A 432,064-nucleotide genomic window follows, 5' to 3' on the forward strand; every position below is an offset into this window, starting at 1 on the left:
ATTTATTGCGCACATATGCATGCAGCGAGATCCCGATCGTTAACTGGCGAAGGTGTAGCTACAGGTAAATTTCAGTTTTCCGCGAGATCGGACAAGTTTCTGAGTTCCAATTGACTCCGGTGACTGGCAGGTTTTCGGGACATGGCTGCGCGACGTCGATTAACAGGTGAATTCGACGTTGATACTGCGTATTAACTGGCGTTGTTATACAATGTTTACGAGTAGATACTATTTAAAAGTACGGCACGGTAACCGTGAAACGCGACCGGTATTTTATCGGGTAAATTACAGGTCTGGCTTGGCGCGTTATTACACGCTGTCGCGGCTCAACGACTCGCCTGCAACTTTTTCCACGAGTTCTCGGGACGTTCGTTGTGCCGTGACAAATTGTAAGATAGTTGAGAAGAATGACACGCGATAAGTGCACACGAGAAAATGCGTGTCACACCTCGGGCGTAATGGCATCTCGCGGTACGTCAACGGGCCCCTATACTTACTGGCACACTTTTTGCCGCTGCAAACCTAGGCAAAAAGATACGTTTTCATGTGACGTTTAACCGTGACTATTGCTATCATGACGCGAGACGTCACGACTTTTTTCTGTTGTGGAAACTTGAAGTCTGGTTGTCATGACATTGAATTTCATATCGTGATTGCAAAGGCGGAAAATTAAATCAATTAGTAACGCTCCTGGTAAAGCGCTACGTGTAACGTGAGCGATTGAAATAAATTTCTGATATAAAATATAAGCGGTGTCCTACATCGTGTTTTGCGCAACATAGGGAGATCAATCCATGTTTTGGGGGAGCCAGATTCACCCTGGTCCCTATCATTAACGCCGGTACATATTTAGTACATGCGCATTGTTTGTTGTGTGCGCTTTGATCGTTTCGGATACTTTTCTCGTGTTGCCGAGCTGTACACGCTGGTGTCACTTGCACAACCATGTGTATCGAGGCAAGTACAAGAGAGACGAGAGTAAACGCGAGAACGCCAGTCAACAGGCAATCGAACGTAGGGTTGGAATGCGATATGAATGCGTTAATGCGTTGTTACTGACAGCGACACGAATCGTGGATAATACTTTCGTACGCGACCTCCCTCTCCCACCGTTTTGCCTAAATGTTCGCTCGACCAGACCGTTTTTTTTTTATTTTCCCCGGTGCTCGCTCGCGTTTTAATTCGTCCGTGTCGACCGGCGTACCTGGCTCAAAACGCTACTAATAGTCGCCACTTGGCAGTCGCTATTATCGCGCGGACACACTCTGAAATAGCACCGGGTGCCGCATCGACGTCAAAGATTGATCGCGCCAGGCTGCGACATTCTCGTGGAACGACGGCTCAACGATAAACGCAGTTTTGCTGTTACTGTCCTCTCGGTATTCCAATTTTTTAACTGAAATACACAACGGAAGATTTTAGCTACAAATCGATCAAACGACAACGCGTGTACCGATACTGTGCGCCTGAATCGCTCGGAATTGTATTCGATCTAAAAGTATCAAAACTTCTGCGGTATTAATAATTAATTAACGAACACGATTTTCGCTCGGCGCATCGCGCAAACCTGTCTCGTTATCTATCTGAATAATGTCTGTAGTAGCAGACAACTCAGCGTGCGCGTCGCTGAAAGTGATAAAATACGAAGCATCGGACATCCAACGTACACCGGCAAAAACGTCGTTTATAATTAATTGATACTGATTTATATTCGGTCGCGCATCGTTTGTATCAAGCAGACTCATGGATTTTGGACAGGTCTTAAATCTTCGAAAACGTTCAGCGTTCTATAAGATCGAATTTGTTTGAAGCTCGCAGGAGAAAGTTTCGATAGAGGTCGGTCCGAAACGGTGAATGAAAAATTTGCCGAGCAATGCTTAGGTAAATAATTGCTCGATTTCTACGGTGCTTGTATCGCGAACAAAGAAAAAAGGCGGAGAAACGTTGAGCTATTAGCCGCAGCAACGTATACTCTGCTCTTTTCATAGGCCTGTAGCCACCAACGACAACGCGACCCCGTACAGAGTGTTGGTCGAGCCCTCGACTTTGTATGCACGGAAAGCCGCTTTACGACGTCAACGAAAGGGGACACGCGCGGTTCGATTGGATACCAGCCATGATAATATGTAATGCCTGTGTAGAGCCGAGCCCTCGATCGCGAATCTTTGAAGTTTGAACCGCCTTTCCGCCGGCGAACTCGTACCGCCGATCATCGAGTGTTAAAAAATCTCACGGTTAAACTATTATGAGAAAGCCAAACACACGGTGAACTCATACTGGAACTCTTACGGCCATTCTTTCTTTTTTTTAAGGGAGAGGGAGGGAACGTACATACGAGCGAGCACCTGTGGCCAGTTTAAACGATGCCGTGGTAAACGGTAGTCAGGATAGATTGAACGGTCCGATAGGGTTTTAGCTGCCTTCTTTTGCCGCGAGGATCAGGACTCGCGCTTTTAAACCCTCGACTCATTAGACCCCATAACTCTGTTCGACGAAACGTTTTGTGTTCGCTACCGTGTGCATGGGGGTGTTTCAACCTAGCTTGCGTTGTGCTTTTAGGTGCCTCGTAATTTTTTCTTGGATAAGTGCAAGGGAGAAATTTCCATATCTGTCCTCTACTTTGCAAGATTAGATTTGTAAATTTAACAGTTCCCTAATTTTCAAGTCCCAAAGTCTACGCGTGGTAAGGAGACACGTACCGATAGAATCCGTGAAAGTACAAAGCGTGGAGATATGAAGCGTGCTAGTATAAGACATTACAATATAAACCTTTAACATTATGGTGGGAAGTTCAAGCAAAAATGACAATAAAGAGATTGAACAAATCCACAGTATGACAATTTTTTGTTAACACCACAATGGAAGTTTTTAGCGATATTTATTTCTCTGCAAGACGGAGTAAGAACTCGCTACCCGTATACATTAGCCGAGATAACTGTTTCGAAACGACTCAGGAGCTGATTAATGTCGCGTACGTATAATACGTAATGACTGCATCGATTGTGTCCGATGTACATTACGTTCAAGCCAGGATCTCTTTTTTTTGCTTTCTGTCTTCGGGACGGTTTTTAGGACCTGAAATTACGAGTTCGACTAGAGAAACGCGGCCGCGTTTGTTACGTATTACTGCTGCTTTTTCCTCGAGGACCTCCCACTGTCCTTCTAACGAGACCACCAAAGATACGGGGACTAAAAACCACGCAAGAAACCCACCAAAGTACGCTCTTTATACGGGATGTTTTATATATATCGCAGGACAATACGAAGCGAGTACACACGCTCCAATTATGGACGAATAGCTGTGGGACTGAAACCTGGTTTCATATACCGACGATACATTCGCGTTTTGAAATTGATACCTTGCTGGCGAATGATTCGATACTTATCGAGACATGAGACTACGCTATATCGATACGTATCAATTACGGAAATGATTTGATACCAATTTACTTAGAAATTCGTAACTGCTTAGAAGTGAAACTCACGACGATACGTAATCGCGTTATCAACGTGAAAAAAATGTATTTGACATTAGCAATAAAGATTACGTAAAAAATAATTAATGACTAATTAAAAAAGGTTACGAGATACAATTCCGCGATTGCAACAAAGTTGGTATCGTCTTCATCAGAGCGTGACATCAGAAGTAACTTTATACGATAAATTTACTTTTTAATTTATCTGGCCGTTTAGATCGGACCGATTAAAATTCTCGATGTTCGCGGGTAATGTTTTGACTTGCACGAAAATGAAAAATGAAGGAAAAAGGGAAACAACGTGTCGGAAACGAACGATTGCATAATTAATTCCTGTACACGGTCAGATACACGCTCGCGTACAATAAGAAAGCATTCCTCTGTAGCATTGTCCAAGAATTAATTAAAATGGCGCGAGAACAAACGGCCGGGAGAGACGAGGAGGAAAAGAAAGGCTTGCGGTTTCTCCTCGGAATCTCAGCGGCGACATATAAACCTGGCGGTAGATCACACAAACTCTTTTGCAGTTTGCACCGGCTGGATAAAGCGGCTGCAGCCTCTGCAGCCGAGGCTCTGCGCATCTTTTACGTATGCACGAGCATAAGCATAACGCAAAGGGGAACATGGGTAGATGATATCGTGGATGCACCTACGGGGCCACGGGGCGTCGACGCGATTCCTTTGTCCTCGTTCTTGGCCGCTCGTTCTTCTTGCTACAACCACTTCGCCCCCGGACGACCTCTTGGTGCACATTTTGTTCGCGGAAATACCATGCCCAATCTCCCGCATCAATCCAAACCGGCCTTAGAATTGTATCAAAGAACACGCTGCGTGGCGGCTACCGTACTTGAAAGATTATCATCTTGATCCGCGGGAGGCGCTTCATATTTACCTTCAACCGATCCTTTTTTTGTCCTTTCTTTCAGACACAAGTATCCTCGCGGTTGTAATTATTTTAATCGACTCGATCGCCACGTGACTTATGTTGCAAAATACACTTTGATCACGCTTTTCGTGTAATTTTGCAAATTTCTGTTTTTGGTTATATCGCGTTGTATTATCCACGCGTTGTATCACCATACTCCGTGTTACGCGTCGTATTTCTCTCGCGTTGTATCATCACGCGTTGTGTCGCAAGCGTGGTATCCACGCGTTGTATCGCCACTCGCCGTGTTATCCACGCATCGTATTATGTTCGTGTTATATCATCACGCGTTGTGTCACTGCGTGCTGTGTTATCTGCGCGTTGTATCGCCGTGCATCGTGTTATCTACGCGTTATATCGCCACCGTCGAATTACCCACGCGTTGTATCGCCACTTGTAGTATTCTAGCCCTGCATTTACGCGTTACATCATCCATATTCTATCACCATACGAGCCTTAACTACGTAAGCTCTAAATCTAAGATCTCCAGACGAGTAACAGTGAAAAATAGCAATTTGAGAAACGAATGTTACATGTTAATAAATTTGACAAGATGGTACTACAAAAACCTTTCATCATGTGATAGATCATCGGAGTAAGTGAACGATAACTAATTGCTACTTGAAAATGCAAATAAAAATTATGTATGCGTGAAAATGCATACACGGGCACAACGTGTAATTTCGTTCGTTAATAATGTACTAACGAGCCATAATCATATTGTTCCGCTGAGAGTAAAAAAATTGTTAACATCATTAGTAATGAGTGCAATCGTTACTCCTCATGCATAACGCATAATACCCGTCAATTTAATTGCATTATAATTGTGCAGGACGCGATGGAATATGTAATTCACGATCCAGCTGTTAACTCGAATCTCGCAATGCGCGTAAAAAACGGCGACCAAGCAAAAACGATTTTTCATTACGCGTTGAACGAGCGTGTATTAGCCGCGCGACGATTCGGTCGCATACAATTTTATTCTCCCACGCAAATATTTGCGAAACCTTTTAGCGATCTGATAGGTTATGTTTCATCGGGGTGAACATCCGGACGACAAACGCATCGCGCAAACTGCCGCTACCACGGTTTAAATGCTCTGACTTAACGCGGCGATGAGTTGCAGATTTTATGCAATCAACAGCACTGATTTTACGTTTCTTTTTATACCTGTTCTATCGCATCCGACTTTAATAAGAGTTTTATTAACTCTCCGAGGACTTAGCGAAATGAAACGCTTTATGGAATTGCGGTCTAAAAATTCTGCCAATTTCCTGTGATTAAGATACAAAAGCTCAAAGTTGCAATCTTCATGATCGGTAGTTTAGGATACCGCTTAAAATTGCACCGTGATCGTTGATAAGTTAATGAGACTACATGAAATAGTAGATCGCGTTGAAGAAGATGGAGAGGATGATATTATCTCGCAGCAAGTTATAGTCTGTTTAAATAATTAACCATTTAACTAGTGCTGATTTAATCGCGATACTCCGATACGGCATATATACATGCGAGCCAAAAATGCATTAGCTATTTGCATAATACGTACGATCATGAACAAGATACGCGAGATAATCGCGCCGCTGTAATAAGAACAGTTCTTTACAACAATGTTTTGTAATGAAGAAAATGCTCTTACTAATCACCTACGGTGTGTAAAAATATTATACGCGAGACGAAGGCAGAAGGCGAAGAATAAGGGACAAACGTATATGCGTGCAGCACGCACGCACATCGCGGGACAGGAAGCGTCGTTGGTACCTTTATAATTAAACTTCTTTATCAATGATATTCTAATGAAACGTCTAGTAATAATTAAGTTCGACCCCTTCGAAAACTGCAACGGTCAAAACCTTTAACACTGCGATACTTAACCATCAACATTAGTAACGATTTACTTCATCGAAACGATTTGTTATATTTGATAACATCTCGAGAACATATTAAGGGGAGGAGCACATTAGCGACGTGTTAAATTTATGAGCGTAAAACAAGTGGCGATATAACACGAAAATCATAAGATACAGAGCTAAGAAATATTTTCAAATAACTTAGAAAGAGTCTAATCTAGAATCTCCTACGCGTGAAAATATGTTCCCTTACGTCTTCTCCGAATTAACTAAAAAAAGCCTAATTTGCATACAACCATTCGCACACGTCATATCGCGACAGAGATCTTGTTTACCGACAGGGCAATGAGTAGCCGGGAGCGGCGCTAGTGTGCCAACCATCAGTGACAAACATGGCGACGCCCAGCGAACTGTCTATCGAAGAGATTCGTCAATATTTATTGGAAAACGGTGGTACTGCACGCAATCACGACGTGGTGAAGCACTTCAAGAAATTCCTCACGGACCCTGAAACCCGAGGTACGTTGAAAATCCGCCGATACTCACAGCCGAGTGGCTGTCTCGCGTCTTGCCAAGGTGTGACCCGATTGTGCAGTGTGCTCGATGTGTAAACACGGAACGAGAGCTCCGATACCCGTCACACCCGGCATACAGTATATATCATAACATTCGGTGAGCAGTGCGATCGTTTACGTTACAGTGGAGGCACGGAATCGTTTCAAGGAGTACGTAAACACCCTGGCTACTATAAAGAACGAAGAGGTGCGTCATGCAGCAGTAATTTCCTTCCTGCCTTGACAGGAGCGACTTGTTGCGCGTTTGTGCGACGTTGCCAGCTTTTACCTTTCGCGCGCTACATGAAAACGATAACCTTATCTACTTCGTTTCTACTTTCGTTTACTTGCATATTTTTCTTTTCTGTTTGTCATATGACATTAATTAGCGTACTCAATTTTTTAATATATGTCTGTGACCAAATTTTAAATTATTCGCGCGGGCTCTGATGACGTAATCGCGTTAGCTACCGTTACATTCGACATACATTGTCATTTAGGTTAGAAGATATATAAATATATATAAAATATAGGATATTGTTATATATATTATATAGGTATATTAAATATTTTAATATATTAAATTTAATATTATATATTTTATTTGTTATTACATTACTTCATTTTGTCTAATAAAAATTGTTAATTAACCGCTGGTAGTGAATATGTTAGTAATGTCAAGCGAGTCTGAAACAATTTTTAAATATTAGGAACGTAGTAAACTTATCAAGATACTCTACAGTAATTACAGTTATTAATAAATGTTCAGAACTTTGTTAGAATAATTATTGAATTGAGAAGTCACAAGCGTTAATTTGTGTAAGAGCTAAAGGAAGTCGTTTGTACAGGGAGAAAAATATTTGGTTCTGAAGAAGAAGTACCGTCAAAGTCCCTTAGACCTTTCCACCGCGGAGCAAAGTGCATCGCCTATTGCCACCCCCGACCTAGCCACCCCAGTCTCGCCTCTTCGAGTTCCACCCCCCTATCGGCCGCCACCCCCCGCGCCTCAAAGTCCGTCGTCGAATAACGGAAACCCTCAACAAGATGAATCGAGTTTCGTCCACGAAGAGGCAACGATCAACGAGCAAAAAAATGGCGAGACCGGATTTTCAACGTCATCTCCACCCGTACCACCGCGGCGTAAAAGTCAAGATAAGATCAAGCTAGAGAACAAGGAAAACGTCGACAGGAATAAGGGAGGATCAGAGGCAGTTATCAAGGTGAGTTTTTCCTTTTCTGTATTCATTTGAAAGCCAAAGAATACGTGAAACCTTGTCAGCGCTACGAAGCGAGCAAGAATAGCTACAATTATTATCGCGACGATCTTAATTAAAGAAAAAAACGTAAATAACTGATACAGTTTCACGTTTCTTTGTACGCACGCTATGTAGTGTTTTGTCCACACTTCTTTTGGTTGTGCTTGTGCACACGATAAAATGGCTCAACGCGTTTCCGCTTTATCGCGTAATTACTGCGAACGGAGATAATTTGGGTATTATTGTGCAACAATGTTGTCGCGTATATGGTTTTGGGTAGAAAGGTATACGCGATTACAGCGAATGTCATTTAATCGTCGACGTGGTATCACGATGTGTTCATTCTACGCTAAAAGCTTCATTCTTTCTGTCACGAACGATTCAATTCTCGTAATTAGAAGGGTGCGAGTTTCCGAAATTGCGTCGGGACCTTGAAAATTAGGGTGGAGAGACCTCTGGAGTCTCAGAAGTTTAAGATCTCGATATTCTAGAACTGGAAGTTTTTAACTCCGACATTTCGAAGTACTAGAATCTCGAAATTTTCGAATACTGAGACTTTGAACATTCGGAAGACCGTGTTCCGTAATTCGGAGCTTGAGAATTTTAGAACTTTGAAACTTGGAATGAGAAATGTAGATGGTGCAAATTGCTTACACGTGTTTAGTTGTAGTGATTAAGGGTTGGTCCAAATCCTCCCATCTGAGACTATTCCGCTTCTACGATGCAATGAGAATCTAATACGTGTTAACAAATTTTCAATATCCTGATCCTTAACCCCTAATTTCTGGAACCCGCATACCTCTACGCTTACACACGATCACGCATATCGTTATCTCGCTTACATTAGACGCATGAAAGTACTCCATAGATAAGCACCGCCATTTGGTTGTATTCGTCTAAAGTGTCCACGCGCCTCTTTGCATTAGTGTTTAATCAGTAGTTGGACGTAGTCATTGTGTGTGTCACTGTTCGTTGAGACTTGGCAAAATTGGAGATATTAAAAACCGTGCAGGAAGATGAGGCAGTCGTGGCAAATCCAGGCTCAACCGAGCAATTAAGCTTCCGCGAACGGATGCAACGTTTCAACCGGATGGCTAGCGAAACCGATCTCCAAGGCAGACCTAACGGCGCTATCACGCCCACTAAAAAGCGATCAGACAAGGTAATAATCGATTAACCTTCTAATATTCCTTCACCTCGCACAAAACAATTTGCCCTCTTTCACTCGGATCGCCGTTTTCTCACCGAACAATTATTTCGCCCGAATAGTCCACGGAATTATATACCTCGTGTCTGTTCGGCTCATTGACTAACAAATTACTTGGGCGTTCGTTTACATTCCAAGGTGCGCCTAGTTCGAACGCCTAATCGCGATCGGTAATCGCGTTAGTCCGCCGAGATATTATGGAATTCGATGATTGCTACGCGTAGGGAAAACGCTGCGAATAAATAAACGCTTGTTAATTATTGGAATTAAATGAACTCGTCCATTTATTAACCTTTAGCTGGATCGATTCGTAATTTTGATCACAATCATTGTATAGTGAAATCGTAGCCGACACTGACCGATATCGAATTCTATTTCTAGAGTTCTCCTTTTGTGTAAGAGATTTATGTTCTGTAAAATATTTACGCCCTTGATTCTACTTCGTTAAATTAAATACGTAAGATTTTATTTTCGCTCATTGATTTCCTCGAGGATTGTTCAAGACTTCACAGCGAGTTAACAGCTGAATGAAAATGCGTATCGATCCATTTATTAACGGTTAATCTCGACTGAATTGCAGATTCGCATTCACAGTTCGTAACAGTTATTAATCGCTCACAAATCGTACTGTTATTAAATATAATCGCACATTTAACGTCTATTTTCTTCGTGCCGTTATAAGATATCGACAAATTACTTGGCTCTAACAGAAAGATTACGATCTTCACGCGGATGTAATTCATGTGAGAACACGCATAAAACAGCTCCCCGGCCTATAAATAAGTATCTTTTATTTCCTTGAGATAGCATCGCATAATAACACAAACGAGGTGTTTTTCTTTTTTAACGATTCAAATCGTAACTACCCATCTACGGCAAATGATGACCGCGCTATCGATGGCTTATACGCTTCCAATATAAATACGTGAACTGATTATTGTTCGCATGAAACAATTTGCAGCTTGAATATATTAAAGGCATATATTCATGACAATATGTACATAAATTACAGTATATGTTAATAGGCATACAATAGGGATGGTGAAGAACAAACAGGCTTGCTCTAATTAAATAAAGTACTATGCAGTTCGAATATAGTTGAATTGTTTGAGCAGTTGTTTCAGAAGTCCAAAATTGAAAAATTAATAAACGAAAAGTGGAGTGAAGTTGAACTTGAAGCCTATGTTCTTGTAGATATATTAAGGGCATATATTAATGACAATATATGTATAAATTACAGTATTTGTTATTAGACATTCTATAGGGATGGTGAAGAACAAATAGGCTTGCTCTAATTAAATAAAGTACTATGAAGCTCGAATATAGTTGAATTGTTTGAGCAGTTGTTTCAGAAGTCCAAAATTGAAAAATTAATAAACGAAAAGTGGAGTGAAGTTGAACTTGAAGCCTATGTTCTTGTAGGTATATTAAGGGCATATATTAATGACAATATATGTATAAATTACAGTATTTGTTATTAGACATTCTATAGGGATGGTGAAGAACAAATAGGCTTGCTCTAATTAAATAAAGTACTATGAAGCTCGAATATAGTTGAATTGTTTGAGCAGTTGTTTCAGAAGTCCAAAATTGAAAAATTAATAAACGAAAAGTGGAGTGAAGATGAAGCCTATGTTGTAGGGGAAGTTTATAGCGTATAAAGTCGACATATCGAAATAATCCGCAGACGAGGATATACATCCTTTGAGGGAGGAAGGGACACGCGGTGTGTACAGGTCTGACTGCCCATCTTGCATACCGAATAGACTACTAAGAATCCTTTTCTCGTATCCTTTACACGCGCGTCTCCCCGCCAGTCAGCTTCTTAGCATCTCTCTTTTCTCGTTCTTTTTCTCTCCGTTTCCCTTTCGTTGTTGTTCCCTCTCTCTCTTTCTCGCGTGTCGTTGTTCGTGCGCCGTTTATCGCGGCGAGCAATATTCATCGCATTTGAATATCCTGCGGGCGGTATCTCGCGTACCGATCAGGATGTTGCGTCGATGTTGCCGTAAATCATAATTAGCCGCGCCTGAAAATTAAAAGTGGAGGAGGCAGACGCGGAGAGAGAAAGAGGATCCTTTCCGCCGACTAAACTTGCTACGAGTACCGGCTCGTCCTTTACGCGGTCCGATTCTCCATCATAATTTCGATATGTTTATCGTGCCGAACGATTAAAAGGACCGGCCACGTGGAACCCTCGGCGAGAATCGGAAGGAAGGGATCGTCTTCGTGCTTGCTCGACTCGAACGCGGTACAAGTAGCGAACGGAGCTTCGAAACGCGTTCTGCTCTTCAACGCCGGAACGCCCAGAGGAAACGTTTATTGCGCCTGTTTATTCAGGGAAAAACGCAAATTCCGTTTTCGTGAACTTGTTCTCAAACATTTGCATACTCCGCATTAACGACAAGCGAATTTTGATACACGTACGGAACAATAGAGCATTGTCTGCTTGACCTACATTTTACCCTCTGCTTTAATCCCGGGGCCTGGGAGTGGGTCACTACAAGCCCACATCCCTTCTTTTTTATCGCTCAGGAATGCTATTTTTTACTTACCTTTAATACCTTTCATTTTGAAGATCAATTCGAAGTCGGAGGGATCATATAAATCTTTCAAGGGTATTTTCAATAGAATTACTTTTAGTGAATAGACACAGTCAGGTAACTTATCGAAGAGCATTTCACAGGTGGGCCATGGGATAATTATTTATTATTCAGCCGTCATCGTCCATTTGTGGCGGTCCGTCTTTCATGTACGAATCGAACGGGTCCGGTTGTTAATTTTTATTAGTCGTTAGCGTGGATAGGGTTTCGGGACATGGGGAGAGAATCTCGCCTCCGGACATCCTGTAATCTGTTGGTAGCTCGGAGTAAGCCGTTCTTCTGGTCGGAGCTTTCTTTCCAATAATTATCATGCACCGTGGCCACGGTATTCCGCCCTTCGCATCCTTAATGACTCGTTCGTCTAGCGTTGTGTCGCGTGCCGCGTCGTTGGCCGACCGATCGTCGCATCAACACGTTTCACGTAATTCTCCCCCGTGCCTTTCTTCGAAAGCCTCGTTATGGGTCATTGAATGCATCACGGTTCACGTGTCGATGAATGCTTGTATCATCGTGACGCTGATTATCGGCTAGACACCGAGAATCGTGATCGAGGGACGGTAAACACTCGCGACGTTTAAAAATACGGAGACGAAGCGTAATCGTTGACGGAATTTGTTTCGATTAATCGACGCCATCGGTTCGTAGGATATTTTGGTCGGAGGAGAACATTCCATTTTGTTAAAGATAGAAAGGAAATATTAAAACGATGCTGCGAAGTTAATGCGGTTATTCGTAGTCATCGCGCTTCGGGGCCACGGACCCGTTGCTCGTTTTTATGTAAATACGCCGAAAGTGCGGGTGGTAAAGAATACTATTAAGAGTTGTATCTCCGTGAGAATTTTCCTAATCGTATGTATATTTCTCCGCTTTCCGTGGAAACGATGTTCAATGCTACAACGTTAGTTACGACGAAAACGACGGGAATTCTACGCTTTACGTCTGTGTTCAAATTAACAAATTCTAATGTACCATCCTACTCTATCGTACACTCATTACGTTCAATATTTGAAACTGTCTATCTATGAGTGAAAGTCAATTACACACGGAGTCATAGAATAATTATAGAATTATCTTATCTTAAGATAAAGAGAGAACAATGTAAAATTTGTCGTCGATAGAGATTATTTTCGGCGTTGGTGTACTCTCGTCGGTGATTTCGGTGTAACTCGGTTCCGTACTTGTCGACGAAATTCTCGAACAAGATCATCTAGCCAGGATAAAAAAACGATCGCAAAGACGACGAGTAGGAAGCAAAGGTCGAACAATCTTGGAAGTACGAGGCAAGTTTGCCTCTGGGGGTGTCTTGTCGGTGTTGTCGCGGATAGGATCATGCAAGCTGTGCCCCTCGTGCCTCTCTCCTCGTCGTTACGACGGCGAACCTCTTTGCATATACATTCTGTAAGATTACTTTGTGCGGTTTACACCCTCGAGCCACCCTGGTGCGCTCGTCCTTCAGCGCGCCTCAAGCCCTCGACGAGGTTGCTCCTTTTGCTAGCAGGCAAACTACCCTGGCAAGTTTCACCAAGGGTCCCTAATGTATGCGGAACTATACGAGAGAAATTCCAAGTTCGGCATGGTCGTATTAGCTGCCTTTACGATGAGTATCTTCCAGCCGCTTCTCTCTCGTTTCGTCGGCGCGAGCAAAGCACCAACCACCGGGAAGACTCGTTGCTAGAAGAGGCGAACACGCGTGATCCTAATTAGAACGCGTCCTCGAGGTGTCGAAGTAAAAGCGGGTTTCTTGTCGGCCGTATCGCGAGACGCCCTCGACGAGTGCCGTTAAGCTGCGCGAAAGAGTGCACGCGGGAAAGTTTCTCCCCGATCTGACATTCTCGAGTAACTGTTACTCCACTAGGCAAATAGTGGTAATGGTCAGTTTAGATCGAAAAGCCAGGGAAGGTCTAAGAATCTAGAAAGAATATGAAAATGTAGACTTTGAGAATAGTAGACCACTTAGGTAACCTAGATCTGGAGAAATTTTAAAATTAAAGCAAGTCAAGACTTTATTAGTTTGAAGACATTTATAATATCGCGTGTTAAATCCTCGATGCTAGATTATGGAGCATGCGATATTCGAAACCGCGGGTTCTAGGTGGAGTATCGAAAGTGGGTCTAGAATATTTTGGTATTTTCCTTGGACGAACGATTTACGAGTTGTTGGTTAACTTGTTGCTGTCACGCGAGAGACCAACATAGCGAATTCATTTATGCTTTGTCCTTCTAATTAAACGGATCTAGTCGAATGGGAGTAACAGGCGATAAGCGTAGCTACCTCTTATTACTCGAGGGATGCGTCGATTGCGTTTTGTAGCTAATTTCAAGTTTTAGAGTTACGAGGTTTTCTAATTAGGGTAACGATACCGTTATCCTGGAGAATATTTTTTAGCCGCGATCAGGAAGGTTGAATGAGTCACTTTATGTATAACATTTTTATTATCCTCGTAATAAAATGATTCTTTACTTTAAGAATAAATCATACGATATAAGATAATTAAATTGATGCACCTTTATGAAATAATTTATCAGCGGCTAAACGTATAGTGGCAGTTCAATGATAATTGAATACCGATAAGGTTTTAATAACCAGTCGGATAATTACAAGTCAGGATACCTCTCGCCGGCGGATAATAATTTATTACCGTTACGTTAACGAGACTATCGAGATCATCGTACTCGATGATACGCGGCCCAATTTCCTTGGCGCCATCGGGCACGGGACAAATTTACGCCAGGTATACGTACCAATATAAACAAGCTTGTCTACAGGAGTAGTTAACACCTACTGTTCCCCGATGTAGCACTGCTAGATACGCCTAACAGGTCCACCGACATTTATTCCAGCCTATTACGAGTTAATCTTGGAAGCATACACACCGCGTATTATCATTTAAATTGGTGCCGTAATACAAGAGCGTTAAATTTGTTTGCGCACCCGTCTCTGCCTCCCTTCGTGCCGCGGGATTTCTCTTCTTTATGTCTTTATGTCGGAGTAACTGTACACTTGATGGAGCAGCAACGAATAAAAAGACAGAAGGAGAAAAAGGTACCTATTGTTCGTTTCGAAATGCCTTGTTCCGAATAAGGTTACGCGATACCGCGTGTTTCCCGTTTATTCGATTTATCTTTCGTGGCATCGAGAGCTTGCCAGCATCGTACTCGTAGCATTGCTCGTGCTAGAATCGTTTCGTCTTCAACGGAACGAGGTTCGATCAACTACCGGCCAGCGAAACGATCTTTTTTTCACCCGTGGCGAATCAGATTGCTTGATTTCTTCGTTTCGTATGCGCCATTCACGTTCCGACCACGGGAGTCCGTCTCCCGTAGTGACAAAGTCAGGGAGTACGTCGAAAACTGATTGTGACTGTCACGATAGCGAACGAGTCTCCACCCTTCCGGGTCGCATCGTTCTTGGTGGTCCGCTTATGGGACAGAACTTTTTTTTCCGTTTGTTTCTACCTAACTGTCAGCCTACTCGATGACCTTCCGTTGACAAATCGAACGAATCTACGTTTAACGATAGCGTGGGAGCTATCGAGTTATGGAAGAAATTTCGTTCGAAGGTGTACGAACGGAATTAATTTTGGTAGCTAAGAAATTCGGTGTTGTTCAACCGCTCGTACGACTTGGTACCCATGTTTCTTTAATCGCGATAAAAATCTGATTCGAAGGGGTTAATTTTCAATAACCCGCAATAACGAAGAGATCGTCGGGTGAACAATTACAGCATGTTTGTAACTAATTTGTATAATAAACAGGACGCGTACTCGACAGCACGAACAGGATGTTGATTAATTTTCATTCAATTTAAAAGGTGCATATCAAAACGTCTCGTTAAGAGAGGATGGCGTGAACGATCTATAAACTAGATAAAATAATATGAATATTCCAAAGGTAACGCGATTAAAAAGTTATTCCTGCGTTTCGGTATTCGCAGCGATCTTACGCAACGATCTTCGCCGACTACTCTTCGATCGTGGAATGCATTTTACAGTGCCGATAACAAATTACGCGTCTTCATCCATGTTCTGCCTTCCAAGCAGAAAGGAATGCCATCGGTCGATCGGTCATTCCCCGGTTTCATCCGGTCGATCAGCGAGAGAAGATACCTTCGCTCCTGCCGTGCGTTTCACGATTGGAGACAGTATCTGGCTTTATCTGCGGCTAATGTCGTGTAAGGACTACGCCTCCTTCGATCTACTGACGGCCATTTGTTCAGACACTCGTGACCACGGGACGCGGTTCGTTTCAAAACTTCCCATCGAATTTAGAATGTATCCGAAATGTATCTCCACACAATTTTATAATCTTATCGTGCACAAAGTATACGGCAATGACTTGCGCTCGTGTACATTCACGATCGGACCATCTTTATAAACGATCTTTATGTCTGCGAGTATGTACCTTTAATTGGACTTCTATTTTGCATACTGTGTTAATTGCAATTACAAAATCTAAATTTTTTATTCGAATTTAATCACGCGATCGTACTATCAATTCGAGTGAGAAATGTATGTCGACGCATACTGAGTTTTGCTAAGATACTGATCGTTACATGTTAGTGTAAGTTCATAAGCATCTTCATGAATGAACAATCTTCCACAACGATCTTTATTTACACGTTTAATCAAACTAAGTAAATTGTTCACTAATGTTCCTCGTGTAGCTGGTCAGAAAATAAGAAATTGAGTAAGAAAGTATTGTTTGAACGATGTATTGCTGTGTCCCTGTTCCGCAGTGTTCTCCAAGATGGAAGAAGCATCCGCTAGAGGTTGAATAATGTCTTCTTTCACCATCCGTGTAGAGAAATCGATGGAGAGGGAGTCGGGTTGACCGTGATCCGATCGTGGCTCCACGTGCTCCGGTGCACAACATTCCGGGCCTCTTTCTTTCCACCGATACAACGGCGATATCGTCCGATGCGAATCTTTCGGCGTCGCGACGATAATCTTCCGTTAAACGGTGGTGCGTCGGTGGTGTCTGTAAGGGTCCCTTCGCCCTTACTTTATGCCGGTCGATGGTACCGGTAAGCCAGGAGCGTAGCTTATCAGGAATCTGAGTCGCGCAGTGAGCGGCTATTTGTATTCATAAGTCCGCGGGAGGCCGGCGCTCGCTTCCCTGGACCCAATCCTGGGCCTCGTCCTAGCTTCCACGAGGATCCACGCTGCTGTTCCCTAGGGATATCCGACCGTCCTTGGTCCTGCTCGAAGGAAATGGAAGCGAACGGAGAGGAAAGAGGGCCACGTCATTCAACCGAGGCGCCCTTCTCGCGGACATCTCTTAGAACACGATGGTACATACACTACCCCCCAAAAGTATTTAGTCATCCCTGTCGCAAAATTTTTTCCATTTATATTCAATGAAGAAACAGCCATTTTTTACCACCTGTGGCATACGTGTCTTACGTAAATGAATAAATAGAACTTTCATTGTATTGTAACGACATAATAACAGATATCGATAAATATCTTTCGCGAGGAGGACAGAAGTTGTTAAGATCGAAAATGAATAATTCAGAAATTGATTAAAACGTAACGATAAGGTGCGCTGTTAGAAGTCGAAAGTTTCCCCGTAAGTTTACGCCGAGAGTATACGGTTTCGCCGTTTCTTTAATTAGCAGGAACAAGTATTTGTTCTATCCGACATACGATCAGATACTTTTGAGCGATAGTGTACGTGTGCGTACGTATGTACACCACGTCCTCTTGGTCGCTACGTCGGCCGCGTGTCGGAGAATGTGACCAGTCATCGGGTTATTTAATTTTTCGAGGCACCCCTGTTGCGCATGTTTGCTCAGCCCCGCTGTGAGCACAAATTACCTCGCGACCGAATCACCTCCAGCAAAATATTCGGTCCTCGTCCTCTCTCGTCTACTCCTCCCCACGTGGCCGCTGCCAATGGCAGACTGCCATTTCTGTCGATCACGCTTTCTCTCTTCCCTTTGATCGAGCACTGGTCCTTTCCCGAATCGTATACCTCGACCGCGTCGCTTTTGCAACGACCCGATCCGCAAAGGAAACCGTGTTCGATCGATTCGCTGTTTTCTCGATTAGGCATGGGAAACGTTTGATGGGTATACTACGCGTACGGGATCCATTTCCCGCAATTGCGGAGGTGTCGAAGCACCGACCTGACCCCCTTACGTCCACGAGGACACGAGAGCAAAACGGACATGGGTTGCGTCCCCGGACGTAGTCTAGGCGCGTATATATACGGTCAGCCCACCTCGCTATCTATATGCTAATCCATTGAGATGGTACCCGCAGATTACACCTCGGAATTAGCCCAGAGACTGGGGTATCAGGGCCGCACAGACAGGACCGAGGGATGTACCTGTACGTACCTTTATCCTACCTTATACACGTAACCTGTCCCGTCGAACGCCCGCTCTCGCCCTGCACTTACATGTCCGTGTCTATAGACTTACATACGAACACGAGTGGGCGCAGACAGTCACACGCGCAGGTGTACCGGTACGTGCTGGAACCGTGGCTTTGCGTTCGGTGTAGGACCTCGATGACTCGGCATTTCCAGTTCGTTAGCCCGTGTTAATAACGTTAAAGAGGATGCGATAAACTCGTTAAGGGACGAAACTGTGCTCCGAGACGGTTTACCTTGATCCCCGTCAGCTTCTCTTATGTCGCCGTTTTCTTTCGATGTCGTTCATCGATATATTCATCCCATCCAAACAGTCGAATAGGTTAATGTTCATAGGTTAATGTCGTAGTTCGTCATTCTGATGGTTCACCGGTGACGTGTCGATAGCGTCGATTATCGGCAGAGAAGTCGTCGATTGAAACACTAACGCTTCCGACAGAGCAATCGAGCGATGACAATCGTACGATTGCCGTGCGCCAGAGTACCACGGTAAATTTATTAGTGGACGGGAATATGATCGCGCGACGCGTATTGCGGGACCGAGGTACACCGAGGAACACGATAGGTACGTACGAATATAATCCTGTCAACGATGGGTGGTCAGGGTATGGGGTGAACGAGCAGCGTCGACGTTCCATGTTCTCCATCCGGACCAAATTCGACGTGCCCGCCGCGAAAATACGAGCTACCGGTTATGAATTACTCCCGACGCCATACCAGCAGCCTCGGCTAATAATCGTCTCTATGCCGAATTTCTCCTGCGTCGTGTAATCGTTCGGTACTCCCCTTGTCGAACCTGGCCCGGCCGATCCACTTCGTATTTCAATATGAGAACTTCATTCGATATTGGTAACGGGCTCAACGACTCCATTTTAATAGGTCGAGTATTGGAATTTTGTTCGTAGCTGGATTATTTTCAGAATACAACTGCATATACTGTCATATAAGCTTATGTCTGTGGTAGCTTAATGACGTTATCGACACGACACTATTCAAGTCCACAAGTTATTCCACGGTACTTTGCTATTACTTTGCGACACTTGAGTATGTGCGAGGGAAATAGACAACTTAACGAGTAGTCTAGGTTGTACTTTCAACGAACGTCTTATTCTTTTACTTTTGAATAAAACATAGACGAGTTGCATAAAGTTGTGCACATAGTCCTTGACAATAGAGTCAAGGTGTCATCGATTACCAAGAGCCAAAGGGTGAACTGAAACAAGCTATATCCATAGGCAGTCTCGCGCTGGCATTCGGCGTGTCGAAAATCCAAACAGCGGTCTGCACTTCGGCGCGATTTCGTCCGAGTCCTGAGCTAAACCTTGGGATTATGATCTCGGACGATAGCAGCCGATGGAAATGGCGTTTAGGTAGGTGGGCAGATAGCGTAGGCATTATGGTGGTCGGTTTGGGAGGCGTCGCCGAACCGAACGCTGAATCACCCAGCGAGAGTTTTCCTGTCAGCGGCAGTACGGTCGCCACCATCCGACGAACCGCCGTGGAATTGCCTCGTACGGCCACGAAATGAATGCGCGAACGCCCATTAGGGGAATAAATCAGCCGAACGTTATCCACAGCGTCGCATAATCGATCTCGCTAATCCGGGCCTAATCGTTCGTCCGCTAGAAAACTTCCTTCCTAACGATCACCTCGTTAGAACAGTCAGGGTATATCGAGACTACGGCACGGTGTAAATGGATGATCTTGCAAGCGTCTTGTAGGTGATTCGAACCACTACGGCAAGTAAATTCGAACGGGTTCTTGAATCTGACAGTGGGATTAGATGTGGGTAGAAATGGGTAAAATATCTTCTTGGTCCTATGTTGACAATATTATGATAGTCTTGATCTAAATTCGGTCAGATGATTGCACACTGAATTGCATCTGTAGGGCTATCTTTCAAAAATTATTCTCCCGTCAGTCACTAAACACCTTGCTATCCGAGAAGTGATTTTTACAAGCTCTTGCAAATTCTTCACCCGTGCCTCGTAATGGAGGACCTTGTCGATAAAGAAGAAAGCGTTTGATTGTAATTAAATGAAACGATTCGATAAACGGTGCGCCACAGATGGCAATATAGCATATATCTCGCGGGTAATCCATAGCGTCGATAATTCCCTAAATCGTCGATAATCTTTTAAGTGGTACCCGCAAATAGCCGGTATATTAATAGTCGACCACCGCGGCCGAACATTAGCGGGCGCATTAAATGGATATCCAGCTTTAATTCGTGAAATCGATCCTCCTTTTCCCGTCCCCACCATCCGGCTTTGCGTCCACGTCGTGTGGCAGGGATAAATTCGAGGGTGCGGCGAGTCGCGAAAATGTTTGGTTAGCATTCGGCTTATTGGCCAGCGAATGTTCGTGCTCTGTTAGGCATGTATGGATGGCCCCCAGGTTATAATAAAGCTAATTCTGCGGTGCTCTTGAGGCAGCTCGTGCCGCAACATGTTTTGCCTCTCGTCCCATCCCACCTATCCTTTCTCCCTTTCTGACTCCTTTTCGCCGTTTCACCGATATCCAACCCTCCCTCCGACTCTTCATCTTCTGACTCGTTGTTACGCCGTGTCTCTCTTCTTCCGCGTGCTGGAACAACCGAATATATTTATACGCCCCTTTAGAGGGTTAGCACGCGTCCGTTTATTAAAACGTTTCGACCCTGAGAGCGACCGTACTTTTCGATGGCTCGCTTCTCATTGTCCATCTAGGAAAGAAACACTCGCCAGTCAGCACGTGTACGATTTTCGAGTGGATGTGCCGTTAATGCGATCACGTTCGCGAAATTAATTCGATTAGTAGATGTACTTGCGAGCGAGTTTCCCATCGTACAATTTCAGACGCACTACTTACCCTACGCTTCGCATGGAAATTCGTCGAAAAATGAAATCGTTTCTCGTATTCGTTCGCGCGACACTTGTATCGTCGAATGAAAGTCCAGCAGAGCGGTGGTTAAGTTATTCCAGTGCAGCGGTCGCATAATCGTAACGCTTATACGAATAAATAGCGAGTAAAAAATTAGTCTCTAGATAATATCTGAGAGGCGTTTCCGCTCAGCGTGAAGTCATGATTGTCGACGAAATTCATGGAACGAGGCTCTATACGGCTCTCTGACAAGGCGGCGTGTTACGATCGATGAAACGAGCACTCCAAGACTCCCAGTGAGGGTTGTGATCGACGCCGTAGCATTAATTAATTCCTGGTGATCTCAATTAAAATATTAATTACGAAGAAACAATGAACCTGCTGACGGGTCGAGGCGTCGATCGCGATGGACCTATCTTCTCGGTTTCTCTTTTCTTTCCCGTACTGCCTCGCCGAATGAATCGTAGCGATGCTATTACGATTACGGTCCTCCTATAAGCCTATCTGATAAGCAACGCATTTATACGGTCGAGGCTGTCGCGGCATCAACGTCGCTGACTTGTCCGTTCGTCTGTTTGGGTCGTTGCGATCAAAACCAGAACGAGCTGGTCATTTGCATATTTCTCGTGTCTCTTTCGTGGCCAATCTCATCGAATGTCTGATCGTTTAAAAAATAACAAAACCTACCGGTGACAAGGATCTTAATGTTCCGCTCGAAAGCAACGTGTCATTGACGGGTGTTATAGAAATGCAAGAAACGGAATGTTACGATGTTTATACATACTTTATGAGGAGTTATCGTCCATTGCAACTATTATCGAACGTAGTTATCGCTGTTTACAGGGTTTGTCCAATAAGTATCCGGACTGATTTTTTTCTGCTAGTTTGTTAGGTCAGGGAGCAATCTCTATTAGCTAGATCGATGCGGAAAGTTGTTATGTATAATAAAAATCTAGGTTCATTTGTTTTCCACCATTTGTTTCGTTTATATCGTGCTTGAAGTGGAAGCGTATTTAACGTTCGCGTCGAGAATCAAAATGCAACGAAACATCGAGCAGCGTTGTGCGATTAAATTTTGCGTTAAGCTAAATAAATCTGCTACGGAGACATTTAATATGATTCGTCAGGCCTACAAGGATGATTCCATGTCCAGAACGAGTGTTTTTGAGTGGCACAAAAATTTCAAAGATGGCCGTGAAGACGTTGAAGACGAGCAACGCGTTGGACGACCGTCGTCGTCCCGATCCGATACGAATGTCGACAAAGTGCGGGAAATTTTGAATTCCGATCGCCGTTTAAGCATTCGTTTAATTGCACAGGAATTAAATTTAGCGAAATCCACTGTTCATTCAACCGTAACCGACGCGACGATTTGCAAATGCACCATCACGACAACGCGCTGAGTCACACGTCGTTAATTGTGAGACAGATACTGACGCAGCATAACATCACAACACTACCCCAACCACCCTACAGTCCAGATATGGCACCCTCTGATTTTTTTTCTGTTCCCTCGCATTAAAAGAAGCCTTGAAGGACATCGTTTCGGTACGATTGAGGCGGTTCAAGCGGCTTCGACGGAGTGCCTGAACAGTCTTACGCTTGCCGACTTTCAGGAAGCGTATAAACAATGGAAAACCCGCTGTCAACGGTGTATTGATGCAGGAGGGGCATACTTTGAAGATTATTAACTCAATGTACGTATATCTTCAACGCACTTCATTTTAGGACATCAATCCGGATACTTATTGGACAAACCCTGTATAGTCCGCGAAGGAGTTTTAATGTTGCTAAACTTCGAACAGCCATGGCCTAGTTGCTTATCAAGGGGGCCTCGAGGAAGTTCAGTCTTTGATTTTTGAGATTTGAAAATTTGCATACGTAAGAATTTGGCGTTTGGAGTAATTTGAGTGTAAAGTTTAGGTACATGATTCTGCGTATCCTTATTCGTAGAATGATTAATTCTACCGAGAGGTTCAAAGTCTCGAAGAGAAGAACGAAGACAACCGAATCCATTTTGCGGCCCATCCGCGATCGGTTATTGTCGAAGCGGCCAAGCAATAACAAGCGCTTATTGAAAATACGATTGTCGAATCACTGATGTAGGATAACGTTCGGGACACGTACATAATAAAGACTATTCCGGTCGTGTGTATCGATGCATTTGCGAGGCACAACTCCGTAGAGAGTGGTCGTATAGCCCAGGAAAGCTGGGAACGTAGCTGGGCTGCACCACCTGACGCGACGGGGGGTCAGTGGTTCTCATTTGGCGCGTTCGAGGAGAAAATTGATAGGGGAACGCTCGGAGAAAAATGTCGCGGTGACACGCGAATCAGATCGACTTTGACCATCGAGCAATTTGCATTGTACGATATGGTTGACGAAGGAACATAGCCGGGGATTTAAGCGAAATTAAATTAAGCGAGGAACGCGAGCTATGCGAGCACGGTTTAAGCCGGGCCCCATTGATCGGCCTCTCGAATCACGATTTCACTTAAGGACACGCGAGCTGGTGTCGATCGATAGAGATATATCGGGGCCCGGGCTAATGATGACTCGACCGAATTCGAGAGCTCGTCCTCTTGCCTCTTCTACCCTCGTTGAAAGTAATTTACGAGGAGTCACGATTGATTCGGATACGAGTGTCGATGTGAGCACCTCGAACGAACGATGCAGCCGTGACGAGTGAAAATACAAACAGTTTAACAGGGATGAGTAGTCGTTTAGCGTTCTTGGGATCAGCCGCCCCTCGCTGTCTCTCTTCTCTGTTCCTTCTCTTTCTTTGCCTCTTCCTTGGGTTGCCACGCGAATCTAGATATAGCAATTCGTTACAAAAGATTTAGCAATTAAATGAGTCGATTGCGTTCTTAAACGTTCGGACGATACCCATTCTGTAATGATGCGTGCAACATTGGAAGCTTTCCTCGTACGGTAGAGTAACCCTCGAATTAATTTTTCGATTACAATATCATAATTATGTCTGTGATCTGCACGTTCGATCTCCTATGTATTCTCATCTCATAAGGATGTACTAAGTATGCATAAATAATTGTGAATCATCGAAGTAAAGAGTGGTAGTAAAAAATGCGCGTAAGAGCTGTCTCGTTGAAGGATGAAGCATATATGCGTTGACGTTGCAAATGGGTTAAACGGAACCATTAGCGCGATTTCACATCGGTACGAGTCGATGGAGACTGAAGGTAACAGCGCAGAGTAGACAAAGTTAGCCACAGGCCGATGAAACACTCGGTGTCCGAGCGGCGGTGGTCGACAGGGGTTGCGTAAGTTGGTCCAACCTCCTGCGGTCTTGCGTCAGAGAATCAATTATTGGATCCGTATATCAATCTGATGAGCGGGCCGCGTTCGTGGCGCGCGGCACCCCGCTGCTTTTACGCATTTTCTTCTCCCTGTTCACCCCCCTGTGGGGCGTTGGTAACCGCGGAGAGTGCACTTCTCCTCTCCGTATGGTTCAGCACCATATAGAGCGGTCGTACGAACGACCGGTTCTCCACGTTCGAGGCTTGCACGCCGATCCGTGGGTCCCGTCGTTCGTGACGTAGCCGGTAATGTTGATTTTTCGAAGTCGACTGACTCGTACTCTTTTCTTATCTCCACAGGGCGCCGACGAAGATGACAGCGCTTCCGTTGCCTCGGTAAGTTCATCATCGTCATCGTCTCTTCCGTGGATCGTGATTATCGCGCTCCCTTCGAACGGATAATTCTTTCGTCATCGGGATCGCGCGTTGCCCACGATAAATGCGCGCGATCTGGTACCGAGATCTTAATTAAAATTTCCCCTTCTAATCGAGCCACGAATCTCTGTTCTACCTCCGTTCCGTTTCGTCTCGTTTCGCGTTATCGTCCGGTGGCTGAATATCGCTGGTAACCCCTGTTAATCAAGCCAATTATTGCATCGGAAAGCAGCAACTGGACGGGAAGTCACGGGAGTGGTTGGTCAGAGCGGCGCAAGGGGATTATCAGGCATTGGCGAAATTGGCTGCGGAGGAACCTCGACTCGCCCGGCTCAAGGTAAGATATATCCTTTATCCGCTTTTGTTTCCTCGCGAATAGTATTTTATTTATTTTCAACCGACTGCTTGAAAGCACCTAACTAGGTGCTTCAAAATCCAGCAACAAAAATCGGCTTTCTTATATTCTTTTCAGTAGATAGACAATTTTAAACGAATAATGTTTGAATTAATTTTTCATCACTGATTAGAAATCTTTCAAGTCAATTCATAGTAAGGTTATTTTTTCTTAAAAATTAACCTCGGCAAAGGAACATCTTGGAGCATGCATTCTAATTTGTGAAAAAATTAACGAATTGATTTGATTTCTTTTCGGATACTTGATCCTTCAAGTTCTTGTCAGACATTCTTTTCACGAGGTACCTTACGTGTCTCGATCGCGTGCATCCGAAAGAAGACGCGTTAAAAAATGATAGATTCGCGAGCAGTTTGATCGTGTGGCCGTATGAAGGCACAGGTTTACGCGCAATGGATCTCATTGAGTTACGAGCACACCGCCTCGGGTGATAATGACAAAGGTGGCGGGCCAGAGGTTCGGAAATATAATTACGGTGTGGCTTACCGTAGGCCTGGGATCAGGCCGTTATTACACGCACGGCAGAACTTAACACCTGCGGCGTTGTAAATTCGCCGTTTTCACGCGCCACCATTGACAGGTCAATAAATCTAAGAGCCCCCGTGGCAATCAGGCAGCCGGTGTATACCAAACCGCCAATATGTGGAGCGGATCACTAGTGTCCGATAGTAACGAGTTAAGGATTATTCACACTATTGATATACCTTATACATATAATCCAGGAGATTGTCGGAGATTGGGGAAGGTCGTTGCAGATCCGCTTAGTCTTTTCTTCTGAAAGAAACTCTTAGTATTCCCAATTTTTTCAGATTATTTTTGCTTAACGAAAGATTAGAGACAAATAAATAAAAATGTCTTTGATAACTATCATGAATCTTGAAGATCTTGTCTGCAATAAAAATTGATGGATCAATAGATTTTCGAAAAGGAGGTTTCGCAAAGGGTAGATACATTATTTCCGGGAAAGAAGCGTTCGAATTATCATATGTTCATGAAAACTGTTCGCAACATGATCGTTCCCGTTAACACGGCTCGTTTTCTGGTCGAATAGTTTGAACTGGCCTTTAACGGCCGTTCGTGGAACGTAGGAGAGGAAGGAACAGGGGATGAAGCGGCTGTAAAGTGGGGATGTAGCAGGATGGCTGGAGGTGGTTTGCGAAAGGGGATGGAGGTGGCTCGACCGCACAGGGGCTGCGTGCTGAATTCATTCCGCTGGACAAGGTTGCCCCACACCCCACGCCGGCCCACGTCTGCCTCATCCCTTGGGATAAATTGGCCGAACCCGCGTGTTTGCGGATAACATCGCCGCGATATACGCTCGCCTATGGCCGCCGTACGAACGTAACCGTACAACGACGGCCCCTTTTTGCGACTGGTCTCGCGCTCCTGGAAATTGGCAACGAGCTGCGTTCCGTTTCGTTCCGTGGTCTTTTTCGCGTTCGCTCCATTCAGCGTCCTACGCAAGCCGTCTATCACGCGTAATGTTTTTGCGTGCTTCGCGGAAAAACGCGGAAAAATGTTTTAGCTAAAAATTCTGCCCTTGTTCGGACATTTGTTCGTTCTACAATTCGTATTTTTTGGTTCTATCGAAGAACTAGAGTACGGTATCCTCATCGTGGGCTTTTGGTACACCCATCGTGCATCAAATCTTAAAAATTCTGAGAGGTTTAAAAATCGGATTAGGTTATGATCCAGTAATGATTGGCTCAATGTGAGGGGTAAACGTTTCTGAACATTTGCTCTTCGTGTTCCAGTTCCAAGTATTTGTCGAATGAGAAATTTGGTGTAACCAGTGTTCAGGTGTGGTACACTGTTTGCATTCGACGTATAGGCACCCGTATATATATCTATATATTAATCCATCGATGAATATGCAACGGTCAGGTCGCTAGAATGCGAGGGCGATGGGATGCGGGAGACAAAGTGAAGCAAACGACAGGAAGGGTGTCGTTGTAGGAGGGCAAGGGACGCTAGGCATTCCAATTACTCCCCCGTTAATTAAATCAACACGGAAGCTAATCAACGTAACTCCCACTCGTCGTTCCTCTCCCGGTTGCCCGAATTTTTCTGCCGAACAAATAAATCAGACGATTGGCCGATAACCGAACGAACGGAAAAATCGTGTCTCACGGTTCGCCGCTACGAAGATGAACGCGGTGAATAATTGATAAAGAGACGATTGAACATTCGACACGAGTAGACGAATGACCCTTTTTTTCGTTTGCATCGATTAGCCATCGATACTGACCAACTCGTTCTCCGCGCTTTTGTGCGATCGTCGACAATCACGGCGCGTAGCTTTTCTTTTCTCGCGGATGCTTTACGAGCCCGTATTAAAAAGCCGTTCGCACACGTGGTCTACGTGATCGGTGCTCGAACCTCGTGGACAGCTATTGTATTCGCTGGGTCAGGTGTACACGCTCGTCGGGGTACCGTGTGCCCATTATACTTTATTAACCGACGCGTCTGGCATCGCGATTGATTCGCCTGTTCGATTTGTGCGTGCGTCCCGTTGCGATGCAAGACGGTAAACAAGTCTCTGACGCATCGCTTCGCAATCCTCGTAGTTGTTCGCACGAAATTGTTAGAATTCTTCGCGAGGCAGTCTACGAGTGGTCCGACGAATTTGATGGTTCTACATATCACCTTGAACCTCTACTATCGTTTCATTCGTTCATCGAGAACTAGTGTGATCCAATCTCCTCGACCGACAAGAGCTTCTTGTCATTAAAATAAACAGCCATTGCAGGACTTATCGACATGGAGTAATTGCAATTCAGAAAGACATTCATAATAGGAATACCAGCAACGAAATATTCCCGAAGCTATTAACAACGCGCAAAACAATTTTATTCTATATTCTCGATTTATCCTTCCACGTGTAATCTCGCTCCTTCCGCTTGTATCATCTGTTACACGACACCCTTTATATTGGCCGTTGAACAAGGCTTCAGCATCCGTTCGTGTATTTATCCGCTGGTATTGGTCGGTTTAATAACGCCAGGCAATCAGAAGGTGTTCCCTCCTACCTACTACTTCTGCATTCGCTGCCACCTCCTTCCCTATCTCGCCGATAAATAATAACCATTTGTATCGGATTCTAATTACTCGCTCTAAGCAAACAAATAAACGGCAGGTCGATGAGAAGAGCCGGACCGTGAGAGGGGCAGTTTTAATGTTATGGTGGCTGCAGGCTGATTTAAGGAGTGTGGGACCGCCCACCTCGAAGATGCATCTTCGGCTCGGCCATCGGTCCACCTGTTATGAGTGTTTCAACGCCACTGTGCGTTCTTCTTTTTTCTGATTCGCCTCTCGATACCTGTTGCCGATACAGAGCCGAGAAAAACATCGAAAATACCGTGGCGTAATTAAATTGCCACGAATAGCGATCCTCCGGTACGATCATTCGATGCGTACCACCCCGTTCAAACGATGCAGGGAACTGAGAGGACTGACTGTATACTCGTAAAGTATCGTGAGTCGAACAAAGTTATTGCAGTATTCCTAAATTTGAATTCTCAACTTTCCACATATCTAAATTAGCGTGCAGCCTATACTTGAAAATATGGATCTTAGCTAGCTCATTAGACTTTTGCGTACTACTAAAACTCCCTGCTGGGATTCTTTCTGAATTGCATTTGAATGATTTTCCCGAGCGAGATCGAATCTTCGCTAAAAAGGTCACGAGGAGAAATGCCGACGGTAGTTCGTTACCGATGGGCTATTAGCGGGCGTAACGCACGTCGTGGCAGCGTCGCAGGACTAAGTAAACCCTGGCTAACAAGGAGGCGTATCCTCTGGCCACGAATGATCTACCGATCCGTAGTTGGCATTATTTCGTTGGAAGACTCTCGTTCGGTTAGCTAGCCTTTCTTTTTTTCTTTCTTACCCTCGACCCTTGTTCTCGCTTCGACTCGCGCGTACGAACGCGCACGCATAACCGAGAGCTACCTACCTATATAGACAGACGAGATATACCTGCACCTCCTACCTACGCCCCCGAATATTAACACTCTGATTTATGCTCGTAATTATCTCTAGTTATTTTCTGAGAGGAAGGACCGGTGTATTCGCGAGAGGTTGTCTCTCGTAGCTGCCGGTGCTGCTGCCGCTGATACACAACAAATTAACTGTTTCTTCTTCCGCCTCCTCTCCTTATCCTGTTCGTTTCACGGTGTTTCTTTCTGTTTCGAGCCTAACCTTTCCTCGCCTATTTATAGGTGTCTCGTTTCCCTGCGTAATTGCCTTCTTATTATATTGGACGATGCCCCCGATGCAGAAGACGGTAGCAACGGGAACGTTAGACCGCGTTCGGTTCGGCTCGAATTCAGCTCGCGGGTGATCATTTATCCTCACCAGAGAGACTCGCCAAACGACCTGTCGCCCCTTTGTGCCTCCTGCACGCTTTGAAGACACTGAGAAATATATTTCCAGCTCTGCCCGCGATTATTACGTACGCCTCGTCTGTCGGTAATTAGCACTGCCTCGTTTCACGGTCCCATGAATACTGGCCTTTCAACGTTCTATCCTCGGGATAACCGATTTGCCTACCCGTTTCAAGGTTTCTTCTTGTGACTCCGTTTCCATCGTGTTACGGAGACACCGAGGAAGTTAGGAGCTGATAGTGGATCAGCAAGGTTCACATTTTATGGAGCAGGCTGGGTGTCGCAGATCGGATGCGCCAAGCTGGCGTCATCTTCCTTCGGCATCTTCTCTCGTGCTCGTCGTTCCTTCTTCGAAATCCTCGACTTTCGCTTCTCCTCGTTTCACTGTCCTTCTAGGATTTCATTTTTCCTTCGCTATTTGTCACTTGTCTGTACCCTTACATCCCTGAATTTCTATATTGCCGAATTCCTGTATCCCCAAATCCGTACGCGTTCGAATTCCTGTATCGCCAGATCCTCGTTTCGGATACGTATTAAATCATCGGTCCAACTCTCACAGTCGGCAATCTTCATTTCTCACAAATTCCAGTAATAATAAGAATCAAGTTGAACCGCGGAAGCATCGAGTAGCATTCGAAGAATCTCCCCGTGCACGGGCCATGACGGAACTCTGTTCCTGGTGATTGATGTCGCGTTACGGGTATGGGTAATGCTCTCGTGTGCGTGTACGAGCACGTACACGCGAGTTTTGCACGCACGAGCGGAGTCAGTCGATCCTCGTTTACCCGTAATTTTGCCGCGCCTTGAGCGAGGAGCTTCGGAGAAATTATGCGAGTAATAACGAGGAACGACGAAACGTCGGCTCGGTATCTGGCCGCGAAATCGTTCGTGACGGTCGGTCGTCGATCGTGGGGCCGGTGTGCGTCGAGAAGAAGAAGTAGTCGAGCGTATTCCGTGGCGAAGCAAGAGGAGGAATAAATAAAAAAGAAAAAAAAAATAAGAAAAGTAGAAGGGCGTTTGCCATCGCTCGGAATACACGCGTTTACGTATACATCGTGGTTGGATCGGTGACTGCTTGTTCGCACTGTGCAACGCTAATTAGCTTCAAGACCGATGGCTATCTGTCCGGCCACATGTCCCTTAAAGTGGCGAGCTGAAACATCCGGTACGCCCTTTCCGTTCGGAAACTTGGCCGGTTCCTTGGACGTGTATACATAGGAATCCAATGGGCACTCGAAGAACCAACACCGACCCCACTTCTGGTTTCGTTACCCTCGTCCTCTTCATTACGTTGTATCAGTTAGCGACTGGTTGTCAAACAAACGACCTGCAAATGCGAGTTGCGGCATCGAGAGACTGCCTTTAGGCTCACCGCTCGTATCGATGCGTGACAACAGCTGTACGCTTTAAAATTCATAAAATACCCGTGCTACCCGTATTCCGATAATTATGCTCGCATGTAACGTCAAATTATCGAGCGATGTCCCTTTCCTTCGAGTCTCGCCCCACTCTTTCCTGTCCCACTCGCTTTTCGACTTTAGGATTCACGCTCGTCAAATTCTCCTCCCCGAAAGATCGTTACTTACTACTACAATCACGTTCTTCGATAAAGAATAATTCACGCGTGCTCTATTTTGCATTTTTTCAAAATTTTATTCCACCTCGTGGCACCTGATTGATACTCATTTTACACGGCCCCGAGGTACGACTTGAACCGTCATGAAGAACTTTCATTTCCAAGGATCGCATAATTTAACAGATCATTTAACGAACGGTACATTCGCCCGTCTGACGTTCCGAGAACAGTGCATATGTTAGGACAATTAAAGACTGGCACGATAGGCAGTTCAACTAATTCCGTTCGTTCGATTCGTTTGCTACGTCGAGGATCAAACGTGTTTCGACGATGTGGGCTCGTAATTATTCCTGACGACTGTGGCTAATCATGGTTGCAAAGTAGGCGTACGTAGAGCAGGTTCGTAAGAGAATGATCGATCGACACGATTGTGACTTCAAACGTGATTAGAATTCGACCGACCTCTCCGCGCGAGTAATTATAATAAAACGGTATCTATTTTCTGGCCGCGCAATTTAACGAGTCAGAAAGGTTTTCGTGTTCCGCAATCGACTCTCTTAACGACCCAGTCGAAACAAAACCTGAACTCTTAGGCCCGGTGTAATGTCCTAAGCCTCGCCTACTTATACAAATCCTTTTCCGCAAATATTTGTCGAACCTTTTTTCGCTTTATCTATGAATCTAGTACCGATTACCCTGGTTCGGATAAGTATCCAGGGTGCAAATTGAGAATAGTATCCCACCGCGAAACCGTAACTATCCGTGTAAACCAGATCTCGCTAGGAGGCAAAATTCTTGAAAAAAATTAGCTTCAGTTTTTAGGCGACGCGTTCTCTAATTACCGTGGACAGCGCACGGACCGAGGCATCCGAAAATGGCGTTGCGGTCGCGTAATTAGAGTCTAAACTCGATTTAGCGCGACGACGACGCGTCAGGGGTATACACGGCGATTCGGTGCTGAAGGCTGCCGGTACAAATGACAAAAACTGCCGACGCTGACACTGAAATATCAACGTCGACTCACGAATTCATCAGGTCGTACCGTCCTCGGCTTGCTTCCTCGTGAATGTCGCCACGTGTGCTCTCTCCAAGAGAATTCCCGAAGAACTCGCGTGTAGCATCGTTTACCCCGGTCACGGACCGTGCTTCTCTCGCTTTGTACGAACTAGACAGACGATTTAACGTTCTTTGCCCTGATCCTATCAGTTACGACGTACAGGAGTGAGTTATTAATAAAACTCGTTCGTAGTCTTGTTAACAATGGGCTAATTAAAAGGTTTAAACAATTGCGCCGGTCGATAGAAGCTCAACTGAACCACTACGAAGATTTTGTGTTCGTACATGTATATGTTTTATACATGTACGTAAAACACGAGTTATCGTAAATGTTTCTTACACGTGTATTAATATAACACGCATGTATAGAGATGTGTATGAATTTGAATGGAATTGAAAAGTTGAATTCAGTACTGTTGGTTTTGTGCATTTCTGTAAGTCGCGAGCGCGGAACGACAGAAGAGGAGCCATCTTGTCGATGACCATCAAAATGGTGGATTTGACGAGAGTAGGAAGCGGGTTCCGACGGGTTCTCCGCATCCTCGATCGCGCGTCGAGCAGAGCGGGCGTAGCGTGTACGAACTACAAACAATGGCTTTCTTTCCACGCGAAAAACGTGATACAACTGTAAAGTAACAAATATCTCAACGTAGATCGACACGCGATCCGTCCGTCTGCTTAGGGCACACACCACCGGCTTCTTACACACCGAACGTTCTCCCGCGTGCACGATGCACGCAGACCGTCGCGTTTTCTAGCCGGGATCCCACGTTTACGTATGTACGTCGCTTACCAACCAACAGCCAGCGGCTTTTCCTCTCTTAGCCTGTTAGTTATATGCGGGCTGGCGCTCTCTTCTTTACGAATTCAACGAGACCGGAGAGACACACGCTGGGTCCTGTATTAAGCATTTAGTCGCGCGGCAAATTTCCATAATGAGCACCGCCCGCTAATTGCACCGCTTAATTGCTAATTCGCACTTTACAGGGCGTACCGAGAGATACGAGTTATTGTATCTTTGTGAAAAGCAGAGCGCCTTCCTGTAATGTACGATGTGAATCCTAGCTTTTCTTGTAACGCGTAAAAGAGCTATGTTTGTTCTAATTAATTGGCATTGTTTTTGATTTTAAAATTCAAGAATTTTATTTCTGCTGATTTTCATATCGTTTTTTATAAAGTCCTTCAGGTCGATGACATATTAGTCATGGAATAATTCCAAAGGATTTTACTCTTGGCACAGCAAAGGAATCAAACAGAATTAGCCGGGTCTGTCCCGGGAGTCTCTAATTGTCCCAACATATGCGCTCTTCTTAGAACGTCGAGCCGGATAATCTGCTCACGAAGCGTTTCTGCCGGAGACGCACAAAAACGCTGAGCCTAGGCAGGCTCGCCTCGGCGAAGATTAGTCGATCGCTATCGCCTCGGTTGTCTTACGTTAACGAGCCGTTGCTATACTTGGGGAACCATAACCTGTCCCGAACCGTTTTCTCCCTTGGTTCACTTGGAGCCCACTTCCGCTTCTTCCAGCTCCCCCTCGAGTAAGGGTCGATCGCGCAGGTAAGAAGAGGCCTGTCTTTTACGGCTGCGTAACAGTCGATGCGAATAACAAACGTGACAATCTTTCGCTTTTTCCACGGATCGGCAAATCGTAAATCTTGAAAGCGATGCACATCAATTTGTACGCGGTGCTAATATACTGACCCAGCTAATCGCGCGTCGTAAATCGAGCATTATTCTTTAATTGGCCCTTTGAAAGAAGAAACTCCGATTACGGAGTGATAACTTCATATGCGTTGTTAATGCGCGACTCCACTTTCTTGTTCTCGATAGTAATAATTTTACGAGCAAAAAAAGATGCGAGGTTGGGTGTTAATTAAGTTTAACGAAGACAGAGTGGGTTACGATAAGCGAGGAATCTAATTTTATACCGGCGAGAATTCGAACGACAGGAAGAGACTAGTCCGACGGGGAAAATTTACTGCTAATATTTTTTCGCGGCGGTCGTAACGGACTTAAAAACGGTCGAAATATACGGACAGGAAATACCGACTCTGGAAAATTTATTAGCGCTTTTCTGGCTCCGTGTTACGTTCACCGCAACGCCAGGGGCCTGGCGCCACTGCTCGAACCCCATGGCCGTCGTTAAACGATCGTTAAGAACAGATCGTATCTCAGTTTGGGCCTCGCTGACCGAGAGGCTCGATTTCACGAATTTTCACGGCGATTCACACGGACTACCCCATGCCAGGCTAATCCCGAGTTTGCGAAAGCTCTACTTGAAAACGATACCCTTGTAAGTGCTCGACCTTTGGGGGTAAATCTGCTTAATTCTTCCTTTATGAGTTTATACCGTGTACATATTATAGAGATAAGTGTGTCACTGGTAGAAATACCTGCGTAGATCACTATAATTAGTACATGACAAATATACACTCTCGGTACAAGATTTTAATATTTAAACTTTCGGGCTTGATCCCACTGGTTTAACACGGAAGTCGTACCAATTACGTAGGGCAACAGATTTATCGTGACAACGTTCATCCGATATTGGTTAAGAAAGTTTGAAACGCCTCTCGAGAGGTGAATAAATACGGATTAATTAATAGAGTTCGCGAACGAAAAGCTGGGCCCGTAGGGAGGAAAAGGGCCATTTCAACGCGGAACCATTGTTGCTGTTCGTAACGAATTGTTCATTTAATTTCGTGGAACATTTTCGACGGTCGCGGTGGGTTCGCTCGTATAGCTCTCGACTCGTGTCCCGATAAATCGAGAACAAAAGGGTGGACGGAAAAATGCGGCCGCCTTTCGCAAGGGAAACTCGACGCGGACACGCCGCCAACAGTCGGAACGGGTTAGAGGGGGGTTAAACATTTTTCTCCTTTTTCAAGATATTATCAGATTTTACGAGCTTTTACGACGGTCGTTATTTATTACCGAGTTACCGAAAGAAGATCAGCCTCTATCTTAGAGATCTCTGGAGTCCCAGTTAATTGCCTGGGAGCAGATATTTAGACTACAATTATTATCACCGGAATTAGATTAATTTTGTCCAATCTTAACGCTCGAAAGAAAGGTCTAACACAATGTACGATTGCTTTTGCACGAGCCTGTATTTCACCGTTCCGCAATATTTTCGATCGGAAATATTTTAACGAGAGCAATGTCGAGCCTGGGATTATATCTGTTCGCTGGAGCGTTTCTGTATTGGATTCCGGGGGAATTACGAAAAATATCAATTAAACATAAAAGCGCGGGTCCGTGTCATCCGATAATGGCGAGATCGAACGGCCCGGGGCGTCGAATAATTGGGATGCAGGCGAACGGGGAAAAACGGGAGGGCCGGAGAAAACAATAGTGGAAATAACACAAGGCAAATTGCCGCTACAACTTATGGTATATATATACGCTGGTCTGGTATAATTGAAGCGCACGTTCGACGAGCTGTGTTACGTGTTTTCGATATTCCGAACTTTTCGATCGGAATCGAACTTGTCTACAGGTGAACGGTACACGAGACTTCGTTGCAAATGTTTCTTCGTCATTATTGCCAGACAATACCGTAATATCGTGTACTTTCATCTGTCTGAATCTCTCTGTGTATCAATCGATGAATGTATATCCGCAGTTTCGTTCTACACGAGTTTCATCCTCCTACCGTATTGCGGTAAATCAGTGTGTTAAAAATAGACATTGCAGTATTGAAGAGCAAGTGTAGTTTTCTTAAGAAAAATATGGTTAACAAGGACGGTGGCTCACTTACTGATTTTGACAATTTAAGGATAAATTACAGAATTTGGAGACCTTGGAATGTAGGAACCGGATTTGCGAACCTAGAGATATGGCTATTTAGAGATTTGTTAATTCAAGAAATTTGAAAATGTATAAATTAGAATTTGGAATGTTTGCAAATGTCGAGATGCGGAATCAAGAGCGTGCACGAGCAGCTGTACGGTAGCGAAGGGTTTGACGAATGTTTCGCGGAAACGAGAGCATTCGAAGTGTGTGACGAAAAGATAAGGTTCGATCGCGATCGTGAATTCGACAACGGACGATACCTGTGGCGACATAGCAGGTGATAACTCGCGTAAACTGGTAATAGGAAGCGTCGTAACCGGGCGCGATTTCATTCGCAGCCTGTCCGGGCCGTTAAAGCTCGTAGGAGGATCATCTTAACGACCATCTAGATAGGCGACGGTGAAATGATCTGTAAGAAAACCGGTGGCGAGTGGTATCCTCCGGCGGCCATTAATCAAAGGACAGCAGCGCTAATGAACCTGCTGGAATCGCGGGCCGGGGAACCGTTTCTGTTCGCTTCGGCTCTCCATCGTCCCCTTACAACCCCGTCGGAGAAGGAAAAAAGAGAGAGAACGCCGGTCGAGGGAGAGAAACGGAAAAAGCATCGTTCTCAGAGACCGTCTACGAGTCAGTCTTTGAATCCACGAAAGCCCTCGGGGCAAACGAATCAACGAGCAAACAAATGAACGAACGAGAGGGTTGCTCTCTTTCTCTTCTCCGCGCGAGGAATGATCGAGCTGCTTACCAGAGGAAAGTTTGCCGTTACGAAGAACCGCCGCCAGCGTCTTCGACGCCAACAAATGGAACGGATATTACGAACGTTTACGCGAGAAAGTTGCCGGAGCGCTCGACCGGAGAAAATGATTGTTTCCAGCGAGAAGTGTGCGGAATCGCGTGATGTTTTTAGAGGAGAGATAAGAACAGCGGTGAAGAAATGTTTAGCAAACCCCGAGTACCGTTCGCCAACAAATTTGGAGCTTTTACAAAATTTGTGAGATATCGAAAGTTAACGAACTTGAATCTGTTCCGCAGTTATCGAGAACAACGAGATACAACTTCGAGAGTATCTTTCGAGGGGACTCAAAGACACTTCGCGAGTCTCGTACGGGTATTAAAAGGTTCCTTTTTATACTTTTGAAGGGAAACGTTGCACTCTGACACAGGCTGACGCGTTTCTTCACAAAGTTATCGATTATTCGCCGGGTCCTTTAGAATTATTCATAAGCTCTCGTCGAGCTTTGAAGGGTACCGCTTTGCAGCGGAGAGGAAGTTCGATATGAAAAGCAGACGTCGGATCTTCCGTGACGATGCTCGTGTCTGGCAGAAACGTTCCTTTCGTCTCTGAGAATCCATCGTCTGGCTGGATGAACGAGGTTAATTCATTCATCCGGCGAGACAATGGCGGATCGGTTACACGGTGACTCGGCCGTTTATTAATGATCTCCCTTGAAAATCTTGCTGCACTTCTAATGGCTCGTTTGGATGCCATTCCTCAGGCCCGGATTTTGTCGCTGAGCGATCAAGAAGACACTCTCGAACCTTCTCGTCTCGAAAAATATTTTTGTACATTTGTTCAATTTTATCGATTCAAGGTAAATTAAATTTATCATACATCCGGATGTACATCTTGGAATCGTAGTCAGAATAAAAGGCGAGCCGGAATGCGCGATGGTAGAAAGGGGCAAGTTGGTCGTTTTCAGGATGGTTTATTGCTGGGAAAAGAAAGGACATCTCACCTTGGGCGCCATTTTCGAAATGGCCGGCCCTGGTAGTAGTCCTCGGTGTGGACAGAGCCACGGTGACGTTCACGACTTATGCCGACCCGGAAAGGGATGTAAGAGGAGGGTAAAGAGGTATAAGGAGAAAAGAATGGCGCCCACGCGTTATGCTAACACTAACGCTGCCGACACGGGCTGGGTGGTCCTATTCCGCTCCACCTACTCACCCTTCAGCCCTCTTTGTGGCCCACACCTTACTCGCCGGATGAGCATACAAATACGACTAATTTTATCGATCGAGAATTCCGAACGATCTTAATGTCCGATAATGAGACAACGTTCATTCTCCCTCTCTCTCTCTCGAAGTTCGCGTTGCTGCATGCAACTGTTAACGTTCGTGATTTTTAATCTTACCAAGTTTAAGAAAGTTGAAAGAATATGAATGAGAAAATTTATTGTGGGTATATTTAATGTGATATTCATTGAAATACACTTTATCGAAGTATAAATCGGAATGCTACTTGTTAAAGACTTTATAAATAAGTGAAACTAAGTAGAAAATAGGGAGATAAAATTTAATAACTGAAGCATGTGAATTCCTCGTTTTTCATCAAGCTAACCTCATATTAGTTCCAGCACACTTTATCTCGCAATTAGCATAATAAAGCACGCTGCGTGGTAGGAATTCTATAAATATAAATCAGCGAAGCCTGGTAGATATGAATGGGAATGAAATCGAATAACCGAACCGTAGGGACCTCTTGCTTTTCATCGAGATAATGCAATATTACTTCCAGCGTGTTTCATCTAAACTTAATAAGGACTTCCTAAGAATTTTATACATATTAATTAACGGAAATTAATGAAGAAAAAGGAAACACTAATACACGCCGCGGAATTAATTAATAGGAAACATGACTTCGTTTTCAGAATCGGACGATGTAATTTTATTTTTATAACCATCTGCATCCACAACGGAAACTTTTATAGCCGTTTTTATTTATATACAAATTGTACTTTTAGTTTTTCCACGCACCGGTATTCCTTCAGGGACACTAAATCTTTTCGTTATCTGTGCACATAGAAACGAAGATCTGATTTCTTCTAATTAATTATTCGAAATGAACGTTCAATTGGAACTTGAATACTCATTTTTCTTCTGCAATTAACGGATAATAGTCAGATAACCACAAGGTTATAATTAATTCCCTTCCTTTCTGAAGGTAAAAAAAATAAGTGAAACGCTTTTCAAATCCCTGACGATCTATCAGCTTTTGAAAGAAGTTATACGATACCTTCATTTACGGGTCTTCATATATCGCATACTTAAATTAATTAGTTCTCCTATCGCATAATTCAACGCATCGTTGCCGTTTGTATGATCCATAGTGCAAATCGGTAGGTACCGATTAAAAATTCTTTTGCAACGGCTAAAAGCACAGAAATATACGTTTCACCGAGCCCCGTTCCGGTGTTCGTACGTTCCGGTTTCGCGTTATAAACCGATACCTCGTGTTCATGGAAATCTTGATTGGATCACGTCGGTAGAGAGGTAAACCTCTCTGTTCACGGTCTCTTCTGGCATCGCGGAGAGGAAACGAGAGAGGCGGAGGTGTGAATGAGGACGGCTTGTAGCAACGCCTCCACCCGCGGCGTTCCCCTTGTGTCAACACCTTTGACGAAACTTCACGCCACCCTACGGTTAACTGTTTCGCCGCACCCCCGAGCACTGCTTCGTCTCGCCCCCTTCGTCTCGTTCTACGCTCTTCAATTCATTCGGACGATAAACATCTTGGCCGGTGCTCGCATAATTCGTCGCGCCGAGGTGCCCATTCACGCCGCCACGACGCCTTCTCAATGAATCGCCTTCTCAATGGTGACCGATCTTGCCCTTGGTTTCTTTCTAACCATTCTACGTCACTTTTCCAATTCTAATTCTTGCAATAACAAATATACTCTCAAGTATATTCGAGGATTTAAGTCGGGTACCAAAGTAATAACTATTTATCTATAATCAACAGCATTTTAAACCATGTGCGCTCGAGAGGTGACTCACAATCACCATTATATTTAATACAATAATTTTAAATAAGCATTTTTTAACTGATTCTATAACACGACACGTGTGATGTATAAACATAGTGAAACAAACAATAGTGGAAATTATTAGTAAAGAAATAATAATCTCAAGAAAATTCATTTGACTTTTTAACTAAGTTTTAAAGTTGCTGTTTATAAATAGTCAAATTCCCTTCGAGTGCAAAGGGTTAATCCTTTGTATTCCTATGGCTCGACATCTTAAACAGGTTGAATGTATTCATTCACTTGTAATAACTGAAAAATGTATCTGTCACATTCTCCTCACTGTTGCGATACATTTTATTGAGAACCCCTTTATCTATATTGTAAGAAGCTGGTAAAAGAAATGAAGGAGTGCAAAGCGAACGAAATGTCGAAGAGCTGGAGACTATATGGAAGAAATTCGTTGGAGTGGACGTTTACCGCGTTGAAAGGGTTAATATCTCAGCGTCGAATCGTGGACGAACAGACTAATAGGTGTCGGTAGGATACAGGTAAGACCCATACGCGAGGTCCATGGGTGTATGGGTGTCTGTTGTCCCTCACGCCCACGTTTGCTCGCTTTGGGTACCGCGGGTCCCCGAAATATATGAGCCAGCGGGCACGTTGGTACCGTCGAACCGGTATACGCGCTCCGACCCCGCCGTTTTTGACAACAATTTCCACTTAGTGCCTCCGCTCGCGACATTCGAGCCCCGACTCGATTCCTGGGGAACCCGGCCCGTCACGGCTCGGATGTCCCGGATATATTTCGGTCGGAACAACGAAATTTTGTTGAAACGCCGCGCAGAGGAAACAACATCCACCACTCTTCGTTCTTCTGCCTCCGTGTAACGCCGTTTAAACGTTTACATCGTCCGTGAATCGGGACAAGACGGCCATTTGCCTCGCCCTTAGGATATATACGTACGGTGGGTGTCCGACCGCGAGTCCTCGGAGATTTATAGCGACGAAAAAATCGGTGCCCGTGCACCGCCTATCTGTTCATGATAAATACCCCGGGGAAGGGAGCTTTACCTACCGATTCGCACGACCATAAGGAGATTTAAGGCCGAGGTTAGATAACGCCCGAAATACTGCTTTTCGAGGGAATTGTACCTTTCCGCCGTGAAATACTGCTTCCGCCCGAAGTAATTATCTCGCGAGTCCTTTCGGCTAATACACGATTTTTGCTTTCGTAATACGTAATCTGGCGCGGTAACGAAAATACCGAGCGAGTGTACGACTCCGGGTAGAATCGTTCGGACCGACATTCCTGGCCATCTTGCACACTTTGTATTTCGCTACGAGCAGCCTTTCTTTCGAATGGATCTTTCTTCGACGCGAAGGAGGGACGATCGTAAAAGTCTCGTGTAGCTTTGAAGTGGCCACAAAAAATCGGTACGAGCGTGTATATCTTGACGACACGTGCTCGCCTGTGAACCGTTCGTAGGAAAGCGTCAGAAAGCTCAATGGGACGCGTATTATCGCGTCAATAATGTTTACACCCGGCAAATGGCCGTCGACGAGATAAACGACTTAAGCGACACGATAAGTACCAGAGTTCGACGAGTCGTCCTCCTTTTTAATTAACACCTTCTGTACTGGAAGATAACACGAAAGGCGAAGACGATAAGCCTTTCTCTTCGTACGAGAGCTACCCGTTTAACTCGGATGATCATGGGGTGGGGGAAGAAAGGGTGTTCGAAACGTGAACGATTCACGAAGAAAAATCACCGAACGCATTCCACGATCGAGCCACCTGCCGCCGTTAAACGCGATCGATTTATTTCTGAGTGGCAATTCGCCGAAAGTCGCGGAGATTTTTATTAATAACGCCGTATTAATCCTGGACTGGATAAAAACGAGCTCGACGAGGATATTCCTCGCTGACAGCGAGGAGTGGATATGATAAACCATCGGATAAGAATCGAGAGACAAGAGAGGCGAACAACGAGATAGAAGAAAAGACTCGGCACAGAAAGAGAAAGAAAGGGTGGATGGAACGAGAACGTAGTCGCCCAAATTAAATCCTCGGACGTCGAAGCTATAGCGGACCGTTTGCTCCGTAGGATCGGAGCAAAAGGATCGAGAAAAAAAATTTTACGAGGGTCTAACGGGTTGGTTGGGTCGTTCGGTGTATACGAGGAGGTATATCCAGCCGCATCCGGACCCATGGACCGTCCGACGATGTACAACGTCCAAGAACCACGGACCCATGCTGCACCATCGGGACCTGCGAAGGTTCTGGCGCCGTATTGGGCACAAAGTCACCGGGATCTATCGCTCTCTTTATCCGTCTCGTTCTCCCCTTTTTTCCCCTAGCCAGAGCTGTTAAGGTTATATTGCCGGGCGTTAAAGCGACGCAAACGCCGCAAAAACAATACGACTTTATTGCTCCGACTGCGAACGAGGGGAAGGTGACGAGCCTCGAACGATTCCCCTGCTCTTTCTTGCTATTTACACAACTCGAACGGCTGGCGATCGTCAAAAGACTCGTGACACTTTTACGAACGATACTCGCCCGTGACTTTTGCGTAAATGTCACCGTGCAGAATTTCGCAACAGCGTTATAGAACATCCAAATCCATTTGCCGCGACTTCTATTACGCGCGAGAACACAGCTATAGTTATAGTTCCGAGTAATTTTTGCACGTGTTGCGATACGAGGAATAAAAGTGCTTAGGTTAGACTCTTGCCGCATTCTTGCTATAGGTTTCATAGATTCCGAGTTTTATAGGCTATGATTCCACAGGTGCTATAGATTCAAGATTTCATGGATCCCAGCTTCCATAGGAACTCGATTTCATAGATCCTACGGTTCGTGGTTTCTCTCTTAGGTCATCTCTAAAGGTTCTAGGTTACCTAAGTCCCAAGGCTAACCTAGTTACCCCACGTGCTAACTGCATACAAGAGATGTAGCGATCCCAGTCGTGACACATTTTCGCAATAGTTCGCGAATGGATCGGCAGCGATCGTCGGCAGGTGGATGTGAAAGCCACGGGGATCTCGCAACCGCGAATAATAACGATCTAGTCTTATCGTCCGTGGGACCAGCGAGTTGAAGAGAAAGGTAGGAGAAGAGGCTCCACCCGTAAAGCGAATAGATGTTGTTTCTCTCTCTCTATCTCAGTTTGCCGGTGCTTCTCTGGTTCCTCGTGTATATGCTAATGCGAGACGAATGTCTCCTCCTGTACACCCTCCTGGTCGTCTCGCCTCTGAAAGACGGTGTCTTGTGCCTTGGTACGGTGTGTCGACGACTTAGGAGGATGCGTTACCTCGTGGGCGTGTTTGTTCCCCTAAACTCTCCACAGCGGGGCGGCTGCAGTTGCAACGGATCCCCTCTTCCTCCTCGCGGCCGTTCGTGCAATCGATTGCCCATCGACACCGCCGATAGATTAGTCGGAATTATCGTGATACGAAGACCGTGGCCGTACAACGCCGCGGCGCGGCGTCGACAAGCGACTCGCGGAGAAAAAGAAACGGAGGAACAAGCGCGCCGAAAGATCCGTTTCCGAACGCGGACATCCCGAAATTATTATGCACCGACGCGATGCGGCGAACCTTTCGCTATAGATTAGCTGGAATTATGGGGAGGATGGGACGAGCAACCCAGGAACGAGCAACTCGCAATCAATCGCACGCGGTTGAGTTTCGGTTTGGCGAACATGGACATTGTAAATTGTTGCCAATTCGCCGACTCCGTTCAATTCGATGCCTCTTCTTTGCGGTCATATCAACTCTGCTGTTTTTTACTCTTCGCAGTATTGTTCTATGTAAATTAATGTTTGATTTACGGTTAATGGCCTGGGAGCGATAAAGCGTGGATTTTTAACTGACGGGATTTTGTTGCACTTTGAGAGTGCACTGTTCTTGCCACGCGGGTTGAGTTGCAGGACAATATAAACATAAGGCACTGCACTCAAAGTTGCTGAGTTTATTCTCTACATCTTTAATCATTTTTTTTTTAGTTTTTTTACGATGAGTAGATTCCGCAGTTCATTCCCAATTCACCTTACATGATAACAATAGTATAGTCTTCATTATTATTTTCATTTTGCGACTGTGACACAGTGTTTCACGGTTCTCCAAGAACGAAGTGCAAATGGTTAGATATTCGAAGATAAACTTTCACACGATACGACTAGAAACGATCTATTGAACGCACGAGGAACGAGATCGAAAGATGGAACACGAAGGAACATGCGGAAGAAGAGGAACGTGGAGGTAAATGTTCGGAGGTTTCCCCGGGAGAGCAACAAATGCAGGGTGGAGTTAAACGCAAAGCGCGGTGATTCCTCTACACCGAGAATTCGTAACACGTGTATCCCAGTGGTTTATGGTGATTAGTAGTTTACGGGAGACATTTCCGTTGCCTGGAATCGTTGCTGGGCTTCCTGCGACCCATTCTTACATCGGTTAGCTCGATTCCGCTTCCACCCACGACAACGCCCTCCTTTCTCAAAACGTCGTACAAATATGTGGCGACGAGTGATCGTCGGTGGCTCTTTGCCAAGTCGGATCGTTCTATGTTGCAAAAATTCATGCTATTTTCGGTGGAAGAAAATGATTAAGGTTATTTATACTCATAGACTTTTCAAAGTTCTGGGTAATTAACAAGGAGGGAATCATTATGTTGGTACACTCTAGGTTCTGTGTTTCACAAGTCCTAAATCCCATATACGCTATGTTACATAGGTTCCACGTTATAGGTCTTACGTTTCATAGGTTCTAATAATTTTTAAATTGTCAAATGTCTCGAGGTATCTAATTATCGAGGGTATGGACGTGTAAGTTAGGTGTCGGGTAACTGGTGTATCCGGGCTGGACTCTGGAAATTGTTAAACGTTAACCGACACCTACGTAGACGCCAGACGGTTTAGCGCCAGTTTATCGTGACTCCAGCGTCCCAAAGTGTCCGGTTCGAAAGGTTATGTTTTCGTGTAAAAGGAGTCCAACGGCTCGCGTGTAAATACGTTGTCTAAAAAAACATGTACCCTTATAATAGCGGAGCTGCCTATTTTCTCCGTCTAACGAAACACGTGTTCGAACAATTCGACTCGGCAGTTTCTCGAGTACCATAAACGAACCGGTACTCAATAACTTCGCCATTATTTCGTATCTCTAGTCTTTTCATCGAAGTCGAGCTTTCAGACCCTGTTTCTTCGTAAACGAGAAACACGACCGTTCAAGGTGTCTGTTCAATGTCGAGAAACAGTCTTTTGATGAAAAGCGTGTCGCAACACGTGCTGAACGCATGTTTCCGCAAGCTGGAAGTCGTTGAGGAGCGGAGACGCTGAGGAGCAGCAACAAAAGAGGTCAAATCGCAGGACACTCGGCTGTCGAGCTAAACACTGACCACACATTGGAGTCGTAGCACGGTATGGACGATGGTGTTATGTTTCGAGCTTCGATACATCCCCGTGGATACGCGAGAACACGAAAGGTCGCAAGGGGTCTATGCGCAGTCGCCGTTCTGTCATTTATCTAGCGTAGAGAAACCGTGAAGGACCATAGGGGGCTGGCTGGATCGACGAGTCCTCGTGATTGATCGGCAGCAACGCCTCGACGACTAGCTGGCGTCGCTCCGCTCCTCCCTGCGTCCCTTTTCCGCAGGAAATTTGGTACTTCCGTGAATCTTCCTCTTTTCTAATTTCGTTTACCTTGTACACGTATCGTACACATGTAACACGTGCACACATAAAAAGTGCACACACATATGTGACACCGTGCATCTTACACATATGTGACACCGTGTCAAGACGTTACCACGTGCATGGAGATGCAAAATTGAATTGATATTAAGTCATGGGGCAAAAATTAAGAGGACGATGTTCGAAACATGTTCGAATGTGCATATCTGTAATTATCTAAAGTGTAAAATGAATACGAACCTCCAGAGTCCACAATTTTTTACATGGCTACCATGTTCTGGCGACAAGATTCCGTTCGGTTCAGTTGGTGTCCGCGGCCAGTTATTCGACGCTCGTTTACGGCGTCGTTCGCAGTAGACGGTCAATTAGAGCTCGAACGACGAGTGATTCGTCGTGAAATATTTTGGGTCGAGGGTGGCAGGCTCGAAGGGAAGAGTGAAAAAAAGGAAAGACTGGGTCGCTATGTCTCGCTGGCAATCCGAGAAGTCCCGCGGACGTCGTTGGGACTTATAAATCGCTTCCAGGTTTCGGTGGTCCCTTCGCGGGGACGCCTGTCACGCGTTATCCTAACGACGTTTAACTAATCACGCCCGGGGAAAATATATATCCACGATGGGAAGCTGGCGCCTCGAGCCACTCTATCACCGGCTCTCCGGGCTCTCCGCTTAATTTGTATCAAAACATGTCAAGCCGGGGCGCCACGCGAACGAGTTATATGTTTAACACAGACACGAACGATGGAACCGTACGTGGCCGATTGTACACGCCATCTATTCGTGCGCAATGTGCCTCGCATGTGTGCACCGGAGATCCGCATCCCCCATAAACGCAAGAACGACCTCCCCATACGTTCGCGAACGAAATTGCACGGGCCAGATCAATTAGTTCGACCCTCGTGGACCATTCAATTTCGACTAGATAGCTTTAAAATTATTGGCCTCGTTCCGTCGACTGTGACGGTGTCGGCGAAACGGGATGTCCTTTGGTGCAGTGCAATATATGGCTCTTTGGAAAAATTTTTTGGTAGAACGCTATATCGAGTACAGATTGATCGTTGCAATTTATACGCGTTATGAATTTATTTTTTTATGAAGGAATAAAAGATTGATACCTGAGCAATAAAGAAGTGAATCGATACAAAATAAATAATGCAACAAATTATCAGGGAAAAATTATTGTAATGTTCGGTTAAATAAGACTCAGAATTTGAGGATATTTAACAGCAGAATTATTAACAAGTTATAATCAATGATGTATATAGACGTCATGAACAGTAAATAATTTTAATCTTGCAATTAAGGCACTGTGTGCAAAATCGCCCTATTAACGATCTCTTTCCCTGTGGACCACTCGTCATAGATTGCACTTGTGCAGTGATAACCAGCAGCTGCAGTGCTCGAACCCTGTATTCAAAACACTGCAATTGCCATGACAGCATTGCCTATGCGCAATATCGCATGCAGAAGATATTAGCGTGCTCAAAAAATGTTACAATCGTAATACAATTATTTTGCACATAATATTGTTCATGATATTACAATCATATACATGTCGTCATTATACAATCATATACATGTGGTCATTACACAATCATATACATGTGGTCATCATACAATCATATACATGTGGCCGTTATACAATTATGTACATGTGGTCATCATACAATCATATACATGTAGTCATTATACAATTATGTACATGTGGTCATCGTACAATCATATACATGTGGTCATTACGCAATCATATACATGTGGTTATTATACAATCATATACATATGGTCATCATACAATCATATACATGTGGTCATTATACAATCATGTACATGTCATTAGACATTCGAAGGCTTGTAAATATAATGTCTGGTGAATTTGAGGTTTCACAAATTCCTAAATTGAAAATAATTGCCAAATTTACATGTAGCGTTAATTATTTCGGGAACGAAATGGGCGATTTCTCGCCGGTAAGTTGTCCATACCCAAAGAAAGCAAGATTGCAGTGTACGAAACACGTATCCACGGTTAACAAGGTAGAGAAGAAACCGAAATAATAAAGTACAGTGTCTGCGGATAGAAAGTGGCAAAAAGTAGGAATAACACGTTGTCCCTAAAAATTAATGGGGAGAAAGAGGAGGCTATCAGTCGAGGACATCGGGACCCGTGGTACCTTCTGCCGCCAATTACAACATTCCACGTTCTTCTGGGCGGACGAGCGTCTTCGTGCGGGCAACGGCACGCGATTTCCTGCCAAATTGGGGCCGGATTACGATCGTTTCCATCGACGCCTCGAGCGATCGCAAGAAAACTCGGCTCGCTCGAATGTTTCTAACCAGTCGGAGGGATTTCATTTCTATCCCCGTGGCGTAAAGAGAGATACTATTGCAAGCCGGTTATTTAGTCATAGGCTCAATTACATCCGGATGTTGGATTCCTCGCAGCGAGCACGAAGGATAATTCGAAGGGGTCGTTCTTTTTCTTCCCCGAGTCCTCGCCAATTTGCTACCTTTTACCGTGTTACGTGACTCGTTGGCTGCTATTCGTACGCCGGGAGGGCAGAGTAATATCGTAATTAGAAATCGGCGAAACGAACGATGCACGCAGGTACAACTTATCACTTTGTAAGCATCCTTTGGTTCGCCAGCGGCCTTTGATCGCACCCTTCGCGTGGTATCGAGCGGGAGCTGTACCTTTCACGAGATAGTCGTGTAAATTTCAAATCGTTTAACCGTACACGTGAGAATCGCTCCACGATGCTTTATTTTCCATTCGATCTTTTGTGACTGCAGGCCAAGCGATTACTCGATCTGCTGATTTCTTAGCCGCTGGTGATACATTCTGGAGCTAACAACACCGCGCTGCGTCTTGTGTAATAATCACACGATTATTGTTTATGGAAGTAAAAGTTGATGTGTAATTTCCTTATCTCTTCATTTCATGATCTCGAAGAAAAAACTCGTTTCTGTTTTAACTTCACGTTAAACCGTCGTAATAATTCAATGACCGCAGAAGATGATCTGCAGCCATGATCTGCATTACATACCTTTTGCATTCTATCATTCAATCCTTTCTTATACAGTTTAATAATCACCAGTTGCACATTGTAGTAATTTTACATTATACAGTAAAACTTCTTAAGTGCATATAAAGAAGTGCATAGAAACCGGTACCTTTTGTAGCATGGTTCGTGGCAATAGAAGAAACTGCTAATAAAATATACCCCAGGTCTAACAATCAATTTGCGACTATCGCACAAACGCCAAATCTAAAAGGTTAACGACCCCTAGTCACGCCACACTTCGTAGCTGTAAGGAACCATTGCAACCTGAAATTTTTCCCACGGCATCCTCCGCGAGTAACCTTTCGATCGCGACGAGAACACTCGTCCGCGACGCGGTAGGATCTCCGGTTTCGTGCGATCCGCGATGCTTATCTAGTATTCCGGAATCGAGGTGAATTTCACTACGAAGAAGATGTTTGCATATCGATCAGAGTTCCTTCCCTCGATGCTTATCTGCAGGTTGTCCCGATCGTATCCCGTGCACCGCGCCTCTGCCAGATCCGTTAGCCTGGTCACGAGCGATATCGAGATTATAAGAGTCGATTCCATACGCGATTTACATGAGCCTCGCGCTATTATATTACAAGCGTCCCGTTAAAATTGCGTTACAAGTTTTCCGCCTTCGCGCGGTGAAATAGAATGTGTGGCATTTATATCTAATTTGTGTAATACATGCATTGATATCTATACATGGCAATATTTTATATTTTATAAATATATTACAATGAAAGATGATGTGTCTAAGGACTGGACATTTATGTCCAGTTCGTTGACGTATGTGTACAATGAGATCATATGTGATCATGTTTAATATTTTATAAATATAATACAATGAAAGATTATGTGTCTAAGGACAGCACATTTATGTCCAGTTCATTGACGTACAATGTCTCGATGTCGAACATGTCTGTATCTAATGTGTTGATATCTAACGTGTCGATATCGAACACATCGGTGGTCATCGTAGAGATATCTAACGTGCTACTGTGTAACGTACAGATACCCAACACATCGATATCCATCGTGTGGATATTCAACGCGTCTATATGTAACACATCGATATCCAACGGGTCGCAATCCCACATGTCGATATCCAACGCATCGACATTCAGCGTATAGATACACAACGCGTAGATATTGAACGTGCCAATATCCAACGCGTCCGAATACCATATATCCAACATTCAACACAACAGTATTCAACGCGTCAATATCGAACGTGTCGGTATTCAGCGCACAGCTATCCAACGCGTCAATATTTAACGTGTCGGTATTCAACGCACAACTATCCAACGCGTCAATATCTAACGTGTCGATATTCAGCGCACAGCTATCCAACGCGTCAATATCGAACGTGTCGGTATTCAACGCGCCAATATCTAACGTGTCGGTATTCAACGCACAGATATCCAACGCGCTAGTATCTAACATATCGATATTCAACGCACAGATATCCAACGCGTCAATATCGAACGTGTCGGTATTCAACGCGCCAATATCTAACGTGTCGGTATTCAACGCACAGATATCCAACGCGTCAATATCTAACGTGTCAATATTCAGCGCACAACTATCCACCGCGTCAATATCGAACGTGTCGGTATTCAACGCACAGATATCCAACGCGTCAATATCTAACGTGTCGGTATTCAGCGCACAGCTATCCAACGCGTCAATATCCAACGTGTCGATATTCAGCGCACAGCTATCCAACGCGTCAATATCTAACTTATCAACATCCAACGCACCAATACCCAATACACACATTTCCCACATATCAGTATCCAATCTACAGACATCCAACATGCCAATATCTAACCTCCCATCACCCAGATATCTATCACACCGCCATATAACTAATCCAACGCGTCCTTATTTGACATGCAGATACCCAACATACCAGTATCCGCCGTCGTTTTCATCTTATAAGCACCGAACAACGAATGTCCCGTTAATGTCGCGTTCCCCTAACAGTGCACCTTCCTGCTACGTGTACGTTCGTGCGCATATCTACCTGGCTGGCCACAGCACCGCTCCGTAAATCAGGAACACGAGCCACGCTGGAAAAAGTCACTCGCCAGTTCGCCGATACGTTTACCTACGACGATGGCGAAGCTAACTTATGCCTCTACCTAGGCCGATCCCGCGCACGCCGGCTCGCGATATTTACGATTTGCTGGATCCGCAGTAAACCACTCTCCTAGCACGCCCTCCACCCTGCTCCTTTCCTCCGTTTCATCTTTCTCAGGATAGCACGCGTCTCTTTCGAAGAATTGTTCGGCGAACCCGCCGTTTGATCCAGTGTTGGCACATCGCTTTTATTCGGATCACACGATCCGAGTATTACGTTTCCTTTGGGAACTTTGGGAAGTGTTGAAATGGACTTTGAGATATACGTTTCGGATGATAATTAGGATGATTTATGGATGTGGAGGGCTCAGAAGCTCTCATCAAAATTTCCTATTTGGAAGTTTGAATGATTTGAAGTTACTGAGTTTTTGAATTTTGTGAACTACATTAAGCGTGTAATTCCTTTGAATACCGAACATGATTGATCCGTTTGACAGTCGTCATTATGGAGAAGATGGAAGTTCCTAAGTTTGTGAATTTGATAATTTGTGAACTACATTTGTGTGTTTAAACGTGTAATTCCTCTGAATACTAAAGACGATTGGTCCGTTTGACAGACGTCATTATGGAGAAGATGGAACTTCCTAAGTTTGTGAATTTGATCATTTGTGAACTACATTTGTGCGTGTAATTCCTTAGAATACCGAACACGATTAGTTTGACAGTCGTCATTATGGAGAAGGTGCGAGAAGCATGGTTGTCCATTTCGGCTAGGTTAAACGAAAGAAAGCTCGGCGAGTCCGAGGTTCGGCCACGCGGCGGGCATAAATATTCCACGGGTTGCTTAAGAAGTAGCTATGGAGCTGCCGCGAGGCCAATTTAGAGGCAGCTCGGTTAATGAGCCACCGCGGATGCCACACGCATCTTTTTGCGCCCGGGGCCCCTGCCTCTGTGTGGCCAACTCGGTGCTTAACAAACGGATGGGCACCTGGTTCTACTCTTTCCATTCCTCTCTTTGCCGTACCTCTTCTTCGGCCTCGTCGTTGCGCCGGGAATCTCAATAACCACGTTTAGGAAGTCCATATTAACGTTTCTATTCGACGCTTTCGTCGGGTAATCTCGAGATCCGTCACGTTCCGGTTCGTGCCTCTCTAGAATTCGTACGTTTTCTTGATCCCGGAAATTCTACGTCTTTTACCCACGAAATTCCTTCGTAGGTTTTGTGTGGGCAGATCCTTTGTCTAAATGTGAGGCGTTAACAATGAGACGTATATCACGGAACGAAATAAATCATTTATAATTTGTAAAATGTGCAAAACTCGCAAATTAGGCTTTTACTCATCCTACAGGAAAGTATATTTTTTAATTATGTATTTTTACAACAACTTTCAAATATCGCTTCGTATGTAGAAATCCGATTGTATCACATGTTTCAAAAAATAAAAAAGTTAAAAATCATTTAAAAAGTCTTAGAAACTATTACTATTTCAATAAGTTAGAAATAACGGAGCAGTATATCGATAACTTAATATCCAAGTCCAACGAATCAAGAAAGCACAACTGGTTTCCACCTCCGCGGCACAATTATAAAAACCTCCCGGTTAATGACGCGGTTATAAAACGGGGTCCAGGTCATCGAGGTCGAGGAACGGCGAAGGCGGTGGCGGCGGTTCGCGCTTATTTCATTCGGTGACGCGTTATTAAAACGTATAAACGAAGACGATAAAGAAACGTATACGCGAAAGTTAACGCCTTCGGATTTAACGGGCATCCAATTAATTCCGTGACACATCGCGCGCATTCGTTCGCGTTCACGCGGGGCACAGCTGCGGGACACGAAGCACCCCTGCGGTGCGCCTCCTCTTGAATCCTCTTCGCGATTTGCCAACCAACTTTTGGTCCTCGTAACTGGCAGAAGGAATGAACTCTATTCGCCTTTTAACGTTTATGCTTGGTTTCTCGATTAATTGGTGCGAATTTAGTGGCGATAGCTTTTTAAGTTCTATTCATTGAAATTTTATAAGCTTCTAATAGTATTTGTGCAACTTTTAGTTAATTCCATGTGTATCTAATTTTGTGTAAATGTAGTTCTACGCGTTGAAATTCTATACACTCCAATTTCTACGTGCCCCAAGTTCTACGCGTCGAAATTCTACACACTCCGATTTCCACGCACCCTAAGTTCTACGCGTCAAAATTCTACACACTCCGATTTCCACGCACCCTAAGTTCTACGCGTCCCAATTTCTACGCACCCTAAGTCCTACGCATCGAAATTCTACACACCCCAATTTCTACGCACCCCAAGTTCTACGCGTCGAAATTCTACACAACCCAATTTCCACGCACCCCAAGTTCTACGCGTCCAAAGTTTCACGCGTTCCAAGTTCAACGCGTCCTAAGTCTCACGCGTCCTAAGTTCCACGCGTCTAAATTTCTACGCGTCCTAAGTTCCACGCGTCCCATATTCCACGCCTAAGTTCCACATGTCTCAAGTTCCACGCATCCCAAGTTCTAAGCATCCTAAGTTCCACGCGTCCCAAGTTCTACGCGTCCCAAGTCCTACGCGTCGAAATTCCATGTGTTCCAAATCCTACGTGTTCAAATTTTACGCACTCAAAGTCCTACACATGGAACTTCTGCGCATCCCACATCCTACACACCCCAATTCCACCGCGTCACAAATTCTACACGTCGAAGTTCTGCGCACCCCTAGTCCTACTCATTCAATTCCTACGCGTCGCAAGCCCAACTTAGAACTTTCATTCTTCGTCCCTTGCATTGTACTTCCCTACCCAGGTCACAGATTTGATGAAAAGTCAACGACACACAGTACCCACACTCTAACATCTAGAATCTTAGGTTTCCAACTTCTGGAAAATCATTTTGGTTTTAGAAAGCGTGTCTATCCTTATAAGTTTAGCTTTAATAGAGAGGCCTAGGTTGCACGGTCATCGCATATTGTCAAGAACGCACCGTAAATAGACCGCAACGAGGCCTATAAGCCTCGCGGATCATTCTGAATGCTTCCTCTCGCTGTTCCCCGCTGTGGCGCGCGTCACTCAACGCCGGGACATTATTTGTAGCCACGGATGCGACCCTAATAATAACGCCACGTAACGGAAAGGAGAAGTCGGTTGAATTTAGAGTGGTTCGAACGGCGAAGGGGACGGCAGAAAATCTGGTCTTTCTTTATTAATCTCGACCGGTACGCGCTCGGTTAGGAATTGATAATTAATGCTCGAGACTTAATGCTTGCCGTTTATCTTTAGCGGGCTCTTTTACGTTCCGGAGGCAGGTGCAACCCTTTCTAAGTAACGACGAACTGCTTGCTGACGTATGATAAACTACCGATCGTGAAAGGGTGGACTTTGTCGGGCCGTGTCCTTTTGACTTGTGCGTTTCATGGTATCGTCGTGATTGAATCTGGGTTATTAGCACCAGCGATACGTTATTCCGTTCAAAGGATAGAATATTTATATATGTATTAATGGACAAAGCTTTGTTTCAGTACTTGTCCAATTCTTGTCTTAAATCTTAAATCTTCCTCGTCTATTTACAAGGAATAAGCATGCCTTTATTAATGCCCTCAATTATTACTATTATATTTCTTTAATATTTAAGTATCGTGTACATTTTATTGAGACCTGTATAAGTACCAAGTTAAGTTTGAAGCTCTAAACAGTAACTTATTAAGTACATACTAGAAATTACAAATACAGTCAAAAAGTCAAAATATATTCCGTAGCTCACGTAAGCTGACGACCAGCCGTCCATTGATAAAATCTCTGGACGTATGCTCGTCGCGTGTTCACGCCAGCTAGAATTATCGAGCAGATGCGAGCGAGTTGCCGCGAACTCGTGGCTTCTTTCTCCTGCGTGGCAGCAGCGACGTACGCGTCTTGTAGAACGCGCTTGTACGTATGCTCGATCCGAATGAGAGAAGCTCGTACGTCGAGTTGGTGATGTGGCGAGACTAACCGATGCACGGCTCGTTGCCGCTGTCACCGAGCTACTATCTCACTCGTTGGTCCCGCGTAAAGCTCGCGACGCTTCGTTTGCGTGTGCACACGCTCGTGCGTGCGCCGGATCGCGCGCGTGTTCGAGCGAGGGCCGCGCCACCCTCGTAAGACACGGCGAGCACGTCGCGCCAACAACCGAGTATTTATTAAGCGTGGCCACCGTGCTGACAGTTATGACGCCCCAGTTCGCGTTTATTTGTCCTCGAACGAGCGACTCCGCTATCGATACCGGTCGCCATTTTGTCAGCGCGCGGCTAGAAGTTCGACGGAAGTTGCTGAACGTAAAAATGTTTCTGTGTTTGAAAATTGTGATAATTTTATATATCGAAGTCTTCTTGAATTAATTGGCATGCAGGAGGGTTTTTAAATAGCTTCGCTGCGCCGTTTCACACGGATAAAACACGGATAACGCGACGTTCCCGACTCATTATTCCACAGCGACGCGGGCAATTTATACGCGTTCACGGTATGATTTATCGCCGTCACGGTCGTCGTTGCTCACTTAATAAAAGTAACGACAGTTCTAATTATGGTCGTTAGCGGTTTATAATTGCTGTGCGCACGTCGATGCAAATCTTTAGTCCGCTCTGCGTTCAGTAGACCTCTTCTTCATCGCAACGTATAATTTTTTCATTAATTTCGGTCAAGTAATGACACGATGAGAGTAATCTATCCGCGTGTTTTAAAATCAGAGATAAAAATGACCGTATCGTTGAATGTCCATTTCGGGAGGATGCAAAACGATGCCGACGAGTCGTAAACGATCCTAACATCGATCATTTTCGGAAGCAAATAAAGTCCTCGATTTTGTCGAAATTTTCGAATGTTTCAGGCACCTCGGAGAACGTCGCGTTGTCGAGAGAAGCGTTCGTTAACGGTACTCCAAGCTGGCTCGTTTATTTCCATGGCAATACATCCGCGGTTCGTGTTTCCTCCGTAGGAACACGTATGGAAATCCTTAGAAGGCCATGCATGCAGTGTGGACGGATACACTCCTCGAGGGTTGGCGATGCTCTTCTTTTTTCGAGAATCTCGAGAGGACCGGCAAAACATCAAGGCCTCTCGAGAGTGGCCACGAGCTCTTCAGGGACGTACCGTATTACAATGGTCCTCGCCGAGAAGAGAGTATCGGGCGTCCCGTGGAGAGCCACTCGAGGATGTGTTTGAGAACGTGGGGGCCTCGGTTTTCTCTCCGAGCTTAAAACAAACAGCTCTCACCTGTGCCATCGATGGCATAATAACCACCTGTGTCCTCTGTGTCGGCATCTTTCAGCTTTTTGCTCGTTTCCAGCGAAAACTTTTTTACCCTTTGCTATACTACACTCCATCCGTTTATCGCGTACTTAGAAAAACTTTGCCCTCTCGATTTTCTGCCTCGTGAAATTTTTATACCAGCAGCTGCGTAGGTGAAATCGGTTAATAAAGTCGCAGTGAAAACGGTCATGTATGGTCAGACAGGTTGACTCTCGTGAAATTTATACCCTTCAAATTTTCATGAGTTAAATTTTGTATTACGGTTTTGAAGGACCTGACATTCAACACAGAGACTTCTCAGAGAAAAATAAAATACAAGAATTTTGATCCTAGTTTTTATCATAACTAATGTACAGGGTTAATTTAAATATTGTTTAACTAATGTAAGGAGAATGTATCTGTTAAGCGTTTCTGCTTCGTCTCAGGTTGCAGAACAATGGCGATTTTTTGAACGTTCATGTTCGAATCTTCCCGCTATCTTCCAATTACTTGGTTGTTGGTTCATATTCTCCGGAGTCCGCTTCGTCTTCCTCGCGAGTACGCCTAGCAGGTAGGCGCCCGTTGTGTTTTCTCCATTATATTCCACGGCATTTATCATTGTACCCTTTTTTTCAATGCAATCAACGTTTTATCGGTCTCGTATCTCTTTCGCCGTGCGCGATTCATTCTTTCTTATTTTTTTTTTCTTACCTTCGTCTGTTCGCCTTGCGTTCTCTCTCTTCCTCTGGCCAGCTCGTGATACTCCATTCAGGTTCCCGGGGACTCTCAGGGCCCTTCTCGCGAGAGCAACGTTACGAGACCGTCGAGCCACTCGTTTATCTTGCTTGACGAGGAAAGGAGGAATTAACGAGGAATTAATAGTGGATCCTAATGATAAATGATCCCCTCAGCCAGCCACCCCTGCCGCCTGTCCTAATTTGTCTAATTATTTCGCTTAATTCCTTCTCGCGCAACGACAAGATTTCGTGCCTCGCTTAACGAAACGAAACTAATTAATGGGATCATTAACTTGCGAACCGGTTGGCATACATTTCTTACGAGAAATGAGACGATTTCCGCGGACAGGCCAGGCCGCCCCGAGGCGTCTGGTCTCCTACGGGCGCGTGCTTCGCCCGAACGAATTATTTTGTTCCGTTCGAGAAAAGAGAAGGGAAAAAACGATTATGCTCTCGGACAGATTAATGAAAGGACTTTTATCAACGGAAGAGAACAGTCTAATTAATAGCAATGATTTAACGGCCATTACACCGCTCGTTCACGGACGAGGTATTCCAAGTTGTTTTCGATGAATTCAAAACGTATAAAAATTCTGTTGGACTCTACGAAATCGTGGAGCTTTGTCGGGTGGTTTGATCGGTGCCGAAACTATCAAGCTTTAGCATACAAATGATTCGACAAATATCGTGTGAAATTCTTTCGCATAAATTTGCCGTTCCGACGGCCGTTACTTTATCTGATATTACATCTCCTCGGAACCTACCGTCATCGACAAATTCCTTCTAAATCAGGAGAGCAACGACGAAGAGCAACGCAATTTCGCAAGTTTACAGACGTAACCATAAAGCTGTTCGCGGAGGTAGCGAGGCAGGCGTTTCGACGCTGAAATAATACAAACAAGCAGAGAAGGAGAATGTCGACGGGATAGGTGCGAGAACGTCGTCGGGGTCGAGAGCGATAGGACTTCGGTGAACATAAATTACCGCTGCGCCCGCTCGAGCCCCGCGAGAAGTGAGTTATTTGCGTGTGACTGATGGAACGCGCCAGCTGAGGAAAGCCATCGGGTAAACAGCCGTGCACGCGCGTCCCGTCTTCGTCGACGTCCCCTTTTTTCGCGTCTTATCTCGATACAGGAGCCGACGATAATTGTCAAAAGGTCTCGTTTTGGCCGCGTGCTCGCGTCAACCGTCGCACGCGATTCTTGAAAAGATGATTGCGCGTCTATTACCAGACAGCCGAAATTTTTTATGCCGTTCAAGAAACCGGGATAATAAGCTTCGTGGATAGAAACGTTGAACGACAGCGAATTAATATAAATTTTCTGGTAAATGTTGCTTCTGCGTATTTCCGCACGGCAATTTTTATTAAAATCTTCGATAGCGTAATGTACACGCGAATAAAAGAAATACGATAAACGTTTCGGAACGGGTAGAGGTGTTGCGTTCGAACGAGGGGTGCAACGATACGTCACGCGATCGTCAAAGGAACGATACACGCGATTACGGATCGTGCCTGCGAGAATAAGTTGTAATTTAGTTGTACGATTATGTTGAAAGTTGGAGCAAACTCGAAGATTGCTTCCTGGTTGAAAATACACAAAGAAGAAGCCATTGGCGTAACTAAGTAGATACGTAGATTCACTAAATTTACAGACTAGTCCTTTCTAATCTCCAAATAAAAGCTGTTTACTCGTGTCCAACCTAAAACCTTAACACTAACAGTAGAACTTCATAGACTCCCTTATTTAACCAACCTCAAAAACCCCAGTTACAATGTGAAACACGTGTGTGTCAGTCCACGACAAACGCGAACACGAAATTTCGTTCGATTCGGTGATACTATCAATCGTTCGACCGGAAGCACCCTTTATTTGTCTACGAAGAAGGACGCTGACGGCCATAACGGCAAAAGAGTTGGCGGCCAAAAAAGTCGTCCCTACGAACGTTTACGAGCGACATTAGACGACTACTTGTTTCTCTTGCTTCTTCTGCAAACACTCCGAAAGTTGATATAAGGACGATAAAACGAAGCCAGATTTTATGGCTTTCGAGGAGTTAAGACGAAGGAAGTTGTTAACCAGACGACCAGACACCGAACGTAGTCGTCAATGTCGTTCGCGTGACGAAAACTTACTTGTGTTTCTTTTATAAACGATCGCCTCGTGAAAAACGTTTTCCACGAAAACTCTGTTCATGAAATAACGTTAACTGCGGTCTTTAGGCTGTCACAAAGAACATCCAAATGAATCTCTAAAACTAGTTGATGATTTTGACCATGATATATACTTTGGCTGTTTATTTTATCCTTTTGATCATAAGTGTATCCGTTTTACTAGTATACCCTAGCTTTGGCTCGTAAACTCTAGGGTTTAGAGAAGTTCAGGTTGGAACAAATCTTACTCTCGGTGTAAATCTTAATGTATCAAAATTCTGTCCCTTATGTTCCTTGTGTCGATACAAGTTTGCAAAATAGCATTTCGAGTACCGAACGCAGCTCTGTGGCCGTAGATGCAAAAGCTAGGAGGGACTCGTCGGTTAATCCTGGAGCCGTTTGTCAGAGGAGTCGGCATCGGCACACCGGCAACGGTATACAGAAAATGAACGAGGCGGTTTCCCAACCTCCTCGGTTACACCGCACTCGGTATATTTATTGGTGACGTTATTTTGGTATTTCGTTACGGTCGACGTCGGGCACGAGGCCGCGGCTCATTCGATCCGTTGAGTAATCGTCGCCATTAAACAAGCCTGTCCTCTCGCGTCTATACGCGGGCAGGCTGCTTTTTCGAAAGACGACGATGCCACGAAAAGGGGGTAACCGTGCGCTGAGAAATAAGGGAGGCGGAGAGGAAGCAAGATGGCCAAAAAGCGACGAACTTGGCCAGAAGAGGAACACAGATGTCTGTTAGCAGTGATAGAACGACCGGGATTCACGCTATGACCGTTACACCGCCAATTCGCTCGGTGATGAACTACCCTGATTCTCCTTCTCTCTTCGACGACCGCTTTTCTTTCTTCTTCGCGACGATGTCTAAGTTTGCGACATCCTTTCGTGGCAACAGTAGCGCTGGCCAATTAGCCTGGTCTCGCTTTTGGACTTCTTAACACGCATTTGGAGCTACAGGGTGAAGCACGTAACGCGGTAGAAGAATATTATTTCAAACAATAGCGATAAGTATCACTGCTGTCAAGAAATGGAGTCTGTACTGGAAATGTTCTACGTCATCATCTTTTTTTTGAAAAAGTGAACTAAAATACTCGAAGTACCCGAGTATACTTGTTCGAGATCGATCAACTTCGTCTATTTATAACATTAAGTCGCGACGAGTGTTAGCGAAAATGGCGGTAAGAAGAATGTTGTCCATCAAGAGGTAGAACAGTGTATCCGTCGGTGGCAGACGAAACCGTGGTCCGTTCGGATCCTGTAACTGGCCGTCGTTGTCCAATTTACCGGCTCGCGTTGGTTACTTTTCAAGGCATAGCGAGCGATTAGATCGGGACTCGTCGCGACACGGCATTGCCAGCGTCGAGGCGTTCGCTTCTGGAGCCGTTTCTCGACCGGTCGTCCAATCTGTCGAAGCGACCGGACCGATAGCATCGAACGGGGTCCCGCGTCGAGGATCTGGAACAACGGCGTGGCGCGGCGCGGTGGAACAGCCTCGCCAATTTCTCTTTCCCCGACGGCGTCGAAGACAAAGTCGAAGACAAAGCTGCTGGCCCCTGGCCGGAATTTCGCTCGTAGGCGGAAAGCGGACGTTATACCTACGCGGAGCCACACGGTCGGAAGAGAAAGAAAGAAAGAGAGAAATTGAGCGGGACCACGGACCAAAAAACAGTCCCCGTGGACCAAACAGTCAACGCGGTCCCCATTATGTACGCAAGGGAGCGAGCTTTTTGCGGGGAATGCCTCGGCTCGCCGAGGGTGGCCGCCGTCGTCACGTTGACGAGAGTCGCGCAGCTGGAAAACCGAGCCACCTTCGCGACCGAGAGATTTAGAGAAAAGGGACCAACAGAAATCGGGCGAAACTGGAACGAGAGCAAACAGAGCCACGATGCTTTGCTCGCGTGCTTTCGGCTATCTCTATATATTCCGCTTCCAACCTACACGTGTCTCCGCGTGTCTCCTCGCTGTTCCGGGCTTAACATTCTTGCGGGTACGATCCTCTTCCATCTTTTCCACTCTTCGCTGTTACTACTCTCGTTTTCTTATTTTCTCTTCCTCTTCTCTCTGTGTATCGTCACCGGGACGATCCGCGAGTTAACGCGTAATCCTCGACTCGCCTTCACATATCACCCTGCAACGATCGTTCGAAAAGTCGAGTACACACCCCCGGACTTCTCTGTTCGAATCTGCCTCGTGGAAAATTACGATCCTCCTTTAAGGCGTGACTTCTTTGGACTCGTAGCTCTCCTTCGGACAGGGAGGTTCTCGATCGTGGCGAGAGTTTGTTAGACCCGGTTCGGGAATCCGTGTTCGTTTTGGAAAGGCGATCGTCGGGAACAGGCACCGCGAGACTGACCCGAGGTAGAATTAAATCGCGTCGAATCGATCCCTTGTAACCCATCGAGACTCGACTTAGAATCCCTAGTCACCAGAACCAACTGTTCCATATTCGTCGCGCAGACATTCGCATTTGTCTCCGACAATCGTATCCACTCAGGCATCGGATAAACTATCCGGCTCGTTGCCCGGGCAATTAGAAATCTCCGGGATGTACGTACATAGAGCAGGGCCCGTACGTCAGGGCAAAGTGGAAAGACCGATTAGCGCGACTCGCTGTCAAAACATCCACTCGCAGCCGGGACACGAGCCACCCCTCGTCTCTCCGCGGCTCTTTCTCTCGGTGACGAGCACGCAAAGAGTGCATCCCGTGCACTCTGGGAGAATCAGCCACCCGTGTGCACTCTCGGCAGTCCATCACTCCCGGCTCGGACGGCTGCTGTCTGGAAGAGAGAGAGTAAAACAGAGGGATAGAGGAGAGAGAGAACGGTGGCTGGTCGGGCGCATAATATATCGGTTTAAAAGTACCGTTTATTTAAATGGCGTTTATACCGGCCCGCCACGGGACGAAAAACACAGGCCGCAGGCCTGAAAATAATAACGGGGTTAGCAGGGTCCTCGACGAGCAGAGAAATGTGTCCTGCGAGAGCAAGCACGCGGATGCAATTGAATCAATCATCCGGGAAAATGGGATTTCTGGATGCTCTCCGCGCCTCGTAAAACGCTATGAATTACCGTCCCGTGAAGTACCGCGTCGCCGCTATACTTGTCACCGAGCGGAAAAACGTCGCACGGTTCGTTTGCTCGTTTTAAGGTTTAACGTTTTAAGGGGAAACTTCTCTGTTTTCTTTTCTTTTCTCCGCTGGAAACGTCGACTTGGCTTCGTTCGCGTCGGCCACGATAAACTTTTCGCCGTTGGGCGTAATTTGTACCCGGTGGCTCGATCGTTAATCGTTTCGGGATTTCGAAGAGATTCGGTGGTCGTGCGCGAAGAGGATCGTGGGCCGTTTCGAACGTCCCCGCGTTTCACAATACGTCGCGACCGGCTGAGTTATGAAAATGGCACGAATGATTTTATCTCGGAGCCACAAATAAGCAGCTCCCTTTGAACGAACGTTTAGGTGTGATCGAGGAGACAAGCCGCCTAACTTTATAGTCCCTAACGGTGCTCGTCTTCTCTCTTTTTCTCTCTCTCTCTCTCTCGCTCTTCGTCTCTGGCTCGCGTCTTCTTCGGTCTTGTTCCTCGCTCCGGGAGAATTACGAAACCTACGTTCCTCGATGGATACGCGCGTGTTTTCTGCTCGAACGTGATCAACGTCAACTTCGTACTTCGTCCATCACCGACGCGTACAATTACGTCAGCGATGACACGATCTCTGGGCCGAGAGGAAAAAGTTGTGGACCACAAAATTAGAGAGGCATCGTAGCTGAATATGGACAACCGGACGTCTTTTGGATCGTTGTACGTCAACGACAACACGCGAGATCGGTCTTCTCGATCAGGGACCAGTACCTTTCGACCAGTTCGGTGCATGCCTCAGAATCGTCGGATCGTTTATGGACCGCGTAACGGACGAATATAGTCAAGAAATTTTTATCAAATATCGAGCCGCGTTCGTTCTTTTTGCCAGCGTTCGAAACGAGCCGGAGATTCCGCCCGCGGCGATGCTGGGAGAGAGACGACAACGTCGAAGCTGAAGAGCAACCGTGGACGCGGAGCACGCGAGGAAGAGACCCGTGGGACAAAAAGAAGAGAGGAGGAGCGGGCACGCGGTCTCCTCCGACGCTGAGGAAGGAAAACACAGGCTGGTGGAAGAAACGCGAACGGTAGCAGACGTGGAGCGCGGATTAACAATGCCGCAAATACTGGTACCGGCCGTGGAATGCCCGCGAGCGCACACGGCGCATAATTAATACGCTCCACGGTCGGGGAGCGACGGTGGAGAGAGTCGCGGCGCGCTGGCAACGCGAGAGGAGAAAGAGGACGAGGCTCGGGAGGAAGGAAGACGACACGGTCTCGAACCGAAGGATCGTGGAAAGAAAGAAAGAAAGAAAGAAAGAAGAAGAAGGGAAGCCCGTTGGTACCGGAGGGACCTGGTTCGGGATGTCCGCGGGGAGGAGATTTATGTGGCTCCTGATTGAATCGTTCTCACTCGATCGCGCCGCTTGCTTTTTGCCCTCTCGAGATTCTCTCCGCGCTCTTACTCCCTGCTCTCTGCGCGCCTTTCTTCTTCTACCGTCCTCCTCCGATCTTCCTCTCTTTTTCCTTTCCATTCCCTCGCTACGTCGACTATGCCCAGATCCGTGGCTTCGCGGTCGCATCTGGAACTCACCTATGCCTGGAACCTTATCTCGTGCCCCTCTGCGGTATGCAGCGGTACCCTTTGCTGAATTAATACGATCGATCCTTTCGGGGACGAAATCGATACGGCACATTCGGTTCGATTATAGTCAGAAAGGATTCTTAGCATATTAGTACAGTAATTTTGAGAATTTTACTTGTAACGTGAAATGAAACGAATTTTATTTAATAAATCGGGAATAAAGTAATTCCTTGCACCGTGTTCACATGCACCTGTATGCCACCTGCAGATCGTTCTTTCATACCGTAAGCTTATGTTGTAACACGCTGGTACAGGACATGGATCGTATTGTACAACCCATTACACGTTACAATACCATTCGTTGCAATTCATTGGCACACCGTGTATAAACAAAAGAGGCGCTGATACCTGCTGGATGCGCGATTGCACGTGTCCACAGGACCATTGTTCGAGAGACAGTGATTGATATTCAAAGAACACATTCGTTTGAATTGCACTTAATCCTTTAAGGATTGGTCGCACCATCAAGTGTCTCGTCCTTGACACACCGAATTTGCATCTCGATTTCGCATTTAATTTCTAAATCAGTTCGCATGGACATCACCCTGCTAATTATCACTGATTATCAAATCGTCCCGTTAATTCGTATATTATGCGAGATCGTTTCCGTCTCTGTTTTCCGAATCAACCATCTTGTTATCGTCAGAAACTGCTAAAAAAACCTTGATTTCTCACGCTCGTGCTCGTGCGCGCTTCACGTGCTCGTTCGTCACGGCTGTACGCCTACGTGCACGCCCACGACCGAACAAAAGCTAGAGAATTAACGTAGGAAAGTAGCATTTTGTCGAGATTAATATCCTCTTCCTTCGCGAGGAAGGCTTGCTCGCGATTCGGTTCGTTTCGTTTTTTCGCGCGCACCGGGATTCTAATCTATGGATTCATTTTTCCTGCGTTCCGTCGACGCAGGTAAACCACAACGTTCGACGTGGTCGATGTCGCGGTGCACGGTAAGTTTCTGGAACAGAATCTCCTCCATTGTAATGCCACGCTCTCGCTCGGGGCGCTCTGTTAGCTAGCTAGGCGGCGAACGGAAGCAAAACAAAAGACGCCGAAATGCGTTCATTATTTCGAGCTAATTGGCGGTGCCTTTACCCTCGAGCCGAGAGGGAGAGCCAACCAGTCGACCTGCAGCACCCAGAAGCACCGCAGAACCTCCACTCCTCGTACTTTCAAAAGCGACCTTCTCTCTTTTACGCGTTCGCCGCGGGCCCTCTCTTTCTCCTCCTGCTCCGTCTCCTTCTCCCTAACCTTTGAATTAAATATTCCTCTTTGGGTGAACAGGAATTTTCTATACCCCCCTAATGTTGTATTCGTGTCCCGCGTGTTCCACGGGGAACCGGCGTTCCTCTGTTTTACGGCCGCTTCTCCGTGCACCGTGTCTCCAGGGTAATCTGGACGTTTGAATGCTTGGCAGATCTCCTAGTCCCTGATATGAAGATACTTATGCGTCATGCAAAATGCCTCTTCAAAGACGTCTACTTCAAGCGCTCCTCTAATATTCCCAACATAACGCAACAATTCTTTCCTTGACACGCGAATCAAGAACGCGGAACGACCAATACGAAGAGGAGAAATACTTTTCAGTGGTACTCATTACGTTCAGGAAGATCCAACCTGCATCGCCAATTCCTCTCGTTCGAGGTTAAATAAGTTCGAGACAAAGACAGATATGCACGAGACAGCTGGCGATTCGTATTTCAGCCGAGCTTCCTCGAACTGTTCAGACGCGATGCGGGTTCGAGAGAAACGATCCGGAAAAGCGACGTTACCTGGCAACATTGCGGAATAACGAGAGCCCGAAGGGACGAGAAGTCTGGCTACGAAAGGGAGAAACGGTGGTAGGTGCTCGGCCACGTCCCCGATTCCAGCGACGAGGGGCACACCATGGAAACGACGGGACCGGGTCCCATGCTGCGCTAGGAAGCATATATCCTCCGCTATCTAAATAATTATCGCGGCCATTACCATCACGTGGCGTTGTCCGGTGGAACCAACGACGCGACAGTGCGCCCCACGCCGTAATATGAACGAGAATATTATGTATAGAAGTTGCGCGATCGTCTCGCGACGCGCCTGTGTGCGTTCGAGGAGCGTATTCGAGAGGAACGGCTACCGTGTTCGTACAGAGAGGATCAAGAGTACGACGATCTACCTGCTGTTCTCCGCGCGATTCGTCCTCGGTACCGGTGGACATCCTCCTGCCCAACAATTTTCGACTTCCAACCGCGTCGCGAGACGAATCTCCTCTTCTCGCGGCTTATTGATCGCGCCACTTACGCCGACATGTGTCGAGATACTTATCGTGAGCCCTGTACGCATACCGTGCAACCGTGCTCGCCGCTCGAGCGACGCGACCAGACTACCGCCAACCTGAATGAACCTCCTGGAACGCAGAGTCCATTTTTCCGCGAGGACCGATGGCTTTCGAGGGAACCCATTTCTCTTGGATTTTACTCTCCTTGTGTCTTCCTTGTTAAAAGTGTGGATTCCAAAAAGGTTTCGGTTCCTTGAAGTTCCAAACTTTCTCACATACGTCGCATTCGATCGTATAGTGCGTGTAGTTTTCGATTAATTATCGGCGTAATAAGAGAGCGGAGCGATGAACGAGTCTGAAGGAGTTTGCCGTAATCTGCTCACCGGTGCATTAAGTGCCGGTAACGCACGCAGCGGTGGATTAATCGCTTGTATCTGCGTTATGAGTGGTACATAATCGCGCGATGTATCGTTGGTGGTACGTAGATAGTCAGTGAATTTCACGGGCTCGTGTATAGGAATCGCGTTAAGCAACCTCTAGAAATTGGCACACAACGTAGAGAACGATAACCATCATCGGCTGTGTAGCGATCGATCCATCTACGAATAAACGTTGCCACGAACTCGTTTGCATAATTAAAAGAAACGAATGTATAATTCGTATACGAAATTCGTGGAATCGTTCTTATCGATTTTCCCGATCGTCTTCGGGCAGGTTCGCTGGTTGTCGGCCAAATTGGGTGACGATAGAGAGCCGGGAAGCAACAAATCAGCCAGCTAATCGTCCTATTTATGGCTAGTCCCGTACGAGTCCAGACGACTCGAGCGTCGCGCTTCCTCCTGCGGCTTCTCGACAACAGACTTTGGGGTGGATTAACCCGATTCACCGTGCGTGGAAGGGCATTACTTCCACGCAGTGTACCCTGTTCCGTGAATCGAGAGAGTCCCCCGATTTTCGCATAAATCAGTCCCTGTCCCCCGACGTTGGCTCTCTCTCTTTCCCAACGAAACCACCGTGGCGGCATCCCCTTCCTTCGTTCCACGGCGTTCCACCCACGGACAACCGGCCGAGAGAAGAAGACGGCGAAACGAAGAGCGGAGGAGCGCTATTTTATTGCCGGCTTAATAAATGGAGGCTCCTTTATTTGCTCGAGCCAGCATCCGCTCGCAGTTTGCCAACCTGTTTGCTAACAACAAATTAATCGGGTGACGTATCCCGGAGTGCGCGTATATACACGTATATATGTATATTTAATACGTATACGCTCGAGACTTCTTCTTCGCGAGTCTCTCTCTGTCTCTCCGTACGTACTTTTACCTTTCCGTTCTTATCCTTCGAGAACGAAGACGACAGCCCGCGGTACGAAGCTCGACAGCAGGCGTTCTTTCACCCCTTTCGAACGACCCGCAACCTGCTGGCTCGCTTCGCCGTTTCTCTTCTTCGCTTCTTCGTGTGCCCCGCAGCGGGCACAGGTATGCGTTACCCGCGGTGCCATGCTCCGATACGTACTTACGCATTGGCCAATCTGTAATTCATAACGCGAACGCTCGTTCGCGGTTTTTGCCCGGATCGCGCTGGGAGACCGACGGAAAGAATCGAGAGCCCGGACGACGAGGGACGATACGCGTCACGTCCAACGTCCCGTGGGAATAGAACCTGACCTGGTCAACGTCCTGCCGCTCCTGGCAAAACCGATGTTTCTTCCCTCGATATCCTAACCCGGTGAATACGGCTCGAACCGATGACAGATATATGGACACCTACTTCTGCGACGGGCGTCACCGACCATTTGATCTTTTAATTCTCGCCGATTCTTCTCTGCTTCTTTTTTCGACCCATATCAAATTCGAATCGATCGAGTCGGAGATCGTCGAGATAATTTTGTGTTTGTTGATCAAAGATCGATTATGTTATTAAACTCTTAATCGTGTACTCACCATGACACTTATTAGATGTTAATTTTTTGTACGATCGGTATATAAATATTAATTTTCCGGTATCATGTTTTAATTATTTGCACGTCTTCCTGTATACAGGTACCTGCAATTCATATAAGAACGATAGGGGAACGATAAAATATATTTCACCATCATAATGTCATCGAACTTCAATAAAATGAACACTTAATCGTTATCTGTTATTATCCACATTCCTACAGGATTATTTATATTATGCCTATATAACCATACGCATAAATTATGCACTCGCGTACGCTTTTAATTTCATGCATTATCGAGCCTCGATCGCCATAATGGTTTTACGGCACATGCTTCTAACTAAATTAACGGACTAGTTTCGATTGAACCTGAGCACAGGGACGGATCTCGTTAAATCGATCCAGTGATTTTTCAAGAATGGATATTCTCGCGAGTCCCCGACGCCGAAACTGGTTTCGTATAGATCCTAAGTCCGCTCGCTTGGTCTTCGCTCGTGGAAGACTGCAGGGAGTGTCTTTCGGCGCCGACATCCGGGGATTATATCAGCTGCGACGGACAGCTCGCCTAACAAATGATTCCCCTAATTCTCTTTTCGTCGAGCATTCGCATAATGGTCGTTATCGTCCCCGACCCACCGGGTAGCGCTGATACTTTGGGATTACCATATTTACGACGAGGAGTCGTTCTTCTCGCAGGACTCGCTCTCGCGTGTATGCCTCGCATCCTCTGCGAACTCTTTGTTTCAACCTCTACTACTTTCTATCCATTTTTTATACACCTATGTTCCTCCTCGGCGAAATGTGTGACAATGTACATTATAACCTATGAAATTGACTGTGGTACTCCTTTTAGCAATTCCAGTTTAGGTTCTGAAATTTAAATTATCTTTCAAGATGAGTTGTAGGCAATGATTGTGCTAACTTGATGAGATAGAATGATCGAATGTAGTCATAGCTGTAATCAAGTTTGATATTTTTGTCTTGATGTATTTGTTACAAAATATGAACCTTTTATAAGACAATAGTTACATGAGTACGGATGACTCTCTAATATAACGATGGTCCTCTTTGATTTTCACAGTCAAAGTCGCTTTAGACATATGTGATTATGAAGTCCATGAAGTTCTCCGTCCATGACACATGCATATAAAAATAAAATGAGTACATCTCGTTAATAAGTTTTGATGTACATATATAGAGATTTAACACTAACAAGTTTAATTCCTTTTATTAATATGAACCATACTTCCATTTACCACACATGTATCCTCTGAATCATTCTATTAGATGAAGTATTAAAATACGTAACCCTAAAGGTTTCTACTATTGATTCTACTGATACATGTCATAAACTTCGCAACAGTAAATGCAGACACAATCGGCAACGAGAGCAGTATTTTCCAGTGCATTGCAGCACAGAGGTTTCTAAACAAAGTTGAAAAGTGGATTGCGCCACGTAAAGATGCAACGTGTACGAGGAATGAGCAGTTTCGCAAGGCTGGAAGGAAAAGAGGCCTACGGATGGCAAATAGCGTCAGCTTACCGACGTTTCGATACATTTCTATCGGGAGCAATAAAGTGGCTGGGTTTTTGCGGGTTTCGAAACTCGTTACACGCTCGACTCGTTTCGACGGATACGCTCGGTCTGTGTATCGATGCATCGACCGGGTGGAGAACGGTCCACGATGCAACTTTTTCTCGCGCCCCTGCGTCTTTTTTCCGTCCGTATCCATCGTCGGCTTCCGAACGTAGCGCGCTCGGACCGAGAGGGGTCGAGACACGAAGAACGAGGCGGAGAATACTTTTCTTCTTGGTGCACGAGCCGCGTGCTTACATCGGAGCGCAACGACGCTCGGGGGACTTGGAATTCCAGCGTGAGATGCCGGTGCCGTGCTTACGTAAGAAAATCTCGGCAAAAGCCCTGGTAAGAAAAGGGTTCGCGACTCTGCCTCTTGTTCCATCGCGAGCCTATTTCAAAGCGGAATAGAACCTCCTTGCACCTGCCCACTCCAAATATAAATTAGCTGCCTCGAAAACATTTTAGCTGCCGTGGAATTTAACAATCGACAGATATTTTTCGATTAAGATTGAAGAATACTTTCAAAAATTAGAACACTACTGTTTTCAGAACGATGTTCAAAGTTCAGAACGATGGATATACATCACATCAGTAAATCAAAAAAGGTATCAACCTGTCAAAGAGTACATATACACCTTTCGTATATATTCTATTTCATATGTAAATCTATAAGATCACATATCAAAAGGTTATACCTTTGGTCAATGTTTCCGATTCATGATTATAAAAGTGAAGCTCGCAAATGCTTTTCTAAACCGCTATAAGATTTGCATTAGAATTTGCGTGAAAAAGAGTGGAATCTTCGAGGAAGGAAGTCGGAGAAACAGTAGTAGAGTTCGTCGTCAGAAGTCGTCGCCACCGGCAGCGTCGTCGTCGTGTCGTCGGGCACTCGCGAGAGGTCCCCTAGGCAGCCGGTAGCTGCTCCAACTCTCCGTACCGGTCATGCGTCGCAACTATAATTTGAAATAATTTATAAATCCTATTCAATTCAAATTAAGGCTCCACTCTGTCGGATGAATAAAAGATGCGCGGTACCGCTCGCTCACGCGCGCCACAGAAGACCGCGCGCAATAATGCCCGCGTGTGCGCGCGGGCAAATGGTGGCCCATTATGCTTCTTCCGGTGAGTTACGCCAGGAACGGAGCGGCTTGAAATTCCTCCGCGAGTTATGATTGGGTTCGTGAAATTGGAGAACTGATTTCCGTTTTAATAATTGAAGAATTTTCTTGCTTTCGCTTGCACTTCTTTTTTACGTTTTATGAGTATTGCGAGTATATTTTTAATAATCGCAGACGAAATTTCGTCGAGAGTTACGTGGAAGAGCAAACACGAAATCGTGAAAGTCGCGTTCAGTAATGCATTCATAATGCAATTTTCATTCGCAAATATCGAAAAGTAGGCAGAAAGGTGCTTTGTTTTCCCGAACAGCTCTCATATTTTACCGTGAAAAATCCGACGGATGGTGTGCGCCTGTTGCCCCCTCTTCCGTTGTTATCCAGTAACGCGACGGACGAGAGACGGAGAGAGGCACACGGGGCATTATAAAGCATTACAACGAGTGCTGTTAACGTCCGTGTCCAATCCGGGCGCCGCTCGAAAATAAAATACAAAATAGCGCGACAGCGCTTTGTAAAGCTTTCTGTCAAATCCATCGGCCGCCGTCGCGTTCTGCCTCTTTCTCCCTCTCTTTGTCCACTCTCGTGCCTCTCGTTCCCGATAGTTGGAATAAATCCTTCTCTCTCTCCTGCTTTTTGGTCCTTTTTTCAGTCACCCTCGCGAACCGTTCACAGCGTCGATTGTAAAAGGGTCACGATGAAACGGCGGGAATCACTTCTGTCCCCGTTCCCGGAATCAAATTCGTTTTATTTTTTTCCCGTCGCGCCGCGGTTCAGGACGAGATACGTCTGCCAGATCGAGCGATCGAATCGAAGTCGCGATTAGACGGAAGATGATTCGCGAAGGAAAATTCTTCCAGGATCAATTTGCTCGTAGTCGCTACGTTTCCCGGAGATCGCGTTTTCGCCCCGAGAGACGTCACCGACTTTCGATTCGTCTTTTCGTTTCGTCTTGCCATTCCGCTTTTTACCTTCCTTCTTCCACCCGGTACCGAGCCACTCGCTCGAGCGTTTCTTCTCTTACCCGTGCGCGAGTGCGACCGATTCGAATTGCAAATCAAATAGAATGTGCCTTGCTCGCCGACGATATTTCCCCTTGCTCGATCCTTCCTTTCTTCAATTTTCCGCGGGAAACAGGCGAACGCGGATAACTTGCGTGCGAGTACAATATACCAGGCTGCAGCTTTCCTGTAGATGCAATCTTCTTCTTGGGAGTTTTCAGTCGTTCGTGGCTCGCTTTTGTTGTATTTATCGTGTTCGACCGGGGGGCCCTGGATATAACGAACCGGGTGATATGACGCGTGGCAATGTAACGTTCTAGAACGGAAGCCAAAGTAAAATATAAGAAGACATTCACGAGATTTACTCCTTTAAATTACCCCACAAAAATGAAATCATTTCCCCTTATACTTAGCGAGTATTTATTCCACCGACTCCCCCATGTTCCATTTTCCCTAACGAACTCGAGAGGGTGTAAACGCGTAACGAATGAATTTATCCAATCAGTAGCGAGGGTATCCATTTGTGTCACTTAAAGAGTCAATAGTGACTCGGCTCTATCAACCACGATAGAAATACAACCCGAAAGCACCCCATCTGTTGTTCCATCAATCAGAGCAAAACTGTTCAGACACACCTTCTTGCCGCCAAATAGAACGGTCTTTTTTCCAAACCCTTAAACGTGCAACCGCAGCATTCCCTCTTCTCGCAGTTCCGCTACGAAATTCCAGGGGTTGAAACGAGTAGCTCGTTGCTCGCAGCCAATCGAGAGTTCATCGGGGTGGCGCGCGCGCCTCGGAATATTCGCCGCTCAATTTCGTTTTCCCCCCTGTTTAATCATGGTCCTGGGGGCCCGGTTTCGGGGGTGGCGAACGCTACGCGACGCAACAGCCACGGCGAACGGAACGAGAAAGAGATAGAGGTGGAGAGGGGTTGATGATAGGAGAGGAGGGGTTGCTGGGGCGGCGGCAATAGCCCCGCTCGGGCCGTCATTTGTCAGGGGCTGTCGCGGCACAAGCGTGTTTCTGTTCCAGCGGCGCAGATAGCGGCCCATCCATAGGCCGTTCATCTTTATTCCTTTATACAGGGTGACCCGCTAGGGTCGCGTTGCTAACTAATTCCATTTAATACAATAAACTTTTTATCGCTTCATCTCCTACACCACGAGGTGTTCGATGAAGAGGGATTCATGATTCGGTAAGCAGCAATGGCTTCATGATTCGATATTTGCTTGATATCTTGGTACAGATATTTGTCTTAGATGTTAATACTGTATAATCTATTAATTACGTGCGAATTATAAATTGTTCTTCTGTGACGTACATTGTTGTCAAGTTTATTTTAGTTCATTTGAAATTATTCAAATTATAAATTATTCTTCTGTAATGTACATTGTTGCAAAGTTTATTTTAGTTCAGTTGAAATCGTTCAAATTATAGATTGTTCTTCTGTGATGTATATCGTTGTCAAGTTTATTTTAGTTCATTTGAAATCGTTCAATTATTCAATTGCATATATTTATCTGTAAGAATGTATTTCATTCTCTTGTGCATACATAAGAGTACATACTTATATTCATTATAGATGTACCATAAGTACATGAATATCCTCAGTACAATCATGACTGAGTATATAAATATTTCAAATTCAAATTAGTTTTCTGAACCGGTATCAGCAGAGACACCCTGTACATTGAGTTCCTACGATGCCCCTCCAGCCCTGTACGTAAAACGCCCTACACGATTCCCTCGAACTCATTTAATTACAACAAACAATTTATTAGGTCCATCCAGGATCCGCCCACGGGCACGCGGTTTAGTCGAAGCCTGTAGGGGTGGCTGGCGGGGGAGGAAGGGGGTGGGAGCATGCACTCGTTGGTTCGACCTGACGAAACTGAAATTATTCCGCCAGGGGTGGCCGGTCACCCGATCGCATCCGTATAAAAGGAACGTGTTTTTGGTTCGATGAAACGCGTTGGTCGGTTACGCTTGGCTCGTTTCGCTTCTGGCGTGTTTGATTGGACCCCTCGCGCGGATAAAGCGATCGGAATACGAGCGCGGCCAATCGATCTGCCAAGGTGGACGGCCCAGGGAAGAACGAATCGCCGATTTGCTGGGAATGATTATCCACGACGAATCACGTGACTTTGTTGAAAGACCGACCGATCTTTCTTGTGTCAACAGTTCCGCGCGAGATGACGATCCACATTCGCTTCGACATGTCCCGAACATTTACGTGCTCCGGTATCGTTCGAGTTTTTAGCGCGGAGGTGTCTTTGCGAGGGTTGCAACAGAAGGGGGTTGGGAGATTTTTAATTTTCTGGTTTAGAAATTGGGACATTTGAAACCTTGAGAATTCGTGAACTTAAGTACTTGAACATTGGAAACTTTATTATTTTCTAACTTCTTGATGTGAGAACTCTGGACTGAAGATTGAGGACGTCGGAAAATTACAGACACGAGATGTTGAAAATTAAGGAAACAGGTTTTGGTACTTGAAAATTAGAAATTCTGGGGATTCAGAAGTTCGCTAATGTTATCAATCGAGGAGATAACATGGAGTGTAGTGCGGCGAAAGGTCATGGGTCACCGAAGCGAGACACCCACGCGGCAACCGTGTGAACCGAGGAAGCGAGGACCACGAAGAGAACCTGGTTTCAGGTTGGATCGTTTTTTTCGCAACGAAGATAATTAACCTTACTGGCGGAAAACTCGTGAATGGAGCGGCACCCGCGAGACGGAAAATTGCGTTACAGTTCGTTAACATATGCGCTGCGTGTCCCTTGTTAGAGGTAGATTTTGACTCCGCGTGGGTAAAAAGGAAAATGGACTGAGATGTAATTACGTTTTCAATTATGCCGGGCTACTGTTATAATGGCGAGCGATGTCTATCGGGCACGGCTTTCTAAACGAAATGTTCCTCGGTTTCTGGTGCAATCAATTCGTTGATTGCCGGCAGGAAGAGAAAGAAAGAGATATACACACCACCGTTAAATCCGAATCTCACGCTTTCGTTCGTAATAGCAGCACCCTATCGTACGTGTCCGATCGACACTGGAATAATGTAGTTGTTGCACGGTGTTCTAGCCGACGATTTCTAGTCCTACTTTTTCCTCGCGTTCATTATCGACATTATGGTCTCTTACTAAATACCTTGCATTTACATACTCGGGACTACCTAAAGTATACGGAAGACAGTTAAGGATCTAACGTGATTTTATCTGATATTCGAAAGAACGGTAACGCTTATACGTAACAACAATTTATCTCTACCCAGTTACTTCAAGAAAGATTAATTCGTAACGATAAAATCGAAAATGTTGTAGAATATTAAAATGTAACGAGACCAATATAGTTTGTGACACATGTTTGCGAATATGACAAAAGATATAGAAGACTGTTTAATAACGCAAATAGCAGGATATAGGTCCGAGAAATTGACAGAGTATTTGAGACACAATATCTTATCTCGAAAGGAATTTGTCTTCGAAATACCCCGTACAATCGCTGCGCGGACACGAAACTTTCGAAACGAATCGTTTAACTTTTGATATCCCGCAAGATATTCAGCTCTCATCGTGTTACTCCAAAAAGATTATATTCATCGCCGAGTTGAAATATAACCCAAGTGGAAAGTTATTCTCAAGAAGCGAACTACACACCAGCGACATGCAATGTATCAGATCGATATCGGTATACGAGTCGATAAGAGACAATTTATCGCGTGGCTGTAGCGAGAAGACGTGCTCCCCGAGATAGAACAGAACTCTAAGCACGCCAAGTCTCTTAGCCGTTTAAAGTAAATTATTCCAAATAAATGAGCGTATCCACGCGAGTGTCTACATCCCGGAGACATTCGTTTACTCTTAATTAATGATCCGCCGGCAAGACGGCGGGATTAATTGCGTGCAATCAGATCGCGGTAATTAATTACTTGGTGTGTTCGGGGCCACTTTATTTCAGCTCGACGATGGAAGCGCAGCTGAAATTGCGCCGAGTTAGCAGCAGCCGAGCAGATCGGCTGAAAATATTCAAGGTAACGTACGTACATATGTACACGCGTGTGTACGAGTCGCGCAAACCTGGCTGCCTCTCTGTTTCTACTCGACGAACAGTCGATTAATCGAGCTGACTGGGGGCAACGAGATCGTTCCTTCTCCGATTGGCTGGCTGGCCTCGTTAACCGGTTCCACCAGACAAATGCAGATAGAGACGCTACAAATTACAATGGTGTCGGCGTAATTGATCGAATCGCGGGGCAAACCGGGGATTACGCGATTACGGGATCACTCTTGGTCCCCAGCGCCCCAACGTGTTGCATAAGCAACGCCACCGAAATTCTACAATTTTATACCCTCTATGACCTTTTCATTGCTATTATATTACCAAGCAATTATCGTAAATGCAAAGAGTCATTAATGGCGGGACTCGAATACGCGTCATCAGAACTCGTTTAAAGAACCCACTGTACATCGAGTGACAACAAGTTGACAATTAACAATTTTTAATAATAATCATATGTGTCGCTGAACAGAGTCGTCATCTCAAGTTCCTAATATCTCAACATCTCAGTCTTCTAATATACCTATCCCGATACCTCAAGGTTCTATACCATAAAGTCCCAGTTTTCCACCCTACCATTTCGACATACCAAAATTCCAACTCCCCATGTCCCAAAATCTCAAACTCCGTAAACTCCCAACTCTCGTATAATAATAAGTTGTACGTCCTTATTCGAGTTTTGTTTTTACGGTCATAGTGTTTCTCTTAGAGCCTAGCCGGTCGTTACTCGAGTCCTCCCACGCGAATCAAATTATCCTCCGCTGTGCGGCGTGAAAAAGAGGAGGCGTGTCGTTTGCGGTTACTTCCTCGATCATTGCCACTTTTACTTTTGTCTTATTTAACGTATTCCTTTCTTCCGCCTGACAACTTTGGATCCCATTCTTAATTTTGTTTGCACGATCAGAAGCCTCCTTAGCATTTCTGTAAAGTCAGATTCCCGCCAGATTTCTCGATTACCCGGGATAGATTAGAGCACAACCTTTTAAGCGGTTTAATAACATGATTCAAGGAGCGGCAGCGTTCGATACATTAAGGTCAGCTGGGTCGAGGTGTACGAAGATAATAGCCAGCCACCGATCGGCTGGCCGGCGAATAAGTTCTTTTATGTCCAAGTATGTAACCCGCCTGAGAGGTTCATTAAAGGTGCGCGTTGCACAGAGTTTAAGAGTTATTCCGTCGTTTTACTGTTAACATTTGTGCGGTGTAAACCAACAGGTCCCGTGCGAAATAAATCTTCGAGATGGTGTCTGTACTCGTCGAAGCAGAAGTACTTTCGGTATAATAGCTACCAGTTTTGACCGTTCCGTTGTAAAGGGCGTTCCAATTACACTCCCCACTGGAATTTTTTCTGTGACCTCGGAACTTTTGAAACCTTGTAATTTTGAACAGTTTCGGACTTTGGAAATAGGTGTCTTGAGTCTGAAGTTTCGTTATGTACAACACCAGCAGAGTTACAAAGTACTGATTTTAAATTATATTATACCAAATGGTCACCTGTCGTATACTAAACAATGAACTACCACCCGAATGCAATTAATACTTCAAATTTTATCTTTGAAAAACAAAATACTAATCGAGGTAAATTATGACAAATTCAAAGGAGGCAAAGATCACGCGATCAACAAGTAATTCGATGATGGTTGAAGAGATGGTGTCCACGAAGATCTTTCGGGTCCTCTTAATGATGAGATCGAACGGCAATCGAGTTGCCGAGCATCGAGGTCAGTCGGGGTCAGGCGGCGCAAAAATAATAATCAATCGAACGAGCGGCAAGTGAGAGGCGGGCAATTACGCGGTGGCGGCGGTACCTGTGCTGCGGTTTGCCCTGGTCCAGGAAAGACGAGGACAAGCAGATCCTCCTACCGCCTTTAATTCGCCTCCACCGTTTCTCTTGGACCCCTATCATAATGTAACAACTCCCTCGCTTTATTATTAAAAGTTAAAATTCCGCTGGGAGCCGAACGATCTTGCGGCCAACCGATTCCCTCCGTCAGCTGTCCTCCTCCTCTTCATCTTCTCCACTTTCTTCGTGCCGTTTATAAAGTCGTGTAATCGCTCGTTGCCGATCTTCTGTCCTCTTGTATAACATCCTGTGCGACATACGGAATGAAACCAGAAATATTTCCTGCAACTTTTCCTTTGTCTCTAATTTTCCTCATAATTAGAGCAACGAGCTTTAACGACCGCTGCAGATTTTCGAAATGGAGGCAGGCTTGTAACGGAATTTCGTCCGGACGAAAAAATGGGAAAAGCGACGACGAAACGAGCCTCGTCGACGATTTGGAGCGAGCGAGTGTACCGATCGGTAATAAAATTCGCGAGCGAGGATTTCGCGCCGAACGGAGCGGTGATTTTTTCCCCATCGCGCGTACATCGACTGCTAGCGGGCGGAATTGTCGAAAGGCGGTAAAACTGTCCAACGAAGAGTAAGGGGATTGCAGGTGTGCAAGCCCGTTTGCCCGTACGAATTACGTGGACGCGGAATAGCTATTTACTCGGCGACTGATGGAAACTCGCTAGGCGGATACCGGTTTCACGATGGAATATTTAAACGGAACAGGAGTTGCTCGACGAAGCGCAGTCGGAAAACCGCAGCTCGTTTTCTCGTCGACGAAATACCGTCGCGTCGAAAACGTACGTATTCGTGTCCACGAAGAGTTCCAGCTTTATAAACAAACCGTACGCCATGTTGACTACCTGTCCGGAAAAGTGCTTTCGTTAAAACACCATATTCGATGTCCACAACTCCTGTAGCTACATTGTCCACAAATTTTTACACACGCACGTAGCCAGATTTGCTATAATGATAAAATAAGGTGGTTCTAAGACATATGAAAAACTTGAATGCTGCCGCGTTCAGCTTTTAATTTAAGCAATACCCATTACGTGCCTCTGGCCAGCCCATCGATTATCAAAATTTATAACGAATCTCGCATAATTATTTATGAGTGTCATCGTAAAAATCTGTTGTCTAGAGCCGTCCTTAACATGATTTTCTCCCCGGCGAGCGACATCGCTTAATAATTTTGTCGGCAACCGAGGAAGGAGGAAACTGATCATATTCTTGGCGCGAGCTCGTTTTCGATGAGTATAAACTGTTCCGGGAACGCGATCGAGCCGATCTCGGGGGCCATTTTTTAACGACTATCGGTGGACGCGATATAACCGCGTCGAGGATCGCGGATAATACGACGACCGAGCGATTCGCGCGATTACATATTATGCTAAACACGCGAAAACGGCTTTTTAAATGGAACATCTACATTTATGCCCGAACCCACCTCATTTCGGCGTGCCCGTTACCTTGGGCCAACCGATCGGACTCGTAAGCAGGGTCGAATTAAATGCAATTTTCGGCCATGCGAGGTATGCATAACAAATTGTCGAGACAGAACGTCTTCTTTATAGTTCGGATCCTGGCGCGGCCATTATGCACGTAGCACGGGGGCAGAAACGATTCCTCCTCCAATTACATCGGGGTTGTAGAAATTGCCAATATGGTAATTTCACAGCGGAACGCAAATTTGCCCTTTTAAGCTTTCGGGACTCGATAATCTGAAAATTTCTAAATTTTAAATAGTGCGCCAAGGCTGCTTGGAAAGCAGGGAAGGTTTCAACTACCCGAAAGTGTAGTTGTAATAAGAGCAACTTTCTCGAAAACCGAAATCAACGAAGGAAAGCGGTTCGCTGATTCAAAATCAACGTTCAAGTGCTGCCTCCAACGAATATCGAAAGCCAGATTGGTTACTGGATAATATTATTCCTCCCAGATAATGGCAGCTCTGTCCGCTCCACTTTGATCATGTACTCGGCCTAGCTAATCAAGTCCGTTTCACCCGAACGAGATAGCGAGCCACAATCGTCGGTGAGAGAAATCGAATCGTCGGAACGGTCCAAGAAATTGAAAATTAAACGGTTCGCGAAACGATGGACGCCGACTGGAGTTACCTTCCGACCCGTTTTTAACTCGTATCCCGATCTTTTTTTCTGTTTCATGCGCTGACCGGGATCACCGTCGCTGTCCAGGATCCAACGTCCGTGAGTATGGGTTATTACGGCGTCACGAAATGTAGCAAAGTATCGGCTGCGGAGCTCATCGTCCACGAGGGTGAATGGATGGCTGTATCGCTGCAGTTACCATGAACGAACGGGTTTCTTTTCCCGTCGCGAGGACCCGGCCAGACCCGAAAAAAGTCTCGCGCGTATCGCGTTTCACTTATTGCAAACTGCTCCGCTTACCGTGTTTGTTTCGGTTTCGATCGAACCGGCGCGGCAAAAAAGCACAGCGAACGAACCGAGTCGCTCCGAAATTCGGCGTTTCACGGTTACCGATACGCTGCCGGACGTCTTCCCTTTCTTGCCCGCGTCGCGGAACAAACACCGATGCGTTTTTAATTAACACATTGTCGTCCATTCGAGCTGCCCTTCGCCGACGCTGCATCATTCGACTACACGTTTCTTGCGGAACCGTTCGCCCACTGAAATCTTCCCTTTTTTTTTTTTTATTAACCTGAACACCTTGATTGAGATCTTTGTTCGGTTGTTACGGTTGAAAGGTTCCGCAGGTGAGTCCGTTTAAAGCTGGGTTTACACGCTCGTGCGATTTGCGCCACTAAATCGTGCGATTGATTTTTGTTACGGTACAGTAGCGGTCAAGATTCACTCAGCACGTTTTTCTGCGAGATTATTTGTTCTTTGGTAGATATGTTGCTTCTGATTCAGCCCCTTTGACATTCTACGTATAGTTTCATAAGCTGTTAAGAACAGGGATCCACATTCTTAATCTTTTGCGCTATTTTGACGAGTCTCGTGATGCACTAGTAGCTTTGTCAATGATTAATTTTACTGGAACTTTTAATACGCTTCAATTTGGAGTACAAGGCTAATTATAATTTGCATAGTAGATTGCATTATAACATATTGACATAACATTTCACATTTTTTTGTCTGGTTTAATATTGTAGTAATTAGTCAGTTCTGACTGACGCACTTGATAAATCATAGTGACAAGTCATAGTGCAAGGGGTTAAAGACAGAAAGATAGAAAGTAAAATACCATCACTTCACTTGAACAAAATGAACTAACTAAAGAATTTAACCAAACTGAAATTGAATTAAATTTTAAAAAATATAGTTGTCATTTATTTTACAAATGAGCGTGTAAATCCAGACTGCCCGAGTAGATTAAAATTTTCGTACCAATTCGAGTTTTTTAAATTGTACCTTTCGTTTCATGCTCACTGTACGTTTTGGACCAACCGACGCATCCACCGTGGGATCAACTGGAATTCAGGGCGTAAGTAGCAGTCAGATTTTTTGCATTCGAAATTGCACGTTGTCAGTGTACGTCAAACCCGACCTGGTTCGAGATTTCACTGCACTTGATTCAAGTTTGTTAACGTCCGGGTAATTCGTGTCAGAATGCTCTCTTGACGAGCAAAGAATACTTTGTTTCTATTATTGTATTCGAGCTAAGGCGACGCGATTACTTGCACGAATCGATCATTTTCGTCTCGAGTACGCGCGGTCCACGTTATTCGTGTTCCGGTAACGAGTAAGGGATACTTTGTTTCTATTATTGCGTCCCACGGGAAATGATACAAACTGGGCAATTACTTGCACGAATCGATCGTTTTCGAGCGAAAAGTATGGTATAGCGTGAAAACCATTATGTATTGAATTCTTTGTAAGTTGTTACGAAGTCTCAAAAGCGACGTAGAACGAGCAACTAATTATTTAATGAACAATCCTGTGGACAGTTTGTCGGGGAACTTGTTGTTGGCTTTGAGAGAAGCGTACACGCGATCTTTGTAATGTATCTATCTACAGGCTGCTTCGAAAGAGTATAACACTGCACTTCCTGTATAAAGTGCTCGTATATGAAAACTGATTACAAGGAAATTTGATATACGAATACATGTCGACCTCGATGTACATGAAATTTAAGAAAAATATATTCAATCAGCTTGTGTCCGCAATAAGGCCGACCATCGGGGACCATTCACTTAAGATTGAAATAAAGTATCCAGTTTTTAATATCGAAACAAATTGGCAAGTGGTCGAGCAGCATCGTTCTTTGCCTCGAATTTGGGATTTTCGTAATGTGCACCTTTTTTGAGGCACTCTGTATACGGTCCTCTTAACCCGTTCCCGATAAATCAGCAGCGCGTTCTCCGCTGAAAATTGCGATCAATCGCGACAATAACATCATACGTGGCGCAAAACACGCGGATCGTTATCGTACGTTTGTTTCCCGCGGCGGATCCGTTCCCGCTGCGAGAGTCGGGGCCGTGCACAGCTGTTCTTGTCAGTATCCCGATGCATCACGATAAATCCAGCGAGGAGCTCCTTTTTCGTACGGTTTCGATGCGCCGCTCGTTCGCCGTGTGTCGTACCCTCGACGATCCGGTAAAACCGAGCACACGCGTGTCTTCTCTCATACAGCGAGCACCGTATAATCGCGAGATCGAGGCCCGCGGTTAAGTCTCAATTAACCGGTCGATCTCTATCGCGAGATTCTTCCCTTCCGAGATTATCTCTCGTGATTGCATAATGAACTTCGTCGATCGTCCTGTGCAGTCTAGGATCTTCGAATTACCTCTTCGATCGATTTCTAATTCTTCGCCGTTTAGTGCGATGTTACGATTATGACGACGAGTACATACTAATTTCTCTGGGTGGTCAAAGAGGAAGCAGGATATAGGAAAAGAGAAAATGTTCCTGTGAATGCTATGCACTTTTTCAAATGTTTAATAATCAACAACTACGATGGGAAGTATTTGCAACATATCTTATAGGAAGGGAGGAAATGTTTCTGTGAAGACATCAATTTCAACGGTGTCAATGGACCATGAATATTTATGATGCTGTTACAATACTTTAAAGTATGTGAAATACATGCGACAGTGCGAGGGATCATTTTCGTAGTCACACAGAAAGTTCAACCATCAGATGAGTCCTGATGGACACTGAGAAAACGCGACTGTGACTGACAGAAATGAGAAGTGTATTCTCTGAATTATGCTTATGAACGATCAAATTGACCACAGCAATCACACGTATCAGATTAAAACAAAGAGAATATGCACCTGCTCTTTCGAATTCCTAGAGCTCGTGGCAGGTGTACTCGAAGGATTCGTACTTGACTCGGAACATGATACTCGCATAACTCGAGAAAGAACTGTTTAATGTAGGTGTTCTTTGTTTAAGCGCAGATGTTCCACTTAGCCGTGCATGAAGTTGGAATACGGGTGTACGGAAACGGCGGATGTTCGAAGAAATCGGTGAAATAGTAAAAGTTAGTGCCGCGGTCCGTACAAAAGGCATCTCTTAGGGTGGTGGCGAGGGCACGAATACGAAATGACGGGACGGATATCTGACGTCTCTATAGCAGTAAAACGGCGGGCATGCGTGGCCGGCGCTGCCACGACGGGGGTCCTGAGACGTCGTCGGAGACATCGGGCACCGCGGGCGGCCATTGTCTCAAGGGAGACCCAAGGGCGAGGCAGGAAGGGCCAACCCCGGCTGACACGCACGAGGGGGTCGCCAGCGCCCCGTCGGGCCCCGAAACGAAATTAATAACCGAATTTCAAGTATTCCTATTTCGGGCGAGGAGTTATCGGCAACAGGGGCCACCTGAGACCCCCTTGGCCCGCGCAGAAACCGATGTCACACCTACGCGCACCCTGCCCGACCGAAAATGAATGTTATATCCTCGGCTTCGGCTGACTTACGATGCCGATAAACGATATTTACGGCGTAATCGTTAATTAAAATATATTGGCCGCAGTGAAAACGAATTCGCGAAGAACGCGCGAACTCGTGTCCAACGAGATGTTAATGAGCCAGATGCGACGTCTCAGTTAAGCTCTTTTCTTATTTGCCCATCCAACCTTGGGACCAGAGACCTGCGCCTCGTGAGCTCGAGATCGCGACCCGTTGATCGATCGTTTCCCTCTTTGCCAGCTCATCGTCGACTTCATCGATCTTCGTAGACGTTTTCGAAGCTTGAACGCGTCAGCGACGATCGGCTAATTCTACGCCGCGTTTTTACGCTTTTGGCGTTTAATTTTCGTTTAGGGCACCGTCCGATCATTCCCTTTCCTTTCGATAAGAAAATTTAAAACTTATTTATTATATCGAATATAATGATCGTATAGAAAACTTGAACAGATTTTTATATCAGATCACTCGGGTAAAACGATCAAAACCGGTAATTAAAAAAAGTGCACGGAATCAAGGACTTAACGAAGCTTCTCGTTAGAATGGCGAAACTCGAATCGATTTCTCGCAACGCCTGAAGAGCACGCAGGTAGAGAGGATTTTAGAAAAGGACGAAAAGATTGACGACGTGGATTAATTGAAAATTCAACGAAAGGCGATAGGTAGAGGCGGCGCGAGCGGAAAAACTACTGCGAGCCAGGCACGCCCGCTGTTTTACGAGCTGCAGCTTCAGCACGTCGGCCAATTACACCTTCCACGGTTAGGCGGTTCCTCCGTCTTAACGGGCAGTTAGTGCCAACATAAATGTCCCTGCCGCACGCTTTTAATTGCCCGCTTATAGCGCCGCTCGCGATATACCCGGTCGACGCCGAAAAAAAGGCAAGGTCGCAACATGTGGAGGCCGTTGTGGACGCTCGGCAAGAATGGTAATTCTTGTTTTACAAATTGCTCGAAGTATCGGGCCTTCGAGTGATTCGATATTTTGCAATATTTCAGAAATAAATGATGTCCAATTTAGCCTTACTCTGGGCAGCTTTGTCATGTTGGAATTTCGATTAGGTTGTAATAAAGATTTATTAAATTAAGACATATGACGTACGACATATGACATATGACATATGACATACATGACAGAGCTTTATAAAAATCTTCATAATGAATTTGTCGTTCATATGCAAATAGAATGATAGATATTAATATGTACGAAGAATAAATTATTACAGTAATTGTGCTCTATCATAGATATCGAAAGCATGAAGTCTGACAAATAGCACTTAGCTAATCTCCCCAAAATGAAGAGTTGAATCTAATTAAATTAGAGAACATTCTAGTGAAATCGACTTATGATAAATTATCGATGGGAGGTTGAAGCTTTCCATCCTCCGTAAACGAGTTCCCGATAAGAAGCGGTTCGTTATTAAGTTCGATACCGGGGACTAGATAACGGATAATTGCGGCGCGTTTCTAATTGCGATACAATGTTTCAGGATGGACTGTTTTAAAGAAAACTCATGGTACTGTGGCGAGCGAAGGAACGCGAAACGGTGTGGCGTCTATTTTATAAAACCGCTCGTTACGCCGGGCCGACCGCGCGAGTACACGTTCTGCCCGGGCAATCTATTTCTCCCTCACGGGTTTCGATTAAAATGCCAGACGCCGGGACGAGAGAAAGAGAGATTCCCTCTGATACGCGATATTGTTACGCGTGTACACGTTGTAACTGTCCGGATCCGTGACGGAGTCACGCGATATGCATTATGCACGCACGTTACGTGGCGGTGGCGGCACCGACGCGACGGCAGACGTTTCCGCAATCACTCCCACGATGCATCGGCGGGTGACGAGCGTCGCTTTGTGAGAAACGAACCATCGATGTTCGCTAACGTTCCCCTTTCTCGCGCCCGGAAAAACATATTCGGTTTACACCCTCTTTACGCGGGAAAACGCGTTCGAGCGAATTCAATTGCGGCTGGGAAACAGTTAATGACGGTCGAACAACTTCCTACGTTCAGACGCATACTTCTGTATTACGGTAGTCTTGCTACATGGCCCCTCGTAAGCGCTTCTACGAATGTAGCCTAACAATGCACGGCGATATACGAAGATTACCGTAATATTTGAACCCAATAACGTATTATTACATATTATTATCACCACGCGATATGTTGAACGTGGTATTGTCGTGGTATCACAACATTTTCTATCACCGTGCGGTGTATTATCTATTAGTATCGCCACGCGTTATGTTTCCACGCCTGGTATTATATCTGGTTTCTACGTCTGGCGTTATATCTCTACACGTGGTAATAATATCAGTACTAAAAATTACCAAACTCCATTTGGTTCAGCTACTATATAGACTTGAATTCTTAAAAAATACAAACACCGTGAAACATTTTAAATTTGGAAAATTTTTGGAAAAGAAAGCGCGGCATAGACAAAAGCTCCTTTTACCGTAGCATGAATTTAAAAAGTAATTAACGTCGGCTTGTAGTACACGCGGTTCGCCATCAAGTTCAAGCGTAAATGCGAGGTGGGATATCTTTATTACGGCTAATTTCTTGCGTGTTCGTTACTCCAGAAGAAAAGTCTCGTAGCGAACGTGTTAACGCTCAGGGAGGAAAAAAGTTGCGGAATAACCGTCACGATCGTTCGCGATAATTACTAACATCTTGTCTCGTTATTTCGTCTAATAATTTCGAGAACTCGATTCATTTACTAATCTTTCATTACCGAATAATTAGTAAGGAGCCTCGAATAACATTAGTGTTACACCAACAATAACAGATCCCATGCTGTGAACTTAAGTTCGATAATTAACTTGTATCCTTAACAACCGATGTTTTAATGAGCTGCACTACAGATGTTCGTCGTGACAGTTGAAGAGTTAATTAGAGTATGCAACAGCTAGAGGGTGAACACCCTTATCCTTTGCAGATACACGGTGCCTAATGTCTATACGGGAAGTTTCAGCGAACATTTATGGGACCCAGTCTCAGCTGTCGAACGTGGAAAAATGTCGTCAGTGTCACGACAGCGTGGTGCGAGGACCTCCGACGCCGATATGCACCACGGTTCATTACAGCAGCTGCATTACCCGTATATACGCGACGCGTCATTACTTTTATTAGCATAATGACAGGCGAACAACTCAATTTGCATGGAAAATCACACAGGTCCGTAACGAAGTTCGCCCGCGGATCCTTGATCGTCCTTCTACCCCGTCTACGCGCGTAATAAACCTCCTCGTACGCTCGCGTATCACACATGCGCGAGTAAATGTCTACCGATGTCCATGTGCCCGGAGAAACATTGTTAAAAACATTGGGGAGTGCGAAAGAGAGAGGTTGTTCGAGTCGAAAGTAGCCGGCTACCTTCTTCTTCATTTTCGAGATCCGCTGATCCCTTCGCGCTGGATAATTCCGTATCATCATCGAAATTGCTGTCGATCGTCATCTACCTCGTCGTCGATCATCGTCCTCGTCCTCGTCCACCGGTTGATTGAGAGTCGACGGGTCCATTCGATAATTGGCCACGGTAATGAGGCCACGGATTACTTGGTAATCGTTCTGTGGCCTCCTCCGGAAAGAAAAAGGACGAGAACTTTACCGTTAACAGCATCGATCTTTAATTTTCTCCGACAATCCGGCGATGAGTCGCTCGAGCGTCACTTTAAGCGAAGATAAGATCCACTCGAAGAGCCCTCTAAAATAATCCTACTTGCCTTAGTAAACTGTGAAAACATTTCTGTGTTATGAGAACCTTCACGACAACCTGTTCACGAATTTCAGAACCGTTCGAGTTTTATTCTGAAGTCCAATTAACGGAGAAAACGAGGTATAATTTTCCGAGAAAACGTCGAAAGTTGTCGTATAAGTAGAGCGAATAAATTAGTAGCGAAATTCGACGTTGGAAGCGAAATGACGAAAAACCGTAGCGCTACGTGTAAAGCGTTGTTCGACATCGTGTTTACACGAAATTACCCAGGAATTAACGTCAGGGCGGCGTTCAGGTTGGCCGAAAACACGTGAATCGAGAGTAACTGGCGACCAGCGGCGTCGATTTGCTTTATGATTCGATGCTTATCGCTAATAACAAAGATCTCGCTTATCCGACCCATCGGAGCTCGGTATTTTGCACCGTCCAAGGCTGATCCCCGCGTCGGCGAGAATGCGCGCGAATCGCTTCAGGATCCTAATTTCAGCGGCGGCGCTTATTAAGGCATCGCAATCTCTGCCCAGATACCGATCTTGCGAGACATTATGTAAATAGAGCGGAATCGGGCTAAGAGAAACAGAGTAGTCGGAGAAAAAGAAGCGCAAGAAGCGGGGCAGATGTTGCACGTCGAATGCAAGCCACGAATTATCGCGATTGGCTTCGTCGCACCTTTTCAACAATAATTTGCTATTCGTTCTTTTATCGCGTTAGGATACATTCCATATAACAATATGTTCGAGACAGGATGATCTACACTACCCGTATGCGTTTAGTGCAAATTACTATTATACTTTCAGCTTGTACACTAACGAGCATGTGTCGACTTACTTCACAATTTGAATATATCATATTTTCTGAACAGTGTACGGAAAACATTAATGTCTGTGAAATCGACGATCTTAATACAGAATTTGTTAAAATCAGGAAATTTTCTGAACAGTGTGCAGAAAAGATTAACATCTATGAAATCGATGGTCTTAATAAAGAATTTTTAAAAATCAGGAAACTGGTCCCAGAATGTTTGCGAAGCAAGATTTAAGGGGTTCATCGAACCTTCTTCGGCGAAATCGATCGATCTGGTGGGCACGCAGTGACGTCGAATGATCAGTTTCGAGCTTCTGATTCTAACACGGGACGCCGTAAAAATGCATTACCGCAACACGCTCACGGGCCCGATACGGATCTCCCGCGAAATATTATGTAAATAGGGGCATGCGTTAAACGGGGACGATCTAGAAAGAGCGTAGCCCAGGGTGAGCCGCGTATCAGCGCGAGCGGATGCCGGATGCCTGAATAAAAAGTGCATAAAGTAACATTTAGCGCGCGCTTAAACGAAATTGCTGTAATCCTGCGGATAGCACGGCGGTCGAAAGACGTAGAATGTGCGTACGAGGGTGTGGGAGGGTGGAAGCAGTGCATTAACATAGCGATTTACATAATGCGTATAATTCAAGTAATTATGAAGGGAAATATACACAATTTAATATAATGGTGGATGTTTAGGGACCGGCGCTATATCTGCCGCGGAAGATCTCTCTGAGCGTGCAACTGGACCCCATTTCGTTACCCTCTTGCATATGTATAGATCGATGACCATTCAAGACGCTACCGATGGACGCAGCTGCGAACGTCCATCGTATCAACATTGTCGTTGTTAGTAATAGCTTACGGAACGACGAAAATAAGGGGTGCGTTCCGCTTCGTAAGCGTAAGATGGATGTTTGATAATCTGGATGTAGACTTGTTTAATGTTGCTGCATGGTCAAGATGAATCCGAATTGTTCCGAGGGAATTACAATAATTTTGAATTGCAACAAGACGAGTGAAAACGATCGAGTTTACGGAAGGAAAACGACTCGGATATATCGGACAAGGTGCTCGAGCAATCTCATCCTCGGCAAGTAAATTACCAGAATCTGAGCTAAGAGGGTTCCCCGAAAAGTGGCCCATTGCCGAGTTAATGACGAAGTATCTTCGCGCCTCCCTTCTACCTGCCAGACGTTGATTGATACAACCGACTGTTCTAGCGTATTTTAATTTATGTTTTCACGCGCGTAACGTGGATTTCCCTCTATCTTAAACCCGCCCCTTTCGCGCCTCAGTTTCAATCTCCTACAATTTCTGCTAAATCATTTTTACAAAAAAAAAATGTTACCGCCCTGATAGAATAATCGGTATAGTTCTCTCGTTAGTGTTCGCGTGCGGAACATTCAGAATTTCGCTGGAAATTGAACAGCGTGTTTCGTGTTTGGAAAGTTTCGATTGTATTGGCGAAATGGCAGACCCCACGCGAAGCTCTCTAACGAGATAATGGTTGTTTATCAGCGCTGGTACGCGGTCTCTCTCCAATTAGCGGTACAGCCAGAGCTAATTGCTCGATATAAATCGCCGCGACTTAAAAAACCGCGGTCGAATAATTAGACGGTGCAGCGCAGGTGCGGGCTGCAGGTTTATTATGCTCGCGTCTCTCGACGTTTAGTTGATTGCCAACTGTATTATTACGGAGACACGTCTCCACGATCCACGCGTATAATGAGATAGGGGACCGTTCTTTTCTTGTGTGCATGCGAAAGCGAAGCGATTACACCGTTTCATGCTAATAGAGCCTATTAGGGGGTTCACCGTTCGCATGACAATCCCTGCAGCCGTAATCTAAATGTCAATCTCCATAGAGAAACTCGCGACTATCATGACTTTTATCGATTCTGTTGCAACGGTGTACCGTTTCGTCGGTGAAAACCGATCTCTGCCTTCGGATCGATCGTTGTCGTCGATATCGAGCAACTTTGTACATTTACAGCGACTGTATCGACTTTCCTTTAAGCTGCTCGGATTTTGTTACGTGTAGCAGAAATATTCAGACGATCTTTTTTATAATAACAGAACGCTCTGCTTTTGAGAAACGAATAAATCGTGAAGTGTCTCGTGACATAATGATTTGATTTTTTGAGTAAAAGAACGATCGTGACGAAACGCGTTAGGGCGAGCAAACGAACGAACCGGATGATCGAAGGAGAGTGTGCGAGGTTCACCGTAAGGAGGTCCGCTCGAGTCGCGTATCTCAAGATCTATCTGAATAATAACGTGTACGACAACATGTCAAATTATTCAGAACCGCGACGCACGCAGGCGTACGCTAGCAGAAACGTGCGAGTACACGATGGTGGCGATCCGATGAACGGGGGGCGTCGCGTCGCGTCGAGCGTCGGTACGCGCGTTCGTGCGTGCGTACGTTCGTGCGTGTCGCGCGTTCGCTCCCATGTCGGCGTCGAAGAACGCAAACCGAGGGTAGCAGGGGGTAGCACTAACCCGACATGTGTTCGCGGTGACGGTGGCTCTATACAGCAGTTTTATAATTGCTGGACAGGATATCGTGTCGCTCGTTCGACAAGATTCGTAAAACGCGTTTTCGCTTCGAATGCTCCTCGCGATTCGCCTCTTGATAACATGATCGAGAAGCTTGTAATATCGACACCCTCTGTACTTAACGAGAGGATAACAGCGTAGAAAATAACGTAATTACAGTTTCGCTATTCCGGAAATAACAAGAACACGCTTAAATCGTTACTAATCCGCGCTCGCATAAAATTCCTAATTACCGCACTCGCGTTATTAGACAACGAATCGATCGGATCCCGTTCCAACGGTACCCTCGCGTACGTATCTTATCGTGCAACACTCTTTTCGTTCAACACATTGAAAAGAAAATTACCGATAATTGCTCTTCTAACGTATCGTGATTACACGAAACAGAATAAGGGAGTTATACAGTGGCCATGTTTAGGGTGGCGGGTAGAAAATTATCGTGCTAGCCGGCAGCGTCCCTGAACTTTTGCCGAAGTCGGCCGAGTGACAATTAAATCACAGGTGCCGGTTGATCATGACGGATCGAGGAACGGTCTCGTGCTCGCCGTTGCACGTTCCTCGATTCTACTTTGCCTTGGAAATTCTCTCCAATGATTTTCCATGCGAACGTTCCACGTAACAACGCCGATCGGGTGGTTTCTCGGTGGCTGGCACGCTCGCACGCTCGCACGCCACCGCGCTATCATGCTCGCCGCAAAAACGACGTTAATAGCAGTTATATCGTATTTGCCGGCCGATACGCGATTGCCGGCTCCGCGTAACTTGATTGCCGCCTGTCAACGAACGTCCGACTATATACTCGACGATATTTCGTCCTTGCGATTCTGCCTTTCCACCCCATAACGTCCGTTAACGATATCCGCCATGAATTCGAGGCTTAATCGCGTAGCCACGCGAGTACGATCGTCCGTGCGCTACTTTAGATAAGTAGATATAAACGGTGACACTTATTAACGTTCGTGTCTTTTTTGTTTCATGTCGCGACGCTGTGGACTCGTTACTCGACGATGGATCAACGCAGTATGTAAGTAATTTTATCAATAACTAACTTTCCTCGTATCTCACTAGTTTAGACTAGTAGTGCTACTTCATTTTCGTCGCCGAATCGTGTTACACTTTAAACGCCATGAAATTGATCAAACGGTATCAAACGCAACGACCTAACGGTAATCCATTGATTCACCCTCGACTTTTTAATCATTGGCAAGTCCGAGAGGGTCCCAGGAAATTTAGTAATCTCAGTCGAAGTCGTTAGTTAGCACAAATTACCGAAATTACGTACGTACAGAGTATAGGGTATGGTTTTTCGACTCGATCGCGTTCAGGTATTTCGGTGTTTCCCGGTCTCGATACGCGAAATCGTCCAATTACCAGCGATCGAGGCAGCTTTATCGATCGTAAACGGCCGTATACGCGCGAAGGAAGCGTATACACGGGGCCGCGTTCGTCCAAATGGATTTCGCGTGGCGGAGAGCGAGCACAAAAGGTACGTTCCGATTTCCCGCGGAGAGTAGTTCCGTTTTTACGAAATTCAAGAGAGATAGAGATGCACCGCCGGTCAGCACGTCCGGTAGGTTTCAATTACGCGGCCATGTCGGTCTGTCTGATGTTGCTGCCGCCCTCATTATGTGGAATATGAGCTCGTGCTAGCTGTTCTCTCCCGCCCTTTCGTGTCGGCTACTACTCGCTGATCGATCCACCGATACTCGAATGTTACCAGCCACCTGTACGCGGATCCACATCGGTCGTTATGCCTCTTAATCATCCTCGATGGCCTATGAAAACTGTTCGAATCGAGAGCTACGTCCGTTATTACCGATCTTGTTGCGTTTCGATGAACCGATTTAACGCGTTCTACAACCGACTAATGGCTAGATAAATTTCCACCGGCGATCCACGCTCCGCTAATATTCTTACTTCCTCGACTTTTATCCTTGCTTCCGAAGACTCGCGTACCGGGTATATACCTTTACATATTCCGCGGTTTAACGTCGAAGAAACATTCCACCAAAAAGGATACAAAGGAAGCGAGCTCTCGGCGGCCCCATTCGTCAGCATCCCGCAGAAAGAATGATTACACGTTGAAGAAAACAACGGCTAATTTGACACGTTCCCGGGAGCATATCTCTTTCGTTTCGTGTTATATCTGGTCTCTACCGGGTTCGATCGAGCCTCTACGCGCTGCCACCGATGCTAATAACGGAGCGAACGACCGGGACCCTGTTCCACGGTACTTAACTTCGCGGAACATTTCCTGGTAGCCTGGGTTACACTGAAGTTCGTGTATCGTCGCGCGTAACCTGTCATTATCAGGGATATTGCTTGTATAGCGACACGCACGCATTTTGGAAACGTCTCGTCTGTACGTGATTTATTCATTCGAACGGGTTGGCTCGCGGTTTAACCGCCGCGACATGTCTGATCACCGTCCGCGATCATCTCTGTTCGTTGTTCACGCGCAACTTTGTCCGAATCGAGAACTTATATCGTTCATAGTTCTCGACACGAATCAAGGTTCTCGACAGGAATCAAAATTGATAGACTGTTAAATCTCCATTATATGAAGTGTATGAGGATCGATAGAAAAATGTTTACGTATAGTTAAAAACTTTAATGCTTATCGTCTCACAGAATGTTATTTCGAAGTTGCAAAACACAAGAATTGATTAGCGTTCACATAGGCAAATGTGATCGGAGAGCGCGAATAAAAACAGAACCGCAAAATATCCGATGGAAAGCCGAATGGAGCGGAAGAGCAGCGAATAGTGGGCATTAAATACCGAGGCATTAAACGTTCGTTGCTTAACACGAGGAAAACGTATCGAACGGTAGGATACAAACGTTCCGAGCGTTCCATCGCGAGGCAGAGAGAGAGGCGGTCCGGGTGAAACGCGAGGAACCGTGAACAATTATGGCCAATATGGTGGCGGCGTGGAGTTGGTGGGTGTACAGGTAGAGAGGACGGGCATGGGGCACCATGGACCGCGGACTCTGTGGCCTGTGGTACTGGCCGAGTACGTCGAGGCTTGGGGTTAATACGGTGGCCGGTGATGCACGACCGACGCAGCGCTGTGGCTAGAGCGGCTAACCGCACGCCAGCTGCCCAACGGCGGCTCGAGCTGCCCGCAAAAATCTGTAGCTGACCCCTGTGTGTGACCGTGCTGTTGCACACCGAACCCTTCTAACACGCCCTCCGCCCTTCTACGGTGCCACGCTCCTTCATGTCGCTCCTCCTGTCTTCGATTATTATTTCTTGCGAGCAATTATTTCTCTTCGAGTAATTATGCAAAGAAATAATTTGGGTGAATCAAACTTTGGGTGAGATCGAATTGTATTTTGTTCGAGTATTGACTTTTGTGAGTTTCGAAGGATTCTAGTTCGAATAGAAATTCTGACAAGTGCATCATCCCTTCGCGAATCCCTGATCAGGATACTCTTTCGACACCGAACGAAGTCAATGACGAATTCGTCCTCCTGAGATTCCTCCTCCAGAAATTTTTCAACCCTCGTGTTAATTCCTGTCCCGTTGATCGTCTCGATGAAGATGTCAAGAATGTTAGGTTTAGAGTTGTCGATGAAACGCGTTCGTACGCGATGCGTGTTGCGGTAACGCGGCAAGAAAACGCTCGGCGTCCGTTCGTGTACGCGAGAGCAGGTATCCGGCGGGGCGCGGCGGTGACAAGCGGCGTGCAAGCGGGTGAAATTGAGATTTCACGCACGTCTGCACGGCAGCGAGGTAATTGCGTTAAACGACGCGGTTGGGTATGCGAGTGCTGCGCCCACCTGTGTCAGGCTTCGCTTCGCTGTCTAAATAATAGAATTCTCGGCGCACAGCCGCCACGCGGAGTCGTGAGAGAAAGAGGAGAGGACAAGCGTCATCAACCTCGTCATCTTGCTGCTTAGCCGACACAAAACCCTATGGCGGGCGACTACTAATCAACCGGCGCGGCGTGATTCACAGGACCCGAGTGAAACGGTGCCTCGATACCATCGATTTCCTGGCTTTTTCTCGAATTTTGACTCACTCGACTTCTTTTCGTATGCAACCGTAGGGCTCCTTGCTTTTCTGCCCTCCCAGGTTGCACTTCCGAAAAACCGATGCACGATGACCGGGGAATGCTAACGATCGTCGACCTCCCTCGATGATAACCTTACGTGCCAACATGGTTCTTACATTATTATTTCTTCGAACTTTGAAAAGGAAATGATTTCATTTTCTCGGTTGAAAGTTCATATTAAATCTGTAAAGGATTTATGATGTACAAAAATAGTGGTAATATCCACACGTCCCCATGTATTGTTATCGAACCCTCAAATTTACCAATCAAAAGAAAACTTCCTCTACTTTTCTAAAAATTTATCAGCTCCAGTAGGAATAAACTTTGTTGCCGTCTTGTATTAAAATCTTGAATGTCTCAGTTTTTGATTCGTCTCGAAAAAGAAGGGAAAGTTCACCTTGAAGACTTCCATCTCCATAAGCTAAAGAAGTTTCAATTGCTTATGAACTACGTTATTCCGCGTATATAGAGATAGTTTTCCGGACAGGATAGTTTTCCAGAATTTTTCGGAGCAAATTGGTTATTCCGCTGTAGCCGTTCACGTTATATTACATTGCAGCCACCAATTTAGTCTTTTCTCGAGACCGAGGGTCTCTATATATCTTTAATACGTTTCTCGTGGGAACGATTCTCACTCGCACGATGCACTTTACCGTAGGCTCGATCGAACCTCAGGGCCCGGACGCATCGCGGTAATTTAATTGACGCAGAGATTGCCACAAAAAGTTCATCTTTACATAATGGTTCTTTTCCTTTCCCAGCGAGACGATCGATCATCGACGTTTCCCATGATTATCTGCATTACCATGCACCATGATCTCTTTTTGGATTTCGAGATGTCAAAGCCTCGTCTTTCTTTCTGCTCCTTTTGCAACATATTTGTTGCAAATAATACGGAAGTATATATCTTCTCGTTCAAAAAGTTCTGTCTCGTGTTTTGTAACTGAATTACATCCATTTCTCCGCAACCATGAAACGTTTACGTTTCTGCCATCGGGCGATCTGGTGCACCTTTCTTCCGCCATTTTGCGGTCTGCGGAGCATCGAGTGGCACGGAAAATGGGACCGATTATGGACAGTTTGGCTCGACTACCTCTCCGATGACAACGATACTCTTATTGTTGAAAGCACTCGGTGCACGGTACAGTTGCCTTGGAAACTCTACAACGATTTTACGGTTCTTTTCTCGAGGATCGCTTGACCGTTCGATCGGCCCAACTGCAAGGAAGGACGGTTCCTGGGCGCGCGACACATTTATCCTTACGGATCGCCTGAACGACGACAAAAGCCCCGAATAAGGGGCCTGTCTTCTGTAACCGAAATCCAATTTGCATGAACTGCAGCCAAAATGGACGAGGTAATTGGTACACAGTAGGGATTAGGTCTGTGCCAAGGCGACGGATGTCTCGGACCGTTGCTGCTCTTCGAGTTCCACTTCGCTCGAGACGTCTGGCTCCTGTTGGTTCTTCATCCCCTTTTCAATTAAAATTTCATTCTTTTCTGTGAATTACTGTCAGAGTAAATTTTTCTGGAACAAAAGTAGAGTTCAGAAGTAGAGAATTTAGGTCTTCTTCATACGTTACATTGACAAATATGTCATCACGCAAGATATCATTATTCATAAGAATCAAGAGTTAATCAAGGGTTCTAATGAAAGAAAGAGCGAGATAAAGCAAATCATTCGGGACATACCCGAAGAGGGACGCATCCGCGCGATTATGGCGCGGAAAACAGAAGAAGAAGAGCTACAGGAAGAAACAACGAGGGTGAAGGAGGATGGAAAGAAAGAGGAGGAGAACGGTCACATAAATACGTACGCAACGCAAACAAAAACCCACAAAGGACCCGCGCTCGCGGCAGATACGATCTTGCGGCATGCAGATACGAGCATACTAATCTCTCCGAGAGGTCTCTCCGAGGAAACCGTGTCCTTTTGTTGTATCCGTCTATGAAATATATTGGTACCCGCACCGACGTCCGACACGAGGGAACGATTCAATATCATTCCGACTTGGAGGATCTCCGACCGCATTTTTCCGAACGGCACGCCTCTAGATCATCGAGGAACGTACTGGGAAATAGAAATATATGCATGTACCAGTACCGACTAGGGAACAAAGGCAATATTTTTTTACTTGCGATTCCGTGGACACGCAAAATCCTTATATCGATGGCCACGTGATGGATTAAGAGGTGGAGAGAAGATGGGATGGTTGACTTTTGGATCGGTTGTGGGGGATTTTAGTAGTTAGTGTGGGGTATTATTGATTGTTATGATGGGTGGTGATTGAAGGTGTGAGGTGTCGATGTGAAAATTTGACGCGTGGTGATTCGATGCGTGAGAATTCAGAACGTGGTAATTCGGCGCGTGGTAAATTCGACGCTTGGTAACTCGGCGCGTGGTATATTCGACGCGTAGTGTATTCGATGCGTGGTAATTCGACGCGTGGTGTATTCCACACGTGGTAATTCGACGCGTCGTGTATTCCACGCGTGGTGTATTCCACGCATGGTAATTCGACGCGTGGTGTATTCCACGCGTGGTAATTCGGCGCGTGGTAAATTCGACGCTTGGTAATTCGGCGCGTGGTATATTCGACGCTTGGTAATTCGGCGCGTGGTATATTCGACGCGTGGTAATTCGACGCGTGGTAATTCGACGCGTGGTGTATTCCACGCGTGGTAATTCGGCGCGTGGTAAATTCGACGCTTGGTAATTCGGCGCGTGGTATATTCGACGCGTGGTAATTCGACGCGTGGTGTATTCCACGCGTGGTAATTCGACGCGTGGTGTATTCCACGCGTGGTAATTCGGCGCGTGGTAAATTCGACGCTTGGTAATTCGGCGCGTGGTATATTCGACGCGTGGTAATTCGACGCGTGGTGTATTCCACGCGTGGTAATTCGACGCGTGGTGTATTCCACGCGTGGTAATTCGGCGCGTGGTAAATTCGACGCTTGGTAATTCGGCGCGTGGTATATTCGACGCGTGGTAATTCGACGCGTGGTGTATTCCACGCATGGTAATTCGACGCGTGGTGTATTCCACGCGTGGTAATTCGGCGCGTGGTAAATTCGACGCTAGGTAATTCGGCGCGTGGTGTATTCCACGCGTGGTAAATTCGATGCTTGGTAATTCGGCGCGTGGTATATTCGACGCATGGTAATCCGGCGTAAAGAAATTCGGCGCGTGGTGATCCAGCGCACCCAAAACATTAATAAAAAATATGATACATAAATGAAAGAATGTAATTGTCTCGCAAAGCGCCTAGATTCTTGCAAAACAAGTATCCCTAAAGGATTCCAATGTCCCGTGGTTTGCGGGATCATGTGGCGCGTACCTGGCGGAAGCAAGAGATCGCGTACGTCCTCCTGAAGCGGAGTTCAAACGATTAACGCGAGTGGTTTCCCGCGAATAATCGATGTCCTCGATGTCCTCGGCCGTACGGCAAAGTTCTCGGATCCAGCGCGGTATTTCACAGAGGATTAACCGGCTTACGTTTTCGTTCGATCGCGTAGCTCCGGCTCTTTCGCCGTCGAGAATTATCGGCTACGTCCTGATTATATTTCCCGCCATATTCTTCCCACTCCTATGTTTCTTTTTTTTCAAAACTATGTACGATTCGTGAAAACGTACGAGGACTCCGTTATCGTTCAGTACACCACTTTCTACTTTTACTCTTCTGTTTCCCTGCAAGTGGCGGGCTTTTTCGTTGATATTGGACTGCATGTCTGCTGGATGACAGATAACCGGCTACAATCTGATCAAATATTGTGCGATGCGATAGCGACCAAGGTGTTCGTTATACTGTGGTGCACTTGAAAGCGACTATAGGAGTATCTCTTTGGAATCGACATAGTTATTCTGATGGAAAGTGCTCTGAGGGATGGTGCCTCTATTTCCTCAGAAAAATTCTGATATTCAAAGCTTACTATCAATCTTCAAATCTCGAAGTTTAGCTAAATTTAAAATTTGTAAACTCGAGAATAATTTGGAATTTTGTAAATTTTAATTTCGAGGAATTTAAAACACGATTTCCTCGAAACCACCCAGCTAGTACAATCGAGCACCGAAAATGAAACAAATTGCTCGGCCGATGCCAACTGGTCTGGTAGAGTATGAATCAAGCTCAAGATGGCGATTAATTCCCGACGAGTGTCGCCGCAAAGTATCCGAAAATACTATTCAATAAACGAGCCCCGGGCCAGAAGGTAGAACACAAATTTCCCGAAGATCCACGATCGAGGAAAATCGAACGGTGTTCGATCGCAGATGCACAGTTTCTCGGGTATTCCGACGAGGGAAGTACAGGAGAGGGTGGAAGGGTAAGCCGCTTTGCGAACGAGCGGAATCGTGCGCAGACGAAGGAGGAAGGGAGTAAGCGATTAGGTAAACCCGGGATTAGTTGGACGCCTGTGCTCCGTTCGTTTCGGATCGGTAATCGAGCTACCTCCACCTCCTCCACGGCCACCTCCTATTGGTCTAGGAGAGTTCGATTGCCGCCACTAATAATGCTACCCCTGATTTACATGATTGGATTGGCGTTGCGAAATTGAAACTGCTGCCTGCCACCACGTCCTATCCTTGTATCGGCATGCAAATTCTCGGGAAATTAGCTGGATACCGGACCGGATATTGAACGACACGGAACTTGTAGAAGAACAGAATTAACTTCAACCATTGCCTTTACTAATCACCTGTCACCTTCCTCTATTTTGGATTTCTCTATGGATTACCTATTTAATCCTCACTCCACCATAGGACTGACACTACACTTTTTCTGTATTATTTGTTAATATTGCATGTTCAACTGTACATGAAATTATGATACGATCTGTGTTTTTAATTGAAATTGTCTAACAAGTCTTGCCGCTTCTGACAACCAAAATTAGTATTAGTAATATCCCTCTTTGCAGAAAGTGTTCGGCGTATAGTAACTCGACGCGTGATAATTCAATGCGTGGTAATTCGATGCATGGTGATTCGGTGCGTGGTGATTTGACGCGTGGTGATTCGGCGCGTGGTAATTCGACGCGTGGTGATTCGGTGCGTGGTGATTCGACGCGTGGTGATTCGGCGCGTGGTAATTCGACGCGTGGTGATTCAGCGCGTAGTAATTCAATGCGTGGTGATTCGGTGCGTAGTGATTCGACGCGTGGTAATACAACGCGTGGTAATTCGACGCGTGCTTAATTCGACGCGTGCTTAATTCGACGCGTGGTAATTCGACGCGTGGTAAATTCGACGCGTGATAATTCGACGCGTGGTAATCCGACGCGTAGTAAATTCGACGCGTGGCAATTCGGCGCGTAGTAATTCGATACGTGGTAATTCGACGCGTGGTAATTCGACGCGTGGTAATTCGACGCTTGGTAATTCGATGTGTGGTAATTCGATGCGTGGTAATTCAACGCGTAGGAATTTGACGCTTGGTAATTCGATGCGTGGTAATTCGATGCGTAGTAATTCGACGCGTGGTAATTCAACGCGTGATAATTCAACGCGTGGTAATTTGACACGTGGTAAAAATCTCATTGACGTTATACTATATATTACTATCAATTTTATGCATGCCATCCATGTTATTGCATATTCTTATTCACCTTGAGTCCCTCAATACTTTTGAAATCCTGAACTCCCATATTTAAATCCTTTTTAATTTTTGTCTTCCCCAATTCGACAAAATGGCCAATAACATTTAGAAATTTCAAGTGGGTCATGTATTCATGAGACGAGCATCCTCCGACCAGTACCGATCCGACTTCCGGTCTCCCACGGTTGCACGTGTAAGAAGTACCTCGACGGGTGTATTCATTCTTCGAGCAACTATCACGGCAAAGTCGTCAGTGCACGTCGAAGCGAGTGAATGTTTTCGAGTTAATGGACGAAACTGATGGCAAATCGTTGTCTCGTCGCGGTTCGACGAAGCCACCTGTGACATTGTAAAGACAGGACGAAGGAACTAGCGATTTCTGTTTCTTCGTAATTTAGTCGACCGCTTCTCGTTATTTCTTTGTACGCAATTTCGCAACGACGGTAATTTTCTTCTTCCGTGAAGTGTACTCTGTCATTGACTCGTTCTACTTAGAAATTGATGTAAACCAAATCGTTCTGAGTTAAGGAAACTAATTATTCTGATTCTCCTTCATTCTTCGTGGTAGATGGAGTAATTTCAGAACTTGTGGTGTTTTAATTTTACTAGTGGTAGTAATTAAAGTACATCAAGAAGCTTTGTGAAAAGCTAAAACGTCGGAGTTTCCATGCATAGACAACCAGATGCGAATCTGTCGACGAATCGCTTGCACGAAGAGTGCGTTGTTCTATTGAATCTTCAATATCGTAGCTGGAATAATGCCAAGAGCGGTATCGCGATATCTCGGACAGGGATCAGGGAGAAGGAATTAAAGAGCCCGTTGAACGGGATAAAAATCTTCGTGCAGTCACAGCTCGTTTGAGCGGATGCCTCGAGTGATTTCAGTTACACCTCGTTTTGCACGATCCGACGTACATACTCTTATTATTTCCTCGATCTAGGAAGCCTTGTTTCAATCGCATCGGTGAATTGAAATTGTAGGCTCGATGGTGCTGGATAACATTGTGATCTGCCGGCAAAAAAGAATCCGTATGTCGGTTCAGGGGGATCACGACTGACGTCCGAACCATCGCCCCATTTTCACCTGTACTTGCATTCTAAATAATTGCGAGATTTAACGCGTGGTGGTTTTGTACGCAGTGATTCGGCACGTTGTAATTCTATACGATATTGGTGGTACGACGCGTGGTGGTTCAGTGCATGGTCATTCAACGCGTGGTGATTCGGCACATAGTAATTCGATGCGTGGTGATTCGGCACGTGGTAATTCGGTGCGTGGTAATTCGATGCGTGGTAATTCGACGCGTGAGAATTCGATACGTGGTGATTCGACGCGTGGTAATTCAACGCGTGGTAATTCGACGCGTGGTGATTCGGCACGTGGTAATTCGGTGCGTGGTAATTCGACGCGTGAGAATTCGATGCGTGGTGATTTGACGCGTGGTGATTCGACGCGTGGTAATTCGACGCGTGGTGATTCGACGCGTGGTAATTCGACGCGTGGTGATTCGATGCGTGGTATTTCGACGCGTGAGAGTTCGATGCGTGGTGATTCGACGCGTGATGATTCAACGCGTGGTAAATTCGATGCGTGGTAATTCGACGCGTAGTAAATTCGATGCGTGGTAATTCGACGCGTAGGAATTCAACGCGTGGTAAATTCGACGCGTGGTGATTCGACGCGTGGTAATTCGACGCGTGGTGATTCGACACGTGGTGATTCGACGCGTGGTGATTCGATGCGTGGTATTTCGACGCGTGAGAGTTCGATGCGTGGTGATTCGACGCGTGATGATTCAACGCGTGGTAATTCGACGCGTGGTAATTTGACGCGTGGTAAATTCGATGCGTCGTAATTCGACGCGTGGTAAATTCGATGCGTGGTAATTCGACGCGTAGTAAATTCGATGCGTGGTAATTCGACGCGTAGGAATTCAACGCGTGGTAAATTCGACGCGTGGTGTTTCGACGCGAGGTAATTCGACGCGTGGTGATTCGACACGTGGTAATTCGACGCGTGGTGATTCGATGCGTGGTATTTCAACGCGTGAGAGTTCGATGCGTGGTGATTCGATGCGTGATGATTCAACGCGTGGTAATTCGACGCGTGGTAATTCGACGCGTGGTAAATTCGATGCGTCGTAATTCGACGCGTGGTAAATTCGATGCGTGGTAATTCGACACGTAGTAAATTCGATGCGTGGATATTCGACGCGTAGGAATTCAACGCGTGGTAAATTCGACTCGTAGGAATTCGACGCGTAGTAAATTCGATGCGTGGTAATTCGACGCATAATAATTCACCGCACAGTGATTCATCACATCCCGATTACCCGTGTAACGAATCCTACGCTCAGAGATCGTTGCATGCTTATTCGACGCGAGTGCGTAATAGATCAATGTCTATTTATTCGATTAATGATAATCCGACGTGATTTGATTCATGATCTAGCGCCAGGTATTATGTAAAGCATAATAATTTTACGCGTTCTAATCTAACGCGTGATGATCATCCCGTGGTATTACAACGCGTGACATCGGTCAATTATCCTTGGATCGTTAGAAGCGGTTTTGACCCAGGCTAAACGTATTAAGTGTCATTACAGCCAGGTACTGTTACGAAGCACGAGGCATCATGTCAGGTATTAGTATCATTGCCAACAATTAACATAAGTACAAGATGCCAGTTGCGGTTGGACATCAGTGATATCTGAAATCAGTGTTATTAACCTGTCGAGCGGCGATCCCTGTACACGAGTATAATTTCGTAACGGCAAAAGGTTTCCTCGACACGTCAAAAGCGAAATTCTATCTCCGTCTCGATAGATCTACATAGGTACGGATTGCAGACGTGTTTACCTGGCGTGCAGTCGGAATTACGAGTGAAAAGAACGGCGTAACAAGAAGGGGCCGAATAAATCATAAAGCACGGCTCTTCCGCGCTATGCTAATGACACCTCCTGCATCCTGTGTATCATCCTTGGCACGGGCCGCGAAAGTTCCCGGTGGCACGCCACTCGTTGCTTGTTCTTCTTTTTACGGGACTCTCCCGGCAACACACCTCCTTGACGCAATTGCAGGAAATAAAACACTCTCGCCTGGACGTTTCCCCGCGTTCAACCGGGGAACAACGCGAGACTGCGCGATGCAACAACCGTGCTCGGCCGTGTTACCAGAACCGCGATGCAAGAAAGACCCGTTGTCACCAGTTTTTCTTACTTCTCAGAGAAATATTGTGCTAATTAATCCCCCGAAAGATATTGTGTTTACTCCTTCATTGCAATTTACGGTGATACATTATGAAATCTTCCCTCATTCGACATTATCATACTTGATCTGTTGGGAAGATGATGTTCACGAAGTTAGGGGTTGAAATTCATATTAAGATTTGATTGACTTCGAAACTCGATTGACACAACTCGATTGTGTAACGATCTAGGCTTTTGTAATGTGCCTCGCGAGTTATTCGATAAACCAAGACCGATGTAAATACATAGAATTACAAGAATGTGTCGAAGTTCAGGTGACAATCTTTACAACATACCTATCGCGCGAAGGAAAAAACTCGTAAATGTTGCACAAGATGTGTAAGGGTTAGAATAGATGGAAAGGAAAATTCATGACTAATAGAATCGATCAGACTCTAAGCCGATATGCGTGGAGCATAGACACGAGACAAGCGGCTGATCAACAGGCGACGACACGCGCCATCGAGCACGCGCCGATAGATCTGACATCTCGACGCCCGACGCCGTACACGTGACCGGAGGCTCGTTACCCGGCATCCTGCTATCTTTCCTCCTTCCTCTATCGCCGTTCCTTTCTTCCATCTTTCCGCGAAGGAAGACACGCGCCCGACGTCTCCCTCGATTTCCCGGAATCGACTTACGAAAGATCGAATCGCTGCCAGGATCGGGACGACCCACCGCGAGTAGCCACGAGTTCGGAGGATCGGTCGGCGAACCGGCTTCCTGCCCGGGCCGAATCTTCGATGCCGAGATGAACGCCGCTGTTAAGCGGATCCCTCGTCGCCGGGAATCTGTTGACCCTGGGACGATTACGGGGAAACAAAGACATCTACGAACCGATTATTCGCGGTCCAGCCTATTCGATCCGAGGGGACCGATACTGCTCGTCAATTTGTTTCCTGATCGCGGACGATGATCTCGGGTTTCTTCGAGATTCGAAAACGATAAGTTCGGGTACAGAATTTCTGAATCGAATATAGGATCATAAATTTTGCCTCGAGGACATATTTATGAGTAGAATGAGTTTTGTGCTTTATCGACCAACAAGGGAACTTGGAAGTTCTCGATTAAACCTTCAGCGAAACTTCGAATGTGCAAAATCTTCGTCGACTCGGAGCACCGTCAAATTATTCGAGCTTCGAGTTCGAGGCAAGAAATCCTTAACATCGAAGGGTCTTACCTTCCTCGAGGTTCCTCCGTTTAACAAGGATCCAATTACGCGAGCTCGGGAGCCCGCGGGCCAAAACGCTCGTCTCCCATCGATACGATTCTCCGCGAAGATTCTCCGCGAGTACGAGAGGATTTTCGCGTGCGTCGATGACACGCGGGCTTATCTGCGTTGCGGGCATCCTGATGTATGGAAGTTGGATTCTCCGGTCGATCGGTCGCGATAGCGGCTTAATCAACGTGCTCGCGCGAATTGACGAGGCTGGCATTCGCGGGGGTCGCGAGAAAAAAAAGGAGGAAAAATTGGAGCCGGCGACGCGGATTTAAAGGGAGTCGCATACCAGCCAGCGACAAGGTCCCACGGGAACCGAAGGGAGGAAAGGACCGGTAGAAGACGGCCACTAAATATTGTGTTCGCGCAGAGAATACAGCACTCGGGACACGTGTAAGCGGGGCCGCGGGATTCCGTATGAGCAGATCGGCCCGCCGATTATACGCTAATTCAACGCAAATTCCTTCCCGGAGATATCTGTATCGCTCGCATACATCAGAGCCCGCGGTAGCTGCTGCTGCAGAAGCTTGTGCCGCTCGCCGTGGCTCGAAGCGTTCGCAGTCGCCGGTTAGCTTAATCAGTACCCACGAGGAGACAACTATATACTCACGACTACATAGTTTCGTGCACATGTGCCCGGCACATACTGGCCCCGAACACTCGGGGCCCACGAAAACGGTCCACCGCTTTTTTGCTGCGCTCTCCAGCAACCCGGAGGGAGGCTGCTCGCGCGAAACCCTACGGACGTACTAATTAATCCGGACGGAGATGCGATTATGATATCGGGAGAGGATGTCGGGACCCATTCCTCCTGACGATGATTTCTTGCTGACAAGATACTGCGAGTCTGTACTTTGTCTCTAATTCATGGATCTTCGATCTTGTACAGGATTTCAAATGAACGTTCGACTATCAATTACAAGAAGCAACGACTCATCTCGAAGGATATAAAGTTTCGTACTACCTCATTACGTAAAAATATCACGCAGTAAATGTATAATAAAAAGATGTTGTAATACGAATATCGATAAAATGTCTTCAAACCGCAAGCTTGAAATCGATAGAAAACTTCGGTATACGTATGCAGGGACCGACAGGAACACGGTATCTCGAACAAGTCGAACAATTGATTCGAAACACGCAAGAGACAAGATGTCGGGCAACGAACAACCCACGGGGACGTTGTTAATCCGGCAGAGAGTAGAAGGACGCAAAGGGAGAAGCAAAAGTTGTATGTCACGACCTCGTGCACCGTCGTACGCGGAACAAAGGGTAGCACAAATCATTGGACGGAGTGGCTTCGACGTTAAAGGTTCTCACGCATGACGTCGCAAGGATTTCCAAGGAGAATCCCGGTAAAGAGTGCGAAGACGAAGGCTACCGTATACCCACGGTATCCCTGGTAGTCGGACGAAGGTCCAGGGCACAGGACCGAAGATATATCACGTTGTCGGCCGACATACCATTCTTTTGCGGCACCGCACCGTCCAGCCGACACAGTGTGCGCAGCATTCACAAATTAAGGAGCGCCAAAGTCCACGGGACGGCGTAGGTATGGCGCTATCGCGCTTCATAAAACTTCGTTAGCACGCTGCAAGTAGACGGCCTCCGAGCTGACCGTTGCGTTGGGGCTGAGCCGCGCCGTTATAAGCGCTGATGGCCTCTCGCGGAGCTACCGTAAAAATTCATTTTGTTGGCTGCTCGTGTAATTCCCCCGGATTCTTGCATCTTTCGCGTTGGACCTTGTATTAGGCGAACAAGGTTAATCCTGACCCCGCTACCATCGCGTTGCTCGTTCAACTCGCTACGCTGTCGCCTAACGGAGATCCTAATCTTGATTAGCGCTCGCGTTCCTTTATCTGAACGTAAATAAAGGTAAACGGGATTCATTGCTGTGTCTTCCTCGAATTCTCCGATGCTACATTTTTTCCCTTTAAAACCTCGATCTGCTCTTCTCGATTCTCTGACGAACTTAGCTCTCGGAGAGTATTAGGTGAAATAGTATAACTATTGAGACATGGAAATGTAGGGACAGCAAGTACTTTGCATAGACTTACTATTAACTTTCTATCGTCACATGTTGTATCACCGCCATCTTTCGAATCTCCTATTAGATCAATTTCCACGACCCCGAATGAGAACGAAAATTCGATAATCGAGAGCGGTGAAGGAAAATTTGATGGCTGAATCCTTTGTCGGAGCAACGGTATTGGCGCCACGTGGCTCTAATATCAAGCAGGAGGTCGTATATCCTGTCGGTGCGTCGCTCGTTAATTTGCCGTGGAGTCGGTGCATATAGGGCTGGTGGGCGCACAAGGTGCACCCCACACGTGGTCACACGTACGGTCTCGTACACGGACACGGGAGCGTGTATCGCACGGTGGGCATGTAGCGACGGGAGTACACAGAGACACGGGTAAATAGGCGTACACGAAAGAGCGCGCGCGTGGTTCTCGTCATTAGGTACGTAGCCTCGTTAGGATGAGTTTTTCCGCCGCTAATGAGGTGGCCTGCAAGTTGTCTCTGCTACCGTGCAGACGGTCCGGCTCTCTCTCTCTCTTTCCCTCCAGGTGGATCAGGTGGACTCTCCCGGGTTTCTATGACGTCCACGCGCGAATCTGGAGACCTGGACACTATTTTTAATCTACCCTCGGGACGCGGACTTGACGGAATTAAAATACATGTGCCTGGGAGCACCGCGACCGCTTGCTTATATCCCCCGACGCGAATCGTATATTTCTCTTTTAACGGACCACCCTCTGTTGGTCCGAGCTGGATAATCCACCGTTCTTCCAGGCTGTTACGCGAATGGACAGCTTTTTTTTCCTTTCATTCTTCTTGTCACTGCGGCTTCTGGAAGGAGGAGTTATTGGAGATTCCTTGTTAGTACCTTGTTAGCTGCGCTGGACGAGAAACAGCATCGCGCTGAAATTTCTAGCATACGAATGTTCTATTATCAGGGTGTATTTCTTTGCGTTTAGTATTGCAAGTATCGATGAAATGTTTATGACATTTAGCTTGAAATTAATATGCCATGTGTTTCGATTCGAGACCGTATCAAAATTTCCTTGTGAGTCACAAGAATTTACAACAAAGAAATATTATTCAAAAATGATATCAAGTGACAGGACAATTCGAGGTAATTGAAAAACTGCTAATTGAAATATGGTTTCTTTTTTGAGAAGATCCAAATAAAGCGACTCAGATAGTGGATGAGCCAATTTGACCATTTAAATTTCGGGAACCAGTAACGAGTAATCTGTATCGAGTGTCATTAACGTGTACTACGATAGCTCTCGTGAAAGTGATATTAAACGCGTTATTCGTACGAATGGAGTACGCGTGTCGCGCATTTTTGCCGAAAACTGGCCACGGCCCGGGTAGCCATTAAATTTACGAGCCGTCACGGGTAACTTGCAAAGAATAATAACGTATATGCTCGAAATAATCCGTCGTCGTCGGAATAACCCGCTATATGGAAATAGCCGAGCATTTGAACGGCTCGATGTCAAAGCAAGCCAGCCCGGATATAACTCAACGTTTAAACGAGCCTGGTCCGCTTGAACCGACACGCGACGTTTTGGATTTAAAAATGCAGCTCTTCACGTTTTACCCAACAGCTATTTTTACGGTTGCCATTTCATTTTCCCGTGCTTGTTACAAAAAATGGACAATTTAAGCGGTATTATAACAGAATATCCTTTAAAAATCGTCCCAACGGCGAACACTTTACTTCCTCCGCTTAAGGCGGCATTATCGTTCGACTGGCTCATTGCTAGTGCCATTTTTTGGAAATTTATTGCGAGAAATTATGGGTTTAACTGAGCTTTTGACGCTGTAATTTAACACGTGTAATCCACTGCGTGTGATCCAACATGTGGTAATCGAATGCATTGTGATTTGGGGCGTGGTAATTCAACCTGCGGTGATCCGGTGCTTAATAATTCAGCACGTAGTCATCACGTGCGTGGTAATCCAATGCGTAGTAATTCGGTGTAGAGCGACGTGTCGTGATTCGACGATTGGTAATGCAGTGCGTGCTAATTCATTGTTTAGTGATTCAGCCCTTAGTAATTTAATGCGTGGGAATCTAACGCGTGGTAATCAGATATGTGGTGATTTGGCGCGTGGTGAAGACACTTGGTAGTTCAACGCGTGGTAATTCGGCGTGTGAGAATTCGACGCGTGGTAATTCGATACGTAGTGATTCAACGCGTGGTGATTCGACGCGTGGTAATTCGATACGTGGTGATTCGACACGTGGTAATTCGATGCGTGGAGATTCGGCGCATGATAATTCGACGCGTGGTGATTCGACGCGTGGTGATTCGACGCGTGGTAATTCGATACGTGGAGATTCGGCGCGTAGTAATTCGATGCGTGGAGATTCGGCGCGTGGTAATTCGATGCGTGGAGATCCAGCGCGTGGTAATTTGACGCGTGGTGATTTGACGCGTTGTAATTCGATGCGTGGAGATTCGGCGCGTGGTAATTCGATGCGTGGAGATCCAGGGCGTGGTAATTTGACGCGTGATGATTTGACGCGTTGTAATTCGATGCGTGGAGATTCGGCGCGTGGTAATTCGACGCGTGGTGATTTGACGCGTGGTAATTCGATGCGTGGTAATTCGATGCGTAGTGATTCGACGCGTGGTAATTCGACGCGTGGTAATTCGATACGTGGAGATTCGGCGCGTGGTAATTCGATGCGTGGAGATTCGGCGCGTGGTAATTCAACGCGTGGTGATTCGACGCGTGGTAATTCGATCCGTAGTAATTCGACGCGAGGTAATTTGACGCGTGAGAGTTCGACGCGTGGTAATTCAATCCGTAGTAATTCCACGCGTGGTGATTCGACGCGTGGTGTACCAACGCTTGATAATTCGACGCGTGGTGTACCAACGCTTGATAATTCAACGCGTAGTAATTCATCGCGTGGTGATTAAACACTTATCAGTACTACGTGATAATCTGTAACTACGGAATACAACTCAATACGATACCTTAATCCTGATGCTTTCTCAACGAGAATAATATCAAGGTTTTTGTCCAAAGCCCCCCAATCTGAACCAAAGCCAAGAATCCAGCAGACCACAGCAAAGTCCGAAGATTTTTTTCGGCGGGTTTCAACGGGAATCGCGAAGAGTAATTCGAGCAGGATCCTCAGAGCGGTTCTCTGGCGTGTTTCGTCGCGTTGCTTTTCCTCTCGTCCCGTCCTCTCCGGCGTCGTGATCGACTGCTCTCAAAGTGCTCCTCCGCCTCTCGAGTGCTGTCCGACGTCGCCATTCATCCAGCTCGTTCCGGTTGACGTAGCTGGGTGCCGTTGCTTAATTCGCGAATATTTCACCCCGTGGCTCTGAAAATACGCTACAGCTGCTCGCGTCGTGTCTACAACCGGGCCACCGTTGCGATTTTTCGCTCTCGCGATCGTAAATTTCCGTCGTTGCGTGCTTTTTTACGTCGATCTGGGTTCTCTTTCTTTGCAACCGAGTTAATCCGATGGATCCCGATTATTTTATTCTCGAGTTAGCGAGACGGTTTAAACGACCGAGCCGAGATCATTATTCCTGGTGCTGTCAACGCGTGTGTTGCAGACGGCGTTGCACTGGGCGGCCAAACATGGCGACGAGAACATCGTGAAGCTGATCGCTGGGACCTACAAGGATTACATCAAGAGCGTCAACGAGACCACGGTGAGTTCTTGAAAGTTATAATATATATTCTAACATAAACTATTTAAACTAATATATTATAATTTAGGTTGTATAACATGTAGACAAATTGATATTGTTTTTATTCCATGTTCTCCGTCCGCTGGTCCTGTAACAGAATGGGGTAAGTTCTTTGTTCGATTTCTGGTATCCCATTTGGAACCACCTGAATATTCCTAATTTAAAACGTAGCTTTCTCGAGTAACGAGGATCAGTCAATCGACATCTGATAAATTGACGAAGATCGTCTTCACGATAGAGATTTAGGGAATAATGTTTTAAGGATTGTGCACCTGCGTGTCGATACACGCACACGTATATGGATAATGGTCCCAGGAAACTGTTTATCCGAATAAGGGTTAAACGAGTTAGGAGCGTCGCGCGTCTCTCCGGAAGTTGGAGCAAGAGGAGAGACGACCGGGTTTGTCCTCGTGGCAGGAAGGAAGAAACGAGAGGGAAAGGTAGACGCAGCGCACAGAGAGAAGACTGTAGATAGGATCGGATGTGTGTGGTCCACCGCTTTGCTCTTTATAAGACTTATATAAGCTGGAGTGGACTGCTCAAGGTAAAGAAAGAGGGCAGAAAAGAGACTAACCGCTGCACAGACCTCGAAGAATGAGAAGAAGAGAACGCGGGGAGGAGAAGAGCACTTGCTCGTTAGCGGCTCGCGACAAACACCGCTGAACTACTGCACCCGTTCCACATAGATGGACGAATAAGTAGAATGTAGTGCTAGTAAAAACATGGACTTTCGAGTGGATTAGTTCGTGCCTTAATTGATTTCATTAGGAGTTAACTTGAAACCTGAACTTCGCTCTGATTCAGAATCCTTACACGAGGTTTATTACACTTTTTCTTGTTGTATTATTATTCAAAATTTTTATTACAATTCCCGAATTTAGACTTCCAAATTCAGATTTTCAAATTCATAATTCTAATTATAGAAGAGCTGAGGATTTAATTATAGATAGAATATTCGATGAAGGTTGTTCAAAATTGTGTTACATTAAAAATATCAATGTAGCATAATTCTTCAGATTGCCATAATTCCATTTTACGTTTATGTCATCAAATTACGATCGAACGTATCGAAGTTTGATGCGTCAGATATCATCTTTGAACGATGAAAGGTTTAATCGAGTCATTATCATCAGTTTTGTTAAAAAAGAAACGCTTCCGCATTGTACAAAGTACCTCCACCCTTTTATCACCATGGAGAACCTCAATTAAGGCGATCAACGTCGTAATAGCTTGTAGATCGCATCTAATCACGATCATATTCATTCCACGATGAATCTCTCGTCTCCTCGAAACACATTCTCCCGTTTGTCCTCTTCGCTAAGTACATTCGTTTTCACGGTATAATTTGTAGATAGGGCAAGAACCTAATAGCGGTTCTTCGGTTTGATCATCCTTTTTTAGTTATTTCACTCTGGCTGTTCTCTCCCATCGAGATTTCTGTAGTCCTGAATCTTCAATTTCTGCATTTCGCACGTAGTGATCACGTGCGTGGCAATCAAATGCGTAGTAATTCGGTGTAGAACGACATGTCGTGATTCGCCGATTGGTAATGCAGTACGTGCTAATTCATCGTTTAGTGATTCAGCCCTTAGTAATTTAATGCGTGGGAATCTATCGCATGGTAATCCAATATGTGATGATTTGGAGCGTGGTAAAGCCGATTGATAGTTCAACGCGTGGTAATTTGGCCCGTGAGAATTCGACGCGTGGTAATTCGATACGTAGTAATTTAACGCGTTATGAGTCGACGCGTGGTGATTCGACGCATGGAGATTCGGCGCGTGGTAATTCGATCCGTAGTAATTCCACGCGTGGTAATTCGATACGTAGTAATTCGACGCGTGGTGATTCGACGCGTGGTAATTCGACGCGTGGTAATTCGACGCGTGGTGATTCGACGCGTGATAATTCGACGCGTGGTGATTCGTCACGTGGTGATTCGACGCGTGGTGGTTCGACGCGTGGTAATTCGACGCGTGGTGATTCGACGCGTGATAATTCGACGCGTGGTGATTCGTCACGTGGTGATTCGACGCGTGGTGGTTCGACGCGTGGTAATTCGACGCGTGGTGATTCGACGCGTGGTAATTCGACGCGTGGTGATTCGACGCGTGATAATTCGACGCGTGGTGATTCGACACGTGGTGATTCGACGCGTGGTGGTTCGACGCGTGGGAATGCAACGCGTGGTAATTCGACGCGTGGTGATTCGACGCGTGGTGATTCGACGCGTGGTAATTCGACGTGTGGTAAATTCGACGCGTGGTGATTCGACGCGTGGAGATTCGACGCGTGGAGATTCGACGCATGGTAATTCGACGCGTGGTAATTCGACACGTGGTAATTCGACGCGCAGTGATTCGACGCGTGGAGATTCAACGCGTGGTAATTCGATCCGTAGTAATTCGACACGTGGTAATTCGACGCGTAGTGATTCGACGCGTGGTGATTCGACGCGTGGAGATTCGACGCGTGGTAATTCGATCCGTAGTAATTCGACGCGTGGTGATTCGAGGCGTGGTAATTCGACGCCTGGTGATTTGACGCGTGGTGATTCGACTCGTGTAATGTCCACAAATTTCGTCAAAGGCACCATACAGCCCACTGCCCGTAGCCAGGGCAGTCGACCTGCCCATCAGCTGTTCCGAACGAATAACGGTAGAACACACGGTGTCTCGAATTTGTTAAAGCACGAGCGGTGTCCCAGGGCGTTGAGCAGGTTCTCTGTTTTCAGGGATCAGCGCTCGATTTAATAAATACGCGTGTATTCGTGTAGGTAGCAACAACGTGGAGAGGGCTAATCCACTCCGGAATGGATCCGTCCTCTATCCAGCCTTTTTTTCCTTCGAGCAGCTTTAGAGAGGCAGACGGTGAATCCGTGGCACAGCGTAATCTGTCACAGCCACCACTCTCACCGTAGTTTTCTGCGGCTTATCCCGCCAACGGGCTCTCGCTTAATGCTGGGGCAAATGAAAAAAAGAGGGAAAAACGTGGGGAACGTCGAGACCCATCGTACACTCTTAAGTCGCGTATCTTTCTCGCTTGGATGCCGTGATTTTACACCGTGTAATATCCGATTTCGTTTCCTCTTCCATAATCGAAATCGTGCTGTTCTCTTTTTATCCTCTCGATCGAGACTTTTGATCGGGGTGTTTTAAGTCTAGTAACTAAAGTCGACCACTGGTGATCACATCTGATCGGAGCTGCAAATTGTGTTCAATTAATTATTCAAAACAAAAGCAAAAGGAATTTTGTCCAGCTTATAATGTTGAGAGTAGCAATGAGTCTTAATATACTAGCAGATTAAAAATTGAAATAGGAAGATTATGTGCTCTTGTGTTTAATAATCTGTAATGTGAACCAACCTTTCCTTGTGGCAGCGAATATGATAACCCAGACGAACTCAGTTCTTCTATAAACCCTTATAGACTTCATACTAAGTCTAAATTATACTAAGTATTCCCTCTAAAATACCAATAATTTCTGTCTTATCCACCAATGCTTAATAATCAGAAAAATTACCAGTGGATCTTCATTCCCCTCGGATAAAATCTTGCACCTGTTAATGGCCGCTGAGAGCTTGTATATCTTCGATCGCGCGAAAGTGGATGTTTCTATTATCTCCGTTTGATTAATTCACTGTTTGATGCGGTATAAGTTGCGTGGACTTTGTAACAGGTCCGATATTAATCTTTTGTTTAATTAGGGATAGAAAACGATGAGAGTTCCTCGAAACGACTGCACTTTTTCATTGTCCGATGTCTGTACAGTTGGTACGCAATATCACTGTAAACATCGTTAGCGAGCATCGATACAATCGTTGCAAATATATCGAGGCCATTTGTAAGCATCAATGTTTGACATTCGTTCGGTGGTTACGAGCATCGCAGGTTCAAAGACACGTTATCGATGATGATCGCTTCACCTTAAGCGATCTCTAATGATCTGCGTGTTACTGGTTATTGAAGTGCTTGAATTACAATGAACAGTCAGAAGAAATCGAACGATTTTGTTCTCGAGGTATTCAAATCGATCGACGGATTCGACGTGTTGGGAAATGTTCAACCATCAAAGGTTCACTCGAGGCTGCTAATTTATGGGCTGTTCAAGAATATCGATAATTTAACGCCGTAAAGCTATGTTTCTCTATAATAATAAGATTCGAACTTCTGTTTGAACTAACACATAACTACATTTGCTAATCGATATTCTGTGTGATGCAGAACAGTAGATGCGTTCGAAACGGTCACCCGGTGTACGCGACAGATTCCGCCAGTGTCTCGGGGGTCTACCGGCGGGATCGCCATTGTCGTTGGCTGTCGTACGCCCGGCAAGGATGCAGGCGCCACACGGGCGGCTTTACGGTCCCCGTGGGGAACGGGCACCGTTTTTTGCCGAGATTAAATGCGAGCCGATGCCGCGATAAGCCGTAGAAAACTACGCTGGAAGCGGTACCGGTGACAGATTACGCTCGTGACTACGATCCGCCATACGTCCAGAACCTGGTCCACGATGTCTAACCCCGGACCATGTGGATCCACGCGTCATCCGCCAGAAGAAATACCGCAACGAATTTCTCCTGATGTGTCTATCGTTCAACAAACGAGGCACATCAAACGAAACGGCAAAAAGCTTCGGTCGAAACGCTTCGTCTACGCGTTACCTTATAAGTTGTGTAGAAATAGAGATGTAGAGATGGAACTCATGAAACTACTCAGTCACATGCTATACTATTCAGAAGATACGTAAATGTATAACAATCTAAGGATCTGGAATGCAGTAACTTAAAAGTATAGGGATTTAAACCTTCTTCATACGAAACGGCAAAAAGCTTCAGTCGAAACGTTTCGACTACACGTTACCTTATAAGTTATGTAAAAATAGAGATGTGGAGATAGAACTCATGAAACTACTCGGTTACTCGCTATACTATTCAGAAGATACTGACGTAAACATAAATGTGTAACAATCTAAGGACCTGAACTGTAGTACCTTAAAAAAATAGGAATTTAAACCTCCTCCATCTCCATATATCCTAGGGAACCCCAGTTCAGTGTAGAGAATGATCCAGACAAGAAATCGAGAGAATAAAGATGGAATCCAGCGTATAGGAACCAATAATCCGAGGGTGTCGAAATACAAAATGTCGGAATATCTCGTCGGGGTGGGCCGTTATGATTTAGCTGGTCGTAAAGGCGGTCCCGATGTAGGAAAATATTAAAATTGAAAATCCTCAACGGTGATATACGCGTGCGTGATATTGGTGGCCGGCAGCTGTCCCGTTCACGAAGGCTGTCGCGCGAGAAGGAAGGGAGAAACCAGAAAGGAACCAGAACGCAGACATCGAGGCACGAAGAAATCCCAGCAAGGCTGGTAGGGTGTTACAGGAAGGGTTCACCAAGGGGTGAAAAGGGTGACGACGACGCGATATTGTCTCGAGGCTCGGTGACTCCGCGTGTCGGGACAATGCTACTTTAAAATATTGTCGAAAGTATTAGGTCGCTGCGTAAGTTCTGTCCGCTAGGATATCACTCTTACAAATTCCATTTGTACAGACTTACACTTTAAATTATTTTTCATGGTTAACTCTGACAACTTCCTTGCGTTTGTATTAATTAAAGAGGATTTTTAAAGTTTCTTGCGTTTAAATTGTTTTGTGAAAGAGGTGAAAATGTGTTGATACAAAGAGAATATGTTAGAGGAGCAAGTTTCAGTAACACTGTGTTTTCACGAGACTCAGACAATTACCAACACAAAAATGTTTTTAAATAAATATCTTATTGGAGTAACAAACACCTACATTTTTCATAATATCTGCATACATAAAATTATACAAGAAATCTTGACAACCTACTACATAGACTAAAATATTCCTCAAAGGCGTGAGAAGGTTTATCCAAAAAATCCTCCAAGAAATAGTTCCTCCTAAGTAGACATAGCCTCAAACGAGCAAAGTGCGGACAGAACTTATGCAGCGAGCTAATATAAAGAGAAAAGGGGCACGTACGCTTACGTGTATGAGGACGATATAGAAAAAGGGTGAGAGAGAGAGTGAGCATGCGTGAAGTTAGAGGGTGTCGCGCCACTTGTCGCGAGGACACACGTGTCGCAGGCTATTGGAGTTGGAAAAAGGGTGACTGTGGAGTCACCCCATACGTGCCCATTTCCTATTCCTACCGTGTGTGGCCCTCTATATGCGACGGGCTGACTTCTCGCCTACCTATACGCGGGGACTTTAAAGTGAAATAAATTAGAGCCGATGCTCGCTGAATAACTCTCCCTCGGCCCGTCGCGTACCAACCCCTTTTCGAAGTCTGGCTGAGGGGTGCGTTCGCTGGGCTACGACTTCTCGCTTCGATAACGCGTCCGCTTATGATCGCGGTTTCGACGCATTTGTCACTACGGTTTATTGCGGAATGCGATATTGAGAGACCGGCAGACTGTTTATGGGAACGTGATTCAATTTTTTAGTCGTACGTTACGTTCGACCCTATTTTCACCCTGTCATTGAACTTTGCAACTGGTGTTTGTTATTGTGGATGGCGAAACTGTTGCTACAGAGTCTTTCTTTTTACATTTGGAAGTTTATGGGTGAAAAGTTTGGAATTTAGAAATTGATGGATCGAGATGTTTTGACAGGTAGTAATTCGAGGCGTGGTAATTCAGCACGTGGTAATTCGACGCGTGGTAATTCGACGCGTGGTGTATTCGACGCGTGGAAATTCGGCGCGTGGTAAATTCGACGCGTGGTATTTCGGCGCGTGGTATATTCGACGCGTGGTAATTCGGCGCGTAGGAATTCAACGCGTGGTGATTTGGCACGTGGTAATTCGACGCGTGGTAATTCGACGCGTGGTGTATTCGACGCGTGGTAATTCGGCGCGTGGTAAATTCGACGCGTGGTATTTCGGCGCGTGGTAATTCGACGCGTGGTAATTCGACGCGTGGTGTATTCGACGCGTGGAAATTCGGCGCGTGGTAAATTCGACGCGTGGTATTTCGGCGCGTGGTATATTCGACGCGTGGTAATTCGGCGCGTAGGAATTCAACGCGTGGTGATTTGGCACGTGGTAATTCGACGCGTGGTAATTCGACGCGTGGTGTATTCGACGCGTGGTAATTCGGCGCGTGGTAAATTCGACGCGTGGTATTTCGGCGCGTGGTATATTCGACGCGTGGTATATTCGACGCGTGGTAATTCGGCGCGTAGGAATTCAACGCGTGGTGATTTGGCGCGTGGTAATTCGGCGCGTAGGAATTCGACGCATGGTGATTCGGCACGTGGTAATTCGACGCGTGGTAATTAGATGCGTGGTAATTCGACGCGTGGTGTATTCGACGCGTGGTAATTCGGCGCGTGGTAAATTCGACGCGTGGTATTTCGGCGCGTGGTATATTCGACGCGTGGTAATTCGGCGCGTAGGAATTCGACGCGTGGTGATTTGACGCGTGGTGTATTCGGCGCGTGGTGTATTCGACGCGTGGTAATTCGGCGCGTGGTATTTCGGCGCGTGGTATATTCGACGCGTGGTAATTCGGCGCGTAGGAATTCGATGCGTGGTAAATTCGACGCGTGGTTATTCGGCGCATGGTAAATTCGACGCGTGATTATTTGGCGCGTGGTAAATTCGACGCGTAGTAATTCAACGCGTGGTGATTCGAAGCGTATTTGACGATTTTTTAAATTGAAGTATCTTGTAGCACGCTATAGTCGATGCACTTTCGCAGCTCAAATTTTTCATTTCCACAGAATAATCACTGATGCACGCATACGATTATGCGCAATTTGTCGCACTTATCGGGGCGGACATCATAAACGACCGGTACGTGCTCGCTTTCGTGAATACCGGTTCATCCAGTCACTAGTTTGCAGTTTGCATACGATATTCCAAGGTCGGGTCATTTCGTCGCTGTCTCGACTATCGCCATCGATCTTTCGCTGGAAAATATCTTGAATTCATATAGTATCTACTTTAAGAACATTAAGGACTATCATAAATACGCTATAATATAAAATAACAGGTAATTAATAATATATGGGTTGATAAAATCTGTTAACTTCATAACCTCCGCACGAGCCTGTTAGTTAAAACACTTCGTTGAATATAAATTTGACTTATGAGAAAATCGATAAAAATCGACTCACAAATTATACGCTTGTTATATTATACAGCTCATTACGATCCACATTTGTAAAGGCTTTTGTATTTCATAAATAACTTTTTAAACATGCGAAATATTCAGTTCGAACAATTCGAGACACGATTATCTCTCGAGTTAACATATTTCCCGAACAAAAGGCAAACATGCAAAACAAAACGATGAAGACACGAATAAAGCATATCCAGCTGAACGTGAAATTGTATCGTCCCAACGTCCCATAGAACCCCGTCGCAATGCGATCGCTCATCGCGCTCTAATAACACGTTCTTCCTTCGTAGTTACACAAAGCGTATCAGAGTGTTTGATACAACCGCGACACGCAATTACGATGCAAACGATACGGTGCAAACGTCTCAAGTGCACACGCCACCGATATAAACGCGAAGCGTTTTGAAGGAACGCTGCGAAATTGCATGTACACTCGCGTGCAAAGATGGCTCCGTTCGATTAGGGGAAGATACTCTTTCAAAATCTGGCGCTTCATCCACGTCTTCTTCACCCGTGTTCGATGACAATCTTCTATACATTTTTCATGGCAGTCTTAATGAAGCTTTTGACAGTTGTACTTTGTTTTTGATGATAAAGATACATTGATAAAAAAATGTATTTAGTATATTTTGGTAGGATTTCGACGCGTGGTGATTCGGCACGTGATAAATTCGACGCGTGTTAATTCGGCATGTGGTAAATTCGACGCGTGGTAATTCGGCGCATAGGAATTCGACGCGTGGTAAATTCGACGCGTAGTAAATTCAATGCGTGGTAATTCGACGCGTGGTGATTCGACGCGTAGTGTATTCCACGCGTGGTAATTCGACGCGTGGTGTATTCCACGCGTGGTAAATTCGACGCTTGGTAATTCGGCGCATGGTGTATTCCACGCGTGGTAATTCGACGCGTGGTGTATTCCACGCGTGGTAAATTCGACGCTTGGTAATTCGGCGCATGGTGTATTTCACGCGTGGTAATTCGACGCGTAGTGTATTCCACGCGTGGTAAATTCGACGCTTGGTAATTCGGCGCATGGTGTATTCCACGCGTGGTAATTCGACGCGTGGTGTATTCCACGCGTGGTAATTTGACGCGTGGTGATTCGACGCGTAGTAATTCGACGCGTGGTGATTCGGCGCGTGGTAATTCGGTACGTGGGAATTCGACGCACAGTAAATCGGCGCGTGGTGATTCGACGCGTGGTGATTCAACGCGTGGTGATTCGGCGCGTGGTGATTCGACGCGTGGTAAATTCGACGCGTAGTAATTCAACGCGTGGTAAATGAGGACGAGACGATTGTAGATCTATTTAATGTTTAAGTGGCAATTGACTGAGAGAATAGTAAAGCTAGTTGTAAAGAAATATGAAACGATAACGTAAGAAAGAAACTCAAACTCTGCTTCTTGTAATATCACTTCAGCGTATTTAGTGTCAGCATATAAGTTAGCACTGCATAAGATAAGGAGTAACAGATTCCCCTGAACTTAACCGTGAAAAGTGATCCATGCACGCGACTGTACATATCGAATCGATGGTACACGAAATCGTGTCGCACCGAAGGAAACATTGGAGGGACGTTATCTGGCAATTAGTATCGCGCGGAGGGCGGCAGGTGAGAGAGAGCCGCTTTTCCTCCACTAACTCAGGAAGCAGCTGCCACCTTCTCGCTTTTATAAAGATATTAACAATACGAAACGAGAGTAAAAGTAGATCCAACCGTGTCCATTCGATCGTGTCGACTAATGCGTCACTCTATCGAGATAGCACATACACGCACCCAATAACGTCTAATAAATTAATAATTCAGCAGCTCGGTCTTAAGATCCCGATCTTATGTATAATTTACCGGTTGTGACGGCCTCGTTCGAAGTAAAGAATGTGTCGTTCTTTTTAACGAAGAAGTGTTTATGTATTTAGAAGTGGGATTTTAGGAGTTTGGGAGTTTTGGAATTTGGGAGTTTGGGAGTTTGGAAGTTTGGGATTTGGAGAGTTTGGGAGTTTAGGAGTTTGGGAGTTTGAGAATTTGGGACCTGAGGAATTTGGGGCCTTGCGAATTTGGGTCCTTGGGAGTTTGGGACCTTGAGAGTTTGGAACTTTGGGAGTTTGGAACTTTAAGAGTTTGGGGCCTTGCGAGTTTGGGTCCTTGGGAGTTTGGGACCTTGGGAGTTTGGAACTTTGGGAGTTTGGAACTTTAAGAATTTGGGGCCTTGCGAGTTTGGGTCCTTGGGAGTTTGGGGCCTTGCGAGTTTGGGACCTTGGGAGTTTGGGACCTTGGAAATTTGGGACCTTGGGAGTTTGAGACTTTCAGAGTTTGGGACCTTGGGAGTTTGGGACCTTGGGAATTTAGGACCTTGGGAGTTTGGAACTTTGGGAGTTTGGAACTTTAAGAGTTTGGGGCCTTGCGAGTTTGGAAGTTTGAGATTTTTGAATTTTAGGACTTTGGAATTTCGGGACTTTCGGATTTTTGGGCCTTGGGATATTGAAAACTTGAGATATTAAAATTTTGAGAAGGTTGAGATCTTGGGAGATTGCGATCTTGAGAGATTGGCACTTCGAGAGAGTGGTACCTTGGGTATTGAAGGCTTACAAGAATGTAACATTGAGAGATCGGGATTTTATAAACAGCAAAGAACCCATGAAGTCTGCTCGACGAAGTTTATGTTGCAAAGAAATTTCCGAAGAATGTGATACATTTTAAATAAAAATATGCTGCAAAATGGATACTTTCGCGGTAAGAGTTAAAACCGCATACAGCAAGGATTCGCGTACAAGAGCCGGATGAAAGTCGGAAAGTTCATGCGTGCGTCGATCTATCGTCGCACACGCAAGGTTCGTTTTCACGGCATCGCGTTTCAATCTCGCGTTCGTGCACGCACACGTGATAATATTGTTGCGTCGCGGAAATGTGAATTCGCACGCTCCAAATGATATTCATAACGCGACGCCCATTAATTCCTCATTGTCTTTCTGGGCTGGGTTCTTCGACGATTTTTCCTCCCTTTCACCTCTTTTCTTCGTTCTTTTTTTTCACGCGGGTGAAGAACAGAGAAGTAGCGCGATAACGTATCAATGGAGATTCTGTTTCCTGTGGTTGCGTGCGTTCCCGAGGTTTAAAATTGACTCGATCCTCGTTACACGATTTCCCTTGTGGGAGTGAGATACACGATCAATTTTTGCAGGGATACACGCCGTTGCATATAGCCATGCAGTTTGATCACGAGAACATCTTCAATCTTTTGGTCCAAGTCTATGGTAAGTCTAAGATATTCAGAGGACATTTCGTTACTGTTTTAACCCTTAACACTCCTCAATTTCTGTTACCTAACAACTCCTTTACTTATAAAACAAGAAAGGGGTTCTCAGTAAAATATATTGTAACGCTGTGGAGTATAACAAATACATTTTTCATTTATTATAATTAGTAATTAAATGAAAATGTACAATTCAACCAGTCTATTTATCTGAATCATTCATAAGATCCAAGAGAAATGTGATGTTGAACTACACTCGACATAGGAGTGCAAAGAGCTGAAGATATTTAGTCTTCAAAAGTTAAAGACATTCAGAAGAAATTTCATTAATGTTTTAACCCTTTACACTCTTTAATTTCTGTTACCTAACAACTCCTTTATTTATAAAACAAAGAAGGGGTTCTCAGTAAAACGTATTGCAACACTGTGAAGTACGACAAATACATTTTTCATTTATTATTATTAGTAATTAAATGAAAATATACAAATCAACTAGTCTATTTATCTGAATCATTCATAAGATCCAAGAGAAATGTGATGTCGAGGTACACTCGACATAGGAGTGCAAAGGGTTAAAGATATTTAGTCTTCAGAAATTAAAGTCATTCAGAAGACACTTTGTAACTGTTTTAACCCTTTACACTCCTCAATTTCTGTTACCTAACAACTCCTTTACTTATAAAACAAAAAAGGGGTTCTCAGTAAAATGTATTGTAACACTGTGGAGTACGACGAATACATTTTTCATTTATTATAAATAGTAATTAAATGAAAATATACAATTCAACCAGTCTATTTATCTGAATCATTCATAAGATCCAAGAGAAATGTGATGTCGAGCTACATTCAATATAAGAGTGCAAAGGGTTAAAGACATTTAATCTTCAGAAGTTTAAAACGTTTAAAAGACATTTCATTACTGAAATTGTACTTCGTTTCATTACGCCAGCATTCAAAATCGCAACTCTTGATATCTGAACTTTTACCTCCACATTAATAATCCTCCAAGCATAGATTCATTGTACGTGTAAGTTCATCGCCCGTTCAGGAGTAAAATAACGCGCACGCCAGAATGCACTCCGTGCATATCTTTAACCCGTTAATCGTGTCGTTTTTCATCCCGATAGATACCACCTTCTTAATAAAAAGAACCAGTTAACCTATCTCGTTCACGATATATGGAAATACAAAGTATTTTTTCTCCCCAATTAAAGTGTAACGATACAATCAAACACTTCAACAAATACATCGGTCCCATATATTCTTCCTAACGAGTTAAAAGAGCAACAAGAACGAATAAATTTACGAAGTTCATAAAAATTTACATAAATGTCTGTGTTTACAGGTGCGAATCAAGAGATACGCGATTACAGCGGAAAGAAGGCCAGACAGTATTTGGTCTCTCAGGAGGCCGCTGTCAGTCAGGACACCTTCCGCAGTAAGTATTCACCTCGTAACGAGTAAAAGTACGCTCCATTAACCGTGTAAATTCAGATCGACCGTTTTATCGTTACGTACGATCGTTTGTGATCGAACGACCAAATTTTACGCGCACGTTTCGGGAGACTAATTACGATGCATTTTTATTACACGTTAAGCTTCAAAAATTACGTTCATTACGGGACGTGTGATGGGCCAACAATGCCTGAATTATGGTTGCGTTAAGAGGTCCTCTGTGTTAACGAACGTGTCGTCGAATTGCAGAAGCTTCGTTCTTCGATTAAAATGTTGCAGATTTGTGTATCGGTTGGGAGGTGTAAGTTCAGTTATCTTCTTTTAAGGAAAAGGAGTGATGTATTGGGAAAGTGGGATTTTTGGAGAATTCGAAATTTAGGAGGTTGGAAGTTTGAGAGATTGGGATTTTGGAAGAGTGGAACTTTGGGAGATTGGGACTTTGAGAGAGTGGAATTTTTGGAAGAGTGGAACTTTGGGAGATTGGAACTTTGAGAGAGTGGAGCTTTGAGAGATTGGAATTTTGGAAGAGCGGAATTTCGAGAGATTGGAATTTTTGGAAGAGTGGAACTTTGGGAGATTGGAGATTCGAGAGATTGGAACTCTGAGAGATTGGAACTCTAACAGATTGGAATTTTGAAAGAGTGGAACTTTGGGAGATTGGAATTTTTGGAAGAGTGGAACTTTGAGAGATTGGAACTCTGAGAGATTGGAACTTTGAGAGATTGGAATTTTGGAAGAGTGGAACTTTGGGAGATTGGAATTTTTGGAAGAGTGGAATTTCGGGAGATTGGAATTTCGAGAGATTGGAACTCTGAGAGATTGGAATTTTGGAAGAGTGGAACTTTGGGAGATTGGAATTTTTGGAAGAGTGGAACTTTGAGAGATTGGAACTCTGAGAGATTGGAACTTTGAGAGATTGGAATTTTGGAAGAGTGGAACTTTGGGAGATTGGAATTTTTGGAAGAGTGGAACTTTGAGAGATTGGAACTCTGAGAGATTGGAACTTTGAGAGATTGGAATTTTGGAAGAGTGGAACTTTGGGAGATTGGAATTTTTGGAAGAGTGGAATTTCGGGAGATTGGAATTTCGAGAGATTGGAACTCTGAGAGATTGGAATTTTCAAAGAGTGGAACTTTGGGAGATTGGAATTTTTGGAAGAGTGGAACTTTGAGAGATTGGAACTCTGAGAGATTGGAACTTTGAGAGATTGGAATTTTGGAAGAGTGGAACTTTGGGAGATTGGAATTTTTGGAAGATTGGAATTTCGAGAGATTGGAACTCTGAGAGATTGGAATTTTGAAAGAGTGGAACTTTGGGAGATTGGAATTTTTGGAAGAGTGGAACTTTGAGAGATTGGAACTCTGAGAGATTGGAATTTTGGAAGAGTGGAGCTTTGGAAGATTGGAACTTGGAGAGATTGGAACTTTGAGAGATTAGGATTTTGAAATGTGGAGAAGTAGTTTTGGTAGAATACTATTTTTGAACTTTGCTGACCATTGCATACTAAAAGAATTCTCCCAAAATTCTCCCTTAGTTTCCAAAACTGAATTTACACCTCTCAGTACACGAAGAATTAATGGCCCCGAAAGTCGATAAATAATCGAACGTATGAATCACGCTAGAATGATTAATCGCTCGAAAATCAATAACGTGCTGTTTAGTATTTTAGATGAAATAAGATTAAGAATCGACGCGATAAGTTGTCGATTAATGCTCAATGGCCAGAGTAAAGCAATTATAGATTACATCACCAGGTACACACCGCAGTTTGCATCGCTTTCATACGCTTCGGCTTTGGTCTTGTTCTTCTTGGCTTTTATTTGTACTATCGGCTTTCTTTTGATCGCGTGCATGTCACGAAGATCTCGGTTTGTCGTATCTTCACTCCGCTTCCTAGTTTCCACACATTTCCAAGCGTGCATGCTGCTGCTACATGAAATATTAACACGTTCGGATACGCATCTGATCCTCCGTTTTATTTTCTATTTTTTTTCCGTGGAATAAGCAACTATGTATTCTTGAATCAGGAGTATCAATCTACGAGCATGTTGGATTCATAAATCTTGGTGGAATAGTAGTCTTGACGTATCTGGAATCTAAAACGTTGGAGATTTAATTAACGCGTCCACTCGTTCGATATAACTCCGTAATTATCAGCTAATCAGTTTATTCCTCTGCAGGTTCATGCTTCGCGAAACAAGTTTGTTGAACGACAAGAATAAATCACGCGAGTTACGTGCTTTTTGTACGTAACATCGAATCGATTTTTCATGTTAAAATCGTGTAATGATTATTTAGAATTAAATTTCCGAGAGGGAACATTAATACGTAACTAAAAGCATTCGTCGCAAGTAATACATTCCCTTTTTCTGTTTTAACTCTTGAACGGTACATTAAGTATTACTTTTTTAATATATTACTTCAAAATTCGAGGTCAGACAAAATTCTGAATGTACTTGACAAGTCTGTTTTCTGCCGTTCCAGGGTTGATCCCAAAATTTTGCAACTCCAGCTTAAAATTTAATAATGCTCGCAATAGGCATCGAAGTTATTCCAATCGTAGATAACCTTTCTCAAAATCTACCTAGCACGTTGACTGCCACTATAAATATTCATATTAGGTGAAATTATGAATAATAGATACAGCAGGATATTATGAACACACATGAATTTATTGCACGAAGAAACACGAATTCAATTTTTAATATCTTCAATGTGGCAGTCAAGGTGTTAACCCTCTGCTGACCTCATATGAGTACATGTATGTAAATTTCTTCCGACTTGATATCCCCATAAGGGACCCACAGAAACGATACAAATTCTAAAACCTTAAATTAACAATATTTATTATCTTCAATGTGGCAGTCAAGGTGTTAACCCTCTGCTGATCTCATATAAGTAAATGTATGTAAATTATGAAGAAATTTCTCCCAACTTGGTATTCCCATAAGGGACCCACAGAAACGATACAAATTCTAAAACCTTAAATTAACAATATTTAATATCTTCAATGTGGCAGTCAAGGTGTTAACCCTCTGCTGACCTCATATGAGTACATGTATGTAAATTATGAAGACATTTCTTCCGACTTGATATCTCCATAAGGGACCCACAGAAACGATACAAATTCTAAAACCTTAAATTAACAATATTTAATATCTTCAATGTGGCAGTCAAGGTGTTAACCCTCTGCTGACCTCATATGAGTACATGTATGTAAATTATGAAGACATTTCTTCCGACTTGATATTCCCATACAGGGACTCACAGAAACGATACAAATTCTAAAACCTTAAATTAACAATATTTAATATCTTCAATGTGGCAGTCAAGGTGTTAACCCTCTGCTGACCTCATATAAGTACATGTATGTAAACTATGAAGACATTTCTTCCGACTTGATATTCCCATACAGGGACCCACAGGAACGATACAAATTCTAAAACCTTAAATTAACAATAATTTTAGAATTTCTATCTGTAGCTCAAAACTGTATACAGAGGGTTGAAGGTCTACATCTGTACCCTAGAACCTTAACTTTCGATAGAAGTAACTAAACGCAATCAGCCCATCTATAACAAACCTTCTCCCTGATTTTATACCAATCTCAGTAATCCTGATTTAATTCCAAAAATCATCGGCATGCATCTTCAGCTTGCTTGACGCAGTCCCGAAGAGGAGTAAAGGTATAGCCACAGGTAGCCCATGAATCGACGACACGATATTTAAATAGACAGCGGAAATGGGTGTTTCGGGCTCTCTTTCTCTCCTCTCTGTTCTCTGTTCTCGGTGAGTATCGGGGCTCTGGAAGTATTCTTCTGTTGTAGGGATTACTGCTGCCGCTACGCTCAGGCAAGTTCAGAAGCACACCTCTGCTAAAGTAGTAAAGCGCTTGTGTCGCAAGATTAAAGTAGCCGCACCTTAGAGTAACGTATGACTGTCACTTTTGTCGACGCTGACGTGAGTATTCTTTCGCGTTGAATCCTCGGGTCCACTCTTTGCTACTTATCAGGTACACGAGCACATTTCACTCTCTTATTCCGTTCGCTGTATCTCGGATCGTGGACCCGTTTATTCTTAAATTATGTACCGGTGGTCGATCGACCGAGAGTATTGACGAGAACTCGCCAGGTGACGTGTACTGACCTGGCCATAGAATTTGGACCATATTTCTTCTTCTTGTACTATATCTTAGAATATCTTGTATTATAGGCTTTCAAAGTGGAACACTAATTACATAGTTTAATGATTATGAAAGTATTACACGACTTAGCACATCCTTTACCCGCTGCTTCGTCAGATATCTACTGCTTTATAGTATAAAATTGAACTCCAACTCTCGAAGTTCCAATGTCTCGAAGTTCCAATCTCCCGAAGTTCGAATCTCCCGAATTTCCACTCTTATAAAAATTCCAATCTCTCAAAGTTCCAATCTCTCGGAGTTCCAATCTCTCGAAGTTCCAATCTCCCAAAGTTCCACTCTTCCAAAATTCCAATCTCTCAAAGTTCCAATCTCTTGGAATTCCAATCTCTCGAAGTTCCAATCTCCCAAATTTCCATTCTTCCAAAAATTCCAATCTCTCAAAGTTCCAATCTCTTGGAGTTCCAATCTCTCAAAGTTCCACTCTTCCAAAATTCTAATGTCTCGAAGTTCCAATCTCCCAAAGTTCCACTCTTCCAAAATTCCAATCTCTCAAAGTTTCAATCTCTCGGAGTTCCAATCTCTCGAAGTTCCAATCTCTCAAAGTTCCACTCTTCCAAAATTCCAATCTCTCAAAGTTCCAATCTCTCGGAGTTCCAATCTCTCAAAGTTCCAATCTCCCAAAGTTCCACTCTTCCAAAAATTCCAATCCCTCCAAGTTCCAATCTCCCAAAATTCCAATCCCCCAAAATCCTAATCTCTCAAACTTCCAATCTCCAAAAGTTCGAATTCTCCAAAAATCCCACCTTCCTAATCTTTCAAAGTATGTATTTTAAGTAGAAGTGATAAAGTATTAAATAGTAAGGTGTAATAATAAAGTAATTGTATATTTAGTGATTATACCTAAGAACAGAAGTAATACGTGTTTATAGTCCTTGCATGTAGTCCTAATTCAATGGCCAGGTGACATCCGTGACGTTCTCGTCTTTGCAATCGCAAACGATGCTTGTTGTGATCGCGTGAATTATTGTTATCACTGTTGTTGTTATCGTTGTTATTGTTACTGTTGAACGTCGAGTTACCTGCGTGTTCTGTGCTTATCGACCATACTCAGGATACATGTAACGATCTTCGGATCGACGCGTGTTCGATGCAAGACAAGCGAAGATAAAAGAAATAAACGTCGCTGCGATACGCGAGCAATCGAAGTGGCAGTAGTACCTGAAAACACACCCAGCACTGTAGATGTTGTGACTTAACCTGTAACCGGCGATGTGAACTTTTTAATGTTTTAGCATAAAATCTTGGAGTTCCAATCTTCAGAAATTTCACTTTTTCAAAATTCTGATATCTCAAAGTTTCGATCTTTTAGAATTCCAATCTTCCGAATTTCCGATCTCTCGAAGTTCCAATCTCCCAAATTTCCAATCTTTCAAAAATTCCAATCTTTAAAAGTTCCAATCTCTCAAAGTTCCAAGCTCTCAAAGTTCCACTCTTCCAAAATTCTGATCTCTCAAAGTTCCAATCTCTCGGAGTTCCAATCTCCCAAAGCTCCACTGTTCCAAAATTCCAATCTCTCGGAGTTCCAATCTCTCAAAGTTCCAATCTCCCAAAGTTCCACTCTTCCAGAACTCCTATCTCTCAAAGTTCCAATCTTTCGAAGTTCCAATCTCTCAAAGTTCCAATCTCCCAAAGTTCCACTCTTCCAAAATTCTACTCTCTCAAAGTTCCAATCTCCTAAAGTTCCACTCTTCCAGAATTCCAATCTCTCAAAGTTCCAATCTCTCGAAGTTCCACTCTTCCAAAATTCTACTCTCTCAAAGTTCCAATCTCCTAAAGTTCCACTTTTCCAGAATTCCAATCTCTCAAAGTTCCAATCTCTCGAAGTTCCAATCTCCCAAAGTTCCACTTTTTCAAAATCCTAATCTCTCAAAGTTCCAATTCTCCAAAAATCCCACTTTCCTAATTTTCCAACTCCCAAAGTCCCACAGATATCAGCATCTTTTCTAAAGTAATTAATTACATTGTGATATATGGTACATAAGTTGTTACTATATAAATATTTACCACACTGCATAAATTATATAAATTGCATTCTTGTGTCATAGGGTTGTACCTCATACAGGTATACTTAAATATAATATTTTTACTCGTCACAACACAAGTGCAATATAGTTCACATCACCGGTTAAGAATTCTGACCAGTGTTTTCTTTGTTGTCACCGTCACACGTGATAATAAAGCATGCGAGCATGAGAAACGCGTATTCGTCACCAGTTTCCCAGATTCGAGTCATGAACCGTATTGTATCAGAAAGGGATGGGGGCACGTTTTCGAAAGCTCGATTAATGTCACGCGACTTCGAAGTAACATAAACCTTCTTAACTTAATTAACTTCTTCCTCTCGAGCGTGTATTAGAATGTATCAATGTTGAGGCTAACATAGGAAATCGAGCGAATCGATTGCTAATATTTGTAGGAAGAGTTCGATGTGAATGGGTGCTGTTTGTAAATTCATCGCTTCTTTAGATTTCTATTATCAAATATACTTCTTAGTTTCAAGGGGTAGTCGTTGTAGTCGAAATTATTTAGGAAGACATGAACTTGAAGGCTAATGGTGTTCAGGGTTAATGATGTTCAATTTTAGAAATGCAAATTGTGCAATCAAAATTTGAGAGATCGACTTTCTTTATTTTATTGTATACTAAATTGATCATTTCTTTAGATTTCTATTATCAAGCATACTTCTTAGTTTCAAATAGTAATTGCTGTAGTGAAAATTATTTAGGAAGACATGTTTGAAGTCTGATGGTGTTCAGAGTTAATGATGTTCAATTTTAGAAATGTAAATTGTGTAAAAATTTGAGAGGACTTTCTTTACTTTATTGTATACTAAATTAATCACTTCTTTAGAGTTCCATTATCAAATATACTTCTTAGTTTCAAATAGTAATCGCTGTAGTGAAAATTATTTAGGAAGACATGTTTGAAATCTGATGGTGCTCAGAGTTAATGATGTTCAATTTTAGAAATGTGAATTGTGTAAAAATTTGAGAGGACTTTCTTTATTTTATTGTATACTAAATTGATCACTTCTTTAGAGTTCCATTATCAAGCATACTTCTTAGTTTCAAAAAGTAATCGCTGTAGTGAAAATAACTTAGGAAGACATGTTTGAAGTCTGATGGTATTCAAGGTTAATGGTGTTCAATTTTAGAAATGTAAAGTGTAAAAATTTGAGAGGACTTTCTTTATTTTATTGTATACTAAATTGATCATTTCTTTAGATTTCTATTATCAAGCATACTTCTTAGTTTCAAATAGTAATTGCTGTAGTGAAAATTATTTAGGAAGACATGTTTGAAGTCTGATGGTATTCAAGGTTAATGATGTTCAATTTTAGAAATGTGAATTGTGTAAAAATTTGAGAGGACTTTCTTTATTTTATTGTATACTAAATTGATCACTTCTTTAGAGTTCCATTATCAAGCATACTTCTTAGTTTCAAATAGTAATTGCTGTAGTGAAAATTATTTAGGAAGACATGTTTGAAGTCTGATGGTATTCAAGGTTACTGGTGTTCAATTTTAGAAATGTAAATTGTGTAAAAATTTGAGAAGTCGACTTTCTTTATTTTGTTGTATAAAAATGTTATGATCAGATGGAAATAAGTGTTATGGACTCGGTGATTATAAAAAAAATATTGAAGATCATGTTCGTTTATGGAACTCCTTGAATTCTGCAGTTACTGTAAAGACTTGTTCAGGAAAGTCCCAATTATTCGAGCTCTTCCACTTATAAATTAACCAACGATAGTTAGAGTATAGTAACTATGTGTCGTGCTAACAACGTAGTCCAGTTTCTGTAACCACTAGGACTAATCCCTTTTAGTCTGACCCTTTACGATTCCATTTTAGCCCTCGCCATCCCCGATCCCTCCAAGCTCCACTTTACAAGGCGTACGCGCCTTCAACGAGACAGTCTCAAATGATTTTCTATTTTATTTCAGAAATAAAAGCAAGGAAAAAGCATGCAGGTAAGATTCTAATAATACGCATGGAACGATCGCTAATTAAATGGAGCTACATAGATTATTAGTGCATGCGTCGAGGCCGTTCTGTGTACACGAAGTAGCGTACCACAGCATTTAGTAGAATGGTTTTAAGCTGTTGCTGGAATATTTTCGTGAAACTACATTTATTTTAGCGCACGATTAGTTTGTTGATACTTCTTCTTGGTAGAATTGGTGTTGATAAAGAGGAAAATGCGAAAACTTGGGAGAGAAACAATTAGGATCGACTTGGGTAACGTAGCGTCTTAAAAGTTTCACGTTTGCTGGAAGGATCTTTGTTTAATTTGCGATAGAGAATCCGGAGGAAAATTACTGAGACAATCAAGTAGTTTTCTTAATTGTTTTTGATACGTTCTATCGAAATTTTTTGGTGATATTCTCTATGCTGCATTAAAACTGATCCTTACTTTATTCACGTTTACGGAAACAGCACATTTCCTGCACACGGACCTGTATATCTTCTCGATTCTTCTTCTAGTACATTCACATAGATTTCCTTTAGTAAATCTTGCTGCAATTTACCCCAACGCATTGCCAATTATTTCTACAAATTTAGTTCAAAATATATTATCAGATCGTAAGGTTAATTAACTACTATGTAGTCTTTTATTGAAGCAATGATTTTTATTTTAAAAACCTGACATTAAAGCCAACATAAAAGACATCCAGACAATGGAGTTGCAGCTCGTTTATGATATAACAATAACACGAATAAAACATACAAACAAGTAATACATGGTACAACAGTTAAAGCTACAAAATATAAAAGTATAATATAAAGTATACAAAGTATAAATTATTATCGTTAAAATTGGCAACGCGTTTTCCTTCCTCTTTTAAAAATGCCAAAGTCCCTTAGTCTCCAGTCCTCTAGATGCATGCAAAACTGCACAAGACGAACGAAAAGACGACGGATATCGTTGTCCTATACTCGCGTAAAAGGTTCGAAAGAATAAGAAAGCTAAGCCTCGATCGAGAGGAAACGTAGTAGCGGCACGATGATCGATGAGACGCGGTAACACGATGATTGCTTGAACACGCAGAGAAAGATCTTGGTTTCCTGCGAATTGGCTCGTTGAACGTACGCGTGAAACGTACGACGGAAGCGTTCAGCCAGTTCCTGGGTGTGGCAACTAGCAGCGCCAGCAGCAACCACGAGAAGATACACAAGACATGGGGATCGGCGGATAATGTACAGGTACCAAAGATTCAACAGAATTAGATGACACTAAATGTAAGGGTACGATAGTTAAGTCTATCAAGGTTACAATATTGCAATTTTCTAAAGTTACTATATCACAATCATTTAGAGTTACAACATCACAATCTTCAAAAGTTACAATATCACAATCACTTAAAGTTACAATTTCATTAATCTTCCGAGGTTACAATATCACATTCCCATAAGGTTATGATACCATAATTCCTCAAGGTTATAGTATCACTATCTTCCAAGGTTACAATATCTCAATCTCTCCAGGGTCCATTCTCCCGAAGTCCCAAAATCGCACAAGATCCGAACATCAAAAGGGCATTGTCTCACGAACTTCCAATCTCTCTAGATTTGAATCTTCCAAAGTCTCAGACCCCTCGAAGTTCCAAATATCCGAAGTTCCAATCTCCCGAAATTCCAATCTTGAGGAAGTTTGAATCTCCCAAGATTCCAATCTCGGGAAGTGCCATTCTCCAAAGTCTTACCCTCCCGAGGTTACGATCGGCCAAGGGCATAATGTTCTGAAGTTCCATTCTTCCAAAATTCCAGGGTCCCGAAGTTGCGATTCTCGAAGTACCAATCTCACGAAATTCCAACCTTCCAAAGTACTGGTTCCTCAGAACCCACATAAACCAAGGTTACAATTTGGTGAAATCCCAATCTCCCAAGTTTCAGTCTCTTAGAGTTCCGATCTTCCGAAGTTTCAATCTCTCAAAGTTGCAATTTTCCAAAGTTTCACTGTTCCAAAATCCTAATCTCTCAAAGTTTCAATCTCTCAGAGTTCCAATCTTCCGAGGTTTCGATCTCCCAAAGTTTCAATCTCTCAGAGTTCGAATCTTCTGAGGTTTCGATCTCTCAAAGTTGCAATTTCCCAAAGTTCCATTGTTCCAAAATCCTAATCTCTCAAAGTTTCAATCTCTCAGAGTTCTCCAATCTTCCGAGGTTTCGATCTCTCAAAGTTTCAATCTCTTAGAGTTCCAATCTTCTGAGGTTTCAATCTCCCAAAGTTCCAATCTGTCGAAGTTCTAATCTCCCAAAGTTTCACTCTCCCAAAATCTCTCAAAGTTCCAACTCTCCAAAAATCCCACTTTCCCAATATCCCACCTCCCAAAGTCCCAAAGTTCCAAAGTTTCACTCTAAAAGAAAATAATCCCTCTCACACTCGTCTTATTTCTGCAAAGCTGGAGCAAAAGATGATGCCTCCACCAAAGTACGCGCCCATAAAGAAGCGGAGGAGCCGCCGCGCGCAAGACTTCAGCTCTTCCCGAGATCATCAGCCCGCCAGTCAGCCCAGCACGCCGTTGCTCCAAGGAAAAGTATCTCGGTCCAGTCATTCTATTCATCGTCGACCAACGTCCACGACGGCCGTGAATTCCAACGCGACGCCGAGGATTCAGCAGAACAACGACTCGGACTCTGACACCGCGTGCGGTTTCGATTCCGCTTGGAGAGGATCCGCGCAGCTGTAGCTCGATCTACATCTTCGTGAAACGTGGAGGCTTTATCGAATCACGGTGTACCTTGTCTATTTTTGAGAGCATATTCTATTTCGCAATTAGCTTAAGTTGATATACCAAAATGATGAAGGAAAGAATTAGATTAACTTAGAATTTGTAATGTAAACGAGTAAACGTAAATGAATTTGTAATGTAATTAATTGAAGGGAGTTAAGAGCTTTGACAGTCGTCGACTTTTTAACAGGGGTTCGCACAATGGTTTTCTAACGATATTTTTCTACGTTGTAAGGACAGTGCTCTTTGCCGTTATTGGTTAATGTACAATAGTTTTGTGTAAGTGCCTTATTTAATGATTAGAGTCGCTTAGGTTTATCGATGAGTTCTTACGAGAGACCAAATATATTCTTGCGAAACGAAGAGATTTTTATATACAGGGTGGTATCACGCACGATTTTATGGTACGGTATTTCTCTTGAGAAACGATTAATGTACCTAAGTGAGCGGGGAGTTAACTTGCAATATTGTCTGTGTTATTTAACAAACCTATTAATAATGTCGTAGATTTTTTAAATCTGTATAAATGATTTTATTGAAAAATAATAAATAGTAAATTGTATTTGTGTGCATATGATTTTAGTTCCTGCAAAGAATGCCATCTCTTCCTGTATGATTAAACTCGGTTCCAGAAGAGATCTGTCGATAGAATAGACGTTCTGCTACGTCGATAATATATCGACCGTAGTCTGGTAATACACCGGCAATATATACAGAGTACACATATAAAAAGTTACTGTACAAATTTAGTTTTTGATTGTCGTGTTCGCGTATAAATTGGAAATTGGATCAGCACCATCTAGTAGTTTGTATTGCGAACTAAAAATAATGTAACAGGGTAACATGAAGAGTAAAGAGGTATACCAGGACTGTATCTCAAATTTTTTGGGCCCTTATAAACAAATAAAAATTTGAACATTACTTAAATAATAGACATGTGTTTAAAAAGAATACAATTCTAAAATTATATTAATTTATATTATTACAATTTAAAGTTATAAAATATTGAAAATAATGCTCCATTTTTCAGTGGCCCTGTGTGTCTCTTTTGCCTTGTGATTAGTTCAGTCCTGGATATTCATATGTCTCTAATATGTATGGTAAAGTCTGAGAACATGTTGCAATTGTTTGTATTTTGTCTACTTTGAATTGGCTTTTTCATAAAATGTGAAATGTTACGTAGAAGTTTAAATAACTTCTAATTATTTCATAATTGTTGACTTTACCTAACCTAAATATTGAGTCAGAGGAATAGTAACATTTTTGAAACATGTATGATATATGTAATCCTAGTGTAAGTACACAAATATTTATAATTTTATAAATAAAACATTCTAATTCATTTCTAACATTCTAATTTATTGTTAGTATGATTGCATTGAAAAGTTGGGCTGTACAGATCCTGTGAAAATATATACAACATTTTATGTTTATATAGAATTATGTGAAGGTAACTATATAATGATAAATTAATGTAATTTATTCTATTGTTTGATGATTATTGTTTTTAGCCAAACGATTTTGGGATGTTAATTATAAATTCAATGAAGGCTTGGATCTGTTATATTTTGAGGTAAAAAGAAGTAAGAACTCTGAAAAAGAAATATACGTACCTTGGCCAGCTTCATATAATATTTCCCTGGATAAAATTGAAAAAATACAAGAAAGTTTAAAGACTGACCAGTAAGAAGTTTACAAAAGTTAAACATATCTAATTTGTGATTTTTTAACTTAATACATGCATTTTTTCATAGGATAACATTTGTTTTCAAGTCTTCAGACAGCACTAGTATTATTTACAAAGCAAGCAGGGGTCTTGTGAAACCAATGGCTCCAGAAATGTCTAAATTGTTGAAAGAAAAAGAAGAAAAGAAATCAAACTTAGAAAGGGACATTAGAAAAAATACTTCTTATTTATATGAATTAGCAAAATCTTTAAATACAGAGAACAAGGACTCTGATCCTAGTACAAGCAATAACACAGCAAATAAATAAATTCTTCCAATTTTCCTTAATAAAATTAAAAGGAATTAAATACATAATTATGATGTATTTCTTTAAAATATTTATTAGCGAAGTTATTATTTATATATTTGAAATATTCCAATTTTCATGCCATCAAAACTCATGTAAACTAAAATGATATGTATTAAGCTGCTACTGTAAATGAGAATAATGAATAAATTATTTTATAATTATCATCTATATTAACTATGCATTACCAAGTGATTTAGTAAACACTGCAAATGTGAAGCACATGCTGTTTCATTAATATCAATTGACATTAATGTGGCCATTATTGTCAGTTGGAAAATAAACGTAACGAAAATTTAAAATTAAAATTAGAACTCAATAGTGCCATGTTATTTTGTACGTACAAAAACAAGTAACAAAGGACTATCCAGACAAGGTTTCTGCTTAGAACGTTTAAAATAGGTCTATCTACAAAAGAATGAAGACACTTGTATTATATACATCTTTCAATCACTATTCTTTGAACGATATTTCGTCCTTGAAATCACTGCATACATTAAGGATTTCACGCTTGTAAAAACTATGTATGTTTCGGTTCTTAGTACAATATTCTTAGATCATGTTCTTATTGTATATGTCTAATTTTTATGTATATGTATACATAAGTCTTAAGTATATAGCACATATAATTAATACATCGACAAGAAAATATTCTGATACAGATGATCTTTTGAAAACTACGTGTTTGGCAGTTTGATTTATTAAGAATCATGCAATATTTCACCTTAAAATACAAAAATAAACACTTTCTTATTATATACTATATTTGTTAAGAATTTTTTAAATAAAAAAATTACCAGAGAGATTAAAACGATAAAATTCCAATAAATTTTTGGTATTCCCATATTTTCTTGTCCATTATACAATTAAAAGATATATAGTTTTTAACCACTGTGTATGTTTTAACTAAAATCGTATTATAGTTACTCAACTAGGCTTTAAAACTTACATATGAGAATTTTATAAAAACAGGCACATTAGGAATAATGTGATGTACGAGCACCTCTGTATAAATAGGTTTCCATTTTGATGTACAAGGTCTTGGTAAAAATAGTTATTAAATGGTTATTAATTTATTAGTGCATTAAGGCAACTACAATTCGAGGTGTACTCGAAACTATCACATGTGATGCAATCAGCTTTCCGTTTTACAATTTCAAATACTGTTTTTAAGAAAATGAGTAATGATTTTAAGCTTATACAACTAACAATAAGTTTATAATATAAGAAAATCTCAAATGAAACCTTTTCGTGTTATTATCACAGTACCTAATTTCTAAATAATATTCAATTAGATATGATTTTTTTTTTAATTTTTTGCACTATAATTTTTTATAGAATATAAATAAAAATAGTTCGCATACCTCAACAGGTTCCATTTAAAAAATTCTTTCATATAAAACACATCATAAATTTGTAAATTCAATTTCAAAATATACTATGTAGAAAATTTAATGAGTCAATTTGGTAGATTGATGATTAATGAAGGAATCACTGTTGTAGTCATCTTGCAAAAGATTATCATTTTTAATATTAATTAATACATTATATGTTATTGATATTTTTCAGAATTAGTTACGTGGAAATATAAATTTAGTATTTTAAACAACATTATAGAATATAGAAAACAAGAATTTAAAAAAATGTTAAAACAATATTAGCGCAAAACTCTTTCAATAACTACAGCATGATGCACATATCCGAGATGATGGTATAAAATAATGTACACATAATCAGAGTACAAAAACAAATGAAAGAAACCGTAGAGTGATGTTTACAATAAATGGTGGATATGAGTACTACTAATGTGCTACTGTGAATTTGTATTGCCCTTGTGTTACAGTAATGTAATATATCAAGCTGAAACATTGTACTTATCAAAAATCTTATACATTTTTTACTTTTCAGTATTTGGTTACATATTTACAAAGTATATCTAGAACACAAATATTCTACCACATACTAGAGATATGAAAATATGTAACTAATTAATGTAGTAAAAAGGGTAAGAAGATTGTGTAGGAATCAAACCGGTAAAAATTTGTTCGTTTAAACAGATGAATCGATATATGATTGTTACAAGTCATTGTTAATAAGTGATCTCGATTTCTGATTATGTTAATAATTAGGTACGCGTGATTAACGTAATTAAAGCGCCCGGTGTTAACTATGTTTATGTTGCTTAACACTATCATATATAGTGCCATCTCTTCATTTAATTCCCTATCACATGAGCATGAGCAAATACAACTACCTTTTGATTTATTTTCTGCATTTTATAAATCATAATACGTTTATACAATGAATGGTTCTTTATGTTAAGGATACAATTGTTGAGTGGCTGGAAAATGTTTACTATACATAAGGGAGTAAATGTGCATATGTGAGAATTGTAAAATAATACTTTAAACAGATATCATTTTAGACATTTGGTCAATATTTAGAATATCATGATTACGAAATCTGATAAGTATTTAATTAAACGATATAAATGTTGATTGCATATGTAGAACTGTATCAAAGTACGAACACGTTACAAAAGTACATGTACATTTTATCTTTCTTTTCCGGCATTCTAATCGATTAAATCTCAACATTATATCAAGATATTTCAAATAAATACAAGTATTTATTACACTGCATATTGGAAACAATTGCATTAAACGTAAACCTGAATTGTATAACTACGAGTTAAAAGTCTGAAATTCATACACATTAATTAAAAACCTGAGATTCGACGATTAAACATATGATTTTCAATCCTTCATGCCTGATACATTTACCACTAAAAATAAAACATCTGTACAATACATAACACTATCAAATGTGGAACATATTATTTTGAAGATTAAACAAATACATCTATAACTATCGATGTTATTAATTGCGATTTGATTGCCCCTAAAATGATGTCTGAAAAAGTAATAGAACGCTAAATGATTTGCGTATCAAATTTAACAAAAAAGAAGACGATTAATAACGTCATTATGGCTAGCACCAGTCAGCCATATACGTAAAATCTTTAAATAGCATTTGTTCTAAATCACTAAGCGGCCTAGGATCTTTAGGTGGAGTTAACTGAGGTTTTTCTGATGTAAATTCTTCATCAAAATTACTAACATCTTCCACCGAATGCTGAAATATGAACACAGGCGTAATATACCAATAAACTTTTGAACAAATAAATAAATGGTTAACACTTACAATTACTGGAACGAACGGTGGTTTTACGCGTCTCAAAAGCAAATCGTCCCAAGCTATGTGCCTAAAGAATGCTTGTTTTTTAACGTCCTCGGCATCTCTTTCGCTACTGCCCAGCCTTCTATCAGGGTTTTTTCTCAGTAACTGCAAATGCATTTAATTATACGACATTCATCCTGCTGTTAGTAGAATACACAAAATATACTTACCCTTCTCATTATTGCTATCGCTTCTAAAGAAAGGAATCTTGGATATCGAACTTCATCATTCACGATAGAATCAAACACCTCTTCTTCATCGTCACCAGGGAAGGGTGACTAAGCAGAACAGATATTTATTAGTTCGAACAATTATAGTAAATAAGTATTAAGGTACACAAAACTTACCTCACCAACAAGCATCTCAAATATTAATACACCCAGACCCCACCAATCAACAGCTCTTGTGTACGAGGTGTCAGTAAGAACCTCAGGTGCTAAGAATTCTGGTGTTCCACAGAAGGTTCCTGTTCTATCTCCGTATCCCATTCCTTCTTTGCACAAACCGAAATCAGCGATTTTTACATATCCTTCCGTATCCAGCAGTAAATTATCTAATTTCAAATCTCTGAAATTGTAATAGGGTTATTGTCATTTTATTCTTATGCGATCATCTACATGTACATGAAATTTTATGTATCATTTACCTGTAAATAATTCGACTTTCATGCAGATACTGTAAACCTAACACTACACAGGCTGAATAAAATACAGCTCTCGGTTCACCGAACACATCCGCGTGTATATGCATCATAAGATCTCCTCCAGCTGCATATTCCATCACAAAACAAACATGTGCCTATGGAGAAATTTTGATCTTTAATATCTCAAATAATAAATGTACTCTAAACGTAACTGAAATAGAATTTGTACCTCAGTTTGAAAGCAAGCAAACAGGTTTACGAGGAAAGGATGACGCGTAGCATTGGCCACTTCAAATATTCTTTTCTCTGAAAGTAATGACTCTACTTCGTCCCTAGCTATTATATCACCCTTCTTCAGAGCTTTGATCGCAAAGTATTCCCCTGTATTTCTGTATTGCGATAATATCACTTTGCCAAAATGACCACGTCCGAGAACTGAAAGTAACCTGAAGTTCTCTATGGTCATTCCAGTAAGTTGCGAATGTCTTCTGGATTCGTAGGCACTGTCTCTGTACTGAGACGGCTTGCTTGGCATTTCATACACCACCTATAAATCGTTAAGATATTTTTATTTCACCCCAACACCTTTACCAATCAGATATTAATTACTATCCACATGAATTATTCATAGATTAATCGAAAATATTAAACGTTGTTATCCTTAGTTTGTCGCAGATGAATTGTTAATCGTAACTTTATAGGTCATAAAATATAAAGTACTGATGTTCTAATAAACACTTATGTTTTATTAGTGTTCTTAATGATGAAAGACTTATTAAACCGTACTCAAAGAATTATTCCTAATAATTGTTAAATACCTATAGACTGTTTAAGTATTTACAAGCAGGATGAGTATGAAATTACAAATACGTATATGGTAGTAAAAGCTTCGATACACAGTAGACACGCAAGTACATGCAAAAACTTAATCACGTGCATTAAAATTATAATAAAATGAAACAAAAAAATTAAATAAAAATAAAAGATACTTAACGTATATTAATACAGGATTAAAATACAGAAAGAAATAAAGCTGCGTGTATAGGAGGTATGTACCTCGTCTTCAGGAAACTCGACGACGGGTTGGGGCGAGGGTGTGCGTGGAGAGGGTGGTGCAATCAGCACGGGACGAGGCTCTGTTACAAGAGGCCTCAAATTTGCGCCCTGAGACCCCCCCTTTTCCTCGTTGTGCAGAAAATCAAACTCCCTTAATGCACTCTGTAACTACATTACTATCTGCTTAGCTCTAAAAGCTACTTTACGTTGCAATATATTTTAAACTGATGAGACCAAACATTAAATAAATTAATCGCGTTATGGGAGTTTGCTAAAGAAACTATAACCTGCCTAAAAGGAACACTGCACATCACAACATTGTAGTGTATCCTTTTTACGTCGACGCTAAACATCGTAGAAATAGCTATGCGTAAAAAGCTAAGAACGAAAAACGATTATACAAGTTGAACGAAAAAGAATAATTAAGCATTTAAAATAAATTGCATTCTTAAACTGGTACTTATAAAAACATTATTCTTCTAAGTATCTTCAAAGCGATAAGAGCACATTATAATTACTGGTATTTTGCGCAATTATATATGATATGTACTAACATGCCTTAACAAAATATATATTACTATATACAAACGTTAGAAAGTATATAGAATCAACTGGGTATACATTATACGTTCTACATGGTTTTTGCCCATAACCAGTGTACCAAACCCTAAACCTCTCAAATAACAGAAAATACTAAGAAATATCAAAATACTTTATAAAAAAGGGATAATCGCTAAACGACTAAAAAAGGTACAGACTTTCGTTTAAAAGTTTATCTATGTATAAATCTTTAATAAAAAATGATACAATGAAGAACATGAACTTTAGGTCACTTACCTCTTGATCTAATTTTGGTGGCGGTGGAGGTGCTGGCATCGAGGGTTTCTTTGTAATTGTGGGTGGTGGAGGTGGAGGATGCTCTGGAGGACGTGGCAGTGTGGGACTACTACTTGAGGTCGACAATCCCAAAGGTCTAGCTCCTCCCAACCCTCCCTTCTCTGGATCAGGAAGTTCTCCAGGTGTTTCAGGTTTATCTTCCAGGGAGGTATCGAAAACAAGCTGCAGAGGTTGTGATCCTGTGCGAAAATAAATGTTATCGATCTCCTAATTCGTGAACGATGCAACGGAGAATACGCAGAACTACCTGATGGCGGACTTTCAGAGTTTCTCGTATTGTGCAACGAGGGTGCCGATCGTTTCAAAAGTCTACCCCAAGTGGCAACATTAATATTCATTTGATTAGCTCTCGGGAAATTTTTCACTTGCTGCTTAAAGATTTTGCGTTGTCGTTGCAACTTAGGCTTCCTCGAAATCATAGGATTCAAGAACTTAATTTCGGCAAAGAGAAGACCCTGTGGCTCCAACTGCAGAGCCATCCCGTGTCTCACATCATCGATGAATTCTTCTAAACGTAAAAACTTTATAGCACAAAGAGATCTCCAATCTTTCCAATAAATGCCTATCTCGAGTTCTCTCGACTTGTCTAGTTCGATGGAAAACCTATGAAAACATTCTACCTGTATAGACTGACACAACTTGAGGTATTATTTGTTTCATTGCGAAATTACGTGTGGTCATGAACCTCTTACATAAATATATATGTAATAAAAAATATACCTTTGATCCCAAGCCTGCTGGGAACACGGTCGCCAACTAGTTTGTGCTACTGTTTGGTTGTCTAATTTAATAACTGCCATAATATCATCTGCAACACAGTGCAACAGGTATTAGCGCACCATTTGAAAACATTTGATTCATTTAGGAGTAAGAACTTACTACTCGTTTCATCTTTAACGCTGTACGATTTGCTCGAACTACGCCCTGTAACTCCTTTAACGAAACTACGTAAGTCTGGACTTGCCGGATGTTCCCTTCTCGTACGTCCAGGTATTTCTTCCGCTAAATCTTGGCATCCCATTAATCGTACCTAGATATAAGAAAGATACAGCGATGTAGGACTGTAGAGATTTAAGGATCTATAAATGATGAGGAATGTACCTCTAATTGTCCAGTAACAGCTGCACATCTCGAAACAGAAGCGGGCACGGTGGCTCTACCTTCGAGCGGACCGCGAAATGGTTGCAAGGACGTATAAGTAACTGGGACTGGACTAGCCGATTGTACACTAGCTAGTTCCCTCTTCAGCTGAGCTGCCGTGCCACTGTCAGGTGGCAATTCTTGTCGTCTAAGTTCGAGGGATAATCTCAGTAGGTCCAATTTTCTACTTGATTCTGCAAGGCTTGCTTGAGCCTAAAGTGGTTCAAAAAGGAATGTGATAAAAATCGACCTTAAATAAATCCTCACACGGGTAAAAAACCTTGAATGTACATAATGAACTATTACTAATATAATCAATATTTATTAACAACATGAACAGCATGAATAATATGAATCTGCTAGCTTACATAAATGCTCCATACTTAGCAGAATGTTTTAATAGATTTCATAATGAATAAAAAAAAAGTCGTCGAAATGGAATACGATGTTTGAATAACTTAAACACACGCGTTATATATTACATAACACAACCTTATAATATTTGAATAGTCTCATTACGAAACCAAGAAATACTATGATATATATATTTAAAAAAGAAGCTTTAAAAACGTATCTTAAGAATCTCTATTTTTAGGGACCGGACGAACGATTTTCTTCTCGCTTTGCAAATGAAATCCAGTCTGTCGCTCGAATTCGCTTATAGAACTGGAACGTTCCCGGGAATTCAGTTCCTCGAAATATCTTCTGCAATGCTCGCAGGAGCACGAGGGATTTTTCGAAGGGCCAATATGATGGCCCGGTTTGCGAAACGCGTTCACCACAGAGCCAAATATCGACGCTTTTAATATGTGATCAGTTCTTTCTCCCTGTGGTGTCATAAACGGCGAGGTAACGCGCGAAGGTACTTTAGACGGAAGCGGTGAAGTACTGTTGGAACCAAATGGTCCAACATGGTCACGGAAAGCGTACGGATGCGGAATACTGTCGCTACGTGTCGTGGAATCAGATTGTTCCGGTTGTAAACTTCTCCTGGGTTCTTCCTTCGCTACTGTACTCGTTACACTTTTGTCTATACTCTCTGTGCTTTTACTCGGTCGTCGAATGGTTGCAGTTTTCTTGACCATTCGCTGGCTTTCCTCGCTAGACACGAAACTCCAACCGACCGTACCGCTTTCGTCGGAATCTTCTCCGCTCTCTCCAGACGACCATTCCGTTTCTTGTTCTCTCAATTTCCGATTCCGCAACAAGTGTTTCGGCTCGGTTTGTCCTTCGCGTTTCGACCAAATCTCCTCCATCCTTCGTATCCTCTCGCGGTCGGTGGAGCTGGCGTACTCGAAGCTGTCGCATGGCGTTAAAGCTATCTTGCTATTTAACAGAGACTCTAAGTCGGAAAAGGTATCTTTCGGCGAAGTAGCGATAGTCGAGTCGTAGTCGAATGGAATACCCGTGTTGGAGGACGCCGCGGACCAAGGAGCCGAGTCCAGATCTCGAAGAGCGCTATAAGAACTGAACTGCGAAGGGTACAGCGAGCTGAGAACATCGTCGCTGTCGTATCCCTTAGAACTAGCTATGGAAGGCATTCTCATAGGAGCGTGTTTAAAACTGTCGCACCGTCTTTCAGTGGCGCGTTTCAAGAAGGCTTTGTCATCCTGGAATCCTCTGGGCAGCACGTCGTCCGGAACCTGAGTATGAGTGACTTTCACGTCCGGATTTTCGAAAACGGTCATCGGTGTTTCGCGATCGTTTTCACTGGATGTGTCGGAATTCTCGTCGTCGTCCGATCCGGTGCAATAGACGTCGATGTGCACGGTTCGCGATTTACGCTTGGAACTATCATCTTTCGCGGAAGAATCAGACTTCTCCGACTCCGCTGAAGGTACGACGTTGGTGGTCTCGGAAGCTGTGGTTGGCGATCGGCTCGGTTGCTGAAAGGGAAACGTGTCAACGATTCAATACCCCTTTCATTCAGCCTATTAAATGCGGCATTCAACACGTTGACAACTCACCTGTTTCGTTTTCTGCTCGTCCGAGCTTAGGAGACCAGTGGTCGTTTTCCTTCTCGTCGTGCTCTTGCTAACGATCGTCGACGTAGACTCATGGGACTCGATGTCAGTCGTCTGCGAGGCAGCGTCTTTGCTTATGGTGGTTGTTTCGCTGGTAAGTTTATCCTTCACCCGGCTGCAAAAGTGAGAACCATACGCGCTGGACGTACTGCTTCCTTCTGGACACTCCTCGCAAACTTCCGGTACGGTGCTAAATTGGTGACGCGTGAACACGTGTTGATGCGACGAATGGTGTCGCCAAGAATTGTCGTACGAGTGTCTGATGGATTCGCCACTGGCTATCTTGCTGGTGCTCTCTTTGGTGAAGTCTTCCGTGTTGACGGCGGATAAAACGATGCTACAGGTGCTCCTACATCGTCGATTGTACTGTTGAGAGGGTCGACGGGAAGGCAAGCTCGAGTAAGACTGCGACGAAAACTGTTCGCTGTTGTAGCCCGAGTCGGACACGTTCACTCCTCGTCCCCTGGAGGACGAGGACTCGTTCTCCGATAAACCCGATCTCGGGATCGTGAAAGATCTGGGCGTCGGTCTTGGCGGTGGGGTCGAGGTGAACAGTATGTTTCCGCGTTGAAAGCCGAACGAACTGGAGGACGAAGCAGACGGCGACGAAGTGGACAGAACCGAAGTGGTGGCTGGAACCGTGGTCGGAGACGACTGGTTGGTGTTCCATCGGTATATCATGCGGACGCCATTGGAATCCGTGACGGTCGAGGACATACTCACTGGTACCTGTCCGGATTCCGAAGTGACCGGCGTACCATGATGAATCGTCACTTCCGCACGCACCAGCCATGGCGGTGGTTGCGAGTTACTCGAGTTGCCTTGCCGGCCATACATATCGTACCTTTTTCCTCAGCCTTCTCCACGCTGTGATCCACCGCAAAACATCGTCGCTCCGCTCGTTCAATCGGTACCGCAATAAAAAAGCATTCGGCCAATTGTTCCTTCCCTCCTTGACGAAGAGAATCCGACGTTCTTTGGCGGCTATCGTTCCCCAGCACATCGATTCAACGCGTCGATCTCTTCGCGAGAGATGGAAGCACCTTACCGGACCTTACTTCCTTTCCAATTTAATCCGTTTACTTTTTCTGGACTCGAACGACCTCGTTACGTAATTGTTCCAAAAAAGTGATTAAACGCAGCTTAAAAGCAAGCGGTATATTTTCAGAACGTATTTCACAAATCCATGCATATATATCGCACGGTTGTTCGCAGAAAGACGGCGATTCTGCGATACTGCGTCTCTCTTCTGGTCTATTTTCAGAACAACCGTGTTACTGTATTCGAACGGTTTCGGAATCTCTTGTATCGTTTCGACGTTACGTCTGAAAAAATTTGGACGACAATCCGTCGCTAAAGAACTTTATAATATCGCGATCGGTAGAGTTCATTCGGACAGGATCGCTTTAATATCAATGTCCCATACGATCACAGCAATTATTGGTCTCTTTAGAACTTTACGTTATACCACAACACACGAACAAACTTTAAACATCGTTTCTCCTAAGGTGACAAACCATACGCTAGAGCAGCAAGGTATAATTAGCACGGATATAAATTTGGAGCAACAGTCGCGGACCAAATATACCTGGAACCAGATGATACTTTCGGTACGATCGGTTCAGCTGACGAGTACGTCACATCGCTCGAAAGAATTTCTCTCGAAAAAGAACTAATAATACTATCCAGTCTAAGTAAATGCACGTTCTCCTTTGTCTTAATCTTGTTCGACGACGAATCGAACGATTCTAAACGAGCTCTAACGTGCAAGTATCTTCTATTTCTGTCAGTCTGCTTCCGTGTCTTGGAATTCGACGTGGGTGTCCTCTACTGTTGAGCCTCTTAAAATTCGCAGGTAATCATCCTCTTCTCGTTTTTCATGGAACAGAAGTCGTCAGTCTTCTCGGTAGCGATTCGGAGCAATGTTGTGGCGAGTCCAAGTGGGTTTCGCGACTCTGGGCGGATTCGAGAGTCAGTCTTGAAGATTCAGGTCATAGTTCTCCGGTTGCCGGGTGGCATGCATGAAAATTACCCGCGGGTACGAGCGATATCTCCAGGAATGTCCTCGGGACGGACACACGCGTATCTCGAGTCTTTGGACCGCGGTTGATTGGCGCACATGTCGTTGGTTTATCGCGTTGCTTACGACTGGGTTGTGCCAGCTCCCCTCGAGAGGTGGTAACTAAGCGCGACCCGAAAAGGCGTCATAGAAAGACGACGGGGTAGCGGGGATTAGGCAGTGCTATTTCGAGAGCAGTGCGTTATACGCCACCGCCGCTCGGTCTCGACGTAGTCGTCTACGTCGTAAGCGATTCTCTCGCGTTTTACAGGGAATATCGTCCAATTCGTTGATCGAATGTCTCGTCCCGCTTACGTCAGAACGACGACAGCACTCTTCGAGACCAAAACGAGCCTCGTGTCACGACGGTTCGAGATTGAATTAGATTTTATTTAGACGGCAAAAGGAAATGAACTTCTTCGAGCGAAGAAAGACACGCTCGAACGTTTGCACAATGATAAAGAAGCATTCAAAGGGACATACGTGTCCATCGGTATAGTTACATGAATGGCGTATCTTCGAGCAACGCACAAAAGCTCTTCATTATCGAAGCGTCGATTTCTACGTGGTTGGTTATTGAACAGGAAATGATACGTACCTCCGTTAGGGCCTTCTTATCGGCGACTTTGGCACTTTGTAGAAGACGTATCACGTTTTTAGCTCCTTCCACCACCGCAGCTTCGATTCGTAAACGATGTCGGAGCTCCTCCACCCTTTCCTCCAATGCAAGCTCCAAGCTAGGCTCGTACCTGTCTGTAATCATAGTTGAAAGTGTTATCGATCGTGTTCGAGGTGTATTATTTAATAGAGCGACAGAATCCTTACGCGATTCGAGCGGTGTTTCATCGTGCTCGACCGGACGTGACTCGTTCGAGGGAAAGAGGAATCGAAAGCACATGAACGTATGGACCGAGACCAAAACGCGACTGTGATCGTTTATATGTAACAAAAGCGAGATTGTTTTTACGTCACACGAGACTGCCAGCGTCCTCCGAATAACGTTCATATACATATACTGTGTGTTCGATTCATTGCACCGACGAATCAAACGAACCAAGGAACGATAATAGGGGATATTTTTTAATCGAAGGAACAGTGGTCGGACGAAAGCAAAGTGTACACGTATTCGAGACATACGCCTGTGCGATTGGACAAAATGGTAAACGATAAACGTCACGTGGCCTTTACTTACAACAGTACTTTAGGGTAACGATGCTCGTGCGCGATATTTCGCGAGGTACAGCACCGTAAAAGGGCAACGTAACATTATTAACAAGTACAGTTATAAAATTCGTTACAATACTCGATAGCGAGTAAAAACTCTCTACAGCCGTGAAAACAATAATCTCCTACGGACGTCTCTCGTAACTTCGACCATATTACAATCGTGTTTCATTGACAGCTATTGTGTGTACTATATTTTAACAGTTTTATCATTATCCAACCACGTAACGCGCTGTACCATGTCTCGGTATGAATCACGGTAATATATCCGGCATAAATACACAATATACGATCAACGCGGATAACTGTGTCCTTCAGCCAGCTAATTTCTTGCTCGTCCGATTTCGGATTCGTGCAGCACGTTTAGAGCATAATTTACATTGGTAGAGTAAATAGTTTAGCGTACTGGCGTGAAGATTTGCCTACGGCTTATAGTACATTGAATAGAATACATTGTAGTTAGTGTATCGAAGTGATGGGAGGAGTTGCTCTATCACATTGAAAATCCTCTGCTAGTTTAGATACTGTACAAGTATTTACTTAATCGAGTGTAAGTGGATTTTTAAAGGGGTTTATCTTATCAGTGTACTTTGCTACATAACCTTCGGATATAATCCACGCTTGAGGAAACTCTACTTAACACAGATACAACCCTTTTGGGCAAATCTAGAGACAGTCTAGGTCCTTGAAGAGGTGTAGGTACTAGTAAGATTTAAGTCTAGGTGTCAGGGTGAGTACAGAGTCTATAAGGAACCTAAATCCTTGAGAAACCAGATCTTAAGAAAGCTAAGATCTAAGAAAAGATCCTATGAGAAGTCTACATTCTTCAGAGAGCCTAAATCCTTGCAATCCATTTACTCTACCAACGTGAACCAAGCTTCCACCATTCTTCTACCTTTATTGCTAGTTGCCTCGCCATTCGGCGGTGGTGCATCGCCTCTTGCATGTTGCTGTTGACGAGCTTGTCGCACCTTCATTATTCTCATCCTTAGGAACTCGATTTTAGCACGGGAATCATCCAACATTTGTTGAGCCTCCTGCAGCAACTTCTTATCCCTGCCACTCGTTAAACTCTGTATCATATTTTCCGCCCCCTGCTTCACCTGTAACGTTAATAAGAAAATAGATTTACTATATAATCATATAAAATATAAATTGTGTGGTACACTAGCGTATTTCCCGATCACGATAGCACTATTAACGGTGATTCACCTTTTTGAAACAAAATTTCGGCATTTTGGATGTTCTCTTGGCAAGGTCTGATAAGCGACTACGCGTTTCCTAAACATTGTAAGTATTCACCAGCTCGATGGCTAAACCTATTATACTCTGAAACGGATCGCGTAATATGACGTAGGAATACGATTTCGCTACCACATAGATTGTGGATATTGAAAATTTCGTTGACATTTGTAGGTTGGCGAATTGCCAGGATCGATAACTCGCGTATTTCTTTCTATTTCTTTACAAACTTCTTTCAACGTTGACGCTACAATATTGCTGTTAATGAACGGTATTTCAATCTGCGTACACCAAGAGTCACTTAGTTTGCCGGTGCATGTTACGTGATCGTAAATAACAAAGTTACGAGAGTATGTAACAAAGTTAGCGAAGTTCAAAGCTTGCTACTCTGTTTACTGATTAAATCACCGTATGACGAAGTGGAAAACTATCTTTAGCCGAGAAAAAGTGCCGAGGATTCGTTGATGACTCAGACAATGAGAACCAGAACTGCCTCTGGTAAACAATCACGAATCACAGACTAATTATTACAGCGTTTAATTACCGAAATGAATTGAGAAACCGAGTGATAATTGGTCTTACAAGTTTTACATTCTTATTCTTACGTTTCGAAAAGAAAAATGTTATAATTATTTGATGAAGAAAGATTCAGTATGTTGAAATTAGAGATCATCTGTTCATTATCATACGTGATTATGATACGTATTATTATACAATGGCAATCAACGTTAATTTCATGCGATCAATGACAATTTAAATAATGTTTCAGTCGATCGGCGTCTTTTCTCTCTTCTCTTTTTTACGAACGAAGTCTACCTTGAGTTCGATATTGAGCTGCTTCTCCAAGGACAAAAGACGAAGATCCGTGAATAGACCCTCCTGACTCGGCGACGACGGCCCCATTGGTGACAGAGGCGTGTCTGAAACGAAAATAGGCGTTGAAAATAAAAAGCTGACCCTTGATCCAATACGAAATTGTCGGAATTGCTCAAAGGATTCAATCGTTATCTTTAAAAAAATCGATTACGTGTAACAAACGATACAAAATTAAGTGTCGAAACGATACCATCAAAGCGTTATTCCAAAGGTAAGAAATAGTTCGTCTCCTTCGTTAAAATTCTGTGCCCAGGAGCGACGTTTAAAGTTAAAATTACGTGGGTGATGATTCTCGTAAATATATCGCGTTTCATGCCCGCGAGAGTCACAATAGTGAAATCTTCAAGAACTCGAATCCTACTTCCTGTAACCCACTGGAGATATCTCGAAGGTAGTCCAAAGACTCCCACGTGTTTAATGCACTCCCATGTACAATGCGAGCGTAGAAGCGAGCGAAAAAACCGTGTTGCTCTTCTTTGTTTCACGCGAGTACACCGTTACTCGCGATTTTCCCATCGCTCGTTTTCACTAGACCCGCCGCCGGCCGGTGTAAACGTTTGCACACCGTAAAACGAAAATTTCCACGATCCGTCGGCTCCGAACATAATACTAATAGCTATTCGCAAAGGTTATCTTAACAACGCTCAGTGTAAACTTCTCCGGCTTTATGAAAGTCCACGTGTTAACGCGTGGAATGCTATGGGGCACCTTGGTGATCAACGACTTCGTATAATTAGTAACGAGAAGGAGTGCCAGGTCAGCCGAATCTGGCGGACGTATGAATTTATACATAGATCTATCACTTGAGCGGAAATTATTTCGGATCATAAATAATTTTGTTGCACGAAAGATTTAGCGACGGTCTGATTGGAGTAAAATTAAACATGTTGATAATTAGACTTCCAATATGTCTGACTACACGCGTCCATTTTCACTGCGGCAGTGAACGTTCGAGGCACGCGATTCGCGAGATTTAGGTGAAAAAATGTGGAATCGATATTTCGTTGTTTGACTCGCGTTTTACTCTCGATACACACAGGAAATCTGTACCCACCACGCGCAACGTGTATGGAAGAAAAGAAAAGAAAAAAAGGAGTATCAGGGCGTGCCCGGCGTATTAAAACGGGAGTCGTGTACGTTTCGCAAACACCGGCGATATAATTACGTAAGTGGAATTGATTACTGTAATTGTTCGAAGTTCCGGTCGGCCCGGAAGCGACACTTATAATTCTGACACTCGTTTTTCAGAACGTTTCCGTACTCTATCATGATCTACCTTTCCGATCGAGGTCTTGTGCAATTTATCGAAGTTCCTGTAACTTAGGTTCTTCTTATATGTTTCCGACCTTGATCGATGCAAATATGTGCCGTAATATTGGCAATAAATTCTGCTTAATTTATTCGTGACCATAAAAATCAAACTGAAATTAACACATCGTGGTAAAAATACACTTGCGAAGACAGGTACAAAGGATGTACGGTTGGTAGATTTCCACATTTAGCTTTTCAATATTTTCCTCCCTGTAGTCCTCCGAAAATAACTCTACCGTTACTATTCTCTATAAATCGCGTTATCACGTGTTGCCGTACGTTATATCGCCACGCATGAGGCTGCAGGCGGAACCTGTTAAGCGCCGGTAAATGGTGCTGAAGAGATTACCACGGACAAAAGGTACGAAAAAGTTGCTGAAAGAAACTTCTTTCGAAGCCAGGGGAGCGTGAAGGTCCCACCAAATGATCTATCATAAATATAAGCGACAGGAGTGCAAGCGGATTTACCCAGCCGCACGGAAAACAACGGTAACGACGCGCAAACGTGCATCGCCGACAAAGAGACACGTAAACGCACACATACGACTGCGTATGCACGGACAACTGCACTTGCGTTGCACCGTCGGTGCACACGGTTAGCCTGACATGTCCGAATAAGGCGAGCCATGAAGCGAGACGGAAAGAGAGGAAAATAAGGAGGATATCGGCCATGGGAATGCATGCAACAGCATCGCCGGAATCGGAAAGGCGAGACCAATTCTATCGTCAGAAACGACAAAACGGAACATGGAAGAGCTACTCGCAAGTTGGAGGACCTGCAGGAGCTTCACATCGGATATAAGTGGATGGAGATGTGTCGGTATTATCGATATCTACTGACAAACTGTATCTTCAAGACATGGTTCAATACACCTGTTCTCGAACAAAAGAGCGTTTATCTATTTATCATACAAAAATTGATGAAATTTCATGAACCTGAATTAGTCTGGCTTTCAGGTACAGATTTGCCAATGCATCAGAGAAAACATTATCCCCTTGTCTTTCTTCCCTTTCTGATTTAATTGATTTTTCTTAAAAAGCAAAGTTGACTAAGTTTATTCTGACTCGTATGTACAGATGTGTCCATCTAAGGGTCCTACATGTAGAACTCTGACATACTAATAATATATGAACGTCTGAGGTCCCACAAGGAAAATATCAATTACTCGAACAGCAAGCTTGTTGTCCAAGTCAGTGAGAACATTATCCCCTTGTCTTTCTTCCCTTTCTGATTTAACTGATTTTTCTTAAAAACCAAAGTTGACTAAGTTTATTCTGACTCGTATGTACAGATGTGTCCATCTAAGGGTCCTACATGTAGAACTCTGACATACTAATAATATATGAACGTCTGAGGTGTCCACAAGGAAAATATCAATTAATCGAACAGCAAGTTTGTTGTCCAAGAAATAACTTTGTGAAAGAACATAATATATAGAAGCACGGACCTCGATCGCATATCGAAGAGAATGATCAGGTAACAATACGTCGAAGACAAGGAAGAAGAAGTAAATTCGTGAAAACGGTGTAAGAGGTCATGGGACGATCACGGACTCCGCGAAACCATGTCATTAGCGCAGTAACAGAACACGTGCCCCATTATATTCCATTTCTGCTAGCTAGGGGCAACGACAAAGGCTTTCCTTGTTTCCGTTACAAAACTGCACACGACTCATTCCCTTGGCTTCTTTCTTTTCGATTCCCTCGCGAAACAATGAATGGAATTATTGATGCGTTGGTGCACGCTTTTCGAGACGAAACACACGCGAGATGAACACTCTTCTTTTTTTTTGTTCTTCCGAATCGGTGAACCGTTGCTATCTTCGAGTTGACGACCTCGGGGTGCAACCCCTGCGGACAAACACTTTTGAAGCGTGCATAATTTACCGGGATGACAGCGTCGCGTAAAAAACAGAAGAATTCAAAGATTTTTTTTCTCGTTGCATAGGTGCTGCAATCGCTGGAGAAAATGAGGGGTTGCCAACATCCAGTCTGCCATATCCGTAGCGATATAACGAGAGTACGCTTTCAATTTTCAAGTACCTTATCTAATGAGATGTCTATGAGAGATTTAGTCGGGTAATTAAATAAATCAATTAGAGAGGAATCACATGTGCAATAAAATAGAAGAAAAGTCTTCGCATTCGGAATTAAAAATGTTAATGCTCTTAGTATAGGCTATAACACGATTTCCTCTGTAGATGCACTCGAGTGATTCTTCGTCCATTCACGATTTCGCTTGCATCGTGTACATACTACGGTTTTCTGTGTGCCCGTGCGATTCACACACACGAGAGATCACAAACCGTAAACGTAGGGCAGCTACACTTCCTACGGCATATATTAAATATATGAAAGAACTAATTATTCTTGTATCGTAAAAAGGGGGATAGAGATGTGTGGTCTCAACATCCTCATTACGAGCATGATTAAGGTAATTAGCGTGACTATAAAGTGAAGCGTGAACTCTGTGTACGTGGCAGGATAGACGGAAATCGGGTAAGAATCTGTTGCGTCAACTCGTCGACTATTGCGATATTTTAATTAGCTTAAATGTTGCTCAACCACCGTGTTCGATAAAATCGATGAATTAGGAGCATTGATCATTCTGAACTGAAATAAAAATATCTAACTCTGCAGTATCGATTTTTATGGGCTATTTGATGCTGATGGAGCACAAAGATGAATCTACAATCTAAAATAACCACGAGTATTTAGGTATCGTTTAAGTTATTAGCATAGGGGCTACCGTTTACGTCGATAGCGCAAAATTACCCGACCGGTTTAACGTATAGATAAAAATGTCGCGTTTAAAAGAAAGGTCCCCGTACACGGCAACAAACCCACTAAGATTCTATACAAGCCGTCAATTAGCCGACATAAATCGCCACGGCGATTTGCGAGCACGAGTGATTTCTTCGCTGGTTTTACGATCGCACAGAAAAGCGAGGCTTCGTATCGTTTAAACGGACGCAACGGCACGCTTTTATAAATTACTACGTACTGCACGAGAGAACCGTGGAAAGCGTCGTAAAACAGTTTCACCGAAGGCACTTGATAACGTTGATGGAACAACAGGCAGTATCAGTCAAATCTATAGGCCGTTTTCTCTCATTCACGGGACCGTGGGCGTCGAATCGCGGTCTGTAATCGCGCAGAAGCGATTTGTTCACGCTTGTACGAGCAGATACACGTCAACGTGTTACGAGACTTTTGTAATTCGTGACTCACACGAGACTTTATCGATCAACCATTTTTTTTACCCTCTATTGAGCACTGACGACACGGGCATACCGCGAATGCGTAAACCTTTAAATCACTCCTTCAGGACTCGTAAATCTTTCCATCATTTCCAATATGACTTCTTTGTGCGACTCACTCGAGTACTCAAAATCTTTCGTATATCTTGAAGTTCAACTTTAGACATGTTTCGTACATTTTGCAGTTCAAGTTTCAAAGTCTTTCGTACATTTTGGAGTTCAAGTTTCAAAGTGTCTTGTACATTTTGGAGTTCAAGTTTCGAAGTGTCTTGTACATTTTACAGTTCAAGTTTCAAAGTGTTTCGTACATTTTGGAGTTCAAGTTACAAAGTGTCTTGTACATTTTGAAATCAAGTTTCAAAGTGTTACGTACATGTTGCAGTTCAAGTCTGACAGTGTTCCCGGATGGTTAAATTCCAGATTTGATTCTGATTCATATAAGTACATCGACAATATTCAAGAAGACTGTTGCACCCGTTTCCAAGAACTTTCAGACATCTATATGTGTCGTCTTTAGCCGTCTACCGTTTCTGTATTTCGGAAAAAATTGCGTAACGTTCAGTACGCGAAAAGTTTGGACCCAAGACTAAAATAGGACGCGATGTTAAGCGTCTGTAAAGCGTCGAACGATCAGGCATAAAATCATGTACGCAACTAATGTTCGAGCTGGGTTTACGGGCCACCCGGTGAAAGGATACCAAGGAGCATGAGAATGGGGATTTATAAGGATTTGCCGAGATTTTAGCTATTCGAATTTTGTGGCTGAACGTGGGTGAGCACACATGTGCTCATATGCAAATTTCTCGAGTACAAAGAGCATGTTACTGAATCATCTTGTCGATATTTGGCTACTTGCAACATTAGACAAAACGATAGATTGTATATTAGATCAGTTTAATAATATTCGATGCACACTCCGTGTGATCACATGTCTTCTGACAAAACAAAGACATACGCAGAAGTTGCCAGGGTCTAGAACAGTAAATGCAGCATGAAAAATGCGGATACTCTTTGCCCGAAGGGTTGAAATTTCAAAGGGGTCGCGAACAAAAGGCCGTAAGTTGTTAATAAATGTTAAAGTGAACCGCGGATAACCGCGACGCTATTGTTCGTGGCGGGATCGTTTCTAAAGTGGCCGCTGGGTGAATTGTCGCGAGATTTCACATCCGCTCGGTAGCAGGTAGTCCCTAAAGGAGAAGGGAGGGCCCGAGGGTCTCCCTGGGTACTCGACATGTTGGAATGCGAAAGCGTGGGTTCGGTTCGGCTGAAACGCGATCTCGATACACGGTGAAGTGGCCGGGCAAAAGCCCGCGGGCGAAATACTCGCGCGAGCGCGCAACGGTACTCTGCGCGATCGTTCGACCGATCACCTCTCGTAATACACTCTCGATCGCGTTGTGTGTGCGCGCGTGTATGCGCCTATGAAGCGTGCGAGCGTTTTCACTGTCCCTAGCGGAGAACGCGTGTTACACGCACGCAGGCCAGAACTCGAAGAACTGGAAAGTGAACGAGAGAACCCTCGCTCGTTATTCGTTCCCTCGCGGCGTGTACTCGCCGGAGGAAAGGAGGGAACAGTACTTACTTTCTCCTGAATCCGTGGCACCGTCTCATCCGCGATATCTTATTCTAAACTCGTGTGCTCTGCTTTTTGCGACGGTAGAAAGAGAAAGATACTTTCGAAGGGTATTCTGGTTTCTCGGGTCACAAGGTTCATATTTTCTTTTTGCTCTCTATAAGACCCGTTCATGGGATGTCTCGTGTTTAGAGGCGCCATGATAATGGAATGGCCCTAGGAAATCATTTATCCGAACAGGGGTTAATGGTACTTAAACGGAGATCAAATTCTTTTAAATCGTTTGATAGTCTGCTTCGAGATAAATTCAGCAATCTATGACCTTGGACGTCATACGGTCAGAATTGTCAGTTCAATATTTATTGATAACATCGTATGAACAATGTATATAATGGATCTACATGTTACATCCACTTTTTATTAACGAAGTTTTAAGCATCTCCAGCTAGCACGGATGTTCGCAAAGAAAGGCTGTATAATTAAGAGACGTTGAAGATTATTTTCAGAAACAGATGAGTAACAAGTAATTGGTATTCAAATAGTATTTCCTCTTGCAACAATCTTGCATAAAGTAGCATCTCCCTCAGTAGTTACTAGGTAGTTATGAGAAGAAATAACAAGCTTCAACCCCATTATCACGATTAATAAACGTCCGAGTTACCTTGACATAAATCTCATTTTACTTCTTGCAACAAAAACTGTTTCGTGCGCTATGATTAATGTTCACCAGAAGTCGATCGTATAAAATATTCGCACCACGATCAAGTAGGCGGATAATTGAGCATTTAACGAAGAGCTATCTCTAACTAGAAGTTTCAGAAACTGAACCAGTTGCTCCGAAGAGGGTAACTACAGAGGTGGTGTGCGCAGCCGTTGCATTGTTAAGGCCGTTCTGAATGGCATAACCATCAAAGAGGAGGCTGAATGAGGTACCTCGGAGGCAGGTTGCTAGTCCCCAGAATGTATGATGACTGACTTAACTGGAGTGGATAGAGCTCGTCTGGGTCCACGGTATAAATAGATGCTACCACTTACCGTCAATTCAAAGAGAATACAAGACTCCGCTTCTAGTCGCGAGCGGGTACGAGCCTCGGGCTCGTCACGAAACACCACCCAACTGCTATACATTGGCGTAGCTAATCTTTCAAGGTCGATCTTGAGGAATACCTGATTTTCATGGTACCACTTCGTACCATTACAATCTTCGATAAAGAAGATGTAATTATTGTTATCTAATTACTGAGATGAAGTTTTCCTCCATTAACGCGTCAAACTTGTTTGGATTTTTATGGAAGAACAATTGGCGCCGGATAATCTATCAAGTTGCGATACTGGAGATGCAACGCGTAGGAATACGACGCTGGAGATAGAACCCGTAGCAATACGACGCGTGGAGATACAACTCGTAGTAATACGACGCGTGCAGATATCAGAACTTATAAGTTTTATGTGGAGTACCACGCGTCCGAAGTACCACGCATGACAATATATGCGTTTCAACTACCACGCGTCTGGACTACCATGTGTTACAACTACTACATGTCCGAAATATCACGCGCTTCAACTACTATATGTTTCAAATACCACACGTCCCAACTATCACGCGTCCCAATTACCACGCGTTCCAACTACCACGCGTTCCAATTACCACGCGTACCAACTATCACGCGTACTAACTATCACGCGTCCCAACTACCACGCGTCCCAACTTCTACGCGTCCCAACTTCCACGCGTCCCAACTTCCACGCGTTCCAACTACCGCGCGTCCCAACTACCATACATTCCAACTACCACGCGTCCCAAGTACCGCGCGTCCCAACTACCACGCGACCCAACTACCACGCGTCCCAATTACCACGCGTCCCAACTACCACGCGTCCCAACTACCACGCGTCCCAACTACCACGCGTCCCAACTACCACGCGTCCCAATTACCATACGTTCCAACTACCACGCGTCCCAACTACCACGCGTCCCAACTACCACGCGTCCCAACTACCACGCGTCCCAATTACCACTCGTCCCAGCTATCACACGTCCCAATTACCACACGTCCCAACTACCACACGTTCTAAGTATCATAGGTAACCAACCTGCGTTGCAATTACCACACGTCCCAACCACGCTCCTAAATTACCACACGCCCCAGCTACCACGTGTTTCAATTACCACGCGTCGCAACTACCACGCGCCCCAATTATCACACGTCCCAACCAGCACGTGTCCTACATGTCGCAACTACCCCACACACGCCAATTATCACGCACCCTAATGTCGCAACTACCTCAGAACCAAAAAATGTTACTTTCTATATCAAGTTTCATACTGAACGGTCTAGCAAAAGAATATTGCCGTGATGTTCAAAACGATAAGAAGTTTTTCCTAAATTCTGAAGCGAGAACCAAGGAGCCAATTCTAAGGCGAGCGACGTGTAGGCGTACTTGTACAACGTGTAACCGTAAAGCTCGTAGGGACCGAATTGATCCATTGGATCGTGGTATCAGATAAAACGGTACATTGCTCGCGATTGCACGACAGACACGATATGTTTGAGATTCTAACGCTACGCCGGTGACTATTCAGAGTACCATGACCCCCGATTACGAGGATCGGAGTTAATCGTTTCTAATTTATGTTCAACGACTGCGTCGCTGGTACAACGGTGTTCTCTAAACGGGGGAAATGACCAGCCGCGCCGACTGGAAATGCCATCAAACCACTGTTTCCGGAATAACGTCCACTGCAAAACACGTATCCAGCTGCTCGATCAAACCTGTAAAAGCTTGCTCAACGCGTATTGCAAAAGGAAGCAAATGTACTTGGAAAACTTGCATCAGAAATTCGCTTTCCTAACTGCTTGTTGCGACAAGATTCACTTATGTAGATATAATGATTAAAAGCTCCGCATATTTCTGAATTTGGAAATATGATCGCGATATCGAAGGGACGTCAAATAGTAACATGCTTCGAGAAGCAAAAATGAGTAATACCTCTTATCAAGTTTCTCACGTGTAGAGATGACTCACAGAGCGTAAAACGAATACTTGATTCAAGAATAACAGCAGCTGAGCGATCGTCGTGCCAGAATCGTGGACGACGACTTTCATCGTGGTTTATCGAACCATGCATCGTTGGATCGTCGATGTAAAGATTACCGTGCAACGGTTATGGGTTCTAGGAGTTGGACATGCTCGATTTGCCAGCCGAGATGCGCCGGACTGAAAGCAAGCAAAGCGGGTAGCCGGCTACTCGCATGCACGGATGAGCCTTTATAAAACCGAAGACGTCGTCTCGACGGCTCGTTAGCGGGTGGAGTTATTAAGTGGCTCCTCGTTAACGACACGCGGAGCACTCGTTAGCTTGGTAGGAGGGAACGTACCGTAACGTTTGCTATTACTTCGATGTATCGATAAGTTAGCCAATGAATAAGCGGAAACATTAATTGATACGTCGAAAAGATCGATGGCGTTGCATGATTCGCTAGACAGATTTACGAGACGTAAAAATACGAACGAAATCGATACTGCGTATCTGGAAAGAGGAAACTTTTGTACTACTGTTAGAGGAAGTGATTATTCGATATTTCGCTTGCTGCAAGACAAGTCATGGCTACTGAAAGAAATTTGCTGTGATCAATAAAAAACCATGTTACAAGATTTATATATATTTTCAGCAGGGACAACCAGGTACAGTATAGGACTCATCTTATGATTACATGTATGTTACGAAAGTGGAATTCAGTTAAAATTCTAAAAAAATTGAGCCTTCTAATTGCATCATTGTTAACATAAATTTGACCTAAATTTTATTGTATGAATTTTATTATGTAACCACATAATTTATGAATGTCACAAATATTTTGAAAAAATTCTCCCATAAAATTTATTGACGTAGAACCATCTTCATGAACTAGCACATACGTGTATGACGTATCTACACGCGTATATTATGTGAGACACGTGCATAGAGCTCATGAGTGGCAATATAACGAGAATCTACTGTAATTCCGCAATTACGTCGAAATTTATCAAGGTTCCGCGACCCCACGCGAGGTATCCCGCTTCGAATCCCGATTTCACGCGATTTTCCGTAAAAATCCTTGAACTCGTTCGGCGATATCGATGGCTGGAGCGTTCTCCGCGTACGAACGGCCAAGCTGAAGCAGTAATTGATCGGCACGAAGTCTAACGCACGCGGCATTACATAAAACCCGTTTAGGCGCGCATGAGTCCTGGCTTATCCTCTCGGTCAATGCCATGCAACGTTAAGGCGAACACAAAGATGGTATCTTTCTCTTTCTTGTCGAGTGTGCGACTTTGCCTTACCTTGACCGTTCGAGTGATTTTGTTGGGGCGACTGTGGCTGGCCCTGCGTCAATATAATTTGACTCTCGAGCTGTTGAAGCTCGGCCTGGAGCTCGTTCAGCTTACTATTCGACTTTTTCACGATCGATGCCACGTCCGACAACGCTTTACGATCGGTCGCCACTTCCCTCAGCTTCTCAGCGCCGGCCTTTATCTTCAACTCCTGCAACGAGACAGTCAACGTTCGTTCTCAGCTTGTCTAGACGTAATACTTCGATCGAGACGATCGACTTTCCCTTTAAACATACTCGTCATTTATAGTTAGCTAGTTTGATAGAAGCTAGCGAGCAATTTTATTTTATGAAAGGGGGCTAAAATGACTTACTGTTCGGTAACAATTCTGCTTTTTTAAATGCAAGTGCACATCGAACCGGTAGTTGTAGCGCTAGACAACTTTCAGTTATTATAGCGTGATTTATTTTACGTTTTTTCCCGTTCGTAATAGTATTCAGTGATTTATGTAGCAGAGTATCTCCACCACCTCGAACGAAAGCTCCGAGGGCAAAGAACGGAATTTCGCTTCATGGAGTACGGATGCGTACATACAATCATCGTCGATTTGTCGATCGATAAAGCGTGTCTCGAAACCACTCCTATCCGAAGCAAATGAGACGTAAAATTATACCCGTACATCAAAACTATCCCCTCGTTCCATTACCTTTTGCTACATTTGTTACAATAGACTACATTTTCCACGGTGAACGCTGCTGACTAATCACCACCGGCCTGTGAATAATATTTACGAACGGTGTTTAATGAAACAACGACCTGTATATCTTCTCACCTAGCGCGAGAAGAGCAAGACTGTCTCACCTAGTTCGTCGAGCATGATTTACTGCCTCTGATACTGTGAACACACAAACTATCTTCGCGGAGCGTTACGTAAACAACGGTAAAACAATCGAGGCTTACGGTATTATCGATGTTAAGAGGGATATTATCGGCCCAAACTAATTATATCACTGTACAGACAAAGGTTACCATGTGGCTGATACGAAAAAGTTCCGGGTGAATGGGAGGGAAATGGGAAGGTTGGGATATGGGAGTTACGGTCTTATAGGTCAGACCACCCTCGAACTTTCCGCTTCAACCCATTCGGAAACAGGATCTTACATAATGACTCTAGCTGGTGCAACTCTTACTAATCGAGGAAATGAGTATTCATGTATTCGCTGACTCTGGATCAAGAATAGGATACAAGTGAGAGAGTAGTACTTGATTATGGTTTCGAACTTTTGCTCACTAATGTATGTATAGATGTATGCGCAGTGCCATGTGTGGTAGTGTCACTCGTGTACAATACTACAAGTTCCAAATACGACGCACCCCAATTACATGTTTCGATAACACGTGTATCGATTACTATACACCCTTACTACGCGCCAATACGTGTCGCGGGTACCACACACCCCTAGTACCACGCATCGAAGTAGGATGGGTTCAATTACCACGCGTCCCTAGTGCCATGTGTTTCTGATGCCACACATTACAGCTACCACGCGTCCCACTTACTATACGTTGCAACTACCACAAGTTCGAATTACCACGCGTTTCAACTACCATGTGCTTGTGGTACCACGCGTCCCAAGTACCACACATCCCTGGTACCACGCGTCCCAATTACTACACATCCCTGGTACCACGCGTCCCAATTACTAGACATCCCTGGTACCACGCGTCCGAACTACCACGCATCCCTGGTACCACGCGTTCCAACTACCACACATCCTTGGTACCACGCGTTCCAATTACCACACATCTCTGGTACCACGCGTTCAAACTACTACATGACCAAGTACCACGCGTTCCAACTACTACATGACCAAGTACCACGCGTCCCAACTACCACACATCCCTCGTACCACGCATTCGAACTACTACATGACCAAGTACCACGCGTCCCAACTACTATACGTCCCAACTATTACACGTCCCGACTACCACTCGTCCCAACTACCACTCGTCCCTAGTACCACACATCTCATCTACCACGCGTCCCAACTATCACACGCCCCAATTACCACGATCCCAATAACATGTGATCCAACTACCACTTGTGTCAATACCACGTGGCCCAACTAGACATCAAGACTTGTGACGATAAACCGGGTGGCAATGCAAGTGGTACCATCCTAACTCTTACTCCACCGAGCAATACCTCTCGTTACTGTTCCACAAGAGGTTTTTTCCTCGAAATATAACCATAAATCGTGCACTGGAACCATTAGTCATGTGGACCGTGCCGGTTTTCAACGGGAGTGCCATGAGATCGACGGTGGCCTGACACATATCAGATTTCTCTGTTTCTCACCTGGGATGAGACGAAAAGGGAGAGCGTTCGCGGAGGAGTCGCGAGCGAAGAAAGGAAGAGAAGGGAAGGGATCCGTGCTCGTGCGACCGGTGCTACCGTGTATGCGGTGCTCGTGGAAAAAGAGAGCTTCGGGGAAGAGGTGTACATCCGAGAAGGATAAGCGAAACTCGACATACCTTGCGTATTTCTCGGCGTATGTGCTCCCGGAGCTCGTCGAGACGAGCCGGCAAGGGCACCTGGTCACTGCCAGCCACTCCATACTTGCTCGACAGTTCGTAAAGAACCGGGTGCCTGATGTAATCGCCCTGAAACAGATTCCAAATTCGATTATTCGATGCTTCCTCCTCCCTCTCCTGCTCCCTCCTGCTATCGCTAAAGTTTATAAAAATTTATCAGAAATAGATATACAACGGTGTTATCGAATTTTTGTATATCTACGATAATATTTGAATCGTGGGAGATCGTGTACACTTCTTACGTTTTTCTGACAAAAACCCTTTTACACATTGTGTGTAATTAAATATATGGAAGTGGAATTTGCGAGTCATTATAATTTGAAAGACGCTTGAAAAGTTTTCGTTAATGATTCTATTCGCGCTTTACTTTCTACGTCCTACGTACTAGATCTATTTCCACGCCAGTTAATCCTGGCAGTGACATTTGCATTTTTCCGAGAATATCCAAGAAAAATGGTCCGGTAAATGCGAGGAGAAAAATGGTCTGTAAATTTGAGGAGAAAAATGGTGTGTAAATTTGCGGAGAAAAATGGTGTGTAAGTTTGAAGAGAAAAATGGTGTGTAAATTTGAGGGAAAAAACACTGCTGGATACACGGTTGAAAATTATCTGTTGCGGATGGACACACATTCTTCGCTGTCTACCGCGTTCATCGACCAACAAAAAATATTGAACTTAACGTTACCGGTATCAGTATCCTATATGCCTCGTAATAACAGATCGCCAATATTGCTTACGATCGATCTATATTTAAACGATTCGTTCCGTAGTAACGATCCGATAAAAACCTTCGATTTAACAGCAACCTCGGTGCTATCTGCAAACCGTGTGTGTAATTATCGATCGAATCGTTTCATATATTTTGAGAAATCATCAGCTAATTTCGAGATAACAACTTCAAATTTTTGCACTAGCATATGTTTCTTTGAAGTTAGAGATTCCTGTTCATCAAATGAAGTTTCTTCAAGTACGAGGTTTTATTTTGCACTCAATTATTTTAGGATCGGTTCTTTGCACGGTAATTTTACATACGATTCTACGCGCTGCAATGACACGTATGGTAATTTACCAATATCACACATGGTGATTCTACAACGGTACATCATGTGCGGTAATTCTACGCACCCCTATACCACGCGTGCTAATTCTATGTGATCCAATACCATATGCTGTAATTCTACACATCCGGAGACCACACATGGTGGTTCTACGAGTCTCAACTGCATATGACGATTCTAGGAGCCGATACCATATATTGTGACGGGGACTAATACTATGAATTATGATTCTATAAGTTCCTATACTATGCATAGTGATTCTACGCGTCTTGGTGACTCTATGTGTTCCAATACCACGCATGGTTTCTTCCAGAGTGCAATACTGCATGTCGAATACCATGCGCAGAAATACACTGCGTAAGAGTACCATGCGTGGTGATACAATGCGTGATAATACTATGTATAGTGACTCTATGTGACAATACCACGCGTGGTTATTTCACGGGTCCCAATACTCGCGTTGAGTACCATGCGCAGAAGTTCACTGCGCAGAAATACCACGCATGGTCATTTCAAGAGTTCCAATACTGCACGTCGAGTACCATGCGCAGAAGTACACTGCGCAGCAATACCAAGCGTGGTAATGCAATACGTGAGAATACTGTGTATAGTGATTCTACGTGTCTAATACCACGCGTGGTTATTTCACGGGTCCCAATACTGCGCGTTGAGTACCATGCGCAGAAGTACACTGCGCAGTAATACCAAGCGTGGTAATACAATGCGTGAGAATACTGCGTATAGTGATACCATGTGTTCCAATACCACGCGTGGTTATTTCACGGGTTCCAATACTGCACGTCGAGTACCATGCGCAGAAGTACACTGCGCAGAAATACCACGCATGGTCATTTCAAGAGTCCTAATACTGCACGTCAAGTACACTGCGCAGTAATACCAAGCGTGGTAATACAATGCGTGATAATACTACATGTAGTGATTCCATGTGTTCCAATACCACGTATGGTTATTTCTAGAGTCCCAATACTGCACATCGAGTACCATGCGCAGGAATACACTGCGCAAGAGTACCAAGCGTGGTGTTACAATGATACTACGTCTCCGAACACGGCAATATAAAATGATATAAAATATATTTCATCAGTGACAAGACATCAAAGACATTGGCTACAATTTCCACGACAATTCGTTTTCTGCAAAGAATCTTATCAGTGTGCACACATATATGTATAAAGGCGGTACTATAACAAGAGTCTACTGTACAGTAAACAAGCGAAAACTGATACTAATATCATCGCGATAAAAACAGAATTAATCCAATGCGAAAAACATACCGGGCATGGTACAATGCAAGTCCAAAAGTATTTGGGTTTGCACGCCCTCGCTGTCACTAATTGCCGACACATACTCGGCTTCCTTCCCTTCTTGCGCACCGAAATACACGACATTGTTCAACTTTCCTATTCCGTTATAAATAAACTGGTCCGAATTTTATTTTTATTTTTAATGACTCACGACCAATGGATTCTATGCTTTCGTCATCAGATAATGTTGGTGAACGTTACATTTCTGAATCACTGAAGATGGGAATGTTCACGTTTGTGCTGTGTAATCGATAAATCAAACCGAACATAATTCAACGATTTCGGAATTTCGCGAGGAGAAACTTGCGAGAACACTGCGACCCTTACTGAGGTGTGGATGAAACTTTGTGGGTTTGTAGAGTGACCCAAGACAAGAATAACGGGACACCACATTTGTGTCTAATTGCTCTTTAAGCTTTCGTTGCACTGCGTTGCAAATATGCTACACATTATGCTCTCTACATTTCCCTGTTATACTGTAATATTTTTAATTCTATCTTACTTCACATAACTTTGCAAATCTACCACATTACAATTTCTTTTAAATAAATTTTTCTCTGTTCAGCACAATTTTTCTTGAAATTTATAATACAGAAACAATTTTGTTTTAAATAAATTTTTCTCTGTCCAGCACAATTTTTCTTACAAAATTTCTCTTGTAATTTATAATACAGAATTAATTTGTCTATTATTTCCTCATTGCAATATTACCAAAAATGTGCATATTATTGCAACGAGAAAATTAAGAATTAAGTGTGAAAATCGCTCTCTATATCTCCTTAACTCCTGAAGTACAAGATAATTCAACTAAAACTTGATATAATGAGCGGCAGAAAATTGCTGGAATAAACTCTATCAGAAGTTTTTGCTCGAAGCGCGCAAAGTTTTATCCACACCGATAAGTAAAGGTACGCGGTCCTCTTGTTAGTCACCGCTCTTCGACCACCTGTTGCAGAAAAGACCAATTTTACGAACGTCTTTTTCATTTCTTTTTTATCTCCGCAGATGATGTTTATGAATACTGTTTGAAGAATTCACCGTTTCACCGCATCTCTACTTGAACTTCCATAAATCAACGACTCACGATGGAACAACAGTACGTTTCTTTGTGCGCTCGGACCGATTCGTAAAGTCGGACTGGAAAGACTTTGCCGATGACTTTATCTCTTATCAGGTAACGCGATAACAGCGATTCTAAATAACATAACTGTTGCGACAATTTCCTTCGTGCGTGAAATTTTATGTTTATCTCCACTCGCATCTTGTTACGCCATAATTCATCTGTGACTCAAAAATGCATCGTTTTTACGCAACTCTCCATTTCTGATTTTATTCAAAGAATTCTAAAATCAATATGGTAATTGTAGTATTTGCCAACCGTTCCGATAGTCGACGTAATTAATGTTGTTCTCATTGGCAAAGTCAAACGGGTTGAAACAATTTGTCTCCCAAAATGTAATTCCATGAACCGTCAAGGTTATGTCACGTTCGCAACAACGAATGTGAGAATTTCGGAATTTGAGAATTTTTGACGTTACACGCCTTGAAATTCCACCAACAAAGAATGTTAGTTTTTAAATTTGGGACCTTGGGAGTCGGAGACTTTGAAACAGTCGGACTTTGGAATTTAAGCGATTTGCAATGAGAAAAATTAAACAGCGATGATAGCCTGTTCTCGTAACAGGCCGTAAAATGTTCGCGAGCAAAATCGGGCCGTAGTGGGTGGAACGATTTAAAGAAGCAACGAACCCCAAGCAAACATATACATGTGTCGAGTGGTGTGCGTTTGACACACTGACGCATGAGCTATTTTCATGCATTCCGTAATATGTGTGCCATGCATAATAATCCGAAGAGGTCAACAGTCCTACCGAGAATCATTATAACATAAAGAAAAGTAAAAATCGTTGAAATCGAAGTTGTTTATGGACGTATCAATAAAACGTGTCGCTGCCGGATGTTACTGCTATAAAAAGAAAAGAAATTATTGGATTTCGTAACGTCTCTCTAACGTACGTAATGCACACGATGTTCAATATGTTCGAGACGCGAAGGAGTAGGCACCCACAATATCGTTAACGAAGAAAAAATGATGCCTTTCAAGAATTCTAATCGTAGACATACACACGGTTATGATTAATCGCTATCAGAAAATAGAACTCGGTATTAGTACAGCGCTGGGCAAGGCTGACCAGCGTGTACCATTTTATTTTTGGGTTACGCACAACGCAAAGCATCTGTTAGCAAATTGCGAAAGTACTTTGAATTATCTAGTACAAATGGACAATTCGATCGTAATCGGAATAATCTGCCTCGGAGGTGTCTCTTGAATTTTCAGAAATTCTGGGATTTCTAAACTTCGAATCTTTGAAACAGTGCAACCACATGATACTTTAGGAAATACGACAATCGAATGTTTCGCGAAAAGTGACCAATTTCCGAAGAGTATCTTGTTGACTAATGCTATCAAATCGTTATCGTCTAATCATAAACACGTCAAAAATTCGAATAGAGCTTTACTTGATGTCCAATAAATAATCAACCGGTACGTGTAATTAAGAAATTGTGCAAAATTATAAAAGATATACATGGAATACTCGGAAGTTTAAAACCGGTAATTGTCGATATAAAGATCTGATCGCAACGATCCGCTAAGGCAGCGGTGTCTCCGGCTGCAATGGAGTTACAATACAATCACGCTGCTGTCAGAATGATTCTCAGCCGTTACTCAGCTACGCTTTGACAAACCGAGCACCTCTGTGGACTCGTAATGTCAGGAAATACCACTTGTCGACAGAAACAGGTGCTACCAGGAACTGCATGGAAAGTTCTTGGAAGTATATGAAACGAATTGAACAGATATCAGGTGTGCACGGTTCGTCACGCCTCGTTTAACGTAGACCGGGTTCGAACGTTGATAGTCACGATTCACGAAGAAATCAGCGATCATCATTGTCTTCGATAAAACCGTTGCTCAAAAGTTTGAGGCAAGTAGTGTCGCATTGAAGGCGAGATATCGTTGGGAAAGAGACAAAGGAGCAGAATTATAAAGTGATCGAATTACGCCCAAAGCGATATTTTATTATGGCGGCTGGGAATCATCGGTCGGGCGGCGACCAACGCGCACCAGTTCGTAAAGAGAGCGTGGATGGACCTGCGACTCACCTGATAATAGCTTGATTCCGCCATCTTGGACACTATACTCCACTCACTCACTCACTGCTTTCTATCCGTCCTTTGTGCATGAAACGGCGATGTCCATTGTGTTTACGCGAGTTATATACGTTACACCATCGAGCTGCTCGGAAGTGTCTGCATATTTCATACGTTAACACGCACCGTTCTGTATAGTCCACCAAATCTTTCCGAGTAACTCGCCTTGGATAGGAAGCGACACCGAAGTTACTACCACAAACGAGTATGAATGAAAGACGCGCGGCTCGCGAACAAAACCCTGGCACGAGCACGTTCCACCGCATCAGACTGAAGACTGACGGGAAGTACCGGGCCAATCGTGGCCTGAAGGCGCGCGCACTGTACAGTGTCGAGCATGGGGGACTTCTCTAGGGAAAATGTAGATGTAGGGGACAGAAATCCCACCACTTGTTATAGTACTCGAAATTTTTCATGTACCATGATTAATTGTCGCAAATTCTTCATTCGAGAACTCCAGAACTAAGATTTTAAATCCGAAGCGCACAAGTATTTGAATATTCCAACTCGAAATCTACAAATACTCGAATATTGACTGCTTTCCCTAGGAATACCTAATCTAACCTAACTTTTTTTTGAGCTGAAATTACTACTAGGTCGGGGTTCTTTGATACCAATCGTACCCACCATGCCCTGTGTTGTACTTCCACTGCTATTTCTAAAGGTGCGCTCACCATGTCACTTTTACGACACCTTGGTAAAACGTGTTTTATTCATTGGCTAATTCCGATAGAACTGAGAAATAAGTGAATGATATGAAATTTGCAATCTTAGAATGAATGGAAAATACGTAGAAAGATAGGACGTAATTTTGTATAAATTATTAAATTTATTAAAAATTATTTTACAATTATGTATTATTTACAATTATTTTAATGTTTGATCACATTTTTAATTTCTTTTCTTTTCACAATTAAATAGAAATTAATGTTTCTAAGAGATTTTCAGGACTTCTTGTAAACAAACCGTTTGGGTTTTGATATAAATTTTTTGGATCATGACATGCTTCGTATAACTGTTTATAAATAGCACCAATTACCTCAAAAGAACGTTTTTGCGTTATTGAACGAAAATTATTACTTTGCAACAAACTTATTTGTGGGAGTAACAACGCATCTGGCATTAGTAGAAAAGCCTCCAATTTGTTCTGTTAAACATTAATAAAGATTAACAAAATATATACATAATTCTTTTTACTGTATAATAATAACTACTTACTGTAAATTCTTTTACACTTAAAGGATCCATTCCTGGAATAGAAGATAATGGACCTTGTTCATGTCCTTGTAAGATCGTGTAAATTGAACCCAGATTTAAATGAGCAACTAATGAACTAGCTTGTTCTGATGTAAGAGTATCGATTTGTGCATCAGATTGAGCCTAAAAAATATACATGTAGTATTTCAGCAATTCATAAGATATGTAATTCACTAAAAAAAAATAAAGTACCTGCAGCCTTTCTAACCGCTGATCCATGTATTCATATAATGCTAGAGTAGACTGTATCTGATGCATGCAATTTAAAAGATATACAGCCATGTCTACTGTTGGTAACCTTGATGCAGTTTCATTAACTTCTTGCAAAAGAGGATCAATAATACATGATACTATCTGTAAGTGATTCAATGCATAATTTATTTTGAATAATAATGTGATTAAATAACCGCTTGCTTTTACGATACAAACTTGTTGCATGTCTTTTTCTCTGTCTTCAGCAATACTTGCTACAGAAAGAATTTCATTAAGAAGGGCTAATAATCTGGAAACGGATGGGGCTGGTACCAAATCGTTTCCTGGCGGCTCTGCGCGTTCACCGAGCGCTGCGCGTGTTTCCTTTTGAAGTCTACTGAGAAAACTTTTTTCGCTTAGTACTAATAAATCTGCCAGTGTTGAAGTTAAGGTACTGTCTGGTATTACTTGTTGAATTATAGCACGATAAAATCTAAGCAGAGTTGTAATAGAGTATAATACTGTTGCTGGTGCATCCATAGATATGACATGTTCTATCCTTGACTTCAAAGGATGACAAAGTCCTTCTGTGATATTACTTAAACACTGTTTAATTTGATCTGATAAATCTAAAATGCATAATAAAAATTAAAAAAAAAGGTAAATGGGAAAAATAATCATTCGTTTTTTACCTGTTTTGTCACAGCCTTTTACTAAAGTTAGAATATTCTCCTTTTCAACAGGAATAGCTTGATGAAGCCAGGCAAGCATATCACCTATATATCTTTTAGGATCATTTGCATGCATTTCAATAGGATTAGGTGTTGTACTATACCCTTCTCCTAATGTTAATGCATCAATAAAAGACCCTACTAAAGCAGTTCTTCTAGCTGCACAATATTCATCTAAAATATACCTAAAAGAGACAAACTAATTATGTTGTGACCCAAATTGTGAGACTATGCCCTTTAGAACCTGAGTACATACTTAAATAAAACTGGCCTATCTTGTAATTTGTTCATTGCTTTAATTAACAATACAGCCAAATGTTCATTTTCAATATATTTACATTGATTTTGTGTCCATCTATATAACCTTTCAAGGGCTGCTTCTTGTAGCAATGTCATTCTTTGCATAATATCTAAAGCTAATGTTTGGTACCCTGATTGCATTAATACCCTACAATTGCTATGAATTTCCTGTAATTTAAAATATCTATTACATATCTTGTTGATAAATATAGGAAAATGATTCTTTCTCATTATCATACCTGAACACGATTGACCACAGAGAAAAATTCTTCTGTGATCGGTGATTCTCTACTAGGTCCATGCAAAATATTTAGCTCTGATGAAGTCAATTGGAAATTTTTTATAAATGCACTTGCAACTTCTTGTTGCATAGACAATGTTTGACTAAAAATGGTAATAAGATATTATAAGCTTGTTTCTTGATACAAAAATCATTGGTTGATTACCTTTTATTTTGAAGTTTTGTTGTTTGATCAATGAGTTGTGATGTTTGTGCTTTTGTAACTTGTAAACGATTTGTCATGCACTGAACTGCAGTATTCATTGCTAAAACGTCTTGATATATATCATCCAACGAAGATTTTACTTCACGGAAGGCGGACAAGAATTCTTCATTTATTGCAAGACTTCTTCTCTCTATTTTACTACGTAAATTTCTGCGGGAATTTAAAGTATTTTCCGTAAAGAACGTAGACAATTCTTTTAAAGCCTCCAATGTGTCCTAAAAAAAAGAGGCATTGCAAATAACAATTTCGTTAGTATTTTGTTATATATAAGTTCCACAACAAATATAGTTAAAATCAATTCAAATGTAATATATATACTTTGTCATGCTCTACTCTTGATTCGAGTAATTTGTTGACCCTTCGAACTAATGCAGTGTTAGTATTTTTTTCACTCATTTTAGATAAGTTATTTTTTTGCCGTCAAAATCATCGAGGTATATAACCTATTTATCTCAAAAGTGTCACGTAGCAAGTGTTGTACACGCATAGCTACGTTTATGAAACTTATAGAACCGTACTCAATCAGATGTATTCATCCGTCATCAGTGTAAGGTTCATGAACTTATACAAAATTTCACTAATTTCAATTAAAATGTCAAATTTTTAAAATATAATTTAAAGTCATTTGTTAATAAGGAATATTTATCTATAAGAATTGAAGTGATAGTTAATTAATAATAAATTATATAGTTCGTTACTTACCTACCTTACCATTTCAGTTCACCATCTAAGCTACGTTAGTTTCGCGGATAGAGTATATTTGCAAACTCTCAATATGTCATGTCAATTTTGTGTTTTCCCGTTAATTAAGTGACATTATATTTATATTTTACGCGATGTTTTAATCAGAGAAGACATTTATGAATTATGGTTTTATGTTATAAAGTAGATTAAGTAGTAAATTGTTATAAAACCGTACACTGTGTGTATTTATTCACATTGAGGTTGGTGTTTTCTATCAGTTGAGAACTAATATTTAATATTTAAGTTAAATTTTTTTATTTAATAAATGGTTTTAATTACATTACTTTCCTTATATTCTTTTATCTTCATACATGTGAAATGATTTATACCTTTGTAATGAAATATTTTGTGATTTCTCTTTTTATGACATAAGAGCATGATCTTTTAAACCGTTTTAATGTATTATTATATGATATTGAATAAATATTTTCCTCTTTGTGTACAGCAAATACCATTTTCTTCTGTACTTTTATAATAATTTTCTTTTAATTTTCTTTTTAAGTATGCATGATTTCATTTAGTTTGTTGGTGGCAAAATGTCCACGTCAGAGTCTGGTGTGGGATGTATTAGCGAAGTTACACTTGCAATTAGTAAAGCAAGGGGTTCCCAATCAGGCACTGTGAGAGTACTTGATAGTCCGGACTCTGATGGATCTGGCCATTCAAATTCCTTTACCGTACAAAGATTTAATTATCTTGACAATGATAATGCAAATCCAGATATTTTACATCCACCACTGACTACTGATGACTTAAGAATACCAATAGTTGGATATGAAATTATGGAAGAGAGAGCTAGATTTACGGTTGGTTGAATTACAAAGTTATATATTTTTGTGTAACAGTTTCTTTTGTATTGTTTCATACATTTTTTTTCCAGGTTTATAAACTACGGGTAGAATTAAAGAATGGGGACTGTTGGTTTGTATTCAGAAGGTATACAGACTTTGTTCGTTTATTATCACAGTTGAGAAGACAAAAAATTCCCATTTCACAATTAAGTTTACCCAGAAAGAAATGGCTTGGAGATAATTTTGCTCCAAGCTTTTTAGAAGAAAGAATACGTGGTCTTCAAGCGTTCGTTAATGCAATATTGAGCAGTCCTCTCCTCATTGGCACTGCATGTGTCAGAGAATTTTTTTGCTTGGACGAGCCACCTGCTTTATCCGACACTGCAGAAGAATCTAGAGTATGTATTTTCTTTTTAATCTTTGTAATTTCTGCTATCAATTATCTATCTTTTATTTTCCAGGCAATATTTGAAGCATTAGAAGATACTATATATCATTTAAGACAGCAATTGAGAGAAAGAGATGCTGCACTTGCATCTGAAAGGTCTTTGTGCAATGAGCTTAGGAAAAAACTACATCAACTATTAAGGTAATTAATATAATTAAATGTATATTATTATTTGTATTCAGTATCTGAAATATTACATCAATATTTTAGTGAAAGACAAACCTGTCCAAAATGTGGTGCAACTTAATAACAATTGTTAATTAATGTTGAACTAACAAGTTGACATTAGTAAAATATTATATACAGACTGGAGTAAATAGACAAATTTGGTTTTTATACTTTAAGAATTAATTTTACTGTATAAGATTCGTTTATATTTTTACAACTTCAATAATTGTTATACTAAAATTATCTGTTAAAAATTAATACCTGTTAAAACAAAAATAATCTACTTTATATGTTCAGTTATGCATTTTTGATTATACATAGTTATATACAAGACAAGTTGATTATTATGTAAAGTGATATGTATAAGATTTCTTAAGATAATAAGTACATTGAGCTTTCCTAGCAATAACCATAACTTCATAAATGCCTTACAAGGTGCCTTACAGTTATAATAGACAGATACATATATGTATTTAGTATATGTAATGAGTCAAAACGTGAAGATGAAAAAGAAAAAAATGTCATTACAAGTTGACTATGAATATATGCCAAAGTATGTTGATCTTTGGTGTTTTATAAAATTCTATATATTTTTTAACATTTTACATCATGTTAGCAATGATCATGTCTTTAGAATTACAATTGACATTAATGATATTTAATATCATCATAATATTGAAATATTGACGTTGCCGAGATAAGATATGATATTACAATATTATGATGTTTAAAATACACTCATGTACAGATATAATAAATATTCGATATTTTCTTAAATTATACGTTACATTTACCATATTTTAAATTGTGTACTATAATCAATATTTATTATATCTCTGCGGTTGTTTTATAGAACCTTTACAATACTGCACAAATGTAAAAGCATTGTTATACTTTTTAATTCATTGTTTTGTAGAAATATTGAAACTCTTCATTAAAAAAACACGAAATCAATAAAAATGTTACTTCATTCTATATGACGTACAACCTACAATAATTCGTCCGTTCTAATAAAAAAAACTAAACTTTCCTTCGTACAGCAAATATGAGGTAATTGATTATGTCACATCAGTCTTCTTTATCCGTGGCAACAACCAAGCACAATGCCTGTATCAGGTACGTGAGTCTCGCTGAAAACAAATAAGAGCAACATTTATATTTTGTCAACAATACTAAATAAAGCACTCATTTCGTAACTCATCGTTTACCTGCAAAAGTGCTTCTGGCTCTCTTGTACACGTACATGTGATAAATGCCAATACCAAGAAGAATAAATACTACTGCAAACATGTATTTAAGCGATGGTTCATGCACAATCGGAACCACAGCTAAGAAGATAGCAAGAACCAGTACCAACCAAGGTATTACAATCGGTACCTTATATGGTCTGGGGGCATGCGGTTTGGTTCGTCGCATAATTATCAACGATAACATTGCGAGACCATAAAATACCCATGTCAGAAAACTCGCGAATTCGATCAACGCGATGATATTCCCCAGAAGCAAGCAAACCAAGGCGAGCAGACCTTGACTCGCCACTGCCACAGCTGGAGTCATTTTTTGAAAGTGTATGAAACTGAACACTCGCGGTACATGACCTTCTCTTCCGGCGACGAAGCACAGTCTGGACACGCTGAATTGAATGCTAAGACCGCATCCAAAGGTGGACAGAACAACTCCGAGAGGTATCACGAAGCTCAACCACGAGGGCAGAACTTTCTCTGCCCAGAGAACCGCGACGGCTCGAGCGCCAATCATTTCCGGTATCGTCAAAGCAGCCATGTACATCAAATTCATAGACACGTACAGAAAAACGATCAGTGGCACGGCGATCAAAATACTTCGAAGAATATTGACTTCCGGTCTCTGGACTTCTTCGGTGACGATCGCAGCCGAGGTCCATCCGTCGTAAGCCCACAATCCGCTGTAAAAAGCCAACGCCACATTTCCGGCGGAAGTGGTAGTACCCTCGAACGGGTTCTTCAACAGTTCAGTGTGACCGGTGTACAACCACCAAACTCCTCCCGCAATTACGATCACACAGGCAATTATTTTGCATATCATGAATATGTTCTGCACCTTCACGTACAGTTTCACGCTGGTCAAATTAATGTACGTGATTAAGCCGAGAGCTAAGACGGCTATCATTTTCTTCAATCGAAACAATGCTTCTTCGGGGACATCCTCAAGGTAGTAGGAGAACGGTTGCACACTGTATTCGGCGAATGTTAACATAATTACAGCCACTTCTGCTGGTCTCAGTAATACTACGTAAACCCAGGAACATATGAAAGCTGGTATCTGCCCAGCATATTCGTGCAGAGGTGCGAACGCTTCGATGAAGTAAGCATATTCGGCTCCAGATCGTGGCACTACGGTACTTAGCTCGGCGAAGGACAAGGCACCGAGAAGGGACAGTATACCACATGTGATCCACACGATTAAGCAGAAACCAACGGATCCTGACCTTTCTAGAGCACTGGTGGGTGATACGAAGATTCCGGAACCTTGAAATAAAAATTATTTGATTAGCCTCTCGCCTCCTATTATTTTACTACGAGCTGTATTATCATTTGTATGAATTAACATCATGTAAAATTTTACAAAATTCGACAGAGCGAGGCCCAGGGAAAAGTACCCCATTTGCCCAACGCTAACGACGGTACTGTCTAAAGTTAATCTATTTTTTTCCTTCGATGAAGAAGTAAATACATTGAGTTTCTTATCGTTACAAGTTTAGCTGCTTTACTTTCTAAGATATTTTTCTTATCTCTTTCTTATGATCTTATTGTATTATAATGCGAAATGATACAAAACATGATGATTATGCTATCAGAATAAAATGGGCCAGGAAATTTGAATAAATATTATTTGAAGATTCTTAAAGGTACGATTTAATTTACTCGATAAAATCAGGAAGATAAAATGTCACCTCGTATTTACAGATAAAGTTAAGCCCCGATAGATTTGTCAATCTATAAAGTTTCAAATCGACCAGATATACTTGAGGAAGATGTCTCGTAATACTTGGACGCGTGGGTCAGTGATTAACCTTGATTAACCCTCTTGATTCGTAATCGTGTCAAAGCTCGACGCATAATTACCAAAATGTTACATCAAGTTGTTTCTTTTTCATTCATTCAGAAATAATTAAATGCTTGCAGCCATTTTCGAGCGAACTCTATACATATACTTTTCTAACTTCTGATAATCTTAATTGAGTTGACCAGATTTAAAAATAGAAAGTATAAACTAAATTATGATAAATACTGGGTTACCACTTCGTTAATTACGAAAGTCTCGTTAACAGACTTGTGAATAATCTATTAATTATATAAATATTACCAACCCTTCGTGGACAACGAGACCAAGAAAAACAGGTCACTTGCATAAATTGTCTTTTGTCTGAATCTTACATTAAGACGTCCGTGTTATTTTATAACATTTCCGTTGTATTTATAGCATTAAGTCGAAAATCAAAATAAATTGGATCATAAATGAGGTCTAACGCGCAATGTCGTATTACTTATTATGACCTTGCAAGTACTTAAATCGCTAAAAAGGAACTCTTCGCGATCAAAAGACCACTGTGAGAAAGTGGCGGGACAACGCTTTGAATCGTTAAAGAAGCCTCGCTACGTTGTCGTTATCGTGCACACACCCGAGGCAATTGCTGCTAACCGACCTCAAACAAGGTGCTTGAGGGGATAATCAATCTCATGTGATTCTAAGAACATTGTAGCAACTTTTCCTGTTGTTAATTATTGCATTAATACCTTTAGACGGAGGATAAGCTCATACGATTTACAACGAAACGTTATCTATATCCAGTATGTAACTTGCAAAAGATGGTAAGTATATGTACACGAGGAATTTCGTCACATACTATCGATCCTATCTATTATTTACACATGAAAAGAAAAACATTTTCAGAAGTGGACACGAAGTGTGTGGATAATTAAATTTGAACAGCAGCTTCTGTTATCGTCTTTGAGATGAAATTGTGACAATGCCGATATTGGCTTCTTATTATCAGCATACACGCGATGATACTGTTACTGGCGAGTAACATATGTCTTAACTCCGCCTCTCCCTCACATGTCGATACCGGTAGCAATTATTGTAAGCTTAGTTGAAAGATGTTCGCGCAAGAAGATTCATAAGATATTAATAATACTGGGGATTTAGAGTACAGGAATATACGGGCTCAGGGATATTGTGGTGTAAATATCTGACTGGATCCTGGATCTTTACCTGGGTACAAAGGAAGCAAGTAGTATAAAAATTCGGGGTTGAGAATTATAGGGATCTAGAAGTCTGTTATACATGTTTCAATTTTATGTGGTATAAATATAAATGTAATTTTGGTCATTTTGGATAATAAGGATTCAAATTTCCTGACGTATACTTAAGTAGAACAATGCTGATAATGCATAACGTTTGATTCACATTTTGCACAATGGTCTCACGTCGATATCAAAACAATGATAAAATTATTCGGCGAAGAATTTACCCAAAATAACAGCAAAAGGAGGTAAACAGCGATATCGAGTGATATCAATGTTGTACAACAAATACAGTTGCATCGGATTATTTTATATTTCATACCCTCTGAACGTGAGGCAAGCGAAAACTTGATAATCGAATAATCTATACCACATTATTTGGAAAGAGTTGCATACCGATCATGACAGCCACTATGATGCTCACTGCACTAAAAAGGCCCAGCTCCCGTTTCAGGGCAATCTTTCCATTTCCTTTTTCCTCGTCTAGCTTCATTTTGCACGCGATTCAACGAGGACCGATTATCGAATTAATCCAATTCAGAGACACAGACGTTTTTTCGAATTCAGCGATTCATCGCGCGAACAGCACGCGGGTTTCGCAACTGCCTTCGATCGGCTTTCCCCGTATAATCGGCGTAACGAAGACACGAATCGGCTTCTCCGTGCCTTAGAAGCCGAATCGAAGACAGTGTGACGTTATCGTGAGATGTCCAGAACGAGACTGAAGTGTTAGCGGGTCAGCTAGCTGCTTATTTTTACAGGCGCACGATGCTTCTGATAAGAGTGCCACGCCGTAAAACCGATATCTCTGACGATCGGTAGCCAAACGATTGATTCTGACGAATTTATGGAGGCTACGAAAATCTTAGAACGAAAGCGATGTTTAACGAGATAAAGACTGCAAGTTAAATGTCTGTGGACACGATGCTGTCCTTCTTTCGTCGATAAACAAACGGCGATTAATGAGCGTTAAAAGAACTGTTTGTACAAAATTTACAGAACTCTGTATCGGTAGTACGTGCGTCACCTTTCGGTAATTGCTTACATTTTGGAATGTATTATGAAGTTTCGCCACAAAGAGAAACACTTGATAAGATAATAACTTAGGATTCCACTTCATCTTCTTAACAACGATGGAAGTCCGATGGAAAGCGATGTATCATCGCATTTTTTGTTGTCCCCATTAATCCCATGTTTTCCTCGCGATGATAAACTCCAAATTTTTCAGAACAGCGTTGCGTCTTATGCTAATTTATTGAGAACTGTTCTGCACAGTTCAAAGATAAAGGAAGCTGTTCGAAGAAATGTAACAATTGTCATAGCGCGTGCCAATTGTTATTATACACAGAAGCACGTTATTAGCAATACGTGGATAACAGCCTCTACCTCTATTTTTAAAAAGAAAGGAAGATTTTTGGAATATTTTTTACTTTGTAGTTTAACGTAATGCTTTTCAGAAGCATATCGTAGTTAAATTTATGAAACTTGGGGTAAAATGTAGGTTCCCGCGTGTAATAAATATTTAACGCTATAAAGCGGGGTCGCGCTAAGCGCGTCATAAACAGGAAAACATAACACTCCTCTAGCAATATACATTCTTGTAAATTTAGAAAGCTTGAAATAAAAAAATTTGGAATTGATATCCATTTACTCTAAAGATGGAACTGCATTTGACATCTACTTATTGTATTTACTTACGAAACAGAAGATAAAAGATATCTTTTAAAAAAAACGATGAATACCAAAACAAGTATTGAAATCACAAATAAAAGTTTACACAAAGTATGCAGTGTCTGTTGAATGTTATTGAACATAACATTCCGAAATTTTGAAGAACATCGATGACAGTGACACGTGTTTTTGACTTTAGCATGTGAGAGCACGCGCTCCAAAGCGGCATAAACATATTCGCGCGACCATATGGAATATAATCATTTATATTTGCAATTGAATTTTTATTAGATTTTTAATATTGTTATAATTGTATGTAAATTTTATTCGATAGCTATATTATGTAGATATTCGTTACTTCATTTTGACAGATAATTGAGGTTAACGTACTGTGGTGAACACGCGTATAACCTGTCAAAAGTGGAACATTAAGGATGGAAGAAGAAGAAAAGGGATGTCAAGATGAAGAACCGAGTGAATTTTATTTCGAATCCGACCACTTAGCATTAAAGGGAAATAAAGATTATACTACTCTTTTAAAAACAATTGTAATTCTCGAAGCGCAACGAGCTCAAGCTATAGAAGATTTGGACAAACTTTTGTCTATTCGTTCCAAAGCATTGAAGGATCCAATATCCTTTGTGGCTCAAATACAGAATGGTGAACTACCAGAATTACCAGGCCCACAAAAGATTGCTGAAATACCTTACATTGATTGGTCACAATATAATGTGGCTGCTCCTGATATGCGTATGAGACCGCAGACAAGGCATGGACATGTGTTACCTCATGTATCAACAAAGACAGAGCAAGAGAATGGAAAGGTATTTTGGAAGGCTTCTTTAATATACTCTGCACGTGTTAATATGTGTACTTAAAATATTTAGATACTGGTAAGAGGACGTGCTTTTGACGAAAGTAAACCAGAAACATTCAATCAATTATGGACAGTAGAAGAACAAAGGAGATTGGAGGAACTATTGATCGAGTATCCACCAGAGGAAGTGGAAATGAGGAGATGGACTAAGATAGCTAATGCTTTAGGTATAGTAGTAAATCTTTATTCGTTTAAATTATAAATTAACTGTGACTTTTTATAGGTAACAGGACTCCGAAACAAGTTTCTAGTAGAGTGCAGAAGTACTTTATTAAACTCCTGAGAGCTGGTTTACCTATACCTGGTCGTGGTCCAAAAGTGAAGTTAGATGTTAAAAGAGGAATGGGACATAGACATCAACGCAATAATTACTCATTATTTAGACGATCTACATTCTTTCCCCATCAGGATATGTCTTTTACCATGCCTGATGAAAGCAAAGAGCAGCCAGTTACAGAAGAATCTGTATGTGTTCTTAACGCGAATACGTAAAATTGTTGGATACTAATAAATTCTTCTTTCTGTTCTTAGGAAGACGATATCGGAAATAGTACTATCGATGATAATCCTGAATTAAGGCATATCGAATTATTAAGACAAGTGAAAGCTGAAAAGGAGGAAAATTCATCTTCTGTATTTAAACATGTCGGATATAAGGTATATAAATTATATTTTTCACGGTACATTGAACCAATTCAATGTAATTTTTATTTTTGTAGTGTTCAATATGCGGAGAAGAACCATTAACAGGCACGAGATGGCATTGTTCAGAATGTCAAAACGGATTTGATTTGTGTGGCGATTGTGCAGTAGCGCAGCTAGAAGATGAAAAGCCACTACATGATATACTACATAGACTGATTCCTATAAAACCACCTCAGTATACTAGAAGTTACGATTTAGATTATTTCCCGCAAAGTTTTAGTAATTCTTCTTATAATTATCTAGATCCTAATTTCTTACCAGAATAATTGTATAAAATTTGTACTGCCACAGTTTCATTACAAAACCAGTATGTAAAAATAATTTAATATTAAACTATTAATACTTTTTTACAATTTGGTATTTGTGTACACTATATATTTCCTATACCTGTAGACCCATTTGATTAACTATTATTAGCCTGCTTATATTTCAAATTGATTTTCTTTCTGAATTGCTGTAGAGTGTCATTCTTTATACTTTCCCGTATAAGCTTGAAAAATTCAAGGTACTGGTGTACATTGTGTCTGAAAATATACACTAAATTGTATGTGTATAGTTATAAAATTATTTAAATCATTAATCAGCTCCTACTTACATCATCAAGAGTACCATAGAAAGCATTTCCCTAGTATGACATAAATGATGTAAATATGCTCTGGTATGATTTTTACATGCAAGACATTCACATTGAGAGCATATAGGAGAAAAATCTTCTCTATACCTATCACAAAGGAGAAAATTAACATAACAATGTAACAGTTATAAATGTAATTATATATTACCTGTCTTCTGTAAATGATATCACACATTCTATATTGTTGCAAACATTATGATCACATAAAAAAGTTAAAGCTTCACTATTTTCAGTAGCTATATAAGGATACGATGTATCAAATATATCCACACCTAATTCAACAAGGTCAAGCACAACAAGAGGATTCCAGCAGCCTGTTGATACTTTTAATTTCTCAGGAGGCAAGAGGTTCTACAATAATTATAGTGAGTAAACAAATGTTGGCACATAATAGTCAAAAATTTAAAACTTACAGCTGTATGTGCCACCACTTGTTTAATTTGGTCTGTTGATATATTTCTTACATCTGGTCCATTATTATGAAGTCCATCAATTATATATCCTATTACAGGCTTGTCTTTTAACAAATTTATGGACAATGTCCTAGCTTCTATATCATAACCACCTTCAATCGCTCCCAATATTTCTGAAGACTTCAAAGCATCAGAAGCTAAATGCCTAGCTAGACATTGTTCAAAAAATGTTCCAGTACGTTGTACAGCTTTTGATACCCGCTTTTTACTACTATTCACATTGGTATCTCCATCATGTAAAGCCACATACATGTCTGGTTTAAATGCTTCTATAATATCCATATATTTATTAGGTGTTAACATATACTTTCCATTTCTTGTCCATAAAGGAATAAAATCAGTTTGATGATAACCTGATGGGATAGCATAACATGGATCATGAAATGTAAGAAAATTTAAGTACTCCTAAAATGAAAATATTTACCTAAAATGTTATGTAAAAAGAGAATGTTATAAAATAATAACAACGACATGGATCACATTATACCTTCATGCCAACAAACTCTGCAAAATTAACATTACAGTATTTTATTGACTCTAACATAGAAAGCGTAGAAGTAAGAGAAACAGATAACAACTGTGGATCTGTAGTAATCATTTGGAAGACATCCTTAGTTAAGTGCGGAACACTACCTCCCTAATAAAAATAATTTGGAATAAAATATTACACTGATTAACAAAAACTTTAATATATATATATTTACCTTCGTATATACCAGAGCAAGAGGAGTTTCAAAAGTAAGATCAGGATTCCTTTGGAATTCTGACAAAGTACCAATTCGTGCAGAACAGGATTTTGCTGAATGAGAATTGAACTTCATACTGGATGTTTTACTGATATTATATTTTTTTTATCAAGAATTTTACAAATCCTTTTTACAAGTAGTTAAATATATTCAGAAATAGTGAAGATCTGTACAATATAATACATTATAATATATAACCTTAACTACTATTCACATGGTCTTGTGGTATTCGAACCATGAACGAATAATACCATAGAAAAATAACGTGTTGATGAACTATATGTTGATATTTAGACGTAGATAATACCATAAACCAACTGTAGAATAGATCTAACATCATAGAAAAGTTTATTACAGAAACTGAAATACCGATCATGTAAAAAATCAATACCACTGATAAGATAGAAGATGGAGATATCATAAAATATAAACTTTTGTAGGCTAGGGGTTTTATATCAGATAGCTACCTCCTCATATTATCGATTTAGAAATAAGATGATAATATATCCGAAAATGCAATATAATGATAGTTAATTATATCTAATATAAGGGAAAGAATGAAAAACCTATCATCTTACAGAACTTTATGTACTGTATACTGAATTACCGATTGTGCAAAAAGATTACCGTCGTTCAGGGGCTTTAGAGCATGATTTTTTTCGAAGAAGTGGTGCCATCTCTCCGGCGAACAGGGTGAACTACACGGCTTTGAAACTGTAGGTTCATTAGTTCCCAAACACTGCCGCTAGATGGCGCAACGTATATCGTTCCGATTCAACTCAATCAATATAGATTTTATTAGCTTAATTGACTATAATGTCGATCATATAGAGAACGACATAAGAATGGTAAAAAAGTTTCTTTCTTGCAAAAATAAGATATCTTTTTTAAAAGATATCTTTTTTGCAAAAAGGAGCTTATTTACAAAATTTGATCCATGTTGGAGCAGCACGGTTTTCCGAAGTTTCGCTGCTGTTAACTTCTTTATCAACTGTTATTTAAAAGTATAATGCATCTTGCAGGTTGCTTTGTGATGATAATTATTCTTTATTGTTAATTTATTTGTTCGCCATCAGATGACACTAAAAGTACTACTTTAATTTTGCAACCCTTTTTATTTTTGTGCAGATGAAGTCGTTCATTGTAGTGTTATAAGAATATAAAATGTAAAAAATCATTATGATATATACTTTAAGTAAATTTTTGTAAGTGTTGAAGTAAAAACAGTTTTGTGTCAAAGGTATGAAATTTGTGTTTATTCACTGTACAATTTCTTACATACAAAAAATGCTTGCAAACATGAATCTCGTAAGCATTTGACTTCATTGTGCTTAGAATGAATTTATCCGCGCACAATTACATTTATATACACAATAATAAAATAATTTCATTTTTTACAATCTGCAGTGATATATACAATCTAAGGTATCTAATTTACATTGAAGCATTTCGAAACGTTTCTGATTCTGATATCATCGATTGTCTTCAGACTAAGCATGTTATTACGATTAGAAAATGAAAAACTCGGAAATGATACAAAGTTTTCGTTCCAAGACAAATGTCGACGATTTTCAGCGTGTACAAATAAAACAATTGATACAGCGTTTTCATCTATGAAAGATACACACGGTAAGCTAAATTATACAGAAAATACATCATCCGAACGCAATTTCTTTAAGCACCGTTTCACGTAGCTAACGAAACCGATACTAATATCGGTAATTACAAGCTCGTTCATTTTTACAACGCTCTACATTCGTTAAGGTTTTATACATTATTCTTCACGTAGAATCTACGTGTTTTATAGTACATTTTATACTTTATAGTTACAAAACTTTAGGCAAGACATCACATCACATACGAGCATTGGCGTAACTAGTCTCTGGAGCTCACTAGTTTCACTTATAGGCAATTAGGGAACAAATTTGAAATTTTGCAAATTTAGTTTGATAAACAAGCTGAGAATTTGAGAAACTTGGGTGTTTAACAATTTGTGAATTAATCGCTCATAAGCAATTAGGGTACAAATTTGAAATTTTGCAAATCTGGAAATTTGATAAACAATTTGGGAATTTGAGAAACTGAGCTTAACAATTTGTCAATCTGCAAAATTTCCAAACTGAGGTATTCCTCCTAGTTACACCAGCGCAAAAGTACAAATTCGGTATTTACTCGTGACAGGAACATTGACGATAAAATCTCGATACATTTTCTTTTCGATTATGAAAATAGCTCAGGGCCTCTCGTTGATACGTATTATCAAGTATATGTCGCGATCGAAGTTTCTAAGATAAATCGCAGGTTTCCTGTCGTTTCGCAATGATGCATTTAATAGGTATCAGTTTTTTGCAGTGCATTTCAACATAACTAACCGTACTTACGTCAGTACGCATATTCGAACACTTGTCCATAACATAATTTCCCTATCTATTTCTACATTTTTCTTTGACACCTCTACTTTGTGTTTCGAAAATGAAATTTGCAATTAAAACAGGAGATACACTGTCATTCTTCCCTTTTTAACAAAAAAATCACTTTAGTTCTTCCTCGCGTGCACTTAGCCGAACATTCTGCGGATATTTACCCCGCCGTCAAACAGAAACCGTGTTAAGTACAATATTCATTCCAGTAGCATTTTTCCGGTGGACAGTGAGTAACGTAAGACTGTCTCGATTTCAGCGGTAATTCGAAAAATGCATAGGAATTAGCGGGAACGGTATGCGTGTACGTTTCGGTGGCATCGGCGACAAAGGTATTCGCCATAGGCACGTAGATGCGTGAGTTTATGCGTGCGAGCTGGCGTAACGCGGCAACGGAGAGAACGAAGAGCACAAGAAGAAGGTAAGAAAGGAGCGGCGAGGTGTGCGGGTCGCCAACACATATCTCGATATCTCACGGTTCGATCTTTCTCGGTCCTGGCCGCCCGTATATTTACATGTATAATTTATATATCCCGTAGCAGGAACGAAGGTGGTGTGTGCTCAGCCAGGGCGGGTCCTAACGTTTTCTTACAGCCCTACCCTTCGGACGCATCCTTGCATCGCTGCACAACTTATACAGAGTGTTTCATCGGACCTCTTACAAATCGTTATCTCTTAACCTCTTAATTCTATCGGAATGATTCTCCGTTAGAACGAATTTAAGAAGTCTTTTGAACTAGACAGAACCTAAACTTAATTATATTCATACACGACAACAAAATAAGTTCATCCTTTCACAATTTGCAATGGTGTACATTCTAAAATATCTCCATGTTTGCAAAACATAGTTGATCGTCCACAGAATAAAATTTCGATATGATTTTCACCGGATAAAACAAGTTTCATCTACGGATAAGCTAAATTGTACAAAGATCAAGGGGTTAGAATCCCGATGGTATGGCACATCCGAATCATTTCGATACTATTAATGGATTTGTATATTAGACACGATCTTGGGAGGTTTACCGAAACAACTCGAGGGTCGAGAATTTTGCGGGATTCCAGCAAAGTGGATTCCCATACCTCCGCAGTGGCGATTCCGTTGCACTTGCTCGATGAATGAGGATGCGTCTTGAGAACGGTGCTTTGAAGGAGCCATTCGGAGATTTCTTGAATTTCCAAAGGTATGTATCAGGAAAATAACGCTCGTTGTTATTGAAACATTCCTTGGCATGTATTCATCGACAGCCATTTTTATGGCGGAACCTGTTAAGCTGGGTGCAGATATATTTGCACAAAATTTAATTGAATTTGTACGGGGAAAATTATCTTTCATTTCTAGTCAAATTTTTCTCCTTAAAAAATTTTCAAATTCTTTAACAAAAATAATTATTTTATTGTGACAGTTTAATGTATTTCTATATTTAATGTATAGAGTGATGAAATATATTGTTTGTGCAAAATGAACCCAGCGAACGCAGCAAAATATTTACTGTTACTTTCAAGACTCTACGACGTTACGCCTTCGCATAAACTTCCCCGTTCAGCTACGAGGCCGATTACGAGCCGCTCACACAAATGCGGAAGATGCCGGTAGACGAAGGTGGGCCTCAATTAAGCTCGGATACCAACGAATTCCGTAATACGTTCCCGTTCGCGTAACATGACCACGATAAGAGTTACCCATCCAACGGTGCCGCACCGTGCGTTCGTGGGATTTTTTTCGACTAAATAATGCGCCGGTACCGAGCTGGCCATCTCTCCTTACCGCCATTGTGGTCGCGAGGGAGTGCAATTAATTATTCCGTGCCCGCGAGAGAGTGCATTGTTGCATCTGTTGTTGCACACTCCGTGTTTCCTGCACGCGTGTGCGTGCGTATAAACGAGAGGAGAAGCTGTGAATGATTCTGGGCCGCGAAACGGTTTTTGGTCAATTGCGATTCTTTGTACTCCGCCATCGAGGGCCGCGGTAATTTATGAGCTCACGGTTGCCCCGTGCAATTTACGGCGATTTATCGCGATACGGAAACGATTAACCCTTTCGATACTGAGGGATACTCGCCAGGAAACCATTGTGTACACTCGAGACATTTTTCTCTTAAGAAAATAGCAATATAGGAGAAAATATCCTTGTCATTTGTTGATGTTTGCTTGATAGATTTTCAAATTCACCGACATAACAATTTGGAGATTTGTAGTTCAGCTTTGGCGATGTTGAGGTTTGAACATTTTGGGAAAGCGAGGTTCAGAAATTTATAACTTTGAACATTATAAAATTCTTAAATTTTTAACCCTTTGCACTCGAAGATTATTTGACTGTTTACAAACAACTTTAAAACTTAGTTAAAAAGTTAAATGAATTCTTTTGAGGTTATTTTTCTACTAATAATTTCCATTATTCTTTCACTATACATCACACGTGTCATATTAAAGAATCAGTTAAAAAATGCTTGTTTCAAATTATTGTATTAAATAAAATGGTGACTGAGAGTCACCTCGCGCAAAGGGTTCATGAGTTTCTAACAAAATTTTGCAATGCGAGAGTTTCAGTTAAAATATCAAAGTCAATGTGTAACAGGTGAATTTGTATCAGCCAGGGCGGTAAAGAGTGGCTACGAGTCGGGAAGGTGTGCAGTGATTGCGCGTGGACAGGCTGGCGCAGGTGAGACACAAATGAAAGACGTAAAAGCGGACTCTGCGGAGAATCCCAAGGTAGAATGTCTCTTCCAGTTCGTGTTCTGTCGAAGGAACAATCGGGACTGTCCGAAGGGAAGGTAATTAAGAGAACACGACGGCGACGATTAAACGAGTCCTGCCGAATCGGGTGAAACGAATTAATTCCAGCGGTGAACGAGGGTCGAAGATAAACGATTGAGCTTGACGAAGGCCGGGAATCCTGTTTAACGATTCACTGACGAATACTTTCACACGATATCGCGAAACGAGCTTCTCACTAACGTTAATATAGTACTGTGCACCGTGTTACGTTTATCGAAGTCTTTTTAATTTGCAAATCGAGAATTAAGATTCAGATATTCACATTCAGATATTCGAAACATTGAATATTTATAAATTTGAAACATTAAAAGTTTATAAATCTGAAATATTGAAATTTAAAAATTTGCATTAGGAATTTAGAAGACTTCCAGAAATTATTTTCAGCTAAAAAGTTGAAGCATGATCTTGAGTCATTTCGCTCGAAATACGAGGGTAGAGTTACCAAAGGTGCTTATTGAAAGTCTTGAAACGTCAAATTACGAAACACTTGTTCCTCGAAACGACTTCATTGCACTCGATCTCGTTATGAAACTCGTTTTCGTTACCTCTGCGATTCTCCGATCTCGCATTCGCGAGTGAGCTCTATTAAGGCACGAAATAACGCTCGATTGTTCCTAGTCGCACTATTGCATCAGATCAGAATAACACGAGTTACGTACACGTGAGATACATTCGTACTAATAAACCGGAAGACTAATTCACTATGGACGGCCATTCCCTGAGAGCAGAACAATAATGACGTTCGTTCACGGTTCACAGTTTGCAAATGTGGCTTCTGATTTGTTCAGAAGTCGCGTTACAAGCTGCACGTTTCCTTGCGTAACGTAACAATTAATTGTTTCATCGAGCTTGATTAATTTGTACGAAAGTTATGTTGCGGTTACGGTGATAGCGTTTCCTGCCGGGTAATTAATCTCGTAGAAATTTATTGTTCGTTTATTCGGAATGCTAATTCGACGGAAGTCGCTTTCGCTGTAACTGCACCATTCGCATGTTTGATAAGTATCAATTTCTGAGTCTATTCGAAATGTGAGAACTGCAAATTGAAAATTATGGCACTGGCTTCCTCAAAGAAATTCCTGCAATTCGTCTGCTATTTCTTAACACGTTGATAGCCACAGTGAATTAGAACAGAACTTTCGTCAATCAGACTCAATAGTTTTCGATTAAATTAAATTTTTGTCTACAGTCACCCATAAACTTCCATCATCTCATCTTCGTTCAAACTACCTCAGTCCACATCATTAAAGTCTTCCAAGTCTTCGTAGAAAAATAAATAGAGCACCATCGAAAGCTCCACTTCCAAACGATTCACAACCAAGATTCGCACTTTCCAGTAACACCTCGTCACAACTTAAAGGAACATTCGAACAGACTAATCCTCACTTCACCAGTTTGAACGTTTAGATGTAGTCCGAAGGCACTGAACTTTCGTTAATCGCCGCCAATCGATACTGCGAACTCTCCAGACCCTGAGAGTTTAGATGAAGGTTCGTGTTGGTCGCCGAAGCGGCTGCAGGCATCTGCTGGTTCGTGGAATTGGAGCTAAGGTCACTATAGTAAGCGCTGCTGGGTGCGCTGCTCAACGTCGGACCATCCGGTTCAGCGTCGCTTCCGGTGTACGCTGTGTTCTGATACGACGGATGTTCACCGTTCCTGCTACCGATCCGTAACTCCGGATGATGATGGTGATGATTGTGGTGGTGATGGTGGTGATGATGATGTTGTATCTGACCCGGCGGCACCGGAGTCGACGGCCCGTTCTCGTACATCTCGTAATCCGGTTCTTGTAACCTGAAAACATCGGATTACGATGTTACCCAACGTCCAGGAATCGATTAGCGTTTACGATAAACCGTTGATCGTCTGTCTGCTTTATTTTCTAGTCTATGAAATTGACCGATCGCATCTTTCTTGCTCTTATTTAGAATATGGTTATAGAAATTTATAGGTTATACGAGATTTGATGAAGGATACGGAATCTACCGGGTGTTCGATATTCAGGATTTTTCGAAGAGTTATAATATTTTGGTTACGAATGACTGTTCGATTGAGATTATTTTTCAATTAAGATATGTCATTTGTGCAAGTAGAAATGGTGCAAGTATGAAGTGTTTTGGAAGGATCTAACAAGTCATCATCGTCAGAAGGAACACTCTATATAGCAATGTAGTTTTTCCATGTTCGATATGTATCCGCTAAACCGGTTGTTCAAGCCCATAAACACTGATGTATACGATACTCTCTTTTCGTTCAAATATTTACGTTTAATTGCTTATGAAAGGAATTAATAATGTTTCTTTCGCAGACATTATGGTCAAAAGTAATAAGATCAGAGCCTGTGCTATTATCGTTACGTGATCACGTTAGAGGGTATCATTTCGAACCCGAGAAAGAAACCGTACAATTACGGTTGATCGATTGAAATTACTAAATTGTAATATTTCAGAGATCGAGACGACAAATAAAAGCTTAATTACGAGGATTAATTTACTTACCTTTTACTATGGCGGGTTCGAAGCGTATCCCCTCGGAGAGATCCGTCCCCGTTGCCTCCGCCGTAATGACGATGTAACCTCGCGGCGTCCAACTCGTGGTACTCGTCGTCCTGCCCGCCGGAAGTTGTACCGTATGTCGAGCTTCCTCTCATTTGTAGCTGCAGATCGCTAGCGTAGCTCGCGGCCTGAGAGTCCAGTTCTGCGTACAGCGCTTCGTCCGTTTGCATGTGGGTGTAGTGGTTCTCCACTGGAAGATTCATCGCCCGTCTATGTTGCGGAAGAGAAAGAGGCGTCGTGACGACTCCTGGCGTACCACCGCCACGTCGCGAGCCTAACCACGACCACACATTGTGCCCTTCAATCAAATCCAACCAGGAAAATTGGAATTACGTTCCATTTTTTTTCAACCAATTTCCTAACAAATTTTTCACGATTCTCAAAAGGTAACTACTCGAAATACCCGAATAACTCGGTGTCAATTACTCGAACATTTGGATACTTGTTACAAGACACTCGATCTTCGAGACATTGGTTCAACATCTTTATAGGCGTTTGGGGATTTAGGAATCTGAGGACATGGAAATTTGAGAATTTGGTCAGTTGCAATGTCTCGAAGGTCGTTGCCTTGTGAGTATCAAGGTATTCGAGTATTTGACTGCTGAAGTTATTCGAGTAGCACAGCTACCGATACCAACTTAAATTTTTGATCTTATGCTTATCGCGGGCAAAATGGTCGTCAACTGTTTCGCTACCAAGAACAACTACGCAAGTGATCCTTTAATTTCAATTGATACATAAATATTTCATCCTAGAAGAGTATCACTTGGGTAATGTTCCTCGTAAGTTAATTATCAATTAGGCATACCAGGAGTAGGAGCAACGTCGTGATAAGGCGGTAGCTTATCGAGTTCTAAGGGTGGTCGATCCGGTATAACGGCCACGCCACCGCCAGACCCGCCTCCACCAGCTGTGGCACCGGCTTCCTGAGCGTTCGAGTCCTCGACGCCGACGCTGCAGCAGCTCGCTGGAACAAGAAACAAAGGTTCGTGTCCCACGTGAGGTTCGTTGTCCTGGAAAATTCGTTGGTAAGGATCGGTACGCGAAAGTCGTGCTCGAGTTTCAGTCGAGAAGGGTCGAAGCTCGGTATACGAAGCTCGTGAAGTGCCAGGTGATCGTTCGGACAGAATCCTGTTACGTTACACGATCGTGTATATAGGTACACGTACGGGTCATAGATATATTACACACGCGTAACGTAGGTACGCAGGAACCACGAATCATTATGACATGAGTCCGAAGAAAAAAAAAAGCGGCAGTTTTCTGTATGGCCTCATTGTGCGCCCGTCATCGCGCTGTCATGCGACCCTCATAGAAACGCGGCCGTGTATGGGGTGGATGGTAAGAGATCGAGTGGGGCGGATGAAGAAATCGAGAAAGAAAAAAAGGGGCGAGAAGGGGATACGAGTAAGAAAAAAAGGAATTCGGAATTCATAGATCAGAGATGCCGCCTCGTGGCGAAGTAAGCATGAGAAAAAACGAGATTATGGGAATCCTCGTTGGCGCGCCGTATAACCTACGCACGTACGGGGCTCCTCGTTGTCCGGTGATCGGCGCTTTTCGTCGTCCTGGACGATTCTTGGCGGCTGTCACTTGCCAGCGACGAGCGAGAGAGACTGGTTTTCGTTTATCGCTGGCCTTACACCAGCGACAGAAAGCAACGCGTGCAACGGGTATAATCTCTCTCCTCTTCGTGTCTCGTCTAAACGCTATTTTCTTCCTCTTCTTCCTCCTCTTCTGAGAAACTCACCGGGATAATCGCTGATGCGCTCTAACGTAGCAGAATGAGAAGCAGGGTGACGGACTCGAGCAGAAATTTAATTCCGTCCTGTACGGTTCGTGGATATTTATAACGAGCCGTTACACCGTCATTTGCATAATTAGGATCTATGCAACGACCACGAGATTGCCTGGTAATGGAGAGACGCGAACCCTGCGGACGTTCACGCGAAGTCTTTTAATGTATGAGGTAATCGAGAATGTTTTGTGCGTTTCTCGGCCGTCGAACTGCAAATATTTCAGATACAGCCACGTACAAAATCCTGCGAAGATGTACGATCGGATTATTCACGATCGGAATTCAATCTCGAGTTTATCGGGTTAGGTTAGTATCAGTCCGTAGTTTACATCGAGATGGTTGTACGATTTCAACTACTCCTCGAATACCTCCTACATGGCAGAAGGTTATAGTTGTTAGTCACTATCCTGACTTTTCTGCTACAAGACATGCGTCATCGAAGAAATTTGTCCTTCATTATCCGACGAAGAACTGTTCCTAGCCGTTCGATCAAAGCCACGCGAATCCAAGGCGGATAGGGGGCCAATTACCAACAGCTCCGCGACGTTACAAAGATTTCAATTGCCGTGGACACTCTGTTCCGCGACCCTAATCAACCTTCCATTCATTACGTGCCGCTCGTGGAACGCGGTGCTTCATCATTGGAAAGGATGGTCGCGCGACTTCATTTGCGCTCGAGTGGCTAGAAATCCGAGTGCAATCGATTACGTCAAGCTGTAATCGCGTTATTTATCGTCCGACGTAGCAGTCCTCCCCGGCATTCAGACGGTGAACGCATCGACGTACGACGATTTAGCGTTCCATGGCAGGCGTGAAGCAGTTTATTGCTATCGTAAATAAGGCGGTGCCGATTTATCCGGTTTGTTACATCGTTCGAGGGCCAGTTCTCCCTTTATAATTGAACATCGATCTGTCATGAGCATTCTTAGGCTCTCTTTCTGCCACATTGTCGACCGTATAATCGGGAATCAGAAAGCTGCAATGCGCTGTACACTCACAGGCATGGTTCACTTCTCAGCATAAGTGGTGGAGTAAGGAGATATCGTTGTTTGTTAAGTTATAACACTTAGCTTAGAGTACTTGGAAATTTGGGAGTAATATGTTCAAATATAGTCAACATATTACATTTCTTCTGATTATTCAAGGGATGCCTACGCTGCAGTGGAGTGTACGCACCGTTTCCACAATGATTACACCATAGTTCCCATCCACTAGGTGAGGTAATCGGATCCGTATTTTTTCCAGGCTGTCGCTTCTGGTTGTTGTTCGACGGACGCGTTAACCCGCGTGATTTACCGGATTGGATGGTTCGAATATTAATTGGTTGACGGATGCGATAGCCCGGCAAACGGGACGCGTGAAAATCGTGGCGTGTCGTGACAGCGGGAAGGCAAGTGTTCTCCTCACGATCTAGTAGATTCGAACACCTACCAGGATTCTATTTCTTGGCAACCGTGCGTGATCCTTTAGGGTCCAGATTCATTCTGGCTGATATTCTTTCGACCGGTTAGCTGCAACTCGATCGTGATTCTTTCTAGCGCGTCATCGTGTTGGAAACATTGACGCGAAAGGCGATATTAGTGATGAAAGAACTTCTGACTTAAACGCTGGAATGTGTTTGTCGAGTTGAATTTTCATGATTTTCTTGGTATTTGAAATCTTAGTTGATATTCGATACACGATGGTGAAAAAGAAATATAAACTCGTAAGTCCATAAATATGTTCTGTGTACATGTGAAGGGTGTATACGACTTTAGCAGTGAAAGGATTAATCGTAATGAGTTTTTGATCTGCAAAATTAACGTCGCGAGTGTAAATACCGTATTCACTCTAAAACGACTATTCGTCTCTGAAGAAGGTAGGTACGCGCCCTCGGTATCGAAAAGGGTTAATGTTAGTCTGAATACCCTTTCAACGAACACCAGATCCTTGTCGTGGAGCTTTCGAGGGAGCAGAGGCCGATTCGGCGTATCGAGCGAAGAAACGCGCGATAAGCCGATTAACGGATTCGATTCACCTATTCTACCCGGCTCTCGAATCGCCATTGTGTTCCGTCGATCGTGCCGGGAACCTAACGTGTACGGATCTCGTCTTTTTTTTGCGCAACCAGCCCCTTTCAGCCGTCCATTAACGCCTCTCTTGTTCGTTGGCATTCGTGGCAATTCTTACGCACGGTTGTACGTTTCAACGATGTTTCATTAATTCCTTTTTTTCCTCCCCTCTCAACGATATGAAATTGCACCAGCAACATTAACGCGCGTTTACTGCAGGATAACTGTGCCAGAATTCCAATTACATTCGTGTACGTGTACAGCTGTAATTTCGCCATTTGACAAGTTTACACGAACCCGGGATAAATGGTCTAACAGGATGTCGTGCGACGTTAATCACCCCGGTTTTCACGTAATTAATAGGGGAGAGAGGAAATGGCAGGTTGGGACGTCCACTCTTGTTGAGGATCAGAAATAAAGTAGTAGGTAACTACTACTTTAATAGGACGTAAGTACAGTAGTGGACAGAAGTTTAAGACACCTTTGTGTTAAAATATTTGTTAACGTTCAACGATATCTTGGACCTCAAAGTGAATACAAATTTGTTTACAAGAGTAAAACTTCCCATTCGAAAGAAGTTTCATATATTCACTCTTCAAATCACCATTTTCAATAATTTTCCATAGCATCATTAATTATCGAAAATGATCTACATCATCTTTTCATCGCCATATTCGGACATCCTTCTAATCCCAAATTTCTGTCCACAGCTGTACACGTGACACAATATATAATTTAGAATTTCGTGAAAGGCGTGTTCACGAGTTTTTAATGACGAACATTGCGCAACGGTTCCTGTTATCCAAACACGTAAACGATTTTTAAGTATAGGCTAGATTTTTCCGGACAGTGTCGTCGATTGTTTAGCTTAATTAACCTTGTGTGTCGATTCGTTCCAATTAGTCGTACGGAGTGTTCCATAATGATCGGCGTCCAATTATAGTAAGCGTAACCGAATAGAATCGATCACGAAGTTTCGGTGTGAAGGCCGCTTAAGTCGAATCGTGGATCGACGACGGAGTTCAGGGAGGTTCGGTAAAACGAGTGTCGGATAATTAATTCGAGTGACCCTTGTATACCCAGGCCGGCAGCCAGCCGGGCAGTAAGGTTTGCCCCTCTCTGCTCTCCTCTTCTTCTATCTGCCCTCGTTCTCAACCTCGATCCTCCTCCTTTCTTCGTTCTCTCTGGTCCCAGCCACGTTGATCGTATCGTGCCGCGGGTGATTTTAAATCAGAAAGTTAATTAGACGCGTTTCACTGTCCTTTATGTCGCCCGTACGTCGCGTCGTGTCGCGTCGAGTCGAGCCGAGTCGCTTTACCCTTTAACGTGTGCACGAGCTGAATATACCGCCGTGAACGGCTTTCATTATGCGAACTAATTAAACTCCAATCGACGCTGACACTCGACGCCACGGCTCTACTATGCTTCTCGTTTGCACCAATCGACGCTCCACGTCGCCAGACTGTGTGAGGCCCGTGTGTCTTTCTCCTCTTCAGCTTTGATCAGACGGACAAGCTGCTGATGTCCACGTAAGACATCCGGATGCGCCTCTCAAGGTTAGCACATTGTGTCGAGAAAACGAGAATTGCGGTTGAACGATCAGTGCGTTTGCCAGACAGAAATATTCTGTAGGGATGAGCTCGAAACCCTTCCACCATATATTCTACTTAAAAAACTAACGTGGTTAAGGTGTGAAGGTAGAGGTTCTATGTTTCACCCTGTCTAGGTTTCATCTACGTTCAATATCACTCTAGAACCTCATAGGACTTCATCTTCCTAGTTCGTCTTCCATCTTCCTCTCCTTTAATACGACTTAGAATCTTCTTAGAATGAAATCTCTTAAGGGTCGGATCTAACTGGGTTTCCTCCATAAATGCATGAATGTGACCGTAGCTTTTACATGTCAATCTAGGTAATTTCCCTATGTGATCTATGCCCTAATCTCTGATTACTATGACACGGCATGTTTTTCATAAAACTTAGGCATAATGGTGACGGCACACGTGGCGAGGTTGTTGAATACAGGTTCCAAAGAATACTCGTAAAGAGGGGTTGAATGAGGAACGATTAAAAGGTGGATATCATATTTTAGCAACGGATAAAGGAATCGAATAGGTAGGATCGTAAATCGATATCTCTGTAGGGGATCTAGGATAATTGCAAATCATACGATCTGTCAGAGCTTCGTCATAATCGCGGCTGTGATTAGGGTCGTAACGCGTTCCGATTGCTACGTCTACCTATTGTACCAATTTTCTATGACCGGTACGGGTAATTACTGCCTATATGGCAATTTAAAATTCTATTATCATTAAAGAACGGCTGTGAGCAAGAGTGTTATGTTAAAACGAAAATGAAAAGGAATCCGTGTAATTATATGTGATTAACGCGGCGAATGGTGACTAATTCCAGTTCCAACAAAAACATCGTCACGGTAATAATTTATTATATTATGGAGATAAAGAGATAAGTGTACTGACAAGAATCCAAAGTGGACTTAACCGCGAACTCGATAAGCAGCTTACAAGTAATCCTATTATCTCTATTAATAAGTACAGCTCAAAATACCTGCCAGACTCATCGTAAAAACGTGCATTTTATTGTAATCCGTGAAACTGATCTTACCTCTCCCACCGGTGCTCTTCAATCTGCAACACAAAAGGAAAGCACGATTTTATTAAAAATTTCAAGCACAGAAATTGTAAATCTGAAGATACAGATTGCATAGACTTGCAATTGCATAGACTTGCAATTTTGGAAGACATGATGGAATAAAAATACTGTATATACACAATGATGCATACTTTTCATGACATATCTCGAGTAAATAATGAACAGTAATACTATCTTTTGAAACAATTAATTTGATACAGCAGTGCAGTACTTCAAAGATAATCTCCCAATTACAAACCAGAACGGTAAAAATCGCGATCTCTGAATAAAAGTGCGAATTAAGAATATACATATTTATTAATAAGCAATTAGAGTATAAACGTTAATCTCAGAAGTTGTATCTTTTTTCAAGAATCAGAGGAAGTGGCCCGCAATAAAGATTCCCCGTTGCTGATCAGGGCGTAACGAAATGGGGCAGCTGCGTTTACGAGTGTCCGCACCTTTTTTCATTGTTTCCTCCCGATTGTTTTTGCCTGACACGCGGCGAATCCAAATCGAAGCGATCTAGTTAGTAACCGGTTCACCCTGCTTTATTACGGTTCGGTTCCCTTTCGATTTTGATGCATTGCGGGTAGGTGGTAATTTAAGGGAAATCGATCGGCTGCTGCCAGCCAGCTTATAAACCGCGATCATTCCACGAATCTACCTGATCGCCGATCCGTATCGAGATGCGCCGCTGATCTTCTGCCTCTTTGTATGGATTTCGAAGGCAATCTCACGGGAACCGATCGAGCAGGTGTTTACGCTCTCGTATTTCGATTCGAAATTCCGCGATCGACCGGATAAATCCCCTATCAGGAAGTCTGATTGAATTCAAGTTCAATGATAGCTGAGAACAACTTTTCTACGATTTACTGATAAAACGATGAATTACGTTGATCCGGAGAACAGTTACAGATCTACCGATACTATGACTTGTATTGATAGCTCATGTTTCGATGTGAACACACGTTCACAGTTTCTAATCTTTGTATCTACAAACTAAATCCGCAAAAATTTTCAGTTTTTAAACGACCAGATTTACAATTTTTTGTATTCCTAAATTTCTAAGTGTTCAAATTATCAAATACCTAAACACCATATTCTTAAATCCTGAACACCTATATCCATAAACTCTATGTGAACAAATTCACAAATTCATAAATTCTCGAGCTACAAACCTCAAGATCTTAAATTAGCAAATTTGCAACTCCTCAAATGGCCAAATATTTAAGTCCTCAAATTCTCAAATCTCTTGAACTCCAAGTCCTCAAAAACTCCAATTCACAAACCCTAAATGATCAAATTCACTAATTCCCAAATACTCAAATTTCCAAATTCCTTAATCCACAAACCTCAAGATACCAAATTAGCAAATTTGCAGCTCCTCAAGTGCCCAAATTTTCAAGTCCCAAATTCTCAAATCTCTTGAACTTCAAATCCCCAAATTCCCCAGCGTACAAACCCTAAATTTAAATTGCAAGTTACTAAATGTCCACCGTCACAAATCCCCAAATCCCTAAATCTCCAAATTCCCAAACTCCCTATCCCCCAATCCCCAAATCCTCAAATTTCCAAATTCCCAAACTCCCTATCCCCCAATCCCCAAATCCTCAAATTCCCAAATCCCCAAACTCCCTATCCCTCAATCCCCAAATTCCCAAATCCCTAAATCTCCAAATCCTCAAATTCCCAAATCTCCAAACTCCCTATCCCTCAATCCCCAAATTCCCAAATCCCTAAATCTCCAAATCCTCAAATTCCCAAATCCCCAAACTCCCTATCCCCCAATCCCCAAATCCCCAAACTCCCTATCCCCCAATCCCCAAATCCCTAAATCTCCAAATCCTCAAATTCTCAAATCCCCAAACTCCCAATCTCCCAAATCCCCAAATCCCCAAATCCCTAAATCCCTAAATCCCTAAATCCCCAAATCTCCAAATCCCCAAACTCCCAATCTCCCAATCCCTAATTCCAAATCCCTCAATCCCCAAATCCCCAAATCCCCAAACTCCCAATCCCCCAATCCCCAATTCCCAAATTCCTAATTCCCCAAACCCCAAAATTCCCACAATTCGCTCTCCTTAATTTTTCTATAATTTTCCAAGAATCATACTAACCTCCGACAGTGAAGGAGGGTGACCATGACCACCGCCCCGATCCCAGCTGACACTAGGGAAACAATCACCAGAGTGAGCACCCATCCGAGTTCTCCAGGAGCTTCTGAAAAATAAACCAAAAGACAGTGATTAAACCGGTGCAGTAAACACTTGACGCTGTTTTTAGCGGATCACCGTACCGTAACAGGTTGGTCATTTTTTTGCGGTGATTCTGAAAGAACACGGAATAAAAAGATGTACTATGAAGGTTAGTGGTCTCGTTACACAGCGATACTATGGATATTTGATTGTTTTTCTTTTGCATGAAATTCCTTTGTTCTTTCTTGCCAGATTTAGATCGTATTTCTGCTATTTTCTTGTGATTTTCTGTGTGGAGTTTAGGTGTCATTAACGAAACCATTTACCGTAAACATTCTTTGTAATATGTTTTTATGTTGCAAGTACACTCTTTAAAAAATTATAAAAAATTTTGAATAGTGCTGTATATTCAAAAACTTTTGAATAATTTTTTGTTATACATATTGAATATACAATGGTACGATTAGTCATAGTTAACAAGTATAGAAATTATAGTAGAGAAAGTCGAGCAGCGATGACAGGTATTAATCGATTTACTCTGAAAATGGGAAACGATATCTCGCAATTAGTCAGATTAATTGGATGTCTATTGAACATGGCAAACAAATTTCTCGGACGGCAATTTTTGATTCGTTTGGTATAACGGTATCGAATAAATAAGCTCATGGGGGTTCGCGCCTTAATGAAGGGGCCACGTAATTGGACCACGATTGCGTTCACCGCGTCCATTTTCCGCTCAGCTGGATGTCCGCAACTTTATTACATGATCTTTGCTATTATTTTCGCGGCACACCTACCCAAACTTTCTCTTCGTTCTCGAAGAGAAATAGGAACATCTTAAATTAAAATTAGTAAAAGTTAAAGAATTAACACTCAGAATTTCCTATATTCTCCTAACGTTACCTCCTCTACATTCTCAACATTCAACTATCGTTTTTCGCATCGAAGTTGTCCTATTCGAGCAATCATTTCACGACTCGATTTTCTCCGAATCAGCTACCGAACACGATCATTTAACCAGTTTCCAGATCGTTCATTTCATGGTTCTCACAGTTCGCAAAGTACTTTCGTGCCGATGTGGTGACAAGTCCTCCGTTCGTTGTGCTCATTAGCTTCTGATACGCCGAGATATCTTAATACTTTAATGAAATGTTCCTGCTTGATTCTTAATTCAGAGTCTTAATCACCTGCGTTTCCCGCAGAACGAGTGAACTCATGCTCAACTTTACTGTCGCCGGATTGTAAATAGAAGAGGCGATATAATTTATCTTTTATCTGTGTATCTCTTAGAACGGGGTACTAGTGCTGGATGGGGAAAAGAGAGAAATCCTTTTACGTGGCGGGCTGGATGTTCGTTAATTGGTGATTTCTGGGGACTAGATATTGACCATTAATATTTCTAGTTTTAGAATTCATTGCATTAGGAAGATGTTATGTAGGTTTTTGATGTTCTTTGTGTTAGGTTTAGGGATTGAGGGGGTGATGTGATGAGGAGTTGCGAATGGAGGGTGATGACATTTGAGGACTTTATGCTTTCTAAATTTCCAACTCTCCAAATTTCCAACTCTTCAAATTTCCAACTTTCTAAATTTCCAACTCTCCAAATTTCCAACTCTCCAAATTTCCAACTCTACAAATTTCCAACTCTCCAAATTTCCAACTCTTCAAATTTCCAACTCTCCAAATTTCCAACTCTTCAACTTTCCAACTCTCCAAATTTCCAACTCTCCAAATTTCCAACTCTTCAAATTTCCAACTCTCCAAATTTCCAACTCTTCAACTTTCCAACTCTCCAAATTTCCAACTCTCCAAATTTCCAACTCTTCAACTTTCCAACTCTCCAAATTTCCAACTCTTCAAATTTCCAACTCTCCAAATTTCCAACTCTTCAAATTTCCAACTCTCTAAATTTCCAACTCTCCAAATTTCCAACTCTCCAAATTTCCAACTCTACAAATTTCCAACTTTTCAAATTTCCAACTCTTCAAATTTCCAACTCTCCAAATTTCCAATTCTCCAACTCTCCAACTTTCCAAATCCCCAACTCTCCAAATCCCCAATTCTCCAAATTTCCAACTCTCCAACTCCCCAACTTTCCAAATCCCCAACTCTCCAAATCCCCAACTCTCCAAATCCCCAACTCTCAAAATCCCCAACTCTCCAACTCCCCAACTCTCCAAATCCCCAACTCTCCAAATCCCCAACTCTCCAAATCCCCAACTCTCCAAATCCCCAACTCTCCAAATTTCCAACTCTCCAAATTTCCATCTCTCCAACTCTCCAACTCTCCAACTCTCCAACTCTCCACCTCTCCAACTCTCCACCTCTCCAACCCTCTACCTCTCCAAATCTTCATACCCTCACATCCCCAATCCCCAAACCCTCAAACCCCCACCTCCCCAAATCTCATCACAACCCCAAAAATGCAACCACTGAATGAAACGTAAACATAAAAGTGGTGAATGAAAAGGTAAGTAAACTCGGTTTGTTTATACGAAAGTCGCAAGTAGCCGAGTTACGAAGGCAGAACCGAAGGCACCCGGTTCTCGATTGTATTTCTCGCTTCGTGCAGAAATGCAGGCGCTTTTCAACCGGTCTGGATGTACCGATTGTTCGCGACAGAGAGAACACGAAAGGGTTCGTTCGAGAGGAAAAGAGTGGCGCTTGTAATCCATTGCTGGCGCTCGACCCTGAGAAATCACCACCATAGCCATTGGTTCGTGACTGAGAACTGACCGAACGACGCTAAGAATCGTGCTCCGTTGTTCGCCGAGCTGTTGGTTCTTTGTTCGAACCTTGGCCTCGTTTTTTCGAGCACTCCCGAAGGATATGTTCGAACGGAGTTTTGATAAATGACACACGCTGCCCGATCGAGATGCGATTAATCATGAAGCAGTTAGCGTGGTTAATTTGAATTCTATTAACTCCAACGCTGCTGGCAGTCTGTGGTTCCATGATAGATTCCGCTTGGTGATCTTTTAACACTTTGATGGTCGGTGTCATGTACTTTGATACGGGACTTCTTTACACCGGTGTTCATTACCGTATTATGTTTCAATTACAGTTGCTATTGTCTCGTTCGCGATTGTTATGTCTACATAAATCATTGACTTGCTTTTATCGAAATAGTTCTATAAAATAAATAAGTTCATGTATCTCTCAGGGTCAATTTATCTACTAATTGCCCCATTAATCTTGCTAGGATTGTTTCAGTAAATAATCCACAAGAAAAAGACACCGATTGTTTTCCTGTCTATCCGCGCGCAAGATTAAGTTGACACGAGGATGACGAATTAGAGAAAGGCGCAGAGAAAGAACATCGAACCGGAAAGCAAGATTCGTGGTTAACACGGCGGCGTGTAAGTTCGAATTAACGGCAACAGGTCGCTTGGAAGCACGTCGAACGTGAAGATACGAAACGGAACGCACGGGAAGAGGACGAGAGACAAAGGATAGAAGGAGAGCCGTACGTCTATCAGCGTCACGTTTCTGACGTGAACATAACAACGTGCAAGCCACAGCTGATAACGGCGTACAACAGAGTTATCAATCATCTCCGGCCGTGGTTGGCCACCAAAGATTATTCGTGTTAGCTACGAAACGCGCGAACAGCCCCGCAGTGCGTCAGGTTACAATGTTGTTTCGACCAGCGAACAGAAAGAGGGAGAAATAAAAAGAGAAACGTCTCGATTTAGGAACAACCCTCGTCTCGAGTTCCCTGTCAGAAGCGAGCCAAGCGTACGGAAAGGGACACCAATTCTACTCTGTGTTTGATCCTTTGTACGCTCCTCGATTTCACGTCAAAAGAATGTTTTTGAGTGCAATAGGAACTTTTGAATTTCTGCGATGGAGTGTACTGGCGAGAACGGGGAGTTTAGGGAAATATTTGGGAGTTGAAGTGTAGGTCAGGTTATTGGAAGATGTGGGATTGGGAGATGTGAGATTTTAGGGAGATTGAGATCTAGAGAGATGGAGATGTGGAGAGATGTGGACTTAGGGAGAGTGGACTCTGGGAATATTGGGTATTTGAGAGAGTGGATTCTAGGGACATGAAATTCTACGCGTGGAGATTCGGCGCATAGAGAGTCCATGCGTGGATATTCCACGCACGGAGATTCGACGCATAGAAATTCTACGCGTGGAAATTCTAAACGTGGAGATACGGCGCGTGGAGGTACAGTGCGTGGAAATTCTACACGTGGAGATACGACGCGTGGAGATACAGCGCGTGGAAGTATGACGCGTGGAAATTCTACGCGTGGGAATTCGGCGCATAGAGATTCTACGCGTGGAAATTCGGCGCATAGAGATTCCACGCGTGGAAATTCTACGCGTGGAAATTCTACGCGTGGAAATTCGGCGCATAGAGATTCTACGCGTGGAAATTCGACGCATAGAGATTCCACGCGTGGAAATTCTACGCGTGGAAATTCTACGCGTGGAAATTCGGCGCATAGAGATTCTACGCGTGGAAATTCGGCGCATAGAGATTCCACGCGTGGATATTCTACGCGTGGAACTTCTACGCGTGGAAATTCTACGCGTGGAAATTCGGCGCATAGAGATTCTACGCGTGGAAATTCTACGCGTGGAAATTCTACGCGTGGAAATTCGGCGCATAGAAATTCCACGCGTGTAAATTCTAAACGTGGAGATACGGCGCGTGGAGGTACATCGCGTGGAAATTCTACACGTGGAGATACGACGCGTGGAGATACAGCGCGTGGAAGTATGACGCGTGGAAATTCAACGCGTGGAGATTCGGCGCATAAAGATTCCACGCGTGGAAATTCTACGCGTGGAAATTCGGCGCATAGAAATTCCATGCGTGGAAATTCTACACGTGGAGATACAGCGCGTGGAAGTATGACGCGTGGAAATTTAACGCGTGGACATCTCATCTCAGAGAGAAGAAACCCTAGGAATATTGGACACCTCGAGATTCTAGGGAGTTGGATTAGACCCCTAGAGGAATAGCACTTGGTGATTGACCTCCATGAACATTCGACCCTAGCAAAATTAAATTTGAAGGAAAGAGATATAAATTCCTAGAGAGATCTTTGGAAAATTAGACCTGAAAAATTTAATAGGGTGGTACTCTCGCAGATTGCATCTTAGGTAAATTATATACGAGAAAGATTGTACCCTAGAGAGACCAGTCCCTGAGAACCTAGGGAGACCTAGAAGACTCTAAAAGAGTCAATGTCCTTCTTTTTCAAGGTATCGTTCCGTGTTCCAGCGGAATCTAATTTTTCATTTGAAAATATCCACAGGGGGTCTGCGTGCGACCGCATGAACATCATCGATACACGCATTCTTTGGCTGAATTTTACACGTGTTCACTGCCACCGGCAACACTCACGCATAACACGCAACGGACTGGTAGAATTTATGCGAATATAGGCCGTTTCGTGGAACACGGCTGGCAACAGGTGCTGAAGTATCGAGGGAAGGTGTTCGACTACTTCGAACACAAGTTTCGAAGAAACGAGAACGATTTTTATAAAACGGCAGTTTTTTAACCAACACGGTGGTCCGTTGGTATGGAATAATAAATTGAATAGTAGAATTGAAAAATTTAATGTCTGGGTATCTTAAATTATAATGTGTTTTACGCACGGTGATTTTCACTTGGCACCGCGTTAATTAACTCTTTCGTTACGGTGATGTTCAATCAAAAAATACTCAAGCGACGTGTGTAATTCTTTTTACTCGTCAGGATTCACTAATGTTATTTTTTTCTGTTCACGTTTTATTTTATTCCGTTTTACTTTATTCGTTCCTCGCCTTTATTTATTTTTTTAGTAACCAGGTAATCTACGATCATTACAAGCGTTGAAAAAATATTTCTTCTCGTGTAATTAATTTTGAGTTACCGCTATTGCAAGTAGCTCCAGTAACTCCTCGATAATCAGCGAAATAATTAAAAGTTTTTATACCTCGAGGTAGAACAATCTCAAAGCTTTCCTTCATTATGCAAATTAGTAATCGCAGAAAATCTGAATTACCCGTATCCGCCATCGAATTCCGGTAACACTCGATCATCGCCCAGAAGTGTTAAATAGAAAGCGTCGAAAGAAGTTTCGAAATCTATTACGCAAAAGCTATTAATTTCGAAGTGTGGTACTCGGCGATTTAGCCAAGTATCGTTGAAACATTAATCATCGAAGTCATCTCGATAGGTATCGACCCTCTGACAGTTTATATCACAGCGGTTTTTATGTATTATCCAATATGTGCTTTGAAGGCCGATTCATTTTTTCCTTCCCAACGTACAAGCGTATTACAAACTCGTTTATTAATAAACAGACGTTTTATCATTTAGATAGTTCCGCGCTCTACCGAGAAATCTCGCGGACAGATGTTACCACGGTGATTTCGAAGACCGTTTTTCTGTTTCTCTGTTCTACAATTACAAAATTACAGACAGGCTCGATATGCGTAATTACAAACGCGTCATTATCTTCCCCGCACGAGAATACCTTCACGCGAAAAAACGGACACCTTGAGACCGATGGTAATTAAAGATTTACTGTAACTTCGTTCTCAGTGTACTTTTTTTCCGTTAACTGAACTCAGACACAATTGACGTTCTTGCACGAATGCCTGTACCCACGTATTCTTTGACTAATTATTTCATTGTTAGGTTATGTTTTACTAAGGAGGTTTTTCTTGCATTCCTAGCTCTAGGTTTTCCCGAGGTATACTTCTGAAGTTGTAGGAATTTTTTGAAATTCTAGAATTTCTCTTTCAGACTTGTGAAATTTCCATGCGTGGAATTTTTTATGCGGCGAATCTCCATGCGGAGAATTTCCAAGCGTGGAATCTCTATGCGCCGAATTTCCATGCGTCATACTTCCACGCGCTGTATCTCCACGCGCTGAATCTCCACGCGTAGAATTTCCACGCGTGGAATTTCTATGCGCCGAATCGCCACGCGTCGAATTTCTATGCGTCGAATCTCCACGCGTAGAATTTCCACGCGTGGAATTTCTATGCGCCGAATCGCCACGCGTCGAATTTCTATGCGCTGAATCTCCACGCGTCGAATTTCTATGTGCTGAATCTCCACGCGTAAAATTTCCACGCGTGGAATCTCCACGCGTAGAATTTCCACGCGTGGAATTTCTATGCGCCGAATCTCCACGCGTTAAATTTCTTTGCCATTAAAAATCAGTTTTAGGTATGAATCATAAACTTCAGACAGCACGTGTACAAGAAAGTGTAGAATGTCTTCATCATGTAAGTATAAATGTCATCGCCAATGTATAAGCATAAATATCATCACCAGTATATAAGAATGTAATCAACATGTAAGTATAAATGTCATCACTGTATAAGAATAAATATTCCAACAAAACTGAAGAAACCTTCAAACGCAGTGTACAATTTTTCACGTACGCTGAAATTCACATTGTAGTAAGCGAATTGCTCCGAGATTGTTTCGCTGAAATAATTAATTGTAAAAAAATTGAGTAAACGTAAGCTGTAATTTAGCGAAACCTCGCGTATCACGATCCACCTCGAGATTGCTGTGGTAATCCGATTACGGCTTTGTATATAACAATTTCATTTCGTTAAAACGACTATATCGATACGTATATACTTCGAGCTACAAATTCATCCAATCGAATTACCATTTTGCTCGCCGCATCGCCAATCTCCTCACTCGGTGTTCGCGGTTGCCGATGATTGCACGCTATTCACTCGCTTCCGCTTTAATCCCTAAATGCATAGTGTTGCCATTTGGCGAAATTTCATATTTACACGTACAATGTAGCCTGTTCGAAACGCGCAAGGTTTCAAATAAACAATCGGGGATTCGACACTTGAGATTCGACTGTTCGTTCAGATATAGATACGTTCACAATTATAATTTGTAAAACAATTAAATTATGATATGATCTACATTAAAAATCTATATTTTTAAACGATTTGCATTTAGCGAACAAAGTTATATGAAAAAGATATTTTTTTCCAATGCCAAACTTTCATTAAGAGTCAATCCTATTTAATGCCTCCTTTGATCAATGAACCTCAAACTTCGTTTTCCTCGTTTCGACGTTTAATTACGAGCGTTCATCAAGCTGTCAGCAAAGGCAAGAGAAAAAGTTCCGGTCTGGTGTCGCGTATTGTCGCTGGTAGTCGAGCATTCAGTGACAAAATAATTAAGCATCGACGAACGTTCAAAGGCCAACAGCTTGCTTCCACGAGCCACGATCCTTGAATTACGACTTCGTTGGCTAATTACCCGACAGCGGTTACGTAATCATCGTCCATGTACACTGCTCATTAATCATCATTAAGGAACGATTCGTGTGTCCTGATAACACTTCGCGAGAGAGTCTGATCCATCGCGAGACATCGTGAGATTTCGCGTCGTAAAAGGGGAACACGAATGTCGGATCCTTAGATGTCTACAACGGGACGGGGGACTTTTATGAATCCTCGTATAGGCCGTGATGTAATCGCGCACAATGATGGGCTTTCTGAACATTCGATGACGCTTAAATGGCACAGATTAGTTCGCGACGGTATGAAAAGAACTGGAAGCATTCTGTACGTAATGAAAGGTTTTCGTCAATGCAACTTGGATAATTAATTGCTCGGACAATTTCATTCGTTGCCTGCTATTTTAAACATTTAGAGTTACGCAGAAATTTCAGGAGTCTTCAAATTTTCAGGTGTTTAGAAAGTGTTTGAGATGTGAATTTTTGTAAAAATGTACAATTTACATGTACATGCTTATCAAATATTTCTCAAGTAAATTTTTCTGCAACCTGTACTCTGTAATCTGTTCATATAACTGCTACAACATATATAATATAACTTGCATAATAAAATTATGCAATATTAGTGGTAACTTTGAAGTAAATTTTCTATAGCAAATTCAACCATCAGACATCTCAAAAAAGACGTAGACGTGTAGAATTTCTACGCGTGGAGTTTCTATGCGCTGAATCTCCACGCGTAGAATTTCCACGCGTGGAATCTCTATGCGCTGAATCTCCACGCGTCATACTTCCAGGCGTTGTATCTCCACGCGTAGAATATTCACGCGTAGAATCTCTATGCACCGAATTGCTACGCGTCGAAATTCCACGCGCTGTATCTCAGTGCGCCGTATCTCCACGCGCAGTATTTCCACGCGTGGGATCTCTATGCGCTGAATCTCCACGCGTTGAAATTCCACGCGCCGTATTTCCACGCGCTGTACCTCCATGCGTGGAATCTCAATGCGTCGAATCTCCACGCGTGGAATCTCTATGCGCTGAATCTCCACGCGTAGAATTTCCAAGCGTGGAATCTCTATGCGCCGAATCTCCACGCGTTCAATTTCCATGCGTCATACTTCCACGCGCTGTATCTCCACGCGCCGTATCTCTACGCGTAGAATTTCTATGCGCCGAACCTCCACGCGTAGAATTTCCACGCGTGGAATTTCTATGCGCTGAATCTCCACGCGTAGAATTTCCAAGCGTGGAATCTCTATGCGCCGAATCTCCACGCGTAGAATTCCCACGCGTCATATTTCCACGCGCTGTATCTCCACGCACCGAATCTCCACGCGTATAATTTCCACGCGTGAAATCTCTATGCGCCGAATCTCCACGCGTAGAATTCCCACGCGTGGAACGCGAAGACACTTCATTAATTTTTCCGGTCAGAGTTACAAAGAATTAACACCCGGTGTTCACAATTTTCTGGTCGCCCGAAGCGTCATCCTCTCCCTTAATCATGTCGATAAGCAACAAAAAGAATCGCGAGCGAAACTAAAAGCAACTGACAGGATCTACAAGGTGCACAGAATAAAAAGAGCAAATAAAGGTCGAAGAGCTTACCACGAATCGGCAAATTATAACGATACTTCCCGGTATCCGCGGGGTGTCTCGTCAATAAATATGTCATTAATAAAAATAATTTATCGAGGAATATGGACGCATGATTCAGTCCCTTCGGGGTCTCCTGCGAGTTTACACGCTCGTGCAACCGCACACGCGCTCGCAAAGCGGACGAGCGAGGTTGGTGATAATTGAGCCGTCGCCCGCCACCGCAGCAATTTTAATCGGTCTCGGTTTTTGGCTCCAGGGGCGAGATTCGCGATCGTTCGTCGTGTTGGCCTGCTTTCTCTTCTTCGACGACTCCCCTTATCTCCGTTTTAGCCCTAAGGTAGACACCTTCGCTCCCTCCTTATTCGTTACTGTGCCTCTCCGTTTGCTCGTTTTTACTGTTAATCGCGCGCTTTGTAACTGTCCAGCCTCGGCCAGCTCGCGGGCGCCGAAGAGGAAAAGGGAAGCCGACAATTAGGTGTTCTTAAGGATACTTCATCAGTTGTTTTTAGAGTACGTCGGCTCCTTTTTCGATTGAAATTCCGTACGCTTTTATTTCACGGTTATTGCACACTCGAAGTCGATTTTAGAAAATTGCGATTTATAGTTCTTGCAAGAATATTTTGAATATTCTATACTCGAAAGATTAAAGGTCTGAAAAGGTGACACCTTCTCACGATCGTTGTGAAAATGATTAGATGATCATAAATAAAATCACCCGATTCCAGGACTTAAACTCGTCGCTCGTTTGTCCTAATATCGCGGTTTGATTATAAATTCACGGATTTATATCGGTTTGGTCACTACCGGTTGAAAATGGTCACGCGGGATAAATCACGCAAACCGCAGGCCAGACCCAAAGTAATTAAGCGGTCACGTAAGATTTTTAATGTCTTAATAGCGAACGGTGTTTCTCGGAACGGTTGATTCATAAAGCGATACCTGTTTTCGGATTTCGTTTGGATTGCTAATTGACGACGCGTAACTCCGTCCCAACGGAATATGTAAATCTCGAAAGACGCGTAAATTATCCTCGTGTTTTTTTCTCCGCTTCCCTGAGAGGTAATGCCGATGAAAATAATAACGAGCGAAATGAGGAGGAACGCGGGGAGGAATAGTCGAAGAATCTTTACGAGTTAATTGGCTCCGAAGGCCAGCAATTTCGCTGCTGCATCGCCACTATAAAATTTAATTCAACCTTTATTTACGATCGAATTTTTCTAGATAGACAGACACGATTAAAAACGAGAGATATACGACGACGTTGTCGAGGGTGGACAACCTCCGACGGCAAATCATTTTTACTCGCCCTTTACGAGCTGTAGCGGAGGCAGGGTCCCGGTGCAAGAATGTCCAAAGGGTCATCAGACGCTTTACCTTGCACCCTGTGTGTGCATCCTGTGTCCGGCCATTCGGATGTCAAAAGATATTTAAGTCCGATGTTCGGCTCCTAAATGCTCGTGTAAACAGATCGTGTTCCAAAAACGACTGACGAATCGTCTTTCGGGATTTACGACGTCGGTTTCTTCACGATCGACTAAATTGTAGTTCCTTCGTTTCGGTTTTCCTCTTTCGATCTAACCCTCGTTCTCCCTTCTCGATTTACGATTTCTGTAACGTAACACTGCGGACCCAAACCGCCTTTACCTATCTTCGTCCCTCTATTCTTGCACCTTGTGTTATGTTCTCATAGAAATATGTTCGGCATCTTTATTCGTATGTCACAATTAGTCAATTTCTATATGCACTTACCTATTATTTATTTTGATCGTGTCGCTGTAACTTAATAAATTTAAGTGAAGCGTGGGGAGGAGTGGTATGTGACGGTACCGTGCGTGGAAATACGGAGCGTGGAGATTTGACGCGTGGAGATACAGCGCGTGGAGATTCGACGCATAGAGATACGGCGCGTGGAATTTCCACGCGTGGAGATTCAGCGCATAGAGATCCCACGCACGGAAATACTGCGCGAGGAGATATGGCGCATTGAGATACAGCGCGTGGAAATTCTAAGCGTGGAGATTCGGCGCATAGAGATTCCACGCGTGGAATTTCGACGCGTAGAGATTCGGCGCATAGAGATTCCATGCGTGGAAATTCTACGCGTGGAGATTCGGCGCATAGAAATTCCACGCGTGGAGATTCGACGCATAGAAATTCCACGCGTGGAACTTCTACACGTGGAGATTCGGCGCGTGGAGTTGCAGCGCGTGGAATTTCAACGCGTAGAGATTCGGCGCACAGAGATTCCATGCGTGGAAATTCTACGCGTGGAGATTCGGCGCATAGAAATTCCACGCGTGGAGATTCGACGCATAGAAATTCCACGCGTGGAACTTCTACACGTGGAGATACGGCGCGTGGAGTTGCAGCGCGTGGAATTTCGACGCGTAGAGATTCGGCGCACAGAGATTCCATGCGTGGAAATTCTACGCGTGGAGATTCGGCGCATAGAAATTCCACGCGTGGAGATTCGACGCATAGAAATTCCACGCGTGGAACTTCTACACGTGGAGATACGGCGCGTGGAGTTGCAGCGCGTGGAATTTCGACGCGTAGAGATTCGGCGCATAGAGATTCCATGCGTGGAAATTCTACGCGTGGAGATTCGGCGCATAGAAATTCCACGCGTGGAGATTCGACGCATAGAAATTCCACGCGTGGAACTTCTACACGTGGAGATACGGCGCGTGGAGTTGCAGCGCGTAGAATTTCGACGCGTAGAGATTCGGCGCATAGAGATTCCACGCGTGGAAATTCTACGCGTGGAGATACGGCGCGTGGAAGTATGGCGCGTGGAAATTCTACGCGTGGAGATACGGCGCGTGGAAGTATGGCGCGTGGAAATTTTACGCGTAGAGATTCGGCGCATAGAGATTCCATGCGTGGAGATACGGCGCGTGGAAATTCTACGCGTGGAGATTCGACGCATAGAGATTCCACGCGTGGAAATTCTACGCGTGAAGATACGGCGCGTGGAAGTATGGCGCGTGGAAATTCAATGCGTGAGAATTCGGAGCGTGGTAATTCGACGCGTGGTAATTTCTATGTGCACTTATCTATTCGAAGTAATTATCCTCTTGCATCAGAACAGTTGTACATATCATATGTGGACATATGAGGATACGTACACATACGCGAACGCTTAGCTTCTTTTTAAATTCATCAACTAAAGCTCACATATGCGGTATTAGCATTGTTTCTGCACATTATAGATTCTTCAAGAATTATTTATATAATCGCCGCAGATTTAAAAGGAGAAAATTACAAAAAATTAAATCATAGCCTTTTGTAATCTTAAAGAAACTATCTCCTGTAAGTGTTAAAACGAAACAAATTCTTGACAAAGGTTCTAACACTCGGAGCGTTCAAAATGTATCACAAAGACCTGGTTCAGGAAGAAAAATCGTTCCATTAGACAGGGAAATCATAAAAAACGACCACTTTGCCGAAGTAAACGCGACGAAGTTAATTACCGAGATACATTTGGTCCGTTTCCCGAAGTGGCCATTAACTCGCGTCTTTATAGCGCGGTGTTCCAAGGGGTTCGATAATATTTCCAACAATGCAGCTGAACAGGTAGGCATTTCGAGAAATTGGAAGTCGCCGGTTCCCAAGCGCACCGACAGGCACACTTCCCTTGGACACGTCGTAATTCACGCACCAGGACTTTCTCCGTTAATCGTTGTAGCTTCCTTCTTTTTCGAAAAGCAAGCTGCGCGATAACGGCGCGTAAATCATTTCGAACATCGGGCTACCCCCGAAACGATTAGGCGACGCATGTTCGGACGCACGACTTCTTCAATTTAGTTAACGATTGTAACGAGTCAATCGAAGAAACGACCTGGTATAATGGATGGGTCGAAGGTGAACCAGTCCCTTGTCCTTTCTCGGTTCGATGACGATCAGTTATTGTTTCGTAGAACGCGAGAGGATGAGACTGTTTTATATTTATTTGCTCATTTGCACAGATTGAATCTTGGTGATCGATGATGGGATATAACGCTAGTAACATTTGGCATGGCTAGCCACCTTGTTGAACGTCAAGTTCGAATCTACGATTGATATTGGATTCGGGAAGCGAAGGCACTGTTGCAGGGATTATAAATTCCTCGAGATGGAAGATAAACATTGCAACTTATTTTCTGCAGGAAGATGGAGGAGCTTATAACACGGTGCGAGGTTTGCAAAACGAGGAAGCAAAACAGAGGCGCGAAGCCCTTCGAGTTTGCCACACCTGCAAGTACAGCAAATAACTGGACTTGGCATTACGTCACATTAATCTACAATCAACGTGGGCATTAATGGTGCAGCGATCGTGTCATTATTGTATCGTAACGCGGTCATTATCCATCCGGATATACGCTGACGGAATTATATTGCTTTCACGGCCACCGTCAATTGCCATCTCGAAACTATAATCGAGATAAAACCGTACAACGCCGGATCGTAGATCCCGATAGAAAATATGTGTAAGGTGTACGACGGCCCGTGTCCTGCACGATGCAAAGCCAGCCTAAGGAATAAAGGAACACTCGAGAACAGATCCATCATCGGGTGAACGATCGATCGACCGATTTATCCGTCATCCCATCTAAACTTCACCATCCGTTGCCACTCGTTGCTTCCATGCGAGTCAATCTGTCCGGAAAGGTGTGGTCGGGAAGACGAGACGAATCGACAATCGGTTATCTCTTTGTGACTCTGTGAACTTGTAAGGTAGACGGATATGCTTGGGTCAGAGTTGAAAGATGCGGGGAGATACCGAGCGTGCAAATATGGCGCCTGAAGATAAGTAGATGTATGGTGTGCGATGATATTACGCATAGATATAGAAAGTATGATATGTGACACGTGGAATGTGACATATGGAAGTACTGCGTGTAGAGATTCGATGCGTACAAATTGGGTATGTGAAAAATTGGAAAGTGGAGATTCGATGAATGGAAGTTGGGAATGTGGAAAATTGGCGCGGGAAAATTTGGCTTGTGGAGATTTGACACGTGATAGTACCATATGTGGGAATGGAGTGCGAGGAAATATAGCGCGTGGAAGTAGAGCATACGGAGGTTTGACGCATGGAAATTCAACGTGTGATGATACCACGCGTGGAAATTCACACTGTGGAAATTTAACGCGTGAAAATTCGACTCGGGAGAAATTCAGCGCGTGAAAATTCGACTCGTGAGAAATTCAGCGCGTGAAAATTCGACTCGTGAGAAATTCAGCGCGTGAAAATTCCACTCGTGAGAAATTCAGCGCGTGAAAATTCCACTCGTGAGAAATTCAGCGCGTGAAAATTCCACTCGTGAGAAATTCAGCGCGTGAAAATTCGATTTGTGAGAAATTCAGCGCGTGGAAATTCCACTCGTGAGAAATTCAGCGCGTGAAAATTCCACTCGTGAGAAATTCAGCGCGTGAAAATTCGATTTGTGAGAAATTCAGCGCGTGGAAATTCCACTCGTGAGAAATTCAGCGCGTGAAAATTCCACTCGTGAGAAATTCAGCGCGTGAAAATTCGATTTGTGAGAAATTCAGCGCGTGGAAATTCCACTCGTGAGAAATTCAGCGCGTGAAAATTCCACTCGTGAGAAATTCAGCGCGTGAAAATTCGATTTGTGAGAAATTCAGCGCGTGGAAATTCGACTCGTGAGAAATTCAGCGCGTGAAAATTCAGCGCGTGGAAATTCCACTCGTGAGAAATTCAGCGCGTGAGAAATTCAGCGCGTGAAAATTCAGCGCGTGGAAATTCCACTCGTGAGAAATTCAGCGCGTGAAAATTCCACTCGTAAGAAATTCAGCGCGTGGAAATTCCACTCGTGAGAATTTTAGCGCGTGAAAATTCGACTCGTGAGAAATTCAACGCGTAGAAATTCAGCGCGTAAAAATTCAGTGCGTAGAAATTCACTGCGTGATGTTACCATATGTAAAAGTATAACATATGGAGATTTGACGCGTGAAACTATGGGACGTGGAGATACCTTGCGTGACGATACCTCGCATAGAAATACGGTGCGTGCGGTTACGGCGCGTGACGATATCACACGTGCAAGTACAACGCACGTTACCATGCAGACCTACTACACGATATGTAAAAATATGACGCGTGAAGATCTGGCGCGTGACAATGCGTGACTCAAAATGCAGTCCATCACATATAGAAATTCAACTCATGGCAACACAATGGGTGGTAACACTCGGAATATAAAATGGTATACCTTCATTACCTAGAATGGAGTCTCAATCTAAAATTCTCAAGGAAGCAAGCTTTCGCTTGATGCATCCTCGACGTTTCCTGAGAAATAAACCCAGGCTACATCGAGCGAACGTCGAGTTAACGGAATCATTCATACTCTACGTCAACCGTACGTGAAGCAACGAGACCCGTGCCAAGGTACTTGGCACACGTCAACGTCAGATACTTGCGTCGAGTAAAAGTGTAAGAATAGAGCCAAGTGGATGGGTTCTGATCCTTCCACGGGTCGAGCGTTCCTCGAGAAGGCTCGAGAAGCATGCAGGGGTAATCGGCAATAGTCTCGTGGAAACAGACCAGAAGGAAAACAAAGCAGGCATTGTCGGCCTCGTGGAACTCGATTGCTTGTAGTGACTCGAACAGTTCGAGAAGCAATTATTTATTTGATGGCTCTATTGCTGCGGTGTTCGTTACGATCCGTGCGTCATGAGACTACTATTCGGAGAGGAAACACGAGGAAGGCTGAAATTCACTCGACAGCTGATCTTGAAAACGTTGGATACCTGATGATCTGACAATGAGTCGAGATTGAATATTTCATTCGCTTCGTTTACTGTTATTTCACGGTTCTCGAGATTGAGAACGCGATCAGATTCTCGCTCCGATCGATCAACGGACTTTTCACCCATTCGTTCCACCGACATTGATCGGCTGGTTAAGGAGATATGGGACAGCTTGTTAATATCGGAGTGTACAATGATCTTGAAATATTGCAGTAATAATTTGATAAAATGAAATAGAACGAAGTAATAAAGGGATCGTTATTAGAGAAGATGAGTTTGTGCAAACGAGTTAAAGAAAATAGCCTGGGTGGTCAGCGAAAGGAACGAGTTCTAAGTAGACACTCGACGGACTCGTTAGTGAAGAAAAGTATCAGGCAGAGTGTAAGTTTCTCCCACGAATCAACCTGAGTCACATCGGTTGGTCGATTTGCCATGGACCGGTGGTATTTCCATCGCGTCTAATGTAGCGATACACGTCGGCTGTTAACAACTCTTTCCGCTGCTCGTGAGCGCGTCCGTCGCGTGAAACAAGATAAGCGAAAAAACGGAGGATAAATAACGAAGGTTGCTACTCCACCTCCAACGACAAGAATTCCTAAACGACCGCTTTCTGTGCGAGCGCCACCGCGGCCAAAAAAGCCTGAGTGGAACGCGGATGTTTCCGGTACCACGAGGATGGCCCGTGTTCCCGAGATAAGACCGGTCTAAGTTTTCGGCATAGTTCGGTAAAGTGGCGAAGATAAGGCGTCCCAGGATCCTGTCTGTGTTAACTCGTCGAGAAACACGCGACAGCCTGTCACCGGGTAATCGACGCCTTCCGTAATCTTAATTACCCGAAATACCGCAGCAGAATCGCGTAGGTCGCTGTCTTTCGACATTCTAGCAGAAACCAACAGCTTATTAACACGAACACCGGATGCGAAAATGACTTTATATACAAAGGGATACTATCGCAACCATTATATTTTGCAACTTGAATTAATAGAATTCTCTTTACGTCCGATTATAAAAATTTAGTTTGATAGTTGGATTTTATAGCTATTGTCAAATTTCCACGCTCCGAATTCTCACACATTGAATCTCCACGCTTTGAATTTCCACGCGCCATATTTCCACGCGCTGTATCTCTACGCGTTGAATTTCCACGCGCCATACTTCCACGCGTTGTATTTCCACGCGCCGTATTTCCACGCGTAGAATTTCTATGCATCGAATTTCTACGCGTCGAAATTCCACGCGCTGTATCTCAATGCGCCGTATCTCCACGCGCAGTATTTCCACGCGTGGGATCTCTATGCGCTGAATCTCCACGCGTCGAAATTCCACGCGCCGTATTTCCACGCGCTGTACCTCCACGCGTGGAATCTTAATACGTCGAATCTCCACGCGTCGAATTTCCACGCGTGGGATCTCTATGCGCTGAATCTCCACGCGTCGAAATTCCACGCGCCGTATTTCCACGCGCTGTACCTCCACGCGTGGAATCTCAATACGTTGAATCTCCACGCGTCGAATTTCCACGCGTGGGATCTCTATGCGCTGAATCTCCACGCGCAGTATTTCCACGCGTGGGATCCTCTATGCGCTGAATCTCCACGCGTCGAAATTCCACGCGCCGTATTTCCACGCGCCGTATTTCCACGCGCTGTACCTCCACGCGTGGAATCTCAATACGTCGAATCTCCACGAGTCGAATTTCCACGCATGGGATCTCTATGCGCTGAATCTCCACGCGTAGTATTTCCACGCGCCATATTTTCATGCGCTATATCTCCACGCGTGGAATCTGTATGTTCTAAAATTAGGAACTTACCAAAGACTATATATATACTATCGCGACCATTATATTTTGCAGCTTGACAAAATTAATAGAACTCTCTTTACGTCCGATTATAAAAATCTAGTTTGATAGTTGGATTTTATAGCTATTGTCTGTAAGACATACATTGTGTCCTCACGCGTTATATCGCAAAGCGGGTAATAAACGTCGCGAGTAAGATTTCCATGAGAACTTTAAGTGCCTCGTATTATTATCGCGGAATGTATCCAATAACGCTTAAAGACATCTCGCTTTTTGGTGGGGTTAATAGAGAGTAGAAATTACGCCGACGATGCTTGAAATTAAGTCGAAGGACGAGGGAGTTATACAGCTCCATAACGTTGCTCGCGTCGAGCCGATAAAAGGCAATAATCGAGAAGTGCAATTTCGAACTTCAAGCTTATCCGCCGAGGATTTTCTGTTTACTTGAAAATTGAATAGAATTTGCATAACCACTTTGCGGTATTTATGATAACCATTTTGATAGTTGCAAGGTGGAATTAGGATTTCTTCGAGAAACATACTCGTCCAGTACGCGTCCCACGTGAGAACGTTAAATGTGCGTATTGTAAGCTATTATCTCGAACGAGCTGATAATTTCAAGGATATACCTGCTTTCAGGTTTGACGGGAATTACTGGCTCTTCGAGAGCGACGACCTGGCGATTAAAATTCAATTAAAGATCTTTTCTAACCCTGTAGTCCCAACGTGATTGTCTTCACTCTTCTTTTTCTGCCATTAAAATCGCGTGATGTTAGGGTTCATATTCACGTGATACTAAAATATTAATCCTTAACACCTTCGAGGGTCGCGCTGGCCAAATGAAATGGGAGCTAGAAATAAAAGGACTGCCACTGTTTTAAAACTGCTCTATAAGACTGCCCACAAGGCTCATTAATATGCATGAAAGTATTATAATTACTCACAGTTGTTACCAGAAAAAAATTTTACGGTTCCGGCGCCTTGCGCTCCTGGCGCGTCGTTGTATTTTACACAATAAATTTAAGTGGAGCGCGGGGAGCGAGAGTGTGTGACGGTACCGTGCGTGGAAATACAGCGCGTGGAAATACGGCGCGTAGAGATTCAGCGCATAGAGATCCCATGCGTGGAAATACTACGCGTGGAGATTCAGCGCATAGAGATCCCAAGCATGGAAGTTCGACGCGTGGAGATTCGACGCATTGAGATTCCACGCGTGAAGGTACAGCGCGTGGAAATACGGCGCGTGCAATTTCGACGCGTGGAGATTCAGCGCATAGAGATCCCATGCGTGGAAATACTACGCGTGGAGATTCAGCGCATAGAGATCCCAAGCGTGGAAATTCGACGCGTGGAGATTCGACGCATTGAGATTCCACGCGTGGAGGTACAGCGCGTGGAAATACGGCGCGTGAAATTTCGACGCGTGAAGATTCAGCGCATAGAGATCCCAAGCGTGAAATTTCGATGCGTGAAGATTCAGCGCATAGAGATCCCAAGCGTGGAAATTCGACGCGTGGAGATTCGACGCATAAAGATCCCATGCGTGGAAATACTACGCGTGGAGATTCAGCGCATAGAGATCCCAAGCGTGGAAATTCGACGCGTGGAGATTCGACGCATTGAGATTCCACGCGTGGAGGTACAGCGCGTGGAAATACGGCGCGTGAAATTTCGACGCGTGGAGATTCAGCGCACAGAGATCCCACGCGTGGAAATACTACGCGTGGAGATACGGCGCATTGAGATACAGCGCGTGGAATTTCGACGCGTAGAAATTCGGCGCATAGAGATTCTACGCGTGGAAATTCTACGCGTGGTACTCCGCAAGTAAAAATAATATTCAGGTTATTAATGATACGATCATTAAAACGAAAGATAAGGTCTGAGAATTAAAGAGACCAAAGTTAAATTTAAATCATCCCGGGCCATCGTTAACGAGCACCAATTAAATTTGTTCCCATAATTCTAAAATACCCGGACGACTTTCGTCCTCTTTTTTCGCATCGTTTTATTTGCGCGGCAAGTTTCGTATTCTTTGCTCGAAACGAGGAGAAAACAATTCTTAGGCGCGGCACAGTGCGGATTAGCCGTAAGCGGCCGATAAATACGAGCACACGTAACGAATCGGGGTGCACGCAATCAAAGGGACGAGCACACCGGTGTGCACGGTAGCCCTGCAGCGGGCAGAAACTGCTGCCAATAAATCTACGTGGGCGAGATTGCCTCTAAGATTAAAAGTACGCGACTCGGGAGCATATAAAAGCTGGCCACGGGGTGGGGTCCCCTGCCGAAAAATTTTCGCTCGCACGAAAGGGAACCAGCTCGCTCTCGTTTGCATCCTTCCGGAGCCCTGGCACTTTAACGGGCGCGAAGCTACTTGTTTCTCGTCTTATTTTCTTTTTGGTCAAAGGAACATGCGACATCGTGGTCCCCTGCTAAAAACGAGCACGATGTCACGGATTCCTTGATTAGATGAGGTGCTCAATTAAACGGGAGACTCTTTGGATGCTTTCGCAATGATATATCGTTCTCCCGAACCGAGTATGTATAGGATTGAGTTGTTGGAACTTTGGGACGCTTTTGGAGATAAAGTATAGAAAGTGTTTAAAACTGGTGTTAAAACTTACTCTATCCATTAAACCTCTCCATTAACGTTTTGAGCTATTTGGACTCTGATGGAGACAGAGATTTTATACTCTTTACGGAGATTGTATACTCGATGTATCTGAAGGTAAGAGGAAGAATTTGTTCGAGCAACAAAGAACCCACATGTTGAATTCAAAGAAACTATTCCGAATTTTGCAGATTATATTTACTAATCGTTTAACCCCTTGCATTATGGCTTATTTGTAAGGTGCATTAATCAGAACTGACTAATTACAGCTACAATATTAATACAGACAACAAAATTTGAAATGTTATGTCAGTATGTTATTATGCAATCGTTGACTATGCAAATTAGACTTCAACTTCAAATTGAAGCGTACTAAAAATTCGAGTAAAATTCCACGCGCCGTATTTCTACGCGGAGAATTTCCACGCGTCAAATTTCCACGCTCCGAATTCTCTCACATTGAATCTCCACGCGCCATATTTCCATGCGCTGTATCTCCACGCGCTGTATCTCCACGCGTTGAATTTCCACGCGCTGTATCTCTACGCGCCGTATTTCCACGCGTAGAATTTCTATGCATCGAATTTCTACGCGTCGAAATTCCACGCGTTGTATCTTCACGCGTCGAATTTCCACGCGTGGGATCTCTATGCGCTGAATCTCCACGCGTCGAAATTCCATGCGCCGTATTTCCACGCGCTGTACTTCCACGCGTGGAATCTGAATACGTCGAATCTCCACGCGTCGAATTTCCACGCGTGGGATCTCTATGCGCTGAATCTCCACGCGTAGTATTTCCACGCGTGGGATCTCTATGCGCTGAATCTCCACGCGTAGTATTCCCACGCGTGGGATCTCTATGCGTTCAATCTCTACGCGTCGAAATTCCACGCTCCGTATTACCACGCGCTGTATCTCCACGCATGGAATCTCAATACGTCGAATCTCCACGTGTCGAATTTCCACGCGTGGGATTTCTATGCGTTGAATCTCCACGCGTAGTATTCCCACGCGTGGGATCTCTATGCGCTGAATCTCCACGCGTAGTATTTCCACGCGTGGGATCTCTATGCGTTCAATCTCTACGCGTCGAAATTCCACGCGCCGTATTTCCACGCGCTGTACTTCCACGCGTGGAATCTCAATACGTCGAATCTCCACGCGTCGAATTTCCACGCGTGGGATCTCTATGTACCATATCTCCACGCGCAGTATTTCCACGCGTGGGATCTCTATGCGCTGAATCTCCACGCGTCGGAATTCCACGCGCCATATTTTCATGCGCTATATCTCCACGCGTGGAATCTGTATGTTCTAAAATTAGGAACTCACCAAAGGAACCTACCAAAAGTACTCTTCCCTTGGACATAATTATAATCCATAATTTGAAGAAACAGCACCCTTAGGAGCCATCGTCGAACTCTAATTTTCCAAAGTAAAGCAATCAAAAAGATGATTAGCTCGGCCCTCAGGTCCTTATACGAAGGTGCGAAAGTAGACACCGCCACTTTGCAAAGTGAAAGGAGCAAAGTTTACCTCGAAGAAGACACGAAGAAAGAGAGGGAGCGAAAGAAGCAAAAAGTCAGCGAAGAAGAAGAAGCCTCGTTACGTGGCCCGGGCGTATACGCAACGGGGAGATAAGATCGGCCCAATACGAATATACGTAGCCGCGAGCGCGTAACGCGAATTAAAAGGATGACTCAGGAGGCACAAGGACGGCCTTCGTGGTTTTCGAAACGTAAGGATATCCTAACGAGCGGCCGATTAAACGAGCAGGCTCGTCCAGTCGATAAATGCCACTTGCTGCGAGGGGATGAAGTTGTCCCGCGGTTTTGCGTCCGGTTCGGCGAACGACAGGCGGGGCAACGTCTTCGTTCAACGGGTGATACATACATTTGCTGTTCGGCATGCGGTGTTACGTTCTAATTGGCGGTCTGCGATCATTTTCGAACAGCATCGCGTGATTAGCGTGGCGGGTTGCACTTAAACCGGTGGCTCACGCAGCGATTCCGATTTCCTACGAGGCTGCTGCTACCGTTGCTACTTTCATGCTTCAACCGTGTTAGCGTGCCTCTTTGCGGTTGTCGGCACTTTGCTGCGTGCATATAGCCACTTCCCGATATCCTCTTTTTATTCTGTACGACCGTCCTGCTACATTGTCGAACGACCATTTGTAAAAGTCTGACGGCGATCCACGATGGAAATGCATCGCCCCTAGCAGCGTTCTCTTACGCTCGCAATGTTTTATGAAGGAACTGTCATCCCTAAGATGATGTTGCTTTTTCGAACTGAAATATGTTACTCAAATTACACGGTCTGTGCAAAGTAAACATTGGTACCTGAACTTGGTACTTCAAACTGATTACATGGCATTATTTGAATGGGAACTTATTGTTTCAGCTTTTGAGCTTTACCGTCAAAAGTCACGTAAGAAATTCCGTCCCGGATGCAAGGAAATCTGATTACACGAACAGGCAGTGAGTTATCTGTTCCTGCGGGAGAAATAAGTCGAGGGGATCTATTCTGTAGCCTTCTATCAAGTAAGATACAATGCTTGTAGTCGAGGAAGTAAAATACCTGAATAAGAGTATCCTTATCGAGAAAGCAAACATGATATTTTACGTCAATAAGGTTCCAAGTTATTAATGAATCATCCGTCGTACAAATTATTCGAATTTCGCATGTCAAACGAACGAACGGTCCAAACAGATAATCGTTCGAAATCAGCTCGGAATTTCGAAATAACCGAGTGGAAGGACCAAGTATTCTTAATATTGCTGCTCCGGGTGATCATGCGATCTAAGATACACACTGCATCGGTAATTTGAAAACGAAGAGACTTCTTGTTACTCGTAATGCGTAAACGGTACGCAACAAGACGGGCAAATGAAGCGGTCCCAGAGTCCGAGGAATCGTGCGAATCGCGGACGCATCGTCACGAAATTCGAACGAGACTCGAGAGCTCGAATTAAGTTCTCTTCGTCCTTTTCGCGTTTCGTCCGTTCGTTTCCACCTCCTTGGCTGCTCGTCGAGCAGTTCACGCTGCTCGTAGCACGGCTCCAGAGGCGCGATCTCGTAATTATTACGTCGCGGAAGATGCGAAGTGACGCGATGATTACCCCATCGTGAGACCGCCTTAAACAGCCCCTATCCCGCGCACTCTCTTCTCAGCCATGTTGATTTTTTCCACGGGGGTAATTGCGTCGATTTCGGCAAGACAATGGCGTCTCTTCGTTCCGGGGTTCTTCGATGATTTATCGTTTTAATGGCGGTATCAAAAGCCGTCTCACGGTTCATTATCGGCCATCGATCATTCGAACAGGAGGACCGTTGTTCGATTTACTGCAAACAAAATTTCAATTCCGTTTACTCGCGATTTAATTTCAACGATGCTTTAGCAAGATTTACATGGCGTTAATACGTCATGTACTCAATTTTCGCGCGTCGTATCTCCATGCGTGGTATCTTCGCCGAATTTGGTACGCGTGGTATTGTCACGTGGTGTATTTCCATGCGCTGTACTTTCATATGGCGAGTTTCCACACGTCGTATTTCCACGCGCCCTATTTCCACGCGCCGTATTTCTACGTGCCGTATTTCAACGCGGTGAATTTCCACGCTCCGAATTCTCACGCATTGAATCTCCACGCGTTGAATTTCCACGCGCCATACTTCCACGCGTTGTATCTCCACGCGTAGAATTTCAACGCGTGGAATCTCTATGCGCCGAATTTCTACGCGTCGAAATTCCACGCGCAGTATTTCCATGCGTGGGATCTCTATGCGCTGTACATCCACGCGTGGAATCTCAATGCGTGGAATCTCCACGCGTCGAATTTCCACGCGTGGAATCTCAATGTGTCGAATTTCCACGCGTGGAATCTCAATGTGTCGAATTTCCACGCGTGGAATCTTTATGCGCCGAATTTCTACGCGTCGAAATTCCACGCGTAGTATTTCCACGCGTGGGATCTCTATGCGCTGAATCTCCACTCGTCGAAATTCCACACGCGCTGTACCTCCACGCGTGGAATCTCAATGCGTCGAATTTCCACGCGTGAAATCTCAATGTGTCGAATTTCCACGCATGGGATCTCTTTGCGCTGAATCTCCACGCGTGGGATCTCTATGCGCCGTATCTCCACGCGTGGAATCTCTATGCGCCGAATTTCTACGCGTCGAAATTCCACGCGTAGTATTTCCACGCGTGGGATCTCTATGCGCTGAATCTCCACGCGTCGAAATTCCACACGCGCTGTACCTCCACGCGTGGAATCTCAATGCGTCGAATTTCCACGCGTGGAATCTCAATGTGTCGAATTTCCACGCATGGGATCTCTTTGCGCTGAATCTCCACGCGTGGGATCTCTATGCGCCGTATCTCCACGCGTGGAATCTCTATGCGCCGAATTTCTACGCGTCGAAATTCCACGCGTAGTATTTCCACGCGTGGGATCTCTATGCGCTGAATCTCCACGCGTTGAAATTCCACGCGCTGTATTTCCACGCGTGGAACTTCTATGCGTCGAATCTCCACGCGTCGAATTTCCACGCGCTGTATCTCCACGCGTCGGATCTCGACGCGTCATATATCCACGCGCCGCATTTCCACGCACGGTACCGACACACACCACACCTCCCCGCGCTCCACTTAAATTTATTCAGTTACGGCGACACGATCAAAATAAATCTTCCCCGCAAGGATACGAAATCGCCACTCGCCACGCTAATTGTCAGCGGTGTAAAATACAACGACGCGCCAGGAGCGCAAGGCGCCGGAACCGTAAGAGGGGTTGGGGTCCGTGGAGGCATCTCCTCGTTGCACGGTAGGATGCACACCGGGGCCGCCATTTTCGTGGCGGCGCAACAGAGGCGTAATAACTGCTGGAATTCATGGTAATGGCGATAATGCGTGCCTGGAACGATGAGGCCCGCAGGGGCTGAAACAAGGAGGAGGGCGGCTGCGATGAGAACAGGCCCGGAACAGAGGTGGGGCACCCTGCCACGCTACGGAAACTTATGCGTGCCTACGTTCGGGCATGTGTGAACCTGGCATCCTCTAGGGGAGACCCGGCTGTTTCTGATTGGACGAATTCCTTCGACCGGATGTACGGCCTACGTTCATCGGGACCCTCTTTTCGATCGAGTGCATTTCAATTCTTTGAGTCTGTAGAAAATTCTACCGGTACTAACTTAACCTATCTCATTGTTACTTCTTCGGTGTTGGTGACTGTAACTACAGTTTATTAACTGTGATAAATTCCAGTAACCTAGGCTTCATGTATGTGTAGAAATAAAAATTATTGGAACGGAAAGGAACATCGAATTTTATTCTCCTGATATTCATAGCACATGACTTCTGAACAGACCTCACAATATATGAAATTATGACTTATGAAGCTATGACTTTACTCTAAAAGTATGATTTTGTACGACTTTGTAGTTTGATGCGTTTATAATTAGTGGCTTATAGACAGTAATGCAAGTAATAAGTGTCTACCAATAATTCACTAAGTTGCACTCAAGCCATCCGATCAATAAAAGAGGGAAATCGAGCACGACCGTTGAAGGTGGAAGCACAGGAGTGGTCGAAAGGGAGACCCGATTGGTTGAACTGTATCAGCCGGATGTGTGGGTTGGGCCAAAGGCGAGAGCTCGGTCTCGAATTATCCGTCTTAATTTGTCCGTTACGAGAATTAGCACGAACGTGGGACGAGGAGAAGCGAGAGAGAGCAGATACAAGTTTTACGGACACGAAGCATGGCCTCCCATGGTGAGCCCAACCGGTCGACCTTTGACCCGGAGGACTCCGTATGCTGAAAGACGTACACCTTGCTTACTCGTACCCTTTTTTTTCGCGTTTTAAACAGTCCATCGATTATGACATCGCCGATAGCTGCGACGTTAATGTTAGGCAGTTGTCGCATGCAAATGTCCGTCGTGTTTCTTTTTGGCGAACGCGCCATTCGGGATTGATGGATCGTTTCGGGCCACACGGGCAACATTTTGGAGTTTAATATTTGCTTTAGACACGTACGAGATATCACAACGTTCTATTAGCCGTCATTAAAACCTAATGGGTTAGATTGGAGATGCTCACCTCGTTCACGCTAATAGCTGCTTGCTTTGTAATCTGGCGACTATATTCGCAGCTGCCTAACCACCGATTTCTCCTCGTAATGAAATCGCGAACCCTTTTCGTGAAAGAACCCTTGTAAAAAGAAAGAGTAGAGCTTGGACCATGTGTTCGATAATAGTCATTTTCTCCTGTACATCGTTAAATCGAAACAAGGAACTGGTGCAAGGTAAACTTTAAAAACATGAACGAAACTCGTCGAGTCACGAGAAAATAGCTAGGGTACCTCCGATTCCAGATACAGAGTTCTTTCAAAGTATCCAGAGCGAGCAAACATTTCGACGGACAAACACAACAAATACGGGTCAAGTATGTACACAAGGAATAACGCAGCCATCAGCGACGCATTTTAAACCCTTCCTCGAGAGAGCCCTAGCCGAAGAAAGCACGACGCGACACGAGGAAAGTCATCCTTCGAAGATACGTCATCGAAAAAAAATAGTCGCACAAAAGCCTTTAATTCGGAGGACGGAAAACCCTGTACAGTTTATTTGTTCAGACTGATTACGAATGGCTTGAAAAGAAGATGAATCAGGGTGGTAACGAGCGTGAATTTCAAGAATCCAAGAGGAAATCGAGTCGCACTTACCGAGAGTACCGTCGAGAGAAAAGGAATGCCTGTCGTTCCTCCACGCCCACGAACACAAATCACAGGTGGTGAGTCCGTCAGTGGTAACAGCCTCCTCTGGTAAATAAGGTGGTCTAGGAGGCGGTGGTACGAAGCTTCCGATCACAGCCCAAAGAGAGTCGACGTCGTTGCCGACGCCCGTGTAGTACAACAGTTCTTCCTCGGCCACACCGGCAAACCAGTCCATGTCGTTCACACTGGGATGAACCGTGTTCGTACTTGGAGTGCTGGTACTGGCGACCGTCACCTGCAATACGAACGTTGTTACCAAATGATCGCTGCAAAACCACATCCTCGTTTACGGGTTCTCCAGAAATTTAAGGAAGTGTTATTACGCAAGGTTTCGACTTCATCAAACATGATGTGTATGACGACGAACAATTTTAGGTTTTTGCGGACCTTAGGTAGTTGTGGACCTTGGGGTTTGCAATATTGAGAGTCAGAGGTGTGGGGACCAAGGGATGTTAGGGTTTTGGAATGTGGAACCTTGCGATATGGAGATATTGGGAAATTGGGAGCGTGGGAGATTGGGACCTTGGGAGATAGGAACCTTGGGAGTTTGGGTCCTTGAGAGATAGGAACCTGGGGAGTTTGGGTCCTTGAGAGATTGGAACTTTGAGAAATTGGAACCTTGGGAGATTTGGACCTTGAGAGATTGGGACCTTAGGAGTTTGGGATCTTCGGAATTTGGGACCTTGGGAGATTGGGACCTTGGGAGATTGGAACCTTGGAAGGTTGGGATCTTGAGAGATTTGGACCTTGGGAGATTTGGACCTTGAGAGATTGGGACCTTGGGAGATTGGAACCTTGGAAGGTTGGGACCTTGGGAGATTGGGACCTTGAGAGATTGGGACCTTGGGAGATTGGGATCTTGGGAGATTGGAACCTTGAGAGATTGGGACCTTGGGAGATTGGAACCTTGGAAGGTTGGGACCTTGAGAGATTTGGACCTTAGGAGATTTGGACCTTGAGAGATTGGGACCTTGGGAGTTTGGGATCTTGGGAGTTTGGGACCTTGAGAGATTGGGACCTTGGGAGATTGGGACCTTGGAAGATTGGGATTTTGGGAGATTAGGACCTTGGGAGATTTGGACCTTGAGAGATTGGGACCTTGGGAGATTGGGACCTTGAGAGATTGGGACCTTAAGAGATTGGAACCTTGAGAGATTGGGACCTTAGGAGATTGGAACCTTGAGAGATTGGGACCTTAGGAGATTGGAACCTTGAGAGATTGGAACCTTGAGAGATTGGGACCTTGGAAGATTGGGACCTTGAGAGATTGGGACCTTGGGAGATTGGAACCTTGAGAGATTGGAACCTTGAGAGATTGGGACCTTGGGAAATTGGAACCTTGGAAGGTTGGGACCTTGGGAGATTGGAACCTTGGGAGATTGGGACTTTGGGAGATTTGGACCTTGAGAGATTTGGACCTTGAGAGATTGGGATCGTGGGAGTTTGGGATCTTCGAAGTTTGGGATCTTGAGAGATTGGAACTTCGGGAGATTGGGATCTTGGGAGATTGGAACCTCGAGAGATTGGTACCTTGGGATATTTGAACTTCGAGAAATTTTAACCCTGGTAGATTTGTACCTTGAGGGATTGGAACCTTGAGAGATGGAAATCTTGCAAGATTAGAATTTTGCGAAGTGAAGCCCTTGAAAGATTAGGCCTCCGAATATAAGGACCTTAGGACACGCACACCTCGGGATATGGTTCCTCCAAATATTAGAACCTACATAATTAATATTAAGTCTCCCCCCAAGTTTCTAAACCTACACTCTCCTCAACTTCTCCCTCGCTTACAATTAACAAAGATACAAAGTACAAAAATTTCCCAATTGCTAAAAATGATTGACCATCATCTTCCACTCATATTTCATCGTCACAAATAGCAGGGAAGTTCGGAAACTAGCGGTGCTTTGTGAAGGCTAGATTGTCCCCTAACTCCAACGACAAACAGTGGAAACGGTGCGGGCGGTCGCAAACAAATCTTCCCCGTCCCCTTCGAGTCCCACCACCGGGAATTTTTACACGTGAAGGATGAACCTCGATAAACAGTGACAAAGCGTTCTTGCGGTTCATCATCCATCGAATAACTCGGTCCTCGGCTTGATGAAACTCGTCCTTGGAGGTGTTGCTTGTAATTAGGGCGACGTACAAAGAACCAATGACGCTGCACCTTTTGAAATATTTAAAAGAGATTTGTTTGTTTCGGTACGGAGGTTTAACTGGAGGGTGTTCTTTAGTCGTGTTGGCGTTTTTTTGACGATGTTGCAGTTTGCTTCTTCGGGTTTGATCTGTGTCTTGATTCGATATGTCAGATTTGGAACTGATTAATTTGGGACTTGTCGATTTTATAACTTGTGGATTTAGTTTGAAGTTTTCAAATAAGATAACTTTGAATTTAGTCAGAGTAATATGAATATGAGTTAGAGTATTATTTTGGTTAATTCTGGAAGATCTAAGGAAGGTATTCTACAATAGTAAACTTGAACCTATAATATTGTATAGATGATTGCAATATAATCTTAATCGACTATTGAAAAGATGAGACGTATTCGGTGATCGAAAACCTCCCAGCGAGCACGCTTTAGGGAGGAGCTATTCGAAGCGATTTTCTGGTGCGGATGCTTGCTCAAACCGCGATTACAGCGATAAACGAGCACGTGGCACGAGACCGTGGTTGCCTCAAGCTATGAATTTCACACACAATTTCCTTTGAATCGAAGAAATACTAGGAACATGTTGCATCATTAAGCAAAGAGGATCCGAAAGCAGGGTATTATCTCGAAATATACGATACCCCGATCCTGACATAATTTGATGACATAAAATTACCATTAAAGAGCACGCATGGCATATCAAACCTCCAGTTCGATGAAAATTACTGTTCGCGTTGTTTGCTATTAGTTTACCTGAATATCAATTGCAGCTCTTGCAATTCAAAGCAGAGAAAGTTTAATTTGAGCTGAATCTTAAGCTTTCAATTAATGTGTCACATGTGACATGTATTACATTTATGTCATCAAATTCTCTGAGACTTGTAGGTCTCCTTTGAATATGCAACAACGTAATAACCAGCAAAAAGTAGTCGATAAAAAATGGCAGCAAGTTGCAGTGCTCGTGCCTTGTTGCCCAAAATGGTGCAGTATTTCAATTAATCCAGTCGATTTTGTGCCTCTTTTCACGCAATTTCCCCATAAAAGAGAGAGGTAGATCGGAGTGCAGTTACAGTGTGTACCGATGTCCCACGGGACGGGGTGCTTTTGTGTCGAACGAAGGGGGTCCATGACCGTGATTATGGACGGGCCTTAGCGTCGATGGGGCCCCGTAGTCGCTGTACAATGGTACGCATTGATCGGCTTAATTACCGTGATATCGGCGTAATTAAAGCCCCGTTGTGTCAAGACCCTTCTCTCGAAGGCGTCGACGAAACTCATGATTGAACTCCTGGCGTCGGAATCCTTCCTTTCTCCCTTCGCGTTTCTTTTCTCCTTTCGCCCCTTGACGCTCGAGACCGCTCTGTCACTTCCTTCGCACGCCTCGGCAACGCTTTGTTAATAAACCATTATCCGTGGGTCCGACGCGTCTTCGACGAATTCGACGCGTATTCCACGCTCGAGGTGCTTTCAATCGCGGCGCCGTCGAAAAACGCGTCCCTGTCCTACGGTCAGGTGATCAGAAAAATTCCAGCTGAATTTCGGGCCGCGGCGCGTTTTTCGACGACTCGCATAAAAGATGCAACGGTAGAAGAAACGCGAACATGGCTGTAATCTGTGCCTTCCTGAATTTTCACCCTGCGCAGATCGATCGAATAGTCGAGCATCGTCATCCATCGTTTCTTGCACGGAATCGGGTCTCGAATTTTTTCAAATTTCTCGTGTTCTTCCAACTTTTTCCAACTTGTACGTTACTCGAAGCGTAACGATACTCGGAAGAATTTAAATTGCCGTATAAATCCGGAAGAATTTAAGAAGATCGAGACACCTAACCAAACTTTATCCTCCGAAAACCTGACAGTCCGTGGGAAACTTCGATCGGTGAGTGAAGAATTTTTGCTATAATAGTTTTAGAGTCGGAAGTAAATACTGCTTCGTGCTTCGGTCAAATTAACCCATCGAAGCATCCGAAGAAGTATGATTGATTTGCGATTCCCTGCTATCATCGTAACGAGCTGCCCCAACGCGTAAAAGCGTACAAGCTTGAAACTCTGGGCTTCTTTTCGCTCGTTACGTTCGAAAGGAACGTATCGTTATAATTACGAGGCGTTGGCGTTTACGATCGGAGGGATGATGTTTCGGACTTGTTAACCCCGACATTCTTCTCCGCGTTTCGATCGTTCTTCGGTTAACCTAACTGGCATCCCTCGTTAACTGATTCTTTGTTTCTACGTTACTCGATTGGGGGCACGATACTTCAAGTTGGGTGATCAGTACATTTCAGTGTTCTCAATATCTGTGGATAAATAATATAGTTTATCTAAGGATTATATTATTAATACAATACTGGCAATATTCATCGAATCGTATTGCCCCTTTACATATACAATGAGATTGAGAAGCCTGAAATAGTAGCACTCTACTCAGGTTGATACAGCCTTCATAGGTTGGGTATTCGATAAAGCATCCAAGAATAAATTAAGCAAACTATCGGAAGATTTGACTCTGGTAGGGGAAAGGAATTCTAGAAACAGGGACAAAGAATAGAAATTCTGTGGTAAAATGGAAAGGAACCTTTCCCAGACGGTTCCTAAAACCGCAGGCTTCCTTTCGACACAGCCTCGAATTCCTCTCTGGAGCTTCGAATCCATCTGAGAGAATTACACGGTGGAATTCGCGCCCTCTTTCCATCGGCTGCGTTGGATCCCTGTGTTTCGTCGGCTGCCGCTCTGTCCATTTGCAATTCTGACACACTTCGCGGCGTGGCTATAGAGAAGCGATCGTCCCTGTATCAGCCTCTCCGACGACGATCGGAGAGGAATCTGTCCGCAGTTTGAAGGAGGAAGGTGCCGCGAGTGTCGGTACAGTTGGAATACCAAACGATTCCCGGAAACCGCTTCTGCCTTTTTACCCCTTCCTCCTCGAGTTCGTCTTTCTGGTCGTTCGTGTCGTCGAAGAAGAAGAAGAAGCTCTCCTCGCGTCTCGGCCGAGTTTTCGGGCGCGCGATGTACACGGTCACGAGGGGATGGGCTCCGTGGACCGTGGGGTCCAGCTTTAAGGGGTCGTTAAGAATGGGTTCGAGGGCCAGGGCCGTATATAACGGATAATTGACAGCCGTTCCGAGGCCGCCGTTTACTTTGCATGGACATTGAATCCGCGCGGCAACGCAGGACGAATGGACGAGCGGACGGACGGATGGACGAAGCGAGACGAGACGAGAGAAGCTCGAGACGTGGGGACCACGAAATTTCGGCCTGATACTCAAGGGAGACCGAACCGAGATACCGAAGAGGATGCGGTTAAGGGAGGCGCGGCGAAAAGGCAAATACTCTGCTCGCGAACGGTCTCGTAAATTCTTCAATTCCGATGCTCGAAAAGGACAGAAACGCGACCGTGACATGCTACCCTTCCTCCTCCTTGCGAGTACCGATTCGGTTTAATTGCCCGCAGCTGGAAAAACGTGACGTCTCGTCTCTTCTCCTCTCGTCACGTCCCGTCGCACCGTCGTGTCTTGTGCCGGCGTTCAACTCACCCGACACACCGCGCTTTCTGACCACGCGATTGCGATTTCGTTGCTCCTCCTTTACGTTGCTACATTTGCTCATTTGTTACCGCAATATAGTCACTATCTTATTGGCCTGAATTCTCATGTTTACTAATTACACAATATCGAACCGTGTATGATAAAGAAAACGACCTCGTTAAAACCAAATTTCCAGTTCTCTAAATTGCAAAATTTCTCAAATTCACACTCTACCATTTCACTAGTACTCCACTTCTCTTTCCCGCCTCGCCGCTTAAGTTTACAAGAACGTTCGACCGCAATGGAACGATAAATTTATACGATAGAAGCTGTTTCACGCTCAAGAACGCACGCTCAGAAGCAAACGTAGCTGTGAAAGAACGACGCGCCACGCGGACTGGCTCGATAGTAACCGTGAAACACGTCGGCGAAGGAAAAAAGCGGTCGGTTGAAACGCGCACAGAAGACTTCATCAACTCGCTTAATGCGAGGGAGTTGCGTGGCGCTACGTGCATCAGGACACGCGTGGGGTCGTGCATCGCGAACAGCGGGAGATCGTAATTTGCGATGTAATTCGATGGAGGGACTGCACTTTCACGGGCATCGCGATTGCTCTACTTGTCATGTCTTTAACTGTGCGTCGTTATTACCTGGTGCGAGTATGTAACGCGAAACAGGTCCTTAAGTTGTATCATTGAACACGAAATGTGCACTGTTTCTCTTCTTTCTTCTACACCGTCTAAATCTTCTTCTTAATGGCTACGCTTTGAGTAAAGAATTACCGTCGTGAACTTTAATCCTCGTGAAATTACGGTGGACAACATTCTCGGGTACATTTTATACTCTATTTCTTACTGGAGTTGTCATCAAAAGTTAATCATTGCCATCACTTGCCTACCAGTATTTTATACGCACATTAACTAAGGACGTATTACATATAGACAAGATCTGAGGGTTCACTTGTTTTCTATATCGATTAACCGCAAAGAACGGAGTAAGTTGGGAAACAGAGGCGAACGAGGATTATACCTGAACAAGTTGCGAGGTGATTTTAGTCCGAAAGAAGGCGAAAGCGTACAAAATGCGACGCAGCGGGACATCGACGCTTACCTTGCATTTGAAACGGACGAAACAAAGAAAAAGAAGGTGAGGAAAATAAATGAGGAGGAACGAAAAGGGACACGTGATCCAGCAAAATATGCATTTCACCGAGATGCTGGCGTGCTGGACGATACGTTAGCGAGATTGGTATCGGCCGGCCAGCGATGGGAACGATTCCGCGAAAAGAGGTTGCCCGTAGTCGACTAAAGTGACTTGTCAAAAGATTCTTGGACGCTCTCGGAGAGTCAGGTAATCGATCGCGTGGCTCCGGGGAAGGATTTTTCGGACCTGGTACCTGCGGTTTCTTCTTTCGTTCGTATTTGTCGCACCCTGTGTCTATCCTTCTCCTTCGAATGCGAGAGACTTGTCAGCTCGTTCGGCTTACAGCGGCTTGGGAACCGAGATAAAATCCAGTGGCGGCTTAGCCACTCATAATGGCATCGGTGCAGAACTCGTCGATGGACCTGGACGGTGTCATAATATTGTGGTATTCTCGAGTGCGGTGGTATTACTTGACCGGATCGATTCATCTCTATTCTAAGGAGCGAATATGATTCATTTAGGTGCTGTTCGATCCGACAGTACCGTGTGATGTCATGGGATTGCGTCAGTGAGGACTAACAGAACAGAAATAATCGTCTTATAATAGAACGCCAGAACTGTAATTAATAATCTATTATGGGATAGTAATGCGATGTCAACGTTTCAGCTCACGGACATCTCGTAATTAATCCGCTCGTTTATGAACTCGAATATTGCTATTGGTACTTTTGTACCGATTAAATGCAATTTTATCTTTGTACACTTAGTGGTGGTATATGTACCGATGGACGATGGTAGGTGCGCCTGGTATGAAAATTTTTAAGAGGTTCATCACCGGAGGCAAACAGCTGGCAGTTTTAAAGAGCGAAGGAAAAGTGATCATTTCGAGCAATTTATGTCGAAGACACACAAACAGGCGGCACAGCACAAAAACGACTGTAACTCACGAACAAGATCAGATAGCGCAAACGTTTATACGCACTTTTTGCGTCATTTATGCGTACCGAGTCCGGCAGCGAAGTTATGCCCACATATTATGGTGCATCCTGTATAATCAGTTCCGCAGATCGGTCTATGAACGATCGGGAGAAGAACGAGACGCGGAATAGGAAGAACTCGCGGACAATGAAGGAGACGAAGAAGAATAGCAAGGAGAAACGGATGAGTGCAGCGTATAGTAAGCACCGCGACTACTTTGTCCGTCTGTATACGTTGAATCATCCGGTCGGTTTCCTTTCACGAGCCGATGGCAGCCGTTCCCGCATCAAGGCCTGTGGTCTCCTCCGAGCAAGCATAATGACTCAATCCGCGATCCACCTTGCCCCCACCCTCTACTCCCAACCACCAGGAAAGAAGAGATCTTCCTTTCTCTCTTCCTCTCCGTTTCTTTCTCCAGCTCCCTTATCCTTTCTCTCTCTCCCCCGTGCCGATATTATACGTTGCGTTCCCTGCGAAACCCGGACAGTCCGAGGACTCCCGTAGAACCTGTAGTTTCTCTCGTCATTGTTTATCTCCTTCCGCACGCTGCTCTTTCATCCTCTCCATTTCTTTCGTTCGACGTTGTTTCTAGCGATTTTGCTCGTTTCTCCTGGGTGATCATTGTCGTCAATGGTCGCAGGCTTGAACGGCGCTAACTCGAGAAGTTCGCGTGACATGCGACTGTTTGCAACACCTCACGAACCTCCCCATGGTTATATCGTGATTCGAGGATTGGTAAGGTGGAAATTGGATGGTGAGATCTGATGAGCAGGGAGGGCCGATTTTGAAGAATACATCGCACATAACGATTTGCGGACAGAAATTTAGAAAATTAGCTATTTTAAATTTGAATTTAATTTCTAACATTATATCGTGGTTTGCCTCCGGAATAAAAATGATCGAATACACGTTCCCTGTTATAAAAAATGCTAAGTTCGAAATATCGACGCGAGAGGTAAAGGTTTCCTCGTGTAAGGCAGCTGTTCCACATGATGCATACCTCGAACGATTAGACAAGATTTACGCAAATTCTTTGACTCGAAGGTTAGCTTGGCTAAATCACGGTTATCTGCAAACGCGTCGGCTCCCGGAGACTGTTCGATTCAGGCCCATCTTTAAACACGGAGGAGCATTAGTTTCCTGTCTTACGAGAAATCTTCGCGACGTCTGCAGGGTCGAACGTTACCTTCGATAGCTGGGTGGTGGTTCTTATTTCATATTACGCTCGGCGACGGTGGCAGTGCCGTGTGTACCGCGTGAATAACCGGCCTATGGTGCCGTATGGTAATCGGTATTCGGATTCCTCACCACGGGTCGCTGGATCATTGCGTTTCCTGGCAATAAATTGTCCAGCCGAAGCTCCGCGTGATACGTACAGAGGCTTCCACTTGATGCTGCACTTTATATCTTCTAATCTATGGATGCAACGTGAAAAATTCGAGTGGCTGGACATCGTTATCCCGCATTCCGATAAAATTTCCCATGCGTTTCGTCCCACCAGTCTGATACTGGTCTGCTCAACCTGATACCCCTCGTGCGATCATCTTATCGCCCGGGCCGATCATTCGCCGCGATTCAGCTAATTACGCCTCGCGTATCCGTTTTGCGAGTGTCATGAAATTATTTGCTTTTGCACACGGTTAGACATGCGAAACGTACGTAAAGATATTTCACTTGTTATTTTAATAAGGTTTTAAATAAATTTTAAGACACCGTAATTAAAGGTTGAGATAAAGATATTAAAATTGATTCGATCGATCACCTAACATTTTCAAAAGATCGGAGTTCAATACCCTTTCACCGATTCGGACGATTTCTCTTTAACGCTTTCTTCGAAGATTCGTCGAATCGAACTATCACAATGATCGCTTAATTGAGCGTAAGATATCGAGGTATCGTTCGGTAAGGAGTAGCTCCGTCGGTCGAACCGTTCGATAAAAATCCAATGTTCCAACGTTGACAGTGTGCTAGGTTCGAATGATTCGGCACTTCTGTCAACAGGGGGGAATGCGGTTCCGAACCGGTCTACGCGCCACCTTTTCGGATCGATGGCTCACACTGGTACTTTCTACTCGAGTTCATTATCAGAATACATTTCTATCGACGTTGTACCTTCGTAGCGATGCTTGAGCCGGCGATCAACCTGAATTTGTCAACGTCTCGTCTCGATTAGTTCGAACGAATTCCGACTCCTGATTTCGAGTGAGAAATCCTTGTATCTTCACACTTACGACGATTCAAAGATTTCTTTAATCTGTACGCGTCATACGAGCTATCTAACACTGTACGTTCAAACGGTATCCGCCTTCGGTCGCGTCGAAGTTTCCTCATTATCTCGTACAGTAACAAATTACAATCACAGCATCGTGAACGATATATCGATACGCGCGAGGCAGCCCCATCGACGGAGGACTTATCTGCGTGTCATCTACTCGATGTTATTACCACCGTGCCATTACTATGCAGGGTGTGTTGCTAGTGATGGCATAACGTTCACGCCTCTGGACACCGGCTGAACTCATAGATCAACGCCGCGAAACTTCACGACGATATTGTTTGGCTCCCTCGCGATAGCGATAACATCGTCGATCCGAAATCTCGATTAAGACCGTAACTTCAGGTACAGGGTGGAGACAGCGGAAAACAGCTCGGACGCCATATTTCACGGATCAATTTCTCCCGCTGGAAACGGGGCACACGATGCCGATCGTGGCTCGCTGTATTTCGCGGTGGAGTACCAGCGTCGCTGAAAAATGTCGTTTCGCTCGGTTAACCACAGTGTCGAGGAGAACGACTGAAAGTTATCCGCTTTGGACGCGCGAGCCAGTTGGTAGTTACATCGGTAGCTTTCGACCGATCGTGACGTGAATCGAACGATCGGAAGTGGACACGTTTTTCTGGCACGGCGGCGTGTCTTTCTTTCCTGCCAGACTGACGCCTGTTCCACAATGACGACGATGATATCGCGGTCCGCCGATCCCTATGAATGCTGAAGAATCAATCACCGTTGCCGATCGACTCGGTCGATAGCGGACCGTTGTACGATCTAGATTTGCATCGCTGCTCCACGCCATTGAAATCATAATAATACACCGATCCATTATTACCGGACCCCTGTGAACGAGATAGCGGATGTCGTTTAACAGTCGGCTTTCAGCTCCGAATACTTTCGCGTAATTGATCCATCTTTGACTGCTGTTCGCCGTTGCTCGTCCAGTAATCGCGAGCTTCGTAACTTTCGTAACTGAGAGGTTTTCGACATCACGGACCCACGGTTCTATGCAGCGATAGTTGTACCATAAGGTTACCAAAGATATCGCAACAAACGAATACGGTAAATAGGAAATGCACAACATGTAAATGTCGAACTTTGCGTTTCGACATTTATCCGGTTCCATATACACCGATGTAATGCATTGGTTACATTACCTGCCATTACCGCATACAAAATCTCGCATGGTATTTTCTGGAATAAAGTAACAAGTAATCTTTTCCTCGTGCAGCGGAGGTCCATACGAATTATCTGCTTTTCAATTTTGTTCACCACAAAAAAGGCAGCCCGCTGAGCCAAAGTAATAACCATACCCAATTCAAGTTGAAACAGAAAATTGCGCTGATCATCCAATCATCGATTCCTCGTAAAACCACGAATAGTAATTCCGTGCATATTACGTGGCCAAGTTTGGATACAAGATCGCGCGGGGTATCCGTGGTGGCCGACAACGCGCGTTAATTGCGATTAAAGAAGTGACGTTCGACAAGACGCGGTGTTGGCACGGAAAATATAATTAACCTGCGGCGGACGTTGTTGGGTAGTTTGGGCAAGAGGCGAGAGACGGTCGCGTTAAGTGGTAAGCAGCGTGATCAGTGGCCGCGAAACGCAAATCGACGAGCGATGATAATCGCGCGAATAAGACGTCGAATGTTGGTCGGGCCGTCCGCGTTTCGTCGTCCCTCTTAAACGGTCCTCGGGAACGCCGCAGGACGAGAGAGAAGCAGAAGATCGGTTGGGTGGAGACGCCGAAGAGAGAAGCCGAAAGGGTTCGGTCGAGGAACGGTGTGTGACAGCGTGTAATCTCGCCTCGGCTTCGAGCCTTGCCGAAATAACAGGTTCCTCTTTCCCTCGTTCAACGCGATCTCCTCTCGTCTTCTTCTCTTTTTCCCTCTCTCGCTCTTCAGCCTCTCGTATGCCACTTGCCACCAAGAAATTTCGTCGCGTCTGTTCCCTTCCGTGCGTGCATCACTCTCTCCCTTATCCGCCCCGCAAACTTACGATTCGGTGCCGGAGACATTATTAAGCCAACAGCCACGTCCAGGATCATCGTCGAAGAAATGGAGAACCGGATCCTTAATGCTCGCCTCCTGTGCGAGGTGTGCGCTCTTTTAGCGGGCCTTAATGCCACGATCGAACTGTGATACCGATCGTAATAATGAACATATAAAAGTGCACTGTCGTTCTTAACGATCGCGATGCCCATTCGATGGATCTCGTGTCGTTTCTACGTGGGTACAATGTTGTGCTTCGGTGCTAACGGGGACTGACGGGTTTACTCGGATATCGATAAAGAAGGAATTCTGATACCCTTGGTACTGCGAAAGAATGTCTGGTAAGCTCGTTCGCATACGTGCCATTATTTCTCATGTTTGAATAATATTTTACCGGTTATCTCGATGAATGTTGCTGGAAAATGTCAGGATTGCTTTCTATCTTTTACTCGTAATCGATGCAGATCACTCGTTAAGTCAAAATTTTAATTCCACTTGCTCTTGAAAGAACCCGTAGAGAACGCGCACTTATCGAGACACTGTGTTGATCTTTGCAAAAGAAACTACGCTAATTCCAGAACCTGAAACTCGCGGTTTAAAAATACATCAAAGAGGCTGCTCTAGATATTTCCAGTTTCTCCGATTTTATAGTCTCTTATATCGAAAGCTGCTCGTATCGAGCCGCTCCATACGGTTTAATTAGGATTCGCTTAAACGGTGTTCCTCAAGGTTGCGATTGGTCGCGATTTCATTGCGAATTCAAGGACGCTCCTTCACGGTGCCATAAATTGGGTTGAAATTAAACGAGCCATTATTTTATTCTTGCCTACTTTCGCGGTGCCAATTGGCAGCATCGTCGCTTTCATTTGCAACGGTCGCTTAAACGCGAGGAACAGTCGCATTAAGCCGCTGGAACCGTAATCAACGTCAAGGAACGCGAGTCGACAAACGATAATAGTCGTTGGAGCGAATCGAATCAGCTCGGACACCGGCTATTCACGAACATCTTATTTTCCGCGCGATAGAAACGAGAGAAACTCGTGGACAGATTTAATTCGCGGTTGCGCGCGTGCACATGGTCCATGCACGTGTCAGAAGACCGTACGTTCAAATTTCTAAGCGCAGGCTCGCGATTAATTAAGCGTCTAATTGCGCTCACATTTTACGCCAGCCATCGTTAACGAGTTTACGACCGCGTTTATATCTCGCGTTCAATGACTTACGTGTGAGCTGCCGTTTCCACTTCCTTCGAAGCGAATAAAACGGATTTATTCGTATAAATAATATATATTTTGCGTGCTTGTTTTTTGCAACATCCTTTGGAGCATCCTTTACATCCTGTGAAGATAATTGATGTGCTTTTTTCTGTAACATCCTCTAAAGAATCCTTTACAGAACATCCCATAAAGATACTCTTGAGCATAAATTTTATTTAAAACAGTAATACAAATAGTCGTGAATAGGAAGTAGTTGAGGAATTAATAAATTTCCAGAGCTTAAGAAAGAATTTTCAAGTTCCTGCTACAACGTCTGGACGTTTATGACATGGTTGTATCCTGAAATTTCTTGAAAGACAGCCTGCAGCATGATTTCCGAGCGACATCAGGGTGAACCTGATGTTTCGTTCGGTCGATTATCATCACCAAACCGACTATATCAGTCGGTTCGATCGTGCGGGACGTCGAAGGCATCCGCCGTGGGCCCGCGATTCATCGCCAGAAATCTGACGGGCAGCCGGCATCCGGTGAAGCTAAACCGGAGAGACAGTGAACGGCCGCTAACGTCGGAGATCGTCCTCAGATTAAGCGATTTAGCTCGACGTTCATGGAGCCTGGACTCGTCCGCGACGTTTTCAACCGGAATGGCCCCACTTACGAAGAGGGACAAAGTATCGTACCGACAGGAAAATGAAAAATTGCCATTTATCGATGTGTGCGAGCTGTCGACGGACTTGTTCGCTTTTTCAGAAGAATTCTCCGGTTGATGTGTCCTTGTCGCGACGAAGGAGTTGTTAAAGAGAAGTAAAATCGGCAATAAAAGTGGTGCAATTTGCTCGAGCATCCATGTTAATAATTTGCAAGTGGCTAGCCTTGAGAGTTCTTGGCACGTAAAAGTTCAAAGCACAGACAACCCTTCAATAACGCGGTTAATTGGTTTCGTGTTACTCGAGCCTGACAAAACTTCGAGGTGCAAAATATCTCCGCAAATCCTTATTATTGAACCGACTGAATATTCCGTTTAATAACTTAATAGGATATAATTTTTCTTTGAAGTGTGGAAGCAAAAATTAGTCGAGACGTGGATTGTCACATAGCGTCGCTGCAAACTGGATATTCGAGGTTGGTAAAATGAAATGGATTCCTTTGCGACACGTATAATGGTATCGTTGCTTAAACCTCAAACCGCAACGGCATTGCACCATATCGAATCGACATGTCACGTGTTTCGGAACGAACGATCTTTATGTTTTCGCTTCGCGTGTTCCCAATGTCGAGAGCTCGCCGTTTGCTTTCACCCGTTACGCCTCTTGACCACGTCACCGGCCAAATACATTTCCTTTAATGCAGTCATTTTTAAGCTGACGCCGGCTATTAACCGTTCCATGCAACCTAATCATGCTGCTCTAGTTTCGAGTATCACTGCATCGACTTGTCAGTAGGTTCGATTGTCAGGCTGCTTAACCTACCCCGGTCAATTCAAGTATTTTGACAAAGTAATCGGCTCAGTCCGTTAAACGTTCCATAATCGACAAAACTGTGAATAATTGCCGAATCATGGTTAAATTGAAAAGAAGCTGAAAGGTCTGTTCGAATATGATTTATCGTCAAATGTATTTTATGCTCGTGTATTCAGTGTTTCGGAAACAGGTAGCGAGAATGTGTTCACAGGGATACTGTTGAGATTAACTTTACAACGGTAACCAATCTAAAAACGTGAACAATAAAAGTCACGTTTATTTAACTCTCGTAAAATGTGCGCGAGGCTAGTATTAATGCGCTGCGCGGCGTGTTGCACGTCGTAATAAAGATTAGGGTTGTTATATGACGAACAACAGCGTTCTTTGTTACTGATCTTGTTGAACGTGGCATTCGACGTTTCTCTCATGCATGGCGAGATCAAAGGACACAGATTTTATGAGTTTCAGATGGATAGAAGTTAGGAATTAAGAAGTTAGTCTTCAGAAATGATTAAATCTAGTTAGACAATTTGGGACTACTGGGACGTTATTGCAACTTGTATCCTAAGTAACTATCTATCCTAACTTCCTTTATAAGGATAACCTAATTTGGATCACCGGGAAGAAACGTCTCGTAGGACATCTAGCGATCTCCTTCTGAAACGATGTCCTCAAAACGTTTCAGATCGTCCATTTTATAAAACCCGAAGCAAGAAAATACAGTATAAAAATATAAATTTGCATAAACATCCGCTACTAATCACCCATTTCCTGAACACGTCGAAGCCGAGGATAAAAAAAGGAGAATCGAATTTTCTCAGAGTACAAGCGTATCGTTTCAGTGTCTCGAAAGGGACAAGAACGTATACCTATGGAAGGTAGCTGGCAGGGGGTGTACTCGGCGGTGGCAGAGTGGAAGAAGAGGAACAGAGAGAAAAGAAATGCCACATAAATAGATGAGCTGTCGGAGCGGCGGGATTACGTATGACGGGACACGGAGGACTGTGGAGGCGAGATGATATCTGGTTCGGGTAGGCACGGTGATAAATCTGTGGGCCTCTGTCAGGTGGAGGCGCACAGGCTCGAGAGTACGAAACGGGCCGGCGATCAACTTCCTACCGCGCGCGCCTCCTTTGTCTCGTCGGTTCTCGACATAGCTGGAATCGATCAAACCCCTTACGAATTTCGCCACCGTGGAACGCGTCTCGGACTTGTGTCTTTGCACCGGGCCCCGACCGGCCATCTCGATAACGATCGAACGATAAACGATATCGATAGACGATCGCGATCGTAGAACGCCGTGGAATTCGACGCGCAGCTGGACCGACTTGATTGATCCTTCCTTCGTGTCTGTCTCCGTGGCACCGCTTTTTATTTGACCTTCCTTTTTCCGTCAGCAATAAAAGGTCGTTAACGTTTCGACCTCTTACCTTTTTATGCTTCTATATCTTCGGCGAGGATGGGAGAACAATAGGGCAATTGAGTCTAATTTGAAATTAATTGTTGTAGGGACGGTGCATGGAAGAACTAATCTTGACGTTTTTATGGATACGTAGGGTACACTAGATATTCTTGTCGAGATAATAGGTATTTTATCAGTAGACTGTGGATGTAAAAGTTGGAAACGAGAAAAAATGTTACTTCAAGGCACATTTCTAACCGATCGCGATCAGAATAAAATTATTGAATCAATGCGAAAATAATTGCGTGTATAGTAAATTTAGTTTATGTTTAAACAAGTCTCACTCTGAAATATAATATAGAGCGATTAGGTTTGATTTACGAGTTAAAATAATCTCGCGAGTTTACAGCTACCGGGATTTCGTTCCAGATTTAAAACTTGACCTCGAAGAGAATGCCCATTAATTTCAGCGGCGGAGTCAAGCAGGACTTTTCTAGTCGCCGGAATCCGTTTCAAAACGTCGAAGGCAAGCGCGACTAATGCGATCGTGAAAGCTCGCGTCGACCACGAAGAGGGTTGTCTGGCGCATAAGGGCGCGTGTGCTCGAGCTGGAAGAAGAGATTACGGTTGCGAGCGTTCCTCGTCGCTGAACGACGTGTTTACGGATTAAAACGTTGCGTTCTCCGATGTGTCGGTCTTCTCTTTCCGAGGATTACGAGAGTTTCGATGTTACAGCCCGTTTCATCGAGCTTCTTATATCCGTCTGCCAGCCTCGCTGACAAACGTCCGATCTTTTTGGATCAGCCGTTCGGAACAGTTTCTGGGAACCCTTTTGTAACGAACGTCTTTGAAACTGTTGACAACCTAGTCGTTCGAGAGCCCATAAAAATTCTGCCATACGGAGATTCACGTAACTTAAAGCGTTGTTCCGAGGAAATTCGACGAAGACATTGATCGATACCGTTGTATCGTCGATCGAGTCGAAAACAATAGTTGTCGGGCGATAGAAGGATCGATAGCATTGTGCATTTTGTTGAAAGGCCAACGCGAGTGGTTTTGTAAGAAATGTTATGTATGCTTCTATCATAATTTCTCGTTGTAGGACTGCCAACTTGCAGCATCGAAAGTTGCGAGTAAAAGGTGGCGAAAGTCCGAGTCCGAAATCGGCGGCTCGTGTGTGCCCGATCATGGCAAAGCAAACACACGTATCGTCTACCAAGGTATACCGACGTGTATCGCAGGAAGAAAGGAAGAAGAAGGTCGGTCGGTGGTGCTTGTAGCCTGGCAGGGTATAAAGGTTAATGAGCGCGCAGGCGCAACCTATTATTTCAGTCGGTTGGGTTCCTGCCCCCTCCCTGTTTTATGCTAGTCATCCCTCTCCTCGAGATCCTTTGGTTTGGTCCTTCTTCGACGTCTGCCGGCCGGCCACGTTCCTCTTCTCGCGAACGCCGAACCGCCGAGGGCGGCGCGAACAGAGACAGGATTAAAGACGAAGCGAGACGGTGATATACAGCGAGAACCGAGGAAAGAGAGGGCAGAAAGCGGGCAGTGTCGGCGAAAGAGCAAGATGCCCGAGGAGCGGAGGGATAAAGGAGAGGCAACGGTTCCCAGGAGAAGGGAGAAGTGGCAGACCTTGAGCTGCCACGAAGCTCTGGACGTCTTCATCCTGCCTCAAGCTGTGCTCCGAGAGAGAAGGATACGCCGCTGCTCTCTTCGTGGACGTAGTTTCACGAAATCCTTTAAATTCGTACGTATACACCGCGGCCTCGACACCGTCAAAGGGATGCCGACTTCGATCAACGGGATTCAACTTTAGCCGCTAGAGGCAACCTCCAAGAGGATCGCGTGATTTCTCCGCGTGTTTCCTGCCGTGATAAACCATCCTTCGCTCCGTCTTCCTGACTGCTAGCGTTCTCTAGCTTTTCCCGCCAAACGAAGAGGTTATTAACTTCAATCACCGACACGTGTTTGCATTATTCTCGTGTACCGTTCAGATAAATCCGACCCCCAACAGAACCATGGTCGCAGAGCTTTCTTCTACAACGCTGATTCTTAGGGATCACGCGAGGCAAATATTTTCCTACGTGCGCAATCAGAGCGGCTATTGTGTCCTTCGAACGTCCTTCGCGTCCAATTTCAGCTTCGATCGCTTCCCCCTCGATGTACGATAGCAGCCCTCCTCTTCGTGCTCGAAATCCAGGATGTTTTGTGCTCCCTACATGATGGAACGCTGCGACTTCGAGAAGGCGTGTTCGCTCGCGTCAATCGGGCAAAACGTGTCTATTCGAGGCGAACGGACGCGGAGAAACACGCGAGCGAAGCGGACGAGAGGCGACGGGTATCTTGCACGCGAGCAATGCCATTGTACTCCCCTTGACGATCGAAGCACATCCTCGACGTTCCTCAGCTCCGACGACGCTTTGCGTCGACGTTACAAAGGGCTGGGTCGGGATAGGTCAACCGCAACAACGGATTCTGGGCTTTTATCCTGCGTGCATTCGTGCGTCTACTGGGTGTTTCGAGTGTTTGCTCGCTAACGGCAACATGAAACTGTCATTTCGGCAGACGTGGGAAACGATGGATTTAGAAAAAAAATTTTAAGAACCATAGTCGTATCTATATTCGAAACTTTTAACTCCTGCATTATAATTCTTAATACATTTTGCAAATCAACAATTTTAGTACCATTAATATGAAATGGTTTAGCTGTGGCACAAATCTTAGAGATTTCCGTTGATCGCTATCTTAAAACCTTTCTGAGGCATTAACACCTGAACTGACAAGTTGGAAAAGATTTCTGAGATCCTATATCGGAAATAGCGTTCTGTAAAGTGCCTTCGAGTTAAAGAAAAATGATCCTCGAAGGTTTCACAAGAAAAACATGTTCATATAGGAATCACAGCACGTTTCTAGGAATTCTCAGGTTTCCTATAATGATTTATTGATCTGGCAACTGTGTATACTAGTCTCCGTCTTGATACTTTCCCAAAATACAATTTCCCGCAAAACAACCATGAGTTCAGAAATCGAGTTTAATCGGAGGAGTCTAAAAATGCGAGCCAAGCGAAGTACGCTTCTATTTTCGATGGAACCAGCCGAAAGGAACCGCAAGAGTAACCAACGTATTTTTACGATCTGGACAGCAACCGCGTCCCGAGTATTAGCGACAGATGCGTACCCCGAAGAGCCAATTTAACGGTTGCCACAAAAGCGGATCGAGCAAGCTGTAGGATGCGTACAGCGACTCCGAGGTCGCGCTAAGAGAGCAAAAGGAGAGAAGGGAGGGAAGAGACTGCATTAAATCTCACCCTCTTCTGGCACCCTTGCCCCCTGTACACAGCATCGTGTGACGTGTATCGTGCTCACAAAGGAAACCGACCTGATCTGCGACCTACACGAACGAGAAAAAACGCGGTGTATAGGGTGTTCCCTTTCAAATAATCTTCGAGCTGTCTTTGTCGACTCAAACGTGCCTTTCTTAGACAAAGCGTTTGATACACAATGGGGTTGTACGTGTCAGAACTGGATATGCCGTGTTGACTTTCTCGCGTCACTTTGTAGGATTAATGAATGGGCTCAGTTAATTGGTAATATCGGTTGATTGTGGGCGAGGTGATCTTTCATACTGTGCATTCAAGTTCTATGCATGTTTTATTTTATTCCTATGCATTCGAATTGTGCACGTCTCCCAGTATTATGCAATCAAGCTTCACGCATTCTATGCACCCCAAATTATACACTTTTGCCCACTTTTGTGCAACCAGTTTTTACGCATCCCAGTATGCGTTCAAATTCTATACGTCCCTCACATCTATGCAATCAAGTTTCATCTCATACTAATGCATCCCCAGTTCCTATGTATCCAAATTTTACACGCATCGCATACTATGTAATCAAGTTTCATATTCTACTCCTGTGGAATCAACTTCTATGCTTTCGTTATTAAGTTCTTACGTTATTAAGTTTCACGTGCTTCTGTGTCTACTTCAGTTCAACTGTAAGATTTAGAGACAAATCAGATAAGACTATCATATGGAGTCAGACTAAGGTTAGCTTCGATGTTGCGGCAATGAAATATATTTTAGCTTTCTGAAAGAGAGAGACTGAAATCGGAATTACGTCGGTCTTTTGGACGTAGCTAATACGATCGAAAAAGCCGGGTCATCGTATTCTCGTAGCAACGAAACTTGCCTTATTACGATTGAGACTTCCCCCGTTCGATCCCGGCGATCTCGAGTCCTATCATCTCGATCTCGTTTCGACGCTCGTAACCGTCCATCTCTATTAAGCGGCGCGTAATGAGAGGATGCTGACGCGAAGAAACAAAATGATCGCGTGAATTGCATTCATAGCGGTTTCGTCGGTTCGTTTTTCCATCCTGTCAGGTTGTTGCCGATCCTCCTTGACTATCCTCTCTTTCTCTCGCGGTCGAGTTAACGGGGTCACGGGTCAGGCACTGTCAGTTACCCTCACCAAATTACGGACGATCATCGATCGCGTTCCAGCCTCATTAGGCTTAGTAATTACAATCTTGTCGCAGCCATCATTCAGCTCGCGTTACGTAACGAGGCAGCACACCTGCGAGATCGTGACGATATTTCACCGTTTTAATCGGCCCCTTCTGTCCGTGTATCGTCTCGAGATGATCGGATACGCGGCCATTCCGTGATTAGAGGATAAATTTCTTCCCTGTAGACGGCCCTTTTCTGCGATTACTTGAGCGACACGCGAAATATCTTGGAAAATGATCGCTAATTCTCCGTTTCTCGGTTCATCCCACTTTCGAGAGTGATGCTTCTCGTTAACGACGGAAACGCGTGCATAAATCGTGATCCTTATACACGCTTCATTAAAGAAAACCGTACTCGTGTCATTAACGGTTCCTCTTCCTAGATACTCGATCAAAACGGATCGCTAATCTTTCGTGTCGGCTAAAATGTTTGATAAATATTTGCAAAAATAATTCTTCAAGATACTCTCCTCGATGCTATCTGCGCAGGATGCTTGAATTAGCCACAGAGTGGCGTGAAAAGGGTGTACAAGGGCGTTAAGGGCATTGCGTGTATTTTAGCACCGCTCTATTGTATTCTACGGCTTGTTACGCGATAAAGAAACCTCGTTTTTCCATTAGACTTCTTGCCAATTCGAATGCACACTAATGAGACACGCGTTCGCGGATGTCCTCGTTAAGTTACAACCACCTTGAACTTATACAGTAAATTTACACGAAAGTTGTAACACTCGTGCACTTATAAAATGCCTTCTTTATAAGCGCACATCCATTTGTCAGAAATAATTACATAGTTGAATCCTCTCATACGTGGCGATCACACATGGTCATTTACGTTAATTAATTTGTCTCGGTCGTCAGTCATACGAATGTACCTTTAGTGTATGATAACTTGGCAGCATTGACTGTTACTAAATGACAGGTTTAACCAATCAGTGTGTCTGATATGGCACATCAATCGGTGTCACTCTCCGAGTGTTTAATTATATCCGATCGTAATCGAAATTTCGATCCTGTTCTCCTAGAGTCTAGACAGAAAGGGTTCTTCGGTGTTGTTCTACGTCCAGAGTCTACCGTCTGTTTCCACGTAGCCGGTGACGTAGGGTCCGAGGTCGTCTGCGATGCCTCGCGACCCAAGATCGAATGTGCGATCGAGTGTGTAAGTGCGAGAGCAGGCCACCAGCAGAGCTTCGGACCACCTCGACCGCCGGTACAGCCGGCGAATAGCCGCCCTTCGTTCCCTCTCCTTCTATCGTCCTCCATCTACTCGGTCCTCTCCGTCCCGCTCGCAAACGCCTGCTTCTTCTCGCGCGTCCTCTTTCCCTCAACCTTCGCGGACGTTCCTCTTTCTCCCGAGCGGCGTGGAGCAGGTCGCCTCGACTCTCGACGAGTGCACGATCAAAAAGAGAAGCTGAGACGGGGCTCCGACCGCCGCGGAAAGAATGCGTGGGCCGGACATAATGATTCGGACTTTGTCGGCCGGTGGCGCGGCACAATCGTTCTCGTGAAACTAGATTAAAAGGTAAATATATAAATATTCATGCGGCGCGATACGTCGAATCCGGAATTCGCATCCTCCACTCACGGGGGCGGGATTCCACAAGGAACACGATAGTTCACAAAATTAAAAAATAGAAAGTCGAATGTTTAGAAAATCGGCAACTAAATCGAAACATTAGAAAATTCAAAGCTAAGAAAATGTGAGCCTACAAAGTTGGAAGCTTAGAGAATAAATCATTTTGACAAGAAGATATATCTCCGATCGCGAACGTATGAGCCTCATGCGTGTAACGTTGAAAGAATCCTCTTGCGTGTCGATGCGGCTTGTTTTTCTATAACGGGGCCGAAGGGGTATCGTTAATCGGTAACTGATTTAAGAATATCACCGATACCGTCCATTGTTCCAAACGTTTCCTGACCGGAGAATGCCGGTAGAGCGTGGGCGTCGATCGAGCTGCCGATCTCGCGCGATCTCTTTCGCTGAAATCTTGACTGGCTATAAATTTCGATCGTTTACCGTAATTTCTAATTCTCGAACTGAGATATCGATGATTTCCATCGAAGAATCCGAAACGATGCCGGTTATTGCTTCTTAGCGGCGCGATTACGTAATTGTTCGAATACGATCGAGAGAAAGGAAAGGATCGTGGAGATTCACGGACGATGTAATCGTTGTTAATCAAGCTGAGACCACCATGGCCAATTCGGTGCCAGAAGGAGCCGCGAATTAAAGTCTCAACGGAGCTGGGAACACGGTTTTACGAGCGGCAGACGCTCACGGTGGGGCCAGCGGACCGCATTAGCCTAATCGTTCGAGGCCGGTCTGCCAAATAAATTGGCTGATTTGCATGGGAATTAGGAATCCCCCGTGGACCTTGCCAGGTATCCGTGTGCACGGATCTATCGCGCGATTCATCGACGACCTGTGTCTCCGAGTAGCATTAAAACGGACCTCTTTCACTGGCCCTCTTCTGCTTACCATACTTCTCGACGTCTTCGTTATATCCGGTTCTTCTGTGGAGGCCCAATTTTTTTTCAATTTAAAAACGTATAACTCGCAAAGTTAAACTTTAATGACGTTAATTAGAAATTCGATATTATAGGAAATTGAAACTTGTAAAATTTCAAGCTAACTCGGAATAAAACATGGTTAGGTTTCCCCCATGTTCCCAAGCAATCAGAATATTCTATAGCACGTAATAATTATGTTCATAGGTTAACCTGCACGCGTGTAGTAGCGGGCATACACGACAATTAACATAATATTATCCACAACACGGCATTATTAATGGGATATTTATTGGAGGGAAGCTTCTGCGCGTCCTTGCTGCAGTATGCCGGGGAGATCGTGCGAACCGATCCCAGTTTTACGCCCGAGGTTCTTCTCGCCTCGATTATCGCCGATTTTTCTCCCTCTCGTTACCGACCAAACTGGCCCTTCCGTTTCGCTCTTAGTTCGCGGACAAAAGCGTAGCTCGCTAGCCGGAGCGTTGCGAACGGCGACGTCGACGCTACCGGTTTTGATCGATCTTTTCGCGCTAGTCGACGCCACTTTAGCCGCCGATCGTTGCGCGCGAGAAGCCTGGAAACGATCATTTCGAGCGTTTACGGTGTTCACGAGAAAACGAGGGGCTTTACTGCGCTTTTATGGCCGACATTATCTCTACTCCGGATTCCCGAAACTACGAACGAAGGAACACGGGTTCGGACTGCTCGAACGAGATAGAGTTCTCGTTAAGCGGAACAGGAACGTACTCCTGGTTCCTTCGAGTGTCCTTTCGAGTGCGCCAACAGCGGGTTTCTGGCTCGGCAACCTCTCGAGGCTCGATAACGCTAATTAGGTTCGGAGACACAGCACTCGCCAGTGTCTGTCTTATTTTTATTTTCGGCCGGTTTTAAGTGGAGTCGCACGACGCTTGTCCGAGCTGCGTACACTCCATTTACAACGGCCTTTAAACGGCGTTTACCCTCGCGACTACGCTTGTCGAACGATGTGCCTTCCAGCGCGCGAAAATTGTTCCACTGGAATTTCGATGGTACGGTGTGCTCGCGAAGCTCGGATGCTTCCAGGCGAATAAACTCGTAAGAACGACGTGTACTGGAATCCTTATTATCGCAACACCTATTATCTCAACGTTGCATTATCGAAATGTTAATATCGACGATGAAACTGGGACGTAATCTACTATCGTGTAGTCACGCTTACGACGTTGCTTAGGTACTAGACTCGATCAGGTTCGATGAGAAAGAGTAATGACGGATCAACGCGTGCACGTAATATTGTTTGAGACATCAGAAGTAATATTAAGGGCATCCATAATCACGATGATCGTGTACTTATCACGCTAAGTGTTCATTCCTCCACTGAACTTTATCCGAACATATCTGTAATAGGGGTTCTACTCGGTAGACCCGATATACAGTAAGCTACTGCACTTCCCAGAATTGTTTATCGCCCAAGTGGCGTGATGTAGAACAACCGTCTCTTCCCCAACGGAACAATAATTAAAATGTGGTTCGTGAATGCTTCGGAATAATTCCCCTTTTTTTAGTATCCTGTTCTAAACTCGTAAGCGGTAAAAATGTATAGAGTGCGGCTATTAAATCCTACTGTTTATAACAGGACAGCTGCTCTCGATATTTCAACCGACTCTCGTCCTTCCACATGGTCTGGCCACAGGAGACCAGCTAAAAAAGGGTTCCAGAGCCACGCGTTTGTATAAACACCGAAACGCATCGCGCGGGTGTCTCGTGGATAAACCATGGCTGCAAGCATCTTCCCATAAATCGCGAGTCCCTCTCTCGTCTTCCGATCGATCACAGTTCTCGAGGGTTTACAGAAAAATTGCAACCCGTTAGCCGATGAATACCTAAACCTCGAATACCGCTCGAACGCGCACGAGGTTCGTACCTTGCCATAAATCGGAAGGATGATCCCTCTACTTTCTTCCAATTGAGTGTTTGTTCGCGCGTTTAGAAACGTGAAGGACGGAGGAGAAGAAAGGGCGGCGTAGGGGCTAAATACAGGTTCGAAAAGGAGAAACGAATTACCTACGAATCGGCTCCGCATCCCCTTTTTATTCGTTCCTCTGTGGACCAGCCAACAGTGCGGTCCCTTTCATCCTCTTCTTCCACCTCGCTTGGGAAAACGACTACGGGTCCTTTCGCCCAAAGCGACCAGCTCTCTTCTCCTCTTGCTCTCTTTCTCTCCCTTTCTCTCTCTCTTCCTTTCTTTTCCCTTCAACGTCTCCATTAGAAGCAGTCGCGCCTGAGGCCCCGTGATCTCCTAATTTGCCTACCGACCCACACGATTTCGTTGCGGTTCGATTCACGAACCGAACAACATGCGAGATACGTTTCTCGGTGCACCGAGCAATTTATTTTTTGAACGTTTGGCGTGCTTTCGTGCTTCGTGAACCACGGCTTTGTCGACCTGCGCAGTCTTTCTCTTTCGCTTCCTCTTGCAGTGGTTCCCTCGAACGAGATATTCCAGCCGGAGGGCCAACTTCCTATTCATCTCTCTCGTTAACCACCGGACATCTTCATCGAGGATCAATGGGGAGCCTCGATGTCTCAATAATCCGACCCGCGAATTATACCGACGTCTTGTCCACCGGTCTCCGTCGTTTCGTGGATCCTCACGCGTTCGCGTGATTCCCTGATTGCCACCCCGAGACTCTTTGCTACCGTTCCTCTTTCTTACCCCTTTCTTTGTAGCATTCCGCGCGTCGAAAAAAAAGCTTCTTTGTTCCACCGAGGACCTTCGGTTTTTGCGCGTATAATTATTTCGAATACGCGGTACGCTTTTTGCCGGGGCCAATTAAGCCCGCCGGCTTCGCTCCGATTCTGGAACGTCGCCGGAAACCGTCGAATCTCCTCGGATCGAAGTTGAGAGTTTACGTCGAATTTCGGGGGTTCGTTCTTGTCGCCTGATTCCCGGTAACGGTGATTAGTCGACGATCTATGTAAGATTGTTCGCGAGCTTACGGAGACGAGCAGAGAATTTCAAATGACTTAATCGTTCGACGATCGTTTAAGGACAGAAGCCAAAGAATTATACCAAGGACGTGTACGACGGTTACTGCCTCGCGAAAACACAGACCGTCGTAGCAGGAATGCCATTTACAACGCCCGGAGCCATTTCATTTTCCAATTACTAAATTACATGAAATTTGTGGCGGTCATCGGTAATCCAATACCACTCATCGTTTTAATACCTAGATACTTAATGGAATCTATTAGGTATAATGAGTCATCGTTTAGAACACGCGATAGCATCGACTGACGCTTAATTTCCTTCCCCTTCGACGCAAATCGATAGGCATTCGTTGAAAATTACAGGAACCGGGTCGAGGTAATCGCGTGTTCCAGCTGACGTATCACCTGGCCAACGATTTCATCGATTTCCAAGGATAAACGCGCGTGAAAATCGATAATCGTCTGTCGCGAAAAACCTGTTGCCCCAGATCGACCAAAAAAATCGCGCGATTCGTCTCGCGGTTCGTCTTCACGATTTCCTACTAGAATAACGCTGTTCGAAGATAACCGAGGTATTCGAAGATAATCGTTTATGCGCGAGCGTGATCGCCACGAATCGAGTCAGGAATTATCGTCGCGGCATAAATCACGATCAAACGAGCGTCTCACGGTTGTACGATTTACGAGCAGCGTGAAACTCGACGATAATTAGATCACAAGCGTTCGCTTGACGGAGAAGCTGGTAGACGAGAATCGCTCTCGTGCGAAGATAACATCAGAATTATCGTCGACAATTAATTTCGTTTGTATCGCGTGGCCTTGAACATTCAAGCGACTCGTGGCACTCGGAAGAGCAAAGAAAGCATTAAACAAAGCGATCGAACGAGAAAAGAGAGCAAGACGAGAATCCAGTGCGCCGATGATCGCTGAAATTAATATAACGAGCTTTTCTCATTAAGACGTTGGCTGTCTTTTAATTTCGCGATTTCCATTAACATTCTATAAAACATCTCGAAAGGGGAGTAAAAGATAAAAAGCATGGTTTGGTCGAGTCCGACGCGTTTCCCTGCTGTTCGAGCCATCGACCACCATTAACGAAACTCATTAATAGAGTTTATTACCCGTGCCACGGCACTGCTATTAACGTCACCGTAAACACGACGAGCTACAGCGTCATACGGCTGACTACTTTTATCCGCACGCTCGATAAATCGATCTTGTTCGATCGGCTGACACGAACATCTTTTTCCCCTTGAACTTGACATAGCCTTGACTTCGCTGGATCTCGTTGCCGTTCGACTCGCTGCGAATCGATCCGAAGTTGTTCGGACGTCCAGACGAGAGCTACCTCGTAGTAGCTCGCATTACCAACTGACACGAGTTCCTTTCTTCGCTTCTATGCGTGCGGGTTGGATGCGTAGTTGTTCAATAGGGTGAATTCGAACGTGTAGGAGTTGGAATTGCGTAGGACGTTGATTCGTAGACTGTGAATGCGAAGGAGTTGACTTGGTAAAATTAAATTGCACAGGATATGGATGCATGGAATGTAGAATGTGGATATGGATGCGTGAAATTTGTAAGAATTTCATGCGTAGGATGTTGACTCCAGGATGGTGAAGAATGCGAAGGATGGTGTAGAAGCTGCATACAATAATGATGCACAGGGTATGGATACGTAGAATATGGATGTGTAGGATGTAGATGCCTACGGTATGGATGTGTAGGATAAGAATTCGCACAATGTAGAAGCGTAGGAGTCGAATGCGTAGGATGTGGATACGTAGAATGTGGATGCGTGGGATGTGAACGCGTTCAACGATTCAATTAACATAAGTACTTTAATTAATATCGACAGGGCAAGTAGCGAAGCTTACACGATCGAGAAACAGGAATTACTAGTCATTATTATCAGAGGTAGTCTCGAAAATGGTTGCGAAACACTGACCTACAGTATCGTAACTATTTCCTGTTACCGAAAGGGTTAATGAGATAAATGTTAGCCATGAACGTTATTGGATAAACGTGGGACGCTGGATCGACTGCAAGAAGAGCAACAAAGGTTTCCCTCGGCGCGAGCGATTAGCGGCCGTGCAATCAGCTCGCGTTAAGAATCCACCTTAAGTCGAGTCTGGTGCTCTCGGATGGTCGACTAACTCGCGCTTAAGTCGAGTTAGGCTTTAGTTAAGTCGAGCCAACGGCTATTCTCGAGAGCACGCCATCAGCCCGTGGCGAAGCGTGTACACTCGCGTGGAAAGGAATGCCTTGCAGCGTTCCGCTTTCCTCTTTCCTCTTGATTGATGCCGCCAGCTATGTTCTTCGCCCTACCACGATGTACTCGCGCGGGAAAACGTGGTTCCGCGAGGAGTTTCTCTTCGGTTAACACGCGGGATATTTATACATTATCGCGAGGCGTTTCGAACAGCACCCCCCCTGCTGACGATTCTCCACAGCGACATTCTTTCCTAGGAAATGCTCCGCGTTCTTGCTGCTTGATTATTTCTCGAGCCAACTTTGACGCTAAATTAACACGTTGGAATTTAAAGGATCTGTCGAGTGTACGATACGCTCGGGCTAATATAAAATAAACGATTCGCGAACAGTTTACGTCGAGATGAAAGGAACATCGGAGATTCGTTGGAACTCGAAGACCACCTGGAAGTCGGATACCACGGTTAACCTCATGCTATAATCCCGCGGTATTATCTCTAGCTCTACGATTAAGTACGTCGATTCGGATCGCTGCTTGTTAGCACCCGACACAGTTGTCAAAATTCGAGCACGAAGAGGTGGATCCTGAACAGGGTTAATGGTTTTTTAACGAACAGCACTCGGTCAATTTATATCGCGCCGTTTCTGTTCCGCTTGCACGCTCCGCTGAAGCATCCATCATAATCAGCATTCGTTGGATCAACGACAGCTTAATTAAATTCCGACAGGACCCCGTCAGCTACTCGAAGGAATTCCCGTTTCGCCGTATCCGGTGGAACAAGGGAACAAAGAGAAATTGGAGCAGAACGAACTCGTTTGATGTGGCAACGCGTTTACGTGACTCCGAGCGCACCGATCGCGAAAAACAACGCGCGTACACGTGTTGCCGGACTAATATGGCGTTACACGTGTTACGCGAGTTACACCTTCGACAGGCGAACGAGCAACGTCTTAATTTCGCGCTCGATAAGGCTAATAATTCCCTACTTGATCGCGTATCGTGCTCGAGAACCTCTCGATTAATACATAACGCTGACGCGTACTTTATATCTGGTGCACAGCTGCTCGATTACGGCGTGTATCGTTTGTTTGATCGTTCGAATGATGAATGAAAAACTCGATCGAGACGATCAGTACCGTGTTGTTTCGTTGCTCTCTTATTAGAGCGATAATGAGTCACATTTCGTTCTTGGCTAGTCTTTAGTTTCTAACGCATCCCATCGTTCGAGAGTGCTCGTGATTTGTTAGTGGGTCTTCCTCTTTCTTTGCCATTTCGGATGAATACCATTGTGCAAGTAATCGAACGAAAAGATTCATACCCACGCGTTTCGCTGAAAGATCACACGAGAAAGCACAAAGACGAATCGTCGCGAATGCTATTCAGCAATCGCAACGTGGGAAGTTATGATATTTAACGAGGGAAACGGACTGAAATCGTTAACGATCCACAATGCCTTTCCATTTCACGCATTTCTGCATACGCTGCTGGAATTTCCGCGATCCTGCGATCGATACAACACCCGCAGCTCGGCAGATGATGCATATCAAACGAAGAAACAGGGACACAATGGGGTACACAATGCGCAAATGTCTCGAACAGAATCTGATTACACAAAAGTTTCACAAAAGAACTCGTGTCGCAACCGAACGGAGATTTTTATCGACGGTTTGTTCCACATCGGGATCAGCGAGAAATTTACTGTTTCCCTTCGATACGCATTTTGAATTTCAATCGCTAGACACAATCGCTATCGATACATCCTTTCGAGATAAATTCAAACAACTTCTCTGAAGAGAGAGTTTGAGAAGTCAAACTTATGAATTAATGAGGGATCTATATAAGCTTAATTATAGTCGATGTTTGCGAAATCATCCGGTTTCTTTTCTGAGTATTTTTTTAATTCACGGAGCTAATCATACAGCGCTAATATTATTTACGCCCACGTTTATTATCTCTTAATTATCTGTCTATTATTATAAGCTGTATATCAAAAATTCAGTACATCTTGACGTGATGTGTTATTTCGAATACGATACAAATAGATGCATGTACGTTTCGAGAGTTTGTGTTGGGTATAATCTACGAACGCATTTATTGTTGCGATAATGGGGCCGTAATTGAGGTGAGTACATTCACGATGCGTTACATAATACGGGAAGAAAGTGTGTGAAAATTCTTACGCGATATCCATCTGTTGGTTACGAGTATGGCAGTATTCAATTACGTGTGCTAATTGACAGGTGTTGTTACAACGAAATTGAAGGCTCGATGAAACGAATAATTACGAGGTGATCGCTGAAAGCATCTAAATCGATGTTAATCGCTTCAGGAAATGAAATTCTCTTAACATTCATAATCAACTTGATTTACAACTTACATAAATTCTAAATTTGACAGACGTTAACACTTCAGGTAAACTAATGTGTCAATTATACGAGTAATTACGACGTTATAAATATCTGCACAAACACTTCAACTTTCTTGATATACAACACTACATTCCCTCGCGTATTCATGAATTTCGAAACTGAAATGACTTAGGATCAATGAAGCGAAAAATCAAAACGATCGATGTAAATTGGTACACACTCGTTATGCTTCTACGTTTGGATAGGTGTTGTTGCACGCCAATGTTTTCCCTTCGAGGCGCGTAAACCGCAAACGACGCCTATCGTGTAGGACATCGAAGAAGAAACATCGTCCTCGACCCCGTTAGGCAGTTCGATAATTGACGTCGAGGCGTCATAAATAGCAGTGTCCCCAGGATTACACGTTTTCTCGCGGCGATTAACAATTATAATTATCCCGCTGCAAGCGTCCGAGCGATTCCACGAGCGTGCATTCTCGCGGCGTGGCGCGAGAAGCGTTGGCGCGAGGGCTGCAACCAATTTGCGTACTTCTATAAATGCAGGTACCGGTACCTTGTAACCGTCGAGTAGCCAGTAAATGTTCCTAGGCGTTCAGTACCGGCTGTTTTCCGTATTATACATAATGCATGAGCCGGTATGCGGTTTCTTCCTCGTTCCCCTGGATCTCGCGCCTGGACCACTGACTTTCCTCGCTATTCGCTAATTAAGAAGCAGCTGGATTTATCCGACGACGATTAAGTCCCGTGTCCACGGGGTGTCGAATTGTTTTCACGCTCGCGCGGTCTGTGGCCAGAATAACGCGCCGCTTCGTGGTCGGCCAAGTAGCGGCAAGTATTTGCTATATGGACGTTAGGCTGCGTTAAGAAAGTAATTAACGCGAGAGGTGTAATCCTCGGGGTAATAAGGCTTCGAGAGTTGGTCGAATTCCTCCTTTTTTCTGCCTTCGCCGACTTTAATGATCCGCTCTTCATACGACCATATTGCCGTAGGTAATTAGGGAATCGTTTCGTTAACGTTTCTACTACGATATAATTTTCTGCACGGCGATAAACGAGGAAGGATCAAGTTTTGCATACAACGTGTAATTGGATGGGGAGATTTAATCCTCGCATGACGAATGTGGCCTCATTTTTATTCTCTTCGTATCGCGCTTTTGTGTCTACATTGCTTTACGAGTGCAAACATGTACTTACACCTTGTTATTTATCTGTGAAAATATTCAAGCTCTCAAACTTACAAATTTAATATTTTCAAATTCTCATACGGATGGTTGCATACAGTTTTCGTTTACGATACAGGGCTGATAACGCGAGTAACCGAGCTCGTTTCGAGCAGGTTTCTAACGCAAAGAAGATGAATTTCTCGGCGTGGCTAATGACGCTTCTTGTCCACGAATTCATCTTATAAGGATGTTCTTCTCGTGATGGTTTTCGCGATGCGAAAAGGACCGTGCCGGTGCATAAATATGCATGCGTCCGCCGGTGGCTCTTGTACCTTTGCCCCCTCTGGTTTTTGCTAATACGCGAACCTCCTTAAAAATGTAGCCCTTCGTCGTTTCGTCGGACAAAATACCGACCTCTGTTACCGATATATCACTGGTTATGACGCGACACGATAATAAATTAAGCAACCTTGTTGTCGAAAAGGAATACGATCTTACGGTGCAATTTTGCGATAGGAAGTTTATTTATGGTGGTATTGCGCTCAGGGTTTTGCGACGATACTCTTAATTAACTTCATGATTTATTTCAAGCGACAGAACCGCACTTATTTATTGCAAGATAATTTTATCACGAAATTGAAATAATTTCAGTGGATTGTATAGTGGGAGCATGCTCAGAATTTGTAGACAAACGCTTTAACGCAGGGTATTATACTAAACCGGCATATAATGTGCACTTAATTTGAAATTATAAATGAAGCTAAAAAGTAAATAAACAAATGACGAAGCAAATTAGTACACACATTTATGATCTTGATGAAAATCAATGATGATTTCAAGGAATGTAACAAAATGTGTAGCTTATAATAAGAAACTTGTGGTTTTAGTGTCAACACTAAACCTACCGGCATATAATGTGTACTTCATTTGAAATTAAAAATGAAGTTAAGAAATAAATAAACAAACGACGAAATATAAATTAGTACACACATTTATTCTTTATCTTGATGAAAATCAATGCTGATTTCAAGGAATGCACTTTAACAAACTGTGCATCTTATAATAAGAAACTTGTGAAGCGGTCATTTGACCGGTTTGGTAGTTTTAGCGTTAATGAATGACTTGTAAAATTTTGTTTGATAAATTATAAAAAGTATCGGAACAAGAATCCGTATGTCCAGTATGAAATTGCAGAATCTCGACAATCTCCAGATATAGGTAAGATCGAAGGGTTTGAAAATACCAAGAAGAAAGCAATGTCGATTCGTCAGCCTTCAAAGGGACCGGCGATATGTAAATAGGCTCGCGATTTCCTGGTGGAACGTAGTCTCGGCGAGGGTGCATCGATACACGTTGGCATACGTTCTTGTTGGCTGTCGGTTGTCGGGGGTCGGGAGGGCACGTTATCGCGCGAATCCGTGCACCGCGGGTCCAAGAATTTCCAGAGAAGCTCCGTATGCATATGCATGCATCCGCTGCGTATACACGGCGACGCCGGTAGACGTCGGATAGGAAATAACTGCCAATTAGCGCGAGCCCCCAACGGAGGAAACTTGAGTACAAGCCGCCTCCGCTCGCTGGTGACTCACTTTTCATTGTAAGCTTCTTAGGCATACACACGATGCTCGTTACAGCTGGACGTTCTCCAGGATTCAGGAGTAAGCCGCCAGAAGATGTCATCGGACGAACATTTCTTCGAGAATTCATTATTATCTCGATAGGGATCAGCGAGGAGTTTTATCAACGTTTAGCGGAATTACTCGTTTCTGATGATCTCGTCAGCCTTGACGTCGTTATACGCGATATCACCGCTGCAACTTCTGTGGAGTAACCGGTGGCGCCAAGAAATTGCATTATCGATCTTGTCACTAGCGATAAGTAATTCTCGCTCGTTATTTGCCTTCTGGAGGCTAGTTATAGCGCGCACGCAATCGAGATTGCCCACATTAATTAAGCACGAGATCAGGTTGCTCGGAGTAGTCCAATATATCGGCTTGGTTACCGGTTAGTCCAATTTGTTATTACTCGGTCAGTGTTAATCTTACGCGTGATACGCTCGTATCCCGTTCCTAACAGTAATCGTTGAACCGTATTACATGGGGGTACTGGGAACGGACACGTGGATCGATTCGTGACCATAAGGGGGTAGAGTCATTGTCAAAAGTTGAGATTGCACGAACTGTAAAACGAAACAAGAGAAGTTGACGTGGCATGAATGCTTCCGAAGGGTGGCTCGGTAACTTTAGAAGCAGTGTTCATAAATAATTTATTTCCCCTGTGTAAAATATCTAATATAACCATATGCACCCCGGTCTCGTTTCTTTGACAGGATAAGAACCGGATTTTTGAGCTTTCACTGAAACGCGAATGGGAAATTCTTCGAGACAGGAGCGAATAGTAATCGATATTTTTTGCTAATTACAAATAGCTTTATAATTATACCTCTCGTGTCAGTGGGACCGATATCACATTCCTTTTTTCACGCACCTCGTTACCGGCACCGTTTTTTCAATACTCAGTTGTACGATCTAGATTTAATTATCTTTCGTGTAAGCCGAGCAGACCGATTAATCGACAGCAAATTATACACCGTTCGGTGATTAAAAAATGAGGGGGAAACCCGCGTAATGCATCGATGGGAGAAAAATGTGCCGCGATCACGCAACCACCGCGAACACCATATGCCCCGCTGAATTTTATCACCGTGGATCACGAACGGTTCGTTTATTCGTTTCGTTACTGTATCACCCCCAATCACACGAATTTTCTACGCATCTGCTTCGTTCCCCGCGATGCAGCCGCGCGTGTCCACACGCTCGAGAAATCGAGTCTGCGAGCTTTCCACGAGCGCTTTTTCGTCGCGGTTCGAGAAGCAGCTGCGTGTTTCTCATCGAGGGGTTGCCGGTTTCTGAACGGAAATGAACCCGATTGATCAATATTTATAATGGCTGGTTGCAACGTCGGAAGGGGTGATGGCAATTTATATCGACAATAGAATTTAATAAAGTTCTGTTTGTCGTCGTTCGATTCAATATACTTTAACCCTTTACTCTCCATAATTTCTGTTATATATAAATAGATAAAAAATGGGGTTCTCAGTAAAATACATTGTAACAAAGTATGTGACAAATACATTTTTCATTTATTATAAATAGTAAATAAATGAAAATATACAATTCAACCAATCTATTTATCTGAATTATTCATAAGGTCCAAAAGAAATGTGATGTCAAGCTACACTCGACATAGGAGTGCAAAGGGTTAAAAGAATTAGCGATAGATTGGTTTAGATCACAAGTTCAGACACAAAGTTTAGAGTAGCTACAAAAATAGATGTGAAAGTAATCAAATGCGCTTTTGGGGATTCAAACAGTCGACTATATAAATATTTGTGTTCGTAGACGAATGTTATAAAGTCGTAGAGAGGATTGTAAGTAAAAAGTTCCGTCTCCCACAGTGTGCAAAAAGGAAGATTCACGCTGTCCCGGCGAAGAATTAACTCATACACGACCGATAAATTTCCGTGGTGTACGTAAAATAAACCCGATGATATACGAGCCACGATATTCGTAATTTTCACGACGGCAATTCACTGATAGCTGTATTCTCATGAAAGCTACTCGCGGACAGGCGAAATATTGCGTACGCCTCTGCGTCTGCCCACCGTGATATAAATGCTGTGCCAAGGATAGGCATCGTTGATCGCGCGGCAAACATAAGCAGGTAGGTCAGTCAGCCGGTGAAAATTGCCTTCGAGGAGACGACGCGCGTACGCGCTTATGTACCCGAGGGTAGTCATCAAAGGCACCAGCTTTTCTCGTGTGTACTCGTGGAAAAGTTAGCCGTGTGCCACGGGTGTATCGCGATCGTTCGTTTCACTGAAACTAATGTCTCAATTCATGGAAACATTATACCGTGCATTACCAAGAAGGGAAACGAGCAACTCGGAGCCGGTTGTTTGAACGCGCAATGTTATCTTGTCATTATCTGTGCCATTTGCAAGTTTGTCTTTTAAACGCGGCTCGTAATTTTTCAGCCGATAGCCTATCATCAACCTTTTTGCATCGGGGCATGAAGAAGCCGCGGTGTCTTTGAAATTATGATCAGAATACGTAATTCTAGAGGAGCGATTACTCTAGCGAGTGAATTTTAAGGTTCATTAGCGTAATCTTCTTTTTGTGCATGCTATACACAACGAAACCCCTTGGGGATCAAAATTTAATAGCATTCTAATTTAAAGATCGATCAAACTAAACTTATTCACGTTGATAGATCTTTAAATACGTTTTAAAAAGTGGACTAACGTTTTAGATATTTGTTGCTTCTGTTTCACTAATGTAACCTTGTTTTGCTAGAAGACTTTAATGCTTCATTTCCACATGGCACTGAATTTCTTCGTTTTTGGATAAAATGTCCGGCAAGAAAATAAGAGTTAACCAAATGCAAAATCATCGCAAATGTCACAGACTCGCATCCATGCTATAATTATGTACGGCGTATACCATAATTCTGGTATGATAAAAAAGTAACTCGGTGGTGTGGAACCGAGAGGGGGTGTGTCGCACCCGTTAAGAGCCGGTCTTTAAACGGTTAAATTACATAGAAGAGGCACGGTATAAAACATCGAGCGGAGTTCATCGCGGACAGAAGATTCGTCTCGCTTCGACGCCATGATTAATATCTCGAAAATAGTGTCATTACCGAGGAGGGCAACGGTGTCATTGAAGTTCATCGGGTTCGAAACGTTCAACGCGTTCGACTGTAATTTCCATCGAGCGACTCGAGTTCTTGCAATTTCATGGCGCGTTAGGGACGATCGTGGCCCGCGGCTACGAATTTCGTTGTGTGTTCGCCATTCCTGAGGCGCATGCACGAGAAAACTCGAGGCGAGGATAGAGATCGCGATGTTAGGGCAAGAAACGACCATTAAGCGATCGCGGTTTCCGCTAATCGAGTCTTTCCGCTTGTAACGTGGGAGGTTACGCGAGTTTCTGCGAGCAACGTCTCTGGACTAACTATATTTGTGTAAGATTCATGACAATTGCCTCGAACAATGAGCTTTCGAACTAAAGATAATTTTGTCGAAATAAGATTTTCGAAATCTTTCGACGTTTGTTTAACAATTTCACCCCTTTAACGTTAAACATTTTTGACAAATGGAGCATCCAGCAGCTAAGCCAGAGGTGTTCACGTTTATTAGTTCGCATTGGTCTCTCGCGGTTCGTTCTTCCTGCACAATGTAACCGGGATTGCACATTGTTGTTTATATTTACGCGTGCTGGCATAAATCTTCGTTTAACTCGCATTCAACGTACGCTCGTCCGCGAAAATACGACCGCGTAGTCGACGCGGCCACGGACCTGGACAAGCTTCGTCACGGATAAAGCGTGGTCTTCATTAAAGCTAACCTCTTTGCGTGCCGACCGACCATTAACGACCGAGGACCGGACTACGACTAATTTGTACCGTAAATGAGATCTCGAGGATCGTTACCCCTGTGAAACGATGCCGGTTCGACGCTCCGTCCTCGCCGCGATCTTCCCTCGGAAATTAGAGACTGATAACGCGCTCGAACACGCTCTCCCTCGGCTCTCGTTCTTCGACGATTCGACCCGCTCGTGGGATATCTTCTACGATTCAATTTGTTTCTGGAGTCGCGCGATTGTAATGGTTTTAAGTGGAGAAACGCTGGAGCGTGATGCTGGCTTTAAAGAGGGTAGCTAGCGTGTGAACGACCGCGTTTGATCTTTATTAGAAGTTCTGCTGGTCAAGTAGATCGTACATAGTTCCAGCGTCTGTGTGTCAAAGTGTACGCGATAACTAATGAAGTTGACACGAGAGGCTCGAGGCTTTCATGTCTGGGATTGTCACGCTTGACAGTGTTATAATACTTCAACATCCCTTGTGTTCCACAAGCAGTCTCATTGCGCTTCTAAATTTTAATTGCATTTTAAATTATGTACAAAATTATTATAAAAGAGGTCCGTTCAATTTAATAAAAAGCTTGCTTTCGCTTTGCAGCTGGCAGAAAAATATTCGCGCGATTTATAAGTAGAAAAAGTATGAAGTAATTCATTTTTCGTCTTGACAACTGGTGCGTGTAACAGGATGAAAAAAGTGATCGCCTTTCGTCCCCTTTCCGCTCGAAATTTCAGCGATCGCGTAATGCGCGGGGCCTATTAAATGAACCGGTTTTAATGAATTTACGCGTACGCGGGTAGCTTGCACGTGTAGCCGGCGAGCGGAGTCGAGCGGAAGACTAATCGAGCGGGGCGTAACGAGCCACCGACGATCCTTCGTCCCGCGGACGAAAAGTCTCAGGGTTTTTTGCGAGCTCGATTCGGAAATTTGTCTGTCGCCGTCTTAATACGCCGGCTGTCACACGCGTCGACGCTCATCCATCTAGAGTACTTCTGGCAGGTACTCTGTGCCATCTTTCTTACGTATAACATTAATTCGCCGGTTCCCACGTGCGATTTCAGCGTGAGATTCATCTTGCTACGTTTATCTCCTGGTCTCGTTTGCCGAACACTTTCGTTCCACTTTCGTTTCGGAGAACGAGTTTTACTGCATTTGTGTCGATAGTCTTTCAATGTTTGACAGTTAACTTAGGTCATGGATTTAACGATCGTGACTCTCGAAAAGGTTCACATTTTTATCGAAGGTCATAAATTGTTTTCATAAATTAGCTACTTTTCAAAAAATTGTTGTCAATTATAGTATAGTCAGCATCGTGGTTCAAATGCAAGTACAGTGACAAGTTTGAAGTATATCCTACTTAGTGTTCATTTTATGTGAATCTGAGAATGATAGGTTGAGAAACACTGCACTGCTACTAGGCGCCACTATAGCTTCTTTCTAAGCGCTACTTGGCTTATTCAAGATGGTGTTACTTTATGCTTAACGCATGCAGTATGAATCACATAATATGAAAGTGGCGATAAAACGTGTTTCGAGGCAGAATCGTACGTCGATAAACTGATTCGGATTAAGATTTAATGTTCTGTTTCATAACGAGTTACACCCGAGACGACTTGAAGTTGAAGGGCGGTAAAGTTACTTTTAGCTCAATTGTATATCGAGTCACGTTAGTTGAATTAATTAGTAAGGATAGTCGAACGTACGTAGGTTTATTGTCACTATAAATAAGAAACGCTGACGCGTGTTTTGAAAGACACGTGACATCGAGAGAGCGAAGAGTAGTTTGCATACGAAGTATAAGCGAAATTTTTTGCATAAATTGTGAAGCTGTCGCGACAATCGCTATGCGCATGCCGTCATTATTGAAACGTCGTAAAAGGTATGGCTCATCGTCGGGGTAAACGGCGGTTGATATGCAAAAAGCGTAACGAAATATAATAACGTGAAAATTGCACGTGTACTGTCAATGTATCACAACATTTCACAACTCGCGGTTCTATATAATTCAGCGACTCGTAACGTCGAAGATGGCCACGTAACGATATTTGTTTTCGTATAATTACACGGTTCGATTCGAAGCGCGTACCTGCCGCCGCCTTACATATGCGTGTACACGCTTTTCGTCTTGTAATTACAAACTATCGCGGCGTTCAACGATCGTCCATCATTTTCGCGGAACCTGTGATTACAACGTTTACGACGTTTAGAAGGGGTGGCTAGGTAGTTCTTGACGCGAGAAAGAACCTGCGAACGCGCGTTCGCCCGTTATGCGCGCGAGTTTTCATCGATATTATCGGCCTATGCGAGCAAAATATAATTAAGAGGATACAATGAGCTCACCATGTCCTCCATGCTGTGATTTCCGGCGTGCATTAATCCGTGATTCGTACAGCTTCCCACGGGTGTCGAGCGAACCGTAGCATACACGCACACCGTATTATCGTTAAAATCGCACTTTCAGCCTTCTCTCCGCGTTCAAATCACACGTTCTTTCCTTTATCCTCTATCGAACAACTGGTTGTCACTGGTCGATTCATCGTCCAATCCACGATCACTTACGAAACACTGACTTCGCGACCGATCTCCTTTTGCTCCAAAAACGTCTGCCTCGGTGGGATCATAACACCGTTCCGCGTATGGTTTCTTCGCCGGAGCGAAACTCGTGGAATCGTGAACGATGACCGATCTTATGGGTGCTACCGCGATCGAGGAATTGTCTAAAGCTGTCGCAGAGACGCACAGGCGGGGGTTGCGATCCTAGAGATCGCCGCGAGGATGGTCGTCACCGGTACACACGGTGACGACACAGACAGTCAGGGTGGTCCGCGACGCGCGACATCCTCGTACCGGTCGTCGAAGTCTCCGACTGGAGCTTGGCTAGCGACCTTCCGCGATTCGCGTTCTACCTTTCGAAACGGTAGTCAACCGTCCACGATGAGTCTCAATCTTCCGACACTCTTCGGGCCAATCTTTTCGAGAACTATCACACCGAATCGTCTCGATCGAACGACGGTCGACCTGTTTTTATCGCGTTCCAGCGGGGAAGCACGTCCGGTGGAAAGAGGCAGGGGACCACACACAGTCGTGGAAGAAGAAGTTCGTAGAACGGAGTACGGCGGATAGAACGCGAAGACGAGCGGATTCTGAAAGGACGCAACGGCGAGGAGCGAACCGTTCGCCGGCTCGGGCTGAATCGCACTGACTCGGTTGTTGCTTTGCCCGCCAGCTCTGACCGAGACGTGTTGCGCCCGAAGGAGAAGGAGAAGGAGAGAGACACGCGATAGCGTAGAGGGGTTTCAGGCCCTTCCATCGGGAACCCCTCTACCGTGGACGAGGCCTACCGGGTGCCCAGGGCTTCGACCATTATCTCTGTTAGACGGACTACGCCGACCCGAGAGGGAAGTGGTTCCGAGGGCTTTATTATATTTACGAGGCGTTATCGAGGCAATCCAACAATATTGATTCCGCGCCGCGAAGAGATCGGCCATCTTTAAGAACGCCCAGTCTCCTCTTTTACTCGAGCGTTCTTTTCGCTACCGGAGGGCTCCTCTTCCTGCTCCACATTTTCGTCCCCTTTCCTATTTCAGCGCAAACCATCGATCTTTTATCTTCAAGTTTGTACACGAGTATATCCGATACATTTGATCCTAAGAGCACAGGTGTTCTCCATGACGCACCCTTTTGACACAAGTTCGCAAAGTTCCCTTGACAAAAATGTTAAGCACGAGAAATATTTCGTGCGTGCATGCCAAGGAGATAGATTGACATATCCTTCGTTCCAAAAAACAGAAAGGTGTCGGCTAATGAACTCCACGTGTGAATTTTGGAACACGATCCTACGAGGGCTTAATATTTTGGAGCAGACCAGCGTAGACTAAGAGTAGGTGCATGCGGGTTTTCGTGTTCTCCTTGATTCGAAGACAGTCACATAGGGGTGACCTCGACCCCAGAGGTTTTTTCGGGATAGATCCAACTGGATAGCAGCGAGGTTCTCTGGTAAGTGAGACGTTTTCGATTCCATGGCGGCGGAAGTTGTGAAACGTAATAATTTATTCTTTGTCCGGCAGCGGTTCTCGTTTTTATTCCCTCAACTTCTCTAACCCAATACCGGGAATAAAAACGAGTTTCTCGTATGAATTAGATGTCCTTTTGAATTATCGTGCCGGTTCGTATCTGGCTCGTTGCCGGGGTCATTGTCTTTATAATCCCAGTTCTCGTTTCAGTTCTGGCTCCGTGTATTATAACCAGTGATTTAGGTGAACTCTATTATGTTACTCTTCTGGCATACATATTGTCACATTAAAAGCGGAGCTCCTTTAAAAAGGTACCGCCTTTCTAACAGCGATGAAAGCGAAATAATCCAACAATATTTATACGTTTTTCTTCAACCCTCGTTCAATGAGTTCTGAATATTCCCCTCCTGGAAGTGTTACTTTCTTTCAAGTGTACTCGATGTTTCATTCAGAACATAATTTTGGGATTTACGCGGTGAATGATGCATCTAACTCGTTCGCATCAAGCTTCAAGGTATGAAGTTGTACTCTAAATCAATTCGCAACGTTCGTGTGTCGCTAAAGCCGAATTTATACGTCTTCACTTTGGATGATCATAGCGGATGATTCATTCGGTACAAAATGACAGCTGTCGTCCTCATATCGATTCACTGCTTGAATTTATGATTCATTCCGAAATATTCTTGCTCATAACCGCATTTGCAATAGCGTGCACGTACATTATAAAATATATGCTTATACTTCTTATTTTCATATGAACAGTTTTTTCCTGCTGAGATTATTTTGGGATTCAACATTTAAATGTGAAATAAAGTTTCTCTTTACGTCCCCATTTTGGATTCTAACCCATAGAAAACCTTGATTCAATTCGTACAAAGCAGATACTGGTTCCACTCCGTTCTGATTGGGTCCATTAGTTCTATCGCTTTAAACGAGAACACCAGCGCTTTTGGTGATTTCAATGCCGTAGAAATAGCATTCTCCAAGCGTTCATGTACGACATCGCATTGTCGGCCATTAAAGACAATTTTTGCCAGCAACGAGTCATCAAAAGATACACGACGCTGATGGGCACGTAGCAAGGATGTAATAATTCTAGCAAAAAGAGGTGGTTTGATTACGCGTTGCAGGGTGAACTGGTTGCGGACGAACGGGAGCGTTGGGTAGACTCGTCGCAGGTTCAGGTGCACACGTGGATGTGTGGGTGGGCCAGGTAACAGCTGATCGTCGCCGTTGATCGGAACGCCGGAGCAGGAAGCCGCGGACGTCCTCGTGCTGGCGTCCATTTGTACGCGCGCCTTGGAATTTCATCCGTATTAGATTTAAGTGTAACGATAACGATACCGTATCTTTCTCGTCCTCCCACTCGTTCTTTGCTCCTCCTCTTCTTTTCCTTCGTCGCAATTTCTCCGTACGTAACTCCGCGATCAGTATTCTGTAAAATGCCATCACTCTCGGTTGCTGGCTCCTCGTCTTTTCCGTTAAGCAAAAACAAATACGTCTATCTTAATTGAATTTCAAGAAGCCATTTGAATGGGACATAACGCAAAAGCCTAGATAAGCGCGGCGATTAATTAAGCATTCGTGAATAACCAATCGATAAGTTTATGTCTCGTTTGAATTATTCATCGACGGAGTGTAGAGCGGTGACACAAAAACACACGACATTTATTCATATCGAGGTTTATTTTCTATGGGACTTCGCAATGCGCTTTACATATGCTCGCCGTAGTAACAGGTGTAAAAACGACGCGAGACATTAATTATCTCCGCTAACAAGCATTACGTTTTATTTTGCAATAGGTTTCCCAATATGCTCTTCTAGTTCTCGACGTCCGCGAAGATCAATGGACTCTCGTATCAGATTTTCTCTCGTAATTACTCGCGCTAACAATTTTCCTCGCACAAAACTGGGTCCTCGATGTCTCTTCGTCCCATTTCCGTTCCCTAACCCCGAACACCCGGAGGCCCGGAGCGCAGATACAAATAGAGAAGACTCGTTCTCTCTAATTCCCGCGAAAGCTCGCTCGCCGTGTGCCCAAGGTAGGAGGGTAAAGGAAGGAGGCTTGATGAACTTGCCTCGTGAATCACCTCGCTTATAAAAATCGGCGCCGATGCGTGAGAGAGATAATGGCGGGGAGGAGCGGTAACAACAGGTTTGCTTATGTACGCGCGTACACCGGTCCCGATGGAAGAGGTACGAGGCAACGGTCTGGGCTAGGGACCAGGAAACTCCGAGAGGAGCGACGAGGAGAACGAGATGCGCGACTGCGACGCGTGCACTACTCCCAGAGAGGCAATGCGTGAACCGTGCTATATTGCAGGTGAATCTGCACGCGTGTGTACCGCTCCGTTCGAGTTCCGCGAGGGTGGCGTTTCATCTACGTCGTGTTACGTTTATTGGCGTTACACGCTCAACAGCCGAGCCAAGGTGGCCGCTGCTTGCCTTTGAAATCATGGGACCCCGATGACTCGTGAGAACAGACGGTGCTCGATGTCTGGATAGCTCCGACGATTATTCCTGCCAGCTGCTGACCTGCCTGCGAACAGTCTGCTCTGATACCAATATCTGGAATTCGCCCCTAATTCACACTGATAACGATGCTCGACTCATTTCATTTTTAGAAATGAGGAATTTGTGTTCATTTCATTTTTCTTTTTCTCATTTCATTTTTAGAAATGAGGAGTTTCTATTCATTTCATTTTTCTTTTTCTCATTTCATTTTTAGAAATGAGAAACTTTTAATCATTTCATTTTTCTTTTTCTTATTTCATTTTTAGAAATGAGGAATTTCTAATCATTTCATTTTTCTTTTTCTTATTTCATTTTTAGAAATGAGGAATTTCTAATCATTTCATTTTTCTTTTTCTCATTTCATTTTTAGAAATGAAGAATTTCTAATCATTTCACTTTTCTTTTTCTCATTTCATTTTTAGAAAAGAAGAATTTCTAATTATTTCATTTTTCTTTTTCTCATTTCATTTTTAGAAATGAAGAATTTCTATTCATTTCATTTTTCTTTTTCTCATTTCATTTTTAAAAATGAGGAATTTCTAATCATTTCATTTTTCTTTTTCTCATTTCATTTTTAGAAATGAGGAATTTGTGTTCATTTCATTTTTCTTTTTTTCATTTCGTTTTTAGAAATGAGGAATTTCTATTCATTTCACTTTTCTTTTTTTCATTTCATTTTTAGAAATGGAGTTAATTTTTAGAAATTGGTATACGAATCTTTTCTTGAAATCTAGTCACAAGTATCTCGGTTCAAGTATTAAAATTATTATATCATAACAAGCACCTTATTTTAGTTTTCTAAGGTATAATATGTCTTCGACAGTCATACCTTATATTTGATCAGAAACATGGTTTCACCATGTTAAAGTTTTGATTAAAAGTGGCTAAGGATTGTAATCCGACTATTACCCGTTAATAGAACAGCACAATTGCATTACTAATTCTCAAAGTGCAACGCGCTGCAGAGAAATGGACTACAGATAGCGAGTGAATAGGTTCCCGTCATTATGACATTTCTAACAATCGAATGAAAGGTTGGTCGTAAGATGACTCGCCAACGCTTCGCGATATTACAAGAAACCTCGACGAGAAACCGACGAGGCGTAAAACGAATCGTGATGCACTTTAATCCGATAAGCGGTGTTCCTCGGAAGCGGTCGGAAAATCGAACGGTTACAGGCTAACGAGAGATTCCTACTAGCCTCGTATCCCGTTAAATAATCTAGCAACGCAAAGATATGCCTGGAATCGATCCCCGCGATCAACGTTAATTATACGCGAATCCCACACGTGAGCTTTCGTCGATTCACATTCAATTAGCCTGACCGAATGCCTGGGCGCACCTTCGGTCGCGATATTCAGATAGCGCTTTCGAGGCAGAAGGACCTTAATCGATTACGTGCCAGGACGATTGAGAAATCCATCCATTGTTCGCTCATGTCGGATCGAGCGGATTCGTTCCACCATTCTTTTTATGCCCGTTTTCTACGGTATTCTGACGCGTATAACCTCAGTTTTAACACTTTGATTACCACCGGTTATTGAAAGTCTCGTCTTTATTGCATATTAACTCTATATCTTATTAACAAATAAAATATGTTACACGATATTTCTAATGAATGATAATTTCGCGGAGGCTTCAGAAACGTATCGCTAATGATTTTGACGAGGTGGAACATTGAAGCGAAACCAATAACAAATTGAGACGAATGCAGCTGCACCGATGCATAACACTGCACGCGCACGTGATGGAGCTAATTAGAGTCGTGCTCGACAGAGGTATTCCAAGAATCGGCGCAATAACTCGCTACCATGAACTGGTATTTTAATTTGACCGATGTCCTAACCGGTACACAAGGAGGAAACAGTGTTCGACTTAACCTAAATCCATGCCGAAGCGTCGTGAAGCAACGTGAGATATTAATCTGGAGGCACTACTGGAGGCGAACTTCGCTATCCGTTACGCAAGAGCGTAATGGGCCAGTCGTAAATTTCGTCGTCGGATTTGGATTAATATGTAAAAGCAATTTAACCACGGATAGCTTGGTGACAAAAAGTCTATCCGACGGTATCGTGCCACCTAACCGTTTCGATTTGAATTTCGATTCCTTCGGGCACGATTGAAATCCACGTGGGCGTGTTAGAATGTAGCGACCGGTGTCTCGAAACGGAAAGTTGGATTAATTTAAAACCGCCAATATTTTTATGCTGTTCTTTTTAACGTGAACAACGAAGCGTACGCTGATTGGAGTCGAGCGAGTTTAGAAACGAGATGTTTCGTTATTATAGCAGTTCTTGGTGCAAAGGAAAACAAGGAAGTTGAAAACCAGTTGGCGAAACCGTGGGCGTAATAAAATACGCTCTAAGCTGTTCTGGACACCTTGTACGGGACACGTTTAGTAACCGTGAACGACATTACATCTTTATTGTCCTTACGTGTGTCGTTGGCCAGTACATGCGACACAAGTAGAACATACCAGCCAACTTTTGGAACAGAAAATGATCTTTCAGAGACCGTTTAAATGCTGTAAACCTTATCTTTATTAAACACCACGAGATAGAAAGTGCGGTATTTTAACGCTTTGCTGAACACATGTTCAACTAGAATATCTCTACGAGAGTAGCTAAGGCAAATAATTTTCACTTTCACGATAAATGAGGCACTTATCGTTTTCTGTATTGATTGTTGTAATTATTCCAAACGACCGAAGTCTAAACGACGCATATAAAGGTGGCTGTGTTAACTATAACATTATCGGAAAAGTTGCAATATAATACTATAAATATCCCGAAATTTATGATAATTGCTTGCGATGAAATTTATGGTGCAGAGTTGAGTGATGGATCGTAAAAATTTTTATTGTCAGATCTGTATCGATAAAACTAAAATATGCATACATATACTGCAATACCAGTTTTTACATAAATTATAAAATGACAAAAAAAAGTCTTCGCCTATGGAACTGCTAGAGTTACCTGCAGCCTACACTGCTACTGTCACTAAAGTCGCCTGCTTCCAATCTCATCAGAATCCAGAATAAGGATAATTCTCGTCAGAAGCAGTGAAGCTAGAAGCAGCTTCCACATCGGCGTACACCGCGCACGTGGGCGGAGAGGATCGCGGAATCGAGAGGCACGAACGAGTAGCTCTCGATCGTTCGATAAGTGCTATCGTACTGGCTGCCGCGTACCTGAACTTCACCTTGCTCGCAGGTGAGCAGGGATGCTGTTCAATAACTGTATTACTTAACCGACGGTCCGGTGACCCGCACGGTAACTCAACACCGGCTCACGTGTATCCAGGCAAAATAGTCGAGAAGGTGAGCGCGTGGGAAGCGTTAATAACAATCGTAACGGGTTGCGAGATCGGTGGCGAAACGACCCGTCAGTTCGACGCCCGGCTAAATCAATTGCGACACGCTTGGCGACGATTGCAAGGATACGCTTTGCCGATGGAATTCGAAGCGATTTATAGGAGACTCTTGGTATACTGCGACGAGTGAGGTTGAGTGATGGACTGTTCATGTTGTACTCATTGTATTGAGTCACTTCTGGTAGTGTTGGAAGATGTTTGGATGATAGGAGTGTGGGAGAGAGTCATATTTGGTGATAGAATGCGTGGTAATTTGAGGGGTGAATATACCATGTGTGGTAATACGGTGCGTGGTGGTACTACAAGTAGCAACTCAACTAGTGGCAATTTTACGCGTAGTGGTACCACGCGTAGCAACACCAAGTGTGGTAGTCTAACGCGCAGAGATACACCACGCATGGTAATCTAATGCGTAGAGACTACCATGCGTGGTAATCGGATGCGTAGTGACTACCACGCTCTGTAATCTAACGCGTAGAGACTACCATGCGTGGTAATCGGATGCGTAGTGACTACCGCGCTCTGTAATCTAACGCGTAGTGACTACCACGCTCTGTAATCTAACGCGTAGTGATCACCGCGCGAGGTAATTGGATGCGTAGAGACCACCACGCGTGGTAATTGGATGCATAGAGACTACCGCGCGTGGTAATCCAATGCGTAGAGACTACCACGCGTGGTAATTCGATGCGTAGAGACTACCACGCGTGGTAATCGGATGCGTAGAGATTACCACGCGTGGTAATCGGATGCGTAGAGCCTACCACGCGTGGTAATTCGATGCGTAGAGACTACTATGCGTGGTAATTGGATGCGTAGTAATCACCACGCGTGATAATTGGTTGCGTAGTGAACACCACGCGTGGTAATTCGATGCGTAGAGACTACCACGCATGGTAATTGCATGCGTAGTGAACACCACGCGTGGTAATTCGATGCGTAGAGACTACCACGCATGGTAATTGCATGCGTAGTGAACACCACGCGTGGTAATTCGATGCGTAGAGATTACCACACGTGGTAATTCGATGCGTAGTGACCACCACGCGTGGTAATTCGATGCGTAGAGACTACCACGCGTGGTAATTGGATGCGTAGTGAACACCACGCGTGGTAATTCGATGGGTAGAGACCACCACGCGTGGTAATTGGATGCGTAATGACCACCACGCGTGGTAATTCGATGCGTAGAGACTACCACGCGTGGTAATTGGATGCGTAGTGACCACCACGCATGGTAATTCGATGCGTAGAGACTACCACGCATGGTAATTGCATGCGTAGTGAACACCACGCGTGGTAATTCGATGCGTAGAGATTACCACGCGTGGTAATTGCATGCGTAGTGAACACCACGCGTGGTAATTCGATGCGTAGAGACTACCGCGCGCGGTAATTGGATGCATAGTGACCACCACGCGTGGTAATTCGATGCGTAGTGATTCCCACGCGTGGTAATTCGATGCGTAGTGACTACCACGCGTGGTAATCGAACTTGTAGCGACCACACCACACAGCGGTTTAACTGCGTAGCAATTCAATGCGAATCTAAAACACGACAGTGCCACGCGAGTAGTGCTCCAACATGTGTAATTCAACGGCGATCCACTGCGTGACAATACCACGCACAGGAATTCAATACAAGGCAATATAACGGAAGTCTACTGTACCATGAATAAAGGAACATAAACGCAGCACGGTTTTGCTGGTACTTTAACGTCCCGGTGAGTTTCTTTCCCGCACAGTTTACTGCGATCGCTGCAAGGCTCCGCGTGGATGATACGCGTGGATGTAGGCGCGTGAACTCGGCATGCAGTCGCTTAATCGCGTGTAAATTCTAGTGGCATTCGCGACTATAACGCGGAGGTTAACGAGCTAACCCAAGTTAGTAAATTGTCCTATAATTTCCTTCGGTCGAATCCCTTGTTTGCTATTAACCATCTAAATGGAAACCGCACCCACTTGTAACTGGAATTCAACATCGATGATTCTGGACGTCTTGAAGTCGAGATATGCTTGATCTTTGAATGGTGAATAATGTAGGAATCCTTGGAATATAGAGACTGTGGGTATTAGGAGTCGAGAGGCTTCCGCGTTGCAGTTGCTTCCCTTATCCATTATACCGTCGTCATCCTCGCAATTTCTTATATTATTCGAATCATTGAAAGTACAATATGTAGGAATAGAGTGAAACGTTAAAAATGTCGATTATAACCGGTTGAAAATTAAATTTAGTCTTCGAGGGTCAACCAAGGGCACTCTCACCGCGTCTCTTAGTAATAATATAAATCTCCGACGATATAAAATGTAAATTAGATCCAGTCGAGGCTAAGGATAATTAGAAATTGCCTGCGGAACTGCGATTCCGATAAGACCATACACGATAAGGCGACGATCGAAAGAATGAACCTTGGTGATCAAGGCGTGCTGGATTATTTACGACGGCGAACGTTACCGTTATTGCTTCGTTGGTACCACGGCGAAATTTCTTTCGATTTTTTTGGTCCAAACAAAATCATCACTCGACGCGAATTCACGAGTCGCTGTTGGGCTCGCAACAAAGTAATACGGCGTTGGTCGACGGTCGTCGTGATGATTAATCGGCCACGCAACGGTAATTATAACATGTGTACGAATGATTACAACCCCACGTAACTATACGTTGCCTCTCGAGCGGCAATAAGTCATCGATGCTCGGTAATGTTCGCAATACTTTATCGCAGACGCTTTTCCCTCGGGAGGACGCGTGGCCGAAGGTCTCGACCAGCTCCAGAAGACAGAGAGAGCCTCGACAGGGAAGGCCATTGGCTTTAATTTAATTGGTGCTGCCACGATCGCACGACCACGGGTATACAATGGATCGAGCCACGGATAAGAGAAATGGCCAGATAAGAATCGTGGTGGACCACCTAGGTGAAAATCTGTGTACTTTGTGTTTCGTGTTTCGTGCTACTCACTTGGCTACGGTTTAAATCGGAGTCACGGTTCGCCGGGTTATTAGGGGACCGAGTTACAATCGGTAATAACAATAACGATCAAATCAAATTTTTGGACAGGAAATCTTTTTCAAATAGTAGCGAGATCAGGTGTAATTATGTTCCCTTAAAAATCGAACAATCGACTGTTTTAATTCGAGGGAACACGAGAGGTGTAATGGCAAGACGTATCGTAGAAATCGTGTTGGCTTGTCGCTGAATCATCGTCGCCCACGTTCGGGTCAAATTTTTTCGCCGGTCGCGCGAAGCAGGTAGATCACGAAAGGGAAACGAAGAGGAGAGAGTGTAGCCACTTCGGCTTGAGATGTTCTCGGCTCTGTATTGGGTTACTGGGTTACCGTTTGGCATAGGTCTTTTCATCGCCTCGTTATTCTCGCTGATTTCTATCAGGAACGTTTTATACGAAGCGTGAAGTATCCCAGACATGTTTTCTACACCGTTTCAATCATTTCACCTTCGTTTCGTCTTTAGTTTTTGCGTTCGAGCGATACTCCGAAGGCCAACCAGATCGCAGAAAGCACGTTACGATCTCGTTTAAAGCGTTAAATTGACGCGCAGATAACGACATTCCTCGGAGAATGGCCGCATCGAGATCCAGCAGGACCACTTCTTCATCGGCATAACTCCGTCCATTTTTCGGTCGCTTATCGAGCGAGTCGCGCCACGGAACATAATTGCAGCGGTTCTCGACTAGCAATCGATAAGGCGATAAATGGCTCGTTCGCCGAGTGTTAATCGCGGCGATTAACCAGCGAACGGACAAATGGTCCAACACCGGCGCGGCGTAGAATAAGACCGTTTAATTGTATCGATCTAGCGCTGGTACCGCGGGTGGCACGCTTTGTTTCGCTTTCGACGATCACCGGCCACGCTCGGAATTCCGTGAAACAGATATCGGCGCGAGCGGTCGCCGGGAGAAGAAACAGATATCGTGTCCGCAAGAAGGAAAGGCTCGCGCGCGATTCCTGCCGATCGTTTGTTCCAGATCTAGGAAACCTACCGCGGCGCGATACAGTAGCGTAGCTACGCTTCTTTAACGAGAACCGAGCAGGCAGTTATTTATGCGGTGGATTGAACGTTCCGCGGCGGAACATTCATTTCGCCTGCCTTAATGTCCCGTTCACGAGTGTACGCGTAATGGCGTTTCACCCGTTTGCTCGGCTACCGGCTATCTTTCATCGTGCGCTTTTGTATTCGACCGTTTCCGAGCTGACAATGCTTTCCCGGGAAAATATATGGTAAACGAACTGCCTCTGCTTTGAATCCAATAGATGGAACGCTGCAACCGGGCGCTTCGAGGCCGCGCTTTTGCTATTTCGCTGCTACTCGCTTTTTCAATAGTCACTGTTTCGCTCGTGCAATTCACTTGCCTCCGTTTCTTCGCTCCATAATCGACTTGATCCGGTACCAATCTGCTGGATACGAGATTCAATGTTTCTCCATTATCCGAGGGACCATCTTCCTGCGAAACGCGCGATAACATTGCTGCGCATAGAAAGGGAGAAGGCACGGATAGAATGACTTAAGAGGTTCCACACTTTTAAGATACGTAGACAATGATTCACAGTTATAATACAGTACATGGTTCGACTCGAGACGGAAATAGGGAGAGAGAATAAACGGACTTCATTGTCTACCTGTCTGAGAATAATTGGAATATTGTAGGAGATGTACAATTTAAAAGAGGAGGAGAAGAGAATGAAGTATGATTGTCCATTTCGCTAGAAACATCTGAGTAGCTGGAAATATTTAAAAGAGTTGACAAGATGAAAAGGAAGTATATGTTCATTTAGTATCGAGTATCGAAGGACTCAAAGTGCAAACATATTTCCTTCTCATGTGATCTGTTCTATGCTTAGGGGTTGACAATTATGTATGATTGTAAACTTCAAGCTTCAAGTACAATTGTTTACTTTAAATTATAAATTCAAACTTCAAGTACAATTGTGAGAATGAAAATAGACGAATGGTAAATCTGAACATTAGTTTTGCAAAGAAGTAGCTTGCAAATACAATGAAAGTGAAAACAAACAATGCAATGTTTGCACTGAAAAATACGTGGAGAAAATTTAAAACGATGTTTGAAGAACGGAGAGGAAGGAAAGAGGGGTTTTGGAAGATATTTGAAAAGTAGAGAGTGGCAATACGCCATTGGTTTGGATCGAGAAGAAGAAAGGAAGAGAGGACGAGCGGGCAAGCATGAAAGTCACGCGACCGCGATACACCGGGGCTTCTTTTTACCGATTCCGTTCGTGCACCGGCACGAGCACCACGAGGAGGCTCGTCCGATCGAGGGACGATGGAAAGGGCAGGAAAGAGGCGGTCAAAGAAGGCATAGGAGCGGCCAGAGGGCCGCGACGTCGGAGGGAACACGGTGGAGGCGGAATAAGAGCTGAAACACGGGATTTACACGTGTATTTGCTAGCGCAGCACTAACGTGCATGCACGACCCAGTCGAGTGTTTATGGTAATCCTCGAGCAGGGTGGCCTCCCTTCCTTTCTCGCGCTCTTCTCGGTTACGGGGCTATGCGTCCTCTTCTCTTTTTTGCACCATTTCTCCCGTTCCCTCTTTCTTCTATCATCCCACCTTCACTCTCGTTTCATACTACTTCTAGTCTCCTTTCTTGTGACACTTTCATATTGGAGGAAAATTGTTACGATAGTAAAAGTTCGTTCGAGCATCCCTAAATGGTCCAACTTAAATTATTGAACTGAGAAAGAAAGTTCAATGCCTATAAGCTGAGAAAAATGTTTGAACGCGAATAATTTCCCTACGTCAGCAAGCTATAATTTCGCACAAGCGTAATTTTCGGAGCGTCAAAAATTTTAATTCCATGTAATTCCATAGATAATTACATATTAACACCTGTTACCGCAGTTTATCGGTCCGAATAAAAGAGCACTAAGCAATATTCGAGGAAGTAAATGGATGCGTTTATACGATCGAGAAACACGAGAATTCGTGTAAAACAGTACGTGATCACAGGTCGATATCTAGCAATATTGCTCCCCGAGATCGGTATCGTTGCGAACTCTCTGGCTGGCTCGTAAACGATTTTATTGGCATCGGTCGTGCGGTGGATTTGAGTGTTAAAATAATGGCGAAGCATTTCCGAAGCCACGTTGAGTACGATGAGATCGAGCAGCCTTGAATGAAACGTTTATCGTGAACATAATCAGACAATTAGCCTGAAATTGCTTGGATATTTGTACAAGCTGGGATTTCGACGTTGTTTCGTTTAATATCGTGCATTTCGTCGGGATTGCTTTCTTCCTGTTGGCCGCAAAAGATAATCGGAAACGCGTGTGCGTGTCTTATTATCGTCGCGTCCGTGTCGTAGTTTTATTCTACCAGGCCCACTGAACTCGTTTCCAGTAAATACTTCGTCTCGTAATGACTGTGATTTGCTTTGCGGAAGGCAACAACGTTCTCGACGATTCAAAGAAACGTCCCTCGAAAAATCGTATTTCGCGTGCCGTGTCCCTTGCGGCAATTATTTTAATGAAGAATTAATAGCTGGACAAGGGAGGATGTAATCGATATATCTTACTTTCAGCGATTCATCCAACCGATGTATCTTACTTTCAACGACTGGTCCTATCGATGTATCATACTTTCAACGAACGTCGATATCGTTCTCCGATAAGTTTTTAATTCGTAATGCAGTGCGATTTCAAGTACGTTCGACGTCGAGTGGTTGTCGCGATGCGTGGTCCAGATTCGAAAGTCGCAGAGGAGAAAGTCTGCGATCTCGATCTCTCGTTTGATGCACGCGCAAAATATCCATGGCTGCAGGGTTCCTTCCTCGCGCGCAAGATAGTCGTCGGTCAAGCATATAGTCACGGACTATTACCGTAACACCGTTGGTCGTTCGTGCCACGAGTCCCCCGGAGAAAGGCACCACGGAGGAGATAGAGTCATTATATCGGGAGGATAGCTTTCCACCTGCGCCGCATAACTCGTTCGGGTAAACACCTGTACTCGAGCGGGTCGAATTCGCGTTTCTCCGCGAATCGCCCGTGAGCGAAATTCGCATACCCGAAGGAAATTTCGTGAGCCGCGTAAATCATCGAAACGTTAGCATAATATCGACATTCTGCGGGAGCTGAAGGCCGAACGTGTCCTGGACAGGTGGACGCGGAGAAAAAAGCATCGGAGCGGCTCTTATCTTGGCGGCGATTTATGGGACCTAAGACCCTTATCGTATCGTCGTCGCTTGCAATTTGGCTGTCACGATACGAACGGCTTAAGTTTTAAGACTCGTAATTACACCTATAAAGCACGCGTGGTCGGAGAGAGATTTGAGCAGCAGCGATGCACCATGGTTTTGTAGCAAAACGAACACATTGTGTTCGACCAATAAATGTCAAGCGATCCCGCAGGTGTTTCGACTTTCGCGATGTCCACCGACCGAATTCTCCCCGTCTGAAATATCGTGCATCACGGCTCTAACGACGTGCTTGAGTTTTCAGAAAGTAATAAACGATAATTTAAAGCAACGTCTTCATGGTCGCCGCTATCTTAATCCTTTGTGGTCGTATGTCTGTCTTCGACCACCGTATCGCGATGCCATTCGGAATGTTTATTGCGAGTCAACGCCCGTTGGGAATATTTCATGAGATCTCTGAAAGCGCGACTTTGATGCTTTGGAATTTTTTAAATACGAGTTTTCAGAACTTTAGGACTCTGATACAACGTTCAATATTTCTGCGTATCCAATCAGAAACGTACCTTTAGGGGACATTGGCGTATATTTGCAATTTCCCCTTAAATTTGTTTTCGCCGAAGGAACCGTTTCGGGGCACAAAAAGCATGACTTTGGTCGTGCAAGCCGCTTTAAACGTTTGCGATAGTTCTCTTTTTTACGTCCCATTCGCGAGCTGTCCTTTGCAAAGGAATCTCCCCGTCTCTAAGGCTCGTCACGCGACGAAAACGAGGACCGAGACCAATTAACCCATCACTGCCGCTAATTGCCCCAACACGAGTAAGTAGACTCTCCGTGTAGCGGACCTTTGTGTCCAGCCTATTCGTTCCACTCGATAACACGAAATAAGTTTAATTAGATATTACGTTTAACGCGTCGATGTCAGCCACGCGAGGTTCGACTACATCGAGCATACACAGCGAATATCGAAAATGAGAAAACACGGGGAAAGTATGCGTTTAAAAATCGAACGAAAAAATTTGCATTCGTACCCTGCGATTCGCATGTAAGTTGCGGTAAACGTCGGTTGTTTCGGTCTGGTCCGGTCTTTTCGCTCCTTAACCGCTCTCACAAATACCGAGCAAAGTCGGGCCACGATTTGCCGTTCGAAAAAACACCGAGCAGCGTTCGAGTCTCGAAAACGCTTCTTCCGAGAAGGAGGAATGTTTCTGTCTCGGGCAAAAATGAATTCGTTCGCTTCGACGAAACAAACCGGCGCGGAGAATAAAGACACGTTGCTCTCGCGCGTTTCCACTTCTCTCCTCGGCAAGGAGTTGCTCTCGCCCACGATCACCGATCTTATCTGCGACCGTATCTCGAGCCATTCGCGCCTCCGCGAACCACTAGGCGCTTTTAATCGCGGCATCCTGCTGAACACCGTCTGCCGTGTGTTATTTGAACTTGCCAGGCCTTGTTTCGAAACCACCCCCTCTTCAAATCGGCCATTTTTCGATCGTCGAACCTGCCGATCCAACTTCGTACCTAATATGCAGATAATTTTGTCACAAAGTGCAAATTAATTTATTATGGTTCAGGAAAGTTTTCTGAATCCATCGATGAAAATTAGAGGTTTGAAAATGGTAGATTGCTCGAAGTCCGAGAAGGCGGTTGGAACGCAGCACAAAAATGGGACAGGTTACTTTGGGACAAAGAAACGGAAGGGAAAAGAAAGTGTAAGATAGCAGAGGAATAATGTCTCTATTCTCGCTTTAACCGCTACATTCTCGATCTCGTTCTACCTGATAATTACACGTTACTGTGGCACACTGGGAGCCCTTCAATTAGCCCAACGAATCACCTGCTTCCATGTCGACCGACGAAAAACTGTTCGTCGCTGACCAACTTCTGCACCCCTGGAACATGTTCGACATTGTGAACCTTAACTCACGGACTCGCTTTAGAAGAAAAAAATTAATTGAACAGAAAGAAATCGATAAATGTTAACCTGTCAACCTCGCCATTTTTCAGTCGGAAAAGACTCGAATCACAAAAAGCACGAATGCTCGAAGAAAAATTAAGGAGTTTCAAAGGCGTTTTCAATTTCCTGATTGAATCACTCCGGCTAATTTCAACCAATTAATTTTTTCCAACAATCGAAGTAAAAACGGTAAAAATCTTGGACGCAGTATAGAGTTGTGAAGAAGCGTAAAACGCGAGTGTTTAATATTTTTTCTTTCGCAGGCGGATGAAAAGTTTATCGTTCACTTTCACCAATTAATTTCGGAGTTTTAAAAATGTACGAGGCCCGTTTATGTCGCTGTGGCTCACAATTAATCGAGCCATAAGAGGCAAGAAAAAGCTTTCCATCCAAGGTCTCGAACGAAATTCACGAAACGTAATTAGCCCGGCAGCACTGGACATATTCAAGGCGAGGCAATTTCCTCGGCTTAATGCCACTCGTTCGCAGAAGCCGGCATCGAGTGGCCACGACACTCTTAATTATCCTCTTTGCTAGCTCGTAACCGCATCCTTTCGTTCGTCCGCTGCGAAGAATATTCTTTTCGCTCGGAATCCTTTAGCGCAATTGTCGCTGAAGACGTTGCGTGCACAACTGCATGACAGCGACTATATCTCAATTATGATATTAATATACGAGCAATAAAATCGCGATATATTGCCACGTCGTCGCGCGTTAACTTCGTGTTGTGCAATTTCATTAATTATACGCTCTTGTTCCCCGCTTTGGAGCGTGCAAAATAACTTAGGATTATCCAATCTAGTGGCGAAGTTTTATTTATGGAGGGTAGATTCGGTGATTAAAAAACGGTATAAAAAGGGTGATATACTTTCACCTCTTGTGAAACGAAAAATGGTAGACTGGGTAATAATCAGAGGCAGGTAGAAGAGTAGGTGAAGATAATTAAGAAGCCAAACTCTTAACACGTTGACTGTTACATTGTACGAGTGAATGAATTTTCATCCCCTATGTTAAAGCCATATTATTACCTAACATACTCGTATAAGATAGTGCTTTAATGATAAAGATATTATCTAATGAAAATTTTAACAGCTACTGGCAGTCAACGTGTTAAAGGATGAACGCTGCGGCTGAGGGTGCCACGTTCGAAAGTATCGTGCGATACGTGTTGAAGAACATGAAGATCACGAACGAGAGAGCCGGTTACCTCGTGATGAAGACCCTGAAGGCTGGAATCGCCCTGGGAAAGATCAAGAGAACACCTCGTGGCACCTATATTCTGGCATCGGAGAAACCTGGCACCATCACTCATCGCATAAGGGAGCCTCGATTCAGCGACGACAGCGAGGACGATGTTTCCTCGGAAGAAAGCTCGTGATCGTCGACGTGTTCGGTCCATGTCGTTAAATATCGAGTTATAATTTCGGTTAATAGTAATACGGAAATTTTATTACCAAAAAAAGTTATTTCGATTCGTGATCGTTTAGTTCGTAATTTCTGTTGCACTCGTGTAATTACCGACAACACAATCGAACATCAATTATCATATATATGACCGATGGAAGATCGTAAATAAGATTTTCTTGGAAGAGATAAAATTTTTTTTTAGACAAAAGTTACAGAGCAGGCTAATAATATTTTTACCACCCATATCGTTCTACTAATAAAGGGTTAATGATGAAAATGCAAATGAGTCGTACGCCAAAGACGATTGTTCTTCTCTCTAATTGAGTAATTGCTCCGGTTGTTCGTCGCAGGTTTACGTCCTGTCATTATAATACTAATTGCATCGGACACTCGTGTAGCTCCTTTCTCCTTCTCGTCGTTAATGATCGTCGTCGATCGACCGCGTACACGCACATAAATTATATCGCGATCGAAATGGAACGAACAGAGGCTCGATCTTTTCCCTTAACGTCGAGGATGCCGTGTTCAAAGGGTCGTTCAGTTCTTGCGGGCAATTTCGAGAGATATTTCGTGGGCAGGTTTCCGGACCACGCATCGGCCCCTGCTCCACTAATTGGTTTGTTTTAACTGCGAGCTTAAAGGTTATGAATTTATGCCTGGCCGCATAAGATATAATTGGTTGTCCAATTAATATCTCGATAAAAAACTTTGCTCTCTTCTTTCTTTCCGTTCTGTGCCTCTTCCTGTTGCTGCAGCAGGGTTGCTTTCGTCAGCGGGGGTCCCGAACTACCGGAAACCATTTCGGGAGCACCGTGTTGCAAACAAGAAGATCGATTGGATAATTGATTTTTCATCCAATGAACGTCCTACGGGGATGCACGATTTATGTACTTATTTATACGACCGTTCGACATAGTGGCAAAACCGGACTCGGTTCGAGTCAAGCATGCTGTAATTGAATTCGGTGCGATTCGGTTTTGGTAGGACCGAATAGAATCAGAATTGGATGCAGTACGAATCTGAGGTAATTCGGTGGAGTTCAATTTAAGCGCAATTCAGTTCTACAGAAACCAAGAGGCTCAAGAGTATACATCTCGATAACAGCTCGTTCGAGGAGGGTAAGATGATCGTCAAAGAGGTGTACAATGGTTAGATTCATAAGAAGTTATATACTCGGGCAGTGTAGTCGGCACTTTGCAACAATGTGGAGAATCGTCCACGCTCCTCGCCGCGTTCTTTTGATTTGTGTCCCTTTGTTGAATAGGCGTTTTCCATGCATCGTGGTCTCTCACCGGAACGATGTAGCTCGTTTCTCCCGGTACGTGTGTCGAGGACCTTTTAAGACGTCTGCCGAGTTTATCCTGCTGCGCTACCGGTACCAGTTTCCGTTCTCCCGAGCCACGCTATTGCCTCGGAGTCCAGATGAACCCGCCTTTCTTTCTCTCTTTGCCTAGCTCTCTCCCGTGTTCCTCCCTTTCTCGCTCTCTCCCTTTCGATCTACGTTCTTGTTTTTCGAGGTGCTGCAGGTGTCGTGCATTGTCCGCCGTCGCGGCCTCTAAATCTCGTCCCTGACGTTGTGCGGCGTAGCTGCGCCGAGTCGAGTACTCCCGAGAGATACATACGACCGTCGGGGAAGTTACACGTTCCACGGCCTCGTCTTATTGCGAAACGGCCGCTCTGATAAGCATCTTTTCGAGAATTTCGGCCTCTTTCATAAGTCTCATCGCCGCTCCCTCGAGAGGCCAACGTCGACTGCTACAAGCGCTTAGACCACTGGCGACAAGCTCTTTTCCTTCGACGAGAAGTTAATGCACGCTGATTCGTCTACCTTCGCGCGTAGGTGGCTTAGACTGTCAACAAGTTTTATATTCGGCTCCGTAATAACGTCCGTTTTATTTACGGTTGTCTATTCCGGAATTTAGAATTGGTTTAGATACGATCGTAAAACGCGCAGTGTGAACCGAAGCAATATAAATGCATGCTTTCGGTTTGTAAATCGTCTTCGAGTGTCACTGTTGCTTGTTTTCATTTGTACGTCGATTTTAAACGCGATGCGCACGTGCGATCTCTCTGCAATCGTTGCTTGTGAAAACGAAGACGCATGACCGCAGCGGAATGTCGATTCTTAAACGAGGTAGTCATAATTCTCGTCTCGATTTTGCAGAACTTATTACGAAAGTTAATTGAATCGACTTTACAAGCTTCTTAATCTTTCTATAAGCGAGTATCATCGACGATGTCATCGATGTTATATTTATTGACATCCATTTGCCTCTTACGGAGATCTCGAATCAAATTGATATCGTAATTAACAGATATTTGAACCCGATCCACTAATTCTCCATAACTTAAACCATAAATCGAATCTACCGGCTGCAAGTCAGATTTTAATCAAAGTTACATTAACCATTCGAAAAAGGCATCCCGCGGCTCGTCACAGGCAGGTATCATCGCAATTCCACGGGCCACGGTTTAGAGCGTTAATGGACACCATATTCGCGCGCGTTTACCGAGCCAAGAACGATCCGAGCTCGAAAACGCTCGGCGTATCTCCATATATTTACATGGAGCGGAGCTCGCGCCGCCTCGATCCAGGCTTTAAAATATTCCAACCAATAAAAAGACACGCCGGGTCGAGCAAAAGGCTACTTGCAACATGCATAATTTGCACCCCGGTGCGCCATATACGTAAGTAGGTTGGCTGGCTGCACCGAAAGCGCATCCGTTCGCCTCTCGCGTGCAACAGAGATGTAGATAAATAAAGTGTGAAGCCGGTAAGGAGGTGGTTCTGCTCGGCCGCTGAAAGTCCTCTCCCTTGTCTCGCCGCGTTCCGCTCGAGGATTCAGCCGCGGCCAGAAAAATCGAAGGCAGACTTCGGCGTCTAGAGCCTAATTGGGCCGAGCGCGGACCAGCTGCCTCCTCCGCCGCACCGGCGGCTTGTGTTTCATTCAAATCGATTCCGGGTAAAATCCGCTCGATCGAGCCACGATCGTATATTATACGACGTGGCGCGCGACCTTGATCGACAGAAATTACCGGACTCTCGATTTGTCTTCCCGACACGATAAACGCCTCCAAACGGCTCCTCCTGACCACCGTCCCCGCGGGCTACTCGGACCCGATGCGATTTTGTCGTGCGGAGACACTACTCCGTGTAACAAAATCCCAAATATAAATTTCCGAATTCTCGAAAGCCTAAATATTCAAATAAAGAATTTCCAAATTCCGAAACCTTGAAATCCTCAAATCTCCGAATCCCCAAATCCACAGATTTGCAAACCTTCAAACTTCCAAATACTTAAATGTCAGAATTGCCTAAACTTCCAATCTTCCAAATGTCCAAACCTCTAAATCTATAAATTCCTATATTATTCTTAAAAATTTCTAAATCGCCAAAACCTAAAATTTTTAAGTTCTAAGAGGACCAACTTGTCAGACTCCCTAACCTGACTCGAAAAACGCCCCCGAACGTTGCTGACCAGAGTGCCCGCAGGCTGTGTGAGATTGCGGAGCGAAGCTGACTTTGCAACATCATACATTGTCGATTCCCGTGTATCGAGATAATCGATCTTAATGGATCGGGACTCGTGGTTGATGAATGTGCTAGCGAGAAGTGGACACGCGCGTCGAAAGGATGGAGGAGTCAAGATCGAATCGGAACTTCCTTCGAGACCAGTCGAAAAAGATGGAGGCAAATAAGTGGTCATATTCCATGTTCGCTGTTGCGAATACGGCTATAGTGCTGCATTGTTAACTGAACGGCCGTTTTTGCAATATCTTTTTAACTCTTTCGGGTGGCTGGATAACAAGCAATCAGGATGATGAGATGCGATATTTGTACGATGATGGTTGATTTTAATTTATCCGTGTAATTATCTTCTGAGCCATTCGTCTTTCAAAAGTCGTTTCGCGTTAAATCGAATCTACATCGACAACGACATTATGGACGGGTGTTGTAAGAAAGTCTAGATTTTAAAGCGATTGTTGTTTTTTTAAACGAAACGGATGCTTGAGACTCTACGTAAACTGCTAAGGTATAATGTTAATAAAACCAATAGCATGTAAGATTGAATTCGACGCGATGCAATTTGGTTAATCGCGTGTAGAAAATCACCCGGGGTTTCCTGTTTTGCTGCATCTACCCTGCGGCAAAGAGAAGCGGAAGAAAAGGAGAAACGGTGCTGTTAAGAATGTCATAATGCGTTTTCACGGATACCATAAACCGGATTCGAATCGCAGGATAGTTAGCATCCCGAGGATCCCGGTAAACCTCGGCAAGGCCACTTTACCACCGGTAACTTCTTCTAGGGCCACCTTGCAATTACATTTTATGTCTCGCAATCAGTAAAACTCTAAGCACTGCAAGACGCGTAGTTTGCCGGCGTAATTTCAGCATCGATTCCCGTTGCACCCTTTGCCTCTGCCTCGTCTATTCGCGAGAGGAACACCGTGGTCTTGTAATTTTGCGGGAGGCGAGAAGAAGGGAAAGAAAGAGTACAGGAAGGTGTAAGCAGCTCGGTAATCAGCACGTACCTCATCCTCGACGATAACGCGAAATTCCTTGCGTATGCGTTCTCCTGTCATTTTTTTTCTCTTTTCCCCTTGGACCATCGCTATCCCTTGACGGAGATTCCGAGACCACATCACGCTGAAAATACACGGTTCGAGGTATGTGGGATTACAGCGTTGATTTATGCCCGACTGGAGTCGAAATTTATTTTCTGATTAATCTCGGAATTTAGTAGGTGAGCGAGTAGGCAAATAAATAAGCGTTTTTAGCTGGAGTAACCAACCATCGCTCTACATAGTAGCGAGCAAAATTTACTGTTTCATACATAATATTTTTGTCACAAGTAAAAATATCTAATAAGAGATAAATTGCAAAATTTCTAAAGATGACTAGTACATCTTGTGGGAAATGAAGAGTTTAATAGAATCATAAAAGTCACCATGAATTTCACAAATTACGATCTTCCCTCAGAATTGCGCGCCCCTTGTTCCGTTTCCGCCAGCATCGATAATATCTCCGCGGATCACGTGTAACTCGGAATGCCTTGTTCTCCGCATCGGTCCGACCACTCGATTCTTAGCGAACGAGCTAATTCCCGGTCGATAAGACCGCATTTCACGTTAATCGAGCCAGATAAGGGGCTTACTACCGTGGCCCCGGCAAGAGGCGGAATTAATTAAGCTCGCGGCAACGGATTGGTGGACACTCGAATCGGAGGGAGACTGGCACCGTTTCGATCGTATCTGGAATTAACTTTCGCGGACCGTTTCAATGAGGACTGGTTTGAAATTACTGGAGGAAATGGTGCTGGAGCGCCGCCCGCTACCAATGTCTTAATTGCGCTCTCCTGTTTCCGGGATCATTATCTCGCTTACTATTTAAATATTCAACACCTTCACGTTATAAAGAATGACGAGTTTGTTTCACCGGGAGTCAGCAGTTTATTTTGCAAGTTGGTATTTTAGATCACCGTGAGTCGTGTTATATTTTTGGTCTGGGTTTCGTCACGTGTTACCGTTAAATAGACACGTGTTGAATAAGCTTGCGTTAGATAGTCACACGTTGGATTACCACGTTGGTGTCGCTGGTATGGCTGTGCATAAGATTAGTATGCGGTAGTATCGCAAGGTGTTACAGCACCACGCGTTAGTATCGCAAGGCGTTACAACACCACGCGTTAGTATCGCAACGCGTCACAGCACCACGCGTTGGTATCGCAACGCGTTACAGCACCACGCGTTAGCATCGCAACGCGTTGTAGCACCACGCGTTAGTATCGCAACGCGTTACAGCTCCACGCGTTAGTATCGCAACGCGTTACAGCTCCACGCGTTAGTATCGCAACGCGTTACAGCACCAGGCGTTAGTACCGCAACGCGTTACAGCACCACGCGTTAGTATCGCAACGCGTTACTGCACCACGCGTTAGTATCGCAAGGCGTTACAACACCACGCGTTAGTATCGCAAAGCGTTACAACACCACGCGTTAGTATCGCAACGCGTCACAGCACCACGCGTTGGTATCGCAACGCGTCACAGCACCACGCGTTAGTATCGCAACGCGTTACAGCTCCACGCGTTAGTATCGCAACGCGTCACAGCACCACGCGTTAGTACCGCAACGCGTTACAGGTCCACGCATTAGTATCGCAATACGTTACAGCACCACGCGTTGGGTTACCTTGCATTGATACCACCACACATTGGTAGCCACGTGTTAAATTACTAAGCGTAACATTACCAATCATTACATCACCATGTGTAATCACCACACGTTGGTATCACTACTAGTTAGATGTCCACACGTTAGATTACCTTGCGTTAGTATCACTACACGTTTGTTTCGTACATGCTAAATCATCAAGAGACGCATCATGCGTTGGTGCCACCACGTACTCATATCGCTAGCTGTTAGATCACCACGCGTTAGATTACCTTGCGTTAGTCTCATTACACGTTTGTATTGTACTTGCTAAATCATCAAGAGACGCATCATGCGTTGGTACCACCACGTACTCATATCGCTAGCAGTTAGATCACCACGCGTTAGATTACCTTGCGTTAGCATCACTACACGTTTGTATCGTACATGCCACATCACCACGAGACTCATCACGCGTTGATACCACCACGTATTCATATCTTTACGCGTTACATTATCACGCATTCCTTCATCAAAATATCGATACAGTTAACAGTACTTATCAATTTATGCAAATGAATAGAAAATATGTCGGCAACGGAGGAAGGGATGGCGGCATCGAGGAGCCGGTAAATTACCGGCGTACGCTGAAGAATCCGAGCGCGGCGAGGGTAATTCCACGGACGGGCGAGGCGATATCGGTGGGTCGCATCTCCATGACAAATACTGGCAGGACCTCTCGCGCGTACGCAGATCCTATCTGCATTTTATCCTCGCAGATAAATGGGCCCGCGTATAATGCCGGCTCGCACGCTGCTCGAGTATATACGTACACGCGCGGATAGAAGGCCACCGCAAAGATACCGCAAGAAACGCTTGGGTCGATCGACATCCTCGAGCGTTCAACACTTTTATGATCGCCGCTTTTCCACGCTTCTTCCAGCTAATTCCTTTGAAACGAAGGAACAAACGAACCGGTACTGACTTCGTTTTCCTTCGAAGCCGCGTTTATTCCGCGCGCTGAATTCTCAGGAAAGGAGCTTCTTGTCGCGCGAGGGTTGCTAGGTTCGAGGAGGAATCCGCGAGCTTCTTGTTTACGCGCGTTTGTTTGTCGTCGAGCGGTGTACGTTATTCGTTTTGTAACAAGTTACTTATACAAACGACAGCGATTTATCCACGCGATGTTCCGATTTTTCGTGACTGACAGAAAACGTCGTGTCTTTGCACCTGTATGACAAGTTCCATTTATGGCATCCGGTAAAGCGGTACAAGAGTCGTGCACACGAAGCGTAATCCGTAAGGACAGCCGAGAATCTTAATCGTCGGAAGAGACAGGGACCGTTCAAAGCTTTGCATAGAAATGTACAACTTCTACGTGGAGCATTAGCCGACCGAGCGTGTTCAGCTTCCGAAAGGCTTTCTGTCGGATTTAAGGAACGATGAAGTGACCGTAGAAAGCCGGATAAGTGATGATTCATGGAACTGTTTGGAGCGCGAGACGGAAAATATGCAACCTGAAGATCTTCGTAAACACTGGCCCAACTTAATAACGTTGCATAAAAATGCAGAAAAAGTTCCACCAGTTTATCCGCTGAGGAAGGATTTCGAAAACAAACAATCGGGAAAAGCGTTAGAACGTTCTAAGAAAAGCAGCTTAAAAAATTGAGAATATCCTCAGAAACGGAGGTCCCGTATGGAAAGGCAAACAGTAGCTCGGAGGAAAGTTGAACCTCGAGGACCGGAGTAAAAGCCGACGTTCTCCGTGTGCGAGTAAATTAGAGAGATAGTGCGAATGAAGGGAACACAGGTCGAACGTGTGAATGGATCGAGCACACTCGGGGATACCAATTTATAATACGCGTCTTTGCGTATCAACGTAAAGATGCGCACACAACTTCTTTCTCCGTGTAAATTGATATACAAACTGTTCGGAGAAGGAGCTTGATTTAGGACACGAGATTGGTAGAGAAGTTTCAAAAGGTTTAGAGAACATTATTTCACTGTTCGCTGCAGCGTAGGCAGTCGGATGACACGAATGTAAACTTGATAGCTCTTGATTCTCAAATTTCTAGGCATTCGTGTTTCAAATTTTGAACTTGACAAGTTTTCAAGCCCTCAAATTTATAAATCTTCAAATTTGTAGGTGCATTCAATTTTTAAATTTCCAAGTACTTAAGTTCTAGTGCTCTTCGAGCAACACGTTGATATAAAGTTAAGTACGTAGTGGATTCTAGAGAGTCTCAGAGCGTTTCTCAACGGAGGCTCATAACAATACATCGCGATCGTTTTCCTGAAATCCACGCTCCTCGAAGCTCGAACAATGGCGCGTCTGGACTAACTGCCAGTATCGTATTCGTTGATCGCGTTCGCTAGCGAAGAGTGCGAGGAGGAAGGAAAAGAAACGACGCGACTCGGCCGTGTTCACCGCGACAGACGGACGGAAAGACTTTTACTTGTCCTTTTTCTTATCGAATAAAAGTCCCTGCGTATTAAGGGTAGGCGCGGCTGCCGGTTTCATCGGGCGTAGGTTTCTCGATCGGCGCGAGAGAGCGATCGGTTAAAAGTAAGGGAAAAAGGAACGAAAGAAGCGACGGGAGAGGGTCTCGAAACGACTGTGTGGCGGCTCCTGCTGAGACAAAGGGCGAGAACCTGCACTCAAAACAAACATCACTCCGCCATTCATTCGGCCGGAGGATTCGAACATTCATCCCCCATGGTAGCCGAGAGGGATGGGGTAAAAAGGGGACGACAATGCGGCGAGATCGAGCCGCCTCCCGGCGAGCTCGCTTTCGGCCGCATTCACACGCGGCCGTGAAAAGGAAGTGGCGTGCAAAACGTCGCGCGAACAACCGGAGAAAAAGGTCGAGCGTGCGACGAGACGCCAACACCTTCTTGCTAGGCGTTAAAACGAGAACGAGTGTCCCCTTCTTCTCGCGCGACCCCTCGACCTTTGCTTTTGTGTTCTCGTGTCAGGCTTCTGCGAGATCGATCGCGGGATACACGCCCAGGGATACCTATCGTCCTACCTGTTTATGGGAATGCGGGATTCGTACGCGCCCGATCTTGCCACGCGCGTCGAACGCTCGAAAAACTATTTTTTCTCTTCCTTCTCGAGTCGTAGGCGATCGAGTTTGCGCAACGGAGATGGAAACCTTTGAAACCGCTCCGAGCCGCTAGAAGTAATCAAGATATTCAGATGGCCGAGATAAGAGAAACATTCCACGCGTTCTTATTAGACCATCGATCGGTTTAACGCACGAAATCATTCGCGTTTCTAGTACGCATACTTTTAAACGGTTTAGAAACCATGTGTCGATGGAGATAATTATACTGTCACTGCAGAGTTCTCAAATCGAATCGCACAGACAATGTCGCTCGTGTGCAACAGATCTAAAAGATCGACGCTTCGAATATAAGCAATCTAGATGAAGGATCAACCTCCGACCTACGTCCGTATGCCGCAAATTACCTAGTAGACTCCAGATGTCCGTTGTCAACGTCGGCAGGATCATCCATCTCGACGTAGAAGATCTCGGACAGTAGCGGGATGATTAATATCGTAATCGGTAAATTAGTAACACTTAACTGGCAAAGAATCCTATCGTGGGCTACGCGGTCAGCGATCGAAGCGTGGACGATAGGACAGGAAGGCTCGAACAGGAAGGGAGACGGTAGCGAGGGAGCAGGTCTTGGTCGGAGAAACGTTCGTCCGGCCTAGATATCATCAGGGTCCCCGGTGGGTCCGGGTTCGGGAATCATTAGGGACCGAAGACGACGCATTCCGCAGTGGCCATCGAGAAGGGAGCACAGTCGTCTCGGATCATTCGGTGGCCCTCGACGTGGCTTGTCCACCACGTCCCTTCCGTCGTGCATCCCGAAAGATCGGGCCCACGGCATTTATTAAGTCCCTTATCAGATTTCGATTTGGACGACGTGCAGCAACGACGGATACCGTAATTATTTTTATTAGTACCGCGCTAACCGTCGTCCTCCTTCTCTTAGCCGCGAACGAAACCACCGAACCATCCGAGCGGACGAGCATACGCTCGCGCGAGCACATGCTCACACAAAGGGCCCGATGAGTTTTCGACGTGCTTGCGCCCGCCGTCATCCTTTGGCACGCCGTCTTTCTCTGTCTCTTTCGACCGCTGTCTGCTCCTTCGATACCTTGACAAGGTATCGCTGAACGCTCCACTCGAACTGGACGAATCTCGGGAATTACTGCTTTCTCGTATTTTTCTGATGGTAAATTTCTTCTCTGAGTTCTATTTTTGAGAAAGGTAGATAAGCAGATCGAAACCCAGCAACTTGGGCAACTCGAGTAATAAATTTTCGAGGTCCCGATCGAACTAATTACACGGATGGTAAATTTGAAAAACAAGAGAGACGAATAGGGGCCTGCAGCAACGCGTCGGGTTAAGCAATTTAGACGTTGAAAATGCAAGGATGATGACTGATCGATGCTCGCTCGACGTTCGTTCGGTGCAACAAGATTGCTGACCCCCACGTAGGTTTCAGCGTAGGCGTACACTCACACAAAAGTCGAGATACAAATTGGAACGATAGAGACGAACAAATAGGAACGCAGTCGAGTTGATCAGGTGGAAAGTGCGTTTTGCCACTTTCACGGCCGGCTTCTCATCAATCATCAATCACACCGGCATCAATCTTTGTTACGGTATAATTTCATTGACCTGTTAACGTTCCCTCGTTCCCTGGCTCTCATCAATACACACAGCCGTGTTATTGACTGAGGTAATCAATCCCGTGAACTTTGCCGCGGGCATCGCTCTTCGAACGCGCGCCATGCGAGCTGATCAACGCTCAAAGACGCCTCATAATACCTCGAAGAAAGCTACGTACCGTTTACAGTTACAAAGAATCGGTTTTTGACACAATCGACATCGTACCACGGAATTTCAGTACTACACACGATTATAATCGCGTGAAAAACTTGAAGCTACATATATTCGAAATGATTTATTAAACGAATCATGATTTCAATATTTTTTATAAACGTCTACTAAAATAATAGCGAACAGATTTTTATTTTATATCCACTTCGTTCCAACGTATGTTTCCACGGTTTATCGTAAATGATTAAATACGTAATTTAGACGCATTTGTCAAAGTTTTTTGTAGCAGCATCCCGTTCGTGTGATGAAAGGGATAAAAGAAGGGTCTTGAATTAATCATATCAAATTAGACGACAATTATATATTTCGAACATAGGTTATCCTCAAAGTTTTTATCTACCACATTTTTCTGTGACTTCAGACCATGTAACCGTGTTCGCCTAATTAACGCGTCGTTGATCATGCTGACAGATGAATTCCGCTTCCGGAGCTGTCAGCGTGCCACTGTCGATCACGAATTCTTGCTGAGCATTGTATTTTAATTAGCCGCCACTCGGAATCCTCAATAATAACGAGGCTGGCGTGCATCTACGCCCGCGAGACATTAATTACACGATTGAATCGAATTCCAGGTTGCTTGGAAACGTGCAATTGCAACAGAATCGAACTCGTCCTCTTTTTTCTCATTATATATTTTTGCTTACATTCTTGAATTAACCGGGATCGTAAATTCATGGATTTCGAAGAATCTTTCCAGGAGGTTAGCAGTAAACAATGTTACAAGAATTGCAATATAACGTGTGATAATTCGATGAGTGGCAATAATAGGATTATAACGCGTGAGAATATAACGCGTGACGATACAATTGTTGAGGTACAATGCGTGTGAATACCACACATGTGAATACAACGCGTGGCGATCAAACGCGTTAGAGCGACGGCGCGTGGCAATACTACGCGTGGCGATGTAGTACGTAGGAAACACAGTACATGACTCGTGGAAATAGCAGCGCGTGACGATATAATATATCTGAATGACGTGTGATGATACAGCACATGAGAATACCATCGCGATATAAGGAGTAAAAAAATGCACACGAAAGTGGCAATATAACGAAAGTCTACTGTATACAAATTCCACTGAAGAAAATGTAGGTACCCCTGGGACCTTCAATTTAACTTTTGAACACGTCCCAACGATGTTGAGCGGAGAAATTGATTCGAGGTATCGAATCGGTCTCGGAAAGAAATAAGCAACATCGTCGCGAAGCAACTTGGCGACACCATAAAAGTACTCCGAGAAGATCGATCGCAGCCACGAGTCTCGATTTCCAAATCCACATTGTCGACACGGGATTACGATCAGCAGCCTCTCGATCTCGACTTTTCAAGGTACACGGATTTATCGTGGTCCAGTCTCGGTTCGAGGGAAGAGTGGTAGCCGTTCGAAGAGGAAAAGGGGGTCGGTCGAGGAGCACAGGAGGAGGCGAGGAGAGTGACTCGGAGAATTTACACCGTGGATTCGGTCGGTGCTCGATCCCACGGGACCGAGAGGAGGGAACGTGTATCCTCTTCATCTCGTCGAGGAAGAGAGGACGCTCCCCGACCGGTTCAAACGAGCGTTCCGACCGCGACGGACATGTTCGAGCAAATTGTACAAGACAAGCCTGCATGCTTCGGCAATGAGCCTCTCTCTTGGCGTACGTACCGTTTCACGTATATATACGCGCGCGTACGAATACGCTTGGGCCGGCCGTGTGCTGGCCACGTACGCTCGCGGGGGCAAACGGAGGAAAGGATTTGTTTGAAATTCGTGCCTTCGATTGTGACGATGCTCGCTCGTCTCTTTTCGCCGGTATCTGATTTCGTATGCAACGTACGAGAAATTGTAAAACGACCGTTTCGGGCCATCGGTGGAGTATCGATTAACTCGTTTATCATGGACTTTGCCGCGTTATTTCTTGCGATCTCAATCGACCGCTTCGTTGCGCCTTGCTACGCTCTTTATACGAGTAAAGCGTTATGATCGGTTCGCCGAACGTGTGTAATTGCCACGGGCGACGATTCCATTTTGCATACGGCGAATAAAACAGCCGAAAGATCAACGCATCGGAAGGTTTTACTTCCGTAATAAAAAGCAATTCTGTGGTCGGCTCATTTCGTCGAATCGAGAGCATCGCGTTTACAAGACTGTCCGCTCGTATCAATTTAGCTGACGATTGTTTACGAGCATTAAAATGTTGTCAGCAGGAAACGCGATCTGCCGGGCCCGGTACGTTTGAACACCGTAAAATCGTGCGCGGCAATATCATCGGATGGCGCACGTAAGGCAAGACGCCTGTGCACGCCGACCATTAACGACTCGTCGCGCATAATTTATAGGCCATTAATTAGGGGCCGGATAAAAGTGAGCACTATAAAATTATAGAACAGTCGGCGAGCATCTGTGCCGCGCGAGCCACTCTCTTCCCTCGCTCTTCGCCGCACGGCGTCGCTTGCACGCAGCATAATCCTCCTCGCTTTTAATACCTGACCGTGCTCCCGCGCGTGTTTTACATTAACGCCCGTAATCGCGCCGCTCGAACGATCGCGATAAACTCGAACAGCCCGTTGCGAGTCCTGTTTCTGATCGCCTCTGAAACGCGCGAGGGAGGTCATCGCTGGAACGTGGAAAATAGATTCATTTATCTCGTTTGCGCTTTTAATTAAACTATGCTGGGTGCCATTTACGACGACGATGGTAGTCGTTAATTTTACTTTATCCGGATCACGTACATAGCGCAGTCACTTTGAATGTAGGTTTCGCTCCATCCGAGATTTTCAAAGGACTCTGGAATTTCGAAGTAGCACCTTGAGTTAATGAGATAATTTTTAACATTAATGTAACATGAGCTAGCGTGTTAAGGATTATTCTCTCCGAGAGTCTAGACTAAACTAGACACGTAGGACAAGTTGTCAGACAAGTAGTAACGAGAGTAACTGTCTACCAGCCTTCTCTGAACGGGTATTAAACGCGGAAGAAGTTCTGAGCTAAAAAGGTGGTATCGATTTAAGGACCAAAGTATTTAATGCGCGAATGAACGTTCGGCAGCGAGTCGCTCGAAGTCTCGTCATCGAGGTTGTTCTCAACCCTTCGGGGGATCAAGAGGATCAAGCTCTTCTCGCAGAATGTCGTGGACAGCGAGGAGGGTCGGTGAGGGCTTGGTCGTCGAGTGATTTATAAACGGATCGGGAGGAAGAGGGCGGTGGGACGGATGCAAATTTCCAACCACGTGAACTCGCTGTTCCGCCCAACGAACGCCGCAAGAACACTCGTCCGTCCCCATTGTTTTACGTCTATTTATCTTCGGTTCTCGTCTGCCCTGTAGCTCGTAGGAATGCAACATTCTTGCAGCGTGCTTTTCCTTGCCGGTTAACCTCGCGAACGTGGAAGACAGGTGAGCGGCAATGGTGATCGGTCGCCCGTCGTTAATCATCGGCGTCGGACGAGATTAAGCGACCGAGGGTAGCTTCTGCCACCCTATTAAAGCCCGACACGGTAGGAGCCAACTTCGTCCGCCTTTCATAAGGTTAATCGACACGACTGCTAATTAAATAAAACCTCTCGACGTTGAGAAAATTAAATTGCTCGGCTCGCTTCTCGTCGTGATCGAACGCCGTTCTTCTAACACGATATCGAATATGCGCGACGGATCTGCGTTCATTAAACGCTTCGTTTACTGCGTTAAAAAACTAACTACCTTAACGATCTCTGCAAACGCTAGTACATAATCTACGGTACGGTACGAAGGTAAATTTTGAAATCGCGCTTAAGTTGCAATTTCGAGACATCACCATCCGAAGGTAAAATTAACGCAGACAATCGTCTCCATAATAAGATCTCGACGGTAAATTTAATTAATCCGACGCGACGTAAAATTTCGTTGAGCTAAGCGTCAAATAAACAGAGTTGTATCGTAGCCGACTAATTACGCGGCGCGATTCCGTGTGCCTCGTTAACGTTTCTTTGCATCTTATATTCGACGATGCTTATCGTGACCCGATCGCTCGTGTAATCCGGCGTGACGTAAAATTGGGACAATTAATAGATACGTCTAGCGATAAAGTTGGCTGTTCGGTTGGCGCGGGGCTGAGCGGAGGCTGCGATTTAATCGAGGACCCGATCTCTCGTATTAAATACATGATACTCTTTCACAAGCGTGTCGCTCTTATCAAAATCACCGGCTCGAATCTCACGGGGGAACGTTACCAGGACTTTCGCTCGTAATGGAGGCTCGAAGAGGAGTCGCGGTCGTGTTTTCGAAGGAATCCGTGAAACGGCTTCGCTCTCTACGTCGTGAACCACGCGGGAAGAGAAGGTGCGAGGAGGAAGGTCGATTTCGTCGTCGGCGAGAGATCGCCGATCTCGTAGATGTTGCACGGCGTCGCTGATGTCGCGTACAAAAGGAGGACCGAGAAGACGAAGGTGGAGGAGAGAGAGCAAAAGAACAGGGAGGAATGGAGGACAACGGGGAGGACGCGATCACGAAGAAAGGAGAAGGATTGTTTCCTGGTGGCTCGAACTTTCCTCTCTTTCCAACTGTGCTCTCTTCTCTTTCCCACCTTCCTCGTTTTGTTTTCACGACGGCAGAGCCGGTTTGCATACAAGGAGGACAGAGAAGACGAGTGGAAAGGGCGAGAGAGTTAGAGCCCGGATGGTTGCTCCGCTGTTGCTCAAAAAGCCTACCAGAGAAGCGAACCAACGGAACCTCCAAAAGGACGTTGGTGCACCGTTGCTTCGTATCGTTTTCGCGTATTCCGAATAAGCGAAACCCCTATGAGTCGATCTGGATCGCAGAATCATCGCTCAGCGACAGAGCGAAAAAAACCTGTCACGCAATATCCCGGCGTAATCCTAACCCAGCACATACGATACGGTTCTCCGATACGATGAGAACCGTAACCGTCTAATCCGACGGTCGATGTTCTGAAACGTTATAGGTAACCCGGTCAACCCTCTACCGAGCCGTAAAATATGCATATAGTACGTTCAGGTGCAGGTTGCCGCGTCGTTTGCAACCCATAAAGAGTTAGGTTGCTACGTTGCTATACTCGTTACCATGGAGCCCATATCGTAACCAGGATTAACTGGGTTTTTAATCAAGTTACAAACTGGTTATACTCCCTATTGTACCCTTGTTATCCTGAGCTATTACATAGGCTGCATAGTTGCGTCCGACTCCTCCTTCACGCCCTGCTCGTTCGCAGGTACGCAAGTAGGATTTCCCGGGTCACCGTGAGTCCTCGGTACCTGCGTGTGTGCATACGTGTGCACGAACGAGCACACGGTAAGATCTGTAACCCCAGATACGAATCTGTGAAGATATCTCGACGAGTAGTGCTCGAGACTTGGCAGTCACTCGGGATAACGAGTACCGTCAACTACTCTTTCCTCTAACTTTCCTCCTCTTCCTCTTCTTGTTGTTCGTCTCTGTGTTGCCTCTTGGTCGCTCGTTTCGCCGAGTACCGAGGTGTCTCGAGGGAAGAGGAACGTCTACGCGTGACACCGCTTCTTCCTGCTTTTCTTGCTCTTCGTTAAGTCGTGCTATCACACCTCCTGCCGGATCCTCTATTACCGATACGATCAGCCGGAGGACTCGTATTAACTACCGGTGTTTCCTAGTAATCCCAGCGCCCGGAGTCGGCAGCGTTTCGCGTGAAATCTTCCCTCTGCGATCGGTCGACAGTTTCTATAAATGCGAGTACTCGCCAATACGAAACGTTTAAGATAACGTTTGTATTCCACAATTTATTCTTGCATTATCGAGCTAATATTTCGTACAATGTGGTCAGGTTGCAAAGAGGGTGAATTTGATGATGCTTTTTACGTCACCACGTATTAATTGCCGAACTCTGGATATCTCGTCGATAAGCTTCTTTTGAACATAAAATTTGAATAATAATAGCGACATCGACTCCTGAATGGCACGGTTTTGAGCGTAAAAAGAGAGGCACGCACGCGATGAGAGCGAGCGTGGCCAGCCGTGGAAAGGAGGAAAGAAAAGAAGAATGGAAAGGAAGAATGTCGATGGTTCGTGGCAATAAAACACGCGTGGCTCGTGTGAGCGTGACCGTATACGCACCACACGTGTAGGAAATCGTATGAACGAATGGCGAGATGCGCGCGTGAATTCGTCGCGTTACCATCGTCCAGAAAAAAGTCGGGAAGAAAAACAAGTTACGTTACAGATCGCGGAACGGAGGAACGAAAGAAAAATAAAAGGGAACGAAGAGTTATCTGCATCAAGATAGCGCTACTCTCGAGCTACCATGCGGCAAGAAGATGCTCGAAGCGGTCGAGATCGAGACGCTTTCCAGCGGGAATCTTTGCCTTATAATTGTCTTCTTGAATCGAGAGCAGATGCTGTCTCTAACCATTCTTTTAACCATTTCTTTCAGCTAACTGCAATTAATCTTGCGATCTGCTAGCCGATAAGTTTCACCCTGGGGATTTACATTTTCATTTACTTATGTGAACATGTGTGGAATGTGGTAGACTATTTGTTGCTAAATTTTCGAGTTTAGATATTTAGAAATTGGAGATTTGTTGCAAAAAAGGATTTGTAAGGATGTGTTATAATACTTGAAATAATGTTCGTTTGTTCCGAGCGATTTGGCCTAACTTTGCGAAGATGGGATTGCAATGGGAGGGAATTAAAAGTGGTAATTTTTGCCTTGGTTTTCGCAAAGATAAACGACGATAGATAATTCGTCGAGAGAAATTTACGCGTACGCGGTGGGGAAAAAGCTGGGTAGGAGATTTATGCGCGTACTTAGGCGCGACAAAACTGCGTAGAAAGCGTTCTTGTAGCTCTGCGTGTCTCCATAAATTTTCGGCGCTGGAATTCCATTCTTCGGACGAAATTAAGTCCGTGGAACTACGAAGCACACCGATGGAACGTAGATATCGAATGGATCGTTCGATCGCCGCCGCTTTTTCCTCTTCGATCTTATCGTTCGCCTATTTGCATAATTATTTGTCCATCCTCAGTCAAGCGTACCATTTTTGGAGTACGCGTCGTCTTCGAGTTGACTCGATTAGGATCTCGCTGCCTCTGATTTTTTACGTGGAATTTCACAAGTTTGATGGGCGAAACGATAAAACGAGACGATTCATGGTTCCCGTCAACAACTCGTTAATCGTACCAGCATGTACTGCCTAATGGAGGCACCGGAGTTAATTAACTTGGCTAGTCATTTAACGCTTTCGTTTGTCCGCGCGTTGTACTGGCAAGATCGTAACGATTACGTTAAATTGCTTATTTTGTACCTATTCAGAGAGATTAAATGTTTATACGAATAAATGAATAAATAGAGAAACACGGGTAATATATCTTTTTGCAAGCAGTTAATATTAAATCTTCGGAACGCGCAAAACCGTATCTAATGAAATCATCTAGCATGATTTATTCGCGGAGCAAGTTGTACACGGTTGAAACGAATTAATCTTCTTAATTAAAGAAAAATACCTCGAAGTTGATCCGTAAAGAAACGAAATTGCCAAGAATTCCACAGGTTCAGTAGCAGAACGAACTACAGCCAGGGACAAACCGTCTTAAATGCTCGAGATCGAATTTCTGGCTGGAACGACTTGCGAAATCCCCGAAAGCGGTCGGAAACGATTCGACGACGAAAGCGATAAAAAAGGAAAAAGTGCACCGTCACAGGTACCGCGAAACGAAACGATGGGAACGAGGAGAAGAGTCGTCGAGTCAGCGTGTAGTTCGATTTTCGTCCGCGACGGAAGCGCAAAAAGAAAGATTGACATCGGTAACAGACATTCGATCGCGATTCGATCCGTGGCGGAAGAAGCGAGCCGAGCATCCGGGCGAGAGAAATCGAGTACCGACGACACGGTGAAACGCGAAGTCGCGCGACGACAAGAACTACGACGCCGAGAAGAGGAGCGGAGAGAAGCCGATACAGGATTCCTCGCAATCAACATTACTGGCTACGGTAGCCGCGACGTACCTAGAGGAATCCTCTCCTGTTTCTCAACCTGCCGTCGATCCCACTTAACTCTTGAATGACGGTTACCTGGGTCAACTATAACCCGCTAACGGGTGTTGGCTAAAATGAAACACTTGTTTCAAGGAAATTGCAAAGTGGATCAAGAGAGTCATTCACAATTTCTAGAGTTAATCTAGATTGGTGATTACATCACATACATGTAAGCATTTAGGCAATGTCACAAGAAACAAGTGTTCTATCATACACACCACAGAATTTAAGTTTCTTTATTAAAACAATTGTGCACAACGAAGAACAATGACACCATACATGATACTTGGGTGTTCCAAGCACTCAAAATATTCCCGACTCTGTAATTCTAATACCTAGGAGTGGTATTCGTGTCAGGATAGCGAGAGAACAATGAACGATATTTAGTCGATAATGGATTCGATAGTGGCAAGACATGCAATGGAAGAAACGACGATACCTTTTTAGGCCCGCTGTTGTATGAGCAGAAAGGGTTCTACTGTTTGCAGGAATATAAAGTGAACATAAAATTGAATGTTGTTCAACTGGCTACTTTCTGTATTCGCAACAATACTCTTCCTGTTTCTCGGTTCTCAGCAATAACTCGTTGCACCGGATTTCCACCGGTTGATTCGCAATAAGCGCTGAAATCACACCGTGTTGCCGTACAATGATACTTCAAAGGTTCGATTAGTGTGTCCGCCGGTGTGTGTCTTTTCAATCCTATTCAGAGTTGCTGATCGAAATTGTCATTTGCTTCGTTGGAGGATGTTTTACATTTATTCATTTGCTTTGATTCTAGCGACATGTGTTAAGATTCGTATGCTTAGAATTTAAATTCGATTTAGATCCATGAGATCTCAGGAGAGGTATCAGAATATGTCTGCTACGGATCAAACATCATCTTTGAGATTTCGTAGCTCGTCTCACGGTTGAAATTGAATCGCGTTAATGCACGTAAAAAGGACATCGACGTCCCGGCGCGGAAACAATGGCCGGTGTGGCAACTTTTCTGCTCCCATTGTCTACGATCGCGGTCCGTGCAGCAGCAGTCGCTTCTCCAGCTTCGTGGATGGTGGATAAGTCACGAGAACGGGGTCCAGCCGGTCCCGAGCGGAATCGGTTTCACCGGTTTACGGGCAAATTTACGAGCCGCGCTCGTCACTTTCGCTATCGTCTGGAAATTAGTGGCACAGATGGTATCGCACGACGAGAACACGCGACGTCGCGAACCACCTGCGACGGGGTTTTCGATATATCACGAAAAATGCAGTGTCGATCTCTCGACACGTCCGCGCGCGAAAACGTGTTCATCCCCGATGCTCTAACCGGATGACGAGTCACAAGTGGCCGAGAGGAGAGATCTGTATATGCAAACAGACAGCTTGTAACGGAGCATCGTCTCTAGTGGCTACAAACCTGCCACGGTCCATTCAGCGCGAGAGACCCTCGTGAATATCGAATGATTCGAACCGTAGGTGATCAGCCGGATGTATCGATGTGTGTCATTCGTCCCACGCTTCTAATCGCAACGCATTGTGCGACACAAAGTTGCTTCCCGCGACTCGCCCACGTTTTATCCTCGATTTCTTAAGCTCGATTCGATGCATTGTGCATGGAACGTTAATGGAAGATGAGTACACAATCTGGCGAATCTATGCCATTATTTGCTGTAATTTGACGGATAATTGGGGTCCTCGATTGCGACGCGTTTTCAGCTATTACTCATGCTTAACCGATAACAATCTGCACAGAGGTGGTCCTTAGATTAATGTCCTAATTCTGTAGCGTAATCTTTCTCATCGCAAAAATTGCAAAATTTATTCTGATCGATCGAGTATTAAGCGAAAGCAAACTCCCAGTTTTGTAAAAAAGAGAGTTTCACCGAGTTCATAAACCTGCACTTCATCCAGGTGTTCAGGAAGCCATTAACCTCGCCGACGACGCAAATGATCGAAATCGACGTGTAAATTACACGTAGAACAGCAACGAAACCTTTCGTTCATTCATTCGGAAAGCAGCTAAAGCTATTCGCGACTCGCAGCATTTCTCGCCCGATAGCATCGAACAGGACTCGAGTTTCTCGGCTGTCGTCCAGGCGTGACAACGCGCGCGTTGTCATAAATTAACACGTTCCGCGAACGAGCGCGCAAGAAAGAGGCGAGCGTAATTAAGCAGCTGGCGGATTTCATTCCCGTCTCACAGTCTCGCGAGGGCAAAAAGTACGAGCGAGAACAGAAGCGAGACGAACGTGTCCCGTGTCGTTTTCCGTTGGGCTTCTGCCCGGAGAACAACGACGACCGGTAGCGTCGAAACGCTCAATCGTTTTCACCGCGTCATTGTCTTCCTTCTTCTACGAGCGTGACAGTCTCCACGCCTTTCGTGCCGCGGCGAATCGACCGCGATCAGACTGAATATCATCCTCTACTTAAACGACGATGACTCGGAAACACTGTTGACTCGTGATCGAATTAACTGCTGATCGATTAAAACTTCCATTCACTTTCCATCGTTCACGGCAGCAGACTTGTATCTTCTTCGTGCTGTTATTAGAGACGTGTTGGACACGTGTCCTGAGATGGAAGATGGTGGAGCTTATTCGTCCAACGCTGATCAAATACCCGTCGTCCATTTTCATCACAGCCGTATTCTTCATAAACGACACCTTGTTCTCGAGCGAATGTATCCTGGACAATAAGTTATACGAATCGAACGATTTCGATCGTCGAGAATGGACACCGAGATGAAAGCGAAGATGGAGCAATCGGAGAAGGATGAAACGGAAACAGGAGCAGAAGGAGACCTCTCGGGCTTATTATGCGCGGCAGGTAACACGTGTATCGGAGTACAAGGTGATGGCGAGTCTTTGGATCGCGGTTAAAGACGCGAGGAGACTCGCCGACGAGGCGAGCTGCGGGCAAGTCTGTAATCAGTAGCTCCCCGCCGACACCGTGGCGGAGGTTGGAACGCTCGCAGTGTAACGAGAGAGGACTGGTTCGAGATTCGAGAGCCGAATCGAGTGGCCGACGGTCGTAGCAGCAGTCGGAATCGAAGCGGAGGGCCAATTACTCGAACGTCTTCACTCCTGGGGCGCCTGGCGTCCCACTGGGGACTCGGCATCTGCCACCGATCTTCCTCTCCGCGACCTCCCTCTTCCTTTTCCATGTTTCGACGCAAGGATATCATCACCGGACCGCGACCACTCGAATAAATATTCTTTCATGACATTCGAACGTCTTTGTCCGCAGCCTAATGAATTTCTTGATACGCGAGACGGTGCTCGAGAAAATTGCTCGGCTGGAAGATTACAGGGTCTACCTTTCTTTGTCGCCGGATTACTACCGCGACTCGGACCGATTGTCGAACTCGCTTTTCGAGAGCCGACCAGATGACTCGAAGGTGTTTGATCTCTTAGTCTCGCCACTTTTTATGTCCACGAGTCCCTAATTAGGTCAGCAGATTGATCCGGGGAGGGAGACGGCTAACGAGTCTGATTTACGACTTTTTGGAAGCAACATTCTGCTCTCGGGGAACGATCGTCGTGGATATAAACGGTGTTTCAAAAGATTCCTACACGGTTCTCTTAAATTCGCGAGAACGCGGTTCTAGCACACATGGTGCCAACCGGACGGCCATATCCGTGAATCGACGGGAAAAACCGTGACGGTCTCGCGGCATGCGGTCCGCGCGTACTTTGCGCGCGACGCAGTCGCGACAGTTGGGACCGTTCCGTGTGGCAAAAAGTTCGATTTAATAAAATCAATATTAATTGCCGCGACTCGGCTCGGCTCGACGCCGCGTATTCGTTGAATATTCAAGCGGGCCGTCGATCGCCTAAAAAGCTGTTTATGGGTCCGGTGTTGCGTAGCGCCCGGTTTTTGCCCGGTGAATCGGCCGAACTGGAGGACCAGTCTTCGTTCTTGAGATGATCGGTGGTCTCGAACGGCCACCGCGTTTAATCGCGAAGATATTGGGCCCCGGTATTTCGTGTCGTCCGATCGTGGACCGGGCGGCAGATCAACGATCACGACTCTCGATTAATTAATAACATCGATACGATTTTCATTGGCCCGTGTAGCCGACCGGTAGCTCGAGGAGGAAGCACACGAGACCTCTGCAGAACGCAAGATCGACTCGCGCGCCGTTTCCTCTCGTCGTATGTGGTTTTTTGCCTGGCCGGCAAGGCTGCCGGGATTAATTAACGAGCCTGGATGTCGCGCACTGGTAATACCCATAAGGGAAGAAAGTTTCGACCGCGTACCGCCGGAGAATAGGCTATTGTTGCCGCTCTTGGAAGGCTAGGGCCGCCGTCGCGCGTCCTATTATGGAAGATCGATACTTTAAATTCGATCTGTCCTTCGATGTTAATAAACGCTGGACAACCTCGCCGCGTCGACGAGCTCTTTCACGGTGGCCGTAAACAATTGCCAGCGCGAATAACTGTGCCCGGAGAGATCGAAGCAGAATCGGATTACCGAGAAGATGAAGCGCGCAAACGCGTCGAAAAAATTAATTTCCAGGAAACGAGAAAGTAACGCTGTGTCCGGTTCTTCGCAATGCGTAGCGAATCGTAATTGTTTTTCAGCTACCAATTTCATTCATAAAAGGGAAATTAGCCAGTGCAAAATGCGAAGCGCTGTGTTGCGATATTTACTACGAGATAATAAAAAGTCGGTGAGTAAGCGTTTTCTACGAGAGCAAGATGTCCTTGGTTCATTCACGTCTTATCCCCGTGATTCAGCAGCTACTCCGGAATCGGGCTTCTTACGAACTCCGCGACTCTATCGCCCATCCTGTTGTCTCGCTTGGTTCCCCTTTCTTTACCTCGTTCTTTTTACGAAACGGCCGCATTACACGGCTCCGTATTATCCGTTGTTCGTATTCTCCGTTCCGTTCCACGCGACTGGATTCTCGCTATTGAATTCACCAGAGATTCGGTCGCTTTGGCAAGCTGCTATTACGCTCGCGAACGCCGCGGGGAACAACGACTACCGTGGAAACTTTCACCTGCACGACGACGATTTTCGCGAGCCGATCGAGTGAAACGTTTTCGATCCGTTCGACGCGATCTTATCGCTTGTTTTAGTTATGACTCACTGTACGCGAGGAAAACAACGCTCGCTAACAGATCTTTTGATCCGAGGGGTTGTTCGAATGCAGACTTTCGAACAGTTGCTTCTGCGAGAAACGTTTAACGCTAAATGTTAATTGACAGCTTGTGCAACGACGATAGGATCTTTTATTACCACCAGCTTGTTTTGCATAGTAATGATTATCTGGAGTCGAAATAAACCACCTGGTACATAAGCGATGTCTGACGATGGTCGTTTATTAAGTACCGTGTATTACCACGACTTTGCTAAGTTGATCGAGAATTTACAAATTCGCTTCCGTTTACACGCTGGACAACGTTCGATACGGAGAAATCTGATTGCTGGGTCGGCTGACTGGAAACCACAATTAGAAAGCGTTCAAAATTACGTCACTTAAATCGGAGCAGTAAATTCGATGGAAATTTATGCTTCGGAAATTAGGAGAGTACTCGTAGATATTTTTTTACGAAGTTATCTGATCACTCACTTAAGAGGCGATAAATAACATTAAATTTAAGATGAAGTCTTCCGCCCAGAGGTGTACGCCTTGACGCAAAGTCTGTGTCAAGCGCATGAATAAAGGAATAACAAAGTATTAAAAATTCATTTAAACAACGTTCTTGATTATCAGAAATCTTCGAAGCGAGGTTCATAAATTCTCCACGGACGGGGGATTGCGTGTGCGTGTTCATTCAAAGCCCGTAGCCGTTTAAACGTCGCGCGAGGCGGAATAAAAAAGCAAAAGATGCGAAAAAAAGAGGGCAAGTTTTTGATCGGTCTCGTTATCGTTGGTGATTTCGGTACGCGTCCCTAAGGAACGGGTCCTCCGTGCGAGTCCCGCAAGAGAGGCGGACGTAACTCACAATTACCATCGTCGTCATCCCCCCGCGTGGCTCGAGAACGCCCCATTATTTATGGCGGGGTGTTGCAGTCGCCTTGAAAGGGGTGCAACGACAGGGCCGACGGACCGAATGCGGACGCCCCGCAGCGTCTCCTCCGCGCGCTGATTAAACACGCTCTTCCACGGTGACGTGTTAATCGCGAGGATTCATCACGTCCTCCTCTGCGCCTCCGCCCCCTCGTCCTTTTCTTCCTCGGAATCGTGGATCTTTGCTCGCGGCGTACTGCAACGCTCTCTTACAAACCCCTCGCGAATCCTGGATAGTTATGCTCGCGTTTTCTTAGAAACTAGACAATCCAAGACAAATCCTCTTCAACTCTAACTGAATTTCGTTACATCAAGCTCAATCACGATGTTCCAACACAGTTTGCAATAAATATGAAAGGAAAAGGAAAATCGTTTGAAAATAATTAGAATTAAGTACTTGATCGTCAAGATCAAAGATTAATTTTATTTTTACTAGAACTCGAATCAAGTCCATGAAAAAATATTAGAATTAGGTATTGGATTTTTGAGATTAATCGAGCTCGGTTGTTCGGTAACAGCAAGGAAGGAAAATTAAGTAACACAAGCACGGTATAGATCGCTATCGGTACACGTTGTTCCAACAGGCATAAATCAGACTAATTAAGAACAGGCAAGGAGGGATCTAGGGGGTAGCGAGATAAAACAATCTTCCCAAGAATCAAAACGAACATCGTTGCATCATACGAAAGCGGCCGGTGAAATCAGTTACCGATGGGGGTAGCGAAAACGTCCGAACGTTCTCTGGCAATAATTAACCTCGCACGAACATGAAACGTATACGCTGCAACAACGTCGTAAACGAGCATTTCCGCGAAGTCGTCGGACAGTAGCTCTAGGGTGCTCCTCGAATCGTAAAAGAGAGATTGTATACCGCGTAGGTGGTTTAATTTCGCGTGACGAGCAACCTCTCGACTGACAAACGTCCGGAATTATTTATCGGCCTATGAACGTGGCACTATTTCACTTGATTCGTGCCTGTAGAGTTAATCCATGCGCCGGGAGTATGACACATCGATGCGTGCACGAACTATAAACGTCGCACGCGAAAAATACGATAATCGTCAATCTGCATATCCGTCCCACCCTGTGTTTTGACGACATCGAGCTCTGCATTTACATGCAGATGCGCCATAAACTGCCTCACGTCTTAGGAACCTGACCGTTACGGTGAACGAGTTGCGTTTCAATCGTTCATGAAAAAACTGACCCTTTTACTGCGGTATCGTAATTAAAACAGAAACTAATATATTATAGGAATTAGTTTCGAAAAACGATAATGGAGAAATCTGATACGATCAGGTCATAAGGAACTGTGGGTATAATTCATCGTAAATTTTGATAGATTTATATTTCTTCGATCTTCAAGTTTATGTTGATTTTTTATACTTCGTTCTCTAAAAGGTATAATTATAGTCCGAGTTACAGCTTCCTACCTGTCCATCAATGACATAATCCAGTTAGTAAGACATATAATTAGAGCATTCTTTAATAGTGGTTCACATTACGACTGCACTTGATTTTGAGATAATATTATATATTAAAGCTATTTAGCGCGTTGTGAAAGTAGCATGTGCTAATCATATAGGTTGAGTCGGTTTAATTAGCGAAATTATTTACCACCCGCGATGTTTCATTGCGTTTGTCCGAAAGGAGAGTTGTTTGGAGCGAAAGAAGGTTACTTTAGCTTTGGTAGGCAGTGAGGCACAATCCGAAAGAAGCAACTGGTTCCTCGAGAGCCGCTTATGGGGAGCGGACTACCCCGAGCCTATAAATCAATGCGAACGACGGGAAAAGGTGCATGCAAAGAACTCGAACACGCGAGGAATGTGATTTAGCTGCGTCGCTGTCATAAGTAACCTAATCTAATTTCGTTGAGCCACGGGTAGTGGAACACGGCCGGTCGCAAAAAGCCTACGTGTCCGATACTCCAGCCGCCGTTTCTCCTTCTTATTTCTCCAAAGGCACAATACTCCCGATCAGCCCGTTGAAATACGAAACTGCACCCTACCGTACAACCAGAAGAATAACACCTTCAGGCCGGGCTATTCGAAACCGTCCGAAACCCTTATCAACCGATATCTACCGACCGAATCTCCCTCCCCGTCCTTCGTCCGAGAAGTGGACTGGTTCGTTTCGTTAAATCGAACGAATGTCAGGCCGTGTCTAATTTCGAGGCTATCGAACGCGCCGTTACGCGGTCGACCGTGAAAAGAAAAAGGGTTACAGAATCACCGGGAGCAGGCTTGCGGAGGACGGGATCAGGAAACGAGGAGGGCAGAGCAGATGTCCGGTAGGAAGTGACTCTGCGTTGGCCATGGTGGGGTCTGGTCGGTATCAGGGGGCCCTCTTCCGGGGCTCACGCGAAAGGGGAACCCTCGTTCGTCCTAATAATAACAACGAGCCACGTAGCGTATAGAGGAAAAAGAAAAAACGACGGGGAAAAGAGAGAGGGTAGATATATGTACGCACCACGGTCGGGAGGTTGCGTGCAAAAAAGGCGTGGGTCCCAGCGGGCGTTCTCGACATAGCAGTTCGGATCCCGATCTTATCGGTCCCCGTGTTGGCTGCATTGTGTTGTTGCCGGTTTGCCGTTGCCATTGCCGCACCACCGTCGCACATACCACGCTGTCCGGTAGTGTGCGATCGCGCGCGCTTGTGTGCGAGTTACACGATGTACGTAGGTGCGTGTTGCCCGAGAGAACGTAGGGATCGAGGGAGAAGGGTGGAAGTACGGTACGGTAGGGCCCACGAATAGGGTCGGTCGGTTGGTCGATCTATCAGCCGGTCCTGATGCGTGTACACGGCCTCGAGTATAGATCATCTTCAATGTCTCGGAGCCTCCCACCTAAGTATTCCCATTAAGATCGTATCGGGGCCCCAAAACTAATAACCAATCACCCGTGCGCGGAGGGTATACGTGCTCGCGGCTTTATCATTATCCAATATATTCGATATTATAGTCAGCGCGCGGTACATCGCGCCCCGATCGACCGTTCGACTAGTATCTGCACGGCAATTCGCCCCCGAGGGCGTGCCTTCTTCTCTTTCGATTCGATGCCAATCGCGATTTTCGCTGCGCGAAAACGATGGCGCTACGCCGTACTACGATTCGATCGCGTGCCGCTGATTCCTGAACCGACTGGACGCTCGAAAGCGACGCTGCCACAACGCCGATCGAACCGTGCACGCCGACCACGATAACCATCGGGGTTTCTGTAATTGAAAAGTCGTGCTTCCGTCGCCACGAAAGAAATTAGGTAAGCCGTACCCTGTTGGGACTCGAGAATTCTCGCCGCGTGTAGCGTTTAGTCTTACATCGCTGGTGGGTACACCGAGTGTCATACTCGTGATAAATGCGAGGTACGAGCCGCAACCGGATTGTCTCCGGCGAAACCGAGTTGGCAAGGACTTTCGTAACGCGTTCCCCGTTTTATCGAGACCGATATCAACCCTTACTATACGCTACCGCCAGTATACTTGGACCTCCGGTACTTCAATTCGAAAGTTGCCAATAAGAAGAATAACAAGAACCAGTAAGACTCGGGTTGTATCTTTACAGTCCGATAGAGCGATATCCGAATTCGTTAACGCATCCGGTTATAATTTCCTCTGGTTTATTGTCTTTCGCACGAAACAGTTTCCGGCGTGTCGATTCCATGGTGCCGGGTGTAAATTTTCTACGAAGATAGTCATTTCCGCCAGACTTAATTAATTGATAATTAGTTATTAAGTCGAGAATGAGTCGACCGTTTCTCACACGGATAGAGTTCGGTTTCTACGGCAGTTTGGACCAGCTCGAGAGAGAGAAGGACTCTTCGTTGGCCAACTCTCCTCTTCTCTCCTTTTCTCTATGGGGGGCTCGCTGAAGCAAGGTACCTACCTGCCACACCATCGTTCACCATACATGGCCTCTCTGTCTCCTCGTGGCTGGCGCGCACGGGGGCTCCATTGTACTACATCGCAGAGTTATTTTCATCGTGAATTGTTCGTTATGGATACGGCCGACACCTCTGCACGGTTTACGCTCGAAAATCGGCCAGAACGCTCGGCTGCGCCCAAGGAAACGGACGGGGGTCGTTATCCGGCTGACCGACGAACGAGATGGAACACCACGGGCTCTCCTACTGGCATTGTTCGAATTAATCTGAAATTCGTTCGAAAACACAATATGCCGTGAGAAGTACCCAGTTATTAGGCAGCGAGGGAGATCCACGAGATTATCCGCGTCTGGAGGATGCATCGAACTTTATCCTTCTCGGAACGCGTACGAACGAGTCAATTTCAACAAATGATCCTTCCAATAAGTTGTCTCGAGGTCGCCGCGCCGGGTCGATTGCCCGCTGAGAATTTTACTTCGACGAGCTGAGCGTTCATGTCATGACATACCATGATATCCAACCGCGACACATGCAAGATTCTTTGAGACACTTTACCGTCGCATTGTTCCCTCTCGTTGCGCTCTGTTATTCTGTTTCTCCATGCATCGACGTAAATGATGCCTAATTGACATCCGGGATGAAACCACTTTCGAGTAATTTGTTTCCTTGAAAATCCACGCTTTTCGGATTCGCCGAGGACGAATTGTGTGTGGTATCGAACGCGATGAAAAAATAGACGTTAACACAGGTTTCGATGCAGCAAGGTAGTTGTGTGTGAATCTTATTTTGAATAATCCAAAAGTTAATATAACGTTATCTCGTCACGTTCCGAGATTAATTCAGCATCGTCTCGAGGAAGACGCTTGGCGGACGGACGCACCGCGACGCCTGGTAATGGCGGTGTAAGTACGAGCATTTAATTCGTATTACACACCCACGAGGAGCGGTACAATGGATCGCGAGGCTCGCATGTACGCGCCACAGGAAACGAAATAGACGCGGATAGTTGATTGCCAACAAGCGAGCAAGGAATACTCGCGGCGCGAAAGACGCGCGTTGCCGCGGCGTGTAGCGATCGCTCATCGAGAGGCCGGACCACCGCGAATCTACTCGCGTAATCCGCGAAAGACTTTTCTTCGAGGGCCGCGACACTTCCCCGTGAACAAATTGCATCCACCCTTCGTTCTCTCGGAACCGCTGCACCTTGCTAATCCAATTTGTACGCGATGCGGTCGCGCAGCGGGTAATCCATTGACGCGAGGCTTAAAGCTTCGCGGACCAGGAATTTGTTGCCAACAAGTTCGCCGCATTGACCGGCCCGTGTTCGAGAATCAATCACGCCGATAGCAGATGCGCGATTACTTAGGCGGCTGATAGCGCGAGCACAATGCTTGGACATTTGTAACGGAACAATTGCCGGCGGACGTGAATGGCCCGTCGTTTTTTGTGCCGTCGCGATGGGATGTTTTGTGTTCGACTTCGTTCCGGGAGGATGCATCGAAAATTTACCACCTTTTGGTAATGGTGCTTTGTAGCTCGTTATTACCAGGTAATTTAACTCAGCATCTTGTGCGGTTTCCTACAATTATGGAAAGTCACTTAATAATTTCGTTTCTAATAAATATAGTAAATAATCTTTATGTTTAGTCCTGTTTCTTGGTTAAGCTTTTATTAACTTGGGAGGAATGAATACATGATGGGAAACGGCGTTTCAAGTATTTGCGTAATCCGTATGAATTGTACGAGTACTTTGTGATTCACGGTTGGATAATGAAGCAGTATTACAAGAAATCATGTGGTAATAAGTTCGTGGTTAACGACTTCCTCTGGCTCATCCGGCCGGTTAAGCTCGGGCTAACGGTTCATAGGTGTACCTCGTAAAATCTAATGCGAATATACAGGTGGTACCACATCGCGTGGACATAATTTCAGTGGTAGCTTCGCGATACCCTGCTTCCGACTTGCAACAGCTTCTACCAATATATCAGACCTTCATCTCCTTTCACACAAATTTGCTCGAAGGCTTCCGGACATTGCTTAAAGGTTCAATGCTAGTCATGATTGACTCAAAGATGTCTTTGGACCAATAACAGGGTGCACCGACATGCAAACGTCATATACTCTGATGTTCACTAACATTTTTAAGCTCCTAGCTTTTGAAACGCCCAAATTATCAAGCTTCAAACATAAGTCTTCCCTTTTCGTGTTCCTATCAATTCTATCATCGCAACCACGAGGTTAATCCCGTAGCAAACTGTGGCACCGCTCCTCCAGGATATCTCGTGCTCTATACATCTTATCGTTAACGTTCCCACCCGATTAAAATTGCCACGGCGTTCGATTTCGAAGTAATTTACGTCTACATATTATGATACATCCTGTACACGCGTACATAGTGTACAAAGTACTAGTTGTAATTTCGAGACGTCGTTCCGCGTGAGTCGTTAATAGACGGGCAACGATTATCTGTCGGGAATAATTGCTCGCATGTTCGCGGAAACTCGAGGCTAGAACTTCGTTTCGAAGCATACAGGATGAACGATCGCGTTACCGCGAATTAAACGAACCCGCTGTGCGAGTTGTACGCCGCTCAGCTTCGAGCGAAATTTCCTAGCCGGTGCGTACATCGCGATTCACGGTGGTCCAACGTCGAGTGTAGGTCCGCGTGGCGGGAACACGAGCACGCGCGATCGACCGTGCTGGCTGATCGATAATCCTTATACTTTCACTGTTCTACCTTTTGTTGTGAAACAAGATGAAGAAAATTGTCGGGAAATTATATGAAGTCGGGACAAGAACGTCATATCTTTTTCAAATCAGACTTTTTCCTTATAATGTTAACTGCTCTTCTGAAGTCGCACGGAATAATTGCAGAAGTGTGAAGTCATGTAAAATAATTGTTCATTCGCATACTTGTTTAGTCATTTATAACTCCCCGTTTGAACGACTATACAAAGTATGAGACAGCTGGAATTGCAGGAAGTTGTAAATCTTGAAAGGCCTTTTATCTATCCGGAATGTGTAACTCTCAAACGATAGAGTTATTTAAAAATTGATACACGTATGATTTCCCTAAGATCACTCAAAGATACGAAATTGCAACCACCAAACTTCAGTTGCCGAAAGGATACAAAGTTGTGGTTACCTATCAGATAGTCCCATGGCCAAAACTGGCAATTACCTCGCGAAGATAGTACACGTTCAGAGTACGTAGGCAAGCAACGAAGCCATTTTAAAATTAGCGCACATATAATTTTCACCCTAAGATCGTTCAGAACGATACGATTAAGATATAGCGTGCACCGAACCTCGGACAACATATGATAGTCTTCGAAGAAGCAATTCAAAGTTGCAGTAGCGTATCGGATAGTCCGACGATCGAAACTCGTAATTACCTCGTAAAGATACTACATCATCGCAGAGGGAATCTTCATCATCTTTCTCGGGTTTCTCAATAATGTATGTATCTGATTCGAGGATGAAACTGGTTGGCGACGGTAGGAAAAATTGGCGCGGGTCGTTAACGAGGCCCTCCTTCTCTAAGGGAGGACTCCTCGGAGCGAGATCGGCTTCCGTCGACGAGGAGGTCGCGTTCGGATCGCGTCGATGCGTGGACGCGCCGCGAGTCACGTTATACGCCGTAATCATACACCGAAGAGGCACGCATCGTGAAAATACGCGAGGGTTTCGGTAGCCGGCGACTACGAGGCTTCCGTATCCCGTAAACTCGCCGAGCCGCGGGAGTTTTGTAATGTAACACCTTCTTCGCAGTCCTTAGGGCCCGTCGTGCTTCATCGTGCTGGATGCGCGCGGCCAGACATGCGTTACCCGCTTCGGAAGCGATCGTCCGCGCCGCGAGTAACCGAATCCACGCGAGATACAGCGATGAATGCGAAACGTGCTGGGTCGCGCGAGATCCGCCGCGGTGTCCTTTTCACGGACCCACCCGTCTCTCCGTGTACGTCCGCGCGATTTACATCGACGGTGGGCTGCTTTTATCAGCTTCTTTCCATTTTGGCGATCTTGCGCGGGAACTTTCAAACGGTCGAGGTTGCGGTGTTTGCGCGTGGGACGCGCTGTTCTATGATTCATCGATTAGCGATCGAACGGGTTGATCGGGGAGAAGAATTCTTCGGTGTCAACGGGTTTTCTCGACGTTTCAGACGTTTCGCGATAAGAAATTCCTCGCGACTGAAGACATTAAGAGATTAAAAGAGCCAGAATGCGAAGAAGTCTGGAGACAAAATGAGAACCGTGGGATCGCGATCTAGTCAGGATTTCTCGGATGACTTTCGTAAATAAGAATAAATCGGTTCTGCTTAAAGAAGCCAAGGTGCAAAGGATCGAACCGATTCGATAAACAGTCCGCAGGAACGGTCTCCGGACAAAATCAAAAGCTCGCGATCGCAAACTCGCCAGGATCTCGAGGTTTCCCGCGAGAGGGTTTCTCGTTCTCGCGATCTAGTACCGCGATTCTCGCACGTTCCTCGAATAATCTCGATCGTCGGTGTTCCACGTCCATCGCGAGGGGACAGGCGCGCAAGGCAGACACAGGCCTGCCAGGATTCGAGGGGGTCCGAGCGACAAACGTGGCGGCTAAAGTTACCGGCTGCCGAGCCGTTAATTCGTCTCGATCGAGTGCTTAGATAAATCGACACGTCCTCCTCCGTTGGACGCGGTCGAGCGTGGCCGCGATCTCGAGGGAACCCTTTCCTTTGCCCTGCACCCACTTCCAACGCTCTCTCTCTTCCTCTCTCTCGGTCCCTCCTAACCTCCAAAGCCTATATGCCTACCTGACGCCGTACAGATAAGCCATCTGATATCCGGTTAATGCCGAAGATAAATAACAATTATTTTATAATTAAGCGACCCACCGAGTGGGTAGTAAATACACGTCGGTATGCTGAAACACCTCCCCGCAACCTGACACCGGCTGTTGCCGCTCCATTCATAAGACGCGAGAGCGGCATCGATCAACCTTGCTTACCTAGCTTGTGCCCACGATGGGCTGGATTACCAAGGGACTCCAAGGACTCGCTGTTTTTGTAGCTGTCGGTGCGAACGTGCCGCGGAATTCATCGATTTTGCGCAAACGCGCGTGGGAGGTTTAACTATCTCGTTTATGCCTCGCTTTCGACGACAGGCGTGGTCTACTTTCCACCACGCGAATTACTCTTGAAACTTTCACGGTTAGATTTACCGTTTGCACCGTTCGGCGTAGTTAGTACATAGTGAAAGACAATTAATATATCATCTTGATATACAGCAATGAATTCTTGATACAATATTTTAAGAAAGCGAAAAAAAATGTAAAAGTTGATACAGGTCATTGTTTCAGTAGGTCAAATATTACCAGAAAATTGTATATAATGTAAGAGTCCAAGTCGTTTACGGAATTACTCTACTATCGGTTTAAACGAAGGGTCTAAAACGGTGTTCCGTTTCCCGGCGCCGGTGCACCGAAGTCGGCGAGATATTTATCGAAGAACGATTTAAGATCGTCAGGGAATGGCGAACGACGCGCGGTCCAACATTTTCGCGTGAATTACCAGCGAACGTTCGGTGGGTGGACGTCGAACAGCGGCTCTCCTGGATCTCCCTCGGTCTCTGTCGAAATATTCGAGGAATCTCTCGATCGAACGACCGCATCGCCATTCCTATGCTCTTTAAGAGCATATTTCCGGTGTCGAAGGGTTCGCCGGCATCGTGGCGAGATTCGTTAATAGTCGTTGGCGAGAGAGGCAATTCCGTTCGGTCCCAGCGATCGCGAGGACGACGATGCTCGGATTTCTTGGCGCTCTTTTCCCGCGGTCCTGTCGCAGCCTCTGTCTTTCTCTTTCTCTCCGGGTGTTGCGTTGGTCCGCGTAAAATAAGGCTCGTCGTGGCCGTAAAACGGGCCTCCCGTCGTAAGTTACGTCCGGTGTATACGCATAAAGCCATTATATACCTTATACTGTCCTGTAATACGCTATAAAATCCTGCGTTGTATATCTAGGCGCGATATCATCTGGGTTAGGAGCACCCGTAGAGCACGCTTCGTTCTCTCTCTCTCTCTCTTCCTCTCGCCCTTAGGTCGCTTTCTCGTCGAACGGCTTCCACGATGCTGGTAGTGAACGACCTTTTCCTTCCACTACGCTAGGAACGTACAAGCGTTCGAGTACGTACTTACCGGCGCTGTCTCTTTTACTTCGATCGGGATGCCCATTATTTTCGCCCTCGATGGTGAAACCTTCCCGACGGCAAGAAACTACACCGTGGCCATGCGTCTCCGATCCGCGCCGGTGTGTGAAACAACCACCACCGTCGAGCTACAACCGCACACCCAGCTCCGCGCGCCTCTCTTTTATACGCCGATAATAGCCTCCTCTTACGATCGCTTTTTTCTCTCTGTTGTAATTATTTTGTTGTCCCCCTTTCCTTCTTTTTTTTCACCGGTATCCGCCGATTTTTCAACCGTTATCCGGGAATCTTAATTGCACCCGAACGTACCGCGTTTACGACGTAACTATTATTGCACTGCCGCCAGAGAGACGAAAGATCGGCGGGATAGGAAATGTCCGTCGATGCTTTTCGAATCGGTGTTCCACCGGAGTAGTCGTAAACGATGACGGGCACGCGTGAAATTCTATCTCCGGAGCAATTATATCCCGTTCGTGTATTCCGTTACGAAGATATTTCATCTAAAAGCTTGTATAGAAAATTTTCCACCGGTGAACAAATTTTTCGAATTTACGATAGTAAAAGTGTCGAGCTCCATGATTTACGTATCGCGACATTCTTGCAAAATAAGTAGTCAGAAATAAAACGGTTCGAAGCTAGCAGAATCTCGAGGAGGGTTAATAGCATGGAAAGAGCAGGCGATTAACCGAAAGATTCTACTTCGATCGTTTTGAAGGAGAAACGGTCGGTCGCGTATCATCAGCGGGATAAGATCCCTTTGATACGCGTTTCTTCGTCCAGCTCGGTCGCAAATCACGCCGTCACGACTGCAAGTAAACTGAATTACGAGCGAGCGCTTGGCTTTCCAGCTCGTCCACCGTTTCTTTGTCATCCGCGCGGAAACGGTGCTCCGAGCCGAAGCGAAACGGCGAATCTAAACGACGATCAGGCACGCGCGTTCCACCGAGCGGACGTTCCGATATGTCGGGACGAGATCGTGGCAGCTCGTCCGAAAGAAGCTACGACCTACAGAACCTGCAAGAAGGACGAGGAAGAAGAAGAAGAAGAAAGTATCGGAGCACAGGAGTCGACCGAATGAGATCTCGAAGCATCGCTCGAGCTAATTAATCCCCGAGCCGTCCGGCGCAAATGACAGCAACGATCGAATCAACCGGTAATATATTATCGCTCGTTTCACCGACTGCCGCCCGCCGCCCGGATAGAACGAAATCGTCCAACTTGCAGCGAGAAAAAGCGCCGCTGTGTTACGGGTGGGAGAGAGACGCCAGAAGAAAGAGACGCTCGTCTCATTACCACGTGGGAACCACAAGCTCGAACAACGAGTAAGCAATGATAATTTATGATCGTCCGCGATCTCCACCGCTATCGATCACGTAATCTCGCGGTTACTTTGCGTCAAAACCATCAACCAACCGGGCAACTGCACCGGCAACGAGTCTTTTCGCCCAGATGGAAGCTTGCAACATCGACGCACCTTCGCGATGAATCCTCGCGCTAACGAGGATCGGAGCGTCAGATGCTCGTGCAACAATAAGTCCCTTCGGTGAAAGGATTTACTGTAAAAATTCCTCTTACGACCTCAAATCCTAGTCTCGCTAACGCGTTGGCGCGTTAAGACACACCCTATATAGGAAGGAACCTTTGGAGGCTGCTAGAGCCGCCGCCTCGCGACTCGGTAGCCGTGAACGAATTCGAAATTCCGCGGCACGCGAGACACTCGTAAATAAAAGCGGTTCCCGAGCGGCGAAAAGAGGAACAGGTTTACGAGGCAGGATGCACTACCGTAGCTTGCCTCTTCTCTCCTTTCGGTATCTCCTGCGTGGTCCTCCCTAACCACCGTTCTCCCTCTCTCCCGTCCCTCTCGATCTTCTATCGATCCCACTGTCTCGGTGGCAAAAACGCTGCCCGCTGTACAAGGAGACGCATTACGGTCGCGTCGTTATAATTCGTCACTGTCGCGTAATGATCCGTGAATGCGTGCGCCCACTCTCTTCTTCTTCACTCATCCCTTAGCCGCCGTGCAAGGCGATCTCCCTGTTCACCGGGGACCTTAACCGAGCCTCCTGGCAGCGTGAAAGGATCGCCAGCTAGTCGGATCAATAGTTCATTACGAGAAACAAAAATGCGACGGACAATATCGCGGTTCGCGGTTCTGCTCAACAATCGAACCAAGAATACTGTGCTCTCACCTGGGGACTCCTGCTCCTTCGATGTCACGAAGGACGAGGTTGATACAGGGCCGGCAACAGCTGGGTTCAGAACTTGGAAACTTGGATTCTTCGGAATATTTGAGGTACAAGACCGCCTTGCATTTTGGGGTTAAAGCATTCCGAGGTTTTTGAAATAAATTGGGCAGGTTCCGGCGTTGAAACTTTCCGAATTCGAAGCATTCGCAATATTCCTTCCACTAAACGTTCGCGCCCTGCTGGATGACCCGATCTCGAGATATTTTCAGTGACGAATACGCACATCGAGAAGGCAAGTACTCGAAGAAGAAATATGTACAGAACGGAAGGACAGAGAGACGTGGACGAGGAAGAAGAGAAGCGTTGGTTGCGCAAGCAACGAGGTCTATTCAGTGGTTGCATTAGGGCTATTATGGGCTGCCGTGGCATTGAGCCGCCACTGTGATTGGGTATTATCTATTCCGTGGTATTGTGAAGAGGTCGAGACGACCACGAGTAGGCAACTCGTCCGAGAGGTTCGTACGCGTGCATTGTCACCCCTGACTGCTCGGCTACCGTGCACAATGAGCGCGCGTGTGTTGCTGCTGGGTCAACCACGATGGTCAGCCGCGTTCGAGCATTCCAGGAATCTCCTTCGAGTCGACACACCGACGCGAAATGCTCGTTCCTCCTGGCTCCAAAGGGGGAACTTGACTATCCGTTCTTTTCGACTCGACCGTTCAAGTGCATCTGTCGAAGAATGAATGGTGGTTGACTCCGCTTCGCTACGAGCCCTTCGTGCCATTAACCGCGAGGTTTGTTTGATAGCTTCATGGGAAGTTACGTCCGAGAACTCAGGAGGTGAAAACGCTGTGCATTTTTCATCTTAAATATTCGACGCTGTCATTTTGCGCGTCTGGCTACTTCAGACGTCGGGAATAGAAGCGCGTCACGCTTTCAGTGACATTTTCCATTTACGTGCATGGGTTATAGATTAACTTGAGCGATGTGACATTGGTCTTTAAGAAAGTCGATGTACGATACCGTTTAAATTGGTAATCTAGAATTTCCTTTTAATAGCAGTTATGGAAACAAGAAATCTTTTGCGAAGCATCATCTACCGGATACGTTTGATATAATTGGTAATTTCATTGCGGGGATATTAGCATCGATCGCAAAAACTTAATGAACACCGTACAAAAACCAAATGAATTTGCGTAACGCGTTCGACGAGGCCAGAATCACGGAACGGTCTACAAACCGTTAGTTGAAGTACTAAACGTTAAGTACCTGATTTTCTCTCCTTCTCGCGACTAAGTACATTCGTAGAAGCCGTATCGGATATCAGTTAAGGGGCGGACACGTTTCCGCCTCGTTTAAACGATGCCCGCGCGCGACAAGTAGCCGTCTAACGTCGTTTCTTTCGAGAGGACTCGTTCGCTTCCACGCCTTGTCCTTCGCGAATATTCCCTTTTCGACCCGCGAGAACGCATTCTCCGATACGACGATAACGCTAGCTCGACGAACGTATGCTAAGCGAGTAATCGGAACCGGCGAGATCGACCGTGTACGGACGCGACATCGCGAAGAAATTAAACCATCGGAATACGAGAAGGATCGTGTTAGATTATCCGGACACAGTATTTTATCTTATCTGAAGAATTTAACCGTTTCCACACTCGCAAGCTTCCGCGCGATGCCGGTCGATCCTTCGAAGAGGGTCGCAGGAGCAACAGGTCCTTAAACCGAGGTACTGTCATTTGTTTTCGAGGGTTGGGCGAGCATGATGTAGGCCAGCCGAGAAGAAATATGACAATGAAACGATACGAATGCGAGATGCTTTATCGATCGTTGCCCCGACTGGCTACCGGTGAGAAGGTTTGTTTTTGATTATCGATAACCGGCTGTGATTAATCACGAATAACTGAAGTATACAGCAGACAGTTTTTTCTTCGATTAATTATACCTTTCGACGTAAGACCGGTCTCTACTACTTCGTGTCCAATTTGTTAGTCGATGATTCCAGTTTTTACGATTCTATAGATTCTACTGTTTGTAGGGATATTATACCAATTTTTCAACCTTTTTTACGCGCCTCGTTAGCGTGTCCCGTTTCCGGAAGGACAATTAGATCCATATAGTCGTTGCTCTCACGCTAAGTCGTTTGTCACCGGAGGAATTCCATAGGTTCTGTAGGTCGCAGGTGCACATTCTACCTCCGCGTATGTATACAGTTTCCCAACGGGATTTTGATACGTATGGGAACCGCAGTGACGTAACGAGTACTCCGAAAAAAGAACACAAAACTGCAGTCACGCGGGACATTTCTGTTTAAATACCATTCAGCTACCTGTCATCTTACAATTATTTATCACGTTTCGTATCGGTCTTAAAGACCGTTAACCGATATATCGACTCCAATTATCTGCTCATTAATTGTTAGGCCTGAAGCAAAATACCACTATCGTTTCAACACTTTCCAAACGTGACTCACTCTTACTGTTTAATTTGATACAATTAGAACCAGCTATTATTTTCTTGAATTTATAGAAGCAAACTTAGGAGATCAGACAATAGTTGCAGTTAATAAGAGCGAAATTCAAAAGAGTTCATCAGACTTTTCAACTGGAAGATCTTGACTACCTGTCAGCAGTAAAAATACATTGCACTTGGAGTGCAAAAGGTTAAAACGCTTTCTTAACCCCTTGCCGTATAACTAGCTGTTAGGTGCGTCAGTCAAAAGTAACTATTAACTGCAATAGTATTAGAATCTTTTAAAAAAGTCAAAATATTGTGATGATCTTGTATTCTACTGTATTTGACTATACAAACTATAATTGGACTTGAATTTCAAATTAAAATGTATTAAATATTCAAGCAAGATTTGTTGCATTTGAACTGTAACGAGTCTGACTTGTCAAAATATTGCAAGGAGTTAAGATGAATAATTTTTACTATCGCAAGAAATGTGCTAAAGATGTCATATCCATAAAAAGATGAAGTTGGTACACTCCGACTTCGGGACTCGGATGTAATATCCTTCGAACTACGCGATCGGAACGGTAGAAGAGAAAACGTATGGACAATGATAGGGGCAGCAGAAAGTGCGCGATTCATCCTTCAAAATTTGCCCGGCGTCGAAGCTCGGGGCCGCTAACGAAGCAGCACACGATCATAAAACCGCAACGTCGATAAATTTCGATTCGTAATCGTCCGGGCAACCATCGTATTCCGTATAAATTAAACAACCGGCGTCTTTCACAGGCGCGGGACGTTGTCGTTTATCGACGACAAGGCTCGCTTTGCATCTATCGTACCGAAGAACGTGGCCGGTTGATCGAGGAATTCCAGGGATTCCCATGTTGGGCTGCAGGTGCACGTTCCGTGTTGTCCTCCTGCTCTGTACGTGGAGAGGAGTGTGCGCGCGCGAGCGCGACGATCATTGCGTGCCCGGGAAGCCCTACGGCAAGCCCTCGAGCTCGTACTTTCGTCCGACACAAAAGGACGAGTACCAACATATTTCGAAAATGTCGTTACTCAGCGAGCGTAGACGGCCCTAGGAGAACGCGGTCTGGCTCGTTCGAGCAACAAGGCGGCTCGCTAAAAGGCCCTTCGATGAAATAAACGAGCCTCGCTTTATGAGTTATCCGCGCGCTGATCCTCGTACGTCGCGAGAAACATCGACGGACTCGCGATTCGACCGTCTGTCCGAGCAAATTTTATTTCCGCCGATTTTCGTCGAGTCGACCGCTGGAGAGCCTCGCGTTAAAAATGAAATTTAACGCGTCCGTCGGAACAAGCGAAATCGGACATCGATTCTTTCCGTTCGATTCTGTGTCGTGTCTGACCAGTTGGCACTCCTTTTTCAGACGCATACCGACGCGAATAAACTCGCGCGAGGTACATACGAGCAATCGGAGTCTGTTCGACCGATGAATACATTGACCTTCGCGAAAGGGCCGATCAGCCCTTTCCTCCGTGCTCATTGTTGTCCGCGCTTCAATCTTCCTCTTTAAATGGCCCATTAATCCGCGAATTTCGGCGTTCGAGTTGAACGAACCGTGTTCCTCGAATGCCACGAGGAAGTACATCGAACGAACAGAAAAAAAGAGGAACGGGAAACGTCAAGAGAGAGTATTCGAAGAATGTAGCGAACTCGCGTCAGCGTTGTAACGTCGCTGAAACTGCTAAGCTCTGACGCGAAGCTCGATTAAAGAGACGATCGAATCGCCTGATGGCGAGGTAAAAAATAAAATAAACCTCCGTTGCCGGTTCCACCGAGAGGAACGGAAATTGCGCGGCGAAGTAATAATCGAAATCGATTTTAATTACGACGACGCGTATTGCGTCTTGTAATTCCCGTGCGAGCGAATCGTGAATTATCGAACGTTTACGACGTGGCCCGTTATTCGATTTTCCACTTCGGACGAATGGTAATGACCAATAAGGTGCCAAAGATGGTCACCGTCGTTTACGAACTATTCATAAACGATAGCCTCGACGTTTCTCCGACGCTTCGCGTAAATACTCGAGAAGAATATATCGGCCTGTGTATCTTTTCACGAAATGCCGGATCAAACTGATGTTTCTCGTGAATCGATCCGCTAACGAGTCGCCGTGAGATCACTCTGCGGTACCACTTTGGTACGAGAATTAAATAGCAACGTGACGATATAACGGGAGTCTTTACAACTCTTTAAATCTACACGAAATCGCCTGTAAACCTTCGCAACGGTCAAGGTGGACAGAAATCGATCCATCGTCCATCTTCGCCAGACGATCACTCCCTAAATAAGCATAAAATCGTGTAACGCACTGTTGGAAAGTTCATGTATAAATTTAACGATGACTGTGTACACATCAAAGAGTTTATTTCCGTTGATCGTCCATGCAAAAGTGACCGTCTAAAATTGGAGGTAAACATAAAACGACAGTTTCTGAAATTCAAATAAGCCCGAGAAAATAGACGAGCGAGGTTGGTGATTGCGAGATAAATAAGCTTTAATCGTGCTTAATAAACGGCGAACAACGAACAATCCTTAGAAAAGGTCGGCGCAACGTCAGGTGCAGAAGATGTTACGCCTTGTGCACGAAGAGGAGCCGGTTGCCGTCTCTCGCTTTTCAATAGCCGCGCCTCGCAGGGACATAAAACGCGGTCGACAGTGTTTTGCGATCGTTCGGAATATCGTGAGGCTTGGTCACGCCCTTTCGTGCAAGATGTTTGCAAATCTCGTCGATGTTAACTCTGTTCACGGCGCTATAAACGTCCCGCTTAACGCGGGCTGTATTTCTCCCGGTGAATGGTTATTCAGAAAAACGCTTGTATTTAAGATCGCGTATTGTTTTTGTTCCCGTTGACCACGGCACTAGCTGTTGCCTCTTCGTAGACTAATTTGTTCGATTCCTGATGGTTTATGATCCCATAATATATTCAAATCGCGCGAAGATACTGCATGCGTCGATCGTCAAACGCGACAGGTTTCTCCGCTAACATTTTTCGGTTTCTTTATTATGGAAAACTTTCGCCTGTTTAGGTTGCATTACTGAATTTTATAGGAGGGTTCTCTTCAAAATATCGCGGGAATCCGACTTGTTACACGGATCACGAATTCCATGAAAAGTACCCTTATAAGGATGGTCTACTTTGCTCGAGCGTTGTCTCGCGGAGAAAGTTTCTTCGATCGCGGATACTTCGGTGTTGAAGTACAACCTACGCGTTCTAGTTTTGTGTTAGCGACTGACCTTTCCTTCCCTGATATCTAATTACAGAATTGGCAGACATTTGTTACCCAAGTGTGACATTTCAACCCCTTTCAGCCTATGAATTACAAGTCCACATTAACATAAACCAACTCGTCTAATCAATTTTCCCATTGTAACCCGTTGAAGGAATTACCGTAATAAGGCAATTAGCAAGAATAATTTAATTTACTCCCCGTTTAATTATCATGAACACTAAAGACTTCAATAAGGAATAGAAACGTTTATTACACCAACGATTGCTTTCCAGCGAATAAGTAAAAATTATTTATCGAATAATAAAAGACTGAATTCCAAATTCAATTTCCTTTCCAATTCTCCATCCCTTGAAGTATTGTTACCCGACGAAGCTTAACATCCCGGAGCGAATACGAGCTTTCTCGTTTCTCGACGAAGCTCCGTTCGACGAGATGAACGAAACGATCAGAGTTACTCGAAAGACATACTGCGAAATCCACAGGGAATTAGGCAGCAAGTGTTGGCGCGACGCGAGGCGAAACGTTCACGGACGATAAAGGTGCTAAAGGGCGCCGTTCGGCATTAAACGTCACTCAAGAGCGTCGTAAAGCAAAACTGCAGCCCATTCAGTTGACGGCCTTCGTGTCCTGCACCTTACCCTTTGCTGTTTCAACGCGTATTATCGCGGTCTCTGCGTTATCGCGAGAATGGAAGTCCAGCGAAGATAAAGAAGAAAAGAAACCGGCGCAAAGCGAAGCTTCCATTTGTTCGAGGCAAAAAGGAGAAAGGTTCACCTGAAATACAGTTGCACCTGCGCGTCATTTCGTATCTTACGTATCGCACAAATTTTCTGTAATGATTCTAAAACGTACGGTATTAGAAAAATAAAAATGTTCTCGATGCACGTTAGCAGATTACGCTCCCCTTTTATTCGCTCCACCGTAGCGGTGCCCACGTTTTCTGAACCTCTATAAAAACTCTTCGTGCTCAACTCGGTCCGATCAATAATAAAATGTGCGATGAAAGGAAGCCAACAAAAGCCGAACTCTTTCAGCATTTTTTCACCGCGTATCTGAAACTGTCGTGCACGAGGCACATAGAATCGCCCCGAAGTATGTCGAATCCGTTCCCCGTTGCGTGCCACAAATGAACCATAAAGCCGAGGTCAGAAAGCTTTCGTCTTTCTTCGTTGCGCGAGACAGGTGTCGGTGTCCATGTAAAACACACATCCTCTCGTGCGGAGGCCTTCGAATTATGAAGATTAAAATGTTGCCATCGTTCCTCATACTTTATCGCGTCGATATCTACACGCCGCGTTCCATCACGCGAGTTACCGTCAGCCAGCTAACAGTAGATCCGTTGTTTTCTTCTCGAGCTCTTCGTCACGTGTGGAACATTGTTACTCTCGGAACACATACATCATTGATGATCCATGGATATCATCTCGCGATGGCACGAGGTGCGTCGAGCAAGAATCGAAAGGAATCGTCAGCACATGACACGGTGCAGAATCGCTGGTCATGCTTCGAAAGAAGTCGTCACGAACCGACGTTTCAGGGCCCCTCCATCCAGATACCGCGCGAGCAGCGGGGATCGACGAAAGTTCAGAATCATCTATCGATGGTGTACGCAGCCCTTTGTCACCTTTGCGTCGACAAGAATGAAACTTTTGTATTTTTACGGACGAATATGATTTATGGAAATGGAATCTTCGGATAGATTCCTTTAGGATCTTCCTAGTATCGACCTAGGTTCTCTCTGTAAAATGTGGGATCCTCAAGGATCATGAGTTCTTAGATTCATCCTAGACTTTCCTATCATATATTCTAAAATCATAACCTAGGAAGAAGGAAGAATTTGATCGATATATTTGTTGGAAGCGAAAGACAGCGATCTACTCGTTCTCCTGAACAGGTTAATTCACTTTGCGAGAGCAAAATCGGGACGCAACGAATCAAAATCGATTCGCTCCGAGCAGAAAACAAAGAGCGTCGAAAAAACCTCGCGCTTTTTCACCGGAGCAATTGATCGTGCGTGACGGGTGACCTACCTTCGGTCGTTTAAAGCTCGAAGGAGCGCCGAAAATAGCGGGCCAGTCGATTATCCACGCTCGAGTACCACGAAATCGGTCGGTACGAGCGTATCGCACGTTCGGTCGTCGGTCGATCGACGCCCCTTACAAAATGTCCATATCATCGGGCATAACGCGAATCTCCGAGGACGCGTAGTCGATCGGAACGTGTGTGGCATGCGAGCAGAGCTTCGGTGTTATCGGTAGATTGTGTGCGCGTGTCCGTGTACGTGTCACGCACGGTATCGTGGTCGCGGACGCGTCGACGAAAGGAGGAGGCAGATACCGGGAGGGTAAAAGAAAGAGAGGCGGTACGCCCGGAGAAATTTAACCGTAAGGACCACCGAGCGGGCGTCGCTGAAATTTGCCAAGCTTGAAGGTCCGTGAACGCGAGCATCTCCCTTTTCCCTTCTTCTTCTTCTTTTTCCTCGTGTGTTCCGTGCCGCTCCAGACGAAGAGGGAAAACACGGCCAGCCGAAACGAAGCTGCCACGCGAAGTACGGCGAGAGGAAACGATCGCGCGGCCGTGCATTAAAAATGAAGACATTCAGATGGAGATATGATTCTATATAAATCACCGGTCGAAGTCGCCGCGGTATCCTTCTGCTCGACCGAACTCTTCTCTCTTCCGCTCGTTCCCGCGAATACGTCGCCTCTCCCTTTCTCTGTCTGGTTCTTGCTACTCTCATCTTCGCGATTCGAGCCACGATTCCTTTCTCCTCCCTCGCTTCGCATCGTGCTTCCCTCTTGCTCGTTTCTTTCTTCCGAGCGAGTTGGCTCGTGACCGGCACTCGCCGCGGTGGCTAAAGGATTCATTTGTTTTATCTCGCCGATTTCAATTAATATTTATCGTTTACTCGAGGATATCCCCGCGAACGGAGGCCAACTCCGTTACGCGTCCGCGATGATACACGCGCCTCTATTCATTATCGTTAGCGGCCGCAGCGTCTAGCGCGCGTGATTCTTCCAAGATGAATCTCCGCGAATCGACACCGGACAGCGTTGATTCGTATCTTCAACGGGACTGCGTCTAGGCACATATACTCGTAGACAAGTCCGCGGGACGTATCGTCTAATTAGAACTAGTAATAAGGGAATAGCATTGTGCAAGCCGTTTTAGATCGTCGGCTTCAGATACTCCGGCGAGGCCGAACGATAGAAAATTCCTCTCTCTTATTTCGCGATACGGGCATCATTTGCATCCAGCTGGAGCCTTGATGAAGATTCTTATCCATGACGAAGCGAATTTCGGTTCTTTAGAACACCGCTTTCTCGCGATACCTCTCGCGGAGAAAGGCTTGTTTACGTTAGCGGAGGCCTAAGAAGAAAAATTCTTTTACTATATAATACAGGAAGACTTTTCACGTTTTTGCGTTGCGAAATCACTTTCCGAGACGGTAATTATTCGCCGAGTGGCGCAAAGGCATTCGCGAAGCAAATTATAGCCTGAATCGGTCGAATACCGCGATTATTTTTTGCCGAGTAAAAACGCATCGAACACCGTATGTCGATATTACGCGGAGAAATTTGAAAGAATCCCGACGGCAAGCTTGCACGTACGTAAAGCGAGACGACGCGTGCACCTGTACACGAAGCGAGCCCGGTCGAACATCGTCGAGGATGCTTCGCGGCTAACCTTACAGGTTTCCTCTTCCGCGAACGTTCGAGTTAGCCGTGGAGGCCACGAGAAGCCGCTTTTACACCTGAATGTATATATCTGCCGCGATCGCCAGCCAGCCATGTATATACCGTTGCGATACACAGGTAGGGTCATAAAGTAAATCAGCTATGATCGAGCGGCCACGCTTCGGGCCGAGCCAGTTCTCTAAGTCCAATACGAGATACGTGGTACACGTGGACGTGCGTCAACGGTTACACGACGCGAAAGAGAGTGGAATGCGAGAGAGACGGAGCATCGAGGAGGATGGGTTCAGCCACGATTTCTCGATAAACGATAAGATCGAGCAGGAAATCGAGGATCCTCGCGAACCGATGCTCGACGATTCTTTTTTTCCCCGAGCGTAGATATGCGAATACACCGCCGGGCGAACGTCGTCGCTTTAACACCGACGTCAGAACGCTGTCACGCGGCATCGCGTGGATAAGCATCTCGGACCCTATTTGGACGCATTCAGGAATGTCCTTCGTAAATTAAGCGTGTGCCGCGACCTTGACCCGGCTCCGAACACGGCTTCTACGATGTACGGTGATCGTCGAACGGTTCAAAGTTCATCGAGAGACAATAGCGTCACTGGTTTTCCTTGAACTTCCCTCCAAGGACGACGAACCCTCTTCGTTGGTCCCACGGATTAGCGGAGGATTAATACGTCTACCGGTAGACCTGAATCTACCTAACGAACCGACTAACGAGAACCTTTTGTAACCCACGGGTTCCGAGTTGTTTGAACAAACACGGGGTCCAGCTAGTATTTTAAATCTTTTCGGTCTACTTGGACGAACGCGTGGTCGAAGACGGATTCGAAGTTATTTACGAAAGGTTAATTCGAGAAAAGATCGTCGTTGTAGAAGATCGAAGAAAGTAACGCGAAGCGGCGCCGATTCGGGCGGAGAACGCGATGCGTTGTCGGGTCATTCGAGGGGCGATTTAATATAAATCGAGAAGACGAATGGTGCACGCGGCCTCCTTGACTCGCGCTCGCGCACCGTGTGTATCCCTAGGCGTACATGTATTTAAACAGGCGTTTAACATAATTCATCTACTCTCGGTTCTCGCGGCCTCTCTTTTCTGCTAGCCGCGGCTCCGATTCTCTTTCGCCCTCCTCGTTTCTTCCGCTTGTTCGACCCTCCTCCTGCTTCTCGTCGACCTACACGTTCTATCTCCTCTTCCTTCCTATCTCCCCTTTTACCGCGAGCGAATCAACCTCTTAGAAGGTTCCTGTGACCACGACGAAACGACAAAGATCTCGGCGCATCGGTCCCTGGCATCGGCGTCCTCCTCTTTCCCCGCTCGCAGAACGCTCGAGCAGACGGAACGCGCGTGTCCACCAGACGCGCTCATATAAATGCAAAGTAGCTTTGGGAATAGGCTGAAACGTCGCGAGTAAATTACGAAACGAAAGCTCGTCGTTTCTCGTCCGCTTCCGAACGTGGCGCTCCACGTGCTCCGAATCGCGCGAGTACCTCTGCAAAATCGAACGATCTTGAATTCGATTAACTAACTTTCGATCGTAACCAATGAAATTATAGATTTATAGTTTTATCCTTTTTAGCGAGTGTTATTGCCAATCGAGTTCTAAATTGGACCATTACTATTCAAATTACGTCGATACGATCGAAGCTATAAATTTTAATGACGAACAAGAACACTAAAATATCCAGCTACTTAATGTTACATCTGGAAATATGAAAGTCGAAGAAGAAAATAAAGATTGTCCTTGCGAAATTCTAAGAAATCTGCAGTTAATTTTAAGATGATTTCGTGGAAGGATGATCGTGAATTCGCTAAACAATCGTCACCGGAGGAACGCTAACTGCCTTCGTAATTAGAATTACCCGAAGTCAATTAATCGAATATACTGAGCGTAATGAATGAACACCGAAGGCACGTACTCAAGCAAGCCGAGTATAACACTGAATATTCAAGGGAAGCTTATTACCGGGACGAGATGGAAGATGGTTTAATTGGCAAGAAACTTTCGAGCCTCGAGCTGCCGAGTAAAATTTGTTAACCGACCAGTTTCGCCTCGTTTTCCGCGAACGACCGTGCGCGCTGATGAGAGCCGTAATCAAAATACGTGCGTGTTCCCTAATTGCTGTGAATTTTAATATCTCGCGGAACGTACCGTGCTGCGAACTTTGATTACGTTAACGTCTTCATGGATTTTAATAATGCGACCTGAATTAATTCTCCAGATTAATGCGCACTCGCGCGTGCAGGCGAGATTCGCGCTCGTTCGTTAATGAACGGAGGATAATAAAATTAACGAAGATAATAACAGACACGTTTCGATAATTGTTTGCACTTTAAAATACAATATGTTAATAACCGTTCGAAGCTACGATAAATCCAAGGTTATTAAACTATTTACAAAATGATAGAAAGGTGTCTCAGAATGGCAGAAGGCAGAAATATGTATTCAGCAAACACCACGGAATCCGAAGCGTCACGTTAAAAACGTCGCCAGCAATTAACATCGGACTTCAACATTCCAAGACATCCTTCATACCCGATCGTCTGATTATTACCTCTTCGATGTTATTCGAAGAAAATCCATTCGCACGATTTCTTGCTGCGAAGAGAACTCGATCCTGCCTCACCAGTTACATCGTTTATCCCTAACAACGACGTACCGACTGCTTAACGAGCAGCAAATAAACGTGAAACTCCAGATGCTCGAGTTTACCGAACTATATATAGCGAATCTGCTTTTATTTTCCAGAAAACGAAATTGCAGTAATTACCTAATCCGAGATGCAGTTTGCTTCATGAACGCTTTTACACTTCCTTGCAAATCTGTATCATGTTAACTCGTGGAAGCATGTCAAGGATCAAACGAGAGCACGTTTGTCGTTTCGCAATCCGTGTAATTAACGCCTCGTTCTTCGTTATTAATCCTTGCTCGGTTTTTTGTAAGCATAGTTTCATCTCCATCATGCGCAGCAGGCAAATCGAGGAGAAATAAAGAAGTGTAGAGTATGGGATATGGTTTCTTTAGCTAGCAGGATGAGGTTAGGAAATTCTAGGTTAAGGTGACTTCAAGGTTTTTCTTTGCTCTCGTTAGTATTTCACTAGGCTCTAGATTTAGCCTCTAGATTCGTCACTCTGTTAGGTTTTAAGCTTTCTCTAAGTTCAAGACAGAACTAGTTCTAAACTAGTAGGTCTTAGGTTTCTATAGATCTTAATCTTCTCTAGATTCTAGGCTCCTCTTCTGAAACCAAGAGTTTCCCCATCGCTTGCTCCTAATAAAAGAAAACCTACGAACCGAGTCTCCCCTAGATAACAAGATCACGTAAAAGAAGCTCAAGAACTATTCCACACTATGATTTAGTTAAATCCGCTTTGAGGAGCGTGTACGAAAGGGTTATTTTGTACTTTGCGTGGCAAACGGTGAAACATTAGCAAAGATTATTAACCAGGTACGAACAAACTCTCGGCGAATCGTTGGATGTTTTTAAGTTGTCATCGTCGGAGCGAGGCTTTGTTATTACGTGCAGAAGCTCGTAAAGCACGCGCCGCGTGCACTCGGCGAGGCGAGGGCGCATAATACCGGGCCGTGCGTAATTACCGCGTCGCGAGGAAGCTTTATGACGGTGCACTCGGCGAGTATTAATTTTCTTTCGCGGCGTGTTGGAAAGCGGGAAGGGCAGATCGGTGGAAGAAAGGCGAATAAAAGCGGAAGAAAAGGAAGATGCGCGGCGGTGTTCCGCGACGGCGCCGGCAAATGGCGCGTAGCGTTCTCGCTCGCGCGATTTTATCGTCTCGTACCTTTTCTCCTTCTTCGTCTGGGCAGCATCGCGTTTTCACCTTCTCTTCTCGCCTTCTCCCTCGCGAACCATATCTTCGAATCGCGGTATTAATTATTGCACCAACGACTTCCTAGTCTTTCGTCGGCTCGTTCTTTCCTCGCCGGAAAAGGGCAGAGTTGCTGTTCCATCAATTATTACATCGTGTTAAGGTGCAGATAAGTTTCGCGCGGAAATTGTAATTTATACGAAAAAACTGCTGATATACTGCCAGGCACTGAACGCAGGTCAGGTCTATAAGAATTTTTAAAAACCATGGAACTGGAAATGAATCCCAGAGTTTTCTTAATAACTACCTATAAGTTGATTACGGGTCGTATGCGGGTAACGCGTTGAAGGATGCAATTGAGATGTTTGCTTCTGTTTCCCTAATACGTAGTTTCACCTACTCGTCCAATGTACGCGTGTGTACATGTCTGACACCTACAGAAACTGTCTGACTCTCTAGTAAACTTTCATTTACTGGGCGCCATCAGTTGTCTGATATGCCACATGCATCACCCCTTAAACAGACGGTAACAACTTCGTGGAACCTTCGCTCTTGTTTCGAGCAATGGGAAGACCTCCTACCATTTTAATCAAGCAGTTATGACGAGATCTAGATTCGTCGCTTTGATATAGAAGAAGGGTGAAAGGGTCTTTAGGTCTCGTAGAGATAGTTACTCGGTTGAAATCAGTCCATCCTGTGATCAGATACCGGGATACACACCTGCGCGTCTAAACTCGAGGGTCGCTTAGAAGCACCTGCTTCGCTCGGTTTTGTATCGTCATTTTTAGCCGAAGCTGTTGGCCTAGGGACGAGTAATCAATATTCTGCATGCTTATTTTTATTTCGAGCCTATATCAGCCCAATCTGTTGTGTAAATCGATATCGTTGCTGACTCAGACAAAGAAGTGATCCATCCGAGAGGAAGAAGATCGGTTAAAAGAAAGGAAGTAACCTCTACTATATCGTGAGCGATACAGTTCCAGATTCTCAAGTAACTGAACAGTTCTCTATAACTAGAAGCTTGAATTTCTCAGGGAATGTACAAGAATTTCAAAGATACAAAGTTGCGAATCTTGTTCGCGCCGAATTCAGATGAGGATAATAAAACGAAGCGAAATATCGCGAGGTAGACACGTGACACGAGTGTTTTTCTCGAGGGTCTGGTACTCGACGACGACGGCGTAAGGAGGTGGATCCCGAGGTGCAAACTTCGTCATTGTCAGGGAACTGACACTTCGGGGTACCGTAGCCCGGGCCTCTCGCCATTAATAATCTTAGCCCGAACGAAGAAACAAAGAGGAGGAGCGAGAAACGGGCCGCACGGGGTTGGAGAAAAGGGCAGCGGTCGTTCTCTGCGTGTACCACGCATCACGCCAGCGCGTTTGTTCGCCGCGTATACGTGGTAGGTATCCGAGAGTGTATCCGATGCGTCCGATAGGGCGGGACACGAGCATAAACAATTGAGCATCGGCCTCGCCCCTTCCCGATACGATGTAATAAAACGAGAGACTTCTCTCTTTCTCCATCGCGCGTTGCCCTTTTCCACCCTTTCTTTCTTCCTGCCTCGCTCGAGTCGCTTCGATCACAAGAAGTTTCGCTCATCTCGGCCCTCGGGCCAAGAATATCGAAATGAAGCAGCGTCAGCGCGATATTTCAACGAGCCACAGGGGTCGTCGGTACTAGCTACGCCGAGTCTCGACCTCCTACGACTCTGCTCCAAGGTCTCCTCCGTGGTACGGAGATACGAACAACCGAGTACGATTTTTTTAGTAACGAGGTAAACGCTGCAATTATGGCTGAATACGCGCGCAACAGGCATGCGTTCGATCGATGTCGACGGCTCGTTTCTAGCCCAGGGAGTCGAGCCGAGATATCGAACAGCGCTCGCGTCATTCTTTCGATCTTTTTTCACGTCCCCGGATACGAGTGTACGGTTAAACGTTTCGCGATACGTCGTTTCCGATTAATAGCTGCTATTTACGCAAACTTTTTGTAACTTTCGATGCGTATTAAGTCGAAACGACAATTCGATAAGGACGTGGAAGATATAGATGTCTTTGAAAATATAATCCAAGCAGCGTATTTGAGAGACGATACTTTATGTCTGAACTTAATCGAATAAACGCACGATCGGTAAAAAAGCAACCCAAACAAATTCTGAATCACGATCACGTGTACGCGAGTCGCGAGCTTTGCGTTTGGTCGCTCATTTAGGAGATGTTGGCTTCTCCATTCGGTCGAAGACTGGAATCGCGGGCCCGATTAATTTGAACCCGAAACCGGAGGCTGACCTAAAGCAGAGGTACGATTTTAATTGGAATAAGTTCCGCGGAGCGTGCAAAAAAGCCCGGTCGAAGAGGTTCGGTCGACGTTCCATGGCCCGCTTCGGGCAACTCTCCGCGTTGATTCCGGACGACTGGTCCGCGCGTCGTTTCTTGCACCGGCGATTAAAGCGAATCGCGTTGCTGTCGCTTCCTAATTTATTAGGCCGCGTTACCGAAGAGAATCGGGAACGAAGCCGCGATGAATTAAATTCGCAGCCCTGGTCCGGCTTCGAAATTAGATTCGGCCAAGATAAACCTTAGGAGAATTTCGGGGAGGTGAACTCGACAGATTCGGGGTGCGTGTACTCACGATCTGGCTAAATTGAGACATTCGCAATGGCCGGGCGTCGAAAAAAGATCGTATCGATGATTAATGTCGCTCGGCGTTGCGTTACGTGGAGAACCCGCGTTCGGTAGAAAAGCGGCCAATTACACCGCATAACGCTTAATGACCTCGATAAGTGGTGCCGCGAAACGATACGTATTGTGACGGTAGATTATACATGCGGCCACGGTTGGTCCGCTGGTCATGTAATAACTGCAATTTCATCGGGTCTTAATCTTCGTTGGATCGGTTCGAACCGGGGCATCGAAAAATCCGTACTGCTCTAGCTCGAGGCGATATCGTTGACTCTAGCAGGAGCAACACGAACGGACCAAAGGATAGAGCGACGAGTCCCGATTCTCACCGAAGCGAAGACTTTTCTCTCCGGTTGAATTAATACCAACGTCGGTGAAAAGCATGCCAGCAGAATAAAAAAGGGAAAAAAAGAGGAGCAAGGTACAGGCGGGGGAAGAACGGTGATCGTTCTTCTCCCGGCAACCTGGACAATAGCAGCGCCGCGAAGTGTAGCGGACAAACAAATAGCCAATTAAAATTCCGGTTGCACGGCGAACATACTTGTATCAGCTGCAGTACTACCAACCATTGTGCACCGGTGGCATGCGCGAGCGAGCCGGTGTCTGGATCGGTTGACTGGACCAAGTACCAGAAGATCGGTTGCTTACGAGCAGCCTTCAAGGACTATCTTACCCGACCACTCGTTTGCACCGTCCAGCAGGATGAATCTTGCCACTCGATGGACATCGTTATCTGCCGGTCGACCCTTTATCACCGGGATGATTCGATCCCGCTGTTGCGTGACAGAGACTACCTCGTCGCTATTTTCCTCGTTGGGATTTCTTTCGATTTCCCACGGTTCGGTCGATCGGCGGTGGTACACGCTTTCGCGAGATAAATAATCTTTTTACCAAACAGTATGGCAATCTAATTAGCTCCCGAACGCCGGTCACGCGCTCATTCGTCATAAATTGTTGGCCTTTTTGTTTCCGGTGTATCGAGTACTGGATAAACGTATCGAATCGCGAGGCAGTTGGAAATTACCTATGGACATTGGTCGTTTCGTTAATTGGTAGACGGATTCTGGCAGTAAATCAGGGAGAGCGTTCGTGCACAACCGGTGCGATAACCGATAAGGGGCTGGCCTTTGCGCGATCGTTATTGTTGCTTGACCCGTACGCTCGATAATATCGCGGCAATCATTAATTAAAGCGAAAAATTAATTAGCTAGGAGCGGGTCATTTCGTTTCCACTTGCCGCGCTCGACTATAAATGTCGGACTTTAAATTACATACTTCCACGCCTCCGCCCGTTCTTGAGAAATCGTTTAATCGATAGATACCGATTTCAACCAGTATATTACGAACGATGATAACCACGATTCTATCGTGCGAGCGATCGTGGGGATCGTGAATTATCGTCTCGGTGGAGCGTCTCGCGAATTCTGCGTTTTTCAACAATTTCGCGTTGCACAACGAATTGTTGGCGTGACGAGCGAAAAAAATGGTTGGCGCCGAGAGATCCATGGCCACGCGGCGAGAACGAACGATTACTAAATTGCAACTCGCCCTTTGATACGATCGCGGGCCCATAATTGCAGGACTATTCATACATTATTGGCTCGTATATTATTTGACGCGATTCAATAACTCTGAACCGGGACGCTCGATGTTATCTCTCCGTCGTTAAGCTGCATTCGCAATATCGATCGTGGTTGATGAATGGCCGCATTTAAGCCAGTCATTTTTCCTGGCGATTATTAACGTTAAAATTGAATGTGTCCGACGTAACGGCAGGATCCTCGCGCGAGGACCACGTACGAAAAGGAAGCTACCACCGGGCCTCGCCAACGAGATTCATCTTCGAATGTGTATTAAGGCCCGACGACGATCGAACTACTGGGAACGCCTCGATTGGCCGTGCAAACAGACGAGTGTAATTTATCGAAGGTAGCCAGGATAAATAACAGAGTTTCGCGTTGGTCTTAGAATTTATCCCAATTGTAAACTACCCGTTTACGCAATCAACGAATTCATGCTGTCTTCGAGACGTTCGTAGAAGGAAAGTTTTTCAATAACGAATGTTTAAGTATAATTGCCTTGGTAAATCCACGAGAATTACCTTTCGGTTCCGAGTACACAAAGTAGCGGTAAAAGATGCATCTAACGTTCGGAGGAGTGATAAATATATCGCGATTACGATTGCTGTTTCTTCAAGAAAATAATTTCACCGGGTACTCCACGGTTTCATGGCGTTTAAGATTGTTGGAAAGTTTTCCGATTCGTGTTTCTCTAATTGCTACGATGTATGCAGTGGTTAGTATCTTTATACCGTATTGGACGTAATCAAGTTTCCGTAAAGTCTCGTTTGAGGTACATTTTAATAAAGTACTCCAAGTTTAAGCATGTACTAAACAGCGATATCGCCGGAGGGAATCTTACGGAATTCATGAAATAAGCTCGTACGCGTAGCACCGTAGAACATCTTCGGCTTAACTTATTAAACGTATGCGTTATATCGTTGTACACGAGTTAAATCATTTTACGTATAAAGAGTTAAATGCTTTACGTACAATAACTAATATTGATGATTGCATTCTCACATTCCCAAATCTCGGAGGAGCTGAGAGCCTCGGAGCTCTAGGTGTACAGTCGAGGGCAATTCTTTCTCATGAAAAATATGATAGAAGGAAAAGAAGCCAGTCAATTTTTTATGATTTCTTCAGATTTTAATATTTGAGGACAGGCTAAGAATTTAAAGATCTTAGGAATCTGGGTACTTTGGGATTTAAGAAGAAATTTAATTTGAACATTTGTATATTCATAGTCCTTATATAAAAGTAACCTACCTGAGTGTACTGTTACAACAGCACATACGGTTTGGATAATCGTCCACGTCCCATATGGTAAGCAGTTTCTAGCAGCCTTACGCATTATATCAAAGACAAGGTCTCATAGCAGGGAAGGCACAGGTTCCGTTATCGACGCACGAAAATAATGTATTTTACACGCATTGGTCAGCGTGGCGCGTGGGTACCAGCAGAAATATATGAACAATCTGGCGCGATGTACCTGCGCTCCCGCAGAGGCGACTACCTGCGGCTAATTTACAGCGACGCGCGCGGATAACTTCCGTCGTTATTCTTCTGCACAATTTCTCGCGCGTTGTTCCTCCGCTGGTAACAGGGCAGCACCGATTAGCCTGAAATACCTGCTTTCACGACGCGTCGTCGTTCGTTGCGTAGGTCGATCCGGATCCGCATCGTCGCGACCTTCCCTGCCTGACGTCTTCTCGATTGAACGCTAAGGAACAGCGACCACCTTGCCAGCGAGGTGAGCAATTCGATAAAATACGAAAGAAGGTAGCTGCCAGCTCGGAGCCACGAGACGTCTCTACTTGCACCCAATTAGCGGTCTAACAGGTATGAACGACGCTTAAATTCGTTGATCGAATTGCGACAATGAAATCGAGGAGTTAATGGTGGCGGTTGCAGACGCGGAGGAATGGAGGACGAGGCGAAGAAGAATGACGCCAACGAAACTGAGGAAAGAGATGATTGCGACGAAGTAAGTCTGACAGACTTGCAAGTTACACTCTCGTTAAAATTATCAGGCTATTGCTATTCAGTCACAGTCTTTCTGTGATTAGACCTTGTTTCAGATCTGTAACATAATTTTCAAAATTGCAGAATGGTGACGTTCCTTTCCCAACCACGACAAAGAACGCGTTGATCACGACTCAGCTAGGACCCTGCGACTCCTACCCCCATCGCGTCAAAGTATCGATCATAGGCATAGGGAAGATTGGAATAGCTTGCGCCCTAGCGATCGTAATGAAAGTTAGTGCAAAAGCGAGATCATCATGCTCGATCAACCATTTGATTCCAAATGATCTTTAGAGGTTGGCGAGCGAGGTCTGCCTGATCGACCACGACGCGAACAAGGCTTCCGCCGAGGCCGAGGACATTCAACACGTCGGCGTTTTTTTGGGAAGTCCCCTGGTAACCGGCACGTCAGGTACTCCAACCTTGTGTATCTCAATTGAAGCCGATTTTCAACGTAACTTTCACCGAAACTGCATCTTGGTCATTCGGTCCGAGTATCCGGTTGTTGCGTACAAAATACGTAATTTTGGTCAGTCGATTATTTAAGAGTAATTCTCGGAAAGACGTCTTTACACAAACAGTGGTTTGCATAAATTTTAGTCGATTAATCACAGTATGCTTGTGCAGTTATTTTTATCGTACTAAACTTTTAATTAAAGTGTTGTAAGTGCTGGTTTGCAAGATTTCATAAGTATGAATCACACCTTGAGCGTTTCGTTTATCACGGTCTACTTGTCCTGAAAGAATCAGGCAAAGGCATGCATCATCGAATCAACGTCGTTCTGACTCACGACACGAATTCCAGAAATTTCACCGAAACGAACATCGATCGCGATCGAGGCACGTTTTTGAAAGATTAGCCCGGTCGTTTTGGGTTGTTCAACGAGGGAACTGCTGTCAACGGGCAACGGGTCAGAAACAACGGTCACAGGTCCCGAAATGGGGGAACGAATTTTTGGGTTAGGAGCGAGTTCTGAGATCCGGATCCTTCTGGTCCTGTCCTTTAATCTCGGCCCTAATCTACATCGCCGCGTGCTTACACGCGGCCGCCGAGAGCAAGCGTTTCCTCGAGCTTTTCACGAGCAGGCTCGTAAATTTCATGCCACTCTTATTTATCTCGGCCGTGATCGACTCCACGATACATTTTTTTTTCGGTTTCTCCGGCTTTCTCTCTCGTTCTGTCCTTCTGTCAGCCGTGCACGACCGTCGGACCCGTAAACGTGCTCGCTCGTAAAAAATATACCACCTCGCTCGGGGAATTCGGAAACAAAAGACTGCATGATGCCTTTCGCGATCCTACCCGGGTGAAAACGGGGTCTCGAGGTTCGCGGTTACTTTGACGCTGTGGTTAGGTTCCAACCATCAAAGTATTTCAGTGACAAATTGTTTACATGATCACACTTTTTGGAGAGTCATATGCAAATACCAATGCATTTGAATATTAATGGTCTTGTTAATAATCTTGTTATACTACGGCAACTATGAAGTTGTAGAAATGTAGATCGATTTTTAAACTTCGAAATAAATTTAGAGGGATGAATTGACAGCTGTGACAAGATCGGTGTAGTTAAAGGTTTAAGTATTACAATAAATTAAAAGTTGCTAACAGTTAGGTTGGTACAATTTTTAAGTACGGTAATAAATTTAGATCAGCTAGGGGTTTAACTGCGGTAATAAATTCAAGGTAGTTAAAGTTTTAAGTATTGTAACAAGTTTGGTGGTACACAGCTAAGAGTTTTATTGCTATAATATATTTTGAACAGTTAAGTCTTCAGCTACTGTAATTTTTAGTCGTTTTTAATGGGTTTAGATCGTAGCCGCTTTAATAGAGCAATGGATCTTCTTCTGCGTCGTTTTCTTCAGGAAGCTTACCGTGTTCGGCAGTGTATAAGTAATTCACGTTGGTACATCGTAACGTTTCTTCTGTTTAATCTGGTCCCATCCGAGGTAGCAATTACGGGAACAAGTAGAACAGACTCGACTTTTTACCGGCTAATTTATCTCGGAACAGCATCTCTCGCGGCACGAGCGTATCTCGTTCGCGGTTGCATTGCACGTTTACACAAAGCTTTACATAAAGGTGTTAACTAAAATCCTGTACGCTCTCCGCCACCCCTGAAACCAGATTATACCGTGTATTCTTCGCGCGCTTATCGTCGCATCTCACGGAAAAAGAGAATCCCTCGTCCCGAAACAAGGGGAGAAAAGGAGTACTCGATCCCTTTCAGTGTTTTGTATTCCAGCAGCTTCCGATGACTTTATTGCCGAACGAGAAACGCTTCGACGAAAGGTGTTTCCAGAAAGGGATACGTCCGACTCTTAACAATCTTTCTTAAGCATCCCCGTCTTATTTGGGACGTGTTTCGCATCGGCATTCGACGAATGCCCGTCGAACAAATTTACGAGTGTTCTTTTGTCGAACAACCACCGACTTTAATTAAATTCCACGGTGCGTTACGTGCACGACTTACAATGTCGCGATTTTACCCATGTTTTACGGTCCGTGCCGGTAGATTTCAGTATGGTGAAAGAGTCAGCCGTGGTGATAATCACCACGTGTGGAACGGAACCAGGGGAGACGCCCAACGTGAAGCACAATTTGAAGGTATTCAAGAAAATCATACCAGGCGTGGCGAGGTTCGCTTGTAAATCTGTCCTCCTGATCGTCACCCAACCGAACGACGTGATGTCCTACATCGCGTGGAAACTATCTGGATTCCCGTCTAATCGTGTCCTAGGCACCGGGACCATGATCGATTGCGCCAGGTTCCAGGATCTCGTGAGCAGGAGATTAAACGTGGCGCGGAGCTCTGTTAGCTGCATGACGGTTGGCGCGCAAGGAGACATGGCTGGTAATATAACATACTCTCGCTGACTACCGTTACGCGGACACGACGAAGTAGAAAACTTTTCTTACTTGTAACATTGAATTACATGTTGTAATATTTAATGATCAAGTTTTAAGAGATTATTCGAATTGCAGTCCCCATATGGTCAAGCGTCAACGTGGGAGGTATGAAGCTCCGCGACATAAATCAGAGGTTAGGAGAGCAGGACGACCCCGAGAAGTGGTACGAAATCGCAGAGAACGTGAAGGCCATGTAAGTTATCACAAAATCAATTAGGATAAAAAATGGAAGTCAAGTATGCGTATTTCAGTGGGCCGGAGCTCGAACAGAAAAAGGGATCCTGTTGCTGGGGCATCGCTATTTCCACAGCTGAGATCGTTGACGCCATTGTGAGGAACACGAAAGTTGTGCTTCCAGCGTCCACTCATATACTCGTACGCCTCTTGACACTAAGTTCCTTCTTTTAAATTTTACAGCAATATTTTCACTGTAATTATATTTCTCATCAACTTATCCTCTCGAGAATGTACTAACATTGCAATAACGGGTATAAAGCTTTATAATCACGTTATCCGTAAATGTGAATGTTAATCCGTCGAATCGATAGACTCGAACGTAGAAAACGTTGTTCGCAGAGTTGTGCCCACGGAACAGACAAGGACGTGTACATGTCGGTGCCCTGCGTGCTGGGCAGAGAGGGTGTGTACTGCACCGTGCGACAGAAGCTGACCGAGGAGGAGAAGACAGCGGTGCAGACGTGCGCCGACAAGATTCGAGGCGCGTTGCGAGAATGCGGCATCCTACAAGAGTCGACGGACGACGTCGAGCAGTGAAAGAGAGGAAGAGAAGGGTAGATAAGAGCGAGAAAGAGAATCGTGCTACCGGAAATTGCAACGCAAGACAGAGGGAAAGGAAGCAACGTTTTAGAGGCGTCTTCATCAATAACGAGCTCACGCACCTGGCGACCGGTTTTCCATGCGGGTACTTGCGATCCGCGTAATAAATGACAGCGGCAGCAATTGACTTCCTAGAAAACTATCGCGTCCACCGAGATCGCAAATCATCGGATGTGTACTTTGTGCCGTATTAACACGTTGACTGCCACGTCGTTTATATATGGCCGATGCATAAATTTATACACCGGTACCATTCGTTTCTTTCTCGCTTAATTATAACTAATCTTATCAAGCAATTAAGTGCATGAAGAAGTAACAGTCGTCTTATTTGAATCTTATTCTGTATGGTTTTATAGAGCATTTTCTCAGTGAACAATTCCCAGGAAAAATCGTGAAAGTTATACACGTAATCTATATTTCCGGCATTTGAACGATAAGTAATTCTAGCGTACAAATCCTATAATTTAGTTTATATCGATGTAGCAAAATGGGGAAAGTCTAGTGACGTAATTTGTGGTCAAGCTGTTCCGCAAAGTGTCTGTTACTCGTCTGGCAAGTACAGGAAGGAAATACGGAAGATGTTAGGAATTTAATATTTGTAGCTGAGCCCCTGCCGGGTGTATTGACCCCTCTCGTATGTCGGAGGCAAAAAACTCTTCTCGTGCGATTGGGAGGAAATTGAAATTCGTGCAATACAACGTACTCCAGCTGTGTCGATTCAACAGCTGTTCATCGTTTTCGCCCCTGTGTACCGACCAATATGTTTCAAACTAATCATATCTACATGCTATCGATTTACGAACAGACAATTTCAAGTTCGAAAAATCGACAATCAAAGTCTGACATATTTTGCATGACAGTTCGATCTGATGGAGACGAAATTTTCAGAGTGCTCGAACTTTTAAATTCTCTTGCTTTTTATGTTTGTTTCGTTCGAATCGGGAGGAGACACCGTGAATATTGGAGCCGTGGAATTAATTGAAAATGGCGGTACCGAAAAAGAAGTTATTGGACACCAGCTGGAACACCGCGACTTTCTTGCTTACTAAACAACCGGAAGATTACGTGGACGGTCATCGGGTGAAAATCGTTATTGTTGGCAGTGGTTACACGGGAGTCGCAGTGGGAATCGCGATACTCTTCAAGGTTTGACTATCAGTTCACGCTTCTGCTGTGTAACCTCATTTTATACTAGTCGCAAACTAGAGTTACATGTCAAAGACTCTTCTATGTCTGATAAATATTGTCTAAATATTGTCTGATAACATTGTCTGATAAATCGAATGCCTTGCAATATAAAAATGTTGGCCATCAGCGAAACAGTTCCCAGTTCCGTTCGCTAATCGTACCTCTTCATTAAGTAATCTGCACACCCTTTTCTACATAAGGGAAGCGCGCATTATCGATACGTGTAACACAGAAAAATTTCAAAGCACACGTATTTCGCATACGCGTACATTTTTAACGATGCAAACATTTAGCAGAGGAATAAAGTAATCACCGTTAGGCTACGAAGGATATATTCTATGTTCAACAAAGGGAATCCAAGGAATGCCTTGGCCACGTCGTGTACGCTAGGTATTCAGACTCGTGGGGAAGCACGGGTGAATGTAGGCTCGTTAGCGTAGTAGCGGATCAAAAAGGCTATTATGCAAATGATTCACGAAAGACCAGAAGAGGGAATTCGGCTAGGGGAACAGGGCAGAGATCGTAAAAGGAGGAAGAAATATACAGCGAAGAGGTAGAAGGAACGGTGCTTCCTCTCGCTCGTTATCGGATCGTAACGCGAGCATTTACACGTCGGACGCCCCCGCAAGATCGCCACGGAGCTGATTTATGTTAGTCACCAGAGGAGGAAAGTTGAAATCCATACCCGTCTACGAGGACACCCAACCCTTATCTCGCTTGCTCATCCAAGAACCTGATTTCCTCGTGCGTGCACCTGAGAGAAGCGTAACCTTCGCGGCGGTAATTTGAGCGAAATTGGGAATGCCCCTTTTGTCCGCGGATTCCTCCGCTTTTATGGACGTCTGTCATTACGTCCAGCCGTCTCTTTGTTCCGCGAAACGTTACGCATCGCGTTCCTGTAAACAGTCCAGTTAATCGAATGAGTCAGCCGAATAAGACGAACACAATCGCAAATAATTAGCTCGTGCGTGAACTTGCGAGAACCGACGAAAGAAGGCCGAGTTGCCGGTGCAGTTCGTACGCATTCCAGCAGGACGTAATGATCGTGGGCGACTAATGCCAGGTTTCGGTTTCCCTGAATCGTTGCGAGGACGTGGACTACCATACGGGGCGTAGCTGACTGTTATTAGACTCTTCATGTCGGAAAACCTTGTTGAAACTTGTATTTTAACAGCAACTAATTTGCCTGTCGTCGCTGTTGAAAATATCACCCACTGTTAATTAAGATAAATTTTCAGTAAACGATGCTGGGTACAGTAGGTAGATATACGAGTCATTATTTTTAATGTGGGTACCTGCTCGTAATATTTTATTTATTTCATATTAACGAATGTAGACAATCCGGTTAGAAAATTTGTTATTTTTGATATGCCTGTTGGTTGAGACTTTGGGAATCGCTGATCCGAATGTCGAAAGAAAAGTTTTGGTGGCAAGGATCGAACAAAACCGCAAGGAAGAACAGTTAAGGAGACGGTGGAATGATGCCCCCCAAAGGAGGTGAGAAAGAATAAGAAGAAGAGGTAGTGAACCGTGCGGTTGCTCCGCTCGTCTCAGCTTGGCAGATCGCATCAACGAGATGATCGCAACGAGGTACCAGCGTTCCGGTACCATCTCCACCGGCTCCAGTGTCCACCTTGCGAGCTTACTACGCCCAGGTTCCTCGGTAGTGCTTGCATAAGACGTTCATCTTCTTCTTGTTCTCGTCGTACCCTCGACCCGTTGTAACATGTCATGTCCGTCGAGCAGCATTAAATCGTACAAACCATCTCACGGGTCGCTGACGCTCAGCTTTTCTGCTTCCTGTCCCGAAATCTTGTTTCTCCAACGAGATCACTGGAACCAGAAACTGCATTGATTCATCTATCCAGCGATATCGGTGGACGTTAATTAGAAAACAGCCAGACACCATACACCGGAAGAATAATAAAACGTGTGACGGATCGTGTGTCACACCTTCGGTGTCTTGTGGTTCCGTCAAGCGGAATCGACCAGGTTAACCAAGGGTGAAACGTTGGCTAGGTAACTAGAACCGCATGAGAGACTGCGAGATGTTGCGGAGAAAAAGGTACATGGTTTTGCTCGATCGAATACAAATTACCTGGATCGTGCTTGTTAATGGAAAATGAGCGGTTGCACTTTAGTGTCGTGTTCTAACCAAGGATGGTTCATGCTAACTTATATAATTGTAATTGCTTGCTAACTTATATTATTATAATTGATATCGAAATTAAGCAGTGGTAATCAAAGATTTAATACGTGAATACATCGTGACTTAAAAATCTAACGGGTGTCTCAAAAAAATAGAATACGCAACTAAAGTTTGACCATCAATCCCATTTACATAACAAACGTCGCAATTCGTTTCAGCGGAAACGTCCCAGGTATATTCTTATCCGGTCACGCGTCATTAAAAAATCTCGTTACAAAACACACACGGGGCAGGGTGCTTTGTAAGTTAATTACCGCACAATGTCGTCGCACGATACGCGTGAGTGTTACGAGGGCTGACAGGAGAAAGGAGAAAAAAAATGGAGAGGAGGGCTATAGCTACACGATGAGCCCGCGCGGGGAAACTTCATCAGCTGCGATATTATGCATGCTACGGAAGTCATGCTTGATGAAGTATGGTGATTAAGCGGTGTACAATAACAGATTGGAAGCACAAGGGCGTAACGTAATATATTTAAGAAGCCGTTTCTGTTTGGTAGCCGCGGGTTTGTCTTAACGTGTGAAACCAACATCTGTCAGAGAAAAATGTGTCCATCTGCTGGAGCGTGAGCGAAAGTGAAGTAGCTCGGGCATTTTACCACGAAAAACTCGCCTGTCCAACGGGGATAATCTATTATTCACGGCTCGAATTAGACCGTGATTAAGAGAAACTCGATGGAGCTAAAAACACGATAGGATTGATGTGTCGGTCTGAAAGAATTTTCACTCGAAATTATAAATGTTAAACGATAAAGTGGCATCAATTATTCGAACAGAGAGAAATCTTGACAAACCGCTCGGAGGAAAGAGGCTTCGGGTTCGATCAATTATTGCGGTATATCCTTTCGATGTTGAAAATCATGGCGCCGCTTTCTTTCGACGAACAATGAGCGCAACGAGGACATTGATGCAACTTCAAGAGAAAGTTACGGGAAAACATCTGTACGATGCGGAGTCTGGATGTTAAAAGTCAAAGCGATGAAGTCCTGTGGTTTAGCGGTGACTGTAATTCAAGACTCCTGTATTTTCGAACTTCTACATCTACATATCGCTGTAGCTGTGTCTCCAAACTTCGGAGTATCTAACTCCAGAAATAGCTTTCGAAATTCTTTGCACTTTGATATTTCTACATCCCTTACTTCCCATACTCCTAAACCTCTATGCCTGTATATGCATAATTAGCAGAATACTTGCCGAACACCAAATTAGTATGAGCGTCTATTGAAGATTAAAAATGCAAATTCTCGTTGCACCAGGTTCGTAAAGCTAGCAAGGAGAGAGTCACGATCGAGAAGGATAAAATGGGCCGCTCTCGAACCGCTTCGTCCCGCTCGAACGGAGGCGATCAAACCCTAACGATCCTTCGCATTAAGGGATCGCTCAAATGGCGCGATCGATCGCGCGGGTGCTCTTAATGCGATTCCATGGGGTCCTGATTGCATAACGATTCCGAGCGCGTAATAACTCCGAGCTAGCGACCGGTTCCTGTTAATTACTCTTCATAATCTCTGTTTCTGTTGCTCGTGCTACGGTTCTTTGCAGCGGTTGGCCTCTGAGCTGGTGTTCATAGACGCGAACGAGGATCTGGCCAAGGCGGAGGCGGAAGATATTAGTCATGCGGCAACGTTTCTAGGCAATCCGAAGATCATTGGCACCAAAGGTGAAAAGAAACTCTGACCTCTGATCCGTTTGCTCCGTTCAGCCAGAGCACGATCCTTTGCAGATTACTCGTTGGCCAGAGACGCTACGGTCTGCGTGATTACCGTGGGTGACAAGTCGACGAACGAGCAGGATGACAATACTTTGCTGGAACAGAATTTGAATATCTTCAAGGAGGTTATACCTAATGTCTGCAAATATGCACCGAACAGCGTACTCTTGGTCGTGACATCGCCAGGTGTGTACATTTCTTATTCCTTTGTGGATGAAACTTACCGATATGTCATAAGTATATGAACATCTGTGGCCTAATTATAATGACGCGTTTAATATATAAGTGCACATGCTTTTATTAATCCACGTGTTCGACGATCGATGTATTCTTGATTCACATCTAATTTATTTTTTATAAGTAAAAAAGGAATAACACCTTCCAATACGATATCGAATTACGTTTCAGTGAATATACTGTCGTTCGCAGCCATGAAACTGTCCGGTTTCCCACCGCATCGCGTGGTAGGTCTCGGAACATTCTTAGACAGCTGCAGGTTTCAATACTTCATTGCACAGAAGCTTGGAATTTCGGCGAAAGCGGTGCAGGCGTCTATAATCTGTGAAAACGGACCCACATCGGGTGAGCATCAAAAACCATTCCCCTTGTCGCGTGTCTGAAATGCGAACGTTCAAAGATAAATCGAATATCGATCGAGCAGTACCTATCTGGTCCGCCGTAACCGTAATGGGCATCAAACTGAAAGACATCAATAAGAATATCGGTACCAAGACGGATCCCGAAGCGTGGAGTGAGCTGCACTCGAAAGTAATCGACAGCGACAGCGATCTTATCGCGAGAAAGGGTTATCGATGCTGGGGAATTGGCGTCTGTGCTGCCGAAGTTGTGGACGCCATCGTACGGAACACCTGCATTTGCATCACCGTATCTACCTACCTAAAGGTACCCTAAATGAATACTGCAGTCTCATGTCTGACAAGGGCAAATTTGCTATGTTAATTGTTTGTAATTAATTTTGTGATTTAATGTTTGGATGCTGAAGTAGCGACTCGATAGCTCTCTACCACATATCGGCGCTTTGCGATCTAAACCGTGACGGTATCGAAGCGTGGTAATACGGTGCATGGTGATACGGTAGGTGGTACCATGCGCTGAAGTTTAATGCGTAGCAGTATCTGCGCTTGATAGTACCAAAGTGTTGTGATACCACGCGGCGAAATTTAACTCGTAACGATACCTTGCGTTGAGATACCAACGCGTGGCGATACCTTGCGCAGAGATACTAACGCGTGGCGATACCACGCGTCGAATTTGACGCGTAGCGATTCTACGCGCTGTAATTCAACGCACAGTAGTACTACGATTGATAATACCAAAGCGTGGCGATACCACGCGCCGAAATTTAACTCGTAACAATACCTTGCGCTGAGATACCAACGCGTGGCGATACCTTGCGCAGAGATACCACCGCGTGGTGATACCACGCGTCGAAATTTAACGCGTAACGATACTACGCGCCGTAATTCAACGCATAGTAGTACTATGATCGATAATACCAAAGCGTGATGATACCACGCGCCCAAATTTTGACGCGTAGCAATACCTTGCGTTGAGATACCAACGCGTGGCGATACCTTGCGCAGAGATACCACCGCGTGGCAATACCACGCGCCAAAATTTGACGCGTAGCGATACTACGCGCTGTAATTCAACGCGCAGTAGTACTACGATTGATAATACCAAAGCGTGGCGATACCACGCGCTGAGATACCAACGCGTGGCGATACCTCGCGCCCAAATTTTGACGCGTAGCAATACCTTGCGTTGAGATACCAACGCGTGGCGATACCTTGCGTCGAGATACCAACGCGTGGCGATACCACGCGCCAAAATTTGACGCGTAGCGATACTACGCGCCGTAACTCAACGCGCAGTAGTACTACGATTGATAATACCAAAGCGTGGCGATACCACGCGCCGAAATTTAACACATAGGAATACTACGCGCTGAGATACCAACGTGTAGCGATACCTCGCGCTCAAATTTTGACGCGTAGCGCCGCAACATAGCCCCGAAGTCGGTGAATTATCAAACACCCACTGCCCCCATTTCCTCGCACCCATCTACAAATCAAACCTTACCAATTTACAGGGTTGTCGACACGGTCTAGACAAAGACGTCTACATGTCCTTGCCCTGCATAGTTGGCAGAGACGGAGTACAGACCTTCCTGCGTTATCCATACACTCCAGAAGAACAGGAACAGACAGAAGCATCGTGTCGAACGATCTACGAGACTCAAAAGACGATCCTCCAAACGCTGGAATAAGTATGACGATCTTGATAAGGGCTTCTCGCAAATTTTGTCAACTTTGTGATGTCCGCTGAAAGATCCGAGGGTCGCGAGGCAAGCTTGTACTTCATCGCGCGAAAGCGAGAATAAACACGCCGAGATGGCAAATAAAAAGTGACTCGAGGATGATATCGCGAATCGTTTTATGTGCTTGTTTGCATCAGTTAAGAAGGATTCCGGTATGGCAGGGATAACATTTCCTTTGGAGGGAGGAGCGTTGTGGCGAGGACACGATTAACCCTTTGCACCCGTACGTCTTCTGAAGTTATTTTTGGTTGATAAATAAGTGAATATTTCGGTGACTATCTTGAGCATCGCTAGAAAATTAGTACGGTTGTAAAGTAAAATTATTATGAATGCAAAGAGTTAAGTGTCACGTATAATCTTTGATACGAATCAATCTTTGGATCAAGGATTTCGGCCAGTTTGTCGAGATTAATGTATACCAACGATACTTAATATTGTACGAAAGCGGTTAACCACCCAGACAACAGGGATGATAAAACGATCGCATTTACAAACATAAAGAAGAGCAATTTCGGGGCCGTGGTGGTCAACGATACAGCAATTTGTTACAAAATTTACTCGGTTCTTTGTCTCTGTCAGCCTTTAAATTAGTCAACGTTCTCACTCGAGAGCTACTGTCAGTGTTAGAAATATCCTCGATAACGCGTCTCAAATCGATCGTACGAAAAGAGAAATTGTAGGTAGCACGTATTCGTGTTTGTTCGCGTTGTTTTTCGAGCAACGATTGAAAATTACGAATGGAGAGTCTCATCGAAGCCGCGTACCGAAGCGCGGCGAAGAGAATGCTCGAAAGAGAAAGAGGCAAGGTGGCAAGCTGGTACCTGCTGCTTTTAATGGCTCCACCTCGTCCCTCTTATTCTCTTTCTCGATTCGTATTCGAAACGAGCCAGGGCCGTAGCAGGAGGGGCCTTCCCTGTCCTCGTGGTTGTCGCGACCTACCAGCGAATTCCTCGTGGTACTCGCGACAGGAGCACGACGAGGCAACGGTGATTCATTATCCATGCTAACGAATGTGCGTTACGAGAGGAGAGAAAAGAGAAAGAACGAGAAGGGGGTTTCCTGCGGCTGGAAGCCACACCAATAACGACGGGGGAGCACGACAACGTCTTCATCCGCGAGGAGGCAGCGGCTTCTTCTCCGGCGAAGCCATTTTTCTGTATTATCTCGATGACGCGTCCCGAGTACATAATTTATACCGAGCCAAGCGATTATGGATCTAATGACATAATTCCATCCGTCGACATTCAGTCTTGTCGTAAAGCGTCCCCGTCCGCATTTGACTTTCAAAAGTGCATCCGAAATTAAAACGTCACTCATCGCCGGTTCTTACGTTCACTCTTACTTTTTTCTTGCCTCTTTTCGCCGAGTCCCGTCTCCTTCATCGATAACGACAAAAAGCATCCACGGCTAAATTGATATTACCACCGTGCTTGCTCGCTTTCATCCACATCATCGAGCTTAAGGAGGATATTCGGCCACGCGAAGAAAATTCATATTCCGATACGAGGGGAGGAAGAAAGAGGAGACGTTGAAAACATCGGTCACTTGCGAGACACCGCGGTAGGTATTACTAATTATCTTGCTTTTTATTCCTCCCGACTTAATGGTCGAGCTGCTTCGAGAGGCACGTACGCGTGTAGGAGGATCATTCGAACATCATCGTCGGAATTAATAGCAATGACGAACGGTACATTTAATACGAATTAAATATTCAAATTATTCTTAGAGGTATACATGTGTACATATTTTATAGTATGCATCTCGATGCAGGTTACCCATGACCCCGTAGTAGTCGCATTAAAAAGACTTCTTCCCAGGTGCAATATCGAAACACTTCTACAACTTCGATACGCGTGCAGCAGGAGATCCCGAAGCACTTCGGATACCGTCGTAAACTTGTTGCGATACAGCAGGGGGGCGAGAGGACCAGGTCAGCTCTTGATTGAGTTACGATTTAATTAGTCCGCGTGGCCAATCAGTAATTAAGATATCCGCTAATCAACGGATCCTCTTCTCCACCCCTTCGATCCTTTCTGGACTTGTATTAGCAGACCTGCTCCCCTTCCGTCCTAAGGATTCTCTATCTTCCTTCGTTGTTCCTCCTTCCTGCTTCCAGGTACAGTGCCAGTGAATCAATTGACCACGATTGGGCAGCCCCCAGGATTCTAATGATTAATCCCCGAAAAAGAAGGAAACGGCTCGAGGGGAACACAAAAAGTCGATAGCCACAGACTCGTTATGCATACCGGCTTTCGGACACGATTTATTCTATGCTCTGTTTTCTTCGATTATAAATTAAATTCAGCCTGTGGAATTATATGGAAAGAAGCTGTAAATTGTAGTTTGGTACATGAGAGGATTTTCTCTTCCACGCTGAACGAAAATATTTCGGTTTTACGGCGTAAGATACGGTTAAATTGTTATCGACATAAATGCGAGACTTCTGTTTCGAAATAGATGTCACTTTCAATGGAGCAGAACGCTGTTCCAGCCGGCCCCAAGTAGAAATCACGACGAGATTAATCACCTGTTCGGACCGTTGCTATAAGTCTCGGTACACTTGTTACCCCATTAAATCAAATATATGGTACCAGACCCCATGGAAAGATGCTCGTAATTCATAATAACTACGGTAGTTATGCGTCTTGCTTGGGCGGTCTGTGACAAATATTCTAAGCAAGTATTTAGTACGTTGAACAACATCTCTCGAGCGTGTTGATTAAACAAGTCCCTATGAGAGTAATTACAATTATAAAAATTAGACATATTAGTTTTGTTGACGGATATATTAACACCTCGACTGTCATATCTGTCGATCCAATTAGAGTTATCTTGCGTACTTGAAAGTGTAGATAATCGCAATAATTAAATACCTCTAAAATTAGCAGATAAGATTCTGTGAAAACAAACTATTGACATTAAAACTTAATAAGAAAGAAATATTTTATTATTTTCTTTGTTCATATTTCTTATGACGTAAATGTTTTATAAAGGTCAAAAAGTCCAGGAAAAAAATGTGGACGATCGCGGCATCTGTTGGATGAGTCAAGAACCCTACTGCAGTGAATGACCCACAGAAACCATCGTTCAAACTTTCAAGTCAACACTTGTTAAAAGTACACCGATTTTATCGAAAGCAACGGATTCCGGAAGCGTTGGTAACCGGTTAGCGATAGCTAAGATCGATTTCTTTTCTCGAACTCCAAAGTTCTGAGCGTTTGAACAGGAAAGGTGATACGAATTCGGTCAACACGATTTTCTTAGCGAGATTAAGCTTCGTATCGGTCCGGTGCGTGAGATAGCGTTGATTGTAATTAATAGCCGGGTATTGCGTTAGCTCTGCAGCTGGTTAATTGTCGAGAGAAGATTAATGGCGCGAAATCACGCCAATACCGGACCGATTGTCCAAAAGCAACTCGTGTTTTGGCCGTGGCCAACTGCAAAACTCGTTTCTCGTTACATTTGTTCGAACGATAAAGCGAAACAGAGCTCGCCCGCGGAAAATTATTCGCGACTGGATCCAAACACAATAAACATACATATATTTTTATCGGACCGCACCCTGTATCGGTGGAATTAATTAAGATTTATTAGAAGAAATCTGGTATCGTATCGATTCGTTAAATAGTTCACACCTGTTGAGTCTAATGTGGATCGACTTAAGAATTATGACCTGTCATCTTTGAATTAGTTGTTAAAAAAAAAGGAGCAGATTTCGAGGACTGAAGCCTTCTTAGGCTGAAATATGCGTGCTTCTGACGCTCTAAAATTTTAATACTTTTCTACAAAGAAAATATATGTATTCAAGTAGAATACACTGCTTCAAATAGAATTATACCCATAAGAAATTTAAAAAATTCCTTTTTAATCTTACGTACATAATTTTATGTAATTATTAATCAATGCAAGGATCTCATTAATTCCTAATATCCTTTAATTACTATGCAAGTTCTGAGTGTTCAGACTTGACCTCGAGAACCTCGTGTACGATTGACAGATTCGAATCATATAATTTAAAATTAATTTCGGATTCAACCAGGAAGTAAAGTGTATATTAACTATCGCTATTTCATACATTAGCAATTTCGCGGTAGCCAAGTTAATCACCGCAGGTTTGTGCGATCGTATATTCCCTTGGCAAGTATTTACAAAAATCTCGAGACTAATCGAGTGTCTATAGATACATGTTCGTGAAGGTAATTACCTCGGTAATGATGCATCGTACGGAATACTGTAACCTTTAATACTACACGTGACCATTGCAATCGAATTTGTAGAAAAAAAGGGTGAAATTCCAAATTCCAGTGATAATTGCAACACGCCAAGTGCAAGTGATTCGATACTTGACCCTTGATAGCGAGGTAAAAAGTGTTGCTTTAAACCTTGCACAATCTATCACCATTTCGGATAATAGTGAAAGAGCTGGTGTCACGGATAACAGTCGGGTCGGGAGGTTAAACAAGATAGCGCGGTAAATTTATCATTAATTAGGATGATGCATCGTTGAACCGATTACTCCTGATTAATAGCGGACACGATGTTATTGTTTCTTTAATGATGTTTTAATTGTTCGATTGTCTGCTGTATCAACTCCGTGCAGCGTTAATGTCAACAAGGAGAGTTCAATGATGCGTATACAATACTCATAATTTATCTGTACTGGTCGTATCAAAATAAATGAAACAGGTAAAAAGGATAGAAATAATAGCTATTAATTTTTTGTAGTTATAACAGTCATTGTTTGTAGACATTTAATTAATTTAATTAATTTAATTAACTTGTAAATATTTTACGTTTAATCTTGTTTTCAAACGAGTCTGCTTTCTCGGCGTTTATGTAATGTCCAAAATAATTTTATCTAGCGAACGTGTATCTGATTAACATCAAGTTTCAATTAAGTTACACACGCCAAGTACGTGTCTATCATTTATTAGTGAATGCTTACTCATAATCACTCTCGATCTAATTTTATACCTTATCAAATGCTTGTATCAACAGAACAAAGAGACTGATTCATGTTGGGACCTAATAAATTCAATAACCTCTAACCATATAATAATCGGAACTCTGTAGCATAAGCGCACCGTCCGCTCGGTGCTTTTTCACAATTAAAGGTGCATTATACATTGTGCATCAACCCCTAGCCTTATCATGACAATAGATCTCAATTTATCTAAATAAGCTCCATTACATAATTCTATCGCAACGAATAGAATTTATTCTATCTCTGCTAGCTTTACAAACCTATTTCTCATACAACTTCTCTTACAGCCAATCCCTTACAGTTCAGAATAAACATACCCTCGCGTTTTTAATCGCGTACAATTTTCTTTCAAATCAAGCAAGACGTTTATAACCCGAGTAAATCGCATTCTCTCGGTCGAAGGTTGCAAGGAAGATAATAAAGGGATGGTAATTCAGGGGGAATAATTTGTTCGTACGGATGGTGGACGTTTCTCCGTTGATTTATAGCAGGATCCTGGATTACCGATCCGCGAGCGTCTAGGTCGCACCTTACCGACGGTAAACCAGGAATAAAACCACGGTCGAGGTTATACGCAAGTTGAACCTAGACTCGCGTGATCCGTGCCAGATTGCTAGCCGATTATGCCCCGATTCGAGATTTACGAGCCAACCTGTTGGCAGCATTTATTTATTGTTATGGAGAATCACTTGTTGCGTTCAACGATCCTGTTTACTTCAGGAGTGATTGTCTTCGGGGTGATTCGCTTTCTTTGCACGCGTGAATGCTCTCAAATCGACCACCCACAAGTGGTTGTATACATGGCTGAAGATTTCATTGCTACGAACACTACTCGATCTCTCTTTTATTCAAGTATTAACTGCGAGAGTGAAATTAGTTTGTGGGACTTAGAAATTTTGGAACTTTGGTAGTTTAGAATTTTGGAAATTTCAAGTTTCAGACAAGTGAAAATTCAAGGTTTTGAGACTTCGGGATTGTAGGATCTTGGGTTTTGGAACGTTGGAATATTTCAAGGTTCAGACAAGAGAAAATTCAAGGTTTTGAGACTTCGGGATTGTAGGATCTTGGGTTTTGGAACTTTGGAATATTTCAAGGTTCAGACAAGAGAAAATTCAAGGTTTTGAGACTTCGATATTGTAGGATCTTGGATTTTGGAACTTTGGAATATTTCAAGGTTCAGACAAGAGAAAATTCAAAGTTTTGAAATTTCGGGATTGTAGGATCTTGGGTTTTGGAACTTTGGAATATTTTAAGGTTCAGACAAGAGAAAATTCAAGGTTTTGAGACTTCGGGATTGTAGGATCTTGGGTTTTGGAACTTTGGAATATTTCAAGGTTCAGACAAGAGAAAATTCAAGGCTTTGATATTTCGTGATTGTAGGATCTTGGATTTTGGAACTTTGGAATATTTCAAGGTTCAGACAAGAGAAAATTCAAAGTTTTGAGACTTCGGTATTGTAGGATCTTGGGTTTTGGAACTTTGGAATATTTCAAGGTTCAGACAAGAGAAAATTCAATGTTTTGAGACTTCGGGATTGTAGGATCTTGGGTTTTGGAACTTTGGAATATTTCAAGGTTCAGACAAGAGAAAATTCAAGGTTTTGAGATTTCGGGATTTTAAGATCTTGGGTTTTGGAATTTTTGAATTCTATGATCTTAGAACTTAGAATTTTAGACTCTCAGAAATCTACATCACTACAATTTGCACTCAACACTCTTAATTTACACCCTTGTCACTCGTACAATATCAACCCGCAAGATTCCCGTCAAGATCTCATATTTTGAATCGAGTAATTTAATTAGCACATATTATTGATGATATCTGAACGTAATATCGTATCGATGTCGCGCATCTAAAATTTCTAGACAAGTACTCGATTTGATCGATTAGAACGCACGGGCACGATCGGAAATCGTGTTCGATGAGCAAGGCTGATTCGCATTAACGAACCACGCGAATCACAATATTAACGCACTGTCGAAAGACTTTTCACGCTCGCGTTGGCTCGTTTATCACGGTTTACATTCACGGTTATCGGTAACACACGCACTCGACTTCCCAGTTGCTTATCGGTAGGACGTTCGCCGCGAAACTGATGCTTCCATACGATTAATTAATCATGTGTTCAAATGTTGAGAATGGTAGTGGAGCTGAGGTTGCGAATGAAATAGATAAGAAACGAGTAAGATCGTAATACGAGATCACATGCGATGCTGATTCATTATAGAGATATTGATTAACTTGTGTAATGAATGATGTTGGATCATAAATATTATGCATTATTAGTCTGACGACTTATTAGTCCGATATTTATGATCTGTTCGTTTTTGTAGAAAGAGATCGATAATTATATTTTGCAATATTTATCTACAGAATAAATTCCTATTTCGACAGATTTACTATACATTATATAATTTTATTTTATCGATCTGCCAGGTGAAAATACATGAACGATAATTTTGATATTTATCTATGATTTGGTAAAAATCCAATAGCATCATCGATTCTGTGTCAAGAGTCGATAAGTTTCCGATCGCTTAATTGTATCTGAAGTAGCGAACAAAATAGAAAGTGAATGAATGACAAGCATAATCCTTGACAGATCATTCGACAAATTCGTGAAAATACCCAGCGGAAAAGTTCATTGACACTATTTCAAAAGATCGTAATTCGCTGTTACGCGATTGTATAATCGTATTTCACAATCGTAATCAGCGATTATCAATGTTGCATATACACAGATTTCGCAAGAAACGTACACGAGTTCACGATCAACATTCATGACCACGAGAGTGTAACAGCAAAAAGTACCACACGAATATCCAATGGAATTATGTGTTCGAATAATGATGTAAATAAAAACAAAAACAAACTGCGGTAACTTTTACCACGGATACGAGAAAGTAAAGATGAAAGTAATTTCGCGTCGGTCGAAAAGCAACATTGTACGATCCACGCCCAAGTTGTTCCATGAAATTACACTCACCGGTAATTTATTTTTGCCCCTTTTAAATTGAAATAGCTTTTGTTTTTCTCCATTTGCCTCTTGCTGGTTGCGATCACGAAATAAACGGGTACCAAGATATCTGCTACGAGATGTGTATTCGAAATGAAACACTTATAATTTTTTTTTTTCAGTAATTCTAGCAAACAGATTTTCGCAATTAGTTCAACTGACAATGTAGTGATTTAGTTCGTTGATAGTTTGCAACTTTGAAATGGGAATTTATCAAGTCTGGTTTCCTTACTTGGGAACTTGCCGAGGTATTACTCACTTTTGAAAGTGGTATAAATCTTAGTTTAGGATAGAACTTCTTAGTTTAGGATATTTAGGATATTTTAGTACTTGCTGTGTAATTGGAATATGTGGATTTTGGGGTTCGAGAATTTTGGGATGCGGAGATTTGGGGATGTGGGGATTTGGGGATGTGGAAATGTGGAGATGTGGAAATTTGGAGGCGTAGAAATTTGGAAATGTGGGAATTTGGAGGCGTAGAAATTTGGGGATGTGGGGATTTGGGGATGTGGAGATTTGGGGATGTGGAGAGTAGGGAATATGGAAATTTGCGAATGTAGAGATTTGGGGATGTGGAAATTTGGAGGCGTAGAAATTTGGAAATGTGGAAATTTGGAGGCGTAGAAATTTGGAAATGTGGGAATTTGGAGGCGTAGAAATTTGGGGATGTGGGGATTTGGGGATGTGGGGATTTGGGGATGTGGGGATTTGGGGATGTGGGGATTTGGGGATGTGGGGATTTGGGGATGTGGGGATTTGGGGATGTGGAGATTTGGGGATGTGGAGAGTAGGGAATATGGAAATTTGCGAATGTAGAGATTTGGGGATGTGGGGATTTGGAGGCGTAGAAATTTGGAAATATGGGAATTTGGAGGCGTAGAAATTTGGGGATGTGGGGATTTGGGGATGTGGAAATTTGGGGATGTGGAAATTTGGGAATGTAGAGATTTGGGGATGTAGAGATTTGGAGGCGTAGAAATTTGGAGATGTGAGAATTTGGAGGCGTAGAAATTTGGGGATGTGGGAATTTGGGGATGCAGGGATTTGGGGATGTGGAGATTTGGAGATGTGGAAAGTAGGGAATATGGAAATTTGGGAATGTAGAGATTTGGAGATGTGGAGATTTTGGGACGTAGAGATTTGAGGATGTGGAAATTTGGGGATGTGGAGATTTGGGGATGTCGAGGTTTAGGGATGCAGCGATTCAGGAATGTAGCAACATAAAAATCTGAGGATATCAAAAAATACAAAAGTAGAAACATAAAAAAATATAAATACAGAAATACACAAATTTCCACGTACTTCAACCACCATTCCTCCTACAGAAGGAGGAACTAACCCTATAAAATAACCCTATAAAAATAACCCTAAACCATTAAGTCAACAAATTACAATCTAAAAAATAGAGTACCGATCCAATCCACGATATGAGTAAAGTCAACCATGATTAAGAAATCGTAAAAAAAGGCGACAAAAACGCATTACATCAAACCAGTTCTAAGAATAATACTCAAAGACCGGTTGATTAATTGGGTTTTATATGAAACGCGATTATAACGAGCACGTTTGCAATATGCAATATGTAACTGGGAAAGGTGCGTAGTAATGGAGGCCAACTCCGAGGTGTCTCAGCATTTGAATTTCGTTTTGTTACAGCATCCTTGTGATCCGAGGTCTTCTGTAGCTAACAGCAGATAAGACTGTTTATGAAATATTTTTCTTCAATTCAGCGAACACGTGCGTTTCTTTCCGCTCTGCTACTGGCAACTTTTTTGCAGGAGAGATACAGAGCACATTTTTGATTACGGATCGACGTTGCAATCGGTTGTTTGCGGGATACAACGGTTAGAGAATGGAAAGATTATTCGCGGTGACGCAAAATGGTCCACGTGCTTCTTTTTAGGCAACCTTGATCGGATGCTTCCTTTTTGCGCGCGGATCTTGTTTACCGAGTGTAGCAATTCTTCTACGAAATAGTCTCTTCTGAATGTTTGGATTAACACTCGATAGAGAGAAATTATCTTGCTGATTTCTCGAAACGTTTGAATGTTAGCGATAATGCAATTTTCTATCTTTAGTGACTTCACAAATAAGCAGTCAGACTTTGCCGACTGTTCGTGGAATTTATGACTCTCGCTGTTTTATATTCCTCGGTGTACCTGAAACTGAGTTAATAATAGAATTACCTGTCTCGAATGAACTGCAAAATTGCTACTTAATTAGAATATCAGTTTTATAAAATAAGTAGAACTTTTGCAAAAAATTGACATATCACAGAAAATGTTAAAGAATAAAGGCAAAATATAAATTATCGAGTGTATCTTTATAAGATTTACTAACAATAAAATGTACTTTGAACGCTAGACACAATGGTCCAATAGTTTGCACTCCGCAAACATGTTATTTCATACAATTAACGAAAGAATCCCAGATGTCAGTTAAAAAGGCGAGTTAGCTCGAGCAGTTACATCCGGTTATTCTGCATCGTTTGTACAGTTATGCTAATTCGAGTCGGTCGTTCGGCTTTATAATTACACGTGGCATCATCGCAGGGTCGCAAGCACGCACCGTTGAACCGTAAATTTCTCTTCTAATTCGCAAAACAGAAGTGTCGTGCGTGTAACGAATCGGCGCTTAAACTCCCTATTAAGTTCCTCTTTAATTTTCTCGTCAATTTCAGCGAAACGCTGGGGGGACGAGTAATAATTATAGGACGTTGACGCGAGCCGTTACTCGAGTGTCAATTTCATCGGCGGGCATTCGCTCAACGAAAGTTAAATTGCACAGAAATACACGCGTAATACCACAGTACAAAGTTTAATACGCGTAGAATTTCTCTGCGATCGACAGGATTATACTAGATTGAAATTAACCAAAGTTACGCTAGTTTAACGCTTCTACTTTTGGCAACGCAACGTAACGCGACTTGCCTTTACGACATTACGGCGAACGCGGAATTAAACTCGAGCTAACGTGTCTTCACTCACGTCGCCGCGCTTAGAGAGGTTCAAACTATTTGTCTAGGAGGAGGGAAGAGGCTGAAAAGAATGTCGATCCATTTACAGCGTTAAACCTTTGACTACGTGTCATCGGTGACCACTGCCCACAACGGAATCACTATTGTGCTCTTTTTTATCTTCCACTGAAAACTATTCGATATCTCATTGTTCGATAGTTATTTTCCAATCCTTATCGCCGTTTGAACAGGTGGAAATTATTTTATATCGAAGGAGATACAGTATGAAATTGCAATGAACTTTTACTACCATAGTCCATGAAAACCATAACAACCTCTTATCAAACAGGGTTTTTAAATTACTTTCTAACACGAAAGACAATCTCAACGACTCGATTAAAAGACTTAACTATGCATTTTAACTAAAAAGACTGAATTATGCATTGAATCGCAGTAAAAATTTGAAGAGGTAACGTTTCGCAATCGCGCGAAAATTCGTGAAATTACAGGCGTGCGAAGACGCGTTGCATCATTCCGGCTGCACCGGAGGTATTACGGAGAATGATTCAACATGGAGGTGTACGATACAGCAACACGTATTCCGGGAAGTACATAATCATTCCAAAGAAATGCACGCAACGATAATGTATCTCGCGTGGCACTGTATCGTCGAAGCATTTCTTTTTTACCAAAAATCCGATGTCCGGCGGTCAATGCCGTTGTACGATAAACACCGGACAAAGTTTAATTCGTCAGACGATTTTTTCAATAAGGTCAATCAGTCTGGCGAGTTATCGAAACCAGCCGTTCGTATTCTTTCGCCACAGAGGTTATCTAATGTAATTAAGCAAACTAGTCATTTAGCTTGAGCAACTGATCAATTTCACGGATACAAAAAAAAATCATACATCTTTCACTTTTCTGTAGCAATCGATGATCATAGTTCAATTGATTAGAAAGACTGAGAGGAAAATTGAACTCGGTTTTGTGGATTTGTTCTAATCTGCCGAACGCGCGAAACGTTTCCGCTGTCTGCCAATCCATATCTCCGAAAGAGGATTCATTTCACAAGAATGATATCAACGAATTACGAAACCGATACGACAAATTTTACAAACAATACTGTCGAGCAAAAAGTAACGCTTGTACTTTGCCAATTGAAAAAATTCGATCTATTGAAAAGATGAACTTAACACCTTTGACTCGGAAAGTCAATCGAACTTTTTATTGATTATGTATATGGTACCTATGTGCATTGTGGTAGTATACTCTACAAGATTACCCAAACTTGTATGGATAGATAAACTTTTGTACACTTTTATCGACAATTTGCACTTATGTAAAAGAAATGTATGACAACATTACCGTGTAATTTTCCAGCACTCCTAAACTATTAAATTTAAATTTCTCAAAACTTTACAAGCCTAATCCAAAAGTTCCAATGCTCAAAACCAAAGTTTAAATAACAGAATTAAAAATAAAATCGACCGCGCAAAAAGAGCGGGAAACAAACTGCGCCTGTGTCAAACGCAAGCACGTGCGTTCGACGTCGATAAAATAAAATACATAAAATGCGAGAAGCCATCGAACTGAACCCTCGTAGAAATGTATTTTTAGTCCCCCTGAAGCGACACACATCCTGTAGAGGTTTATTTTATTGTCGAACAAACGGTGGATCAAGAAGAAAGCGTCTGCCGGATCGATGAATGCGTTCACGGAAGGGAAACGGTTGCGTCATGTCACGCGTGCGCAACGTCACTTTCGTTTCCAAATAATTTCAACCTGTTCTACGTGCTGTTGCACGTCGAATTTGAAATTTATCGATCCGCTGAAACGATCACGGACCGATATCGCTAAAAATTGTCGAGGAAAAGCGAGCAACTAATTTAGCGGGGCTTTCGGTGCGGCGTCTCTTTGTTTCGTCAGCTCGCGCCAGCCCGCTCCGAAGCCTATGGGAGGGTATAAAAAGTGGGGACAAGGTCACCTTACTAGACAGAAGTCTTCGAGCTGTCAGACCAGTCAGACGTACGAACGTAGCTGCGGATAGACATTTCGTGTTTTTCGTTGAATTTGTTAAAAAAAGCAAACAAGGTTGGTGAATACAATAAATAATTCAACATTTTATTCGACGCTGTTTCGGTCTCGTGGAACTTTAAATAAAACGCGAATGTATTATTCGACGAGGAATTCGAATCGTTTTACCATGTATGGGATGTCCTTCCACGGAAATAGGGTCAAAGCGTAATAATTGGAGAATGTCGGTTAATTGGTGCTGCTCGATCGTTGTAACTTCGCGTTGCCAGTGACGTTTATAAGAGTGAATAATTCGAAAATATGTTTGTGAAAATGTTCATTGGTAATAGATTCGAATTTTTTTCGAGGTTAATTTTCCATAACTGCATTTCCGTAAGTATCGTGGGAATACCGGTGTGGTACACGTGCTTGTCGTACAGGTAGTGGCATCTCGCGAGAACTAGCACTACTGTTCTATCTACAATTTCATTCACGTACCGTGAAAACGGTAAACAAATTGATAATTCTGTGACCAGGAAGACTTTTTCCGGAAGAGAAACATTTATATTGAATACTAAGATCGCTGGACAATTTTTCGGAGTAACTTGTCTTTTAATTCTTAATCCGTCTTGAATTACGAGTCGCTCCGAAAATAGAAAATTTGGGGTCATTCGGAAAAGTGTTTCGGTTACGCGTGTATAAATATATGGGGTGAATGACCTGCGTGACCTCTTCGACCTTGAAATAGTCAATTTAGAAAACTGGAAAAATAACAGTTACATATTCTCTAAGTAATTTAATACATCGAGTGCTAAATTAGGTTTAAAAAATCTAATATTTAAAAAAGGGCTAAAATTGATCGTTTACACCCAACTCATAATGATCTACGCCATTTTGTCCTACTGAGAGTTCCTTGACCTTCATCGTTACGTCGTTAAACCCCCAAAGAATTTCAATGCATTCCTCAATGCTACTAGAACCAAAATTAATCACAACAAATAATTGTTTCAGGAAAATGACTTCCATAAAGGCCAGGTTATTGAGCACGGTGGTGCAACCGATCTCCACTGGAAGAAACAAGATCACCGTAGTCGGTGTTGGTCAAGTAGGAATGGCTTGTGCTTTCACTCTTCTGACAAACGTAAGAGCAATATATTTGACTCATTGCGACACTTAAGCGCAATCATACGTAATCATTTGCTGAATAATGTTCCACTACAGAACGTGTCCAGCGAAGTCGCCCTCGTGGACGTGATGGCGGACAAGTTGAAAGGTGAAATGATGGACTTGCAACACGGTAGCGCGTTTTTGAAAAACGCTAAAATTAACGCGAGCACGGACTACGCCTCCACGGCTAACTCGAGCTTGTGCATCGTGACGGCTGGTGCCCGTCAAAGAGAAGGCGAAACTAGGCTAGATCTGGTTCAACGTAACGCAGACATTTTCAAAGGCATCATTCCTCAGCTGGTCAGATATAGCCCGAACACGATCCTCCTGATCGTTTCGAACCCGGTAGACATTTTGACCTACGTGGCATGGAAACTGTCTGGCTTGCCAAAGAATCGCGTGATCGGCAGCGGCACCAATTTGGATTCGGCCCGATTCCGTTTCCTCTTATCGCAGAAATTGAACGTAGCTCCCACATCTTGCCACGGCTGGATTATCGGCGAACACGGTGACACGAGCGGTAAGTGGAATCTCTCAAAGGGTAATCTCTCGTTTCTGCACGATGATCGATAAGTCTTATCTACGATAAGACCGACCATAAATATCTAACACTGATTGGAACACCGATTGCGATTTTGCGTAATTTTTAACGAGTTCGAGATAATATTTTTCGAATACGAATAAGGAATCGATGAGGAAATACTTGGAACGTTGTTTAATTAAATGATGTCTGATTTCAGTGCCGATATGGTCGGGAGTGAACGTAGCTGGTGTAAGGCTGCGCGATCTGAACGACAAAGTTGGTACCCCCGAAGACCCGGAACACTGGAGCGACTTGCACAAGCAAGTAGTCGACAGTGCATACGAAGTGATCAAACTAAAAGGCTACACATCCTGGGCTATCGGCCTCAGTGTGTCCAACCTAGCCTCCGCCATATTGAGAAACTCTAACCAAGTTCATGCGGTATCTACCTTGGTCCAAGTAAGTCGATAACTCACAGTAGATAACTGCTGTGCATATCTTTTACAGTACATAGTAATTTTTCGCTGATATCGTATCAACGTAATTTCTCTATTGGCTGTAGATTATAGACAAATTATGATCAGCTTAATTGGCGGTCGTACGTAATATGATATATGGCTTTTACACCAGGCGAACCTATTAAGTCTATACAGTTTCAAATTCTTTATTGAGGGTCTTAAGTTTTAATTCGAGGAAATCATGCACAAAGTAAAATAAATCGTATCCGTAGTGATAAGATACCGATTACGATCAATACTTTCAGAGTAAATACAAGAAATTCGCACTGCCAAATATTTCCCAAAATTTTGCGTTCAAAAAATTTAGTACTTGAGAGATGTAGAATTTGAAACTTGAATACTTCAAATATTCGGAATGAAGCTAATTATTTGAATGTTTTTCAGGGATACCACGGAATCGACAAAGAAGTATTCCTCTCGCTGCCATGCACGTTAGGCGAAGGAGGTGTCACATGCGTCGTCCAACAAAAGTTCACGCAAGACGAATTGAACCGTTTACAGAGTTCAGCGAACGCGATGAACGACGTTCAACAAGGCTTAAAGTTCTAAGCGATCTATGACTGCGTATTGCAGTAATTCTTTCTATTTAAACAACAACAGAACCCAGTTCATCAGTTTTTATTCTCGTAAACGTCAGTTTTTTAATTATGCACAAAGACTGTTGTTTGTAACGACTACTTATCGTTTCTACTTACGTTTACTTTATGCTACTTATTATTTGTGTACTGCGAATAACGAAGGATGTTTGGTCGATATTTAATGCATATTTAATAGCGTGTCGACAAGAATGTCGCAACTCGCTCGATGATTTTGATGATATGTGTGTGTTCACGTTGGCACATGGTGCTACTGTTGTGTACTGTTAATGTTTTTAAATAATCGTGACAAGCTGTATTGCTTACCCAAGCAACACAGTATTTAGGCAAATTGTATTACGTAAATGGCTATTTAATTTAATGTAAAACATGATACTTAAACCGGTAAGCCTGGGCTAGTACAAAAAGGACGTACACAAAATTCAATGCAAGCGTGAAAAGAACATTGTGAAAACTTAAATTATTGTACGTTTTTACAGCATCAGGCGTATTTTGTAATATTTAATGTCTACCTCGGGATAAATCCTACACCGACTGATGTAAGATACATTGGATCGGTTCGGGTGTCCCTCTACCGAAGATATTCTTCTTACAATCTATCTTGTATATTTATAACAATATTTTAATAAATAATAGTGTTATGCGAACATTTTGTGAACATCATTTTCATCACTTTCTACATCCAACATTTGTATTAAGTTTATATCGGTAATGTAATTAGGTTTTGAAAACGTTTACAAATTTTTCCGCAATTACTGTTAGTCTTTATGAGGTATGACTCGACTCGACTCGTTATATATCTCCAACCATCGTTTGTTTAACAATTGGCAAGTTGATGCGTTGGTAATTTACTAGACGATTTATATGCGCAAATAGTTCTTTATCTGTCAAGGTTCGTTCAATTCCGTGCGATATGTTAATTTCCGTGAAGAAAATTATATAGTGGTAGAAACGATGGTTTTGTCACATATATGCTCGAGTTGTTCGCTACGAATTCATCTGAGACGTACGATAGGTGTAATATCCAGAAGGCACATGGGCATGAGTCGATTTCGTCGAACCTTACCACCAACGTTACTGAAGGACATTTTCAGTGGTAATAAGGCAAAGAAAAAATTTCCATCTGCCGATTTCGGGAAAGATGCCTCCGCTGGATCTGACTTACAGAGAGCGGTCAGTTTCGTGTAAGCAGTTTGTTTTCTGTACTTTTGTTGTCAAACATTAAGGAGGTCGTTGTCCACTAACCACTCTATTTTTAATCTTCGATGCTAAATCCATCCAAAAATAACCTTTTGAGGTAGATGAACTTTAACGTGCTCTCATCTGGACCAATTTTCCAGAAGCGTGACATGAGAAGCACAATCTGAATTTAACAAATTCTAGGCATTTATTACTGGCTATTAAAAATAAACATCACATAAAATTAAGTGTACCGATAAACATTATCTATAAATTAGTTTTACAACTTTCCTTTATGAATATGAATTTCCGTCATAGACTTTTGAAAGAATGATGGATGTGCGAGGATTCTAATTTAGAATGTACACTTTTTAGACAGCCTTGTTTAAAGGAAGAGTTGCTGTGCAAATATTCGGAACCGGTGCGAGACTGCTGTCACAAAGTGACAATCGTGGGAGCCGGCATGGTCGGCGTGGCTATCGCGAATGCGATTATCTTCCAGGTACGCGAATCCGTCGCTTTTCGTCGACCTTTGAACAGTAATGGAATATTCGAGTTTCGTGCAAGTTTTTTCTTTGAACTCGAGTGAAAGTTCGCGTATGACATGTATGAATGATGGAAGAATATACCAGAAATTCAGCGTGTAAACACGTATCATAAAATACTTTGCATACCTCAAATCGGTGACAATTATTGCGAGACGTTAATTTTAACTGCTGTCGCTTCATTCTAGAAAGTTTCCCCTCACGTCGCCATAGTGGATGCATTCCCGAAGAAGCTGGAAGGGGAGGGAATGGATTACAGCCATGGTTCCGTTTATCTAGAAGATCCACGCATCGATTACGACACAGGTAATAAAGTTTATTTTAGCAACGATTTCATCGAGCATCAGCGAATTTCTAGAAAATTTCAACCAGCTAGGAAACTAAATATAGAATTTTCCTGCGAGACCTTTACCATGTTTTTCTATAATAAAATCCACTTTGACCACTGTTACCCAACGCTTCACGCAGTCCATAGATACTTTACTACAAATAAATAATATAACTTGTAAAGAATTTGCAGTGCTAGGTTACAACCGGTAATTAGTTATGAACTGGTACTAGTAGGATCTAGTAGAGAATCTTGGGACCTAGGAGAGCTTCGAATTTAAGGGAACCTAGGGTTAGAGGAGCCTAGATATAAGGAAACCAAGAACTTGTTAGAAACCTAAGACCCGAGTTTCTAGTAGTTCCAAAGTTTTACGAATAAATGGTAAGCCAGCGATAAAAACGATTAGAATGTTGTTTTAGATTTTTGTATATCGAGCAATTCGAAGGTGGTGATTCTAGCCGCGGGTGTGAGACAGGTAAAAGGTGAAACTCGACTGGACCTGGTGAAACGAAACACTGAGATATTGAAGAACATAGTACCGCCCCTGGTCAACTACAGTCCGAACGCGGTGTTTCTGATCGTCAGTAACCCAGGTTAAGTTACTACGTTGAAGAAAAATAGATACTCGTTGAACGGACGAGTTCTCGTCAGCAAGAATCATCGAGCAACCAATCGAAACGGAACTCTTACTTTCAGTTGACATTTTGGCGTGGGTTACGTGGAGAGTGAGTGGATTACCGGCTAATCAAGTTATCGGAAGTGGAACTCATCTCGATTCGGCGAGATTTCGTTACTTGATCGCCGATCGTTTGGAAATAGCCCCCAGTGCGGTGCAGGCTTACATCGTGGGCGAACACGGTGACAGTCAGGGTGAGTCGAACAATTGAACGTGATCTATTTTCCTCTTACATTTTATGGAGAGGAGAAAGCAAACGGTTACGTGTGTACCGTGTCTCCTTAAATGTTACGCGTTTCCTAGTTCCACTCTGGTCTGGAGTGAATGTCGCGGGCGTGCAATTTCGTGACATTCTGCCTAACATTGGACTGGAAACGGACGAGGAGAGATGGAACGAAATCGCCAAGGAAGTAATCAGATTGTAAGTTCCGTTAACGTTAAAATAACCATCAGCGATGGGTTCGAACGCCTCTCGAGTTCGAACAATGATCTTTTCAGGGGACCTACAGTGAGATGTCTGAAAGGATATTCGAATACGGCGATCGGTCTCTCGACAGCCGACATCGTCAAAAATATATTGACCAATACGCAGAGGGTTTTGCCGATTTCAACCATGATCCAAGTACGAAACATTTTGCTAACTCGGTAGAAGCATCAAACTATCCAAATTTTCGGAACAATATTAACAACTACGATATAAAGGAACTCTATCAAATTCCGACACTTGATTTTTTTCACAGGGTCACCACGAGGTGTGCCACGAGATGTACTTGTCGCTGCCCTGCACCCTCGGCGAGCAGGGAGTCACGAACATCATACGAATGCGTATCACAGAGCACGAGAAGAAATTGTTCCAAACGTCAGCGAATCTTGTGTACAACGTACAAAAGGATATCAAAATATCTTGAAATTGTAACTTTTAGATCGTGGATATTCGAGGCCATCCATTTGTCAAAAGAGTACTTCGAATATAACTGTCCCGTGATATTTTTATCCGAGTCTTTCCTCGTATTAACCGATTTCAAGAACCGCGATAATGTACTGTACGTTATTCCCCATTTCGTAGCGTGATTAAACCGATCTTGTTTCTTGGAAGGGAACTGGACCCATTTCCCAACTGTATCTCTTATGTACTGGACCCAAATTCTTCATCTTTTGAATTTCTACGCTTAGGACTTTGTAATTTTAGAATAGCAAGACGTTCGAATTTTTGAGAATTAGAAAGTCCTGTTCCGGAGAAATATGTGGCCTTATCAACTATTTTTTAGAAATACGAAAATGGTGCGTAGATGGGTACGTTTGCCCGTGTTAATTGAAAGAAATGTGATGGTTGACCGGTGGATGGTACCAGAAGGCCGTAATTCTGCCGCAGGCTAGGCCATGGCAAGGTGAGAGCACAGTACATGAGTCGACCACAAGATGTCGTGTTGAAATGTTCAGGTAAGGCAATAGCCGCGTTGTTACGGCATTCGAACAGCCGCAGTGCCGTAAGAACAACGCTCTTTCCGAGAACGGCCCTCCGAAGACGTCCTGTTCTCGGAAATAAAACGGACGGTTATAAAAGCCTCGTCTTATGCTCATAAATATTTCATACTTATCGAAAAGCTTAACGGTAGGATCGCTATAAAAGCGGCATTGCTAGTCGGAAGTCAGTAAGAACGATAGAAAAGGAACAAAAAGAAGGTAGTTTGAGAGCGCAACATGCACTAGTGTTGATATCGAGCGAAGACGCTATGCCAGAAACGCTCTCCTTTTACTTGGTTCGAAAGCAGATTCATTTGAAAGGCGAGGCGTGTCATTGATTTTTCAAGAATTCTTCGTGGATCGTGTCGTAACGCGCGCGAATCCTTTCGTCGATGAATGTAAATTCTTTCGTTCGAAACGGTCTGCTGTCGTTGGCCATCGACGCGTCTCGGGGAATCGTAATTAGCGAACGGAAACACCTCTCCTCGAACAATTACTTCGCGTTGCAAATTAACCCCCGGGAGGTGCCGGGGTCAATTGTGATCCTCATACGCGCTATATGGTGCAACTTCTTCACAATATTCGCAACACTTTACGTACCAAATTATAGCTTGTAACGCTTTGTTTATAATTATACGTTTTTGTTTATCTTATCTCTAAACTTCAGTTGCATACTTTCCATTTCGAAGCGCTTTCGTGGTGGGAGACTAGTTCCAAACCCACTGGTTTCCGATGCATTATTTCCCAGAATCTTGAACTGTAAAAATTCCAAGGATCCTAAATTCTAAAGTCACAGATTACAATATCTAAAAATTCCAAAACTGGAAGATGTCTCTATAACGAAGAGTCGATCGATTTGAAATCGGAAGATTTAAGAAAATCAGCGATAAGAGTATAAAGGAAGCGAACGTTTTCGATCGCAAGAGTAATCGGACAAAACAGCTTCTGGTCGGAGTACAGAGAGCGTAAAGCACAGGTAAAAGAGAGCAGGGTTACCGCGCAGGTGCGAACGGTACTGAGGCCCAGGTGGAGGTGGCAGCCGGGCCCCGTTCTCTGTTAGCCCTGTCGTCTGTCAGTGGAGCTCAGTTAGCAGACAGTCGGTCCGTCCGGTCAGCTGGTTCCGCCTAATCGTGAAAGAGATCTTCTTGACTGTAAATCGAACGCGGACCACCCGATAGAGGCCGGTAATCGAGACTCGATCATCGAACATCGACGAAGAAGAAGAGAAATTAAAGATCGATTGGCCGATGAGCCGCGTGTGCGCGAGTGTCCTCGCTTAACCAACACGTACGATCGAAAAATCAGGGAATAAGCAAGTGACAAGATCGTATCGATCCGTGTAACGAGACAATATTTTAATCGAGACGAACGTATGCGTGGTTAAGTAGGAAATGACTATATCGTACGCGAGTGAAGTGCCAAACGGCTCCAGCTTCGGCTGCTTCTGGAGGATCCTGATCAAGTGAGTTTACCATACGTTTATATCTACATTTGCGCCGAATTCCGCGATCGATTCGATCGAAATGCCTCGTGACAGCTTGAAGCCGATCAGTCGCGCGCTATGTGGCCTTAGCAACAACTTCGACGGGCGCTGTCTTTAGCGATTTTCTTTCTACTCTCTTCGCGGACTTGGCCGCTAGAAAACCACTGGTCGCGCTATCTGCACTTTGTCCCTTCATCGGCTCGCCATTCTTTGCCGCGACATTATCGTCCCGCCGTTTAGAGCGGCAGGAAACCTGCGAGGCGTTCTCGAAAACGAGGTGCTCTCACTTTCCTCGCTGCTGAATTAATTCCGAGCTCGTTGCAGGGTATTCTTGATTATCCCCCGAGCAAAATTCGACTTCCATTCTTGTATCATCCGTTTGCGAAACACAAGAGATTCGCGACGGTTCGTGTTTAGGATTTTGAAAGGAATAGCGTCAAAATATGCCCGAAAGTAGAAAGAAAGAAAAACAGACGACTTTCGACACGCGTACGACCGAGTTGAACGTTTCGAGATACTGGAGCACGCTTCTAGACAGTTTACATAGTCGGCGTGCCGTGTAAGACGAAGATATTGCGATATTGCGACCGGTGGATCGTTGTGCAACGTTCAACTTTCGACTCGATGTGCCGTGTTCTCGATTTAGAGCCCAGCTGCATAGAAGGAGGAGAAGGCCGCGAGTCCTTGGACAAGGATTCTGCGAATGCACGTGAGAGAACTAAAGGTGAACCGATAATCGGTCTTTCTTTTCGTCCAGCAAATTTCTTTCCTGCGATGCACAGAGATTCGCGCAGCACAAAGAATTACGCGTCGTGCAAAATTATGCAGGACATGTACAGCGAGATTTGTTTTTATAGAACTTAAATATACTTACTCCATTTGTGTTTGTAAACAGTATCATGAATGTTAATGCACCACCTGTTACCGTTCATAGAGCTTATTTAAATTTTACCAACGTTGCACCTGCACAAGGATGCATCATTAGTCATTTCAGTTTTTATAAAAAGTAACATTGTTGCCCCTTGTACGATCAACTACGCGACACTCTGCGTAACGTTTGCAGCGGCGTTAGATCACGATTGTAAGAAAAAACAGAAATTGTCCTGATTTTGTTCCCGTTCGTACGTACGGTTATATGAATCACAGTAGCGGAGCACGTAAAACCCGCTAGCACAGAAATGGTGTTCGGTCAACGCTTGCTTGTACGTTTTAAGGAAATAAGGTCGTCGATACATTGATTTTAGCCGTAACGACAGGCACGTTACGTGAAACATCGCCATGCTGTTCTGTCCTCGACCGCCACGAGATTTTCGTTCCAGTTGTCGTTTATGTCGAAACGAGACGATACTGTTTGAAATAATAATAAGATGCTTAAACCCGGCTTACTCATAATTGCAGGAACCTGCGGTTAGTAATTTCAATAATCGCGATCACGCTAACGAGGGAATACCATGTTTTTTCTAGCAATTCGAGCAAACCTCTCGCTTTCCCGTTATCGTATCGACGCACAAAATTGTTTGTATTCGTCTTATGCAAACAGATCTGTGTTTGGGAAAACCTCCGGTTTATTACACAACTTTCCTCGGAATCGGGGTGACATCAATGCCTGCATAGAGCAGCACGCGCTAAATCGAACGTTATACAATGATCCTTATGTAAATCATCGATGACGTCCCACGGATCATCTGTACAGTTAAGTACGAGTTTGCCAACGTAGCTAGTCTAAAGATTGTAGCAGGTTGAAGTTCTGGGAACGTGGCACAACATGGTCAGAATCACTTGATTAAATAGTATCCGTTCAACGGTATCGATACGTCGATGCTCGAGATCGCACAACCAGTCCAACACAGTGTACAGCCGTGTATACGTACGCGTTAAGTTCAAAGTCTGGAAATGTTCATTGAGCGAGAAAAAACGATCGGAACGTGTCGTGATTTTAGAGGAACGATTACGGTCGAATCTACTTTCCGCGTTAGCGATGTATTTGCATGCGATACAAGAATGAACTGTATAAATTCATGACAGGAAAACGCGGAGTTACTCATGCTCGCAGACGCGAATAATTGCGAGGAAAAAAAGCGAAGTAGTCATCACCGGACATTATTAATAACTCGACATTAATCAAAGACGTTAATAAAATGTTTTACATGGCATCATCGGTCTAAGACACAGGTTTTAAATCGTTGCTTGGTTGTTCCTGAAAACGCGTAATCATTTAGGATCGTGGTGAACAATTCGCGATTGGCTACGTCCTTGCCGAAGCTCGTTTATTGACATTTCCACGACCTTTAACGCGTCGTGTTGCGTCGGTGGATCTTCGGCGTAAGTCTTCGTTTTCTCTCCGGGCGCCAGCTTGAAAACGGCCTTAACGGCTTTCGCGTAAGATCTCGCTTTCCTATTGCTCGTTACAGAGCGCTGTCTAATGGACGGTTGATTTGTCTATAAATACCCGAGAATCGCTAGAAATAGAAAATCTCTCGCGACAGCACGTATCTAATCGAAATGATATTATTGCATTCCAAGTAATATCCCGATTGCAACTTGCGAATAACTATCCTGTTCGGTTACGTATCTGAAAGTTTCGCGTTCGGTAGCATCGTGAAATCGCTACGTTACAAATTCTCGAGGTTCGACCCGTGAGAATTACACTCTTGATTTCAAGACGATATTCCAGCAAACAATCGGTTGTAACATCCGAAAGGAAACTGTTTAATCTAATAGATGCAGTGTCAGTTTCTTCGATGGTACCATAAGATCGCAGGTTTATATGATTTTTTTCCCGAATGAACATAAAGTATTCATCATCGTCGTAATAAGATATTCCCGAGAGGATGTACCGGAGCGTGGTCGTCCACTCATTTACATACCAAACGGCTACATGATTTTCGCAATAGATCACGTTGAGCGTCGAAGGCGAATCGATGATCGGGTCATCAAGGCTGCATCGTTTGTTCCCTTTACTATCTCCGCACCCTCGTCCTCGGAGAAAAATTCGGAGAGCATAGAGAAGATACGCACGTAAACGCGCGAGTTACGAAGAAGATTTTCCAGTTTGCTTTTGTGTTTCTCGTTACCGAAGCGGCCTGCCGGAGATAGCGCGATTCATGCAAGAAGTTTTCTTTTTCTCGTGCAAGGCTTCCGGAGCGGTCCATACCAGCTTTCCTATCGGCCTGCCGGAGCCAATGGCCAAAGAGGAGAACAGGATCGGCTGTTTATAAATAGCCGCGAGAGTCCAGAACGATCTATAAATACTTAGCCGGCTATCCAGGAATAGAAAATCCCGGTTAATTCTCCATCGCGATAATAATTATCGTCCGTGCATATTGTATCGGCGACATACAAATCCATCGGTGGCCGCGAAGCTGATCATTAAGCCGATCTTTGATTGACGGTTGGAAACAACCTGCTCGCGTGTAAACGCAGAGGAAGAGGCGGGCAAAACCATCGGTGGCTGGCACTACGCCTTCGTGAACGTTCGTTTTCCAATGTTTTACCGCTTTAGAAGTCGCGAACGTCGACGGAAAGGAACACGGGCACCTGTGGACGCGCGAGCGTCTAGCGATCACGCGCGCTAAATAGGACCGGCGCGTGAACGGAAGAACCGTGGCAGCAAATCGCACTCGTGAAAGCAAGAACGGCCCCGCGTTGCGCGGAAGACTGGTCAAGATAAAGGCGGCAGGATGATGTTCCTCGTTTGCAAGCTCGCGAAAAAGTGAAACCCAGGAATCCTGGCTGGTTTCAAGTGACTCGACACGTTTCTCGATGATTCTCGACTATTCGTTCATTGAATTTCTACCGAAGTGAAATCAATTCGGAAAATGAACGGAGCGCGTTCATAGATAACGTTGCACTACGTACACGCGATTAGAAAAGATGAGATCGAATCAAAACAGTCAATTATTTCTATCTACCAGAAATCTATTCTGTAAGTTGTAAAACTTTTATTTGCCGAAAGATGGATAAGCTTCGTGCCGCTATATAGGGGTGAGGGATACGATATTTGAAGGCAAATATTTTACGATAAATATCTACATCATTATCTGCTATAACTGGGCCAGTCGAATGATACGTATTACTGGGTTAAGGAAGCGTATGTGTACTTTTCGTATGATAATCGTAATCCTGTAACTGCAGCTTGAACACACCGAACACTTTGCGCGATCCGAACGTCTTGTGGTAGGGAGTCATGGAATTTACAGCCGTAGCTTTATTTGTCTTTTAATATTTTCCACTGATTATACCGCATTAGCAAGGTCACGTTAATGAGCGTCTTAGAATTTTCAAATTGCATTCGACAATTGCTACAAAGAAGAGCGGAAAACAAAGAGGTAGGAACTTCCCAAGAACAATCAAAGCATCAATTAGATTCCTGGACCGCAATCTTTTCTTGTCTTCTACCTAACGTTTATCTAAGACTGAATCATCGGACAAAAAGGAACATAGTTCGATCCGACGATAACATAAAGAAGCGCGCGAGTAATAAGCGAGCTATCGAGCGAGCCAAACGCGTCAACTTTCTTCGATGGGTGACCGTGAGGAGCGTTTCGAGAACTAGGCCATTGTCTCTGAAATTGAACGATCAGGAGCGTCTCATGAGAATGCAAAAAGCCGGGATCGGTAGTGTCCGTATTGCAACGGAGCGGCGAAACGGCTCGGCGCGGTGCATCGACGCTACCGATTGGTCACGTTCGGGCTCGTGTGTCGCGACGAGGCATCGTGCCTATCGCGAATTTGCCTCCGTCTCCGTTTATTTTATGAGCTTGCATGCACGCACGACTGCACGAACGTAGCTGCTGTTCGACACCACGACGAATGACAATGAGACGCAGCCTGCTGCACACACCACGAGCCTATGACACACATTTCGTTCACCTCTCCTGTGTTCCGTGGGTATATCGAGCGCGCTGGCGAACGATCGAGTACGTGTGCTTCGAACGTATTCGTGCAGACGCGGTATCGCTATCGAGCGCCTCGAAACCTCGGTTGACCCAGTGTCTTCATCGTTCACCTTTCCACGAAAATTTAATGAATTGCTATCTCTTTTACACGTTGTAGATGGCCTCTTCGATTATGTAAATCAGGGTTGTAGGAATCTGGGAATTTGAGGAGATGTGTGGAGATAGGGAGCTAGATGCAGAGGGATCTTGATATAAAGGCACCTGGAGATCTATGAATGTATCTAGGAAAGGTGTAACTTGGAATACAAGTACAGAGGGTAACCAATGCTTAACCTAATTAAATAGTGGAAAGCTGAGTGCTTATATTGAAACAACTGTGCCCGTTCTGATCGGTGCATTTGAAGTCCTTGAACAATGCCAAGCGTTTGCCAGAGGTTCGCCTCGTTCGATAAACGGTATCCGTGGAAAAAACCGTGCAAAATAAGCAACAGAATTCTAAAGGTTCACTGGTGAAAAACCGTTTAATTGTTCTGACACGCTGCTATTCGTGGCCGTTCCTTTGAGCTCTCTAATGAGCACCGTGCGTGCAGTACATGTTCTTCCCAGTATCGCTGGAATTTACGTAGCAGTCGCAAGCAGTAATTTAAAGTAGCGGTTCGTGAACCGAGCAATGTCGCCTTGCAATACCGGCTCGAACTTGACTTTAATTGTCGTGGCGGCCAACACGCTCGAAAATATAAATTGCTGACTGGAGAAATGCGACGCGAGAGCTTGATAAACGTCTGCGATGGAAATTTTTACAGCCAGTAAAAAGGAACGACCAAATCACTTAGAAATTATCTCGGCGATTCGATTTGCATATCACAGTAGAAGGTGAACGTATCGATTAGGCCCGAACACGACGGGAACTCGTTTTCTCTTCCGCGAAGACACCGTTTGAAAAGATTCCGTTGGTCCTTGATCGAATCGTGGGTTAAACGACACGACACAGGGACGATCGGTGCTCCTTCGCAAGAACCTATGGCGAAATAATCGTTTTGCCGTCAAACGTGTGACAGGCATTCCGCTTTGCTCGTTTACTAATTAAAATGTGGAGTCATTCCCGCGCGAGCAGCGTGACCGGGGTCTCCCGCCGTTTTTCTCTTCCTCGGCATTGAAAACCAGCATCTGCTCTTGCATCCACGAGTGTGCACCTGTTTCTGGATGTTCCTTTACACTGTTTTGCTTATCCGATCTTCGCGAAAACAAGGATTCGTCATGTTTTTCTTTGCCGGAATATTTATTCGAGCCACTTTACCATTAATAACTGTTACATGTTATCTGGATACTTATTTTTGTACAAAAACCGGTAACGTTGTGAACACAGCGTTACAAATTGTATAGAGGAAATGCTTATTATTTAAGAGCGAATTTGTCAAATCATGCGTCACGTTTTCAGAGGATATCGATTACTTGCAAGAAAGTAGAAGACGGTTAAACATAGTGTGCGAAAATTGAAACACCTTTGACGCTTTGCCAATTTCTCGTCTGCGGAAGCGACGGAATCAAGGAAGCGACCGAGAAGTTTGCCAAAGAGAGGACAAACGAGGAGCATCACTCCGTGAAGCGTGACCGGCGTTAGTTATGCAACGTTTTGTTGCCTCGCGTCCTTGTTGCCCGCATTGGTATTATCTTGCTTAGAGCGAGGAATCAATTACAATTTGTTGCCTTGACGATGGTATCTTGTCGAAAGCCGAAGGAGACTATTGCTGCCAATCAATATGCTGGCGGGGTTTTTTTCGGGAAGAGCCCGAGCGAGTTTTCATGTGATCGGCTGCGAAACGAGGCCGATGGAAAAATCGCGAAGTTCTTTCCTAGTAACGAACAACAGGCGCCGACAGCTTGTTTCGAAGAAACTAAGGCGCTCGCAAACATGTATTTCTTGCGAAACAACACTTGTGATATAATACGGTAACAGCGAATTATAAATCTCCCGCACCGAGCGTTCTGTATACCGACAGTCTCCCAAAAAATGAACATTCTTCTTTCGTTATGTCAGTCGGCGTATTAAGAATTCAGAGAAGATGAAAGGCTTAAAATATCTTAAATTACAAACGTTAATCGTTCCACGTGGCTCTCGTAACATTAAACATCGTTAATCGGCAGCTGTGTTCGAGTACCATTTCGGAAGTAATCTATCGTACACTCGAATGAGACAAGTGGCTATCGAAGCGAGCAAATAATCGTTGTTCAGTGATCAAGTGCTACCTAAAACGTTATCGAGTAGTTCCTCGTAACAGAGTATTCAGCGTTTGACAGTTTGTTGGCTCAACGATTAAGAAGACGCTAGCTATAGGATCGCACCACTTTGCCTACGTTCGCCAACGTGACAGCGGCTACTCCCTTCCTAGGCTTCGGACCATGAAATTAATTAAACCGTCTGGCATATAGACTAGCGTTTAGATGAGCGTTATACATACCGATGAGTTCGATTGACAGTGACACGATTAACAGCAACCTTGTATCTTGAAGCGAGGTGCGAGAAGTGCGTCGGTCTATGCGTGCACGCTGCTAGCGCGTGTCTTAAGATCGATGCCAAAGATTCATCGATTAAAAAAAGGAACAGGGCTATAACTTTAATAGTGTCAGGAGTCGTTAACTTCATCGCGACGATGATTAATCAAGTTTCTCGAATCGAACGCGCGAGGAATTTTGAACGTCCGATCGGAGTTGCTCAACCTGGCTAGAAAAACACGCAGGAATTCGCGTCGAAGTTCGTCCCGGTTTTACATGTTCGTTTTCCCTCTTTTTCGAGGATCTTCCTGTTTATTTTTACGCAAGACGACGGAGGCAAGGTCGATCGAACAGTTCGTCGATATTCATAGGGTGACTCACGAATTCATCGTTCCATTTAAATTTCTAATTCCAGCGAGGTTCATCGACGCGATGAGGTCGATCGAGAATCTTTCGGCAAGGGGACATTATTTATGCCCGACACTTAACTGCTAATAATTTCCGCTTATGAGGCAAGATTCGATCGGGCTTTGAAACGCGATGCCGTTCGAGATAACTTTCGTACTACTGCCCGAGGAATTTTAAATCCAACTCTATGACGACGTTATCGTTTCGTTCCACCGGTAGAAACAATTACTTATATTTCTGGCGTTAATTGAGGAACATTCATTACGTGGCATAAGTTCATTAGCAATTCAAGCGGTCGGATGTTCCCGGAGTTTTCCACGCGATTGTAGGCCAGACGAGCGATTTTCACTGGTCGAATCGGCCAGTTCTTTTTTAACAATACAATTAATTAGTTAGCAACCGAATGGCCGATGTTAATCATCCGGTCAGGCTTATGTAAACGACTCTGCACCGAGGACTTCCGTAACCGCTTTCATAGCGGCTCTCTTAACGATGCAAAAGGAAATTACGTTGAATCGATGATTCGTTTTTTCTTCTTCCATCGGAATTCTCTCTCTGTTACTCGTAATGATAACATTCGCGGGAACGATTTTGAGATATCGTGTACTGTGTGAACACGAAGATGCTTGTTTTGCAGCCGCACAACTCGATTAAATGTGTTTCTTCCTCTTCGAGGAAAAAAATGAAAATCAATGTAAATCGATGGCTATTAATTTCAATACAGGACAATTATGTTATACAAGTATCTAATTAAACTGTTAACAAGTTTAGATTAAAGAACAGGAAAGAATATATTTACATTTTGAAAACCGTTTTAGTATTTTTATATTCATTTGCACTCGATCTAATAATAAAAGAACACACTGCGACTCATGTTATGTCTACACAAATTATATCCGCTCCAACAAACTGGTAACGTAAACACACCTAAACAACATCGAAGACGTGCAAATGATTTATAACAAAACCACAAAAAAGCAACTTTTATAAGAACGTTAATAATCCATAACACAAATCTATTACTTTTTTTCACGAATAAATGAATTACGAAAAAGATCGTCCTGGAAACAGGTTTACAATGACGGAGTCCAACCCGTTTAATTTCTTCCTCGTCGAACAGAAAAAGAGAGAGTATTCGCAAGTTTGTCGAATCAGCTGTTACGATATGCGGTGGAACGCGCGCGAAATCGCCGGACCAGTTTGAAAGTTGCGCTCGCTGTTTATTGTTTCGATTTAGCGCGACATTTTTTGAGGAAACGCGTCGATCGATCAACACAGGCGCGTGTTTCTCGAGGTAAGCTCGTTTCCGCCGAACGTGATGCATAAAGGCAAACTCGTTGCGAGATTTCACGTAGAAAAGCACCCACGCCGCGAAACCTATCCCATAGTTTTTAACGGCATCGATATCTCTTCGAACACCTGTTTCGAGTTCGCTTTCGCAACTCTCGATGCTTATCGAGATTCGTTCTCGTTACGAGCCGTTCGTAGGCGGATGAGTTCTCTTCCTGCTTCGAGACCGCTGCATTGAATCACTCGTGCTTCGAGCCAGCTTTATGAGACTATTCGTGATCGAAGTAAAATATATGGCACAAAAATCATGCATCAGTTAATGGACGTCGAAGATTTCACCAACTGACGATGTGGGGCAAGAATATTGATGTTCTGAAACTTTTGAAATTTGTGAATTCATAAATTTAATTACTGGGGAATTAATATTAATATTTGGAATCTGTAAATTATACCTGTTCAGTTTACGAGCTAGCTTCAGATAAAACGTTCTGCAGGGCTCTGGTTACGTCACGTTGATTTGCCAGGATAGCTCGAAAGCGGAAGTGAAATTATAATCACGACGTGGACGTTTGAACCCGGTCGAATCTGCCGTCCCATCTGTTATTCGCTCTAACAACAGACTACGGTGAATTATGTATGAAAACTTGGAGGAACCAGTCTATCCTTTCCCAGAATCACTTTATAAGAATAGGCTATTCCTAGTAGCTTTTCGCATGACATAATGGACCCTCCGAGTGCAAGAAACTTGCGAGAACAATTCGATTCGAAAAGCGGTTGCAAAAAACGGTTTCAAAAATTTCACGACTTCTTGTCGATCGAAGCCATAATCGGATATCGTCATAGTCACTGGCGTAATACGTCAAGTCATCGTCGAGAAGTATCCGTTTCCTCTCGCGTTTCTTTATGGTCACGGTCATTGAGCCTGGATGTATACCTTCCAAACGGCTCGATAAACGTTCGCAATTTTTCTACCGGTTTCATTGAAAAGATCTAGCAGATTTACTACTAAAGTTACGCGAATGTAATCCGCGGAACAAAGAGCACGATCCTTGCCAATGCGAAATGGACGAGTCAAGGTCCCATCGAGTTAGATCCGATCAGAGCGTATTTACGACAGTTCCTTGCCCCACGTACGACGACCTGACATTGAAGGATAGTTCCCTGTTGAATTATACTAACGTCGGAATAAAACGAGATCCTCTTTTCCTATCCGACCGCGGTGCTTTAAGTGTTCCTATAAACGTGTCGTCCGCAAGAAGCTCGAATCTCGGCGAAACAAGAAAGAGGAGAGGAACCTCTCGGGAGAGGAACTCGGGAAGAACCATCTACGAAGGCGGAATGTCAGTCCTTTGTTTTTATTCCTCTCACGAAAACAATATGCGGAAAGGGGTTCGAATACAAGTGGATTCCGTATTTTCTAAATTAGATAATTTACCGACCGAAAGTACTGATGGGTCCAGGTTGGCTAAGAAAGGTCGTACACGCCCCTTTGGGAGAAAGGGTTCAAACAAGCGTATAAACACGAGATTAAAGAGTACGACGGAGAACGAACTGAAAGAACGAAATTGTGTAACACAGCCAGGTATAAACGTGGCCGACAAGAGCGATAAAAGGCCTTGACGAGCCTTGACCGGTGGACCGTTACTTTGCGCTGTCCAGCGTGGATCAGGCTCCTTATTTCCCTCTTACCAGCAGGGCGGGATGTAGCTTTTATTGTTACGCCTTTCTTCGTGAATCGGTCATTTTCCATATTCGATTCCTTCGAACCTCTAATCGTCTGATAAAATTCCTAGCCGGTGTTTTTGTTCGAAGACGATGGGTAATTACACGCTTTGCAACGTTTATGTTGAAACTACGTTAACACGGTCCGTATAAATTAACGAGAGCTTATTGCGTCGGTCTGTTACAGAGGGACTAAATCGCGGCATTCCGACCACAGAGATCTTGATCTCGGATCGTTTGGTGAAACATTGTTGCGGCAAAGAGTAGGAACGTGGCAAACCGACGATAAATAATCGACTTAGCAATGGTGGAGAGTATTGTTGGCCAGTTAGCCAGAGCAACGCGACCGATGACTCACGTTTCAACAATATTTAGCATTCCGTCGTGATACGAAAGCAGTTATAGCGTTTCCAGTCACTTCCTACGTGTCTCTGACCGTCTCGAAATGTAATATTAAACACTCTCGAAAATTGATGTCCATCACTTCAACTATCCTCCAGGTGTATTTGGAAATTCCACATACATTTACAGGAAATCTATAAAAAATAGATAGAACGATCGACTGGCGCAAGACACACATTGGATTAAAATAAATTGCACAATCTCTAGGTAAACACAAAGATAACCCCACTATTTAACACCGTCATCAAAGTGCCGAGTTCTTCGCAATTAAAATCCACAACTGACGAAGTACACCAACTGACGATAAAAGTAGCGAATATGGTATCTGATTTAATACTCGAAGCAAATTGCTAATGAAATTTTCCAATTAAAATTAACCAACGTCGAAAATAAGTGTTGACCAAAAGTAGCAGAGGTAGCGAACGATTTCGCGAGGAAACCACGAGCCAGAAAGCAGAGAAAGGACTAAAAAGGAAACGCTTCTGCGCCAAGCGACCGCTCTAGTATTATGTTATAACGATCTTGCATAAATGCTCGACACCTGGTATCTTTATGTATTGCATGTAGTTTCCTCGCGACTCGCCCATTCACTCGTGCACGTCATTACTCGTTTACAATGTATACACGTCGATCTTTACGATCTGCGTCAACGTCTTCTTCTCCGTGCAATTATAAAAGAACGTCCTGAGTTCTGTGCGGAATATGAATTTTTAACCGCTGTAACCAGACGCTCGTGTTTCAAAACATTGTGTTTTTCGATAACACGTTTTCAAATTAGTCTCAGAGCAATTTTCCGGTTTTTCCGCGAACCGAAATTTCTGTAGAGTTGTGCAATACTACCTAACGTTGTTTTAGCAGGTAATTCCCTGAGGCGTCGATGTATTTCGCGATCACGCGAAGCCATTGTTTCGTTTGCGAAGAATTATGCGAATCCCAGCGAGTAAAAAAACATCTTCGCGGCGTTAGTCTCGCAATTTGTTGCCGGAGGAACGAACAAGATCCTCGCGATTCGACGTACAAATTCATGTAAATCTCGACGGTGATGCAATAAACGAAACATTATCTTCAGCCGCGCGATTAAGTATGCAGCGCCATCGGGTCGTTCGTTTAATTACGCTCATCCTCCTGTGTTATTACGTACCGAATACTTCATAAATCAATCATTCAAGTATTCTTCGTTCGCGAACCGCGATGCACCGCCTCGCTGAACATAGATTTATAGATCAGTTCGATGTACAATTTTCGACAGAATTCATTGACAACCGCGAATGGATTTTGCAACAATAATTCGCGCATTAAACCGCAACAATGGAAAGTTTTTCAAACGATTGCGAGGAAAATTAATCGAGCCTAGCCACGCGAGGCAGCAGATTTATCGACTTGACGCGTCTTCGTCGGACGAATCGATTGAGGATTTTAATGAATCGTTCATAAGGTTTATGCATCGTTAACGTTATATGCAAATTCCTGCGCATCGAATGCGCGAATATTTTACATTCCTGGTAAAACTGTTTGCAGGTATAAGATTAGAGCATGACCACCCAACATAAATTAAACTCCTTAATTCGATGTATGTTCTTCCATAGTAACAAAATTTACAAAACACTTAATTCTTTTCTTGTATTTTCCGAGAATCGGAATCCTGTGTCAGTATTGTTTGGGTTATTCACGGAGACATAAATGTAGAAATCGAAGTAGTTTAGAGAATGACAGCCTGGGTCTACAGGAACCCGTAGGGTCCATAAAATAAGAGTTTATCTCCTGTCGCCGGTGTTCATAAAAATTAGTATTGTATAGAGTCCATAAAGCCAGGTCCTTGCGTCACTCTTCGAACTTTCCTGTTTTAGTAAACTGCGTTACTTGTCCATCCACTGTTTATCGACAACCAGTACGTATTTGCATTTATCTTTCAGTTTTTACAGACCGAGCGTAATAACTATCGTAACTTTGTGGACGAGAGAGGTTAATTATGACGCGTCTCTATCTAAAGTGCCAACGTAATGTCTGGTGTACGTAGAAACACCGCGTAACGCGTGCAACCACGCGGGGGTTTACGAGCGTGTGGTCGCGGATCACGCGTCGTATGAATGGTGTGGGACAATACTTCCTACCATGACCCACTGACACACAAACAAACGTATAACTCGATATTCGTGTGGCCCGATGCAGGTTTTTCTTTTCTCGACTAATAAGACTGCGTAACTTTTCGTCGATTTTGAAACGCGAAAATCGCCGGGAAGCGGCACCGTAAACAATTCCGCCTTGTTTATGAAATTTCGAAACGAGTTTGAGAAATCATCGGAATTCGACGTATTCGAAGGATGGTAAAATGTACCGCTATACTTTCACTCATTTCCAGGAGATATTTTTTTCGATGACGTTGGCGAAAACGGTCCAATGGGACCCGTTCTCCGAAATTTTCGTCATCGATTAAAAACATCTTCGTGGAAGTATTCTCGGATATTTACATATCTTCTGAGTGTCGCGCGTTTTATTACATTTTCTATCGTTACGGTCTTGTAGATACATTAGGGTGAGAGTTGAATACAACCGGATATCCGAGGCTTTTCATAGCACTCGCTGTTTCGTTGTTGAAATATGTGTCTCTGTATCAAATAAGATCGGTAACAAACCGAGTAACGTGGTCATAAAATCATTCCGTTTGCATAAAATATCGACCTGTTTATTCGCGTGTCAAACAATATAGATATGTATAGCAACATGGCTGTCGATAATACACGGCTTTTCACTTTGACCTCGTTTGCACTACGTTTCGTCGGCGCTATACAGGCTGCGGGATTTGAATGTAAAGTCATTGTTGCTTCGTGATTGGTATTGACGAAACCTTCGTTTGGTATCATCGTCCTTCGGTGACATTCAGCGTAGATACTCGTCGCAATTATATCGGCGAACCATGTTCACAGCGTTAATGACGCTATAAAATCCGTCGAAAGCAATAAGTTCGCATAGGTGTAACATGGTAAACGTTTCGTCACGAAAATATTGCGAATTCAGTGTACTCGTTGGTCGTAAAATCGATCTAACCATGACACGAATTAGTTTCGGGGTTAAAGTTCTCTAAATACATTTAACTTTAACTGAGTTTATCGTCGTCGTTCAAATATTTAGATGTTCTTTAAATACGATACTTCAAATGAGTTTATTATTATCGTTAGAAGATTCCACAATGAACCTCTGCCTAATTTCTAAATGAGTGGGCAACATCGAAAGCGCCTGTCGTCCGGTGTTTCGTCACGATTGTTAATCGCTGAAAGGGAAATTTCGTATCCCTTCCATCTATTTCTGTGTCTAGTTACACACGGTAGGTGTTTCGAGAACTAATTTTACAAATTGCTAAATTGCCGGTGTTATTATCGGTAAGTAATGTTGGAGGACTTAAAAGGGTTAGCCTTGAAAATGACCATGAGAACTGGTAATAGTTCAATGAAAAGGAATCAATGTCAATAGAGAAATATTTTTATAGTTGCTCCACGAAGGCGATCCTAATTTCCTTGGTAACATTATTCCTAATTGAAACAGCAGATTTTATTCTTGCGTTTTAAAGATTAGCACAGTAGCGAGACTAATATGATTATAATTAGCATGCGATGTTAATCTTAATAATAAACAATATTCATTTGTTTTTTCACAGATGGCGAGGCTCTGTTTACAAGTTAATCTGGCGAGAACTGCTGGCCTACCTTTTCTTCTACTACCTCATCAACCTTACATACAGATATGCGCTGAACGAGCATCAGCGGGTGTGAGTACATGAATACGTTCATTTGAATATCTTTCCCGCGCCGGTTTCCTTCAGACACCCGAAGGCTGAAGCCTTAACCGGTCAGGAGCATCGTCGCACAAAAAACGAGGCTCATCTCCTTGAAATTAAGACATACCAATAAACGAAACTTTTTTTCTTCAGCCTTCGCGAATACCGATTAAAGTAAAATCCATCTCCGCGACAAGTAGGCTCTTTTGTAAACGAGACATAAACATTATCCACCCTCCGTTTCGTCATCGGTTTATCCTGCAAAAAAGCGAACTCGATGCGTGGGTTACGAGTTGCCGTAACCGCAACTTTTACGAACGTCGATAAACCCACGCGACACCGACCTTGATCGAGCAACAAAGCCAAAGCCTCCGGTACTTCTGATCGAGATTACGTTTCATCGAATAACCTCGACAAATTGATTGCAGCCCAGTTTTATTAACATAAATACCGTTGTCAATTTGTGCGTACACGAACGAACAGCACGGTGTTGGTCGACTTTTTCTTCTTTACGACCGCGTTTCCACCCGACTCTTTATTGCACCCGGTATTACCTGCTCGCGATTCGAAACGACCGTTAACAGAAAAAATAAACGTCAATTTGCATAATTACGACTCGAGCGATCGATTAAATTTCAGGTAGAGACATCGTTTATGGGAAGTGGAATTTAAAAATCGCGGTGGGAAATGTATGGTACACCGTGTAGAGATACGGCCTTCTATTTAAACGTATTACAACGCGTACTTTAACGGTGTAACAAGTACCGGTAGGATACTACATGTGGTGTTACAACGCGTTGCAGTGTGTCGATCACTCGTGGTATCACGTGCAATAATACTATACTGTGGTACCACACGAGGCGATATTATGCGTGATTATACTGCGCGTGGCTGTCACTACATGTAGTGATACCACGCATAACAGTATTATACTCTATGGTACCACATGTGTCGGTACCACGCGTGAAACTACTACACACTATGGTACCACATGTGTCATACCACGCGTAAGACGACTACACACTATGGTACCACATGTGTCGGTACCATGCGTAAGACTACTACACACTATGGTACCACATGTGTCGATACCACGCGTGAGACTACTACACACAATGGTACCACATGTGTCGATACCACGCGTAAAACTACTACATACTATGGTACCACATGTGTCGATACCACGCGTAAAACTACTACATACTATGGTACCACATGTGTCGATACCACGCGTAAGACTACTACACACTATGGTACCACATGTGTCGATACCACGCGTGAGACTACTACACACTATGGTACCACATGTGTCGATACCACGCGTAAGACTACTACACACTATGGTACCACATGTGTCGATACCACGCGTAAAACTACTACACACTATGATACCACATGTGTCGATACCACGCGTAAGACTACTACACACTATGGTACCACATGCGTCGATGCCACGCGTAAAACTACTACACACTATGGTACCACATGTGTCGATACCACGCGTAAAACTACTACACACTATGATACCACATGTGTCGATACCATGCGTAAAACTACTACACACTATGGTACCACATGTGTCGATACCACGCGTAAAACTACTACACACTATGGTACCTCGTGTGAGGAACACAACATGTTGTGACATCACGTGTGCTTATACCACGTACAGCTATCACTACGCGTAGCGATACAATGCGTGGAGATACAACACGTAACGATACCATCCACACGTACCAATACTCTGAACTTACACGCAGTAATGTATCGCCACGCATGCTGATCCAACATACGAGAATATAAAGAACCAATAAAAAATTGTAATGTACCAAACATTTACTGTATATCAAAACCCTATAATCACGGTTTCCACATTGTTACAAGAGGGTTAGCTGTACTAGGAAATGCCAGCAGCATGATATTTCACGTTTGCATCCCAGATATATTGTGGCCACTTAAATCGCGGATATCGTAAATAAAATTGTTGCCCCTCGCGGTATACAAAGAGCATTTTACACAATACGCGGTTGGAATGTGCCTCGGTCTCGTCCGGGATCGGCATTAAAAAACGCATAAAAACGTAACCTGTTATTTATGCAGAGATAAAAAAAAGGAGAAACAGAGGGACGAAGAAGCGCGAGCCAAAGCTGCTGGATGCAAAAAGGTCTCTCCTTTGAACAGCTTCGATTCGCTTGGTTTAAATTTAGAACCGTAGGGCCGGTTTGAAGTTGGTTTAGGGTCCGAACCGACTGAACAATCATACACGGGATTCGCCTTATAAAGACGATCGTATATTTCGAAGATTTTGAGCGGTAAATTTTCGTCTTCTAATACGATTTTCTCGATCGTAAAATTGTTCGGCACCGTATTATCGTGCTTTTTATACTTTGCAGATTCGAAACTTTCAAGATTCTCAGTTCATTACGACGTTTATGAGATAACTTATTTCCTTGCCTTGTAACTTTTATGTCGTACAGTTAGAAAAGACACAACATAGTTGTAAGATAAATACAACTGAACAAACAGTAGGTGAATAGCGTGAAATATTACTAATCAGTGTTAGGTGCTTAAGTCAAATATACTCGACGATATGGATTCCTTACATCCGTTCGTGTCTTTATTCTTTAATTCGTTTTTCTATAACACGTGAATCAGTGATACCTCCAAGAAAATTATCTCTTTTTGTCTTTTTATTTACAGAAATACTGTTAGAAAATTTTCGCGTGTTACTGTGAAATCTTATTGGAAATTCCCACTTAGCAATAGTTAGCGATACGTAAGACCGGTAGCGGTCTGGTTAAATGACGGTATCACCTCAACCTTGCTCCACTTGTGTTACAAGAATTCCACCATGTGCGATATACAAACTACGCAAATATCTAAACCGATCTATCTATCATTCCGACTTAATTAAGACTTTGAGTGATTATTCGCACTGCTGACACTTACTTCAAAATTTGACTGAATGTTTCATTGTTGCAGAATATTCGAAAAAATCAGGTACTACTTCGGCAACTCGAGCGAATCGATACCCATGTCGTTCGTTCTGGGATTTTATGTGAGTCTGGTCGTGAAGCGATGGTGGGAACAGTACAAACTATTACCGTGGCCGGACAACTTAGCCCTGTTCATCAGCGCGGCTATTCCAGGAAACGTAAGTACGAAACAATTTCTCTTTAAGAAATAAAGTTCACGTACAAATACATAAGCTATGAGACTATCAGTCTCATGAGACTATCTATCAGAATTTAGGGTTCTAAAAAATTTTAAATTATATAAATTTAAAGTTGCAAAGATTCAACATCTTAAAGTACCAACAATTCCAAAGATTCAAACTGTTAAATTAACGAAGAAGGAGCGCTTCGATGAAAAATACGATTCTCCTAAGTCGAACGTCGCGTGAAACAACGAACTTAGCCTTGCTCGGTCGCGGCGCGTTTGTCTCATTACGCTAATGAATTGCCGTGACACGTTTCGGTGTCGTTAACCTAAGTAGGTGCCAACTCGAAGTCACGCCACACCCAACAACGACGAAAAGAAAAAAAAAATACGCGGAACGATCATCCCATAATTGGCAAGCGAACAAATCTTCTTGTTCCTCTTGGACTAACGGATAAGTCGAACGATACAGAGAACGTTGTGCTATTCTCGCGACCCTTGGCACGCGATTCGAGACACGCTCGCACGCGCGTTCACGCGACACCTTCTGCACGATCGTCAGCGAGAAATTGTCGCACTTTGTCGTTACTTTCTCTGATCGCGACGAATCGGCCGATAACGAAAGTTCTTTCCCTACCTCCGCTTCGGTGGCTGGTGGTGAATCTTAAAAAGCATCAAAAGCTATTCGCGAACTTTGTATTACTTCATCGTTATCTAACGAGGCTCTTACACGAGGCGATTACGAGGGCAGATTTCTCGGAGGAGGAAAACCTTCGACTCTAGGGAACCGAACAATTCGGTCTTCGAATTCGAACGATCTCTGGTCAACGACACAATGTCGAAGTGAAAGTGCAACGTGTATCGAGAAACAAGGACGAACCTACGCTCTTCGCCAGCGATGGGCAAGCGAGGGCGCGATGCACTCAGTATTTTAATATTTCTATATTCATAAATTTCAAAATCTACAAATTGCAAGATTCATTTCCTGCAACTTTTGAGTATTCCAATAAATTCGAGTTTGCAAGAAATTCGCCACGTTAGCACTTTCGATGGTGAGACGATTACGAACCCTTGCAAGAAAGTTGCACTTGTCGAACAGCTAAGCATCCTCTCAGAATACCAGCTAAGCATCTTCGATCCAGAGGAATATCAGCGTCGACGAACAAGGTCTCTCGAACCGCGGAACGGGACTGTGATGTTACACGTACGGAGAAGAGTGGTGCTCGTGTAGTCACGCAACGCAAAGTTTGTGAATGAGCAGCGAGCGAGTGGGCAGCACGAGCTTTTCTGGGGCTGTGCCTTTCATTGAAATCTAATTGGAATTCAAGTCCCAAGGCGAGAAGGATGGCTCGACTGACTCCCACCGTCTTCACGGCAAGATCCTTTTCGAGCTGCCAAGCCGTGCATTTTTACACGCGCGACGCTTAGTCGCGGCGGGTTCCAAGGAAGAAGGGACTTCGTCTGTCTTTGGGACGGCAGGAAGAGATTCGACTGATCGCGACGGAAACACCGTGTACGCTTGTTCACACCGTAAACCGTTGGAAAATCAAGATTCAATGAAGAGACAACTTGTTGCCTGATCATAATTAATTAGCGTAAAGAGAAACGTATTCAGCAGAAAACGCTGTTGAATATAGAATTGTCGAAAAGCTATACTATTTAAGAAAATTGTATCTAGGTTAATGAGCTAACAGTTTAGAGTCGAAGGTTCGTGCGTCGCTGAACTGGACAGGTTTTTGGTATCTGTAGACATGCCAGAAGTAGTCGAGACAGGAAGGTTTCAGAAAAAGTATGCGAAGAACGATCGGTGTTTCTATGTCCTAAGTCAGAGAAACAAGAGTAACTAAAAGAGTCTAAGATGAAAAAAGTTACTGACAACTAGATAAAGTAAAAATTAATAGTTCGAGTGACGAAGACAAAAGTTTCTAAATTCTAATTTCGGTTCGTAGAGTATAGTTAGATCCCATCTCTAATCGAAGTCGCCTTTGAAACAGATTACTGTTATGCGAGCTTGGAATACCCGAAGAGATCAATAGCTTGGCATTGCTTGGGGCAGTGAATGCGAAGAACCTACGTCAAGGTGAAACTAATTAGCTGATGATCGTGAAACGTTTAAAAAAGTCTCCTTACGGAATCCAGATAACCCCATTTTTTCCGGCTAAACATTGAGGATGGTACGAAAAAAACGAATGTCTTAGACCGTCGGTAATACATTAGAATCAATCAGCGTGACAGTAACTCATGGAAGCTATTTATATTTCGTAATTAACGTAAAGCTCAAGAAAGCGTAATTCAATGGTTAGAAGCGTTAACGAACGTCGGTGTTGAAACGCTCGCGGAACATACCGAAGCAAACAAGTGTAATTAATTAGGAATAATCGCGTTTCCTTCGCTCGTTTCGCGCCAACCAACTTTCTTCTACGGATCCAGACGGATCGTTCTGAAATCGGCACGTGGCGCAACGGCCACGTGTTATTAGCCGGACGAAAAATGTTAGTTTCGACAAACTTTCTTCGCTCGAGTCGCATGCATTATATCGAGCGGACGAAACGTGCCTCGATCCACAAAATACTTCATCTAGATCTGTCGTGATCCACATACGTAACGATCCGATGGCGGGTCGTTCAATTAGTACATTCGCGGACTGGAATGTCTACTCGCAATTATATAATGCGAGATGTATCTACTACTGTATTTCAAACCATTTTTTAGCCAATTTATTCGTATCAATGCTTCACGATCGGTTTATTAGGTTGTTGCGTATCAAATGTCGCATTTCGAAACGTGAAAAGTCTCATTGATTTCGTAACTGAACGGTATCGTAAAATGACACCCTGGTGTAGCAGTTTAATGTTTAGTCTGACTAAGTTACTTTATGATTATTACAATAATCGTTATTAAATTATATCTGAATCTCCTTCTGAATCTGAGCAACTTTTAAAAATAGAAAAAAATTATACTTAAAGAAGTACTTCCATCCAAGAATTTCAGTTACATTATACATTAATAAATAACGCATCTGTATGTTACATCGTTATTAGACTAAACAATTCCTCCCGTCGATCATTATATGAATGACTTGTCACATGAAATGAATTAACGTCGAGCGCGTTGACGATTAATCGATTACTACGTGGAAAAAGAATGGCGCATCTGCGAAAACTCGCGACAATGTACTCTCGATCCAAGAATCGAAATGATTTCCGAGCAAATTGACATTCTGTCATGCCTCGCACGATCGTTCACCGTGTCCATCGTTGATTACAAAACGCTCGCACGGTTACAAAATGCACGCATCGTTAGCCAGAAACGAAAGGAAAAATAGCCGGCAGGCGCCACCGTGGTTTTTCTACGATTAATATTGAAATCGGCTCGAAACTGGCGACGATTCGCGATCACGGGCCAACAGAACCAAGGGAAAGTGTGTAGAAGCCACGGGAAACGTGTTCGGCATTCGTGCGGCATTCGATACGAATTTTCAAGCAAACGCCTCTCCATTGATATCGACTCGTTTCACTTTTCAATGAAATTGCTTGCGTTTAATATTGCTTACGACATAGACCTTATCGCGTTGATAAAAGCTTATATTATTTTTGGCCCACGTGTTTAAACCGTGGTTTAATCACTTAGATCAAATGTTGCTTCTTACTTTCCATATTTAATGAGCCTTTGTTGAATCTTGTAATTAAATATACGTTGTTGATCAACGCAGGAAATTTTGATGGAAAACAAAAGAGTCCTTGGTCGGTTCTCGCGAAGCGTTCGCGAGGCGTATCGAAGCGATTTTGACTTTCAGCGAGGAAACATTACGATGATTTATGGAATCGCTCTTTAAATTATTGTTGTATGTTCATTAGTCGAGAAATTATCGTCGGGCCGCGTTATTTTGTCTGCGAGTGTCGACTGGCCGAAGCAAGTGTTCGATGGTAATAATTTTGAAATGTTTTCACATTTGCAGGATGAGAGAGGCAGACTAATGAGGAGAAATATCGTGAGGTACGCGGTGCTCGCGTACGTCATCACGTTGCAGAGGATTTCATTGCGCGTGAAGAGACGATTTCCGACGCTTCAGCACATCGTAGACGTTGGTCAGTGAGTTACATTTATTTTTCCCGTCCGATTTACTTTCTTGTTCGGCTAAATGCTGTTTCGTGACACTCTCGTTTGCCGTTCCGTTGTTCGAGCTATTTACGGAACCGAATCGTGGATTGCGGACGTGTTAAACGTTACGAGAAACTATATAACTGTTTTTTCTTCTCTTTTCGTACTTCGTCTACCTTGTCGAAAATAATTCTAACACCCGTTACCTTATTTTTAATCGAGCCACGTTACGCAATCTCGTAATTGGTAAAAGCTAAATTCTCGGTCTAGTTTTTATGTACGATTAAAATTTTTTGTACGCTCATATTTGTACGGTCAGCTGTTCTGAAAATTTGATCAAACCTTTAAAATTACTATTCCACGAGAGAAATCAGTCGACTATGAAAGTCCTCGAACATCCGTGACTTGAAATTTTATTTTAATCATTGACAGTTTATTACACTTTCGTATTTCTGTCATTACGCGTAACAAGTTGCTCACCGAAGATTAATGGATAAAAACTTGAAAATCGTAATTTGGAAGAGAACGTAAGGCTCGATTTGTTTGATGTGCTTCCTTATCGATTATTGTTGCCTCAAGGACGCGTTGTCAATTAACACGGTAGTTACTGCACGATTAACCTCCTCTTACGGTAACGAAGGACGATTTAGCGACCCAGAGGTGAGTAAATTCCTTCCAAAACGAGACACGTGCGAAGATTTTTGGCATTCACCGTGGAATTACAATTAGTCCTTAATAAGTAATTCGTATGAATGTATTGTGTGGTAAATAGCTGGGGTTTATTCGTCGAAACCGTTATTTAATCGAAATTGAACTGTGCGTCATACGCAGCCTTGAAACGTTTCGTGAAGATTTGTAATACGCTTCTGATACAAACATTATTTATACATCTGGCTTTAAAACGTTTGTATCGTTCATTAATGGCGTCATAGAGGACTTTGGTGTATCGCTTTTACGCAGAGGTAAAAACATTTCGAAACTCTGACGCGTCGCAATTAAAGATTGATTTACATATCGCGCCGATTTTCACCAGCTTTTGTAGAGTTTCTTTGCAAAGTTGCTCGTGTCCATCGCACAAGTGGAACAGAAAGTTCAATCACACTACGAACACTTCTCGCACACCGAAGCAACCATTTGCACATTTGCTACATTGTCACGATTTCTGTCATTCACTGTCCGAGCTTAGATGTGGTATGAAAGATAAAAGGGAGAATGATATTCTTCATGCCGAACCAACCGTCGGAGCTATGTACTTGCAACTAAATGAGACATTTATGCTCCGGGCGACTACGCGTGTCAAAATGGACACCTGTTCGCGCCTCGAAGAAAATCTTACGTCTTAATATCGGATACGTCTCGATATCAATTTCATGTACAATACATTCGTATCAAATAACAAGACACGACTTCTATCAATTTGCTCTTTTATTTGCATCTCAATTCTTGCTAATTTTACAGATAAAATATAAAACACAAATAACATTCTTCAAAGGATATTCACGTTAAACAATGAAGTCACAGATACGTCTTCGTGCAAAGACCGTGAGAAAATGCGGGAAACAATTGCTCGCGGTATTCCGTTTATTCGAACAAATGATCAGACAAACAGACCATCTTCAGACTCTTTTCTAATTCTAATTAGGAATCTAAAAAGTTCGAGACGATTTACCCTAGGTCGTAACGACGTACAGGATCGTTCTTACGGTACTCGGCGAGTAAAAAGAGACCGTTTCTCGGGATGCAAAAGAAAACGTACGAATCTCGATGGTTTTTGTCAAATCGACAGCGACGAGGATGCGCTAGATGTCGACTAGAAATAGCACGAATTTTTCATGCCGCGCCGGTTCCGCGAATCTTCCATGAACATGAGCGTTCCATCAGCTCCCCAGCGGCCGAGGAAATAAGTGACGAGAGCGACGGCAAGAAACGATCCTTCCGTGGAATTATCTCCACGAACACGTTACCATCACGCACAAGAATCGCGAAAGAAAGATGGTCGTTGGCAACGGTGAAAGAGAAGCCAACGAAGACGATCCAAATCCGTTCTACGACGACTCTGGAAACTATCCTGTCTCGCCGCGACAAAACCGTGAATCTCTGCGTGAGATCTCCATCAATAATTCATGCAACAGGAATGCGACGCGAGAAAAAAGCGAGGAACAGCATTTGAAACGGCGAAGGAAGTCGCCTTGGATGCTTGACATCGAACGCGTCGGTCGCTAACACCCGGTCATAATTACGCTTTTGCCGTTACCTCTTTTCGATTGATTGTACCGATATTTACGATCGCGTTCAACGAAACACGGGACATAATCTCGAGGAAGCTGGAGGACAGACGGTCCAAGGAGCAACGCTAACTCGTTCGTTTATTGTTCTTTTAATAAAATGGTAATGTCTCGGTGACGTGGAGGAACGCGTGTCGCTCTTTTTTGTGAAACTACTCAGACAAATAACGTGTTTTGACAAAGTTTCTATTCGAGCAGATTGAACGTCGGCCCGAGAATACGAATACAAGAATTTGATAAGATCTGTCTGAACTTGAAAACATTACCGAGATTCTATATATAACACTTTCTCGCCGAAATGTTCTGAATCTAAGTCAACTCGTTTTCAACGATCAGATAGGAGCTAACGACGGAATTGTGTGGAGAGTAAATTTGAGAACGTTGAAATCGCAAACGATTCTATTTACGGGTCGCATCGCGACGTAACCGTTATGGTCGTTGACTTTCGCGAGACCTTGCGAAACACGCGGATGCAAATCGTCGCTGGTGCGAAACCTTGTGTTGACTAGTTGAAAAATCCGTTCAAAGAATCGCCGATACTTGTTAGCGGCCTCGTAGGTCGCCGAAACGCGTAACGTGTTAATCATTCGATAACGGAGGTAGTCGTTCTCTCGATTTTAATTTTAGAACGTTACGTTGCTCGACGAAAGCATACGCAGGTAAACAGGCGAACGAAGTAGGGGTAGAAAATGACTGAACAGCGAATATCGTTGGCGAGCTTTCTCAAGAGGCGACAGGTACGGGAGAGATTTCCGAGGTAATTAGAAACAGCGAAGTGTACCAATTTCGCGAGGATCGCGGGCTGGAAATTACGCGGAGGAAAGAATCTCGAGAGCTGGGTCGCCGTGGCAGCGTAAATCGAACGCCTCGACTCCAGCCGCCAGGCAATTTTCACGTGCGTCCGGCGTCCGGGTAATTTTCAAGAAGCGAGCCAACACCGCTTAGAAACGCGGAGCGCCGGCGCCGGCGCCAGTTCCTCATCCTTTTCCTTTTCCTTCTTGGCGAGTTGCTCGTTTTGCTCGTTGTACTCGCTGGCCGGACCAGCGCCATGTAGTTTACCATCTATTCCCGGCCGATGCGAGTCGACGTTACAACAGGCTTCTTCTGACTGGCTCGCTAGCCTTGCTCGTCGCTTTTTCTTTCCTCCACGAGCCGATCTCTTTCTTTCTCTTTTCTTCCTGCTCGCATATAGAAATAACCCACGGTAATTACGTAGCATCGACGGTGCACCGATACTGTGTCATTTGATAAGATAATCACGGGCTCCGATATCCTCGGCCAGTCTCGTTTGTCTCGACTCTGTTTCGTCCAGGCGCCGATTTCATCAAACGTCACGACCTGTCGTCGTTACCATTGATTTTCACCGTTACATCGTCTCTTCCAACCTTCTCGAACGTTCCCCGACTTATCGTCCGCACGTTATTAGCTGCAGACGTTGGCTAGCTAAGTATACTCTATCGCGTTGTTTCTACCACTTAACGACCTTGCCTTTCCCATGATCGTCGTGTAACTCGCGATAATTAAGCGATACGTTCCATCTGGCTCGTTTCGTCGAAAACGAGCAGATTAAGGTTTCAAGAGCAAGCGATCCCGCACAGATCTATCTACGGCCAGTGCCACTGGACCAAATAACATTTCCGAGACTTTCACGGCTACGGTTATTATAACGCTTACCCTCGTATTCACGGATTGAGAATTTCAAGTACAAGAACGTGTTTCTAACGTTTCATCGGCATTGCGAGTAAATTCATTACGGGTATCAGGCCATACCGAAACTGGTATGGATCGATTAATCGAGCAATTCGAGAAACGAGCGGAAGCTGATACAGATTGGATCGAGATAAATTGCATTTTATCCGTGATCCGCTGCGCACAGCCTTATCTCGGATATTCTTAACGAAAATATAGCAGAGATACAGATATCTTGGTCCATCTCGAATCCGTTCGCGATACAAAGTACGAGCAGCAACCTTCGGAATCCGCTACCAACCCGCTTTCCTGGCGCCACCGGTTCTCTATGACTGTTGTCCGGTCACGCTTTGAAACGCGTGTTCACGCTCCTCGGGGGGAAGTTGAAGACTTTGACGAATTTGGTACGTGGTTGAAATACCGTTGCGGCGTTGTTTTATTTGCAATTCCTGCGACCGTACCGGTTGCTGTCAGGTTATAGAACACGAATGTGGACGACGTTAAATATAGCCAGACATAATGGGAGCTATAATCTATCTCTGGCTACAGGTAGTAATTGGCTAGACTAGCGGGTATCAGACTCGCGATAGATGCTGCGTCGTCTCGCGAGAGCGGTGGAGCGAGCCATCATCATCATTATCCTGAAGATCGTCGTCGTCGTCGCCGTCATTGTCGTCCTGATCGGCCACGACGGTCAGAGCAAGAAATTCGAAAACCCGTTTCCTCTTCTTCCACTTCTTCCTCGCGCTGTCTCCGCGTACACGGTCGTCCTGGTCATCCATCGTCTCCCGGTCGACCGTAATACGTCGCACGCGCTGCCTATATTTAGCACGAAATTATTGTTCCTACCAAAGTCCCACCGCCATTATGTCGAGCGATCGACGAGCAAGAAAATAATTATGCTCGAGCGGATTACGATCGGATTTGAGAGGTGACGACGCGCGTGGAAAATCGACGAGCACAATACCGCGAAACCGAGGCTGCCGCTGGGAACGGAAGTTGAATTACAAGGCGGTAACACGCAAATTCAACTCTGATCGGGCACACGATCAGGCTCGCTAAAAATTCTTCTCCGAAACGAGAAAACGAGTCGGTACAACATCGCGAAGCGATCCTGGCTAAAATTAACGAACACCCTAGCCCGCTGTTCCCTTGACCTTTGCAGCGAACACTGTACACTTGATCTTTCGAAACGCTGGAAAACGCGTACGTTTCAAGGTTTGCTCGAGGTCGGCCTCGAGGTAGGTTAGATCCTTTGTGCAGATGAACGCAGGGAAAAGTGAAAAAATAAAAGGAAAAATACTGATACGAAAATCCAAAGTCCTCTTTCGAATATTGTAATCTTGAGATCACGGGTCGTAAACGTTATCGATTAACACGTTGATGACGAATAACGCAGACCTTTTACATCTGTGTAAATCAATCGTATTTTTTTATTCGTTCATTATTCCTCTTTTATTATTGCGCGAAATATCGCGTGCGTCAGAGTTTCTGGATGGAGCTCGTCTTTCGTGTTCGAACGATTGGAAGTAATGTATTTTAAGTGCTGCGAGCTGCAATTCCTGCCTCGTTTTCAAGTACAATATTTTAAGCGTATAAGTCATCGATTGGAATACAGATATTTCTAAAAGTTTTCAGATATTTCGTTGCACGAAACCCTTACGTTGAACGTTAATTGACAGGCAGATTGATACTGATGACACATATTTTTTTATAGTAAGAAACAAGGTGAAAATAGCACTTAGACAATTTAAGAAGGCCTCGATGATATATATTAAACAGTTTCCATCGGAAATTCGAAAGTGGCGATACCTTGAGCCTAGTAAAATTAATTGGACGTCTAAAGGCACTTACGGTAAGCGCTCACAGGCGCCACTAGTAATGAAAGGGTTAAAAGCAACGCGTTCTTCGAGGAATCTCACGGAGAGAGAGCAGAATAAGATGTGCAAGAACGAACCGCGAGTGCTGGAAGCAATCTAAAAATCGATCTTCATAGAACACGCAGCTTCTGGAAAAACGCGATCATTTATCTAAACAGAGAGTCAGATTAAGATCTTCAGAGATGTGGGACACTCAAAGATTGTTGTCTTTCCGTATGTTCCCGAATCATTTTGGACTTCGTAATTTTGTAGCTTTCTTAGCCTTTTTCTGTAGCCCACAATAAATCTAGCGAAGAAAAATTATCGCAGCATTCCTTTCCCTTAATGACTCGATTAATAACCGCTTATTTTTCTCGACAGTTAATTAGTCTGCCTAAATCGATGCTCGCATATTCCCATTATCGGAGCGTGAAAGGTTCCAACGAATTTCTCCATGCCGGACCTTCCTTCGTCGATCGCATTGATAGTGAAATCGTTAATGACGCGTCTTCGTGTCGTGACTATCGTCGATACACGTGCGGGAATAGTCGAGCGTACACGCCTTCGCGGTCGGGCGTGGACGAAGTTCGATTTTCTCTTTGGCAGCTGGTCTATTTGACACCCAGTGCGCATTCATGGTCGCGTGTGCCTGCAATCATTTAAACTTGCCCGCTTTTAATTACGCGTCAATATTTCCTAATCAGTCCAGTTTCACCCGGCGCCAAGTTCGATCGATTGATCGACGTGCTTGGCTAAGTGTCCGATCGTGAACCTTCGGAAAACTCGCGAGGTTCACCGTCCGATCGTGACATTGCTTTGTTTCATTTTACAACCTTGATTGCACCCGCTTGTAACCGAAAGTGGACTATCAGTTAAATACTGTCAGGCGACTTTTTCAAGTCGGACCTGTTTTACTATTTTCACGAAATTCCAACTTTCTAACCATCCATCTAACTGAGGCCTAACTCGGACACCGTTGTCGCGATCATCCATCTAACCCAGACCTAACGCAGACAGTGTCGTTTAAAACGCGTCTGCGTTGTGGAACACGCTTAAAGACACACACACGAAGTGGACAGGGGACTGGTTTTCTGCGAAGGATGCTTTTCAGCGTCGGTCCGGCTCGCTTCATCGACCAGGCAAGGATGAGAGGGAAGGAGGGAACACGGTTGATTTTTTACCTTCGTCGCGACCTTGCCAGCCGAGCAAGGATCCTCGCGTTTATTGACCCCGACAAGCATTCTCCTCTTTAAGCCCAACTTGCGCACCCAAGTGCTCCGTGCCTTGCTTCCTCTCGCGCTTATCTGCGCCTTCAGCTGATGCTCTTTCGAGAGGTAAACATGCACGAGTACCTCTTAGATCATAGACAAGTATCGACTCTGTTCATTACACTTCTATTCACTCGGTTCCATCATTTTATATATAATTTATAAGCAAGAATTGCTAAGTATAGTTATTGGATCAACGACCACATTTATCTTGTGACTCCGCGCTAGAATATTTGAAAAATCGAACAGCTTTTGTTTTCATCGTGCACGAGACTGTTATCCATCACACGTGCATTCGCTGGCCGATTAAAATGATAATGATGCGTCGTGTTTGCCGTCATTGTAGGATTTTACCGTCTTTGTTACCGTTCGACCGTGCCATTAATAACGATTAGCGTACTGCGTGATCCGCTGTGCATTCAACTCGGAATAACGATTCATGTTGCCGACTTACATACGTTAGGTGCAAATGACTCGCGTCAAGGATCTCGTACACGCGAATGCTTTCATAATTAACGCTGATTCCGTTTCGTTAGCGACTGTTTGCCGTCGTAAAATAACTGACGACTCTTTTGAAATCGATCTTGAGAATCAGTTGATTCTAACATATTGCGAACGAAACGATATTTCGTCTGTGTCATCGACTGGAATGTGAATTAATTTAGGACAACCGTACTCACTGTCGAGCAATATTTACTCGAAAGTTTCCTGGGAAAACCTGACCGCTCGTTAATTATAAATTCTTGGTACACATACTTCCTTTCACGGAAGATATTTTTAACCTCTGATGCGGACCACTGCCCACGCGACAAAGGGAAATAAACATCTTTTACAACGAAGAAAAAATTTGCATTAGATACTGGTTCGATAGGGTTGCGTGCTCGATCGCTCGTTCCGGCGGAACATCGAACGTAACGTCGACTTGCCATACTTTCGGTACGTTAGCATGTTGCATTCGCGACTTTGACGTGAGTCATGCGATGAGTTATCGCTCACAATTCTCCGTTGCAAATTCTCGAACTCATTGTATAAAAACCATGTGACCATGCGATTGCATCAAGGCCGCACACACCGATTAAAGAACCGATTGCATATCGATTCAGTCGATAGCGTAGCGATTCGATCGGTATAAAATGTTCGCATGGCGACCACCGTACACCTCCGTCATTTCTCCTGGTAACTCGTAAAGAAATAATAGTTCGCAGTAAAGGAACAGTAGATATAAAAATTGCGACGTATACGTCGAACGTGGTATCGGGTACTAGAAGTTTGAGATTAATCACGATTTTAATAGCATTAAGCATGACGTAACCTGATGCGATATACTGAGTAGGAACGTTATGGAAATATGGTAGCAACGTAACGCTACATAGAACAGTAACGTTCATTGAAACTCAAAGGAGATATAAATGGAGACATAACCGAAATCTAGCGTACATTAAGCTAAGGGCTCGATTAAAGGGAATAGTGAGTCTAACGAGAAGAAATGAAGAATGGGTGACCGAAACGATCAATAATCCTAAGAAACGGTTTGTGCAGGCCACAATGGGAACACGTACCGCGAACCATATTGGTTTCAACGGCAGTTTACGCGCATTGGTTTTTGCTATTAAGGTCATTACCTGAACCTGCTCCAGCGTTACACCGGATAACATGTGTGCCACCATTAATAACTGGACGTCGTCACTTGCGTTTCTTTGATCGCACAGACGGTTTCTTCGTGGCCGCTACTTGTCGGAACGACGCCACGAGTTATTTCGATATCCGTTCCGAGGTAGGCGTCGCGTTTTTTTCGGACGTCGCCGTGTTCTAGCTTCGTTACGGATACGCGGCTGTTTCTGCTCTAACAATAAAAAGATTCCCCCTCTGGAGAGAAATTACCGAGTTCCCGTTACTCGATCGGATACCGATCGACCGTGGATCGTCGCGATCCATGGCCGCCGTGACTTTTAACGTCGTTTTTGCCACGACGAGCATCGTTAAACTGTCCCTATCCGATAGAACGTACCTGTTGCATCCATAAAACACGAAACGTCGCGTAACGCTTCGATCTCGTATCGCGAGACAAGCAAGAAGGTGTTTCAGATACGATAGGATACGGACTCGAGATAGATAACAAAGTTAATTGGCTGACGGAGTTCGTGAGAAGGGACAAAAACGGATGCCGATAAGGATACGAAAATTGAGCACAGAGGTTTTCTACATTCGCAGATGTACCATAAGTTTCCTCACCTATGAATACAACATAACTTCACATTTTTAAATTTCGTCCTCGCGAAAAAACTTGATTAATGTATTGAAAAATTGATAGGTATTAACCTTTTAGATATAACAAGAAAGTAAGATCGGTTCTCGTTTTCTCCCATTGTTCGTTCCACACTCCTATGCGCATAATTCCAAGTTGAAACAATAAATATTGATTTAGAAACCGTCCATACGTTGTAGACTTTGTTTCACAATGTTTGCAAAAGTGCTGCTAAAATTTCTCGAACAAAATTATTCCCAGAGTTTCACCGAAGCTCGCTGCACTTTCAGTGATATAGTTAATTGTACGTGCAACGCTAGCCTACTGTTGGAAGTATCGGTTAAAATGTTATATAATAGACACGTAACGAGAATTCTGAGCGGAAACCGACAACTTAGCATTCGTTCCGCGAGCATTCGATTTTATTTCGAAAAAATGTTCTGCCCATATTTATGCGGTTATGGTTTAAAAACGATTCCGAACGATGATTAAAAAGAGGACGATCGTCGACTGACTAATAGCGTATTCTCGATTGTGTTCGCTACGTGGCGATGTGCATCGTCCACGTGTTTCGTGTTTATGAGTCTCACATGAGTGGCCCAAGCAATTGCATAATCATCGCATCATCGATAAATCTTCCTTTCTTCCTATCTACCAACAAATTCTATTTAATTTTTTATTTAGAATATAGTCGAAGTTTCGTCGAGCATATGTGACATGAAAGACATCGTGTGATTAAATAGCGAGGAAAGTTTCGAGGTGCATTTGCATAAAATTAGTCAAAATAGAAAGTCTCCAGAAAATCTTGAAATTTAGGTGGGATTCTAAAGACTTGCTTATTATAGCAAAATAAGTGGATAACGATAGGTAAACATCTCACAGATATAAATGCGAAATACGTATTGGAGTGGAAGTTATTAGGCCAGTAATCCGGTAGATTATCTATGTCGATAACAATTCGTTAATTGTTCGTGCGGTGAAAGTCGATATCGTTCCGTCTTCTCGATCGAAAGTTGCAATCGAGCGAAAATAACGAGTGATCCGTATCGTTGCTTCCAGGTCTAATGATGGAGTCGGAGAAGAAAATCTTTGAGATGATGAACAAGAAAGCGGCCATGTCCAAGTACTGGATGCCGCTGGTTTGGGCGACGAACATCATCAACAGAGCCAGGAGGGAGGCTTTGATCACCAGCGACCAAGTAGTGCAAACCCTCCTTGTCGAGCTGAGCGACATCCGGAAGAGGCTTGGCGCACTCATTGGTTACGACACCGTTTGTGTCCCGCTCGTTTACACGCAGGCAAGTAACCATAATATCGCGTTAATCATGCAAGCTAATAAGTGGAAAGCTCGAGTCTTCTGGTAACACAACGCGCGATAATGTTACGCGTTTAAATTGGCGAGATCGTATGAACCAGTTACAAAGCAACTCGTTCGGATAATCGCAGAAACGTATTAATTTTCTTTACGTTAATTACGTGGCCAGGATTATGGCAAAGTTAAATGGTCTAAGCTAATTCGCTCTGAAGTAAAAAGCAAGTATAGAGGAAAATTACTGGTTGTTGTTCGCGAAATGGCGAGTAATTCAGCGTTGAAAAGTCGTTGAAATAGATGGTCTAAAGATAGCATCGGGGCGTTCGATTTCTTTATTCCGACAATCGTCTCGAACGGTTAAGAGATTCAGTGAGGAAATAACGGTACGCATCGTTCTCTTTTCAATCTCATTCAGAAATCAGTGACAAGTCGGATAATTGCGAGGACGGTCATTGAGAAATACCGAGTGCTTTGAACATCTTCATCCTGCGCTGATTCTCATCGTTGCTACCTTTTATTATCGTTGACAAGCGTGTACCACTCTGGTGTATAATTCGTAATTCTCCTCGGTGTTTGCTCGCACATATTCTCGAAAAAAAGCAAAGACCTTCGCTTTCCAGCCGTGTTTCACGCTGAAACTTTGCGAAACTTTTAACGATCGGAAGGACGCGTCAGAAGAACAAATGTTCTTTTAAGCGATTCGCTTCTATTAGCTCGGCTAAACGGTTTGCACGGATTCGACGTAATTAAGAATCGTTAGAAAGTACGTCATCCAGTTGCAACATAATATCGTGGATAGAAGACTCGATGAGCAACCGTGGAGGTCGTTCTTCGCCTACAAATCATTCGTTTAATCCCATAGAAGCTGTAGTCGACGTCCATAATATTCACGATCCAGCTGCTTTATCTCGTTCGAAGGACTCGATTCGTTGCACCGACCCCTTCTCGGAAAGACGTTTCGCACTCGCAATTAACTGGCACGTATGCATTGTGCAACGTTAATTGCTCATCAACCAACCTTCCTAATTGCTGCTCGTAGACACCGTCATTTTCGCGAGATTAACACGTCGGCGGTTCTCTTGCTCCTTCATTTCGCTTCGTCGATCTGTCGAAATACTGCGACGAGTACTGTCGACTCGCTAGTCGTCACCGATAGACAAGTGTTTGCAAGTCATTAGAAAGTAAATTTCCCAATCTAAAAACTGGGAAATCCAAAATTTCTAAATGACTAAATTCTCAGAGATTAAAATCTCCATAAACCTCCATAGACCACAGTCGATCTGCCTATCACCGATCTAAACTGACATGTTTTCCCGCCTTTCGAATTTGCTCTATTTCCAAGCGAAGAATTCCAAGCATTTTCACGTCGATTGATAAGCAACGTGAAACGTGATTCTAGTACCCGCTTAATTTATGTGCACAGCACGAGCATCGCGAATGAAAATCAGCCTCGTTTTATACGCTGACTAACAGCGCGGTTTGCCCCATCGTTCATGATCGATCTAAACATAATTGATAATGAGTCGATAGATGTATTGCTTGCAGGAAAAAGTCGATCGATACTTCTCTTCCAGCCGTTCAATGTCTTTCGATATCCCCGACTGGTAATTATTAACTGGTAATCGATGACGTAACTTTGTTCGATGAATGAGTTGTTCGTCGTAAACTCGGTGATTCCGTTACTAGTCAATTTTCAGACAGCGTCCTTAAAGGTCATCGATATCGTAAAATACTCTCCAAGAGCCATCTCGGAAAGAAAGAATTGTTGAAATCGAAAATGTATTTAAATAATTCTTTGTGACATCCTTTGTTCGAGATCGTTCTCAGAAGCAATATTTTTCGCCTAGTAACACGTTGTCGATAGTGCACAAGTCACGAACATGATGCAAACTGCATGGTCAAGGACGGCGAACGAGCATGGCTGCAATCTCGCGTCGCGCGAATTGCAGCGGAAATAATTTCGCAGCCAGTTTGTCGCGAGAATTTCTCAAATATCCACGGAGGCGACGATCAAAGTCGAAAGGCAAAGCATCGATGACTCGATGCATTATTCTTGGCAATCTTTTGCATAAAATATCGTTTCCTGATGGCCTTCGACGAGAAAGGCGCTGCTCTCGATAACCTTGATATTATTTCATTCAAACCTGTTCACTCGCTCGCGTAAGCCGTGACGAAAGGGTGAAACTGGTAGAAAAACCTTCCTCCGACTCAGCGATCCCATTTCAAACTGCACCCTCTTGGAACAAGGAACTTTTTACACGAGTGTACAGTTTCATCGTGTCCTCAATGTTTTCCTGAACATTACGCTGTTGTGCGAACACTGGCTATCGTATTCTTTTCTCAGAACCTGCCATCTTGTTAACCGTGGTCTCTTATGGTCTCAGAAGTGCTTTTAAATTTTGAATATTCCACTTATTTATTTCAAGAAAAGATTATACATTGTATTGTCACTCGTTCTATCCTCCTGCATTCATAAAGAGTCATAATTTCATAGGGTAGCGAGAGAAAAATTTGAATTGGGAATGAAGTAATCTGAATTTTAAAATATTTCCGAGAAGATCTGCAACAATGACAAAAGGGATATTCATAGCGATGCTACCTGCTGCTTATCGTCGATCGCTTTTGCTCGTTCTGTACCTTCGTACGCAGAAAGTGTTCGGAGCGATCGTTCCGAGAATCCAGTAAAACGACGCGATCGACGTGTATCTGCGAATTTCTGTCGTTTAATTTATCCGCCCGCTCCCCACCGACCATTAACAACAGGTCTTTGATTAACAGTCGCGTAATCGCGACGTTTGTTTTGCGCTTTTTTATCGCGCTTCGCAAAATTAACGACACATGAGGAATAATATACATCGTCGCGCACACGCGTTTCACTGCCATAAAACTGTTCACGTTTTTCCTCGAGAATCTCTACATGGTTTGTTTATATTTTACAGGTTGTCACGCTATCTTTGTACGCGTACTTCTTCTCCGCTTTGCTCGGCAGACAGTTCATCGAGCGGACGGACGCCGGAGGCGGGAAATACGAGGAGCCAGACATGTATTTTCCATTTTTCACGGCATTGCAGGTGAGAAAAGCTACTTTGTAATACCGCTTGGGAATCGGTTCGCTGTTATCGATCAATTCGTCGCGTTCGTTTCAGTTCTGCTTTTACGTTGGCTGGCTGAAAGTTGCCGAAGTGTTGATTAATCCATTTGGCGAGGATGACGACGACATCGAGCTGAATTGGCTAATCGATCGACACATAAAGGTATGCAAATTTATTCTACGCATATTTCTGATAACGTCGGGTCTTTATAGAGTTAGCTTCTTGCACACTTGTCTGTTAATAACTCATACGCACATTTTACTGAACATAGTGATTTTATAATATTACAGCAGAGACAAAACTACAGCGATTACAGCTTTATGTTGTGTGTTTGAAATATGTTGCAAATAAGATAAACTTATTTTAGCTGGCAAAGGAATCGACACGTACTATGTATTTAAAAAGATCCTTCACGAATGATAAAAAATATTGGATTGCAAACATATAATTACTACAAAATTATAGGCCTGTGGCTGTATAATAAACGGTGTTTATCAAGCTAATTTTTATCGATGTACCTAACAGGCAGGCTACATGATCGTCGACGAAATGCACGAGGAGCATCCAGAATTGTTGAAGGATCAGTACTGGGACGAGGTAGTGCCGAAAGACTTACCGTACACGGTAGCCAGTGAGCAGTATCGACGCGAGGAACCAAAGGGATCGGCCGAGCATTATAAGGTCAAAGAGAGCGATGCTCTTTATGCGAACGTTATGCTCGGTACGCAGATTCACAATCACGTTCAGCATCGCAAGACTCACCAGGATGACATGTACGCCGATTACGTAAGTACACCGTCACGAGATGAACTTGAATCCTTCGATATTCAAATGACCATATAGATTTCGCATCTCTGTTGCATGCAGCCACCGAGGATGGTTGATTATATATTCCTGAACCCACGGTTAATTGTACATTCTGTGTAAACGGGGAAAACCGTGATGTTATTTTTATGATATTTTTTTGCAGGAAAGCGTGGATACTCCGTTAGTAGAACGAAGAAAAAATTGGCTGCAGCGTCAGATCACCAGAATGGGCTCTGTCCGCAGTTCATCGACCACCTACAGCAGCGGAGGTGGTTTTTTCTCGAGGAACCGTCACAACAGTGTCTATAGCAGCCCCGAGACCGGAGGTCTGCCACAAACGAACAACCCGAACCTTAAAATGTCGCTGTACGACAGATTAGTCGGACGGAAAAGCATTCGCAGTCAAAGAATGGGTAGACAAAGCAAGTATCTCGATACGAATAAGTACAGTGCATTCTTTCCGAGTCCTTTTAGAGTCGACCATCGTGTCGACTCGGTAGAGTGGAACCAAGTTGTGCACGTGGAACTGCGATATGAACGCGATAATGCGATTTCTGACCGCGCTGACAGATCGCTAGAGGTTTTCGAAACGCAACGAAATGACGTTAATTTCCGAGTATCGCGGACTATAATTATGTAATGTTATGCAATGCACCAATTAACCGTATTTCTTCGATGCATACATTTTCCGCGAAATCATTCCTAGCGAAAGAAATATGCTCCATTAATATCGCGGCAAGATAGGAGGAGAAAAACCGCGAGAAAAACACGCTATGTCGAGTATTCCTCGGCGCACATTTCTGAACGCGTCTCCGCGATCTTCTCTGTCACGCATTCCAATGCGACAGGAGAAGAACTTTCAATGAAAGTCTCGCGAACGTTCGAACGCTTTCCCCACCTTCGTTCGTGCACGCATCGGGATTACGCAACCTGTAACCTTGTGTAACCTGAACAATTTCCGCGATTGCGAATCGCGCTTCTCGATAAAAAATGGAAAAAACCTTTCCCAAAGACCTTGTGCTTCTTTCTCCACCCGTGCCTGTCACTGGCAGTCAATGAAAAAACGATCTAAGAAAATCGCCAAGCAATTTTACGATCGACTCGCGAGTTTCACTGCACGACCTGCCCTCTGCTCTTTAGTCGACGATAACCATCGTTCGTTTCCTCGTTCCACAGACGATAGTTCTTCCGACACTAAAGTGCTTAAGACCGCGTACAAATCACCGACGATCATCCTCAGCCTCGAAGCCGAAGCTATTTCACGAGGATAATCGTAATCCTCTTAACTAGCTAAGCTAATTCGTGTTCGTCAGCAGGTACCATGACGAAGCTGAACTCGGTGCCGGTATCCCTGAAGAACAGACCACGCATACCAACGCCGGATGTGACGAAGGAGGTGGTCGACCGTGAACAGAGACTGGCTCTGTCGGCGACCAACGCGGTCAACATCGGTGCGGGTGTCGTCGGAGTGATACCAGCTAACGGACACTATCAGACGGACCTACCTGTGGTACAGGTGATGTTGTCGACGATCCAGGAAGCCGAGGGTACTCCGGCGACAGGAAAATCGGGAGCAGCCGCGTTGGCGCAGGCTGTCCTGTCACCGACTCTGACGAGCGCTGGTTTGGTAGGTCCTGTCACTCTGACGCCTGTCACGATGAGCCAGTTAACGCAGCTGGGTCTGGTCACCACCACGTCCGCGTCGATGATCAAACCGAGCGATCAAACCAACAACGTCCAAGCCACTTTGACCGAGGTGAACAGCAGCGAAGAGGAGGGTTCCGGAAGTTCCAGTAGCAGGAGCGGCAGCATCACCGGCCAAGAGGAGCGATCCACGCCGCTGATAAATCAAGATAGGAGCACTCCATTGATCGGAGAGACGGCTAGCCATTTGGGCAGCAGCGGCAGCTCGCCTACCTTCGACAGCTACTCCGACCGTTCTCCGATCCTGATGAATCCCGAGAAGTTGGGCTACATGGTCACCACGGTGCCGATCGCGCAGGACGTCAAAACAGATCCACGAGGCAGACGATCGGCTTCGCTGCCGGGTCCACCGCTTCTGCCGTCCAGGGAGGACAGAAGCATGTCTCTGCCGCACTCTCCAGGCCTTCAGCCGAGAGAGAATCGCGCAGCTTCGGTATCGAATGGCCACGAACCTCCCAACATAGACAGACTATTGGTGCACGCGAACCAGGACATTCGACCAAGGACAAACAGCATCGGCCACGACCTCTGTAGACCCATTCACCGAATACAGGAAACCTCGAGGAAGATCAGCAGCGTGTCGTGCACCAACGCGACGTTATCGAGCGGACTGGGCACGACGCCCACCACGGCGACCACCGTGGTGCCGGCACCGGCACCTGTCGCCGGAAGCAAGCGAGGCGAGGTGTACGTTTGACCGGAGAAACTTTTTCGAAGGGAACGATGTCGTAAACTTGCTGTCGTGCGCACGACTCGATCGTCGCGCTCGCCTGAAATCCGACTCCGTCCATTGCTGTGATGACTCGGTGCGTTTCCGCGCACGGTGAGAGTAGGAAGTAATTTTCACGCGAAACCACGTGAAACGATAATGGGACTTTTTTATCGATCGGTTCCCGACTCGTCTCGACGCGTTCTCGCGCGGACCTTCGAACGACGCTTCGAACGATTGCGCTGTAAATACGCGAACCGCAACTTACGCGAACGAGAACCACGATCGGAAAGAGACGGTCGGCGGTAAATTTTGTCCGGTAGTCGCTCCATGACCTGGGTTAGAAACGTTCCTGGCGTAGATGCAGGGATAGAATTCGACGGAGACGCTCGTTTTCTCGTCGCGCAATAACGCGGTAGCGAGAGGATTCGGTAATCGACGTTACGAAATGCGTCGCGAAACGGTGATTACGTTTTTAGAGTAGAAATTGTACCGTTCAGGCGACGAGATCGACAGAGAAACAGGCGATGTCGCGAATACGTAGGCGAAGCCTGATCACGGATGATCCGATGGTTCAGAGCGCAACGAGAGCAATCTTTCGGAGACCACGTCGATCTCGTTGCGCGTGTTTCGCTTTCGTGTATCGTGTGATATTGTGATATTGAATTCGAAGGCGTTTCCGCGTCTTGTTTCTCCCCGAATGCATAGAACGTTTAGTACCAGGAGATAAAAGAGTCGAGCTGCGTTTGTAAATAATCTGATCCTCGCGAGACGCGACATGACTCGTCGTTTTCGCGCTTCTTGCGGTCCGGGTGGATTTTTCTCGCTTGCCAGCGTCAACCGTATATTTTATTGCACGCGACGCGAGCCAGTTCGCGGATCACGCGAAACGCGTCGCGTTAGCCTCGATCGCAACCGCTGGAATGCCGTATGCAACGTTTGCCATATTTGCCATACTCGAAGATACGCTTTGCGTCAAATTGCGGGCAACTGGAACTGCGAGTCCTCGTCAGAAAGCGAGCGAGGCGATGTGCAACGATCCGAAAGGCGACCTTTACCATGTTATTTCATAATCACTCGTAATTGTTAGATAGTTTTCTCTTTGTTTTTTTTTGTTATCGATACGAGAGGCGTTCACGAGTCCGTGAGCATGAAAAGCAAGTGCTGTTCGACGAACAAATTCGACTGAACGAGGAGGACTAATCATATCTCATTTTGTTTTGTTTCTTTTTCTATCGTGAAGTACACTCGAGTACTCGGACTGTGCAATTAGTTGAAACGCGCAGGAGCTCAAACCTTTTTTTATTAAATCGATCATTGTTATCCGACGCACGTGTACATAGTAGAGCAATTAAGTTAAGAGTACTTGGTGTATGAGATTATGGAATATGCTCAATGCCAATGGACGACGAGTAACGCGCGATACGCGTCCGAATTTGCCCGCGTCGCGGATGAGCAAGTTCGTCGTTGAATCGATGAATACTACCTTAAGGACTTTTCTTCTTTAGTCGTTAAGCATCGTAGTCTGAAGCGCGGAACGTGTAAATACGGACGTATTTTTCTAATCGATTTATTAACTCGCTCTTCTCGCGACGCTATTAGTTTAAGCGACGAGATCGGTTCCTGGCTCGATTCGTAGCAAGCCACCCACGAAAAAAATATATTAACTTAATAAGAAAAACGCGGCGAATTTCGTGAACGAGAGATAGTGCAATTTGTTCTTGTTAAAACTTCGACGTATACTACCTGTTTGAGATACGATTGCGCGACGTGTTCGCGGGCAATCGATGTTTATATTCGATTAAATATATTAACGTCGTTGACGCCGAGAAAAGTGTTTTCAAGAGTATTTATTGAAAATAAAAGATTCCGTCGAGCGATTCGCTGGAATCGAAATGCAATTTATGACGCTGTAAAAGGAATACTTTTGAGTTTTCTCCGTTTCGACGATCATTCGTTATCGCTCGAACGATACGTGTGTCCACGAATCTCGAATCGAAAGGACGTATCGAGTTTGTAGATACTTAACACACAGTATTTGTATATAAATTACATTCTCGCTGTTGTAACGGTGCGTCCGACCTGGAGCTTTTCTTTTCGCCGTACGAAAAGAATCGTTTCGGTGCTCGAATCGCGTCAGCGTGATATAAGAGATCCACATGTAAGAATAGTAATACATTATTCTTATTATCTATATTCTGCAATAAAAATAAACGTTCTGAAAGGTGTTAAATCGTCCTTACTTTTACAAATAACACGGGTGATCAGAATTTGCTATAATTTACCGAACCATAATTGTGCGAAATAATATATTGCAACAGGAAAAAGAACGAAAACATACCGAACGATTAATGTGTAATATATCTTGACTCCACACCGCAGTATATTTGTATCTTGACAATGCGTTATCGATTAAAAAGCCGATAACTTGGAAGAAGAAAAGCGTGTTCGTCATGAAATTTCCTCGAAGGGACACGATTCAGCCGAGCAAACTATGCCACCGGAATTATATTTGCCTGTTTGAAGACCACGCCCAGGTTGTTCGTCTCGACGAAGAATAATTCGTCGTCAAGCAATTTCTCCAATCGCTTGCAGCAAGAAAACACTGACTTGTAAGAAGCTGCTGTTCAACCTGAACGTTCATAATTTGCCTTCTCCTCGCCGACGACCATCCACGATATCTTTAGATACACGTGTTAAATATTTATTAGACATTGCTTCATGCACTCGCTTTTACTTTCGGTAAAAAGTTCAAAAATTCAAAGTTTTCAAAGTCTGCTGTCGTAAACGGTTTCAATTTGCCAGCACCTTGTTGTCATACGAGTCTCTATGCTTAATAATTCAGACCATTTTAATTTCGACAAATTTTCGCTACGACTTCTCAGAATTATTTTTGAAATCTAGAAGAATGCAAAGAAGGCCAAAGTGAAGAAGAGGATTTGCGAGAAAGCGAGCGTAGGTGTCGCTAAACATCCCTCTGGTGGGAACCGTGGAAAATATGCCACGTTTAATCTCGATCACGCAAGGATTCGCTTATTTTCCTTCGGAAACAAGCGAGTACCGCTCGGTTTATCTCGCAGAATTGCTTTCGGAACTCGGAGGATCGCCGGTATCTCCGCGATTCCCTTGGAGTAATAATAAATCATTAAGCGTCTCGCGGATTATCGGAGCGGCCGCGGCCAGTGATGGGTGGCGTGATGGGTGGCGGACGGCTCCTTATCAGCGACAGCATGTGTTTGCACTCAGCTATGCTGGCAAGTCTTTTCTTTTATGGAACCGTCATCCTTGCTTCATATATCCTCGATGCTCCTCCTTTTCTCCGCTTCTATTGGCTCCTCCGCTTCTGTTTCCCTGCTGACACCTCTGGCGGATCACGCGAGAACGTCGGTTCGCGTTTTCTGGGCGAGAAACGCTCGCGTCGATTCAGCGACGCGAATGCGAAATCCGGTTTCTTTTGTCCAACGCGTGATATTGGAGAACGTTAATGGAGATCGACGGTCCTGATAACGGTAACGAGAACAAGAATGATGCTGCTGGATCGCGATTTCGTTCGACGATGACCTGCACTATCGTTCGTAGACATACTTGGAGAAAACAGCGCATAAATATTGCTGTTGTTGTATTACTGTACTTAACATAAGGCGCGAAATCCATGTAGAACCGTAATACAGAAAGAGGGTTAATTACGTAAGGAAACAAGTAGAAAGTTCAAGTTTAAGTAATGGTACCGCGTTCTTTTTTAATTCCATTCCAAAATTCTTGCAGGCACTTTCAAACATATTTTTCTGTTTCCGATTGCATCACCGCTTTCTTATTGTTATATAAATTAAATATAAAATTGTACTGCGGCGTTGTTAAACGGACACGACAGAAAAGTCGATGCAGTAAAGTTTGATCGAGAACAACGCTGATAACGGGAACAAATTGGACAGATATGTTTATTACCATTCGTTCCGAGATAAACGAATCTCTTGCGAAACTTAACTGGGCGCGTCGTTATCACGCGACAACCCATTCTTGCGCGGACATCATAAAGATTATGATTTATTATTCAAATTTTCTTTCTATTTTATTCGGAGGGTTGACAAGAGCGATACCTAAATTTTCCCTCAGAATAAAAAGAAAAAACCCTGCTCTTTGTTATCATTCGTGACTATCAATTCTTTACAAATTTTAAAAAAGTCTGACCACTTTTGATTCAAGGGTTCAGAGATGCAACCATAACCGTATTAAAACAGAAGCACTATCGGAAAGAATTCAACTACTTTTACGCTTAACACAAACATTCGGATCTTCACTTTCAATTACATCTGGCAATTGTCCCTCGTAAACAGCGAAAGTCTCTCGAGTCCATCAATGCTTCGCATTCGACTCGTTCGTTGTAAAAAATATTGGTACAAGCTCGCAATCGGCAGACTGTCCAGCCTCGAAACGGTGGTCTTTCCATAGCAGCGACGTGTCGCCACGTCCTCGGTGCGTGGGCAGACGATTGCGAGTCGTTGGTCTCGCGACTTAACGATTTCCAGCAACGAGGTACGAACTCGAGGAGAGTGCAGCGAGGATTTCACGGACGTCGCGACTCCCAGCCGCGAGTGGGTGGAACGTAGAAAGCGGAATAACGCGACTTTAACCACCCTCGGGATCGTCTCGTAAATCCGGCAAATTTTCGACGACGCAATCGCCGAAGCGAATGGTCGAGCTACGCGATGAAGCTACTAGACGATAAAGACAATCTCGCGCTTGTAACCGTGACGTTTACGCTATGTCGCCTATAATACGCTTCACCGTATACTTTCGTGTTTGACTGGAAGTCTAGAAATCAGAGACCCTCGCTTGGATTCAATTTCTAGAGTACTAAGAGAAATGTACTATTTCTTCAATTATTGTAATGTTATCGCGTCGTTCCAAGTGTACTATGGCCAATAGTCATCCGGTTTATCCGACAAATTGGTTATTCGATGTAACATATGATTCCAATAGAATATCTTTCCAACATGCATCCGTAAACCTAAATTATGACTATCGTACCTACTTATGCGTTCATAAATCTTAAGAAGCGCACACGTTGAAAATAACCTCGAGCAAAATGGTTTGAGGGGCTAGTAGCAAAATCTATTACCATCAAAACGATTCTATGACCACGACGATAAAATCGGCCCATGGCTTTTTTCGAAGTAATATCAGTGGTTAGAGACTCGAATGGTGTTCTGCGGTCTCGTGTCAGTTGTAGGCGTGGGAATGATAGAAACGGCAAAGGCACGCTCTGTCGTGTTCCACCTCCATGTTTGACTCCGTTTTGCGGTTCATCGCGATTTAGAAGATCTCCCTCGGATCTAAACGGTGACATCCATTCGACAGTTGCGATATTCGCGAAACTCGGGATTGTCTACTTTGCCATGCACGTCCAAACCATTACGGTACACGAGCAACTAAGCACACTTGAAATTGGAGACGCGAGCCATAAAAGCGTATCTTAGAAACGCAGCATCCGTTCCCTTGGAGGCTACGTGCTGATCGTTTCTCATGTTCAAGCCGATTTTTCCCGCGCTGTCCTATAGTTTAATCCGAAGATCGGCTGGCCTACGATTGACGCCTACACTGGCTAGCTTCGACGAGTCATGGATCGTTAGCAGCCATTCGATCGATCGTTCAACCTCGTTGCCGTGTCGTCTAAACGATGCGATTTAACCACCTTGCAATATGCTTTGGGTAATTTCGAAGAGGACGATTACGCGTGGAAATTCGCATAAAACTTCGTTCCAACTGCGTAGAGCCGTGGAATTAGAAAGTGATTATTTTAACTTAGTACGAAGAAAATAAGTTTCGATACGATTTACACGGTTTGTTGTCGACTCTGCAGATTTCTAGATCGCTGTATATACATGTATGTAACATATGTCCACATACGGAGTTTAAAATTATTTATATTTAACCGCGATTTCGTACGAGATTTGTAATTTTTTATTTAATGATGTGTCAGGCAGACGCTGCCATTTTAGGGGACGTCGCGGCGCGACGAGATTAACAGTCGGTAGAAATCATGGTGAGTCTGGCAGGTGGGCAACCAGAATGAATTCGTTTCGCAACCGCGAACAATGAACGCGTTTGGGCGTTTAACGCGCATTTATGGTGGCCCATAAAGTATCCGGATGCCCGGTCGGAGACGTATGCATCGTCTCGCCGATTCTTTCGGCAAAGAGACACACGTAATCTCCACCGCGGACGCGGTTCGCCAACTAAAGATGTTTCCCCGAAAAGTTATTGCCGCAATTATGACCGGGATGGAACGGTGAAAATTGCAGCGGAGCTCTTTGTATTCGTTTCATTACACGCGCGGCTGTAAGTAACGTGTACCGTTCTGACTGCCAAAAGCGTTTCGGGTACTTTTGGTCGGTACTCGTCAAGATTGGAACCTCTTTATGCGAGTCATTCCTTTTTGATAACATCTTCGCGGTAATCCTTTGTAACAACTGCAGCGTATCAAATAACAACCATTCACGGTGGATGTAAACTCGCATACGAATTAGTGGCAAATAGAAAGCGTATAATTCAACCTGTGCAAACGCGTGTAAGGAAATTTTACGACGTTCTATGACTTCCTACGAGAGGTACGATTTAGGCAACTTTATATCGGACGCACAAAGAAAGGGTTGTTCGATGAAAAAGATCCTCGCACGGTGGATACTTGATCCGCGATGCTGCGCTTCGTAAATCTCCGGCCGTTCAGAGATCGCGAGTCCAAGAACTGCTGGCCACCGACAATAAATGGACCGGACGAATGTACCGATCTTTTACAGATGTATAGACCCACTATAAAGCCCGGCAGAGTACCTACGGTCCTACGTGTCCTGCGTGCGAGCTCGTATAATCGCGGTGTTCGCGACGTGTTCGCTTGATTCACGACACCCCGGAAGCGAGGTGACTGCGATACGAAATGCCATGACGCTAGACAGTCGGCATCTCGGTGCCTCCTATAAGACCCCATAAATCACTGACAACAAAGCGACTGTTCGAGCAGTAAAGGCTACCCTCGCGACTTTTCCGCAACACTGTCCTCCCGGAATATCGTTCCACGTTTCGAGGATCATATCGTCGCGAACTTCTGCCACGCGAACTTCGACCTTCTTACGACGCTGCAGATGTGATGGACAACTATGCGGGTGACGGGATAGAAGTTGCCTGGAGTAGACTCTTATTATATTATCATATATCGGGCTAGCAAGAGCAGGAAATTCTTAGAAGTTAGTTTGTGAAGTTTATAGTTCACAGATTTGAAAATTTGACGGTATGAAAATTGTACATTTGTACTTGTACATTTGACAACGTTTAAGTTTTGAGATGACCGTATTTGGTCAGAACGGAGACCTTTCCAGTGAAGATTCTGATCACCGCAAATCAAGGGAACGATGGGAGAGACGTCGCAGGTTCGTGCAATTTTTATGCGCAAGTAGAAAAACGCGTAACGTGATAATTCGAAATTATTGCGAGCCAAGTGGAGTAAGATTGACGCGTAATTTACACCCGCGGCGTTTCCCACCGTGCGCGAGAATCTGCTAGTTTCCAACCAACGATGCATCATCCCCACGGTATCTAACCCAATGCAAAAACCACGTTCGTATGGTTGCTGCTACACAATGCTCCTATTTAAAACTCTGCTTTCCACCGCGATAATCTCGTAATCTGTATTACCGTCCAGATAACGCCTCCAATTTACTGCTGCCTTTAAAGCGCAGATACGAATCGACGAAATCGTCCGTGCAAACTGCAGAACGGAAATCGTTGCGCCAAACAACGGCACAACGATCCGCGATATCGACGCAGGGCTATCTGGCCAAGAAACTAGGCTTCTTATCGCTCCCATTCATGGGACTACAATAATCGTACACTTTGCACGAGAATCTTCGCGGTCGATTTGTTTAGTCGTTCGAAAACAGACTCCATCGTATGTTTCAAGATTTCTTTAAATTCTGAGATCTGTTTAAACGGGTGGGACTTTCAGATGTACCTATTATGATTTATAAATGCAATTAATATTTTGTAAAGCTGGTGTACGAATATAGAGGGCGAGGAAGAGATGGCCGAGCTAACGAGACGAGGATGGAAAAATGAAGGAAAGGAAGAGGAAGGGACCAGGAACGTGTGTCGCGCGTACCAGAATCTCCTTGGTCCCTGTGGCAACATCTGTCAACCGGCTATATATACCTGACAGGCCGATAAACTGGCTGACGAAGCCACGGACCCGCCTTGCATTATGCAACCGAGGTGCGCCGAGCTTTTCTTTTCAAGGTGTTCAACAGAACCGGCCGGCAGAGCGAGCAGGAGACCAGGCATGCCGGCAGGGCCGACCCTTTCGTGCCTTCCACCACCTGCGGCTACGAAAGGGCCACATCGCGAATATTATTATCCGGGTGCAGGCCATTGAAACCAGTCGAGATCTGCGCGTCCTCTTCTCTCTTTCTTCTATTCGCGTTCCAATTGATTCTCGCAACACGATCCATCGATTAAAACCTTACCGGACGATCGTACCGTTAAATAATTAGGGATAGTTACATGTTGTGGAACTTATAAGACGTTTTAAAGAGGTCGAGTGTCTTGCTTATAGAGAAGAGTGGTTCCTTCGTCGAATTTAATCCACAGTAGTTTGGAAGGATTAAGTCCTTGCGTTCGTAGATACTTAGAAGAGTAGTTTTTTTTAGAAAAAGATCATAATCCTATTATAATAGGAATTTGAGGATCGAAGTAGACCTGAAGACTGTTCTCTAACTTTAGGGATCAGCTATTAAACGAAACGAGAATATAGTTATGTTATTGAAGGATGACCGTAGAAGTTTTCTAGAGAATTTACCAAAGTGTAGAGACCTCTGATTAATTCAACCTTCCCTAACTTAACTTCTGATGTTATTAAGACATAATAAAGCGTTCGTCGAAAACTCTCGGTACACCCTGTATATTTCTCTCCCATCCTTCCGCCCCCGCCGTTGCTGCACGAAGCAACGTTGGGGGTGGTTGCATCGGCAACGTTGCACTCTGTTGGCGTCGCATTACGTTTATTAACCTAACCTTACCGGCACGGCACATACACGAACGTATCGTGCACACGCGAGGGCGAACCTGCATGGAACCTTTTGCGATTGCACGTACCTTCGGCTTCGGCCTGCCTCGTAAACGACAGCTTTCGCGTACGCGGACAAAGCGGGGACCTGTTGCGGCGGGAACCTCTGTCTGCCTTTTTCTAGAGACCGCCATTTTGATTGTTCAATTTTTCACCAGCTGCCAGCTGTTTCGTTTACCAATTAAATTTTTCGATAGAACATTTTCGATCTTCGTTTAATTTTTGCATTCGATGTCGACAGAATTGTAGGCGAGAATATCGGATTTCCGAAGAGTATGTTGTGGTGGATGCACTCGAGGCAAAAGACATCGGTCAGTCGTTGACCGTACGGTGCACGAAAAACGAAAGAAGCATGCAGCGGTCTTCGTGAACTCGGTGGCGAGAAAATCAGCTCGAGATCGCACACGTCCGCGTGGTTCTTAACAACGCGGACTAGTCGGCCTGTTACGTGCCCACGATTCGACTCGCCGATGATTCACGTCGTCCGAGTGAACGATCCGTGACAGCAGCCGTGATTAGATTTGCTCGCGAATAATTTAAACGCGTCTAAACGAGCGAACGAGCGCACAACGGATTACGAATATTATTGCCTCGGTGACCAGTCAAGCGAGGCTCGCGAACGCTGCCCGTAACGGCTACCGTACGATCTTGTTAAGAAATTATCTTCCCGCTCGTTTTCCAGGAACCTTGACCACCGTTCCATTTCAATTTCGCTAACCAGACACTACGAGCCAATTACGTTTTTACTGGCACGGACAAACGACGAATTGATTAGACGTTTAATTAGCATAATGCCGGTGTCTGTCATCGTGTCATCCTCGAAAGGGAGCACATCGAGTGAAACCGGGGAGCAAGAGAAAAGATGAAACGCGCGTAAATACCGAGCCAGACAGTTGGTAAGTACAGAGCCACTCAAAGACATCGTCAAGCTGTTATTCCGTGGGTGACGGGTCTCTGTTAACGTTGCTTTCGAAACGAAGCCACGTCGGATGTCACTCGCCTGTCATCCTCGAGATCATGCACGGTAATCCGTTAACCTCTCGAGCATCGAGATTCCTTTCAAACGTAATTATATCATCCGCTCGTGATGGTCGAGTTCTTTAATCCTCGGCCATTGTCTCGATCCGGCGATTACGACACGTTAAATTATTCTCGGACGAAACGTTTGACGTTGTTTTGTTTGTTGACACCTCCGCGTCCGCTTCACGGCACCCTCGAGTCTCTCTCCGACGCGGTAGACGTCGGATTAATACGCGAGGATATATTGTCGGAGAGACGTTGTACTTTCGATATTTGACACGGGGACTCGAATATTTTGTAGGACATTTATCTACGATAACTATCGCGATTTCACAAATATTTCAATTGTTCTTCAGACCTCGATTTCATCGAAGCACGAAAGCCAACCCTCGTTGTTAACGAATGGCCACTATCCGCGTCGTAAAATGCATCGTGACTTCGAAATTAAAGTACCGAAATGCCAATAATATTTCTGTTGCAGTCCGTGTCGACGGGCTACATAATGCATGAGTTATCCGGGACCAGATAGGCGAGGCTTTTCGAACGAACCCACCGATTCCACGATGTCGAGCGGTTTCCATCGCACGTACATGGACCTGGATCCCGCACGACGAACACGCTGCTCGAATCGTCCGGTCACGTTTGCTCCGATTCTCAAGATTATTCGGACCCGAGATAAATCACTGTTCGATCGTCGAAGAAGGAAGCTCACCGTTTTGACTGTCCGCAACCTAGGTATAACTGTAATACGCTCGATAATGCGCCGGTCAATTCGATTCAAAGCGAAGCAGCTGCAAGAAGCGTGGAACAATACTTGTATCGAATTAATCACGGCGCAGCAACAACGGAAGATCGATACGCAAAAACGAAGACCTTTCGTACCAAAGTGGATAAGTCGCAGTAATTTCTCAGCGGATCAGGCCTCGTACGAACCTCGATGCAAAAAGGCAACACGGTGTACATTGCCGAGCATGGCAAACCGTTCTAAGAAGTACACCGACGAGACCCTCGGTTTTTACACGATTAGTCTAAAATTTTAGAAACGCGGCAATGTAGCAAATCGAAGGAAAGACTCCTCCCGATAGTTAGCCAAAGAGTCCTGCTCGGGTACGATTTCGTTGCGATCGAACGGCAAGAAATCGGTCTCGATGATCTATCGTTTCACGGGAAAGGAGTTTCAGGGACTTTCTAAAAATACATGGCTAGCTATAATTCAATGTCGACGATAAATCTGCGGCGACCGACAGGAAGGAGGAACGAGGGCGGCGAGCGTAATTAAAAATAAAGCAACATGGAAAACATTGAGACGTATCCGCTCGGTGAGCTGTCTCCGCTTAGTAGGAGCGATGTTCGAGCGGAGAAGAAGCTCGTACGTGGAGGTGGACAACATTCTCGTCCCACGGAAGATCGGTGTCTGAAATCGACGACGGAAAATCGATCGATCTCGATAAGGGATTCGACGAGGACGCGGATAGGAAGTCGTACGCCCACTCTCCTTGCTCGGATATGCTCTTTGTTCGGTGAAAGTAGCTCGAAATGTCGCCGCGTCATTGTGATGGAACTAATTAAGACCTCGCCGTAATGACTTTCACAGAGATTAGCATACGAACGACCGATTCGTCGCGAGTTACTATTAATCATTTTTCATGGTCGCGCACGGCAGCCATGTCGGACAGATGTTAATAATTCTTCGAGATCGTGGCTTTTGGAATAAAACCGCGTCGCGGTGACGGCGTTTGGCGTATTCGTTTGCGGCATCGTGTCGCGTTCGGATACGCTTCGTGATCTCGCGATTTATGGTGGGAAGATTATGGTCGAAGCGGTGAAAGATCCTCGAGACGAATCATAAAATCGTGTATAATCTTTGCGACGCTCTAGTTTATATATATTTACAATGTACGCTAGAAAGTATCCAGCAATTTAAGAGACAGATTTTAAGTAGATTACAGATCGATCGAATAGCATTGCCTCCAGAGCGTTGCATAAAAGGCGGAAGTCCTAAACACTCCAGAGATAATGTCAAAGGAATTACTTGAGCGGCTAGCGTGCTTACAAATTATGCTGATGGAATTCGAGTACAATGTACCTGTTAACTCTAGATGATCTTTAAATCATTTAATGTCAAAATACACTTCGATCTCGTTTAAAAATTTGCATAAACATCCGCGGACTAGTCATTAGCATCGGCACTCTCCGTTTCAGTAGGACAGACACGAAGCGCACTCTTGGATCAAAGTTGACCCGGTGTTTGTTGGACGAGGGTTAAACACTGGCATAATGGACTATCCACTGTCGTGTCCGATATCAGGTTCCTGGACGAGGTTTTTTTTCCGGCAGACCCGTTGCCGGCCCGCAACGTGCTCTCCTCGTGGATGCAAATAGAGTAACTGAACGGGTTTGCAAATATGATCTCGCGACCGGAGGAGGCCGAGACCGCTTAGTGTGTCACAGAAACGCTTAATTCAACGTCACTGGCTCTATTATCGGTAATTTATCGCTTCTAAGCCGGATCCGGCACGCGATTCGATTCTTCCGCGGTTGCTATACTACGGGTGAACAAATTGCCGGCATCGTTGGAAATTACGTTACACCCACATGCTGAATTTTAATAGATACGAATTGCCGGTCTGAAAGAGGACCTCCTAACCTAGATGCGGGTACCACGTCGCATGATCGATCGAAGAAACCGGATGTCGCGAAAACGCTCCCGAAGGAAGCTTTCGAGGTCCGGTGTGCGTTAGAGCGTGACGTAAACACCGCGGTTCTGTCGTGTTCTTTCTTCTTCTTGGGCGACTTTCATTCTTTTTCACGCGCCGACACTTTCGCGTTGCTTCCCATGAAAAGCGATCTCGCGAATGGCAGACGTCTAGAAGAGGCGGAAAGCGTGCAATTACCGCGTACGGACGCCTCTTTGACCCACACTGACGAAGCTGTCCTGCGTGGCCAAAGCGACGCGTCGAAGATCCGACACGCGTGTCAGCGTTTAAAGATGATTCTCGACGAAGCTGAAAGTCAATCGCTACGAAAAGGAAAGTGTACTTCGCGCGTTTCACTGGATACTAAATATAGAATAGCTGATGGATCTGGAAAATTGGGTACGAAAGGACTCGATCGTTTCGAATCGATAACTTGAGGCATTTTTATAACATCAATCCATCCTTTCAATTTTGAACACTTTCTTTTAATGCATAACATTATCTATACTACTATCTATACAAAATGCTTCGGCTGAATTTCAGCTATTCGGATATCGATTGAGTTCTCATCACCACGATCGTATCGACGATATTCGTAGCACGCGGGCACGCGTGTAAATCACGGCAGTGTCACGGCCTCTTGAGCTTGGACGCCTTACACGGGACAAAACGCTCGAAGTAATAGCGAAACAACGCGAGATAAGATTCGCGGTGAACTAAGTGGTCTGTTCTACGCTTTTGTTTCGAACGTGTATCGACCGGTGCATTTTGTATGAAATATACGATGAGAAGGCGAAACGAAATGCTCGTGAAAGTATAAGCGAGCACGTTCGAATATTGTTTTATTACCAACAGGGCGATATTTTTTTAAACGTTCCGTTCGTGAACGAATGTGGCGTTTCAATTATATCGGTCAGGTCAAGCTTATATTCCGTGCACGTTTCGCAACCTGAACTTTGTTGCTATAACACCTCGCATAATTATTAATGTTGTTACGTCGAAGTATCTACTTCCACATGACAAGTATTTATTCGCGCTATTTGTAAATGTTACAATGTTTTTTTTATCGCGTCGATAAACCGAATAAAAATACTCGCAAATGGCGCTACGGTAACAGCCACGTTCTGCAATGTCGGTAAAAATGTATTGTCATATTTTCTCACATGTCGTCACATATCTGTCACGCTCTTGCGCGACATCGAGAACGCATTTACAATTATCTTTTGGGAGTAAATGAAACGGATCATTAAATTACAAGACCTACCCTTTAAATTCTCGGTCGGCATTTACTGCACGTACTACATTTACAAACGTTGCAACTTCGGTGAAGCGAATGGGAAGTCGCCCTACTTAGAGGTGTTTGAACTCTGGAAGCACGCGATTTTCCAACGTAACTAAGGGAAAGTATTCGAGTGTGACCCCTGGTATCTTGAAGAGGGATGATAGCGTCTTCAAGGATGGAACCAGTGATTACAGCATTCCATCCCATTTTTCACGCGGTCGTATCACGAACGTAAAGTCAACAATAGGAAAATAATGGTTCCTTGTTAACGGAGAGCGTAAGTGGCTCGATCTGGGCCTAGATCCTGGCGATGACGTCCGCTCGTCCGTTCGACGGATACGCGGACAGCGTCCATTCTATTTTAATCGACCGGTTAACGAAGCAACGACCAGGTCCATTGTCAGCGACGCCTCTCGAGTAGATCGATGCCCGGCCCCGCTCGACTCCGTATAATTACACCCTGCGATCGAATGGAACGTCGGGCCCTAGGACGCTCGCTGGCTCGCCTCGCTTCTACACGGACGATTCACTCCGCGCCGGACAAAAGCATCGGCTCGACCCTTTTTAACCCGCGCGCGTTCCCGAGAAAGCGCACTTGTCGTGCGCTGCCAACGAAACCAACAGAAAATCGAGTCGGCGATACACGTTGACAGCGAGCCACGTGGTAATTATCGTCTTCGTTTTGCGTGGGCAACGCGAAGAAATTTGCCTCTCGGTGCTTCACCCTCGGATTCAGGGTTGTGGAGAACGCTGGTGTCGTCGCGGAATGCAACGCTCAAGGACTGCGTGCATTCGGACAAATCGGGCAATTTCTTTCGTGTGTCTAAATGCAACGCGTTCGAATCGGAGTTGAACTGCAAGTTGTCAAGGATCGATATTGTACTCTGTTCTTTGAAGGCGTTGCAGCGAATACAGTGTTTCCAAAAGAATAACCGCTGGTTGAAAATAACGATGTTTTCTTTCAATTTATCCGAGGATAGGCACGAGTCCGTAATTGTGAGTCTGTACGATCTGTATGTACACAAGTATCGCGAAATTCGTAGGGCCATTATCCTCCTTCGCAGCCGCTGTGCATTAAGCATCGTGCACACAATCGCGGCTACGACCTTGCTCGTGACCGTGACCCTCTGCTCGTACGAGAGAACCATCCGTGCAAGCCGTGGTTCGCCACACTCGACGGCCATGAGATCGACTTCCAACGTGCTCCAAGTCTCGGGGGCTGTCGGCCGTTACTCACCTGTTTTCACCGTCGAACGCGCTTTGCTTGCTCTCCCTTCGGTCGCTTCTTGCTTCTCGCTTTTCCTGCGCTGCCAAGAACCTATTAAGCATCGTGCACACCGCCTTCCCTCCACGCACCGGCCAACTCGCCGGAGTTGCTCGCGTTACTCGACAAATTATTCCAGCAAATATTTGATGAACTAACTAAATGAAAGGAAATAAGGGTGTTCATTTCATCGCGTACGGTAGCACGCGATTATCTCGAACAAAACGGACCGATGCGCTATCATAGCGATCGTGTGGTTTATTTGGATACCGCCCAAGCTGCGTTTCATTATTTTGATCGAAAACGCGTTTCGCGATGTTAATCGATGCCTATATTCGTAATAGTATTTTTTTCTGAATTAAACGCTCTTTGGATTCGATTTGCGCGGACCTGGTCAATGTTCAAGGTTGAAGTACGTTTATCCTTTCTTTCAGTTGCTCCCTTTCGATAAAGACGCGTTGTTATTATTATTATTACTCGGGGGTAGAGGATTCAGAAATTGGAAGGAGCTATGGATCCCCTTTGAGCAAAATTGCATGGTTTAACGAGGACTATCTTCGTACGATACGATTCTTTCATCGAATGCAGCGATGCGAGCGTGGTACCAAGTCCTCTCTGTTTTTAACGACCTCCTTCGTTATTCCGCGTGTAAAATATGAAGAAAACATAAAAGCCTTCACAGAAATGCGTTTTCGCGTTTTGGTCTCATTGTGCGCGGAATGAGCTCACCGTTTAGCAACAGCTTGCTTAACCGTCCCTGCTAAAAAGCAATTTTGTTCGACAAGTTTTATTTGCCATTAGGTGCCTTTTAACACTGCTTTTATGTTCGACTGCTTGTAGATATAACTTAAGTTAACTCGGTTTTAATATAATAGACTTCGAACGGTTAGATAAATACAAATCCGTCAGAGATGTTCAACGAGTATAATCTTCGATTGATTTTAATTATCTGGGCAGGTGTATGCTTCCCAACGAGAATTGCGTCATTAAATGATATCCTATAAGAATTTTTCCTGAAATTGCTTTTACGATCGTGTAGAATTAAAAGCGAAGCTAATCGTGAAAATTTGTCCACGAAAAGGGAAAACGAGTAGGTGGTTCTGATCGATCAGAGTGTAAGAGGAAATTGATCGTGAGAACGCACCGCGAACGATCAGTGCCATTTTTGGCACGGTTAGCTCAAATTTATGGTAGCCGTCAGTGTTGCAACATGGAAGCGACGCGGCATTATTATTCCGCTGCTATAAGCAGACATTACTTGATACTACGGTTAAGGAACGAAGGAGGAACGAAGGAGGCGAGGCACGGCTGCATTATAATCGAGTTGCGTCACGATAATATCAACTGAGAAAGCGGAAACAATAATTCGTCGGCCGGATAAGCTGATACAGTTCATTCCACTCCGTTCGCTCGCGTTTTTCTTCGTCGGTGATGCACCTGCGAAATGTATCTCAACGACCCGAAGCAACGGTGAACACGGCGATTGCGACAATTTTCGCGCCGCGATAACCTGTTCTGGCAAGTGCGAAATCGATTATTGCGCGGACGATCGAATTCTCGCTCGATAAAACGAGAGGATAGGATTATCGTTTTCTGTCAGCAAGGGTGACCGAATACTACGATTTAGAAATAGTACACCGTTACATAGTGCCACTGTATCGAGTGATATTCTGGCGTTGTAACGCCAAGGTTGAAATCTAATAGGAATTCCAAAGGTCGGCAGCCTCCCTCGTTAGCCAAAAAGGTTGAAAGTTTAAGAGAAAGAACGAAAGTCGAGCAGGGAGCAATTAAGTTCGAGCCTTATTGGCGAGCATCGCTGGGGATCTCGGCTCGTTACTGTCGTCGCTGTTATTGTCGAGACAACGTGGCCACACGGCGAACACACGTACGGTACAGATGCACACGAACAAACAAAGCGGTAGAGCAAGCATTCGACAAGCTCGACGACGACCAGAAGGATCAGAGCGCAAGAAAGCCAACGCGAAGGAACTCGAAGTCGAAGAAATCGAGCGGGCGAAGGGTTAGGCAGAGAAAAGGGAATCGCTGGACAGTTGCTGTTGGTACATCGGACGGCCTATACGGTGCTTTTATTGCGGAGGATGTTGCTCGATCACGTCGATCAACGCGTAGTTTTATTCCCTCGTAATAATCGTTAAGATCCTCTCGCGTCTCTAATAGAGACGGTGAGGCGTTTTTGCCCGGTTAATTGACGAGCTCATCGAGAAAACGTAAAACGATCGAACGAACGAATAATTGCACAACTGTTCCCGATAAGGGTAATTGAAAAGAGTGAATGATTTCCGAGCAGACATTTCGATACACAATCTTTATCGACACCGATGCTTTTAAGACTCGCGAGATAATCCTATTAAGAGGACAAACGCTCGATTTTTGAGGTATTTGCGATTAAAATATTAACGCAGCATGGAGTTAGCAGCTTCTCGAACCACGTATTACATATCATTGCTGCAGTTAATATTAGTGCGTTTGTAAGAACAATTGAAAGGATGAAGGTCAAATAGATACTCGTATTATCGAAATTGTGTCGGGCACAGGATTATAGTAGCTCGAGAAGGAGCTAGCGAGCGAGTAAAATTCACGTGGAACGGCGGTGCCAATTTCTCGAGC

The 432,064-nt window shown here is 44.1% G+C and overlaps 16 protein-coding genes and 1 long non-coding RNA gene across 31 annotated transcripts; 11 read left to right on the plus strand and 6 right to left on the minus strand.

The window, feature by feature from the left end:
• The first annotated feature begins 6,607 nt into the window (after window positions 1-6,607).
• sowah (ankyrin repeat domain family member sosondowah) lies at window positions 6,608-115,068 on the plus strand. 3 transcript variants are annotated; one of them, XM_076529948.1, is made up of 9 exons: window positions 6,609-6,770; window positions 6,952-7,013; window positions 7,654-8,025; window positions 9,074-9,223; window positions 24,723-24,758; window positions 25,030-25,134; window positions 79,421-91,223; window positions 109,913-110,011; window positions 110,148-115,068. In XM_076529948.1, exons 1-7 carry the CDS (start codon window positions 6,644-6,646, stop codon window positions 79,535-79,537), a joined length of 969 nt encoding a protein of 322 aa, XP_076386063.1. In that variant the 5' UTR covers window positions 6,609-6,643; the 3' UTR covers window positions 79,538-91,223; window positions 109,913-110,011; window positions 110,148-115,068. The 3 variants fall into 3 exon arrangements, with proteins under 3 accessions (XP_076386065.1, XP_076386063.1, XP_076386064.1); XM_076529950.1 differs by lacking the exon at window positions 9,074-9,223 and having other exon boundaries at window positions 6,608-6,770; XM_076529949.1 differs by lacking the exons at window positions 79,421-91,223; window positions 109,913-110,011; window positions 110,148-115,068 and adding an exon at window positions 55,431-55,553.
• Window positions 115,069-121,248: 6,180 nt separating this feature from the next.
• LOC143264137 (uncharacterized) lies at window positions 121,249-134,410 on the plus strand. 4 transcript variants are annotated; one of them, XM_076529953.1, is made up of 6 exons: window positions 121,261-121,457; window positions 122,802-122,894; window positions 126,739-126,763; window positions 131,062-131,088; window positions 132,168-132,322; window positions 133,519-134,410. In XM_076529953.1, the coding sequence occupies exons 1-6, from the start codon at window positions 121,455-121,457 to the stop codon at window positions 133,804-133,806; spliced, it is 591 nt and encodes a 196-aa protein (XP_076386068.1). In that variant the 5' UTR covers window positions 121,261-121,454; the 3' UTR covers window positions 133,807-134,410. The 4 variants fall into 4 exon arrangements, with proteins under 4 accessions (XP_076386070.1, XP_076386069.1, XP_076386067.1 ...); XM_076529955.1 differs by lacking the exon at window positions 131,062-131,088 and having other exon boundaries at window positions 121,249-121,457; XM_076529952.1 differs by lacking the exon at window positions 126,739-126,763 and having other exon boundaries at window positions 121,258-121,457.
• Window positions 134,411-134,557: 147 nt separating this feature from the next.
• On the plus strand, window positions 134,558-136,046 carry LOC100880500 (tRNA-splicing endonuclease subunit Sen15). The gene is made up of 4 exons (XM_003705612.3): window positions 134,558-135,142; window positions 135,217-135,298; window positions 135,360-135,531; window positions 135,603-136,046. The coding sequence occupies exons 1-4, from the start codon at window positions 135,119-135,121 to the stop codon at window positions 135,841-135,843; spliced, it is 519 nt and encodes a 172-aa protein (XP_003705660.2). The 5' UTR covers window positions 134,558-135,118; the 3' UTR covers window positions 135,844-136,046.
• Window positions 136,047-136,291: 245 nt separating this feature from the next.
• Pkn (serine/threonine-protein kinase N) lies at window positions 136,292-169,234 on the minus strand. Of its 5 annotated transcripts, none has more exons than XM_012290787.2 (18): window positions 168,887-169,234; window positions 163,280-163,408; window positions 160,754-160,955; window positions 150,224-150,327; window positions 149,061-149,268; window positions 147,540-147,694; window positions 142,820-143,071; window positions 142,598-142,748; window positions 142,439-142,526; window positions 141,966-142,321; window positions 141,659-141,897; window positions 140,822-140,989; window positions 139,995-140,312; window positions 139,769-139,920; window positions 139,470-139,689; window positions 139,293-139,400; window positions 139,087-139,227; window positions 136,292-139,017 (listed from the first exon to the last, which is right to left on the minus strand). In XM_012290787.2, exons 1-18 carry the CDS (start codon window positions 168,908-168,910, stop codon window positions 138,874-138,876), a joined length of 3,159 nt encoding a protein of 1,052 aa, XP_012146177.1. In that variant the 5' UTR covers window positions 168,911-169,234; the 3' UTR covers window positions 136,292-138,873. The 5 variants fall into 5 exon arrangements, with proteins under 5 accessions (XP_012146177.1, XP_076386057.1, XP_076386056.1 ...); XM_076529942.1 differs by lacking the exon at window positions 168,887-169,234 and adding an exon at window positions 165,692-166,031 and having other exon boundaries at window positions 140,822-140,983; XM_076529941.1 differs by lacking the exon at window positions 168,887-169,234 and adding an exon at window positions 165,692-166,031.
• On the minus strand, window positions 143,161-146,859 carry LOC105663213 (uncharacterized). The gene is made up of 2 exons (XM_012290786.2): window positions 144,826-146,859; window positions 143,161-144,744 (listed from the first exon to the last, which is right to left on the minus strand). Exons 1-2 carry the CDS (start codon window positions 145,717-145,719, stop codon window positions 143,434-143,436), a joined length of 2,205 nt encoding a protein of 734 aa, XP_012146176.2. The 5' UTR covers window positions 145,720-146,859; the 3' UTR covers window positions 143,161-143,433.
• LOC143264138 (uncharacterized) lies at window positions 150,321-152,473 on the plus strand. The gene is made up of 3 exons (XR_013037654.1): window positions 150,321-150,494; window positions 151,323-151,448; window positions 151,532-152,473. It is a non-coding gene; the product is annotated as an uncharacterized LOC143264138 (long non-coding RNA).
• A 506-nt stretch (window positions 169,235-169,740) lies between the features above and the next one.
• Cog6 (conserved oligomeric Golgi complex subunit 6) lies at window positions 169,741-172,433 on the minus strand. The gene is made up of 9 exons (XM_003705613.3): window positions 172,239-172,433; window positions 171,861-172,135; window positions 171,654-171,798; window positions 171,371-171,582; window positions 171,076-171,299; window positions 170,621-171,012; window positions 170,384-170,545; window positions 170,153-170,314; window positions 169,741-170,081 (listed from the first exon to the last, which is right to left on the minus strand). Exons 1-9 carry the CDS (start codon window positions 172,314-172,316, stop codon window positions 169,848-169,850), a joined length of 1,884 nt encoding a protein of 627 aa, XP_003705661.1. The 5' UTR covers window positions 172,317-172,433; the 3' UTR covers window positions 169,741-169,847.
• Window positions 172,434-172,637: 204 nt separating this feature from the next.
• On the plus strand, window positions 172,638-180,525 carry Snx16 (sorting nexin 16). Of its 2 annotated transcripts, XM_076529951.1 has the most exons (5): window positions 172,638-172,864; window positions 173,167-173,470; window positions 173,545-173,853; window positions 173,917-174,044; window positions 180,400-180,525. In XM_076529951.1, exons 2-5 carry the CDS (start codon window positions 173,201-173,203, stop codon window positions 180,401-180,403), a joined length of 711 nt encoding a protein of 236 aa, XP_076386066.1. In that variant the 5' UTR covers window positions 172,638-172,864; window positions 173,167-173,200; the 3' UTR covers window positions 180,404-180,525. The 2 variants fall into 2 exon arrangements, with proteins under 2 accessions (XP_076386066.1, XP_003705662.1); XM_003705614.3 differs by lacking the exons at window positions 172,638-172,864; window positions 180,400-180,525 and adding an exon at window positions 174,114-179,078 and having other exon boundaries at window positions 173,201-173,470.
• LOC100880835 (b(0,+)-type amino acid transporter 1) lies at window positions 173,472-178,893 on the minus strand. The gene is made up of 3 exons (XM_003705615.3): window positions 178,754-178,893; window positions 175,280-176,578; window positions 173,472-175,201 (listed from the first exon to the last, which is right to left on the minus strand). Exons 1-3 carry the CDS (start codon window positions 178,848-178,850, stop codon window positions 175,140-175,142), a joined length of 1,458 nt encoding a protein of 485 aa, XP_003705663.1. The 5' UTR covers window positions 178,851-178,893; the 3' UTR covers window positions 173,472-175,139.
• On the plus strand, window positions 180,463-181,963 carry LOC100880946 (Ada2a-containing complex component 1). Its single transcript, XM_003705616.3, has 5 exons — window positions 180,463-180,852; window positions 180,916-181,072; window positions 181,129-181,370; window positions 181,437-181,562; window positions 181,625-181,963. The coding sequence occupies exons 1-5, from the start codon at window positions 180,463-180,465 to the stop codon at window positions 181,874-181,876; spliced, it is 1,167 nt and encodes a 388-aa protein (XP_003705664.1). The 3' UTR covers window positions 181,877-181,963.
• On the minus strand, window positions 181,074-184,033 carry LOC100877255 (queuine tRNA-ribosyltransferase accessory subunit 2). Of its 2 annotated transcripts, XM_012290793.2 has the most exons (7): window positions 183,422-184,033; window positions 183,205-183,354; window positions 183,071-183,122; window positions 182,658-182,986; window positions 182,393-182,595; window positions 182,206-182,331; window positions 181,074-182,134 (listed from the first exon to the last, which is right to left on the minus strand). In XM_012290793.2, exons 1-7 carry the CDS (start codon window positions 183,536-183,538, stop codon window positions 182,014-182,016), a joined length of 1,098 nt encoding a protein of 365 aa, XP_012146183.2. In that variant the 5' UTR covers window positions 183,539-184,033; the 3' UTR covers window positions 181,074-182,013. The 2 variants fall into 2 exon arrangements, with proteins under 2 accessions (XP_012146183.2, XP_003705632.2); XM_003705584.3 differs by having other exon boundaries at window positions 182,658-183,122; window positions 183,422-184,032.
• A 2,243-nt stretch (window positions 184,034-186,276) lies between these two features.
• LOC100877367 (uncharacterized) lies at window positions 186,277-268,192 on the minus strand. 3 transcript variants are annotated; one of them, XM_076530114.1, is made up of 7 exons: window positions 267,318-268,192; window positions 227,642-227,927; window positions 199,838-199,940; window positions 197,691-197,713; window positions 192,025-192,183; window positions 191,160-191,514; window positions 186,277-190,455 (listed from the first exon to the last, which is right to left on the minus strand). In XM_076530114.1, the coding sequence occupies exons 1-7, from the start codon at window positions 267,348-267,350 to the stop codon at window positions 190,065-190,067; spliced, it is 1,350 nt and encodes a 449-aa protein (XP_076386229.1). In that variant the 5' UTR covers window positions 267,351-268,192; the 3' UTR covers window positions 186,277-190,064. The 3 variants fall into 3 exon arrangements, with proteins under 3 accessions (XP_076386229.1, XP_076386230.1, XP_012146191.1); XM_076530115.1 differs by lacking the exon at window positions 267,318-268,192 and adding an exon at window positions 231,052-231,253 and having other exon boundaries at window positions 191,160-191,406; XM_012290801.2 differs by lacking the exon at window positions 267,318-268,192 and adding an exon at window positions 231,052-231,253.
• LOC100877481 (L-lactate dehydrogenase) lies at window positions 231,488-346,201 on the plus strand. The gene is made up of 9 exons (XM_003705585.3): window positions 231,488-231,720; window positions 341,847-342,023; window positions 342,096-342,168; window positions 342,291-342,440; window positions 342,501-342,618; window positions 344,720-345,058; window positions 345,190-345,307; window positions 345,366-345,489; window positions 345,691-346,201. Exons 3-9 carry the CDS (start codon window positions 342,106-342,108, stop codon window positions 345,886-345,888), a joined length of 1,110 nt encoding a protein of 369 aa, XP_003705633.2. The 5' UTR covers window positions 231,488-231,720; window positions 341,847-342,023; window positions 342,096-342,105; the 3' UTR covers window positions 345,889-346,201.
• A 124-nt stretch (window positions 346,202-346,325) lies between these two features.
• LOC100881172 (L-lactate dehydrogenase A-like 6A) lies at window positions 346,326-353,501 on the plus strand. The gene is made up of 6 exons (XM_003705618.3): window positions 346,326-347,097; window positions 350,890-351,007; window positions 351,071-351,244; window positions 351,467-351,640; window positions 351,720-351,961; window positions 353,172-353,501. The coding sequence occupies exons 1-6, from the start codon at window positions 346,936-346,938 to the stop codon at window positions 353,346-353,348; spliced, it is 1,047 nt and encodes a 348-aa protein (XP_003705666.1). The 5' UTR covers window positions 346,326-346,935; the 3' UTR covers window positions 353,349-353,501.
• Window positions 353,502-366,308: 12,807 nt separating this feature from the next.
• LOC100881284 (L-lactate dehydrogenase) lies at window positions 366,309-369,819 on the plus strand. The gene is made up of 5 exons (XM_003705619.3): window positions 366,309-366,446; window positions 367,380-367,509; window positions 367,590-368,055; window positions 368,276-368,517; window positions 368,961-369,819. The coding sequence occupies exons 2-5, from the start codon at window positions 367,384-367,386 to the stop codon at window positions 369,123-369,125; spliced, it is 999 nt and encodes a 332-aa protein (XP_003705667.1). The 5' UTR covers window positions 366,309-366,446; window positions 367,380-367,383; the 3' UTR covers window positions 369,126-369,819.
• Window positions 369,820-369,923: 104 nt separating this feature from the next.
• On the plus strand, window positions 369,924-372,887 carry LOC100877589 (L-lactate dehydrogenase). The gene is made up of 8 exons (XM_003705586.3): window positions 369,924-370,356; window positions 370,727-370,853; window positions 371,085-371,202; window positions 371,644-371,817; window positions 371,921-372,094; window positions 372,204-372,321; window positions 372,399-372,522; window positions 372,641-372,887. The coding sequence occupies exons 1-8, from the start codon at window positions 370,127-370,129 to the stop codon at window positions 372,806-372,808; spliced, it is 1,233 nt and encodes a 410-aa protein (XP_003705634.1). The 5' UTR covers window positions 369,924-370,126; the 3' UTR covers window positions 372,809-372,887.
• Window positions 372,888-374,419: 1,532 nt separating this feature from the next.
• On the plus strand, window positions 374,420-416,317 carry Best2 (bestrophin family protein). 2 transcript variants are annotated; one of them, XM_012290805.2, is made up of 10 exons: window positions 374,420-374,826; window positions 389,713-389,823; window positions 392,815-392,986; window positions 396,950-397,079; window positions 407,498-407,736; window positions 410,690-410,821; window positions 410,897-411,004; window positions 411,368-411,628; window positions 411,813-412,071; window positions 412,966-416,317. In XM_012290805.2, the coding sequence occupies exons 1-10, from the start codon at window positions 374,756-374,758 to the stop codon at window positions 414,048-414,050; spliced, it is 2,568 nt and encodes an 855-aa protein (XP_012146195.2). In that variant the 5' UTR covers window positions 374,420-374,755; the 3' UTR covers window positions 414,051-416,317. The 2 variants fall into 2 exon arrangements, with proteins under 2 accessions (XP_012146195.2, XP_076386228.1); XM_076530113.1 differs by lacking the exon at window positions 374,420-374,826 and having other exon boundaries at window positions 389,713-389,821.
• Window positions 416,318-432,064: the final 15,747 nt, after the last annotated feature.

The sequence above is a fragment of the Megachile rotundata genome, chromosome 3 (assembly GCF_050947335.1).
Source record: "Megachile rotundata isolate GNS110a chromosome 3, iyMegRotu1, whole genome shotgun sequence".
Lineage (NCBI taxonomy): Eukaryota > Metazoa > Arthropoda > Insecta > Hymenoptera > Megachilidae > Megachile > Megachile rotundata.

What these genes read in the sequence shown, in the direction of transcription:
- LOC100880500 (XM_003705612.3), top strand. Translation starts at nt 135,119, where the DNA reads ATGTATGATATATGTAATCCTAGT. An exon ending in TTATATAGAATTATGTGAAG is followed by an intron (nt 135,299 to 135,359) that starts GTAACTATATAA and finishes TATTGTTTTTAG; the next exon opens with CCAAACGATTTTGGGATGTT. An exon ending in GAAAGTTTAAAGACTGACCA is followed by an intron (nt 135,532 to 135,602) that starts GTAAGAAGTTTA and finishes ATTTTTTCATAG; the next exon opens with GATAACATTTGTTTTCAAGT.
- LOC100880946 (XM_003705616.3), top strand. Translation starts at nt 180,463, where the DNA reads ATGGAAGAAGAAGAAAAGGGATGTCAAGATGAAGAACCGAGTGAATTT. An exon ending in TAAGATAGCTAATGCTTTAG is followed by an intron (nt 181,073 to 181,128) that starts GTATAGTAGTAA and finishes GACTTTTTATAG; the next exon opens with GTAACAGGACTCCGAAACAA. An exon ending in TTAAACATGTCGGATATAAG is followed by an intron (nt 181,563 to 181,624) that starts GTATATAAATTA and finishes TTATTTTTGTAG; the next exon opens with TGTTCAATATGCGGAGAAGA.
- sowah (XM_076529948.1), top strand. Translation starts at nt 6,644, where the DNA reads ATGGCGACGCCCAGCGAACTGTCTATCGAAGAGATTCGTCAATATTTA. An exon ending in CACGGACCCTGAAACCCGAG is followed by an intron (nt 6,771 to 6,951) that starts GTACGTTGAAAA and finishes TTTACGTTACAG; the next exon opens with TGGAGGCACGGAATCGTTTC. An exon ending in ACAGCGCTTCCGTTGCCTCG is followed by an intron (nt 24,759 to 25,029) that starts GTAAGTTCATCA and finishes ATCGGAAAGCAG; the next exon opens with CAACTGGACGGGAAGTCACG.
- LOC100877255 (XM_003705584.3), bottom strand. Translation starts at nt 183,538, where the DNA reads ATGAAGTTCAATTCTCATTCAGCAAAATCCTGTTCTGCACGAATTGGT. An exon ending in TTGCTCTGGTATATACGAAG is followed by an intron (nt 183,355 to 183,421) that starts GTAAATATATAT and finishes TATTTTTATTAG; the next exon opens with GGAGGTAGTGTTCCGCACTT. An exon ending in CAGAGTTTGTTGGCATGAAG is followed by an intron (nt 183,123 to 183,204) that starts GTATAATGTGAT and finishes TTTTCATTTTAG; the next exon opens with GAGTACTTAAATTTTCTTAC.
- LOC143264137 (XM_076529952.1), top strand. Translation starts at nt 121,409, where the DNA reads ATGCAGTTTGATCACGAGAACATCTTCAATCTTTTGGTCCAAGTCTAT. An exon ending in TCTTTTGGTCCAAGTCTATG is followed by an intron (nt 121,458 to 122,801) that starts GTAAGTCTAAGA and finishes CTGTGTTTACAG; the next exon opens with GTGCGAATCAAGAGATACGC. An exon ending in GATCGGCGGATAATGTACAG is followed by an intron (nt 132,323 to 133,518) that starts GTACCAAAGATT and finishes ATTTCTGCAAAG; the next exon opens with CTGGAGCAAAAGATGATGCC.
- LOC100877589 (XM_003705586.3), top strand. Translation starts at nt 370,127, where the DNA reads ATGGTTTTGTCACATATATGCTCGAGTTGTTCGCTACGAATTCATCTG. An exon ending in CGAATGCGATTATCTTCCAG is followed by an intron (nt 370,854 to 371,084) that starts GTACGCGAATCC and finishes GCTTCATTCTAG; the next exon opens with AAAGTTTCCCCTCACGTCGC. An exon ending in ACGCATCGATTACGACACAG is followed by an intron (nt 371,203 to 371,643) that starts GTAATAAAGTTT and finishes ATGTTGTTTTAG; the next exon opens with ATTTTTGTATATCGAGCAAT.
- LOC100880835 (XM_003705615.3), bottom strand. Translation starts at nt 178,850, where the DNA reads ATGAAGCTAGACGAGGAAAAAGGAAATGGAAAGATTGCCCTGAAACGG. An exon ending in CATAGTGGCTGTCATGATCG is followed by an intron (nt 176,579 to 178,753) that starts GTATGCAACTCT and finishes TTTTATTTCAAG; the next exon opens with GTTCCGGAATCTTCGTATCA. An exon ending in AGCCAGAAGCACTTTTGCAG is followed by an intron (nt 175,202 to 175,279) that starts GTAAACGATGAG and finishes ATTTGTTTTCAG; the next exon opens with CGAGACTCACGTACCTGATA.
- LOC100881284 (XM_003705619.3), top strand. Translation starts at nt 367,384, where the DNA reads ATGACTTCCATAAAGGCCAGGTTATTGAGCACGGTGGTGCAACCGATC. An exon ending in CGAACACGGTGACACGAGCG is followed by an intron (nt 368,056 to 368,275) that starts GTAAGTGGAATC and finishes GTCTGATTTCAG; the next exon opens with TGCCGATATGGTCGGGAGTG. An exon ending in CGGTATCTACCTTGGTCCAA is followed by an intron (nt 368,518 to 368,960) that starts GTAAGTCGATAA and finishes AATGTTTTTCAG; the next exon opens with GGATACCACGGAATCGACAA.
- Cog6 (XM_003705613.3), bottom strand. Translation starts at nt 172,316, where the DNA reads ATGAGTGAAAAAAATACTAACACTGCATTAGTTCGAAGGGTCAACAAA. An exon ending in AAAAGGCTGTGACAAAACAG is followed by an intron (nt 171,013 to 171,075) that starts GTAAAAAACGAA and finishes TATGCATTTTAG; the next exon opens with ATTTATCAGATCAAATTAAA. An exon ending in TAAGTGTAAAAGAATTTACA is followed by an intron (nt 170,082 to 170,152) that starts GTAAGTAGTTAT and finishes AATGTTTAACAG; the next exon opens with AACAAATTGGAGGCTTTTCT.
- Best2 (XM_012290805.2), top strand. Translation starts at nt 374,756, where the DNA reads ATGACTATATCGTACGCGAGTGAAGTGCCAAACGGCTCCAGCTTCGGC. An exon ending in TTCTGGAGGATCCTGATCAA is followed by an intron (nt 374,827 to 389,712) that starts GTGAGTTTACCA and finishes GTTTTTTCACAG; the next exon opens with ATGGCGAGGCTCTGTTTACA. An exon ending in CTGAACGAGCATCAGCGGGT is followed by an intron (nt 389,824 to 392,814) that starts GTGAGTACATGA and finishes TCATTGTTGCAG; the next exon opens with AATATTCGAAAAAATCAGGT.
- LOC100881172 (XM_003705618.3), top strand. Translation starts at nt 346,936, where the DNA reads ATGGCGGTACCGAAAAAGAAGTTATTGGACACCAGCTGGAACACCGCG. An exon ending in GAATCGCGATACTCTTCAAG is followed by an intron (nt 347,098 to 350,889) that starts GTTTGACTATCA and finishes GGTTCTTTGCAG; the next exon opens with CGGTTGGCCTCTGAGCTGGT. An exon ending in TGAAAACGGACCCACATCGG is followed by an intron (nt 351,641 to 351,719) that starts GTGAGCATCAAA and finishes TCGATCGAGCAG; the next exon opens with TACCTATCTGGTCCGCCGTA.
- Snx16 (XM_003705614.3), top strand. Translation starts at nt 173,201, where the DNA reads ATGTCCACGTCAGAGTCTGGTGTGGGATGTATTAGCGAAGTTACACTT. An exon ending in AAGAGAGAGCTAGATTTACG is followed by an intron (nt 173,471 to 173,544) that starts GTTGGTTGAATT and finishes TTTTTTTTCCAG; the next exon opens with GTTTATAAACTACGGGTAGA. An exon ending in ACACTGCAGAAGAATCTAGA is followed by an intron (nt 173,854 to 173,916) that starts GTATGTATTTTC and finishes TTTATTTTCCAG; the next exon opens with GCAATATTTGAAGCATTAGA.
- LOC100877481 (XM_003705585.3), top strand. Translation starts at nt 342,106, where the DNA reads ATGGAGGACGAGGCGAAGAAGAATGACGCCAACGAAACTGAGGAAAGA. An exon ending in CCCTAGCGATCGTAATGAAA is followed by an intron (nt 342,441 to 342,500) that starts GTTAGTGCAAAA and finishes AATGATCTTTAG; the next exon opens with AGGTTGGCGAGCGAGGTCTG. An exon ending in GCAGAGAACGTGAAGGCCAT is followed by an intron (nt 345,308 to 345,365) that starts GTAAGTTATCAC and finishes TGCGTATTTCAG; the next exon opens with TGGGCCGGAGCTCGAACAGA.
- Pkn (XM_076529941.1), bottom strand. Translation starts at nt 165,805, where the DNA reads ATGTCGTGTATTTCGGTGCGCAAGAAGGGAAGGAAGCCGAGTATGTGT. An exon ending in CGAGGCAACTAGCAATAAAG is followed by an intron (nt 147,695 to 149,060) that starts GTAGAAGAATGG and finishes CTATGATTACAG; the next exon opens with ACAGGTACGAGCCTAGCTTG. An exon ending in GAAAGTCGAATTATTTACAG is followed by an intron (nt 139,690 to 139,768) that starts GTAAATGATACA and finishes TTACAATTTCAG; the next exon opens with AGATTTGAAATTAGATAATT.
- LOC105663213 (XM_012290786.2), bottom strand. Translation starts at nt 145,719, where the DNA reads ATGTATGGCCGGCAAGGCAACTCGAGTAACTCGCAACCACCGCCATGG. An exon ending in ACGAGCAGAAAACGAAACAG is followed by an intron (nt 144,745 to 144,825) that starts GTGAGTTGTCAA and finishes TTTCCCTTTCAG; the next exon opens with CAACCGAGCCGATCGCCAAC.
- LOC100877367 (XM_012290801.2), bottom strand. Translation starts at nt 231,120, where the DNA reads ATGAGTTTCGTCGACGCCTTCGAGAGAAGGGTCTTGACACAACGGGGC. An exon ending in TTAATTACGCCGATATCACG is followed by an intron (nt 227,928 to 231,051) that starts GTAATTAAGCCG and finishes TTCGTATTGCAG; the next exon opens with GTGACGGTCGCCAGTACCAG. An exon ending in ACCCTCCTTCACTGTCGGAG is followed by an intron (nt 197,714 to 199,837) that starts GTTAGTATGATT and finishes TTTGTGTTGCAG; the next exon opens with ATTGAAGAGCACCGGTGGGA.